This window comes from Podarcis vaucheri (assembly GCF_965113315.1).
Source record: "Podarcis vaucheri genome assembly, chromosome: Z".
Taxonomy (NCBI): Eukaryota; Metazoa; Chordata; class Lepidosauria; order Squamata; family Lacertidae; genus Podarcis; species Podarcis vaucheri.
In genome coordinates this window covers 5,408,687-5,985,402 of record NC_138758.1, presented here as the reverse complement: position 1 = coordinate 5,985,402, position 576,716 = coordinate 5,408,687, and the positions used below count along the sequence as shown (strand labels likewise).

At 44.5% G+C, this 576,716-nt stretch overlaps 3 protein-coding genes and 2 long non-coding RNA genes across 10 annotated transcripts in view; 2 read left to right on the top strand and 3 right to left on the bottom strand.

The window, feature by feature from the left end:
- The window catches only part of LOC309523435 (coagulation factor IX-like), a 12,370-nt gene extending 2,691 nt beyond the window's left edge, over positions 1–9,679 (bottom strand). The window contains exons 1-6 of the mRNA XM_082207269.1: positions 9,525–9,679; positions 5,278–5,441; positions 4,107–4,131; positions 2,669–2,782; positions 1,944–2,072; positions 273–487 (exon numbers count right to left, since the gene is read on the bottom strand). Of these exons, the coding sequence (XP_082063395.1) occupies positions 273–487; positions 1,944–2,072; positions 2,669–2,782; positions 4,107–4,131; positions 5,278–5,441; positions 9,525–9,591 (714 nt within the window). The 5' untranslated portion in view covers positions 9,592–9,679. The remainder of the gene's footprint in view (positions 1–272; positions 488–1,943; positions 2,073–2,668; positions 2,783–4,106; positions 4,132–5,277; positions 5,442–9,524) is intronic.
- A 9,381-nt stretch (positions 9,680–19,060) lies between these two features.
- On the bottom strand, positions 19,061–34,019 carry LOC309523469 (coagulation factor IX-like). Its single transcript, XM_082207342.1, has 8 exons — positions 33,875–34,019; positions 28,591–28,754; positions 28,106–28,133; positions 26,297–26,410; positions 24,677–24,805; positions 22,958–23,130; positions 21,310–21,424; positions 19,061–19,955 (listed from the first exon to the last, which is right to left on the bottom strand). Exons 1-8 carry the CDS (start codon positions 33,939–33,941, stop codon positions 19,411–19,413), a joined length of 1,335 nt encoding a protein of 444 aa, XP_082063468.1. The 5' UTR covers positions 33,942–34,019; the 3' UTR covers positions 19,061–19,410.
- A 56,633-nt stretch (positions 34,020–90,652) lies between these two features.
- On the top strand, positions 90,653–340,139 carry FGF13 (fibroblast growth factor 13). 6 transcript variants are annotated; one of them, XM_082207310.1, is made up of 7 exons: positions 90,653–90,970; positions 103,203–103,430; positions 227,232–227,495; positions 303,987–304,097; positions 311,710–311,813; positions 335,387–335,585; positions 337,044–340,139. In XM_082207310.1, exons 2-7 carry the CDS (start codon positions 103,382–103,384, stop codon positions 337,178–337,180), a joined length of 864 nt encoding a protein of 287 aa, XP_082063436.1. In that variant the 5' UTR covers positions 90,653–90,970; positions 103,203–103,381; the 3' UTR covers positions 337,181–340,139. The 6 variants fall into 6 exon arrangements, with proteins under 6 accessions (XP_082063436.1, XP_082063438.1, XP_082063440.1 ...); XM_082207312.1 differs by having other exon boundaries at positions 90,659–90,970; positions 227,328–227,495; XM_082207311.1 differs by lacking the exon at positions 90,653–90,970 and adding an exon at positions 102,626–102,720.
- LOC309523727 lies at positions 145,936–147,085 on the bottom strand. The gene is made up of 2 exons (XR_014215572.1): positions 146,772–147,085; positions 145,936–146,128 (listed from the first exon to the last, which is right to left on the bottom strand). It is a non-coding gene; the product is annotated as an uncharacterized lncRNA (long non-coding RNA).
- Positions 340,140–464,164: 124,025 nt separating the features above from the next.
- LOC309523490 lies at positions 464,165–488,370 on the top strand. The gene is made up of 3 exons (XR_014215403.1): positions 464,165–464,254; positions 464,349–464,390; positions 488,101–488,370. It is a non-coding gene; the product is annotated as an uncharacterized lncRNA (long non-coding RNA).
- Positions 488,371–576,716: the final 88,346 nt, after the last annotated feature.

Here is a 576,716-nt window from a genome sequence, read left to right as displayed (position 1 = left end):
TCCTACATTAGTTAAAGCCCAGTGTTCATTACAGCAGGGATGGCCAACATGGTGCCCTCCAGATGTTGGTGGACTACAATTCCCATCAGCCCCAAGGAAGCATTCCAATGGTGAGGGATGATGGGAGTTGCAGCACAGCAACATCTAGAAGAAACCAGACTGGCTACTGCTGCCTTAGAGGAATAAAGTATTTCGTAATTTCCTGATGGCGAACAAGAAGTTGCAAAGTTAGGCACCCCCAGATGACAAAGCGACCATGACAACTACAGTACCTGCCAAGGAATCTCCCCTTTCTTGCTGTCCATGCCACCAACCACTCGAATTCTGGCTCCTATTTTGGAAACAACCTGGGTGGCATTGTCTCCTGACTCCTCCTCAAGGTCATCCGTAGTGTTGGTGAGCAACCAGTCGTCAAATGTATTTGGCATTGAGCGGGTGAGCTTCTTTACTGCCTCTTGAGCTGTGACCTTTCCGCATGGGAAGGGCACTGGGGGAAACAAAATAAGAAGAAGACAACACCCCTGCATCTGACAGAGGGGACTCTGGCCCACAACAGCATTGCAGACAAATGCCTCTTGCTTAGTAATGACTTACTGGTTTTGACACTGTACTTGGTAGGCAAGAATTAGTTACTTCCGGTAGCTCAGGGCAAAGGTTTCTTTGAGCAGCCTTTTCCATCAAGCAGCCTTCCCCAATCAGATGTGCTCTAGTGGCTGGATGCTGGAGGAGAACCATATGGTAGCCATATGGAAGCCAGGAACTGGGACTCGGAACTGGAGGCTAGGCCAAGTTTTGGAAGGACAGTTTTGGAGGAAGAGGCTTGCAGCCCTATGGAGATTCCGCCTCCCCACACTCCACAAGGGGCTTTGCATGTCCTGTGCTTGGGGAACACAGTGCCTGCAAGATTTTCTTGCCTAACGCTGCCCTATCCCACAGGAAAGGTAGGTGGGTGTAGCTTGGCCAAAATGACCTTGTGGGTCAAATGGGAAGGTTGGTGGGACAAATCTAGTTTATGCCTTACAGGTTTTAAAATAGAACAGCCACAGCCCACTAGAGGTGATGAAACAGATGAGTGTATGCTCTAGTGCAGGGGTCTGCAACCTTTAAGGCAAAAAGAGCCACTTGGACCTGTTTCCGAAGGAAAAAAAACTGGGAGTCGCAAAACTCGTCATTATAAAAATAACTTTTTTGTCACTTTTTTATTATTTCTTTGTTTGACCCTTCAGAATTACTCCTCCTCATAGAAATAAACGTTAAATTAACAAGTTACCTTTTTTGTGTGTGTGTGTTCTTCACTCCCCTTCAAAACAGTGACCAGCGTACACAGTGGCGTAGCGTGGGTTGTCAGCACCCGGGGCAAGGCAAGTAATTTGCGCCCCCTAACCCGTGGATTTGCGCCCCCTAACCCTAATCCCCAGATGTTGCGCCCAGTGCGGCCGGCCCCCCTGCACCCCCCACGCTACGCCACTGAGCGTACATGCCCCCTTTCAATGCAGTGACCAGTGTACATGCCCCTTACAATGTAGCGGGCGGGCGGGAAGGTGACGTCGGGACGGTGCGTGACTAATGCACGCACCACCCCCATGCGACGTCACAGCCACTACAGCGCCCGCCACAGTGGGGAGTGTCGGGGCGCACAATGTGCCTCCTCCCTTCGCTAGTATCCACCCCGGAGCCGCGGCAAAGTTGTAAAAGAGCCACATGCGGCTCCGGAGCCGCGGGTTGCAGACCCCTGCTCTAGTGTGAAAGTAGCAAGCACTTATTGGACAGCACCCATTCCACCCAATCTTAAATACATCAAATAGAAGGAATGTGCATTTTTTTTATTTTGGTGGAACATGTGTCCATGACAGGAACAGAGGCCTGAAATACTAAATATGTAGAGTGTGTGGGAGATTTACAGCTCAAAACTTTAATAAAGCTGTAACAAAAAGGAGACTTACCTGTTGGCTCACAGCTCCTCTGATCATCCTGAAGCCTATAGCCAGAAGCACAGGAACAGGATGCTTTCCCTCCTGGGCCATTCTTACAAAACTGTTTGCAACCTCCATTCTTTGTGGAGCAAGTAGCATCTGATTGCAATGGGGTAAAGGGAAGCAAATTTAATCATGGGTTAAGAGCAGAAGAGGGCTGTGGAGGGTGGAGAACATGGAGACAATGAAGAAGCCCCATCACTGATCAACATTAAGGGATGGTTCACACAAGAAAACTTACAAAATGACTTCAGCATTTATGTTTCTACTAGGGCCTGCCATTGCTGCTCATGTTGCTCACCAACCCCACCAAACATCTCACCCCATTGCCAACCACAACCCCTTTTATGCCTTGCCCAAAAGACCCCGACCCCTCCCCTCAAAGCTTGTCCCCAAAGTCCTCCTCCATCCCTTCACAGCTCTCTGGGAAGAGGTTTTGATTGTTAAACCACTCTGACAACTGTAGCTTTGAAGGGGTATAGGGGTTTCCCAACAACTCTCAGCACCCTTAACAGACTACAGCTCCCAGAATTCTTTGGGGGTAGCCCTGACTGCTTAAAGTGGTGCCGTACAGCTTTAAAAATGCAGTGCAGTTAGGGCCTTTGACACACTACCATATTTGGCAATGGTCGGTTGCTTAACACCCTCTTGATTTATGGCACTGTGCAACAGAGACAGACTCCCGCTTAACATACCTAATTCACAGTTCCTTCCTTCATAACCACCCAGACACCAGCATATGTAGTTACTGATATCATCTTCACACCGACCTCCGTTCAAACAGGGGTTTGAGTCACACTGGTTTCCGTCTTGGAAAAGAAGAAGGAAATGTAATAGGAACTTGCATTATCCAACAGTTACATTGCTATTTACACATCTTTATCATGTACTTTAGAGCATAAGCAAAAAAGACGGGGTGGAGGGGGTGTTAGGGTAGGGGTAGTATCTCTGGTGGGGGGGGAATTGTGCTTCTTCTTCTTCTGGGGACGTTTATCCACCTTCAGTCCCCACCTTGCACTCAGCTTTCACCTGTAGCTCCTAAAAGCTGCCAGCAAGAGGGACCATTAGTGTGTCTCTACTAATTTGAAGCTAGTCAACCCTCTGTAACATACAGGGCGACGAACAGTGCTTCTCTACATTATTTCATTGATGAAGCTGGGAAAGGAAGGCTCATTATCCTAGAGCCAAGTTGTTGAAGGCTTGTATACCAGCATAAGAGCCTTGAACCTGGCCTAGGAGCCTATGGGCAGTCAGTACAAATATTTTTGCAAGGCTGCCTGCCCCTATAAGCAGTCTTGCCACTGCATTCTTCACCAGCTGGAGGTTCCACACCTGTCCCAACACAGCCCCACATAAAGTGCATTGCTGCAATAATCCAGTATCAAGGATTATTATCCCAATCCAAATACAGCAGTAGATCCAGGAAGCTATTTTCTACAAAGCCAGATCATGGGTCTATTTAGCTCAGTGCTGTCCACCCTGCCTTGCAGTTGCTCTCTAGAGTTTCAGACCCACCTGCAGATGCCATGGACTGAACAAGGAACCTTTGGCACGGACTCTACCAACGAGCCATAAAAGGGGAGGGGGTGGGAGAGAGAGATGGGAAATTAACATCTTACAGGTAGGAATTAATGGATTCCCCCAGTTTTCTTCTATTGTTTTTCCCAATATGCTGGTTTCTTTCGGGTTCTGCTCTTCTGCATTCCAGAATGTTAGCGACAGACCTTATGCATGCAACTGTACAGCAGTATGTTAAAAGCGAACACACACCTAGGTCCAGACTGGGGGGGGGGCATATAGGCCACTTGGCCCAGGTCTCCAATTCCAAAGGGGGCCTCGGTCAGCATATTTATATACTTATTTATAAGACTTCAGTTATCCCCAGGGTGAAAAGGGGGGGCAACTTATCTACCTGGCCCCGGGCCTCTGCCTGGCTCTGCAAGGCCCTGCACACACACACACACACACACACACACACCCCACACACACAGAGTGCCCTAAAACTCAGGAGTCAATCATCTTCCATTTACTGGCCCTTTCCATGATTCCAGTTGGAATGCAACTGTTTCATTTTGAGAATAAAGTACTGCAATGCAATTGAAGTGTCATTTTTTTTAAAAAAAGTCTACTTACCAAGGTATACCTTCCAGAATTCCATCTGCAAGAAATATGGTAAAGCTGAATTCAAATGAAAATGAAAGCAGGAAAGCAAGTAACATATATAAGCCATCTATGTAACATTTGTATAATGATCCAGACCCAGCACCGATTTGAGGGTTCAAATCATGCGCAAGGGTGATGTCAATGCCTTTAACCCATGACTGAGTACATAACAAACTCCTTCTAATCATCTACAGTCGGAAATAATCAGGATAGTACATTCACAGAGAACCCACATCTTATAAAAAATTCCTTCCAGTAGCACCTTAAAGACCAACTAAGTTAGTTCTTGGTATGAGCTTTCGTGTGCATGCACACATGCACACAATGTATCTGAAGAAGTGTGCATGCACACGAAAGCTCATACCAAAAACTAACTTAGTTGGTCTTTAAGGTGCTACTGGAAGGAATTTTTTATTTTGACTATGGCAGACCAACATGGCTACCTATCTGTAACCCATCTTATGTTTTTTGCTTCTTCAAAAGAAAACCAGGATTCTAGTCCTCATTGCTGCCAAACTGAGGCATCCTTTAAAGTCTGAGGCATTGTGCCTACCATAAGTGCAAAAGCTAAACTGGCAGCTAAATATGCTTTTCAGAAGCCAATGAAGGGCTCAAGCCCTTCTCACTCCCTATCCCAGCAAAATAATAATTATGCAAAAAAGTAAAAGTGGCAGAATGTGCAAAATAAGGGGACTCACATACATCTACTTTGTCTGTAGGCCACAAAATTTCCTAAGTACAGAATTTGGATACCTTGGCACAGAATCATAGAGTTCACTGGGATTTACTAAAGAGGTTTGGTAAAGCACACTAAGGCTGCTGTACATACTTACCTGCTAAAAAGCCCCATTGAACTCAGTGAGATCACACTAGTGGAACCTTTCTCTCTCACACACATTTTGGGAAGGGCTGCTCTTTCTAACTTGCAACAAACTATGGGAGAATTTCTCCTCCTGTTGGGAGAAATTCAGTTAAATAGTTCAACCCGCTCAGAAAAAAATAAAAATTATCTGCCTGTCAGTAGGATGGGGAATTTCACAAGACTCCTTGCAAACAGCTCTAGATTGCATAGCAGGTTCTTTTTTCAATTGCACACCCATGGTGAAGTTCTAGATCTCGCATTCTAAAAACTGGAACTCACCGTTTTCTCATCATTTTCAAATACTTCTCTTGCTTCCTCATAGCTGCATCTTTCTTCCTGGCACTCGCGCTCGAGGTTTCCTTGAACCATTTCTTCCAGCCGCCCAGAATTGTACCTTTTGTAGCGTGGCAAAACGGCATTCGCCTCATCCTGGTTTATAAAAACTTCAAGTTGCAAAGAAGCAGCAGGTCAGAGAGCGAAATGAGCAAAAGAATTAACTGGAATAATAACTACCCAGGGTCCCTGGGACAACTGATGGCTTTTGAAAGCCATGGCTGTTTGGATGCTTGGATGTTCTTGAGGTTGAGACTTGCTGGTAAATAGAAAAAGCCAAGAGGTTCACCACTCAAATCTCACCACAGCCACAAATTCACCTGGATGGATGTAGGCAAGACATTATTACAGCCAGTGTGGTGCCATGGGTAGAGTGTTAAACTAAGACCTGGGTTCAAATCCCGACTGAGATGTTGTTTGCAGATTTGCAGATGATGCTGTCCTGACAGTGTACTCTGAGGAAGTTTTCCAGAGACTCATCAACTGTTTTGCCCAAGCCTGCCTCAAGTTTGGTCTCACCATCAACCTGACGAAGACCAGCGTCACTGCCAGCACACTAGGCATCAGCATTGGTGATCACACCCTTGAGGTGGTAGACAATTTTGTCTACCTGTCTAACCTTTCCACGGACCCTGAGCTAGACAAGTGGCAAGGCAGCGATGGCAATGGCTCACCTCTCCAAAAGGATATGGGAGAATGTGATGCTAATGACCAATACCAATATGAAGGTCTACTAGGCTTGTGTGGTGAGCACACAGCTTTATAGTCACGGGCAGTTTACACCTGCTAGGAGAAACGCCTCAATGCTTTCCATATGTGCTGTGTCAGAAAGATTTGGGGCATCACACGGCAGAAACAAGTACCAGGCAATATGTGTCCACATTCCCAGCATGTTCACACTCTTGTCTCAGCAACATCTATGCTTGCTTGGTCATGTACACAGAATGGAGGATGGAAGGATCCCCAAGGATGAGCTCTATGGGGAGCTGTCTTCAGGCACCAGGCCTGTTGGCAGACCAGCTCTGCATCATAAAGATATTTGCAAACATGACACGAAGGCTGGCTACATCAACCCCACCGTGTGGGAATCCCTTGCAGACACAGTGCCTGGAGACAGACAGTCAGGTTGTGCATCTACAGCAATGACCATAGGAGAAATGGCTGCTGAGACGGCACAGAGAGACGAAAAAACATGATTCATCTGCACCAGTGAAACCAGACGCCCCACTGCAATAAAAAATGTCTCTCCCATTTTGGTGTCTATAACTGCAGCAGGCACTGTAACTCTTCAACAGTTTTGACTTTACCCCTGAAGGTGTCCCAAGACAGATGGATGCCAATACCAACAATGCCACCTTAGCTTACAGGTGTGTTGTAAGGATTACTGAGGCTGAGTGCAGTAAAATGAGGTGGAAGAAGACCAGCCCAACCTAGTTCAGAATGCAGACTGGAGATACAAGATCAGACTGCTCCTATGTGTCAAAAATGCTCTGCAAGTAGAAAGCGACTCCATCAGGCTGGGAGATTCTAGGGCAGCCACTTCGCTTCAGTGTTGGCCTTCTGGTTGCAGAGAGTTTGCAACACTGGGGAGTGTTGAAAATGCAAACCTGTGACATCCATTCCATGAGTGGAGAAATATTTTCGCCTCAGGGGCTGCATTCCTCATAGGCAACTTTCCAGGGGCCACATGTAAGTGGTGGGTGGAGTCAGAGGAAAAGTGGGTGGAGCAAAATATGTGATTTCCCTTTTTAAAGGGGGATGCATTCAACTGCATTCCTTTCTCCATCTACTCTGACAAGCAAAAGGCATGATTGCAATTCAAGGTCACATTCCACCCAGGCAGAAACACTCAAGTGCAAGGCTGGTGAGCGGTGGAGCCTGGGGAAGAATCTGAGGGCTGAATTGAGAGACACGGGGGGCTGCATTTGCCCCCATCCAGGCCTGAGGCTTATATATGAGAGAAGTGTTTTCCTTCTTGAAATGGGGTAGATAAAAATGCTACACCTGACCCTCTCACCCCGCCCCCTCCAAATTGGCCGTATAACAGCATTGTCTTCTTAGGGTTACCATATGTCCAGAATTTTCCAGACATAGCCAGTATTCAGCACCTCCACCCCAAAGCAGCATTTGGGCGGAAATTGCTTAAATGTCCAGGAAGGTCTGGCCATGTGGCAGCTATAAAAACACATTTCTGTTGCTGTTGAGATTTCACAAAAAAGCCCGCAACGTCTTTGGCAAAACCAAACCAAAACCAAACCAAAACCCACCAAAGAACTTTGTCAAGAAAAGCTTAACAACTTTTTGAAATATGGCAACCCTGTTTCGGAAACCGAGAGGATGGTTGCACAGATCATAAGCATGATACAAACTATAAAAAACAGAACTATCACAATTCAAGGCAGTTGGCCATACAGAAATCCTATTGAAGGAGGCTCCCTCAACCCCTGTATTCCCAGCTCTCACTAAGGTAATAATTAAACTCCTAGTTGTGACCTATGACTTATTTGCCAAAGCTAAGGAATGAGCCACACAGCACAGTCATTCATACCATTGATTTCAGTGGGACAAGTTCAAGCAAGAGTTTAACTTGCCCATCAAAATTCATCAAAAGCCACAGGACTTAAACATGTATAACTCTGGCTGAATTGTGCCTGAAGTATGCAGTTGGATGCACATCCTAAAATGCAGAAAAAGGAAGCTTCAAAGTACATTTTATGCATATATATTTTTACTGTATTCCTAATCTATTCCATAAACAAGGTTTGAATCAGCTGCCAAATTTGAAATAACCACACAAAATAATATTCATTTCTTAAGGTGAACACCCTGTAAATATCCCAAATTGCATTTTAAATATCTGTTCAGGCTTATATGCCAAATGTGGAAATAATTATATTTATTTTCATTCATCATTATTTGTCTATGCAATGTTTTTTTAAAGTATTATTATTATTATTATTACATTCCACCTTTCCTCCAAGGAGTTCAAGGTGGCACACATAGTTCTCCCTCTTGTTTTATCTGCACAACAACCCTTTGAGGTAGGTTAGACTGAGATTGAGTGACTGACTCCAAGGTCACCCGGTGAGCTTCACGGATGATCGGAGATTTGAACCCTGGTCTCCCAGGTCTTAGTCCAACACTCCAAACACAACACTGTAGCCTCTGGTTAATTGGAACTGTCATAATTTCTTCTTCCTTGTTTCATCTATTTATATTAATTGTTTTTTCTTCTGCCGGAACCCAGGACTCCAGCTGGTGCAGAACACAGTGGCCAGACTGCTGAAGAGGGCATCTGATGGATATCATGAGGCACCATTGTTAAAACATTTTCATTGGATGCCCATCTACTACCGAGCCACATTCAAGTTCCTTTAATAATTTGAAAAGCCCTGAACAGGTAAAGTACCTAAGCGACTACCCGAACCCTTATATCCCAACTTCATCACTAAGATCGTCTGCAGGAATGCAGTCAGTTGTCCTCTGAGTCTCAAGAGAGGCTCATTTGGGAAGAGGAAAATCAGCCTTCCTTGTCATCAGCTGAGTCCTGTCGAATACTCTGCCTCTAGTGATCCAACAGGTACCTTCTGTTTCAACGTTTAAATGCCTCCTGAAATTTTTCTTTGGTTACAGGTTTATGAAGGCAGTTAGGAATACATCTTTCTACAACAGTTTGCTGATTTCAACATTTTTTTTTTACATGGTTTTTGTAGCAGGCTTCTTTTTGTACAATTGCAAACAGCTCTGATATTTTTGTAATGAATAGTGGTATATAAATACATATATGTTATAATAAATACACATCAAAAGAATATACAGTGCAAGTATCTTTTTTAAAAAACGAATGCACATTAAAATTATCAACAAATCAAAGCTACTCATAAAACAGTAGCCAGGTGCTAAATCGTACGTCAAAATGTGCACCGAGATATTGCATTTCTTACTTTAACTACACTGTGAACTGAAGGCTATATGAAGCCACCACCACCCCTCAGTTCTTTAAATTAATGAAAGTTGGGTCAACAGATGTTATTCCTCTGGCAACTACATTAAAAAAAGAAAAAGATCCTACACATAAAAAACATTTGACAAGAGTGAAATGTTTCTCCTTCCTTGTAAATTATTGATCGCATATCTGCCTCCTGGACCCTGGTCTCATTTCAAGTGACTCATTCTGTTTAAAATGAACCCACCTGCACATTCGCCACGGAGGTGACATCCCAGGAGACAGATGGCCAGCACGAAGAAGCTGTTTGCCATTTTCTTAAAAGCAGTGCATCTGCTTTGCTAACAATGTATTGTGGACTAGGAGCCACCAGTTTAAGGGGTCCAAAGGGCAAGTACATATTTGTTTTGTTTTGGGCTCAGCTTTGAGGTCATCTTCTAAAAGGAAGTCCCTGGGTGGACACCTCCGGAAGTTTCTAAAATGGCTTCCCCTATATTGAAACACCAGTTTCAGCATGGCCATGACATAAAACCTCACAGACAAAGGGCTAGGGTCTTTGAAAAGCAGGGCTGGGGAATCTTTTCTCAGGCCAAATACCAGATTCTCTGCTAGGTAACTTTCCAAGGCCCACATGTACTGGTAAATGGTGGGCAGGGCTGGTGGCCAAAGTGGGTGGGGCAGTGGATGCAAATTTTACCTATGCAAAGCACGTTGGTTTCTACACTTTCTTTCCCAAATGAAACCTGTGTAGGCAGGGAATAGAAGTAAGGAGAAGCATGGCAGTCTCCAGACCATTCTTTGCTGATCTGGTGCCTCCCACCATTCCCACCAACCCCAGCCAGCACAGGGGGTCAGGAGAGCTGTCAATCTGCAGCACCAGGTTGGTGGAGCTCACAGAGAACCCAAAGCGAGTTTTCATTATCTTGGCTTGTGAGTCAATAAGGTCTATAAACCATAGGCACTGGAGTAGACCTATTTGAGTCAACTCTTAGGGGCTGAAGTCCCTCCAATAAAATACTTGAGGGGCCCCCAAAATTGATGGGCATTGCCATTCAAATGATGTGTGTGTGTGTGTGTGTGTGTGTGTGTGTGCGCGCGCGCGCGCGCTGCATCTTGTCATCAATTACTTGCCCCCATCTCCTCCTCAACATTGGTGCATCATGGGGCATCAACAGCTCAGAAGGATAGAGAGTGGAAGGGAAGACTGCCATGCTTCTCCTTACTTCTATTCCCTGCCTACACAGATTTCATTTGGGAAAGAATGGGATTATAAACTGAGTATTTCTCAAATAAATGGAGCAGCGCTGCCATTCCCCCTTTCTTGATCCCAGTAATCCAAATATGTAGCATGCTGATCTCAGCACTTCAGAAGGGATAAGCTTGAAATCTCTGTCTTGGGGCCTATTTGCGCTATACATTTAAAGAAGTATTATGCCACTCTAAGAGAGAGATGCCTGCCCCTCAAGGAGATGATTCCCCCTGGGAACTATAGTGTGTTAAGGGTGCTGAGAGTTGTAAGGATGCCTCTATTTACAGAGCTGTAAACCTCAGGGTGCCCTGGGAACAGGAATTGACCGCTCTGAGAATTGTAGTTTTATGGGAGGGGAATAGTGGGGAGTCTACAAACAACACTTAGCACCCTTAACAAGCTACAGTTCCCAGTATTCTTTGGGTGAAGCCATGACTGTTTAAAGTGGACTGGTGGTGCTTTAAATGTATAGTGCACATGGAGCTTTAGACTAAATCTGTGAGCCACCTCATAGCTTTAACGAATTATTCTACTGTTGTGTTTATTATCATTTCCCCTCATGCAACCACCTCCTAGCAAGTGTAGCCTTTTACCTGAGGAAGAACTCCTGAGAATCCAGAAGTATGTTGTGTTTTTTTGTGACTTTTTGGTTGGACCTAATAAAGGTGTTGGGACGCGGGTGGCGCTGCGGGTTAAACCACAGAGCCTTGGGCTTGCCGATCAGAAGGTCTGCGGTTCAAATCCCCGCGCCGGGGTGAGCTTCCGTTGCTCTGTCCCTGATCCTGCCAACCTAGCAGTTCAAAAGCATGTCAAAGTGCAAGTAGATAAATAGGTACTGCTCCAGCAGGAAGGTAAACGGCGTTTCCGTGTGCTGCTCTGGTTCGCCACATGACCCGGAAGCTGTATGCCGGCTCCCTCGGCCAGTAAAGCGAGATGAGCGCCGCAACCCCAGAATCAGTCACGACTGGACCTAATGGTCAGAGGTCCCTTTACCTTTTTAATAAAGGTGTTACCAGCTGCTGGCTGACTGACTTTCCTTCTTATTGATGTGCATGGCTGCCTTTGTTCTTTTTAGTTTACTTTCTGCTTTTTGCAGCGCACACATGCCGCAACAGAGGTCAAAATCTACATTTGCACCAAACAGCAATGCTCCTGTCTGCAGTAAGGCTGTACTCTTTGGTTATCTTAATTATTTAAGCTTGCATTGGGGTAGAATGGTCCCACCCCATTAATTAATTTTGCAAATTATTATTAATTAATAAGTTTGCAAAGCTTATCTGCAATGGCATCAATAAACCGAGAAAGTGCTGTGTCGAGACTGAAGGCAGAATCCAAGACAGGGATTAGTGCAGGAGTTGCCAACCTTCCTAAGTCAATAGGCATATTTGGATTTTTTGGGTGAGTGCTACGGGCACCACCCTGGTTACTCAGCTTCCTCCCAGGAGAAGCAGAACGAGAGAAGGTGTCCATGCACACCCATTGCTTTTCCAAGTGATCTGACTAAAAGTAGAATTAATCATGGGCTTTGAAAAGCACCTGTAAATGTCATGACCGCTGGATCCAGCAGCTGCCAAGGCTTGTGAGTCAGGAGCTGCAGACATTCCAGTGAAGGGACTCAGCGACATTAGTAAAAAAAAACCAAACAAACCCCAGCGTTATAAACATGCAACACCAGATGGCGCTGAAGAGCACAAAACATTTGTAGGCGATTTTATGTAGGAATTTTTTCCTTTTGTTATAACAATTTGATTTATAACTTATTTATAGTGTGTGCTTTTCCCTGTGTTTAGATCCACCCAAGGAATCAGACCAGGTGCAGGGCTGTGAGTCTGCTGGTAGAACAGGAGCTGAAGCTGATGAACATGAGCTCCCCCCCCCCCAAGAGCCTCCTCCAGTGATGGCTGATGTCCAGTGGGAGGGCAGGAAGCAGGGAGGCCAACAGTAGTCTAGGTTTGTCCCCTTCCTCCTTGCTGCTGAGTTCTATAAGGGCAACACTGAGGTTGAGGAGGAGGAGGAAGATGGCAGCCAGCCCCTGGACTTGGATCCAAGCAAGGAGGAGAAAAATAACTACCAAACTTTTAGAAGACATCTGAAGGCAGCCCTGTTTAGGGAAGCTTTTAATGTTTAATAGGTTGTTGTATTTTAGTGTTTTGTTGGAAGCCGCCCAGAGTGGCTGGGGAAACCCAGCCAGATGGGCGGGATATAAATAATAAATTATTATTATTATTATTAATCAGGAGGGCACTGGCTGAGGGCAGATTTGAGGTTGCTGGGGCAGTGTACTGTGTCCCAACTGCCCTAATGGGCCAGCCTGTACTAACCTTCTGCATCTGTAGGGACAGAGCGTGGACCTCCATGAGCACCTTCCCTTGAGGAACACCCCTCAAGGGCTGGTCCTTTAAGAACGTTTACTGTAGTTAGTCACAAGGTGGTGGAGAGACCGCCTGAGACCAGAGGCTTAAAAGTGATTGGTCAGCTTCAAACCTTCATCAGGGCAAGCTGCCCACTCAGTTTTCTGTAGCTATGCATCTTTCTCTATGGAATATGTTACTGGACTAGACCCTGCGACATTAAAAATGAAACTACCAACTTCCTCCTTCACCTCTGTGTATTTTTCAAGGGAGAAAATGTCAAGCACCCTCAGCTTCTCATGGTCAAGGGGGCAAGGGAGTGGGGGGGGGGGTGAGGAGCTCAGAGGCTTCACGGGCACCAAGTTGGTGACCCTTAGATTACTGAAATGGTCCCCGAAGCCTGGAGTTTTGTTCCTGTAGGAGAGCTGGAACTCTTTTAAGCGATCAGTCTTGGCTGTTGAACCACAGTTTTACTGCAAAGCTTGCAAAAGAGCATGCGTGTTTATTTTGGGTAGTGATGTTGTAGCAGACACTTACTGAGCTAAAGCGAAGCTGCCATCTGATTGCAGGGTACATTATGCATCTACAAATGCTAAATTGCTAATGCCTTCTGAAGCTCCTCTAATGTATTAGTTCAACAGTATTATTATACCACTCAACAAGAAAATGATACCTTGAATCCATTATAGCTTGAATGATGGTATGCTATCAGGCGCCAAATATTTGGCTTCCAGCAGTTTTAAAAGATAGCCATGTCTATATTAAATTCCACCAAAATAATAATAATAATAACAATAATTTGGCGCTCTCTCTCTCTCTCTCTCTCTCTCTCTCTCTCTCTCTCTCTCTCACACACACACACACACACACACTTTAAAAAGAGGTAGAGTTCACTTAAAATAAATAAATTTCAGACCTAAATACTTTGTCTAGGCAACCAGAACACACACAACATAGTGTTATGAGTTGGGTGGGGAAAGAGCAGTCTGTATGCCAGGACCCTTCTAATTCCTGGGTACAGCAATTATTAAAAATCTAAAGAAAGATTTTAGTTCCTAGATTAGCCAGGCTAGCTTCCTGGTAAGGTAATGGCCTAAGAATGGGCTACTAAGGAAACAAAGGAAGTGGTTCAGTGCCAGAAGGCAAATGGGTGGACCCTCCTTCCTTAACTCAGTGGTAGTTAGAAAGACAAAGGCTGGAAGTAGCTGGAATTAGCAAGCTGGGGAGGGAGAGGCTTAGAGCCATGCCTGATTTCTGTTTGACTCCAAGGTTGCGGCTATGGTAGAAGCAAGACCATCTTGGAGTCTTATTGCCATGAACCCTCCCATCATAGGCCCAGATTGTATACGTGTGTAAATAAATCATATATTGTAATGGCCACAGTCTCTGCTGTACTTCATTCTGAAGGAAGCACAAACCCTGGGTAAGCGCCTGGAACCCCTGGAATCTCACACTGCTCAGAGATTGGGGTGCAACAGTATTTTAGCCTTTTAATCTCATCTTGCTAGATCTGTATGCACTTTTACTGATGAAGCTGCCTGGTTCTGCAAACCTGAATGTACTGTCTTAGAATGCAATCCTATATCTGCTTACCTGGGAGAAAGCTCCATTGGGTTTACTTCTGAGTAGCCAGGTCTAGGATTACAATCTTAAGACTTTTAAAAGCTTTACATTCCCATTGGAGGGTTTCATCTCACCCAATTCAGCAGACACCGGCTGCTCCCCTGGTGCCTGCACACAGGTCTCTGAATTTTCCTGCATGTTTTCCTCCACTGCCGATTCCTCAGGCACTGGCTCTTCCTCTTGCATGTTTACACACACCTACAATTTCTCTCCCCCTTCATGGATCACTGCCTTGCCGTGGCGAAGGGGCTTGAAGAACTCAGAGAAGCTATGAACTATGCCGAGCAGGGCACACAAGATGAACAGGTCATAGTGGAGAGTTTTGACCAAACGTGATCCACCTGGAGTAGGAATCGGCAAGCCACTCCAGTATCCCTGCCAAGAAAACTCCATGGACAAAGACAACAGGCATATAAAAGTTATGACACTGGAAGATGAGCCCCTCAGGTCGGAAGGCGTCCAACATGCTACTGGAGAAGAGCGGAGGACAAGTACAAGTAGATCCAGAGCTGATGAAGCGGCTGGGCCAAAGCCGAAAGGACACTCAGTTGTGGATATGCATGGAAGCGAAAGGAAAGTCCAATGCTGTAAAGAAAAATATTGCATAGGAACCTGGAATGTAAGAACCATGAACCTGGGTAAGTTGGATGTGGTCAAAAATGAGATGGCAAGAATAAATATTGACATCCTGGGCATCAGTGAGCTAAAATGGACGGGAATGGGCGAATTCAGTTCGGGTGACTACCATATCTACTACTGTGGGCAAGAAACCCGTAAGAGAAATGGAGTGGCCCTCATAGTCAACAAAAGAGTGGCGAAAGCTGTACTGGGATGCAGTCTCAAAAATGATAGAATGATCTCGATACGTATCCAAGGCAGACCTTTTAACATCACAGTAATCCAAGTTTATGCACCAACTACTGGTGCTGAAGAAACTGAAATTGACCAGTTCTATGAAGACTTACAAAACCTTATCGAAGTGACACCAAAGAAGGATGTTCTGCTCATTATAGGGGATTGGAATGCTAAAGTAGGGAATCAAGAGATAAAAGGAACAACTGGCAAGTTTGGCCTTGGAGATCAAAACGAAGCAGGGCAAAGGCTAATAGAGTTCTGTCAAGAGAACAAGCTGGTCATCACAAACACGCTTTTCCAACAACACAAGAGACGACTCTACACATGGACATCCCCAGATGGGCAACATCTAAATCAGATTGATTATATTCTCTGCAGCCAAAGATGGAGAAGCTCTATACAGTCAGCAAAAACAAGACCTGGAGCTGACTGTGGCTCAGGTCATCAGCTCCTTATAGCAAAATTCAAGCTTAAACTGAAGAAAGTAGGAAAAACCACTGGACAGGTAAGATACAATCTAAACCAAATCCCTTATGAATACACAGTGGAAGTGAGGAACAGGTTTAAGGATTTAGATTTGCTGGACAGAGTGCCTGAAGAACTATGGATGGAGGCTCGTAACATTATACAGGAGGCAGCAACTAAAACCATCCCAATGAAAAAGAAATGCAAGAAAGCAAAGTGGCTGTCCAACGAGGCCTTACAAATAGCGGAGGAGAGAAGGCAAGCAAAATGCGAGGGAGATAGTGAAAGATACAGGAAATTGAATGCAGATTTCCAAAGAACAGCAAGGAGAGACAAGAAGGCCTTCTTAAACGAGCAATGCAAAGAAATAGAGGAAAGCAACAGAATGGGAAGAACCAGAGATCTGTTCAAGAAAATCGGAAATATGAAAGGAACATTTCGTACAAAGATTACCATAATAAAGGACAAAAGTGGTAAAGATCTAACTGAAGCAGAAGACATCAAGAAGAGGTGGCAAGAATACACAGAGGAATTATACCAGAAAGATATGGATGTCTCATACACCCCAGGTAGTGTGGTTGCTGACCTTGAGCCAGACATCCTGGAGAGTGAAGTCAAATGGGCCTTAGAAAGCACTGCAAATAACAAGGCCAGTGGAAGTGATGGTATTCCAGCTGAACTGTTTAAAATTTTAAAAGATGATGCTGTTAAGGTGCTACACTCAATATGCCAGCAAGTTTGGAAAACTCAGCAGTGGCCAGAGGATTGGAGAAGATCAGTCTACATTCCAATCCCAAAGAAAGGCAGTGCCAAAGAATGCTCCAACTACCGCACAATTTCACTCATTTCACATGCTAGCAAGGTTATGCTTAAAATTCTACAAGGAAGGCTCAAGCAGTATGTGGACCGAGAACTCCCAGAAGTGCAAGCTGGATTTAGAAGAGGCAGAGGAACCAGAGACCAAATTGCAAACATGCGCTGGATTATGGAGAAAGCCAGAGAGTTCCAGAAAGACATCTACTTCTGCTTCATTGACTATGCAAAAGCCTTTGACTGTGTTGACCACAGCAAACTATGGCAAGTTCTTAAAGAAATGGGAGTGCCTGATCACCTCATCTGTCTCCTGCGAAATCTCTATGTGGGACAAGAAGCTACAGTTAGAACTGGATATGGAACAACTGATTGGTTCCAAATTGGGAAAGGAGTACGGCAAGGCTGTATATTGTCTCCCTGCTTATTTAACTTATATGCAGAATTCATCATGCGAAAGGCTGGGCTGGATGAATCCCAAGCCGGAATTAAGATTGCCGGAAGAAATATCAACAACCTCAGATATGCAGATGACACAACCTTGATGGCAGAAAGTGAAGAGGAATTAAAGAACCTTTTAATGAGGGTGAAAGAGGAGAGCGCAAAATATGGTCTGAAGCTCAACATCAAAAAAACGAAGATCATGGCCACTGGGCCCATCACCTCCTGGCAAATAGATGGGGAAGAAATGGAGGCAGTGAGAGATTTTACTTTCTTGGGCTCCATGATCAGTGCAGATGGTGACAGCAGTCACGAAATTAAAAGACGCCTGCTCCTTGGGAGAAAGGCGATGGCAAACCTAGACAACATCTTAAAAAGCAGAGACATCACCTTGCCAACAAAGGTCCGTATAGTAAAAGCCATGGTTTTCCCAGTAGTGATGTATGGAAGTGAGAGCTGGACCATAAAGAAGGCTGATCGCCGAAGAATTGATGCTTTTGAATTATGGTGCTGGAGGAGACTCTTGAGAGTCCCATGGACTGCAAGAAGATCAAACCTCTCCATTCTGAAGGAAATCAGCCCTGAGTGCTCACTGGAAGGACAGATCGTGAAGCTGAGGCTCCAATACTTTGGCCACCTCATGAGAAGAGAGGACTCCCTGGAAAAGACCCTGATGTTGGGAAAGATGGAGGGCACAAGGAGAAGGGGACGACAGAGAATGAGATGGTTGGATGGTGTTCTTGAAGCTACTAGCATGAGTTTGATCAAACTGCGGGAGGCAGTGGAGGACAGAAGTGCCTGGCGTGCTCTGGTCCATGGGGTCACGAAGAGTCGGACACGACTAAACGACTAAACAACAACAACAACAATTTCTCCCACACACCCCCCTTCCACAACAGGCTCGCAGGGAGTGGAGAAATCAATAAGAAGCAGCCTCTCAGCTCTAGCCACCTCACATTTCCCCAGTGCGGCTTCCCCCCTTGTTTTCAGCTACCTCAGCTGCCCACCCACACTATGGATCTCTTTGGCCACCCCTTCCATCTGGGTGCCTTGCAGCTGGGTCCTGGGTCATTCTCACCCCCCCCCCATAGCATCTCATTCAGCAGGGCCCTCAACTTGCATGGAGTCACACCCTTCTCTCCAAGGAGGCCGTTCACACACTCTGCTTGCAGCTGCTTCACCTCAGCAAATTGTTGCTGGATCATGTGCCCAAGCCGCCCCATGTCTTGCTGGCTTCACTGCTTCATCTGTTGCTGGAGCTGAACTGCTCAAGGAGTGTTGCTGTTCCTCCTTCAGCTCTGGCACATCTTGGTCACAGGTCCCCCTCCAGGACATACAAATCCCACACCCCAATACCGAACAGTTGCAAATTTCCATGGGTTTCAAGCACTTACCCAGGTTTCATGTTTCCTGTGGAATGAGGTACAGTAGGGAATGTGGTTTCCCTATATGGTTTATTTACACATACATATGTACACCCTGGGACACGCGTGGCGCTGTGGTCAAAACCACTGAGCCTCATGGGCTTATGAGTGATGCAACCCCAGAGTCGGTCATAACTGGACCTAATGGTCAGGGGTCCCTTTACCTTTATGTACAACCTGAGACTATGATGGGGCAGTGGGGGGAGGTTGTTGGGTAGAACCCAAAGCCTCAGAGTCTAACAGAAATCAGACATGGCTCTGTCTCTCTGGCTTCCTGGCCTCCTGCTTCCAGCTTCCAACTTCTAGATTTAAACACTTGCCGGATCCGGGAATTAGAAGGGTCTTGGCATTCAGCCGACTCTCCTGCCCATCAGCTCATAACACCAGGGTACTCCAAACTACACCCCCAAAAAAATTCCTCTCACTTTGAAATAGAAACTATACTGTTAGCATATTTGTAAATATGTGTTAAATCTATCTGTTGAAAGAGTCTCTCACACACATACACACTGAACTTTTTGTCCCATGTGGCGAGTTTTGTGACGTTTTGAATTCAAAATAGTGCTGTTTTTAATGCTGTAATTTATTTGTGGTTTTATGGCACTTCATTCTGATACACATAATAAATGCACAAAGTGCTGATAGCATGGTAAGTGCATTAAAATGCTAAGTTTCCAAAGTACTTTACAGAGCTTTGTTTTACAATGGTGTGGCTTGTGATACTAAATATTGGCCTTCTACTGCCCTTTATCTTTTCTTACTCTTCTGGACAACAATTCCTATGCTTCTTTGTTTTTAATTCTAGAAAACAAATTCAGAACAATACCTTAGGATGATTATACCTGCCCCTACCCACCTTACACTACCATGAGATGATTGTTTTAAGGAACTGAAGACATCTAGCCCCTGGCTTAATTATGCAAGCTTTGTTGTGTTTCTTATCCACTGAATGTAGTCTGCAACTTCAGTGTAGACATCGTAATCGCCCTTCAATGCACATTCTTCCCAGCAGCTGGCTATGGCTGTTAGGAACCAGGTGCCTTCCACGTCTGTGGCATAAGGGCCGCCACTGCCTCCCTGGTGCGTTCTCTTAGCTGTGGCAGAGACACCAGCACAGAACATGTTTGGCAAGAGGGTAGACTCGCCATCCCTCTTACAAGTGCTCTGGTCAACACGGTGCACCTTCAGAACCTGGAGAACACTGGCTCTTTTTCGTTGGTCCTTTGGCCTCCACCAGCCGCTCACCGTGCCTGGTCCATGCTGCAGAAGGCTGTTTGTGAACTTTTCGCCTGCGATGCAAATCGGGGTGACGTAATAGTTCAGCTCCAGCGGTGAATCTAGCTCGAGAAGTGCAATGTCATTGTGGTACCTGTGGGTAGTGTTGTATGCGGGGTAGCGAATCGCCTTCACCACCCGACGTTGTTGTTCAGTGTGGTCGAAAGCGTCCGTATTGTGCTCACCTGATGAAAAAAGAGCCATTGGATACACATAGGTTCTTTAAACGGGAAATTTGGCATTCTGGACATACACTTAGTTGTCAACACAGCATGCTCCAGGCTGTGTCAGATTAAAGCAACGAGTCCAGCACTAAACTCAAGGCACCAGTGTTAAGTATACAATATGCACTGAAATGAAAAAAAAACCTCTACAACGTGTCTGTGTCGAACTGTGAAGCATTGCATGTATATTTCTGTTGAAGAGCAGCCTAACAGGTTAATCATTAGAGTGGCTGTATCACAGGACTGTATATCTGCTGGCTCAGTCACATGAAATAGATACAGTGGTGCCTTGCAAGACAAGAAGAATTTGTTCCGCGAGTCTTTTCGTCTTGCGATGTTTTTCGTCTTGCGAAGCACGGTCCGTCGCAACTGCGCCTCTTCAAGCGGCTTAAAAAAAAAGCGCAAGACGTTTTCGTCTTGCAAAGCAAGCCCATAGGGAAATTCGTCTAGCGAAGCAACGCAAAACCAAAAAACCCTTTCGTCTAGCGAGTTTTTCCGTCTTGCGAGGCATTCGTCTTGCGGGGCACCACTGTACTATTAGAGGTCTGTGTATATGCTAATCTGTGGGCATCCATCTTGGTTGTGGGAGTTCTTTGTTTTCAAGCAGCTGGAGAGTATGGATATATTAATTCTGTTCTTCAGTAAATCAGCCTCAGGCTAATGAACTGGATGCAATATATTTATAATCTAAGATACTTATTTCTTTTCAGCTACTGTTGATTAGGATCATAGAATAGGAGAGTTGGAAGGGACCCTGAGGGTCATCCAGTCCAGCCCCTGTAATCTTAGCTAAAGCATCCATTACAGATGGCCACCTGAGCTCTGCTTAAAAGCCTCCAAGGAAGGAAAGTCCACCACTTTCTGAAGGAGACTCTTCCACTGTCGGGCATCTCTTACTGTCAGAAGTTTTTCCCCTGTATGTTTAGTCAGAATCACATTTCTTGTAACTTAAAGCTATTGGTTCAAGTTTGATTGTCTTTTGAATATTTTAAGTTATCTGTTTCTTATCAACAATTTAGATGCTTTGTTTGGATTTTTATGGGCTGCTTAGAGGTTGTCTTACAATCAAGTGGCACATTAACATTGTTAAAGGAAAATAAATAGATGGGCATAAATAATGATCCCATGGAAAGGGAATGCACTTTATACATGCTCAATGGCATTCTCTCCACCTCACCCCACCCCAAAGTCTAGGAACAGAATAAGGCCCCTAATAAACCTGTATTCAGCTTTCTCATTTTACCAGCCCTCCTGAGACTCTAGGCAAAAATGCAGCCAAATTCCAGCCACACCTCAAAGTTGTTTTATCACTTACCTGCCACAACAGTGTGCAGCCCATACTCGATGCAGTGTGCTGCGGTGGCAATCCACTGCTCATTGATGATTGTGCCTCCACACAGTTCTTTTCTTTCGTAGCTGAGCATATAAACCTACGAGTGAAGAAAACTGTATAAGATCAGGATCGACCCCTTAAAGTACATATGCAGTTACAGCCCAATGGTAGTGTTAATGGCAGCTGCCTCTAGAGGGCAGCAAAGGCTGGATGGTGCAGCAGCAGCACGCTGAAATTTGCTGAAATATATATATACCACAGAGAGAAATACAGTAGCAGGTAAAGTGTATTTACTTATGCCTAATTGCATAGAAATGAAGAATCAGGGAGGCTTGAGTGAATGTTTCAGGATACAATCCTATGCAGATTTGCCTGGCAGTAAAGTGAAGCAATTTAATTAAAATGTAGAATTCTCTCCCGCAAGAGGCTGTGATGGTAGGGTATGTCATTTTAGGTAGGGAAACTTAGTTTTTGCCAATTTCTTCAGTGAGGTGTCTGAAAAATACATTTTTGGGTGTGAGGAATTCAATTTTGCTGTTATTTTTGTGACTGGGCAAGTCTACATTTGAGGAAGAAGCACATAAACTGCTTTCAGAAAACCAAAGAATTTTAATCTGACCTTCTGAAAATGTCAGGTAATGCTAAACAACAGCAACAATTTACTGCAAGTATTTGGCAATCATTTTAATGATTTCTATGCAATTTTACACACATTTTACTTGCCAGGCAAAACTAAATTATATTAATTTAACCAAAATAACCTTTGAATTCCAAAGTCATGTTACAACTTTTTAGCACCCATCATTTTTGGAATTTGAAAGTTGAAAAATTCAACTGGTCTTACATAGGCACTAACTTGGATTTCAGTTTCTATAGCACCCTTTATCAAAAGGTACAACATTAAGAGCACATTTCATGGAGCATAATTAAAGCAAAAATAAAAAGCATAGTAATAGATAGCATAATAATAAAATAATAATCATAGTAACAGTCTCCCTCACCTCACAACTTTAACACGCCATAGAGTATTTAATGGCCAAAGGCCAGGGGTTTTTTTTGCCAGGCACCTAAATGCGTATAATGAAGGCGCTAGCTGAACCTCCTGGGGAAAGCATTCCACAGATGGGGAGCCACTGCAGAAAAGGCCTGTTCTCATGTTGCCAACCCTCCAGACCTCTCAGGGAAGAGGCACATGAAGAAGGGCTTCACAGAACGATCTCGGGGTCTGGGCTGGTTGTGGTATAGGAGTCCTGATTCGTTCAAGGCTTTATAAGTGAGCACCAGTACTTTGAATTTGGCCTGGAAACTAACTGGCAACCAGTGCGGTTGGGTCAGGATTGACATTATATGCTCAAACTGTCTTGTTCTGGTGAGCAATTGAATTCTGCACCAGCTGAAGTTTCCGAACTGTCTTCAGGGGCAGCCCCATGTATAATGCATTGCAGTAATCCAAACTCCTTTTACCATTGTCATGTGGTTCCCAGACAATTGTCCAGAAGGGAGTGTGGCCCTGAGACTGAAAAATGTTTCCCACCCCTTTAACTAGAGGGAATGGTTCTCCTGTAGATTGCCTGATGGGGGCCTTCTATAGCTACCACATTTGCAAAACAGCGAACTCTTGTTGAATTACCTGCCATGGGACTTCACCCTTCTTGCTGTTTGTGCTGATTGGACTGGGAGGCGTTGGTCCCACGAGAGCAGTCTGGGCTTTATTGACAGACACATCTCTGGGGTCATTGGTAGCATTGCTGCTTCTGTTCTTCGCTGCCTCTGGAGCTCCAATCCTCCCGCATGGAAAGGGCACTGTGGAGAAACTAAAAAATCACTAATGCGCCGGAAAGTAGGCTCCGTGCACAAGCGCACCTGCCAGAATTTGAGTATTAGCCTTTCCTTGATGTGAGGCTGCTGCTGCTGCAAGCATCATCAGCTCATTCGTGTGTCCGCTTTTCAAGGGTAAGCCATAAACTTAAGAAGGTGCTTTATGTCAAATTGGACCATTGGATCAGGTCCATATTGACTGGCAACAGCACTCCAGGAAATAAGACAGGAGGCATTTCCAGCACTCCTGGGACACGATGGGGAATGAACATCCGACTTTTGCATGCATCCCAGGTGATTTGCCACCGAGCTAGAGCCTTTCTCCATTTGTCCATTGGGTTCAGGATTGCCTCCACTGACTGAGACATAGTAAGATATACCAGAGATTGAAGCTGGCACCCACTGAATGCAAGGCAGGTGTTCTACCATGCAGCTATGAACCAAAGCAGCTCACAACAATGCCGGAAAAGAATCCAGTAGTAAGGAAAATCCATTGCAGCACATTGCAGTTGGAATGTATCAGCAAGATTTAAAATAAGCACAGACTCAACATTACCACAGGCTGTCTCACATTACAGTATACTGCATACCACCAAGACTGAGCAACCCACTAGCAATTCACACTAAAGTTTAATGATAAACATACTGTTATGTACTGAGTTGAATAGGATCCAAAATGCAGCAGTCTGATTGGTCCTAGAACAATAGGATTCAGAATGCAGCAGTATGATTGGTCCGCAGGAGCCACCCAATCCAGCTCCAGGTGGAAGTGAATCCACAACCTGATTGGCCTACAGAAGAATCCTGGAATTAGCCAATCACGTGCAGCCCATTGTGTAAATAATGTATATAAAGCTGATATTGTGGGGGAACTTCCATTTTTCCTCCTCACCATTATGAGCTGAATAAAGAGCATGAAATCCACTCTCGACCCCAAGTATATTTCACATACCAAGACAAAAATATACCGTATTTTTTGCACCATACACTCACTTTTTTCCTCCTAGAAAGTAAGGGGAAATGTCTGTGCGTGTTATGGAGGGAATGCCTACGGGTGGCATGCGTACGGATTTTCCTCCTCTAAAAACTACGTACGTGTTATGGTCGGGTGCGTGTTATAGAGCGAAAAATACGGTAATTAATAGCAAAATGGTACATGAGCCTGAGATCTAAGAAACATCCCCCCCTGACTTCTCACTTGTTTTTTAAAGGCTTCTTTAGCACTTCATGAAGAGGCAGGAAAAACTAAAGCCTCCTCCCCATTCCATCCCATCCCATCCCATCCCATCCCATCCCATCCCATCCCAGATGCAACTGACTAGCGAACCTTCTGGTATGACAACTGCAGGTAGCTATTGGCTAGTACCCTTTCCACCCAGATTTGGATAGTCTGCAAACAAATCCCTCACCTGGAAGGGAAGAACCTTTTATTTCAATGGAACCTGTTCCCACCAGGTTTGGAGTTTTATTCTGCTAAAAGGGTAGAAGATTCATTGGTCAAACATTACTAAACAGTGCTCAAATCTTTTACCTGTTGGTTCACAACTCTTCTGGTCTTCCATCAGTCTGTACCCAAGAGCACAGGAACAGACTGCCTTCCCTTTAGGGCCATTCTCACATATCTGCTTGCAACCTCCATTCTTCGCTGAGCATGTAAGGTCTGATGGGGGGGGGGGTTGAAATTAAATTAAATTTTACTTGAAACTTGCCAAAATACAAGAACATACTTGTGGCATGAAACAGGTGCAACAAGGATGCCCCCTAATCAACCACATTTTTGATCTGGTCCACCCTGGCATGGTAATCTCATGATCTTCATTTAAAACTTGTATTTCATTGTGTTGCCTCTAGGCAACATGCATGGTTCCTCCTCCTCAATTTTAACCTCATAACAACCCTGTAAGGGCTAGTCAGTGTGGTGCCCTCAAGGCACTGTGGAACTCATCACCTCCTGCCAGCGTGGCTGATGGGAGTTGAAGTCCAACAACATCAGAAGAGCAAACACTTTATTCATGGACAATACTTTAAGAGACTTTGATAACCCAAGATTGTGGGAATTCAGATTGAGTCCTGCAATCAGTAAGGTCTAAAGCCACAGCTTACAGGTGTCATAGGTACTGGATCAGACCCTTACTGCAAAAGAACACCCCACTCCTCCTCAACTTTATTGCATCATCATATCATTGAGATCTAAAAAATAGTCTTATGCTGATGACATCATTGGCACAGATCCACAGCCTGTAGTATAGCTGCAAATTCAGAAGCGTAGGGTCCCTGTGTCACACCCTGCCCCCTCAGAGCCACACCCCCTTCTAAGATTATACCATATTCTAAGACTATACAATAATCTTATAATTATACAATAATAATAATTAGGGATGCATTGCAAAATGATCAGTGCAGATAGCCATGTATTGCCTTTCAGATGGATCTACTCTTTTCTGTGGGCAAATGATTTGGAATGCTCCTATAACTTCTTTTGGAATGGCTTACTGTACATTGTTGTTTTAAGTTCCATTGAGTGTAGAAGAACTTGCACAGCATTCTCTTGAAACCGAAGCACCTGTTGTTTTCAGTGTTCCTAAATACTTGGCTTTGGAGCATGCAGAACAATTCCTCCTTGTGGCACTTCAAATATGAAACAGCCACCCAGGAGAGGTCCACCTTTTAGCATTGCTGTTCACTTTCTAGTGTGTTGCTACAGCCCTACTTAAAAAAGAACACCTTGACTTGTTTAGGTTGCTATTATTATTATTATCAAAGGTAAAGGTAAAGGACCCCTGGACAGTTAAGTCCAGTCAAAGGTGACTATGGGGTTGCGGTGCTCATCTCGCTTTCAGGCTGAGGGAGCCGGCGTTTGTCCACAGTTAGTTTTCTGGGTCATGTGGCCAGCTTCTGCCACAACGGAACACTGTGACAGAAACCAGAGTGCATGGAAACACCGTTTACCTTCCTGCCACAGCGGTACCTATTTATCTACTTGCACTGGCATGCTTTTGAACAGCTAAGTTAGCAGGAGCTGGGACAGAGCAACAGGAGCTCACTCTATTGTGCAGATTCCAAGTGCCAACCTTCCGATCAGCAAGCCCAAGAGGCTCAGTGGTTTATTTGTGGTTCCAGGCAACTGAGCACCCATTCCCCATCAACATACCAATCTCACAGTTCCTTCCTTCATATCCATCTAGGCACAGACATTGGTAGTCACTGGGTTTGCATTGACATGTTCCACCATTCATGCATGGCCTTGACTTGCATCCCTCGCCACCTTGGAAATAAAGATTCAATTGTAACTGTAACTAAGGGTATCCATGAGTCATATTGTGATCTACAAATGGCTATCAATGCATTTTACCGCAGAAGCAAAAGATAAAAGAAAACGCAGGGCAGTGAGTCAGGAGCAGCATGCCCCACCGCTTTCACCTTAATGCTAGCTATGGTTTAATGTCACATCCAAAAAAAGAGACAGCTGTGGTTGGCTTAAATTATGCCTTATTATTAAAAACAAGTCAGAGATCAAATTGTGGTTTAGTATCTGGATTGTTTCAGCAAAGCAGAATTTAAACTAATTGTCATTTCTTGTTTGGATGCAATGAGAAACTCTGGTTAGTTTAAACCAGCAAGCAGATTCTTCCAGTCCCCTCCTGGAAGTTGCTCCGAAGGAGAAGAGAGGAGAGCATAAGAGCTCTAGGTTCAAGCTGCTTCACTCATGCTAAATTATGGTTTAGTGATAGGCTTAAACTTGTCATTAATCAAAGGAACCTCTGCTCTGGTAAACAAATCTGGGGAATAGGGACATCAAGGGAGGAATCTAGCAGAATCAGAGTCTTTCAACCCTTATAGTTTCAAGGGCAGTGGCGTAGCTAGCTGCTTAGGTGCCCATGGGGGTGGGGTGAGTTGTGTGGAGCCTCTCCGTCGCCGCCCCTCAGCTGAGGGAGAGGCAGTGGGCAGATGCAAGCCCCACACTGACGTTTCAGACAGCACAGAGCCTGCAGGCACCCAAGCCACCACATCACTCCCAGGAGAGTGCACTCTTCCCACCTTGGATCAAATCTATGCTTCCAGGTGCTATAAGAAAGCTGCAGAGATAGTGCAGGATAGTGCACTCCCTGGAAATGATCTCTTTCAGCTTCTGCCTTCTGGAAGAAGGTATAGGGTTATAAAGACTAGGAGTAGCCGCCTGAGAAACAGTTTCTATCCAAATGTGATTTTAGTTTTAAATGCAGTGTAGGGCGTCTCTATGGGAGTGTGTTGTATTTTAAAAATGGGGTATCAGAGTTTTTTGGGAGCCCCCCCCAATTTCGTTGTTCTGTATGGGACAATGTCAATAAAGATTATCGTATCGTATCATATTGTATGGCTCAGGCATGCTGCAGGTCCCCTGGTAAATGCCGGCTCCCACGGTGTGGCGCCCAGTGCCAGCTGCACTTCATTATGTTTCTTGACTGAACTAAAAGTTTCATGAGGCCAATTTTTTAAAACTCATATTTTTGTCATCCCCCTCAGTGATGACACCCAGGGTGGCCTATACCCACTGCACCCCTTCCTTCCGCCACTGTTCAAGGGATGAGTGGTTGCGTATGCGTCAGTCTTTGCTGTCTCCACCTATTGTCAAAAATAGTTCAAAGCAAATCCATGGGAGTGTAGCTATCATTGTTGAAATCCAGTGTGATGCTAGGCATATTCAGTGTAATATTAAAGACCCAAGCTTCTTCCATGTAATAGATAGAACAGTTCAGTGGTCTGTGGGCTGCTATTTGATGAACGCAGAATATTGTGGCAGCCTGTGATAGCCTGGTTCACTCCAGAAACTGTGGACCAAAAAACTCATTGGCCCCACACCATGCCAGCTGCGACTGATGGAAGTTGGTGTCCAAACCATCTGGCTAGTGAAGGCAATTGGTGGGTGAAGGTAGCCGGGTTGGCGAAGGTAACCAAAGTCAGAAAAAAAGATACTGCTTACCATAAGCATATGTATTCCAAAATCTGATCTAGAAGAAAAATTATTAACATTAACCTCAATGGTAAATGCAGGCAGAGAAACAGCAAACAGGTTTATAGAACATTCGTATTACTTTAGTATTGACATCCAGGCATTTCACAAGCATTTTGGCAGGTTCACACCATAGGTCAGCACTGCCCATCTGTTCTGAAATATGTCCCAGAGTAGTTTAACGATCAGTCCCTCTTCCAGGGAATTCTGGGAACTGGAGCTCTGGGAGGGGAACAGGAGCCTCCTAACAATTCTCAGCGCCCTTCCCAAACCACAGTTCCCAGAATGCTTTGGGGGAAAGCCATGACTGTTGAGGGGCTGTCCTGGTGCTTCAAGTGCCTGCTGTGGATGTGGTCCTAGTTGTGTTTAGTAAAGAATATTACTAACATTCCCACCCACCCACCTGCTCATTCGCCAAAGCACTCAGTGACCAGCATTTGAGATCTCACAATTACCGTTTGCAAGTCGTCTTCAAAGACTTCTCTTGCTTCCTCATAATCACATACTTCCTCAATACATTCACGCTCAAGGTTTCCTTGCAGAATTTCTTCCAGTAAGCCAGTATTGTGCCTCTTATATCGGTGCAATAGAGCATTTGCCTCATTCTTGTCAACGAAAACTTAAACATGAAAAGAAATTAGAAATCCACTGAGAAGGCTGCTTCCAATGTTGTCCACGCGCCCCCCGTCCCTCGGAATTGCATAAGTGGGAGGGGGCCTCCCTGCCCTCTCCATTGCATCACTGGTGCTGCTGCCAGACCTGTATTCCTGGCGCTACCAGGCCATGCTGGGAATCGAACCAGGGATGTCCCATGATCACATTCTAAATTACAGTGGTACTTCGGTTTACGAACCTAATCCGTTCCGGACGTCCGTTCTTAAACCAAAGCCATTCTTAAAGCCAAGGCGAGCTTTTCGTAATGAGGCCTCCCACAGCAGGTCCCCTTCCACCATTCAGATTCCATTCTTAGACTGAGGTAAAGTACACAAACCGGGACACTACTTACGGTTTTGTAGAGTGTGTAAACTGAATGGTTCTTAAACAGGACTGTTCTTAAACCGAGGTACCACTGTAGTTGTGTTCTATGTTATTATTCAAGCACTTCTAGGAGCTTTTTCATTTTGTTTTCCAGTGTAAAGGTAAAGGGACCCCTGACCATTAGGTCCAGTCATGACCGACTCTGGGGTTGCGGCGCTCATCTCGCTTTATTGGCCGAGGGAGCCGGCGTACAGCTTCTGGGTCATGTGGCCAGCATGACTAAGCCGCTTCTGGCGAACCAGAGCAGTGCACGGAAATGCCATTTACCTTCCTGTTGGAGTAGTACCTATTTATCTACTTTGACGTGCTTTCAAACTGCTAGGTGGGCAGGAGCAGGGACAGAGCAACGGGAGCTCACCCTGTCGCGGGGATTCAAACCACGACCTTCTGATTGGCAAGTTCTAGATTCTGTGGTTTAACCCACAGCACCACCCGTGTCCCTTTTCCAATGTAGCAATGTAGTTCTTATTAATAAATAATCAGTGTGGTGTGAGCAAATATTTATCCTGACAGTGTGGCCCAGAGGAAAAAAAAGTTTGAGAACTACTGCTTTATAAGTATATAAGAAGAGTCCAGCTGTATCAGGCCAATGGCCCATCTAGTCCTGCATTCTGTTCTCACAGTGGCCAACCAGATGCCTCTTTTGGAAAATAGCAGCTAAATTCAGAAGCATTACTGCCTCTGGTCGTAGATGCAGAACATAGCCTTCATGGCTTGTAGCAACTGATAGCTTTATCCTCCGTGAGCAGGCATGCCAGGCCCCCTCAAGGGTCAGCAGTGTCCGTGCCCACATGCTGTGGGCTATGCTTGTGCCAAGCATGCAAGCCCTGGGGCATCCGCATGACATGTCCTTGCACCCCGCAGTGTGAACGCATGACGTCGCCCGGCCCCCTCAATCGCAGTGGCAAGGTGGCATGCGTGTCCATGAATTTATTCAATCCTCTTTTAAAAGCCACCCTCTCTTAAAACCCTCTTTTAAAGCCATCCAAGTTGGTGGCCATCATCACTAGGACCTCGTACCTACAGGACTGCCTCTCCTGGTATGCCCCGCGGAGGACCTTATGGTCCATAAATAACAACACTTTGGAGGTCCTGGGCCTCAAGGAGGTTAGATTGGCCTCAACCAGGGCAAAGGCCTTTTCAGCACTGGCCTGGACCTGGTGGAAAGCTCTGTCGCAGGGGACCAGGGCCCTGCAGGATTTGACATCTTTCCACAGGACCTGCAAGATGGAGCTGTTCCGCCAGGCCTTTGGTCTGGACTCAGTCTGACTCCCTCTTTCTTTTTTTTGATGGAACCCCTTATACAGGATTCTGTATATAAATTTTCCCTCCGCTCTTTGCTGGCCCATGTAGGATCAACATGGATAGCTGGCCCTGGTGAATATTTGATGTTTCCTCCCCTTATGGTCTTGATTTATGGGCTGCCAGTAAAACAAGGCTCCATTTTAAGCTGTATTTTAATCAATTGGTTTTTGTTTGTTTTTTAAACTGTATTTTATGTTTGGTGTTAGCTGCCCTGAGCCTGGTCTTGGCCGGGGAGGGCGGGGTATAAATAATTTACTACTACTACTACTACTACTACTACATCCTGTGGGAATGAGGTCCACAGTTTAACTATGCGCAAACGTTCCCCCCCAACCCTTATGATTCTGAATAAAGTGCTGATTTAAGCTAGAACAGTGAAAGATTATACGTTCTGAAGGGAAACTAGGATTGTTTGTGCCACAAACTAGACCCCAAATGCAAGACCTGTGCTCCTTCACGCTCTCTCCCTTATACTTGCATTTAACTGTTTGTCCTTGTTTCTATCTTTTAAAGTATGTATGATATAAAGGTAAAGGGACCCCTGACCATTCGGTCCAGTTGTGGCCGACTCTGGGGTTGCGGCGCTCTTCTCGCTTTTACTGGCCAAGGGAGCCGGTGTACAGCTTCCGGGTCATGTGGCCAGCATGGCTAAGCTGCTTCTGGCGAACCAGAGCAGCGCATGGAAATGCCGTTTACCTTCCCACTGGAGTGGTACCTATTTACCGTATTTTTTGCACCATAACACTCACTTTTTTCCTCCTAGAAAGTAAGGGGAAATGTCTGTGCGTGTTATGGAGGAAATGCCTACGGGTGGCATGCCTACGGATTTTCCTCCTCTAAAAACTACGTGTGTGTTATGGTCGGGTGCGTGTTATAGAATGAAAAATACGGTATCTACTTGCACTTGATGTGCTTTTGAACTGCTAGGTTGGCAGGAGCAGGGACCGAGCAACGGGAGCTCACCCCGCCATGGGGATTCGAACCGCCGACCTTCTGATCGGCAAGTCCTAGGCTCTGTGGTTTAACCCACAGCGCCACCCATGTCCCATGTATGATATAATCACATCTTAATTACAAGTTTTTATTATTTACCTGTTTTAAGTCTTATGTGTTCAGTTTATCCATATGTTTTATCTTATGCTGGTCTATGATCGAAATAAAGTTTGATACCTATTCACATATATATTCACAACATTGTCTACAGGTGCTGTTATTATCCCTCTGTGGTTCATGCAGAAGTCTTTTTCCAGCCCTACCCAGAGATCCCAGAGACTGAACATGGGGCCTTCTGCATGCAAAGGAGGTGCTCTACTTCTGGGCTGCAGCTGCTCCTCTAAAGTAAAGCATTTACTCTTCCACCAAGATAAGATTGTCCTGCAGATATTAACCCAAGTGCAGAATAAAGTTGTGAGTTTTGTACTACTGAAATGCATCGTGTAAAATGTAAATCTTACATTATGCTACATCTCATGAGCAACAAACGCCAAGATTATAAAACCTGGAGTAATCCAAGGACAGATGCGAAGCTGAAGTCAGACTGACCATGTCTTTTGGGGTCCATTTTTTACCCCATGCTCTGACTTAAGGTAATAATTAAACGTCCGATTGCCACCCATGGCTTATTTGCCAAAACGGAAGCACACTCTGCAGAGCCAGTTATATGCTCTTTAGTCCTGCTGACTGCAGTGAACAGGGGCTCAATTCTCCTCATCAAAAACAAGGCTACTCTGAAATGCATAACTTTGGCTGGACGTTTGGCTGCATTATGCAGCCACAGACACATCCTTAAATGAATGGAAAAGGAAGCATTTAATCATTAAATCAAATGTGCATATTTTTTACTCTATTCCAAGGGACCTTCCTTCCTGGTTGCTGACAACAAGGGTTTTTCAAATCTTGTTTTAATTTACCAGATTTACTCCAGAAAGGGAAAATAGAGGGGAAAGATGAGTTAACATTTTGATGTCAATGTAATTCCAGGTAGAATGGAGAACCCCCTGTCTTAAACCCTGGAGAGCTGTTGCTAGATGGACTTATGATCTGATTCTATATAAGACAGGTTCCTATGTACCTCACGGAACCCAAGATTTTAAGGTGATCCCAATTTTTAAACCCCCACAAAATATCCATTTGATCAAAGCCTTTCTCAACCTCCTGCACTGCCCAGATGTTTTGAACTACAATCCCCATCAGCCCCAGCTAGCATGGGAGGGGAGTTGCAGTCCAAATTATCAGGGGGGCAACAAGCTGATATTATGAAGGCTGATTTAATGAGAACTCCCTGCAGATGTTCCTTTTTTAAAAATAATAATTACCCATTTGGCTTTATACTCCAACATCAAAATTATTTTATTGATTGATAGCAATGTCTCCTGGGGTAGCTCAGGCAGTGGAGCATGAGACTCTTAATCTCAAGGCCTTGGGTTCGAGCTCTACGTTGGGCAAAAGATTCCTGCATTGCAGGGGGCTGGACTAGATGACCCTCATGGTCCCTTCTTTCCTCCAAGGAGCTCAGAGTGGTGTACATGGTTTTCTTCTTCCTTCTCTTCCTCCTCATTTAATCCCAACAACCACCCTGTGAGGTGGGTTAGGCTGATAGGCAGTGATAGGCCCAGGTCACAAACTGAACTTCCTGGCAGAGTTGGGATTTGGAACCCTGGTCTCCCAGGTCCTAATCTGACGCTAGACTACATTGGCTCTCAGAGTTCATTGTTCTTCATTATTTTTAGTCTACACCTTATATATGACGTCAAGTTTACTGGAGCTGCTTCCTTCTTCCTTGCATATCTGCCCCGCAAGTGGGTCAATTTTAAATCCATACTCTAATGGAAACAAAGATCACATTAGATTAGAAATATCTGTTCTTCGGACCTGGGAAGAAACCCTATGTAGCAGAGTGAGAGTTACTGCTGATGAAATGTGTACGGATAACAACTTCAGTCCCTGTTCTGTGCTATTGAAGGGGGTTAAGTTTGTGCGAGAACTTCCTCTGCCTGACTGCCCAACTCATATCAGATTCAGTTGGGTAGCTGTGTTGGTCTGACGCAGTCGAAATAAATAAATAAATAGTCCAGTAGCATGTTTGTGTGCATGCACACGAAAGCTTATACCCAGAACAATCTTAGTTGGTCTCTTAAGGTGCTAGTGGACATTTTAAGTAGGTAGGTAGGGTGATTCTGGCCCCTGTGCCTTTGCTTGCTGACCCCTGCTCTAGCTGTTAATGAAAGTTGGGTCCTGCGTGATACTCCTCTGGCGGCTGAGTTTTCTTTAGAAGCTAGGATTTTAAAGATTTCATGCTGCTTGTAAATGTTTTGTCCCCTGTCCGATGCCAGAGCTCCTCTCTCATTTCAAGTCAGAAGAAGCACAGGCAGCCAGATAGCTTTAAAATGAACTCACCTTCGCATTCAGCGTAGAGGAGGCATCCTAGGAGACAGGCAGCAAGGGTGAAGAAGCCGAGTGCCATCTTCTTAAAAGCACCACGGCTGGTTTGCTAATGAATTGTGGACTGGGAAGTCTCTTGGTTTAGGGGTCCGAAGTGCAAGTACATATTTGTTTTGATTTTGGCTTGACTCCAAGGTCATATTTAAATTTTAGGTCGCTGGATAGACATTTCAGGACATTTCTGAAATGGTTGCCCCTATGTAAAAAGTTATTTCATTTTGGGCTCAACCCTCAGTTCATTTCTTACTTTAAGGCCCTGAATGAATATTTCCAGGTGGTGTCGATTTATGCACAAGTGAAGTAAACTACAGTTTAGGGTGTCAGATTATGAGAGGAGAATTGGGGAGGTGGGGGAATGACTAAGGCCACGACCATACCAGAACATCAAAGTAGTATCATACTACTTTAAACAGCCATGGTTTTGCCCAGAGAATCATGGGAACTGCAGTTTGTTAAGGCTGCTGAGAGCTGTTAGGAGACCATGATGTCCCCCTAGAGAACTACTGCTCCCAGAGTTCCATGGTAAGAGGGATTGTTTAACCACTTTTGCAGGAGTCATAATTATTATTTGTTTTCTGTATATGCAGATATGCAAATGTGAGAAAACAAGGGAAGCAAATAATTTGTTGGATGCAAACAGATAGACCCAATATCCACAATAACCTTCTCCAACAAACAATTGTTCAAGAAACCTTTGCAATAATGGAAACAAGCATATTAATTTTCCATTTTGGTTGTTTGTTGTAGTATCTAATAAAACATTTAACTTCCTCCAACTCAGTCCTCATTTCTGGGATTTGCATTTCAAAATGAGAAGGAAAGCTTCCATGCTACAATAGATCACAGCCCAGCAATCCTGATCCGGCTTAATTTGCATTAGTCTGTACTGATAATTGTCAAAGGGCAGCTAATTAAATTTCCAAACGATGGTGCGTGCCCTGCGTTACTCATGTTCCAATGCTGCAACATAGGAACTACTTTATACCACATTAGACCATTGCTCCATCTGGCACAGCACTGTTCACCCTAAGTGGCAGTGGCTCTCCAGAGTTTCAGTCTCTCTCATCAGAAATGCCAGGGATTGAAGCTGGAACCTTCTGCATGAAAAGCAGACGCCCTACCACTCAGCAATGGCCCATCCCTTAAGTAAGATTCTAGTTCTCAACGTTTTGATCAAAGGGATACTTAGGCTGGATCTAGATGCATCAAAGAAATGTTTCAATTAAACATGTCGTAAATTTAAACAGGGAAAACAGGTGGAGAAAAATGGGACTCCACAGCACCATCTGGTGGCACAATGTTATAGGTAAAAAAGGGAAAGGACCCCTGGACGGTTAAGTCCAATCCAAGGTGACTACAGTGGTACCTCGGGTTACAGATGCTTCAGGTTACAGACTCTGCTATCCCAGAAATAGTACCTCGGGTTAAGAACTTTGCTTCAGGATGAGAACAGAAATCGTGCTCTGGCAGCAGCAGGAGGCCCCATTAGCTAAAGTGGTACCTCAGGTTAGCACAGTTTCAGGTTAAGAACAGACCTCCAGAACAAATTAAGTTCGTAACGAGAGGTATCACTGTATGGGGTTGCAGCACTCATCTTGCTTTCAGGCTGGGGGAGCCGGGGTTTGTCCACAGACAACTTTCTGGGTCTTGTTGCCAGCAGGACTAGCGCATGAAGGACCGTGACAAGTTCTAGTGCGCATGGAAACGCTATTTACCTTCCCACCACAGCGGTACCTCTTTATCTACTTGCACTGGCATGCTTTTGAACTGCTAGGTTGGCAGGAGCTGGGACAGAGCAACGGGAGCTCACTCCGTCGTGGGGATTCAAACCACCGGCCTTCTGATCGGCAAGCCCAAGAGTTGCTCAGTGGTTTAGACCACATCGCCACCTGGTGGCACAATGTTATATTGCATATACAATGCCTTTACAGTACCCAGGGTTAAGAACTTACCGTATTTTTTGCTCTAAAGGACGCACCCGACCATAGGACGCACCTTGTTTTAGAGGGGGAGAGCAAGGGAAAAAAAATCTCCCCCTCTCTGCTCAGCGCCCTTCCATTTCTCTTGTGGCTTCGCTGAAGGGGCGCTGCGCAGAGAGGGGGAGAATTTTTTTTTCTTGCTCTCCCCCTCTAAAACAAGGTGCGTTCTGTGCGTTCAAGGTGCATTCATAAGGATATAATGAAAATACATAATTTAACATAAATATAGATTGGAAATGGCTGTGTATAGTGAATATTTATCTACTTTTAAAATTCTCATTCTTGATCTTATTTCTTCCTTTTCTTTATCTTCTTGTTCTTTTCTTTTATATTTTACCTTTCATTTCTTTTTTTTATTGTGATTATTGTTTTGTAGAGGTGCAAATAATTGTAAATACCAGAAGAGGTAAAATGTTTTCTAATTTTCTATTGGTTACATGTATTTTCCTTTTTTTGTGTATTTGTATTTTTTTCTAATTTGTACTCAATAAAATTAATAATAAATAAATAAATAAATAAAGCTCATCACGTGTCCATCTCCCCGTCCCACTTGGCGGCGTCAGGCAACTTCATGTTTTGACCCATGAAATCAAGGAACATGGAGGCCTGCAGTAACCGGCCCAGCCTCTGGAAGTGCCGTGTATGGTAGGAGAGACTCCACAGCTGCTTTGATCCCTTCGTATTGCAAGAGGCTCTCTGGCGTCTCATGCTTGAGGAGGGTTTCCACCACTGCCTGAGCCTCGAGGTAGTTCCGCGAGTTTGTGTTCCACATGATGGAAAACTTCAACACAGCCTCTGGAAGAAGGGGTTTGGGGAAGACACGTCAGGAAGGAGTGCAAGTTGCAGGCACCTTGAACCAACACACCTCTCTTGCGAAGCGTGGCCAGGTCTGGGCACACATCTGACCTGCGCCTTTCTTCAAGGCAGGGAAGCAGATCCAACACCCCTCCCCACCTAGTAGAAACAATTAATGATGGGAGGGGTGACTGAGTTTATTCCAGACTACTTGGCTTTCAGGAATGGGTTTTATAATATTTATAAAAGTACAACAACAACAATATGCATTATAATCTTTGCTCTAGTATTACAGAGCTGGTGGAGCTAATTTGAGGCTGTGTACACACCATACATTAAAAGCATTATTGCTTCTCTCCTGTAAGAATCCTAGGAACTGTAGATTACCCTTCTACCACATAGCTACAATTTGTAGCACCCTTTACAAACTGCAATTCCCAGGATTCTTTGGGAGATATGTGCTTTTAATGCCTGTTTTTCCTGCAGCAGGCATGCTCAGCTACCCCTCTGGAAGTTCAATCCCACAGAAAGCTGTGACGGCCACCAACTTGGATGGTTTTATGCAGGAAAGGCTATCAATGGCCATTAGGCACGATGGCTATGCTCTACCTCCACAGTCAGTGGCAGTAATGTTTGTGAATAGTAGTTGCTGGAAGATGCAGGAAGGGAATACAGAATGCTCTTGTTTCCACAGGCCTCTGGTTGGCCACTGTGAGAACAGGATGCTGGACTAGACAGGCCAATGTGGCCTCATCCAGCAGGGACTTCTTATGTCCTTACGTGGTTCAAGGGTAGAGATTGTGAGAAGGCATCTTCCAAAGCAATCCCACCCTGCAAATAGCTTTGGAGCCTTCTTGCCTCTAGCCTAGCCCTCACCCCTTTTCCTGTTCCCGCTGGAGTCATCTTTTGCTTGCCACGCCTGCGGGCTCTCTTCCGGCCAACGCTGCCAATGACAGATCTTAAAAACTTGGGGTCGGTGAGATTCGACAACCACAGCACCTTGCGTCTGCTGGACCTCCTGAGCGGAGCGGGTTGTGTCTTGCTCCTCGTGAAGTAGGGTGAAATGTGAGGAGTGTTGCAAGCTGGTGCAGAGGCAGAAGGTCTGGCCGAGATGGTACAGCACGGCTTCTCTGTCAGGGGCTTCTTCCTAACCCAGTGGAACACCAGTATCATACGCCTCTTAGATGGGTTGGACATGCTGAAGAAGGTGCTGGAGGCCCAAAGACCAGGGTGACTTCAAAGCGGAGGACGCAGCAGGCAGTTCCCTATCGATGGTGCCAAATCCAAGCAAATGTTAGCTCCAGTCCTGTTAAATCGATCCAGCAATTATGGACATTAAATAAGGGATTAATTCCTCAGGCAGTATGAAAAGACTTTCTGTGGCTTTTTAATAGATGGGAGCCCCCAACTACTGCCACTGTTGACAGCCTGTTGCCCCTTCACTCTGCCTGAATGGGTTATGTCATAATGGTTCCTTCATCAGGTGCTTGTGAGCATGAAAATGCTGTTGGGAGTTTCAGCAATGTAGGCTCAGGCATAACATACTGTTTGAAAGTCTGAACATTTCCTCTTTTTTTCTTTAACAAAATTTATATACCACATTTATAATTTATATACAAATTATTAGGAGAGTAAGTTAAAAATATACTGTAGTTTATTCACTTAGAGGCTAGTTTCCATACTTTATTCCTTCTTATACTTCTATCCCACCTTTCCTCCACAGAGCATACACACTTCAGCCTCCACCTTCTCCATTTTATCCTGACAGCAATATTGTGAACTAGGGCCATAGCTCAGTGGTAGAACAACTGCTTAGCATGCAGAAGGCATCAGGTTCAGTCCCCAGCATCTCCTGGTGGGACTGGGAGCGCTCCCTCTGCGCTTCGGAGGCTTTGCGTTGCTATCGCTGAAGCCAAGGAGCCTGCATTCGCTCCATAGGACGCACACACATTTCCCCTTAATGTTGGAGGGGGGAAAGTGCGTCCTATAGAACGAAAAATACGGCAATTCATTCTGGAGGTCTGTTCTTAACCTGAGGTATCACTTTAGCTAATGGGGCCTTCCGCTGCCGCCAACGCACGATTTCTGTTCTCATCCTGAAGCAAAGTTCTGAACCCGAGGTACTATTTCTGGGTTAGCGGAGTCTGTAACCTGAAATGTCTGTAACCCGAGGTAACACTGTAAATCGCTTTTTCTTTGCAGATCTAGCTGAGTCTTTTACACAGGAAGCTGCCTTATACCAAGTTGGACTATTGGCCTATCTAGCTCAGTATTGGTGACTCTGACAATAAATACTATAATGGCTCTCCAGAGTTTCAGGCAAGAGTCTCCCCCAGCCCTATGTCAGGGACTGAAGCTAGGGCTTCTTGCAGGCAGTCCTACAACATCTGAAGGGCACCAAGTTCCCCTCTTTTGCCCTGGGTTCAGCAATTAGCACATCAAATGAGCTGGGCCAGTTCTTTTAACCAAGTTCTCTGGAGGCGGGTCTGTCTTCAGGGGTACAGACCATTCCCTCCTCTCTTCCTTATTTTCTTTTAATTAGGCTTGCAGATGAACTTACAGCACAAATCCAGCTTTCATCATCTCCTGTCCAATATTTACAGGAAGCAACTATCAGGGAAAAAACCCCATAATCCTTGCCTGGCTCTACAAAAATTAAATTGAAACACACACACACACACACACACACACACACACACGGCTTTGAAACTCTTCTGTTCAAAGGCAACTTCCCTTGTTGAATAAACCCAGGATGCCTGAAAGATTCCCAATGAGATGAGTAAATACAATTATTAATTCATCACAAATGGTGCATTCTGCTGGAGAGCTAATAATGTTCTATCCTATTTCTTTTCCTGAAAGCAAATGTATTCTCAGATTTTGTTTTAATCTGCTGGTAACTGTCTCATCTGGAAAGAAAAACAGGCAAACGAAACCCTAGACTCTGTGCAAACAGTTTAAGGAACAAGTTGGCATTCACTGACAAGTCCCAACTTTCACTTCCTCCTACAGAGACATTTTTAATGATTAAACAGCAGCTGGGACACTGTCCTTGTCTTTATCTAAAAGTGCCCAGAATTGTTTTGAAAAATGGCTGGAAAAGATTCCCCACTCCAATCACTGGTTGCTCTGCTTTAAGCTGGAAGTGGAACAATGGTTCCACTTCCAGACTTGAAGACCCTCCAGGTGTTCCTATTTTCCAGGGATGGCCCCAGATTTACAGAAGCCATCCCATTTTCTGATTTCACCCCAGAATGTCCTGCTTTTCCTTAGGACGTCCCTATTTTCATTGGAGAAATGTTGGAGGGTGTGGAGTTAAGTGATCCCCGAGCCAAGGGGATAAGGCACTATACAACTGGTATTGGAAGGTTTTTAATATTTGATGTTTTATTATAATTTTATATCCTGCTGGAAGCCCCCAAGAGTGGCTGGGGAAACCTAGCCAGCTGGGCAGGGTATAAATGTTGTTGTTGGTATTATTATTAAAAATCTGAAGGTAGCCCTGTATAGGGAAATTTTTAATGTTTGATGTTTTATGATGTTTCTATTGTAGGAAGCTACCCAGAGTAGCTGGGGCAACCCAGTCAGATGTGTGGGGTAATAATAATAATAATAATAATAATAATAATAATAATAAATAGGACATTCCTATTTTCATCGGTGAAGTGTTGACAGGTAACTTGTAACGATCAGAGAAATCCCTTTTCTCCAGCCCCAAATGTTGGAGAGGGAAATTTTGATTGAGACCACAGTTTGTGGTTCAAAGGTTTTGTACTCTCAATCATTATTTGACCTCCCAGTCGCAATTTAGCAGGATTGTTTGTGTGTGTGGATGCAAATGCAGTTGTATTTGGAAAGAGCACACTCCTGGAGAAAAGTGGCAGAACATAGAGACAGATATGGCAAAAGCAATCTAGGAAATCTGGGTCCGGGACTGACTGCTTTCACAATAAAGGGGAGCCTGTTTGTAATAGCTAGCTAGCTAGCTAGCTAAATAAATAAATAAATAAATAAGATTAATCACCATCAGTCATAATCCACAGTGTGATAACACACCACCTGCACCACTATTCCATTGACTTTAATAAGAACTTGGATTTTGTGAGGGGTGGGAAAAGGAATCTGAGCAGAGTAACCATAAAGTGGGGGTGGTGGTGGTAATTTTTTGTCCACAATGTTAAAAAGTGAGCATAGTGTAGTTGTTCCATTGTGAGTGCCTAATGCATAGGTGTAGGGTGAAATTTAGTCCAGTTTGGATTTAAAGATGAACCTATCAAATTTGCACTTTCTGAAGCAATGCAAGAACCAAAACACAGCCATCCTTCTAAATTTACACGTACCAGTGCTATTTTTTTCTAGAAAGAGAGGTGCCAGAACTCACTATGAGCACCGCCCTTGTTCTCTTATAATGGGATGACGCCCACCTGAGTGTTGCCAGAACTGAGTTCTGGTGAGTTCCAGCTGCCTTGCACTTATCAGAATTTTGCAATGCAGTTCTCCCACCAATCACTGTTTACAAAAACATATATTACATAGAAGTGTGCTCAACAATGAATATCTTGGGAAAATAACTTACAGAAATGCATTATTACTAGAACAAATTGCTTGCAGAAATGTGCACATGATTCAAAACTGCACACACAAAAAAGTGTTTGTTGGGTGGAATTCATACTAAAATGAAGAATCTTCATGAGTAAACGCCACAGTGCTGTAGAAATGTTCAGAACTGAATTTAAGAATGGGAAAATGAGAAACGGAGAGAGCTGAAACGGGCAGATCCATCCACACGCCTACTAGAGTTCAAGAAGCAACACCCTGCAGCTTTCACTTACTTTCTGGGTGATGAGATCTGCTTTAAAGTATCTGTAATCTAACCTGATCAAAACAGCTCATTCAGTGCTGCAATTTTTTTTTTTGCCATTTCTAATCCACAGCCATTTATTTAATCCAGAATTGTCACTGTACTATTTCCATTCTATTTCTTTTGCTGTTAACTTTGCAAAGCTGTTTTAATGCCCCCTGGTGGCGAATGTCACAACAAAAAATCCTTGTCCATAACCGGCAATTTTAGATTGCATGGCTGGAGATTTCTCCCGCCCCCCCCCCCAATTTTAATCACAGTGAGATGACCTACTTCTATGTATTTGAATCTTAAAAGGGGGAAAAATTAATTGCTTAGGCTACATGTTGGCGGCGGCAGCAGCGGCGGGAGGAGAGGAATCTTGCATGGCAGTGGCTCTGTGCAGGATGCAAAATATAGAACCACCTCGCCTCCCATTCTTCTCCCAGTCCGTCTCTCACACAGCCGTCTCCTCAGCAATTGGGGTCTAACAGGCATCTAACGTAGCTTTGCCAAAACTGCTTAAAAAGCTTGGGGCACATGAGTTTATCGGAAGGGCTGCAGCTCACTGGTAAAGCTCATGCTTTGCATGCAGAAGGTCCCAGGTTCAATCGGAAATGTAGAGCACGATTCTGCCTACACTGACTGGCAGCATCTTTCCAGGGTTTCAGAAATGCGTCACTCCCAGCCTTATCTGGTGATACTGGGAAATGAACCTGGGACTTTCTGCATGTGAAGTATGTTTTGATGGATACAAATGCACAGAAACATGGAGGGTTGCCATCCGCTTGCTTCACTCCCCCGCCTACCCACCAAGCCCTTAACCAACCCCCTTTTCCCCACATCTGGCCAACTCCCCCAACATTATACCCCCCCACTTTGCACCTTGTCCACCCCATCATCTATCCCCTACCATATCAATCCCCTCCTCTCAAAACCAGCCAGAAGAGCCGCCTGTTTTAAAGAAGAGAGGCACTTCAGAGAGTGGTTTTCTGAAGCAGCTTCCTCTCATTAAACATGTCACCCTGAGCTACCTGTCACCCTGCTGCAGTGCTGCACACAAACCTCATGGCAGGCACACAGCTGCAGCATGGCACCCTTACATTTTTATGTACACAGTATAGGAAGATCTGGAGGGTGAGGGTATGAAAATTGGAGCTGGCATAAACACGACCTACGTCTTCTATGTCATAAATCAGTTCGACGCTACAGGTGCTGTTTCTGGGATTCAAGAGGACCTCATAGATCTGAGGCAGGCAATAAGGTACACCATGCCCCACTGGCTAATCCTTTTGCAATCTAATGGGAGCCCTTGGCAGGGATAAGCAGTTTATTCCCCCTTTTTTCATTTATTTGGCCAAGCAATCAAGACTCTGTGCTCCCAAAGGCACTTGTCTGGGACATCTCAAAAAGGCTGATGCCTTGAAGAGAAACTATAATTAAAAGCAACTCTACACTATCCCTTAACAAATCAATATTTTTCTTTCAGCTTGTAACAATCAGTTCAGCTGAGCCAGAGCAGGAAAGGTAATCTTCCCCCTCGATGACTAACATGGACACGTATATGCCCTCTTTCCAACATGTTCTCAAAGCAGCTCACAACAATAGGGAGGGGGTTATTAAAACACACACCAAAATTTAATAAACAGAAACAAAATAAATAAAATATAATCATTTGCTCAAACAAACAAACAAACAAACAAACAAACCCATCTTTCTGGACCAAAATGGAAGGTTTTACAGCTAGTAAAGAGGGGGAATTGCTGGGTTCAAAAGCCCCCACTTCTAATAGCTCATATTCATATTAAACATAGGAATAGCAACTTTCCAGGATTTCAGACAGGCAACTTTCCCAGCCATTTCCTTGCATGTGTAATGATACTATTTGCCTCAATTTTGAATGCACATTTCAGGAAGTGGGAAAGATGAAGAGGGAAGTTTTCAGGCGCTGCCTTTTCCGTGCAAAATTGCCCCAATGCAAATTCCTTATTGCTACCACCATTATCACCCACCCACTGAAAAAAGATATACCTTAGTTCCATTGCTAGTCCCAAGATTTTCTTAGGTTCTTTGAAATAACTTTTTTCCAGTGATGTCTTGGGAGAGAACCAAGGAGCAAAGAAGAAAAGTCGGTTCCTCATGGGCATCAGGAAGACTGGCTTAGGATTTGATCCAAAGTAGAATTTGCAGTTCCATGCAAAATGTCTGCATCACCTTCCTCTTAGCCAGAACCTACAAGTCTTCTCCTTTCCATATGACTCTTCCCCTAATTCCTTGCCTTCATTTCTCTTGTAGCATCTCCCTCACTATAATTGCCTGGGCAGCCAGATCTTTCATGTAGGCTACAGACTCCTCATTCCTCTGGCTCGCCTTGTTGCAAGTTCCCAGGACACAATAGAAAAATACCTTATCCTGGAACAGTCACTGAAATTGTTAAAGTTAGGTTTTCAGTTCAGGGAAGGTCTTTTCTGCATCTGACATGGCTCTTCCTATAGTCTTACTAGATGCTGCCTATCTGATACCCTAAGCTGCCGCCCTAGTTTTCTCCCATCCCACTCCCCCCCAAAAGGGTGCACCTGCTCCCTGGCCTGGCTTCCTGAAGGGGTGGCACTTTGCTACTGCTCCTCTTCTGAGCTGTGAAGCCCATCAGCTGAAAATAGAACAAGGGAAGAAGGTGTAAGAGAGGCCTGGAACCAAACTCTCTGGAGCAGAGAGGAAATCACTGCAGATTTAGAGCTGTTTGACTTTCTCAGGAGGTTTTGGACTTTCCTTCTTTGGAGGTTTATAAGCAGAGGTTGGATGGCCACGTGTCATGGATGCTTTAGCTGAGATTCCTGCATCACTGTGGGTTGGAATAAATGACCCTTGGGATCCCTTCCGACTCTACATTAGTATGATTCTATGTACTTGGGAGAGAACCAAGGAGCAAAGAAGAACAGTCGGTTCCTCATGGGCGTCAGGAAGACTGGCTTAGGATTTGATCCAAAGTAGAATTTGCAGTTCCATGCAAAATGTCTGCATCACCTTCCTCTTAGCCAGAACCTACAGAACCTTAGCCAGAACCTAGGTGTGTGCCAGTCTGATTTGTGTGTGTGTGTGTGGTTTATTACTGTATATCATACAATGAGTAAAAGTTGGCAAGGAATAATACGTGTAAATATCTCCATCATGAACTTTATTGACCCTGATGCCAGCCTTATCTCAAACATGTTCTGGAAGGGCTCAAGAGACATCCTAGACTCCTAATACTTTGCGTAAATAGCAGCACATGCAATCTAGTTACCAGCAAAATCTAATCAACACCTGCTGTGAAATGATGGTGTCCACATGGACAAACAGTGAATTAGCTTTAAGACAGGAAACAAACAAGGATAACCAGTGGAGTCATTGCTCACTAGGATTATATTCTTTCCACTTTTAATTAAGCAGAATAAACAAAATGGGAAATAGGCAGGAAACTCTAGAAAGAAGCAACAGAACAATAGAAATATTGAAATTATAGGAATTGCTCATCTAAAAGTCTCCTCCATTAGAATACATCGGCTAAAATTAGTACAAACCCTATATTTTCAATGACTGGTTAGCTCTCCAAGCTCCAACAAGGAAGTTCCTCATGATATTAACACACAATCTGCCTCAAGTGAAGGTATACTCTTCACCTTCTATTTATTGCCTTGCTATTAGTGTGGGTTCTGTGGCAAAACTGTCATGCTCACTTCCTGTAGGCTTTTAAGAATAGCTAGATCTAGGTGTTTATGTACTATAAGATTCACTGCCAGCTTAAATTGCATTCATATTTTCTGTCACTTTGGTGAATACTCAGCCCAAACTCCCTGATGATCTCTCCCAGCAGTTTCATATAGATGTTGAAAAGCATGGGGGCGGGGGAGAGGACAGAGCCGTGAGGCACCCCCCAAGTGAACACCCATGGGCTGTCTGAGCACTCACACCCCCCCCCCACTTTCTGGACATGGCTCAGGAAGAAGGAGCAGAGCCTCTACATAACAGTGCCCCCAACTCCCAGCCCCCCTAGGTGGTCCAGGAGGTTATTGTGGTTGAGGGCTTGAAAAGCCACTGAGAGATCCAGCAGAACCAGGAAACAGCTTTCAACTCTACCCTTAACCCACCAGAGCTCATCAATCAGCCTGACCAGGGCAGCTTCAGTCCCATCTGTGATGGGGCCTGGAACCCAACTGAAAGGGGTCCAAAGGTCTGCAGTGAAATTTCAAGGACAATGTGGCTTTAGTCACTGAAAGAAGATACTGGAATACTTTAGGTAAAAGTGCGGCAGTCATCTTGCTTCAGGCCGAGGAAGCCGGTGTTTGTCCAAAGACAGCCTCCCAGGGCATGTGGCCAGCATGACTAAACCACTTCTGGTGCAACAGGACACTGTGATGAGTGCCAGAGTGCACAGAAACACTGTTTACTTTCCTGCCACAGCAGTACCTATTTATCTACTTGCACTGGTGTGCTTTTGAACTGCTAAGTTGGCAGAAGCTGGGACAGAGCAATGGGAGCTCACCCCATCATGCGGGTTCAAAACACTGACCTTCCGATCAGCAAGCCCAAGAGGCTCAGTGGTTTAGACCACAGCACCACCTGTGTCCCTGCCTCCAAATTATGTACATGCACAGAAAACATTAGATCTAGCTGAAAGGCAACATATGGAGATCTGCACTGATTGTTGAAATGCATCTTTAATTATAATTGTTGTATAATTATAAGATTATTGTATAATTTTAACAGGTTGCATTAACTAGAAAGGGTGTGTGACTATGAGGAGTTTGTGGGTGGACTATTATGAAGGGAACTTGCACTTCTGAACCCACCCAAGTGCAAGAACTGCACTTCTGGACCCCTGCCCTTTGACACTGCCTAGGGTTGCCATAGGGACGCGGGTGGCACTGTGGGTTAAACCATAGAGCCTAGGACTTGCTGATCAGAAGGTCGGCAGTTCGAATCCCTGCGACGGGGTGAGCTCCCATTGCTCGGTCCCTGCTCCTGCCAACCTAGCAGTTCAAAAGCACGTCAAAGTGCAAGTAGATAAATAGGTACCAGTCCAGCGGGAAGGTAAACGGCATTTCTGTGCACTGCTCTGGTTTGCCAGAAGCAGCTTAGTATGCTGGCCACATGACCCAGAAGCTGTACGCCGGCTCCCTCGGCCAATAAAGTGAGATGAGCACCGCAACCCCAGAGTTGGTCGTGACTGGACCTATTGGTCAGGAGTCCCTTTACCTTTACCATTAGGGTTACCATATTTCAAACGTAAAATTCCTGAAACCCACAAAGTTAAGCTTTTGGAGCTGAATTCAATACTTTTTCCATCACATTAGGATACATCTGGGTTTTCCTTGACATTTTGCTGATTCGGCAAAATCCCCCCCATACACCATTTTTACACCCGCAAACCAGGACATGTCAGGAATTTTCCTGATGTGTGGCAAGCCTAACACTGCCAGTCTCCACAGTCTCTGGCCACCTGTAGCCTCGCCATGCATTTAAAGTGTTAACTCCATCCTCCCAGCACTTGGCACACAGTGCCTGAGGCAGAACAAGCCCTCTGATTCCTCCAGCACCAGGAGAGCTGGCTTCAGAGGCAATAGCTGTCCTGGTCCCTGTGAGGCCTCACTACAAGTCAAACAATCATCCTTCCAAGTGCTGTGATGCGGAAAGTCAAATTGCGAAAATCCACCATGATCTGGCTAAATGATGCAAATTATGCAAATATTATTTGATTATGTGATCTAATGACTCAGTTCAATTTGATTATACACAGATGCCGTTCGGCGTCAGCGTAAGTGCTTAATGGTTTCGTCTGAGAGCACTGTGCACATGAACACTACAGGGGTGGGGAAGGGGGTACTTGGCTCTAAATGAAAAAGAAAGAGTAATGGCATTCTCAGAAAGAGAACAAGAGCAGCCCCAGGGGCTTAGGCGTGTGGGACATTAGGGATCAGCAAGGCCAGCCCAAACAATGACACAACCTGGGGAAGTCAGGGACAAAGGATGTGTTATGTTATGTGGTTTGCCCTGACGTTCAGAGTCTTTTTTTCTTTCATAGGTGGCTCAATCGAGATTCAGATCCCTGTGTGGCAGATGAGGTGCGTCCGCTCTTTGTCCTCCACTGATTCTGCATTTATGAGCAAACTATGTGATTAATATCATGGTTAACTTGGTCCTGGACAGAGTGCACTAGAGTGCTTAAGTAGGGAGCTGGCACAATGGCATAAGGGTAAGCAGACGTATGGCTTGTCGGGTCAACTTCTTCTTTTTTTTAAACCTCTCGGACCTGGAGACAGTCCAGATTGAACCTGCTATTTAGGCACTCCTCCAGTCTAGAAATACAATCACATTTTGAAATGGAGAATAAGCTGTACACTGGGAACAAACACTGGAGGAAAAGCACCACATTGTGATTTGTCGCTCTGCTCTTTAGATGTGTGGCTTGCTTTTTGGCCCTTGCATGCAAGGTCACTCTTGGATGAGCCTGTCAGTGAGTGGATGTACTCTGTGCCCATGGGGAGACTCCTTGCGCTCTGCTTACACACACACTTGATGGAACGGGCCTTGAATCGGCACCAGCTGGGAGCTCCTTAGCTACTCAGTGTTCTGTCAGAGCAAAAGAGAGTTACGGCTTGCTATTGAGGAGCTGGGGGACAGGAAATCAGGCTCACGAAGCCAGGACAAAGCAGGCAGGCAGTGATTTTGGACAGTCTGCGCACCTCTTCCTGGTGTGCTGCAAGCTATTGCCATTTCATGATGGCTAAATCAAGAAAAAGAATAGCACGGTCATTTGCAAACACTGTACTTGCAGGGAACCTTTTCCATATCCGCTAAGGCTGGTTGTATCTACCTCAGGCTCTCCAAACGCCTTTGCCTGGCCCTCAGAAATCTTATTAGGCCACACCCCTCATTGGCCACACTCCTTGTTGTTTTGCACCCCTGGGGTTTACCTGGTTAGAAATATGTTCTCTGAACTTCTTTGCCAGAAAGGAGAATAGAGAGGAGTGTGTAAAGAAAATAGGCAAGTGTACTGGGGTACAGTTGCTATGTCCACTTTTGCCTCTAATCCTGGATAGCTCAGTAAGTTAGAGCACGGTGCTGATAGTGCCAAGGTTGCAGGTTTGAACCCTCTATGGGGCAGCTGTGTATTCCTGCACTGCAGGCGGCTGGACTAGATGATCCTCAGGGTCCCTTCCAACTCTACAATTCTATGATACTAAGATCCCAGCTACCTCAGCATGTAGCCCAGGAGGAAATGTGGCACTCTGGCTGAAAAATGCATAGCTCATCAGCTTTATATTATTTTATTTTTGATGGCTCTGTTTTCCTAATGTTTTGCTAACCACTACAGCAAAACGTCGTGTCTCCATGATTACCTACCTTAGGCACAGTTTTTTGAGAGCATGATTAAAAAGAACAAGCTCCGGAGACAAAAATCTGAAATAGCCAAATTGTGCCTGTGAAGAATGGCAGATCGCATCAGTACATCGGCGCTCGACAGCAAAGTGCTACCATTAAAATGGCATTATAAGGTAATTGATAGCTAAAATGGATCAAGCTGGAGGAAGGATTGACACAGGATAAGCCTGCTGTTGAAAGGGAGCCGGATGAAGAATTGACATGGTAAAAGCAGCTGCAAACTCAAACAATGAAACAGGAGAGTGTAAACTAAAATCTGAGTAAATAAAATCACCAGGTGTGGAGAAAGAGGAGGTGTTTATACAGTGCTTGCTGCCTCTGCACGGCCGAGCCCTTTGGTGCCTGTGTCTACTGCAGCCACCATTGTCTCCATCATCTCCTATGTCTCGTAAGAATATTGTTGCATGTCACCCCAATCTCCAAGAAGTGTGAGATTGCAGGGGTTCCTGGCACTTACCCAGGGTTCGTTTTCCTTGGAATTAGGGCAGCGCAGCAGAGACTGTGGTGCCTTGATGATATATGGTTTATTTACACACATATAAAACCTGAGTGAACAATGGAGGGGCTCGCAGCGTTAACACCCCAAGAAGGTCTTGCTTCTCTCATAGTCACACCCTTGGTTTCAAGCAGAAATCAAGCATGGCTTTCCCTCTCAGGCTTCTGCCTTGAAATATACTCGGAGTCGAAAGTGGTTTTCATGCTCTTTATTCAGCTCATAGTGGAGAGGACGAATGAAAGTTTCCCCAAAATATCTGCTTTATATATATTATTTACACAAAGGGCTGCACGTGATTGGCTAATTCCGGGATTCTCCTGTAGGCCAATCAGGTTGTGGATTCACTTCCATCTGGAGCTGGATTGGGTGGCTCCTGTGGACCAATCATACTGCTGCATTGTTCTAGGACCAATCAGACTGCTGCATTCTGAATCCTATTGTTCTAGGACCAATCAGACTGCTGTATTCTGAATCCTATTGTTCTAGGACCAATCAGACTGCTGCCTTTTGGATCCTATTCAACTCAGTACATAACATGCCTGCTGCTTGCTCCTAGCCTAGATCACTCACTCACCCACCCCCACCTCAACCCTGAGGGGGCCCACCCATTTGCCCTCTGGTACAGAGCCACTTCTTTGTTACCTATACTTAGGGGGCCATTAGCTCACAAAGAAGCTAGCCTGCTAAGTGGAAGGCCTGATGTAAGAAAGACAAAAGCTCTCCATTTATTCCTTATCACATTATACACTGTTTTGTTCAGTTTTTTGCTCAGTAAAGTGTCAAGATAGCTTTTCTTCTCTGGACTTGCTAACAAAGAATTTTCTCCCAGATAAGCCTTTGCCAATCTTGTGTTCTCCAGATCTTTTGCGTTACTACTTGTGCATCAGCCACAGAAAACACAGCCATGCGGGTTGGGGCTAGTGGAGGAGCACCAGGTTGGCAAAGCTTGTCAAAGAGCTTGATCTTGAGCATACTCTAAATTGGGTAGGGAACCCGTGGTTCATACAGATGTTGTTGGACTTCCAACAGCCTCCACTAGTACAGCAAGTGGTCAGGGATGATGGGAATTGCAACTCCAACAGCATCTGGAAGGCCACAAATTCATCATTCCTGCTCTGAATGCTCAAATGCACTTCTTGAATATTCCCCCAAATGCTACTTTATTTTGATATCTGCGGTTGGGGAGCCCAGCAGCGGGAGAGAGTACTTGCTTTCATGTTCTGATTGCAGGATTCCTAGGAACATCTGATTAACAGAATGCTGGAATGGATGGGCCATTCATCGGATCAAGCAGGGCTCTTGTGACATGTCATCTCCAGCATACTGGTGTCTGATAATGTCCTCATCTTGTTTGCTTAGCTTCCATACCACAGAGACTCCAGTGTTGAATAAAAACTACTCTGTAATTTTTCGTTGGGGGAACAAGGAAAGGGAATTGTCCAAGTGCTCTCTGTGGAAATAGCAGCCAAGTGTGAGCCTTGCAGTTTACTTCTAAGCACCGACTCCATTCCAAAGGAAAAAGTTGAGCAGTCACAAGCCATAAAGCAAAAGGCTTTAACTCTCAGCAGGGTGTATAGGTTGGTGTTGGCAAAATGATTCATTCACATTCACACACACACACACACACAGCAGCAGCAGCACACACAGCAGCTTTCAAGAGTCATTCTCTAGTGGCTTTAGTTTTATTTCCCAATGCACTGAAGCCTTTCCCCCTAATTATCAAGGGGGATTCAGAGCACAAATCACAACTTGTTTGCATGTGCTCTTGGTGCGCAGGGAGCATTGCAATCAAGTGTTGGAGGGGGATGTTCATCTGCCCAGAGAACATCTACTGATTTGCTACTAAGCCAGGTTCAAGGTTCTGGTGTTTATTTGCAAAGCCCTAAACAATTTGGGCCCTTAAAGGCCACCTTATCCCTTGTACTCCATCTGCTGCATCACAACAATCTGCTGACGGGGCTCTTCTGGTAGTGTCCCATGTCCCTGAGTTTCAGCTGACCTTCACTTGGAGCTGAACTGTTAGGGTAGCATGTTCTGCCCTGTGGAACTCCCTGTCAGTAGAAGAGCTCCACAAGGTAGCACCTGTCAAAGGCTCATCCTCTAATTAATTGGTTACAGTTGCAGGTAATGATTCAGTTAATTTTCACAGCGTGGTATGGGTTTTAGTATTATACAGGTAAGCTGTTGGTGTTTCTGTTTTCAAATTTCTGCTGTTTTGTGAGCTGCCTTCTGTCCTGACAAATGCATCTAAGAAATCTATTTAAGAAAATAATGTGCAGCCTTAGTTGTTTGTGTGGGTCAGTTCTGAGTAATGGAATATTTGAGCAGAATGTTAATGAATGCCTCTTTCTGCAAAAGGTAATAGTAGGGGTGAGCTGGTAGGGAAAAGGTTTAAACCAGGCTGTGGAAAGGTACACACCTGCTGCTGTTTCTCCACATTTGCTGAAGAGAACCCAGGCATCTTCCCCCGGCCTCCCATATTAAGCAAATCATGACAGCAATGGCTGTGTAGTGACTAGCTGCCAGAGAGAGGTACTGGAACTACTAGCTCGAAGATAAAAAATCTAATGGGATTTGGCTTGCCCCTGAAGACTGAGATGAAAGGGTATGTCGTTCTTACACATGTATCACAGCCTTAGATTAAACCTCACTGGAGAATGAACACTTCAAATTTAGCCACAATAGCTAAATACCTAAGCTCCAGAAATGGTCCCATCACATACATTCAGTGGTGCTGCAGAAAACCTTGCCATTCTATTTCCAAAATTTTCTTTTCCCTTTTCTGTACTAGCTTCACAGTCCTATATCAACTAATAAACTAGCTCAGTTCACGCATCATGGTAAAGCGGGGTAGGCAGTCTTGTGTTACCTACCTTTAAAAATAAAACCAGTTCCCTGGATCCATACTGGGAACCTAGTGTTTACATTGGAGCTCAGCTGGGCAGCCCCAGAGTTGTACTCAACTCAAAGTTGCACTAAGTATCTGTAGCTTTGTGAGGGGAACAGGGAATCTACTGCCAACTCTCAACAGTTAACAAACTGCAGTTTCCAACTAACAAACTACAGTTTCCGAGCTTCCTTGAGGGGAGCCATAACTGTTTAAAGTGGCACAATGCTGCTTTAAATGTTTAGATGGATCTGAAAAAAGGTCTCCAAACATATTGCTTCAAAAATCCACAATGCATGATTGCTCTTCCTGCTCAGATAGCATTTGCAGCAGCTCAGCTTTTTCTATACTGATTACACCCACTTAACCATTTCCACATTTTACAGAATGCCTGGAGTGGATACTCACCACACCTGTCCATTTGAACTGAGGAGAAGTTCTTTGTGGGTGGGGGTGAGTGAGGTAGGTGCCTTCCAAAATATATATTTTTGGCGCTGTCTCTTTTGCTGCTCTTTTAGATGTGGCAACAATTTTGTTTTCTGCTGCACGTTTTGAGCAACCATTTTATGTTATGACTAAAGATGGGGGGATATATTCAGATCAGTTTGCATTTAAAGCTGAGCCTACTTAATCTGCATTTTCCAAAACAATATGAGAACCAAAACACATATTCAAAATTCACATGTCTCTGAATTCTGCAATGCAGTTCTCCAGTCAAATGATGGGTACAAAAATGCATACACCAGGGTAAAGTGTGCATAAAAATCCATATATTAGTGAAAAAATATACAAAGGTGATTATATTAGGGGAAACTGCTTGGAAAAATGAGTACACCTGAAAAACAAATACATATAAATATGTGTATGTGTAAATTCACACTAAAAGGTTGATGAAATTTCATGTGAAGTTTTTTCTTACCGTATAATGAAATTGGAAAGCTGTCATCATGCTGTGGTTCCCATGGCTGCCAATAGGTGGCCATGACAACTCCAGCATGATGACAGACCAGCAGACAGGCAGGCAAGCAGCAAAAGTGGCAGGCAGCCTAGGCAAGCTTTTTAATGGAGAGTGGAAGGCACTTCAGAAAACTGTTTGGCAAACAATTCTCTAACGCTCCTCCCCTTTCCATCACTGGAACAGTTAGGTGGTCCTTCTTTCAAGCAATTGGTTGTATTATATTTGTATAATTGAGTCAGGCAGTGAAGTGGTATATGACCAAGAGACAGAAATGCCATATTGTCTTTTCAGTGCTATAGAAGCAATTCCAGTAGGATGTTGCACAGGCTTCCTCTTAATTTTATTGAGATACAAGAAGGAGAAAATGTTGTGTTGGAGTTGTGCCCTAAATTAATTAGATTACCTGAATTCTGGCTTCACTCAGAGGAACCAAATTAATCTATCCTCTCCCTGTTGCTTCCTTCCAGGGTAATATACCCATTGCTGCTGGCCTAAATTACAGTTTCGCATTTCCCAGTGACAGGCCTGTTTCATGCGGTTAGCAATGACATGCCTTTCCTGCAACACCATAATGCACCTTCAAAGCAGGCGCTTCTAAAAATAGGTTATGCTTTCTTTAAAAAGAATCAATCAGTAAAGATGTTTAAAATTCCCCTCTGTATCCTTGAACAAAAAGAAGTCTTTTCATTCCAGGGCTTCATGGAAGCCATTTCACCATAATGGCCACAGGATATTTCCGAATCAACCCAACAAGGACCACGGTCAGCCATCCCAGGGGCTGATCACAAATTCTTTTTGGGATGCTGCAGGTAACAGATCGGATGTCATGGAAACAGAGACGGGAGCTCGTTCTCAGCCCGAACTGTTGCCTTTATTTATTTCATTCTGATAAGCTATCTCTAAACTGAGAAAGGGGGGGAGGTGCTGCCTGTGCTATAAATAGCACGCTGTTGGTATTTTAAACTCAGCCATGTTTAATAATATTGCCGGCATCTGCTGTTGGAATCTTTCCTTCATGCATGAGGGATGCATCGGTGCCAGGGAGGAGAAAAATCAATCCCGTCTCCAAGTTCTTTTTGGGGGGAAGATTTGACCAGAAAATGCTTGAAGATGCTAATCCCACATATACATATATATGCATGAATGGTATTTCCTCCTTGCCCACCTGCCCACTTGCAAACTCCACATTGCAAAAGATGCTGACGCTGCTTTTTGAGGCTAGCCAGCTGAGGCCAAAGTCATATTAGAGCCGGCATGGTGCTGTGTTGGGCCAGAGAAGACCCACAAAATTCACTTGGGTGATCCTGGACCAGTGACTCTTTCTCAGCTCTCTCTGATTCCCTTGCAGGGCTCTTGTAAGGAGAGGCAAGGCAGAGGCTCTTCTCTCAGAGACAAGTTGATCAGACTGGGACCATGCCTAGGAGAGTTTGCATGTAAGGCCAACAGGGACTTTTATTGGCTGCCAGAGCCAAACCAGATTGGGAGGGTCAGGGGAGAATTTCAGCTGCTCTGACTTACTGCTCCAAAGAGGCTAACTTGGCTAATGTGGCTTGTCTCCTCGCAATGCCTTCCATTAGCTGAGGTGGCACACAAGTTGATTGCTGTCCCCCTGGTCAACAGTTGAAGACTTGTGCATACCCTGGTATCCCTCATGCACGATGTTTGTCAGGGGTTGGGAATCTCACTTGGGGCCCAAATCTGGCCCTTAAAGCCCCTTCCTTCCTTCCTTCCTTCCTTCCTTCCTTCCTTCCTTTTCTTTTTACTGCCGCATTTGCTCACAGAAAGAAAGCTTTGCTTCTGCTCAGTGGTGACTAATTCTGATGGCTATGTTCTGCTTCCACTGTCAAGGGGCAGTATATGCTTCTGAATATCAATTGCTGGAGGCCACAGGAAGGGGAGAGTGCTGTTTTGCTTGGATCCTACTGTCAGGGACTGGTTGGACACTGAGGAGGTTGGATACTGATGGAGTGGGCACCTGGAGAAGAGGGTCAGAGACTGGAGGAGCCTGTAACAGCAGGAAGATGAGAGGCAGGGGGGGGGGATGCAGGTAAAGGAGGTTGGAGAGATGGGTCGGACTGGTGTAGAGTCAAGGGCTGCTACACCTCCTCCTCTTACCCCCACCTCTCCTGCTCCACTGTCTCCCAGGACCAGAAGACGATTGAAGAGGGAGGAGGTTATACTCAGGCATAGTGCAGCAGCTTGGGTGCAGGAGATACATAAGCTGAATGGGGTATGTGTGAGGTCTCTCTGTTGTGGCAGCTGCCTCATCATGTGCACACCTAGGGGTAGCTAAGAGATGTAGGACTGAGGGACGTGCTTTACTTCCTAATTTGTAAGTGTACTATTGGCAATAAAGAGTTAATTCCTCACAGGCCATGACACCTACTTAGCATTTGCAGGTTTCCCACAGGCAACAGGTTGGCCTCTGTGCAAAGAGGATGCTGAACTCTGTGGGCCACCTAGGTAGCCCACCAGCAGTGAGGCTCATCTTATGTTCTTGTGATGGGAGAGTGGGCCTCCAAGAGGGTGTTGTTGTATTCTGATGAATATAAATTTGTGGCTAAGAGGCTTGTCCTGAGCAGGACCCAGCAATGGAGGGAGGAAGTGGTAGACGCCGAGTAACATGGGCAGGGGGAAAAAAAAGACCCACCATGTGATTGGATGCAATTATGAAAGTTCTCCTTGAGAGTCATTAAAATTTCCTTTGATAAGGGGGCATAGACCAAAGGCATGTTGAGCCAACGCGACCAGGAACTGAGGAGGAAAAGCAAACAGTGCAGTGGGGAGATATTTACGGAGAACTTTCAAGGGTACCACAGGAGGTATTGCTGGACACACCGGCACCCATGAGTGCCTTGTTGGCAACCCCTGCTTTACCAGCATTCAAATAGCACAGCAGGGTATTGAATATAGATGAAGCCACCCACCTGCAGACATATAGTCTAAAATTTCCATCTAATCATGTTTCTCCCTTGCCTGTAATAGCTCCTACAATGAAAAATGTTGACGATAAAACAACATTCCCCAGTGTCGTCATTCGAATGCAGAAAATAACTCTACTGCGGTATAGATGCCAGCAAGCCAACCCTTTGATGCTAGCCTTCTGCACCCAACCGCCTCCCATTGACTTCAAAGCAGCAACAGGAAATGTGTTCCTCGTTTGGGGATATGATCCATCCTTTCACAGCAGCCCAAAAGCTGGAACCAAAGAGAGCGAGAGAGACAAGGATGACAAGCAAATGTCTCTTTCCTGCTTTCAATTAGCTATGCTCTGTAAAACCATAAAGCTTTTCTTCTTCTTTTGCTGCAGCGCAAGGCGGAAGGGTTAGCTGTCAACTCTCCCCCTCCCGCTTCTTCTTTCAAAGATTCCCCCAACTATGACTGCAAAGATATTCTGGGATACAATGAGATGAATGGGAGCTGCTCTCAGGATCTCTCTTGCTGCAAATTGGCAGATCTTCTTTACCACCCTTTGTTTAAAATCGGCACAAGGACAATGATGCTCAAGTTTCTGACGTATTTAGAGAAAGCAAACATTTTACTTTCCATTTATTATGGCAGTCGGGAGTGGGGAGGAGGGAAGGGAGCTTGTGCAATTTCAGAGTGGTGGGAATAGTAGCGGCAAATGATGCTGTGGTCTCGTCTGTGCGTCACAGTGAGCCATAGTTAATAGCTCACCATGTAGGAGCCACATGCAGCCCTCCAGGTCTCTCTTTCTGGCACTAGCCCATATCTCTCATGGATCCTGCTTTGCACATGGAACATTTTCACCTGGCTGGAATGTGGCCTTGAATTCTGATCATGCCTTTTGCTTGCCTAAGTGGAGGACAGGGAGGGTTGTGTGAACATGTGTAGAAAACAGCCTACAGTAAAAAAGGTAAAGTTTGCATTCATTGCTTCACCCATTTTTGCCTTGGGCTTCACCTACCACTGGCATGTGGGACTATGAGAGACTTGGGTCTGTGGTCCTCCTTCAGTGGTCATCTTCAACAGCCATTTCACCAGGCTATCAGAGACAGATGGTGCTTCATGTCCATCATCTCTGCTTCAACACCAGAACATTTTGGCTGCTCTCTGAAATCCCTCTAGTCATTGCAAAAACTCTGCAATGCAGAAACTGTGACCAAGTTTTCTTTTTTCCTTCTCCTTCCCAACATGCTTTCCTTTTGTGCCCTGTCTCCTCGGAACCTGTTTTTGGCTGAAGAACTAGATTTATTTATTTTTTAACCAACCTTTTAATTAATTTAAATAATGCTCAGGACTATTCTGTTAATCTTAATACATAACTATACAACAGGAAATGGGAATAAGATACAATCATTCTCATGCCAAAACAACCCACCCACCCAACCAACCCAATATTCCCATTAATAACATTGTTTTATTGTCTCTGAGCTTTATTGCTAAAGCTTTACCTTCCATTTCCCCCTCATTGAGCCTCTGGAGAGCTTCTCTGATCTCTTGTGAAACACACGGCAATTTGCTTTGATTTCAGCTGTTACCGACTGTAATTCATCTCTCCCCCCCCCCCCCGCATTATTTCCTGCTTTTCTCCCTTAACAGACAGGCACAAATCTGAGAATTTCCTGATTGCATAAGCTTTTAAAATTTATTTACTCTTGATTGGCATTTTTAATCTTAAACTAGAGAAAGTAATTCATGCACATAAAAACAAATCTGAATGACAAAGAAAATGGGGGAAATCAGGAGGGAGACTGGAAATACATTCCATTGCAGGAATCGTCATGCCTTGGTGATTGTTACAACTCCCATCACCATTGGACTACAACTCCCATAATCTCTATCTCTCTGCTCAGGACAGGGCTCCATCCGTTTGCTGGTTTGAAACATTCTTCACCCACTAATGCTCTGGTTTAATGACCGCTCCCCACATCAAATGGGGGCACCTTTTGCGTGGTCGCATGGAGCCCCCCAGATCCCAGTGCGGCTCCTGGTAGTACAGGCTGGCTTCGCCCTCCCCAGGCTGGATACCTGGAGGTCTCTGCCTACCTCAGCCAATCCCACCTGGGGAGGCGTTGCCAGGGGATTGGCCAGGTAAGGGGAGGGACTGCCCTGCCCACACAACAGAAGGTGAATCTTATCTGCTAAGCGTCAGTTGGCTTCACAGCTTCTCCCACCCTCCCCTCCCTCAGTTAAGCCTTCTTTTGCAGGTTAACCTCTTCTCCACAGGTACACGGGTGCTGCTATGTCAGGGTCGCTGTTGAAGGGCCGTAAAGGAATTTTCCTGCATTGGCAGGTCTTGCCTTCCCCATAGCAAAACGACACAACTTTGGCGGTTTCAGGCTTTGGGCAGAATCCTTTAGTCTATCTTCCTAAATGGGGGGGGGGCTTGAAGTGGTGACCCACACCCTCCTTGCGGCGGTGATCCCAGGGTTCCCCGTTAAATGTGTCTTGAGGGGAGGCATTGGCCATACGCCGGTGAAATGGGGGGCGGGCTCTCTACTTGAACATATGTTCTCCAGAGCCAGCCCAATCCCCACACATTCTGGATAACCCTGAAGTCGCCCAGATCCCCGGCTGGGGACTGGGAAGGATAAACGCCCAATGCCTGAGCCAAGGTCTCCCTACCTCTGAAACTTGAGAAAGTTGTGGCCAATTTTTATCCCATAGCACGTTGTCTTGAGTCATTATTCCACTCGGGAGTCACCTGGGGTTGGGGGGACTCCGCCTGTCCACACAATGACTCATCTCCCAGGTCATTCCCAGACTACGTTCCCCTAAAGACCCAGAGTCAGTGAGCTATCACCAGGCCATGGGCGTAGCCAGGGGTTGGGGGGCAGGCTTTATGTTAGAGGGGGGCAATTGGTGGCACAATTGGTTAGTTAGTTAAGTATTTTTATTTAGTTGATGTAGGAGGGGCAGCTCCCCAAACTTTGATTAACTCCCCAAGCCTTGATTAATTCTGACTTTTATTGGACCCATAAATTTATGGTGTCTCACACCCCACAACCTCATAACAGTTTGATGGCCCAGGAAAGAGCTGTAGCTTAGTGGTGGAGCATATGCTTTGTGTGCAGAAGACCCCAGGTTCAGATCCCAAGCATCGCCAAGTAGGGAAGGGGGGGATGAACCCTTCCTGACATGCTGGAAAGCCACTGCTAGTCAGTGTAGACAACACTGTACCGGATGGATCAGATATCTAATTCAGTATAAGGCAGCTTCCTGTGTCCCCATGCAGGCCCAGAGAGCTGCTGCCAGTCAGTGTAAGCAATGCTGAGTGAGATGGATGAGTGGATCTGAGTTTGCAGAAAGAGAGCTGCCAAGTCCCTGTGGGGATTTTGTTTGTTTGCTTCTGTGTCCACGTGTATGCAAGAAGTGCGGTTACAGGGAACCAGGCAGAGGGCGCCTGCCCTGTGGAACCTACCCAGAGTGGCTGGGGAAACCCAGTCAGATGGATGGGGTATAAATAAATCATTATTATTATTATTATTACTACTACTACTACTACTACTACGTCTCTGCATGTAGGAGGGCACATTCCACAGGTAGAGCCACCGCTGTGGCACGGAACCAGAGGTGTTTGCAATTATTCAGACTTAACACACTGAGGTTGAAAAGTACCAAGGGACTGGTCCTGTGGTACATCAAATCAATAATATAAGCTCTCTGAGCCTTCTGAGCTAAGAATAAACGCCAGCTGCATGGAATAAACGAAGATGCCTCTTTCCATCAGGCAAAGCACCCAGGGGAACACTTTGGCATGCTTTAAGTGATTATAGGTCAATGAAGACTAGATCATGTTTGACTTTCATTGCTGATTTTCTTTTCTTTTTTCTTTTGGTTAAAAGAAATCCTCCCCATTGTTATGAGATTAATGCTGATCCCTTTGTCAAGTCTGGGGTGGCAATGTTTGGAAGCAATCATCCTGAACTACGTTTGGACAATATGTGAAAGATAGGAATGAATTTTTATACTACAGATAAGAATAGAGACATTGATACCAAGGATCACTGTGCTTTTCTTATCCTCCCACACCCCATGCCTGAGCTCCCTATCGCCTCCTTGCTGGCTTTTTTAAAAAAAGATTTAGATTACATTTATTTATGAAACCCTCATTTACAGAGAGTCAATCTTTTAAAATACGCAATTTCTATATCTTGACTTTTTGTAAACCATCTTGTACAGAAAACAGCTGAAAGACTTAAAATTGGAAACATGTCAGCATTTGGTACATTAATAAGTTAGGTTTGAACCAAAATATCCCCATTGTGGAAAAATACATATTCGGTTATGTGCATATGGCTTCAGATACCTATTAGGTGCATAAATTACAATATAGCATATATTCAACACAAAAAACAGCAACAATTTGTTGTTGACGAAGGACAGATGGACATATAAAGGGCCCCATTACCTTCAGTAGCTGAGGGCCTCAGCAAACCTAAATCCAGCCCTTCTTGGAAGCCAAGTCAACGTTTACTTGGTTCTATTCTTTTTGCTTAAAGCAGTGCTGGGGGAACTTGCAAACAGTCACTATGTTCAGGTGGGATTTAGTCACATGCCATACACTCACCCAGTTCAGGCTGTGTAATTAAAGTGGATTGGGGAGTGATTTGTACAATAAACCCTCTTTCCCAAAATATCAGATCTTGTTTTGCACTGATAGGAATTAGCATTGGGAATCATGGCACAACACTTGCTATGATGCAACATTGGTAGGTAGGTAGACTAGTGCTGTGTGGAAAATTGTGTGTGTGTGTGTTTAAAAAATAGTCTGCACTCAGCCATTAAGCTCACCTTGAAATGGATGACGAGGTTATAGGACATGATTTATGTCTGAAAACTTCTGGATAGTATTAAGGTAGGTGAAAGCAGGCAATGGAAGGAAAGCTTTGTAGAGAAATAGTCTGTCCTTGCTGTTTTGGACTAATACTTGGAGGCAGTGGAAGCTGGTCCTTTTGGGGAAATGATATTCTGCCCCACCATCCTCGTCCCCACCTGCCTGCTGCCTCTCAACTTCCTCCTGCTAAGTCTCAGTGTTGCCTCAGTAGAGAAAAGATTCATAGAATCATAGAATCATAGACTTGGAAGAGACTCAGAGGGTCATCTGCAATGCAGGAATCTCAACTAAACTATCCATGACAGATGACCATCCAACCTCTGCTTAAAAAACCCCAAGGAAGGAAAGTCTACAACCTCCCGAAGGAGACCGTTCCACTGCCAAATGGCTCTCACTGTGTTTCCTTCAGAATGAGGCACAACACTCAGAAATGTTAAACTTCTAGAGTTGGTGGCGAGGAAACTGAATCCAGAAGAAGCAAACTTTAGCAACCTGTGTTGACAAAAGTTGAACGAGGCATTTCCCAAAGGCAATAATCAAGACAAAATATGGACAGTGATTTAGCATAACAGGTGCATAAACACACTGGATCAGGCCCTACAGGATCAGGCCAAATGCCTATCTTGCTCACCATTCTGTTCCCACAGTGGCCAACCAAATACCTCTGGGGGAAAAGGAGGATTTGCCTCTGTGATTTTTTGTTCAACAACCCTTGTGAAATCCAAATATCACTGCACAATTCCATCTTGGAAAGTGTCACCATTCACACATGAGAGCGGGGTTCTAGGTTTTGGTGATAATAGATTAGATAAGGTTGCCATACGTCCAGAAATTCCTGGACATATCCGGAATACTGAATTCAGAAGCAGTGCCAAAAAATAAAAAGCTCAACAATTTTTCTGTCCAGATTTTCACTGTTTGAAATATGGCAACCCTATAGCTCTTGTGCTTTAGTGTTCAGTCTTCTTTAAAATAATAAAACTAATATAAGACAACAGCCTTTAATAAATACACACTGAAAAATTAGGGTGAGCACTTTGTGAAAGTTGCCTTACTGTGGCTTTAAAGGAGTTATGAATATGCTCCCCACACTGCTTGCTTAGAGGGTTTTTTTTTAAAAAAAGATATACAGAATATTATTTTATGTATGGTTGTGTACCAGCAGGCTTCATCTTGTTACCCAGATGATTTATTGGTTCCCAAAAAATTCAAGAGAATTTAAATTGCCCTGTCTTTTTCACATCATTGGATTTGCGCCTGGTTCTCAGTCATTTAAATATTCCGTTAGAACAACGACTCGGAGTGTTATAATGAAAAATAGGTAATAATGAGTTGAATGGCGTACTTGTGTTGCAATCTTATTAACTACCAACCAAAACCACTTCATTCCATTTCCGAGTAAAAGGAAGTATTCCAGAATGGTTATGAAAATATTCTAAGCCTTGCAGCATCTGGGGAGAGGGTGGTGATGTTGAAGTTAGTATGGTAAAAAGGTTGCAGTGTTCGACTAAGACCTGGGAGGCCAGGGTTTGAATCCCCAGTCAGCCAGGAAGCTCACTGGGTGGTCTTGAGCCAGTCACTGCCTCTCAACCTACCCTACCTCACAGGTTGGTGTGGGAACTGACTGAGGATAGACAGAACCATGTATGCCACCTTCAGGTCCTCAGAGAAAAAGGTAGAATATAAATGCAATCAATCAATTAATCAATAAAAATAAGCAATGTCTCATTGAAATTGTAGTATATGATCAACTATTATTATTCTTCCTTTGTAAATGTATGTAAATGCATTTTTTATTTATTTAAAATATTTATATGCTGTTTAAAAAATGTATTCTAGGGCAGTTAAGAAGAAGAAGAAGAGTTAGGGCTTGATATCCCACTTTATCACTCCCTTTAAGGAATCTCAAAGCGGCTAACAATCTCCTTTCCCTCCCCCCCCACAACAAACACTCTGTGAGGTGAGTGGGGATGAGAGACTTCAGAGAAATGTGACTAGCCCAAGGTTACCCAGTAGCTGTATGTGGAGGAGCAGGGAATCGAACCCAGTTCACCAGATTACGAGACTACCACTCTTAACCACTACACCACACTGGCTCCTGTTTACAACAGTTACAGTTTACAACAGTTTTAAAACTGCTACTACCAACAACACCATAAAATGCAGAGATAAAAACAGTTGGCAAAAGTGTTCAGATCTGCGCTACTTGAAAAGCTTGGATGAAAAAAAGGGAGTATGCACCTAAAAGATAATAATAGATAATAACTAGCTATGCGACCCTTGAGCTGGTTAGCTGGTTCTATTATATCTGATGTAATGGTTGCTGAATACTTCATGTTAAGTTTTTTTTTTATTGCATTGCTTATATTCATTGCTTTAGCTTATACAATCTTTGGGGTAGAGTCCTATATGCAGATGGCTAATAATAATAATAATAATAATAATAATAATAATAATAATAGGCATTATTATAGTGGAGCACCATACCTGGAAAACCCTCTGCCTAGTTGAGATCCACAAAGTCTCAAAAGAACAGGTCCTTGAAAAAATGGGATCAGAAGAATGTTTTAGAAACATAGGTAAAGGTAAAGGGACCCCTGACCATTAAGTCCAGTCGTGGCCGCTCATCTTGCTTTATTGGCCAAGGGAGCCGGCGTACAGCTTCTGGGTCATGTGGCCAGCATGACTAAGCCGCTTCTGGCGAACCAGAGCAGTGCACAGAAATGCTGTTTACCTTCCCGCCAGAGTGGTACCTATTTATCTACTTGCACTTTGATGTGCTTTCGAACTGCTAGGTTGGCAGGAGCAGGGACCGAGCAACAGGAGCTCACCCCATCGCGGGGATTCGAACCGCCGACCTTCTGATCGGCAAGTCCTAGGCTCTGTGGTTTAACCCACAGGGCCATCCGTGACCCTTTTAGAAACATAGGAAGATGCAATATAATGAGCTAGATGATGGAAGTTGCAGTCCAGCAATATTTGGAGAGCCAAAGATTAGCCACTGTCTAGGCTGACTGACAGAAGCTCTCTAGGGTTTCAGGTGTCAAACCCCATAATGATTTGGGGTGGGTGGGTGTCGTAGCTGTCACCCTTTCCCTTTTCTTGTGAGGAATCCTATTCAGAATAAGGGAATTTCCCTTAAAAAAAGGGAAACGTTGACAGCTATGGTATGTGTGTGTGTGTGAACCTCAGAACTTCTGTGTGAAAAGTAAGTGCTATACCATTGAGCTAACCCCACAAAGGAACTAAGTCTAAGGGACGTGGGTGGTGCTGTGGTCTAAACCACTGAGCCTCTTCAGTTTGCAGATCAGAAGGTTGGTGATTCGAATCCTCATGACGGGGTGAGCTCCCGCTGCTCTATCCCAGCTCCTGCCAACCTATCAGTTCGAAAGCATGCCAGTGCAAATAGATAAATAGGTACTGCTGTGGCAGGAAGGTAAATGGTGTTTCCATGCACTCTGGTTTCTGTCACGGTGTCCCATTGCACCAAAAGCAGTTTAGTCCTGCTGGCCACATGACCCAGAAAGCTGTCTGTGGACAAATGCTGGCTCCCTCGGCCTGAAAGTGAGATTAGTGCTGCAACCCGATAGTTGCCTTTGACTGGACTTAAGTGTCCACCCTGGCTGGATCTGATAGAGTCCAAAAACATCTGCAGCAGACCAGGTTGCATTAAAGGGCCTTGATCCACAGCTGTTGGCTCCTCCAGCCTGCTATGGAGATAGCCTTGGGACTGAATCTTCTAAATGTGGCTGGGGAAGTGGAAGAACCTGGTATGGGAAGATGGAGACTCCTTGCCCAGCTCCTGCTGGAAGAGAAGAGCTTCCTATTTGAGCTTTGAGAACCAAGGCTTGTGCACATTCCCCACCCCACCCCTGAGATGCTTTAATACATTCAGATCCTTACTACAAATTCTACATCTTCATTTCAGATGTCCATCCTCATCTCCCCCTCCCTCCCCACCATCCCTTTGCTTCCTTTGCAGACACCCAGATTAGCACTGGTTCATCTTTGAGCCAGTTAATTACCTGTCAGAGCATTCCAACCAAATCAGAATCCCCATCACACAGATCAAAGAGGGGATTTGTGCCTGCCTGCCTAAACAAGAGAATCGGCACATCCATCAGCAATTATGATAATGGATTGGCTTTCCTGAGGATAACTAATTGCTATTTTGCCCAACTTCTACTCAAGTTTGCTGTAGAGATTAATTACTTGGCATATCCAGTATGTTGAATGATTGAGCAATAAGCTCATTTTCAGAGAGGGGTCCGTGGAGAACGTAACCAGTTTGCAGACATCTTAGGCATGTTGTGAGCATAGTTCTGCCTCCACAAGGTCCTTCCACGATAGAAGTGGCCCATCTGTTAGCAGCCACAAAGCCATGTTCCCAACACTAAGATGTAGTTTGCCAGGGTACGTGACTGGCTTGACAGGGCAGTGGCAAAAGCACTGGTGAAGCTAATGCAGCACTCCAATTTTGCCCCAACCTTGCCATCCCTCCCATCCTTGTCCAAGTAAACAGCAATGACACCTGGGTTGGCATGAAGGCTTTACCTCCCAACTGACCACTACTGGTATTCTTGACAGCAAGGATGGGGAACCTGTTGCCCCCCAGATGTTGTTGGACTCCAACTCCCATCACCCCTGACAGTTCACCATACTGAGGCTGTTGGAGTTGTAGTCCAACAATGCCTGGAGAGCCTCATGTTTCGTACCCCCACTTTAAGGAAAGTATGTCTGTTGACCCATCTGTCAAACTACTGTGTTAGCAGCACCAAAGTGACATGGGCAGTGTGTATTGAGGTCCTGGGCTCCACAGACAACATGAACCAGCCCCTCTCAGCCTTGCAGACATGGTCTAAGGGAAAACAGAGCAATATATTTGGTACCAGCTTGGCTGCAGGAGTTGCTGGAAGGAGGCATACAAGGTGCCATCAAGGCATCTTAAGGATTTCTGTAGGGTTTAGCCTTTTCTTCTGAAGATATCTCACAAGGCAGCAGATGTTTAGAACAAGAGATTTCCTTCTCCTAGATGGGCTACCTTCCCTGGTTAATGAGCCCCATCTACCCCTCACTTACCTCCACAGCATGTGCAGAAATTGCTTCCAAGATAATTGGACCTACTATTGGTCACATCCACTCAATCCAATGGAGCCTGTCTTGACATGCAGGGGAAGTTTCTAGCTCACTGATGAATTGACCTGGGTTAGCTGGCCAGTCAAAGCCGTTTCCCAGGTTATTGCCATTGTCACATGCTGACAGCTTCTAGGAGAGCTGAGAGCTGAATGCAGGGTGGGGACCAAAGGTTGACAAACTTCCCCAGAAGGAGCATGATGTGGAGCACCATAGGTACTACACCTTCCCCAACACCCCACACACCCCATAGTGACATATAACAATATTGTAATAATTAATAAAATGCAGCCAATTATTACCCTTTCATCAAGAGTGAGGAAATTTCTGGCATGGGCTTTTTAGCATCTGCACAGGAGGTTTATTTGCAGTTCTCAAATGACGCATGACAAAAACGAGTGTGTGATGCTGAAAGCCCATCAGAAGGTGAGTGCCAGTTTCTGAGGCTGTCACACAACAGCCTGAGAAAGATGTTTGTGCCCTCTACATCGTTTCTTGAGTGCTGGTGCGGACCCCAAGATGTGCTCCGGGAGGCGCAGGCTCTTGCATCTTAAATGAAGTTCTGGCACCATTTCCAGCAAAGAGGAGATTTTCTGTCCCCTCCCCCTCGCCCCGAGGTGGCAGGCAAAGACCTCCATGGAAGTCTGCCAGCCATTGGAGAAAAACTTGACAAAATATGAGTTTTTATTTCCGCTAAAACTAGCAGCACTTTGAAAGGAGGAAAACAGTAGCCGGGGGGGGGGGTGACGGCAAAATAACAGGGGGAACGGAATAGCAAGGCCAGCCTTAATATGAAATAACATGAAGGTTTGGGTGGTTGGTTCTTGAGTGCAGTGGTGCCATTTCCTTCCACTTAAAGGCACAAAACCCCTGAAGACTGAATTTATCCATGCTCCAAAATGTGTCTTACAAGCTTATATAGGTAGAGAAAGAAAGAAATTGTTCTAGTTTATTTATATCTCACCCTTAAAACATCTAAAAACAATTCCAACACAGATGCAGATTGGGACAGATCTCCACCGTAAAAGGTTTGCTGAAAGAGGAAGGTCTTCAGTAGTTGCCGAAACCTGACAAATATTCAAGGAGAGGGAGATGAGATTCCAAAGGGGAGTTACCACAACACTAAAAGGCTCGATTTCTGCATTGTGTGTTATGGGCCTCCAGATAAGATGATTTCTGCAGGAGGCCCTCACCTTGCAGTGATTGATTGGGTACATGAGGGGTGAGCTGATCATCCAGGCATGGCTAATAGCCCCTGATCGTCCTCAGTTTATGTTTTCCTGAAGAACTCTATCTGCTAACCTGCCATGACATATCATTCTTCAGAGCAGCAATGATTACCATCAGCTGATAACTTTCTGGTAATGATTTTTAAAAATTATTATTTTGTGTTTTTTGTTGCTGCTTTAGTTATCATTCTCCCTGCCCCTTTAGATAAGGTTTTCTGCGTCTGTTATGAGCTATGGTGTCTGCTAGAATCTCTCTCCTGCTCGCCCTCCCCACCCGCCGCCGTTGGCTGTTCACATGAATTGATGTTTGAAGAAATTACTTTAGAGATATGTACCATGACTTCTGTTCTAATGATGCTGTGCTGATCGCACTGAGCACATTTTGTTGTCAAAGCACTTTGTGCGTGCACGCACAAAAAAGAATAATGATTCCGGTGATTCTGCCTGATTCAAACAAAGGAAGCGTCACTCGCTTTGGAGGAAGTAAATGAAATATAATGCAAACATTATGCAGGGGCATAACATAAGGTGAACCACCATTTCCTTCTCTGAAGTGCATTTGTATAATTCTGTAAATCTGTGTAGAGAAGGGCAGGCTGTAGCTGAGTGGCAGAACATCATTCTGCATGCACAAGGTTCCAGGTTCAACACCTAGCACCTCCATACCTTAAAGAGCTGCTGCCAGCCAGTGTTGACAATACCAAGCTAGATGGACTAATGGTCTGACTTGGCATAAGGCAGCTTTCTAAGAGCATGCAGGATGTCTAAAGCACTTGGATAAAGGAAAGTCCTCTATGCAGTTTCAGGGCCAGTGTCAGCTCCTGGAATCCTTGGGCATCTTCCATGGCTCCAACCCAAGGCCATGGCGTATCAACATCTTTGAGAAACCTCCTTCTTTTCTCCCTTCTGCTGAGTGCAGCTTGATTGACATGCCTGTTGGGGAAATTTTGTTCACAGCAGTTTTCTCTCCCCCCCCCCCTGCCACCTTCCTCACATCTAAGCAGAGGTGGAGACGTCAGCACCGAGAGCCTCGCTGGAAACATAATGGAGTGGAGAGCTGGCACTAACTTAATGTCTTTGTTTACATGCATCCTCTAATTTGCATAACATTCCCATTAGGTTGGCAGACATACAAAAACTGCCAAGGACGCCATTCACACACAGACCCAGAATCTTATCTTCTGCAGTGGTCAGTGGGGATCTGGCCTTTAAAATAGCTTCTTGTACAGCATGCCACAGTCCCTTGTGCTGGCCATTGTCACCATGTGCTGCTCCATCAGTTAATGGTTATCTGGGACCTTTGGGGTGTTCAGAGTGTCACAGCTATGTTATCTTGGTAAAACAACAATCTTGTGGACATATTAGTATTATCATCCCCTTTTAAAACTCTCTTGAGACTCCTGCAGACACTGTGCTTCAGCATGATGGATATAAGGAAACATCTGTTTATCTGGAATGTTTTATTTGTGGGGAGTAAGTTCTGCCACATTATTTATCCCCCTGCCCTTGAGTCAGCTGTACCATTAGACAGAGTGAAGCACCCATCTCAGGGAGCAGTTGTGGTGGGTGGGCATGGGGGTAGCCTCCCACACCTTCGCCAGAGCTCCCCACTTGCCATTCCCCTCTGCTGCAGGACAGAGCTCATGTGATCTACCCTGTTATTCTGCTAATTTCAGCTGTGATAAAGGATGTTGTCCCATTGCCCCTGCTGAAACAAGGTTCCATCTGCCCATTTAAAGCAGCACCATACTACTTTAAATAGTCATGGCTTCCACCAGAGAATCCTGGGAACTGTAGTTTGGTACTGGTGCCGAGAATTATTAGAGATCCCTATTCCCAGCACAGAGGTACAATTCTAAGAGTGGTTTAACGGTCAATCCCTCTTCCCAGGAGCCTCTGGGAATTGTGGTTCTGTGAAATCAGTTTTGAAATCAGTGAGTAAACTCTGCAATTTTGGAAGGTGCAGCTTGTTGCCTTGATTCAAAATGGCATCCACTTGTATCCAAATCTCCTCCTTGATCTAAGGAATCATCATGCAAAATCTGGTTATCTTGCATCCAAATACATAGTGAACAAACTGTAGAGTAGATACATATTGGGAAACTTTTACAAAACACCTTGAGGCTTATTACCAGAAGATTTGGAGGAACTTCTGATTTCACTGACTATGGCCTTTACCATATTTTTCGCTCCATAAGACGCACCCGACCATAAGACGCACCTAGTTTTTAGAGGAGGAAAGGGGGAAGGCCCTATTTTGGGGGGGATCAGCTCACAGTTGTGCAGCTTATTTTGCAAAGGGGAAAAGCCCCTTTTTTGAGGATCAGGTCAAAGTTGTTGAGCTTACTTTGCAAAGGGAAAAAATCCTGTTTTTATGGGGTTCAACTCACAGTTCTGCAGCTTCTTTAGGAAAGGAAAGAGAGCTGTTTCTACAGTTTCCAGACAGATAATCTAATCAGCCAGTCACATGTTGCTGGGGAAACAAACAGCCTCCGCCTGCAGAACATTCAACAATGGAGGCTTGGGCAAGGGGGTGGGGCCAGAAAGGGAGCCAGCGATTGACCGCGCACTCGCTCCATAAGACATACAGACATTTCCACTTACTTTTTAGGAGGAAAAAAGTGTGTTTTATGGAGCGAAATATACGGTACTTGTATCTAGTAGGATTTCACTTGACTCCTCTGCATGAGATCAGACCACTGCATGTGTGACAGCAGTAACATGTTTCTTAGCCTAAAACCATACTATTCACTGACCATATGAAAAAGGAAAGGCACTACTTAATGCCACATAATCCCAGACATAAGCCACATCTGCATTATACATTTAAAGCACTATTAGACCAGTTTAACAGCCAAGCCCTCCCTAATGAATCTATAGTTTCCTATAGGAGTTAAAGGTAAAGGTAAAGGTACCCCTGCCCGAACGGGCCAGTCTTGACAGACTGTGGGGTTTGTGCGCCCATCTCACATTTATTGGCCGGGGGCCAGCGCTGTCCGGGGACACTTCCGGGTCACGTGGCCAGCGTGACATCGCTGCTCTGGCGAGCCAGAGCCGCACACGGAACGCCGTTTACCTTCCCGCTGGTAAGCGGTACCTATTTATCTACTTGCCCCCGGGGGTGCTTTCGAACTGCTAGGTGGGCAGGCGCTGGGACCGAACAGCGGGAGCGCACCCCGCCGCGGGGATTCGAACCGCCGACCTTTCGATCGGCAAGCCCTAGGCGTTGAGGCTTTAGCCCACAGCGCCACCCGCGTCCCTCCTATAGGAGTTAGGAGACCCTTATTCCCCTCTTAGACACGTACCCAAAACTTGAATCTTGTAGCTAAGTGTAGAACCTGTTGCATCCTGCTTCTTATTAACAAGCTAGTTTTTAAATAGATGATATATGTTTGGCTGAGTAATGAGAGGCCTCTGGCTTTATTTGACCGCTTGACATTCTGTCTGCAAGTCTCTGTCAGGTTGTCCGTAACACTGTTAGAAGGGAGATCTGAATGACACACCCAGAGGGCTCAGTTCTATGTTTTGAAGCTTGAATACCAGCTTATTTTCAACATGCATGAGGGAGTACCTAAAATGCAGTGTGGCATCTTGCCTTGGAGACTGAGATGTTGGAATGAACATTGGGACACACATCCAGCTCTACCTCTCTTTTAAATCAGAACCAGTGATGGTGGTTGAAGGTCCTATGTGAGTGTCTGGAGGCAGTTGGAGGATGGATGGCAGCTAACGGATTGAGGTTGAATCCTGACAAGACAGAAGTACTGTTCTTGGGGGACAGGGGGTGGGCTGGTGTGGAGGACTCCCTGATCCTGAATGGGGTAATGTGCCCCTGAAGGACCAGGTGTGCAGCTTGGGAGTCATTTTGGACTCAAAGATGTCAATGGAGGCACAGGTCAGTTCTGTGTCTAGGGCAGCTGTCTACCAACTTGATAGTATACAGGCTGAGACCCTACCTGCCCGCAGACTGTCTTGCCAGAGTGGTGCATGCTCTAGTTATCTCCTGCTTGGACTACTGCAATGCGCTCTACGTGGGGCTACCTTTGAAGGTGACTCAGAAACCGGAATTAATCCAGAATGCGGCAGCTAGACTGGTGACTGGGAACAGCCGCTGATATCATATAACACCGGTCCTGAAAGATCTTCATTGGCTCCCAGTACCTTTCTGAGCACAATTCAAAGTGTTGGTGCTGATGTTTAAAGCCCTAAAAGGTCTCGTTCCTGTATACCTGAAGGAGTGTCTCCACCCCCATCATTCAGCCCAGACACTGAGGTCCAGCGCCAAGGGCCTTCTGTCGGTTTCCTCCCTGCGAGAAGTGAGGTTACAGGGAACCAGACAGAGGGCCTTCTCGGTAGTGGCGCCTGCCCTGTGAAATGCCCTCCCAGCAGATGTAAAGGCAATAAACCACTATTTTACTTTCAAAAGACAACTGAAGGCGGCTAGGTTTAGGGAAGTTTTTAATGTCTGATGCTGTATTGTTTTTAATATTCTGTTGGAAGCTGCCCAGATTGGCTGGGGAAACCCAGCCAGATGGGCGGGGTATAAATAATAAATTATTATTATATTATCCAAGTCAACATTCTGTGTTTCAAGGGACGAAGCCCAATGGATGCATTTTCAAGCAAGAGTGAGCAAAACTTTTCAGACAATGTGTTCACATCTACAGCATACGTTTAAAACACACTTAAACCACATTCCCCCAAAGAATTCCAGGCAATCTTGTTTTATATCCTACAATTCCCAGTGCCCTTAACAAGCTGCAGATTCCAAATGTGACCTTAACACACACACACACAACACAACACAACACAACACAACACAACACAACACAACACAACACAACACAACACATCTGCTTCATAATACTGAGGGCTTAGCCACTCTTTCCAGGCATAGTCCATACTTTAAATCTCTGTGTCTGAGCACTCCCTGCCAGTGGCGTAGCGTGGGTTGTCAGCACCCGGGGCAAGGCAAGTAATTTGCGCCCCCTAACCTGTGGATTTGCACCCCCTAACCCTACCCCCCAGATGTTGCGCCCGGTGCGGCCGGGCCCCCCTGCACCCCCACGCTACGCCACTGCTCCCTGCTTCTTTTGCTACAGAACTTTCCCCACAAAACCCCACTTTTTAGTGTTCAATTGGAGCAAACATCAATCCATGAAAAACACAAACTGATGTTTGCTCCAAAAGAGCACCAAAGAGCAGGTTTCACAGGGAAGGCTCTGGGGCAACAAACAAACAAACAAACAAACAAACAAACAAACAAACAACAAAACTGCTCCAAAATGCTCAGATACAGAGATTTAAAGTGCAGACTTTTGCCTGGAAAGAGCTCCATTTAGTTCAACGCTGCTAGCAGTGGCTCTCTGGGGTTTCAGACATAGGACATTTTCAGCCCTACATGGCTGGGATCCTTCTGCAGGCCAAGCAGTTGCTCTACCATTGAGCCCTTCCTAATGGTGCTTGGCAGAACAGACTCCTGCTAAGCCAACCTGGCTTTGTTCACTTTTTCCAGACATAGGCATGCTAACTTTTCCTTGTAGAACATCGTAGCCTACAGCAGGATATGCTTTTCGACCCATCCACTTCTTCCTCTCGAAATCAAGCTGTCTCTTTGCATCAGTCTCTTCAGGAATGTGAGGTTGTCTGATGTACCTTTTTGCTTTTACAAAGCTCTGTGGCACCGCAATGCAAGGGAGGCCAGTTCCCCAGTGGCATTACAGCTTTGATTGTGCAATATCCTCTGGTGGTAATAAGGGACTGGCAGATCCGTGAATTTCGTTTTCTTGCCTCCCTCGCCCCCTCCCCCCCCAGTCTTAAGGTCAGTTTTCCATATTTCCACATTAGCCTGTGATATCTTTTTTAAAAGTCCTTATGAAAATTTATCAGCATTCTGCTGCAAGTTTCTCCTAATGGGCACATGCAATTCTGCCTAATAAACAAATTTATATATGCAGAACCGGCACTGTTACAGGCACACCATAACACTTGCTCTGTATCTGTAATACATTCATCTTTTAGCGTGGCAGTACCTGCACTTCGGAACTCCCTGCCTAGAGAAATCAGGTTGGTGCCTTCACTATATTCTTTTTGGTGCCTGAAAAAAACATTTTTGTTTAGGCAAGCCTATCCAGGTATGTAAACTGCTGACATGTGTTTAAATCTGGTTTTTAGCTTATTGTCGATTTTAATTATTTTAAAAAATGTTTTAAATAATTTTTTAAAACTGTTCTTTAAAATTATAATTTCATTGTTTTATTCTTTGAGTTCTTTTTAAACAATCAAGTGTTTATAAATTCCCCAATGCAACACATTTCTCTATATTTTTTTCATGAATATATACATTTTGATGTTCACTTTACCTAGGGTTGCCATATTTTGAAGAGTAAAAAAAGAAAACACATTTGCCGACTTTTACTTTTAACTATGGACCACTATGACGTCTCTCGTTTTAAATACTATATGTAGGCTATAGAAGCTGTGACAAATTGTTAGTAGCCATGTTCTCAACTTTCAAAATAATAATAATATATATTGCTCCCTCACTTGCCACATGAAAGTATTTGGGCTCATGTTCACATCTTTGTGAACATATGTGTGTACAGAACAATTTATTAAACTGTTTAACATGTACATATGGACTCTCCTTAAGGGCAGGTGGATGTTAACTCTTGCCCTCCCAGACTCCATCTCCAAGATCTTGTAGCTGAGCCAGCGTCCTTTAAGTTCAGCCACAAGAGAAGGGATTTATACAGTACAGTATGTATCTAGTTTAAGATGCTGCTCTGTTGTGATTCTCTGCTGCAGACAAGCTTAGCTGGGTGCCAAAGATCTGAGTCTAATGCACTAGAAATTTTTTCTTGGGTTACTGCAAACAAAAAAAATCCAAACAAAAAACCTGGACATTTTTCCAAATTTCAAAAATCCACCCAGACGGAAATTTTAATCATGAAAAAGAGGATGTGTCCAGGAAAAAGGGGACATATGGCAACCTTAACTTTGCCCCAGGACACATGTTGATATTATTATTATTAATATATCTAGTAGTAGCAGAAACAATCTCCCCCCCCCCAATGTGGAATTTCTTTTGTATTTGTTATATTGATTCCCTTTCGCTGGAATTTGTAAACTGCTTAGAGATTTCTGTTAGAATATGAAGCAGTATACAGTATAACCTAACCAACTAGCTAAATAGCAATTGTCAGGGCTGGAGTCAGACACAGGTCAGCATGCAAGATGCAAGGCTCCGTTATCAGTGAAGTAACTCCTTATTCAAGGAAATAGCATACAACTCAGCAACACTTCCAACTGAGCTATCCCTCAGGTCTTGTCCCTTTGTAGCAGTTGCCAGGACTGAAGGTCCCTGCCTTCCACCCTTTCTAAGGCTCCTCCTCTCCCAGATGTTTTCCAAGCAGATCTCAAACTGCATCTTTCCACCTGTGGCCTCTGCTCCACTCTCCTCATTATCCTGTGCGTTGTTGGAGACAAGGTGTCAGAGAAGAGTTGGGATGCTCGCAATCACCTGACATGATAGAGAGCATTTGGCAGGAGCCAGCAGCAGCAGAGGAAGGGGTGTCTAGTGAGGAAGGGCCCAGCACAGAGGCGTTAGACACTGAAAATGCAGGGGATCAGGAAGAAGTGGCCAGTGGGTCGGCAGTCACGCAGGCACCTCAAGGGTTAAGTTCCGATTCAGGAGGAGGGAGGAGTTTTACGTCAAGCAGGACGAAAAGAGACAGAGTCAGCAAAAGGTTGTAAAGTTCCAACACTTGGCATGTTGGCGCCGCCTTAAATCATTGGCGGTATCTGCATCTTCAGGATCAGACTAATGGCGATGAGCTATTATGAATTCTGTAAATACTTGTAAATAAAGACCATAAAAACTTCGAGGAGTGTGAAGTGGTGATTGCCATGAAGAGACCCTGACACAAGGGGAGAGAGGAGCTTGTCACAGCAGGAGAGGGAGACTTCCTGGATTCTTCAGCAGTCCCTTGGACCCACCCCCATCTGCTTCGGCCTCGGAGTCTGAACTGCTCTCTGTCACTGGTGCTTTCTGCTCACTAAACTCTGTTGCCTCTTCAATGTCCAGCCCCTCCCAATCTTCTCCATCTGAGCTCTCCTCAGTGTCCCACCATCTATCCTCAGGCTCAGAGCCTTCCTCCTCTGAGGTTTCCATTGGGGTTTCTCCAGCTTGTGCCTCCCAACACTCCTCATCATCCAGCCAGTGCCTGACAGCAATTTAGGCATTGCCCCCCCCCCCCATGTCCAGGGTTACACCCCCTTCATCATCATGGGTCTGATTCAAATCTTCCCCTCCAACTATTTATTATAGATTAAAAAGCCAGGACATTATACCATTGCTTCAACTAATTAGGGCCTCCATAGCCCCTTTTTTCTACATCAGAAAAGCTCCAAACACATTGGGCATCAGCAGAGAACCAATGTAAACATGCACAAATGTTTAGTATTAAACATTTGGCACCTTGTGTTTTCCGCTACCTCAGACTTCTAAAATGGAGCGAGGCCCTGCAATGTCGAGTGAGGAGGGTTGGTTTTTATAGCAAACACAGGATGTGAAAGCCTAGCCAAGCTTCCCAACTCCAGAGTTAGCCCCACAGCTGTCTGCTCTCTTCCTCTGCACCCCCTCCCGCCAAAAGGTCATCTCTCATGGGGCTGATCCTTATTGCTTCCAGATGGAACTTCACAGGTCTGTGAGCAGCAGGTGCTTTTACGTGAGCTATGCTCAGCAGCAAAAGGCACAGCACTGCTTATGAAGGTTTAGCATGTCTGCCTCGGGACTTAAAATAGATGGCCAGTCGTCTTTCACAGTCACGTCTGTAGATAGCTGCCACATTTTCAGAAGGATGTAAACAAACTGCAGCAGGTTCAGAGGTGGACAGCAAAGGTGGCACGTAGTATGGAATGTAAGTCCTATGAGGAAAGGTTGAAACAGCTAGGGACATGCAATGGGCACATGGCACCAAATTTGAATCATAGAATCATAGAGTTGGAAGAGACCACAAGGGCCATCGAGTCCAACCCCCTGCCAAGCAGGAAACACCATCAGAGCGCTCCTGACATATGGTTGTCAAGCCTCTGCTTAAAGACCTCCAAAGTAGGAGACTCCACCACACTCCTTGGCAGCAAATGCCACTGTCGAACAGCTCTTACTGTCAGGAAGTTCTTCCTAATGTTTAGGTGGAATCTTCTTTCTTGTAGTTTGGATCCATTGCTCTGTGTCCGCTTCTCTGGAGCAGCAGAAAACAACCTTTCTCCCTCCTCTTTGTGACATCCTTTTATATATTTGAACATGGCTATCATATCACCCCTTAACCTCCTCATCTCCAGGCTAAACATGCCCAGCTCCCTTAGCCGTTCCTCATAAGGCATCGTTTCCAGACCTTTGACCATTTTGGTTAAAATTAGGGATGGGTAAATCTCTCAGTTTCTCATTGTTCAAATTTTAGGGCTCATCCACCACATTTCTAGGCACAAGTCCGTTTCCCCAGTGGGCTTTCTATTTTTGTCCCTGTGCGTTCCCTGGGAAAATCTACACTTTTACTGCTGAATCAGAGCAAAGGGTGAGCAGTTTTTCCATGTATTGCCATTTGCTCCAATTCAGTGGTGAAACGTGAGTTTTCCTGGGGAAAGTGCTGTGACCAAAACAAAACAATCAGAGATGGATCACTGAAAGCCTTGACCTGTGCCTAGAAAGTGCAAAGCAAAAATAAGTGTAGATGAACTCTCAAATTCGGTTTTCCACATTTCTGCATCAGTTTGCATTTATTTATTTTTAAAAAGAGTCCTCATGAAATTTCACCAGTGAATTTCTCCTAATATATTTTATTTATTTAATTTCTATCCTGCCCCTCCTCCTGATGGCCAGACTGACAACGTGCACACATTTCTACTCAAATCTGCCTACATTTCCGCAAATCAGTTTTCCCTATTACGATGTGATTTAATATTATTTCCACCCATACATGCATTTCTATTCTTAGTTTATCTTTGTGCTAGCATTTTTGTCTGCATTACTTAGGTTTCGGAACTGCATTGCAAAATTTGGAGAAGTACAAATTTCAAAAGGCTGTTGTTGTTTGAGTTCACAAATTGCTTTGGAAAGTACCGACTTGGTAGGTTTTCCTTTAAATGTGAAGGTAATTAGATTTCTCCCCCATCTCTAGGCAAGATAGCTCTCTTCAAATACCTGAAAAGGATGTCACAGAGAAGAGGACAAAGACTTGTTCTCTGCTGACCCCAAAGGACAGGTCTCAAGGGATCAAGTTATGGGGTGTGTGTGTGTGCAGATTATGTCTGAACTTGAGGAGAAATGTAGAGCAGTTCTACAGCAGCAAGAGAATCAGAGGCTGCATTGAGGTTTGTTGGGTTCTATGAATCAAGAAAGGAGTTGGACTAGTTGACATTCAAGGGGCCCACTGTTCCGACTTCATTGTTCGTCGTGATCATGGGTGAAGCTGAGAATCAATTGCTGAACTTCACTTGACATATTCTTCCACGAAATGGCAAATGGCAGGTGCTTGTTTTACTGGAAGAAAATGAAATAATTCAAGATGGGTCAACTTGCCCTCCAACATGTCACAGAAGATAGCAGGGAGATGCTTGTCATGCCACTGGCCTTATACTCTGGAGCAGTGCCAAAGTCTCTGTCTCGCATGCACACTGCTGGAGGCTGTGTTCTACCGACTGCATTCATTTACCGTACAATCACTTAATGCTGCCTTATTTTAAATGCCAAGAAGTTGTTTGTTCTTTGAGGTGCAAAGTATAATCTGAATTGTTTCTCTAAGTGAGCTTTGCCACCTGGGAAGCGGTAGGCTGTGCCTTTGTGGCCCCTTAGTATCTCTGCACATGCATCTAGGAGCACAGGAAGATCAGTATTGTCTGCGATGACTGGCAACAGCTGTGCAGGGTTTCAGGCAGGGCTCTTTGTCACCTGTACCTGGATGGATATACCAGTGATTGAAGCTGCGGACTTCTGCATGCAAAACAGATGCTCTAGCACTATGCTACAGATCTTTCATATCATACACACACACACACACACACACACAAGAGAGAGAGAGAGAGAGAGAGAGAGAGAGAGAGAGAGAGAGAGAGAATGAGAGAGAGAGAAAACTTATTCCCCAAAATAATTAATGAATTCCATTGTGAATGGTGGGTATCTGTAGTGGGCTATTTGTGAATGGGGAAATGGGAGAGGGCTCTCTGAAAACGTCATACGTTAGCTGGCTTGCATTCTGAGCAGGTGCACTCCTCTGCTGCAACTTGCTGTTCCCCACCCCTGCTTGCATATATTGATACCAAGCACTTTATTTAGCCAAAACGGCGCCAGGGTTCTTTTGTTGTGATCTGCTGCAACTGACTGCCACTGGCTACCCCTTCTGGAATTTGCTCTCTGGCAAATTAAGAAGCCTCCTGGCATGCAAAGAGCTGGGATTCAAGTTTCATCATTGCCTCTGTCTGAGCACCTGCTATTTAAGTGAGCATCCAAACTGCCTCTGTTTTTATTGGGTCACTTTTCCTCATTATTTAAGATGGCTCAGGGTGTGTGTGTGGGGGGGGGGGTCTTAGTGGCCCTGCTGAGCTGGTGCCAAGAGGCAGTGATTATATATCTGGGCCAGAAGTTGCAATTAGTAAAAGGCGAAAGATTTATACGATCTGAGGAGAAGCCAGAGTATTAGTGCAGAATGCAGTGGCAAGACACTTCTGGTGCTGAGTTTTGGTTGACCTGTACTAGGAATCAAGCCTTCAGTGTGGCAGGCTTTAGCCTGTGGAACTCTCTGCCACTAGAAGGCCAGGAACAATAATTCCTGCATTCTCTTAGATGTCTCCTAAAAACCGTTATTTAGAATTAGAATTCTTTCTATCAACAGTCCTGCCTGTCACAAAGCCTCTTCCTATATGAAGCTACTTCATGAGAGGGCCTGTGAGCGATGTCATGGGAGAGATTTCCCCCACTATATCACCCCCTGCCTTTGTGTCAATGTCTGGGCAGCCCAGGAACTCAATACACACTGCCCAGGCTTGGGCCCTGGGGACGTCACTTGGTTTCTGCTAATGCACCCCCAGAAACTAATTCCATTGTCTCTCAAGACAGATGGATCCCAATAAGAACTGTTACATTTGCTATTGTGTTGTTGTTTTGCTATTCTCATTATTATGAGATTGTTCTTCTGATCCCTGATTTTGAGGGTTTTGCCGTTCTCTTTCTTGTAAGATGCTTGAGAATCAGTGTGATGATGCTATTACAGAGCCTAGGAGGTTTAAATATCTCAGTGCAGGGGTGAGAAATGCCAGGCTCAGGAGTGAATTATGGACCTCAAGGCCTTTTAATCTGGGTTCCTAAACCAGACCTCCTCTCCCCAGCCCTAATCATACATAGTACTTCTGGGTGTTCTCCCTCCTGGCTAGACTGAATGCTTTATGCCTTCCTACAGAAGGAATCCTGCCTTCTGTACATAGGTGATATTGACATTCATTTATTGTTCCACTCACTTTTGTTCCTGGCCCCAGCTATACAGGTGGGTTGCTCAGAAAGGAATGCAGCACTCTGGCCAATATAAGGATATATGACACCTACTATTGAACTTAGCAGGTCTGAGTCTGCTGGCCAATAAATCCAAGCATTCTCTCCCCCCCCCCCCATTTCAGTAAACTTTATTTTTAAAGCCAGTTAATCTATCCAAGTCATTGAATGAACATTTTTGCAAACCGTGATGGAAGGCATATTACTGAGAACTAGCAAAAAGCTCGCTTGCATATCCACAAGAAGCTCAACTTCCCCTCCTTACTGGTTATGGCAATGCACCCATAGCAAAAGTTCTTGCTCACCTGGTCAGTTTTTATCACACACACACATATACACAAATACAAACACAGGGAGAAAATGAAGTCACGAGGGAGCTGCGTTCATGGAAAGATCCCCAATGGGGAGGTCATCTTGCTGCCTGTGCAGGAGAAACCAATTAAGATCATGCAAAGTGACATTTGCAAGCTTTCTTGGTGCAGAGAAACAAGCCTTTGGCAGAGAGCAGCAACAGGGGACTGGCTGGCTTACAAGGGAGTGAAGGGCACCATTTGCTTTTTTATATATAAACATTTTTTTTATTAATTTTCCATTTAAACATATATAATCTAATCATTGTTATCTGCTTTACTTCTTTGGCTCTTTAGAGCCTGTCAGCTTCCTTCCCTCCTGCCTCTTGGCTTTCAAAACGAACCTTTATATCACAGCATTTTATATATTTCCCAATTCTAATATAACTCATTACAAAATACCTCACAATTTAAATATAGAAAGGTAAGAAATGTCTAATTACAATTTTTGAGATAACCGTACTAGTGTTGTTAATTGCTTACAGTGATTTTTCAAATATTGTATAAATTTATTCCAGCCTTTTTGGGATACTTGATTGTGCTGGTTTCAGATTTTCCCGGGCAGCTTCGCCAGTTCTGCAAAGTCCATCATTTTCATCTGCCACTGTTCTTTCATTGGTACTTCTTGTTGTTTACATTTTTGGGCTAAAAGAGTTCTTGCTGCTGTTGTTACATACATGAACAGTCTTTTATATTCTTCTTTTTTGTATCTCTTCACCTACTATATCCAGTAAAAAGGCTTCTGGTTTTTTTTAACAAAAGTGTTTTTAAACATTTTCTTCAATCGTTATATATCATTTCCCAGAAAGCCTTTACCTCTTTACAAGTACAGCACATATGGTAGAAGATACCTTCCTTTTCTTTGCATTTCCAACACTCGTTGGATCTTGTCTTATACATTTTAGCAAGTTTTGATGGTGTTAAATACCATCTATAAATCATTTTCATCACATTTTCTTTAAGCGCACTGCATGCAGTAAAGTTAATACCTTCATTCCACAGCCTTTCCCACGATTCTAACTGAATATTATATCCAAAATCTTTAGCCCATTGTATCATCACAAGGGCACCATTTGCAAAACGCAATGCAAGCACCTTGTTGCAGTGAGAAGCTGTCATCCCAGTTGTGATGCCTGAACGTCCTAACAGTTACATTTGTGTGCCATGTTTTCTTGGAATGGTGAGAATTCAGTGGGAAGTGACAGCCGCACAGGTAAGGATGGAGGAGACAATCTAATCTATCCACGTTTAAAAGTGAATCTACCCCTTCTGAGACCAAGACAGCTATGGCTGTGACAAACTTCCCTTCCTCTCCAGCATGCTGCGGAGCCAAATCTTTTTTGATACTCCCCACCCCCACCTTTGCCACCACCTGTTGGCGGGTTTGCCTCTTCACATCACACACACGATTGGGTTACACTAAGCTTAAGCCAAAGCCAAGGGAACTCTCAGTTGTACGTTAAGATTGCTGCTGAGTCAGGGCTCTTAACAGCTCTCCGGGCCAGAAAGAAGCAGGCTGACAATATGGAAACCATTTGAATGATGGATATGGAGGAGCGCTCATGCAAAGCAGGGAGGGGCCCATCTTCATTTCTGCCACCACCCATCACCACACAAAAAGAATCTTTTTCTCTTGTGTTTAGTTGGCGGTAAGCTCTTATCTCCTGCAGGGATTCAGTTTTGCCCAAATGTCGATATGAGCTCACTGGATCCTCACCTCACCAATTAAAATGCAGTTTGGATTGTAGTTGTTTGGTGAGTTTCTCGCTCCACTGAATTTCGCAATGTTGTTTTAGGCTCAAGGAAGTGTATCGAAATGCGTGGAGAAATGTGCACATTGAGATCAGATAATGCTTCAAAGTCTATTCTGTGAGCAAATACATTTAAAATATGTGTTTAAATGTAAAATCTCATGCTTTAGAATCATAGATGGAAAACTGTTTTCAGCTTGAGAACCACATTCTCTTCTGGGGGCCACATTCTAGTGGTAGCCGAGACCAGAGTTGATGGAGCAACAAATATATATTTTAACTTTGTATGGTAGGCTAGTGACTACATGCACTAGCATACTGTTCAAAGATACAATTTCCAGTTTCTAATCTGCCCACTTTTGCCTCTAGCCCAGACCACTACTGGCATGTGTCCCCTAGAAAGTTGCACAGAAGGGAATGAAGCCCTAGAGCTGATAAAGCTTTGCTGCCCCTGCAGCAATGCAATGGGGCAGTAGATGAATAATATTTTACTGGAGGGTGTGGTAGGAGGCTAGTTCAAATGCCTGAAGAGGATGAGAAGGTTCTCTTTGTGACTCTGCATGTTTCCTTCTGCAATGTACACCTTGCAATTCTACCAGTTTACAAACATGCATATATGAAGCTATTTGGCTCGAGATGTTTCATACTTAATGTGCCTTCTGTCATTCAGGCCAATCTGGTGGTTCTCAAGCTTTTTCCTCTGGGGCACACTTTCAGAATAAATTTTTTCTCGCGCCACACCGAATTATTGATAGGAAATAGATTGGAAAAGGAAAAGAAAGAACTCCTAGCAGCACTTGATTTATACCACAGAACACAACTACCGTACTTTATAATGTGATCAGGGAGCATCCAGAAAGTATAAAACAATGCAGCTACCTAAGAACATGAATCATTCCCAAAATATAATTATAAACAAGCCTCATGCATATGTACCTTGAGTATGTAGACAAACTCAATGAGAGGCATGAGCCTGCTTTTGCAGGGTATATGAAGTCTAATGTGAGACAAGCAAGCTCTCACCTCCTCATCAATACAAGGAAACCTTTCTCTTTTGTCACAGCTAAAAATCTTTGTTCACAATGTCATGGAGAATTGTACAAGAATAGCCAATGCTATTCTCCAGCAATCTGGTTCAAACAATGATTCTGAATCACAGCTAGGTTTGTCCTCAGTATCTCTTGATGCTCTTGCTCTCATTTTGAAAACAAAACAAAACCCTACTTATCCATATTCTGCAAATAAAAATATTGTTTTGATACTGTACTGTACTATGTTTAAATGTTTCTTAGATTGTCCTTGAATCTTTCTGCCATACACACCCTCTTTTCCTGCCACACCAGTATGTCACGCCACAACCTTTGAGAACCATTGGTCTCCCTGTTCTGAAAGAAATGCAGGGAAGGGGGAAGCAGCAGGCAAAGAAGTCCAGAGTCTTCAGAGAAGGTGATGACATGTTCATATCATGTTCACTCTCACTGAAACCATGGGCAAGCCTTCCCCAAGCTGGTGCTTTCCAGATAGTTTGGACAACAACTGGTGCAACTGGACTTCTCTGTAACCGTTCCCCTCTGCAGGGAGGTGGGACCGATTCAGATGGTCCACCCCCACCACCTAATGGATCCAAATGGTTTCCAGTAGGGGATGCTTTATCCCATGTTGATGGCCTTTCAGCTGATTTCCTGGTGGCCCGCTGGAATGTGGAGTTAACCAGGGCTAGCGACTGTCTGGCTCCAAAGTGCCCTCTCCGATTGCATGAAGCCCAGACAGCCCCGTGGTTCTCTTCGGAGCTGAGGGCGATGAAACAATCGCTGAGACGGCTAGAACGCTGGTGGCGGATAACCCATTCTGAATCTGACCGGACACGGGTTAGAGCTCAACGTCAAGCCTACCAAGTGGTGATAGTGATGGTGAAGAAGACATTCTTCACTGCCTCTATTGCATCTGCAGAAAACAGCAGCAGGAGACTTTTTCAGGTGGTTCACAATCTATCAGAACCACCTGCTCCATCGGGGCCCAGTACGGGCCACACAATCTCCTGCAATGATTTTGCAAAGTTTTTTGCAGATAAAGTTGCTCAGATTTGGGAAGAGGTAGACTCCACCGTGGGAGCAGGGCTGGGGTGGGAGAGTGCTAGAGTCCTGTCTAGTCAAGTTGCGTGGGATCAATTCCAATTTGTTACCTCCGAGGATGTGGACAGGCTGCTTGGATGAGTGAAACCAACCACCTATCTCCTTGATCCTTGCCCTTAGTGGGGTGGTAAATGCTTCTGTCTGTGAGGGAGCCTTCCCAGACCCACTAAAAGAGGCAGTTATCAAACCGCTTCTTAAAAAACCATCTTTAAATGAGGCCAATATGGCCAGCTATTGCCCAGTCTCAAATCTTCCATTCTTGGGCAAGGTGATTGAGTAAGTGGTTGCTGAACAACTCTAGGCATACCTGGAAGAAGCGGACCATTTGGATCCTTTCCAGTCGGGATTCAGGCCCCATCATGGGACTGAAACTTCCTTGGCTGCACTGGTCAACGATCTCCGGCGGGCTAGGGACAAAGGTGAGAGCTGTTTCCTAGTTCTGCTAGATCTCTCGGCGGCATTTGATACCATCAACCATAACATCCTTCTGGACCGTCTTGAGGGACTGGGAGCTGGGGGCACTGTTATACAGTGTTTCCGCTCCTTCCTCCTGGGTCGTGTTCAGAAAGTGGTGCTGGAGGAATAAGTGTTCAGACCCCTGGGCTCTCACTTATGGGGTTCCTCAGGGTTCTGTCCTCTCCCCCGTGCTTTTCAACATCTACATGCAGCCGCTGGGAGAGATCATCAGGGGGTTTTGGGCTGGGTGTTCATCAATATGCAGATGATACCCAGCTCTACCTCTCTTTCAAATCAGAATCAGTGAAGGCAGTGGAGGTCCTGTGTGAGTGTCTGGAGGCAGTTGGAGGATGGATGGTGGCTAAGAGATTGAGGTTGAATCCTGACAAGACAGAAGTACTATTTTTGGGGGACAGGAGGCGGGCAGGTGTGGAGGACTCCCTGGTCCTGAATAGGGTAACTGTGCCCTTGAAGGACCAGGTGTGCAGCCTGGGAGTCATTTTGGACTCACAGCTGTCCATGGAGATGCAGGTCAATTCTGTCTCCAGGGCAGCTGTTTACCAGCTCCATCTGGTACGCAGGCTGAGACCCTATCTGCCCACGGACAGTCTCGCCAGAGTGGTGCATGCTCTAGTTATCTCTTGCTTGGACTACAGTGGTACCTCGGGTTACATACGCTTCAGGTTACACACTCCACTAACCCAGAAATAGTGCTTCAGGTTAAGAACTTTGCTTCAGGATAAGAACAGAAATCGGACTCTGGCGGCGTGGCAGCAGCAGGAGGCCCCATTAGCTAAAGTGGTCTTCGGGTTAAGAACAGTTTCAGGTTAAGAACGGACCTCTGGAATGAATTAAGTACTTAACCTGAGGTACCACTGTACTGCAATGCGCTCTATGTGGGGCTACCTTTGAAGGTAATCCAGAATGTGGCAGCTACAATGGTGACTGGGAGCGGCCGCCGAGACCATATAACACCAGTTTGTGAAAGACCTACATTGGCTCCCAGTATGTTTCTGAGCACAATTCAAAGTGTTGGTGCTGACCTTTAAAGCCCTAAACGGCCTCGGTCCAGTATACCTGAAGGATTGTCTCCACCCCCATTGTTCTGCCTGGACACTGAGGTGCAGTGCTGAGGGCCTTCTGGCAGTTCCCTCACTGTGAGAAGCCAAGTTACAGGGAACCAGACAGAGGGCTTTCTTGGTAGTGGCACCCGCCCTGTGGAACACCCTCCCACCAGATGTCAAAGAGAAAAACAACTACCAGACTTTTAGAAGACATCTGAAGGCAACCCTGTTTAGGGTAGCTTTTAATGTTTATTAGACTATTGTATTTTAATATTCTGTTGGAAGCTGCCCAGAGTGGCTGGGGAAACCCAGCCAGATGGGTGGGGTATAAATAATAAATTATTATTATTGTTATTATTAGAAGAACTCCCATCAGTCTTGGTCCGACCAGAACAGTACCAATCACAGCTGTTCTCTCTCTCTCTCTCTCTCTCTCTCTCTCTCTCTCTCTCTCTCTCATAGGATCTTAGACAGCAGGAGTGCCTGCTCCTATATTTGCAATCACTAACACTGATCCAAGTTTCTTTTTTGCACCTGTCGGCAGACGCCAAAAAGGATGGGAAAATGAGAGAGTTCAGTTGGCAGAACACGAGACTCTTAATTCCAGGCTTGTGGGTTCAAGCCCCAAGCTGAGCAAAATATTCCTGCTTCACAGGGGGTTGGACTAGATGGTCCTTGTGTTGTTGTTGTTGTTGTTTAGTCGTTTAGTCATGTCCGACTCTTCGTGACCCCATGGACCAGAGCACGCCAGGCACTTCTGTCCTCCACTGCCTCCCGCAGTTTGATCAAACTCATGCTAGTAGCTTCAAGAACACCATCCAACCATCTCATTCTCTGTCGTCCCCTTCTCCTTGTGCCCTCCATCTTTCCCAACATCAGGGTCTTTTCCAGGGAGTCCTCTCTTCTCATGAGGTGGCCAAAGTATTGGAGCCTCAGCTTCACGATCTGTCCTTCCAGTGAGCACTCAGGGCTGATTTCCTTCAGAATGGAGAGGTTTGATCTTCTTGCAGTCCATGGTACTCTCAAGAGTCTCCTCCAGCACCATAATTCAAAAGCATCAATTCTTCGGCGATCAGCCTTCTTTATGGTCCAGCTCTCACTTCCATACATCACTACTGGGAAAACCATGGCTTTTAGTATACGGACCTTTGTTGGCAAGGTGATGTCTCTGCTTTTTAAGATGTTGTCTAGGTTTGCCATCGCCTTTCTCCCAAGGAGCAGGCGTCTTTTAATTTCGTGACTGCTGTCACCATCTGCACTGATCATGGAGCCCAAGAAAGTAAAATCTCTCACTGCCTCCATTTCTTCCCCATCTATTTGCCAGGAGGTGATGGGCCCAGTGGCCATGATCTTCGTTTTTTTGATGTTGAGCTTCAGACCATATTTTGTGCTCTCCTCTTTCACCCTCATTAAAAGGTTCTTTAATTCCTCTTCACTTTCTGCCATCAAGGTTGTGTCATCTGCATATCTGAGGTTGTTGATATTTCTTCCGGCAATCTTAATTCCGGCTTGGGATTCATCCAGCCCAGCCTTTCGCATGATGAATTCTGCATATAAGTTAAATAAGCAGGGAGACAATATACAGCCTTGCCGTACTCCTTTCCCAATTTGGAACCAATCAGTTGTTCCATGTCCAGTTCTAACTGTAGCTTCTTGTCCCACATAGAGATTTCGCAGGAGACAGATGAGGTGATCAGGCACTCCCATTTCTTTAAGAACTTGCCATAGTCTGCTGTGGTCAACACAGTCAAAAGCTTTTGCATAGTCAATGAAGCAGAAGTAGATGTCTTTCTGGAACTCTCTGGCTTTCTCCATAATCCAGCGCATGTTTGCAATTTGGTCTCTGGTTCCTCTGCCTCTTCTAAATCCAGCTTGCACTTCTGGGAGTTCTCGGTCCACATACTGCTTGAGCCTTCCTTGTAGAATTTTAAGCATAACTTTGCTAGCATGTGAAATGAGTGAAATTGTGCGGTAGTTGGAGCATTCTTTGGCACTGCCTTTCTTTGGGATTGGAATGTAGACTGATCTTCTCCAATCCTCTGGCCACTGCTGAGTTTTCCAAACTTGCTGGCATATTGAGTGTAGCACCTTAACAGCATCATCTTTTAAAATTTTAAACAGTTCAGCTGGAATACCATCACTTCCACTGGCCTTGTTATTTGCAGTGCTTTCTAAGGCCCATTTGACTTCACTCTCCAGGATGTCTGGCTCAAGGTCAGCAACCACACTACCTGGGGTGTACGAGACATCCATATCTTTCTGGTATAATTCCTCTGTGTATTCTTGCCACCTCTTCTTGATGTCTTCTGCTTCAGTTAGATCTTTACCACTTTTGTCCTTTATTATGGTAATCTTTGTACGAAATGTTCCTTTCATATTTCCGATTTTCTTGAACAGATCTCTGGTTCTTCCCATTCTGTTGCTTTCCTCTATTTCTTTGCATTGCTCGTTTAAGAAGGCCTTCTTGTCTCTCCTTGCTGTTCTTTGGAAATCTGCATTCAATTTCCTGTATCTTTCACTATCTCCCTCGCATTTTGCTTGCCTTCTCTCCTCCGCTATTTGTAAGGCCTCGTTGGACAGCCACTTTGCTTTCTTGCATTTCTTTTTCATTGGGATGGTTTTAGTTGCTGCCTCCTGTATAATGTTGCGAGCCTCCATCCATAGTTCTTCAGGCACTCTGTCCAGCAAATCTAAATCCTTAAACCTGTTCCTCACTTCCACTGTGTATTCATAAGGGATTTGGTTTAGATTGTATCTTACCTGTCCAGTGGTTTTTCCTACTTTCTTCAGTTTAAGCTTGAATTTTGCTATAAGGAGCTGATGATCTGAGCCACAGTCAGCTCCAGGTCTTGTTTTTGCTGACTGTATAGAGCTTCTCCATCTTTGGCTGCAGAGAATATAATCAATCTGATTTCGATGTTGCCCATCTGGGGATGTCCATGTGTAGAGTCATCTCTTGTGTTGTTGAAAAAGCGTGTTTGTGATGACCAGCTTGTTCTCTTGACAGAACTCTATTAGCCTTTGCCCTGCTTCGTTTTGATCTCCAAGGCCAAACTTGCCGGTTGTTCCTTTTATCTCTTGATTCCCTACTTTAGCATTCCAATCCCCTATAATGAGCAGAACATCCTTCTTTGGTGTCACTTCGATAAGGTTTTGTAAGTCTTCATAGAACTGGTCAATTTCAGTTTCTTCAGCACCAGTAGTTGGTGCATAAACTTGGATTACTGTGATGTTAAAAGGACTGCCTTGGATTCGTATCGAGATCATTCTATCATTTTTGAGACTGCATCCCAGTACAGCTTTCGCCACTCTTTTGTTGACTATGAGGGCCACTCCATTTCTCTTACGGGTTTCTTGCCCACAGTAGTAGATATGGTAGTCATCCGAACTGAATTCGCCCATTCCCGTCCATTTTAGCTCACTGATGCCCAGGATGTCAATATTTATTCTTGCCATCTCATTTTTGACCACATCCAACTTACCCAGGTTCATGGTTCTTACATTCCAGGTTCCTATGCAATATTTTTCTTTACAGCATTGGACTTTCCTTTCGCTTCCATGCATATCCACAACTGAGCGTCCTTTCGGCTTTGGCCCAGCCGCTTCATCAGCTCTGGATCTACTTGTACTTGTCCTCCGCTCTTCCCCAGTAGCATGTTGGACACCTTCCGACCTGAGGGGCTCATCTTCCAGTGTCATAACTTTTATATGCCTGTTGTCTTTGTCCATGGAGTTTTCTTGGCAGGGATACTGGAGTGGCTTGCCGATTCCTACTCCAGGTGGATCACGTTTGGTCAAAACTCTCCACTATGACCTGTTCATCTTGTGTGCCCTGCTCGGCGTAGTTCATAGCTTCTCTGAGTTCTTCAAGCCCCTTCGCCACGGCAAGGCAGTGATCCATGAAGGGGGATGGTCCTTGTGGTCCCTTCCAATTCTGTGATTCTATGTACAGTGACCTTTAGAAGCTGCTCTCTTGAAATGAGGCCAAAAGGCCCATCGGCAATGACCAGCCTGGTGCTCCCAGAAAACTCAGAAGCAGATAGTGAAGGTCCTGAGAGTACAATGGGGTGGTTAAAGAGGAATGTAAACTCTGTCTCATTGTTCCATATTTAACATTTAAGAAGAAGACAGTGATATAAACAACCCCTGTACCTCACTCAGTCACAATCACGGTCACAGTTATGAGTGGTCCCCCCCCCTTTGCTGGATTTGCACATCTGATTGACCTTTTACAGCTGTATTCTCAAAAATTAACAAACGTATATACATACAGTGGTACCTCGGGTTACAGACACTTCATGTTACAGACTCCGCTAACCCAGAAATAGTACCTCGGGTTAAGAACTTTGCTTCAGGATGAGAACAGAAATCGCGCTGCGGCAGCGGGAGGCCCCATTAGCTAAAGTGGTGCTTCAGGTTAAGAACAGTTTCAGGTTAAGACCTCCACAACAAATTAAGATCTTAACCAGAGGTATCACTACAGCTGGTCAACCTCAAGGCATGCAGCTGAGTGCGTCCCTTCATTCGTTGTGGTGTGCTTTAAGAAATTGAACACTCTCTGTGTGTACATACGTATGCATCACTGTGGTGGGCATGTGTTCAAAATGTGGCAAACCAGCGCTTTTGTTGGCCCTCCTCCGAGGGGAGCCATGGACTGCTGCCCTAATGCCCTTTCTTGACAGCACCCCTGACCACTCGTCTCTTCCTGGGGCCTCTCCTGTCCAACTTTGGCTCTGAAAGAGATCCTCCATGCTGTAAGGTGATCTGGTGCACAGCTGCCTTCTCCAGCACTTAGAGGAGAGCAACTTGGGAAGTCAAAACAACCTGAGGAATTCTGTTTCACTAAAAATAGCTGCTGGAGAAACCCTGTGACTTGCCGCTTCTTTGGCTGGGCATGGCAGGCCTCTGACCCTTTTTACTGCATGGGTTGTTCTTCTGTCAACCTCCCCCTCCCCACGGTCTACCAGGTTCAGAGGGTTGTTCCTCTGGAGTGTTTTCCCAAGGCCTTGGGAAACTAGGAGAAGGAGTTGTGTTGTTTTTTTAAGACAGAGATTTGTGTTTTGTTTTGTTTTTGTGCCATTGTTCTTGGGGATTTTTTAAGCACATGCTAAACGCATAGGATTAATTCAGGATTTTTACTTCTGTAGAGCGCTGGAACTCTTGGCCAGGAATAGCTTCTAAGGCACACAGCTCACGGTCCTTTCTCGGATTAAGGTAGGTGACACAGTGATGGTGGGGAGGGGAGCGTTGTTTGGGTGAACTGGATCCAACTTTGAAAGAAAATAAAAAGCTGGTGCATCCAGGGAAGAACATTAAAAAGTATCGTTGGTTTTTGCACTGTTTGTATAGGTTCTTTACAAGCTCCCATCTCCCCCTCGCATAATTCCCTTATGGTTTAACTGGAATTACAAAGAGGATAAGGATAGTCTGGTTGGGTCTGACCAGATCCTTATTTCTATTGTGGCCTTGGGAAGCCAGCAAGGAGTGGGTAGTGGTGAATATCCCTCTCCTGCTGTTGCCCATTTGGGAAGCAGCATTCGGGATATACTGCTTGTAAATATGGAGGGTCCATTTAACTCTCGCAGCTTGTGTCCAATCTCTCTTCCTCCTCTGTGTTTTCCCCCAGAATCAATCTTTGCCAACCAGTGCTGGTGGAGGCTGATGGGAATTGTAGCCCAAAGCACCGGGAGGATGCCAAGTTGGCAAAGACTGCCCAAAATTCCCTCTAAGCTAGTGGCCATCTCTGCCTTGAATTTCAATAACTGTACAGGTGAAGAAGTCTTTTCTTTGTCTGACTTGAATCACCAGCCCTTTATACCAGTTTTGACAGATCCTAAGTTCTTGACGATTTGAGAGACAGAGGGGGGAAGTCCTTGTAGCATAGCCATTTTCTCCACATCCACCGAGAAGCTCTTTCAGTGCTGTCCTGTCCCTCATTGCTGAAGTAGAGCATCTGCTTTACCCGCAGAAGGTCACAGCATCAGTCTCCAACATCTCCAGCAATGGATGGGAGAAACCCTGCCTGAAACCCTGGAGAGCTGCTGCCAGTCAGTGTAGACAATACCAAGGGTCTGAGGCAGCATGAGGCAGCTTCCTGTGGTGCTATGCTGCTCGCCACTCCAAGTAAAATAAAAAGTTATTCAAATGCTTTCAAACTTTCCTTCTGGAGGAGGTTTCCCAACCACCTGATCATGTTTGGGTTGCATTGCTAGGTACATAAAGGATGTGGGACACTGGCTCATGACACAGGTTTTCACCAGATTTTCAAATGCTAATTTACAAATATAGATTCTCTGGAGAAGTTAAGATGATGGGCAGCTGAAGTCTCACACCATCATTTTGCCCTGGTGCCCTTTTATGCAAAGTATTTTTTTAAAGCTTTCTTAAAAGGGGAGGGCAATGGGGTAAGATATCCTGGGCTTGGAGTGACAAATCTTTGCCTCCCTGCCCCTCAAAGAAAACACTTCTGTTTGTGCTGTAACTTTTAACCGTCTTTGTTCCATGACTCTCTTACTGGAGACTCCCTAGTCTTCCAGACTCCTTGTGTTTGTCAACAACCCTGCCTTCTCCAGCAGCAAATGAAATGCAATCCTGAATTGGAGATGGCTTCACTTGAATCATGGAATAACAGCGGAAAGGGTTGGGATGGAAAATGTAGGCGTGATGGGGAGATTTAGTCCCTGATCCCCTTTTTGCAGTGGTTTGTAGAATTTCTGTAAAATGTAAGATGAATCCATTCCTGACTACCATGACACCATGCATGGAAAATTCAGAAGTGCAGGGTAGTCACAGCCACACAACACACCCTTCTAAGATTATGCAACCCTTTAATATTAGGCAATAATATTATAATTAGGAATGCATTGCAGTCACCAGTACAGATGTCCACATGTTGCTACTCTTTTCTCTGCAGTAGAATGGACACTTTGGAAGTGTTCTGATATATTCTTTCAGAGTGGTGTAAGTCATGTTTTTCTTGAAGTCCTATTGTACATGGCAGAACTTGCAGCCACTCTCCTGAAACTGAAGCACCTGGTGTTTTCACTGTTCCTGTGTGCTTTGGAGCACACAGAACAATCTGTGCTCTGTGTTCTTCCTGGGCACCTTCTCCAGAGTGACCCTAGGAGCCAATAAGAGGCTAAATCACCTCCTTGATGATGATGATGATGATTTATTAAACATGCATACCATCCTTCATCTGAAGATCACAGGGCAGTTAACAACACAGAAATACAAAACAAGAACACAAACTACATAAAAACAAGAACAAGAGCAAAAACAAAAATAAAAACTCCTCCCCTCCAATCAGCTCAAATTGGTTCCAATCAGCTCAAAGGGTGAGAAGATTTATTTCCAGAGGCTAAAAAACTCACTTTCCTGCTAATTGAGTGGCTGAAGGAAATTGGAGCCAGAAAGTCTGCTGGGACCCTGCTGCAGTAATAGCAATGGATCTTCAACCCTGAACCACTGCTCCTTCAGCCACACATTAGTGGCAGAGCAGGGGTTGGCAAGGTTTACCTCGCCTGGGCTGATTCACTCAAGCAAAGATCCCTCCATGGGCCAGATTGCTCATGTGCGTGAGCGTGCATGCTTGCGATTTCCAGTGTCTGCGTCTGCACAGACGTGATTTCCAGTGCTGCTGAAGCGACTCCCCGCACTACACTGTGCCAGTTTAGCGCAGCACACTGGGACTCGACGAGTGGGCAGTTTGGTTTGGGGGCAGCTCATGGGCCAGTTAAATGACCCCCCTGGGCTGCTTGTGGCCCATGGGCCTTATGTTGCCAACCCCTGGTGGTAGACCATCTGCTTTGTATGCAGAAGGTCTCAGATTCAATCCCCGTCATCTCCAGGTAGGGCTGGAAATATTCCTACCTGAAACCCTGAAGAACAGTTGCCTGCTGTGTGGACAATACTAAGTTTGCTGGACCAGAAGCCTGGCTTAGTATAAAGCATGTTCTGATATCACATCATCCTTAGCCGAGTTTGTTGTCGGAAGTGTGTGTGGAGAAGCATGTCAGCTTTCAGGAGAGAAAGAAATAGCTGTTGAGAGCAATCAGCTAGCACTCTCTGAAGCACAATGTGCCATCTTTGCCACCACCTGTAAAGAGTGTCATTCTGATTCCTATCAAGGTGTCCCAAACAGAAAACACAATTTTATTTGTTCAGGTAGGTAGCCATGTTGGTCTGACACAGTTGAAATAAAAAATAAAATAAATAAAATTTCCAGTAGCACCTTAGAGCCCAACTAAGTTTGTTCTGGGTATTTTTTTTATTATAAAAAATTATATTTGTTGTTTTTATTATTTACTCTCATTTCTTGCTATTGAAACCTGCCCTTCCCTGCAGGGCAGGAGCTCAGCCTAACCCTGCCCACCCTCTCAATTTTATCCTCCCCTAACAACCTTTCAATGTAGGTGAAGCTGAGAAGGAGTCATTAGCCCAAGGTCACCCAGTAAGCTTCCTAGCTGAGCAGAGATTTGATCCAGTGTCCTATCTCTTGCTCTTGTCTGATGCTCACACCATTTCATCATTCCTGGCTCTCACCTCCTGGTCCAACTTTGCTTGGTTCCACAGGCTTTCAGTAACAGGAAGAAAAAACACCTATTCCCCACCCTAGATTTAGACATCTAAAAGTGGCTGTGTTAATGATTGAAAGACTATTTGGCACTAAAATATGTGTTATAAACTCTGTCTCTCTTTGTTATTGTACTGAGTACAATGGCTCTTCTCCAATTCAGGGTGACAAGTGAGGGCTGCAAAAGAATGTTGCAGTGCAAAGTTTTGCTGTTTATGATTCTAGCTCCTCTGATCTGCTTTTTTTCCAGTTTTCCATGTCCCCTGCCCCACAGTGGCCAGTGTAGGGTTACTGTATTTTAAAGAGCAAAAAAGAGAGGATACATTTGCTGATGTCTGCTTTTAACTATGGATCTTTATGATGACCTTTTTACATATCCATGAAAAAGAGGGCATGTCCTGGATAAAGAGGTCAACCCTACTTCATAGAATCACAGGAATGTAGAATTAAAAGTGACCACAAGGGTCATCTGGTCCAACCCTCTGCAATGCAGGAATCTTTTGCCCAACATAGGACTCGAACCCATGGCCCATGAGATGATGTTCTACCCACTGTCCTACTCTGTGGCCATAGAGCATGCTCAGTTCCCATTCGGCTGTTTTGGAGTTGCCTTCTAAAGATTTTCTGTGTTTCTGCTAACTTAAGGGTTTCACCAAGCCTTCTTACACCTTGAGTAAGGGAGACATTAAATAAATGTATAATAGAACGCATGGTATGGTGAAAGTGGGTAGAGAAAAGTTTTTTTCTCCTTCTCTCATTGCACTAGAACATAGAGCCATCCAGTGAAGAGGAATGTTGGAAGATTCACAACAGACAAAAGGAAGGCCTTCTTCACATAGCGCATTGTTGTACCACACAGCAAGAGACAGTGATGGCCACCAACCTGGGTAGCTTTAAAAGAGAATTAGACAAATCCATGGAGGAGAAGGCTCTCCATGGCTGCTAGCCATAATCCGTATATTCCACCTTCACTGTTGGAATGGGTGAATGAATACCAGTTGCTGAGGATTACAAGTGTGGAGAGTCCTGCTTCTGGGCTTTTCATGGGCATCTCTTGGCCACTGTGAGAAGAGGGTGCTAGACCAGATGGGTCCCCTTTTGGCCTGATCCAGTATGGCTCTTCTTACAGTCTATTGTGCATTGGCAAATGCCCTTTTGGCTACAGAAGGACTGATATGGGGAGACCTGAGATAAGTATTGGAATATAAGACTATGATATTCATATCTCAACTTTCTAACATTATGGAACTCAAAGTAGTGCTCCACTGGGATCCCAGGTGATCTCCTATCCAGGCATTGACCAGACCGAGGTGGCTGTATCCAACCATTCCTGGAATTAGACCCTTAATAAAACCATACCAAAATATGTGCCTTTGTGATCTGCAGAAAACCATGCTCCAGATATGGAAATGTTCTGGGAGTGCTAAATATTTTAAAAAGAAAAGAAGAAAAGAAAAAAGCAAGCAGACTGAAAGGGCTTGTGGTGGCTGACATCTTATGCAGCTCTGCTGTGGTCTATGAATTAATTGCTGCCTAGCTCCAGACAGCTCCAGAAGGCAAATGTTTCCTGCTCATTAAATTCTGTCTGTGACATTGTGCCTGGGTCAGACTATTGGGGGTTCTGACTTTCATACAGCAAATGGGGCAATGAAGCAGAAAGACCCCATTGATTGTGATTGGCCAGGAGATGGATGACATCAGCTGGGAACATCCACACCTCCTTATCATTATCCAACACTCTTAAAATGCTGGTGCTTCCTGAAAGGCTGGGAAGGGACAGAGCAGGAAGGGTTGGGTAGTGCGAGCATATATCCTATGCACATGTAGCCAGCCATTAATTAGATCTGATTCTAGCTCTTGCCTGCAAAGCCTGTGACCCATGAAACAATTCACCAACCACATGTGGTGCCTCTTGTGTCTGGCAGAGTGCAGGGCTCATTGAGTGGGCTACATTCAACTAGCAGTGCAGGTCAGTGTAGGAGAGCTACAGTTCCACTCAAGTCTTGCTTGCGGGCTTAAAATAGGCATCAGGTCTGCTGTGAGAACAGGACGCTGGATGAGGTGAGCTGCTGGGCTTGACCTTGCAGCCATGGCCAGAGGAAGCAATGCTTCTGAATACTGCTGGAAACCACAGGAGGAGAGAGTTGGTTTTGTGTTCAGATCCTGCTTTTGGGCTTCCCATGGGGGCATCTGGTTGGCCACTGTGAGAACAGGATGCTGGACTAGATGAGCCACTGGCCTGATCCAGCAGGGCTCTCCTTATGTTCTTGCAGTGGCGTAGCGTGGGGGGTGCAGGGGGGGGCTGGCCGCACCGGGCGCAACATCTGGGGGTTAGGGTTAGGGGGTGCAAATCCACGGGTTAGGGGGCGCAAATTACTTGCCTTGCCCCGGGTGCTGACAACCCACGCTACGCCACTGTGTTCTTGTGCGGTTACCTCTTTTGAGGGGCCACTACTTACAACCCTTCTCCACTGATGCAAAAATCTGAGGCATGTGTATAATTTCTGATAAGCATTCTTAAAACTCAAGCTGGGAAACCTTCAAAAGAACTATTGAGATATGAATTGCATGAGTTTGGAGCATTCCTAGTGTCCTCTAGTAGCAATCCACATCGTTCCCTCTCTAAGGCTGCAATTTTCAATCTGTTTTAATCTTCTTCTTTTGAAGTTTGCATCAATTAATAAGACACCTCCAGTTAATCAGGTGACACCGTTTAACATAAAAGGTGATTATTCTTAGTATAAGTAGCTGGAGACATTAGATGCCATTTCAGATGAGGTCTTCTCCCTTCAGTCTTCTGCAGGAGGGATGGCCTCTCTTTAGGGCAACATGTAAAGACAAACCATTAAAAAGTGTTATTCCCTCCTCTTCAACCTCCTCATTGTTTCACTGTGTGAAATGTAGGCATACATGTATGCATAAAGATTGCTTCCATCAGATAACAAGGCAGCTGTCATCTATCAGGTAGCTCAACTGGTAGACCCCTTAATCTCAGGGTTGTGGGTTCAAGGCCCACATTGGGTGCAAGATTCCTGCCTTACGATGGGTTGGACTAGATGACCCTTGTGGCACCTACCAACTCTGCAATTCTATGATCCTACCTACCTACCTACAGTACTATATTTCTAGAAAAAGAGGTGTCAGAACTCACCATGAACGTCTCCCTTGTTCTCTTATAATGGCAATGGTGCCCAACTGAGAGGTGCTGGAATTGTGTTGCAGTGAGTTCCAGCTGATTAACTAAACCCCCGCACCTACTTATCTATCATATAATTGTGTGGATCAACCCACATAAGCAGACATTGTCTGCTGTCCTAGGTGCTGACTGTGAATGGGCAACTTAATGGATCCAGCTGCTCTCCCTTCTTATGATCCATTATCCTTAAACCAAACTTGGACTGGACAGTCCATAAAATAGAGGATTGCATTCTGCAAAGTAGGACACATCCCCATTATTGGAGTGGGGCATCAGAGTAGATTGAGAATGGGGAACCTCAGGCCTGCAGAGTCTCTCTTTCTGGCCCTTCAAACTTGCCCCAAGTCACCCCTCATCTCTGCAATCCACTCTCTGGTCTTGCTTTTCATCCCAAGTGCTTTTGCCAGGCTAGACTGTGTCCTTGAACTCTGATCATGCCTTTTGCTTGCCTGCATGGAAGGTAGAAAGGATTGTGTGAGCATGGGCAGAAAGCAGCCTACTGAACAAAGGTATAATTCACATTAGTTGCCCTGCCCACTTTTGCATCCATCCCCACTTGTCACTGGCATATGGCCCCCAGAAGGTCACCTGGAGAGGAATGTGGCCCTCAGTTTGAAAAAAAGCTTTCACACCCCTGGGATTAATGGAAGATTGCTGTTTTAGGCATAAAGTGATTTATTGACTGACTCCAGAATATCAGCCAAGAGAAGCTCAGCATGCATTCAAATCCAGTCAAAATTTGCATTTTAAGTTTTGCAATGCAAGACTTTGAGTGGAGGGTGCAGCTCTCCCTCCTCCAAAATGCACGTTCAGTGACACCAAAGGTAATCATCACTTTTCTTTTCCTCTTTAAGAAAATGCTCAACATCCTTCTTGGGGAGTTATTTGGCATTTAAGATGAAGATGATGTTACCTTTGGAAGCCATTCATTATGGCTGAACACCAAGATGTGTGTCCAGGATTGGAGAACTTCCTCAACTCATCAAAGTCACACACACACACACACACACACACACACACGTACCACTTAAAGAATTTTAAAATCCAGATTTTTCATAATTTGTTTACGGCTGAAGGCGTGGACAATACATAACCTATGGATTACAGATGACCAAGCATGCAAAAGGAAGGGAGATAGTAGTAATGGGGGACTTCAATTACCTGGATATTTGTTGGATGTCAAACTCAGCCAAGAGCATAAGGTCAAACAGATTCCTCACTGGCCTTGCAGACAACTTCATTGTCCAGATAGTGGGAGAAGCAACAAGAGGAACAGCCATTTTAGATCTAGTCCTAACCAATGTTGATGACCTGGTTAGTGGGGTAGAAGTGGAAGGATCATTAGGCGTGAGTGATCATGCTCTTCTGAAGTTTACTATACAGCGGAAAGGAGCAGCCAAGCATACTAGGACTCAATTTCTTGACTTTAAGAAAGCTGACTTCATAAAACTTAGGGAAGTGCTGGGTGAGATCCCATGGACAGTAATACTAAAAGGAAAGGGAGTTCATGATGGCTGGGAGTTTGTTAAAGGAGAGATAGTAAAAGCACAACTTCAGGCAATACCAATGAGACGGAAACATGAAAGGTGCCTAAAGAAGCCAGGGTGGCTATCTAAAGAACTTTTAACTGAGTTAAGATTAAAAAAGGATGTGTACAAAAAATAAAAAAGGGGGGAAACCACCAAAGAGGAATTCAAACAAATAGCTAGCACATGTAGACACAAAGTCAGAAAAGCTAAAGCACAGAATGAACTCAGGCTTGCTAGAGAGGTTAAAAGCAACAAAAAAGGCTTTTATGGGTATGTTCGTAGCAAAAGGAAGAACAAAGAAACAGTGGGGTCACTCAGAGGAGAAGTTGGTGAAATGCAAACAGGGGACACAGAAAGGGCTGAACTCCTCAATGCCTTCTTTGCCTCAGTATCCTCCAATAAAGAAAACAATGCCCGACCTGAAGAATTTGGAGCAAATGATTCAGCAGAGGAAACACAGCCCAGAATAACTAAGGAGATAGTACAAGAATACTTGGCTAGTTTAGATGTATTCAAGTCTCCAGGGCCAGACGAACTGCATCCAAGAGTATTAAAAGAACTGGCAGATGTGATCTCAGAACCACTGGCAGTCATCTTTGAGAATTCCTGGAGAACAGGCGAAGTCCCGGCAGACTGGAGGAGGGCAAATGTTGTCCCTATTTTCATAAAGGGGAAAAGAGAGGACCCAAATAATTACCGCCCAGTCAGTCTGACATCAATACCAGGGAAGATTCTCAAGCAGATCATTAAGCAAACAGTCTGTGAGCACCTAGAAAGGAATGCTGTGATCACCAATAGTCAGCATGGATTTCTGAAAAATAAGTCATGTCAGATTAACCTGATCTCGTTTTTTGACAGAATTACAAGCCTGGTAGATGAAGGGAACGCAGTGGATGTAGCCTACCTTGATTTCAGCAAGGCATTTGACAAGGTGCCCCATGATATTCTTGTAAAGAAGCTGGTAAAATGCGGTCTTGACTATGCTACCACTCAGTGGATTTGTAACTGGCTGACTGACCGAACCCAAAGGGTGCTCATCAATGGTTCCTCTTCATCCTGGAGAAGAGTGACTAGTGGGGTGCCACAGGGTTCTGTCTTGGACCTGGTCTTAGTCAACATTTTTAGCAACGACTTGGATGATGGACTCAAGGGCATCCTGATCAAATTTGCAGATGACACCAAACTGGGAGGGGTGGCTAACACCCCAGAGGACAGGATCACACTTCAAAACGACCTTGACAGATTAGAGAACTGGGTCAAAACAAACAAGATGAACTTTAACAGGGAGAAATGTAAAGTATTGCACTTGGGGGAAAAAATGAGAGGCATAAATACAAGATGGGTGACACCTGGCTTGAGAGCAGTACATGTGAAAAGGATCTAGGAGTCTTGGTTGACCACAAACTTGACATGAGCCAACAGTGTGACGCGGCAGCTAAAAAAGCCAATGCAATTCTGGGCTGCATCAATAGGAGTATAGCATCTAGATCAAGGGAAGTAATAGTGCCACTGTATTCTGCTCTGGTCAGACCTCACCTGGAGTACTGTGTCCAGTTCTGGGCACCACAGTTCAAGAAGGACACTAACAAACTGGAACGTGTCCAGAGGAGGGCAACCAAAATGGTCAAAGGTCTGGAAACGATGCCTTATGAGGAACGGCTAAGGGAGCTGGGCATGTTTAGCCTGGAGAAGAGGAGGTTAAGTAGTGATATGATAGCCATGTTCAAATATTGCTCCGGACACGGAGCAATGTCATATGGAGGAGGGAGAAATGTTGTTTTCTGCTGCTCCAGAGAAGCGGACACGGAGCAATGGATCCAAACTACAAGAAAGAAGATTCCACATAAACAGTAGGAAGAACTTCCTGACAGTAAGAGCTGTTCGACAGTGGAATTTGCTGCCAAGGAGTGTGGTGGAGTCTCCTTCTTTGGAGGTCTTTAAGCAGAGGCTTGACAACCATATGTCAGGAGTGCTCTGATGGTGTTTCCTGCTTGGCAGGGGGTTGGACTCGATGGCCCTTGTGGTCTATTCCAACTCTATGATTCTATGATTCTTTTCACCAGGTGACTTGGCAAGTCCTACCATTCTGTTGGATGGGGACTTACCTGTGGGAGAAAGGATGGCAAACACTATCCCCCCCCCTCTTAATTAGGAAGAAGAATTCACAAGCAGTGGGAGAACAATTGTTGTGGATACTTATCCTCATGGTTCTTGCCTTGGTGGACCTTTCCAACTCCTCTGTTCAGCTTTGATTCTGTTGGCTTCAGGGGCTGCATGACATCAAGAGTCAGCACAGCCAGGCATTTCCTGGGGGCTGCTAACAAGAGCCTCCTGGGACTGGGCCTCCTCTTCACCATTGCAGCCTCCTTGCTTCACCCTCCTCTTGCTCTTGCTCTTGCCCAGGTAACAGGAGCAGTGATGTTGAGATGCCAGAGATGTCACAGCCCTCTTGCTCACTGGCTCTCTAACTGGCAAGCAAGCAGGAGGCTGCAATGGTGAGGAAGAGGAGGGGCAGTGGATGGCAACAATGGAAGTGAAGTGGGAACCTCACTGCGGAAGGGGGGTCCCATGGAGGGTGTCTTGCCTGAGCAGCCCCAAAACCTGGAGCTGTTTGCATTTTCTTCAGCTGTAAGATGAAAACTTGATGAAGGTGAAAGGGGATGGGTAAAAAGGAAGCGGTGAAGGTCCACAATTCCAGCTTGGGTCTCATCAAAGCCCCATTCAAAAAAGTGGTCCTAGAGTTTCTTCCTCCTTCCCTTGGTGTAAATCTGCCCTCTGGTTTAGTGAATGCTTAAATCCACACAGGGTGGTTGCAGCTGAAAATTAAAGGCATTAATGCCTTCCAGATATTGAGCTAAGCAGCTGGGTGCAGGTGGTGTGGTATTTTGCCCTTTTCACCCACTGTGAAATAACAGCATGATCCTAGGCATGTCTATTTGGAAGTAAGCTCCATGGTGTGTAATGGGACTTACCACCGGTCCAGCATGCCCAATAGGATTGCTGTCTTAGATTCTTTACTTCCGCTGTCCCAGGGAAGTAAAATTCTGCCTTCCCTAACAGAGGCCAACCCTCTCTTAGAGGCCAGCCCTTTATTGGAGGGTGTCCTTGGTTGGAAGAGATGCTGGGTTGAAGTCTGCCTTAAAGATCAAGAAGGGAGGGCAAGGCAGCCCTCGGAAGTTGCTCCTCCACATTCAGAACCTGGAGAGCAGGCACACAGGTCATAGGCTTCTCCATGGAGGAGCATTGCGTTGCTATGCAAATTTCATATGCAAATTTCATGCAAATTCGAAACCCTCTTTTATTACGCATTCGCTCTCCTTTCTTTTTTGACCATGCAGAAGCAGCCCCCGCCCATCCCTCTTTCACTCCAGACCCAACAGGTAGCGCCTCTCTCTCCACCTGGGGAACAGCTTTGCCCATAGCTATTCTCCCTACCTGAACATACAATTTGTTGAGCGACTCTCCTGTGTTTTAAAGAAACCCTGCAAGTTTTATCCACGCCCCTCTCTGCAGTGTAGTGACCCCCCCTTCGTTTCTTCCAACACCTCCCTAGACTTTTACAAGAAACGTGTGTGTAGGAGCGGGGGGAGGCAGGGAGACTGCACGCTCCCTCCCCCAAGCGGCAACCCCACCGCCCTTTGCTTGAGTGGGGAGAAGAAGAGAGGTGTGTGTAATTCTCTGCCTGCCAGTAGCATCTGGGGGGTGGGGGGTGGGGGTGGGCTGGAGCTATTAGGAGTGGTGGTCCCCTCCTCCTCCTCTCCTGCTGCCTGGGAAAGGTGGAAGGAGGAGAGGGAATCTCTGGCGGGGGAGAGAGAGGCAGCAAACTGCTTTTGTCTCTTGCAAACCTCCCAGCCGAGGCGAGGGAGAATCCTGCGGATGTCCAGGGGACCCCCCTCGCTTTCACTGCCCCCCTTTCTCCTGTACTAGGCAGGAGGGGGGAGAGAGACAGCACCAGCCAGCAGGTTCAATACAGTCTTTGGCAGTGGTGGTGGGCTTTAAGAACCCTCCTGCACCAGGAAAAAGCACGAGGAGCCATCAAGATTTCGTCCTGATTCTTCCTTTCTTCCCCTCTTCCCCTTCTCTTCTCCCCCCCGTCCCTTCCTTTTTTATTTATTATTTTTAAAGAAAAATACATTTTGCTTTTAGGATTTCCCTCCTCTCTCCAACCCCCTCTTCGTTTACCCACAAAAGAAAGGTGGGGGGAAAAGAAGGCGCTCTCATCGCTCCGTCCACATATCTCCATCCACTGCCTGCATTTCCTGGAAGTCCAGTCGGATTGTCCACACGAGGTCTCTTGGGGGGATTTTACAACCAAACTGGGATCTATGAGCGGGAAGGTGATCAAGTCAAAGGAAGAGAAAGATGCATCTAAAGGTAAGGGCCCCGGCCAGGTGTGTGCGTGTGTGCGTGTGTCTCTCTCTGTGTGTTTTGCCGACCCCTTCTCCTCCTCTTCCTCCTGCATTCTCCACAGCCCCCCACCCCGCGCAACACTCCTTTGTCTATACACCCCCCTCCTCTCCAGAATTTCCTTTGTCTCTCTTTCTGCCTTTCCCTTTCCGTACTGAGCTCTGGGAAGAAAGAACGGGAGGGGGAGAATAAATGGGGACAACGGAAGCCTCTTTCCTATCTCCCCCAGTTCACCTGCTTTAAGGCATTATTTTATTTTATTTTGCCTGGGTGGGTGGGGGCTGGCTTCCCAAGGTGTTTGGGTTTGACAGGTCCTCTTCTACCTCCCTCTTTCCAGCATTGTGAAGGGCGGGAAAATCACATTTGGGGGTGGAGGTAGACCTTTTCTAATGCTGCAGTGTCTTCCTTGGCGCTGACAGTTGGGGTGCCTTCCTTTGTGTGCGAGCGCCGCGGGGAGAGGAAGCATGTGCCTCGCCGGCTCCCGTGTTCTGCAACAGATCTAGAGGCACCAGGAAGTGTGGGAATATCAACCGCGCATAGTACATCCTCCTTTATTTCTTTATAATTATCATCTTGGTGGTAGCAATTGGGGCTGGGGCTGTAGCCTGATATATGTGGGGCGTGTGGTGTGTGTGTGTTTGCGCGTATGCGCGCAAGGGAAACGTGCCATTCCCCCCTCCTCCTGGGGTGGGTAGTAGCTGCGAACATAGCCGGCGATGCTCACTCATGCGGTGCTTGGCAAAAGTCAGAAGTCTTCACACGCGTCTCTCTCGCCTTGTTACTTCGCCCCTGCCAAAGAACCCTGCAACATTCCCAGGGATCTTCAGAGGTGCCACAGATGGAGGAGAGACATGGGGTACCACCACCCCTCGTGTCCTTTCTGGCACCGCCGCCCCCTCCCCCCGGCAACTCTATGCAAAAGAGGCCGTTTAACTACCTGGTGTTGGAGCCCATCTACTAGCACATCCGTCCGTGTGGGTTATTCCAGCCCACACTGGAGAGGAAACAATAGGATATTATGGTCATAGCCCCTTTCAGGCCAGGTGGCCTGGGCGTTTAGATGCAGCTCTTGCAAAGAAGCGGGGGACAGGGGTGGAAGGCTGGTGGTGCGGCGTGGTGGTGGGGCTTCTTGCAAATTGTCCACCGAAGGTTGCATGTGTCCGAAAGAGTACATGTGGTGCTTTGCATCTTATCTTCCCTCTCAGCCACTCCCCAAACCCACACAGACTTTCAAGCTTTTCCCCATGCAAGGGACTGGATTGCTTTTCTTCTTCTTTTGAATGCATAACAATTGCCATGGAGACAAAATAGAGCTGGGGCGGGGGGCGGGGACAGGAATGGAGATGAGGACTGTAAGAGGTTAGCGCCAGCGGATTACTTTCATAGACAGCCCCACTAGCACGGAAGGTAGACCAAAGCTCTTCGTGGGCTGGGCCTGGGAGAGAGCAGGGGAAATCGGAATGAGGAGTGCGCGCGCGCGCGTATTACCTCTGTGTGTATGTGTGTGTTGTGGGGAAGAGTAGCGAGCGATGCTTCCCAAACAATCCGTTCCACGCGCACGAGGTTGGTGCAAAGGTGTCCATTGCCATCTCACTTGCTATATTTAACCTTACTAAATTTAACACGCACACACACACACACACACGTTTGGTGCACCAGCCTCTAATCCCTCCTATTATACAGCGCGCGCTCACGGGCACGCGCGAGCTCACGGAGCTTTTTTAAATTTTGGTTCTTGAAATGAAACATCTCCAGGCTGGGGATTTTTATTATGATTTTATCCGGGTGTGCTACTGATTCTGTAGCAGTTTGTACGTGCATGACCCTGCCTGCACCCGAGTGACCAGGAGCCAGTGGTTCAGACGCACATACCTCGAAAAACAAACAAATTAGGGCCTAATGAAAATCGTTCGCGTCTCAGGCTACACAGCATGGTTATGCCAAAAACCCTTTGTGGGTTGGTGGTGGCTAAACTGTTGTATTCCCACTACTAGCCTCTGCCTGGACTCAAGATCTGCTTCCATTCCCCACTCCTCATTTAGTGTAAGTGGTTTGCGGATAAACAGATTGGTGTTGAGCATTATAGGCGACAACTATTTTGGGGGAGGAGGGGCATTATAAAGTTACCGTTTGACCAGGTGTCGTTTTTCAGTGAAGATGAATACAGCACAGAGATGAGTGTGCGTGTTAAATCAACATACAACCTTATTGTTACAATGAGTGGAGACTCTACTCCTACGTTCCCGAAACAGCTTGAACAAGTTGTCTTGCGGGACGAGGGTGTTGATTTTAGATGCATCCTCCCTTTGTAACCTTTCTAGTTCCAACTGTACAATTTGACCCCCCGTCAATTCAGTATCAATGCATGCCGTACTTTTGATATCTGTTTCTAGCTCAGCTCCTTTTGCTCTGGAGAGCCGAGTATGTAAAAGACAAAACAAAAATCTTGTGCATGGTGGGGCTGATTTATCTAACTGTCCGCGTGATGTTTTCTGGCCAGCCTTTTCCACCCCCAATTTGTCTGGTATTCTTTTTATCTTCTTCCTTGTATCAGTTGTTAGAATGATTCTTCCCGGAGTTTTCACGGGTGAAACAATGCCCTTCTAGGTTCCTCCCGCCCACTGTTCGTCATACACAGAGTAAAGTCATTGAAATCTATGGACGTGATTAACTCCGTTAATTTTAATTTGTCTGCTCTGAGTAGAACTCCGCTGAAGTCAGCCCTGTGTTGACCAGACATTTCAGACCTGATTTGCTATTATTATTATTATTATTATTATTATTATTATTATTATTATTATTATTATTATTAATATTATTATTATTAATATTTCTTGCTGTTTAACATTCATTGCACGGACCCAGTCATGGCTGTTTTTGAAATTCTGTATTAAAATAGCGTGAGAAGCAATGCATATAGTTGGGGACTTGCTAGGGGGCTGGGTTGTTGATCATTCCTTCTTGCCTTTTTCAAGAATTTTGGTTCCACTGTAGTACCAGAAGAAGAAGAGTTTGGATTTGATATCCCGCTTTTCACTCCCCTTCAGGAGTCCCAAAGCGGCTAACATTCTCCTTTCCCTTCCTCCCCCACAACAAACACTCTGTGAGGTGAGTGGGGCTGAGAGACTTCAAAGAAGTGTGACTGGCCCAAGGTCACCCAGCAGCTGTATGTGGAGGAGCGGGGAAGCGAACCCGGTTCCCCAGATTACGTGACTACCGCTCTTAACCACCATAAACTCTCCCTCCCCTGTACATTATTTCCTATGCTGGGCAGACCGGTTTGCTGCATGACATAATCACCATTATGAACATTATTCAGTGTCCTTAAATATACATTTCTTAACATCTCAGCACATGCTCCTTAATAAACCCAGTCCTGTGGTCCTTAAAGTGTGGACTGCAACATGCTGTGCACCTAATGCACCTAATCATTCTGAAGGGTTGGCTGCACATAGTATGACAATTTCCAGACAGACTCCATCAAAACAAAGTCAAATAGTATGAAAAGTTAGTAGGAATGCTTCAGCAAATACAACAGTGCATCACTTCTCCAGACGTCACCACCATCTGCTGGACGTCTGGCAGCTGCATGTCTGAAAATGATTTTGCACAGAGAAGTGTTGCATTTTAAGTGATGTGAGGTTATATCTGTGGTGTTATATATTTACAGTGGCCCATTCACACATTCGGCCAGTCATAGCTTGATGTCAGTGGTGGGTGGAGCTTTACTGGGCTCGACTTACAAGTGCCTTCCTTAAGATGAACTAACTCAGGACAGGCATATTCTGAGCTCCGAATCTCATCTCTCTGCCTCTCCTGACAGGTTCATAGGAAATGGCAATGACATCTTGAGGCATTACTTTGGAAGAGTTAGTGTGGTGTGGTGTGATTAGAGTGCCAGACCAGGACGTGGGAGACCAGGGTTCGAATCCATACTTGCCTATGAAGCTCACTGGGTGGGTTTAGGCCAGTCACTGTTTCTCAGCCTGACAGGGGTGTTGTGAGGAGAAGGAGAGGAGGAGTACCATGTGTGCCCCTTGAGCTGCTTGGAGGGAAAAGTGGGATATAAATGCAATAATAAATAGATAACAAACAAGCAAGCAAAGCTGCTCTCCATATAGGCATGACCATGATGGATGGGGGGGCCTCCTTATCCCAACCCTTCATGCCTCCCCCAATTTGTTTGCCCCAAACTTATCTTTCCTTATTGACTAGCAGTGAGTAGAGTGGTGGCCGAGGTTTCCATTACCACAACAGCATTCCCTAGACCCATGGGAAATGAAATTAGGGTCCCAGGAGCCCTAGGAAACTGTGTTTCCCAGGGGCCCTGGCCCTTGTAATGCTACTGTGACCTAATGAAGACCCCCAGAAGCAGCCCTTCTCCTCACTGCCACCTCATCTTGGTAAGTTTCAGTGGGAAAGGTAATGGTAGTGCCCAGGGCAAAAGCAATTAATGAGTTAAGGATCATAGTTCTGTAGGAGAGAGCCTGCTTGGCATGCAGAATGTCCCGGGATCAGTTCCTCACCATCTCCAGGCAGGGCTGAAACTTTGGAGTGTCATTGTCACTCAGTGTGTTGACAATGCTGAGCTAGCTGGACCAGCCATCTGATTTGGCATCATGTTTTTATTCATTTAGTTCACAGCATTTCTATACTGCTCAGTTGCAATAATACTTTGAAGCAGTATAAGGCTTGTTACTAGCTGAACCCAAACTTTGGAGATTCGTAAGATCTATTCAGTCATCCTCTCCACTGCTCCATCTGCATATTAGTATGACATAAGAAGGAGAGTAGAAGATGAACCCATTGGCCTCATCCCCTCCCTGTAGTTCCTGCAGCCCCCACCCACATCTGGAGCTGAACATCTGCTGCAGGAAGCCTCATATTCTATTTATTCACTGAAAGCATTTTAAAAATGTCTTCAATCTGAAACAGGAATGAGGAACATCTGTGGACATCTGAATGTTGATGGGACTCCAACTTCCATCAACCTCAGGCAGCATGGCCATTGTTCAGGGTGATGGCATGGAGTCCAGCCACATCTGGAGGGCCAGAGGTTAGGCATCGCTGATCTACAATGGATAACAGGCTGGCATGCAGGAGACACAAAAGAAACTCATCTTTCCCAACCTATTTCCCAGCTACTATTCCCAGAGTGGTTTAACAACCAGTCTCTCTTCACAGGGAATTGTAGCTGAGGGGAATGAGGGTCTCTTAACAATCCTCAGTGCCCTTACAACTCCCAAACTTCTTTGGGGGGGGGGAACCCATGATTGTTTGAAGTGGTAACATAGTACTTTAAAAGTATAGTGTGAATGTGGCCTCAGTCTCTCATTTTCCGAATCCTTGATTCAGTTCTTCATATTTCCACAGCAAAACCCCTCATGAAAATTCACCAAAATTTTCATGTGGATTTATCCTAATATGAACAATTTTTAAAATGTAGCTTAGATTGTTGTTGTTGTTTAGTCGTTTAGTCATGTCCGACTCTTCGTGACCCCATGGACCAGAGCACGCCAGGCACTTCTGTCCTCCACTGCCTCCCGCAGTTTGATCAAACTCATGCTGGTAGCTTCAAGAACACCATCCAACTATCTCATCCTCTGTCGTCCCCTTCTCCTTGTGCCCTCAATCTTTCCCAACATCAGGGTCTTTTCCAGGGAGTCTTCTCTTCTCATGAGGTGGCCAAAGTATTGGAGCCTCAGCTTCACGATCTGTCCTTCCAGTGAGCACTCAGGGCTGATTTCCTTCAGAATGGATACGTTTGATCTTCTTGCAGTCTATGGGACTCTCAAGAGTCTCCTCCAGCACCATAATTCAAAAGCATCCATTCTTCAGTGATCAGCCTTCTTTATGGTCCAGCTCTCACTTCCATACATCACTGCTGGGAAAACCATAGCTTTTACTATACAGACCTTTGTTGGCAAGGTAATGTCTCTACTTTTTAAGATGCTGTCTAGGTTTCTCATTGCTTTTCTCCCAAGAAGCAGGTGTCTTTTAATTTCGTGACTGCTGTCACCATCTGCAGTGATCATGGAGCCCAAGAAAGTAAAATCTCTTACTGCCTCCATTTCTTCCCCTTCTATTTGCCAGGAGGTGATGGGCCCAGTGGCCATGATCTTCATTTTTTTGATGTTGAGCTTCAGACCATATTTTGCGCTCTCCTCTTACACCCTCAATAAAAGGCTCTTTAATTCCTCCTCACTTTCTGCCATCAAGGTTGTGTCATCTGCATATCTGAGGTTGTTGATATTTCTTCCGGCAATCTTAATTCCAGCTTCGGATTCATCCAGCCCAGCCTTTCGCATGATGAATTCTGCAAATAAATTAAGCAGGGAGACAATATACAGCCTTGTCGTACTTCTTTCCCAATTTTGAACCAATCAGTTGTTCCATATCCAGTTCTAACTGTAGCTTCTTGTCCCACATAGAGATTTCTCAGGAAACAGATGAGGTGATCAGGCACTCCCATTTCTTTAAGAACTTGCCACAGTTTGCTGTGGTCGACACAGTCAAAGGCTTTTGCATAGTCAATGAAGCAGAAGTAGATGTCTTTCTGGAACTCTCTAGCTTTCTCCATAATCCAGCGCATGTTTGCAATTTGGTCTCTGGTTCCTCTGCCTCTTCTAAATCCAGCTTGCACTTCTGGGAGTTCTCAGTCCACATACTGCTTGAGCCTTCCTTGTAGAATTTTAAGCATAACCTTGCTAGCGTGTGAAATGAGTGAAATTGTGTGGTAGTTGGAGCATTCTTTGGCACTGCCCTTCTTTGGGATTGGGATGTAGACTGATCTTCTCCAATCCTCTGGCCACTGCTGAGTTTTCCAAACTTGCTGGCATATTGAGTGTAGCACCTTAACAGCATCATCTTTTAAAATTTTAAATAGTTCAGCTGGAATACCATCACTTCCACTGGCCTTGTTATTTGCAGTGCTTTCTAAGGCTCATTTGACTTCACTCTCCAGGATGTCTGGCTCAAGGTCAGCAACCACACTACCTGGGGTGTACGAGACATCCATATCTTTCTGGTATAATTCCTCTGTGTATTCTTGCCACCTCTTCTTGATGTCTTCTGCTTCTGTTAGGTCTTTACCACTTTTGTCCTTTATTATGGTAATCTTTGTACGAAATGTTCCTTTCATATTTCCGATTTTCTTGAACAGATCTCTGGTTCTTCCCATTCTGTTATTTTTCTCTATTTCTTTGCATTGCTCATTTAAGAAGGCCTTCTTGTCTCTCCTTGCTATTCTTTGGAAATCTGCATTCAATTTCCTGTATCTTACACTATCTCCCTCGCATTTTACTTGCCTTCTCTCCCCCGCTATTTGTAAGGCCTCATTGGACAGCCACTTTGCTTTCTTGCATTTCTTTTTCATTGGGATGGTTTTAGTTGCTGCCTCCTGTATAATGTTGCAAGCCTCCACCCATAGTTCTTCAGGCACTCTGTCAAGAAATTTTAAATCCTTAAACCTGTTGCTCACTTCCACTGTGTATTCATAAGGGATTTGGTTTACCGGCCCAGTGGTCTTTCCTACTTTCTTCAGTTTAAGCTTGAATTTTGCTATAAGAAACTGATGATCTGAGCCACAGTCGGCTCCAGGTCTTGTTTTTGCTGACTGTATAGAGCTTCTCCATCTTTGGCTGCAGAGAATATAATCAATCTGATTTCGATGTTGCCCATCTGGTGATGTCCATGTGTAGAGTCGTCTCTTGTGTTGTTGGAAAAGCGTGTTTGTGATGACCAGCTTTTTCTCTTGACAGAACTCTATTAGCCTTTGCCCTGCTTCGTTTTGATCTCCAAGGCCAAACTTGCCAGTTGTTCCTTTTATCTCTTGATTCCCTACTTTAGCATTCCAATCCCCTATAATGAGAAGAACATCCTTCTTTGGTGTCACTGCTATAAGGTCTTGTAAGTCTTCATAGAATTGGTCAATTTCAGTTTCTTCAGCACCAGTAGTTGGTGCATAAACTTGGATTACTGTGATGTTAAAAGGACTGCCTTGGATTCGTATCGAGATCATTCTATCATTTTTGAGATTGCATCCCAGTACAGCTTTCACCACTCTTTTGTTGACTATGAGGGCCACTCCATTTCTTTTACGGGTTTCTTGCCCACAGTAGTAGATATGATAGTCATCCGAACTGAATTCGCCCATTCCCTTCCATTTTAGATCACTGATGCCCAGGATGTCAATATTTATTCTTCCCATCTCATTTTTGACCACATCCAACTTACCCAGGTTCATGGTTCTTACATTCCAGGTTCCTATGCAATATTTTTATTTACAGCATTGGACTTTCCTTTCGCTTCCATGCATATCCGCAACTGAGCGTCCTTTCGGCTTTGGCCCAGCCACTTCATCAGCTCTGGATCCACTTGTACTTGTCCTCTGCTCTTCCCCAGTAGCATGTTGGAACCTTCCGACCTGAGGCGCTCATCTTCCAGCGTCATAACTTTTATATGCCTGTTGTCTTTGTCCATGGAGATTTCTTGGCAGTAATACTGGAGTGGCTTGCCGGTTCCTCCTCCAGGTGGATCACATTTGGTCAAAACTCTCCACTATGACCTGTTCATCTTGGGTGGCCTTGCAATGCATAGCTCATAGCTTCTCTGAGTTATTCAAGCCCCTTCACCACGGCAAGGCAGTGATCCATGAAGGGGGTAGCTTAGATTAATATGCACATTTTTTTGCAGACAATTGTCCCTAATATAATGCATTTTTTATGTTTTCACCAATGTATATGCACTCTTTCCCATGGAATGCACATTTTTGTTCTTGTTGGTTGTTCAGAGAAGTGTGAATTTAGAGGGATAATTGGGTTTCAGTTTGCTGATTTGTTCAGGTAGTTTCTCACTGAAGTGCAAATCCCCATTGCTCATTTCAGAGTCCTGTGCTTCTGAACTTATGAGTAAGCCTCTATTGAACTCATTGGGACTTACTTCTAAAGATTCCTAGAATCATCAAATTGTAGAGTTGGAAGGGACCTGGAGGGTCAACTTGTCCAACCCTCTGCAGTGCAGGAATCCCAGCTGAAGCATCCATGACAGGTGGCCATGCAATCTCTGCTTTAAAAGCTCTAAGGAAGGAGAGTCCACCACCTTCAGAGGGAGCCTGTTTCACTGTTGAACAACTCTTACTGTAAGAAAGTTCTTCCAGATGTTTGTTGGAATCTTTTTTCTTGAATCCATTGGTACACATCCTACCTTCCAGAGTAGGAGAAAACATGAATTCTCATGTAACAGAGGCACACTGTTAATGCCTCCATCATCACTTTACCTGCCTCTGGAAATAGCTGAGACTCACTATTGCAGTATCATGCAAGTATCTTGCAGTGTCATACCAACATATGGCTCTCAACCACTAGCAACATTTTTTTAAAAAAATCCCACATTTTCTCCACAAAACTCAAGGTGATGTGCATGATTTTATTGCTTCTCATTTAAACCCCACAATTGTCCTGTGAAGTGGGTTCGGCTGAGAAGCAGTGATTGGTCCAAAGTCACCCAGTGAGCTTCATGGGCGAGAGGGGATTGGAGACCACTGAATGTCCCCTTGCTCATTCAGATCCCTGTTCGGCAAGAAGCAATATGAGAAGGCAAATCCTCCCAAGACATCATGTTTTGAAAGGATTTCGAAAGTGGCAAACAATTGCTTCCTCATTTCTCCAGTGCTAACATTATTCTTTGCTTATCTCTAGGGGCGTTTGAGTTCTGAGATTCTCATTCTGGCCATGTGAAGCAGTCTGCCCTTGTGCCCATTTTGAACAACATGGTATAAATTCAGTTGGCTTTGCCCTACAGCTGGGCATGCTGTGTGGCACTAGCATTAAACTCTTACTTCAAAAATCATGAACAACACTCCCAAACTGGGATGCATTAAGCAGAGCAGCTCGTTCCTCAAAACCTGTGGGGATTTGGGTTCAGGTTTCTTGGGTATACTGCACATCATGACAAACTGCAATTGAAACTGAGGGAACTTCCAAAACATTTTTTGGATGTGCCATGGAATGAGGACAGCCCGCTTTTTGAAGAAAAATTTTCCAATACCCTTGTACAAATGCCCATTCTAAATTTGCTCTTTGGCACCCGGCCTTTTGAGTTCTAATGAAGAAAAGTACTATGTCCCTCCCTGTTAGTGAAAATTGCTGTCTTCTCCCCATGTCTTCTCCATGAGGGATTGCTCACTCAGTAGAGTATGAGACTATTGATCTCAGGGTTGTTGGTGCGAGCCTTACATTGAGCAAAAAAATACTGCACTGCTGGGGGTTGGACTAGATGACCCTCATGGTCCCTTCCAACTCTACAGTTCTATGATTCTATGAACCTTGCCCCACCCTCCCAGAATAGGGGAGATAGCTATATGCTTTGTTGGGTTTTAACGGGAACCCAACTTGCCCTTCCCAGACCAAAAGAAGAAGTGAAAAGCAGCTCTCTTTTGAAATTCACACCTCTAATTTTTGCATGGCAGTTCTCCAGCCGAAGAATGCACATCAAAATGCAGAGGTCACAGTAGTGTTCATTGGATCTGTTTGTACCCTAAATAGGCAAAGCGGGACCCTCCTGGTGGCTCAGCAATAAAACTGCTAGTACATTTGCCAAGCTAAGCAGGGACAAGTATGGTTTCAAAGTGGACGGTGGAACCATGTGTTGAGATTCCTGCATTGCAGGGGGTTGGACTTAATGGCCACGGGGTCTCTTCCAATGCTACAGTTCTATGATTTGAGGGTAGTTTTTCATGGTACTAAGTTCTGCTTCAGCTGAAAGTTCTGCTTCAACTGAAAGCTTTTTAAAGTTACACAGGCCGTTTAGGATATCTTAATGTCTGCTGGTTGCACTGCTAGACCTGACATAATCAGCATTTGTACAACCTCATTATACAGCCTCATTTGGTAAAGCAAAGAGACAGAAGTTAATTTTTTTGTCTAGCCTGTATGGCTAAGGGGATCCAACAGCATATTAGCTTCAGTACAGAGAGCTCCAGGAAGACGTGGCAGATATTTTAAAGAGCATTGCAACTGAGGCTGTGTTCTTTGAACTTCAAACATCACAGGCAGGCTTAGAGCAAGGAGATAAACCCACATTATCAATTTATGGGATGAACATACCCTTCAAAGGGGCAGGCAGCCTCGTAACCATTTCAATCAGGTTCTCTCCTCTGCCTCAACCCCTGCCCCCCGCCAACAATATTTTCATGGCAATGAACAGGTGTTATTTATTTGTGTATGTATTTATTTGAGCAAGTTCTATTTTGCTTTGTGTCAAAAGACCTTGGGGCGGACAAGGTTTAAAATGTAAAAATCAAAGCAGAAAATCAAGCAAGGTGTCAATCATTCTGAATATTTTGACACCATAGGTCAAAGATTGTGTTACCCATAAACCTGACAGAGGAGGAATAACTTCAGCTGGCCCCTCAAAATAGCTAGTGTTGGTGCAAGCTGAACTTTGGGGTATAGGGCAGACTGTTTCAAATCTGAGAAGGCCCTGCCTGTAAGTCCTGTAAGTCTTGCAAGTTCTAAAGCTATGTGTGCCTTGCACAAAGTTAGCTCTATTAACAGAGTCTCCTTAGCTAACTATGGAGCGCAGGAAGGGCTGTATGGGGTGCCATGTTGTTTGGGTAGATGGATCCTAAGCCATGGAGGGCTTTATCAATCAAAACTAAAGATTTGGAATTGGGGCTGTTGACAATATGGCAAATGGTGAAATACCACAATTCTATGATCCTGCGCCATCAGGTCCATGAAGACATGCTCATTGTATTTTACAGCAGCTGCAGCCTTCAGGCCATATTCAAGGGCAGCTCCATATAGAGTGAATTACAGTAGTCCAAACAGGAAGTTTAGCTATGGCTAGGCTAGCCTTGCCCCAGCTGGACCAGCTGGAGCTAGGAACAGGAACTCTGTGCCACTGAGGAACTTAGGCCTCCAGCAACAAATTAGAATCTCATGCCCTCCAACATTTCTCCAATGATAATAGGAACATCCCATTCCATAATGATAAATTTACTATTTATACCCCACACATCTTACTGGGTTGCCGCAGCCACTTCTCCAGAAGAGGGCACCTTCATAATTTCCACCCCTGGGGGTTGGCCATCCATGATGCCCCCATTTTGTCAGGCTTCAACAAGACCAGTTTATGAAAGGCAGCATGAACCATTGCTGAAGACCATTGTGAACAGAAGTACATATTATGTAGCAAATGCAGGTGCACCCAATTGTGTCCTAAGAAAAGGAAGGTATTATGACCTGGTGTAAATTCTGCAAACCGGGCAAGGTTGCTTTGTGTATTTTGTGAAAGCATGGTGACTGGCAAGGCTAGTATGGAGGCAGGAGAGAATGTGTGGGTGGGCTTACAGCAAGTGCTTGTTTTTGGCCATCTTTAACCCATATTTTTTGCACCTGGGCTTTGACTTGAAAACCAATTCTGGCTTGGGGAGAGATTGACTTGGTAGGATGATGAAAGGGGAGAACTGGCAGGTGTGGATAGAGTTAAGAAGTACTTCTCCCTCTTTTGCAATGCTAGAACTGAGATCAGTCCAATGAAATTGAGTGTTGGATGATTCAGGACAGAGGAAAGAAAGTACTTCACAAAGCAGCATAGTTAAACTACCTCCCATAAGACATAGTGAAGTCCACCAACTTGGATGGCTTTAAAAGAAGTTTAGATAAATTCATGGATTTCTAAGGCTCTCAGTGGCTACCATGCATGATAAGCTGTATCATGCCTACATCCAAATTCAACACCCTGTTCTACTGTGACCACCCAAATGCCTTTGGGAAGCAGGACCTGAACACAGCAGCGCTTTCCCCATCTGCAATTCCCAGCAGCTGTTACTTCTCTGGGGTCAAGAAGAAATCACAGTCCAAATGTTTTGTGCATATAAACTCTTCAGATCTGGTTTTCATCTCCTCCCTTCTTCACTTTTTATTTCATTTCATTTGTGCCCGGCCTTTCCTTACAAATCTATAAGGCAGGCAACCACAGTAAAACCCACAATGAAAACTGTGACATAGCAAGCACTATAAAAAACCATAACGTGGGGGAGAATCAAACAGGAATATATAAAAATAGCAGCCAGAAAATGTATCATTGAAAGATACAGGTTGAAGCACAGAGTAGCAGAGAAAGCCAAGCAGCTTTGCAGGCCATGCACTTGTTTTTGAAAGTAAGGTTTTATTGCCTGCTGGTGGAAGGCCATCAGCGAAGCAGCCCCTTTGGTATTTAACAGAACACAGCCCCTAAGAGGGCCCTGTCTCAAGTTTCTGACAAATGCACATCAGATGCTGTGACAAGAGAGAGCCAGCAGTAAATCATACCAAGCGAGTGGAACTAACTCTTTATTAGCAAAAGGATCTGCAAAGGAGTGTCATGCCTAATAAGCACAGCAGCTCATCCCTGGTAGGTTTTGCCCCAAGGATCAGTTGCCCATAGTTGCCTAAGTCTCTTCTTCTCCAGGTATTTCCCCAAGCAACCTGAGACTGCACCTGCATGAAACTAACTACTCCTCTGCCCACTTCATACCTCTTCTGGTCCTAGAAGACCAGTGGTGAGGGGAGCTTGCATCAGGAGGGGGAGACAACCTGGCTTCTTCACTGACCTGACTCATCCCTGCCTCTTGGCCTCCTTTCTCCCACTTTCCAGCTTTGGATTCTGCCCCTGATTCTGAACAGGGGTGTCTTACCCATAGAGGCTAGTGGCACCACGTTCTGGAGGGTGTCAGGGAAAAGGTGGAGGCTGGACATGGCCCCTTCTGGCATCAGCTTGCTGCTCTCTCCCGCCTCCACCATGCCACGCCAAAGCAGTGTGGACCCTCCGTCTGCCATGGCCACTGCGGCACAAAGCGGCCAGCTGAGCTGGGAGGGGCCGCGTCCAGCCTCTGCCTCTTCCCCACCAGAGAAGCCACCCTCCAACCACTGCCCGCCTCCTCCAGCCCCGCCGGCAGCGCCATCCTCCCTAAAAAGCTCTGGAAAACCGGGGGGGGGGACCCTCCGTAGGGAGCTTTGCACCACAATGCAGGATGTGCTTAAGATGGCCCTGATTCTGAACCTCCCTCTGCCACAGACTCTGCTTGTTCACTAAACCGCGTTATCTCTTCAGCTTCTGACACTTCTGCTTCCCAGTCTTCTCCCTCTGATCTTACCATTAAGATCCCTTACCATTGTCCCACCACCAATCCCCAGGCTCTAAGCCTTTTTCCCTTGGGGGTTCCCCAGCTAGTTTCTCCCACCATTCCTCTGCATCCAGCCAGTCCATGACATGCTGACAGATGAGAAGAAGCGTCATTCTGGGAAATCTCAGCACCCAGGAACTGAAGTGTGGGGAAAAGCATCCAGAAGTTTAGGAAGGAGGATTTCTGATGCTCCAGATGTTTTGCTTTACTGCAAGCACAGGCACTAGTGGAGTAATAGGGGTGCGGGGGGAGTACACTGCCCCTGGTGGCATGATCCTGGTAGGGTGCCATCGCGGTTGCTTCCCCGCACTGGGCGCCATGCCCCGCAGGCGGCACGCCACACCCCCGGGATGCATGCTAGCCATGCCCCCGCCTGCTCTCCATGCCTCCCCCACCAGAGCTTGAAGCTTTGCCACTGAGCACAGGGGAAATTTTCAAGCCCAAGAATCATGTGTCCTTTGAAGGAATCTTCTGGGGACCACAAGCCAGCGGTGGACAAAGCTGGAGGCAAAAGTGGATGGAGTGACAAATGTGATGGAGACTAGTTGCTACACCTAGTTTTCACACAGCCCTCTCTCTCCTCGACACATGCGAGTTTGAAGACACATCTCACTCAGACGAGGCACACAAGGCGAGCACAAAGCATGGCGCAATGCGGGGCATGGCCCAGTAAGATGTAGCTGTGGAAGAGATGTAGTTGTGTGGGGAGAGACTGGCAGCTAATGGGTTGCCAGACCCCCTGGCTGCCCTGAAGTCTCCAGGTTTGCCTGCCCCCTCCCCTCAGGTTACAGGCAGAAGGCTTGAACCTCCAGGTGGGCGAGAGTGCCTTCTCTTCCCAGCCTCTCTGAGCAGGTTAGAAGGAATGGTCTCTCACTTCAGCTGGACACCCACTTTAGCTAGGGTTTCTATCTTAATTTCCAACCAATTTACATTTTTGCTCAGAGCCAGTGTGGTGTAGTGGTTAAGAGCGGTAGTCATGTAATCTGGGAAACCGGGTTCGCGTCTCCGCTCCTCCACATGCAGCTGCTGGGTGACCTTGGGCCAGTCACACTTCTGTGAAGTCTCTCAGCCCCACTCACCTCACAGAGTGTTTGTTGTGGGGGAGGAAGGGAAAGGAGAATGTTAGCCGCTTTGAGACTCCTGAAGGGGAGTGAAAGGCGGGATATCAAATCCAAACTCTTCTTCTTCTTCTTCTATTTGCCAGTCTTTGTGGCTTTTATTTGAACGACATGTTCTCAGAGACTGTGACTGATGCTTAATGTGCCATGCTTAATGATGTCACTGGGGCCACTCCTTGTGATACCACTGTAGGCTACCCCTAGGTCTCAGGTTTGGACCCTAAAATCTCAGGGTCCAGGATGCTCCTGACCTGGGAATCGTATGTGCAAATACTGTAACACTTCCAAGTGTCCCTATTTTCCAAGGATGTCCCTGATTTAGAGAAGCCATTCCGGTTTCTGATTTGATCCCAAAATGTCCCACTTTTCTTTAAGATTTGCCTATTTTCATTGGAGAAATGTTGGAGGTGCCTGAAGGCAATCCTGTAAAGGGAAGGCTTTTTTTAAAAAAAAAACTTTTAGCATTTTATAATGTTTTTATATATCTTGGAAGTTTCCCAGAGTGGCTTGGGCAACCCAGTAAGATGTGTGGTGTATAAGCAGTAAAAGTATCATTATGGAATGGGACGTCCCTATTTTTATCAGAGAAATGTTGGAGGGTATGGTATAGCACATTTACAGGAATATGGCAGGTCCCAATTTGTCTCCCACAATGCACCTGCTAACAGGACAAATTCTCTCCCCACTCTTCCCTCCCAATGCCAATCTTATCAGTGCAATAAAAAGCTTAACATTTGTTCTAGGAAGTAATACAGTATTAGCAGAACCATAACATGCAATTTGTCTTTCAGATCCGTGTTTCATATCTCTAGCCAAAAAAGCAACACCTTTATACTAAACAAGAAATTCTGCATCAATCTTTTCCAAACAATGCTGTGCTGTCAGCTCCAAACATCCTGTTCTGTGAAGACTGCTCGTTTTAAATGTCCAAGCCAGGTGTTTGTGGTGTTTTAAATAGGCTGTTCATCATTAGAACTAGAAACATTTAAGTCGCTGCTGCAATTAATTGTAGAGACAATATTTCACAGAGGTCCAGTTGAAAATTCCCTTAGACTCTAATGGTATCATACTATTCATGCTTACTCAGAGGTAAGCCCCATTGAATCCAGTGGGGCTTCCTCCCAGGTAAGCATGCATAAAATTGCAGCCTCAGGGATCCAGGACATATAAGATGCTGATGGAAAATTAAAAATTAGCTGTGTGTATAAAACAACCTGTCCTTTCATGAAGAAATTGTATTACTTGTTTCCAAAATTTCATTATGAAGGGACAAGAATATATTATTGAAAGAAGCAGAGAATTAGAAATTGGCTTCCTCAGCAGTTGTGCTTTGCCAAATTGTATACAGTGGTACCTTGATTTACAAACTTAATCCGTTCTGGAAGTGTGTTCTTGAACCAAAACCGTTCTTAAACTGAGGCATGCATTCCCTAATGAGGCTTCCCGCTGCTTAGACCGAGGTAAAGTTTACAAACCTGGACACTACTTCCGGTTTTGTGGAGTTCATAAACCAAATCATTCGTAACCAGGGCTGTTCTTAAACAGAGGTACTGCTGTGTTTGTTTTTGTTTATATAGCACTAGCAAGGTTTCCTCCAGATGTTGTTGGAGTACAACTCCCATCACCCCAGATCATTGGCCATGCTGGCTGGGGCTGATGGGAGATGTAGTCCAATAACATCTGGAGGACATCGCATTGGCCACACCTGATATAGTCAGCCTGTTGGAACTGAATTTTACAAAAATGTTTCGCTCAAATTAGCCTGAATCCAAGCCATTAGTTTCCATATCCACTTCTATTCCTGCCAGAAGAACATTAATTCCCAGATCACAGTTCTCTTCACCTGATGAGTTTATCTACATTCAAAAGAAGTATTCCAAAATTACACCTCTTGGCTAGGTCACATAATCTTTGCAAAGTGCTCTGAATGCTCTGAAGAGCAATATAAATACTAATAGTCCTTAGAATAACAAGTTGTTGAAGAAGATCTGTAATTAAGATAAGAGCATAGGAAGAGTCATGAGCACATAAAAAGAGTCCTACTGGATCAGGCCAGTTGCCCAACTAGTCTACCATCTAATCTCCAGCCATTGTGGCTAGTAGTGGCCACTAATAGCTTACCCTCTATAAATTTGCCCAATCCTCAAAAGCCAGCCAAGTTGGAGGCCATCACTGTCCCACCGGATCGGACTAAAAACCTGTCTAGTTCAACATTATTCTCTTAGCATCCGTGGAAGATGCAAATGGTGAGATCCAGGAGTGGCTGATCTGGGCTCTCCAATTCCAGCCCTGTGTAATGCTAAGATAAGGAGCCCTCTTCCTTTGGGTGTTCCCTAGCTGGTGCCTGTCACCATTCCTCTGTGTCCAGCCAGTTGGTGACAGATGGGGCCACAACTCTTTAGACTGGGGAGGGGAAGCTCAGGCCCAAGGGTCAAACATGGTTCTCCAGGCCTCTATCTCTGGCCCTTGTAACTCTGTTCAGGCTACACCCATTGCCCAGCTGCACCCTTCTCTGTGTTTTCACCTGTTCTTGAACTCTGACAATGACTCTTACACACAAAAAAATTATTAGTTTTTAAACAAATACAATAACCATTAGACACGTATCCAGCAGTACATCTAATGGTGTTTGTTTTATCCATTGTCTCTAGACATACACATTCAACATCCAAACATATTACTTAACATAACCTCTTCACTCAGAATTTTGAGCAGTTGGTATAACAAGGTCTTGGTTTTGGTCATTAACATAGTTAAAGCATGTCCATGTTCCCTGGAAGTCGTCTCTATTCACTATGCCTTTAATTGCTCTGTGTGCCTGGTGAGATACTCAGACATTGCTATATCCCATCTCTTATGTTCGCATACGTTCAGGGGTATTTCAGTCTTGTCCTTCCATTGCTGAGCTATTGGTAAGCATACTGCAGCCAGTAAGAAGCCTACTAGTTCACTGTGATTCAGGGCATAGCCAGGGGGTTATAAATAAAAATACTTAATTCACTGACCAATTGCATCACAGATAACTTGGTTCTGTCCCCCTTCCCAACATAAAGCCTGCCCCACCTAAAATAAATCTTGGCTATGCCCTTGGGGTGGAGCCTAAGTCTATGTCCAAAAATAGTAGGGCTAAGGCAGGATTTGGAGAAAGGGGTTGGCTTGAAATTGCAGATATAATGAGAAATACTCCACCAAACATGAATAAATGAACCAAGCTAATGACTCTTGCTTTCTCTGATGGAGGATAGAGACAGGTGTGTGAGTCTTTGATGAAAGCAGCCTATGGTGCAATGGTAAAGTGTAGACTTGTTGCTCCTCCCACTTTTGCCCCTGCCCCCTCACACCACTGGCATGTGGTCCTATAAGGATGACCTGAAGGGGATGTGGCCCTCAGACTGAAGAAAGGTTCCCTAACTTTGCTTTAGACATTTGAAGGCAGCTAGTGAGACTAGCCTTCCTTCCGAGTGGCCTTGCTTCCCTATTATAGACAAATTTCAGTCCATATGGAAACGAGCAGTGGAACATATAATAACAATTTTAGGATTCAGTCTACAGATTGTATTCAACATGGGGCACAAACAAGCAAAAAACAACAAAACAGTGTGTGGCAGATATAGAACGACAGGTAGACCTAGCCAGGTCCCCCCAAATTTGGAAGATACTTAGAAGATACTGTAAGAAACTGGAAACTGGAAGATACTTGACTTCCCAAATGCCGTACATAGCTAATCTCGAAATACAAAAACAACAAAGGGCTTTCATTTTGGCCCGTTGTCAGGCCCTCCCTTCAGCAATTCAGGAAGGCTGTTATAGGAAGACACCTTACGAGGAGAGGAAATGCCCATGTGGCTCTGGGCAGCAGGAAACAACGGAGTGTGCCCTTCTTCATTCCCAGTATTATATAGACATTTGAAACTGGGTTTATCCAACTCATTTTATATAAGTTTCCTGGGCATTCAGAACAACACAACATCTATTATAACAAGACGAGAGCCCAGAAGTCACATATTCAGTCGCCAAATTTTGCGCTGCCATGATAGATATTCAACGAAGAATGGTCTATGCTACAATTCAGTCCTAAGCTGAAGGCCCATATTGTTACATCTGCCCATCTGAAGTCCACCCCATATAGCTGTGTTAACTGATCTTTTAATTTTTCTTATAAATTTTACTCACCCATTATCTATGTTTAATTAAGTATTCTATGTATATGTTTAAATCTACGTTTGGTTCTTGCTCCTATTTATTTAATAATGATTAGATTTATACTGTCATGCTATTTATTTAGATGCTTTGCTTATGCTGGTCTGTGACCATAATAAAGTACTTGAACTTGAAGGCAGCTAGTATCATGTGTCCTCTTAACACTATCTGCTCCAAGCTAAACTTAGCTGGCCCTTTCAACAGTTCCTCCTAGATATAAAAACTGCAGACAGAAGAGACACCTCTTGGAGTTGAGGGGGGCGGATTTCTCTCCCTCCTTATATACAAACTGGTGCAGATTTTACCAATTTAGTATCTGATGAATCAAACACAACTCATATGATTAACTAAGTTCCCTTTCATCAGATGACAGCTCTAGTAAATGTGCAATGGGCAGAAATACTATAGCCAGATCCAGTGCTGGATTTATGTATAAGCTAAACAAGCTATAGCTCAGGGCCCCACTCTCTTGGAAGCCGGCAAAAAAATCAAAGGAAAAAAACCTGGATGTACATTCCCAAAATATAAGATAAAAAACAAATAAAATAAAACCTACATACAGCAACAGTGTTTTGTGTTGTGTAGGCTCCTATGATGTAAAATAATGGACCCTACCTGCTAGCCTGCTCCCTAAAATATCACTGGTTTGCTCATTTCTATATATAGGGTGCCTACATTCTGCATGGGACGCGGGTGGCGCTGTGGGTAAAACCTCAGTGCCTAGGACTTGCTGATCATATGGTCGGCGGTTCGAATCCCCGTGACGGGCTGAGCTTCCATTGCTTGGTCCCAGCTCCTGCCCACCTAGCAGTTCGAAAGCATGTCCAAGTGCAAGTAGATAAATAGGGACCGCTTTATAGCGGGAAGGTAAATGGCGTTTCCGTGTGCGGCGCTGGTGCTGGCTCGCCAGATGCAGCTTCATCACGCTGGCCACATGACCCGGAAGTGTCTTCGGATGGCGCCGGCTCATGGCCTCTAGAGCGAGATGAGCACACAACCCTAGAGTTGGACACGACTGGCCCAAATGGGCAGGGGTACCTTTACCTTTACCTTTACATTCTGCATGGACTGGTTGCGTGGTCCATATAGTATATATTCAACACAAAAAAGAGCAACAATTTGTTGTTGACAAAGGCAGCTGGACATATAAATGGCCCCATTACCTTCAGTAGCTGAGGGTCTCATCAAACCTAAACCCAGCCCTGACCAGATCAGAGCTGGGTTGAAAATAAACTGTGGGGATGAAGTCAGAGGATTATGCCCTTCTATTGACCTGAACGCAGGTGGAGTGGCTGCACATTTCCCCACCTTTACCTTTGTCAAAAGGATTGCTGCTTGTGGATTTTGCAACCAGGAGTAGTGCTGGTGGTAAAGCAAGCAGATTTCATCAGTGTCAAGAATTTGACATCTAACCTAAGTCTTGAATCATGATTGATAGGCGCTTGGCTGCAGGGAGCCACCTCCTGCGTCGGCAAGCGTTTAATATTAAACATTGTGGGCGATGAGAACAGATGTTCACCTCTGTGATTTGAAATTCAGATCCATCCAAATTTCCCTTTGAAGTTGGTGGGAGTTTGAAAGTCTGTCTCTCTAGGATTTCACCCCCTTCTTAATTAGTGATATATTGTTAACATAGTGGTGCTTGCAGTATTTACAGGAACAACGGCATTTCTGACTCATCATCTCTAATTTCATTTGATGCTGCTGCCAAAATCAAATAACTTGTTGCTTTGGAATGTGAAGCTGCATTGGGAAGGGCCCTGCACCTGACATGCCAGTTTGTGTCTCTCTCTCTCTCTCTCTCTCTCTCTCTCTCACACACACACACACACACACACACACACACCTCTGACACTTTTACATTAGGGAAAAAGCAGAGTCATAAGTGATACCACAGGGAGGCAAGTGCCCGCCTTACAAGTAGCCCATGTCCTTTACACATTATAACATATTCATAAACTGGCTCGCCATGAGGCTGCAATTCTAAGTATGCTTATTTGAAAGCTTCTTAATGGCAAATTCCTGTACAGCATCAATGGGTAGCATGTGACTAAGTAATCCTTAGAGTCAGTGCTTTTCTTCTAGGAAGAAAGGTGCCAGTACTGCGTACCATTGAGCACTCCCAGAAATAAAGCACTCCTCAGAGTAGACCTATTTAAATCAGTTAACCTAATTGCATTTATTTTTGAAAGTCTGCTCTGAGTACCATTTAGTTAGATGCTACCAATAGCTACTAGTGATCTTGGCTATACAGTTGCACCTTGGGTTACATACGCTTCAGGTTACAGACTCTGCTAACCCAGAAATAGTGCTTCAGGTTAAGAACTTTGCTTCAGGATGAGAACAGAAATCATGCAGCAGCAGTGCAGCAGCAGCAGGAGGCCCCATTAGCTAAAGTGGGGCTTCAGGTTAAGAACAGTTTCAGGTTAAGTATGGACCTCCAGAACGAATTAAGTACGTAACCCGAGGTACCACTGTGTAGTGCCTCCAAGATCTGACTATCATTGCTGAAGATCAATAGAGTGAGAGCTATTGTTCTTATTTCTGATTTGCAGGCTATATTTGGCATCTAGCTGGCTACTCAATCCTGCTGAATTTTAAAGGCTGATTTTAAATTGATGCTTTTGACTGATTTATCTGTTCATCTGTTTTGGCTGATTGATTGTTGATTTTATTACTTAGTTGTAGAGACACCCAGAAGGTTTTATTGGAGGGTGACTTAAAAATACTGTAATCAAACAACCAACCAAACAACACTGCAATCCTAAGTGTGTCCACTCAGAATCAAATCCCTCTTAGTTCAAAGGAACTAAATTCCAGGTAAGTGCTTATATAGTTTGTAGTCTAGACTCATAACAAGGGAGACACAAGATCAAATTCCGGTGCACTGGATTGTGTTAAGCAAATCGCTGATGTCACAACCTAACACCTCTCATAGGGTTTTTGCTGGGATGAGCTTGGATGACTCCATTTATGTTTCCAGGAAAGCCTTTATGTTTGAATTTACATCTAAACATATAAATTAGGAAATGCACATTTTAGACAAGCTGGTGTCTTCTTTGCCTGCTTTTGTTTGTGATGCATTTCACCTCTTCTGGCAATTCGTAACAAAAGTGACCACCTGTGCTCTTTATTTCTTCTAGTCAATGAATCCCCAGCACAAGTACTTACAGCCCGTTAGGCTGATAACTCTTGTCAGCTAAATTTGCAAGCCTGGATTCAGCAAAATGTGATCACTTAATAAATGCACACTGCTTATCTTCCTCTGGATGGTGTTATGGTAGCTGGAATTTTGCCAGCTCGTTTTCATTGGGCTGGGGTAGGGGAGGGAGACAAAAAAAAATCTGCCATTGCATAGTGTGCTGACAATTAGCTGACATTTCACTCACTGGTTCAATCATTCTCCTGTGGATTTATTCTCTCTGTTAATACATTTCTTTGCAATTGGTGCTTCAGTCTTATCGTGGAACATCTTGTAAAGAGAGCTCACTGCCTCTGGTAGAGTCAATCTTTTAAAATTCTGTTACTGTTCTCCCATTCAGTTAATTTTGCTTTTAGCTGGCTTACAATTCCAAATGAGGCCAATGGGTGGGGAACCTTTGGTGCTCTAGAAGTTGCTGAGGAAAACTCCTCTCAGCCCCAACAAGCATGGCCAATGGCCAGGGATGATAGGGGTATAGTTCAGTAACATCTAGAACAAGGGCTGCATGTGGCCCTCAAGGCCTTTTTGGGTGGGCCTCAAGAACATTTGATGCCCCCCTCCGCAACCATCACAATACCTTCCCAAAGCCTAGTAATTAAGGCACTTGGGGATGCTGCATAAAGACTCTGACAGGTTCTAGAGTCCTCTAGTCTCCTCCCCAAAGCATAGTTAGCACTTTCCCTGCTTTGGGAAGAAGATGGGAGGGCTCTAGGACCCTGCCAGAGCCTCACACCTCCTTTCCAAACCCTGGTGCCTTGGCCATCTGCCTTTGTTTTTTTGTTTTTTTTATAAATGATATTTATTAAAATTTCAGAAACAAAAGAAATTACATAGTTAAAAGTAAAAAGACAAGGAAAAATATAAAAAGAAGAAAAAACATACAAAATACAAAGTATAAAAATAAAAATAAAAATAGAAAAAACACTTAAAAACAAATTAATCCTTCCGTATCTTACATTTCATTTCCTTGCTTTCCTGACCTCCTCACACCTCCCTTTTTTGTATTTCAATTCAGCTAGTTAATTCAGCAATTTCTTTCCCTCTTTGTTTTTATCTTAATCCTTTAACTTAGTATATTATAACTTTGAATTCTCACCTGTTAATAATCCATTTTTACATACACCTTTATAACATTGCTGCTTAAACCACTTAACTTCATTCTGACATCATTCTAACATTCATTAATTTTGCAATATTTCTGTAAATAATCTTTAAATTTCTTCCAATCTTCTTCCACCGACTCTTCTCCCTGGTCTCGGATTCTGCCAGTCATTTCTGCCAATTCCATGTAGTCCATCACCTTCATCTGCCATTCTTCCAGAGTGGGTAGATCTTGTGTCTTCCAATACTTTGCAATAAGTATTCTTGCTGCTGTTGTGGCATACATAAAGAAAGTTCTGTCCTTCTTTGGCACCATTTGGCCGACCATGCCCAGGAGAAAGGCCTCTGGTTTCTTCAGAAAGGTATATTTAAATACCCTTTTCATTTCATTATAAATCATCTCCCAGAAAGCCTTAATCCTTGGGCACGTCCACCAAAGGTGAAAGAATGCACTTTCAGTTTCTTTACATTTCCAACATTTATTGTCGGGCAAATGATAGATTCTTGCAAGCTTGACTGGTGTTATGTACCACCTGTATATCATTTTCATAATATTCTCTCTTAAGGCATTGCATGCCATGATCTTCATACCTGTGGTCCATAACTGTTCCCAGTCAGCCATCATTATGTTATGTCCAACATCTTGTGCCCATTTAATCATAGCAGATTTCACCGTTTCATCCTGTGTATTCCATTTCAACAGCAAGTTATACATCCTTGACAAAGTCTTAGTTTTGGGTTCTAACAGTTCTGTTTCTAATTTTGATTTTTCCACCTGGAAGCCAATTTTCTTGTCCAGATTGTATGCCTCCATTATCTGATAATAATGAAGCCACTCTCGCACTTTGTTCTTTAATTTCTCAAAACTCTGCAATTTCAGTCTATCTCCCTCTTGTTCCAAAATTTCCCAATATTTCGGCTATTTGACCTCCATATTGAGCTTTTTCTGAGCCTTCGCTTCCATCGGTGACAGCCACCTTGGGGTTTTATTTTCCAGTAGGTCTTTATATCTTATCCAGACATTGAACAATGCTTTCCTGACAATATGGTTTTTAAATGCTTTATGTGCTTTGACCTTATCATACCACAAGTATGCATGCCATCCAAATACATTATTAAAACCTTCTAAATCCAAAATGTCTGCGTTTTCAAGAAGCAGCCATTCTTTCAACCAGCAAAAAGCTGCTGATTCATAATAAAGTTTAAGGTCTGGCAGGGCAAATCCACCTCTTTCCTTTGCATCTGTTAATATTTTAAATTTTATTCTAGGCTTCTTGCCCTGCCAGATAAATCTAGAGATATCTCTCTGCCACTTCTTGAAACAGTCCATTTTGTCCAAAATTTGCAATGTTTGAAACAGAAACAACATTCTAGGCAATACATTCATTTTTATAGCAGCAATACGGCCTAGCAGTGAAAGCTTCAAATTTGACCAGATTTCTAAGTCTTTTTTCACTTCAGTCCAACATTTTTCATAATTGTCTTTAAATAGATTCCCATTTTTAGCTGTCATGTTAATCCCCAGGTATTTCACTTTCTTAACCACTGTTAAACCTGTCTCATTCTGAAACCCCTCTCTCTCCATTGCAGTTAAATTTTTCTCTAAGACCTTTGTTTTTAACTTATTCAGTTTAAATCCTGCAACCTGACCAAATTCTTGAATCAGTTCCAAAACCCTTTTAGTACTAGATTCTGGCTCTTGTAACGTCAATACTAAGTCATCTGCAAATGCTCTCAACTTGTACTGCTTAGCTCTGACTTGTATACCTTTAACCAACTGGTTCCTTCTAATCATATTCAGCAGAACCTCCAGGACCGATATAAAAAGCAATGGGGAGATTGGGCAACCTTGTCGTGTCCCTTTTTCTATCTTAAATTCTTCCGTCACCACATTATTTACAATTAATTTAGCCTTTTGTTCTGAATAAATTGCACTTATACCGTTTTCAAAACCTTGGCCTACCCCCATCCCCTGTAGGTTCTTCTTCATAAAACTCCAAGAAATGTTGTCAAAAGCTTTCTCCGCGTCCACAAATATCAAAACTGCCTTAGTATTTATGTTCACTTGTAATTTTTCTAAAATATTGATTATGTTTCTCACATTATCAGACAAGTGTCTTCCCGGGAGAAAGCCTGCTTGGTCTTTATGTATTTCTTCCACTAGCACTCTTTTTAGTCTTTTAGCCAAAATGTCTGCGAAGATTTTGTAATCCTGCCTTTGGGAAGGCAGTATGAGGGCTCAGGGTCATGGGCCACAGGAGAAAAAAGTGGGATACAAATGCATTTAAATAAATAAATAAATATTGTTTCTGGGTCAAATGGGGATAGGAGAGACAGATACGAATATTTGTCTTTAGAAGATTGTGCTACCTATGGGAAAGATAAATGGCTTTTTTAAACAGAAAAGAAAAGGGAGTTTGAAAGATGGATAGCTGCTTGTTTTGCATACCTTTGTCCCGCTTTTGCTTTGGGTTCAATAGGTTTGGTGGGGTTTGTATGTTTTCCAAAACCTGCCAAACCTCTTTAACCTGGGTCAGTAATGTCAGTGCAAAATACAGGTGTGCCGTATACCATAGGAAGTGATGTCTCTTCCAAATCACTTCCAATCCCTTAAGCACCATTGTCTGTTTCAGTTCATAGCACAACTTTTGTACTTTGCTTTCTGAAAACCTAAAACTGGGATCACTAATTGTACAGTTAATTAAGCACTTGAAGCAAAAAGCTTGTTATTTTTTATAAGATATTTATTAAGATTTTCAAAATATTACAAAAGAAAAATAGAAAAAAGAAAAATACAAAATAAAAATAATTAAAAACAACTCAATCTTTTCATTACTTATTTTTCATTAGCTTGTTTCCCGGACCTCCTCACGCCTCCCTTTTTTGTATTCCAGTTCAGTTTGTTGGTTCAGCAAATCCTTAACATTAAATTTTTACCTATTAGTAATCCATTTTTCATATTCCATATTGCAGCTAAAAACCCCTTAGTTTCTATCCAACATCATTCTAACATTCATTAATTTTACAATATTTCTGTAAATAGTCTTTAAATTTCTTTCAATCTTCTTCCACCGATTCTTCTCCCTGGTCTCGGATTCTGCCAGTCATTTCCGCCAGTTCCATATAGTCAGTCACCTTCATCTGCCATTCTTCCAGAGTGGGTATGAAGCAAAAAGCTTGTTAAAACCAATACGCCACTTGTTACTTTTAGATGCATTTGATGCTGTCATGTTAGGTATGCTAATTTGGACATTTGAGTCATGTCTCGTGTGTGTACAGGAGAATAACTGTATTTTTATTTTATTTTTATTTTTACACAAAAGCTCCTGAAAATCCCAATAATTATTCATCTGTGACTCACCTGTCTTTGTTTCTCATTATTTACTGAGGATCATGAAGTACTGTGTAGGTTTTCAAAGGCAGAATCAGTTACCCCCTCTCAAAATGCTATGATTTTGAAAGTGAATGAATTCATGAAAAGGCAGAAAATTAATCCATCAAAAAGTTATTTAATGGAAAGACAGCTCTTTCTAGGTGTCTGTTGTGCAGCTTTTGGGGCTCATTTCACATCACAAACAGCAAGTGAAAAAAACAACCACTCTGTTCTTGGACTGCGTAATCTGAGACAGAAGATTAGGGATAATATAGTTTGAATGTGTCCCCTTGAAAACAAATCCCCTGTGCCATATTTCAAACATTCAAAGGACAAGGCTAGTTAAGAACTCCTGCACTTGACATATAAAAAACTTTAAGTGGGCCCCGCGACAAAATGTTGCAGTATGGAACATTTCTATTTAGGAATGGCTTCCTGGTGAGGTATGGCCATATTCATCATTAGTAACTTTGAAAAAGAATTTGAAAATATTCCTGTTTTCCTTAGGAGGAAGAATACTGTTCTTGGCCACCCCGAGTACATCGGATGGAAGAATGTTCTTAACCATAATCTACTTTTAGAATGTTTTTGACAGAAAGTGCTTTTAGAATTCTTAAAAACTGTTTTGTCTTTACTTTGTTTTTAAAGTGTGCTTTTTCTTGCTGTCTCAGGCTCCTTGAAGAGGAATGGTGGGGTATAAATTCAATAAACAACATTCACAATAATAATAACCTAGCTTTGTTCACTTGGGGGGGGGGCATAGGCAAGCTAAATCTGAGAACAAAAGAAACCTAGAATTTTCCTAATACCTAATCAGACCATTGCCCTACTAAGCTCTGTACTGTCTACACTGACTGACAGCAGCTCACTAGGAATTTTCTCCCTGCCTTACTTAGAGATGCAGAGGATTAAATTTGGGGCCTTCTACACACCCAGCAGACGTTCTACCATTGAGCTATGACTTTTACATAGTTGGGAGGCAATGGAGGAGTGCACTTTGGGGTGTGTGTGTGTGATGTCAAAAACCTTTACATAGTTCCTTTTTAACTCCCACCATCATTCCTGACTATATGGGGGCATATAGCCTGCGAGTTCCTGCGAGTTTGCCTTGATCCACCATGAAGGGAAAGCATCATGGAAAAGCGAAGTCAGAAAGCAGGCAATGACAGCCAGTATTTTTCCAAACCAATACAAAAGCTGCAGCTGCACCGAAAAGCTGCAACGCTGCTAGAATATGATTCATGCAACGTGGAAGAAACTTGTCTTGGACTAAGGAGGAAAAATGTTAATATTTCATGCATCTGGGGAGACATTCTCCACTCACTGCCTCAGGATGGCATGTTCCGCAGTGAGAACTTATTCCGCACTGGGAAGTCTTTCAATGTGCTTATTTCAAATGCTGAGCACCAGCTCATTATTATGTGGCCAATCATGAGAGGTGGGGAGAGGGTAGGGAAACAGAAAGGAGAAAAATCCAGCCTTAAATAAGAGCAACATACTAGATGCCCTTAACCTTGTAGTTTGGTAAGGGTGCTGAGAGTTGTTAGGAGATCCTTAACAAACTACAGCTCCCAGGAATCTATGGGGGGAAACCATGATTCTTAAAATGCTTTGAGTGCTTTAAATGTATTGTGTGGATATTACACTAAGTAAATTTTGTGTGTGTGTGTGTGTGTGTGTGTGTGTGTGTGTGTGTGTGTGAGAGAGAGAGAGAGAGAGAGAGAGAGAGATAGATATGCAGGGGTTTCTTGAACCATGCAGCCACCGCTACATTTAAGTGGCTTCATTGCTGCATCTGAACAGTCATCATACTTTTTAAAACCACCTCTTTATTACATATGCAAGAAAGCAAGACAATAACCAACCAATACCTCCCCCCACCACATACAAATCAATATGGTTAACTTGACCCAACAGCAGCACCCCCCCCCCAAACACGCACACTGCAACTGACCACACCTGGGCCCTCTGTTCTCTCGCACTGCCAGCAAAAACAAAGCACCTGTTTAAGTGGCAGTGACGCAAAAGCTTTGCTCAAAATGAAATTTTACTGTCTTCCCATTTCCTCCCCTCTTCCCACTTCCTCCCTCAACCCCATATTGCCTATAACAATGTCTCACTCTGAATATGACTGACTTGTTCGAAGGATTCTATGACTTGAAAGCAGAGACTCTGTGAGTTCTGTTGTTACTCAAGAAAAACCTTTAATAAGTGTGTGTGCACACGCGCGCGCGCGCACACACACACACACACACACAAGTTAGGTAGAAAATACCTGTAAATCATGGGATGATTTGCAGTAGATTTGCACTACCCTAACCTTTGGAATGCCCTGCCTTGGGTAGCTTGAGAGACACAAACAGTAACCAGTATTAAATACCCCTGTTTAGCCAAACTCTCACAACCATCACTGCCTTATACCACATCAGACCATTGATGCATCTAGCTCAGCATGATCTTCACTAACAGGCAGTAGCTGTCCTGCATTTCAGGAAAGGGGACCTTCCCTGCATCTACTTGGAGACACTGCTGATAGAATACACCTATTGGAATTCATGGAAACAACTATCGCTAACCTTGCATACAACCCTTGCCTTGCATACAACCCTTGGGTGTCTTTCCTTGGATATGTGCGTGTAGTCTGGCCAATGAGATTCTATGTCTGTCCTCTCCTTCTGTGATGTCAGTGCAGGTTAGCCAATTGTCACCAGAGGCTCTAGACTCCATCGCACATTGCAGTATGACTTTGCCTCCTGTGCTGATGAAGAAATCCATTTGGTGGGTTGGTGAGGCTAAAGGGGAAAGTTTCTTCCTTTAGCTGATGACCTTAATTAGCAGCAATGTAAAATAAATAAACAAACAGTGGGCACCTAGCAGCAAGGCAGCCAGTTTTCAAGGTAGGAAAGGAATAGATGCAAGTAAGCTTGAAAGCTGGCGCTCCCTCATTACCTTTTGATGTTGAGCTGATTACCTTACAGTGAAGACAACTAGTTGATCCCCCTGCTGGGAAGTGGCCTTATTAACCTTAGACTGAAATGACAAAGTCACAGATGTTCTCATCAGGATCCCCAATGAAGATTCATTTGCTGGGCTCCTCTTACGAAAGCAGCAATTAACTTGCCGGCATGGCAGGGGGATATATATATATATATATATATATATATATATATATATATATATTCTTGTTGGTATATAAACGGCAGTGTTAAAAGACAAAAGCGCAAAGGCACTTTTTACTACCTGCAGGAAAGCAGCTCATCCGTTCTTAAATATCCTAATTAAAGGGGATGGTAGTAAACTCAAAGACAGAGATAATTAAGCAATGATCTTTCCAGGCCAGGCAAAAAATAAATAAATCACACACACCAACCTCCATAATGCTAATTGCAATGCCAGTGAAACCCATTGTGCAAAAAACAAAACCTCAGGACAAAAAGGCCTACAGAAGCAAGGATCATATCAAAGCATCTAAAATTACCCATGGCTGCTAGCCATGATGGCTGTGTTCTATCTCCACTTTTGGAAGCTTCATGCTTCCAAATACAGGCAGCTGGATTTTACAAGTGGGGAGCCTGCTGTTGCACTCAGGTGCTGCTTGCAAACTTTTCATTGGCATCTTGGTGGGCACCATGAGAACAGGATGCTGGGCTAGAGATGTCTGTGTTTCCCCCCACTGCCAGAGACAGTGTCTCTCTGAATACTAGTTTCTGGACTTGGGGGCGGGGGAGGTGTTGCTGCACTTATGTCCTGCTTGAGGTCTTATCGTCAGAGCACTTGGCTGCCTACTATGAGAAAAAAGTGCTGGACTGGCTGGGTCTTTGGCTCTTCTTATGCTTTTAGCACATATGATGCAAATGACTCTTTAAAACCCTTGTAAACTAAAACAAAGGAACAACAACCTCTAACTATTACCCCCAAACAGGAGCAGAATGCAGAGATTTAAAACACTAAAATGAATTATTCCAATTTTTTTTTTTTTAAAGCTTGGCATGGGGGGAATTCCTTCCCTGGTGCAAAAAACATATTAAAGTAGTTTCTGAGAATCCCCTTTAGGGAGATAACTTGGGTGTGGGGGCAACATAAAAGGTCCTTTCTCTTGCAGCCATACTCCCTTTCTGAGGAAGGGTCTCAGCTGTGGACTTTGGTATGGCAACATGGAGGGGCTGGTTATCTTTTTTATAACCAACCTCTGGGACTGCATCATACCCCTTCTCTGACTATGCAGTTCATTTGTCTGGGGAAAATAAGATATGCACTTAAGGCTTAAGTGCACTGAGCATATCTGATACTCACCTGTACTATAACAGCTTTTGCTCTCAAAGGATCCCCCACAAATGCTAGGATATCTGATATACAAACAGTTATACAGTAAACATACAGGATAGCTGAGATAGCTCAGTTGGTAGAGCATGAGACTCTTAATCTCAAGGCCTTGGGTGCGAGCTCCATGTTAGGTGAAAGATTCCTGCACTGCAGTAGGTTGGACTAGATGACCCTTGTGGTCTGTTCCAGCTCTGCAGTTCTGTGATTCTATCAAGGTGTCTTACACATAGCAGCACTGTTCCACACTGAGTGGCAGCAACTCTTCAGCATTTCAAGCAGGGGTCTCTCCCAGCCTTTTCTGGAGATGCCAGAATCAAACCTGGGACATTCTGCTGGCAAACCTAGTGCTCTACTACAGAGCTGCAGCCCTTCCCCAATAATTTCTTATCCACAGTGGCTACCATCAAACAATGTACAAGCAGCAGGAATTCAGGCTGTTTACCAATTCCATGTAGCATAGCAAGATGATTTCCAAACTTGGTGGAGGCTTATCTTGAACACTGTTTTGGTGAGAGTTCTGGATTTTTGAGTTGGGGAGTTGTCTGTGTGACAGGCATTGTGTAAATGAAAATATTTCTTAGATGGTTGTGGTGCTCAGTGGTCTAATATCTGGGTTAGAAGCGCAGCTGAGCCAGCTTTGGAGGAAGGGTTTTTGTATATGGCTAAAGGCAGCCAATACCAGTTCTTGTCTGTTTTTGCAATCACTAAAGCTCCATATCTTTACTCACTGAGCATGAGTTCTACTGAACATAGGCAGAATTCCCTGGGGAGAGGGATTGATCGTTCAACCGCACTGAAACGGTAGCTCTGTGATCTCCTAACAAATCCGAGCACCTGTAACAAACTACACTTCCCAATATTTCTTGGGGGAAGCTGTGACTGTTTGAAGTGGTATCATGCTACTTGCAATGTATAGTGCAGCTGTGGCTTCAGTATCTAAGTTTTGAATGGTCCTAACTGTTAAGGTTCTTCTATTGCCACAAGACCCTTTCTTTGGTCACTGAGGTTTTGGCAACATTTCCACAAGGAACAAAAATCACATCCCCTTTTGCAGTGTCACCCCATGATTTTTGTCACTGAATAACAATGTTTGGCTTTGCTGGCCCCTGCCACATTCAGTTTCAACTTGTCTTTCCAAGTAAGGAGAGTTTGTGCTGGATAAAAATAATAAAACAGTGCCTCTTGGTGATTAATTTTTATTTTTGGAAAACCCCTGAGGGGTGGAAATGGCATGCAGTTTATTTGGGCAAAACTCCAGGTTTATATCAAGCAGCCAGCAAAAGTAACCCACAGGGAATAAAAATAATTTTCCAAATAACCAAGAATAGCATGGGCCAGCCAATTATTGATTGTTGTTAAATAGTTCTGCCCTTTTGTGGAATTCTACCTAGGAATGGAATTCCCTAAAGTGTTGTCACACCCACAATGACTTCCCTCTTCTAAGCACTTGGTAAAAGGGCCCTTTTGGGTACCATCAAAGATCTCAGTGATCAGGCACAGTTTTAAGAAACCAGGAAATTCTTAAGGTATCCTGGATGCAAATTGTAAAGGGCCTTGCAAATTAATTCAAGAACTTTGAACTAGGTTCAGTAGTGTATGGGGAGTTGGTTCAAACCTTTAGCCCTGGATTCATGTTGTGCTGGCAAGCCCATCAACACTCCAGCTGCTGCTCGTTGGACCATATTCCCTGATATGGAATCCCAAAGTGGATCCCATATAGAATGCATGGTTGATCTACCCAAAAAGGGGATATCATAAAATTAGTAAGAATATAGAAAAGGCCAAACTGAACTGATCAGGGGATTGGAGACCAGTTAAGAAGCCCCTCCCTCCAAAAAAAGAGTCCAGGTTTACAAAATGGTGGGTGGTGTGTAGAATGAAGATAGAAAGATGTTTGTCTCATAATATAAGAACTTGGGAGTGTCAAACAAAACTGACTGAAAGGAGATTCATCAAGGTAGTCAAAAGAAAGTACTATTGTACCTAAATTCTTGAAGGCCCGAAACTCATATGTTTTGGCTCCTGAATGATGGAGTGTTCCGGTTTTCTAATGTTCTTTTGGAAGCCAAATGTCTGGTGGCACCTCCTGCAGCCAGTCAGAAGTCACGCTTTGGAAGTCAAATGTTTCAGAAGTCGAACGGACTCTATTCGACTTCCAAGGTACAACTGTACACGATGCAGAATCGCCTTGTGGGATTAAATGCTACATGATGTGGTAAAGTTGGCCATTAATTGAGATTTTATATATATATTTTTTTAAAAAAAGAGGATTAGAGAAATTCACAAGAAGAAATATGTCAGCAGGCTAGCGATGGGGGTGAAATTTGCTCCATTTACATTTTGGTGCAAACTCGCCAGATTCACACCTTCCAAACAATCAACTTCAACACTTAGTTTATGAAGCTGGCTTGTTTCCATTAATTCTAGGTAAGGTCAACCAGAGTTTGGGATGAAAATGACATGCTAAACTATGGCTACTCTAAAATGGCAGTGGGCAATTCCAATCTCTTGATGTCACATCAGAAGAGGAGCGTGTAGGATAGAGCATGTCAGTTTAGGAGAGGATGGTTTCATTCTTGTTCCTTTAAACCAGGTGTTGGGAACCTTTGGCTCTCCAGATGTTGCTGAATTACAATTCCCATCAACCCAGCAGGCATGGTCAGTGGTCAGGGATTATGGGAGTTGTAGTTCAGCAGCATCTGGAGGAAAAAAGATTCCCCATACCTGCATGAAAGCATAGTTTAATTCAAGATCTGAACACAGCCAAATAACTGCTATATTTAGAGGCAATTTACACCTGATATTCAGTTGTTGGAAAGAAACATCAGAAAAGGCCTATTTCCTTCATCTTTTGGGCTTCCTGGAAGCATCCTGATGGCTGTTCTGGGAAATGGGATGCTAGACTAGATGACACTTAATGTGACTCAGCAAGAGAAGAGGGTTCTTTGTTCATAACCAGCTCTTTGGAATAATTTAGTGCTGATGTCTGCAAAATGATGGCAATCTGGTTGCAACTAAATAGAGTACAAAAAGCCCCCCCCCATATGAACATGTGGGTGTCAAGTGTCTGAACTCAGGTCCAAGATTTAGATCTGCACCTTCTATCACATGGAACAGAAGGGGTGGGGGGCATAAACAGTTTGGGTGTGATCCTGACACCTCATCTCTCCCACCCAAGAGAGCCAATGTGGTGTAGTGGTTAAGAGCAGTGGGCTCGTAATCTGGTGAACCGGATTCGCTGCTCTGCTCCTCTATCTGCAGCTGCTGGGTGACCTTGGGCCAGTCACACTTCTTTGAAGTCTATCAGCCCCACACACCTCACAGAGCGTTTGTTGTGGGGGAGGAAGGGAAAGGAGAATGTTAGCCGCTTTGAGACTCCTTAGGGTAGTGATAAAGCAAGATATCAAATCCAAATCCACCCAATGTGGACAGATCAAGGGAAGACCCAGGCTCAAATGCCTATCCAGCCATCAGGTTAACCCGCAAACGTGGGCAAGGCGTAATTTCTCAGCCTAGCCTAGGATGAAAGGCCGGCAGACACACCAGCCTGGGCTCTTCAGGGTCAGCTCTACTACCAGACAGCAGCCTTGGGATGCATAGGAGACAATTACAATTTGTTTTAGTATTTTAAGTTTCGTATGTTTTAAAGTATGGGTGCGAATTTTTCCTCATTTTTATTGTTTTATCTTTTTGCAAACTGCTTTGAGTTTCTTTGTTTAAAAAGTGGTGTATACAACAAACAAACAAATAAATGCTGAGGGTTGGGCAGTGGACGGAGATTTCTTTCGGCCCCCTAAGATAGACCTCTGCCTTCAGGATAAGTGTAGTATGTTGAAGATTCAACTGCCGGCATGATTGCTTTTGAAAATGGAATTGGGTGAGGCATCAGAAGCACCCTAACTTTTCTCTTGGAGCTCAGCATCAGGGTTGCGTGTCAAGGTCCCCAGGGCCACCCCAATAACTCACACATCACACCAATATTTTTGTTTAAGGTTTTTGGCATAATTTTTGCCACAACTTTATTAAAATACAAACATGTGAGTGGTTGCTTAGGCATTGGTTGCAACTAGCTGCCCCCACCGTGGGGTACAGTCTGACATTCCGCACGCCTGTGAAAATCAGAAAAGGGGAATACACTTGGGGGTAGCAACGGAGCAGGGAACCTGCCCTCAGCCCACCCCAAATGCAGCCAGGAGCTCTTGCAGTGGCCCGAGCTCCCTTGACAGGGTGGACAAAAGCAATAGTGAGCCCCTGATTCCTTTAACGGAATCCCTTGCAGCAGCAGCATTAGGGGGGCAGGCACAGCCAATCCATGCCCCTCAACCAACCAAACCATAAACCAATGCCTAACAGCAACCTTACAAGTTGTGACGATTTGCTACGCAGTAGGCAAAAATCAAATGGCCCCAGCCAATCAGCCAGATGGACAAAATTCCTACCGGGCCCTTGCTCCAAGAGCAGACAACCCCATGACAGGCATAGCAAGGTCAAGCGAACAACCCTAATTCTAGGGAGGGGGGGACGGGCAATCCGATGCACGGGTGAAAAGCGGAAGCCCTAGCCTCATGCAAGGAGTTTTAGCATTTCTGGCTGTCAATCAACAAATGGCAACATTAACTTCATCCCAACAACAAGGGAAGCCCAATCACATCAGTGGCCAACGATCAATTAGCCCGCCCCACAACTTTGGAGTGTCCTGGCGGCCCCCACCGGAACACGTGCTCTCCATGAAGGAGAACACGCTTTGTTGTTGGTGTTCAAAACAGGATCATGTGACCAAGGGTGGCTCTGAGACAGAGGGGGGGGGAGAGAGAGAGAGAGAGAGAGAGAGAGAGAGAGAGAGAGAGAGAGAGAGGTTTCCCTCTCTGGCAAATCTGTTTTCTAGTCCTCATGATAACAGAAGCAAACCTAGTGTTGTGGGCAGGCACTATCCAACACCTGGAAATCAGAACAGCTCCAGTAGAGGTTGGGAGATTCCTGCTCTTCCCAAAGGTGGTTCTTCCTCTGCCCCCTTTCAAGGTCTTAATAGTTCCTCCCACATCTCCCTGTTCCATTCTTAACATGTGAACTCCCAATATGAAGATATTTCAGGAAGTCAGCATGAAAGAGCCAGCTGAAGAGGCGGGTAATTGCCCCAGGCTAACAATGGAATTTGGAATGAAATAAAATGACTTTGGTGTGGGTGCACCAAATATTATTTTAATTTGTTTATTTAAAGCATTTTATATCCTGCTCTTCAGCAATAAAAAAGGGAAAAGGCTCCCAGAGCAGGGCACAAATGTTCATGATAGGACAGCCCCAGTTCTCAGGCTTATGGTCTAAAAAGGCATAACGTAGAAGGAAAGGGGATTGGGATGGAGGAAGGAGAAAGGAAAAGAAAACTCAGGTTTTATTTCTTAGTTGTGGAGTTCATGTAATGACCATGTATAAATGTGAGATGCAGGTGGTGAAAAGGCTTGTCGTCACTGAAGGCCAGGGCAACAGCAGAATGCAGGCTGTCATGGCACCAGATCCTTTCAAACTCTCCTGGTGAGAGGCAGAAAAGCTCCTGTGCAAATGGCAACGTACTCCCTTTGGTAGTTGTCTCATTGGCTTAACGACCAGAAATGTGTGGCTCCCTAGATAAAAGCAGTACCATTGATTTCTTCCGGCTTCCATCCCTGGAAAAAATGAAATTATACCTCCAAGACATAAAGGATGAAATACCATATAAAGAAAAATAAAGTGTGCAAGAAAAGAAATAAAAAGCCAGCATCCATTGTGGTACAGTGACATGTTTCTTGGAAATTTTCTCGACCGATTCAAATGGCGACCTACTTCGTGCATCAGATTTGGCCACCCCAACATGATGTGTGTGTGTATGGGGTGGGGAATGTCTCCATATATTAGAATTGTTCACACATAACTCTGAGCACAGGAGCACACTGTCTCTGCACATAGACAAGTGTTCATGGGAAAGAGTGTAACATGCTAATTTGTGCCTCTCAACTGTTCTTTACACAAACTGTGGACTCAATAGATATAATCTGTGAACACGCTGCTATTATCTGAAGGCTATGCGTGTTAGGAGCTCTCTGCTATTGAGTGACGAAGCCCCATGACACTGGGGAAACAAGAACACAGGAAGCTGCCTTATATCAAGTCAGACAATTGGTTCACCTAGCTCAGTATTGTCAACACTGACTGGCAGCAGCTCATCAGGGCTTCAGAACAAGATTTCCTCCCAGTCTCTCATGGAGATGCCCAGGATTGAACCTGTGACCTTCTGCATGCAAAGCAATTGCTCCATCCCTGAGCTACAACCCATTAAGAATTTTAATTCCCATTTGCCTTCTTATTTGCCTTCTTCAAAGTTGTTTTGCTAAACATACATTAGTGTGAATTTTGGTTGGTGTTTGGTTTTTCGTGCGTGTTTTTGGAATGGTCTGCCTGACTATATATATTGGGACAATTCCCTTTTGTCTTTCTTCACAGAAAGTTCTCAGTCCCACCCTCCAACCCCAAAGAAGAGTCCCCATGATTAAGTTGCTTTGTATCTCTCTGTACAAGGAGAAGGGGGCATAAATTATTCATTTTCGGTGGGTGTTAAGAGACTTTGGCCTCAGCTGTGCTCTGAATATAGAAACTGAGAGGCTTATTCAGCATGGGTCAGGGGAAGCAGATTTCAAACAGCTTTTTGGCAAGAATGAAAGAAAATGCTGTTTTTTACTTTAAAAAAATTAAAAGATGACTAGACAAAAATAGATTTGCATCGGCATCTGTAACTATTATTAAGCGCTAGTTCACAGCCTGTCCTTATAACAGGTGCTTTTTTTGTATGTCTGTGGGAGTTTTAATATTGAATTAATGCCTTTTATTGAGCCTTATAGCAAATGCAATCCACAAATACAGAATTTTACTTTCCCCACCCAAAAGTAACTGCTAGGGCTATGTTCACAAGCCTCCCTCCGCCCCGCCCCGCCACCCACAATGCAATTCAGAGCCTGATCTTTCACTTTGGAGTGGCCCTGATCTGGTTTAATCTTCAGCCAATGAGAATTGGGGCTGATATTTGCATAGTCCCACCCAGGGGCTGGTTGCTGCCCTTTGGGACTGCTGGGGAGAAGACCAACAGTAGGCGGTTCCAGTGCCAATGACAGGCAGAGCCACTCTTTGATTGGCTGGAAATAAGAAGGCAAACATGGTAGTCTGACTGAGAGCAGACTGTGGTTGGTGGTTCTTTGCCCCATTTACCCTTATTGGCAAGCCTTCACTGGCTCCACCCCTTTATTTGCATCTCCCCATGGCTGAGTTCTGTTTCTCGCTCATCTGTGGGCAGCCTTCCTTAACCTGGTGCCACCCAGATGCCATTGAACTCCCAACTCCTGTTGCCCCTAACCATTGGCCATGCTGGCCACTAGGGCTGATGGAAGCTGTAGTCCAATACCTGCAAGACATCAGGCCAAGGTTCTGTCAGATAGATGAAATCTGTCAAGAAAGCTAATGATGACGGATGCAACCATGATGCTGAGGCAGCAGTGGCAGACATGGTGTTTTTTGTACCTGCCTTGTCTTCTTTCTGAAGCTAATAGCTTCTGAACAGTCGGATTCAATCTGCTGGAAACTGCAGGTGCAAAGGACTAACTCCTATCTCCCCCTAGGCACTTGGCCCTGCCTCAATTTCATGGCAGCTATTAACCAAAGAGAAAGGTTTTGGGTTTGGGTGACCATACAGGAAAGTCTTTATTTGAAGTGTTCCTCTATTTGACGGACTCTACATCCCTAAGTATGGGGAGATTTTTCTTTAAAGGCTAAAAACCATTTGGAAGGAGAGTGAGGCTTTAATGTTTTCCACCAGAAATTAACAGCTGTACATCGGACAGGGCAGTCACACTGGTCTTTGGCTATCAGCGTTCTGTACTGTGATGAAATTGATTGTGTTTCTATTTAAATAATAGTAAATACTTCTAAATTTGCAAATAAGGAGACAAATCAATGCATTTTTTCCTGCAAATCTCTCTTTCTTTGTCCTCATCTCTTTGTTTTGTGACATGTAGAGTACCCATCCTAATTTGTTAAATCTGACCACAGATCTCCCATGTGCCATCTCAGCTGGCCTTAAAATGGATTGGCTTCTACTTTTCCAATAACCCCATCACTTCTAGAGTCACCTCAGTAATAGCAAGTGGTTGCAAGACTCTCCTCACACATAATCTAAAATCTAGCTAAGAGTGAGATGCAATTGCAGGCAACAGGGCTGTAGTAGAAGCCGGCATCACTAGGCTAGATGGAACAATGGTCCAACTCTGTCTATCTGGTGTCATGGCCCCATAACCTGGGGACCTTGCATTGGACAGCTGAGGACATGGTTGAGGTTCAGAACAACCTTATTTGGAGGCCTCATACCTAGAGGACACAGCCCCATCACCATCTTCTGACTCAGAGGATGAGCCTGCTGTGCAACCCTGTGCCTCTCCAGAAGCCAAAGGCTACAGAATAAGCAGAGGATGCTTTAACCAACCAGGCAGCTCCTCCTACATAAGGCTTCAAATGGTGCCAGCTCCCTGCAGACCCCACTTACTTGGAAGCTGCTTTAGCAGGTCTCATTGGAGCTATCCAAGGTCTGGTATGCTCTCTGACTGATTCCGACTTGCGAATGGGTGTTGCCTGCTCCACAGGTGAGCCTCAAGCACCCACAGAACTGGAGGTAAGGCAGCTTTGAATGTCGGTGTTGTGTGTGCATCTGAGGCCCTTTGTTTCTGGAAGTGGGTCACCTATGGCTTGCTTGTTGTGCTAGTAGAATTGCCTTGCTGGGTTATTGTGGAGGCATTATTGTCAGAGGCTGATCCCCACACCTGAGAGTGAGGTGCATGGTGGCTGAGGTCAGGGTCACTTGGAGCTGTCTACTAGACAGCTGTCATGCCAGCAAAGCTCCTGTAAAGAGGGAGATATTTACCGTATTTTTTGCACCATAACACTCACTTTTTTCCTCCTAGAAAGTAAGGGGAAATGTCTGTGCGTGTTATGGAGCGAATGCCTACGGGTGGAGGGGGGGATCTGCTGCAGTCGTGAGCAGAGGATCCATGGTTCCCCTTCCTTCCCTCCTCCGTGGTTACAAAGCATGGATCCACATGGATCCTCAGGATTTTTGCATTGGGCTACTCCAAACTCACTGTCAGATCACATGTCTGTGGCCACAGCATGAACCACAAAAATCATATATCCACTATTTCGTTTGGAATATTTTTTTCTTGTTTTCCTCCTCTAAAAACTACGTGCGTGTTATGGTCTGGTGCGTGTTATAGAGCGAAAAATACGGTATATCATATATAAATATTGGGCATTATATTATATCGGGTAGCTCCTTCCCCTTCTTGATCAACCACCCAGCTCCCAATGGACACCTGGGTCATCTCTGGATTCTCCATGCTCCTGAGCATCAGAGCAAGGACCACCTAGCCCATGAGTGAGGAATCTCAGGTCCAGGGCTGAATGTGCCCCCCCAGACCCCTTGGAATGCTCTGCCACACCCCCTTTTCCCAGGCCACAGACCCTCACTGCTGGTCCTGCTTTGCACTGTTCTGGAACTCTGATAAATTCCTCTTCCCTGCCTGGGTGGAGGATGCAAAGAGGTGTGTGCACAAGTGTAGAAACCAGCCTACTGCATAAAGGCAAAATTTCCATTTGTTGCTCTGCCTGCTTTTGCCTATGATCCCTCCCCCCCCCATCAGCATGGGCCCCTCAGAAGATTGCCTAGAAGGGAATGTGGTCTCCGGGCTGAGAAAACTTCCCCTCTCCTGATCTAGCTTACAGTTCTGTCACTCTGCTAGTGCTGTGCCAGACTACCTGTTTCCCCCTGCCTTTGCAAAGCCTTTGAACAGAGCTGTCTCCTGTCTTCTTAAAGCCCAGGCTCCCCCCTGAGCCTCTGGTGCCGCTTTCCACTGCTGAGATATAAATATTTAGGGATCGTCATCTCTTCCCTCTCCCAGTGACTTAAGCCTCTCTTGCAGCCAGCTTCATATGAGAGAGAGTTATATTTATACCAATGCTTTTGCTTATTGAGATGTTTATCGTGAAAACCCTCAGTTTTGCAAGCTAAGGCCTGGCAACTTTAGATGCAATATATACTTACAAGAAATGAGGAATATAGCATTACTTTTCCTGATGCAATGCTAGTACTTCCGTCTCATTTTCTAATGTTCCTTTCACACTGCAATACCCGTTGTTGCATTACGGAACTGTGGATTTTTGACTGAAATGCCAGCATGCCAGGGTAAATGTCATTCACCCCAGTGAGTGCATGGCACAACACTGGACATCTCTAGACAATGCTGCTATTCCCCCACCCTTTCCACACTTGTGTGCTTATGTTCCCCTGAGATTCCCCCATGAAAACTGCAGGAAAGAACTTTATGCTGGTATGCTGCTTCAAATTCATCCCTTTACTCCCACAGTTTTCCTGGATTAAGGGGGCTGCAAATGGATTCTTTTCTGGAACCAAATAACATGGAAATGAGTGTACTATATTCCATTACTTTTCCAAAATGGGTCCCTATGTCAGGTGAAAACTCAAATCAGTTGCAAAATCAGTTACAAAAACACCCAGGAACTGGAATAAACTGTGTGAATGCAGCCTTGGTTTGCATTAGGGCTGGCAACAAGAGTCAGCATATTTGGGCCTCTGGAGAGGGCTCAATCCCCAGCAGGGGCCGACTGCCAAGAGCTCATTGCGCCCATTGCAATGAAGAGGCCAGCTCTCCAAGGGAGGATGAGCATGAATGACGTCTTGCTCCCAGACCTTCTGGAGCCTGGAGTCAAACTGCTTCTCATGGCAACTTAGAAAGGCTAAGAAGAAAGGCTCAATCTCTTAGCCATATTTAGAAGGATGCTAATAACACCTATGTAGATGTAAGATAGAGGAAGCAGAGATGAGCCACATTTTGCAGTTCCGGATGATGACATTTTGGAAATAAGTTGGCTTTGTAAAAGAGTCAGTGCTGCCCGGGGAGATAGAAATAGTTTAATAAAAACAGTTTTAAAAAGGAGAAAGAAAGAAAGAAATCTCTCTGCCTAGTTTCTCTGTGTCATTCATACTTTTCTAAACTTCTACCATGTCACCTTTTCTTGAAACCAAGAAGTCCTGAAGGTTGCAAACTTTCTTCATGTGGATCACTTTGCTTGCCCTTTTCGTTTGTTTGCCTGGATGGAGAATGAAGAGGCATCCATGAGGTCTGCATGTAGAAACTTACAACTTCTGCATGGCTAAAATCCCATTCCCTATTTTATAGGATTGTACCTCAATCCTACATGTCAGCAGTGTGTTACGGGGAAAAAAAAAAAGCAATGGGAATAACTTGTCTACAATCCTGCACATATGTATGTGTCCTTGAAATTAAGCCCCATTGAACTTTCTCCCATTCTGAGCAACCGCATGCAGGCTGTTTATCTTGTTGGGGCCAGAGGAAAATCTATGCCAAGGTAATCTTGTGTGTGTGATATCTCACATGGAACACATTGCTCATGAATTAAGTATTTACCTCCCTCCTTTTTGATAGGGGAGAATGTAAAACATGGGCAGATCATTTAAGGGCTGCCAATGCTCATTATCTTCAAAACCTTCTACACAGGACAAACGTCACTTGAATTAAAATCATTTGGAGGGAGGCGTCAGGGAGAAGAGAGGATGCAAAGAATGGAAAGAAGTAGCAGGAAAATGTGGCTGAGACACCAGTTCAGAGTTCCCAGAAAATGAACTCGCTCTGCAGTCATAAATAGCCAGCTCTGAAAAGCTTCTGGGGTTGATGGGACTGACATTGTTGGGCCGTAAGGCTTGCATGCTTACTTTTCAATGCTTGCTTTAGGTGCTGGGGTCTTCCTATGAGCAATTCAAGAGACGGAACATCTAGAGGAATGGTTAGAACCAGATTTCAGGGCAGAACTCTGGGGCCCTGCAGCCTCTCTGCCCCTCAGTGACGGCAGGCACAAGTGACAGCAGGACATGGGGCACTAGCCTTTTGGGACCCATAGACCCATTTGGAACATTCAGAAAGTGACACGAGCACCGCAGTTACAAAATGGCTACCATAGGGGTTTGGCATCACACAAAATGGCTTCCACATCTAAAAGAGCCAAAAGAGGGCGGGTGGAAAATGGTGCAGCAATTGAAAGGGACTGCAGAAATAGAGACCAGGAATGTAAAAACCAGGCAGCAAAGTTTCTTAAAGAAAAAGTTTTTTTATTTGGATTTTGTCAGACAAAAAGCAAATGTGGGTGCATTTAGGAAAATGAGAAAATGCCCACCCCTCCTTAGGGGCAGCTAACTTATATACCTTTTTGCAAAGCACAGTTCAGCCCCTTGGCATCCCTTTAGCCAATGATTGACAATTTCCTATGGTCATTGATGCATATTCATTAAAGCTCAACCAATGAATAAATTGGTGTGTCCTTTCGGTTCCAAGTTGCCTATTCCACTAGGTGGCGCTACTGGCTTATAAACTACTTAACCTCTTTACTAGTTCCAGGAAATACCCCTGAACCCCCTGCTTCCCAGAAATGTACTTGTGGTTTAGCAACTTCACACCTAAGAGTTATATCTGGAGCCCGGTGGTCAGCAAACATCCTGCTACTTGCCTTTGTCAGGGGTCGTTTCTCAGAAATGGCTTAACCTCAGGTGCAAGCTACCCTAACCACATCCTTGCAAGCTAGCTGCCTCTGCAAAAGGTGGCAAAGTGGCAAACAGGAGAAAGAGAAATAGTCTTTAGCTTTCTAAAATGGCTTTGTGCTTTTAGCTTTTAAAGGTAAAGGTAAAGGTACCCCTGCCCGAACGGGCCAGTCTTGACAGACTCTGGGGTTTGTGCGCCCATCTCACATCTATTGGCCGGGGGCCAGCGCTGTCCGCAGACACTTCCGGGTCACGTGGCCAGCGTGACAACGCTGCTCTGGCGAGCCAGAGCCGCACACGGAACGCCGTTTACCTTCCCGCTGGTAAGCGGTACCTATTTATCTACTTGCCCCCGGGGGTGCTTTCGAACTGCTAGGTGGGCAGGCGCTGGGACCGAGCAGCGGGAGCGCACCCCGCCGCGGGGATTCGAACCGCCGACCTTTCGATCGGCAAGCCCTAGGCGCTGAGGCTTTAGCCCACAGCGCCACCCGCGTCCCTGCGGCTTTTAGCTTTTAGATGGCTCTATAATATGGCTTCAGAGGTTCTTAGCCTGGCTCTCCATTGGTCATCCTGACCTTCACCCCTTCACAATGTCTGCACCCCCATCAGCCTGCCATCAATGAAATAAACACATACCACACCCTCCAACATTTCTCTGATGAAAATAGGGACATCCCATTCCATAATGATACCTTTACTATTTATACCCCACACATCTTACTGGGTTGCCCCAGCCACTCTGGGCAGCTTCCAACGTATATAAAAACATAATAAAACATTAAACATTTTAAAAACTTCCCTATACAGGATTTCCTTCAGATGACTTGGGGGGTTGGATAACTCCATGTCTTCCAACATTTCTCCACTGAAAATAGGGACAGCCTAAGGAGAAATGGGACATTCCGGAATCAAATCAGAAGCCAGAACGGCCTCTCTAAATCAGGGGCATCCCTGGAAAATAGGGACACTTGGAGGGTTTGACATACACCTCAGAAACTGCTACACCAGACCCTCCATGCGTCCCTATTTTCCAGAGACACCTCTGATTTAAAGAAGTCGTCCTGGTTTCTGATTTGATCCCAGAATGTCTCACTTTTCCTTAGGGCACCTGTATTTTCTTCAGAGAAATGTTGGAGGGTATGCTACACTTGCTCACAGAGAGAAGCAGTCCTCTGATCAAAAGGCAGCATCCTGGTATCCAATAAAATGTGGTTACATTGTGCCTGGCCTTCCTCTGGCATCTTGGCCCTCTGAAACCTGCCCAGGTGGGAATGCAGGCTTAAAAAGTTTCACCGCTTCTGATATGTATACAAACTCTCTTCCACTCCCTGCAGTTTTTGCTGGTCAAAAATCTGCTGCATGGAAACTTCTTTGAGCCCAGTATTTTTTTTCCAGCAGGGAGCACCTGAATGTCACTGGAAGATTCACAAGCATGGCTTGAAGACAACAGCTGTCTCCTTTGCCCCTCAGCAGTTGGTATTCAGAGCTAGACTGCAGCTGAATGTGGAGGTTCTATTTTACTGTCATGGCTAGCAGCTGTTAAACACCACCTGCTGGGGAATATGAAGAGAAGAGTGTGATTGTGCTCATGACCCGCTTGCAGCCTTGCCAAAGGCTTCTTGTCAGAACAGAACACTGGAGGAGCAGGACCTTTGCTCTCATCCAGCAGAGCTCTTTTTACAGACACAACTTTTGGGAGAGCTAACGACAGAGGCACTTTCTTACTACCATGTGCAAAAACATCTTTTTTGCTCCTCCTTTGCCTCGGGCCAAACAGCTTTCTAGGTTTCTAAAGCCATATGAAACCTGCTTGACCATTTATGGCAAAGGGATAATGAATATGTTCCACCTCATGGGCACTACCTGTTGCACTACCACGAACAGGCTAGCAGTGGGGCAGGAGAATAACACTCCCCTGTCTTCAGCCTGAGTTTTTATCAACCAAAGTATTTATTAAGCAAAGCAGGCAGAACCAGAGATGAGCTGGTACATTTATTTTAATATTTTGCAAAACAAATGTGTTGAGATTTGAAAAGGTGTTTTGTTTTGTTTGTTTGTGCTCTGTGCTCCAGCATCTCCCCCTCCATCTAGAAATTTCAGCTTTCACTGCAGCCCTAAATATGAAGAAACTTTGAGATGCATGCCTATTCTTTCACACACACACTCCAACCTCACTTCAATACCCCTGGCCGTGAACTTTCCTTTTCTGAATTTGCATTTAATGTTGTTTACTTGGGTTGGCTAGGTGGTGGGGGAGGAGATCACAGCCTTTTCTTTCTTCCTGCTGCATTATACTTTCAGAAATGCTTTTGGTTTTTTTGGGGGAAGACAGATAATTATACTTAACTTACATGGAGGTGGATTTCTTTCAAAATCCTTCACTCCTCCTGAAAGAACAAAGTAGCATAAAATGTATTGAGCTGTCTCTCACCCTACTCCCTTCAATCTTTTCTGAACACAATCCCACAGTTGCCTGGACTTGAAGGTTGAGTTTTTAACTCACTATATTTCACACACACATATATACACACAAATTGTAAATTCTCAGATTAAATATATACAACAGGGGTCAGCAACCTTTTTCAGTAGGGGCCCAGTCCACTGTCCCTCAGACCTTGTGGGGGGCCAGACTATATTTTTTGGGGGGGGGCGTGATGCAAGAACACCACAAGCCCCAGTGGCTACTTTCCTGTGTCTTGTGAGCAGCAGGGGCTGGCAGTGGCGGCAGGACGATGAGCGGTGTGCGAAAGGGCTCCGGAGAGGGGCTGCTTAAAATGGCGGCCGCTGGAGCGCTGCTACTGCTGCTGGCACCAACAAAGCCCAGCCCCCTTCCTCCTCTAGGCAGGGCAGGGAGAAGCCAGGAGGAGGGAGGGAGGGAGGAGGCGGAGGTGGCACCGCCGTGTGAGGGAGAGGAAAAGAACGTGCACTGGCGATCCATGTGGTTTGCCTACCCATGACATACAACAAACTGATGCATTTTCTGGAATATTTCCACTCAGATGCCCCGCCCCCCCGCCACTTCATAAACTGGTGTTTTCAGAATTGCATTAACAGGGATGCTGACCAAAGATGTCATTAGTGTCTTGGGTAGGAAAGAGAGATGTCAATTTCCCTAGTGCGTCTTAGATTATGGCGCAGTCTCTAAGGGTAGTATATACTTATTTACTTATTTTCTAGGATTCCTGACCGATCTTTTTTCCTCCTAACCTTGCTTAGCTTTCAATAAGGGTAGCTGCTACCTAATTTACTGAAGGTAAGGCTAACAGTGGCTACTTTCCACAATGGCTGTGCTCTCCCTCCAATATCGTAGCCATCATGCCTCTGAATGTCAGTTGTCTGGAATCACAAATGCATACCCTCCAACATTTCTCTGATGAACGTCCCATTCCGTAATAAATTTTTTACTATTTATACCATACACATCTTACTAGGTTGCCCCAGCCCACCCTGGGGGCTTCCAACATATATAAAAACACAATAAAATGTTAAACATTTTTTAAAAACCTTCCCTATACAGGATTGCCTTCAGATGTCTTGGGGGTTGGATAACTCCATGCCCTCCAATGTTTCTCCAGTGAAAATAGGGACATCCTAAGGAAAGGTGGATGGGACGCGGGTGGCGCTGTGGGTTAAACCACAGAGCCTAGGGCTTGCCGATCAGAAGGTCAGTGGTTCGAATCCCCGTGACGGGGTGAGCTCCCGTTGCTCGGTCCCTGTTCCTGCCAACCTAGCAGTTCGAAAGCACCCCTAAGTGCAAGTAGATAAATAGGTACCACTCCAGCAGGAAGGTAAACAGCGTTTCCGTGCGCTGCTCTGGTTCGCCAGAAGCAGCTTAGTCATGCTGGCCACATGACCCAGAAGCTGTCTGCGGACAAACGCCAGCTCCCTCGGCCAATAAAGCGAAATGAGCGCTGCAACCCCAGAGTCGGCCACGACTGGACCTAATGGTCGGGGGTTCCTTTACCTTTACCTTTAAGGAAAGATGGAACATTCCAGGATCAAATCAGAAACTGGGATGGTTTCTCTAAATCAGGGATGTCCCTGGAAAATAGGGACACTTGGAGGGTCTGCAACTGGAGAGAGTGCTGTTGTGTTCAAGCCTTGCCCATTGGGACACTGTGAGAACAGAATGTTGGAAGAGGTGAGCCTTATTTATTTATTCCACCAAGGGTTTATTTTGCAAGGAGAGCTGTTTAGATAATTTGATTGGCTGGTGCTGCTCCCTTTGTTTTATATATGCTTTAATATGATCATTTCAGTAACATGGCAAAGCTTTGCACCCTGCCAGTTACCCTCTCGTTAGCTGCTCTGAACCATTTCGTACAGAAAAATAGGGAGCTGATAGATAGATAGATAGATAGATGATATAGATAGAAAGATAGATAGATGATAGATATAATAGCAGCATGGGACCCTAGCTCAGCTGCAGAAGACTCTCCAGTCAATCTTTGGCATAATCAGTTCTTTTAAAAGGCTCAGGTTTGAAGTGGTAAACAAAAGCCCTCTCTGCTTGAGACCCCAAGGAGCTACTGCCAGACAGAGTACAGTGGTACCTCGGGTTAAGAATTTAATTCGTTCTGGAGGTCCGTTCTTAACCTAAAACTGTAGCACCACTTTAGCTAATGGGGCCTCCTGCTGCCGCTGCTCCGCTGGAGCACGATTTCTGTTCTCATCCTGAAGCAAAGTTCTTAACCCAAGGTACTATTTCTGGGTTAGCGGAGTCTGTAACCCGAAGCGTCTGTAACCCGAGGTACCACTGTAGGTGTCACTGGGTAGATGGAGGCCTATTCTGAGGTCTCATTGCTCCTTTTTTTCAATATAGTTGGAAGAGCATGAGACTCTTAATCTCAGGTTCAAGGGTTTGAGCCCCACATTGGACAAATGATTCCTGCACTGCAGGGGGTTGGACTAGATGGCCCTTCCAGCTCTACAACTCTATGATTCTGTGATTCAGCTTTTCTTTCACTGATGAGGTTGAAGCTCAAGTACAGTACAGGCTGAGCCCCTAGACATGTGATTGCTTGGTTCAGCTTTCAGTTATGTGGCAGACTTGGACCAGATGCTGCTTGCAGAAGGTGAAAACTTAAGGAAGCTGCTCAAATTGGTTTCGGCTGCAAATTAATTCTTAAATTAGAATGCCCTTGAGGTCTGTTTCTCTTTCGGGAATCTTGACTTCACCATTGCTAATAAATAAATAAATGGTGCCACAATGCTCATTTAGTTTTGGGATGTCCAGTAAATAAAATGTAATGTTGTTTATTGATAAAAAGTATTGCTGTATTGCCATATCATAAAATATCTGGGCAATTTTCAATGATAAAATATAAAACACTGCTAAAAACAATGCAGATAATCATTAAAATGACTGGCTGTCTGTACTGACTGGCAGCAGGTCACTATGAATTCAGACATAAACCCAGTGTTAGGTTAAAAGGAGACAGAGTCACCCAGGACATCAATGGGCACATTTTGCCTGATATTGCATCTCTGGGTTTCTTTTATTTTCCTTCTTATGGCTGTGGATTTGACAGATCTCAAACTGCCTTGTCTCCACATTTTGGCAGTCTTGGAATCTGGATTTTACACCTTTCAAGAACAATTCTCTCCCTCTTGCCCCCACCCTTCCTGCACATTATCCTAAAACATTTCTTTCTTTCTTTCTTTCTTTCTTTCTTTCTTTCTTTCTTTCTTTCTTTCTTTCTTTCTTTCTTTCTTTCTTTCTTTCTTTCTTATGCTCAGAAAGCCTATTCCCAGCTATGAAATGGGAAGAGGTTTGCCTTACACATCTCCCTCTGAAGGGTTTAATTCCTTAATGCATTGTGATGAACAGAGAAGTTCTAGAGCTGAGTTTCACTTATCCAGAAGTTTAATGGGAGATGCCATTTTTCTAGCCCAAATAAAGAGCAAGCACACTTGGTCCTCCTGTATGTTGGGTGTCGTGTGAGTGCAATGGAGAATGTGGATGTCAGAGGTGAGCCAGCAGTAAATCATAGTGTGCAAGTTAGAGTTAACTCTTTATTAGCAAAAAACAAACAAACAATCAATACAGGAGTTTCAGGCCTAATGAGCACATCAATTCATATCTGGAAGGACTCATCCCCATGAAGCAGATGCCTCCCCACAGCTGGCCAGCTGCCTAAGCCCCCTCCTCTCCAGGGTTTTCCCCAAGCAATCAAAGACTGCTTCTGTGCATCCTCCACAATTTTCATACCTCTTGTGCTTCTAGGAGACAAGGAGGGAGAGGTGTTTGCAGGTGTCACAGCAGGAGGGGGAGACACCCACGACTCTTCACCAGCCTGACTCATCTCTGCCTCTTGACTTCCTCTCCTGCTTCAGCTTCTTCCTCTGATTCTGGACTCCTCTCTGCCACTGACTCTCCCAGCTCACTAAGCCCTGTTACCTTTTCAACTTCTGACACCTCCTCCTCCCAGTCTTCACCCACGTCTCCCTCTGACCATTCATCTTCATCCCACCAGCAATACCTGGGCTCTGAGACATCTTCCCCTGGGGGTTCCCCAGCTGGTTCCTCCCACCATTACTCTGCATCCAACCAGTCCATGACAGTGGACCACCACAGTTAATATGCAAGCTCAGACTCTCTTTTAAGGACAGTTGCCTGATTGTGTCTGATAGTATCTTATAAGCATTCACACCCCTAATACATACTCTCAACCTTCAAAAGGACCCTGGCTAATTGCTAACTGGGGGCAGAACATCCCCAATATAGACTCTTATTTTTAGCACATTCAGCTGTTTTAACAGTCTTCCTAATTACTGCTGTTCTGTCAACTGGCAGATGATGAGTTAGATCTTCAGGTATTAAACTCAGCTGAGATCTGGATTAACTTTGAAGTTCAAGCAGCGAGCGCTGCACGGCTGCGGAGCGGCACATAATTTTGAGCTTGATCCATAAGCTGCAGAATGAAAGCCGCGGCGTAGAACACCTCGGGCCACAGAAATTATTCTGCCTGTGAATCTGAAACGTACATGTCATCCTCAGACAGATGAACAGATCAGCTTGTCCAGGCCTAAACTGTGGCTAAAGGCTGTTTATGATGCAGAAGTGGGTTTGGGCAGCTAATTTTTTAGAGATAACTCCACTCCGAACGCTGCCAGTTTCTTCTCTTGCAATAAAGTAAAATTAAATGCAATACTATACTAGTTCACATAAATGACAGATGAACTTGTTTCTGAACTGTACCATTTCAGAATGCAGGTGGGGAGGATCACTGCATACACACACATGCACACACACACACACGCGCGCGCGCACACACACACACACACACTTCCCTGTACATATAAAGCAAGGTCAGGAAAATGTTTTGCTGCATGCCATGGGTGGGTAGGACCAGAGGCAAAAATGATCAGAGCAACAAATGCCAATTTTACCTTTGTACAGTAATCTCATTTCTATGCACATACTTAGGGACGCGGGTGGTGCTGTGGGTTAAACCACAGAGCCTAGGACTTGCCGATCAGAAGGTCGGCAGTTCAAATACCCATGACGGGGTGAGCTCCTGTTGCTCAGTCCCTGCTCCTGCCTACCTAGCAGTTCGAAGGCACGTCAAAGTGCAAGTAGATAAATAGGTACCGCTCCGGTAGGAAGTTAAATGGCATTTTCCGTGCGCTGCTCTGGTTTGCCAGAAGCGGCTTAGTCATGCTGGCCACATGACCCGGAAGCTGTATGCCGGCTCCCTTGGTCAGTAAAGCGAGATGAGCGCTGCAACCCCAGATTCGGCCACTACTGGACCTAATGGTCAGGGGTCCCTTTACCTTTTTATGCACATACCTCTGTTTCCTTCCCCCAGGCAAGAGAGAGGCATTTCCGGGCTTCAGTCACACATTCCAGCCAGGAAAAAATACTCCATGTGCAAAGTAGGGGCTGTGAGGGAGGTGGTCTGGAAAAGCCAAGGGCCAGACCACCTGCCCATATGAAGGCAGGGGCTGACACCATCTATCTGCTTCCTCCTCTTTAGTTTGTGTTGCCCTTGTAGAACTCAGCAAGAGGAGGATAATGGAACTACTCATTTATTAAGAAAGGTTGCAGCATTTGGGATTTTATTTTATTAGTTTAGGGAAAAGGTGAGTAAGAGGTGACATGATAGGTGTTTATAAAATGATGCATGGCACAAAGAAAGAGGGTAGAGAAGTGTTTTTCTTCCTCTCACACACCACTAGAACCCATGGATATCCAATGAAGCTGAATGTTGGGAGCTTCAGGACAGATAAAAGAAAGGAGCTCTTCACTGACTCCCAGAGGAGGCTGTGACGGCCACCAGCTTGGATGGCTTTAAAAGAGGATTAAACAAATTCATGGAGGAGAGGGCTATTGTTGACTGCTAGTCATGATGGCTATGCTCTTCCATGAATGGCGGTGGTCATGCTTCTGAACACAAGGTGCTGGAAACCATAGAAGGGGTCCTGCTTGTGGGCTTCCCAACTAGGGCAACTGATTGGCCACTGTGAGACCAGGATGCTGGCCTAGATGCGCCTTCTTATATTCTTATGACAATACTGCAAATTAGTTGGCTCAGCCTGTCATTGACTCTGCTTTATCTCTGGTTGGTCTTCTGCCCAACCAGTCCTCCCAGCAGGTGATGAGAAGACCTCTGTCTGAGGCCCTGGAGAACCAGTAAGAGTGGATTGCTGAACAGTCTGCCCTGCTTCAAGGCAGCTTTGTATGCCCCACATTGTTTTCATACCTTGTTGTCAAGCTTTGAATTGCAGCTGCCACAGTTACGGTTATTTTAAAAAAATTTTTTTTGCACTAGATGTATTTGCCACTCAGATGACGCAATTAATTTTCTTACTTGAGACTAAATTGCCGCAGGCCCATTTAGATTAATTTAATGAACATCTTTATCATGCCTTTTATCTGAAGATCACTCAGATACAACTGCCTCTGGACTGAAATTCAAAATCCTATCTGGTGGCAAAACCGCAGCATCACGATGCCTTGTTGCGGAATGGTGCCCTTCAATGATGAATCACGAAGCGTGCTTTATTAGCATGGTTTATTCAATTTGTTGATGCTAATAATAACAACTCACAGCATTTATATAGCACAGCTTAAGTGTTCAACACGCCTCACATATTCTATCTCACAGATCCTTATGGCATCCTTATGGCATGGCTCTGGGAACACAGGAGAGACGATAGGCTTGCCTGCCTCATAGCTATGCATGGTATGGAGAAAGTGGACTGTTGGTCCACTCTGGATGCAAGCTGGATGCACTGTGAGTGCATTCAAATGTCTGAAATATTCTGCTGGTTTCCCTCATTACAATGCTAGTGCTTCTGCCCTGCTTTCCAATGTTCCTTTTACAGTGCTGTACCAAGCTGAGTGTTGGAAGATTCTGGATGTATAAAAGGAAGTACTTCTTTATGCAATGCCTAGTTAAAATGATGGGAGGCACTGATGGCCACCAACGTGGGTGGCTTTAAAAGAAGGTTGGACAAATTCTTGGAGGAGAGGGCTGTTGGATCCAACTTGCCAGTTCCTGCAGGCACCAGGTTGGCCACTGTGCGGAACAGGATGAAGGACTAGATGGGCCATTGGCCAATCTTGCATTGTGAAACTACTGCTTTTCAACTGATATACTGGAATGTTGTGCTAAATTTCATTCACATCAGTGGGCATAGCGTGACACATCAAAGAACCTCATTGGACAACGGCACTACTCCCCCACCATTTCCACACATGCAAGTTTCTGTCCCCCATATGAAAACATGAAAGAACTGTATGCTAGTATGCAGCCCCATATTTTGCCATTTTACTCTCATGATATTCCAGGCCACGAGGGCTGTAAAGGGATTTTTCTAGAATCAAATTACATAGAAATTAGCATTAAACATGCACCATGTTCCATTAGTTTTCTAGAAGTGGCTTTTATGCCATGTGAAGCTTTAGGGAAATTTTGGAGAAGTGGAATAAACCAACTTGTGAAGTTTTGAATTCATGGACATCCAGGGTGCAGTCATAGAATTGTGGAGTTGGAAGGGACCCCAAGGGCCATCTAGTCCAACCCCCTGCAAGGCAGGAATCTCAACTAGATCATCCTGTTAGACCAGTGGCGTAGCGTGGGGGGTGCCAGGGGTGCCGGCCGCACCGGGCGCAACATTGGGGGGGCGCGCGTTTGGCCGGCCCTTCGCAAGACAAAAGTCCATAGGGAAATCTCCGGGACAGCGGGGAAGCGCAGAGCGTCTTCCCCACTGTCCTCGGACCTCCTCTGAAGCCTGGCGGTGGGGCAGAGAGACCTCCTCCCGCTGCCAGGCTTCGGAAGGATGCTCCGAAGGCTGGCGGCGGGAGGAGGGCTCTCCGCCCCACCGCCAGCCTTCGGAAGGCTGCTCCGAAGCCTGGCGGTGGGAGGAGGGCTCTCCGCCCCACCGCCAGCCTTCGGAAGGCTGCTCCGAAGCCTGGCGGCGGGAGAAGGGCTCTCCGCCCCACCGCCAGCCTTCGGAAGGCTGCTCCGAAGCCTGGCGGCGGGAGGAGGGCTCTCCGCCCCACCGCCCGGCTTCGGAAGGCTCCTCCGAAGCCTGGCGGTGGGGTGGAGAGACCTCCTCCCGCCGCCAGGCTTCGGAAGGCTGCTCCGAAGCCTGGCGGTGGGGCGGAGAGACCTTCTCCCCGCGCCAGCCTTCGGATGGCTGTCCTGAAGACTTGTGGTGGGAGCAGTGGCGTAGCGTGGGGGGTGGAGGGGGGGCCTGCCGCACCTGGCGCAACATCGGGGGGGGGGGGCGCGGAAGAGACTCGAGTGCTAAAATCCACGGGTTAGGGGGCGCAAATTACTTGCCTTGCCCCGGGTGCTGAGAACCCACGCTACGCCACTGCGTTAGACCTCTGTTTAAAATCCTTCAGTGAAGGAGAGTTCACTAAAATCCAGCTAATGAATGAACTAAATGAGTCTTCTCTGAATAAGCTTAGCTGAATACCGTCCCCACTGAATCTGAATATTGGAAGATTCAGGATAAGCAAAAAAAGGTACTTATTCACATAGCATATGGTTGAATTTGCTCCCACAGAAGGTGGTGGCTGTCAACTTGGTGCCAGAACACCTGCTTTGCATGCAGAAGATCTCAGGTTTGCTCCAAGGTTCAATTAAGGTAGGGCTGGGAGAGCCTCCTATCTTGATACCTGGGGAAATGAGCCAGTCAGAGTGGACAACATGGAACCCAATGGATGAATGGTCTTACTCAGTATAAGGCAGCTTCCTGTGTTCATTAAAAATCATAGTTCATAGAACTGTAGAGTTGGAAGAGACCACGAGGGCCCTGCAATCTTTTGCCGAGTGTGGGGTTTTTGCCCTGTGTTGGGCTTAAACCCAAGGCCCTGAGATTAAGAGTCTCATGATCTACCAACTGAGCCATGCTCCACCTCATCCCATTTCCTCTTTTTAGAAAAGGGGAAGAATCCTCCAGAATCTCATCTGTTTCTGCCTGTTTGTTTTCCAATCTTCCTCCAGCAGGAGTTTGTGATTTGATGTGCGTGTCTGTGTTGTATTTCAGCTTTTCAGTAGCATACCTGTCATCTGTGCAGCTGCGCCTATCACCTGCTATTCTGCTTAAACCATACTGGATTTAATTATCTCTCCTTACTCCCCACTGTGATATATTTGCTGCCATTTAGGCTGCCTCCTGCTGATAAGATTGGCCTTGAAGTCATTCGTTCTTTTTCTTCTTTTGCCAAGGTCCTGGCCAGCTGTCTGCTGCTATGGAAAATAAGAGGGCCAATCCCAAAGCAGTGCTTCACTCCAGGAGCGGGAAACCTTTGGCTCTCCAGATGTTGTTGAATTGCAGCTCACACCAGCAATTGTGTCCAATGGCCAGGAATGGTGGGAGTTGCAGTTCGGTGACACCCAGGACACCGTTTTTTAAAACCTTGGGTGTGTGTGTGTGTTGGAAATAGACAGGAACTAACATACATAGAGAATGTCCAGGGTGATCTTATGGCTATTTACATACAAGGAAGTGTGGGATGTAATCCACTGGGAGCAGTCAAATACAACATTCCTTGTTTTGCTAGAGTGGACATGCAAGGGAATGTTTGGTCCAAACAGTCGAATCTTCCTGTTCCTCCTGGCCTGGAGCATCCTTCCTTGCATGTGACTAGTAGGTGGATGTGCCCTTTCCAGACCTGGTAAAAGGCCAAGGCATGCTGCCACTCTCTCTCTTTTCCATCTTCTTTTCGTCCTGCAAACTTCCTGGAATGAACTGCTGGCTGCCAGCCAAGCAGTCCCCCAGGTCATCTGCTTTATCATCCTGTTAGTATAAGTTTGTAACTTTAAGCCTTTAGCCTGCCTTCAGGGATCACACTGTGCTCTGCCTGATCGTGAGTAAACTTTCTCTCTTTTTTTGCTTATGAATAAGACCGTGGTGTCTTTATTCTTTTAGTAGGAATTCAAGGGGTCTTACCAGGAAAATATCAAATCAGATTTCAATCTGGACAAGCCAGATTGAATTGTGTATTGTTTTAAGAAACTCACACGAGTTTGCAACTAGTTTTCCACTGTGTGAGAGAAGGGAATGTCATCTCTGCTAAGTAAAGGAAATTGCAAGCGCACATTAGGAAGGATATTAATAAACAATATATCCTCCTCTGCCACCCTGAACATTCCCACAGGAAGTCTCATTGTAGGGGAGATATGGTACTCAGAGGTAGATGTCAGAGGAGGGGAAGCAGTAAATCACACCATGCAATCTGGAGTTAACACTTTTTTTAGCAAAAACATGATTGACAGAGGAGTGTCAGGCCTAATGAGCACAGCAACTGATCTCCGGTAGTTCTTGCCCCTATGAAGCAGTTGTGGAGACCGAAGGTCCTCACCTTCCCACAGCTGCCTAAGTGAAATATACTCAGAGTCGCAAAGTGATTTCATGCTCTTTATTCAGCTCATAGTGGTGAGGAGGAATGAATGAAAGTCCCCTCACAGTATCTGCTTTATATACATTATTTACACAATGGGCTGCACATGATTGGCTAATTCCGGAATTCTACTGTAAGCCAATCAGGTTGTGGATTTACTTCTATCTGGAGCAGGATTGGGTGGTTCCTGCCAACCAATCATACTGCTGCATTGTTCTAGGACCAATCAGACTGCTGCATTCTGAATCCTATTGTTCTAGGACCAATCAGACTGCTGCATTTTGGATCCTATTGTTCTAGGACCAATCAGCCTGCTGCAGTTTGGATCCTATTCAACTCAGTACATAACACTAAGTCTCCTCCATTCCCGGGTCCCTCCCAAGCAATCTGAGACTATGCTGATGTGCCTGCCTTTGCTCCTCCCTCACCACACCTCTTCTGCTTCTGGGAGACCAGGGGGGAGGGGAGCAGGATAGGGAGACACCTGTGCCTCCTCACCAGCCTGCCTCATCTTGGCTGCTTGTCCTCTCTCCTCTCCTGCTTCAGTTTCTGCTTCTGATTCTGGACTTCTCTCTGCCAGAGACTCCCCCCGCTCACTAAGTCCTGTTGCCGCTTCAGCTTCCAATCCTCCTCTTCCCAGTCTTCTCCTTCTTCTCCCTCTGACCACTCATCATTTCCCCACCACCACTCCCCGGGTTCTGAGCATTCTTCCCTTGGGGTTCCTCAGCTGATTCCTCCCGCCATTCCTCTGTTTCCAACCAGTCCCTGACAGTTGATCACAGGGCATTATTTTTCAGCTGGAACTCACAAGAACTCAGTTCTGGCACCTCTCAGGTGGGCACTATTGCCACTGTAAAGAGAACAAGGGAGCAGTGGCGAAGCTGCATGCTCTGGCACTGGGGGCAGAGAGCAGGTGGGGGTGTGACTGGCACATGTCCCAAGGTCGTGGCATGCCTCCTGCGGGAGCATGGCATGCGTCTCAGGGATGTGGCACACTGCCTGCAGGAGTGTGACACGTGTCCCAGGGGTGTGGTGTGCGTCCTGGGGGCATGGCGTGCATCCTGGGGCATGGCACACTGCCTGTGGGGGTGTGGCATCTGGCACAGTGGGTGTGGCGCGTGTCCGGGGGCGGCCACGATGGTACCCCCCTCCCCGATGGCGCCGGGGGCGGTGCACTCCCCCTGCCCCCCGCCCCGTTCCTCCACCAGTGCAAGGGTAAGTTCCGGCACCTCCTTTTCTATAAAAATAGCACTGGTTGAGCATCTGCTTTGCACACAATTCCCCACATCTCCAGGTAGGGCTGATTTCTTGTGGAGAGCTCCTACCAGTCAGATTAAAACAAGAGTCTTGCAGAGAAGGGGCATAGCTTAGTGGTAGAGCATTTGATTTACATGCAGAAGGTACCGTGTTCAGTCCCCAGCACTTGAAGCTAAGACTGAAGAGACTCCTGCCTAAAACCCTGGAGAAGGTGGCTCAGTGCTGAATTAGATAGACCAGTGGTCTGAGAGTTTAAGGCTGCTTCTTATGAAAGTAATTATGCAAGAACCTTGCATCCCTGCAATGTTGGCTTGTGCCCATCAGCACAGGTGAGGTGGAATGCTGGGAGCATAAGCAGACAGAGCTCTAATTCTAATCTTGTCTCCATCCTCGTCCCTGCTTAGTTCTAGGGGGACAGCACTGTGACTAAGGAGGAGAAAGCTGATTGGTGGTGTTGCCCCCTGAACTGTTTGCAAGTAAGAAGGCAGACAGTTGGGACGGCAGGATAAGAACATTGTGTTGCCCTGATAGACAAGCTTCCACTAATTATTAGTTTTTTGAACATTGCTTTTAGTGTTTTTGTGAAAGGAAGTCTCTTAATCTCTGGAGCAGCATGAAAGGAAGATGGAGATCTTCTTAAGAGGAGTTTTAAAAACGTATCTCACTTTGTGCCAGGTACAAATATTAGAAGCCTTTCATTAATGGAAAGAGACATTGTTTTGTAAAAGGAAGCATTTCCAAATGCTTTGCTGGATAGAGGTTTTGATAGAACTTTGATGTTGGCTTCATGAGAAATATAATTCCTTCGTTAAGTCTCGACAGAAGCAAGTGCATTGCTGTAATTGCTTTGTTAAGCCTCTGAGAACGCAGAAATTAATATCGTCAGCAAGCAGCTGGAGTTGAAACAAAAAAAACCAAAGATCATTATGCTACAAAGCTAATGCACTATTTCCAGCTTCTTTGCTTTGACAGCTAAAAAAGGGGGGTTGGAAATGGACCATGTTTTGAACAGCGATGGAGCAAGATACAGACTCTTGTCCAGTTGAAATGCCTTGTGTCCATTTAAGGCAAGTGGAGATCCTTTGGGATTGGGGCTGGGATCAATTTGCCTTGCTTCATGTTCACAACCCACTACCATTGGACTTGGGATCCCTGGGGAACTTGGTTTCCTGTGGCTCCTCCTTGTATCTGAAACACTGCTGTTTTCAGCTGTCTTCTAGGTGCCTTGACAGAACAAGGCAGGAATGGTGGCAGGTGAGGAGGAAGTGCTTGCTGCTGTCAGTATCAATGCTTCTACTGATGTGCCCACTCCCAAGCAAATTTGGGGGAAGGGGATGGGGAGGTAAGCATCTGGGATCATGGTGTTGCAGGTACTGAAAGGGGCATTACTTTTCTGGATCTGGAATGAACCAAAAAGACTTGAGAGTTTCTTTTAAGCATTTATTTATTCAGTTCATAGCATTTATATAGCACTTGATTATAAAAAACAAACAAGCAAACCAACCGGCCAACCTTCAAAGCAGTTTGCAAAAAAAAAAAAAAACAATAAAATTTATCACTAAAACAAGTTAAAAACAGCTATTTAGAGCATTCAAAAATAACTTAAATAAATAATGAGCTAAACACACATCAACATTCTACATAACTGGGTAGGCTTGTCTAAACAAAACTGTTTATAGCAGACGCCAAAAGACTACGGTCAAAGGCAATATTATTATTAATAATAATTAAATTTGCACACTGCCCCTCATACAAAGATCACAGGGTGGTTCACAACAAAAATATATAAAATGAGAACACAGACGCATTTAAAAGGCCATAGAATGTTAATCAGCCAAAGGTGGCTGGTTATAGAAAAACTTTTTTGCCTGGCGCCTAAAGATTATGTAATGAAGGTGCCCGGCGAGCCTCCCTGGGGATAGCATTCCGCAAACGGGGAGCCACTGCAGAGAAGGCCCGTTTTTGTGTTGCCATTCTGGATCTCCCACGTACGAAGCACACAGAGAAGGGCCTCAGCTAATCGTTATGTGATTTTTCTGAATATCAGTTGCTGGAACCCACAGGAGGGGAGAGTGCTCTTTTGCTCAGGTCTTGCTTGGTTTTCCATTGGCAGGATCAGGCCAAAGCAAGTCCATCTAGTCCAGAATACAGTTATCATGGTGTCCATCTAGATGCCTGCAGAAAGCCCTCTAGTAGGGTTTGAGCACAACAGCACTCTCACCTCCTGTGGTTTTCACCAACTCAGAAGGATTAGATGGATAGTATGGCCATTGTGGCTAGTAGTCATTGATAGCCTTCTCCTCCATGAACTTGTCTGATCCTCTTTTAATGCCATCCAGGTTAGTGGCCATCACTGCCTTCTGTGGAAGGGAGTTCCATGGTTTAACAAGGTGCTGGGTGAAGAAGGAGGTTCTTTTATCAGTCCTAAATCTTCCGATGTTCAGTTCATTGGATGTCCACAACTTCTGGTGTTATGAGAGGGAGAAAAGCATCTTTTTATCCACTTTATCCAACTCATGCATCATTTTATAAGTTTCCATCATGTCACATCTTATATTTTTCTCTGAACTAAACTCCCAAATGCTGCAGCCTTTCTTCACAGAGTAGTAATTCCATCTTTGGAAAGGTGGTGTGATTATATTCCCTGTAACACACCTCTCCTGCACATGACTGCACTCTCAACCCAAGTGGAAACATGAGCAAGCTTGGAACATGATGTCATGCTTGCTAAGTTGCATTACACCCATGGCAAGATTTTTTGAAGGTAGTGGCTGAAGATCAATATTAGAGCATCACCTTTGCATGCAGAAGGTCCCAGCAGAGGCAGTTTTAGAGTAGCATGACCGGCTGCACTGGGCACTGTGTTGCAGGGAGTGCCAAAACAATGCTGTAGAAAATGTTGTGTTAGAGGTAAGGCGACACAGAATTTTAGCATCACACAGGGTGCCACTGCTGAAATTTGAGAGCCCAAAGTCTGCCACCGATCCCAGGGTCAATCTCTGGCAGTCCGTGGGAAGGTAAGTGGAAATAAATAAATAAGTGTAAGAACACTTTCTGTCTGCTGCGCATAAAAAGAATGGAGGCAAATTACAGCCCCAGGAAAGACATGAAACCATGCTAGCTCCTGCAGATGATAAAAAAGCAATAAATAAAAATTGTACACCTTGCGTTGCAGAAGTTGAGGTTCTTTGCTTCAAAAGATGAAGGCTTCTCCTTGTGCCTCCTAGCAGAGAGAGGATTTTATCATTATATATACATGACTATCTATGTGCGATAAGCCCCTGATATGACGCGATTTATTTCATTTGGCATTTCAATTCCTCTCTGCCAAGTTAGGTGTAATTGTGTAGACACGGTCACTTTTAATTTTTTATGGGTTTGTATAATGTACGATTAAGGGTGGCATGTAGGGGCACCAGAAAGTATCACTATCCACTTTTCACTTTAATTTTCTTTCGGCAATTCAATAATTCATCTTAACTGGATGATGAATGCCAGCATGAGAGTATACGATGGGCACACTGGAGAGAGAAATGGGTTTCTGCAATAGTGCCTTAAAGCCAATAGCGAGTTTGAAAGACAGTTTTGTCTACTATCAGTTGAATAGCTGTTTTAGTAACTGCAGCTTGCATATAATGAGCATAGATATGTTATTGGTTGCTGTCCTATATTTCTCCCCCCCGCTACATCTGAGGTTGCCTTAATAAAGTGAACAAGAAAATGCTTGGGATGGATAGGTAGGATGTTTCTGCCCTTGATTTGTAAGCAGGCGAAGCATGTTTTCGACACCACCACCCATAGCATCATCACAAGTTGTGATGGGAAGAATGTTTTGCTTATTGATTTGAACACATTGGGAAGCAGCTTAGGAAACAAATGAGCCTGAAAGTGCAGCAACACATTCCTCTGGGCTAGAAAGCAATCTGGAGTTACATCACAAAAGTCAAGGCAGTGTGGATAGCCCATCAGATGGGTAAGCCATGTGATAGCGCCTGAGGCAACATCTCCAAAGAGCAATGTCAGATACTATTCCCAGCTGTTGGAGTGAAGAAGGGAAAGGGAACCTGGCACAGTGCTTTTCCTTATAGCCTGGGACAAAGTCAGAGGGCTGTACCCATGGTTAAACATACTTGGACTAGACTTCTGAAATTAATGGGAATGGCTGACATAGGTCACATCCACACAGCACAGAGAAAACGCTATTATATCGCTTTAGCAGCCATGGCTTCCACTCTGAAGAATCCTGGGAGCCACAGTTTGCTAAGGGTACAGAGAGTTGTTAGGAGACCCCACCCACAGCTACATTTTCCAGCACCCCTAACACACTACAGTGGTACCTTGGGTTAAGAACTTAATTCGTTCTGGAGGTCCGTTCTTAACCTGAAACTGTTCTTAACCTGAGGTACCACTTTAGCTAATGGGGCCTCCCGCTGCTGCTGTGCCGCCACACGATTTCTGTTCTCATCCTGAAGCAAAGTTCTTAACCCGAGGTACAATTATATGATTTAAATGTATAATGTGGCTGTGACCTTAGATCTTTTAATTCTATCAGGTCTACTCTGAGTACAACTCACCTGATTACACATCAGAAATTCCAAACCATAGACACACATACTTTCCAAACTTCCATAGGGATGCATGTGTTTGTAACATCACTGCTCGTGCCAAGGGTCACAGCTTGGGAACCCCCGTTTTCTGTAAGTAGTACTCATGTGCTCTTCAGTGGTCTGCTCCTGCAAGGATTTTCCAAGGGATCTAATGCTTGCAGGTTCTTTTTCTTGAAATTTAAGAATGTTGAATCTCACGAGAGGTATGTTTCTCCTTAGTACAGACTACAAAATATGAAAATAAAATCCCAACTCTCCTTCCCTCTCCAGGACGGGTCAAACCAGTTAAATTTGCTGAAATCCAACCTGTGATTTCAGTAGTTTCCATTTTTCAAGGTTATCAGTAAAGTATTTTATAAAAGGAATGCCATATTTCAACAAAATTGTCTACATCATATTCAATGTATGTAATCTCTTTGTTAATTTTTTCTGAAACAGCAATACACAGTACATTCTGTTTCCAACAAGAGATACACAGATGTTCCAGTCCTTTCCAATTCTGCACCACTAGAAGGTATGATGCTACTGAAAGAAAAGTAATTACACAGTTCAGAGTGCCCTTCTTTAAAAATAATTAACAATCCCAAACTTGGGGTATATTCCACATGTTGGCCTGTAATAGAGTAAAGAGCAATCCACTTAAAACTCAAATTGACATTTGCTTCAAATGACTGCTGAAGAGTAGGTTTTCATGGGAAAAGCTCCAGGACAAAAAAACTTAAACAAACACTTGGACATGGTACTTTTAAGGGGGGACCTGTGTCTGCAAAGAGCAAGGCAAAAAGTAAGTGTGGATAAACCCTAACTGTAAATCAAAAGTCCTCAACATTGTTTAGTATTCTACTGCAGTGTGAAATGAATGTTAGAAAGTGGGGCGCAAATGCCACCATTATAATCAGCAAAATAAGCCCCCTATTGAATGCACCCTAAGTGCCACATCTGTGCCTCTGTTCACCAATGGAACAGACCCTCACGCTGACCAGAGGATTGTAATGGATTTCGTCCAGGAAGGAGACAAGTAGGGGAGGTGGACAACAGCAGGGACACCCATCCCTTTGTTCTCCTTTATTATATTGCAACCCCTCTTTCATGAGATTTTTACCATTCCAGGCTGACATTCACAAATTATTTAATGATCTCATAATGGGTGCTAAGGGCACCAGCCTTCCCTTTGTAATGTCACAGGCCCTAGGGTTTCATGACAGGCAGGCCTTGACATCTAGATTAAAGCTAATTGCACTTGCAAAATCCATTAACTTCTGCAAAACGAATGTCCGTGCCCGGAAATGTTTTGGACCTGCAGAATTGACTTGCTTTGGTTGTGATATCAGATCTCAGAAGAATAGATGGGGCTGGGTCAGTTGCAAGCTCTTATCTGCACATAAAAGTCCTGCTCCTTTCATGGTATGAAGTCGTTTAAGGCATTTGCTGTATCGGGGATGGATTAACAATGAAGCGTATTGAGAGAACTGCCTCCTAAATTATATCTCTGTGTATATATATCTCTGTGTGATATATGAACATCAAGTTGCCAGTCCTCAGCATTATGTACAGAATCTTAAAAATCTCAGGTCAGGTTGTGGATACTCCAGGCCCTCAAATGAGATTGCCTTGCTGCAAACCCTTTCTGCTCTAAAAGGTGGACCCCCTCCCCGGCTTTTGAGTCAATAGTGCAGTCATGGGCTGAAAGCAACATTCTTTTCCCCATCCTGTAACCACAAGAGCCACATATTGGGAATGACAGAGCTGAATGAAATTCTCCTTCAGTTGTGTTTCATGGTGAACAGATTCACTCTCCTGTTAATTCAGTGCCTCATCGAAAGCCTCCCTGCCGTCATGCCGTACAAGAGAGGGGGAGAGAGATTTGATCTAGTTTGATTCATTGATTTTCCCCACCCCTAAACCTCTTTTTACTTCTGTGTTATGTAATTCTGAATGTATTTTATTCTGAGCAAAGTCCAATTTAGACTCTGACATGTCAAATTCTGTTTGAGGGGGATTTTTTGATGGCGAGAGAAGAAAATATTCTCCTGAGGGATCTGGTTTTTTTGAGGGGGAAGGAAGAGCAGAAATATGATAATGTGGTGGGAATAAGGCGTCTGTTCTGCTAATTTGAAGACTACTCAATGTGGCAGAAGGAGGTAGCAATGTGAGAAGGCACTCTTTTCTGTTCTGCCCTGTATGTGTTGCACATAGCAGCGTTTCCATTCAGCTGCAGTTTGCACACCGCCAAAGACTATGTTAATCGATTTGCGGTTGACTGTGATGAAATTATGTTACTTAATTTACATAATTTGATTGGGTGCATTACATTGCTATTCTCTCATTCCAGACCATTCACTTCAGTGCAAAGGAAAGAACATCCAAGCGGGGGGGGGGGAGTAATTAATTGCTTCTTTTTTGCACTCTGAAAGCAACATCAGCAACTGTGAGTACAGTGGTATCTCTGGTTACGAACTTAGTTCATTCTGGAGGTCTGTTCTTAAGTTGAAGCTGTTCTTATCCTGAGGTGCACTTTTTGCTAATGGGGCCTCCCACTGCCCGTGTGCCTCTGGCGCTTGATTGTCGTTCGCATCCTGGGGCCAAGTTTGCAACCAGGAGCAGCTACTTTCAGGTTAGCGAAGCTCATAACCTAAAGCATTCATAACCAGAAACATTTGTAACCAGAGGTACCACTGTATTGATCATTTTCACCAAACTGATTTCTATCTTGAACATAGGACAAAAAAGTGGGCACTGGAAAATACATTTTCTGTATTTCTCCATAATTCTCCAGCACCCCTAGCTACAAATGAGGGGTGGAATGGTCAAAGTTTTCTGCAAAACAAATCAGAGAGAGACAGTTCTGATATTGTTCATGGAAATTCTTCAAGTTTCATTGCAAGCAAAAAAGGGTTTGCTACTAACTTAGAGCTCACTTCACTTTTTTTAAAAAAGAATTCTGTGTCAGAAAGGAGGTGATTTATTTTTTTATTTGGTGGGGTGTCAACCATTTTCTCTATAATTTTAAAATTAATTTTTAAATACATGCCTGCAAACTTTCTTCTGGGCCTTTTGGGAGTCTTTCAGTTATTAATATTCTTAGAACTTTCGGGGTAGGAAGAATCTGAGCCCAGCGTCTTTTTCAACTTGGGTGGGCACTTTATTTGAATGTCACACTAACTTTTTCTTTTAAGAAATAAAAATAAAAAAGTCAACTTTAATTGTTCATTTATACGGCTGAGTTAAAACGGAGCGGGCAGGAGAGAGAAGCAAGGAATGCCTTGGAGCATTTCTAAAGGAAGAACTCCAGGACATTCTGTTCTTAAGTTCAAGACGCTCTTCTGATCTTGTAGCATCATTGAATAAGGATAAGTGGTGTTTCCCCCCCCCCTTGCATTTCATGGGCATTACGTTCTTTTCCCTCTCTCATAACAGTAGCATTCAGCATTCAATGTAGCTAGGTGTTGGAAAATTCAGAAAGTGTTTGTTCACACATTGCAAATTTAAATTATGGACATTTCTCCCACCGTGTGGGCCACCAAAATGAATGGCTTTAAACAAGGGAGGAGACAAATTCATGGAGGAAATTATAGGAGACTTTCTCCTTTGTTTTGGTTGTGTTGGTGGCTACTAGCCAAGGTGACTTTGTTCTATCCCCACTGTCAGAATACTGTCCCCAGGAATCACAAGTGGGGAAGTTTGCTATTGTTTTCAGGTCCAGTTTGCCGGCTTGCCACAGACATCTGACTGGGTACTGTGAGAAAAGGATGGTGGACTAGATGGGCCATTGGCCTGCTCCAGCTCTCTTCTGAAATTGTTATGGGATGTCAGAAAGAGAGAGAATGGGGAGAGAAGGGGCTCTGTCCTCCTAGCCCAACATGCTATTCACATCAACAGATTACATCCAAGGAACTGCAGCACTTCCCTGGGTTGAGAGACAGGTCAAGATCTCTCTTGAAGGAGATCTTTTGAAGGAGATGGCTATCAGTGCCTTGGGAAGGCAACCCTCTCCCTAACATGGCCCCATTAGGAGGTGGGGGCAAGTATGCATGCAAAGAGAGAGCCATGCACAGTTTGGCTGATGTAGAACCGGAGAGGAGTGTTGAGACGACTGAAGCCTGAAAACACCTTAGGGGAACAAGGCCTCACTCTGGAGATCTGGCATGAAGTAGGGTACATTCACACCATTCATTTAAAGTGTTATAATACTACAGTAAACAGTCATGGCTTCCTCCAAGGAATCCTGGGAGCTGTAGTTGGTTAAGGGTGCTGAAAATTCTTGGGAAACCGCTATTTCCCTCCAAGAGCTGGTTTAACAGTCAATCCTTCTTCCCTGAGAATTCTGGGAATAGTAGCTCTGGGAGAGGAATGTGTTTGGAGTGTGTGTGTCTTCTAGCAACTCTCAGCACCCCTAACAAACCACGGTTCCCATAGTGCTTTAAGTGTATGGCCTGAATGTGGCCTACACCTAAGCCTTGTAGGAGCATGCATGTAATTTGCTTTCACTTCTGCTCTGCTTATGACATGTAAATATTACAAAAACACTGCACATCTCCAGTGTGCTCCCTCCCTCCCTCATGCAAAGGAAAGCAACCCTAGAACATGTTAGCCATCAGGGAAGTGGAGAACATACTAAACAGAACACCCCTATGACTTGCTTTTTCCACAGAAAAGCTTATTGTATCTTAGCTGCTGTTGTTGTTTCTTTAAAAAAAAGATATGATTAGGAATTTAAGTGGGTGCTTCATTTTTATTATCTATGTAAATCAGCAGCAATGGCAGTTTATATATCAGAGGAGTAGCCCTTCAAACCAATGCAGCTGCTTTGATGAGGAACTGATTTCTTGTGTGTATCAAGTCCCAAGATGTGTTGTTCCTTCCCTCATTTCTCTCCACTCCCATCAAAATATTGTAGTAGGATCTGTAAGAATGAGAGGGAATAGATTTCCCATGAACAGCATGGATGCTCATATGACTTCGAAGTTCTCCCTCCTAAACATGACAGATGTTTCTTACCTCACTCTTAGACGCCGATCAACTCCCTGTTGGGAGACACATGTATTTTGCATAAGGCTGCCATATCTCCAAGTGAAAGGCTGGCTTCAAATTATAGCATAGACACTTGCGGGGGGTGGGGGCTGGGCTGTCCTTCTTCACTCTTCTCTCCCAACTAACTTCTGTCTCCGGGACTCACCTCATGACATCACCAGTGGCCTGCCCCCCATAGCTTCACCAGCGGCCACTCCTTAGGTCTGAGGTCTGGACCTTGAAATCTTAGGGCCTGGGATTCTCTTGACCTGGCAACCCTAATATTGCAAGGTATGAAGTGCAAACAGGATGGGAACTACATAGCGGTATCCAACTAAAGTGTCCCATCAGTGCAAGAATTTATGCTTGTGCAAAATAACTCCCCTCCCTTTCCTCCCCCCGCCCCTCATGTTCTCCATGCCCTTCCCAGTTCTGCTCTGGAGGCTTGAGGAAATCCCTAGGACAGATTTGGGGGAATGCAGAGGAAAGAGGAAGGCAGTCCCATTGCACAAGAGGAAACCCTTGAGTTTTAGTTGGATACCATGATCAGGAAAGGATGGATAAATTCATTCCTGGCCTGTGTTGATGTTGAATGGGTTCATTCACAAGTGCATGCCATCTCATTCCCCAGCACCAGTGCAAGGCACGGTGCCGCATGAAGTGAAACAAGCCAGAGATGCCCCCTTCCTGGCTCTTATCTCTGCTTAACTTTTAGACCCCTTCTCTCTGTTTTGCTCTGAACTACTTGGAACTTTTAAAGTGTTTTTCAAAGAATGTGCCAGCACCCTGGAAAAGTAGTGATGGCAAGGCATTCTCACAGTGCACCACTTCCAGGATGCCTTGGACTGAGGAAGGAGCCCCTGTTCCTTCCTCAGAATGAGGCAAAGTTTAGCAAAGTTTTTAATGTTTAATGCTTCATTGTGCTTTTAATTCTGTTGGGAGCTGCCCAGACAGGCTGGGGAAACCCAACCAAATGGGCGGGGTATAAATAAATTATTATTATTATTATTATTATTATTATTATTATTATTATTATTGAAGTGTCTGCTGCCACATTAGCCACGACAAAGCTTACTTGTAAGTAAGGGAGTGGCCCCTCTTTTAATTTTGCACATTCCTGAAAAGAGGGCTTTTTAATTTTTAAAAGAAAGCAGTTTGGTTTGGGTTCAGAGACATGAGTTGCATCACAAAAATAAAAGTGTGAAATTCAGTTGAGAGCATTGAATTTAGGGACATGAAGGTTCAAATCTACACTCTGGCATGGTGACCCTCTCAGCTAATTGTGGGGCTGAAATAAGGAGAGGGAGAACTCTGTACACCGTCTTGGGCTCCCCTGGAGAAAAAGGTGGGATATAAACTCAATAAAAAAAACAACACCTATGTTCCAATTCACACACTAGACTGGGAGCTGCCTATATGAGGTCTATCACAGAAATCAATTTTTGGATAGCTCAGTCAGTAGAGCATGACACTCTTAATCCCAAGGTTCAAGCCCCATCCCATTCCGGCATTTCAGGGGGTTGAACTAGATAATCCTCATGGTTCCTTCTATAATTCTAAGCATTTTTCTCTAGGAAAAATAGAAAAGTGTGAGCCTTCTTGCAGTTGAAATAAGACATTGCATGGACTCTGCTAGCTTCCTCCTTCCCAGGGGCGTAGCTAGCTGCTCCGACACCTGGAGCGGCAGTAGCAGGGCAAACCGCCCACGGGGGTGGGGCGATCTGCGCACGGGGTTGCCACGGCGATCCACCCAGGGGGGAAGCGCAGTGAGTCCGCCTGCCGGATGCAAGCCCCATGCTGCCGTTATGGGCAGCGCAGGGCCCCAAGCCACCGCGTCACTCCCAGGAGAGACGCATGGTTCGGGTGTGCTGCAGGCCAGGCCCCCGCAGTGTGCCATTTGGTCACCTCCCCTCAAGGATTGCACCCGAGGTGGGCCACACACCCCACACCCCTCTTCCTGCGCCCCTGCTCCTTCCTCTGCCTTTTCTATCACACCAACATAGGCTAAGGCAACCTTTGCCAACCAGGTGCCCTCCAGACTTTTAGGACTACAACTCCCATCAGCCCAAGCTAGCACATTGCTCACTGGGGGCTGATGGAAATTGTAGTCCAAACCATGTGGAGAGTATTAGGTTAGACCCGTGATGGCCAAACCTGGCTCTCCAGCTATTTTGGGACTACAACTCTCATCATCTCTAGCTAACAGGACCAGTGGTCAGGGATGATGGGAATTGTAGTCCCAAAACAGCTGGAGGGCCATGTTTGGCCATCACTGGGTTACACAGTGAAGGAGGAGCAATGCTAGGGTTGTTGGCAAAAAGATTGTTGGCAAGATTGCCCAAAAAAGAAGCCGCCACTTTTGAGCTATTTTAAGGGGAAATCAGCAAGGCTTTTTCCAGACATTCCGTCCGGACACTGCTGATCAAGGCGATATTCTGGATATGTCCGGGAAATTCCTCACGTATGGTAACCCTCAGTGATGCCATTCTGTTACCCCATGGAAGCCTATGTCTGATTCAGAGAGGGGCCACGATCCCAATGCAGTTGTCTCTGCACCACCAACTGCACAAGAGCTCATGTTAGGTTTAACGTCATGGTGACTTTGGCTCCTAAACTGGATCACGCTGGGGAAGGTTTGCTCCATTAATCTGACAATATAACAAAGGTGCAATGTAACAAACGAGCCAATAAGTGCAGCTAATGATTGATTTGCATGCAGATCAAAACCAGATGGTTAGAGGAGTTTAAAAGCAAAACAGGCTGGTCCCTCCTGGGGTTTAATAGAAGCACAGAAATGAGATTGCTGCTGTTTCATTTTTGTCTCCCAACCCTCCCTCCCCTATTTTGTAAGGATTAAATTGCTTGTAGAATAATGTGGAAGGGCTTTGTGGTGTGTCAGCAAAAACAAAACGAAAAAACAAAAAGCCCGCACCACCCCGTTATAATTTAATAGCATTCAGCACAAGATGAAGGGTCTTGATATAAAAGGCCTCAGCTGACGTCAGTCAGGGAGTAAAGCAAGGGAGGTTTGGTAGGAGTTTGGTCAAAATCTATATTGCAATTTGAAGCCTTTGTCATTTTCAGTCAGAAAGAAACCCAGCTGCTAATAAATCCAAGCTGGTAGGGTGGAAGGGGGAAAGCAAGAAACGACAACTGGAAGCTGGTAGGGTGGAAGGGGGAAAGCAAGAAACGACAACTGGTTGCTGCCAGCAACTGCAAAATAAGGGAGAAAACCTTGTGATTTCCTGGATCTTGATATAAATAATTTTTAGGGGTTCGCTCAGTAGCACTGTACCTGCCTTGCAGGCTCAACCTGCAGTGGCATTTCCAGGTAGGGCTTGGAGGGAATCTTGCCTGAAAATCTGCAGAGGCACTGCTGGCTTTCGATATTGAGCTAGGTATTTATTCATTCACATATTTGTTTATGAATTAATAATCCTCACTTTCATAAAAGACATGGCAAGTCAGAACACAAAACAAGCTTATGAAAGACACCTGAAGGAACGAAGATGTTATTCCTGCCAAACCTTCTAGTGGCAGGGAATTCCACAGGGCAAGGCCTGCCACACCAAAGGCCCAGCCTCTGGTGAAAGCCAACTGAGCCTCGGGGGCATATGAAACTGCCAGAAGTGCCCCATTAGATGATTTCAGTCAAAGTGGAGCATAAGTCCTTAAAGTACTTTGGGCCAAAGTTGTTTAGATGGACCAATGGTCTGACGCACTATAAAGCAGTTTCCTATATTTCTATGAAAATTCATGATGAAATATGGGTACACACAGCTGTCGTCCTTCACAGGTAGATACATTCCAGGATGCCACCGGCAAACACACACAACAGCAGATTTCCCTCTGCACCTGTTTGCTTGCTCTGTCATTTTTGGCTTTGAGCCAGAGATTAAACAGGGAGCTAAATGCACTCTTGATCTAATCCTATCAAGGAGTTCTTAACGTTCCTGTTTGCTGGAGTTGAACAAGGCCAGGCCGCCCCTATGACAAGTGCTATGAGCTAGGGTAGATAATGGGGAAGAATGAGACAGAAAAAGGTAATTGGAGCTGGCAAAAACGCAAGCATTTGTAGCTCTTTGGTTCATTCTTGAGTCATGAAATCCCATCACATATTGTGAAGCGTCCTCTGTACTCTCCCTCCTTCTCTTTGGTCAATGATGGCTTTGGCAGTAGGTTTTTATTTTGCCTTCTTTGTGAGTTTGCAAGGTGTGATGAAGGGTGCTGAGAGTCTGCTGACAACTGCAAGTGCTGTGGGAGATGGCTGGAGGGTGGTGGACTGACTAAAAGCAGAACACTGAGTGTTTGCTGAAGGATCTAGTGAGACTAGCAGAGAGGGGTGGGGGGGTGTTTGTAAGAAAGTGTGTTGAAAACTCTGAATGGAATGCAAGGGAGGCTTAGTGCTTGCTGTGCAACCAGGACAGTTTGTGCTCTGTGAAAGTGTGAATGCTCTGAGAGGAAAGTGTCAGAGTCTAGGGAAAGAAAAGGTCACACTTGCCAAATACATAGTTACATACATACATACATACATACATACAGCCATGTACATAAATTGTGCAAATTGATTATCTTTGCATGTGATCTTTTTGCAAAACAAAACAGAACCCCAATCTTTTTAAAAAACTAAGAAGGTCAAGTTGTCTCGAATACTCAGAGCAGACCCATTAAAGGAGATGACTAAGTAAGGTCCATTCATTTCATTGTGTCTACCCTGAGTAGGACTAGCAGTGGATACAACCTTTGTGTAACTTATTCCCTGCCCCCCCCCTAAATAGCCAAAGAACACTGAACACCCTTACCCATCATCACTGGTAAATCATGTTCAGCCATCTTTTTGACTTCTGGAGTTTGCAACAGCTGTAGTTCACACACTTTCAAACTTACCTTTGCAGCAAACAATAAACACTAGAAATTTGCATTTTCAAATCAAGGAAGAGAAAGTGGAGAACGGCAGGAAGTGGAATTCCATGTCCCTGTTGCAGCTGTTTTGCACTCCTATGTGACTTTAGCATGTAGGCATCCACATGTACAAAAAGGGGAAGGGGAAAAAAAGTGGAATACTCATTCCACACAATGGACCATTGAATTGGGATTCGTATTCAGGACGTGGGTGCTTTTTCACTTGTACATGCACACCACAAACATTTATTTATATTCCCCACTCTTTCACAAACTATTTCCCCCCTAAAGGAGCTTGCAATAAAAACCTTAGATAACTGCAATGCCAAATAAGTCACTAAAAGCACAGAGAAGTTCTAAAAACCATCAGATTGAAGCACCAAGCAGCCTCTCCCACCTCCCCTGGGGCTTCTTAGAGATGTGGGTGCCCTGGGGGAAAGCAGACTTAAGGAAACCAAGGCCGGAAAGCTTGTACATTCAGCTGCTGAAGAGCCAGTCTACCTAAGAGGACTCTCATCGCTCAACATTTTATACCAGTCCTTTGTCTTTTAAAATTGTAAACCGCCTTGAGTGCCTTGGCAGAGAGGTGTGTAAAGGAAACCAATCCACAGTAAATCAATCAATAGGAAAATCACCTCCTGCTAGTAAAATATACTAGCTGTTCCTTTTATAGATTGCCATGATTTGGTATATCCAAAGAAGGTGCTTCTGCAGGAGTAATAAATGTCATTTGAATTCATGAGGCTGTGTCCAAAGGCCATAGCAACCCACCAACTTTTAATCAGTTGTACTCATTTAAAACCACATAGAGGAAGTCTGAAAAAGATGAATATAAAAGATATATTATGGACACAGGGAAGGTCACCTCTGAGAGAGGGAATGAGAGAGAGTGCCTTTGGATAAAGAATGCACAGCTCTTTTCTGAATCATCCCAGGTTTTGGTGCTGGAATCCTGCATAACAATATGGGTAATGTCTGCTGAATCATAGCTGATTCATCAGTTTCACTTGAGGCATGACAGGCATGACTTTGGAGACATTCTTTAAAATAAAAATCTAGTTGTAGCCGTAAAGCTGGTATTCCCTATCCCTGTGCCCTCTGAATGCTTTTGACAACATTCCCACCCAGCACAGTCATTGGGGGAAACTGTATTGAAAGCATCAGAATTGTATTGAAAGCATCAGAATTGGACTTCCGGTTCCGCTCGCAACCAAAGAGGAAGCACGGAGAACTCGCTCCGAGTTTTCTGGGCTCTGCGGAGGCTTGGGGGACGACGCGAGGGCGTAGCGCACCCCAAAACCTTAAGGGGGGTACCCTTAGGGGATAGGTCCCTGGCAGCGTGGAAGCGGCTGTGCCGTCTCTCGGAGCCGTCCGGGCGCGAAGACGAGAGGACGAAGGGCCGCTAGCGCGATTTGGGAGACTACCGACTCTGCAGGGTGACGCCCTGAGCTTTGGCTGGTTAAAGCGGCGGGCTTCCCCAAGACTAGAACGGGGCCCTCGGCGTTTTCTCTTTTAACGTTTTTTCTAAAAACGTATTTTTTTTAAAAAAAACAAAGCGCAAGGCTAGTGGTGAAGCGGAGAGGTGCCTGGCCTTCTTATTTTTTATGTGTATTTGGGAGTTCACTCGGTCGCGGACCTACGACGATGCAGAGGGAAAGTCGACGGTATGAGGACGTTTTGGAAAGTCTGCTTGTGTGAGTGTGGCTTAGATTGAGACTGAGACTGAGACTGAGAACTATTTGACTATAACGATTTAAGAGTTTATAAAATATTGGTGGACATTGAGGACTAATCGAAACCTGGAGAGCCTGACGTTCTTTGTTTGTTTGTTTTTTTGTGTTGCCTATGCAGACCAAGCCACTTTTTGCTTTTATACGGTTCAAGCAGTTTTGTGCCTCTATGTTATACAAACTACCCCATGTGCTTATACTTTATAAATGAGACTTTGGATGCTCTCTTTGCCTCCTCTGGAAGGAACGGAGAGTGTGTGTTGAGGCGGCAGTAAAAACTGCAGCTAAGAAGAGAGAGAACAGGATTAAAGTGAGAGGACCTCAAAGATCTCAAAGACTCCTCCCTTGCCGCCCTCCCCTGTTTCTCTCCCGCCCTTCCCTTCCTCTTTTTGGAGAGGACTCCCGTGGTTCAGACCTGGGCCACGGGGTATTAAAGTAGAGGTTGTGCGGATCTCGGATTAGTTCGACGTTGTTCAGAAAGAATTGTGCATACCCCACGATCTGGAATGTAGACTTAAGATTGGCGGAAGGACCTGGCTTGGTGAGAGTGAAGTGTGAGAGAAACCCAAGATATTTGGTGGCGTTTTCCCTGCGTTTTCCCTGCTTCTTCCTGCTGGTTTGGAGACGACGTTGGGACATCGCCACAAAAGGACTGGTTAAATTTGCCTTGGAACCCTGCCCTGTCTTTGTTTTTTGCTCATAATTGTTGGCATTGGGGGGTCTTAAAGGGAAAGGTAATCTGTGGCGAAGGGATCTCGGGGGGGAAGAGATTTGAATATGACGGGAAAGGATGGAAAGGACTGGAAGAAAGGGGGTGGGACTCCAGGGGAGAGGAAGCTGTCCCGTCAGGAGGAAATTAAAGACCTAGACAATCTATGGGCCAAAATAAAAGAGGAATTTAAGTTAAATGTATTATATATGGAAAACAAATTAGGGGAGGTGCAGGAAAGGATTGATAAAAAGATAGAAGGAGCAGTTGGAGAACTCTCAATTAAAATCCAAGACCTCTCTGTTAAGTCCAAGTTGATTGAAGAATCCAACAAAAGGATGCAGAAAGAGATGAGGGAACAAAAAAAAGAGACAATGAAGGTAAAAGAAGAGTTAAGAGAGCTAAGCAACTCACAAGATAGGATTTGGGATAACCTAGCCATGGCAGAAATGCGGCAAAAACAGCTCCATTTGAAATTCAGGGGAGTACCAGAGGAAAGGAATGAAGATATAAGAGGGAAAATGATCAAAGAACTCTCCAATTGGCTCGGTTTAAGTGAGGAAGAGATGGCACTGACAATAGAAAATGTTTTTAGGATGACAAGGCCTAAACATTTAAAAACTAACAAATTCTTGGGGGATTGTTTGGTAATCTTTAACTCTCTGGAAATGAAAAATTCAATCCTAAAAAAGAGCTACCATAACAGACTAAGAATTGATGGAAGACCTATTATTATATACAAAGAAATACCGGTTAGGTTATTACGTAAGAGAGAGGGATATAAACAAGTGGTAGCCGTCCTGAAGAGAAATGGGATTCAATTTAGATGGGAGTTTCCTGAAGGGATTGTTTTTTTTTATAAAGATAAAAAATTTAGATTGATGGACATACAGGAGGTGGAGAAATTCCTGAGAAGATATGAAAAAGATCTGGGAAAGGCAGAGAATAGATATGGGATTAGAGAGGAGGAAGGGGAGGGGGAGGCGGGGAACGGACAGGGGGGGGTGGAGGGGAAGGAGACGAGGGTAGTGGAAACAGATGAGGAAGATGATGAGGCCGTAGTGGGAGTTGAGACGGCAGAGGAGGGGGAGCTCTCAGGAAACAAAAGCGGTAGATTATAGTTTGCCCCGGTCAGAGGTACAGTAACTGAAAAAGGAAAACAATAACACACGTATTAAAGTTTTTATCATGGAATGTGAATGGGTTAAATGAGAAAGTGAAAAGGAATAAAATTGAGAAAGTTTTGAAAAATAAGAACTATGACGTAATCTGCTTTCAGGAAACTCACATTGCTAAGAAACATAAACATATTCTGGTGAATAAAAAACTGGGAGTAGAGTTTATCAATTCTGAGGTAAACAAAAAAAAGGGAGTTGTGATATATGTTAAAGAGAAGTGGGAGCCCGTCCAAATTTGCAAAGATGAGGAAGGAAGAATTCTAGGGGTGCAATTAAATTTCCGGGGGGAAAAAATTAATGTGGTGACCGTCTATGCCCCGAATACTAATAGAGCAGAATTTTTTGAGAAACTTGAAAATATATTAATAGAACTAGATGCGCAGAAATTAATTTTGCTCGGGGATATGAACGGAGTCCCAGTACCGGAGGTGGATAGGAGTGAAAAGAAGGGGAAATCGAATAGGGGAAGACTGCCGAAATCCTTTAATGATATGGAGGAAAATTTAGATCTAATTGACATTTGGAGGCACAAAAACCCCATTATTAAACAGTTTACCCATTATTCTGAACCCCATCAGAGCTGGGGAAGAATCGACCAGATTTGGTTGACAAGAGAACTCTCGTTGAGAGTAAAGAGATGTGAAATTCAACCTAGGACAATTTCCGATCATTGTGCCCTGGCTATGGAAATAAAAAATGAAGTAAAGGGACAGTATAGGTGGAGGTTGAAAGAGAGCCTACTTGAAAATGATGAGGTGAAAGAAAAAGTAAAAAAGACTCTGAAGGAATATCTGGAGCTAAATTTGAATAAGGAGGCCACCATTGATATTGTATGGGACGCTAGCAAAGCGGTACTTAGGGGAATTTTAATACAGCAAAATAACTATAGGAGGAAACTAAGGGAACAAAGAAAAGAGGAGATCCTTAATAAATTGAGAAACTGTGAGAGAAAACTGACTATAAATCCGAAAGATGAGGAGACTATCCGAGCCTCTAAAGTGTTGCAGTCTCAATATTCAGCGATATTAAATCAAGAAATAGATTGGACAATTAAATTTATGAAGCAGAGGTATTTTGAATCTGCGAATAAAATGGGGAAGTTACTCTCGTGGCAGTTAAGGAAGAGAAAGAAACAAAACGTGATAAATAAAATAATAATGGAGGATAATATCATAGAAGATCCAGACGAAATAGAAAAAAAGTTTATTCAATTTTTCGAAAAGTTGTATAAAAAAGGGGAGGAAGACAGCGTAGAAATTAAAAATTATCTAGATCAAGGTGGAAGGAAATACATAACAGAAGAGGATAGTGTATATCTGAACAAGGAGGTAACAATAAATGAAGTTAAGGAGGCCATTAGTAAGATGAAGAGTGGAAAGGCCCCTGGGCCGGATGGTTTGTCCTCAAAATATTATAAAACGCTAGGGGAACACTTAGCGCCGGTGCTTAGAGATGTCATAAACAACATTTTCCAGGGAGGGAAGATTCCCGGATCCTGGAAAGAGGCATATATAACCTTGATTCCAAAAACAGAAACTGAAAAAACAGACATAAAAAATTATAGGCCAATTTCATTGCTTAATAGTGATTATAAGATCTTTGCTGATATTATGGCCAGTAGACTTAAGAAGCTTCTAATGAGATATATACATAAAGATCAAGCGGGATTCCTCCCTAATAGGCACCAGAAAGATAATGTCCGCCATATACTAAACATCATCGAGTATCTGGATTTGAGAATTGACATCCCAGCTGCATTAATTTTCATAGACGCTGAAAAAGCTTTTGATAATGTCTCCTGGGAATTCCTAACACAATGCATGGCCAAGGCAGGCGTAGAAGGTCCTTATATGAAAGGTATTAAGGCGATATATTCTGAACAACAGGCCAGGCTGATTATAAACAATAATTTGACCAAACCCTTTAAGATTATGAAAGGTACAAGGCAGGGCTGCCCATTATCCCCCCTGCTTTTTATAGTCGTTTTAGAGGTGATCGCAAATAGAATAAGAGGGACAACAAACGTGATGGGAATAAGAATTGGGAAGAAAGAATTTAAGCTAAAGGCGTATGCCGACGACCTGGTCCTGTCCCTGGAGAACCCAGTGGACAGTGCAGGTAAGGTGGTAGAATTATTGGAGGAATTTGGCAGATTGTCAGGATTTAGATTAAATAGGAAGAAAACAAAAATCTTAGTAAAGAATATGGACGACCAGGATAAAAATCAGTTGGGAAAAAAGATCGGGATTAAAATCGTGAATAAAGTAAAGTATCTGGGAATCTGGTTATCACCGAAAAATATAAATTTGGTTGAAGATAATTACAATAAAGTTTGGCATGAAATAAAGAAAGATTTGGATACCTGGCATAGGCTGCAACTCTCCTGGACAGGAAGGATGGCAGCAATTAAGATGTGTATCTTGCCGAGATTATTGTTCCTGTTCCAAAATATCCCGATAATAAAAGGCACCTCCTGCTTTGGGAACTGGCAAAAAACCCTGACCAAGTTTATTTGGCAGGGAAAGAGAGCCAGAATAAAATTTAAATATTTAACAGATGCAAGAGAGAGGGGTGGATTTGCAGTCCCCAATATAAGGCTCTACTACGAGGCAGCCTGTATATGTTGGATAAAGGAGTGGGCGACCCTTAGGAATACGGACCTTTTAGATCTGGAAGGTTTCGATATTAGGTATGGATGGCATGCCTACCTATGGCAGGAGAAAAGTGGGGTCCATAGAGGTTTTACCAATCATATAGTCAGAGGCTCACTATTGGAAGTGTGGAATAGGTATAAAAATGTGTTGGAAAAGGGTATCCCGTGGTGGCTCTCCCCAGTTGATATTATTAAAATAAAAAAAATAAATATGACGGGTGAAAGATGGACATATGAGGATCTCTTAGTAAAGACAGAAGAAGGGTGGAAGATAAAGCCTTACGAAGAGTTGAAAGGAAAGATAAAAGAATGGTTACATTTTCACCAGATTAATGCATTGTGGGGTGAGCATAAAAAACTGGGAATGAATGAAAAGAAATCGAGATTCCAGCTGGAAATCTTAGAGAGTAATGATAAACTCCTGTCCAAAATATATAAACAATTATTAGAATGGGATACTAAAGAGGATTTGGTGAAAGGAGTAATGATAAAATGGGATAGAGACCTCGGACATAATATCGATTATAATAAATGGCAGGCACTCTGGAGGAAAGGTATGAAATTTACAGCGTGTGCAGCTCTGCGTGAAAATCTAGAGAAAATGATGTACCGCTGGTATCTGACCCCAGCAAGGTTAGGAAAAATGTATAAATCTGTAGATAATGTCTGTTGGAGATGTAAAGAGAAGGTTGGGACTTTTTTCCACACCTGGTGGACCTGCAATGTAGTGAAGGAATTCTGGAGTCAGATCTATGAGGAACTGAAGAAAATTTTGAAGTATAATTTTCTCAAAGTTCCGGAGTTGTTTCTCTTAGGGATGATTAGTGGAGAAATTAATAAATCAGACCAAACCTTTATTCAATATGCTATGGCCGCGGCGAGGATCCTAATTGCACAAAAATGGAAATCTCCCGATGTTCCCACGATTGGTGAGTGGCAACTGAAGTTATACCAATATATTGACCTAGCTAGATTAACACAAAAGATAAGGCAAAACAATACCGTTAAACATAAAGATGAATGGATTAAATTTCTAAACTATTTTGAGACAAATATAGGAATTAATAACTTATCAGTAGACGATAATTAATGCCCTCGATGTACCAAGTCAATGACAGTATTACTGCAGAAGCAATGTAAGGATGTGTATTCCAAGACCGAGATGAACTGGAAGTCAATAATGTGGTGATTTTTTGTATCTTTTTCTTTTTGGTTTTTCTTTTTTCTTTTTTCATATTTTTCTGTAACGTAAGTATATATATGTATTGGTATTTTAGAAGGTAATTTGTATTTATGGTAAATAAAATTTAATAAAAAAAAAAAAAAAAAAGAAAGCATCAGAATTGTTCCCTTCCCCCATCCTTCACCAAATCATCCTATAGGACCACATTCACACCATACATTTAAAATTTCATGTTACTACTTTAAGGACTCATGGGAATTCTGGGAGCTGTAGTTTTTTTGTTTTTTTAATTGGGAGCTGTAGTTTGTTAAGGGTGCTGAGAGTTGCTAGGGCATGCCTATTTCCACCCCAGAGCTATGATTTCTAGAGATCCCTGTGAAGAGAGATTGAGAACTGTCACTCTTTGAGGAGAATAGGGGTCTCCGGCACCCTAGTCCAGCACCCTTAACACACTACAGTTTCTAGGATTCCTAATGGAGATGGCTCTTGAAAGTGGTATATTACTATTTTAAATGTCTAGCACAGGTGGCATATAGTGTAAATATGATGGACACTTCCTCTTTTCGTAAGGACAACCTGTAAAAACCTTCCTTGCCATGTTCCAGTATTGTTGATCAACATATCTAGGAAGTACCTTACTTTTTATAACTGAGGGATGGCAGGAAAAATATATAGCTACTTCTCCACGATTGCTTGAAAGGCTGATTTATAATAATAATGCAAATTATGCAAAAATATGTATGCATATATTCTTGAAAGCAGTGTACAAAAATACACATGGTTCAGGGGAAGCCAATTTGTTTACACACAGATACACACACCATGTATGAATTTTCATGCTGACTTTCCAAAACAAACTGCAAACTTACCTGGAAACAGGGTGAACTAAACTGGAAAAATGAAAGAGATAGATTGGCATATTTGCCATCCCTAAGAACATAGGAAGCTGTCTTATTCTGAGTCAGACTGTTAATCCATCTACTGTAGTTCAGTATTGCCTACTCTGATCAGCATCCCCTCCAGGGTTTCAGACAGACCTTCCTGAAGATGCCTTTGTGGCATCTCCTGCATTCAAAGCAGATGCTTCAGCCCTTCCCTGAGCACAGGGGGGACAAGTGTGGGAACAGCAAGGGACAAAAGTAAAACAAAACAGAAAGAAAGAAGAGTTGCCACAGAGCATCTCCAGAGAGGAGGTGTTCACCCACACCTTCCATCTCACGTCCCCTTGGGCTCTTTTTGTAGTGGCTGCTGAGAAACAAATTACAGAGAACAGTAATAAGTCTGGGAGACATAAATGTGTTACTTACCGAAGGGCAATGCTTCAGGCAGAAATCCAAAACAATTACTTGAGTTACGCGCTGAGGAAGGGAAAGAGAGGTGGAGAGAAATTCTGGCTATAAACTGAAAGGTAGTGGGTTCATTTGCGATCTGACTGAGAAGAGTGTTTAAGATTTACATTGATCAGCATTGTTCTGAATAGCTCAGTGGACATCACAGCCTTTCTCAAGCTGATGCTTTCCAGAAGTTTTGGGTGGCAACTCTCATCATCCACAACCAGCACATCTGGAGGTAACCTAATTGGGAAAGGCTGAGAATGTAATGGCCCTGCTGAACCAAGCGCCTGTCAAGTCCAGCATCCTGTTCTCACAGTGGCCAATGAGATGCCCATGGGAAGCCCACAAAGCAGGACATGAGCACAGGAGCCCCCCCCCCCCCGTGGCTACCAGCACTGCCTCTGACAGAGGAGGTAGAACATACTGATCATGGCTAGTAGCCATTGTTAGCCTTATGCTCCATGAATTTGTCCCATCCTCTTTTAACGACTTCTAAGGTAGCAGCCACTACTGCCTCCTGTGGAAGAGAGTTCCATAGATTAACTGTATGTTGCATGAAGAAGGATTTTCTTTTATCTGAACCTTCTAACCTTCTGCTTGGTAATTGCAAGTCTTGAATTCTTAGTATGTTGGCATTGGAAGATGTGTTCCCTCTAGTCCACACTGAAATGAAAATGTGGCAAACTGAGTGTGAGATAAATGAGAAACTGAGAGAAACCCAAATTGACAGATTCATTCATCCTGAGTTGTGTGTGCAGTGCTAACACCTGTTGAGATATTGTTTAAAAGAGTATGTTTGTGGGAAGCAGCAGTTTTTCTGAATGTCAGTTGCTGGAAGCTGCAGGAGGGGTCCTGCCTTTGGCACCTTGTTGGCCACTGTGAGAACAGGATGGTGGACTAGATGGGCCACTGGCCTGATCCTGCAGGCTCCTCTTATGTTATGTCTTCCTTTTTTCTTCAGTGGGACATAGTTGATTTGTCTTTAATCTGTCTGATCAACAGAGTATTTTATTTTATTTTATCATGGTGTTGTGGGGACAAAAGCAGTGTTTGCTTTCTGATCCTGGCACCAGCCACATCACAGCTCCTTAGAAGTTAAATATTCATCAAAGGAAGCTTACAGTGGCACTTGATTGGCTAGTTCTGAAGAACTAATTTCCTTGCAGATTTCCCCTCTGATTTTAATGAGCATGCTGCCTTTACAAACAAAATCATGAAATGATTCCAATATAAAGATTTATACACTGCAATAAAAGCAAAGGAGAAAATGGTAAAAACTGGAAGGGGAAGATAGCGTGTTCTCCTTCATGGAGTGTTGCGGTGGGGTCTGACAGGCCACCCCTCTGCTGCTGGGCAGGATCGTATAGATGGCCATAGCAGTCATTGGGCTGTTTGAGTTACTGGGGAAATATTGATGTTGCCAATTTGTGGGATAGACCAAGGGTTTTATTTACGAGTATGCAGCATTGAGCGTTCTCTTTTGCTGCGTGCACCGGATCACCCGCCCACCCTCCCTAATTTGGGGCTTTTGCGTTTAACCTTGCTATGCCTGTCATGGGGCCGTCTGCTTTTGGGGTCTGGAAGGGATTTTGTCCATTCGGCTGATTGGCTGGTGCCATCTGGTTTTTGCTTACTGCATAGCAAACCGTTACAACTTGTAAGGTTGTGGTTAGGCATTGGTTAATTTTTTGGTTGGTGGAGGGGAGGTGGTTGGCTGTGCCTGCCCCTCCAATGCTGCTACTGCAAGGGTATTCCGTTAAAGGAATCCAGGGGCTCACTATGCTTTCGTCCAAATCCCTGGCGTGGGGCTTGGGCCGCACAAGCATGCAGGGAGAGGTGAGGGTCTGGTGCCCAGCTCCATTTTCTCCTCAATATTGTTTTACTGGCTTTCGCTGGAATCCGGAAGTCAGTTCTGTCCCTGGGCGGGGACAGATAGTTGTAACCAATGCCTAAGCAACCACTCACATCTATGTATTTTAATAAAGTTGTGGGCAAAATTATGCCAAAAACCTTAAATAAAAATTCTGTGTGAATTGTGATTTATTTGGGGGGTGGCTTGGGGACCTCGACACGCAATTGGGATGGAGACTGAGAATAGAAGATGTGCTTTGCATGCAGAAGGTCTCACATTCAATCGCCAGCATCTCCAGCTTGGGCTGGGAATGTCCTCTGCCTGAAACCTTAGAGAGCCGCTGCCAGTCAGTGCAGGCAATACTGAATTAGATGGATCAGTGGTCTGGCTTGGTACATAAGGCAGTTTTTTGTGTTCCTAAAAACAAAGTACTAGTGCAGTATGTATATAAATGGGATGTAAGCCCTGCTGAATTTAGTCACCAATTCACACATTAGTTGGCTGGGGAATTGCATGGCAAAATTTGAAGAGATGTTTTTGAGGGATGGCTGCATTTCTGCATGTGTATTGAGTCAGAAAGTGTGAACTAGGTAAGCTTGCCTTTCAGTGAGAGCTGAATCACATTTCACTAGTTCTGGGTTGTTTGGAGGAGTCCAACACACTTATTCAGGCATTTTCCTCCCACGACCCTGTGCACAGTTATCCCATGATGGGAAGCACAGTGAACTCTGGGGGGTGGGCTAGGACCACTTAGCACACCCCCATCTCTTTTATTCATGTATTCTCTCATGAGGGCAAAATAAAGTTTGCAAATTATAACTCCTTGCTCAGCACAGGGTGGGGAATGCGATCCTAATTATTTCTTTCATTTGCAAGTGTTTCTTTTCCTTCTAACATTAAGATAAAAACAATATCATGATGGGAAGCAGCACAAAACTAAGAATAAAATTGCATTCTGAAGTAAGCTATATCATTAGCTTTGTCTTACTGCTTTGAACCTGGGATATATGGGTGAGGGGGAAAGAAAGAATAATGTTTGACCAGCTGGAAGTTTGTCCAGCTTTCTGGACAAAACACCATGTTTCACAGCATTCTTTAATAGAAGACAAAATGGATATATTTGCATTTAGATGGTATTCAAAGGATAATATCTTTTCATAAGAAACTGCTGAGCAACCTGATGCCAGCTCCCTTAGCCTTTGTGTGCTCCCAGAGTGTGAGATGAACAGGCTCCTTGAATAAACCACAGGGAGAGAGTGGATGGGTGTGTTTTTTTAGACCTCACCATTTTTAATATGGGCTACAAATGAATTCCTCCAAATCTCATGCACTTCAGCATGAGGGACTGTGCTGTATGATATCCCAACTGCACTTCTAACTTGTCTCTGACATTATAATTACACTTCTGTTGTTATTCTCAAGAGTCATTTGAGTTTCTAACAAAACTGAAGAGGCACAATCTCAAGAAGCTGAGCTAGGAAGTTGTCTGTCTGTGAAATATTCCATGAAGCAGAACTTGTAGATACCCGAAACCCCTTTCATTTCCCCAGCTGTGAGAGCAATTGTCACTGGTGGGAATTCCAGCATAACTGCACCTGAAGGAGGGGTGAGAAAGTGAGTCCCCCTCCCTTCATCGTCATTTGATGCTTCCACTGCCAACTATTCCACCAGAAGTGCCTCACCAGGTGGGGCAGAGCTGCTACACAAACTTTCTGGCAGACAGGTTGCTGTTGCACACTGATGGGAGAGGGGTTGGGGCAAGGCCACAGAGAGATGAGTGTGGTGCTAACCTACCGACAGATCCAATCCAGCACTCCTGCTAGCGCATTTGCACCATGCCAACCTCTCAACTGGTAAGTGGCCTGTGAATGCTACCTGAATCCGAGAAGTGAGACAGTGAGGCCCCCTCTATTGGCCTGCCTTGGATGAGTTGTCATTTGGCTCTTGCTGTCCTAGGACAGCCTCCATCAGTGGCTGAGAGCCAGTGTGGTGTAGTGGTTAAGAGCGGTAGTCTCGTAATCTGGGGAACCGGGTTCCTGTCCCCGCTCCTCCACATGCAGCTGCTGGGTGACCTTGGGCCAGTCACACTTCTCTGAAGTCTCTCAGCCCGGCTCACCTCACAGAGTGTTTGTTGTGGGGGAGGAAGGGAAAGAAGATTGTTAGCCACTTTGAGACTCCTTAGGGTAGTGATAAAGTGGGATATCAAATCCAAACTCCTCCTCCTCCTCCTCTTCTTCTGAATCACCTGCCCAAAGCAAAGGAAGATATGAGGCCCTGAGGAGCCCTCCATCAGCTTTTGCCCTGAGAAACAGGATCCTGGCTTAGGTACACCTTTGGTCTGATCCAGCATTACTCCTCTTCTATTCTTATGACCATTCTATTAAGCTTCTCTATTTCAGAAGGGGCAGCTGTCTGAGACCACACAGTGAGTTCATGGAAGAGGTAAAGTTCAGAGCATATTCATAGCTCAGACTCTTGGCTGCTGAATGACACCAGCCTTCTAATGGGGCAATCATGCCCTCTACAGTGCTCTGGGGGGCTTTTCCAGATTACTGCACCATCGTGCAGGCAGCGTAGCTAATGGTGGGAACAGCAGTCCTAGAAGAATCCTCCATCGATCCCCAGGAGGGACTTTATCAAGAGGCATGCTGAGTCCAGTTCCAATGGATGCACAGTCTTGAGCCATTGCTCACTGTTCTGGTGCAGTGATAGCTACACCATGCCCATATTCCATCACTGTTTTTTAAATGAAATTCTTAACCCATGAGCGACACAGGAATATTAGTCATGTGGATTTGTAGAAAAATAAATACCCAAGTGCCAGAACAGAAGGGGTGCTGGCTGTTGCCAAGATGTTATCTTTCTGGCTTTTGACTTGGCCCAAATCAGCTTGTGCCCAGCTGTAGTCAATTCTTTTTGTTGACTATTACTGCTCAGTGCCAGCCAGAAATCTGGCAGCCTTCCTTGATGTTTGGGTGGTGTTTTTTGTTTTGTTTCAAATCATGTGGTATGTTGAATGAGTGTGGGGAATAAAGATGACAACAGACACTGAGTCAATTGGCTTTAAGAGAGGATTAGACAAATCAATGGCGGATGAGGCTATCAATTGCTTGTAACATTGATGGCTATTCTGTATCACTGCTGTCAGAGGCAGCATACCTCTAAATATCAGTTGTTGGAATCTCAAGTGAAGAGACCACTGATGCACTCATCTCCTGCTTGTGGTCTTCACTTAGAGACATGGGGTTGACAACATGAGATTAGGATGCTGTCAAAATCCAGAAGGGCTCTTCTCCTAGTGGTACATCAATAAAACTACCAGCACCTTTGCAAAGCTAAGCAGGGTCCAGTATGGTTTCAAACTTGATGAGGAACCACGTGTTCAGATTCCTGTGTTGCAGGGGGTTGGACTAGATGACCCTCAGTGTCCCTTCCAACTTTGATTATTAATTAATATATTAATTACTATATTATTATATTACTATATTATTATATTAATTATATTAATTAATATAATTACTAATGCAACGATAAAGGGAGGTTAATACCTTGTTTAGCCTCACTTCATTCTAAAAAATGGATAATTAGTTTAGGTAACAGGGGGACATGACTTGTGATCTGCTGTTGACGTCTCCTGTAGTTTTTGTGTTACAGTCAGCCTGGGCATTTATTGGGCCAAGAGGTCCCCTCCTTCCAGCTAGCATGCGGCACCCTAGAAAGTGGTATGACAAGGCCCATGTGCTGTTTGCATACAGAATATCCCATATTCATTTCCCAGCATCTCCAGTTCAAGGAGTTCAAGAAGCAGGGCTTGGAACACCTTCCTGAGACCTTGCAGAACCAAGCGCCAGTTGAAATGGAGACTATTTGGTGAAATGGAGCAATGGCCTGACTCTGTGGAGAGGGTTGGGAAGGGACAGTGGGTCAACAGTAGTGCAAAGACTTTGCATGTGGAATGTCCCAGGACCACCATATGTGCAGCAGCAGAACTGGGAATGACCTACTTCTGAATCATAGAATTACAGAGCTGGAAGGGACCGCCAGGGTCATTTACTCCTTGTAATGCAGGAATATCAAATAGATCATACATGACAGATGCCAATCCAACCAATATATTTGAAGATGGCTACCATATCTCCTCTCCGTTTCCTCATGGAGGGAGCTTAGACAGCTGTGGGAAGGTGGGGGGCTTTCAGTCTTGGCAACTTGTTCTCATGGGAATGAGCTGCTCTGCTCATTCGCCTGACACTCAACCAAGTTTGTGGAGATCGTGTTTTTGCTAATAAAGAGTTAACTCCTATGACACTTGTGCCCATTGAGAATGGTAGGGCAGAAAACTGTGATACTAATCGTAGGAGGTGTCAGAACCAATGACAAGCAAAGCCAGCTCATCCTGGTTTTGCTCCTGTCCTCCTCCCTTTTGAGTTCTACAAGGACAGCACTGAGATGAAAGAAGAGGACCCTGATTGCTAGCACCAATAGTTAGGCTTGCTGTCAGTAAGGCACCATGCAGCTGGGGGCTTGCTTAGGGCCCCTGCATAGGCCTCCCCTAAAGTAGGATATTGTAGAGTTGAAAACAGTTCCAAAAAGGGCAGCTAAAATTATCAAGGGGCTCCTTCGTGTCCCCCCTAGGAGGAAAGGTTCCAGCATTTGGGATTTTTTTAGCTTAGAGGAAGGGCGAGTAAGAGGTGACATGACGTAAGTTTATAAAATCATTCAGGGCATGGAGAAAGTGGATAGAAAGTTTTTCTCCCTCTCTCATAACCCATGAGAGTAGATAAAATGAAGTCCTTCATGCAGCACACAGCTAAATGGAGGAACTCCTGCCCATAGGAAGCAGTGGCAGCTATTAACTTGGATTGTTTCAAAAGAAGATTAGACAAATTCATGAACTGTGGTGGCTATGCTCTGCCTCCATCATCGGAGGCATTATGCCTCTGAATACCAGTTGCTGGGAGTCATGGGAAGGTAGAGTGCTTTTGTGCTCCTGTCCTGCTTGGAGACTTCCCAGAGGTATCTGGCTGTCCACTGTGCAAGCAGGATACTGGACTGGAAGGGCCATTGGCCTGATGAAGTGAGCTCCTCTTATGTACTTGTGGCTGAGATGGGTGGGACAATGCTCCATTGGCCCCAAACACCAGTCTCCACTACCTCTGCACCTACGGAGTGCATTTCTAAATGAACAGTAACTCCTTCTTTCTATGTACATTTCCCCCACAACTTCCCCTAATGTATCCTCCTTTTCGCAAAGCATAGACAGAATGCCCTACCCCTTTGCCACAAGGGATCACGGTGCAGAATTCATCTCTTCCTGAAAAGGAAAGGAAAGGAAAGGAAAGAAAGAACACCTTTGAAACTGCGCTAAAGTGGTTAATAATATATGAAAAGGAATATATATATACAGTGTATGTGTGTGTGTGTGTGGCTTTAAACTGTGCCAGTTGATTCCAGTGCATCGGATACATCCAATAGCATTCACAATCACGCTTCAGTTAATTCCGTCACAATGTGTTACTCCTTCGTCGGCAACATCTGCCATACCCTGCTCCTTCTTCTCTATTGTTCTTTGAAAAAAAAGAAAAAACCCATTTCTTGTAAAGCCTGCAAGGCGGTCAGAGGTGATGGGAGGAAACATAACCCCCCCCTTGTGGCTTTTCTTGTCTCTCCCCCCCTCCTTTTTTCGCACTCACTGGGCAGAATCGCAAACGATGATGTTTCGTTAGGTGGAGCAGCACATCCTAGTCCAGAATCTGAAAGAGGAGAATTTGCCGCAACATCCTGCTCTTTGATTGCACTGTTGGGAAACATGGTAATTTGTACACAGAGTAAAAACAACAACCACACACACACACACACACACACACACACACACACACACACCCCGAGGAGCTGTGATGGGCACCAGCTTTAAAAGCAGACTAGACTGGCCCGTTCGGGCAGGGGTACAAAAAAAAAAAAAGACAAATGAATGGAGGATGCAGCTATCAATGGCTATTAGTCAGGATGGCTGTGTTCTATCTCCACTGTTGGAGGAAGTACGTAATTCTCAGCTGGACATGCATCCAGATACTGGCAAGACTTAGACTTGCTTAGCTTCAGCAAGGTCAAGACAAATCTATGGAGGATGCTACCACTGCCTATTAGCCAGGGCTATGATCTCCCTCCACTCTCAGAGGCGGTATGCCTCTGAATACTTGCTGCTGGGGATCACAGGTAGGGAGAGTGCTGAAGTGCTTGGCTCCTATAGTTGGCTACTGTGAGAAGAATATACTGGACTGGATGAGCCACCATCACGCTGATCGAGCAGGCTGTTCTTACTCTCTTTGCAAATGAACGGATCCAGTATTTTTTCAAGACTACTGGGAATATTCATCCCTTTCCACACCTTAGGCAGAAACCCATGCTTGTCTATGAGAAGTAAGTCCTGCTGTCTTCAGTGTGTCTTAGAGTTCAATCTTAACCCCTGGCACACAGCAGTGGAGCTCAATGAAGCTGTGGAGTAGCTATCGCCACACCTGAAGCACTGCTGCTCACACCAACCAAGGGGCATGAGAGGAGGACATGGGACAGGAAAAGTTTGCTGAGCCAGATTCAGGCGTGTGCAGCAAGCAGGCCTGGATTTGGGTGCCTTTCCACAAATGAAAGGGATGTGGGTGGCGCTGTGGGTTAAACCACAGAGCCTAGGACTTGTCGATCAGAAGGTCGCAGTTCGAATCCCCGCGACAGGGTGAGCTCCCGTTGCTCGGTCCCAGCTCCTGCCAACCTAGCAGTTCAAAAGCACGTCAAAGTGCAAGTAGATAAATAGGTACCGCTCCGGCGGGAAGGTAAATGGTGTTTCCGTGCGCTGCTCTGGTTCGCCAGAAGTGGCTTAGTCATGCTGGCCACATGACCCGGAAGCTGTACGCCGGCTCCCTTGGCCAATAAAGCGAGATGAGCGTCGTAACCCCAGAGTCGGCCACGACTGGACCTAATGGTCAGGGGTCCCTTTAGGTAAAGGTAAAGGTACCCCTGCCCGAACGGGCCAGTCTTGACAGACTCTGGGGTTTGTGCGCCCATCTCACATCTATAGGCCGGGGGCCAGCGCTGTCCGGAGACACTTCCGGGTCACGTGGCCAGCGTGACAAAGCTGCATCTGGCGAGCCAGCGCAGCACACGGAACGCCGTTTACCTTCCCGCTGGTAAGCGGTTCCTATTTATCTACTTGCACCCTTTACCTTTACCTTTACCACAAATGCTGGTAACTGGATTGAAGGGGGATCCTCAGCTGGCTCAGCTCTGCCCCTTCCACAAACATTACTTTTGGAGGAAGGGGTTATGCTGGCTGACATTAGTGGGTAGAGGGAGGACCTCCATGGCAGCAGAGCCACTGGTGCATCCTGGTATGGATAGGCAATGCAGAGCAGAAGGATGCACCCCCCCACACACACATCCAAACCTCCTTTGGAAGTGCAGCAGATTGTGGGGTTGGATTGCTCTGCCCTTGTTAAAAACTGTGTTTAGGGTTTAGGGTTGCAGCCTTCACTGCATAAGCAGTTGCAAATATAAAACATATGCCGAGTCAGTCTACTGCTCCATCTAGCTCACTATTGTCTACAGTGGCTGGCAGTAGCTCTCCGGGGTTTCAGGCAGGGACCTCACCCGATCCTACTTGGAGATGCAGGGATTGAGCCTGGGACTTTCTAAATGCAAAGCAGATGCTCTCCCACTGACCAGTGGCCCTTCTCTAATATACCATAGCAAACCAGACTGACTAACATTGGTGGGTTTCTGTGCTTTTGAGTGGGAACATGATACACAGGTGACAACACATGCAATACACAAAAGAGTCACATTTTGGGTGGGGGTGGGGTGGGGGTGGGAATCCCATATCTGCTTTTGTGGACAAATGATGTGCCATCATTTGATGGCAGCATGTAGGAAGAGCTGCAGAACTGAAAAGACAACTTTCGAACTTTGTGCCCAGCTGCAGTATGAGGCATCTTGAGGTTCCTCATTCATTTCTGACCAGAAGTTTGGATGTATTTTTCTAGACAATTAAAAGGCTTTTGTTAAGTGCCAAATTATTTCGTTAGAAGATCCAATGTTGGATCTTCTTTATATTCACTTACAAGCAGCTGTGGTAGCAGAAGCTGAATTGGATTGGAGCAGTGTGTGAGAGAGTGTAAGCCTCCCACTTTATCCCAGAACCCACTGAAATTAGAGGGCTGTACTCAGAATCAAGTACACAAATACCTGAGCTGTACACTTGTAATATGTAATGACTGTGTACCATCTGAGCACCTATGTGTTCAATAGCTGGGTGGCACAAATCCACAAATGTACAGTCTTTCATAGCAACACTTGCAGATGTGTAGAGACAGCTTGTACTTATATTTGGGGTAGCCTTCTCCTTCTCCTCCTCCTCCTTCTTGATTGTGTTTATAGCCAACCTTTCCTCCAAAAAGCTCAAGGTGGCATAAATGGCTTTTCCTGTCTTTCTGCTGTGCTTCCAAGAACCCTGTGAGGGAGGTGAGATTGAGAGTTGGTAGCTGGCCCAAGTGGCCAAGTGGGAATTTGAATCCTAGTTTCCCAGGTTGTAGTCTTAAGTCCCTGTCTACACCACACTGGTAATATTTTTTCCCCAAACCAGGGTACAAATTGCAGTACAGTGGCACCTCGGGTTAAGAACTCAATTCATTCTGGAGGTCCGTTCTTAACCTGAAACTGTTCTTAACCTGAGGTACCACTTTAGCTAATGGGGCCTCCCGCTACCGCCACACCGCCAGAGCACGATTTCTGTTCTCATCCTGAAGCAAAGTTCTTAACCCGAGGTACTATTTATGGAGTCTGTAACTTGAAGCATCTGTAACCTGAAGCATCTGTAACCCGAGGTACTACTGTACATGATTGGAGGAGAGAGCATGCAAGGCTTATCGATGCAGTGCCCAACAATAGTTGGCTCAAGGGTTAGTCAACATGGTGACCTCTAGATGCACCAGACAACATAACCAACAGTCAGGGACGATGGGAGTTGTAGTCCAACATCTGTAAGGCAGCATGTTGGCTAACCTCTGATGCCTGAAGCCGCCACAATGGTACAACTCTTTACACCTTTATGTTTGAGTGTACAGAATCTTTCTTATTTGTGTATGTGTGTGTTGAATAGCATTCTCCTTGACTTGGTTGCAGGGGCAACATTTTACCAGCAAGGCTCTCAGAAGCCAATTACTTTTTATTACTGTCATGCTTAACGGCTTATTGGAAACACTATAAAAAAATCTTTTAAAAAGCAAAATAAAGCAAGCACACACCAAGCCACAGTTCTCCTTCTTTAGGGATCAGAGACTGTGCTGATTTCAGATTGTTGGTACAGCAAAGTCTTCTCCTATCCCCCCTCATATCTCTCTCGCGGGCATGCCAACTTGCATCCAGTGCATCTGAGAAATTACTATAATTGGGTTGGGATGAATGATGTGTCTTCAGTTTATTATTTCATTGCCAGTTCATTACATCATTGGCTCCTTGTCATAAAACTGGAGGCAAGGAGGCCGACATCTGGAAGGGAGATGCAGTGGGACAGAGCCTTTGGGGTAAATCATTTTGATGAGGTCAGGGGTTTTCTGTGTGTTTAATATCTGTGATCAGAACATTGGATTAAGTTGCTGTGCGGCGTGGTAGAAAGTCACAGACTCTACGCAACTGAGAGCACAGTCCATACACCAAGAGCCATATAGCAGGTAAATCAGAGGCCTCGTTCATCCCTCATCATCATCATCATCATCAACATTTAACATTTATCTTTCTTACGAGTGTTAAAGGGCCTAAGGCAGTTTCCAAGCGCAGCAGATATCACAATTTCAGAATGAGCTAATTGTCTGACTGGTTAGAAGGCAGCTTCATATGCCTGCATTTTTCATACATGTTCATGTCTCTCATCTTAGTGTTTGTTGGTAGTGTGGTTTGCAAATTGACAGGTGGGTGAACCTGTGAGTTTCAGTTTCTCTCATACTCATTTTCCAGGTCTTAAGTTCAGTTCTTCACATTGGCCAGATTCATCCCATACATTTAAAGCACTATAATACCACTTTAAACAGATGTGGCTTACCCCCAGAGAATTCTGGGAGCTTTAGTATGTTAATGGTGCTGAGAGTTGCTAGGAGACTCCTATTCCCCTCCTAGGGTTACAATTCCCAGACTTCCCTGGAAAGATGGATTGGTTGTTAAACCATTCTGGGAACTGAAGCTCTGTGAATGGAACAGGGGCCTCAAAATAATACTCAGCACCCTTAACAACAACATCTCCCAGAATGCTTTGAAGAGGAAGATGTGGCTGTTTAAAGTGGTATGAAACTGATTTAAATGTATGGTGTAAATGCGGCCATTGCTGCCTCAGTTGTAAAAATTGTAAAAAATTGCTCAGTGAAAATGTGTCAGCATTTTGGTGTGAATTGCACCAAATGCACATATTTTTGTATGTAATTTTGCCTAGTATACACAATTTTTTCAAACAATTTTCCTTAATGTAATGCATTTTTGTATTATTTTGACTAATAGATGCACTCCTATGCACACTTTTCCTAGTACATGCATTTTTGCACGCTTTACTTGGTTGGAGAAGTGTACTACAAAATTCAGAGGAGTGTGAATTTCAAGGTTGACAGTGGTATGGTTTGGGAAGTGGGAATAGAGTCGCTTTGTCTTTAAATGTGAACTGAATGGAATTTATCCCCATCCCCATTCACAGCCACCCTGCGCTCTTGCCTGCTGACAATGCTGGCAGACTGAACGTCCGGACTGGTTGATCTTTAGTCAGTTTACTATAAATAGCCTCATTTTGACATCAGCTGTATTGACAGCAGGTGGGGCCATGCAATGGGCCTTGATTGCCTCTTGGCATTTCCTGCACTGAGGCATAAACACAACCCCAAAATGATTTCCAAATGTGGGTTCTGCAGCAGCGCTTTCCGCTGGCTGCTGCAAAGGGCATCAAACTTCTCTTGACTGTTCGCCTTCTAATCTTCATTTATCCCTTTGTTTTTGGAGACTGCTGGAGGTTTAATTTGGGGAGTGCAATGAAATGCAGCAAACGGTTGCTACAAAGCTGTGGAGTTTAGCTGGCGATCATAGTGGCAACTCTTAATTTTGAAGGTATCGGTTTATGTTGGATTAACCCCATTTAATCAAGAAACTTATTTTTCTAAAATAGCTCTGGAAAGTACAGAGGTGCTTCCCCCAAAGGCATTTCATGTTGATTTATCAAATTTACATTTATTCCTATTGCTTCTTCCAGCTGTGGCTGCTGTTTAAACGTGTCCTGTAGTGCTTTCTTCCCTTTTCTGTGTGAGTATTTTCCTTGATTTCCAAGCCGACCTAGCCACATTAGGTTGTATCCAGCTGCATCCTACTCAGAGTAGACCAACTGAAATTAATGGAATGAAATCAGGCATGGATTCAGCCTTGCACCTCTGTGGCAATCAAATTTGCTTGCCAGACTTGAGAAATAGAATGCCATTATTTTCTGCTTGCATGAAATGAACTTTGAAAACTTGAATATTTAGTGAGGACAAACAGAAGGAGCTGTGTGGCATCTGATTGTGCTTTCTGGACTTATGGAACATTCCTGTCTGTCCTATCTACCTATCTATTCAGAAACTATGCAAGTGACTAACCCGAGCACTTTCTCCTGAATACTCTGCAGTGCTTCAAGGGAAGGGGTGTAGCTTGCATTGTAAGAAGGTAAAAAAATTCCACCCCATGCTGTATTATTCTCACACAGCACTGTTTCCATTCTGCTGCAATCCATCTTCCACCAAAAACAACATTATTTCTCTTGCTGTTGTCATTACATTTTCCCACCCCATTTACTTCAATGCAAAGAAAACACAAAGTGGACAAAACTCATAATCAGTTATGTATCGTTTGTGGACTGAAAGCAGCAGCAGCAGCAGCAACAACAGCAACAAATATTGATTGGATTTGCTGGATTGATTCCAATTCTGGATGTGGAACAAATAATCGAACACCAGCAATTTCCCATTTCTAGTTTCATCAGAATTCTCCAACATCCCTAGGTGTATGTAGTTCAGTGGTTGGGGTGACCTCTTGCTCTCTGTGAAGAAAGAAGAAAAGCATCACTGACAAAGGAGGACCAAGGAGGGTACCAATTTGGATAAAATGTGCACATGCTAATTTATATAGATGCATATGAAGAAAAAATGACTATAATTTAAACATCTCAAGGAAATGCTGGGAAATATTCCTGTCTTAAATCCTGGAGAGCTTCTGTCCATCAATTTATCCCAGGGATGAGAAAACTTGCTGCTTTCTAGATGCTATTGGACTACAACTCCCATCAGCCCCAGCCAGCACAGCTGAAGCTCAGGGTTGATGGGACATGGAGTCCAACAGTATTTGGAGGGTTGCAGGTTCTTAATCCCTGGTCTATTAACAGGGGCCAAAGGATCAAGCAATGTGACGATGGACCACAGCTCGGTGGTAGATCTCAGTGGTGGCTAGTGCCTCTTAGGAGCCAGTATGGCATAGTGGTTAAAGTGTTGGACTGAAACACTGAGAGACCAGGATCGGTTCAATACCCACTCAGCCAATGAAACTCTTTTGGTGTCCTTGGTGCAGTCACTGCCTATCAGAGATGTGGAGGAACAGAACCATGTATGTCACCTTGAGCTCCTTTAGGGTGAGATGAGGCATAAATGCAATGCAATGAATGAATGCTGGTAGGGAAGAAGGGAGGGAGCTCAATAGTTGGCAGAGCCAGAGCCAATGACAGGCAGAGCCAAGTAATTCTAGGTTTGAATCCCCTACAAGGGGATGCAGTGAGACTGAGGAAGAGGCAGCAAGTGCCACCCTCTCGACTGGTTGCAGGAAGCAAGACTGATGGTCAAGGGCAGATTGAGGTTGGTAGGGCAGTGTCCCATTTTCCCTAATGAATCAGCCTCCTCTGGAGATCTTTATATTGATTCAGTCAGTCTATCTAGCACACCCACATCTTCCCCAGCCTGGCACCCTTCAGGTATTAAAGGGTGCAAGTGAACAGAGGAGATTCCATCTCTGGATGAGTTGGTGTTCTAGCTTTCCCAATCAGCCTCTGCTCTAGGAGAGAAGGGGTGGGTAATTTGATCCATTTCTTTTTGGGTATATGTCGGCCACCTTTCCATTGGCTGAGGCAGCTTTCAACAAAGCAAAGACTCAATAAAAATTCATAAAGTTTTCTTCTGTTGCATCTCTGCACCAGGTTCGATTGGCTCATTCAGTTGCTCCCATTACAGGGGCTCAGCAGACAGTGGTCCAGTTGGGGGAGGCTGCCTGTTATGCCTCTGCATATGTTCCTGTCTTGAATTTGTCTCCTACCAAGGAGCTTTCAGGAGCAGCTGGAACTATGCACAGCTTCCATGTGGTGAGTCTTCTGAGCTGCAGATGGCAGCTTCTCAGTGACTCTGCTCACCCGGGTTCACAATTGGTCCTCCTGGACAAAATAATAGAATCATAGAGTTGGAAGGGACCCTGAGGACTATCTAGTCCAGCCCCCTGCAATGCAGGAATATGCAGCTGTCCCACACAGGGATGGATCGAACCTGCAGTCTTGGCATTATCAGCGCCATGCTCTAACCAACTGAGCTATCCACAGGAAGGAATAGAAGAGGGCTTCCTAATCTGCTGGGGCCTTTCTAGAAGAGCAAGGTCTTCCTTGGCTATTTTTTTAGTTGCTTTTCCATCCTCAGTCCTGGCTTGTTCTTCGATCCTACCAGCTGGTTTGCCTGAGTACTGGCTGGCTCCACAGTTCCCAATTCTCAACTCTTGGCTCTTTCCAGACTCCTCCCTGTTTAGGGAAGCTTTTAATGTTTGATGTATCACAGTATTTTAATATTCTTTTGGAAGCCGCCCAGAGTGGCTGGGGAAGCCCAGCCAGATGGGCGGGGTATAAATAATAAATTATTATTATTATTATTATTATTATTATTATTATTATTATTATTATTATTATTATTATTATCATGGCCCAGACTTCTCTAGGGAGGTGTATATGTGCATGCATTATACCTGATTGGCATGTCCAATCCTTAGCTCCCCCTTCCCCTGAAGGCTATTTTTGACATGTGGAGGGGTCCACTCACCTGTCAATCACCTAACATAGCAGTAGCAGTTGTCCTGGGGTTTTTTTGCCTGCACTGATGCTCAGCTGATTTTCAGGGCTTGCATGCTGATGCCCAAGTCTCTATGATGCAGTTGTGTCTTTTACCTGTCCCATCCCGACACCCTACATGATATCAGGTGCAGGCAGGTGGGTGTGACCTGGTCAAAATGGCCTTGAAGGCCAAATGACTGAGTTTAATATTGCATATTTTTTTTTACATTGTGGTAGCCTGCTCTGGAACTTTATTGTGAAGAGCCCTAAGAGATTAATAATTAATAATAATAATACCTATGGGCCAGAGGTTCTCCATCCCATTCCCTTTGAGTCATTATGCACCAGGAACACTCAGTTGCTCCTAACGCAGATAACACAATCGCCTTGTCTCCCTTGCCTCTGAGGGATGCTCACCTTTCACATCTCTGTATGAGCCCTAAGTTAGTATTGCCCTCTTGTGGTCAAGATGCAGAGAACAACAACTCACACAGGGGAAAACAACACAGGAGAATGGGCTTCCTGCTGCGGGGGGGGGGCAGTCGTTACCATCTCACAGACTGTTCTGTGTGCAAGATTGAAATGAAGTCCAATTTTGATTCAGTGTGGGCGATATGCTTTACAAACCTTCCTGAGAATAAGCATTCTGCCATCTCCCAGGCACGTCAACAAGCCCAGCCTCTCTCCATCCCTCCCCCCACTGCCACCAACAAGGTTTAGCTTTAATTGTGTGCTTGGTGTGTCAAACTTCAATTTGTCACCGTTGCCCTCTCCCCTCAGGCAAGAGCACAGTGTGCTCCGCCAAGATAGGTGCGGCTCATAAATGGCTCTGACGTATTCACGATTATCTTTTCTCAAACGCTGCAGCTCCAGACGTGGGTGAGCAATTTGGGAGGACTATGGGAGTAAATTTCTCCTTGGTTGTTTAATTTCGAGGTGGTAAATGCTTCATATTTACGACAAAACATTGCAGTTTTGCAGACACCTCTTTCCCGTTTCAAAGAGGAAGTGTTAGCAAGTGCCACAGCTGCACCTGTTTTCCAGGGACAGACCCTCTTTCTAATCCTGTTCCTTTGTAAATTCATGTTCCTACTTTTTCCTTCGGGGAGCACCTTGTTAAAATTCTGGTAATGCTGAGTTGCTAGCCTAGTCCTTCTGTGGGGTCAATGTCACCGTATTGGCCTTCTAGAAGCTGGTTCTCTGTATGGCTGGGTGTCTGGTGCACAGGTAGGAACACTTGTCTGCCATTAAGAATGGGCAAATCTGTCAGTTTTGGTTCCTCTCTCACTTTTCCCATTCTGAAGTTCAAGGTGTTACTATTAGTATAGAAAGCCCTCAATGGTCTTTAATGTGGCCGCGTTGCAACTTTGCTTAATGTACACCACTTTGCAAGCTTTTCGCCCCAGTATAGTGCAGTCTGCTTGTTATTTTCACCAAGGCATGATTTTTATGCATATCGTCCCCTAAAACAGGCATTTTCTCCAGCATATTATTTGGCTGGCTGGAGAACTGCATTGTAAAATTTGGAGAAGTGTGAATTTCATGTTATTGTTTGGGAAAAGGTGAATTAGGTACATTTGTTTTTAAATGAAAACTGAAACTAATTTCTGCTCCATCCCTGCTGCCATCACACATGCTGGCATTGATGGGCTGGAGGCTGAACATATAACCTTTTGTAGGACAAGGATATGGTTTTGGCCCACATCTATATGGACATGCCCAGGCTATGAGATCAGCTGCAGATCCTTGTTCATGGTTCTGCCATTAAAATCCAGCAGACTGGCAGGCACAAGAGAGGGTGGCTCTATCCTTTTGGAACTCCTTCCTATCAGATGTGTGTTTTGATTTCCTTTCTGGTAATCTTCAAATGCGCCTTAAAAGGCCTGATGATTCCAACCCACTTTTAACTGCATGCTGATGCTGTTTTATTATTTTAACTACAGGTGACTGGGGGGAATAAATAAATGGAGAGCAGGGAAATCCCACTCACCATTTGGATATTTCCCACCAACCCACTCATGCACAGTTGCAATTGCAGGCTTACCCAGTTTTGGGCAGCAGGAGCAGGATGGCTCTGGTGTGACTCACACCTCCTTTCCAAAGGCTGGCTCCTCCCTTACCCAGCTTTGGCAAGATGGTGTGAGGGCTCTCTACCTTGTCGGGGGACCCAGTTCTGGGAGTTCATGGCATTACGTGGTCTTGCATTTACACCTGGACACCTGGAACCAAACCCTCATGTAAAATGCAAGCTACCTTTATGTGGTTTTATGATAGATGGCTAATATTCTTATGTTGTTCTTTGTTTAATCATATACCGCTTACTTGTCAACACTACTTATTTGCTCAATGTTGGCTTATTGCAGGTGGAAAGTTAACTTACAAAGGGAAGGTGTCTTACACCAAGGGGGCCATTGGTCCATGTACTGTAGTACTGCCTACACTGACTGTAAGCAACTCTCAGACAGGGTCTCTCAGCCCTACTTGGGGAGGACAGGGATTGAACCTGGGACCTTCTGCATGCACAGCAGCTACCACTGAACTATAACCCTTCCCTGCAACATCTCAAGGTGATCTTGGATTCCAATGGTGAGGGAGTATGGGCTCTCTATAGGGTCACAGATGTTTGCCATCTCTGTATTAAAATAACATTCTGAAGTTCCTAAATGTTGGACAGTGTCACTTATTTATCATAATTGCAGGGTTTTCTGCATCTGATTTTTCTTCTTTTCTCTTCCTTTAATCTCTGCCACAGTCATCCTGGAGTGTCTGAATACTGTCTTGGCACGCTCTCGTCAGTATTCAATTTATAGAAACTTGCATGCATGGGTGAATGGTTTGGATTTGGGTTTTTTAAATAACTCTAGCATGGCCACCTGAAGTCCTAAAAATAGATTCTACTGTCTGCTGTCAGTTGAGGAATTTTAGTAAGTAGAAATGCAATTAATATGTCACAGCTCTGAGCAGAGAGTTATTTGCTTCTAGCTTCTTTGAAAAGTAAGACTGCTTTGTCAGAGAACCCACAGAAAGCGACAGCTGGCTGGGGTTATGTAATAATGCCCCTCTGATTATCTGGAAAACAGCAAGCTATGAACTTTTTGCAAGGACCAAAGAGAAAGGAATCTGATCCCCATTTGAAATGCTAATGAGCTTTGGAGAGTGAAAATTTGCAATTTGAGATAAGATGGTAAGGAGCCTTGGGAAGGTCCAGAGACACTGGATCTCAGGAGCAGAGTGATGTAGCAGCTAAATTTCAGATGAAGAAGCCCCCTCCCCCAAAATACATTCTGATCAAAATATAACAGAATTATAAAACCATAGAACTGTGGAGTTGGAAGAGATCCTGAGGGTCATCCAGTCCAATCCCTGCAATGCAGGAATCTCAACTAGATCATACATGACAGATGACCATCCAACCTCTGCTTGAATACTTCCAAGGAAGGAGAGCCCACAACCTCCTGAGAGAGGCCATTCTACTGTCAAACAGCTAGCTCTTACTGTCAGAAAACTCTTCCTGATGTTTATCTGGAATCTCCTTTCCCGTAACTTGAATCCATTTCAGGTCCTGGCCTCCAGAACAGGAAAAAACAAGCTTGCTCTATTTTCCATGTGACAGCCCTTTAGATATTTGAAGATGGCTATCATGTTTCCTCTCCATCACCTATTGACCAGGTGAATCACCCAATTCCCTTAACCAGGTCCATGCCTGGTTTGCCTGAGGCCTGGAGCAAGAATCCTCAGTTGGCTGGGAGGCCTGGGGTGGCATGACAACATAAGTCTGGCAGACCCCTGGAGGGGCTTCTCAGACAGCTTAGCCCTCCGAGGCCTGGGGCAAGTATAACAGGCTCCCCCCACACACACACACTGCATGAGCCTGCCATCACCCATTCTCATATGGCTTGGTTTCCCGACCCTTGATCATCTTGGTCACCCTCCTCTGCACACACTCCAGCTTCTCAACATTAACCAAGCCAAGATGATCAAGGGTCGGGAAACCAATTGTGGTGCCTAGAACTGGACACAGGACTCCAGGTGTGGTCTGACCAAGACAGAACAGAGTGGGATTATGATTTCCCTTGATTGAGACATACTCCTCCCATGCTTGAATTTTAGTTTACAAACCCAAAGAGGAGATGGTATTCTTTGCCATGTTTCTTCTTGCACACACAAACAAATATTTCATTACTAATTTTTTTTCCTCTTCCCCATCCCTGCCTCCTTTAGAAGTAGAGCATGTTTTGTCCCGTTTATTTCTAAATGAAAGTAACACTTGACAATCAACCTCTCGGGAGCCTTCTCGGCGCCCAATTCATAATCTGTGAATCGGAAGCCTACTGTTTTCTTAAGTGGAGGGAAAACAGCAGAATAAAGGCCTGCTCAACAACTCTCTGCCATTTTGCAGTTAAGTACACTTTGAAGAGAATGAAAGAGATGCATTGACTTGGGAATAATGTTCTCTGTCTTAAAAAAATTTTTTTAAAAAAATATTCTCAATGAAGGCTCTTGATCCTCTAAGGATTTTTGTAAACATTCTGGGTAGCAGCATTTTTTAAAAAATAAAAAAATCAGCTGAGTTTTTCTCTCACTCGCTTTTCTTAAATTTTATTTAAAAGATCCTCCTTTTTTAAAACCCCAAAAGAGTGGTGCAGGAAAGAGGTGGGTGGAATCAAGTAGATCCCTTAAAATCTAGCACCTGAGGTTGTCATCTCCCTTTGTGGGTCACTTTCTTTCAAAACCATCCCCAACCTTGTCAATTCTCCTTCCCACCAGCAGAAAATTTATATCTCAGTTTACTGGACTTCACCTTCCTAAAAGGTTATGGTCTGCGATGTAATTATTCTGACATTCTACCAAGTGCCATGGTAATGGATTGTGATGTCAGAAGTAAAGATTGGAGAAGGAAATGCTTATGGGAGGGAATAGACAGTGGAGAAAGAATTTCTCATTTTTGCGCTGGATTTTTCTGACATTCCTCTCCGGCAGTCTTCTTGCTTACTGGGGTTGGTGTTGAATAAAGAACAGGGTGGCAATAAAGGCAAGAGTTGGGGGTGGGAAGGAGGCAGCAAATTGCTTTTAGGCTCCCTGAGAATTTCATTTATTTCCAAGGTTGATGAAGTGCACTCAGAACTGCTTCTAACAGGAGGAAGATGAAGCTCCTCAGACAGGAATGAAGGGCATTTCAGCAGCAGCAATATGCAGACCTTGGGCATGATGACCCAGGAACATAGCATGCTGTGTTACGCTGAGTCAGATCTTTAAACCATCTAGCTCAGCATGGTCTACACTGGGTGGCAATGGCTCCCCTGGAACTCAGACAGGAGTTGCAGGGAGCTGAATCTGGGACCTTCTGCATGCAAAGTGGATGCCCAGCCACTGAGGTGTGGCCTTTAAACACAAAACGGAAGGTGCAAACTGTTTTGAATCATAGAATTGTAGAGTTGGAAGGGACCGTGAGGGTCATCTTGTCCAACCCCCTGCAATGCTGGAATCTTTTGCTCAACGTGGGGTTCAAACTTGCCCTGTGCTCTTTTTGGGTGGATGTTTGGGATAGAAATGCAATAGTAGTAGTCATGAGAATGTGAAAGGTTTCACCCATTATACCCAAGGGACTCTTGCAAGGGGGCGGAGGAAATTCTTCTCCAAATACTAGAGGAGAAGACAGATCCCCGGGGCTGTTTCACACATGGCATAGAGGTCAGCCCAGTTTAATACTGAGTGTGCATTCAACAGGAAGCTGCAGCCAATCAGAATTTCTTGAAGTTGATGGCATAGCGTGATTGCTGGTTGGTTGCAGTCACACTTCAAAGGTAACCTTAGAAATACCCAGTTCTTACAGGCCCAGTTTCAGCCAGCAATACACTTGGGCAATGCCGGGACTCCACTTCTGCTGACTCTGCAATTTAGGGTCCTCTTTTCTAGAGCTCAATGGAGGAGCTGAGCTAATGATGCAGTGGCTCTCCTCTTCCTCCTAGTAGCGGAGTGGCAAACTCAGAAGTTTGGAGTCCTGCCACAATCACTGCCCCTCACAGCCACTCCCCTTTCTAAGATTCTACAGCCTTCTGAGGTTATACAGTAACATTTTAATTATGCAAGAATAATAATTAGGGATGCATTGCAATGATCAATGCAGATGTGTTGCGTTTCAGCAAGATCTACTTTTTTCTGCGCACGTACACCGGCAAATGACTTGGAGTGCTCCAATATCTTCTTTCCAAGCAACGTAACTTGTGTGTTCCTTTACATCCCATTGTACATGACAGAACTAGCACACCATTCTCTTGATACTGAAGCACCTTGTGCTTTCAGTGTTCCTAAATGCCTAGCTGTAGAGCACACAGAACAACTCCTCCATGCTCTTTCCAGAAGGACCCTAAGAGACAATCCTCCATGGCTGACTCACCTCCTTTCACTCTTGCTCCAATTAGAAATTTGGCAACTTCTGCTCATCTGCTATCATGCTGACTATGTGGCTCTAGGATGCTGGAGTCAAGGACCCTATCGGGTCCTTGCTGCAGAAATAATATGGGTCTTTGACCCCCTGTGACCCCAAACCACTTCACGTTTGCTTCCTTTTCAGCTAAACCCATTCACATGTGCCCCTCAATCTATGGTGCTAAGGAGAAATGGAGGGGCCATCCCATTACCTTGTGGGGAACACACAAAGCCCCGTGTCACCAACCACTTCAAACTTGGAGACATCTCCAAATTTACATCTAATGTACTGTACTATGACACTGAAATTACTGTATTTTTTGCTCTATAAGACTCACTTTTCCCCTCCTAAAAAGTAAGGGGAAATGTGTGTGCGTCTTATGGAGCGAATGCTTATGGAGCTTTCACTGCGCAGCAATCCCTCTTGCTGTTCTGGCTTCTGAGATTCAGAATATTTTTTTTCTTGTTTTCCTCCTCCAAAAACTAGGTGCGTCTTGTGGTCTGGTGCACCTTATAGAATGAAAAATACAGTATGCAATGGGTATTTTTTGGGTGGGGGGAGACTATGGATGCTGAAATTTTAAGTTTGCTGTTCCTTTCATAGGAGGATTGTTTGGCAAGTGAATGAAGTGCCATCCTATTAGTTCCACCTTGCTAACTTAAGGAATTAGGGAGATAGTGTTCTGTCTGGCAGTTGTTTTAGCTCCATGATCCTGTCAGTAATGAGTGAGAAAATGTATGCCTCTCACATAAGCAGTGGAGTTAACCATTTTCCTTCCTTTCCTTCATAATCTCGGATTTTGTTTTAGAAAAGAGTACGTTCCTAGTCTCTGTGGTTACTTAAGAGAGAGTAGGGCGATCACTTGTATATCACTGAAAAAGAAGGCACCAATTTGCATTTGCTAATGTTCAGAATTTAGAAATAATTACTGCTGTGTAAATACAGGTATAGGGACGCATGTGGTGCTGTGGGTTAAACCACAGAGCACAGGAATTGCCGATCAGAAGGTCGGCGGTTCACATCCCCTCTCCCATTGCTCAGTCCCTGCTCCTGCCAGCCTAGCAGTTGGAAAGCACGTCAAAGTGCAAGTAGATAAATAGGTACCACTCCAGTGGGAAGGTAAACGGCATTTCCGTGCGCTGCTCTGGTTCGCCAGAAGTGGCTTAGTCATGCTGACTACATGACTCGGAATCTGTACACTGGCTCCCTCGGCCAATAAAACGAGATGAGCTCCGCAACCCCAGAGTCGGCCATGACTGGACCTAATGGTCAGGGGTTCCTTTAAATAGAAGTATATCTCATTGTAACTCAGGTGGTCTGGTCAGTGTTACTGTTCACCCTACTGTCTGGGCACTAGCTGTCGATGGGCAGCTTCAAGGTTCCTGTTCTCCCTTCTTAGAGTTGTTTTTTTAAATCTTAAAATAGACATGGACCAGACAGCTCTTCAAACACTAGATGCATTCATAAAGAACAGCTGTAGGGAATGTTTGAAACGCCAGATGTTGCGGAACTACAACTCCCATCATCAATGGCTGCTGGCCCCCATGATGGGGGTTGTAGCTGGAAAACATGGTGAGGGGGCAAAGGTCCACTACTCCTGAAACAGAGGACTATCTTCTGTGTGGGTTTCAAAGAGTTGATTGTCTGTAAATTAGAACAGGTGACTATTCTGAATGTTAGCAGCATATTTTAGAAATCAGAACTGCAAACCACAATACCACGAAACAAGCTCGTATCAGTAAATAATACTGTCATTGAACAACCTATTTCATTCTCAACATTTCATCAGAGTTTAGCTAATACAGTAATTAATCTGTAGGCTGTGGGTTAAACCGCAGAGCCTAGGACTTGCCGATCAGAAGGTCGGCGGTTCGAATCCCCGCAACGGGGTGAGCTCCCATTGCTCGGTCCCTGCTCCTGCCCACCTAGCATTTCGAAAGCACGTCAAAGTGCAAGTAGATAAATAGGCGGGAAGGTAAACGGTGTTTCCGTGCGCTGCTCTGGTTCGCCAGAAGCGGCTTAGTCATGCTGGCCACATGACCCAGAAGTTGTACGCCGGCTCCCTCGGCCAATAAAGCGAGATGAGCGCCGCAACCCCAGAGTCGGTCATGACTGGACCTAACAGTCAGGGCCATATATGAATAAACAAAGCATTGCAGTAAGCAATTTGTAACAAGACAACAACACATACATTTCAAGATGTTAAAGGTAACACTCTCTATAAACATTTCATCAAAAATATTTTGTGTTCATACTGCAACTGATAACTATGATGCCAGCTTTTTTAAAAAAAAGAACAAAAAACAAACACCAGTTCCTGTGCTGATAACAGCAAGTGGATGTGCTGATATTATCAAGTCATCATGCTTATCTTGCTGCCAGGAAAAGACTTACCTACTGACTTCTGTATGTGGGGTGGAACAGAAGCAATGAGGGTGGAGCAACAAATGCACATCTTTCTCCATCTTCCAATCAGGCAAGCAAGAAACATTATCAGCCAGGGGAAAACACACAAGGCACAAAGTAGGGTTGCAAGGTACCGGTATGTGGCCTGGGGTGTTCCAAGGACCAGATAGCAATTCGTGGCCTGTAGTTACCCACCCCTCTCTTAAAGGCACAAGAAGAAGCCTAGCTCCCCCACCTCAAACAGCTGTCAACCAGGGAAGATCACCTGTTTGAAAAATAAATGTAAGAATATAGATATCCTTTGGGAAACTTGATCACCAGAGCCAGCCCAACACATTTTGCTCCCTGTTAACATACGGAGGATAACATAGGGTTGCCATATTTCAAAAAGTAAAAATCCAGACACAAAAGTTGATGAGCAACAGACAACCAAACTTGGCTAGGGTAGGTATGTTATTCTTAGGATAACATAGTTTCGCCTCTCCCTACCAATTCCACAGCTGAATGCCAGCTGAATTGGCTATTGACTCTGAACTTCAACACTAGCAATGGGACAGTGCCCTCTATTGCACCTGAGGACATCAAGCTAGCTTAGGGTCTGCATGGCACACACACAGCTCTGCCTGCTCCTGAAGTGGCAGGAAGAACTGAAATTAAACATTCTCTCTCCCCCCCCTTTGTTTATTGGCAAACGATACCAGAGGGAGCCTGAAGCTGCAGCCAGCTTGCATTGGCATTCCAAGCACACAGGCTCAACTTGTAGAAAACAAAGAGAGGATCGATGGCAGTTCCACCTGCTGAGTGCTGAAGGAGAACTGGCTACAGGTTTTTCTCTGACCCAGATTGGACCAAGGCTTTGCCACAACAACCCACAACCACTGCTTTCGATCTCCCCACATTTAGTTTTGTAGTGCACCAGTCCACTAATGCAAGGGGTGTGTGTGTGTGTGTGTGTGTGTGTGTGTAGAAACTGAAGGAGGAATGGAGGATAGAGAAGAACTGCTCAAGCTGACTTCCTTGAACCAAAGGCACAGCATATGCCAGAGTGCACTTGCTAAACTGTGAAGCAAGTGCCTTTTCCTGGAATCATGAAGACAGAAACGGCCAAAGTCTGCCATGTGCACATAGAGGAAAGCATGCAGGGAGACATATACATTTCAAACTGATGTGCACTGGCCTCAGTGTCAGACCTTGGATTTTAATGGTGCCCTGTGCAACAGCAAAATACATCTAACCCCCTTGCCTCTTGTCTTCCATTGGATGTCATAGTTGCAGCACCTGCTTCAGCACCCCAGAAGCTCCACACCTGGTGCAACCACACCGGCTTCATTTCCCTAGATCTGCCTTTGCTTACCCGGAAGTACTTTCAGTGATGCCATTAGGACACTTTCAGCTAGGAATGGGGAACCAAGAGCCAAGTGCTTCCTTCTCTGTCTGGCCCTCATAATTCTTCTTGGGCCATGCTCCTTGTTGAACCCCCCCACCCCTCGCAATTTCTTTGCGTGGCTAGAATATGTCCTTGAATTCTCATAATGCTTCTTGGTTGTCTGGACAGAAGACAGGGAGGGTCTCTGAGAGAGCATGTGTGTATGTATGCACGTGCATGCCTGTGTCCATGTGTATGTGCAGAAACTGAAATACTGTACAAAGGAGAAGTTGACACTCATGGCTCCCCACCACTTTTGTGTCTGGCCCCTGCCCACTATTGGCATCTAGGCCTTCAGAGGTCGCCCTGAAAAAGGTCTACAAAAGGGCATATGCTAAGGCAAAGTGTGAAAATAAAATGCAAATTGCATTATGTTAGAGGAAATAATTACTTTGGGAGAAAATAGCCAAAATTGAATATAAAGATGTATGTGGTAGGAGAAATTTGCACTTAAAAATTGATGAATTTTCATATGCTTTTAGCAAATGTGTGTGAAAATGTGGTGAACTGAATTTAAGATTCTTCTTCTTCTTTGGCAATCACTCGTAGCCGAGTAAGATGGTCTTCTATGAATATGGTCATAACAGTGAGTCCGTAAGTGACTGTGGAGGCAACTCTGGATCCACACATTCTTCCACAGTGGGGACATTGCATTCCGGGCAGGAGTTGTAGCAATATGAAAAATCTGAGAGAATTTGAAATTGACAGATTAGAAATATATTACGTCTCACCTTAGTAGAAACCAGGTGGCCTGTGTGCCTGCTCAGACTGCTGTTGATGGACACCCTTAAGGCCAGCTCTGCTCTCCCATCTTTGGGTTATTTATTTTTAAACTGGACTTTGGACCACAAAGCCCTTCAAATAGAGTTCTCCTTGAAATAGAGGACTGTCACTTGGAACCTAGGACGCATGGCATCCCTTCAATTAGAGTACAGTGGTACCTCTGGTTGCGAACGGGATCCATTCCGGAGCCCCATTCACAGCCTGAGCAGAATGCAACCCACGTCTGCGCTTGTGCAGGTCGCGATTCGCTGCTTCTGTGCATGTGCAAGCGGTGAAACCTGGAAGTAAGCCTTTCTGGTACTTCTGGGTTGCTGTGGGACACAACCTAAAAACGCGCAACCTGAAGCAAACATAACAAGAGGTATGGCTGTACACCATGAAATGGGGAACCTTCCGCCAACCAGGTTTGCTGATGGCAGATGTAGTTCAGGAGGGCACTTGGCTGGAACAGAGGACTATCCTTGGGAAACCTTGCAAGTAGAGGAGTGTTCTCTCTAAAGCAGGACACCTGACCACCCTCATCCTCTCTGCATGCATCTGACAATATGGATGGAGTATAGTAACTGTGACCGACTTTGTAAGGCGGTTGTAGGAATTCTTGAGCTTAGGTATGAGAAGCACCTGAGCACTTGAAATGTATGACACCGTGGTTAAGTTTTAAAGATTCATGGGCACTTGAAGCCAATGAGCCTCCACCTGACTCTCCTGTGTCCTGAGGGGGATATAGATAATATATGTGGCTTTCACAGGCAGCCTGTGATTTAGTTATGCGAGGCCTGGGATTAGGGACAAGGAGGGGGTGGATCTAGTGGTGTCTGCATTGTTTTGTTCCTTGGGAGTGATCTTTCAATTAATGCAGGCAAAGCCAGCAAGTAGGGCCACACTGGCGCCCTATGGCGCAACTGGTGGGTGCAATTATGGTGTGTGCATGATAATGCCAAATGCCACCAAAGACACAAGCCAAAGAATTTGCAAACTGTGCCCTCTTGAACCCAGTGCTCACACTACAATTGGTGAGAGCACCAATTAAACACCGCCCCTCCTATTCCTGCATTCTAAACAAAGGAATGTGTCTTAGGTTAGGCACAAGCTTTTCTTAAACTGGATTACACATCTTTAAGAAATACAAAAAGGCTACCTGCCCAAATGAGCTCAAATCCTCCTGTCTTTGTTGCCTGTCGTTGACAGTGGGCACTAGTGGAATGTTCTGTGCAAAGTGCTGCTCCTTTCTGTTTTCCAGCTGAGACTCACTGAACAAGCCCACATACAAAAACCACACACACAGGCACAAAGCTGTGTATCTGTGTGTGCACAAACAGAAGATGCAGCAATGCTGTTATCAAGCCAACTTGCTCTGATTTGATCTGGTGGCTCTAAAAGAGGTTTGGTCTGGGGGGGACTAAATGGCTGAACCCCACAAATGTGTTGGCTTGTTACCCAGTTACAAGTGGGGTGGGGTAGGGTGGGTGTTAGAGGAGGGGTAGTACCTCTGGTGGGGGGGGGCATGCCGTGCTCCTTCTGGGGTAGTTTGTCCACCTTTGGTCCCCACCAAAAATGTTTATGTTAAGATAAAATTGCACTAAAATGCTGACTTTTTTCATGTGGACTTAAAAAATAGCAATCACAGACTGATGTGGACATGCGGCAAACTGAACCTAAGATTGGGAAAATGTGAAACAGAGAGAAACTGAAATTGACAGATTTGTGCACTTCAGCAGAGGTGTGGATGAGCTGTCCTACCCTCCAAACTCTGATAACCCCCTCTGATAACACGAGAGAGAGATCTTCAGCTATCGCCTAACCATTGCCCCCACTGAAGAAGCACCAGACAATCATTCTGGACTATTAAACAGCAATCTGCCAAAGGGAAATGGCCATTCAGGAAGCAGGAACACCATTTAGGATTCAATAATATGTTCTGCTTTTTTCCTGTTTCCATGCATCATGCAGCCATGTCTCACTTAGCCACAGTGTTTCCACAATGTCCCTTCTCAAGTTCCTTCACCTGCTCACTGATGAGTCAAGGTCCATACACAGCTATGTTCACAGAACGATATGTACTTGAAGTAAAATTGCTTTTGCTACTTAGCACAATACCCTTTTCTGTATGCAAAAAGCTGGGAATATATATCAGAATATTCTTTCCTGGCCAAATGTTGCAAGGTTGGAAAGAATGAAACACACTGTTATTTCCCCCCTTCCTTTTTATGAGGCTTTCCAGAGCCACTAGCGCGGCAGGGAACAAAGGCAACGTTGGCTGTCCGAAGGAGACTTCCAGGAAACAAGCTCATGGAGCACAATGAATCTGAATAGAAGTCTCTCTCTCTCCCCACTTCCCTGATGCTTCCAGCATGATTCATTGGTTGTGTGTTAATTGGGTTATAGATCCTCAAGGATGTTTCTGGAGAAAGTGTTTTGCCAGGCAACATTGCAGGCAAGCCTTTCTGCAGTTTCTTCCAAAACATAGGAACGTATGAAACAGGTTCATGGGATCAGACACAAGCTTCATGGGGTGTCCGTAGTACAGTGGTAAAACACCAGCTGTGCATGCAGGACAAGGGTGGGAGAAGCATTCTTTTTTCTTGCCAGCCTCAGGGTCACATTCATTCAGGAACAAGCTTACAAGAGCCACATGCCAGGGTTTGTAGGGCCACAGGCAAAAATGAGTAGAGCAATAGAGGTGGCACTTTCCCCTCCTCCTCCTTCTTTTTCATACCCCGCCTTCCCCGGCCAAAACAGGGCTCAGAGCAGCTAACATCAAATGTTTAACACATTAACATAAAATCAGACAATCAATTAAAATACCTCCTAAAATCAAATCAAGGGACGCGGGTGGCACTGTGGGTTAAACCACAGAGCCTAGGACTTGCCAATCTGAAGGTCCACGGTTCGAATCCCCGCAACGGGGTGAGCTCCCGTTGCTCGGTCCCTGCTCCTGCCCACCTAGCAGTTCGAAAGCACATCAAAGTGCAAGTAGATAAATAGGTACCACTCTGGTGGGAAGGTAAACGGCATTTCTGTGTGCTGCTCTGGTTCGCCAGAAGCGGCTTAGTCATGCTGGCCACATGACCTGGAAGCTGTACGCCGGCTCCCTCGGCCAGTAAAGCGAGATGAGCACCGTAACCCCAGAGTGGTCCACGACTGGACCTAATGGTCAGGGGCCCCTTTACCTTTACCTTTAAAATCAAATCAGGATCAGAATAAAATCCAATCAGATGGCAACCCGCAGATTAGGGTTGGGGACCTTAAATGCTCACCAGGCCCAACTGTTTGTGTTGAACTTATATGAGCCTGTGAGAAAAATCGGGAGGTCACTTTCATGCAAGTTCTTATGAAAGGGGAGAGGGAGTCAGACTGAACCCCGACCAAAGGCCTGGCGGAGCAGCTCTGTCTTGCAGGCCCTGCCGAAAGATGTCAAATCCCGCAGGGCTCTGGTCTCTTGTGACAGAGCATTCCAAGATGTTATTATTTGCGGACCATAAGGTCCTCCATGGGGCATACCAGGAGAGGCAGTCCCGTAGGTACGAGGGTCCTAGGCCGTATAGGGCTTTAAAGGTTAAAACCAGTACTTTGAAACTGATCCTGATACCTTTACATGGTAAGCTACATTCCAGCCTACCAATGATGCCCCCGCTCCATGTACAGTGAGTTAGGAATGCAAGGTCTACCTACTGGATCAAGCCAATGGCTCATCTAGTCCTGGGTCTTGTTCTCACAGTGGCCACCCAGATGCCTCCAGGAGGAGGCAGTGGATAACCATTGTGACTAGTAGCTATTAACTCTTTAGGAATGGCTACAATTCGGCTGCCACCACAAGATAAAATTTTGGGTGTTGTCCACCTGTTAAGCAGTAGCTAAAGGACAGGGCCGGTTCTACCATGAGACAAAGTGAGGTGGCTACTTTGCTGCAGAGGTTGGGGCACTTCCAAGGTCTGCATGCCAGTGGCACTGGGGGCCAGAGGCAAAACTGGGAGGCAGCAATTGCTGCAGCTGATGCCTTTCCACAGTGGAATGCATTTCAAGCATACAAATGTCAGAGGTGCCTCCATCCTCCATCCAGGAAAGCAAGATGCATGTTCATGTGCTTGGCACAATGTGGCCAGCAAAAGCACTTAAGAACTGCAGAGGAAGGGGCATGGCTTAGGTAGAGTGCCCAGGGCCAAACAGCAAGGCATAAAGTGCTGCATCTGGTGCCTGGGCATAAGGCTCCCTACCCCCTTGTATAAAAGGTAAGTGGCCTGAGTTGAAAGGCATCTACTGAGAACTTCCAGCTCTGATTTAGGGTCTGGGGTGGGTGGGCCAAAAGGAGGACTGGAGGAGAGAGTTTGGAGGGAGGCAAAACTCACCATCCTTGGTGAAGTGTCTCACATAAGCCCCACCAAATGGTAGCCATCTCACCTGCCCAAAGCTCCCGTCTGAGAAATCCTTCAGTGACCATCTATCAGAAGTGACCATGTAGCAACCTTACTTTAAAGTGGAGAAGAGGAACCTGGTGCCCTCCAGATGTTATTGGACTCCAGTTCCCATCACCCATAGCCATTTGCCATGCTGGCTGGGGCTTATGGGAGGTGTAGTCTAACAATATCTGCAAGGCCACAGGCTACCAACTCCTGCCTTAAAGTATTGAACAGGTAAACTGCAGGCAATGAATAATTCTGACACATTTAGAAGGATGCCTTCCCACTTTAAATATTTCTGTGCTTTCAGCAATCAAATGGATAGTATTGAAACTTTCTATAAAGCCTTTCTCTGTGTAAAATGGAGAGCATCACTGGACTCAGTTGGGTCCTGGTCCACAAGGCATCTGGTTCACCACGGTGAGAACAGGACGCTGGTCTAGATGAGTCTTTGGTATGATCCAGCAGGGCTGCCTTTATGTGCAGAGCCCCAAATTTTAAAAAGTGGGCCTCGGCCAGTGCTTTAAATGGAAAACAGCTTTGGCTTCTTTGTGGATGTTGTTCCCTTTTGCATCAAAATGTCAAGTCCTCTGACAAAATGTGTTGCACTGTGTGAAGTTGGTTGGATCCATTTTCCCATGAAGACAGGCCAAGGTGAAGGAGCCTTTTTAGTTGAGAAAACCAATCAACCAACCAACCAACCATACAAATATAAAGGGATTGAGATTTATAAAATTATGCTTGGTGTAGAAAACATGGATACAGATTGTTTTCTTAACTCCCTACCAGTACCCCAGGGAATAATAGAATTATTTGGTCATCCACCGAGGTAGGCAGGGAGTTTTGGATGTGATCACAGGCTGAGAAGACATGGTGTGCCAGGAGACTCAGTCCTAAGCCAGGAGTCTTCCCTGGGGGATCCCCTACATTTCTTTATTTCCAGTAAGATTTACTATGTAATTTTTAAATATAATAAGAATGTGCATATACTTTTGGAAGATGAGCCTATGCAAATAAAACAATAGTTATAGCAACAGCCCCTCCTCATTGGCACCCCTGCTTCACAGTCTTGAGGCTGTTTTTGAGAAGTGGCTCAGTTTCACTCAGACCCCTGGAAAGCTTCTGAGTAACACAAAAGCATCACTGACGGAGCTGCATTTGCCCCTGTCAGAATTCTGACATCTTAAGCTTGCTGCACACATGGAATCAGCTTTACAGAGACAATTATCTCACTCTTTGCCGAGGAAGCAGATGCTTTGCAGTAGCACAGTATCATTCCCAGCTTGTCACTGGGGTGCTATAAGTGAAATGGGGGTGTGATGCAAAATGCAATAATTATATTTAGTTGCCCAAGAGCTGAGACAAGGACAGCAAAGTTATGGGGCTGTTTTAATTGCTGGAGCAGCCTGGGCGGGGTGATGGGGTAAGAACACAGATTAAACTGTATCCTTTTGTACTTGCTCCTTGTTTAAAAATAAATAAATCAAACATTTCCTGTAAGATGTGTGTGTGAGAGAGAGTGGTGGTGGAGGGACGACTAAAATTGGGGCTTTCAGAAAGCTTTGAGGGTGCCCTTTAGGCTGCAGTACCAGCCTGCCTGGGAACTAGTCAGCTAACCCCCCCCCCAAGCCGATCAGATCTTCTTCTGAGTCTGCCCGCCTGGGCTTAAACCTTCGTCGCTAGTTAGATCTTGCCTGACTTTGACTTCACAACTTCCCCCAGCTCCCTCTGATCCCTGGTTCTTGCTTTGGAAGTCAGTCGCTACCAGTACTCAAGGATGACGGGACAGTAAAGTCCTCTTAACTGTGTACTAGTGTTTCCAAAGGGAATGCTCTGCAAGCACATCCCTGCTGCCTAGTACCTTAACGGAGTTTGAAAACTTTCTTACACCTGGAAATAAAGACTTCATCACCCCACTTTCTAAAGCAGAGGCAATTTATAGCTCATTGATGTGGTGATATCTTCATTTCATGACAGGCATTTATCTTTAGCACTCATGATATACAGTTATAGGCAAAAGTGCTGCGGTATTAACTTTGCGTACCAGTGCCAGAAATATAATGATTACCCCCCTCCAGCTCTTCACTGTGCTTGCTGATTTGAGTTATATTTCATGCCTTTTAATGTGGTGGACATCAAGGCAACTGTGTCACACTGGCTGGTGTAAGACGAGTGTGTGTTTGCATGTCAGAGAGAAAGGAAGAGGGAGAGGGAGGGAGAAAGATATTGGCTTATATGGTTGCTGAGTTCTGCCACACTCTACTGTGACCAAAACACAGAATCTGGGGTGGAGCTATGCAGCTGAAGGAGCAGATTATGTAAATAAGGGTCTCCTTGATTCCTCATAGCTACTAAATGTAAGAAATGAAAATCAGGTAAGGCTAAAATATTGGAGGGACAGAAAAGCACACATGGGGAAAGAGCAGCAGAATAGTAACATTGTCCAATGACATCCACTTTTGTGTCATGCCACACTACACTGTTGTCAAAGAAATTTAATGCAACATGGCAGTAGATCGATCATAAAGTCACCGTTCCATAACAACTGGTAATGTAATGTAAAATGAACATTAGAAACTGGGACAGAAGATCTAGCATTATAACCAGGATAACTAACACAATAATCCCTATGTTTGAATGCACTTTCAGAGTTATGGATGTGACTCTTACACTCCACAGAAATTCCTCTATTCAGGCAAGCAAAATGAAATTCTCACAGTTCAGCGACACATTCCAGCCAGGCACAGGCACTCAAAAACTGGACCAATGAGGAGTCTGACCTGGGGATGGGCAAACCCTGAGGAAAGTTTCAGGGGCCACATTCAGCCTGGGGTCTAAGGTTCCCCACCTTTGCTCTGAAGAAATCCATCATTCAAGTAGCTCCACTCAAAAAGTTCATAAGACTTGATTGACTCCACTGCATAAATCCCTCCTGTGTGTTTGACCCTTTGTGGCTTACATGACTTTCTCTCACACACCTGCAACATTTCCTAGCTCACCAGGGTATATTGCCAATGCCCCCTTTGATGGAAGGCTGTTAAACATTTAAGCACACTAATGGGTGTGCTGGAGTAGTATTTAAGATTGTGGACTTGTGTGTGTTCATTGGCTCCATTAAGTTGTCCATATCTGCCACTGCATCAAGAAACAGACTTCCACGGGTGTGCATGTTGTTGTTGTTGTTGTTTTAAAAAAGCCAGGCTTATTGTGATTCTGGGTTCTTCAACGAATTCCTTTCCTGGCTTTAGACCATCATGTTAAGAGATGTTTTACTGTGTTTTACAGCGATGGCATCGATCATATCACAGGGAAAGTACCCTCTGCATTCAAATAATATTTTATGACAATTTCAGATTCCAGGAATGACTTCCAAAAGGTGAGAATTCAGAGCTAGTCAGCAGGTTCAGAAAAATTGTGTGATGTAGCCCTTTGGGAACTGGAACCATGACACTTCTCCATCTGCTGGGGAATTTTTTTCATGGGCCATGGATCACATTCCCAGGAGCCACATGACAGGTGGAGCCAGAGGCAGAAGTGGGTGGAGCAATTAATGTGACTCTTAATTCTGTACAGTCTATTACATTCCACTCATACAAAGGATGGGTCTCCAGCCTCCATCGTGACAACCAAGATACAGGATCAGAGTTTAAGGAAGGAAGGCAAAAGCACTTCCAGGGGGTACAGGTCAGGACTTTGTGGGTTGTGGCATGGCCTCGGGAGATTCCCAAGGACCATAAAGAGGTATCAAGGGCCACATTTGGGCCCCAAACCTGAAGATCCCACCACTGATCTACTGATGGGCAGCAACTCTATGGATTTTCAGACAACTGTTTTCTGCAGGCCTACCTGGAGATGCTGGGGATTGAACCTGGGACTTTTGACAGTCAAAGCATGAGCTCTTACCACTGAGCTACAACTCTGACCTCCTACATTTTTCAGTATTTTTATGCCAATCCTTGGCATCTCCAGCAGTTTTCAGAATGGAGCCCTGGAGGCAGTGCTGAACTAGATGGATCAATACCCTGGCTCAGTACAACTCAGAATATTACACTGGGTTATCACCGTATCATACTTTCCTATCCATCAAGGCATGCAGAAAGTCCCAGGTTCAGTCTTTGACATCCCCAGGCAGAGACCCCTGTCTTAAATCCTGGAGAGCTGCTTCCAGTCAGTGTAAATAATAATGAGCTCAATGGACCAATAACCTGACTTGGTCTAATGCAACTTGCTATGCTCCTGCTTAAACCAGCCCTTTATGCAGACCCATAACAACTGGGACCTTGCATTATTTTTTTAGGACAAGGAACATAGCCCACCTGTAGCACACATACTCAGCATGCAGAAGTTCAATTCCTCACTATCTCCATCTAGGTCTCGGAAAGACATCTGTCTGAAACGCAGCTACTAGTCAATGTTGCTGATGCTGAGTCGACTCAACCAATGGTCTGACTTAGTATAACGCAACATCCTGTGCCAACCTAGACAGAGTGTCTCAGTGGGGTGTGGGTCTTCCCTGAAATGACAGGGGCTGTAACCCAGAGGCGTAGCGTGGGTTGCTGGCACCCAGGGTGGGGTAAGTGTTGCGCCCTCCTGGTGGAATGGGCAACGGTCAGTCCCTTTGCCTGTCAGCATCTCAAGGAAGTCTTTCCTTGCAAACTAGCCCCAACCTGGGAGTGGAGATAAGGCAGAGAAACAAGAAGTCAGGAGTGGGTTATGCAGAGGATAGAAATGATGAAAATTCAGAAAGTGCAGATAAGTTGTTGTGAGAGCTGAACAGAGATGCAATGAATGTTTGCTAATTGCCGCTTATGAACTGAATATTCACTGCTGTGGAGAAATGTCCCAAGCAAGTAATGTATTGCCTGATCAATGGAGGAGAGAGGAGAAGTCGGAAAATCACCCTACCTAATGCAGGACAACCAGAAAATCCTGTGTTTTGAAGGGGTTGGCAGGGCTGGTGCACAAAAGTCTGAAATGATATGTGGCAGTTAGCCAGGACAGGCTGTGCAATGGATGGAAGAACCAAAGGGCAGTGGCAGCACCAGGGAGTGTGAAACAGCTGGTCAGTGCTTTGAATCAGAAACTAATAATTCAAGGTGCTAGTTTTAACCTATAAAGCCTTAAATGGCTCAGGACCACAATACCTGAAGGACCACCTCACTCCATATAAACCATCCCAGACCCTGAGATCATCATCTGAGGCCCTCCTTCATGTGCCTCCTCCTTGAGAGGTCCAGAGGGTGGCAACACAAGAATGGGCCTTCTCTATACTGGCTCCCTGTCTGTGGAATGCTCTCCCCAGAGAGGTTCACCTGGCACCTTCATTAGGTGCAAGGCAAAAGTGTTCCTCTTCAATCACACTGTTGGCTGATTAATATTCTACAGCCTTTTAAATGTATCTGTGGGAAGGGGTGTGTGTGTTGTTTTGCTCTTTTGTTTTTACTTATTTGCTTGCTTTTATCCTGTATTTTATTCTGTGAATCCCCCTGAGATCTTATAATGAAGGGCAGTACATAAATCTAAAAAATAAAATACAAGGGAAAAGATCCTGATGAACAGAATTGTCCAGATCATGTGATGGCTGTTCTTCAAGAAGGCAGCAATATCCATCAAGAAAAAATTGAAGGTTTCAAACTTACTTTATTTATTTAACTTAAAAAATCTTGTATATGACTATTCATTTTGTGTGTGTGTGTGTGTGTGTGTGTGTGTGTGTGTGAGAGAGAGAGAGAGAGAGAGAGAGAGAGATTTACAACTGTGGAAAATAAAACCATACAACAAAAATGTTTTTAAAAATAGAAACCAGACACCGGCTAGCTATTGTGGAAATAGGTATTCTTAATTGCCTGCATAAGCCTGGTGGAATGGAAAAGTTTTCAGAAGGCTTTTGAAAACTGGCACAGAGGCTGCCAGCAGACTCTCTGTTGGCAGAGTATTCCAACGGTACTTTGCTGAGGACACTATATGGCTGAGTTTCTTGCTGTTATCAAGTGAGCCTCGCCAACTTGGTGAATATCCAGCGATGCTCCTGCTGATGACCTCTGCTCAGTCTGGAATATAAAGGTTCAGGCAGTTCCCGAGGGACCCTGGACCTAAGTGGTTCAGGGCTTTTGTAAATTAATACATCTCTACAAAATGGGGAGGAGAGGGAGTAAGAGAGAAACTAAGATCTTCTTGTTCTTTTTTTCTCTCTTGCAAGTGTCCTAGTTTCAGAGTCATTTTGTCAGATTAATCCCAAGCAGAAATATTTGCTTTCTCTTCCCCCCCCCCCGCACCTTTAGCAAGCTCTGTGCAGAACCAAATTTTTGGCATGACATTTTGTGGTGGTGGGGAGGGGGAATTACTAGCTTTGAAGACAACCTCCAGCTTCTCCCTGCTGCTACGAAGTTTCCTGAAAGCTCGCTTCTTAGTGATATCAACTCTGCCATGCTTTGCTAAATTCCCTTGAAATAAAAGCTGGTTCTTATTTTTAAGAGCAGTTACCCAGCAACACAGCCTCATGCCCTCCCGGATTTATGTTGCCTTCCTCCTCCACAACTCCCTCCCCACCAAAAAACAACAACCCTGCTTTGTTCTGCTGTTAACTTTATGGGCTGCTTTTAAGTGGTGCATTCGGGTGAGTGTGTTAATGATCATTACCAACGACTGTCTGTTACGCTGTGAAGCGTTTCCTGGTGATTAAAGGGGGCATGCAAACAGACAATTGAACCATAGACCAGGTCAAAGGCCACAGCCTGAGGCTGACTACCTAATCCCATGGCCTGATTACTTCTGCAAAAGTCATTAAGGTTTTGACGGGCAAATAAAACAATGGACAAGTTCTGCGTCCTTCTTCTAGACCTGGAACAAATTGTCTATGTGGTTTGCAATTGATGTGAGCGCTTGCAGAACTGACTGCTCTTCCATTCTAAAATGCGGCAGGGGGCACCCCTAGTATTTCATGGTGAGGCTAGGCTAGTCCTCTTTTTCCTTCCACTCCAGTTATCCTAGAAAAAGGATTTTTGAGGGGATGGCCCCTGGCTTATTACATACCCTCCAACATTTCACTGATGAAAATAGGGAGGTCCCATTCCATAATGATAATTTATATATATATATATACCCCCAACGTATTATTGGGTTGCCCCAGCACTTTGGGCAGCTTCCAACATATATTAAAACATCATTAAACATTTAAAAAATAAACTTCCCTATGCAGGATTGCCATAAGATGGCTCGGGGGTTGGACAACTCTGTACCCTCCAATATTTCTTCAATGAAAATAGGGACATCCTAAGGAAAAGTGGTTCATTCCAGGATCAAATAAGAAACCGAGTATGGCTTCTCTAAATCAGGGATGTCCCTGGAAAATAGGGACACTTGCAGGGTCTGTGATTAAATTCCTTCCATATTAAGGATGAGCAAATGTGTGAATTTGTTTCCTGTCTGTTATTCATCCCCTGCCTCATCTTAACTCAGTTTGCCACAATTCTGCATTAGTTGGTGATTATTAATTTTTAATTCCTCGGATTAACCCATCGGTACATTTCTCCTAATAGAAACGTATGCAATTTCTCCTAATATAACTCTCTCACTTTTGTAAGTGATTTCCCCATATATAAAGCAATTTATTTGCATGCTATTTTCACTTAACATACACATTCTTATCCATGTTTTGTCCCTGTTATACACTTTCGGCTGAATTACTGTGTTGAAAAATTTGAAAGAAGCATTAATTTCATGTGTTATTCTGGGAAGTGCAAATTAGGTAGGTTTGCATTAAAATTCAAACTGAGCTGATTTTCTCCTCATCCCTGATGAAAGCCTGCATGTTCAGCTCTGTTCATCCCATTTCTTTTCTGCGAGGCCTTTGGAACAGCAAGCCATGAGAGCAAACTGTTCATATTTTCTCCTTGTCACAACCTGCTGTTTTGCAGCACAGTCTGAGGTGCTTAGATGTACAGCACTTATTCCACAGACAGTACTTACAGGGATGGTGACCTTGGGTTGTTGTTTTTTGCCCCCCCCCTCTTTTTTGTGGGCACCCTTGGTTTTAGTATCTATTTCTGTTATTCTTGTGTGAACTGCTTGGGGGACCTAGACTTAAAAATGGGAAACACATTTTTAAAACAGCTTCATTTGCAAATTTCACTCAAGGCTGTGGACTTCACAACACAACATCTCACAGGCTATTGAACCTGCTAATTATATATTTTTTTTGAAATCCGCAAGTTTAGAAATCAGCTGCCAATGGATATGCATGAGGTTAAGGTTTTGAAAAAATTTACTCCCCTGGTGGGCACCAAGTGTTTGAATTTTATAATGCCGCCTGCAGAGCAGATTCGTTTGGAGAAAGCTAGTTATGCCCATTCATTTCAATATGTCTGCTATGAGTAGGACAGATGAAAGAAAATGCTTCTTCATGTAGTTAAACTACAGCAAGCTTCTACTATGTTCTTACAACTAGCAATTCTATAGATATAGGACCATGTGTTACCAGTGCTGAAATCACAACACTAGCTGCCAGTGAGCTAATGGGCCCAATTCAAAGTGGTAGAACCAGCGTATAAAGCCCTAATAGGCTTGGGACCTGAGTGCCTTCCCTGGTATCAACCATCTTGGACTACAATCAGCAGGTGAGGCCTTGGTAGTGGAGCCATGACTGGGGAATTTTTGCAATAAGGAAAGTGAAAGGAACATTCAAGGGGAAGTGTGGGATAGCCCTTTCTTTGATGTAACACCATCATGTGACATCTCCACAAACATATCAGATTGATCTGGAAATAGCCAACATTTGCCTAACTGCCCTGCCAATAACACAGGATGCAGTGAATGAACTTTATTACGGTCACAGACCTGGATTAAGAAAAGCATATAGATAAAATAGTAGTTGGGATTTTTGACCGATAATTGTTAGGGCAAATGAGGACAAGGAAACAGGCATAAAACTTCCGAATAAAATACAAGATTAAACACAGATAATGGATGGATAAAAAACTAATAATTAAAACAGATAAGAGCTAAAAACCAACAAAGACACACAGTTAAAACAACTGTAAGAGCATAAGAACTAAAAGACTTGCAGATAAAACAACTATAAGAGGCTGCAGAGTAGAAGCCTCTTAAATAGAGCACACTCACAACGTTAAAAACTGCTGTGCAAATATGGTTAAAACAGACAATTAAAACAATATACAACACTAATTTTAGAAACAATGTACAACAATAAACTGTCCCAGGTAGTTGACTCAGAATCACCCATGGAACCGTGTTTGGGGCTTTTCATGCCGGACTATTTTGAGTTGGGCGATGGTCTGCGCCTACAGATCTGTAGACAGAATCTGGCAACCATCCAGGTCATCTTCTGATCTTTGCCCAGCAGCAAAAGGTCAAATTTTTGCTTTTGCGGGAGGTCGGCGAGCCTCACCAGTAGGGGATCCATGATCTTACTATGCGGCTCTTTATAAAAGGGACATCTAAAAAACAAGTGTTCTGGGCTTCCTATCTCTCCCAATGGACAGGTGCAAAGTCTCTGAGCATACGGGATCCTTCTAAAGGCTCCATCCAGGACCGGCGAGGGCAGAGCCGAGCTTCTGGCGAGTGTAAAGGCCCTTCTAGCATCCCTAGATACGAGATAGAAGAGTTATGCTGCTGGTGCGGCTATCTCTCTCTCGATTTCTCTGATTCTGTAGTTGGGGCACCTTGCACAGTCCTGCTGTCTCTCGGTGTCTAATATCCTTTGCCTGACCATAGCTTTTGCCTGGTCCAAACCCAGACTTAGAAGGGCTTAAGGGACAAAACCCAATTTCCGGAGGGTGTTCAGGACTGCAGTCTGCCAGCCCGACTGGAATTGGTCACAGAGGATCAATGGGGCTATCCCTCGCGGGAGCAGGTTCAATGTCAGCCATTTGTAAATTGATGCTAGCCTCCACTCTCATCATCCCCGTTTCCAATCTAACCCATGCGTTTGAGACACATCTGGGGACTTGGAGGAGAGCTCTAAGAAGTCTGGATTGAACAGGATGCAGTGCAAGCAGGAATCTTGATACCCCAAAGGTCTAACCCGTAGTTTGGAATGTCCCTGACAATATTCTCTGAAACATTATTTGGTTTCATGACAGGCTTCCAGGGGTTCCTCAGCATATAAGCTGACACGGAAGTATTTTCTGGAATGTAGAAGGCAGTGTTTGAATTATTAGGGGATGGGGTAAACCATGAGATCCCCCCACCCCACCCCACCCCACCCCAACATGCTCCCTCTTTTTGCGCCTTCTGGAACGAACTGTAAATTTGAATGCCAGTGAATGATGATCCGTCTTCTGAAAAAAAGTACCTTGGCCTATAGAGTCTAATAGCAATATGATGTGAGTAATGCTGGGTATCTGTGCAAATTGCTCATTGCTGTTCTGAATATAAAATGAGTAGCTCTGGCCATTAAAACCTGCATGATATCTTAGCTGTTACTGTATGTAATCTGCATGCAAAATATAGCCATGTATTCCACTAAAATGGTAGCAAAAAAGAGAGGTTATATGTGGTATAGATGCCTTGTATTCAGTCTTTTCCCGAATACATTTTTAAGATATGTAAGCTACCTTTCTTAACACAGTATCCCTTCCTAGACAATGCTAGAAAGACTGGTGTAAGCATGGAAATATAGAAGTAAATGACTCCTATCCTCTTGTCTCCTCTTCCTCTGCCATCATAAGCCAGAGTACGTTAATTCTCGTCATTCTTTTCTTTTTCTCTCTACCAATGTTTCCCCCTCCCCTCCTCTCCCTGCTCCCATGTCCTTCTCTGCCCCTCCCTGTATCATTATAGAGTTGATTTGCTTCTCTAGATTTTTTTTCTTTGTTTTAATTTTATTTTTTCCCTTTCGTTCTAACTTAAGTTCATTTTGTTATGTGGTGACCGCAGTTATGGATGACGCTCCCCCCGGCACACAGGAATATATTATGTTACGGCAAGATTCCATCCAATCTACGGAATTAAAGAAAAAAGAATCCCCCTTTCGTGCTAAATGTCACGAAATCTTCTGCTGTCCTCTGAAGCAAGTGCACCTCAAAGAGAACACAGAACCTGAAGGTTTGTGCACCACGAGATCCATGTTCGTTTTCTTTTTCCCGGTTTTTAAATTTTTTATTTTCCTTTCCTTTGTTTTTGTTTCTTTCGGAGAGAGCGTGCCTGTCCTACGGATTGTGTCTTGTGTGTTCTTTGGCCTGTGTTTAATATAATGCAACTGGATGCAGCGATTTGCCTGGGGTTCATGTATCACCCTCTGCTACTTTGCTTGCTTGTTAATGTCTGATACGAGTCATGGGCCACTGTATAAAATATAATTCACTGATATAGGAAAACCTTTTGTGGGTGTGTGGGTGTATGTGTGTATATATGTATATATATACGTATATGTATATATATAAATATATATATATTATAGTTGACAATGCTTTAAAAATTACTGATCAAAACTTTTATTTCTGTCCATTTTCATCATTACACTTGCCTTTTGGCTGCCAAAACTTGCTTGCTTTTTCTAAAACAGCATCTTAACAGCTCCCTCTTCTCTCTCTTCACCTGAGAAGTTCTCCTCCACCTTAGTATTTCAAAGTTGCACTCAGCTGGGAATAAATATTAGATCGCACTTAAAGCTGGATTCTCTGACACTTTTACACTTCATAAAGCTTTTGCGCATTGCTGTCCAAAAAAAAAAAAAAAGGCTTATAAAAGCTGTAGTTTGGCAAAGCAGGATAAGTTGAATGTACTGCACGCCCGGTTGCATTTTGGAGAAGTTCTGTGCATGCAGTAGAGCTAATGTCTGAGTGGAATGTTTCCTTTTTATTTTCCAGAGATGGTAATCAGGTATGGGTGACCACTTGCTTGCTTGTTCCCCAGAAACTATTAATAAGGAAATGTGTCTTGTTAGCCTGTCAGTTTGGGGTATATATGAGCTTAAACATCCACCCTCTCCAGACAACCTAATTCTTGATTTTCTGTAATGCTGTTTTTATATGTTTTCCACTACTGCCTCAATTCCTATCTGGTAAGACTTTGCACGTTTTACATGAGCTTCTATATATGGTCCAATAGCAGATGTCTTTATAACAAAGAAAGAGTGCATTTCAGAGGTTATAAATATATAGGAATGGATCCTACTCTGACTGATACAGGTGTGATAAAATGAGGGTTTGTGCAACACAATTGCCATGTCACAACTGTCTGGTTTCTACAGTCACAATGTGTACACATGGGGCACATCAGTGTATGTGATGCTTCACAGTTACATCAGCAAAATGGAGTAAGTCTCTGCCCTCAGTGAGCTTACATACTGCTAGTGGTACTCCTCTTTCCATTATCAAGTTCTGTAGGTTTCCAGTATGCATGTGTGTCCCCAAAATAAACATAGTGGTGCTTCAAAGTTAACATGAACAAAACAGACAGGTGTCTGATTTCAAGGAGCTTACATATTCCTAATGGGCCTCATTGCATTATCCCATTCTATGGCCATACAACTATCCCATAGCCAAATAGGCCCATGAAGATTGCATATGTAACATGACAGTTTCTGCAGTTTTAAATGGAAAATATGATTGCCTGTTTTGTCAGAAGATAGGTTGCAATAAACACTTTCAAGAAGTCTGAGAGGCACATGTGTTTTTCTTTTGCCTGCACCTATGTTTGTCTAGGATTGTTGCTGTTACCCACAAATGTAGATCTTTGCTTTACTAAATATTACAGAAACAACATCTATAGCTATGAAAAAGGAACAACAGTGAAATCTTTCTTTTCTCTTTGGTAGATTGTAGCTCAGTTTAATGCTTTCATTAGCATGGGCATGTGAGATAGGCAAATTCTGAGAGATTTAATTCATGCAGCTACATGTGTAATAAAAGTGGAACAGTTCCTGAATCTCTGAATTTTATTATCTTTCATGTCAAAGCAATGGCCTTTGGTTTTAGATTTAGATGTTCAAAAAACAACAGTTGCTCTGCAAACAAACTGGCCAGAAGCTTCAAATGTCAGTGAGTTGTGGCTGGCAAAAGTTGGCAATTCAAACAACATTTGGATTATTTTGGGGTTTCATTTGTATTCATGCATAGTTTCTTGCAAGGAGAAGCTTAGAAGTTCTAGAAAATTGTCCTTTACTAACAATTGTGTTGCTTGATTTTTTTCCCCAAAAGAAAAAGTGATGCTACTGATGTCAGAGAGAAACATGCATTGTTTTAGAAATAACAGAATTGCTGAGTGTTTTAAGTTGAATTTTTAACACTATTTTGTTCATGAACATTCAGTTTGGTATTATCGTTCCTGGTTATAACTTATGTTTGTAGCCGTATTTGTATATTATTGCTACAAGTATGAAGCATCTATTTATAGAAGGCACTTTATAGAAGGGTCTTGATATACATGGGGTCATATCAGACAATACCCTTTTGCTGATCCTACCGTTATGAGGGTGGAGAACAAATGTCTGTCATCCCTGTCTGCCACCCTGATAATGCCATCCACTGGAGCAGAATGTTTGATTTTTGGTTCAGGTGTGAAAAATGCAAGTGGTGTAGGTCAAAATCATGTAGTCAATCTCCTGCCTGAAAAACAAAAACAAAAAAACAAAGCCTCCAACAGAGGTTTAATCACAGAATTTGGGGGTTCCAACCTTACTAGGTTTTGCTCACATAAGACTGCCTTGTTTAATTGAGTGCTTGCTAATCTCTCAATTGGAGGGACATGGGTGGTGCTGTGGGTTAAACCACAGAGCCTAGGACTTGCTGATCAGAAGGTTGGCGGTTCAAATCCCCGCAACAGGGTGAGCTCCCGTTGCTCGGTCCCTGCTGCTGCCAACCTAGCAGTTTGAAAGCACGTCAAAGTGCAAGTAAATAAATAGGTACCACTCTGGCGGGAAGGTAAACGCCGTTTCTGTGCACTGCTCTGGTTTGCCAGAAGTGGCTTAGTCATGCTGGCCACATGACTCGGAAGCTGTACGCCGGCTCCCTCGGTCAGTTAAGCGAAATGAGCACCACAACCTCAGAGTCGGCCACGACTGGACCTAATGGTCAGGGGTCCCTTTACCTTTACCTAATCTCTCAACTGCTCATGTACTGTCATTCTTTAAAAGAAAAGAAAGCCTGACTCATTATTTCCAAAAAGACGAATATTATTCATGTAAAATGTATAAAGGTGAAGTCCCACACTGTGCTGTATTTCTTCAGCATAATATTTATATTAATACATGCATATTTTAATACAGTTATATACACTGCTTTATGTATCTGTTTAAGTGCTTGTTGCATTGGAAAACCTTGAATAAAAATGTGTACACTGCATTTAATAATGCATATAATCAAGCATATTATGTGCGAGCACTCTCACTATGTTTAATGGAACTGGGATGGGGGTAGAACCGTGCATTTTGTTGGGATTAAGGAGTGGAGTGAGGAATCCATTTGGATAAACTCAACACTGAGATTATGAGAAAATTCCACCCCCTTCTTACACAGGTTGAATTTCTATGTGCATTGGCTTTTGTCCTGGGATGCATTTGCAGGGAGGAACAGCACATGCTCCCTTCCCTCCATGTGATGGGTCAGATTGGTGAAGAGCCATCACCAAGTGGCCTTCTTGTTCCTTAACAAATGTAATTAGCACATGACTATATTAATCTCTTTTCCTTGGGATATTTGTAGAATTGAGCTCGAGATGGGCAGCTACCAGATGCAAATGCCGCTCTACCCCCCCCCCCCGCAATTCCAACAAGTTTCTCTTCTTCATAAAAAGCTTCTTCCCCCACCCCACGCCCTGGAAGCATTTCATTCAGCATGGTAGTTTCGTTGCTCCATTTCAGTGACATATTTTAATCATTAAGGCATTCTTCCAGAAAACGTTGTAGAACCAAAGAGACCAGACGGTCTGCCTCATTCTAATGCACATACCTAATAGCAAAAGACAAATGTCTTTTTCTCCTTCTGAGGATATATGTTTCCATTCACAAAGAGGCATCCAGGCACGAGATAAGGAAAGGCAATGTGATGTTATCTAATCCATAAATGTTGAGAGGGTGTCAGTTCCTGTACAGATGGAAACAAGAGTGCTGACTTATGCCAACTGCATGAATATTGCACTTTAAAAAAAAGAATGCTGTTTAGTGTGAAGATATGTACTCATGATTACTTGCCACATTTTAATTATTCTCTAACAATCTGGGAATATGTTAGTTGGGTGCCTCTTCCAGCATTTCTCTTCATAATTCATGCCATTCAGTTCAACTCATAGGATTCAAAAGTATATGAGTCATCTTTAAGATTTTGCTTGTACAGGGACAGCATGCTAGAAGGATCTAGGCTACATGTAATGATGTAGACCAAGGCACTTCTTCACACAAGGCATAGTTCAACTACAGAATTTGCTTCTTCAAGAGGCAATGATGGCCAGCAACTTGGTTGTCTTTAAAATAGGGTTGGACAAATTCATGGAAGACAAGGCTGTGCATGACTCCTAGCCACAATGGCTATGTTCTACCTCAGGCTTCCTCAATCTCGGCCCTCCCGATGTTTTTGGCCTACAACTCCCATGATCCCTAGCTATCAGGACCAGTGGTCAGGGATGATGGGAATTGTAGTCTCAAAACATCTGGAGGGCTGAGGTTGAGGAAGCCTGTTCTACCTCAGTGGTCAAAGGCAGAGGATAGTGTTATTGTGCTCAGGTGCTGTTTGAGGCTTTCCCATTGGGGCATCTGGTTGTGATAACAAGGTGCAAGGCTAGATGGGCCATTGTCCTGGTCCAGCAGAGTTATTCTTCTGTGCTTTTGTTCATATCAACTTAATCTAAAGTTTGTGTCCAACATTAGTTCTACTCTGAGCTGGTCCATGGAAATTAATAGAAATGGCTTACTTAGGTCCATTAATTTCAGAGGGTCTACTCTGAGTAGAACTTAGTTGGACACAAGCCTAAGTTTATATCAGCCTGTCCTAACCTTTGGCTTATTTGGCTATGTTTGAAGCAAGAGGAAGATCAAGAAAGTAGTAGGGCCCTTGTGTGGAGAAGATAGAGAAATGCTGTTGGATGACATAGAGAAGACAGAACTGCTCAACAACTACTTTGCATGACTGGCAGTGACTCTTTAGGATTTCAGACATAGGTCTTTCCCAACCCTATCTGAAGATGCCGAGGACTGGACCTGAGACCTTTTGCATACAAGGAAGATGCTTTACCCCCGAGCTATGCTCTGTCTCCTAAGGTGGGCCTTGGCCAATATCTTAGCCATCTAACTCCATTGCAACCAACCTTGGTTACCTCAGAAGCCCCCACAGAAGAAGTTGCGGAAAGGTCCATATGGTTGCCTGAGATTCCCCAGAGGCTTTTGCACATTCTCCATTACAGCCAGGCAAAAGCACAGAACATATGTATCACTCCACTCAAGCAGGGAATCTGGTTCTCGCGGCAGGAAGGCCATCTGAGAGGCATGCTGCAGCTATTTGTTCTCCTAAATAGTTTAAACATAAGCTGCTGCTATCTTTCCAAAACAGGGTTACGTAAAGAGAAGCCTGTTTCTGCAAAAACCTAATTTGTGTTAGTACATTTAGAGCAGCGAGGCTATAATGAGGTTGTGTGCGTGTTTCTCCCTTAAACACACACACACAAACACACCCCACCACCACTCATTGGTTAGTTGTCGTCATAGATAGTTTGGCGCATTGCCCATACCTCTGGTTTTGATGCGATTCCCCACCCACCCCTACCCCTCCTTCCCTCCCTCTGCAACAGTCTGCCTCCCTCAGGGCACACATAACCTTTTTAAACAAGAAAGTAGAGGAGCATGGCCAAGTCAGTGCATGAGAGAGGCTGGTAATGAAGGATGGCAGCCCTCAATGAGAAACACAGAAGTATGATGGGTTAGAGCAATGTTTCCCAAACTAAGTCTGAAAACAGCTGGAGACCCAAGGCTGGGAAACACCGGGCTAGAGAATGTTAAGGGTGCTAGGCAGAGAAGAGCCAGCGCATTGTGTGGGTGGGTGATCTAAGTTAGCCATGCCCATTCATTTCAATGTGTCTGCTCTGAGCAGGATAACTAAAAGGGAGTACTTCTTCACACAATGCAGAGTTACACCATGGAACTAATTCCCACTGGAGGCAGTGAAGGCTACCAACTTGGATGGCTTTTAAAGAGAACTGGGCAAATTGGTGGGGGATCAAGGCTACTAATGGCTACTCGACAGGATGACTATGCTCTGCCTCCACAGTTTGAGGCAGTAATGCTTCTGAACCCCATTTGCTGGAAATAATAATAATAATAATAATAATAATAATAATAATAATAATAATAATAATAATAATAATTTATTATTTATACCCTGCCCATCTGGCTGGGCCTCCCCAGCCACTCTGGGCGGCTTCCATAAAAACCAAAAATACAGTAAAATATCACACGTTAAAAACTTCCCTGAACAGGGCTGCCTTAAGATGTCTTCTGAATGTCAGGTAGTTGTTTATCGCTTTGACATCTGCTGGAAGGGCGTTCCACAGGGCGGGCGCCACTACCGAGAAGGCCCTCTGCCTGGTTCCCTGTAGCTTTGCTTCTTGCAATGAGGGAACCGCCAGAAGGCCCTCGGCGCTGGACCTCAGCGTCCGGGCAGAATGATGGGGGTGGAGACGCTCCTTCAGGTATACTGGACCGAGGCCGTTTAGGGCTTTAAAGGTCAGCACCAACACTTTGAATTGTGCTCGGAAACGTACTGGGAGCCAATGCAGGTCTTTCAAGACCGGTGTTATATGGTCTCGGCGGCCGCTCCCAGTCACCAGTCTAGCTGCCACATTCTGGATTAGTTGTAGTTTCTGAGTCACCTTCAAAGGTAGCCCCACGTAGAGTGCATTGCAGTAGTCCAAGCGGGAGATAACCAGAGCATGCACCACTCTGGCAAGACAGTCCGCAGGCAGGTAGGGTCTCAGCCTACGTACCAGATGGAGCTGATAAACAGCTGCCCTGGACACAGATTTGACCTGTGCCTCCATGGACAGCTGTGAGTCCAAAATGACTCCCAGGCTGCGCACCTGGTACTTCAGGGGCACAGTTACCCTATTCAGGACCAGGGAATCCTCCACACCTGCCCGCCTCCTGTCCCCCAAAAACATGGGAGTGGAGAGTGCTGAGGTGCTGCTTGAATATTTTGCCCAAGCAAAATATTGGCCATTGTGAGAACAGGATGCCAGACTATGTGGGCCACTGGCCTGATCCAGTGGGGTCTTCTTTGCTACTTAATGTTCATTTGCCTTTGACTAGCAATAGAAGAATCTGTACAAAAGTGCATTATTTTAGGCAAACTTGCCTAAACTATAAAATGTGTATATTGGGGGTGGGGTGGGGGTGGATCACACTAAAATGCTGATGAATTCTCAGGAAGACTTAGAAGAAGCCCCACCACCACTACAAATAGATGTGAAGATGAGAAGTGAACTTGAAAGAAATATGAGGAACTGAGAGGAATCAAAATTGAAAGTTTTGTTTCTCCCCCATGTGCTGTTTGTTAAAAATTAAGCCTCTGTATATGACCTCCCTATTTCTTGTCTGGGATGTCCTGGAATGAAGCATTCCAGCACCCATCCTTCTCCCCCCAGATAGGCTTAATTCACTTCAGCTGCCAGATATTAGCAGCAAACAATTCACTTCCCTCCTTTGCAGCACATATAGCTCCAGGTCCAACAATTTGCAAAGGTACATAAACAAATAAGTTACATAACCCCCAGCTCCATCCCACAAGAGCATAAATTTATGAACGGCAGATTACAAATCCATGAATGCCAAATAGCTCCTTATACCTGCAGACAAAAGAAGTGGTAAAAAATTTACCCAAATGCCCAATTTTGCTAGTTGCACCAAAGAATTTCCAGTTCAAAAGAATGGAAGGATTACACCGCATCCCCCAAAAAAGATGCAGTCACTGGTCAGTAGCCTACCTGGGACAACATCTGAAGCTATTATCTGAGATTAAATGGTTGTTGTTGTTGTTAAGAACTTAAACCTCAACCTTTGCCAACCCAGTGCCCTCCACCAGTTTTGTACTGTGCCTAATAGCTGCAGCCAGTTTCTCCCTCCCACTCTATTGGCTTACTACATTTGTGGATAAGAGGATGCTGTCCTCCACCTCCTGCAAAGGTTGGAAGCTTGCAGCCTTCAACATGTTGATGAACTACACACTTTCATAGTCTCCGGCCACTGACATGCTTCCTGGTGGGAGTTGGAGTCCAATGACATCCAAGAAGCTCCTTTCCTCCCCTACAAGTCATGTGAAATGGCATTGAAAGGCTAAGAACAACTCATAACCAACAAGCCTTTATCCATTATGAACAGCATTGTAGGCAGGATGAAGCTTTCAATGACAGTCGGCCACAATAGCCATGTTGGACCTCCACAGTCAGAGGCTTCTGAATACCTGCTGCTGGAAACCACAGGAGGGAGAGTGCTGTTGCACACAGGTCACACTTGCAGGCTTCCCTTAGAAATACAGTTCGCTAATGTGGTCTAGATGGGCCTTTGGGCTAATCCAGCAGCTAGGCTGTTTGCATGTTCTTAAACTGAATAATTTAAATGTCACCATAAAGGGAAGGAGAAAAAAACAGAAATTCTGATGGTGATGATGATGATGATGAACCTATTTTCCCACTGACTGATTTGTCATGTCCCTGGAAGACACAGAGGAAGAGGAGGCGCTAAGCTAAAGGCCCATTACTTGGTACAGCTAAAGTCATGTTTTTTCAGTTGAGACTACAGGAACCCTGTCGTTGCAAATCATTTGCTCCAAGGCTCCTACTTCCATGGCATTGTCTCTACACGGAATACATTTTCCAGGGCCATGCTGATTGCTAATGAAGAGCATGGGAGGGTTTTTTGTTTTTTTTTAAAGGCTTGGAAGCTGGTGTATACACAATGACAAGAAAAGTCATGAGTCATGCTTGAAGAGGCTGATTAACTACTCATGACAAGGCTTCCGATGAGCAAGCTTAGGACAGAATGACATCAAATGTGGTTGATGGACTTCAGGTAAATCACCTGCCCTATTTGAAACTTAGCTTGGGATAGCTATCAAGTACTTTCTGTGTTTTAAACAGGAGGGTTTATTTCCCCTTACACAATAACAATTTTATGCATTTTTTTTAAAAAAAGATATTTATTCACCTTTCATCAGATTATTTCAGAGCTGGATACAAAACGTGTGAAAGCTATTGACATAAAACTATTCACACTAGATATATCAATAGCATTAGGGACACGGGGGCGCTGTGCTTTAAACCACTGGGCCTCTTAGGCTTGCTGATCGGAAGGTTGGCGGTTCGAATCCCTGTGACGGGGTGAGCTCCTGTTGCTATGTCCCAGCTCCTGCCTACCCAACATGCTAGTGAAAGCATGCCAGTGCAAGTAGATAAATAGGCACCACAGCAACAGGAAGGTAAATGCTGTTTCCGTGCACTCTGGCTTCTGTCACGGTGTCCCGTTGTGCCAGAAGTGGTTTAGTCATGCTGGCCACATGACCCAGAAAGCTGTCTGTGGACAATCGTTGGCTCCCTTGGCCTGAAAGCAAGATGAGCACCACAACCCCATAGTCGCCTTTGACTGGACTTAACTGTCCAGGGGTCCTTTATCTATCCATAGCATAGCATAGCAAGCTGCCATTGGTCTGTGTAGCTCAGTGTTGTCTATAGCAGGGGTTCCTAAACTGTTCACAAGCTTCATTCACATGGTCTACATCATGTTTGTAAGGAACAGTAACTAAATAGCAGGCACAGTGGCTGCTCTATTATTCTTAGTACCCAGCAGCCTGCCTAGAAAGAGAGTGGGATGTACGGGAAGTGACAAGCAGAGGAGGCACTTGAAAGGAGTGGAGAGGATTAGCAGTGAAGTTAATGGGAGGCGAGAATTAATTAAATCTTGATTCAACTCAAAATCATGCAGCATCCAACACAGCACATTACAATTGTTACAACATTATTATTATTTTAAAAAACCATTAAGTGGTCCTCAGCAACTTTCAAGTGGTTCATTGGATAGGGGGGAGGGAGGGAATTATAGGTCTACCGGGACTGGCAGTGGCTCTCTAGGGAATGCAGACAGGGGTCACACCCAAGCCTACCTGGAGATGCTGGGGACTGGACCTGGAACTTCATTCACACAAAGCAGATGTGCCACACCAGGAGTGGGGAATCTTAGACATTGGGACCTTGGGGAATCTTAGACATTGGGCCCTCAAGCCCTCTATCTGGCCCTTGGAATTTTCCCTAGGCCCCATCCCCTTTCCTCAGAACACTCCCCCCAGCATGGGTACTACTTTGCACCCCAAATATTTTTGGCTGTCCTTGAACTCCCACATTGCCTCTGGTTCACCTGGATGGAGAATAGAGAGAGGTCATAGGTCTACCTATGTGCAGAAATTGTACAGAAAATACCCTACTGTACAAAGGTAAAATCTGCATTCAACACTCACTTTTGTCTCTGATCCTGCCCACTACTGGCATGTAATCCATGGAAGGGTACCCAGGTGGGAATGTGCCACTCAGAGTGCATAAAGGGTCCTCACTCCTGATTTCTGCCACTGAGCTTGTCCCAACCCACCAGGCCAAGTGACCTGAGTGATTCTCGCGGTTGCACTCCTGCTGCGTCAAAATCCACCTGCTGATGAAGCTGAATCCATTAGGTGATGAAAAATTAAACAGCGTTGCCCACTTCAATATCCCTGTAAAGTGTAGCTTGATTATGCAGATGTATTGCTAATCCTTAACTGCATTATAAGTAGATGTTATTTTCCAGGAATGGTCTTTCTCTAAAAGTGAGCACCTTCCATTTCACCATGATAATGCTGAAGGCCACATCACTGGGTGGGCTGTAAGCAACCAACTAAGTCAGGGGTGGTGAATCCTTTTCACCCCAAGGGCCACAATCCAGGGTGGTCAAGGTCAAAGGCAAAAGTGGGCAGAGCAGCAAATGTAAGTGTTTCCTTTGTGCACTTGGCTGGTTTCCACACACACACACACACACACCTATATCCTCTATCCAGGCGAGCAAGAGGCATTATCAGAGTTCTCAGGTGGTGTGGATGTGTGCAAAGTAGGGCAACCTTCACACCAGACTTTCAAAGCACTATCGCAACCACATTAAAGAATTATGGCTTTCCCCAAAGAATCCAGTGACTGCAATTTGTTTAGGGGTGCTGTGAGTTGTTAGGAAGACCCCTATTCCTCTCAGCCACAATTCTCAGAGTTCCCAGGGAAGAAGGACTGATGGTTAAACCATTCTGGGAATTGTGAATATGTCCTAGTACTGATGAGGGATGTGGCCTGCAGAGCGGTCATGTAGTTAGAAAGGGTGTGTTGCCGAGAGAGAGTTCGGAAGGCCAGATGGAGAGGCCTTGGGGTCAAAAGTTCCTCATCCATGAACTCAGCTGTAGACTCATGCATGGCCAGTGGGCTAACCCTTAGTGCTGGCTTTCTTTTTCCTCCCCCCCCACCTCCCACAACTAAATTAAGACTGACATATTCATATAGTGAAGGAAAACTGGAGCTTGGTTCAGACCTATTTATACAGAGCAACAAAACCTTAGGTAGCAGATGTATTTCACCACTGATACAAACACAAACATCAGCAATGACACTAAAATGCAGCCATCCTAGGGTTGGATTTATCCTGGTATGGATCAGGGATGGAGGTCAATAGCTGGAAGAATTATTGCAGAACCTGTGGCACAACGAGTTTCCAATACCACAATTGATGCATTGGATTCCTCTGTTGCACAACATTACAACTCACCCATCTACTAGCACAAGAGCCCTTCAGCTAGCAGACAGAGAACATTGGATACAGCCTGATTATTGTTGCATCTCTGTCCCACAAACCTGCAACGGACCCCAGGGCAGTGTACATAGGGGTTCCCACTGGACTCCCATCCACGCACTGATGAGATCAAGAACATCTTAGCTTCAGCAAGGATACTCCAATCTATGCCTTTGGACTGTGCTGTGTGGATATAGCACATGCATCCATTATATGTCTCCCATGGGTGCTGTGTGCATCCGAAAAAGCCGCACATAGGGCACTCCCATCTTTGGATGTGAGGCACAGAGTTTCTAGGAATGGGAAGAGAAGGAAAAAGTTAACCTCGCTGAATGGAGAACAATTCCAACTTAAAAAGGGGAGGAAGAGGAAAATAAGCTCTCAGCTTTGAGTAACCCAGTGCCATATGCTGGTGTTCTGCACTTGGAATACAAATTTGGGGAATATAAATGGCCAAGCAATGCCAGAAGCAACAGATGAGCAATTCTGACTGAACCCAGCCCAAGATCATGGCATCACTAACACTACTACAGTGGAGGGGAGAGATATTCAAATGGTACATAGGAGTAAGGAGGAGAGAATCATAAAACCATAGAATTGTAGAGTTGGAAGGGACCCTCTGCAATGCAAGAATCTCAGCTAAAGCCTCCACGACAGATCTCGGTCTAAAAACCTCCAAGGAAGGAGAAGATTCCACCACCTTCCCAGGTTCCACTGTCAAACAGCTTCCTGTTGTTTAGTCAGAATCTCCTTTCTTCTAACTCGAAGCCGCTGGTTTGGGTCCTACCCTCTGGAGCAGGAGAAAACAAGCTTACAAGATCTTCCATTGGCCTGCATGACATTTTTTTTGTCCATTTCTTCATGGGCAACTTTCCAGGAGCCACATACTAGTGGTGGGCTGGGGCCATTGCAAAAGTGGGCAGCGCTATGGATTTAACTCTTACCTTCTCACCATAGGTTGCGGTCAAGCCACACAAAAGGCAGTTTTCCCATGTGCATGCACCTCATCCTCATTCCAGGCAAGCAAGAGGCACTGTCACAGTTCAAGGACACATTCCAGCACCCCCCCAAAAAAAAAGACTCAAGGAGGATGTGCCCAGTGGAAGGAACTGTGGTCGATAGGTCACATTTGCTCTCCCAGCTGGAAGTTTCACAGACCTAGGATCACCTCTGCATGCAGCCTCTTACCAGTCTTAGACTGGAGATGAGGAACTGGATTCAGTTGGTGGTCCAGATCCTTCTCTTCTCCAGCTGGATTGCCTCTCCGGCCCACCAGATCATAACCATAGGATGGATTATGGGGGTTGAATAGCCCTAGAATCTTCCAACACTCAGCTCCTAATTAGACCCAACAACCTGGAGGTTCACCCTCCCCCCGCCCCACAGCCTATTTCAAGAATACATTTGCTTGTATCCTGCTTTCTTCTCTGTCTTGAGATACTCATAATCTAACATCCTTCCCCCCCCCTTCCCCGGCTGAAATCATCCTCCCAGTCAAAAGGTGTTTTCTTTTTATCAGTCTTTGATAGAAACAGTTTAGTTGTACACACATTTCTTCTAAAGTGTGAAACGTTAGTGTGAGCCCGCCAGCATGCAGAGAGATAACTCAGAGGAGAAAATGTGTGAAAATGTTGCGTTGTGTTCCCCCCGCCACACACACATACACCATAGAATGCTTTCTTATTAAAAGCTAGTCCTCTGCACCCCCATCAAACAGAAAGATTTACATCAACAAAGAGGGTGGCTAGAACTGTCAGATTAATCAATAAATAGGGATGCCCATTCTTTGATTCCTTCACCCTGAGCATCAGCCTTGTATTGTTGTAGGTCGAAGATGTGATCCTTTGGATGTTGCTTGACTTGATCTCCCATAATCTCTGAACATTGATCATACTAGCTTGGGCTGATGGGAGTTGGTATCCAACACCGTCTGAAGGGCCACATCATCCCATCCCAAATAGTATGTCTTCATCATTCCACAGAAGGGGTGCACTTAATTTTTTTAATTTTAAAAAACAAACACAAACTTGGGGGGGGATGGAGAGAAACTGAAATCAACAGATTATTCTATCCATAGTCACAGGTAAATGAACGTAAGTACCAAAGACCCTGCCATATTAGGCCAATCATCCATCTAGCACAGATTCCTGTTTTCCCAGGATGCTGGACCAAGCAATGGCCTCTGGGAAACTGGCAGGCATGTTTTTATAGCCTCTTCTCTGCTTGCTGCATTAATTTACTCTGCATGATGATGCTGTTGGAGACTCTAGTACCAGGAAGAGTTGGGCCTCTGTGCAGCAGCCCCACACGGTGAGTTGCTGAAACTGCAATGCAGAACATTTTCTGGGTAGCGAAATATCCTTTGGCTCTACCCTAGCCCCACCCACCCAGGCTGGGCATTGGGCTCTCCTGGACAGGAAAAGCTATAAAGGGCGAGAGTCTGCATGAGCCACATTAGTCTCAGTCTTCCTGACTCTGGTGTGTTCCTTGGCTCTGACTCTTGGTTTCGTTCTTTGGCAGCCAACCTCATGGTTGAGTTTCCATCTCACCTCTGCCTCAGTCTTGGCTGCTGCACTTCACTGAGTTTCTTAGCATGTTCACTTAGGGATGTAGTGCATCTAGCTGAGTATTGCCACTGCACAGATTGGCCAAACCCCTTTAGGATTACAAGTAGGGGGCATCTCCTGGCCCTGCAAGGAGATTGGAAGGGATTGAATTTGGGGCCTTCATCATGCAATACAAATACTCTGCCACTAAGCTGAGGCCCTTCCCTGCAAATTATTTCTCCTCCTCCTCCTCCTCCTCCTCCTCCTCCTTCTGTCATAGCCTGCTTTGTCACCATTTAAGGCAGGGCTAAGGAGCATGTGGCTCTCCAGATGTGCAGAACTACAACTACAAACTGGCCATGCTGATGGGGTTTGTGGAAGTTGGTATCCAATAACATCCAGAGAGGAAAAAGTTCCCCATCCATTATCTAGGGCAGTTTCCCAAACCTGGGTCTCCAGCAGTTTTTGGACTACAAAATGCCAAACTCTGCTCCAAGACATGAACCTTTGTCCCATTCCACAAAGGGCAGTAAAAATACTTGAGCTGGCCCCATGAACCTCATCTCAGGACTTCGTTGAGCCTGTTTTTCCTTTTTAGAAGGAGCAGCATCACCACAGAACTGCATTTTTTTTAAAAAGCAACACTCCGAGAAACAACAAGGCTATCAATAGCTGTTTGTCATGACGGCTATATACTACCCCCAGGACCAGAGGCAGCCTGACTGTGAATATCAACTGCAGAGGACAAGTAGGGAAAGGACTGTTGTGCTCAGGTTCCCATAGATATATCTGGTTGGGCCCTGTGAGGACAGGATGCTAGACTCCTGTCCAGTCTGATCCAGCAGGGCTCTTCGCATATTCTGAAACTCTTTTCACTGGCTAGTTCCTGCAGTGTGTGCTGGACGAGTGTTAGCTCAGAACACCAAGGAAGAGGAGACCTCAGTCAGCAAATAGCTGAATTCTTTTCAACTGAGAAATTATTTATATTTGCAGGATACGTGACCTGCGCTGTACTCTTGCTCTTTCCAAATATATATATACTGCCAGGAAAGGGGAGGATGCCATGATTGTTCCACAATATGAAAGGCCAGGTCTGATGTTCTTTGATTAATTATAAGCACAGACCAAGGTAGCTAAATCATTTCTGGAATGGTGAATGCACTGAGATTTCAAGCCAAACTACCAAGTTCCTTCTCATTGTGGTCTGAATGCCAGGAGCATACATTGTCCTCATTTCCACACATCTTATTTTAAGTATTTTAAATATCATTTTCTGTCATGCAGTTATTTTCTTGCTGGTGTCAGTGATCTCATGACTTGCATGGAGCCTTTGGAATTCAAAGTCAGGCCTTTTCTTTTGCTAAGTTTCAAATGATTGAAATGGACAGCAGAAGCTTATAAAACTAGGTATGGTGTGGAGAAAGTAGACAGACCCCACCCACACACATAGGTCAGAACTTTAGATACTGCATTGGTTGGTTGGCCGTAGAATTTTTGAGTCCCATCTACACTACACATTTAAAGCAGTATCATACCACTTCAAACAGTCATGGCTTCCCCTAAAGAACTCTGAGAGCTGTTGTTTGTTTTGTGTGCTGAGAGTTGTTAGGAAACCCTTATTTCCCTCTTAGAGCTACAATTCCCAGAATGATTTAACAGTTAATCAGTCTTCCCAGGGAATTCTGTGAATTATAGCTCTGCATGCAAGGCATAAAGGGTGGGGTGAGCTAGTATCAACCATGATGCCTGCAAATCATCTCAATATCCTTGTAGAAATCCACAGTGCGTAAGACAGTTTGCTCTTCCTGCTCGGTTCCTGTTTGTGATGGCCCAGTGTTTCCTACACACCCTTAAACATGCCTCACATTTCATTGGAGGCCAGGACTGGACACTCATCCTCCTTTCCCTCTATTCTGAGGGAGATGCAAAGAGCTTCTGTCTGCAAGTGCGTAAGCTGTTGGCATGGATGGTGGAGGGCAAGTGGATGAGAGCATAAGACAAGCCCTGCTGGATCAGCGAATGACCCATCAAGTCCAGCATCCTGTTCTCACAGCAGTCAGCCAGATACTTGTGGGAAGTCTACAATCTGGACATGATTGCAACAGGGCTCTCCCCTCCTGCAGTTTCCAGCAGCTGGTATTCAAAGGCACAGTGCCTCTGACAGAACAGGTTAAACACAGACATCATATGTGCACCATTTTGTGTACCTCTCTTCTTCTTTTCAATGTGGCAGCCATTTTGTTTAATGCTCTATGGCAGCCATTTTGTGACACATCCATGGCACTTTCTCAGAATTCTGAACATGTCCACTATCCCTAAAAAGCTTGGTGACTCCTATTTTAATCAGTTATGGCTTCCCCCAAAGAATCCTGGGAAGTGTAGCTTGCTAAAGGTACTGTGAATCATTAACCTCACAGAGCTACAATTCCCAGAGTTCCCTGTGAAGAAGGATTAATGGTTAAACCACTTTGGAAATTGCAGCTCTGTGAGGGGAATAAGTATACTATATATTAATGACTCTCAACACCCTTAACAGACTACAACTCTCAAGATTCTTTGGAAGAAGCTGGACCTTTTACAGTGGTTATCATTACATGCATGTTTTAAATGTGGCCCAAATGGACTTTTGGCTCAATCCAGCAGGGTTCTTCTTGCATCTCTATTGTGAGATTTCTTCTTGCTACTCCTTCAGTAGGGAAAGCAACCATAATCACAGGCCTGATATCTCATGCAACCAAATGCAGCCAGGAATAATTTCATGACTGCTTCGTGGCTGTCTTGTTTCATTTTCATGAAGAAGAAAAAGACTGAAGGGCATTTTTGAAATCCTGCACCCTCCCTTTCACCATTTGTCCGTCAGAGGGATCCTTCCCACCTAGAACAACTTTTAAAGGTGCCTTTTTAAAAGACCACTTTGAGATGTCGAGTGTTTAAAGATAGATGTGTGCCAGGCCAAAATAAAAAAAAAAATATTCTCCCCCTTTATCACTTGTCATTGTTTAAGGTCAGTTTGTTTCCAGGCAAAGCACACAAAGATGGAGACATGCCCATATTTTCCCTTGCAAATCCTTGACTAGAATGTTATTTCTGGATAAGAAACTGGTGCACACTCAGCCAAAAATGCAGGCTTCCTGATAGCTGGCAAGAGCTTCGGCTAAACCTTCCAAGTGTTGGGGGTTTTTTATAGATAGCTTCATAGTCCACTACTGGCTTTTGAAAGGCACTAGTGACTTGACTTTTGTGTTTGCCGGCAAGTTCTAAATTAAGCCCTGTTTGTTCACAAGATATATTTCCTGTGCTGGTGCCAAGATCTCCATCTTCGTTCTTTGTCCAGTATCCAACAACCTTTCCATGTTTAGGCAATCTGCTGCTGAATAAGAGGGCTGGTTTGGCACCTGCCAAGGTCTACCCTCTAGCAGCGAGCCCAAGATAAGAGTCTATTAGACCTGTACCCTCCTCTTCCTCCTCCATCTTCCCATTCTCCACCCTGCTTATTGGCCTGACTGAAGTAGCATCATGGGGTATGAAGAGGAGGAGCAGGGGCTGTCACTACCCTCTTGCCCATTGGCTCTGTCTAGCAGGAGCTAACAGGTAGGGGCAATCATAAGGCAGAGGAGCCGCAGCAGGTGGCAACAATGGCAGGGGACCCACTGAGGGTATCTTTCCCAAAGCCCTCAACCACCACCCCTCAAAAAAACAACAACCCTGAAGCTGACACTGAGCTGGTTATAAATGTATGAAAATCAGAAAGTAATTATTAGCAGTTTACTAATACTAATACTAATACTAATACTAATACTAATACTAATACTTTATTATTTATATGCCGCCCATCTGACTGAGTGCCTTCCAACACAAGTACAGTAAAACATCATACATCAAAAAATTTCCCAATAGAGGGCTGCCTTCAGATGTCTTCTAAAAATCATAGTTGTTTATTGCCTTGACATCTGATGGGAGGGCATTCCACAGGGCAGGTGCCACTACTGAGAATTCCCTCTGCCTCGTTCCCTGTAACCTCACTTCTTGTAGTGAGGGAACTGCTAGAAGGCCCTCTAAGCTGGACCTCAATGTCCAGGCTGAACAATGGGAGTGGAGACGCTTCTTCAGGTATACGGGCCGAAGCCTAGTATAAAAGTCTATGCTATTGTTTCTGTTTCAGTAGGAGGGAAGGAGAGAGGCGGGGGGGAGGGGAATTCCACCTTCCTTTTGCCCAAAATAACTCCCCCCAACACTACTGGGGGGGGGGAAATGGCAATATACAGTGGTGCCCCGCGAGACGAATGCCTCGCAAGACGAAAAACTCGCTAGACGAAAGGGTTTTGCGTTTTTTGAGCTGCTTCGCAAGACAAATTTCCCTATGGGCTTGCTTCGCAAGATGAAAACGTCTTGCAAGTTTGTTTCCTTTTTCTTAACACCGTTAATACAGTTGCGACTTGACTTCGAGGAGCAACTCATAGAACGTGGTGTGGTAGCCTTTTTTGAGGTTTTTGAAGACTTTGGTGATTTTTGAAGCTTTTCTAAAACTTTCCCAACACCATGCTTCGCAAGACAAAAAATTCGCTAGACGAAAAAACTCGCGGAACGAATTAATTTCGTCTTGCGAGGCACCACTGTATTTCAACTCTAAAACAAACTCATCAAAACATTTGGGGGTACAAAACAGAGCACAAGATAGATAATGCAATGCAAAAACCCACAGTATGTTCCAACAAAACTGCCAATATGTTCCAGCAAAAATGACAATAACGTTCCAGCTCCAGAAAAAAAACCTTCCACTTGAAGGCATGAACTCTTGCTGCTGTATGTGTCAGCCTCAGGCCAAGTAATCATGCCATGTTGAGACAGATGTCTTGGCTACAGCCCCTCAGAATCTGAATTCCCCTGATACCCCAGGAATCAGGGCTGCAAAGTGAAAAACATGTTTTGATATGCAGTTCGATATTTACCAGTCTTTTTTTTTTTTTAAGAAAAAGTTCTTAATACTCTTCACATAGAACCTATCTCACTCAAACTCCTTTCATCCAGCCAGCTCATTAGTGTTTTCGCCTTGAACTCTGATTATAACTTCTTGCTGGCCTGGGTGGAAGATGGGGAGGAGTATGTAGAAACTAGCAAACTGTGGAATGGAATATTGGCATCCATTTGTTATGAGAGACAATGGAGTGTGCCTCCGGAGGGCAGCTCAAGGTGCAAGCCTGGGCAGTGTGCATCGAGGTCCAGGGCTGCACAGACAACAAGACCCCCCTCCCTGGGTCTCACTGATGTGATCCAAACCTGGCTGCAGGAGTTGCCAGAAGGAGGCGTAGAAGGCACCATCCAACCCCCTTAGGGGGTTGTGTAGGGCTTGTGTAGGGTTTACTCCTTAGCTTTTCCTTCTCCTGTAAATATCCCTCAAGGCAGTGGTGGTTGAGGACCACTTTTCTTCTCCTAAATGGGCTACCTTTGCAGGTTCATGAGCCCAATCAGCCCCTCATTTCCCTCTTCAGCATGTTCAGAAACCACCTTCTTAATCGTTGGACCCACCATTGGTCTCATATGCATCAGAGCCTATCTTCACATGCAAGGAGGAGGTAAAATCTGCATGCATTGCTTTGTCTAGTTTTGCATCTGGTTCTGGCCACCATGGTCTTGCAGTACCTGAAAAGTTGCCTAGAAGGGAAGGTGCAACTTGTGCTGGAAAAGACTCCTCCCATAAAGTAATTATATGTGATCTATAGCAGTGATTCCCATTCATACAACAAAAACTGCCTCCACGCCATGTTCTACTTAGGTAAAATCTGAAGAGCTATGTATATTAATTTAGTAGTGGTAGTTTTTGTTGAAGTAATAGTAACAGTATGGTGGTGCTGAACATCATTGGCTATATCTAAGGCAGGATTCGAACTTAGTGTCCCTCTCAACACTCTACATACTGCATCCACAGCTGGCCTGGGTCTGATCAATGCCAGGATAATCAGCCATTTGGGAATCTTTTATGTGCTTTATTTGAATTTTGTAGAAGGAATGTGGAGTATAAATGGAACACATAACTAGGCACCAATAGTTAAATCTATCCTGGTTTTATGAGGAGAAAATGCAGGTTACAAATATATTCTGGAGGCATCAAGTGGCTACGGCTTAATAGGCACAGGATGGGCAAGCTGGGATCATCGTGCCAGTTTCAAGGTCAAGTTAGAAATCCAAGGACTGGAGAACAAAATCCTGCTGTCCACTTGGAAACATTTGCAGCATTAATTGACTGAAATCTGCCATGAATTTTGATATATCCCCATGAGGGCAACAGCACGCAAAGAGAATCACTTTGGCACAAATTGTTTCTGTTCCGTTACTTCCCGTTCAGGCATCAACAGAGAGGGACTTTGGAAAATATATTATCATTAAACTCCACAGCAACAGTCGCTTTTAACTCAGGAAACCAGTGAATTGTCACAACAGCTTGATTGCAAAGGAGGAAGATAAGGCAGAGGAAAGACATAAAGTGGAGCGTTGTGAGTGCAGTAGAAGAACAAGAGATTTTGGTCAGGGATAAGGAGACTTCTACCCTTGGGCAGATTATGGCCTCCAGGCATCTCTGGCTTTTGAGACTCCCCTTCACTTGTCCCCATGTCACAAGCTTGACTGATCTGGCTCCATGCCCTTCTAGGTCACTTTTGCCTGCCTGGAACATATCCTTGAACTACTAGAACTCGTGGACATCCAACGAAGCTGAATGTTAGTGGATTCAGGAAAGACAAAAGTCCTTCTTCATGCAGCACATAGATAAGGTGTGGAACTCAGTGATGGCCACAAACTTGGATGGTTTTAAAAGAGGATTGGACAAATTCACTGAGGGGAAGGCTGTTGATGGATACTAGTAGCCATAATGACCATGTTCTTCTTCCACCGTTGGAGGCATTATGCCTCTGAATGCCAGTTGCTAGAAACCACAAGAGAGGATAGTACTGCTTGCACTCAGGTTTTGCTTGTGGGCTTCACAAAGGGACCTCTGGTTGGCCACTGGGATAACAGGACACTGAGATAGATAAGCCAGTGATCTAATCCAGCAGGCTGTTCTTATGTTCTTAATTGTCACTTACAATTGGGGTTCCTCAGGGCTTGCAAGGTTCCTGGAACCCTGGCCTGCTAACTAGAGTTGTTGTTCACACGGAGGAATCCTATGCACATGCATTTGCACATAGCCAGTTGCTGTAAACCACAGGAGGGGAAAGTTCTCTTGTGCTTGGGTCCTGCTTGTGGGCTTCCCATCTGGGCATCATTTTGACCACTGTGAGAACAGGATGCTGGATAGCTCAGCTGGTTAGAGCATGGTGCTGATAATGCTAAGGTTACAGCTTCAATCCCCATATGAGACAGCTGCATATTCTTGCATTGCAGGGGGTTGGATTAGCCTTGGTGTCCCTTCCAACTCCATGATTCCATGAACTCTATGACTAGGTGGGTCTTTGGCTTGATCTAGCAGAGCTCCTATATTCTTAGCTGTGATAATGCCTTTTGCTTGTTTGGATGGATGATAAAGAGATGTACGTGTGTGTGTGTGTGTGTGTGTGTGTGTGTGTGTTTGTGTTTGTGTGTGTTTTGTGTGTGTGTGTGTTTGTATTCAAACCTTTGTGGCTGGAATGTACAAAAGTAACAGTCCCAGCAATTGCTCTACCTACTCTGTTGCATCTGAACCCACCCACTACTGGCATACAATCCCATTCCCGAAGATTGCCCACCAAAAATGCATTCAAAGGGGAGGGAGAATCTCAGTGAAAAGCTCACGGCTGGGGTAGAAGGATTTTGTTGGAATGTACATGGATTTTGAAGTGGTCAGGGTTTTGTTTTTGTTTTTTTGCAAGTGCCTTTTCTATCATTCTGCAGTAATTTCACTAGTGGCCTAGCACATTGCAGTCTTCTGTGATATCCAGGTTCTCATTAACACCTTGGGGAAGACGTTATGAGGTTAACTCCTTTCATTGCAGGGTGTGTGTGTGTGTGTGTGTTTCAGATCAGGAAGTGTTGACAGCTGCAAATGTTTTACTGGAAAACACACACACACACCTTTCTCCACCTCACAACCTGGAAGGTAAGCTGAAAGCCCCTCACCCACTGAAATTCTACAGAAATCCTAAATAAATCCTAAAGTGCTTAGAGAACGAGGCAGAAAGCCTATTTCACAGGGAAGTTTTCTTTTTTTACAAACAATACGACAGGTTCCCACACGGCACTAAGTTAGATGCTACCTGGTTTGTCCTTTCCTCTGTTACAAAAAGGCTTGATTTATAGTACAGCATGGTAGATTTTAGTTTTACAAATGGTGCTGAATGAAGAGTGGAGCAGATAATGAGAAACAATTTAATATGATCCATGAAGAGGATTAATACGGATACCTGGCTTGTGGCTGGGCGATGAATCTCAGCACTGATGAATGGGAGATAATCAGCTTAGGAGTAAGGAACTCTTGTAGAGGACTGAAGAGGGACTGGAAATGCTGCAGGAGCTGAGTAAGGGGGTGGGAACTGCAGGAGGCACTGGAGAAAGGGGGAAAGAGCAGCCATTGGGGGAATGAGCTACTGAACTGCCAGCAATAAGGTGTGAAGCAGTTTTTCTCCTTCTGGTGGCCTTCCATTTAAACCTACAGCCATGGTGCCTTTTTTTTTTAAGCCTACAGAACGACACATATGGCTGCATGCCATGTGGCACTTACATGATATGGGGGGCAGTATGTCTCCTTGTGCAGAATGGAAGATGGCAGGGTCCCTGAGGAAGCGCTCTACAGGGAGCTGGCTTCAGGCACGAGACCTGTTGGCAGACCAACTCTGCATTACAAAGATGTCTGCAACACAGCATGAAGGGTAGCAACATCAACCCCACCATGTGGGAATCCCTTGCAGACGACCACAGCGCCTAGAGACAGACAGTCAGGTCATGCATCCACAGCAGTGACTAGAGAAGGAATGACTACATGGTGCATCTACAGCAGCAGATCCGGATGCCTTCACCTGCTCCAGCTGCAACAAAACATGTCTCTCCTGTGTTAGTCTCTACAGCACACAGCAGGCGCTGTAACTCTCCAGTGCTTTGACTTCATCCCCAAAGGTGCACTCTTCCATTGCTTCCCAAGACAATTGGATGCCAACAACAGCAGAATGCACACAGCTGCTTTGCAACACAAATTGCACAATTATCTCATTAATCTGCAGGCCTGTCCCTCCTCCTAATGGAAGGTGGCTGAAGGCTAGGCAGCTGTTTTCAGTGGTGGCGGGCAATCTTTCAGCCAATTCCAATATAATCTTCCACATTCCAGTTCCTTATAGGAGAGTATAGCAAGCGCTCACTTTAAAAGGAAATAAATTAATGCAAGTCAATAGGTGTCTGAATAAAACCACCCCACTTTTGATCACATTCCCCCTTTCGAGAAAGGGGTTTTAAATGTCTCCTCTCCCAACAAACTGCATCCCACACTACTGCCCATCTTCAGCCAGCCTGTATCTGCATTGACCCACCATAGATTGTATTGGTCATACTGGGATGTGACAGAAATTTGGCAGTGGCTTTGATGTAGATAAGATTGTTCAGACAGAGAAGTGCAAAAACCTTCTTACAAAGTAAAACCCCAGAGGTTGAAAGTGACCTAAGTGAAATAAATATTAGTCCCTAAGGATGTGTGATTCATTTTAAAAGGTGTGACTATGTATTAATCAAAAACTAAGGAAATGAGAGTGCCTGATAATTAAAATTCTGTTGTTTCAGTAACTATCGGGTCCTTTCTCCTAGCTTGATTTTTATGTTAAAAGCAACAGGAATTGGAACATTAAGTTCTACCAGGTATCATAGACATAATTATGTCTACAAGCCATTTCTGGGGGGACAGAGAAGACCCTCTTGCCATAATAGTCTTTCCACCTCCACAATCCAAAATTGCCCCAAATGTGTGCAGCCATTTTTTTAAAAAGCAAATATAATTCATGTTGTTCTGTCTTCTCATTGGTCGGACATGCTGATCTCTTAAAGCATGGCAGGATGTCCTCCCAGCTGAGGACAGAATAATGCTGGCTGCTTTTGCCTGTGAGATTTGAGGTGCAAAGAGGAAGTGGCTCTCTGCTGAGAGAAAGCTTGGGAGGCTTGGGGGGGGCAAAAGTGGGGAAGGGAAGGGACACAGATTTGCATAAACTTGAATGTGTTAATTTGGATAAATATGGATGAACAGTCTGAAATAGTTAATGTAGTATCAATAGAAATACAATGCATCTCATGGTCATAGGAAATATTATGACAGGTGACTTGTGTATCTGCCCAGTACCTGCCTCCCAGGTACTACTACTACTACTACTACTACTACTACTAAATTTTTATTTATATCCCACCCTTCCCAGCCAAAGCTGGGCTCCGAGCGGCTAACAACAGTAAAAATATCACAGTTTACATAAAATCACAGTCAATTAATTGAAATACATTCTAAAATCAATTCAGAATCAAGTTAATGGCAACCATTGGGCTAGAGTTCTATGAGGATTACAGAAGGAGAGAGGAGGCCAGACTGTGCCTTTGCCAAAGGCCTGGTGGAACAGCTCCGCCTTGCAGGCCCTGCGCAAAGATGTCAAGTCCCGCAGGGCCCTAGTCTCTTGTGACAGAATGTTCCACCAGATTGGGGCCATGGCTGAAAAAGCCCTGGCTCCCTGTGGCCCGGGATCTCCAATATGTTTTTTTTTTTTTTGAAGACTGTAAGGTCCTCCGTGGGACATACTAACTGTTGATGGGCACTTCTTAAGGCTTGAGGAGGAGCCCTGGTCCAGAGCAGTCTTCCCCAAGCTGGTGCCCTCCATGGGTTGTTGGATACAGCTCCCATAATTCCTTATTATTCACCATGATGTCTGGGGGTCATGGGAGTTGTACTCCAACAACCCACAGAGAGAACCAGTTTGGGAGAGACTGGTTTAGATTAGCAATCTCTCTGATTTCACTCTCTGCTCACCTTGCCTTGCAAAAAAGAAAAAAGAAAGGTAAAATAATATCTTACCACGACTCGCAAGTTCATTGTATGTTGGTGATATTGTCCTGCCTTACAGGGATAGTGTTGCAATTGCTGGGATAATGTAGGGCAATACAAAGCACTTCGTGGACACATTCTGCTTTATAAAATGCAGAGTAGCATTGCTAGGGACACAGGAGGCTGAGTCAGACCCTTCACCCATCCAGCTCAGCATTGTCCACTATAACTGGTAGCACCTCTACAAGTTGCTGAATGAGGGATGTTCTCAGCAGAGCAATACATGGAGATGCCAGGGACTGAACCTGGGGGCTTCTGCCACTGAGCTATGGCCCAGACAGAGAAAGCAGAATAGGGTCAAAGCACAGGGTCAAAGCACAGATAAGAGCAATGCAAATGGCTGGTGGTACGAGGCGCTCCCAGGTAACTTTTCCCTTCCCTCTTTGGGGATAACAATTGCTTCTTCTTTTTTTAGAAATAAATGCAACCAAGAGGGAAGTTTTAACAGCTTTGGTGTTTGCCCACCTATCCTGCTTCTGTTTGTCATGCAAGAATATGAAGGAGCTGTGAGATTATCTGTTAGACTTACAGGCTCGAAGATTTGAATTGCAAAATGTATTTTTTTTAACAACAACAAAAAAAACACACACCAAGGACTTTAAAAATAGCTTGCAGACAGAATCAAACTGACAGTACGGGGGGGAGGGGGGAGAGATAGAGAGAACAAAAAATGAGGACACTCTTGCATGACGTGTCATGGCAATGGTGTCATCTTCTTTTGAACCTCTCCCCACCCCTGGATGTTCCAAAACTGAAATGTGTATTTTGTTAAAAAATAAATGAAGGGAAAAGCAGTGTGAACTAGAGAACAAAAAATCCGGTACTCTGAGGAAAATTTGTTTGTTGGACATTGTAGTATCATTCATTTTCTCACTGCAAACAAAAAAGTGTGGGGGGGGGGGTTAAGAAGAGAACTACTGTGCTAGATTTCACCAGATCCAGAATCCATCACTCCTCAAGGTCGGGATAGGGGAGAAGGTCAGTTTGGTTTACGTTTTAATGTGAACCTCCATACTTTACATGTCTGAAATGGTAGAAGAAATAACAATTTTGTGCAGCACACAGGTTAACTATGTAACTCAGTTCTACAGGGGGGGACATTAAAGGATAGCTTTGAAAGACGATTATTAGACAATTTTTATGGAAGACAAGGTTATTGATGGCTGCTAGTCATGATGGTTATGTTCTTCCTCTGCTGACAGACACATTATGCCCCTGAAGAGCAGTTGCTGGAAACTGTGGGAATAATAATAATAATAATAATAATAATAATAATAATAATAATAATAATAATAATACCCCACCCCTGGTTTCCCCAGCCACTCTGGGCGGCTTCCAACAAAATATTAAAATACAATAATTAATCAAATATTAAAAGTTCTCCTAAACAGGGCTGCCTTCAGATGTCTTCTAAAAGTCAGATGGTTGTTTATTTCCTTGACATCTGATGGGAGGGCATTCCACAGGGCAGGTGCCACTACCAAGAAGGCCCTCCGCCTGGTTCTCACAGGGAGGGAACTACCAGAAGGCCCTCAGAGCTGGACCTCAGTGTCCGGGCAGAACAATGAGGGGAGGAGAAGGTAGAATACCTTCAGGAAGGTAGAATGCTCTTGTGCTTGGATCCTGCTTGTGGGTTTCCCACAGGCATCTGGCTGGCTAAGAACAGGATGCTAGACGATGGGTCTTTGACCTGATCTAGCAGGCTCATCTTATGTTTTTATGTTCATGCACAAACTGAAATCCTTTAAAATGAGGATATCTCTGAATTTTGTGATGGGGTTCACCACCGCCACCCAAAAGTGTAGAAAGCCACATATTTGGGGACATGGTGCATACCATTGCATTTTGTGGCATCTCTGAGCAGGACAAGATTCCAGGGGTTTCAGATGCTTACCCAGGGTTCATGTTTCCTTTTGAATGAGTGACAGCAGAGACTGTGGTGACTTTTTGATATATGGTTTATCATCTATCTATCTATCTATCTATCTATCTATCTATCTAGCCTGACCAAGAGGGTCTTGCTTCCCCTATAGCCACAGCCTGGGATTGCAACAGAAATCAGGCATGTCTCTGAGTCCCTGGCTTCCCAGCCTGCAGCTTTGCTTCCAGCTTCTAGCTCACACAATTCAACTCTCAACTCTGCCTTTGTCTTTCAAACTAACTACAAGTGTGTTGAGAGAGAGAGCCCCACCCGTTTGCCATCTAGCACAGAGCCACTTCCTTTGTTACCTTAAAGACCTGTATTTAGAGGGTTGTTATCAAGAAGCATGTGTGGCTATTCCAACAATTTGAACCCTTCCTTAGATTTTTTCACCCTTGCTGGATCCAAGAATTAGAAGGGACTAAGGCATCCAGACTATTTCTCCTCCTCCACCACCATCTCATACTAATATATGAGGCAAAACCAATTTCAGAAATACATGGTATTTGGGGAAATCACTTGCCAAACGTGATCACATACAAAAATATGTAGATTCAGAGAGATTCTCTGTAACATGCTAAGAAACTATCAGGACCTTACTGAAATAAACATATGTGGAAATATGGCAAACTGAAGACTGGAGAAATGAGAAACTGAGAGAAACAAAATTGGACAGGTGTGTCCGTCCATATGTCTAGGCAATTGGCTCCTGATGCTAATTTTGGTATGATCTGGTGAAAGCACAAGTGGAGATATCTCCAGAAGGCAGGGAACAAAAGGACTGAAAATGTCTGCTTTTGCTGTAGGAGAATGGATGTTTGTGCATGCATGGCTGTGTGTGGTGTGTCTCACATCTGATGATCTGAAGGCCTAAGACCCAAAATGGTCTCCAGGAATATCATTTTGCCTGAGGTAAAGTCAAGAGGTTGTTTCTCCCGCATAAACCACCCCAGCTGCCAGTATGCATTAGCAACAGCAAGAAATCTGTGATGTTATTTATATAATATGTAAGAGTGTGTGTGTGTGTGTGTGTGTGTGTGTGTGTGTAAGAGAGATAGATAGATATGCATATGTTACAGGAAGACAAGATACAGGCTGGCATGGTGATGTTTTCATTCCTCACATCTGTGCTTGGTCTCTCTCTTTGATGTCTGTGCAAGTCCAACATGCCCTGAGATAGTCCTTCGGGCTAATCTGTCATCTTTCCCTTGACAACTGTTAAACAAGAATTTATCAACATGATGCGGAGGTACTCCCCCCCTTCCCCCCCCCGGCCTGTTTGAGAGCAGGGAGGGAATAGACCATGTATCCACTCTTAAAGGGCACAGATGCAAACAAGCTAAAATCTGGCTCTGTGAGCCCAAAGCAGATGTGCTGGGTCTTTTATAAATCATTTCTGCATTCAGGAAACACTAATGAAGGATTGCTTGTGTTGCTGTCATATTGACACTGGCTTGTATCCAATGCTGTTTCTACTTGGAGCAAACCTATTGAAATAAATAGACATGACTTAATTAACTCTGTTCATTTCAGTGGGTCTCCTCTGACTAGAACCAACCCACAGCTATTTTGGTGGAAGTTGCTTGCATCAGGCAAGACTATCCATTGGACAGAGCAATAATAATGATAATTTTATTATTATTTATTTTTTATTATTATTTATACGCTGCCGATCTGGCTGAGTTGCCGCAGCCATTCTGAGTAGCTTCCAACAAACATAATAAAATGTCAAACTTTTTTTTTTTTTAAAAAAAGTCCTGATACAAGACTGCCTTCAGATGTCCTCTAAATGTTGCGTACTCCTTTATCTCCTTCACGTCTGATGGGAGGGTGTTCCACAGGGTGGGCACCACTACCAATAAGGCCCCCTGCCTGGTTCCCTGTAACTTGACTTCTCCCAGTGAGGGAATTGCCAGAAGGCCCTCAGAGGTGGACCAGTGGGGCCAAGGAACCTTATTTCCTTGGGATCAAACCTTCAGGGGAGGGAGAGACAAAAATGAGCAGAGCAGTAAATGTAAATTCTACTTTTGCACAGTAGGTTAGTTTCCACACACACACACCCTTAGTCATCTTTCCAGACTAGCAAAGAGCATTATCAGAGTTTAAGGACACTTTCAGCCAGTCAGAAAACTCAAAGAGAGTATGGCTAGGGAAGGGGTATGGTAGAGATGTCTAAAGTCCCTGAACCCTCAGTCCCTGAACCTATGGTTCCTCAACCCTGGAATGGAGACTTTCACTTAATCGCGCCCACTAGAACCTGGCATCACCCAGTGAAATCGATTCATGAAAGTGCTTCTTTACACTGCCCATAATTAATGTGTGGAATTCATTGGCACAATTTGGAGGTTATGGTTTGCATCCAGTGCTAAGGCTACTCAGAATAGACCCATGGAAATGAATGAACCTAACTCATGCAGGCACATTAATTTTAGTGGGTCTACTTGGAGTAGAACTTGGAGACGACCTGATGGCAACCAGCTTACATGGCTTTGAAAAGATGAAGCACATATATGAAGGAGGCTCATAAGCAGGATAGTTGATTCAAAACTTTGGAGGTCCAGAGGTGTTTCTCCTGAGTACCAACTGCTGGCCCAATTGTGAACATCCACAAGCAGCTGGTTGGACACTCAGGGGTCGTGGACTTGATGGGGACTGACCCAGGATGGTTGCTTTTATGCTCCATGAGAGCATAAGTAGAACTTGCTGGATCAGGCCAATGGCCCATCTAGACCAGCATCCTGTTCTCACAGTGGCCCCCCAGGTTCCTATGGGGAGCCCAATAGCAGGTCCCAAGCACAAGCGCCCTCTCCCCTCCTGTGGTTTCCAGAACTGGGATTCAGAACTATTACTGGTTCCAACTATGGAGGCAGAGCATAGCCATCATGGCTTGTAGCCATTGATAACCTCGTCCTCCATGAATTTTTCCACATGGCTTGCCTTGTCAGATCAGGCCAGCATCCATCCAGTCCACAGTTCTGTCTCCAGCAGTGGCTGTAGATGTGTCCTAGGACACTCACAAGCAGAGTAGGAAGTAACACCTGCCCCCTGCTGTTTGTGTCCAGCATCCAGAATGCAGAGAGAGAGAAAGAGACTACCTCTGTATGTAGAGTTTCTATTTATCTGTAATCATTTATTGTAACTATGGCGCATGTAGCTTTTCACTCAGCCTAGGCCACTTTGGGAGGGAGAATGGAATGGAGTATACAGGAAAAGAGCATGGCTGGCTGAATAGAACCCTGAGCAGGAGCACATCACTGTTTCGTTTATTCTATTTTTGCAAAATCAATTATATATACTGTGGTTTTATATTTTAATTTTGTTCTGTGAGCTGCCCAGAGACCTCTGGGTAGAGGGCGGCATATAAATTCAATAAAAATAAATTATATTTCAAGTTGTGAGAGAGGTTAGGGCACTAGAACCCTGCTTTTTGACCACTGGAAATGCCTCTTTTAGCAAGACCTCAGTTTTCACAACACAATTTTCTAAGCCTGTATCTGACACTAGGAGTTTGTCTTCATTTTCTGAGGAAGGCCAATGTTTTTAGGAAGCTGGAATTTCTGGTGAGTGCACACGGGACTTGGTTGGAGTCAGCCTACCAAGCCTACATGGGTGGCGCTATGGTCTAAACCACTGAGCCTCTTGGGCTTGCCAATCAGAAGGTTGGCAGTTCAAATCTCTGCGACAGAGTGAGCTCCTGTTGCTCTGTCCCAGCTCCTGCCAACTTAGCAGTTCGAAAGCATGCCAATGCAAGTAGATAAATAGGTACTGCTCCGGCAGGAAGGTAAACAGCATTTCCATGCGCTCTGGCTTCCGTCACAGTGATCCATTGCACCAGAAGTGGTTTAGTCCTGCTGGCCACATGACCCAGAAAGCGGTCTGTGGACAATCATTGGCTCCCTTGGCCTGAAAGCAAGATGAGCACCACAACCCCATAGTCGCCTTTGACTGGACTTAACTGTCCAGGGGTCCTTTACCTTTCACCCTGCCAATCTCTTGTGGGAGGTTTCTTCCCCATATTATAATCTCCTGCCCCATCCTTTTCCTCCAGCAGGGAAGTAAATTTGGCTCCCAGTGTAGCAAATTATGTAAATATTTGCATTTGTTCTCTGCAGGTTCTACAAAAGGCTACACTGTAGACAAAATGCTGGTGTTGAAGATAAGCACAGAAATAATCTTAGGAGGTGCTCGAATAAGAGTAGATCCAAAGAAATTTTGCAGTGGGGTTCTGTAACGTGTCCTGCCCCCCCCCACCCTTCAGTGGCTTTATAGTGAGAGAACACAGGTGACAAGGAAATGCATCAGGAAGATGTGATGTGTTGATGTCACATAGCTCATGGCAGGGGTTATTTATGAGTCAGCCCTTCTTTCTGTTTGAAGGGCTTTTGAAGGAAAAAATATGGAAGGGAATCAAGGCAGAAAACAGTAGATCAAAGGTTTGTCATTTGTCAGAGGTGCCAATATACTCTAATCAAATCAAGTTTTAGTGGTTACCAAATTGGGACGCATTGCAAAAAAATGTAAAATCAAAGGGCCTTGAAATAAAACAACACTAGGAGCAAAATTCTTTCCTTCAAGAGAGAATTTGCAACATACATCAGTGCAAGTGGACAGTCCACTATGTTTACCTCTCCAAACCATGGGAACAGTCAGGTGTCATAGTGTAAAAGGAGGCTGAAAGCATTCGAGATGTGCCTAGTTCTCATTGACAAGGTCAACTTGTGCCGGGGCTTCAAACTGCTCACGTGGCTGAATGCTCAGCCACAAGCATTTCCAAAACAGAAGAAAAGCTAGAATGCTTTTGTTTGCCATGTGCTTTTCCAGTGTGGCTATGCAGAGGATATTATCCCTCCTATTTCCTATGCGCAGACTAGGTGTGCCAGTGCTTACAAAGCCAATAAAGGCACCTCCATGTGCTAAAGGGAAGATTGGAGGAATTCCAAGTCTGCAGAAGTACCAAAAAATAGAAGAAGAAAACTGGGGAAGAACCCCTCTCATTAAAAAAAGCAGCCCAATGGGTAGTGATCTCCGTAGACAACTGGATCGAGGCGGGTCGGGGCTGCTGATTCTTTTGGATTTGTCAGCAGCCTTTGACATGGTCGACCATGATCTTCTGGACCACCGCCTCGCCAACGTGGGGATACAGGGCATAGCCCCTAAATGGCTGTGCTCTTTTATCTCTGGTCAGGGACAGAGGGTGGCACTAGGGAGGGAGTTGTCCTTGTGCCACTTTTTGGTGTGTGGAGTGCCACAGGGCGCAATCCTCTCCCCGGTGCTTTTTAACATCTTTATGTACCCTCTTGCCCAGATTGTCCAGAGCTCTGGGCTGGGTTGTCACTAATATGCTGATGACACTCAGCTCTATCTGCTGATGGGTGGCCACACCGACTTGGCCCCGGACACACTGACCAGATGCTTGGAAGTTGTGGCTGGATGGTTTCGTGGGAGCCGATTGGAACTAAATCCTTCGAAGACAGAGGTCCTCTGGCTGGGTCAGGATGGCATGGGGATGAGGGACCAACTCCCTTCTCTTGCGGGGGCCCAATTAGTGCCATTGCCTTCCGTTAAGAGTTTGGGTGTAATCCTTGATGCCTCCCTTTCCATGGAGACGCAGGTTACAGCAACAGCCAAGGCGACATTTTTCCACCTTCGCCACATCAAGCAATTGGTCCCTTGCCTTTCCCGCCCCGACCTGGCCACAGTGATCCATGCGATGGTCACCTCCAGGCTTGACTACTGTAATTTGCTCTACGTGGGGTGAATATTCACCCAGTGCTTTTCCAGCTGCACTGGCTCCCAGTGGAGTACAGGGTCAGATTTAAGCTGCTGGTTTTGACCTTTAAAGCCCTTCACAGCCTAGGACCCTCGTACCTACGGGACCGCCTCTCCCGGTATGCCCCACGGAGAGCCTCAGGGTCCATAAATAGCAACACCCTAGAGGTCCCGGGCCCTAAGAAAGTCAGATTAGCCTCAACCAGAGCCAGGGCTTTTTCAACACTGGCTCCAGCCTGGTGGAACGCTCTGTTTCATGAGACCAGGGCCCTGTGGGATCTGATTTCTTTCCACAGGGCCTGTAAGACAGAGTTGTTCCACCTGGCCTTTGGCTTGGAGTCAATTTGATTCCCTCCCCCTCTTTCTTTTTCCTTTCTCCTCCTGTGATGAGGCTGCATTTTAATTGTTTTAACGTTGTATTTTAATCTTGTTTTTAAGTTGTATTCCTTCAACTCATTTTTATTATTGGTTGTTAGCCGCCCTGAGCCTGGCCTTGGCTGGGGAGGGTGGGGTATAAATAATTTTATTTATTTATTTATTTATTTATTTATTTATTTATTTATTATTATTAAATGATATTTATTACTTTTTCAACATTTTCAACACAACACTACAAACAAAAAAGAAAAGAGAAAAAACAATACAATACAAAAACGCTACATGCACTAACAAAACAAAGCAAAAACAAACAAAAACAATTTAAAAACACCTCAAACATTTTCAATATCTTATATTTCATTCACTTATTTCCAGCGACCTCCTCACACCTCCCTTTTTGTATTCCACTTCTATTAATTGTTTCAGCAATTCCTTTCCATCTTACTCTGTTTTCTATCCTATAATTATCTTAACACATTCTTGCCTTATTTTTCCTTTAATTTTCTATTAATCTATTTATACTTAATTCCTTATGACATTTCTACTAAAGCCATATAACTTCATTCCAACATTTTTCTAACATTCCTTAATTTTACAATATTTCTATAAATAGTCTTTAAACTTTTTCCAATCTTCTTCCACTGACTTTTCTCCCTGGTCTCGGATCTTGCCAGTCATTTCCGCCAATTCCATATAGTCCATCAACTTCGTCTGCCATTGTCCAACACTTCAGTGCTTTCAAGAAGCAGCCATTCTCTCAACCAGCAAAAAGCAGATGGTTCACAACGAAATTTAAAGGTCTGGCAGGGCAGGTCCACCTCCTTCTTTGGCATCCATCAATATCTTAAGTTTTACTCGAGGCTTCCTGCCCTGCCAAACAACTCTAGAAACATCCCTCTGCCACCTCCTGAAACAATCCATCCCATCCAAAGCTTGCAATGTTTGAAACAAAAGCAACATCCCCAGCAACACAGCAGCCCTCATCCCCACCACAGTAACTCGGCCCAACAGTAACAACTTCTGATTTGTCCATATTTCCAAATCCCCCTTCTCTTCAATCCAACATCCTTCACAGTTATCCTTCAACAGATTCACATTTTTGGCGGTCATACTAACCCCCAAATACCTCTCTTTCTCAACCGATGTTAGTCCTGTTGCCTCCTGAAACTCTGTCAAGCTTTCCTTTTCCAGTTCAGATAGGGCTCTGGTCCTTAAATTCATCTGTTCTTCTTTAAGTTCAATCATAACGAATTCCAGCTTATGTTCATCAGGTTGTCTTTGTATGGATGGGACTCTCCTCTCCAGTTGTATTGCTTTAGATTCAGCAGCAAGGGTTTTTTCCCTGACTTCATCTGCAGTTTGCCATATCAGAGTAGATTCCTGTGTCAGTTTCTGGGTGGTTTCTGAATTGGTATTCACCTTTTGTCCCAAGTTATTTAAACTTTCTACGATTAAGTCAATTTCAATATTTGCAGCATCCATTTTCACATTTATCACGTCTGTTTTCTTGTGAAGTTGTTCCAGAGAATCGTTTATTTTCAATAATGCAGCCACTAAGGCCTCTTCTGTCGACATCCCATCTGTTTTTTCCTTTCCATTTGCCATAACACTTAAGAGATTCAAGGTCAATTCCAAAGTCTCACACTTTTTTATCTTGCAGCTGGAGATTCCCCTAGCCCAGCTCCTGTAAAGTAACCAATTTCAAAAGCTTCCACTAGGGGAAAACAGTTTCTATTTGTATCGGTCAGTATGTCCTCTTTTAAACACAGTTTCAATAATCCAAAGTTAGTTTCAATTTTCAGTTACTTTCCTCCTTTTTTTGAAAACAACCGGAGACAGTAGAAACAACGTATTCTCTTGTTTAGCTACCTGTCAATGAATGTTCTAAACGCTGTCAGTGGACGTTCCAAAAAACATCAATCCTGCTAGCAGCCCGTTTCCAGGGTCAGAGCGGCAGTATTTTAACTCTCTTAACTCTCTCCTACAGGCATATTCAGTCCACCACTTCCCCCCCTCTTCTCCTGTCTCCAAAGGGGGGGGGTTAGTTCTTTACCGATGGAAATTTAGTCTTTTACAAAAGGCTTTCCAAGACTTTAGCTTGCAGCCTCCTTGCTTCAGTTTATCTACAAAAGGGGGAGGCGGACTTCCTGTATTGAACCTCCCCGTTTCGATGCCAGATTAAACGTTTAAAAATCCAATTCTTCCCAATTCAGCTCTACTCACGGGTAATTACTTTAGAGTCAAATTGTCCACAGGAAAAAGTCAGTGCTCTCTGACAACAGCTATGTGGCTTCGCTCCGTGGAAGAAGCAGACGATTCGAAGCACCGTACCACTCACCCCACATTGCTCCGGATCCCCAAATCTGGGTTTCCCCGCAAGTAGGGGAGGCGCAAAAGGTGCCCGCCGAATCCCATGTTCACAGGCTTCTCCCGCCTGTGATTTTTACGGGTCTCCGCCTTCGCCGTGGCGGTACAGACCCAAATTCCCACGGGGCAAATTCCTCCCGATCAGAGGAATTCTGCCATTGCCGGAGGCACCAACCCGGAAGTATTATTATTATTATTATTATTATTATTATTATTATTATTATTATTATTAGTGTGTGTGCTTGGTAGCCATAAATCCCTCAGTGAGACCAAATTCACACCGTACATTTAAGGCATGAGATGGGATTGCTCAGTTGATAGAGCATGAGACTTTTAATCTCGACACAGTGATATCCCTTTAAACAGCCATGACTACCCCAAAGAGTCCTGGGAGCTGTAGTTTTTTAAGGGTGCTAATAGTTGTTAGGAGGCCACTATTCCTCTCCCAAAGCCACATTTCCCAGAGTTCCTATTATTATTATTACTACTACTACTACAACTGTTATTAATTAACCAATTTATAAAATAAATGTATACCCTGCACTTTCCAAATGAGCCCAGGGCAGCAAATATATCAAGCTAATACAATTAAAACTTTTTTAAAAATGGTTTTGAACAGCCTTCTTTTTTCTTTTCTTTTCTTTAAGAAAAAACACTTTAAAACTTCTAAAAGCAATCAGATATGTGCATATTTTGGGGAGGGTGCTGGAGTGTTGCAGTGCAAAATTCAGAATTTTGTCAGAGAACTGGGCTTTGGTTCAGTTCAGAAGCAGCAAATTAGGCCAAACCACATTTGCTACATAGGACTTCAAAGCACTACATCATGCCTGGATTATTCTCCAAAATGTTTCATCCCCAGACCTTTTAAAACATGGACTGAAAGAGCATTTGCTTCCCCGTGCGCTGACGGCTGCCTCCCTGTCATGTAAATGCCTCCCCATTCATAGCCCGAAAAGTTGTTGCTTAGCAGCTGAGACTTTTTTTCCTCTTTTTTTGACGTACTGTAGGGATTCAAAGCCAAAGCGCAGAAGGGGGAACGGAAGCTTTGTCTGTCATTTTGATAAATCGTATTGGTAACGCTCATGCAGAGGATTTGACAGATTGGCTGGAAGGAGCAGTCTGGGGACATACGGTCGCCTGCGAAATCTAATTCTGAATGATGTGGTGTCGAGATGCAAAGAAGGCATGATGGAGCGTGAAGCTGTCGCTCCTTATAACTCCGCTCGTCCCTGCCCCTTTATTGACTGAAAAGGGTGTTGTCAATGCCTATGGAGGAAGAATCAGCTTTCTCAGTGTCTCTGCGAGCCTGTTATCGATTTGTCCCTTCTCATTAAAGCAGGCAATTCTTCCTTCTTGGAGAAATAAGTTCATTGTCAATGATTCATGTTACATCGCTGGCTTTGTACCACCTAGGCTTCTTCCTCGGCTTAGCAGCACTGACACCTCCCCTCCTTACATTTCTGCCTGTTGCTTGTAACCCTTCTAAAAAAGGGGGGGGGACTCCTTGCGGCCCGTCTTGACAATCTGGGACGAGTCTGCAAGAGGAACCACCTGAGCCCATATAGACCTGCCTGAATGGTTGGCTTCAAAAGTCCTCATCTCAAGCACACTTCATTGGTTCAATTAGAGGGTGGAGAAGCTGAAACAAATAAATTTCAAGTTTCAATGGAAGACATTCTTAAACACCTCTGTTCCCTATTCCCACTATGCATTCTGATTCTTGTTGGCATCCGTCTGTCTCAGGAGACAATGGAGGAATGTACTTTGGGGAGTGAGGTCAAACTGTTGCAAGGTTGCAGCGCCTGCTGTGGCTATAGAAATCAATGTGGTAGAGACATGTTTTGTTGCAGCTGGGACAGATGAAAGTGTCTGGTTGTGCTGCTGCAAATGCACCATTTCTTCTCTCTGTGCTCCTCCCAGTGGTCACTGCTACGGATACACAAGCTGACTATCTGTCTCCAGGCATTGTGGTTATCTGCAAGGGATTCCCACATAGCAGGATTGATGTTGCCAGCCTTCATGTCACGTTGGCAGACACAGAGTTGGTCTGCGAATGGGCCTGGTGCCTGAAGACAGTTGCCCGTAGAGCATGTCCTTGGGGAACCCACCATCCTCCATCCTGTGGACACGAACAAGCCAGTGTAGATAACACTGAGACAGGAGTGTGAACACACTGGGAAAGTGGGCTTGGGGGAGCACATCTTTGTTTGAAATTCTGTCTTGCAATGTGATACCCAAAATCGTCTTGATGCTGCTTTATATACACCTTCTATAGGATGATGCTCATTTACTTAAATTCATTTACTTTACATTGTATTCAATGACTTGCCTTCTATTTATTTCACAGCCTGGAAAGGGCTGGCTCTCTTAGCTAATGGCATACAAGTAAAAAATCATTGTCCAACTATCAGTGACCATCCATTCCAAAATAGGTGCCAGCAGCTGTGGCATGAAGGACAGGTCAGTGCTCTTCAGATACTGAAAAAGCTCTCACAGAGAATAGGGCCAATATTTATTCTCTGCTGCCCCCAAAAGGCCAGACTAAATCCCATAGGCTTTAGTTACAGGAGGGTGGTTTGGGCTGAACATTAGGGGGAAATGGCAAGAGCCATTCAACAAGAGAACCAATGGCCTTAGTGGGCCCCTTCTAGCCAGAGGTCCTGAAGCAGAGACTGGTGCACACATCTGTTGAGGATGCCCTACCTCTGAATTTCCTGCACTGAGTGGACATGGGTGGCAAGTTTGACTAGATGACCCCCATGACATCTTCAAGCTCACTGATTTCAGGGGAGCTCATGCCAGCCATTCTGGCCCCAAAGGATAGTCAAGGTTCATGCTGTAACCTGTACACCATAATGCTATGCAAATTGCCACCCTTCGTGTCCTGCTGATAGACTGGATTAAAAAAGCAGCTTGAGATTGGCTGCTACTTACGCCTGACAGATTCCCTGTATTCGAAAAGTCAAATGGACTGTGGCATACAAATCTCCCCCTGCCCAATCTCCCCCTGCCCTCCCTGTTTGTTCTAAATGCTACATTTCTGCAGTGCTTTACGATATGCAACTTTCTCTCCCTCTCTCTCTCTTGATGAAGTATCTCTTTGTATGTAAAGCACAGCAGGGGGCTGGCAATATGACTCTCTTCTTCTTATGAGTCATCTTTTAACACTTCGGGTCCCTCCCCCCGTTTATGTCCCAGAGAAACTGCTGGTGGCAGCTGAAGAGTGGGTCCTTTTAATTGCGTTTAGCTCTTTGAGCTTTGCTGATTTTAACATCGCTATCAACCTCGCCTGGCATTCTTCATCTTGGTCCCCCACTCCACACAGCGCAATTAGCATCATTAACTGTGACAGAAGCAATAGAGGAGTTCATCTAAAGCGGTATTCAGTGAAGAATTGAGGCCAGTGTCATTTAGATGTTATGGCTCGTAGTTAGCCCATAGCTTGCCAAACTGAATTCCCCATGGGAAGCTCACATTTCTGTGTTTCCTGTAGTTTTAATTGCAGCAAGAGAATGAAAACAAAGTGTGTTATGTGTCACACAGGGAAGGCTGAAAGCACATGGCAAAAAGCAGAAGAGAACATGAGAGGCTGGCCAACCCCAACTGGTGTTTGCTCCTGGGCCCCTTGTCATGGTGGCTTCTAGTTGAGAAGTCAGGCATGCCTTCTGTTGGTGAAGAGCTCTGCTGATGTGCTGTTAAGAGTAGGGATGGATGAATCTGTCCGTTTTGATTTCTCTCCATTTCTCATCCTTCCAGTCTTTGTTTCAGTTCTCCACATTTCTGTAGCAATTTCTCTGGCACTTTTGAGTCATGTACATATTTTTGATGCAACTTTCCACAGTGTAATGCATTTTAATGTCATTGTAATTAATATGTTCATGTCTACTCACACTTTCTCCCACTGTGCACTTTTGTACATGGTTGACTAGAGAACTGCATTGCAAAATTCACAGATGTGTGAATTTCTGAGGATCATCTCATTTAGGTTTGTGCATTGGTATGAAACTGTGAATTAGGTAGTTTCTCATTAAAATTCAAACAAAGTTGCATTTCCACCACATTCTGATGTTAAAGTGTACAGTAGAATCATAGAATTGGAGAGTTGGGGGTCATCTAGTCCAACTCTCTGTAATTCAGGAAACCCAACTAAAGCATCCATGACAGATTCCATGGCCATCCAACTTCTGCTTTAAAACCTCCAAGAAAGAAGAGTCCACCACCTTCTGAAGGAGACCATTCCGCTGTCAAACAGTCAGAAAGTTTTTCCTGATATTTGGCTGGAATCTCCTTTCTTGTAATTTGAAGCCATTGGTTCAAATTCCCAACCTCCAGAGGATGAGAAAACAAGCTTGCTCCATCTTCCACGTGACACCTCTGCTTGGAAGGCTGTGGACTCCCTTCCTTGGAGGTTTTTAAGCAGAGGTTAGACGGCCATCTGTCATGGATTCTTTAGTTGAAAATCCTGAATTGCAGGGGGACTTGATGACAAGATGATTCTTGGGAGTCCCTTATAACTCTACAGTTCTATGATTCTATGGTGTACATTCCCATCCATTGATATAGTTGCTTTTCCCATCCTTATTCCACTGAGGCCCAAAATGATACCAAATTCACCTGTGCCACAGCTAGTATTTATTCATTTCAGGCAGCACAGGTTAAAAAGAAGAAGGAAATTTATGGATCTCAGGGGAGCATCTCATGTAAATTGCATTTCTCTGCTCTTCCTAGATGCATTGTCTGCGACATGACGTTGTGCTCAAGAAACTTCCAAATGTCTCCTGAATTAAAGCCCTTCTCCCTAATGAATGCCTTGGCTGTAAATCCAGCTGCCTGTGAAATGTCAAGAAAGAAACAAGCCCATAAAAAGTTAACGACTCTGGTACAAGGACAATTAGAACCTGAATGCATTAAGAGAGAGAAACAGAGGCAGAATGTTAGAAGGTGCACCTCATTTGGTTTCTAATGGGAAAATGCTTTGTGCTTTTTCCAAAAGTTGTTGCTTGGCTGGTTACTAGATTTGGTGTCAGGCAATAGTTTTTCTCCTTGGTAAGAGTCCAGGAAGGCATTGGGCAGTAGAACTGGAACCAAATTTGCTGCCAAAGAGCTTAAAAAGAAAATTGAAGGTGCAGTACCACTTGTGCAAGTGGTATTCAGAGACGCAGACTCTGACAGTGCAGATTGCCATTGCAACAAGGCAGCTGTATATATATATATATATATATCTCCTTGTCCTCCATGGATTTGTCTAATCTTCTTTTATAGCCATCCAAGTTGGTGCCATCGCTGCATCCTGTGGAAGAGAGTTCCATAGTTTCTGCAGCTGTTGACTCCCTTCAACTGCTCATTGCTTCTTCCCTGTGTTGCTGCCATAGACTCAATCCTGAGGTCCCACCGCATGATAATGAGTGGGAGGCTTAGGCCTCTTTCTCTATGGAAGAATGTCCAGTTTTTTAACCTGTTTCTTGCCAGCCAGGGGACATGGCTCTAACATTAGTGTCAGACTCGAAGGACAAGTTCTCAGCTACTACTCCATCTTCTAGTCCTTGCAGGTGTTGAGGGGTATAGGCAAGGGCCCTGCTGAGGATAACAGCTGGCTTCTTCAAGAACTGGTCTTGAGTGAAATGGCTTCTGCTACCCAATGACACAACCTCTTCCCAAAGTTCATTTAGCAGGACCCATTGGGAGTTGTTCAGGATTCTCTTTCCAGCCCTGCTGTAGCAAAATATAATAATTTCATTCCTCCAACCAGGTTTTCCCAGGCCAACTTCTCAGAAGGTGGGTCACTTACTGGGGGGAGTGGGGACTAGGATGAAGTAGCAAGGAAGTCAGTACCGTTCCAGCCAGGCAAAAGGTATTGAGAGAGGCAGGGACACATGGAGCAGGACTTCGGGTGTGGCCTTCGGATGAAATGGTATGGCCTGGGGAGGAGCAGGACCCAGGGGGACTCCAAAGGGCTGGGTTTTTTTGCCACCAGGTCTGCGGTTCCCCACTCTGCTCTGGTGGAAAGGATCAAGATGATTCTGTGCCTGAGGCCCTGGAGAGCTGCTGCCAGTCAGAGCAAGCAATACTGCTGGACTAGCCTGCACTGGCAGAAGACAGATCTCTATGTTCCTGTGCCAAATTGCACATTGCCAAATAAGAGGAAATGCCCTAAACAAGAGGGCAAATGGTGGTACCATGCAATTGGCACGTGCTGATTTACGTGCGTAGGTACAACTCTAAGAATCACTATCATTTAAACAGAGAAACAATCCACCTCACCATGGTGGGTTGGACTCTGACAAGGAGATTTATGTGCCTGCTAACGTTTGATGGTTAATTTCAAGGTTCCTCCTCTGGTGGTTCTTTATCTTTAATCTGCTCTTAGACCAGACAGCACTTCAAATACAGAACTGTCCCCTTATCTGAAAAGTAGAGCTCAATGACACATTCTAGCCAAGCATAAAAGGAGGAGATTGCAAAACAGGACCAGTAAAGGTCTGGGGAGAGTCGGGAGAGTCAAAGGCCTCATGCATCTCCCAGGTCTGAGGATCCACATGCCTGCTTTAGTGTGACCTAACAAGGCTCTTACGATCTAACTGGGCTCTTATTATGAAAGTCTCAGTTTGGCGTGTGTGTGTGTGTGTGTTATTCTCCTATGTTGTCCACCCAGCAAGGAGTTCTATATTTCCCTAAATATCAGCAGGGATGTAGGATGAAGAAAACTTTATATGTTTGCCGAAAAGGATTATATTAACGTCTATAATTAAAGTTAAATCAAAGTGAATTGGTATCTGAAGAAGTGTGCATGCACACGAAAGCTTATACCCAGAACAAACTTAGTTGGCCTCAAAGGTGCTACTGGGCAATTTTTTACTTTTAAAATTTATTTTGACTGCATCAAACCAACACGGCTACCTACCAGAATCTAAAGTTAAATCAGATAGTGATGTGGCTCCCTCTGCTGGCATATTTTTATTACAGCATTCTAAGAAAAAAATCTTAGTTTGGGTTTTTTAATGTAGGAAGTTTTTTCCAGGCTAATATCCCACATGGTGTGGGATTGGCTGAGATTTCTGAGATACACATATGGTGCACCTGTCTGCAGACTTAGCACTCATGCTTTTACATTTTTTTGGTGCCCCTTTTTGAGCTTTTCCATTGCCATTCGATTGCTATGGCCAATCCCTCAGTTTGGTTACTCTGAAATAAGAGGTATGCTATGGACACAAAGTAGGTAGAAGAAGAATTAAGTTAGGTTGCTGTATTATATGTGGGTCTGCCTCTGAAGACGGTTCAGAAACTTCATGCAGAATTCAGTGGCCAGGTTGCTCACCGGGACAAAACTGCACTGGCTGCCAATTAGTTTCCGGGCCCAATTCAAAATGCTGGTTTTTACCTATGAAACCTTAAATGGCTCCGGACTGCAATACCTCAAGGACCGCCTCTCCCCACATGAACTGACCCAGATCCTGAGATCATCCTTGGAGGCCCTTCTTCATGTGCCCTCTCCACAAGAGGTTCCCACAGAGGGCGGGAACATGAGAACAGGCCTTTTCTGTGGTGGTTCCCCACTTGTGGGGCCCTCGCCTCAGGGAGGCTCACCAGACACCTTAATTATATATCTTTAGGTGCAAAGGCAGAAACATTCCTCTTCTCCTATCAGGTTTTGGCTGATTAAACAATCTATGGCCATTTAAACTATGGGAGTAGGTTATTGGTTTGGTTTGTTTGTTTTCTTATTATGTTATGCATTTTTGTGGTTTTTTAAATATGATCCTCGGATGAAAGGCAGTATATAAATTTAATAAATAATAATAGTAATAAATAGAAACACTTAGTTAAAAAGAACCACACATGGTTAGGTCTCATCACAACTACTACTCACTTTGGGTTTTAGTAAAGCAAACAGTCTAATTTGCCAGTGCCTAAATGATATCGAGCGTCAGAACAACTTGGCCACAATAAGAAAATTTTGCCCATGGTATGACTATTTTCCACCTTCCCATTTCTGCTCTCTGGCACCCTATCTGCATAACATAGCAATTCTAAAATATAGACGTGCTTTTACTCTTGCAAGATTGAATGTATTGCCCTGGGCTGTACTTGAGGGACCATTCCTACAGATTCTACATGAAAAACACTTATGTCCCTGTGGAGGTGGCAGTACCAAATCGGTGGCACATGCCCTTCTGGCTTGCATGCTTTATAAAGACTTGAGGAATAAGGTTATCACCCTTCTTTTATTGTCCATTCCAGGTTGCTCAGCCACTGCCACAGTGTCCTTTCTCTTGGGAGATCAAGATGAGCAGGGGACAACAAAGGGTTGCAAGGTTTTTAGCTGGGGCAATCAGAATAAGATCCACTATTTGACTATTGATTCAAAGCCCTAAAATATTTTATATAATTGACTTTTTATTTCTGTTCTTTTTATATCGTACTGTTGTTTTATTGCTATGGCCGATGGCTGACGCAAATAAAGATTCATTCATTCATTCATTCATTCATGGTTAGGTTACTTTTTAAGGGTCTTTTTAAAATGTCAGCCAGGGAGCCCAAGATACCATGCATGTGGTTCCTAAGTGATCACCCATCAGAATGATCCATTTTGACAGGAGATAATGGCATTTGTGAAGCCAACAATATCTGGAGGGCCACAGATTCTCCATTCTTGTAGTACAGTGTTTCTCAAACTTGGTTCCGAAGCTGTTGTTGGACTACAACTCCCATCATCCCTAGCTAGCAGGACCAGTAGTCATGATGGATGATGGGTGTTGTAGTCCAACAACAGCTTCAGAACCAAGTTTGAGAAACACCACTGTAGTGAGTCATCCTAGATTGTTTTTAAAGAGCTTCCTATGAGATAATGGAGCACTGCAGAAAATGTAGGAACATAGGCAGCTGCCTTATACAAAATCAGTTTATTGTTCCATCTAGCTCAGCACTGTCTACACCAGGGGTGGTCAACCTTTTTATACCTACCACCCACTAATGCATCTTTCTTGATGGTAAAATTTCCTTACCACCCACTAGTGCTCGATGGAAGGAGGATTCAGCTTGTGCCATAAAACCCCCTACCGCCCACCTAGAATCCTGAAACGCCCACTAGTGGGCGGTAGGAACCACGTTGACAACCCCTGACCTACACTAACTGGCAGCAGGACTCGAGGTTTCAGGAAGGAACTTTCCCCAACCCTACCTGGAAATGCAGGCGAATGAACGTGGGACTTTGTGCATGCTCTATGTCTGAGCCGCAGCCCTCCTGAAAGGGAAGTCTAGAAAAGGGATACCTGTGTGGGTCCTACACACGCCACTGCCAGCTCCAGGATATGTGGGGTCCTTTAGGAAGATACCCTCAGTGTTTTTCTTCCATTAGTTTGTACTGTCCTTAGCACCAGTGGTGGCGCCGGCTGCTGCTCCTCTTCCTCATTATTGCTAGCACAGGCTTGCTCGCGAAGCAGTGAACCAATGAGCATGCAGGCCATGGCATCTCCTTTGTGTGCTGCTCCACTGTTGCTTGGACCAGAGGTAGGTGAACTAGTAAGCAGGTTGCAATGGTGAAGAGGTAGAGCAGGCATGTGGGGTTCATCAGTGGGTCGCCAGCAGATGACAAAATGTGCTAACCATCAATCCCACATCTGACAGACAGTGATAGCTGCTGCACACTGGACCTGGTGGGGTAGAAGGCAGGGAGCAACAGCAAATGACAGGCTGAGTCAGAACCTTTTCAATGCCGGCAGTCTCAGCAATCCCTGCACTCTCAAGGTTGAGCTGCAGAAAGCCCATGTCTAAAATCCCTGAGAGTTGCTGCTCATAAATATATCTCAGGGATGGGGAAGCCTGTAACTTTCCATATGCTGTTGGATTCCAATTCCCATCAGCCCCAGCCAGCATGGCCAAAGCTCAGTGATGATGGGAGATTGAGTGCAACATCTGGAGGTTTGCAGGTTCCTAATCCCTGGTCTATGAACAAAGGCCAAAGGTCCAGGAATGCAGGGATGGAACACAGCTTGGTGGTAGGTAACAGTGGTGCGTGGTGCCTCTTCGGATTGGTAGGGCAGGAAGTGGGGACCCCAACAGTAGGTGGAGGCAGAGTCAATGACAGGTGCAAGAGCAGCCAAGGACAGGCAGAGCAAACCAAACTAGTTTTGTCCCTGCCTTCCTTCTTGATGAGTTCTACAAGTTCTACTGAAACTAAGCCGGCAGAAGCTGGAAGCCAAGGCTGCCCTCTAGACTGCTTCCAAGAAAGAAGGTAGGCAGGTGGGGACTGACTGTGAGGGCAGACTGAGGTTGCTGGGGCAGGGCACCATTCATCCAAATGAACCAGCCCGCCACTGCAGCAATTGACGAAGAGAGAGACTAATCAATCATAGAACTGTACCGTTGGGAGGGACCCCAAGAGTCATCTAGTCCAACTGGCTGCAATGCAGGAATTTCAACTAAAACATTCATGAGAGATGGCCCTCCAACCTCTGCTTAAAAACTTCCAGTGAAGGAGAGTCCACAACCTCCTGAGGGAGTCCGTTCTGTCAAAAGTTTTTTTCTGATGTTTAGTTGGAATCTCCTTTCTAGTAACTTGAAGTCACTGGTTCAGGTCCTAACCTATGGAACAGGAGAAAAGAAGCTTGTTCCCTCTTCCTCCCATGTGACAGCCCTTGAGATATTTGAAGATGGCTATCATATCTCCCCTCAGCCTTCTCTTTTTCAGTCTAAACATATGAAACTTCCTCTGCTGTTCCTCATAAGGTTTCATTTCCAGACCCTTGATCACCTTGGTTGTCTTCTTCTGCAGATACTTGAAAATAAATGGTTATATGGTAGACAAGAAAGGTGACAAGGCACTGCATTCTGTAAAAGCAAAATTCCTGAATTTTCCCAAGGAGTTTTCAAAGTCAAAACTTTCTTATGTGTTTAGATATGCTTTTACAAATGGGGATAGATATTTAAGGGAAACAAATGTGAGAGCTTTTAATACTTAAAACAAGGTTTGTGTTTTTTTTACAAAATCTGGGGATGGGAAGAAAAAGCTGAACACTTGTTGCGTAAGCCCAGTGGAAAAAATGCAGAGCTCTTCAGAAAAGTCATCTCTGCCCCAGGAAAAGTTCAGGATAGTTAAATGCTAGAATTTGCTGCCATCTCTTGGTCTTTAGCTGCAATGCATCACACTGCGGGAACAGGAATACAGGGGTGCCTCGGTTTAAGAACAGCCCTGTTTACGAATGATTTGGTTTACAAACTCTGCAAAACCAGAAGTAGTGTCCTGGTTTGCGAACTTTATCTCAGTCTAAGAATGGAAGCTGAACAGAGGAAGGGCACCGGCGGCGGGAGACCTCATTAGGGAAAGCATGCCTCAGTTTAAGAACAGTTTTGGTTTAAGAACGGACTTCCAGAATGGATACATACATCCATACACTGAGAAAATGGGTCCTTAGCGGTTTGGCATAAAAGCAGCCTTTCCAAAATCATCTGATGGGGGGGGGACTCCTATCTAGGCATTTCATTTTCACCAGATTTGGCACTCACCAACTTAGTAATTTGATCCTCACTTACCACACTCAACATTTGATGCTCATTTGTTCCATTTGACTTTTACTTACCTTGGCAGTTAGTCCTCACTTACTTAGACATTTGGGCTGGATCTACATTGATCTTCTAAACGTTATTAAATTGAACGCTCTATGAGGTTCAATGGCAGTTTCCCTTTGTCAGTGTGTGGCTCTGCAGTGCCCTCTGGTGTCACATTTTAATAACACATTTTTAGAATTATAAATGGCGAGTGCACATCTGACCTTCATCCTCACTTAATATATTATGGTCTTCACATACCTAAGCATTTGGTCCATTTTTGCTGAATTTGGACCCTCATTTATCTGGACATTTGATCCTCATTTACAGATCTTTGTTCAAACAAATAATAGTTCTTCATTGTTGATCTGCGAGATGTTCAAAGATGTAAATGTGGTTAGAATTACCAGTTTCATTAGAAGCAGACTTCTCCACAACCCTTCCCCTCTGCAGGGAGGTGGGACCGAGTCAGATGGTCCACCCCCACCACTTAATGGATCCAAATGGTTTCCAGTGAGTGGTAGGGGATGTTTTATCCCATGTTGATGGCCTTTCAGCTGATTCCCTGGTGGCCCACTGGAATATGGAGTTAACCAGGGCTATTAACTGTCTGGCTCTGAAGCGCCCTCTCTGATTGCATGGAGCCCAGAGAGCCCTATGGTTTTCCACGGATCTGAAAGCAATGAAACTTTTGTTGAGATGGCTAGAGCGCCGGTGGCGAATAACCTATTCTGAATCTGACTGGACGCGGGTTAGAGCTCAATGTCGAGCCTACCAAGTGGTGATAGCAACGGCGAAGAAGACTTTCTTCACCACCTCTATTGCATCTTTAGAAAACAGCAGCAGGAGACTCTTTCAGGTGGTTCGCAATTTAGCGGAACCACCTGCTCCATCAGGGCCCAGTACGGGCCACATGATCTCCTGCAATGATTTTGCAAAGTTTTGTGCAGATAAAGTCGCTCAGATTTGGGAAGAGGTAGACTCCACCGTGGGAGCAGGGCTGGGGTGGGAGAGTGCTAGAGTCCTGCCTAGTCAAGTTGTGTGGGATCAATTCCAATCTGTTACCTCCGAGGATGTAGACAGGCTGCTTGGACGAGTGAAACCAACCACCTGTCTCCTTGATCCTTGCCCATCCTGGCTTATAAAAGCTAGCTGGGAAGGGCTGGGCGATGGGTTTCGTGGGGTAGTGAATGCTTCCCTCCGTGAGGGAGCCTTCCCAGACCCGCTGAAAGAGGCGGTTATTAAACCGCTTCTTAAAAAACCATCTTTAGATGCGGCCACTATGGCCAACTATCGTCCAGTCTCAAATCTTCCATTCTTGGGCAAGGTGACTGAGCGAGTGGTTGCTGAACAACTCCAGGCATGCCTGGAAGAAGCAGACCATTTGGATCCCTTCCAGTCAGGCCTCCATGGGACTGAAACTGCCTTGGTTGCACTGGTCGATAATCTCCGGCGGGCTAGGGACAAAGGTGAGAGCTGTTTCCTAGTTCTGCTGGATCTCTCAGCGGCTTTTGACACCATCAACCATAACATCCTTCTGGACTATCTAGAGGAGCTGGGAGCTAGGGGCACTGTTATACAGTGGTTCTGCGCCTTCCTCCTGGGCCGTGTTCAGAAAGTGGTGTGGGGGGGATGAGTGTTCAGACCCCTGGGCTCTCACCTGTGGGGTGCCTCAAGGTTCTGTCCTTTCCCCCATGCTTTTCAACATCTACATGCAGCCGCTGGGAGAGATCATCAGGAGGTTTGGACTGGGTGTTCACCAATATGCGGATGATACCCAGTTCTTCCTCTCTTTCAAATCAGAACCAGTGAAGGCGGTGAAGGTCCTGTGTGAGTGCATGGAGGCAGTTGGAAGATGGATGGCAGCTGACAGATTGAGGTTGAATCCTGACAAGACAGAAGTACTGTTTTGGGGGGGCATGAGGCAGGTGGGTGTGGAGAGCTCCCTGGTCCTGAATGGGATAACTGTGCCCATGAAGGACCAGGTGCACAGCCTAGGAGTCATTTTGGATTCAGAGCTGTCCATGGAGGCACAGGTCAATTCTGTGTCCAGGGCAGCTGTTTACCAGCTCCATCTGGAATGCAGGCTGAGACCCTATCTGCCTGCGGACTGTCTTGCCAGAGTGGTGCATGCTCTAGTTATCTCCCGCTTGGACTACTGCAATGCGCTCTCTGTGGGGCTACCTTTGAAGGTGACCCGGAAACTGCAATTAATCCAGAATGCGGCAGCTAGACTGGTCACTGGGAGCGGCCGCCGAGACCACATAACACCGGTCTTGAAAGATCTACATTGGCTTCCAGTACGTTTCTGAGCACAATTGAAAGTGTTGGTGCTAACCTTTAAAGCCCTAAATGGCCTCAGTCCAGCATATCTGAAGGAACGTCTCCACCCCCATCATCCTACCCAGACACTGAGGTCCAGCGCCGAGGGCCTTCTGGCAGTTCCCTCACTGCGAGAAGCCAAGTTACAGGGAACCAGGCAGAGGGCCTTCTTGGTAGTGGCACCCTCCCTGTGGAATGCCCTCCCACCAGATGTCAAAGAGAACAACAACTACCAGACTTTTAGAAGACATCTGAAGGCAGCTCTGTTTAGGGAAGCTTTTATTGATGCCCAGCCAGATGGGTGGGGTATAAATAAATAAATAAATAAATAAATAAATAAATAAATATACCTGCTTGCCTGCAATGCTCCCATCCACTTTCAGTGAATTCCCCCATCACAGAATTGCCTTCTTCTTTAAAAAAATCAAAGGTGAGCGGTTTACAGCCAAATCAATGAAACTATATTAAGCAGTATAATAATAATAAAACCCCCATAAACTTACACTTTTAAAAAATCCTCAAGGTAAGATGAAACTCCAATTAAAGATCTTTACAGGCAACTCTAGATAATGTTCTACGGCACTTTTAAGAAATTGTTGCTGAGCAGGATTCGTGGGTAGATGCCTGCAGAAAGTACTACAGCAGTCTGATCTAGATGTCGCTGAGGTATATATAAGCTGAGGCAAGTTCTAGATCATGGGTAGGCAAACTAAGGCCCGGGGGCTGGATCCGGCCCAATCGCCTTCTAAATCTGGCCTGCGGACAGTCCAGGAATCAGCATATTTTTACATGAGTATAATGTGTCCTTTTATTTAAAATGCATCTCTTGGTTATTTGTGGGGCATAGGAATTTGTTCATTCCCCCCCCCCAAAAAAATATAGTCCAGCCCCCCACAAGGTCTGAGGGACAGTGGACTGGCCCACTGCTGAAAAAGTTTGCTGACCCCTGTTCTAGATCATCCAGGAGTAGCAGGTACACCAAATGAAACTAGAAAACTGACTTTTGTACGGAGCCACGACCTAGAAATTGAGGAGGAAGGGCAGAAGGTCAGAAAGCAACAGAAGATCCTGCACTTTGCATGCAAAAGTTTCGAGTTCAAAATCCCCCCCCCCCCCCGCATATTTAGTGAAATGAATCTTGGCTAGTTGGCATTGGGAAGGGGCCCTGCTATTGTCCCAGGGTTGCTGCTGCCAATCAAGGTGGACAAGACTCGCCAAACCAGCTCCTTTGGGGAGAACACAGCCCCATCTTGAGTAAGGGATGGCTTCTTCCCCCGTAGTCTGAACAAGCTCCAGCCTTACTTGCTTTCCACAAGGGTCCTGAGTGGGAATCCTTGCCTGGTACGGCACCAGTGAAGAATGAGAGCAGGAAATGCTGTTGGAACATTTGATATAGACACCATGCCACTTCTGCTCCTGTCCTAGATTTTGAGCGTCGTTTATGTTGGATGATTTCTTGCAAACCACCTCAAAAGCCTCTTTTTGCGGTAAAGCATTAATGCTGGGATGGCAGACCTGTGGCCCTCAATATGTTGCTAGACCACAACTCCCATCATCCATGACTATTGGCCATGTTGGCTGGGTCTGATGGGGGCTAGAGCCCGACAACATCTGTAAGGCCACAGGCTCATGAGAGATATGTATAAATCACAAGTACTGTTATGCTGATGAGCCATTGACCCTTTCCAAAATAAGGGTTTATTTACACTTACCTTTCTTCCACTCCTTCCAGGCATGGTCCATACGTTAAAACTCCATGTTCAAGCCCCCTCCCCCGCCTTTTGTCCCATAGGTTTCCCTGGGAAAACCTGCTCTTTAAGCCTCCTTGGAGCAAATGGCAATCCACATTTTGTGGGGAAAGTTCTGGGGGAAACAAACCAAAATACAATGTTGAGATATGGAGCCTTAAAGCGTGGGAAAGAGGGGAGCAAAATGCAAGTGTGGATAAGCCGTAAGTGTCAAAATTTATGGAACGCATTGCTTTAAAATGCAGAGGTTGCCTAGTTTTACCACCAGGGGGCAGAGGGAGACAAGTGGATTAGCTCCCACTGTTTAGGAATGAAAAACTTTACAAAAGGAAAAGCTGATTCCATCTGCAACCCACAGCTGGGTTTGGCTGAGATTCTGCCACAAGTGAGGTCAAGGTGTGTGTGGGGGGGTGTAAGCTGCACAAGTCCTACTTTTTAATTTTGTTTCATGCTTGAATTGGACGGACTATTATTGGTTTGAGAGTAATATTGTTACCAGCGGTGTTGTCAGTGTGGATGGTTCTTTCACTCTGCAAGAGAACGGGTCTCTGCCCAACAAGCTTACAGTTTGAAAATCAGCATGGAGAACTAGAGAGGAAGGGGAGATAACAAGGGAAGACTCTGCACTTCAGTTACACATACACAGGCTTAGTCAGAATTAATGGTGAATGGACTTACTATGACTCATGCCCAATTGGCTCAGAAATAAGCTGGTTTATCCCCTTCTCTTTCAAATGATGGGGAGAGAGAACAAGAGAGCACTCATTTTGGAGCTAATCCAAATTTGGCACTGTTGTTGTTGTTGTTGGCATCTTGTCCTAGCGGATGGCTCGGTGAAAATGTCAATCCCGTGTGCAGCAGCTGTGAAAAAGGCAAATCCCATGCAAGGGACTGAAATTGCCAATATCATAATGCCATCATGCAACTCTGTTGTGCAGCTGCATTTGGAATTCTGCATGAAGTTCTGGTTGCCTCACCTCAGAAAGGATACCCTAGAGTTGGGAAAGGTTCAGAAAAGGGCAATGAAAAGGATGAAGGGGTGGGAAGAAATCTTGTAGTGTTTGGGACTCTTTCAGTTTAGAGAGTGAGAGACAAGAGGATAGAAATTTATAATATTATAGATGGCATGGAGAAGGGGAAGAGAGGGGAGAATTGCTCGTGTCCTCAGGTCCTGCTCGCGGGCTTTCCAAACGCACCTGCTTGGCCACTGTGAGAACAGGGTGCCGGAGTTAAGTGGTCCATTGGCCTGATCCAGCTGGCTCTTCTTATGTTCATATGTTCTTAACCATCGCTTACAGCTAGGGTTCCTGGGGGATTTGAAGATTCTTGGAGCCCTGACTATAAATAACAGAATGGTCTTCTGATGGGCATTGAAGGTTCCTGCTCATGTGAAGAAGTTCTTGGCCAACCAGAGTTGTTGCTCACATGAAGAAGCCCGATGCACATCTAAATGTCCACACATTGCCCACATTTCATACCAACACCAAAAGAGCAGCCTCTTTGTACATGGTCAACATTTCTCTGTGCATAGCTAGGAGGTATACTGCAACCCTCTAATGTGTTCAGTGAATGCCAGGTGTGCCTGTGTGTGTCATAGGAGCCAACTTCTAGGGGCTGTGGGCACCAAAATATTTGAGGAGGCCAGGCTCCCACAAAGTTGATGAGCACTGCCATTCAAATGGTGTGTGTGCACTATGTCATGTGAACAGTTATGCCGGGCGGGGCTTACCTGCCCCCCACCACAATTTTTCATTCAAGCTGGCACTGCTGGTGTGTGTACAGCTGTAGAGGGCTCCAGCTTCTTACCTAAAATGGACCCAGCTGGAGCTGGTAGATGTGCTTTCAACTTTTGCATCTCTACTGGCTGGGGAGCAATGACTCCATTTCAGGTGACACTTTCTCCTGCTACTTGATTCACAGCAGCTGCAAATGTGCTGGCTGAGAAGGGCTTTGTTTCAAGTGAGAGGCTGGAGCCCTCCCTGTTAGCAGATGTGAAGTTTCCTCACCATTTCCCTTCGCATATGGTGAGGGACGACGCAGGGAAAATGTATTCTGCTTTCACGAACCGGACTTTCGCAGACATCCAGCTTGGGTGCATGCACCCCTAATGATCTGTCTGCATGTACTTGCAAGTGAATATAAATAACACTTTTAGACACATGCTCCTGCCTTGCCACACAGAGGGAGTGTGTGTGTGTGTGTGTGTGTGAGAGAGAGAGAGAGAGAGAGAGAGAGGGAGGGAGGGAGGGAGGGAGGGAGGATGTGCCACATACCTGTTGAATTCTTAGCGGATTAACAATCAGTACCTCTTCACAGGGAACACTGAGAACTGGAGATCTCTGAAGCAAGCAGGGACCTCCCAACAACTCTCAGAACCCTCTCAGCTCCCAGGATTCTTTGGGAGAAGCCATGGTTGTTTAAAGTGGCATCATAATGTTCTAAACATATGGTGTGAATGTGTTCAAGTGTCACTCTGTGAGCCTTATGGAAACCCAGCTCCACCCTTCCCCAATCCCAGTCCAGTGTTCCTTCCTTGGGACCTTCTTTGGCCCAAGGGGTGCCTTCTAACCTGCACAACATTCCAGAGACCACTTGCCAGTGGTCCGTGAAGCCAGAGGCAAAAGTGGGCTAGTTTCCAAACACCCTCACTTACAAACCTCTCTATGCTCCACCAAGGCAAAAACACCCCAAGAGGGTGTGAAGGAGGGTTGCTAAGGGGTATAGCCTGGGTGAAGTGAATGTGTCTGGGCATGAGGTGGGGAGAGTCCAAAGGGACAGGGGCAGAGGCCTGAACGTCCCTGGGTCTGACGCTCTCACTGCTGCTCTTACCATCACTTCACAGTGGCTTTCTCAATTAAGCCATTTTAAACCACTGGCTTTAATATGAAGGCTACTTCGTTTGCGTTGCTTCTGAGTTGTTCCGGCTGCTGGGATCAATTTATCACTGAGGGTTTCATTTGCTCTTGAACTGATGCAGCGGAGCACTCCACATTATAAAAACAGCTCTGAGGCTGACAAAGCATGCACCCAGGTGTTAACTTGGTGCAAAAAAAGCAAAGGTGCACGCTCATTTACACCAGCTGAGTCTCTGCCCTGTTGGCATCTGGAGGGGACCCAACACAACCATATGGTAAAAGTGTGGTGATTTAAAATGAAAGGATGAAAGAGCAGCTGTGAAAAGTAACTGGCCTTATTTAATAAAACAGCTTGAGGACATGAAATGAATTGTGGTGAGATGTGCTCTGAGGGCAGCTGAACCAAGCGTGTTTTCTGTGCCATGATGAAGGGGGGCTCCAACACAGAGCTAGCAGCTGCTCTGAAATACACCCCCCCCCCAATATGTTGCAGCAGGAAAGAGCAAAGCCAGCTTACCAAGCCATGCTTGTGCTGGGGGTGTGGGACCCGAATGGCAATATGAACCAACATAGAAAACTGCCTGGTGCCAGATCAAACCATTGTTCCACGTTGCTCTCTACTGTCTACACTGACTGGCCGTGGCTACTAGCCATTCCTCCATGGTGAGAGGCAATATGCTTATGAATGACAGGAGGGGAGAGATTCTCTTGTACACAGGTCCTGCTTACAGGCTTCCCAAAAGCACCAGCTTGGCCACTGTGAGACCTGGACGCTGGAGTAGGGGATCCACTGACCCAATCCAGCAAGCTCTTCTTATGTTCTTAACGAAGAGAGAGTTGCCCAGGTGGTAATTAGATCAGAACGCTCAGCAGGAGTGATTCTTGTCAATGTTTACTATTACTCCTGGTAGTGTTCATTGCCCATCAATAATTCAGCTTAAACAAAACCAAAGTAATGTGCAGTTTTGCCTCTAAAAAGCTATGAAAGCTGCAAAAGAAATACAGCAGCACAAAGACACATCAGGAAGGCCTAATGTAATCTGGGATCTGGTTACAGTTGATGGGTATTTTTCTCTCCCCCTCCCGCCTTTTACTTCACTGTTCTAGGAAGGAAAAAAAACCTGCCATTTGCAAAATAACACATTTAAGCAAAAGATCACAGAAGAGGCGGCACCAACCAATGTCCAAGAAATGGTTCCAAGTTTGCCAGAAAACGACTCTTGGAGGCTATGCATTTTTAATGACTGCTGAAAGTCGTAATGGTCTACTGCTTCTAATGCCCATTAATGATCTCTGTGTATACCACAAAGATGTTTCTGGCCAGTACCTTAGAGAATACTTTAAATATGCCTTTAAACTTTCTCTGAGCTCGCTCTCATATACAGGCTGGGACTGAAAGGAGCAGCAGCAGCAGCTCCTCTGGAAATATGGCTCTGGGAATAAGGAAGTCTTATTCAGGTAAGATGGATAGAAGAAGGAGCATTTGGAGGGGAGAAACTTTGGGGAAAGGCTGGCAGCTACCAAAGATTTTGGAAAGCCTTGTTTTTGATGGTGGAAATTAACTCATATCCTCACCATATTGTGTGTGTGTGTGTGTGTGTGTGTGTGTGTGAGAGAGAGAGAGAGAGAGAGAGAGAGAGAGATTTAACGTCACATATTTGATCCAGCTGCTCCATAAATGAATTTTATTTTTGAAATCACCTGCAGAAGCAGCCACCATTATGGAGTGTATGGCAGAAGGCATCTGGGTATACTGATGAGATGGCGAATATGCTTTCTCAGTTTTCAAACATGCCTTCTTTTCCCAGGATGTGATTCTAGTTTTGATACAGAAATATAAGAGAGAGTGATACAGTTACCTCTGCCAACACATGAAGTATGCATGCTGGTGAATATTTCTTACAAAGGCTTTCTCAGATTTTAATTCTCATTGCAGCATATAGTTACAAATTATATTAATATTCTGATGTCATGTTTGTTTATTTTGAGGTCCCATTAATTTGTAGTCGGAGAGTAACGTTGCAACTATGTCTATAACTACATGACTTTGAAAACAAACAAAAATAATTTAATTCAAATACAATTGTATGTAAGCTAAATGGTATGTTTCTAAGCAAAAGTTTGTTTCCATACAAATTTATCAGCTGCAACATCATGCCAGCACATATTGTATTCCCTTAATGCAAAAAATAACCATTTGGTTATGTGAAATGATCAAATTACCAGTTGAACCAACGCCCTTTGCTGAGTTAGAAAACCACCCCAACAATTCCTACAACAATCTTTTTTCTCTAGATAGCCACTGAAATACCCTCGTGTATATATAATTTCCAAATCTGTTATTACCTTGGATTTTTCTAAATTCTGTAGTTGAGCAAAAAAAGAAGTAGTGTTAGTAATAATACACCTCATACATCTATTGTGAACAGTGAATACTTGGGTCAAAATGCATTAGTAAAGAGACTGACACCTCCATCTGCAATACAAAGTTATTAAATACAAAGGTATTAAATAGAAAATAGCTTGATATTCACAGACTGTTTTGCTAGTGTTGACAAAAATGTTTCACAGTGCTATCATTACCCTAAAAATGCAGTTAAGAAAATGATGAATTTTCTCAAATGGAAAAATTGTCTGAAAGACAGCTGTTTTAATAAAGCTGAACTTGGTTCAACTTTTCCTTAGTAAAGAAAAGAAAAGTTAAACTGAGAAGAAATCAGCAACTTGGCTTCTAGCACTGAAATCCCAATAAGTAGCCTTATTCCTAAACACGTTTGCTTGGGAGTAAGCTCCATTGAACTTACTTCTGTTTAAACATGCATATGATTATGTGCCACAGCTGCAATCCTGTCACAGTGGGACATGTTCAAATAAATGTGCATATTATTATTATTATTATTATTATTATTATTATTATTATTATTTCTGGCCTTTGCTACAGAACACAATAAAAATACAAAAATATTCGGTTGCATGTCAGGCTAGTTTAAATGAATGTTGCTTAGCAGTCATAGGATAGCTTCTCCTCTTCAGGGGTTGATTCACTGGTGCAGCTGGGTAATTTTAGATTTCAGATTTAATGGTTTGGTACAGGGGGATTATCCTCTTTAGATGGTAATGTGCATTTGTTCATTGATTGCAAAATGTAGTAAGCCTCTGCTTGAGGGCCCTCCTTCCTGATCTGCTGAGTGGGGCTCTGGACTTCCATCCTAAAATCCTCCCCTGACAGCCCTCCTAGGTTTATTTGCATGGTTCTGCATCAAAGTTACTGGAACTATGTTAGTGCGAGTTGTGAATTGTGGCTTCCAGGTAGGGAGAGAAATCAGATTCTGTTTGCATTTAGACACAAGCCTACCGCATTCACACTTTTGAAAACAACACGAGAAGTGAAACACAGGCATCCTTCAAAATCTGCACTTCACAGAATTTTGCAGTGCAGTTCTCCAGGCAAGTGAGGTGTAGAAAAATAGATATTCTGGGGCAACATATGCATAAAAACTGAAAATAACATTCACATTTGCATTGTATTAGGGGGCACTGATTGGGGGGGAAATGTGTATTAAGGAAAAATGCATACAAAAAACCTGTCTGTATTGCGAGGAATTCACGCTAAAATGTTGATAAACATCCAGGAGGTTCTTAAAAAAACACACAACTGGAAATATGGAGAACTGAACTTATGACATGGGTGGGGAGGGGATTGAGAGAAATCAAAACCAACAGATTCATCCATCTCTACCTCCAGGCCAGTTCGTAAAAATCAGCACACTCCAAACTATAAAGACTTCTGTTGGAGAGATCTTATGAATGAATGCTTCTGTTGGGGGGTGGGCAGGTCCCACACATGTAAAATGAGCATGCCAGGGAAATGGTGACATGCTGAAGCTTCTCTCTGACTTCCCAGCATTTGCCCAGTTTCTATGTGAGCAAGCATTCCCTCATGTGATTCTGCCGCAATGCATTCTTCCCTCAATGCATTCTGAAATGGGATGGCCTCATGATGCCCATACCACATGCCTTTTCTGAATATGTCAGTGTGGAACTGAAAGCTTTCCCCAACTGTAAGTTAGTTTTCATGATGCAGTTTAAGAAGCCATTCTTGATTTCGTGATTGGGGGGTGGACTTTATGATGCTTTGGGTCCCTTCTGACTCTACAATTAAATGATTCAATGAAATGAAAGGGAGCATATTATTACTATTAATCATCACCACCACCAAATCTAAACCAAACCCTCATCTCCAGTACCCCTCCACTACCACCACCAGTCTATAAAAATGGCTAAGTGTTATGACAAGAACACATTATATAGGTAGGTTTGCAGCAGGTCAAATGGAGCACCATGATTTGAACAAACACTGCAGCTGCCAAAGTTTGACTTCACTCTAGTGTCTACTGCAGAGGGGTGAAGAGACTCGTTTGTGGGTCAAATGCAGCCCTCCAGTCCTCTCTAAATGACCCCTTGGCCTCTGCCCAAACCACACCCCTCCTATGTGGGACATTATTGCAGTCAAACCAACAATTCATGTTTGTTACAGGAATAGGCACATTAAGGAGCTAAGGCTCACAGATCTTTTCTGTAAAAAATTCTAGAGAGAATTCTGTGACATCACTTCCTTTGTCTGCCTTGGCAGGAAGCTGTAATACTATATACTTCCTTACTTCCTGGGCAGCCTCCTGTTTCTTCGTCATGCCACTAAGCTGACCACACCTGCATGTCTGAGCTCTGCAGCTCAGAAACCATTTTTGAACTTACATGTTGTTCTTTTGTAACTTAGATAGAATTTATGAGTCTGGTTTTGTTTTGCTACTGTAATTGCTGCTTCAAGACCTAGATTATGTAAGTAAATGCTGTTTTTATTTCTTCACAAAACAATGTGTGTGTGATTGTTATTTTTAAGGTGGAGAAAAGGGGTACCATATATACTCAGGTATAAGCTGAGCTGGATATAAACTGAGGCATCCAACTTTACCACAAAAAAACTGGAAAAACTTATTGACTCAAGTATAAGCCGGTTCACCACACCACAAACCTCCTGGTGGGCCGGAGTGCATGTGTATGTGCACGCATGCACACACGGCAGAGGGGGCTTCTCTCTCTCCCCCAGCCCCTCCCGTCCTACCTAGGGTGCTGCCAAGAGGCAGAGGCTGGTGGTGGCAGTGGTGGAGGAAGAACAAGTAGTCTGAAAGGGCTCCTCCTCTGTCAACAACAGCCTCCGCCGCTCGCAAGGGCTTGGCAGAGCGGCGGTGGCACAAGCGGCGGCAGCAAACAGCTTGCTCCGACGAGGGGCTGCTGGAAATGTGCTTGGGTGAGACCCTCACTCAAGTATAAGCTGAGGGGAGCTTTTTCAGCATAAAAATTGTGCTGAAAAAGTCGGCCTATACACGAGTATATACAGTAATACCAAGAAAATCCAGTCTGTCTTAAGGCATCCTGGATATTTGTTTCTAGAAGGTTAAATCAGCCTTGTCTTAGCTTCCAAGTTTAAAGCTATAAAAGATGCTCCTCTGCTGATCTCACTAACATAAGCAAGGAAGGATCATAGCTAAACAATATGTCCGCTCCTGGTATCTAAATCCATTCCCACATCCTGCCCAGGCAATGCCACACTCAGGCAATGTTCCATTACCTCTTTGATTGCTTTTGCCTAGCTGGGTTATGTTCTAGAACTGTGACAATGCCTTTTGCTTGTTTGTTTGGATGGAGGATGGAGGGGTGTGTGTGTTGGGGTGTAGAAATCTTAGACTTTTGTGCAGCTGGGATGTAGTCTACCATACTCTGAATACTTTAGCCATACTCAGTAGAGGCATGTCACCCTTGGAAGTTTGCCCATAAGGAAGGATAGCCCTCGATATGAGACTATTTCCCCCATCCCTGTACTACTGTAACAAACAGCGCTTTGTTATATACTCTGAAGGACACCAGGTTGTTGCCTGAGAGCACATCTTGTTCCCAGATGTAGGACTAATGACTGAGGGCCCTGACTCAACGTTCTCTAACCGTCAGCACAAGAACAGTTGCACTAGCATAAGGGCAAGAATCATGGTTGATTCTAGCAGAACAGTTATGCTAGTAGGAAGCATTGGGGCTACAGTCAGCCATGAGAACCATGCTGGCTTGCTGCACCATCCTTTGCACAAGCCATTCCACTAGTACACTGCTAAAGGACTTAGCCCTATGCTGAATTCCTCTTGAGGTCTTTAAAGAGTCATAGTCTTAACACTGTTGCTCATGTTCTGGTCTCTGTGGCTGATGGTTATGCCGAATCATAACAGAGCCATGTACTTTAGGGCAGAACAGAACACAGGAAGACAACATAGCATCCATTAAAACCAGTGGCACAATGTGCAGAGATGTCTCACTGTGACATGGCAACATACAATAGAAGGGAACCATGATTCTATCATTCTGCTGAATGTCTAGTAGTACCAAAATTGCAGGTAGACATTAGACCTTTAAAACAAATTTTGTGAATGTTTCAGCAATCTTGCCAGTGGTGTATGTGAAAAGGGTCTAGGAGTCTTAAAAGGTAAAGGTACCCCTGCCCGTATGGGCCAGTCGTGTCCGACTCTAGGGTTGTGCGCCCATCTCGCTTAAGAGGCCAGGAGCCAGCGCTGTCCAGAGACACTTCCGGGTCATGTGGCCAGCGTGACAAAGCTGCTCTGGCGAGCCGGCACCAGCGCAACACATGGAAACGCCGTTTACCTTCCCCCTAGAAAGCGGTACCTATTTATCTACTTGCACTTAGGGGTGCTTTTGAACTGCTAGGTGGGCAGGAGCTGGGACCGAAAGACGGGAGCTCACCCCGCCGCGGGGATTCGAACCGCCGACCATGCGATCGGCAAGCCCTAGGCACTGAGGTTTTACCCACAGCGCCACCCGCATCCCATCTAGGAGTCTTAGTAAACCACTAATTAAGATGAGTCAACAGTGTGATGCAGCAGCAAGAAAAACTAATGCTATACTAGGCTGCATCAACAGAAGTCTAGAGTGCAGATTAAGGGAAATAATACTCCTGTTCTACTCTGCCTTGGTCAGACCCCAGCTGGAGTACTGTGTCCTGTTCTGGGCACCACAACTTAAGGATACTGACAAACTGGAAGGTGTGCAGAGGAGGGTGACCAAGATGAATAAGGGTCTGGAAACTAAGCCTGATGATGAATGGTAGGGTTGGGTATTTTTAGAAAAGACAAGAATGAGAGGAGTTGTGATAGGCATCTTCCAATATCTAAAGGGTTGTCATGTGGGATATGGAGCAAACTTTTTTTTACTCCTGCTCTGGAGGGTAGGACTCAAACCAATGGATTCAAGCTCCAAGAAGTGAGATTCTGAATAAACATAAGAAAGAACTTTCTGACCATAAGAGCTGTTCAACAGTAGAGCAGTCTCCCTCGGGATGTGGTGGACTCACCTTCCCTGGTGCTTTGTAAGCAGAGGTTGGGTGGCCATCTGTCATGGATAAGATTCCTTCGTTGCAGGAGTTTGAACCAGATGATATTTGGGGTCTCTTCCAACTCTACAATTCTGTTTGTGACTCATGCATTTGAAATCAAAAGGCAAATTTGGAACATGAAAAGAAAACAAAGGATGAAGGGTTGCATAATATCTTCCTAGTGAAGGATGGGGGGCCTTTTGTTCCCCAGATGTTGTTGGACTTCAGCTTTCAACATTTCTGACCATTGGCCATCCTGGCTGGTGCTGATGGAAGGTGCAGTTCAACAGCATCAGGAGGACCTTGGAAGCTCCTCATCCCTGGCCTAAAAGCTTGTTGTTCTCCTAACCCAAAGTTGTTTTGTTGCGGTTGTGGGTTTTACTTATAAGGGAGGAGGCACAGGGGAAATATTACAAACTGGTGTGTGTGTTTGTAAGAGTTGCATTGTGTTTTGTGCATAGAGTTTCAACCACAATATTACAGTGAGTCCATTGTCCATGCAGAGTTTAATGCACCAGAATGCATTTAGTCTTCCTCCATTCCAGCTATAGATTCCACTGCTAAAACCTCAAATTGATGGCATCATCTGAAAACAACTTTTCTGTCCTATTTCTTAGGAAGAGATAAATGCAACACTTCTTTTCAGAAATGCTCGTAATAAATGTTCATCCTCTTAATTCCCGTTGACAAACTACCAATGAGCTTCTGGCTTGAATATGAAAGGGAAGTCGATGAGGAGTTGTTTTCTTGTGTTGGATGAGCACACTGTAAAATAACATTTTTTTCTTATTTTGACATTCACAAAGTAGCACAGAGGCAACAAAGTACTTGTATGTTGTCCTTGGTGGCCAAACGTACCTGTTCTCTTTTGCTAAACAGAAATGCATTATTGTTGTCGCTATTGTTATGTAGCAGGCACATCCAACTCCCAAAAGATTGCAATCTACTCTCAGTATAAAAAAATGGCAGTGGTGTACCCATTGTCATTGGAGGGAGGAGGAGCGTGTGAGGGGTGGGTGGATTGCCCAGAGTTGTTGAACTTTTGGGGGGTAGGATTGCCCAGAATTCTTCAGCTTTTATTTGTTAACTTTTGGTAAACTTTATTTAATCCCATGATTGATAAGGGTCCCACGATCTACCAGGATCAGCTGGGGATCTACTGGTAGATCATGATCTGCTGGTTGGACATGCCTGTTATATAGCATGTGAACCAAAGCTCTAGATCTCATTTAACTCCAGATTTAATATGGCCATCTGCAGTCTGAGGATAATGCTGGCCTACCTGATAGGGAGGTGGGTGGCACTGCGGGAGGTGCTGTCTCTAAACCACAGAGCCTAGGACTTGCCGATCAGAAGGTCGGCAGTTCAAATCCCTGCGACGGGGTGAGCTCCCATTGCTCGGTCCCTGCTCCTGCAAACCTAGCTGTTCGAAAGCACGTCAAAGTGCAAGGAGATAAATAGGTACCGCTCCGGCGGAAGGTAAACGGAGTTTCCGTGCGCTGCTCTGGTTCGCCAGAAGCGGCTTAGTCATGCTGGCCACATGACCTGGAAGCTGTACGCTGGCTCCCTCGGCCAATAAAGCGAGATGAGTGCCACAACCCCAGAGTCGGCCACGACTGGATCTAATGGTCCCTTTACCTTTACCTGATAGGGACATTTACAGATGGGTAGCCGTGTTGGTCTGCCATAGTCAAAATAAAAAAATTCCTTCCTGTAGCACCTTAAAGACCAACTAAGTTAGTTCTTGGTATAAGCTTTCGTGTGCATGCACACTTCTTCAGATACACTGTGTATCTGAAGAAGTGTGCATGCACACGAAAGCTTATACCAAGAACTAACTTAGTTGGTCTTTAAGGTGCTACAGGAAGGAATTTTTTTATTTTGATAGGGACATTGTAAGGATTGTACAGCAATGTATGTGAAGTGCTTAAACATCTGAAAGTACTCTATAATAACTGGAGGGGGGATCCTCAGGCTAAAACCAAGCCCTTCATCAGCATCCTTGAGTTCTTTTGCCTGCCTGGAATATGTTCTTGAACAGTCACCCCATCTGCACTATGCATTTAAAGCAGCATCATAGCACATTAAAAACTCATGGGAACTGTAGCTTGTTATGGCTGCTGCGGCCTCTTGGGCTCCACTCTTCCCCTCACAGAGCTACAGTTCCCAAAGTTCTCAAGGAAGAGTGATTGGTGTGTAACTCACTCTGAGAACTGTAGCTGTATGCACAGGGGTGTCCTAACAAAACTAGTTTCCAGTATTCTCGGGGGGGGGGGGGAGCAGAGCCATGCTTGTTTAAAGTGGCATGTTTCTTATTTAAAGGTATAGTGCAGATGGGACATGAGATAATGTCTCTTGGTTCCTAACAACCCACACGTCTCCTGCACCTCCCCGCACCCAGCCTATTGCAACTCCTGCTCCTGAATAATCCCGAACAAACTTTGTAAATGTTAGAATGGCTAGCAATTTGATTTGGAACTGTGGGTGACTCCGAAAGCAAAAGAGAAGTCCCTCTGTGAACAGTGTGTCCCTAGTGGGGCTGTCATTTACTGAAACAGCCATGTCTGTAATGTTAGGCTGAATTAACCACACTTCATTTTATCCATGCAAAGAGAAATACGGGAACGGTTTTGGCATTATGCACTTACACTGTCATTTGGCAGCCTTGCAAATGTAGCATTGATGATTCCTGGCTACTGCCAGTGGGAATGGATCTTGGCAACTTGGCATCTTGAAATGCATCTCTTTAATTGCCATGCATGACAGCCAGGGACTCTCGTACACAGCTTTCATGTTACCGTGAGGTACTAAGGGACTCTCCAAGGGGCTCAACCCCTTTGAAGCCTGTTCTTTCTTTCTTTCTTTCTTTCTTTCTTTCTTTCTTTCTTTCTTTTTTATTTAACTAGCAAGTGTATATACTACTTAACAATTTTTTTAAAAAAAAGTCGTGTAAAAGTATACAGTATAAAATAACTATCTAAATAGTTCAGAATAAAGCAAATCACACATTCCAGCCATACAAAAGTCAGTGTGTGTATACATGAACCCACAAATACCCCTCTCTGTCCTTCAAACAGTCAAGCAAGAGACATTTACATAGTTCAAGGGCACAGACCAGTCAGGCAAAGCACTGAGGAAGGGTGCAGAGCAGGCTGGTGAAGGATGCCTCCTAGCGTGAGGGAGTGTGGCTTTTGGTGTGTCCTGGGTGGCACATATATTAGCTCCCAGGCTAGGGGCTTCCCACCCCTGTTGTAAATTATGGTATTTTAATTGCTTTCTCCATTGCCCTGGACTTACTATGGAGTAAGTGTGGTATATATAAGCATAATAAAATATTTTTAAAACAGCTCCCCAAAACACCGTTGCCACTTTTTCTCTTTGAAGCCACCAATTTGTTGAATTTTGAATCAGGGCCTTGCACTGATGTGCTTGTGGTCACTCCTGTTTAGTCCCACAATAAACCTGAGGTCAGCTAACCTTAAAAAAAAGATTGTAGCTACCCAAAGAATCAACTTGTCTGACCAGGGACTGGAATCTGGACCCATTTTGTCCCTAAACTCTAGCCATTATAACACAGTGGCTGTCAGAGAAGTCTAGGTGAGCAGTTGGTTTTACCAATATAAGCTTATCCCTGTGAATTATGCATGAAATGACATAAACCTATCGACAAGTCTTGGATTTTGCAGAGTGATTTTCAGTTGCCTATGTGTAAAAACTGGAGAAAAGTGCCTAGCTGTTGATCGCAAACCAATATTCTTTCTTAATAACATCACTGAACTACATATTTGATTGCTGCAACATGTCATTTGTGGGGCTGCATCTGAAGATGGTTTGGAAACTTCAGCTGGTGCAAAATTTGATGGCCAAGTTCCTCACTGGGGCAAGGCAAGTTGAGCATATTAGCCTGACTGCACAGGCTGCCAGTTAGTTCCCAGGCCCAATTCAAAGTGCTGGTTTTGACCTATAAGCCTTAAATGGCTCAGGACCGCAATACGTCAAGGACCGCCTCTCTCCATATGAACCGACCCTAACCCTGTGATCATCATCTGAGGCCCTTTTTCATGTGCCATCATTACATATCTTTAAGCTGCAGGCGAAAACATTCCTCTTTGGCCATTAAACTATCCATGTTTCAAATAAATAAATAAATAAATAAATAAATAAATAAATAAATGTTGGGTGGGGGGGAGACTGTTATAACTATTTCTATGATTGGCTTTCATTATTATGCTATGTAAATTATCTTTTTAATGTTGTACACTGCCCTCAGATCTTTGGATAAGGGGCAGTATATAAATTGAATTAACAACAACAATTTGCACTTTCGCAATACCAGCTTCAAGCCTTGATACAATCACTGTTTCCATTCTCAGGTGTGGGCAGGGAGGCTCTGCATTTGAATTGCTCCCCTCTGATGTGCCTAGACCTTCACTGAAGATCTCAAAAACTTGCTCTGTACTTTCCATCTAGGATATTTTTATTGTTTTATTATTACATTTGTATTCCACCTTTCCTCCAAAGGAACTCAAAGCAGCATACATAGTACTCGCCTCCCTGTTCTTTCCTCACAACGACCCTGTGCGGTAGGTCAGGCTAAGAGATGATGACTGACCCAAGTCACACAGATGGCTTCATTACCAAAGTGGGATTTGAAAGTTGGTCTCCAAGGTCCTTGTCTGACACTCTGACAACTTCACTGGTTCCCTGAAGATGGCAGAAGAAATTTCTGAGAAAGAAGAAAGGAGTGGCTGTTGATCATAACAGAGGCTTCTTGCAATGGTGGCATGAGAAGGCAGGTGATGACCGAGAGTATGACAAATGAATCAATTCACTTTTGCCTGTCTCAATTTCTCTTTGTAATTTGGGTCCCAGTTATCATCACACAAGTTTCTGCTTGGAATTGGATGCATTATAGTATCTTGTAGATAAGGTGGCTGAATCTCCTTCACTGGATGTTTTTAAAGAGAGGTTGACTGGCCACCTGTCATGGATTCTTTAGCTATGATTCCTACATTGCAGGGCTTGGACTAGATGACCCTCGGGGTCCCTTCCAACTTCTTTGATTCTTTCTGTAAGCACTGTCCTGGTATGTGCATACTTTGTCCAGTGTTCACAGGATCACAGGATCAGTAGTCTTGAAGCCCTGCAACCAACCCTGCGTCTGTGTATTTGGCTTTGATGACATCTCAGGAGATGACTTGGCAAGAAGGGCTTAGCTGTTCGAGAGGACACAGATGTAGTGAGGAAGTCAAACACTCAATAATGTGCTTATGGCAAGAAAGACCATTTCCTCATTCTGGATGAACATGTAGCTGATTGGTCAAAAGCTCGACAGCCAGCTGTTTTTAGATCAGTGTTCTGATTTCTCAGAAGAACCACACACTTCAATCCAGATTCTGTTGTTTGAACGTTTTGATGGAATTTTTTGCCTGGCTTCTCTGCATTCAAGAAATCACTAAGGGTTTATTTTAAACTGCCCCTGTTTGCTACCCGGCTAATATTTGGAAATGGAAAGCAAGGCCACTTTTCACATGTTGGAATGGGGAAGCAAGTCAGCTCTGCAGGCGTATGGAGACAACTCAAAAGCAAAATTGGAGAGGCAAAAGGTCTCTGCTTACTAGGAGCTTATAATCACCCCCTCACCAAAATCATGCTGCAGGGAAAGCCTTCCCCAGTTTGGGGAAAGCCTTCCTGAGGAACTAGCTCCTTTCCCCTTCTTAAAACCCAGAAGGACCCTGATTGGTTTCCTTTCCTGGGGCACTGCAACCAGTTCTTTTATCACTGTGTTCTGAGGTGAGGGCATGTGGCTAAATTTGGGTGCATATTTTGTGGAGTTTGCCAACCCACCATCCTTCTCCTTCTTAAATTTTTTTATTGTCTTCTGCTGGCTTCGGTGGGATGCCTTGACTCCTTAACGCCTTGCTGGTGTGAGCTTCCCCACAGGATGAGAACGAGAAAGATGCAAATGCAAGATTCAAAGGTGGACCGTTTGCTCCGAACCAACCGCTGAGTCCTCCTCCTGCTCCTTTTCCCTGGACACCCATCGCCTCCCAAGCGTGCCCGCCTGACGGGTTTCTCACGACGCGTGCCCCCGCCCCCACCTTTCCCCTGCCACTCGGCATCCTAGCTCTTCGAAGTTCTTTCTAACGCAAGTCACGTCTGTTTGGGTGTCTGCTGCCTCTTTCCCCACCGAGAGGCGCTTCTTGCTTAGAGGGGCCGTCCTCGCCCCCCCCCCCGCCTCTCTACCTACCCAGGGAGACGGCCGCCTCCTCTAGCCACAGCTGCGTCTGCCTCCAAGCTGCTTCGCCCCCTCCCCTTCTTCTTCTTCTTGTGCTTCATCCTCCTCCCCGGCTCCCTTCGCTCTTAGTCCGATTTCTGCATTCGCTGAAAAGGAGGGGGTTGCTGAGCTGTGCTGCTGAGGGGCTTTGCTGCGTCGCCGTGCGGCTCCTGGCAAAGAGAGCGCAGCCTCCGTTAGTCCTGCTGCTGCCTTTTTTTGCAGGTGCTGCTGTCGAAGGAAAACCCAGCTTCTCTCACCCGCACCCCCCTCCCAATCTTCCATCCGAAAACACGCCAAAGCCAGGAGGAGGATTTGGGAGATGCTGCGGCTACCGCTCCCGGTTTGAGGAGAGCCCGTGCCAATCCGCTGGCGCTCCCCGAGGGACCCGGACAGCCCCGCACGCAGCAGTAGCTTGGAGAACTTACTGAAGAAGACGCCACAACTGGTGCCCACATTTCCAAGAAGGGAACGGACAGCAGCCCGGGCTCTCCCCGTGCCTCTCTCTTTCTCTCCACCTCCCTGTCTCCCTCCGAGTTCCTAAAGGGGTGACTGCCAGTGGTCGAAAGAAAGGGGAAAGGGGACGAAGCTTCGGCGCGAGGCGCCCTCGGGGCCCGACAGCGCCAATGCTGCGCCAAGGGAGCATTTGGAGACGTCGAGGGACCTGTTGGCTTCCTCTCTTCGCTGAGTGGGCAGGCAACTTTTCAGTCCGGGGCCAAGTTTGAGGAGGATTCTTTTACACCCCTTTCCCTCTACTCTACCCACAGGAAGGGATCGGGGCTGGGCGGCGTAGTCGGGGCAGCTCCCCAAACCGAAAGGCGCACGGACGCACCGCTCCCCGGGTGGCCCCCAACAGGCGGCTGCCCCACCTTTCTTGCGAGGCGGGAGGTGGCCTGGCCTCCTGTCACGCCAGGCCTCGCGTCGTTTATTAATTTTTTTTCCGAGGGGAGGCGAGAGCAGCATGCTGGGGGCTCCCCCCGCAGGCAGCCCCCGCAGCCCCGACGTCTGACCCTCCAGGGTGGCGGCTATGGCAGCAGCCATCGCCAGCTCCCTGATCCGACAAAAGAGGCAAGCGAGGGAGCGGGAGAAGTCCAACGCCTGCAAATGTGTCAGCAGCCCCAGCAAGACCAAGACCAGCTGTGCCGACAAGAAGAAGCTCAGCGTCTTCTCCAGGGTCAAGCTATTCGGCTCCAAGAAAAGGCGGAGGAGGAAACCAGGTGGGCTGGTCGCTGGTGGGGGAGGCGAGGGGTGGCAGGCTTGCTCCGGGTTGGGGAGATATGGACCCCTGCGAAAACCGGGGTGGGCTGTTTGGTTCCCTGCCCGGCTGTAGGCTTCCTTGTAAGGCGTCTGATAGGCCACTGCGATTGGAGGGTTCTGGACTAGCTGGACCTCTGGTCTCCTGTTCTGATGCTCCTATCACTGGGGAGAGGTGAGCTCTGTTAATCTTGGTGGCTCTTTGGACTCTGGTGTCTAATGCCCCTTGTGGAAAGGTAGAGCATTTACCTGGCGGGCAGAAGGTCCCAGGTTCATTCCCTGGCATCTCCAGGTAGGGCTGGGAATGTCCCCTGCCTGAAACCCTAGAGAGCCACTGCCAGTCAGTGTGGACAATGCTGAGCTAGATGGACCCAGTGGTCTGCCTTGGTATAAAGGCAGCTCTGTATGTCAGAATACTGTTGAATGTGTTAGAGAGGGCTTTGCTTGGAAGTCCCCCTGCTTCTGGGCCTTTTGGAGGCATCTGCCTAGCTTTTGTTAGGAGATGGAAGCTGGATCCTCAGTCTGCAACAAGAGGGCTTTTCTTCCGTTCTTCTTAAACACAAGAATTTGACCTTCCATGTACAAGAGCAGAATGCCTCTGAATATCAGGTGCTGAGGAGCAAGAGCAGGAGAGAGCTCTTGCCTTCACTCCCTTGCTTCACGGCTTTCCCATAAGTGTCTGACTGGCCACTGTGGGGAACGGGATGCTGAGTTAGATGGACCCTTTTGCTGTGGTCCTGCAGGGTTCTCTGTGGAGGACCAACACCAGGCATTCTGATTTTCCTACTGGGGGGGGAGGGAGGGGGAGATGTGAGCAAATACTGTAGGAGCCTGTGCAGCTGCCTTATATGAGAGGCAGACATTAGTCCATCCATTCCAGTCATTTCTGCTCTGATTCTGATTCTGCTCTGGGCTGAGAATGCCAAGGAGTGAGTTGGGGACCTTCAACCCAGGCTGCACTACTGATCTGCAACCCCACCCCAATGTGGATCGAAACCATCTTCTTATGTGGCCACTGGGGCTTGTGACCTGCATGCTCAGGAGGGAACACTTTTAAAAAAAGAAACAGTATATTTGCAACAGTTCCTGATTAGTTGCAGCCCTTTGTAGTGTGGGAAAGGACCATGGCTCAGTGGTGGAATCTCTGCTTTGCACGCAGAAGGTCCCAGGTTCAATTCCTGGCATCTCCAAATAGGTCTGGAGAGACTCCCTGTCTGAAACCCTGAAAAAATGCTGCCGGTCAGTGTAGACAGTACTAAGCTGGTTGGGCCAGTGTTCTGACTCAGTGTAAGCCAGTTTCTGATGCTCCTTTAATGGAGCAGGATGCAAGTGTTGGCTGGTTGCATGGGGCTTCTTGGCGCATTGACTGGCCATTGTATGGTGGCAGCCAGAAGCTACCATGGCTCTTCTGTGGTTGGATGTGTGGAGTGTAACAGTGGGTGTTGAGCACAATAGTGAAAACAAACCTCCATATTCAAAGGTGGTATACCTCTGAGTATCAGACACCAGCGACAACTGCTGCTTGCAGTGTCTGTGAGTCATAGAAGTATCAGGTTGATTTTGCTTTTGGGTCAGGTACATCTCTGATACATCAGGGGGACTGGTATGTTCGGACATGTTTCGCACATGGGTGGTGCTCCCCTCCACCCATGTTGCAGCAACAACACACAATCAAATTAAACAAATGAGTAAGGTAAAGGTAAAGGTACCCCTGCCCAAACGGGCCAGTCTTGCCAGACTCTGGGGTTTGTGCGCCCATCTCACATTTATTGGCCGGGGGCCAGCGCTGTCCGGAGACACTTCCGGGTCACGTGGCCAGCGTGACAACGCTGCTCTGGCGAGCCAGAGCCGCACACGGAACGCCGTTTACCTTCCCGCTGGTAAGCGGTACCTATTTATCTACTTGCCCCCGGGGGTGCTTTCGAACTGCTAGGTTGGCAGGCGCTGGGACCGAGCAGCGGGAGCGCACCCCGCCGCGGGGATTCGAACCGCCGACCTTTCGATCGGCAAGCCCTAGGCGCTGAGGCTTTAGCCCACAGCGCCACCCGCGTCCCATAAACAAATGAGTATCTATGCACAAGTTCCATGTGCTTTCTGACACAGATGAGCTTCCTGTAACATATGAAAGCTGTCCTAAGGGACTAGTTTTAACATCAAGAATGCAGGCTGAGATGTGAATGGAAGTTGATTGGCACATCTCTGCTTCCTGATCCATGTATTTGGAGAGAAACGTGGCAATTGACACATAACCAACTGATCATTATGCTCTTCCATACAGCAAAACATAATGGCTGATTGAGCCAGTGGAAAGCCAAGCATTCAAATACCAATGGTAATAATTAGTTACCCAAATCCACCTTTTTTGTTGTGGTAACACCTTTAAAACACCTTCCGAAAGAATATTTGGAACTATAGTTTAAGGGTGCTGGGAACTGTAGCTGCAGTTCCCAGGATTCTTTGTTTTTTGTGGGCAGGAGGGACTTATTTTAAATATATGGTGTATACACAGCCTTGGTTGCAATTGCATTCTGCCCTTCCTCGGAGGAGCTCAGAGGTGGGCAACAGCCCAGCCTCATTTTATCCTTACGACAGCCCTGTAAAGTACTCTGGGCTGAGGGGGGTGACTGGCTCAGATCACCCAGTAAGCTTCACAGATGACTGGGAATTTGAACCTGGATCTCATTGCTCTAAGTTCGGGACTCTGTTCATTCCACTGCTCTGACTTCTCTTTGATTTCCAGTGCTTTAAACGCCCCAGTCCCTGATCTCCCTCTTTTTCCTTTCACATTGCTCTGCCTCAGATCTTCAGCCCCTTTCTTTCTTCTTTCTTTCTTTCCTCCTTTTCTTATGCTTACTAAAGGACTTCTTATTATGCCTTCTGAGCATCTTGCACACTCACTAATATAGACAGGCACCAGTTTCCTTTCCTTTCCCACACACTTGTAACTGTCCTTAGGATTACCTACGCTTGTTTCCATTCCTAAGTTCCTGTGCATTTTTGACAATGGCTGATTTCAGTTTCTTATGGAGGTTTTTTTTTTTTTTTTAATTTTCTACACACACAAAGGAATTGGCATGCCAACAATGTGTCTCTCTTTGTGCACCCAGCACCATGGACACAATGGTGAATGACATCTTCTGTCTCTACCTTATTCATGTACCATCCTGGATCTCTCTGCTGTTCCAGATTTCTGCACTCACTTGAGATGTATGTTTGCGCATCAGCAACATAAGAAGCCACCTAGGTCTATGTAGCTCAGCATTGTCTACTCTGACTGGCAGTGGTTCTCCAGGTTTTCAGGCAGGGGTTATTTCATCCCAGCCCAACCTGAAGATGCTGGGGATTGAACCTGCGACTTTCTGAATGCAGATACATTTGTAACCTGAAGCGTTTGTGACTCGAGGTACCTCTGAGCTACCGCCTTTCCTCATTTGCCTAGATCAGGGGTAGTCAACCTTTTTATACCTACCGCCCACTAATTCATCTTTCTTGATGGTAAAATTTCCTTACTGCCCACCAGTGCTCGATGGAAGGAGGATTCAGCTTGTGCTGTAGAGCCCCCTGCCGCCCACCTAGAATCCTGAAACGCCCACTAGTAGGGACCAGGTTGACAACCCCTGGCTTAGATGGTAGATAGGAGAAAGTAAAACCATTAGCCCATCTAGCACAGTATTGTCTACACTGGCAGACAGTGGCTGTCCAGGGTTACAGGCAGGAATCTTATCTGGGGATTGAAGCCAGGACCTTCTGCATGCAAAGCAGATGCTCTGCCTTAGAGCTGTGGCCCTTCGCCACCCCCAACCTCAACCTCAACCATCGGTGACTTACTCAGAGAATGCACACATGCAGTTTGGCTTATGGGCTCCATTTATTTCTACACACAACCCTGTCATCTGTATACATGAATCTTCCCATATTTCATACACCCCCTGCATACCCACTCAGGATATGCTACATGAGGATGGAGTTGCGAGGGATGGAGAGATAACCTTACCCAACTCCCGTTGTGTTTATGCATCATTGTTGCATCCCACATTTTCATGTGAATCTGTCTTATTCCTAGCCACCCACTAACTATGCCAAAGTAGTTCAGGGCCACGCATATGCCCATTGCGGACTGACTGAGATGGCTCAGTTGGTAGAACATGGGACTCAGTCTCAGGGTTGTGGGTTGAAGCCCCATGTTGGGCAAAAGATTCCTGCGTTGCAGGGAGTTGGACTAGATGATCTTCACGGTCCCTTCCATCTCTGCAGTTCTATGATTCTGTGATCCTAGATGGTATTATCCCACTTTATCCTCTCAACAACCCTGCAATGTTGGTTTGGCTCAGATAGTGCATTGGTGGAGCTCTCTCTTTTCCAAGGCTGCCCACTCTATCACTAGTATCCCTTTGCAAATCTCTGCATTTGCTCCAGGCTGCTGTTGCCACCAGTACTTTCCTATCACTCTTTTGTAAGGCTGGTCTTCTGTATAAAATGTGTGAGACGAGGGATGCACCTGGGTGGGTGGGGAGGAATGAGCAAGCATCTAAATGCAGAAAGGGGAACAAGCCAATCCCCTCTCTTCTGGTCTTACTTTTCTAAAAAATAAATAAATCACCAAACTCGCAACCATTAAATATTCCAGTTGTTCTTAACCAGTTGAAGCACTAAGAGTTGTTTCATGCACTGCCTAGCTATTATCCCTGGGTTAACTGTGCTCACTTTACCAGGAGCTATGACACTCTCTGGTGCAAGGAACTTGTACAAGACATGTATTTGCAAACACACGTCTCAACTTCATATGCTGCATTTCATGTGTATGTGCGTGTACAGACACATCTTCTGTGTACACATATGCTTTTTAAAAAAACAAGTGAAGGGACCTGAAATGACAGGCTGTAAAAGGAAGTAGAGGGTCGTTCTTGTTAACAGCATTTTGGGCCAACAACCAGCAATCCAGTTTGTGGCGAGTCTGATAACTATGGGCCATTTCAAATGTTACACAGCAACAAGGGATGAGCAAGCATGTAAATGCTCTAGCGTACTTTGGAAAACGGAATTAGCAAATCCCCGTTCCTTGGTTTCGCTTCGCTAAATCTTCCAAACCTGTAAAATCTTCCATTAAGTATGTGGCTGATGATAAGTGGTAGCAAAACCTGGTGGGTGCCTGTACGATGTGTGTGTTTTCAACCGCATTTGTCATCGCAGTATATCACATTTCTAGAGGTATGCTTCCAAAAAAGAAAAAATTCCAAAGGTAACTTAAAGGTAAAGGGACCCCTGACGGTTAGGTCCAGTTGTGGCCGACTCTGGTGTTGTGGCGCTTATCTCGCTTTACTGGCCGAAAGAGCTGATGTACAGCTTCCGGGTCATGTAGCCAGCATGACTAAGCAGCTTCTGGCAAACCAGAGCAGCGCACGGAAACGCCGTTTACCTTCCCGCCGGAGCGGTGCCTATTTATCTACTTGGACTTTGATGTGCTTTTGAACTGCTAGATTGGCAGGAGCAGGGACCGAGCAACAGGAGCTCACCCTGTTTTGGAGATTCGAACCACTGACATTCTGATCGGCAAGCACTAGGCTCTGTGGTTTAGACCACAGCACCACCTGCATCCTAAAGGCCACTTAAATGCAACCTAAAAGAGGGACATGGTGGATGGTGAGGCCCTAAATAAGCTTGACAGCATCACCAGGTTGGTCTGCTTTGCTAATGTTCTGAGGTTGCTTTTGGGAAGCAGTATGCATTACTGCCAGATCCCACTTGAACGAGATGGGAACAGCTTCTTTGCTGTGGCTGGAGGTGGACAACAGTTGCTTCTGCACCTCTCACTGTTTCACTGCAGAGGTCCCAAAGTAACTAAAATTGATGAAGCCAGACAAATCCCCAGGCACAGATCCCCATATCTATGGCGCAGGTGTTTGTTGACCCTTTCTGGAAAGAAACATGCCATTCATGAGGCTACATTTCATTGTGTCACAAGTCATTCTTCAGTCAAGTCTTCACGTTCCTCTGATGCTCTGACTGAGCCTTACAGTCTCATTTACTAACCATCAAGATGGCAAGGATGTTGTTGTACCCATGAGTTTCGGAAATGTTCATATGTCTGTTTAGCTGCATAGCAGGCTCCAGATGGAGGCATGGGTGTGCATTTCCTGGGCTCCCTAATCCCAGTCAAGGGGCACTCTGCTCTAGCCAGGGGCACCTGAGGGGGTGGGGGACAGGAGTCAGCGGGTTCTTGATGCCGAAATCCTGGAGGACTGCATAGACTTTCCAGTGAATCACCCGACTGTGGCACATGCTGACATTTGCACATGGATGTTGACAATGCCAGATGAATGTCTGGGGAACATTCAAAGACAAATGACAGATTTCCCTACTTTTTGGATACAGACAGATCCTCTTTCTTTCTTTCTTCTTTCCTTCTCTCTCTCTCTTTCTTCTTTCACTATAAGATTCCAGGGTAGATTACAGGAATGTAAAAATACAACATTCAACCCAGTTTAAACATTTTAAAGAAATTATTATTATTATTATTATTATTATTATTATTATTATTATTAATTTATTTATTTATTTTAAGAATGTAAAACTTTGGGTAGTGTATCCTTGGTGTTTTTGGACATTCTCAACATTTGTCTGGAATCGCAATACTTGCCAAATTCCAGATATTCACTGTAGAGTATCTGTCTTTCTCTTTCTCTCACTGTCTCTCTCTCACACACACACACACACACACACACACCATTTGAAACCAAGTAAAAACATAATTTGGGTTCAATTCTGCTGTATTGTTGCTTACACTTACCCTCTTTCCTATTACCTTCCTATAGCATATATTTTAATACTTCTGTCTCTTGATGCTCAATGGTAAATTGGAACTGCAGTGGTACTAACTATACCTCTCAGCTTGGTTCTTGGTTAGCACACGTCCTCTCATTTTAAGAACTGTTTTTCCTTCCTCCCTTCTCTTTTTATTCTACTGCTGATGAATCTCAAGCTCATTAAAAAGCAGAATCTTTTCCTTGCCAACACATTTCTAATCTTAATAGCAATCAGATCTAGCTCCTTCAGCCATGTAACAAACTGCTGGCATTTTGATCCACTGGCACAAGATTTGTGTTTTAAAACCACCTGCATTTCTTACCCCAAGTCAGTGGTGACCACCAATCCTCCATTTGCTGATTTGTTTCGGCAATCTCACAAATAGCTGTGAAACTTCTAGCTTGGGAGTTTTATCTCTGGAAAAATGAGGCATGTCTTTTTTGTTCACCGAAAGCATATGCAATGTCAGTTTCAGAACTGAACTGTTAATCTTTTCCACTTGTTTGTTTTCTTACAGAACCACAGCTTAAAGGCATTGTAACAAAACTGTACAGCCGGCAAGGGTATCACTTGCAGCTACAAGCAGATGGAACTATCGATGGCACTAAAGAGGAAGAGAGTACCTACAGTGAGTATTCACCTTGGAAATGGTTTGTTTGTGCAGTCTACAAGTCCATATGAATGGCTTAAAAAAACCACACCAAATCCAATGGCTGTTTTGGAGATAGCATGTGGCAGATGGAATCAAGGCAACATCATTATTGTCTGTGTGTTTGCTGTTCAACCTTCTGTACAAAAACACTTGAATGTTCGATGAACCAGTGGAGGTAGTGGTGCCTTCTGAAAAACCTGTGCAAATGTTATCTCCATAGAGATCTGGAGGGTTTCATCTCTTTGCTTTGGATCTCATTAGGTTTTTGTACTCCACCTGGAGAAAGTTTTCTCACCCCCTCATTTTGCCTGGAATAAATCCAAGCCATTGCTTCTCCAAAGGTGCCAGAAACAAATGATCCCACCAAGAACTGTGGGGGAGAGGGTGAAGAAACCAGCCCACTTCATTAAATTTGCATGTTCCACACTCTGGTGATAGACCTCAGATTGATTCTGCTTTCAGTCTTTCTTCTCTATCTTCAGAGTTGGATTTAGTCAGGTGAAAATATCCAGTGGGAAAATGTTTTTTTCCTTACACAAATATGTCCATAACCCTTTGAATCATTTGTTTGTTGGAGGGTGGGAGTTATCCCAGCACAGCCTTCCTTCAGGAGTCTGTGTCCATGACAATTATTTTAAAAACATTATTTATTATTATGATTATTATTATTTATTTTATTTAATACCGCCCAATACCCAAAGGTCTCATAGTTCAAGAACATAGTCCTTGCAGAGATATCAGCTGTAGGTAAGCTGAATTAGTTATGCACAGTGATCTGGAAGAGAGACTCCTTTTTTTGTTTTTTTGTGTTTATAGGTTCTCCTCCTCTTCCACGATCTACCCACTCTTCACCCTAAGGTCCCAGGGTGGACCACAATCATTCAAAATACAACATTAAATGCAATTTAAAACAAATTGCAATCACAATAACTGGATGGGTCCTAATGATACACATCTCAAGTGTCAAAACTCTTGAAGTATTCAAGTCCATTTAAGTGGCTCATCCACGTCAGCATTCAGACTTTTGATCATGGCCAACCAGGAAGGTTCTGTGTGTGTCGGGGGGGGGAATATTTTTTATTTTGCTTTTTATTGTGTTCTGTATTTTTATGTTTTTATATTGTGAACTGCCCTGTGATCCTTGAAGGGTGGTATAGAATGAATGAATTAATGAAATGCCTTTTTTCAAGCACACCTTGAAAAGAGATTCTTCCCTAGGTTTTCCTTGCCAAAGGCAAGTGATTTCTAGGGAGAGGGTTTTGTTAGTAGTGGTACCTCACGGATGGAATGGCCTCCCCAGAAAGGCTCGCCCGGCACCCAGGCCATGACATTGCTAGTCACCAAGCTGCTTCTTCTCCCATGCCTTTTCCATTATGATCTGTCAAACACTTGTATTTTTCTGTCACGTTATTGGGTTTTAAGGTGGATTTAATTGTTTGGGGGGCTTGGTTTTGTGCTAGCTTAAGGTGGCTTTCTTTTCCTGGACTTTTTCTGTGTGGGATTGTTATTAATATTATTTTAAAAACATTGTGTGTTTTTGTTTTTTAAAAAATGTGTTTTTATTGCAAAATGTATTTTCATTTTAGTCTTGGTTTTAAATAGCCCAGAGAGCTTGGTTGAATAGGTTGTATAGAAATGCAATAAATAAAATAATGCTTCAAGGTGGTGCACAAGCAGGGTGTGGCAGCAGCATCAAAACTAGGCTGTTGTTCTGCTTTTGCCTAACACAGGTAGTCAGTCACAACTAGATCTGTCCACCATGAATCGGTTGCAAGAAAAATAGGGAGCTGCTTAATGTCAAGTTGGCCATCTATCTGAGTGTTGTCTACATTGGACTGGCAGCGACTGCCCAGACTTTTATTCAGGGAGCCTTTCCATCTCTCTACCTGGAGATGCTGGGCACTGAACCATTTATTACTCAGTGCAAATGAAGCTCCTCCTGTCATTTTGTGCTTTGTTAAAGGGAGAGAGTTCACGCAATCAGTGTTGAAACTCTGATACCCAAAGGGCTGCATGGACTCCCCTGTCCATGCTTTGCTCCTCAGGGAGCTGCCTCCCAAGCGGCCGCCCCTTCTCTGCACATTTGAAGGTGAAACAACTAGACCAGATCTTTGTGTTCCACATTAAGCAAAATCTTACATGGATGGAAATAAATGGGGGAGGGGCAAAGGGTGCTGCTGTCACGGCCAGTCCCAGATAAGGAAGAAGCACACATCCAATAGTTAATTACTTATTGGCAAGATAAACACTTATAGCAGCTTCCACGGTGCTTTGGATAAACATGCACACATGCTTCTAGATTCTAGGCAGAGCTCCATAGGTCTGAGTCCTGTGGTGCAACTGCAGCAACAAGAGAGCCCCTTCCCTCTTCCAGCTTATAGACCTTCTTATGGGTTGTGTGCCTGCAACTTGAGACTTCTCCCCCCCTGGTTCTAGGACACAGTTTGTCAGAGGAAGGTGGGGAATCTACTGGCCCGCCCCTCACCTGGACCATCCCTTCTTCCTCTGCCACATCCTGCATGCCTTCTTCTGCCTCAGACTCTCCCTTCTCCCAAGGCTCCTGCCTTGCAGGTGGCATGACACCCTAGAAAATCGCTGGTTCCATCTCCTGGGTCACTCCCCTGGTCGCCTGGCTCCACCACACACTCTTCAGAGCACTGCCAACCCCTAACATCTGTTATCTAGGTTTTATTCGTATTCACTTCCATTTATTGCAGGGATGGAGAGCTTCTGGCTCAGCAAATGTTGCTGAACCACAACTCCCATCAGCCCCAGCAAGCATGGCCAATGGCCAGGGATGGTGGGGGTTGTAGCATGTGGAAGGGACCAAGCTTCTCCACACCTCCTCTATTGCTTATGCCACACTTTTCATTCCAAAGTGAAGCCCAGTGCAGCTGACAGCAAACAACCCACTCAAAAGCAAACATTGGACTAATATTTTTAACCAAAAAAAGAAGCATATATCAAAATTCAGAGCAATTCAAAGCCACACTCATGAGAAAAAATACAGTAAATCAAATGAATCTATATTAATGAATTATTTTGATGTAAGTTCTGGTCTCAACAAAAGCAAGGGAGGTACCATGGACAGCTCCATGGCTCAGGATGAATAATGCAACATCAAAACACAGCTTAGATGTTGCTTCAGCAACAGCTACTCACAGGCCGACCCTTTTATAGGAGCTGGACCTCTGCCTCAATAGATGTGGCTTCTTTAATTTAAGAAGCCCAAGCCTTCTCCAACAATGGTTTGCTTGGGTGGAGTAAGGAGACTCTGCTTGCCCTGGGCCTTCTGAGATGCAATCTTCTGATTCAGAGGGTGGAGAGAAGGGTACTGGCTGTTAGGGCTTCTCCGGTGCAAGTACTTCTAAGGCTCACAGTGGTGGTCCCTCTCCCTCCACTCTGAGTCCCCAGCCTCATCTCCTGAAGAAAAGTAGTTTGGCTCCAGGAAGGTGATCCCTCCCCAAATAACAAGGGTCCTCCTTCCGGCAGTGATGGACTCACTCCATGCCCCCTTGCTTGGTTTCATATATGATGGGAGCTGTTTCTTCTTGTGATGATCCCATGCTACTGGGAAGTGCATCTGAATAGTCTTCCATTCAGCCACTCCAAATTTCTGCACCCTCCTATGCGTGATGGATGAGGCAGATGGATTGGGGTAGGCCTCTAGACACCTCTCTCGGCAGTCTGAATCTGGTGGCTGCTAAATGCTCATCGTAGCCAAAGGAAGAACCAGGAGTGATACCAATTATGCTGCATATGACAAAATGTGTTCATTTTCAATGAACCTTTTTACCGCTAGCATAAATAATTAGATTCTCTGTTAGGAAGACAAGTTTATGTTAAGACCTCATAATAAATGGCTGCCAAAAACAAAAACAAAACCATTTCCCCCAAAGCTCTGAAATTATGATACACTCTACAGAAGATGTTGTGGCCATTCCTCAGGTAGAAACTTTTTGTAACCTGCTTCTTATTGCTATTAGGAACTAGCAAAAATGACCATGATAATGACAGCAGGGTAGAGAGATTGCCAAAAAGAGGTCTTATGAGCACGGTGTACTCCCATGGTGGGTTCCTATCTATGCAGCTCCTTCCCCCCACCCTAGAAAACCACTGTCCTACAGAAGTAATTTTCAGCCAGCCACCTGTATGGGCTTTTGTAGATGGCCCCTTAGTTAACCTTGAGAAAGAAGGTTTTGACCTGCCTGTATTTTAATCATAGCCCAGTAGTAGGGATGGATAAAGCTGTCAATTTCAGTGTCTCATTTCTCTAATCTTAAACTGAGTTCACCACAAGTCCACATCAATTTGTGCATGGGTGGGGGTTGTGGGGGAGGGAGAAGACCTCACAAAAGCATGGCCAGTTTCCCACACACACTCAGCACGAGGATGGCTGGAGGGCAGTTGTGCGCAGGGTGATGATCATGGGGACTTGGGGGATTCAGTGTGCACACATTTGTCCCAAGTCCAGTACCCTGCCTCTCCTGGGACCTCAAGCAGGGGCATAGGAAGAGGGGTGTGGGGTGTGTGGTCCGCCCCAGGTGTCATCCTGAAGGGGGGTGACATTCGGCGCACACACACTCACCCCACTACTCCCCCAAGCCCAGCGAGCGGCAAAGCGGCAAGTGGCGCAGCAGCTGCTGTGGCTCTCCCCCTTCCCCCCGGCTTGCTGTAGGCTTGGGAGTCATGAGGGGGGGTGCCCCCTGTGCTGAGATCGGCCCCTGGGGAGGATTGCACAGCCTCACTGAGATCGGGTGCTGGGGAGGATCACGCAGTGCGCTGATCAGCCCAGCTCCACCACTGACCACAAGGAAAGACTTCTGTCTGTGCCTCTGAAAAGCTGCTTCCAGTCAGTGCAGATAACACTGAGCCAGATAGGCCAATTGTCTGACTCAGTATAATGCAGTTTTCTGGGTGCCTGTATCTGGTTTCTATTCACAGCACTTGGCTCTTTGGAAGAACTGATGGATGACGGATACCTGGCTGCACCGGAAAGTTTTATTGTATCCAACTCAGGCTTATGTATTTTAACAAAATGTATTCTAACAACTGATAAATAATAATTGATTTTGTGTTAGCTTTAGTGGCTGATACTGCCTATCTTCTACCGAAGCTGAAATGTCATTATAATGTCAGCATTATTGAAATGAACTGTTGCAGAATTGGGTCATTTGTTTGGATTGCTGTATTATCATGTTTTGAAATGAATTGGTTGCAGGCTGTTGCTGCAAGGGAGATGCTTTGATATGTATTGCTGTTATTGACTTGCTGTCTAAGGTGTTCCTAAGTGCTGGAAAGACCTGGGGTGCAGGCCCAAATCTGCAAAAAATTACACCTGCTGATTTATATGGGTACATGCAGATCTAGGTCAACTTTCGAAGAGAAACAAACAAGTGCTGCCTTTTGCTGCCAGGTTTTCCTTGAGCTATAGAGCACCAGCTGAGTTTTCTGAGTCCCATGCACTCTATGTGGTCTGTGTCCCACCTGCAGTCTAAGCACAACACATAGAATATTAGTATGGACATTTGGGTTCTTTTTTTTTATAAAAAAACAAAAACCTGTTGATTGTATCTGTATTTTAGAATTGTTATCCTGCCTGCTGCCTTTCAAAGTCTGTCTCTTGCTCTTTAAAAATAATAATGTTCTGTGTGGTTTTATGTAAATGGCTTAGACGATTTGCTTATTTATTATTAGCAGTATATACATTTTGCTAAACGGACTGCTGCATATCTATGTACTGAAACCAAAGCAAGTACCATCCAAAATCTAACATCTCTTTTGATTGCTCACTGACACTCTCACACCTACATATACACATCTATATCCTGTATGGGCCATATTTGATAAGTGTGTGGGGCTGACCACCTGTCAATCACCTTCCATCACAATGAAGTCAGATGCTGCGGTGCTTTGAAGCCCCGGCAACCAACTGATCATTGGGACTGCTTCTGGGACTTCCAAAGGTTCTCCTCCTCTGCATTTTAGTTATTTGTCCCCTATTTTATTTGATTTCCTATCCATGCTTTATGCGGGGTGGGTTGCAATCACAACAAACTAGGCAATTATGCAACAAATCTATCCCCACCACAGCCCTTTGAGATTGGTTAGGCTGAAAGACTGTGACCAGCTGCTGGCATCCCAGGCCCTGGTCCAATGCTCCAATCGCAGGAGGAGAGGCGTGAACACAGATTGGCAGGGTACCTACCAACTAGATGAAGGATCAACCATCCTCGAAATTCATGTAATCATATGCCTGTCAGTGGCTATTTAACAACAACAAAAAACAACAACAAACAGAGGAGGGGTTCATCATGTGTAAGTAACAAAGGAAGAAGTTGCAGGAACCCAAGTGAGACTGAAATGATATAAAAAATAATGATTTAAACATGAACATATGTGGGTATATGCTTATTTTATTTATTTATTATTTAACAGGATTGATGCTACACCTGACTGTAGGAAAACCTCTAAGGAATATTGAAATTATCAATAAAAACTCTTAAAACAATTAAAAACCTTTAAAGATAATAACAAGTTTTTTTAAAAAAGGAAAAAGATTAAAGCACACCCGCTCAGTGTGCCTGGATAGGCTTGCCTGAACAAGAACAGTTTTAGGAGGTGCCAAAACAGTGCAGCAAAGCTGCCTATCTGATGTGAATAGGCAGGGAGTTCCAGAAATTGATTCTTTGCAAGTACAGAGCAAGTATAGTTGTGTACTGGTAACAATGCCAGTTCCGCAAATCAAAATGTTTCAGTGGGCACATATGGGGTAAATTCATCCCACATTTTGTATAAAATACAAAATGTTAAAATACAAATTCACCAAATAAGAAAAAATGGTGTTCTCTGTGAATCAGATACTAATTGATACTAATTGATAAGTTGTCCAGAATTATATCTCAGGTTATGCTACTTGTGAATAATTCTCCAATTTGATTTTGAAGCAACATGAAGCGAAGTTTAATCTTGGAGCTCTCGTCCTTAATTATCTGTATTGCATGGAGAACTTCATTGTTTTTCACACAGTGGTTATATTTTGGAGAATTTGTATTTTTGTAATTTTGCATTTTACACAAGCATACCCAAGTGTTTGCATGTATAATTGTTCCTGTTCAAATAATCATCCTTTCTGATATCATTTCATTGTCACTTGGGGCTCCTGCAGCTTTGTCTTTTCCTACTTATCAGTGGCTATTTGCCACAATGGAGATGCAGAACCTCCATGATCAGAGACAGTTCATCTCTGGATACAATTTTCTAAAGAGCGACAGTGACAAGAGTTTCCTTAAGGGCTTCCTGTAGGCATGTGTTTGGTTGCTGTTGGATGCAGGAAGCTTGCATATATGGATCATCGAAATGATCTTATCCATCGGGGTTCTTTCCCCATCCCACCCCCAGGAGAGTTGATTAGCTTGCCTTTTCTCCTTTATAAAGGGGATGTGTGGATGCCCTGCCGTGCTACTTTGCTTTAAAAGAAGAAGCTCATATTAAATATTCACAAAATGTCTCTTTCAATGAAAGATTTGAAGTTGTTGCTGAAATCTGGAGAGGTTAACTTCCTTCCTTCTTCCTTCTTCCTTCCTAGCTTTGTTTAACCTCATACCTGTGGGTTTACGAGTGGTGGCAATTCAAGGCGTCCAAACAAAACTGTACTTAGCCATGAACAGCGAAGGATACTTGTACACCTCGGTAAGTGTCAACTGCATTCCACACTCTTGGTTTATTTATCCTGTCTTGTGTGTGTCAGAAACCCAGGCCCCAGAAACAATGTAATGATGCTTATTTGGTGCAACGATGGGGGATAGGAGCTGCTCTTTGGAAGTGGTTTATTGCAGCGTGCTTCTCTGCTCAGTTCTGCTTTGCAGAATTGCAGCTGAATCCTTTGCCTTGCACCTTATGTAAACCCTCTTACTTGATCTCCCATGCTAAGTTTGGATAACTGGCAGGAAACTGCACAGGGGAATTTTGTAACTCAAAAGAGAGGCGCTTTCTGTTGTTAAGGCCATTACGAATTTGCTAAGCAGACTACTAAAAATGTTTATTGGCTAATGGATCTGCACCCCACCCCCTAAAAAAACCCACCAAGGGCATTATCCATTATTTATTTATCTGGATTTATATGCCACTTTTTATCCAAAGATCCCAGGGCTGAGCACTACATTAAGAACATAATTTATGCACTACAATAATTAAAAAATGAAATCCACAGCATAATGATGTAATAATCATAATAAGTCACTGTCACCAATAGTATGCCTGGAACCTTTTCATAAGAACAGAAGAAGAGTCTGGATGCTGGATCCGTCCAATGACCCATCTAGTCCAGCATCCTGTTCTCACAGTGGATGATCAGATGCTACAGGGATGTGGGTGGCGCTGTGGCCTAAACCACTGAGCCTCTTGGGCTTGCCGACCAGAAGGTTGGCAGTTCGAATCCCCATGACGGGGTGAGCTCCCGTTGCTCTGTCCCAGCTCCTGCCAACCCAGCAGTTCGAAAGCACGTCAAAGTGCAAGTAGATAAATAGGTACCGTTGTGCAGGGCCGGATTTAGTTTTGAAGAGACCCTAAGCTACTGAATGTAATGGGGCCCTTTATGTGTCCAGCTGTCCTTTGTCAACCACAACTTGTTGCTGTTTTTTGTGTTGAATATATGCTATATGGTAATTTATGGACCTACACAACACAAAACACTGTTGCTGTATGTACGTTTTATTTTATTTGTTTTTTATCTTATATTTTGGAAATGTATATCCAGTTTTTTCCCCTTTACATTTTTGGGGGAACCCCAAGAGAGTGGGGCCCTAAGCTATAGCTTGTTTAGCTTATATGTAAATCTGGCACTACCACTGTGGCGGGAAGGAAAATGACATTTCTGTGTGCTCTGGTTTCTGTCATGGTGTCCCATTGTGCTAGAAGCACTTTAGTCCTGCTGACCACATGACCCAGAAAGGGTCTGAAAGTGAGATGAGCGCCACAAACCCATAGTCACCTTTGACTGGACGTAACCGTCCAGCGGTCCTTTTTCTTTACCAGGGAAGCCCATGAGCAGAACCTGAGCACCTCAGTCTCAGGTTAGAAGTAACAGGCATTTTGAGAGTGGTTATGTTTAACATCAAGGTCCAGGTTTGTCTGTGGAAAGCAGGCTACAGAATCTGGTTATGTGGCTATATGCCAAATTCAGAGTTGGGGATTAGGGGTGAACAGACTGGTATTCCATTATTGTTCCGACATTCGGATATTTCTTGGGTTCTGATATGTTTGAATTCCATCAGGAATAAATGTTTTTGTAATGTTGGCATTTGGATTCTGAACATATGTCCTCAGTGCAATACTTAATAAAAACAAAAAACAAAAAACCAACAACTGTATTTGCATGGAAAAACAGAGAAAAGTGACTTTTATTGTTGCTTGACTTTTTTTAAAAAAAGCCAAAGCAACATACCGTATCTCCAAAAAAGAGAGCCTGCAATCGCAGAGCCGAGTAATCCTAAACAGCTATTAAAAACATAAATATATAAATATATGCCAAATGCAATGCCAAAACCCTTGAAATATGACTCAAGAAAAAACACAGGTTACAGCATTTTGAGTTCAATGCCAGTAAGCACATCCCATAAAGTGGAACCTCAAAAGGGGGGGAGGGGAGTCCTGCAGAGGTGGATTTCTTCTACGTCATCCACAAAAAGAGTTTTCCTGTAATCCTCACAAGTTTATACTTCCACGGTGCACTTTTATACTTGTCTACCCATTGAGTTCTATGGGATTTATTTCCAGGTAAATGTACAGCTCAAATGTAGCAATGAATGGGGATGAATCTCCAGTGATTTCTCCTGGCGAAGTGGCAATCACACTTCTGGAGCTGAAGCAGTATTTTCTCACCCACCCAACCTGATATCATTTGACATGATTTTATTGTGCTCACCATGTATATATGCTTAATGTATTTGTAAACTGCACTGAGATCTTTCAGGTGGTAAGCGGTCTATAAATGTCAATAATAGTGAGTGCATTGAATCTGTGCCCATAAAATATGAGGTGCGACTACATAACAGCAAATGGTAAATATGTATTGAGGATGGAAGGGGAGCTTGGAAAGAAGATAGTGTTTTGTTTTCACTTAAACAAATGATTGCAACCAAAGTGTTTTGCTTGCTGCTTTGAGCTACTTTGAGTGTGAGGTTGATGTTTGCACCTGCTGTTAGTGCTCATTGTTTCTTTACTGGGTTGAGGTTGTGCAGTGCAATGCATATTATTATGATGTAGTCAGGAATGAGTGGGTGGAAGTAGTTTTATACCCTCCAAGGCAGGGCTGCCCCACCTATGAGGCAAGGTGAGATGACCACCTCAGGCGGCAGGATCCATACGGGCAGCAGATCCAGCCTCCAAGGAATGAATCTGCTGCTGCTGCTGCTGCTGCTGCTGCCACAGTGAAAGAACTGCACTGGCTGCAGATAGGGTACCAGCCAAATTCAAGGTGTTAATTCTATCACATAAATCCCTAGGAGGCCTGGGACTCAAGTACCTAAAGTGCATCTTCTCCCATATCATCCATCTCAGATCTTACAATGAGGACTTGGTAGTAGTTCTGCCATTAGGGTTGACTAGTTGATGTTAACCCACAACAGGGCCTTTTTGGTGGTGGTTCCCCATTTGTGGACTGCCCTCCCTGTGGAGGTGCATCTGCCTCCTTCACTATTGGCTTTCAGGAGAAACAGTATAACATTGCTGTTTACCAGGGCATTTGATGGTTTGAAAGACACTGTTCCAAGCAACCATGAGATTCTTGCCTGAGATAATGTTTTAAAACTCTTTCTAGAATTTTTTAGAACTGTTTTATCCTTGCCGTGTCTGCCACCCTGGGCTCATTCAGGATGAATTATTGTTATTGTTATTATTGGCAAAAGATTTAATCACCTCCCTGGTGTTACCTAGGGAGATGCTTAGGCTTCACTGAATCTGCTGGGAGAAGATATTTCCAGAGGTTTCTGGTGCATATAGCTACTGATTGACTTTCTGTGCAGCATCAGCTATGTTCAGCCCAGACTTCCCATCTGCTCTTCTCTAGAGCTTCTTTTCATAGGCTGTAGGGGAGGAAGAATATTCTAAGGCAGGGAAGGTTGAAAACCTTTGTTCCGCCTGATATTGTTGGACTACAACTCCCAGCATCCCTAGCCAGCATGACCAATGGTAAGGGTTGATTGAAATGGTGGCTCAGCAGTACCCAGTGAGTCAGGGGTTCCCCTGGGTACAGTACTGGACTGGGAGTGACAAGTTCCACTCACCAACAAAGACCTCACCTACTTCAATGGGTTCTTGTTGTGAGGATAAAATGGGAAAGGGTTAAGATGAGCAGTGGATGCCATCTTATGCTCCTTAGGAGAAAGGATGGGATGAAAATGCAATAAATCAGTGGATGTTAGCGGTTGCAGACAAATGGAACCTCCATGTGCCATAGCAGCCTATCTCTGACTACTATATCTTGGGGGAGAGCAGGACAAGGTGTTGCCTTCATGGGGACACCAGAGGCATCTAGCTAGCCACTATTGAAAACAGGACACTGCAGTAGATGGGCGTGGGGTTCTTCTGAAATTCTTGGAGAGTTAGAATCTGCTTAACTGCACACCTTTGAAAAGGATTGCTTTATGCAGTGACCTTATCATTTGCCTTTTTTTAAAGGAAAGGGGCCTGATGAATAAATGATATTGGACTTAGGAGGTTGGTGGTTGGGTTTTTTTTTTTTAAGGAAATGGCTTCTCCCCCCCCCCCACTTGCTAATTGGAAGTTTATTTTTCTCATTCCATTCTGACAGTTTGCTCAGGTTCGCCCGTGCCCCAGCGCATAGCAATTAGCATGCCGGGCTCCTCCAGCAAGGAGCCTTCTGCAGCTCAAGTGAAAGCAGTGGCGCGGTGGCTGGTTATGGAGCTTGCTGATCCGTAATCGGGAATGGGGTGGAATTAAGGCTGTGGAGTGTGATGAATGTGTGGGCTGCCAAGGCTTGTGTTTGACAGATAGATCTTTCTAGAGATTTCTCACATCTGCAAATTGCAGCCAAAAAAAGATGCTGCTGGTAGAATCGCAAAAAAGAAGGGGGGGGGGGGACAGAGAGAGCTCCCCGGCAGACAGAAGCGGCTCAAGTGCAACTGACTCAACGATTGTAGGAGCATCAGAAGCCACCTTATACTGAGTCATACCATTGGTGCATCTAGCTCAATATTGCCTATGCTGGCTGGAAGCAACTCCCCAGAGTTTTGCTTTCAACTCTGCCTGAAGGTGCCTGAATTGAACCTGGAACCTTCCACATGCAACACGTGTGCTCCACCACGTGGCTGCAGCTCTTGCTCTCAAAAAGAAGTTAGGAGTCTAGTCCTCATCGTTATTCCTTAAGAGGGAACAGAGGAAGCTACTGGCTTACACTGAGTCAGACCATTGATCCATATTCTCTGCACTGACTGCCAGCGGTTCTCCAGGACTGAAGGCATTCCTCCCTGGAGATGCCAAGTGCTAAGGTTGTGTCCTTCTGCACACAAAGCATTTGCTCTGCCATGGAAGTGTGGCTCTTCTACATTACACAATCTCTGTGAGCTACTTTTGCACATTACAGGTGGGCTGAAGTGGCAGAGCTTTGGTTCAATGGAGTGGCTGTCTTTGGCCTTGGACTTAATGGCCTCATGGGGCTGGCTTTTAGACAGCTATGTGCAACCGTGATTTCACTCGCAACCCTCACTATTCCAATTTCTCTTCTTCCTTCCTTCCTGCTCCACCCCACCCTGTGCCATCCTTTGCATTATCATTTCTGCTTCATTCCTGATAGACTTGTGCAAAGCACAGACAAAAAGGAAAGAAAGAAAAATGTTGCCACCCCTGAATTGTTTCTTCAAAGGAAATAATTTGAGCCTGTGCAGTTTTGCACCTTAGCTTAAATCATAGCACGATCAGGACTAGGGGAGTAAAATGGCAAGCAGAATTTTCCTCAAAGGCCCCAGGTGTACTATGCATTTAAAACAGCATGATGCCACTTTAACCAGTCATGACTTCCCCCAAATAATTATGTTAAGAGTGTTGAGAGTTGTTAGGAGATCCTCAAAAAGTCACAATTCTCAAAATTCCCTTGGGAAAGGGATTGGAAATCAAACTACTCTGAGAACTGTAGTGCTGTGAGGGTAATAAGAGTCTTCTAACAACTTGCAGCACCCTTAACAAACTACAGCTCCCAGGAATCTTTGGGGGGAAGCTGCAACTGGTTAAAGTGGCATGATACTGCTTTAAAGGTGCGGAAGGTACTAACAATAGTGCATTAGTTGTAGATTTATACTGTCTGCAGATCATTCCACTTTATTAGTTCTGGTATCTGGAGGGGCCATATCACAACAAAATCAGTCAAACAACCCCCAGAATGTTTGTCATGTGAAAGGTTCAGGGGTTTCAGCAGGAAGTTAAAGGATATTCAATGATTGGAAATGAAGCAGTTTGTCCAGGCACAGACAGTATGGAAAGATGGGCTGTGTTTGAACAGCCCTAAAGTGCAAGTAGATAAATAGGTACCGCTCTGGCGGGAAGGTAAACGGCGTTTCCGTGCGCTGCTCTGGTTCGCCAGAAGCGGCTTAGTCATGCTGGCCACATGACCCGGAAGCTGTACGCCGGCTCCCTCGGCCAATAAAGCGAGATGAGCGCCGCAACCCCAGAGTTGGTCACGACTGGACCTAATGATCAGGGGTCCCTTTACCTTTACCTTTATAATATCATGAGCACAAATCTTTATGAATGCACAATAAAGAGAACCTCAGGAGGGGCCCTTCCTGAGTGTGATATTAGAGGATTGGCAGGAATCTCCCTTCTTTCCTTTGAGGGAGGGTTGCATTTCAAGAGACTCAAGGGGAGAAAAATCCCAGCTGCCGTTTTACTTTGTGCTTGTGCAGTACAGGCAGAAGAGCAATGTTTCAATTGTTCCAGCCAGGAATTCGCTTCTCGAAGGGATGTTTCTATATGAAGCCAATTATCTCCCTCTAAGTAGGGAGGGTTTTACCCTGGTTTTTCTTTTCTTTTCTTTTTTTTAAAAAAATCCTCTGGATTCATTCTGCAATAGGTCGTTGCAGAGTCGGCACTGCAAACAAAGTTCCATTTCTGTTGCTTTCTTCCAGATGCAAACCCGTGACTTTGGCAGTGGTTTGGACAGTGAACATTTCCTGTCTTGTACTGGTTTATCCAACTCAATACTGTCTGCAGTGACTGGCGGTAGCTCTGTGGGATCTTTCCCTCACCTACCTAAAGGTGCCATTGGAGATTAAGCCTGGGGCATCGAAAGGAGGTGTCCAACCACTGAGCTATGGTTCATTGGCTCTTTCTGAGCTTCTCTTGTGCTGGTTACCATAGAATCATAGAATTGTAGAGATGGAAGGGACCACGAGGGTCATCTAGCCCAAACCCCTGCAATGCAGGGAACCTGCCTGCAGGGCCACAGGCAAAGCAAAGTGGGGAGGAACATTTTTTATGCAAAGGAGCACCTGAGCCCATGTAAGGCTAACATTCCCATTACAAAGCTGACCAGACGTATGCAGCTAAAGAACCAACTGGCCACTTCTGCTCAATGTGTGAAATTCAACCTAATCAAATCTCCCCTCTCACCATGCGCCTTCCTTCATGATTACATTTGCATCCCACCTTTCCTTCAAGAAGCTAAAGATGGGATATGTGGTTCCTCCCGCCACTCCCCCATTTTATCCTCACAATAACCCTGTGAAGTAGGTTGGGCCAGGAGACAGTGACTGTCCCAAGGCCACCCAGTGAACTGCACTGGCTCTTGGGTGCTTTTAATACATTCGGTGGTGTTTCCTTCCCCTCATGTCTTTCCTCTTCCTTTGGCATTTTCTGTTTTTGAGAATTTCATGCAACTTCTGTGCATTTCATTTCACTTTAAAACAACAAACCTCCCCACCCCCCAAATCACATTCAGAGTAGTAAATGAAAAGCCAGTGACAGTCTAGAATTGATCAACTGCACGCCCACACACTCCTTTTGTCATTGCGAGGCTGATGCTTGCAGCTTTTGAGATGGTTCAAAAAAGATAAGAAAAAATCCCTCCCTCCAAAAAACTCGGTGCTAGCACAAAGGAAAGGAAGATCTAACGTACGAGAGAGAGCAAACCTCGTTCTGCCCCTGCCTTGCTAAAGCAGCTCCAAATGGCCTCAAAAAATGGATCTGATTTGAATGGAATAATGCAAGAAGTGGCACATCGGTAGAGGTGAGGGTTGCCACATGCCCAGTCATGTTCTGCCCCACCAGAAATCTCTCTAACACTGGATCAGATGGGCATCCTTAGAATTCATCCGTTCTCTCTTCTATAAGATTAAATAAGAGCAAATTCCTGTGGTTCACTGTGGGGGAACTGTGGGGGAAAGCTAGGCCAGGGTCAGGCACCTTTTTAAACCCTGAACAGCCTTTTTGGGGGGCAGGGCCTGCATGTCTGTAGTAGATGGAGCTGGGAGTAAAATTGGGTAAGGGGCTGACGGTAAAAATAATGGGCAGAGCATCCAATACGGCGGTCACTCCCTAGGCTACGTTCCAGCCAGGTGAAAGCCAGAGGATTCTGCACACCCGCTTCTCCATCTAGGCAAGCAAGAGGCATGGTCACCAGCCAAGGGCACTTCCAGCCAAGCCAAAGCAAGGCATAGAGGAGGGGCAGTGAGAGATGGGAACTGAGAGACCTGGCAGCCAGATAGGGAGCTATGGGGAGCCACATTTGGTCCTGGACCAGAGGTTCTCCACCCTGGATCTAGGCCTTTTGTGGGCTGTGGGAGCAAAGGTTATCCCAGATCTGTGTGTTTTGCTTCCCGACCAAGTACCTTATAGGAATGAGAGAAAGATTCAGTTCACATTAAAAGTGAATGCCTCTCATTTACAATATGCAACCCAAAACATGGTCATCCTTTAAGAGTTGCACTTCTCTGAATTTTGCAATGCAGTTCTCCAGTCAAGTTGTGTGTACAAAAATGCACATACTACGTTCAAATTGTACATGCAAATGCATATATTAATGAAAGTAGCACACACAAAATGCCATGTATTTGGGGACTTGCTTTGTGCAAATGTTTACATTAGCCAAATTGCATGCAACAATATGTGTTCAGGCACACCTCACATTATTATGTTTTGCCTTCTTGCACTTTGCAGATATTTCTCCTAATGGGGGCATGGGTGCAGCTGCAGGCAGCCTGGTCGTTTCCAGGGAAAGGAAGCCCACCCCCTCCACCACTGCCCCTCTTCTGGCCAAGGGAGTGGAGCTGGCTGGCTATGGCTAGAGCCAGGTTTTTTGCCTCCTGCCCCTGCAGCCAAGGGCCGTGGCTTAACGGACTGCAATATAGTATAAATATAACTTTTATATGCACTGGAAAACAAAGAAACAAACAAAAAAGTGTGGCTCACTTTACTGGAATATTTGCTTTATTGCAGTGGTCTGAAACTGAACCAGCAGTATCTCTATGGTATGCCTGTATATTGTATTATTTCATTACAGTTTGAATTCCATAGAATTGAAATTGTAATATAATAAAATACAATATAAGAAGCAATAAAAATGCAGTCAGAAACCAGTGTTGACATTTAACGTGATCACCATCTCTCTTCTTCAGCCACAAATCCACAGATGCCATGGACCACCTGAATGAAGTTTGCAGAGCACTGGTGGACCAAGGATCACAGTTTGGGGATCCTTATCCAAGAATGTTAGGCAACCAGGAGTTTGAACCACCACATTTGGACAACCCCACTAGGTTCATTGTTTTCATTACACATGCATTTGCAAATTCATCTGAGCTGCACATGGCTTTGAAATCCTTCATGGGTAAGAATTTTCTCTGCAATGCATAATGGAGCAGTGTGAGAGAGATACCTCATAGGTGCTTGGGGGGGGTGCAAGGATCTTCACCCCCCACTCCCCACTGCCCAACACATCCAAATCCTCCATAAAGGAAACTCTGAATTATGTGTCAAAAAAACAAAAACAAAAAAAAAACCCTAATGCTGCACTCTGAATAAACAAGCCAGTCTGCAACATTCATTTCAATTGCTTCATTTGAGACCTGGAAGAAATTGCTATATTAGTTTTGACCCTTTGAATACTATTTATTACTTTTAATTGTACAATTAATAGCTGACATTAAAAGAAAACCTAGATACAAATAACAAGAACAGCCAGATATCAATCAGAAAAGCAAAGTTAATTGTCTCCAAATTAAGCTGATAATGAGAAGATCTCTCCACATTAGGATGTCTTTGTCCAATATAATCAATAGGCATCAACAGCACCTATTGGGAGGGTCTGAAATGGTGGAGATGAGCATCTGCAAACCCTGGAAACAGGTCATATGGCAAAATGTTCAGTAGAACTGGCTCTGTTGATCAGCTGCTTCAATTTCTGTGGGATTTTCTTTTTCCCCAGTGGTCAGGTATTCCCCCCCCCCCAATTTCTCATGTAATTTTTTTCTTATGACAGTGGTGTCACAAGACACAGAAAGTTGCCTTGTACTGAATCAGACCACTAGTCTGTCTAGCTCAGTATTGTCTATGCTGACTGGCACAAGCTCTCCAAGGTTTGCGACTGAAGTCTCTCTTAGCTCTACGTGGAGATGCTGGGGATTAAATGTGGAATCTTCTGCATACAAAACAAATGCTGTGCCACTGAGCCATGGCCCACATTACAGCCATATGAACATTTGCATAGCAATAGTAGACCCTTTGGATTTCCCTCTGCATGTGAAGACAGGCTTTGGCGGATTGAATGGGCAACACCAGTAGTGGGTCCAACAGCCAAGAAGGTGGTTTCTGCATGTGCTGCATGTGAGGGGCAGATGGGGCTTGTCCACCTGGGAAGTTAGCTCATCAGGCAGAAGGAAAACTCTGATCCTAAACCTCTGCTGGCTTGTGGGATATCTTCAGGAGAAGAAAAGGCTAAGGAGTAAACCCTACACAAATCTGGAGAGGAGTCTCTAAGGCAGTTGGGTAGTGTCTTGTATGCCTCCTTCCAGCCACTCCTGCAGCCAAGCTGATGCCAAATGTATTGCCCTGCTTTCCTTTGGACCACATTAGTGAGGCCAAGATGGGCAGCTCAGGAACGTTCACCATACACACTGCCCGGGCTTGCAACCTGGAGAGGTCACATTGGTGCTGCTAGGGCAGTGGTTTATCTCCCTCCACCCCGAGGCATACTCCATTGTCTCTTGAGACAGACAGAGGCCAACAAAGCAGACCCTTCCCAACATATCACAGTGAGCTTAGCAGATGTCTTTCAGATAGCTTGGTCCCAAGTTTTTTAGGTCAAGAGGAATACATTAGAAGCTGACTTGGTAGCAAATCAATGCCGGGGCAGTTTGTCCAGCAAAGACATAGTATATCCTATACAAATGCCCTCTAGGCAGCCAGGCTAGCACATTCTGCATTAGCTACATCTTCCAAATCAATTTGTAACATAAACATGTTGAAGCAATACAATATGGAGGTTACCAGAGCATGGATCACAGCAGTCTAACCCTGTTCAGGAATGGTCATGGCTGCCATACTAACCAAAGCTAGTAGTAGCCACCCTTTCCCACCAAGGCAAGGCTGCCCCACCCATGAGGTGGACTGAAACAACCACCTCAGACTGCAGAATCCATGGCAGCTCCCCTGTTGGCACCCTGGGGCAGCTTCTAGCAAGATCTCATGAGATTTTTCTGGAAGCCACAGCCACTGAGCAACCCTGATAAGCAAGGCTTCAGTAGGGGAGGTGACACTTTCCCATTTGGCCTCAGGCGGCAAAATGGGACGGGTCACCCCTGCACCAAGGTGACTTGGGCCTGAAAGAGATGGACCCAAGAGCACCCCCAAACTATGCATATGGATAAATTTATTTTAATCCAAGAGTGTCTTCAGGAAGGGGATGTTTCAGATCTTCTGTCTTAAGTTTCTTCAGGATTTGGCTACTTAATACTTCTTTTAAAGAGGTCTGTGCCACAACCCCCCCCCAGAGGAACTTGCAGCCTCCTGAATCCTGTCAAGCATCCCCACCCTATTAGATAAAATAAACCAAGAAGGTCAAGGGATTAGCCAGAGAGAGGATTAGTCAATCTGGCATTGTCCTCACCCTTCATCTGCAACAACTGAAAGATGAACCAAAGTTCCAACTCAGAATAAGGCAAGTTCCTCTACCCAAGGCTGCAATATTATCCACACTTAGCTATGTTGAAACACCATTAAGCACAGAAGGACTTAACTCGGGGTTACGCATTTGCAGGAGTTGGCTGCGAGTCGTCCTTCCAAAGCCATTACTGTTGACAGATGTTGACTTTTCTGCAGCATGGAAGCAGATCTGGAAAGTTTATCCTCTCTCTTAATTTTGTAAATACACATTGGCAGGGAGTAGTGGTGGTGGAAAAATATCCACAGCGTTCAGCTCGAGAAAGCATTAATTTAATAATGCCAATTTGCTCAATTAAGTGAGGAAAACATATTTTTGTATTTGCAAATTCTGTCCTGTTAATATATATCTCCCCCTCCCCTCCTTGTTGGCATGTGTGCACATTCTGCTTCTCGTTTAATCTTGTTTGCCTTGAAATTAAGTTTTTCTGTGGCTTCCGATTTAAATAACAAATTCCAGCTTTCTGTTGGGTTTAATTTTTTGCTTTTGAAACTGTGACATTTCTGACAATCATGGTCCTCTGAAATTATTGATTTTTATTTTTGGGGTAGAAATTAAATGTGCAAATGAGCATGATGGTGATTTAGGCAGAGGAAGACTATGGTCTGTGAACACAGCTCTTGCTGGGAAGCTGGTTAACGGATTTGCCACAAATAGATATCAGTTCTGAGCCTGCTGTCGGAGCTTCAAAACTAATATTTCTGTGCTGACTTCCCTTGGTGTGTTAAGAAGCCAGAAGAAAATGCTCTGTAAGAATGTGAGAAGAGCCCTGCTGGATCAGCCGAAAGGCCATTCTAGTCCAGCATTCTGTTATCACAGTGGCCAACTGACTTAATCAGAAGCCCTCTAGCAGAATGTGAGTGCAACAGCACTCTCCCCAGTTGTACTAGTGTGCAACTGGTATTTAGAGGCTCTGAGAGTAGAGGAAGAACATTGCATTATCCTCCATGAACTTCTCTAACCCTCTCTTGAAGCCATCCAAGATGGTGGCCATCGCTGCATCTTGTTGGAGCAAATTCCAAAGGCTTAATTATCTGCTTTGTGGATATGTTTTTCCTTTGATCTGTTCTGAATCTTCTAACATTGGATTTCCCTGTGTTCTAGCACTGTGAGAGGGGGAGGAAACCCCCTCCCTCCCAGTCTGCTATCTTCACACCATGCCTACTTAAATACAGTGGTACCTCGGGTTACAGATGCTTCAGGTTACATACGCTTCAGGTTACAGACTATGCTAACCCAGAAATATTACCTTGGGTTAAGAACTTTGCTTCAGGATGGGAACAGAAATTGGGCTGCGGCAGCGCGGTGGCAGCAGGAGGCCCCATTAGCTAAAGTGGTGCTTCAGGTTAAGAACAGTTTCAGGTTAAGAATGGACCTCCGGAACGAATTAAGTACTTAACCCGAGGTACCACTGTGCATGCCCTTCCTCTCTCTCCTCCTCTTTTATTCTAAACTAATGTGGCCTCTAGATATTGTTAGATTGCCCCATCCCTGGCCATTGGGGGCAATGAGAGTTGTTGTCCAACGACCTCTGGAAGTCACCACATTGGCTACTCCTGAATCTATACCTTAAAAGTAGGAGTTCACTTGTTTGGAAAAATGTGCACAGAGTAGTCATCAGAGGGTGGGTGCCTCACAAGATGCCCATTCTAATTAATGATAGGGGTGGATCAGCCTATTTATATGCTCCTGACATGAATGCACTTCCATTTCTGGATGCAAAACTGGGCTCCTAGATATCTTCAGCTTTTATTTGAAACTGTGGGCCTGGTTCTCTTGACTGGCATTTCTTCTAAAGTTTCAGTCTACTAACTGCTTGGGATTGTTGGCCATTTTAGATCTCCTGCCCCTCTTTGGTTGCTAATTTCATTTCTTCATTTTTGGCTAACCATTGCCTTTATTTAATCAAAACATATCTGTTTCTGTAAGATGGGACATTTTCCAATTTTGCTGGTGTAAGAGATGGTCATTCTCACCATTTACCTTGTGGTATTGATATTGGTATGTCAAAGCATTAGTAAATGTCATGACATTTTCCATTAATCCTCTTGATCTGGTGTCTCACTAATGAGACTGAGAGATGAGGCCAGGGTGGGGAAACCTTTTTTCAGTCTGAGAGTCACATTCCCTCCTGGGAAACCTTCTGGGGGGCCACATACCAATGGTGGGCAGGGCCAGAGGTAAAAATGGGTGGAACAATGGGTGTGGCTCTTGCTTTTTTACGGCCGGTTGCATTCCAGCCACACAAAATTTGGAGGTTTCCATGCACACCAAGACATCTCTTCATCCTTCATCCAGGCAGGCAAGAGGCATTCTCATAGCTCAACACATTCCAGCCAGGAAAAAGCACTCAAGAAGGGTATGGAGCAAGGCTGGCAGTGGACACAGCCTGGGGAGAAGGCATTGCCTGCCAGAGTACCAAAGGCCACATAGAATCTCCAGAGGGTCACATTCGGCTCCCAGTCCTGACAATCCCCATCCCTAGGGTAGGCAAATTGGGCTGCATTTGAATCTACAAAGTGGGAGCTTACCAGGGGCCCAAACATGCCAGTCAACAGGTTTCCCATGTGACTACAATGTGCAAGCAGTTTTCTGCAGGAAAAAGTGGAAATGTTTTGTTTGTGAATTTTCTTCTTCTTCTGGATTAATCTTTAAGGAGATTTGAGCAGTCCCAGAGGGAGGGTAAACAAGTCGTGCCGTTATTTAGATTGGTATCTCTTGCAAGCTTGCAAGCCACTGTTGCTTTCTCTCCTTTTGAAGGCTTAATTACCTGTTGGCCCATTTTTCAAAAGCATGCCACATCAACGCCACTATCTTTCATCTCTTTCGTCTTCTCCTCATAAATATTCTTTCTTGGGTGTCAATGGAGGCTCTTGCCATGACAAACCTTTATCTTTTCTAATATTGGACTCCGCTTGATCTTTTCTGATATTACAAGGCAGCACGTGGGGGTGGGAAATCTTCTGGCAGCTCCTACATAAATTGTTGTCATGATAGAGCCTTCTGTTTTATATATTCATTTAAGAGAGTAAGAAGAGTTTAGCTGGATTGGGACCAAAGGCCGCCCCCTCCCCCAGTCCACTATCCTGTCTCATGGCAGCCAAAAGGATTCATCTGTGAAGCCCACAAACAGAATCCAAGTGCAACATCACTATCCACAACTGTGATGCCCAATGAAACAAAAATATAACGCAAGGCCCACTGGATCAGGCCAAAGGCCCATCCTTGTCTAGTATCCTGTACTCACAGTGGCAAGCTAGAAGCCTATCATAAGCTCACAAGCAGGACCTGAGTGCAACAGCACTCTCCACGCTTCAGGTATGCAAGGAGGCAGGCATCCTCTGTCACTGGAGGCAGAACAAAGCCATTGTAGTTGATTCATTTATTTGCTTACATTTATTTAGTTATTGTCAGTTTTTAACCAGCTCTTCATCAGATGATCCTGGGGCCGGTTGATATTTGAAATGATAGCAATAAGCCAGAAAAAGTAAGAGCAAGCAGAATGAATGCAATAATCATATTTTTATTAAAAAACACACAGCCAATTTCAGCAACAAACTAGGATCCTAGTATCACTGATGGTGGTGGTGGTGGTGTGTGTGTGTGTGTGTGTGTGTGTGTGTGTGTATCAAAAGTTATGCATTTCAATGAGATGTCACAAACCAAGGCCAGGTTTGATATTCTCCCCTTTACATGTTTCTGGGAAATGGGTGGAAACTGGTGGTGGTGAAATTGTTTCTGTGTGTGTTTGTGTGTGTGTTTGTGTGTAAGTGTAATCAGACGCCAGTGGAAAACCCAAAAGCAGGACCTGAGCACAACAGCTCTCTCCCACTTGTGATACCCAGCCATTGGTATTCAGAGACACAGTGGATCTGATAGCGGAACATAGCCCATCACCATTGATAGCATTCATCCTCCCTGAATTGGTCTAACGCTCTTTTAAAGCCATCCAGGTTGGTGGCCATCAGGGTTTTGTCAAGCATTATGAAATGGGGTGGAAATGCATTATGAAAAGTTCCATTATGAAATGGAAAAATGGCCATGAAAAAACAAAGCCTTTGAAAACTTTCTGGGGTTTTTTTTTGGGGGGGGAGGGAATCCCCAACACTGCACAGCCCCAAGCTAATCAGGCCTTAAAATATAATAATAAAACCTTTGCCAAAAGGCAGTTGGTGCCATCTTTTCTTTTCATTTTTTAAAGCACAGGTGCTATATGTGTGCAGTAATATGTGCTTTAGTGATCAACCTGTCTGCCTGATGTGAAAAGGCAGCCCCCGAGTTTGAACAGTGCTGGAGTTCTTTCATCATCGACCAAGGCTGTTAGATCTTTGGGGAAAGCCCTTCCATTTACTGAACATCTTTGAGCTTTCAGAGGAGTTGGCGGTTTCAACCATTGCAAAAGAGCTGGTTAGGTCTCTTCTCTTCTCTTCTCTTCTCTTCTCTTCTCTTCTCTTCTCTTCTCTTCTCTTCTCTCTCTGGAGTAAAAATGCTGGAAAGGGCTCTTTCACATAGACCAGATTCCAGATCCATCTGTGGGGTTATTATGCAGAGCAGCACGATGAAGAAGCTTAAAATAATAAGATACTTGCTTTGTTTGAACAAAAGGTCTGGCTAAGAATTATGGGTGGCTAATGGAACTTGCTGGGCCTTTTCTCTTTAGAACAGAAGTTTGTTTTCTGCTGTAGAGGTTGTGAATTATTACTTCTTCATTTTACTACTGCTGCTGCTGCTACTACTACTACTACTACTACTACTACTACTAATATTCAACTGGTTAGGTGGATGATCTGAGGTCGTATCAACACATCCTCTCTCAGTACCCCTAACAAACCACAGTTCCCAGGATTCTTGAGAGGAAGCCACAACTTCTAAAGTGCTATAAGAGTGCTTTATATGTACTGAGTGAATGTGACCTGTTCTTACATAAGAGTGATGCATATGTTCTCACAAAAACATAAGAACAGCCTGCAGCATCAAGCCAATGGCCCATCGAGTCCAGCATTCTGTTCTCACAGTGGCCAAACAGATGCCCATGGGAAACTTTCAAGCAGAACCCCATCAGAAGGGCAGTCTCCCCTCCTATAGCCTCCGACTGTGGAAGCAGAGCATAGCTATCTTACTTAATGGTCATTTATTGCCTTGCCCTCCATGAATCCATCCAATCCTCTTTTAAAACCATCCAAGTGGGTGGCCATTTCTTCCAGTGCTGGTTGGCCTGCCCTAACAGTCAGGCTGTGGAGTTTGGCTGCAATGTGTGTTTCTCTCTGCAGACCTCAAACAGACAATATTGGACTCCTGACAAAAACACCTTCTTAACTTCTTGGAATATATGAGCCTGCTCTCCAAACATGGCTCACCCATTCTAATGGTGGGTTTTCAGTGTATTGCTGTGGTTTGCAGCTGTCTGTCTCAGGAGACAATAGTGTGTGCCTTCAGGGGTAAAGAGAAACCACTAGAGAACCACAGTGCCTTCCATGGCTGCTGGTAACTCATAACTGCTGCCTCCCATGTTGTTTTTGCTGCGTTAGCAGCACTGAAGTGACCTCCCTGGGGCCTGGGCAGTGTGTATGGAGGATGTTCCTGAGGTGCCCAGATGACAAGACCCCATCTTGGCCTCACTGATGTGGTCCAAAGGAAAGCAGAGCAATCCCTTTGCCACCAGCTTGGCTGCAGGAGTTGCCGGAAGGAGGAATGCAGGGTGCCAGCCTTAGGGACTCTGCTCTGGATTTGTGTGGGGTTTACTCCATAGCCTTTTCTTCTCCCAAATATATTCCACAAGGCAGTGAAGGTTTAGGATCAGAGTTCTCCTAGATGGGCTACTTTCCCAGGTGGACAAGCCCCATCTGCTCTTCACTTCTCTCTACAGCATGTTCAATAACTGCCTTCTTGATCGTTGGACCCACTATTGGTCTTGTCCACTCAATCTGCTGCAGCCTGCTTTCTCATGCAGGGGAAGTCCCTAACTCAACAAAGGTTTGAGACAATTTTCAGTACATTGCTTATTTCAGGGATAGCTAAAGTGAAGCCCCCCACCCAAAGGTTGTTTCACGCACCATCCCTGACCATAGGCCTTATTGTATTGGACTGGAGGGCACTGTGTTAGCTACCCCTTGTCTATATACCCCTTATCTATTAGTCTGGCAACTAGTCATCAATCCTCCTTCCCAGAGAACTCTGGTAACTGTAGCTCTGAGAGGGGAATAGGAAGCCTCCTGACAACTCACAGAACACTTAAATAACTTCTTTAGGAGATACCTTGACTCTTTGAATTGCAATTATGGTGCTTTTATTTATTTATTTGTTTGTTTTAAAAATTATTTGGTTTTTTATAATACACAAAGAAAAAGGAAAAACACCCATTACACCTACACCATACAAAAACAAATATATCATTCAAAAGAATATCATTCATTATATCTTTCATGGGTAGAAATAATGATTCTTCTATTTTTTTGTAATAGATAGCCAGGAGGCCATCCGGCCATTCCCTATCTTAGATCTTTGAATGGCTTATTGCACCTCCACAGTGGTTATTGGCGAGTTCAATGTTGTTATTTTCTCCTTGGGGAGTATGGGTAATTTGTTACGGTGCTTTAAATGTATGGTGTGAATGTGGCCTTACACGGGATCAGAACTTTGGCCCATCTTGCTCAGGATTGTCTGAAGTGACTTGCAGCAGCTCCTCCAGGCAGGTTTTCTTCCTAGCCCTACCTGGAAATGCTGGTGGTTGCACCAGGGATCCTTTGCATGCAAAGCAGGAGCTCTACCACTTAACTTCCACCCTTATCCCATTGTTGTTGACTGATCGTTAACTGACTGATGGTGGAGGCTGTCGAGGTTAACTTTTAAAGCAAAAACAGAAACCCTGCAAATTGCATCTCTATCAGTCTGCCACGGAGGTGGCTGGCTTTATCTTATAATTTAATCCTGATGTATCAAGAGCTGGATGGAAATGCCAACTTCATGTTGTTCTTTTTATAAAGACACTTTTAGCTCAGTGGTGATGCTGTGGTAATGGGATCCTGCTTCTTGATAATGTGCAAGTAGCAAAGGAGTGGGTTGCTGAGTGACTGAGAGTAGTCACTCGATGGAGATAATTTTAATGAAGAAAACCCCTGAGGGTTCAACAGGACATTTGGCTGCCTTCAGATTCTGCACTATATGGGCATTTCCAAAAATAAACTTGCAGGGCAGGGGAAAATACTTTGCTCACCAAAGGTCCCCAGTTGAATCCCTGGCACTTCTTCATAGAATTATCAGGAATGGCACTTCTCTGCTTAAGATCTTGGGGAGCAGCTTCCGGCCAGAGTAGACAATACTGGGCTAGAAGGGCACATTGCCTGACGCAATATGAGGCAGACTCCTGGATGCAATGAGTAGATAAGTGTTCCTAGAAATACCTTGGATGGATGAGTCAAAGGGGGTCATCAGCTGAGGTTCCTAGAAGACCGACTTGTCTTGACATTTCGTTTCCTGCACCACAAACATCTGATGTTGCCTGAGTTCTGTGCAGCCCTGATGACCAGTAGCCAAGGATAAAGCACGTAGCTATTAGTGTGTCCCAAAACACATAGTTATCAGCTTATGTAACCCAGTGTGGTTAGAAAGCATTGGGATAGAAGCTGGGAGACTAGCATTCAAATGCCCCGATCAGTCAACAGCTACCCATGTCTCCTAAACTTATGCAAGCCCACGAAAGCATCCCACCGGGTGAAAGTTGCAGCTGCATTTCCAGCACGACTGAGCAAGGGGGCCATAAGAAGAAATTGCAAGATGAAGATGGTGTGGCTTGGCTCCTAATTTGATCATTCATCTCTGAATGGAGCAAGTGTTGCACTCTCTGCACAGCAGCAAATTACTGTACACAAGCTATAATCACCCGCGGCACGCTCTTGGCTCCGCTTCTACTGCTCTTAATTGGATGACGTACTCCACGGTGTTACTCTTCGTTCCCGCCAGCTTGCTTCAGCAAGCGTCAAGCAAAAGAAGTGCTTTACTCTGAACCGTCTGGAATGCTGTGAGCACTTTATCCTTTTTAATGAACTGGATGTACACGACAAATACATGTGTCTGAGGAGAGGAACAAGTATATTTACCGTATATGCTTTATTACATACAGTGGTACCTCGCAAGACAAAAAACTCGCAAGACAAAAAACTCGCTAGATGAAAGGGTTTTTTGTTTTTTGAGCTGCTTCGCAAGACGATTTCCCCTATGGGCTTGCTTCGCGAGACGGAAACGTCTTGCAAGTTTGTTTCCTTTTTCTTAACACCGTTAATACAGTTGTGACTTGACTTCGAGGAGCAACTCATAGAATGGGGTGTGGTAGCCTTTTTTGAGGTTTTTGTGATTTTTGAAGCTTTTCCAAAACTTTCCCGACACCGTGATTCGCAAGACGAAAAAAATCGCAAGACGACAAAACTCGCGGAACGAATTAATTTCGTCTTGCGAGGCACCACCGTATGTATGCGTGTGTGACACACTCAAACATCCTGTGGTGCGATGGGTCAGTGGGTCTGGCTTTTAACCAGAAAATTGTTGGTTCGAGCCCACCCAGGGATTCGTGCATTGCAGACGGTTGGACTGGATGACCCTTGGGGCCTACAATTTTATGGTTCTATCCATATGTCTCACAGAAATATTCACTTGCAATATATCCCTCAAACGTAAAGATCTACGGTATTTATCAAATTTTACAAAATGTCATGTTATTTCTTTTGTTTTGCCATAGTCTGTGCCTCCAATGTATGCATTTATTTATTTCCATTAATGGTTAGCATACATTTCTAAGCAAAATACCCAAAGTGGTTTATAAATAATGATAATAGTTATAATAGTTAATAATGGTTTGATTTATTTAATAATTTTATTTGCTACATCAGGAGTCTCTAAGCAACTTACAACACAAGCATAACAGAAAAAAGATAATATTGCTTTGTTAGCATATTATGCAGAGGATACCCAAGATTTCCCCCATAAAGACCTTATAGCCCACCCTAATGACAGCAGCAAAGCTTAGCATCTCCAGGTTTGAGAGGACATTAAATACAGTCTAATTTGAGGCTTGGCATTCACAGCTTTGGGGCTTGATATCGACGGACAAATTAACTACTCCAACTTGACTAAATCCAACACTTTTTACTCAACTTGCTATAACTCTATTACTTATGTAATGTCAGAAGAGCATGATTACAGACTGCCAGCAACACATTGGGACTTTTAGAATGGCACTTTTGTTCAATGAGGGAAATAATTCTTCTCTTTGATTTTTTCTAGTTTGTGCACTTCTGTGGGGGAGGGGAAGGGGCTATTTGTTTTTATGTTACGTGTTTTTATCTGAAAATAGAAATAAATGGTTTTAAAAATTAGAAGAAGAAGAAGAGCAGGATAGAAATTTAATAAATAAGATGTAATGAAATAAAAGCCATACAGCAACCCATAGCACAGACCCATAACTGTTCATAAACAGCAAACACAGAACAGTAGAAACCATAGGTTATAAAATAATCACATTTATAAAATATAAGTTGGATAGTGTGATCCAATGCATGCTGACTATGAAGTAAGCCCCACTGAACACAACGGGTCTAACCTCTGATAAAAGATGCATAGGATTGCATTGTTGTATAAAAGTAGTAATTTGAGAAAAGCAACAGGAGACTAAAATATGTTTAAATCAGTCAGTTGAAAGCAAATACCTGTTTGAGACAGTTACTTGGGGAAAGTACTGTTGTTGCTGTTAGAATTTATAAACTGCCTTTCATTTCAAGACAAAATGCCAAGCAAATCAAAGCCAGCAGCAAAGAAACAAGAATAAGAACAATTATTAAAAAAATACAGCTACCCATAATTAAAATGCACACTAAAACAACTACATTAAAGCACCCATAGCTAAAATATGTAAGAAACAAGCCCACTAAAACACATTATCAGTTAGAAAAGATCAAGGGAATGTTGTTCTAAACATTCTAAGTTCTGCAAAATATAAACTATGGTGGAACCAGGCTGATTATGGTTGGGTTCTAAGAATACAGAATTCAGATGCCACTACAGACCACCTCTCTCATACCTGCCTGCCCCATACGTAACCTGACAGTGGCAAGCCGTGGATTACAGAATAATTAGAAGGGTCCCTGAAAGTAATCTAGTCTAACTACTTGCTTAATGAATAAAATCTAAAACTGGATCACCCCCAGCAGATAGCTGTCGTAGTCTCTTGAAGACTTTCAGTGAAGGAGAGCCTGCCAACCCCCTCAATGGTAATTGGTTCCACTGATGAACTGCTCTTACTGTTTATAAGTGTCTCCTAATGTTCCATCAAAATCTACCATCCTGTCACTTAAGCTCATTAAATCTATTTCTAACCTGTGGGGCAGCAGATGAGGCTGATAGCGTGGATCCTAAGGCTCAAGAAAGCTAATATGGGAAATGTGAAAACAAACGCTTACTGATTGCAGTAAGTATGTCCCCATTTTGCATTTAGTATGTTAATCTTAGAAGACTCGAGATTACCAAGCTCTGTCACTCCAGTGCTGGACTGAAGGTAAATTGTTTCATTCCCGATTTTTGCTGCAAATATTCTCATTGCAGTTAGCAAATTGAAAATCAATTCAAACTCATATTTTGTTCTTGAGTCCTTCACAGTATGCTCAATTTCAGAGACTCTGGCAAACTATGGTTTGTGCAAAACACATAACATACAAACCATGGCTAAATACTAAAAAGGCAAATGGTGGCTAAGAGCTGCCTGAATTGCTTTCAGTTTTTACCTCCTCGGCTTCATAAGTATACTATCTCTAGCAGCCTCTGATGGTGGAGCAATAAGCATAATTGGATTTTGTTGATTCAGAAAGTTTCCTGATTCTGTGGTCTTGATTGCAAACCATAGTTCATCAGTCCAGGCATCAAGCTAAGTTTCCCTAACTGTGGTCTCACATGATGTCTGAATGGATTCCAAATATCATTGTATTTATTCATACACAATCTATGTCTAAAAGCTATCCATTCGTTTATTGCAGGAGTTGTCATGTCTTCTATCCATTGCTCAAAGGGGGGGGGCATAGTATTATCTTTCTGATGAATCACTTGGTCTTTTGGAAGAAGTTACGATGCAGAGAGTCCATCTATGCTGACCCGCTGTCAAACCCCATATAGTTGGCATATGGTTTCAAATAATATTATTATCTGAGAATTGTAACTTTTAAAATTTAACATTCTCCTGCTCGGCATCTTAATGCAGAGGCTAAGCAGGCCTCTCTTGGAGATGCTTCAGATTTCCTGCAGCAGACTAGATTGCTTACAAAGCCCCCTATATGCTTCCATTGCAAACGAAAGCAAAGCTTGAAGCCCATTTCTCAAAGAAGTAAGAGCAGTACCTTGCCTTTGCTAATCACTTTGACAACTGTCCATCATTCTTTACCATTAAGCCTCATTCGCTTCCTCTCTCAACTTTTCTCCAAAACTCCTGTCAGCTCACAGAGGCCTCACACAAGGAATCCTTGAGAGACAGTCATGTAAATTTAAGACCACCATTTTGTCTGTCGCTCTCCCTGTTTTGTTTTGGTTTTACATCGCGGGTCTTGCAGTAGCTATTGTAGGCTTCCAAGGGCATCCAGCCTGCAGCATGCTGATAAAAGGGTATGAATAAATAATTGCAATGTAATGAGGTAGCCGGTAGATGTTGTTTTAACATCATTCAGTTGGTAAAAGACCATTTGCTCCCTGCATTCTCCCTCTAAATCTTTTTTTCAGTCTAGGCATTTCCCATCCTTGACGCAGGTCTGTTCACCCCTGTCTTCTTGCTGGTGCTAGTGATCTGATAACAAGATTCTCTTTCTGATCAATACTTCTTCACTTGAGATTTTATTATCACGCTACCTTCAGGCTGCTCCTAGAATTGGTCCGTGTGCTCCAAATTGTGTTATTTCTTGCACTAATTCTTTTGAAGGCCACTGATCTCTAAGTGGGCAGGAGGAGGAGAAACCCTTTTGGCTTGTGGAAGCCTGCAAATTATCAAATGTTTCCTCCCTCCCCTTTGCATTAGTAGATGTTATGTTTGGCACATATTGATCCTTTCCCTTCCCTTCCTTTGCAGGAACATTTCACACCAGAATGCAAGTTCAAAGAGTCGGTTTTTGAAAACTACTATGTGACATACTCATCCATGATCTACAGACAGCAGCAGTCAGGGAGAGGCTGGTACTTGGGTCTGAACAAAGAAGGGGAGATCATGAAAGGAAACCACGTCAAGAAAAACAAAGCGGCGGCACATTTCCTTCCCAAACCATTAAAAGGTAAAAAAATATCCAGGCATGCACAGAGCTCTGCAGGTGCACTGGAATGCCAGACTCCTCTGCATGCTTGACCAAAGTGCAGGCTTTTCTGACATTCATTGAAAATGTGCAGGGAGGAAGCGTAGTTCAGTGGCAAGGCCCCCTCCTTGCATTTAGAAGGTCCCAGGTTCAATTCCTGGCACCTCCAGGTACGGCTGGGAAAGATTCTCTGTCTGAAGCCCTGGATAGCTGCTGTCAGACAGTGTAAGGCATTGATGAACCAATAGTCTGATTCATTATAAGGCAGCTTCTTGTGTTCATATGGATAAGAGTTTCTACAGGGCTGAGATGAAGCTATTCTAAGTATAGAGAAGGGGGGAGGAATTCAAGTCAGTTAGCGTTTAAAGGCAAATCTTCCTAATCTGCACCTTCCGAACAATACATGAGCTGAAACTCAACCATCCTTCAAAATTTTCAGTTCTCCAAATTTTGCAGTACAGTGGTACCTCTAGTTACGAACTTAATTCATTCCGGAGGTCCATTCTTCACCTGAAACTGTTCTTAACTAGAGGTGTGCTTTTGCTAATGGGGCCTCTTGCTGCCGCTGTGCCGCCAGCACACGATTTTCATTCTCATCCTGGGACAAAGTTCTCAACTTAAGGTAACTCTTCCAGGTTAGCGGAGTTTATAACCTGAAGCATTTGTAACCTGAGGCATTTGTAACTCGAGGTACCACTGTACAGTTCTCCAGGTAATTAACCTGTACAAAAAAATACATATACTGGGGTAAAGTTTGCACATAAATGCAAATGCATTAAATTGGGGGGGGGGGTGCATTTTTAAAAGCTGTATGTTCAGAGAAATTTGCAATAAAATGCTGGTGAATTTCCATAGAGGCTTTAAAAATAATAATAATCTGAAACTGATCCGGAAATGTGGAGAACTGAACTTAAAATGCAAAGAGAGAGAGAGAGAGAGGAGAGAGATGGAAACAAACCACAACTGACAGATTTACCCATGCCTACATTGGGTAGAGTTCCTTGGGGATAGGAGCTGATTGTTAAACCACTCTGGGAGTTGTAGCTCTTGGTGGGGGGTGTGGAGTATGAGTCTCTTACCAACTCTCAGCACTCTTAACAGACTATAGTGCCCAGGATCCTTTGAGAGAAGCCATGACTGTTTAAAATGCTAAGATGCAGCTTTAAATGCATAGTGCAGGTGTGACCTGAGTGAAGCACTTTTACTTGTGCATGGGAGGTTCCCTTCCCTCTCTTCCCTCCATGTGCTTCCACAATATAGCCCCACACCCCCGATATGCTCTGGGGTCTCTCCAATCGCCTGGAGCAGATCCCAGAGCAGAGAAATGCATGGGAAGAGAGGAAGGGAAAGTGGAATAAAAGAAGAAGACAGGAATAATGTGACACCGGCCCTTACATGTACGAACTCTCTTACACTTTTCTTGTTTTTCTTCTCCTTCAGTGGCTATGTACAAAGAACCTTCCCTCCATGATCTTACAGAATTTTCACGGTCTGGCAGCGGGACCCCCACGAAAAGCAGAAGCGTCTCAGGAGTGCTAAACGGTGGGAAATCCATGAGCCAAAACGAATCGACGTAGCCAGGTTTAGGGAGCAACTGGAGAGACGCGTAAATGGAATCTTACCTCTGGAATCATAGATATAAGCACTTTCTTAGCTGCCTATCATCCAGCGAGGCAAGCCAACAAACTGGCATAGGTCACATTGTCTTATCAGCCATTTAGACCTTCTGGTTGTTCTAAAATAATTCTAAACAAATGATAATAGTAAAAAAGAGAGAGCCCAATAACATAGAATGTGCTTGTGCAATCACACAAGGATAGCCAGACAAAACATAACTTGCCGCATAAAACCACAGAGAGGAAATGTCCCTCTTGCTCACTCTCTCTTTAAACTCACCTGTGCTTTGGGGGGGGGGCAGAATTAAGTAGCAGGAAAACATTTTTTGCAGCACTTAACTGCTGATTTGAATTTGCTGTCCAGCCAAGAGAGAAGTCCAATCAATGACCACTTTTTTGCTCTTCGAGGGAAATTCTAATGCTTAATGTTTTATACATATATATATCTATAGCATTAGAGGGTAAACAAACAGGATATGTGAACTCTGTGGTTTTTTTTCTCAGCTTACCATTTTATATCTCTTAAGGCTTGATATTGATAACAAACCCAATGTATTCTTTTAATTTGGGATAGTGCAACTTTCTGATTCCTTAACTCCAATGGGTCTTCTTCAGCGCTGTGTCTTTTCAAGCAACATAATGCTAATAGTAGTATAATATAAAAATTAAAAAAAATCAGGTTTGGAGCTGAGTGTCAGTGTCTCAGTCTCCAGAGAAGTGTTCTTGCGATTAAAAAAAAAAAAACTACACTGAGAGATATACATTTTTTAATAGATTTGTAGTATTCTGTTTAAAGTCCTTGTGCTGACCCTAGTCTGTAGGAACCAAAGTGTTAACGTTAACCCCCAGTCAGTGGAAGATAATGTTTTTGGGTTGTTGTTTTTCTAAAAAATAAAAAATAAAAATAGAGGGGATGAAAATATCCCCAATATGTAGAGTTTCTTTTTCTCCCCCTCCTTTCCCTCTGCTTTCTCTTAATTACATTTTATGTAACATATTTTAAAAAAACAAACTGTTGTCGTGGCTTCTTTTTTCTAAAGACAGAAACTGTGGAATTGAGGTGACTTAATTTTTATAAGGAAAATCAATATTGTTTGTAAAAAAAATTAAAATTCTTTCTTTCACTTACATGAAATTAGGGTAGAAGAGAAGCATAACGACAAACAACCCCTAAAGCATATCTACATGCTGTTGAGAAGGAGAACACTGCCCAGTGTCTTCTGCCCACAAAGAATGAAGCCAGCTTCAGGTGCTACCTTTAGGCTGATATAATCATGTGTGGGGTGGCAGGGACAAGCACACTGTCCCCATTGCTTTCCCATGCTATCATTCTTAACTCCTCCCAACTCATGGAACACAAACTTCTGCAACAAGGACCCCATTCTATCTTTGGAGGCTCCCCATGCATTTTTGGAAGCCTGCAAAGCCATGGTTCTGAAATGCATCTGGAGCATCCATGACTCCAAACAGGGCTGGATTAACCATTAAGGAAATTAAGCACGTGCTTCGGGCATCAAGGGAAGAGGGAGGCACCACAAAAGTTTTCCGTTGCCTGATTTTTAACATTCATGGTCACAAATTACTCAGCTGAGAATTCATTTTCTCAGATGAAGTATATTAAAAAATCCCAACAATTTGAACTGCTTTCAAATTGCTAGGTTGGCAGGAGCTGGAACAGAGCAATGGGCGCTCACCCTGTTGCAGGGATTCGAACCGCCGAACTTACGATCGGCAAGCCCAAGAGGCTCAGTGGTTTAAAGCACAGCACCACCCATGTCCCAGAACAATTATACAATGAGGCAGGCTGGATGCCTTATCTCTACTAAGTGTAGAAGCAAACACATTGTGTAAGATTAGTTCTGAGGGTCTGATCAAAGATGTTGCAACTAGAAAAAGTAGACCCCCCCAATATATATATATATATATATATATATATATAACAAAAATGAAGCATGTAGGTTTTGGTTTCTTTTCGTAACATACAATTTTATTTTAGGGTTTATAGTTGTTTATATTTTGAATTAGGAATATATGGGGGCACCAAAATCTTTTAAGTGCTTAGGGCCTCTAAAGGTCTGCATTTTAAATTGATTTTAACCTGTATTTTAAATTGTGTTTTTTTTCTATTATGTTTTTACTGTAATTTTACTGGTGTTAGCCGCCCTGAGCCCGGCTCTGGCCGGGGAGGGCAGGGTATAAATAAAATTTTTTATTATTATTATTATTATTATTATTATTATTATTATTATTATTAATCAGGCCCTGAATTCAAATGGCACCCTGTTGCAGAAGTTTACCTTCTTTGAGTTGGAGTGTGATAATATAAATAATGGGGTCGTGGGGTAGGGCTGACACACCTGTTCCTGCTGCTCCTACCATGTGCTCACATTAACCTGATTGTAACACCTGAAGGGGCTTAAAGTGCAAGGGGCTATCAGACAGATGTATTGTGGTCCTGCCATGGAAAGGAGCAAGCTCCTGGATAATATTTAAGGGGTTTTGCCTTGCATGAACTGCCGTCATAGTGGTGTGACAATGGCCTGGTGGGAGAAGGGAGGGATCTGATGCATTCCTACAAGGAGCCCATCTGCCCCCTGATCTCTGCCCGCAGCAGAGTTTTGATTGTGCCCTCCTTTCCCCTTTTTTTAAAAAGCAAAAACCTATATATATTTAAAAAAAATTCATTAGGTTTCCATTTAGTTCCTCATATCCGTTGCATGGGAGAAAGTTGGAATATTGGCTTAAGAGTTGCATGACATGTTACGATTTCGTGCATTGCTCAACGTCAGCATCTGTTGCAGATTTGTACAAAGCTGACATGGATCGGTTCGAGCTGTTTCAGACTGCTTTGTACAAGGAGATGTTTATTATTTGTTGTATACAACCATGCACTGAATAAACTTATTTATATTAAGATGTACTTTCTAAAAAAAACAACAGCTTGTGGATTTGTTCAGAAAACTGGATCGTTTTGACTGGCTCGTCTGGAGAAATGGGAGGCATGCAAGACCTCAGAGGTTGTTCAGATTGGGAGTGAGTGAAATGAGAAAACATAGAGAGTTAAAACTCAGGTCCCAATTCCCACTCACGTGTGACCAGAACTCTTTACTAGGACTGAAGTCACTTTGAACTGCATAGCAGTCTTCCCTGACCTAGTGCCCTCCAGGCATTTTGGATTTCATCTTCCATCACCTATGACCATTGTCCCTGCTGTTTTGGGTGCTTAGGTCTGGACTGCTATAAGCTCAAACTGCATGGGAGCCTTGTGACCTGTTTTAATGATTAAAAAAAAACACACTACAGGTGGGAATGATCAGTTGAAACTGCAAGAGGAAGGGGTGCTTAGCCCTTTCCCCACTCCAAATTGTCCCTCAATCTGTGTCCCCACCACCATGACCACCACAAGATTTTCACTGAGCATTTTCCTACATTTAAAGCCCCACGAAGGGTGGGGAAGTGCTGAGACAAGGAGATTTGGAGTACAGAAATCATTCAGCACTTTCCCAAGCACCCCTCTCTGATGGGATCCCTGCTCCCATTCCACAAAAGCAGCTTAGCTTCCAAATGAGATGCAGCCTTTGATTAAGTGAGTCAAAGAGTCCCTCGTAGGAAAGAGAAGTCGTGCGTCACATTTTTGGGGGCTGACAAAGATTAATCACCCCTCCTTTTTCTTTCTTTTTTAATTTCCTGCACTGCTCAAGACCAATCAATATCTCATTGTCAGCACAACCCAGAAAACCATTACAGACCATCTCCGAGCCTCTATATTTCTTTCATCAAAGTGAGGCCATCCATGTATATCTTTGCAGATGGGATTCCACCACATTAGGAAAAAATCAGGACCAGTTTTCTAGGTGGTTTCTGAATATTAGGATATTCAGTGGCTGGAGATTTCTCCAGAATGGGACTCTAAAAATATATATATGATTGGAAAGTAGAAGACATGGCTGTAAGCTGGTTGAATGTTGGAGTGAACAAAATCTCTCTCTGCCTCTCTCTCTCTCTCTCCCTCTCTCTCTTTCTCTGATGTTTGCTGTCTGCCAGAAATACCTCCTTGTCTTAATTCATGTTATGTGATCATGATTTTAAATGATGTGGCAATGACCATAATTCAGTGGTAAAGCACCTGCTTTGCTTACACAAGGTCCCAGGTTCAATCCCTGGTGGGGCTGGGAGAGACAACTGGAGATGGACCGATGGTTTTACATGGTTTAAAAAGGGGGCAGCTTCCTTCCTTTGTTTCTAATAAGGCATCCATGTAGCAGCAATGCTGACAATGTTTGCACAGAACAGGCTTATATCACTCCCCACCCCCACTGCTTATTTGTATGCAGTTTTTGTTTGATGGGAACACACGGCTTAAGGATAGAGCACATCTGGAGAAAGAAGGACCAGATCAGAATGTTTTGCCCTGACAAAGGACACAATGTCACTCCACCATCCCATGTTTAGAACCTGAATGGAATGGCAGCTGAGTCTTGCTTCAATGCTGGCGACAGGGTCACATCCACCACTGCACCTGAAGGAACATAGGAAGCTGCCTTATACTGAGTCACACTAATAATCCATTTAGTTCAGTATAGTCTACTCACTGAATGGCAGCAGCCCCCTAGCCCTATCTGGAGCTACGGTTAGGCATTGAACCTTGCAGCGGGGCCTCTGGCCCATTTTATATTGACTTTCCGGAGGGAAATCCTGCTGGCTGGGGAATTCCCTTAACCATTGGGCAGCACTTGGGCTGCTGCTGCTGGGATGGCTGATGGGGTGAAGGTCCGCAGCTGTCGCCTCCCTGAGAAGGGTGAGCAACCACTCTCTACCACTGAGTTACAGCCCTTCAAAACAGGCCTGCTCAAGACAGCAGAGGTCAGAGAATGTAGGAGATGCATTCTGTTTTCTTTGCATTCTAATGAGAAACTACCTGATTCACGCTTTTCAAGGCAAGGTACAAACCAAAACACAGCTCTCCTTCAAAACCCACAGTTCTCTGAACTTTGTATTGTGGTTCTTCAACCAAACAATGTGTGCAAGAAAAATGCATATATTATGGTGAAAGTTGACATACAAAAATACTACCTATTAGGAGAAATGCTTGCAAAAGAAAAAGTGCATTTTAGTTTCGAAACTGCATACAAAAATGTATTTATATAAAGGGTAATGGCTTTCATGAGGATTTTAAAAACAGACCAACACATAGTGTTATGGAAGTGTGAAGAACCGAAAAGGGGGAAACAAGAGACCAAGAGAAAGTGAAAGCGGCAGATTTGCCCATCCCTATGTGGCAGGCACAGCCCTGTGGTCCAACATTTTGATGCCAATTTTCAGCATCTGCTCCATCTTTCTGCCTCATGGTAGGAATGGCTCAGCTCTCGTTGACAGTGATGGGAAATACATTTCTCTGATGCTCTGGGCAGCTGCTGCTAGATTGGAGCTAAATAGGTAGTCACACCTGGTGTAAAGCTGGTGCCTATGCTCCTAAGGGGTAGTTTACATTAATGGCATCTAGGCATGAAGGACATACAAGCCAATGAGAAGCCTGCTGCAGCAGACCAATGGCTCATCTAAACCACCATCCTGTTCCCACAGTGGCCAATATCATGGGAAGTCCATAAGCAAGTCTTGGGTGCAACAGCGTTATCTGCACCTGGTATTCAGTCATACTGCCTCCAACAGTAGAGGTAGAACATGGCTTTCCATGGCCTGAATCTGACCTGAAGCTTCCAGTCAGGACACAAACAGGCTAAAGGGCTCATCTCCAAAAATGGTGCTAAACAGTGCACATCTTACAGGGTTTGGCCACACTGCGTCGATGCAGCAATTCAATACGGTTTAAGACTAATAATTTCCTCCATTTCTGTACCACATATGCCCTCGGAACTCTCTTCCAGTTGCCTCTGAGCATATTCAGAGTGCTCGGAGGTCACCACCATCCATGTCACTGCATGGAAGAACACACAGGTTGAATATAGTGACATCCTTGGAAGGTAGACACACTGCCTGCCTGCTTACTTTGGGGTATTTTGTTTTGCTTTGTTTTATTGAACAACATTTGCATACTGCTTACTTGATCACCAAAACCTCTAAGTGGTTTACAAAGGACCACTCAAGATACTCATTTTAAAATACCAATTAGCACAACTGTGAAAAACAAGATATAAATATAAATAAAATAGGCAATCTTAGAACCACTGGGTAATACCTATGGTTAGTCCTACTCGGAGCAGAATCATTGAGATTATTAGTAGTAGCAGGAGTATCTATTACATTTGTATACTGCACTTCATCCGAAGATTACAGCGCAGTTCACAACATAAAAATGAGAACACAAAACTCATAAGAAAAACAAGAAAAAGCAAACTGATAACACATACCCCTCTCACCCTTCCATGACGGGCATGATTAACTTTCAATGGGTCTACTCTGAGTAGAATTTAAATCCAGTCCATTATACAGTGGTGCCCCGCAAGACGAATGCCTCGCAAGACGAAAAACTCGCTAGACGAAAGGGTTTTCCGTTTTTGCGTTGCTTCGCTAGATGAATTTCCCTATGGGCTTGCTTCACAAGACGAAAACGTCTTGCGCTTTTTTTAAAAAGCCGCTTGAAGAGGCGCAGTTGCGACGGGCCGTGCTTCGCAAGACGAAAAACATTGCAAGACGAAAAGACTCGTGGAACGAATTCTTTTCGTCTTGCGAGGCACCACTGTACATATTAAAACTGCATGCTCAAATTGCAAGAGAAAACTACATTTTATTTTATTTTTGCATGGCCTCTCTCCTTCTCTTCAGCAGTCATAATGTTGGGGAGGATTACCTAGAGGTTAACAAAAGAATGAGGGGAAAGATTCTGATCTTCCACACTTCTGATTAAAGCAGAGAGCATAACAGTGGCGTCTGAGGCTACTGTACCATTGAGGTGTGGGGATACAAGCCTACGGATACAAAACATAGGCAAATCCATTTTTGCCGTTGCTTAGAGACACAGCCAAATCCCAGGGTGGATTAGAGCAGGTCTCGTGTTGAAAAGGGATTGTGCTCAGACACCGGAACGGCAGTGTAGTGGGTTGCTCCTTGTGGCCGAGCATTAGCATCAGATACAGTCTGCAAAACACATCAGTGCCTGCCTGTCAAAACCAGTCCAGTCCTCAACAGAATGCAGTCGTGATTCATCGTCCCACATCCCCACCAATTGCTTCTATCAGAAGTGAAAACACAGAAAAGTCTCTGGAGCAACCCTCCTCTCTTGAGAGTGTCTGATCCAAGTTTCTGTGGGCAAAATGTGGCAATGCCTCTGAGCATGCACAAAGTGCGTCCTCCTGCATAACCACATAGACTTGGAAAGAAAGGGAGGTTGCCATTTTAGGGCAAAGGATTTTAACTTCCAAGAACAACTCTTTTCTCATTATTATTCTTTTTTTAATGAAATCTGAGCCTGTAGTTTTCAGCAGGAATTGTTGTGGGCTGGTGAGCATTGCAGCACACTTGGGAACATGAGGCTGTATTAAGGTTTGTGCAATCTATTTTGTTTTCTCTATTTGTCTTTTCATTTAAACCTCACCTTTCCTCCAAGGAGCTCAAGCACGTGTGACCCCCACACCCCATTTTATCCTCCCTGCTGAGAGGCAGTGATTTCCTCGAGGTCACCCAAGGAGCTTCGTGGCTGAGTAGTGGTTCTGAACCAAGTCCTAGTCCAACAGTCTAACCAATGTACCTCACCAACTCTAGGTCCGCACAATGTCCACAAACAGGGGCAAGAACCCAAATGGTGGCTCTGAGGGCAGCGCAAATTACCAATGACATCCCATGAGACATAAGAACATAACGATCTGCCTTTATGCAGACTCGGACCATTGTTCCATCTAGACTAGCACTTGTCAACACTGACTTGCAGGCAACAGGTCTCCAGGGTTTCAGCAGGAGTCTCTCCTAGCCCTATGCGGAGTTGCCAGCGAGGACTGAACCTCGGAATTTCTGCTTGCAAGCAGGTGCTCTGCCACTGAGATACTGCCCTTCCTGGCATATGCAGATACAAATCTATATCTGACTTTCTGCAGATTGGGGATTCTAACTGCTTAACTCAGAGCTGAGGTGAGTCTTTTTGTTTGCCCTCATTAAGCAATTAAGAGTCAGAAACCTTTGTCAGTACGCTGCATATATTGTATCTTAATATATATCTGCCCAGCCCTGGTGTATGAGCAGAGCAAAGACTACTGTAAATATCAGCAGAGATCAAGGTAGGGTAGGACATTCTAAGGAGTGTTTCAACCACACAACCTTCATGCTGGATTAGAGTTGCCAACTCTTCTTTTTTTTAACTGGACACTGCCTTGTTTACCCATAGCCTAAACCAGCTTTCATAGCAGGACATAAATAAATGTGAAAAGTGACAGAGAAAAAGCACCTGTCCTACCTATAGATGATGGAGCAAAATGGTTTTCTCTTACCCCAAACTCCACTTGAGCCTGAACCAAAGGGTTCATACTAGAAGGAAATCCATGATGTCTATTTTCTAACTCCATTTTCAGAGGCAATATGTCCCTAAAAATGCCAGCTACTGTAGGGAGAGTGCTCTCACACTTAAGTCCTGAGGGTGGCCTTCCCATAAGCATCTGTGATAACAGGATGCTGGATTATATGGTCTCATCAGGGCGAATGGTAAAGGGGATGGTGTCACTGAGGTGCCAGAGAATTCTGATCAAAGCAGAAATGGAAGAAGAAATTGCTGTTGTTTGCTTATTTGTTCCACATCCAGAACAGAAATCAAGCCAGTGAATACAATCAGAATTTGCTGCTGCTGCTTTCAATCTGCAGCAATTGATTGTGCTTTCCTTCCATTTGCATTGCGCTTCTGTTGCATTAAAATCAACACTGGAATGACAATGTAAGTTATGTCATTTGCATAATTACTGGCATTAGTTACACAATTTCACCACAGTGGACACTGCGACAAAGAACTTTGTTTTTGGCAAATATGGCTGGCACGCTGATGTTTGGTACAACAAAGCTGGAATACGTAAAAGTTTTGCCAACCATGTTATTAGAAAAAACTTAATTAGGGTATGGGGAAAATAAATATATATATATTAGAGAACAAAACACCAAGGTGTCTATCCCCAAAAGAAACAGAGACCAGGAAAAAAATGAATATGAGTGACAACTGGGGAACCTATAATGAATTGTTAGACTTTTCGGAAGAAGAGCCAAAAATGGGGAAAATGAAGAGGTTAAAGAATATGTATCGGACTGGCTAAACTATCACCAAATCAATTCAAAATCTAAGGTAGATAAGAAATTGGGATTTGCAGAAAAACCATCAGAATTCAAAAAAGAACTGCCAGACCTAAGGCTGTACTATGAATCAGCAGCTTTCTGCTGGCTGAAAGATTGGCTGCTTCTTGAGAACACGGATGTTTTGGATCTGGAAGGGTTTAACAATGCTTTTGGATGGCATGCATGCATGTGGTACGACAAGGTAAAAATTCATAAGGCTTTCAAGAACCATATTGTCAGGAAAGCAATATTTAATGTCTGGATAAAATACAAAGACTTACTAGAGAACAAGACCCCAAGGTGGTTGTCACCTATGGAAGCTAAGGCTCAGAAAAGACTCAATATGGAGGCCAAATGGCCGAAATATTGGGAAATATTAGAAAAAGTTGGAGATACTTGGAAATTGCAGAGTTTTGAGAAACTAAAGGATAAAGTGCGAGATTGGCTACATTATGCTCAGATTAGGGAGGTTTTTAACTTGGATAAAAAAACAGGTTTCCAGGTGGAAAAATCGAAACTAGAAACAGAATTGTTAGAACCTAAGACTAAGGTACTTTCAAAAATGTACAACTTGCTGTTAAAATGGAACACTCAGGATGAAACAGTTAAATCAGCCATGATAAAATGGGCACAGGACATTGGGTACAATATTATGTTTGCTGACTGGGAAAGGTTATGTACCACTGGTGTGAGGTTCACGGCATGTAATGCCTTGAAAGAAAATATTATGAAAATGATATATAGGTGGTACATGACCCCAGTCAAGCTTGCAAAAATATACCATTTGCCTGATAATAAATGTTGGAAATGTAAGGAGACGGAAGGAACATTCTTTCACCTTTGGTGGACGTGCCCGAGGGTTAAGGCCTTCTGGGAAATGATTTATAATGAGTTTAAAAAGGTATTTAAGTATACCTTCCCTAAGAAACCAGAGGCCTTCCTTTTGGGCATTGTTGGCCAGAGGGTGTTAAAGAAGGATCGAACCTTTTTTATGTATGCAACAACAGCAGCAAGAATACTTATCGCAAAATATTGGAAGACCCAAGATTTGCCCACGCTGGAAGAATGGCAGACGGAACTGATAGACTACATGGAATTGGCAGAAATGACTGGCAGAATTCGAGACCTGGGAGAAGAGACAGTGGAAGAGGACTCGAAAAAGTTTAAGAACTATTTACAAAAAACATTATAAGCTGTGTGAATGCTAAGAAGATGCACGATAGAAAACAACATGGCATCAGCAATTTAGTTGAAAGACATACGAGAATAAGTGATGTTTAAGAAAAAGATGAAATTTGAAGCAATATTATGTTTAAACTAAGTAGTTAAGTATTTGATAAAAATATTTTAAGTCTGAGACATAATATTTGAGAATTACAAAATAAGAATTGAAATAAGGTAATAAATTGCTGCCGATAATTTTACTATTGAGAACGCAGGAAAGGGAGATGTGAGGAAGTACAAAGGTTATGGAAATATGATTTATGGACAGTTGTTTTCGTTGCACTTTTTCTATTCTATGTTTATTTCTTTGTTTTTCTCTGTTCTTTTTTGTTTGTTATATCCTGGTGATGGTATTTTATATGTTTGGTGTTTAAAATTTGCAATAAATATCTTTTTTTTAAAAAAAACAGAATTCAAAAAAGAAATATTAAGTTCTAGAGTTAAAAAATTATCTGAAATGTATAGGATATTACTTGACTGGGAAACGAAAGAAGAACTTGTGAAATCATCTATGATCAAATGGGCACAAGATGTGGGTCATCATATTGATTTGAATTTGTGGGAACAATTGTGGAAAACAAATTTAAAATTCACTGCTAGTTATGCTTTAAAAAAAGAACTACTTAAAAATGATCCATATATGGTATTTGACACCAAGTGAACTAGCCAAAATATTTAGATCAAAAAGTGACCTATGTTGGAAGCGCAAAGAAACAACCGTCACATTTTACCATTCATGGTGGTCTTGTAGAATAATAAAATAATTTTGGGAGATGATATATAACAAGCTTAAGAAAATGTTTAGAATGCCCCCCCCAAAAAAACCCAGAAGCTTTCCTTCTGGGAATACTAACAACAGAAATCCCCCAAAATCTAATTATTCTATGGATATATATGACCACAGCTGCCTGAATTCTGGTACCAGAAAAGTGGAGAACAGATGCAGTACCATCACGAGAAGAGTGGCACCTTAAAATATTATAATATATAGAACTTACCAGCATGACAAATAGATTAAGAACTAAAAATGATAAGAATTTTAAAAGAGGACTGGACATTCTATATAGAATATATGGAAAAATATTATAACAAGAAAATAATCGTATCAGGCTCACAAAAAATACTTAGCAGTAATGGTTACAACATGGGATAATGTAAGGTAATGAAAACAACTTACTAGAGTAAGAAAACACAGTTGAAAAGATAGCAGATAGGAAACCACAGACAGAGTGGAAGGGGAGCAAAAGTCAAGGTTTATAAGAGTCAAATAAATTGGAGGGGAAAGTTATGATTCCATTAATATTCATATACAGTGGTACCTCGGTTTAAGAACAGTCTAGTTTAAGAACGATTCAGTTTACAAACTCTGCAAAAAGGAAGTAGTGTTCCAGTTAGTGAACTTTACCTTGGTGTATAAGAACGGAATCTGAACGGTGGAAGGGCACCGGCTGAGGGAGGCCTCATTAGGGAAAGCGCACCTCGGTTTAAGAATGGTGTCGGTTTAAGAAGGGACTTCTGGAACCATTAAGTTCATAAACCGAGGTACCACTGTATATATGTCTTATATTTATGTTTTTTATTATTATCATCATCCTGTGTATGACTGTAACACAGTATGTGTTGATGAATGAATGAATGAATTGATGATGATATGATAGAAAAGCAAATAAAAAACTATATGTTAAAAAACAAAACATTGCTTTTGGGCAGAAGAACTGCAGCAGAATGGAAATTGTGCTGCATATGGCAGGGAGGAACAGGAAACATCACAGAGACACAGAATTCATAGTGGTCCATTTATGAAGCTTCCCCTACCTCCAAAGGGAAGTCAGGAAGTTCACACATGACTATACAAGGTGTTAAGATCTTCCAATTTGTCCAAGTCCTTGGAACATAGTCAATTGTGACATTTTGTACTGGAGGACTCAATTACTGTCATGCTGGTTTGACTGTTTTTATGATGTGTTGTTTGTTTGCTTGCTTGCTTGCTTGCTTGCTTGCTTGCCACCCTGGACTCTCTTCTAGGAAAAATGACAGGTTATAAATTTGATACCTAGTTGTCAGTCCAAAATCGACTAAATCCAGATTGCTTAGGGAGTAATAATTGTGCTAACTTACTGATTAGCTACTAACAGTCTTCCCAGATGACCAGCTTATTGAGCATTCATTCTGATTTGTTTGTGGGGATATAAGACAATGTGGGCTATTTAATGAGAACTCACTCGCATATTTTTGAGGGGAGGCTAGACAGAGCTGCATCAAAGCTAGTGTTATCCCATACTTGACAGTATATTTTCACAGTGTGTTTCTTATTGCAAAATCTCCAATCTTTTGGGGTGGCAGGTTTGTAGAGCAAGAGCTCCAAATCATCTTTGATTGCGCAACCAACATTTTGACAGTGTGTGAGTGAATCCCACCGGAAAATAGTGGCAGTCTGGGAGCCCCAAAACTAAGTGAATAAATATCAGCAGAATATTCCTGCATTGGTGGGGGATGGAACTAAATTGCCTTTGAGGTCCCTTCCAGCCACAGAAGCCAATTCCTAGGGGCCGATGGGCCGATTATTCAAGTTGGCACCCCTGCTTCCAGCTATACGGTTTTCTGAGACTCTAATTACACCCCTCAGTCTATCGTATCGTACACCAAGATGTAGTGACACCAAAGTTTAAATGCACAAACCCTTGTGTGACTCAGATCCATAAGAATATGGCAAAGCCCCACTCTAGGATGGCGTCAGAGTCTGAAAACTGAAGCATCCCAGTGGGTGGTGCATCACGAAAACGTCTGCTTAACAACCTTAATCATGTCTTATCCTGCAAAATAAAATTGGGGGGAGGGGGAATCCCCCTGAGACCTAGAAGTGTCAGAAGCTTCATTAGCTGATGTGCTTTGCAGTAGCGGTGCAGCTTTAGAGGAAATGAAAGCCAGGAGGGGAAAGAAATACAGTCACCATCTGTAAAAGGGAAGCCTTTATGGAACACCTCCGTGACATTCAGCATCAAAGCGTGGAAGATGGCAGGCCTCTTCTCGAGATCTGGAAGGCATGCGTGGCCTACTTGCCAAATCTGGAACTAAGTGGAAGGATCACTAAACTTCTGGTTGCAAAGCGTCTGGTACCCGGGAGAGATCAGGGGGATGAGCCTGTGACAGAAGGAGGAGACCAGTGGACTCCAGTGGGAACAGAGCTGAGAGGAAAACATTTGCCTTTTGTCTGCTTCTTTGGCTCATGTTAAAAGATACACTGGAGTGGAGAGGGAGGCAGGAAGAAGAAGTGATAGCAACCCTCCACATAGCTACCAATAGGGATGGGGGACAAACTTGATTCAGATGGCATTTAAAAGGACGCCTACGTAATCTGCACCTGCAGAAGGTTCAGGGCCGCTATACAGCTTCGCTTCCAATCAGTGCATGTCTCATAACTTCCTGATTAAATCCAGTAGCTTTTCATATCTTAAATGCTGGTGGGCATCTTTTGCTTGCCACGCCTGCAGGCTCTCTTCCGGCCAACGCTGCCAATGACAGATCTTAAAAACTTGGGGTCGGTGAGATTCGGCAATCGCAGCACCTTGCGCCTGCTGGACCTCCTGAGCGGAGCGGGTTGTGTCTTGTTGCTCCTCGTGAAGTAGGGTGAAATGTGAGGAGTGTTGCAAGCCAGTGCAGAGGCAGAAGGTCTGGCCGAAATGGTAGAGCACGGCTTCTCTGTCAAGGGCTTCTTCCTAACCCAGTGGAACACCAGTATCATACACCTCTTAGATGGGTTGGACATGCTGAAGAAGGGGCTGGAGGCCCAAAGACCAGGGTGACTTCAAAGCGGAGGACGCAGCAGGCAGTTCCCTATCAATGGTGCCAAATCCAAGCAAATGTTAGCTCCAGTCCTGTTAAATCGATCCAGCAATTATGAACGTTAAAGAAGGGATTAATTCCTCAGGCAGTATGAAAAGACTTTCTGTGCCTTTTGAATAGATGGGAGCCCCCAACTACTGCCACTGTTGACAGCCTGTTGCCCCTTCACTCTGCTTGAATGGGTTATGTCACAATGGTTCCTTCATCAGGTGTTTGTGAGCATGAAAATGCTGTTGAGAGTTTCAGCAATGAAGGCTCAGGCATAACATACTGTTTGAAAGTCTGAACATTTCCTCTTTTTTATTAAACAAAATTTATATACCACATTTATAATTTATATACAAATTATTAGGAGAGTAAGTTAAAAATATACTGTAGTTTATTCACTTATAGGCTAGTTTCCATACTTTATTCCTTCTTGTACTTCTATCCCACCTTTCCTCCACAGAGCATACACACTTCAGCCTCCACCTTCTCCATTTTATCCTGACAGCAATATTGTGAGCTAGGGCCATAGCTCAGTGGTAGAACAACTGCTTAGCATGCAGAAGGCATCAGGTTCAGTCCCCAGCATCGCCTGGTGGGACTGGGAGCGCTCCCTCTGCGCTTCGGAGGCTTCGCGTTGCTATTGCTGAAGCCAAGGAGCCTGCATTTGCTCCATAGGACGCACACACATTTCCCCTTAATGTTGGGGGGGAGTGTGTCCTATAGAGCGAAAAATACGGTATGTTGTTGAGGCGGGGGGCAGGACACCCACCTGTCCTGTTCCAGAACTGAGCTACCTGTGACGAGACTGGTCAGTTCACAGAGGCCTCACCTATCGCTCAGTCGAGTTGTGTCGCTAGAATGCTCCGCGACATCATCCAACTGACCTCACAAAGCATTTTAATTTCAAATATTCTGATTATTTATACTTTTACTTAAGTATTTTTATTTATTTACTTGATTTAGGGGAGGGGTTGCTGCCCCCACTGCCCCCCACTGGCTACATCCATGGAAATGTTCTAAGGTGTTGTTGTTTGGTCTGGTTTTGTTGCATTGTAGTACAAGATTGCTGCTTCAGGCAGCGCTAATGTGATGCCCTTAGGGAAGCATTGCAGGACAACTTATAAAGAGGAATAATGTGTGTGGACTGTCCATCAACGACATAATGCAGGAAACACCCACAGAAAACATCTCCCAGTCTGGAGGACCCGAGATTGTCTGGAGAAGTGAGGAAGAGGCAGCTATAGTCTAAAGCTTTGCTTTTGGTTTTTGCAAGCTTTGTAGACTCACGCAGGTCAAAAAGCAGGCTTAAAAAAGCCTTAAGTAAATGAAGATGCTAACAAATACTACCCAGAGAGAGAGATATATATTCTTTCAAGCATTCCCTAATCTTTGCTGTTATTTTGCTTCAATTTTGGCACTGGGATGGGCTCTACTCTGAGCCCCATGTGACTGGCAATTCTGAAAGGGCACTAGGGGAGCGGTTTCTGTAGAAACAGATGTGTGAGGGTTATCTAAAAAAAAAAAAATCTTTCTGAGCATGTTTCTCTCCCAATAAATAAGTCTGTTCTTTTTCCAGCTGACTGCCTAGGGTGGTGATAGCAGGGAAGGTGGAAAACAAATGTGCATTCAAAAGCCCTGAGCTGGCGTTACAAAGTCTATGAACAGGAAATTTTATAGCGAGTTAGGCAAGAAAACATCTGATTTTTGTTTTATGGAAAATACATGGCTTGGTTGGATAACTTGGTTGGAAAGACAGAGAGACAGAAAAACTGGGGCATTTCAAAAGTTATCAGTTAAGTGACAAGGAAGCAATAATAATAATAACTGATAATATTTATACCCCACCCATCTGGCTGGGTTTCCCCAGCCACTCTAGGTGGCTCCCAACAGAATACTAAAAACTCGATAAAATGTCAAACATTAAAAACTTCCCTAAACAGGGCCGCCTTCAGATGTCTTCTAAAAGTTAGATAGTTGTTTATTTCCTTGATATCTGATGGGAGGGCATTCCACAGGGCGGGCGCCACTACCTAGAAAGCCCTTTGCCTTGTTCCCTGTAACTTTGCTTCTTGCAGTGAGGGAAGTGCCAGAAGGCTCTCGGCGCTGGATCTCAGCGTCCGGGCAGAACAATGGGAGTGGAGACGCTCCTTCAGGTATACTGGACTGAGGCGGTTTAGGGCTTTAAAGGTCAGCACCAACACTTTGAATTGTGCTCGGAAACGTACTGGGAGCCAATGTAGGGACCAAGGTGCAGTCAGAAAGGTACCGAGGGCCACATTTGGCCACCAGAACGGAGGCTCCCCACCCATGTCCTAGGTCACACCCACAACATACAGTCAAAGCACATTTAAAGCACATTCTTCACACGGTCTCAAGAATAATCCTGGGAACTGCAGTCTACCCTTCACAGAGCTGTAATTCCCAGCTCCCTTAACAGTTCCCAGGAATCTTCAGGAGAAGCCATGTGCTTTAAATGCTTGGTGTGGATGCGATCCTAAGCTAAAAGAGAAAGGGAAGGTAGGAATCTGGGTTGTGTTTTAGAGGTCATACTGAATTCAGTGTGTCTGGATGGCGCATGTGCACATAAGTGCCAACCTGAAAATGGGGGACTACATAGGAGCTGAAACTGACAAGCCTTGGTGCAGGCAAAATGGGCAGGAATTCCAGGTCATTTTGACTTCAGCTGTAGTGCAGGCTCAAGGCAGTGTCAGTGTGTTTGCGTGTGTGTCTGTGTGTGACACTGACAGGCAGCCTACTCACATTTTTCTTTTGGACTAAAACCGTTTTGCATGCAAGTTCCCTCTCTGCTGCCTGATCTCTGGGTTGCAAAATGGGGTGGCTCTGGAGGGAATGGGAAGGTGCATGGCTTGCTCAGCACCAGTGAGGGCACAGATAAAGGTAAAGGTAAAGGTACCCCTGCCCGAACGGGCCAGTCTTGACAGACTCTGGGGTTTGTGCGCCCATCTCACATCTATTGGCCGGGGGCCAGCGCTGTCCGCAGACACTTCCGGGTCACGTGGCCAGCGTGACAACGCTGCTCTGGCGAGCCAGAGCCGCACACGGAACGCCGTTTACCTTCCCGCTGGTAAGCGGTACCTATTTATCTACTTGCACCCGGGGGTGCTTTCGAACTGCTAGGTGGGCAGGCGCTGGGACCGAGCAGCGGGAGCGCACCCCGCCGCGGGGATTCGAACCGCCGACCTTTCGATCAGCAAGCCCTAGGCGCTGAGGCTTTAGCCCACAGCGCCACCCGCGTCCCATGAGGGCACAGATACTGTCCACTAATTAACAGTTTTGAGGTAACATCGGCATTGAGAGAGGGTGAATCATTAATGGTATTAAGCCTGGGAGCAAGGAAGCCTTCCAGATATAGGGGCAGGAAAGCTGGAAAGACACAAACAGCTCTCCTGTATTTTTAGCTGCTGTTGGTGTAGAGAACCCTCTTCAAAATGACTTTCTTGGGGCCACTTGCCAATGATGGGGCTGCAGAGGCAAAAGTGGTTAGAGCAACAGAGGCAACTCTCAAGTTTGCAACACAGAAGTTGGAGGTTTCTACACTCATCCTCTGTCATGTACACCTCTCTCCCTCCTCCATCCAGGCAAGTGAGAGGAGTTGCTTCCAGGTGGTCCTTTTGCTTCCAGGTGGTCAAGAGTTGCTTCCAGGTGCTCCTTTTGCTGAGCATCCAACCAACCTGATTTGTTTGCACAAAAGTTTGCAACCAGGTTAGACAATATTGCATCAAGCAATCGTCATCTCACATTTTCTAGTGCATTTTCCTGCCACTTTCCCGAAGAACCTGAATTTGCTGGAATGTGATTGAATCCCGGTCTGGAAACACCCAAGGACACATCTGAATCAGGCAAAAGCCTTGGGGAGCATCCCATGGGCTAGACAGGAAGGTCTTCAGCCCACAAACTGGGCTATTATTTGTGGAAAGCTGCCATGTTGGGACCAGGAGCATGACGCACATTAAAGGTATGTCCTATGTTCCCTTCTTCCATCTCTGTGGAGCCCTGTCTAATTTGCCTGCCATTGATGACCAGCATACAGTCAAACAGACTCTTTCTTGCTTTTGTGTTTTCAGCCTCCCCATCTTCAAGCTTCTCCTTTATTTCTTAATCTAATGGGAGCAAAAACTATTAGGAAAACTGAAAGCTGCCTTATACTAAGTCAGATCATTTGGCTATCTAGCTCAGTATTGTCCACACTTACTGACAAGGAGGGGACAGTTTTCCCTGTGGGAAACGGAGACACAGGACACAGTGTCTGTCTGCTGCCCAATGTACTAAAGTAGTGCAACTGCTAACGCAAAATTCAGTATTTAAATTAACTTCCTTTCCTCTTTGGTCGCCAGGTGTGATTTGGCTGTGTACTGAAAACTATGTCATCATCCCCCACTCTTCTCCCCTTATGTGCTGGAAGCTGCCCACAGTGACTAGGAAAACCCAACCAGATGGGCAGGGTATTTTTTAGTATTAGTATTAGTATTAGTATTAGTATTATTCAGACTGGAATCCCTTTCATCCCTACCTGGAAATGCTGGGGAATGAACCAAGGACCTTCTATCACTGAGCTAAGATACTTCCCTAACAGATGCCAGGAGAGGTCATTTCCTTTCCTTGAGCTATGACTAGTTTTGAGGCTCAACCAGGCTGCAAACATGGAGTAGCTGAGCACGCTCAGGGCCAAAAAAGATTTTGTGCCTGCTCCTTTCACTTTAAATGAGCATCGCAGACCCTTTGGTTTCATTTGGCATTCTGTGGGAGAGGAAAGGCAGGCAGCCTAGCTAATTACATAAGAGGTCGGGTTTTGATTGGAGGTTTTATTTTTAGGCAAATGTAATTGGCGGTATGTGAGTTGGGGGGAATAATCAGAAAACTTGTTGGATTGCCTGTGTGTGTGTGTGTGTGTGTGTGTGTGTGTGTGTGTAGGAACTGGTTGTGGATTTGCGAAAGGGGAGACATACAAGCATATTTATCAAACTCCCTTCCCCGGAATATTTCCAAAAATAATCAAGTTATATTATCGGCACATAGGGAATAAAGCATGCTAGCCTCCTGTGTGCATGGATTTTTATTGGTTTTTGTGTGTGAGTGTTGTTTTTGTGAGTTGCCACATGCTGCCTGAAGTCATGAAACAGCCTAACCATTGTTGGAAGGGCAACAGTAGGGATCATTCAATTTGCAATTTAAGGGTTAGTTCTGTTGGTGTTAAAGTCAACTAGCCCAGTGGGGGATGGGTGGAGGTGTTGTTTAGCAACCAGGTAGACACCAGACATGGTGTTTACTGAAGTAGCACATGCTCTGATTGGCTGTGAAGTTCTCAGGGAGTTTTTCTTCTGTACATTTTGTTTAGGGTTGCCATATTTCAAAAAAGCCTCCCCCAAGTTGTTGAGCCTCCCCACAAAATATAGTGATTTTAAGCTTTTGGAGCTGCTTCCAGTGCTTTTTCCATTGTGTTGTCATACATCCAGGTTTTCCCTGATATTTTGCCATTTCAGCAAAAAACAAAAAAACAAAAACAAAAACAAAACAGAACAGATCAGGAATTTTCCTGACATATGGCAAGCCTAGTTTTGTTGAGTGACTTCCCGCTCTCATGAGTGCCCATTGCACTACATGAGGCAAAATGGAAAGTTGCTGCCTTGCCCCATTGTGGCTGCAGCCTTTTGCCGAAGCCTCGCTTACTGGGGTTGTGCAGTGACTTCCAGCGAGATCTCATGGAACTCTCCTGAGATCTCACTGGAAAAAGCCACCTCCACTGTGTGACCCTAGCAGCAGGGGCAGGGGCAAGTGGGGCAACCGCAGTGGCAGCATCCCACTGGATTCTGCCACCCAAGGCAGCTGCTTCAGTCTGCCTCTGCCTGCTCTGCACAAGGCCTGAACTCAGATGATGCACTGTTTTTATTTGGTTTCTGCAGCAGAACATTATACCATCCGGACTCCATCTGCATTGTTCAAGTGCATTTGCTAACAATAGTCACATTTGGTGTGTGTGGGACTTGGTATACAAGAGGGGTGGAAAACTTGTGTCTCTCCAGGTGTTTCTGGACTACAACTGCCATCATCCATAGCCACTGGCCACGCTGAGGCTGATGGGAGCTGGAGTCCAATAACCTCCCCATCCCCCTTCTACACTCATGGCAAAATTAGGCCACAGCATCCTTTCAGATGTATAGTGTACTTTTTTTATGCTTTCCCGTGTATAGAAGCTCATGGAAAGCAGAAACAAAGCAAAAACAGGTGCATAGAGGAGAAAAAGTTTTCCCTTTGCCGTTCCACTTTTCTTCATTCAGAAAGTTGCTAGGGCATCATCCAGAGATATAATCTCCCACCTAGGCCACAACAGACGTGATGTGGGAAGCCTGTGATTTGGTCTGCTGATGTCTTCTTCTTTGCTTACCAAGGGTTGTGTGACAGGCTGGGAAAAACTGCATCTCAGGGCTATGACCGTCAGATATGAACCCCCCATTCTGCACTATCATTTCCCTGATTGAAATTAATAATCTTTTCACCAGGTTGATTTTAGCATTGAGGGTTGTGGGGAGAGAAAGACAAAGGTATTTGTAGCTAATAGCTCTCTCTCTCTCTCTCTCTCTCTCTCTCTCTCTCTCTCTCTCTCTCTCTGTGTGTGTGTGTGTGTGTGTAAGGGTGTGTGTGAGAGTTTGTGCTTGTGTGTGAGAAAAACATGTGCCTGTGAGAGGGTGTGTGTATATATATGTGTGTGTTGCAAGAGTTTGTGTAACAGAGTGTGTTTATGTGTGAGAGAGTGAGTGTGTTCTGGAGATATATAATATTTGTTTATTATATGCATATAAATATATAGATAAATTTAGAGGGTCCCCCTTAAACCCTAGAAATTAATAAATGCTAGGATTTTGGTTATTTGTGATGTGATATGAAGGGAGAATGCAAGCTGCAAAGGAATTCCTTATGCAAAACAACCTGGCTGAGCTATGATTATCAAAAGAACAATTGAGGGACTTTAAAAATACAAGAGAACTCTTTCCCCCTTGCCCCAGGATTTGGAAGGTTGCCAGAGTAACTGCTGGAGGGGAGCAGTGTTGCTGGGATGAAGGGAGGAAGAGGAGCTGAGATCCATCCTGGGCAGGCTGGCTGAAGGCTGCAAGCACTGCTGTGGGGCACCAGCCCCTCTTGAAAGGACTATGATGTAAGATCCAGTACATTTTATTGTCTCAGGAGGACTATACCACTTCATTCAGACCCTCCAAGTGACTCTATTTTCTAAGGATGTCCCTGATTTAGAGAAGACATCTCAATTTCTGTTTTGATCCCAGAATATCCTGCTTTTCCTTAGGATGTCCCTATTTTCATTGGAGAAATGTTGGAAGGTATGAAGTTATCCTACCCTCAAGCCGTCTGAAGGCAGTCCTGTATAGGGAAGGGGTTTTTTTTAATGCTAAATGTTTAATTATGTTTTTATATATGTTGGAAGCCACCCAGAATGACTGGGGCAACCCAGAAAGATATGTGGGGTATAAACAGTAAAATTATCATTATGGAATGGGATGTCTCTATTTTCATCGGAGAAATGTTGGACGGTATGTTTCATTCTGGTGCATGTGCAGACTGAGCCTTAGAATTGAACCTTCAGGGAGAGCAGGTGTTCAAAAAAGACTACTCTAAATGGCAATAAGTGAAGCAAAACAGGGGTTTGAGTAAAAGGCAATGCAATGAGGTTTGCTGGGGCATTCCATTTCCCAACAACAGCGCATGGAGAGGCAGGGCCTGACCCCAGATGCTCCAATGGCCCCCATTTTCTGCTACTTGTTCCCAGAAAACCACTCTCCCTTTGTGGGGTGCTGATTTTTCCAGGACATGTCATGGAATTCACCTCCGAAAATGGCGTCCTGGGTTATTTTTCAGAAATTGGGCAGATGTCCTGGAAAACCAGCAATGGGAGCTCCATAACTCAAAAATAGGCAGTGGTGCTTTTAAAAAGCAATGCCAATATGAGAGGACTGGGTTTATATTTTTATTGGTCAGTGGACACATTTAGAATTTTAAGGAAGCACTGTGGGTACCAGTCACAAAATGGCTGCCATGAGGTCATTGCATAACATAGCATGGCTGCTTTGGGGCAGTGGCGTAGTGTGGGGGTGCAGGGGGGGCTGGCCGCACCGGGCGCAACATCGGGGGGGGGGCGCTCACACTCACAGCTCTCTAAAATCCATGGGTTAGGGGGCGCAAATTACTTGCCTTGCCCCGGGTGCTGACAACCCATGCTACGCCACTGCTTTGGGGGCATGGCATACAGCACAAAATGGCTGCCACATTTAAAAGAACAAAGAAAGAGCCAGGACCAGAAAATGGCACAGGCATGCTCCTCACATCAGCTCCCGCCAATGCAAAAAAGACACCTCCATCATGTTTAAGAGAGCATGTTTAATTGAGGAGGGGCTGAGCCAAGCCAAACAGGAACAGAACAGGAAAAGCAGTCTCTCAGGCACTGTGGATTTTGGGGGTGGGGGGGACTGTGTGTATGTGTTTTGGTCATATCCACTTTGGGCTTAGGCCCTGTCTACCACTGGTATGCAGCCTTCACCACTTTCTCCAAAGGAAATGAAGCCCTTGGCAGGGAGCAGTTCCTAACTGCTGATGTAAATACATGAGCTCTTTTGGGGGGGAGAGGGGAGATTTCTAACCAGGATGTATGTTATGTATTGAAGTTCTCACCCTGTCCACCAGGGGTATCGTGTATATAGTTTTCACTCAGGTCCACATCAGTTACTTTAGGCGGGAAACCCTGGGTTGTTGTTGCTACAGTGTTGACAGCCAGCTGCCTATAAAAGCAGGCCAGGTAAACTGTTTGCTGTTCAGTTCTGTTCCAGCTTACAAATAAAGAGCTGCTTTGGAGAAATGGCTGCATCGTCTGCTATGTCTACCCACTATTTAACAATGTACATGCAAGTGCAGGAATGCAAGAGGCACCATGCAATACACAGCCTATTTAACAAACATCAGCGTCTGTTTTCTATTTTGAGCTGTGGCAGCATATTGCCAGGCAATTGCATTTCGTCAAATATACACCTTCAAACCAAAAGAACAACTCATTGACTTTTAAATTGTGGGCGACAAGCAGAGTAAATGAAAAACGTGTGCAAGAGACAGAACAAGACCTCCAGAAACATATTTGCAGATGTGCAGAACTCAGATTGAGATTTTTTGGAAGACAATAGGGGTGTTAGACACTAGGAAGAGCATTGCTAGGTGATTAAAAAAACAACAACCTCAGGGAACATGCCCATGGAACAAATTTGTCTGGACAAATTAAGATGCAGGGACATGCTGTGGTCCCATACACACCCACCTACCCCGTAAGCAAAGTTGTTAACAAAATTAAAAAGTTTAAAACAAGGGGGGAAGGTGCAAAAGATCCGCTGCCCAATGCAAAATGCCTTTGGCCTTGTGGGACACAACCAAAACTCATGGTGCCACATGTAACTGAATATAACATGGTTCTGATGAAACCCTGCTCCTGTTTTGTTTTTAAATTCTACTATATTATTTTTGCTCACTTTAACAAATACAATACAAAAAATACAATGGGGACGATGGGACAGCCATGCAACATCTGCTTGTTTACAATTAGGGAGGAACAAATTTCCAATTTTGGATTTTCTCCGTTTCTCTTTTTCCCAATACTAAATTCCATTGCCCACATTTCCATGTCAGTCTGCGAATCCTCAGAAAAATCCAAAAGCCTTGTGCAAATTTCCTAACCTTCCCTCTGATATAATGCATTTTAACTCTACTAGTATGCGAATTTATGTGCACATTGCTGGGCTGGAGAATTGCACTGCAAAATTCAAAGAAATGGAACATTTGGAAGATGGCTGTGTTTCAGTTCACATTTTGTTTTGGGAAGTGTGAGAGTGTAGGAAAAATAGTTTTGCTTTTAAAAGTGAACTGAATCATTTCCCCCCCTCCATCCCCTACTTACAAGCCATGGAAAACAGGAAGCTTAATACTGAGTCAAACCATTTGTCCATCTAGTTCAATATTGTCTACCCTGACAGGGGTCTCCCCCATCCTTACTTGGGGATGGGAAGACTGAACCCAGAATCTTATGAACGTATGACTGATGTAATACCTGCAATCATTGGCAGAAAGAGAGTTGGATATTTGACAGTGAAACAGTGAGAAACAACAAAGAAGCATAAAGCAAAATATTTTTTGCTGACTCTGTGTATGCTAAGAATGTGTGCCATTTTTCTAAGAAGTGATCAGAATATTTGACATCCTATTTAGCTGCAGGGAAATCTTATCCATTATTAGGTTATTCCAATCCTTTACAAACTACCCTCTTATTGGGAGGAAACAAGCAATTTAGAATAGAGCATTTTCTGATGGCTCTCCTTGTTTCTATACACTTTTAATTTTTGACGAGCTTCCTTGCTTATTCCCCATCTGAGTTACTAACCACCCCAAATCCTAGATGGCTCAGTACGCTTATTTTTTAAAAAAAAAAGTTGCAAGAAGCAGTGCTGATCCCTTAATGGGGTATTTTGAGACAATCGAGGGAACATAATGAGCAAAACGAAAGAGGAGAAACAAACCCCTTTCGGCAATGCAGCAGACCTCAGCCCACGCACTTCTCACAGACTGAGAGCAAGTGGGGGGGGGAGAGAATCTGGCTTGTTTTGCTAGCATCATGGTTTTATTGCTATCATACATTAAGCTCCCTTTTATAAATAGAGGTGATAAAGGCCGGTGAGGAGGAGGGATGTAAGTTTCTCACAACTTCACTGTGTTCATACTGGAAAAGACCAGTGTCAATTTTGCCTTTGAGCATACTAATCTCCATCCCCCCTTACTTGCACACATGTACGTACTAACAAACACACTTATTAGCATATTATTCTCAGTTCTCCCTTCCACACCCACACCCCACGCCATACATTTATGTGTTGTGAATAAACAGGGTGGAATCAGCACTCAGGTTTGGGGCGTGGAAGGGAAGGAAGTTTTATGAAATGGATATGCCCAATACCTATGACTTGAGGGGGGGAGACTGTGACTTAAAGGGGTGGGCAGGAAAAGTGGGTGCCATTCAGCCTGCCAACATCCCTTAAGATACCTTCATGCTCCTAGGCACATTAGATAATGCTGCCTCATCACCAGCACTGAAGTAAGAGTCATCCTCCAGTCTGGTCAGTTTTTATACAGGAATTTAGGAAGCTGCCTGTCAGAGGATTGATCCAGGACACCAAAAACAGGATTTTCCATTTTTCCATGACAAAGTGCTGCTAAATCCCCCCCCCAGATGTCAATTTTGCCTTTGAAAATCCAGATGTATGGCAGCCCTAATTGATCCATCTTGCTCAGTATTGTCTAACTGGCAGGAGCTCTTTGGACAGAGGTCCCTCCCAGTCTTATCTCAAGATGCTGGGGACTGAACCTGGGACCTTCTGCGCACAAAGCAGATGTCCTACCACTGAGTTATGGTTCTTTTATCTACTAATAAATTTGCAACTTCATTACCTCTTTATTTATTTCTAGTGTTGACTCAGTGCTTCACCAGTTCAGTTGTTTGCCTCTGACCTAATCAACGTTGGTCAGAGGAACACAGGAAACTGCCTCGTACTTCGTCAGACCACTGGCCCATCTCTGCACCGAGTTGCAGTGGCTTTGCAAGGTTTCAGGCAAGAGTTTCTCCCTGGAGATGCCAGGAAATGAACCTGGGACTTTCTGCATGCAAGGCAGATGCCCTGCTGTTGAGCTATAGCCTCTATTTGGAAATGTGGAGCTACCATCTTGTCCACTTCAGAAAGCACGGTATCTTGGCCTAAAGATAGAGGGCAGCCCTCTCTGTTCCTGCCCTATAATTGCTATGGCTGCTATGGAGAAACAAGAGCATTGCCAAGATACTCATGAAGTCAGTGCCTCAGGTTTGTGGCCAATTAATGATGTGGTGGGCAGTTATATCTGGGCCCCAGAGTATATCAGCCAAGTATTTTGTTTGTAATAAGGCTCAGTCCTGTGAAGCAAAAAGTCAATGACATTCAGCGTGCACTAAGAAGCACTTTAGACCCCAACACTTTGTATTGCAGATGGGTGAAAATACATGTTTAAATGGCATCAGTTTGTGGTTCCCATCCTGCACAGAGAAGAGGTCCTGTCAAGGAGAAGGGCTGTAGCCTAACTCTCTCCCTGAAATACTAATCTTCTGTGCACAGGGAGCTTTCAACAAATTTTAGGCCATACATTTACAAAACTATGATACCACTTTAAACAGCCGTGGCTTCCTCAAAATAATTCCAGACCCTCCAAGTGGCCCTATTTTCCAGGGACAGTCCTGAATATACAGAAGCTGTCCCGGTTTCTGGTTTGATCCAGGAACGCCCCACTTTTCCTTAGGACAGGGGTCAGCAAAGTTTTTCAGCAGGGGGCGGTCCACTGTCCCTCAGACTTTGTGGGGGGCCAGACTATATATTTTTTTGGGGGGGGATGAACAAATTCCTACGCCCCACGAATAACCCAGAGATGCATTTTAAATAAAAGCACACATTCTACTCACGTAAAAACACGCTGATTCCCAGACCGTCCACAGGCCAGATTGAGAAGGTGATTGAGCCAGATCCAGCCCCCGGGCCATAGTTTACCTACCCATGCCTTAGGACGTCCCTATTTTCACTGAAGAAATGTTGGAGAGTATGGAGATACTCCTGAACCAAATAGATAAGGACGTATACAACCTTTAGAAGACAGGGCTGTCTTCTAAACCTGAAGGCAGCCCTGTATAGGGAAGTTTTTATATTATATTATATTTTAATATATGTTAGAGGCCACCCAGAGTGGTTGGGGCAACCCAGTCACATGGGTGGGGTATAAATAATAAAATCATCATCATCATTATGGAATAGGACACCCCTATTTTCATCGGATAAATGTTGGAGGATATGGAATTCTGGGAACTGCATTTTGTTAAGAGTGCCAAGAGTTCTTAAGAGACTCCCTAGCCCCCTCCCAGAGCAACAATTTCCAGAGTTCCCTGTGAAAAGGGGTTGATTGTTAAACCGCTCAGAGAATTGTTGCTCTAAAAGGGACATAAGGGCCTCCTAACAACTCTCAGCTCACAAAACAAACTAAACCTCCTAGAATTCTTTGGGAGTAGACATGACAGTTTGAAGTGGTATTATAGTGCTTTAACTGGTATGAATATGGGGGTTTACCTAAGACAGGGATGTCATACGTCCGCAATTTTCTGGACATTGCAGGGATTTGGCTGAAGGAAACAGTGTGCAGGTGGGAATGGCAACTTCCAGATGTATGGCAACCCATGTCGGAAGTGTAGATTTTGGCAAATTTCCTTAAAAATAGCTCAAAAACTTTGCCAACCATTTTTTTTCTGTCAGGATTTTCACTTTTTGACATATGGCAACCATACCTTCGCTTCAACAGAGCATCACGTTACAAAACCTTGGCATTTCCATATGATTACTAAATGCAAACAGTCACCATAATTGGAAGTGGGTGAGTGGAGGAAATGTCCAGACACCTATTCTGTGTGCCAGTGTTTCACTTGATCAAGATATATTTACTTTTAGGAATGCAAAGTGCCCAGTAATTGGTATTGTACATATTGCCCCCCTCCCCCGCCCAGTCTTAAAATTAATGGATCAATAAATTAACAAGTACTATGTTGGCCCAGCCTGAATATCCTGGTGCCAAAGAGTCTTTGCACTTGGCATCGCTCACATCCTGTAATTAAACCAAGCCCACTGGTGAACCTGAGCTGCTTGGGAAGGAGCCACTGCTTAATAGAACATGGGAGCAAAGTTGTCGCATTTAAGAGAGATCAGTAATCCATTATGGGCCACAGCCAAGCTGGTGATGCATTGCTGAAAGCGCCCTTTCAATATTGCATGAAGGGAGTCGGCCAAGCAAACCATATTAAAAGCTGGTTTCCTGCTCTTTTGGTAAGGCAGGCGCTCAGTCAGCACTCGCCTCCCCAGCCAGGATGTTGCATGCCACAATCAATAGGGCTGTTCCAAGTCCTCCTAAGAATGGCAGGCAACTCGCCACAGAACTGTGCTCCAGGTTCTCTCAAGCCTGGAGCTATGGGGATGCTGCAGTCCACAGAAGCAGCTTATCTATCTAAATATTGCCTGCACTGACTGGCAGCATCTCTCCAGGGGCTCAAATTCCAGGGGACATTCCCAGCACTACTACATGTTCTGCCACTGAGATATGAACCATCAGTTGGAACTCACAAGCTCATGGAAGGAAGCACACCCTTGCCTGGTCTCAGTTCCAAAACTTTGGACTGAGTCGGTCAACTTTGCAGGTTTTTGTTTGGTTTGCCACATTAAGTTAGCCTGGATAGCTCAGTTGGTTAGAGCATAGTGGTGATAATGCCAAGGTTGCCGGTTCAATCCCTGTAAGGGGTAGCTGTATATTCCTGCATTGCAGGGTCTCTTCCAACTCTCCAATTCTATAATTCCAATCACTAGTTATGAGTTGGATTCATACTGTATCTTTGGAGATCACATAGGCAGGATCAGAACTAATGGTAACCATAACTTGTAGTGAGTCAGACCATCATAAAGGAGTAAATTTCAAAGAGTAGCTGTGTTTCAGTCCACAGATTGTTTCAGAAAGTGCAAATTAGGTAAAATTGCCTTTAACCTCGTCTCAATTATTGTAATGCACTCAGTGTGGGCCTACACTTGGTCCTGGCCCAGAGATGCCAAGGATAGGAGCCAATTCCCTGGGTCTGAGGTCCCTTGCGCACCCCTCAATAAAGTATCTGAGGGGGCTGCCCCCCCAGTTGATGGGCATTGCCTTTCAAATTGTGTTTTTGTGCTGTGTCACGTGATCGAGTATACAGGGCAGGACTTATTTGGGGGCCCAAATATTTTATTTAAGTTGGCAGCCCTTACACCAAGCATTGCCACCCTATCTGTATAACCAAACAATTCTAAAATATAGATGCGCTTTTACTTTTTCAAGATTGAATGCATTGCCCTGGGCTGTACTTGAGGGACGATTCCAACAGATTCCATACAAAAAACCGCTTATATCCCTGTGGAGGTGGCAGTAATGAATTGGTGGCGTATTCCCTTCTGGCCTGCACTCTTTATAAAGACTTGAGGAATAAGGTTATCACCCTTCTTTCATTGCCCATTCCGTGTCACCCAGCCACTGCCACAGTGTCCTTTCTCTTGGGAGATCAAGATGAGCAGGGGACAGCAAAGGTTGCAAGGTTTTTTTATATAAAATAAAATAAAATACATTTTTATTGGGTTTCTTTGTTATAACAAATTGCAAATACAATTATCCAGATTTCATATTTTACAATCCCCACCCTCCCATTGACTTCCTTCATCTTCCCTTTCTGGTTTATTTCATTACTTGTTATCTTCTGCATGTTAAATAACTATACATGTTGTTCTTTCATCATATTCTGCTTAAAGTTGTGAATGTTTATTCAAAACCTGCCAATGAGTCCATCTCTTTTTGTTTTTTCTGTAGCTAAGTTGTGAAAGGTTCTCAATCTTTTTTAAAAAACTATTGTCCTTTTCATGTACTTTGTCTGTTAACTTTGCTAATTCTGCATAATTCATCAATTTTTCTTGGCATTGTTCTTACGTTGGTACTTCTCCTGTCTTCCAGCCTTGTGCTAACAAAACTCTTGCCACTGTTGTAGCAGACATAAATATTTTCCATTTTTCTTTTGGCCATTCTTGACCTGAAATACCCAGCAAAAAGGCTTCTGGCTTTTTTACAAATGCCATTTTAAACATTTTTTCAGTTCATTATATATCATTTCCCCAAAATTCTTTACAACTCTACATTCCCACCACATATGGTAAAAAGTGCCTTCCTTCTCTTTGCATTTCCAACAATTATTTGATCCTGTTTTATACATTTTCCCCATTTTTACCAGTGTAATATACCATCTATACATCATTTTCATGTAGTTCTCTTTCAACAATATGCAATCCGTGAATTTCAGATTCACTTGCCATAATTTTTCCCAATCTTCAAATTGTATATTATGCCCCAAATCTTGTGTCCATTTAATCATTACTGATTTAACTTCTTCATCTTTAGTTTCCCATTCTAATAATATACTATACGCTTTCTTTAGTAATTTGGAATTATCTTCTATAATTTCCTTTTGAAATCTAGAAATTGTGTAAATTGTTAAATCCTTTCTTATTGTCCTCTTTAAAGATCTCAATTAGTTGTCTGTGATGCAGCCAACTCTGAACATGTTCTTTTAATCTTTCAATATTAGTTTTCCTTCTTGTTCTATTAATAGATCTCTATATGCCGATCATATGGTCGGCAGTTCAAATCCCCGCGGAGGGGTGAGCTCCCGTCGTTCGGTCCCAGCTCCTGCCCACCTAGCAGTTGAAAGCACTCTTAAGTGCAAGTAGATAAATAGGGACCGCTTTATAGTGGGAAGGTAAACGGCGTTTCCGTGTGCTGCGCTGGTGCTGGCTCGCCAGCTGCAGCTTCGTCACGCTGGCCACGTGACCCGGAAGTGTCTTCGGACGGCGCCGGCTCACGGCCTCTAGAGCGAGATGAGCACGCAACCCTAGAGTTGGACACGACTGGCCCGTACAGGCAGGGGTACCTTTACCTTTTATACGTAGGCCAAATTCCTTTCTTGCTTAACGGTTTAAGTAATGAAGCTTCAATAGGAGATAACCACCAAGGTATTTTTTTGTTCTAATAAATCTTTATATTTCCCCCATACTTTTATTAGCGACTTCCTTATTATATGATTGTAAAATCCTTTATGTACTTTCCCCTTCCCATACCACAAATACGCATGCCAACTAAATCTGTTATTGTGTCCCTCCAACTCTAATGCCTCCTCCTTTTCTAATTTAATCCAGTCCCGAATCTAAGTAAGACTTGCTGCTTCGTAATTAAAGTCTGGGAGAGAAAAGCCTCCTCTTTCTTTTATATCTGTAAGTATTTTGTTTTTAATCCTTGGCCTTTTCCTGCTCCAGACAAATTTGGAAATATCTATTTGCCATTTTTTGAAGCACACATCATTACTTATTATCGGTATTGTCTGAAAGAGAAACAACATTTTTGACAATGCATTCATTTTAATTGCTACAATTCTTCCTAACAGGGAAAGACTCATCCTACTCCAAATTTGAAATTTAGAAATTAGGTTGCAAGGTTTTTAGCTGGGGCAATTAGAATAAGATCCACTACAGTAGTACCTCGGGTTTAGAACTTAATTCGTTCTGGAGGTCCGTTCCTAACCTGAAACTGTTCTTAACCTGAGGTACCACTTTAGCTAATGGGGCCTCCCGCTGCCACCGCACAATTTCTATTCTAATCCTGAAGCAAAGTTCTTAACCCGAGGTACTATTTCTGGGTTAGCGGAGTCTGTACCCTGAAGTGTCTGTAACCTGAAGCATCTGTAACCCGAGGTACCACTGTATTTGATTATTGATTCAAAACCCTAAAATGTATTTTATATAAATGACTTTTTAATTTCCATTCTTTGTATATTGTATTGTTGTTTTATTGCTATGGCCGATGGCCGATGCAAATAAAGATTCATTCATTCATTGCAAAACTCTGCAGCTAAACTGTTAAAGGGGACAGACTATTTATTGCCAGCACATAACTCTACAAAGCTTGCACTAGTTCCTCATATACTACCAGGTTAGGTTCAAGGTTCCTGTATTAATTTACAAGGACCACCTGATGCTTTTTATATCCCTGTTCAATTTCCTAGGTTTTCAGCGGAGTCACTGTTAATGGTCCCCCTTAGCTTGGATGCCCAGCTTAGATCCAAAAGAGTCTTGTGTTCAGTATTATGGTCTAATTTTGTTGAACTTGCCTCCAGTTGGGATCAGACAGGTCCTCTCCTTGTTGAACTTCTCGCACTTCCTGAAGGCCTATTTTTATTATTATTTATCCCAGCAGGTTTTTAAAATCAACTCGAATTTCACAGTTTTCACTCATCTTTTGCCCTCTGCAGCTGGTCTCCTGTGCACTGCTTAGAGATTACTGTGATTAAACGGTATGCAAATTGCCAAAATAAAACTAAAAGGTGAAATAAATGTGAACTGAGTTGAATATCTTCCCCCATCCCTGCCTGCAAATCATGGTAACTCCTGGCTTTGTTGCTGCTGAAGCAATTCATTATGGGTCAATGCAGAAGTGCTCATTTCAATGGGGTTTGAGCAGGAAAACTTTCCATTGCATAGTTTTCATCAGCAAGAGGAGCCACCTATGCCTAACACAATAGATGTTGGAGTGGCAATGGGGGGGGAGGCGATAATTGCTTTTTCTCTTTTTAGTCCAGACAAGAATCCTTGTTAACCCTTCACTCACCCCACCTTCTGACAGTCCCTTAATAAGAAGCCTGTTTGGGAGGACAGCAAAGAAGTCTTGGCTTAAAATTGGCTACAGAAGCTGGCAGCTCTTCTTAGTAGGTGTCAAAAGCGTATGTCCAATTATAACACTACATCCATCGCAGATGGGAAGAGAAGCAGATGGCTATCAGGGGACTCAGATGCCATTTTGAGAGGAGGAAGGAGGAGGAAAGAAAACTGCATTTGTTTGCCCTCTGTAGAAATTAAATATTGGTCTGTTTGATTAGAGACGGATGCAGGGATATAACTGGCCAGAGAGACAGAAACAGTCTGGGGTAGCCTGGCTCAGTTTCTACAACTGGGAACCTATGGGAATAGAGGGGGGGGAGGGGAGCACATACGAAGCTGCTATATACGGAGTCAGACCATTGGTCTATGTTAGGGCTGCAATATGTCTGGATTTTCCTAGATGTTACCAGACGTCCGGGGGAAATTTTCGAAAGGCATATCTTAGGCAAATCAATCGAGAAACCTCTCTCTCTCTCTCTCTCTCTCTTTGCGTTTTTGTGAAAGCTCAACAACTTTGGGGTTTGTGTAGGGGCCTCTTTCAGCCATATCTGGAGATGCCACTGGAGATTAGACTTTCTGCATGCAAAGCAAATGTTCTACCACTGAGCTACAGGGACACAGTTCAGTCTTTTCAAAGCTTTCCTCTGCAATCAAGAGGGCTAGAAACTTGACGGGGGGGGAGCAGCCACCCTTAGTGGGCGTTACTGTATATTCCAACCTCTCCTCTGGCTTAGCTGCTAAACTGCATGTATGCAAAGTAAAGTCACAGAAGCACAAAAAGTACATTGACACACATCCTGTCAGTATTATTATTTATTAGATTTTTGTCATAGGATATGGTTTTTTTAAAGCATGGGATCCTAACAGGATCATTTACTTAACCGCCACCAATAGTAACAGTGTCAAACTGAAATGTCAATTCATTCCGCCTTGAGCTGAAACCCACTTGGTTCAAAAGTAGTCATACTGCAAGAAACATCTAATAGGTAGTCTTGTCCAGAGCATTTTAGCAATTGCCTCATTACATGTGTGCCCTAATAAGAAATATGTTTCCCATCTTGCCTTCTGTACATCTGAGAAATTGGCATAGCCGATCAAGCAGAAGCCATTGTGCTCAATGTCAGAGTTATCTGGGTCTTTAATGAGTCTCTGGAGGGGTCTGCAATGGATTTTGCTGCCAATTTAATGTTCAGCTACTCACTGCAAGGGAGGGGGTGGAGACAAAGAATGGAAAATGGATTTGGTGCTGCAAATTGTATCCACAACATAAACCTCTATCTGGTCCAGCATCTTCAGATATTGCTGGTGTGGGGTCTCCACGATAGCATCAGGTATGCAAGTTTCATGGACCAGTTGCCCTAAAAGGAAGGGTTTCATGGACCATCTTGCTCAAAGAAGAGGTGCCTTGCTCAGATCTTGGCAATCTGTTATGCAGAAAAATAGAAAACTTCTTTATGCTTTGCTTAGATTATTTGTCCATTGAGCTCAGTATTGTCAGTTCTGGCTAAAAGTGACTTTCTGGCATCTAAGATGGGGATCTTTCCCATCATCTGCTGTCTAATTCTCTTATCCACTGCATGCAGTGCATGTACCCAAAGGTTGAGCAATGGGTTAACTCATTCAGCTGTGTTCCTAGCAATAGTATAAAATCATGGAAGAAATTCTGAGGACCATGTAGTCCAAACCTCTGCAATGCAGAGAGAGAGTTGGCTAATTTCCCAAAGCAAACTTAAAGAACAGCGCCCCCCCAAAAAACACCCACCCACCTAAATGCTGGTGGCTGAAATGTAGCAAAGCACTTTCAGGGGTGAAAAGGGGGAAATTAAATGGGATTATTTTGCTTCTTCTTATCCTTAGGTTCAGGAGAAAAGAACAGGAGAAGAGAACCAGTCACTGGAGGGACAGTAAGGATGGGCAGGGAAGCACAATCTTGTCTCTTTCAGTTTTGCCCAGTTTCTCATTATTCCAGTCTTAAATTCCATTCATCCATTTCGGAATTACTTTGCCCTAAATATATTTGGTAGCAAAGTGCTAAGTCAAATACTCTACGATGTTGAAATCTGGAGCTCTGTCCTGAACTCCGTTAAAGTTTTGGAAACAATGCAGAATAACTTTTTTGGGAAGCTATACTCTCTATCATCAAGAATATCAGCAGCTCTTCTTCATACTTAATGTGAGGAGCCAACAATGAAGGCAATAGCAGACTGCACTCAGTTAAAGTATATTAAAAGAATTGCTACTATGCCCATTGAGTGTTTTCCTGCACTGTGCTATATGGAATTGAGTGATACCAGAGTTGGTTGTTTATTACTAATTTCCAGAACTGAGCTCTGCTTGGGCCTTGAATAAATGTCAGCTAAGGGGTTGCCTCTTCTGGATAGAACTCAGAAGGGACCTACAACTAAATAGAAACACAGCTTTCTCCCGCTTGGTATGCACTCTTGAGAACAGAGTATTTTACAGCTAGTTATCTGACCAAACTTTCACCAGTTTCCTCGGGCTGCATTTCCAAGTGATGCTCACTGCAGTCTTGGATGGCTGTACACAGACAAACTTTGTATCTGTGGACAACCTCAGGTACAAAACGTTACTCATTATCTGTTAGGCTGCCCCTTGTGTAGAGACCCAAGAGTTCTATTTACACATGCAAGCAGTTACACCCCAGCATAAATTGCTTGGTTTCTTTTGAGAGGCATTAATAGCTTTGTAATACAGAGAGTGGCCTTCTGTACACTGGCTGCATAAAATAAAATCAGGAAAAAAGAGTTGGATAAAATCACTATAAGTTGTTTTGGTGATTCGGAGGTTTAATCTAAAATCAAGCTATGTATGTTCTGTATTATTTTATTAATAATATTGCTACAGTTTTGTATGGTCTTTGGATAGAACACTAATGAACTGAACAGAAAATGTGTATTCATTTTCACATGCATTCCTCCTAATAGGCACATTTTTGTGTGCAATGTTGCCTAATGCAGACATTCCCCATGAAGCAATTTCCTCTAGTGCCATTTTGCCCATTGTTTCCGCTAAACCTGTGTGTTTCAGTACACACTAACCCTCCAATGCTTTCTTCTTGGTATGCTTAAAAAAAGAAAGATATGTATCAGAAAATTCTGAAGAGTGAATTCCAAAGGATAGCTGAATTTTATGTGACATTTCAGTTCAGGACGTGAAAACGGGGCAAGTTAACTTGAAAACTGGAACCAAATTAATTTCTCCTCTTTCTGTAGTATATGGAAAGATTGAATCATTGTTAACCTCGGGGAAGGGGCACAGCTGGAGTTGCCAACTCAAGTGCATGCTTTGCATTGCAAAAGGTCCTTCAATTTAAAAGGAACTCAAGTAGCAGAACTGGAAGAGAGCGTTCTGTCTGAGGCTCTGAAAAGGTACAGCCAGCCAAGAGTAGAAAAGGCTGGGATGAGTGCACCAGCGATCTGACATAGTATGTGGAAGCTTCGTGTGTTCCTATTTAGCTTGCCCTCCTTTGATCAGAATTCATTTCCATGTTGACATTTAAAATGTATCGACTTTCTTCCAAATCAGATGAGGAACAGAATGTTGAATATGGTACATCACGACATTGCAAAGTTTCAAAAGATCTAATGTCATTTAAAATGGTAATTAAAATATTGCGTCCCACCTTTTGAACCAAAAAGTCTCCCCACAAAGCAACTAACTGTGAGCTCAAATACTGCTAAGCCAGAGATGTGGATCTTGTGGCCCTCCAGCTGTTACTGGACTTCAACTCCCATTATCCATGACCATTGGACCATGCTGACTGGGGCTGAGGGGAGTTGGAATCCAAGAACAGCTGGAGGGCCACAGGTTCTCCACCCCTGCTGTGCAAGAATAAAATAATGGACGAAACATTTCCTTAGGCTCTAGAATGAACAGACATAACCTCTGCAGAGAAGTCCCACCTCCCAATGACAGGAAAGAATGCTAACTGGTGAACGTCTCTCTTATCTAGAGGGCTGTAGATAAGAAGCATCAAGGCATTGCCAGTTCCATGGGACAAGAGTTGGGAATGGTTGCTTGGGGTTATCATAAATATAAGCAGCATAATCTTTTCTGGCTGTTACTATTTTCATTCAGGAAGAGCTTTTGGGTATCAAAACGTTAACCTGCTGCGAATTAAAATGGCCTTTTGCCGCTTCAATCAAAGCCCACTGAAATTGACAGAAGTGTTTCCATGGCGTGTCCCATGCAGGTACTGTTGCGGGGGGGGAGGGGGGCTTATGTTTCCCACCTATCCCATTTTGGCCTGTGCCCCATGTTTTTTTAAAAAAAGAAAAATGTAAATGGGTTAGCAGAGCCTCCTTCTTTCACCACCAAGCAAGCACAGTTTGCCCTACTAAGAATTTAGGAGAAGGGTTTCATTCTAAGGCTTATAATACTCAGGCTGGACTAAATTTTCGAGCCACTGGAAGCTCTACCTTAATCTCAAGTAGGGGGATTTGGATTCTGCATTGAAACTGCCTCCTCTTTTTTTGCATCTTGGTCATGAGGAGCAAGTCAGCTGGTAGATGCCATTCGCACATACCCTTTATGTTCTCATTCTGTGAAGCATCCTATGAAACGCCTGGCAATCAATCCTCCAATTCTCAGAGTTGCTTAACTGGCAATCCTTCTTTGTAAGGAACTCTGGAAGTTAAAGCTCTGTGATATGTATAGGGGTCCTCTCAACAACCCTCAGCACCCTTAACAAACTACAGTCCCCAGTGTGAAGTCCTAAAATGCAGGTATAACTAGGATTCTTTGAGTTGAAACCATGACTCTTTAAAAGTGGGACCATGGTGCTCTCTCCCGGGATTCTCCTCACCTAAACACAAATGCAGCCTCTTCTCCTGTCACCCAGAAACAAGTCTCATCTCCTCGTGGCTGAGCCAACTTTAGACTCCACCTCTCACCTCATGGCTCCTCTGTTTTCTGTCTCTGCCATAACTCTCCCCATGGCTGCTGCCCCCTCACCAATCTGTCATCACATAGTTGCTCTGTGGTCCCTCATGGCTTGTGCTATAAATGTGCTATAAATGTATGGGGTGTACACAGCCTGGAACAGCTTCCTCAGATTTAGACTTCAGATCCCATGTCAGTGTTGGAGGTTGGGGAGGATGGGGAGCTGGGCTGGCAACTCAGTAGGACTTTGGGATCACCATGGGCACCATATATTGATGGGCACAAGTCAGGGTCCTATATTCCTTGAAGAAGGCCAGACGCTTAATATTAAACCATGCCAGCTGAAAGGATTTCAGAAAGGTTAGAGAAGTGTCAGGGAGGATGATGTTGTAAATATGTGGGTGGAAGGGAGGGGAGTTGAAGAAAGAACCTATCCCTCTCCCCACAACCCTTTCTTGAGTTTCAGAACAGAGGTGAGAATAAAACTCAAGTCTCTGTGGCTCATTGTAGCTCACATGCTGAGCCTCTACATAGCACCTTGTCTCTTCCTTCTAAAAGCTGACAGCAATTATTCCTGAGGGAATAATTGCCAGCAGGCACAGCTCACCTAAGTGGTCTTTTTAACCTTTGGGGGTCCTTACAAGTTTATTGGTGATGCTGGGTTCCGAGTGACAAAATCAATTGTGGTTTTATTTTTATTTTTTTCTGTCAGCTATCGAGGTGAGGCAGGCACAGGAGCCCCGAGAAAACAAAGTGTTGGCAACTCAAGTGGATAGGAGGGAATAGACCTAGATTTCCCTCCTGGGTCTCCAGCTGTTCCCCTGAGCTGCCTCCTCAGGTTGGGGTTGCTCCTTAAAAACATTTGTAGTCCACCCTTCATGTGCACCAGGGAGGGTTGCTCCAGAGAACTGGGTTGCTAGATCTCCCATTGCAAATGCAGGAACAGGGAGGGCTACCACCCAACAGTATCATCAGGGACTTTCACTTGCATCTGCCTGGCAGTTTCATTCCTGACTTCAGCCTGCCAACTTCCACTGGCTTCCACCTTTGAATAGCCACTGGGCTGGTTCATCCTTCCACCCTGTACCTGGAGCCAGCTCCTGTCACATAATTCCCAGGAATGTCACATCTGGTGGACTACCTATGCTAACACAATGCACCCAGGCACACACTGTTCGCCTCAACAGCATTCAAAACCTCCCATTCACACATGGAGACACATTCACTCATCAGCCGCTCTCCATTCACACACATATATGCTCCCAGCTTCAGTCCACAAATACCCACAAAGTTTCTGTCAACAGGCTTCCAAAGGTGAGTTTGAACCTGCTTACATCCCAAACAACAGTCTGTTTCAGGAATTGCAGTGTCCACCATTATCTAAATGTGAATGCTACTGGATTCCATTTCCCAACATTTCCCAGCTTCCACCAGGTCCATCGCCAGACATCAGCCAGCCTTCAGCCATGGAGACCTTCAAGGCACAAACCCACTCATCATGCCACAGCCTCCCACTGCCAGATGATCTCCTCCTTGGTCAGTACTTAACCTTGGGAGACTCCTGGAAGGCCACCCTCAGCCCTCAGACTAGAGGTTCCCCATCTTGGTCATAAATAAATGGTTTTGAAAATTGGTGTTTCCACCATTAGTCATTCTCAAGGTAGACCCATGGAGTCAATAGACCAAGCGTGAGGAGAAGGTAGGTGGCAGGAAGTGCCACCTGCCTGGGCTGGCTGCACAAAGGCAGGCAGGTGAGGGACTGGCCAAGGGGAGACCGGGGTTGATGGGGGTGTTAAGGTCAGCAGAGGTGGGGGCCTCAGAAGTGCAGTGGCCCAGGAGAGGGTATCCTCCTCCTGAGTTGTGGAATTCCCTCTCCACAGAGATGCATCAGGTACCCTCGCTATATAACTTATGACAAATGTTGAAGACATGCCTCTTTACCGTGGCCTTTGAAATCTGAGGTGTGTGTTTTCTGGGCCCTCCCAATTCCTGTGACTAATTTGTTTTAAATGTCTTTAATATTGAATTTTAGACTGCTGCAATCCACCCTGCAATCCACCCTGGTGAAAGCAGGTACACAACAACAAGACTTGCTGCTCTCCCACATGAATGCCTTTGGACCTGCCTTCCGCTGGCATGTGACCCCCAGAAGATGTTGTGGCCCCCAGGCTGAGGAAAGCTCCTCCCTTTCTTGTTCTCAGTGAGGCTTATAGATGGGATGTGTTGTTCATTATGGGTCATCCCAGTTCAAATGGAGACACCCAGATTTATCCATACAAAATGCATTTCAAGACCTGCACAAGAGAAACTCCTTTTCATACAAAAGCAATTCCTTGTTCTTGACACATCTTGGCTCCTCCAGCATGTGGGGGAAGTCAAGCGTGCATCAAACTGAAGTTGGGCAGTTCTAAGGGAGAAACAAATCAACCACAGCCTTGATTCTGTCCATCCATGCAAACCCAGATGGGTAGGCAAAGCCTGGGGGTGAAAAGAAGAAGAAAAAGCAATGTTTGCTCCTAAAACACCTTAAGTAATTATATTTTAGCATAGGTTTAAAAAAAAAATGCTACAGATTAGTTTTGGCGGCCTTAGTGGTTGTGGGGGAGCTCTGTTGTTATTCCATTAAACAGGAACATATGTAAGCCCTAAGCCAGGATGTATATCAGCTTCCAGCCAGCTTAATGTCTCCTGAATAATAGAAATTTAAAGTTGGAAGCCTCAGACGTCACACAGTGAAACCCTCTGCTCAATGCAGGATCTGCAGTGCAGGATGCAACTGGGGGAAACAGCCATAGCTCAGCCATACACCATCTCTTTTGCATGTCATGGGTCCCAGCATCCCCGGGTAAGGCTGGGAGAGAATCCTGTCTGATTTGGTATAAAGGTGTGGCTTGTGATGCTTATTTAAAGGAAAGAGAGCAAGTGCAAAGCCTTTTGTGGTCCTGGAAGTGATGAGATATCTCAGGTTAGCAACTTAGTTGAACCTCAAAACTAGCCAGATGATAGCTCAAGAAATACCATGTCATTTCCCCGCCTATAAAACAGTGAAATGCTGGTTACAGTAAGGTGCTTCCTGTACCTTCTATTAGAGAAGGGCCATAGCCATAGGTAGAGCATCTGCTTTGCATGCAGAAGGTCCTAGTTTCAATCAACAGCATCTCCAGTTAGGGCAGGGAGAGACCTCCTGCCTGAAATCCCAGAGAGCCACTCCCAGCCAGTAAGGACAATACAGAGATAAATGCACCGAGTCATGAAGTTTCCCGTGTTCCTTCCCAACTATTGTTCGACAGTGGAATTTGCTGCCAAGGAGTGTGGTGGAGTCTCCTTCTTTGGAGGTCTTTAAGCAGAGGCTTGACAACCATATGTCAGGAGTGCTCTGATGGTGTTTCCTGCTTGGCAGGGGGTTGGACTCGATGGCCCTTGTGGTCTCTTCCAACTCTATGATTCTATGATTCTATGATTCTATGAACTGCAACATCCCTGGAAGATTGCCAGTTCAGCCTCTGCCTAAGTACCTCCAGCAAAGATAATCCCATCACCTCGCAAGGGAGAATCTCCCCCTGCCAAAGAGAGCTTATTGTTAGGTAGTTTCTCCTAATGATTACCCAGAAACTGCTTCCTTGCGATTTCCTCTCATTAATTCTAGTTCTGCCCTCTGGAGCAACCAGTGACAAGCCTCCTCCATCTTCTGTATGACAGCCCAACAGATATTTGAAGACAGCTGTCATGTCTCCCCTTAATTTTTTCTTCTTCAGGCTAAACCTACACCCAGCTCATTCCACTTTTCTTCGTAGGACTTGGTTTTCCAGACAGAACCTTCACCATCCTAGCTGCCCTACTCAGGACATGCAACAGTTTGCAAAGGCCATTCTTAAAATGTGGTGTCCAGAACTGGACACAGTCCTCCAGATGAGGCTTGAACTATAACTGCATCTTATTTCAATATGCCTCACTTCCTGGTTGCACCTTTTGGGATCGCCTTATGACCTTGCATGCCCCTTGCATTGAAGCCCTCTCATTTGTCAGTGTTCTTCTTCCAATGTGGCATCCTGGGATCCTTAACCCTCTCCTGACCCTGATACTTTAGGAAAGGGGGAGGGGTTAACTTGGTAAACCAGATTACACAATGAAATAAAGAGAGAAAAATAGTCCTATAGTCAAGACTAGCTGACTCTCCTCCACATCCCCCGAGAAGGGCTATAATTTAAAAGGTAGCAGCTTTGAGGCACAAAACAAAGTTTCAGTCTGTCCTCCTGTTAGAAGGGGCAGCCTAGAAACAGTAGCTTCCTTTAAACCCATTTAGTGGCCCTAATATCCCAGAGCAAGTCACAACCATTTAAAGCACAACATCAAAAACAGCTTAAAAGAAATCACAATCACAAGGCATGTCCCTGAACATATACACCTCAGGTGTCAAAGGACAAAGAGGTGCATCTTTGGTGTTTATGTCCTACCTTCAACTCCGAGGAGCTTAAGGAGACATGCATGGTTCCCCTCATTCTCATTTAATCCCCACGACAACCCTGTGGGGGTAGGTTAGGCCAAGAGGCAGCGACTGGTCCAAGGTGAAGTTCATAGCTGAGTGAGGATTTGAACCCTGGTCTCGCAAACGTTAACCACTGTACCACACCAGCTCTTCATGGCATGAGCCCACTAAACATAGGATGCTGCTTTATGCTGAGTCAGACCCTTAGTCCATCCAGCTCAATATTGTCTACACTGACCGGCAGCAGCTCCCCAGGGTTTCAGGCAGTGATACCTGCTAGCTTTACCTGGAGATGCCAGGGATTGAACCGGGGCATTCTGCACCATGCACGTATTGGGAGCTGAGTGATGAAGAGGACAGAAAGAAAAGAGAAAACTGTGCTTGCCTGTACAGCTGTAACGCTCACTTCAGTGGCGTTGCAGAATGTGGGGTGAGTGAGAAGTTTAGCATGGAGGGAAACATCAAGGGGAATAAAAGTCGGCTGGCAAAGAGAGACCTAAGGGAGAGGAGGGAGGGGAAGGGAAGAGTGTGCAGCTGAGATGAGGGAAAGTGGGTGCATAGCAACAGACCTGAAAGGAGCCTGCTCTGACAAGAGACTGTGATCCAATTAGTGGCAAATAACTGACGTCCTTGTCATGTAACCAACAGTGATTTCGGGTTGGGTTCTTTGGTGACTTTGTTTATTCATTGTTATCATTGTTAATTAATTGGGTATCTTAACTGTTTCAATCCATAAAGAAATACTGCTCAAGATGCCATTAGACTCAAAGATTGATTGCCTGTCTGCCTCTCTGTTGAAATTGAGCACACAAGAGGGCTGGCTAGTTCTGAGCACAGCACCACCTAGTGGTGGGAGAGAGGGGGATAGCTTCTATCATTACAGCATGCAATAGGAAGAAACGACGTGAAAAGAGGTCTCTGGGCGTCATTCAGCACCCAGAGGCTTTGAGGGCATGCACAACTCATCTGGGAAGAATGCAGGTTGGTTTCCAGGCACCCCGGGGCTCCTGGGCAATTGATGGAGAGGGCCAGTGACTCCCATAGATAGATGATTGGACATCTGCCTTGCATGCAGAAGGTCCCAGGATCAATCCCCAGCTTCTGCAGGTAGGGCTGGGAGAGCCTCTGCCTGAAGCACTGGAGAGCTGCCAGTCAGTGCAGACAATACTGGGCTAGGGGGACCCAATGTCTGACTTGGTCTAAGAGACCCAATTTGGGAAACACTGTTCTAGTCCTATAGTAGGCAAATGAACATAGCAAAGAGTTATGCCTAAGGTCACCCCCATAGGGGTAGCCTGATCATAGCTGTCAACTTTCGGATTTGAAAATAAGGGATCAGCAGCCTCACCTGTCCCAGAGACAGTTTACAGGATATCTAGCAATCCGGGATAGCCGTGGGAAGCAGCGGGAAACGGCGCTGAAATAAGGGAATTTCCCGCAAAAAAAGGGAAGGTTGACAGCTATGAGCCTGATGGAGTCCATCTAAAGCAGTTTCCTGTGTTCCATTGCTATAGCCTTGTCCTCCCTGTAGAACGGGGGTGGGGAACCTGTGACTACATCGGATACTGCCTTGTACCAAGTCTGACCATTGGTAAATCTGTGTTGTTGGCACTGGCTGACAGTTGCTCCCCAGGCAGGGAACACCCAGCCTTACCTGGAGATGCTAGGGATGGAAGCTGGGGTCTTCTGCGTGCAAGGCAGATGCTCTTCCACTGCGATCCTTCATCATCACCACTGCTGACCCTCATGATCTCTGACCTTATGGGGGCTAGAATCCAAAATTTCTGGATGGCAGCATTTTGGGTGCCTCTTGCTTAGGAGGAAGAAAAAACTAGACAAATACAATTATCCTTTTCATCGAGAGGCACAGAAGCACACAAAACAGTGGCAATACACAAACGAAGAGTTAACAAAAAGAAATGCTGCTTCCTTAACAAACCTTATTTTTTATTATTCTTCTTTCACGAGAAGAGGAATGAATAGGCACCACACATTTCATGCAGACACATCAATCTCTTTATCCCAAGACAAGCCTACTCTAGCTTTGTACTAGACCTAATTAGGTTTTAAATGAGATTCCAGCACCCATAATAGCATATTCTGATTGTTCTTTTTATATTGCGCAGGTCCCGAACATTCCCCAAGTCTACATTATTAAACACCAAACCACCACCTGTTCACATTCACGGGGTGAGGCCACGCATCGCAGCCTCGCAGCCCACCCTCACACAACCTGCAGGCACATTCCACCTCCCACCAAGATACATCAGCTGGTGTTTAGTGCAATCACAGCCCGGCCTGTGCGATTGTCATGGTCTACAAAATCTTAAAGCATTGCAATCTATAAAAATTAAGTGCATGGTGACCTGTTTGCATGATTTTGGCTCACAGCAGGGATGTGTGTGTTGGTTGTGCATGGATAATTTTAAAAATAATTATTTCCCAGACTGAAGATGGTAAAAAAACTATATTGGGCACTGGGAATACTATTTAATATTTGTTTTCCTAAAGACTCCTATGCATTAGGAGAATAAGAACATAAGCAGAGCCTGCTGGGTCAGGCAATGGCCTATCTAGTCCAGCATCGACACAGTAGCCAACTAGATGCCTGTGGGAAACCCACAAGCAGGACCTGCGCACAAGAGTCCTCGCCCCTCCTGTGGCTTCCAGTAACTGGTATGCAGAACCATTCATGCTTCCAACTGTGGAGGCAGAGCAGAGCCCCCGTGGCTAGCAGCCCTGATAGCCTTTTCTTCCACAAATGGTCCAATCCTCTTTTAAAGCTATACAGGTAGGTGCCTGTTGCTGACTCCTGCAGGAGCAAGTTGCACAGAAGAATGTTGTGAGTCGAGGACCCACCACCCGCATAGGAGTATAATAAGACACAAAGACACATTATTTTAGGTTAGTGGGCAAAATTAGGCCACAACTTTTATTGGTTACAGCATGTGAGTAGCATCGGCTTAGGCATTGGATGAAACAGCAATACATGACTCGACCCCACTCAGCCGGGAGTCATATCAGGGTTAACAATCAATGGGAGGAACCTGTTGATGCAAATACAACTGGAAGCTCCCCCATGACGTCACCGGGGGTCGTGCCATGGCCCTAGCCACCAGCAGGGCATCAGACAGGATCCACGACCGTCAGATTCCTTTAACAGAATACCCAGCAAGGGGAGGGGTAGATGATGGCCCATACCCAATCCTCCAACACAGCACACCTATTCCAGTGCCTAACCACCAATACCAGAAAGTTGTGACGAGTTGCTACGAGGTAGGCGAAAAAACCGAGAGGCTGGTGCCAGTTTGCCAAATGAATAAAGAAGTCCTACCAGGCCCCTTGGGCAACCAAGGCTACCAACAGAAGTCCATAGCAAGGTCAATATGCAAAAGAAGCTGACCTGGGAGGGTGGGAGATCCGAAGAAAGCAGGAACAGACAGGGAGCTTAGTGCTGCCACGGCTGTTTAAATGCGGCTAGCCCTGCCCACCAGCTGGCCCTTTTGGTCGGCTGGTAGGCTTGGCCATGGCATTCAGGAGCAGGGAGCTGAGTACGCCTTCCTGCCCCTGCGGGAAGCTGCTCCCGCTCATAACCCCTCCCCTCCAGGAGGAGGAGAGGCTCTGCTGGATTAAATCAAGGGTCCATCTAGCCCTGTGCCCTATTTCTCACCTTGACCCATCAGATGTCCAACAATCATGGTGACCAGTCAAGAGCCAACAAACAGGGCTTGAAAGCAACAGCCTTCCTCCTTTGTCTCCAGTGTCTGATATTCTGCAATATACTGCGCCTGTAACATGGAGGTTTCTTTTCCTATCGTGGCTAATAAAAATGTAAGGTTGGTCCTGCTAGATCAGACTACATCTCTCAGAAGCCCACGAGTAGTCCTTGAAACCAGAAGCCATGTTCTGCTGCGCAGCTGATGCCATTTCCCATCAGACTGAACCAGAGTCTGAACCAGAAGTCCTGGCATCCTGGTTTGGACTGCATAGTCTGGATGGTGGAGGAGGGCCTGACCACAAACCTCAGTAACTACAGGGGCCGGGAGGAATAAACAAACCTTGGTGGGACACCAATGCTAGGACTCAGCCAGGGAGCCGGCAGAATCAGGAGAAACCAGACAGCAACTGGTTTTCAGTAGCATAGTGCTTCTGAGAATGGAGGCTTATGGTTTGTTGCCATTGGCAGAACTCATGAATCTGCCTAATTCGGGGTGGGCAACCTGTGGTCTTCAAGATGCCACTGGCCTCCAGTTCCCAGCAGTGGTCAATGGTCAGGGAATATGGGAGGTGGAGAACTGCTGAATGGCCACAGGTTCCCCATCCCTGGATTAATCCTAAATAACATAAGAACCTAAGAAGAGATAGCCTAGTGGATCGGACCCAAGCAGTGGCGCAGCGTGGGTTGTCAGCACCCGGGGCAAGGCAAGTAATTTGCGCCCCCTAACCAGTGGATTTGCGCCCCTAACCCTAACCCCCAGATGTTGCGGCCAGTGCGGCCGGTGCGGCCGGGCCCCCCTGCACCCCCCACGCTACGCCACTCTGCAGCAGTAGCTTCAAAACCCACCTTGCCAGTTCCCAAAGGGCACCATGCACAGCAAAATCCAACGCCTTTCGTTTTTCTCATTTATTTTTATTATTACTATGTATCTTTAAAAGATAAACATTCAGCATAACAAAGAACTTAAACCGGAAGCCTTTCTTTAGCACACACACACCCCCTTAGGGGGATGATCCACCACTCATTTACTCGTGAGCAAGCCCGCCAAACTTGCTGACGAAACCGAAAGCCCCTTAACCCGCTGGCGAGAGGCTTAGCCGGGCCTCGCCCGCCCACCGGCTTCCTCTCGGAGGTTTTTGGGGAGCGCAGGGCGCGGCGAGGCCCGGTGGCGTGTCGGGGTGCGGAGGCTGCCCATGCCGGCCAGGCGTCGGTGGCGGCGTCGGCGCTGCTGCAGCGGCTGCTCCTCCTGCGAGCAGTGAGTGGAGCGCAGCCGCAGCGGCGGCGGGGGGCGGGCGCGCGCTAGGGCGCAAGGCTGGTGGTGGCTGCGGGGAGCCCGGCGGAGGAAGGAACTTGTCCCTTCCCTCTGGACTCGCGCCCCCCCAGATGTTGCGCCCGGTGCGGCCGGCACCCTTGGCACCCCCCACGCTACGCCACTGGACCCAAGGCCCACCTAACCCAGCATCCTGTCCTTGCAGTGGTAACAAGGGAGGCCTCAAAGCAGGACCTCAACACAACAGCACACCCCCCACCTGTGATTTCCAGCAACTGGTATTCAGGGGCACACTAACTCTGACAGTGTAGGAAGTGCAAAGCCATTATGACCAGCAACGATTGATAGCCTTATCTGCCATGCATTTGTCTAAACCTCTTCTAAAGCCATTTTGTCTAACGGCTCCATTATCATATTGTGGTGGCAAATTCCACAAAGTGAGTGTGCATTTTGTGAAGAAGGGGCTGAATCCACTGCCTATAAAATGTTAGCTCCTTAGCATGAGCATTACAGGTCTCTCTCTCTCTCTCTCTCTCTCTCTCTCTCTCTCTCTCTCACACACACACACACACACACACACACACACACACACACACACACCCTGCCTGCCTGCCTGCCTGCCTGCCTGCCTGCCTGCCTGCCAAAATATTATGTCTGGGGCCAGCCAGCTTCAAATGAGATACAAATGTTATCTCCATGGTAATTATATCTCAAGCTGCCCCCATCACTGATTCTGCTTCTACCTCAGAACTGATTTGCCCACACATTCCGCCCAAAATAGACTGACTTCTCATCAGCAAGGGACCTTTGCTAATTTCTTGTTATTAGAATTCAACTTCATTTACATTCGCCAATTGACAACTGGCTTCAGTTTGATGTGAAGACCAAGAGGCACCCAACGAAAGAAGATGAAGATGATGGAAAAATAGTGTGCTGTAGTGGTTAGAGTGTAAGACTTGTATCCTAGAGAGCAGGGTTCAAATCCCCACTCGACCATGAAGCTCACGGGGCCAGGGATTGCATCTCAGCCTAAATTACCTCCACAGTGTTGCTTTGAGGATTAAATGAAGAAGAAGAGAACAAGCAATAACTAAATAAATAATAATAATGAAGAACGCCAAACAGGATAGAAGAGTTGTCCTTCTGAACCCCAAAACTGACAGTCAATTTTACCATGACACTTAGAAGGTGTATAACTCCACCCCATCCATTGCATTCACTCTCAGAACATAACTGTCTGCAGTGCCCTAATGGAAGGAGGAGAGACCTTCCCCCACTTACACTGAGCATTTATAGGAAATAATTAGGGCTGCCAAACAGATTTTATATCTTTTAAAAATGTTATCTGCTCTTAGCTGATTGATTAAATTTGGAAATGTACATATATTTACCCAAATATCAGTATAGAAGCCCTTTTCCAGGTATGAAAGGGAGAATATTTTATTTTTCATTCAGTGTTCCAGTAGCCTGCCTAAAATAATAATAAATAGCACACCTTTAACCAGTGTTATTAAAATTTGCCTGCATCGGTTAACTCTCATCCCCACTGATTAAGCTTTGGTCAATTAATCTTTCAACCATTCTGGTCAGAGCTTGCAGCCCTAGAAACAATCAAACAAATCAGCTAGATAATTTTCTCCATGAGTGTCATTGAATAAGCATAGGGTAGGAATTTGGTTTCGTTTGCATCTTAATGCAAACCAGCTTAATTTGCACTTCCTAAGATAATAAGCATAAGATAATAAGCAAACACAGCTTATTTTTGAAATTTGCACTTCTTTAGATTTTGCAATGCAATTCTCCTATCCAAAATGTACACAAAGATGCATTAAATTAGGGCAAATTGCTTGCAAAATGTGCATGTTAGGCAGGAACATGTGCAAAAATGGGTATTTCAGAGAAAATGCAAACTAAAATGCTGGTGAATTTTCATGAGGACTTTTTTTTAAGAAATCAAGTTGCTGCAGCCATGTTGTAAACTGAATTTGACTGGGGGGGGGGGAGAGAGAAACGAAGATAAACCAAAACATACGCAATCATCTATGCTTCTGACTTATATACTGCCCTTTGCTGATAAGCCCCTAGGGCATTTAATTTGATTATTCTTCACCTTTACTGTAGAAGCTCACCCCAGCATTCAGCTAGTCAAAACATTATTGTGTGGAGAAGTTGACATTTACTGGTAAGCCCTAGGATTTGGAAAGGTTCAAAGGGAAATTGACCAAGAAGCATCAGCAATGAAATGCCTTAAATATATATATATGACCCAAAGTCATCCATGGTTCTAACATTTCTAGGTAACAAACATTAACAATGAACGTAACCTGTTGCCATGTTGCTGACATCAGCCCTTCTATTTCCATTGTTCTAGTATGAATCCTTATTGCCGTGAAAATGATGCCATGCACAAGAAAAAGGTCTCAGTAGTAAAAGTAAAAGGTAAAGAACCCCTGGACGGTTAAGCCCAGTCAAAGGCGACTATGGGGTTGTGGCGCTCATCTCACTTTCAAGGTGAGGGAGCCATCGTTTGTCCACAGACAGCTTTCCAGGTCATGTGGCCAACAGGACTAAACCACCTCTGGTGCAATGGGACATCGTGATGGAATCCAGAGCGCACAGAAACACTTAACCTTCCTGCCGCAGCAGTACTTACTTATTTATCTGCCTGCACTGGTATGCTTTTGAACTGCTAGGTTGGCAGGAGCTGGGACAGAGCAATGGGAGCTCACCCATCATAGGGATTTGAACCGCTGACCTTCCGATCAGCAAGCCCAAGAGGCTCAGTGGTTTAGACCACAGCGCCACCCACATCCCTATTGGTCTCAGTAGTAGGCTTGATGGAACCCCAACGTTATGGGGTTGAAAACCTATGTGAGAGGGAATCTAGAACAGTGCAGTGAGGACTGTTAGGACCCAGGGGCCATGGGATGTTGACTGATTATTAACATAAGAACATTAAAAAAGCCCTGTTGGTCAGGCCAATAGGCCATCTATTCCACCAACTTGTTCTAACAATGGCCACCCACATGCCAGTGGGAAAGGAGCAAGCAGGACCCTAGCACAAGTGCACATCATCATCATCATCATTAAATTTATATACCGCCCTATACTCAGAGGTCTCAGGGCAGCTCACAGAAAATATCACAATATATAAAATAAAAATAAAAACAATAACCCAATAACCCCCCCCCCAAAGAGCATCATTTTAAATGGGCCTTGGATGTCAACGAAGTCAACCAAAGGCCTGATTAAAAAGGAACATTTTTGCCTGGAGCCTAAAGGTGTATAACGAAGGCACTAGGCAAACTTCCCTCGGGAGAGCATTCCACAGACGGGGAGCCACTGCAGAGAAGGCCTGTCCTTGTGTTGCCACCCTCTGGACCTCTCAAGGAGGAGGTACATGAAAAAGCGCCTCAGAAGATGATCTCGGGGTCCAGGTAGGTTCATATGGAAAGTCTCTCCTGCTGTTTCTAGCAACTGGTATTCAGAAGCATTGTTCCCTCCAACTGTGAAGGCAGAGCGGATCCATCATGCTTTATGCAATACTCATTCTGCATCTACCTACAGTGGCGCCTCAGGTTACAGACACTTTGGGTTACAGACTTTGCTAACCAGGAAGTGGTTGCTCCAGGTTAAGAACTTTGCCCCAGAAAAAGAATGGAAATTGTGCACCAGAAGCAGCGGGAGGCCCCATTAGTGAAAGCATGCCTCAGGTTAAGAACTGTTTCAGGTTAAGAACTCACCTCTGGAATGAATTAAGTTCTTAAACCGAGGTACCACTGTATCTACAGTATATCTATATCTATCTATCTATCATCATCTATCTATCTATCTATCTATCTATCTATCTATCTATCTATCATCATTAGATTTCCACAAATTTCACATAGGCATTCTAATACATAATATTTTTTCTTTCGTTTGATCGACTTCCCGTCCCATTTTCCATGGTGTGTGTTTTTTTAAATTCCTCCCCTTTGCTGCACCCTATCAATATTTTAAAGCCATCTAGGTTGGTGGCCTCCTATAGGAGTGAGCTTCACAGTAACTATTCACTACATGAAGATGTTACTTTCTTTTATCTGCCCTGAATTTTCTTTTGTTGCAGGGGAAGAAACTGGAATCCATGGGAAGAGGGAATGGTGTCAAATGGAGGGGCTGGAATCCTGAACAGTGAGCAGCCTAGACTGCAACATCCCGTTGCAGGTTTAATCTCTTCCATCTAATATATCGTCAGCCAAGGATTTTAAAATTCAATTCGAAATTCAGCCATGATGACTTTGCCTTTTAGCTCATGACATACTATGTTTCCTAGTATTATTCACATAAACGGCATTGTTGCCAAGAGGTGGGGGGTAGGGAGGGAGAGAAAGAGGAGGAGGGAACATCCTATTTCAGGAAATCTGCTTGGGTCATCTTGCTTCCTCGTATATTTTATAAGATGAAAGCAATCTGGCCAGTGTTAAGAGCAAATCAGAATCCAGCACTGATGGATCAAAGCCGGTAATCAAATGAAACCTTCTATTGACTTTTGTTTACAAGTTTGCAGCTGTGCTGCTGGGGTGAAAATGTGAGATTTCATTTCCTTTCCTTTCCTTCCGTGGGCAAATGGAGATAAGAGCATTGGGGCTTTCATTTCCCTTTTATATCAGATGGAAATCATCTGTGTACTTGCTGAATGATTTTTAAATTGCATTTTGGACACTGATGGTCAGAGGGAGGGGGGAACTGTGCAGTTTGTTAAGCTGTTCACATCTCCCTTTCAGTGACATCCCCCCCCTCCAGCTTTTTGTTATGCGCAAGCTATGTGAGAGCACAGACATCGCTCTGCTATTCAGGAACATATTTGCCTGTGTCAAAAAGTGCCCATTCTTTTGACAATTTCCCCACAATGCCTACAAAAACGTTTGCCTATGCAATTATATTATGCTCTTTCTCGTTCTCCGCTTTGTTTACCTTCAGTAATGTCCCATAGCCAAAGCAATTGGATATGTAGTGCAGTTACATCACTCCAATCACCAGGTAATCCCTGGTTGGCTAGGATGACCAAGGTGCTTGATTCAAGAGGCACTGCTTCTTCACTCACAACTGGTTTTGTTTGCCCTCACTCAATATCATCTTGTAGCAAGACCAGATTTGCTACACATTGCCATGACACCATCCCATCCACAACATACCCACATATTTTCAGAAAGAACATAGCAGCCGTAACCAGAAAGGTGGAGAGATGTACAGAAGCAATAGCAGAGAAGAGAAGCAATACTCCACCATGTGTTGCTTGACTCTGAGCTCCCACCAGCCCCAGACAGCAGGACCAGTAGACAGGGATGATGGGAACTTTAGTCCAGCAATATCAGGAGGGCCACAGGTTTATCATTTCAGTCTTACAGGAAAGAGGACAAAGTTAACAATGTATGGAGGGAATGGCACAGAAGGAAACTATAGCCAGCTCCAAACAGAAAGTGCCCCTTCTCTCTTGGTCTCTCACTCTCTCTACCTTCCCCTTGAGTAAACATTGGAGCAACTCCAGTCTGAAATGCCATCAGCTTTAGCAAGGTACTTGGCATAGCTATTTAAGTTAGTGCTCACCATTATTATTATTATTATTATTATTATTATTATTATTATTATTACCCACATTGAATTCTAAGTCTTTGCTCTTGTGTGTGCCCTGTTGGTTTATTAGCATGCAAACAGGTGTGGAAGGAGAGAGGAACTGGCCCAATAGATCTATATATCAGGAAAAGCAGTGCCTTTGCTCTTTGGTGATTTGGTAATTTGGTGCAGGGGAAGAATCTCTCCCCAAAGAAAGGTTGTAGGATTCACAAATGGTGCCTATGAGAATCCTCCCCCTCTCCGCATTCAGATGATACCTCTACTGCCTACACCAGCAAATGCTTCAGGAGAAGCTGCAGAGAGAAAGAGAGGGGGGGCACATGTGTAGGACATTGGTAATTTGGATAGCTGTGCTTCCTATTCACCTTAGTTGTTTGAGCATTAACTGAATGCCATCTCTCTCTTTTTCAGTACATCCCCTCATGTACAATGGGATGTAACATTTGGCTAAAGAGTCTGCGATAAAAAGAAGAAGCTTGCATCCCCCTGTCTGGCTGCAGCTGTTTACTCCTGTGCTCCAAAATGATTTCAGATTTTCCGACGCTCTTCCCCAGAAACACGGAGGCCATTGATTGCTTGCATGCACACTGCAAAGACATATGCAAATCTCAATTGTTCCAGCTTTGAAGAGCTCGTTATTTCAAATATTGTTTGACTTTGATATATGCTCAAATTTCTAAGATAGAAGAATGTTTCCCGTTGATTGAACTTGAGCTTTTTATCTTCACTCGCATGCCAAATAATGAGGAGAATAACTCTGTGCATTAACCCAGCAGTAACCTTGCATGTCCCTTTCCAACAATTTATAGGTCTGCAGAAGGAAAGGGGGGAAAGGGAATGGCTTATCTTAGCCGAATGTTAACCAAGTGACATTGTATGGGATATGAAATGGAACAGTTGTCCGTAAGGCTGTCACCTGATGATAATGTTAATAATCTAAAAAAAAAAAACTGCAGTCAATTAACTGGGTAAGGTTTTGATCAATTAAATCTGCATATTTTTGCATACAAGAGAGAACTATTGTTTCAAAGGGTAAAAAAATATGTCATGCTTAGGGAACCTTTTTGAGGAGGGTGGAAATGTTTCAGTATTGGGGTGGGGGGACAGAGGCAAAGGTGGGTGAGGCCAGAGCAATAGATGTGACTCTTTTCTTTGTACGGTAGGCTCTATTTCAGCCATGCAGAAGGCAGAGATTTCTGTGCACACACATGATTCCTTAGTCAAGAGCCGTTATCACAGTTCTATGATACTTTCCAGCATGCCAGAAGCACTCAAGGTCAGTAAGGAGTGTGGCTCAGAAGGAGGCAGTGCAGCCAGGGAAGGAGGGAGGAGGAGTCACAAAGGCCAAATAGAGCTACCTCGAGGGCCACATTTGACCCCTGCAGCTGAGGTTCCTAATCCCTTTTTTAAGATGAAGCACAGCTAGTAATATCTCCACATCCAAAACTGCAGTTTTTTGAAATTCTAGAAAGCTACCTTCTAAAAAATGAAGTCTGCTTAATTTTGACCACCTTTTAATTTAAAGTGCTGCAATCAAGACACCTAACTGAATAATTAACCAAACATTGCACACCAGTGCATCATTCTGCACTGACTAGGCAGAAACAGGTGGTTCAGTAGGGTCCCACCAACTTCAATGCTCTGCTTCCAAGTCCATGTGTGCCAGTTGTCTGAAACTGCAGGGGGGGGGGAGTGCTGTTGCGCTCAGGTCCTGCTCTTGGCAGAAGGTGCATCAGGCTGGCTACCGCAAGTACTAGACCAAATAGGCCTGTGGCCTGATCCAGTAGGAATCTTCTAACCTGGATGAGGGAGATCATCTGGAGCTGAGCATGGGACAATTACTGGTAAATAAGAGAAATGAGGGTGAAACCGATTCATTTACTGCAAGCCCTTCTTGGCACTTGAGAAGTAAATCTTGCAAAGGATTGTGTCATCACAAGGTGCATTTTTTGAGACTGACCCATGAGCTGTTTTAAGTGTTATCCTTTAGCACTGGAAACAAAACATCAAATTTGGCTGTTGACCAAGGTCAGTCTCCCTAAAATCTTAAGACCTACCAGTAAAATTCAAAGAGGTTTTGACATTTGCTCATTTATTTGTGGATTTTTTTATTTTAAAAACCTGCCCTTCAGTGCAAAGTCCAAGAGTGGGTTACAGCAACACAGTAGTACAGTATTAAAATTGAGACAATAATACACACTAACATGATATAAACTGGGGAACCCGTGGCCCTCCAGATGTTGTTGTACTCCAGCACCCATCATTCTTGGTACTGGCTATGCTCCAAAAATGTCTGGAGGCACACAGGTTCATCACCACTGTGTTATATGCACATCAGTATATACAGTAGATAAATGCTTAAGAGAGAAGGAACATTAAAGTAACTGGGTGTTCGTCTCTTTTATATTCATGACCTACAATTCTGACTTGGCTGTCTTGGTTTCAAACAGTTCCTTTTCTGATACGGACTCAGCATTAATTTAATGCTCACAATAAAATTTGACTGGCATCATTTTTTGTCTCAGTAAACTAAACCAACAAGCAAGCAAAGGAACACAGGAAACTGCCTCATGCTTAGTCCACCTAGCTCAGTACAGTGGTACCTTGGTTCTCAAACTTAATCCATTCCAGGAGTCCGTTCAACTCCCAAAACCATTTGATAACCAAGACGAGGCTTCTGATTGGCTGCAGGAGCTTCCTGAACTCAAGCGGAAGCCGCATCAGACATTCGGCTTCCGAAAAATGTTTGCAAACCGGAACACTTACTTCCAGGTTTGGGGTGTTCAGGAGCTGATTTGTTCGGCAACTAAACCATTTGAGAACCGAGGTAACCACTGCATTGTCTACTCTTGACTGGCAGTGGCTCTCCAGGCATTCAGGAAGCAAGTCACTCCCAAGCTTGTTTGGAGGTGCCAGGGATTGAACATGGGACCTTCTGCATGCAGAGCAGATGCCGCACCACTGAGCTCTGAAACTTCCTCAACAAACCTGTGTGGTGATAGGGAGAGTTTTAATGAGGGGGAAAGTCCCTTATTAACTAACATTCCATGATATAGTTGTGGTGTGTAATTTGTTTTTGCTGTTGTTTAAACCGGCTTTCCCATAAGTACCCTTGAGCAAGATGTTAATTCCATTTATTCTAGGCCATCTCTACTTTATGTCAGATCTTCTCTGGTTCCCAGAAATTCATATTATGGCAGCAGATCATTCTCCATGATTAGGTTTGATTGTGATTGAGAAGAAAATGGAACACACAGTAGATGTAGAATTGGGAAACAGCCAGCCAGAATTGGAAATGAGGGCTGGCCAGAGATAGTTTCTTGGATAGATGTCAGGATGTCAAGGGTTGCATCCAGCTACTCAGTGTAGACCTACTTAGATTAATGAACCTATATGAGTCCTATCCTTTGCTTTCAGTGGGCCTACTCTTTGCAGGATTAACATCAGATACAGTCCAAGTCAGGAGTGGAAATTACTTTTTGCTGTTTGCTGCTGTGCCTCTGCTTTCTATGTTGTGCTTTTGACCACGCGCGCGCACACACACACACACACGAGAGAGAGAGAGAGAGACTCTACACTAGAAGAGCACTCTGCACATTCTCTGAAGCACCAGAATCCTGAAGAGGAATACCACTTGGATTTTCATGATCTTGATCAGCAACTAGAACCCAGGAACAGATCAAGCGGCCCCTGTGGTAGAGCACCTGTGTGGTATGTGAAAGTGCCATGTTTCATCCCCAGCATCTCCTGCCAGGGATAGGATAGACTCCTGGCTGAAATCCTAGAGAGCCACTATCAGTCAGTGTCAAAAATACTGTTGCATGTACCAAAGGCTGAATTTAGAAGAAGGAAGCTTCCATTGTTCTATTAACAGTGAACAGTACCATTGATGGATGCAATAGACCCAAGTTCTGATAACAATAACCAGGATCTCCTGGAACCCATAACTCCTCAAGAAGGTTCCAAGAAACAGCAACCCCCTGAGCCAGACTCCCCACCTGAACCAGGGCCCTCCTCCCTGGGGATCCCATGCTCCATGGTTTGTGCTCACCAGCGCAGCTGAGAATGGATTGGGGGCCTTTAAAAGAGAGACTAGGATAGTGTTTCTCAAACTTGGGTCCCCAGCTGTTGTTGGACTACAAATCCCATCATCCCTAGCTAGCAGGACCAGTGATCAGGGATGGTGCTAGTTGTAGTCCAACAACAGTTGGAGACCCAAGTCTGAAGAACACTGGCCTAGGATGAATAACCAGGGTCTGGAATGGAAAAAACACCATTGAAACACATTGAAGTGTGCATCACACACGAAAGCTCATACCTTGAAAGCTTATATTTAGTTGATCTTTAAGGTGCCACTGGAATTATTAAAAAACATTTTTTCATCTTTCATCTTGTTATTTATTATGACTATGACAGATCAACACGGCACCTGAATTGAGACACTCTCCCAGACGGTCCTGGTCCTGATATCTGGGTTGCTGACCATCCTTATTCTAGCAGCTATATTCTAGGTAGCCCACTGCCCTGAAGCTATACTTGGATGTGCTCAAGTTTCTAAATGGTTGTGCTCTAGGATCTAGATGACAGATTGGGCTCTGCTTGTCCTGGCAATGCTGAAAGACATTTGCTCTCCAGGGCTTCAAAGATGAGTCCCTCCTAGCCCTCCCTGGAGATGCCAGAGATCTGTTACTGATTGTACCATCTGCCTCTACTTCCATGGCACACAATAGATTAATCCACCACAGATTAATCAACACAGAGATAACTTGCAGGTCACCTGGCAGCAGCTCAAAATGGAAATCACATGCTCAGGAGGCACTGATGGCCACCAACTTGGATGGCTTTTAAATAGGATTGGACAATTCATGGGGGATACATCTATGAATGGCTACTAGCTGTGATTGAGACTAGAATATACCTCCATGGTTGGAGGAAGTAATACTTCTGAATACCAGCTGGTGGAAACTTCAGAAGCAGAGAGTGCTCTTGTGGGTTTTGCTTGGGGGTTTCCCAGTGGGTTGGCCATTGTGAGAATAGGACACAGGACTAGGTGAGCCATTGGCTTGATCCAGCAGGCTCTTGTTATGTTCTTAGGTTCTTAAATGCAGCCTCGCTCTTTAATGTAGCCAGTTCACACATTCAACTGTAAGCCATCGAGTAATGAGTGTTATATACTTGCACATGTCCTCTCTTTTTCCATGTGGCTTTGTTTGGACATCAAGCTTTCCCATGTGCTATGTTCCCATGTGTCCAAGGCTATCTTTAGTCAGTACCAAGAGGCAACAAGTTGTGACACTTCTGGAAGCAAATAGGTATAAACCATCACACACGTTTGGTATATAGGCCGTGACATTTCTGATTCACCACATCCATAGATGCGGGATTTTTGAATATTTAGATTTGGGGAAAATGAGGATAGAAGATAGGGACCTATGTGAGAGAAAGGCCAGAGAAGATTTATCCTCATGGTGTGAGGCTGAGAAAGGGGGAAGCTTCCCCAGGTGGGAGCTGGGAAGACTCACTTATTTGTATGTGGATTGAAGATTAAGATATAATTATGCTAGAGGGCTATATACATATAATTTAGTGCCTCGTTATATTACTATTATTATTGGTGCTAATTTTTAATTTTTTTCCTGTCTCTCTGTTCCTTTCCCCTTCCGCTTCTCATTTTCTTTTTCTCTTTCCTTTGGTGTTTCTCTCCTTCTTGATTCTATTTCTTTCAGATACTATTTTATTGTATTTTGAAAACTTTAACAAAAAAATATTTGAAAGAAAGCAAACAAGGGGGGGGGGAAAGCCTTCTGTATCTCTGACCTAAAAGATTCAGGTACTGTGTGACAGGAAATACTTTTCTTTGCTCCCAAACCCTGGAGAATCCCTGCCAGTCAGGAAAAGACACTACTGGGATAGATGAACAAAGATACTGAGTGATATAAGGCAGATTCCAAAGCCCTCCCCAAAGGTAACATCAGTACAGACATCAATCACATCACAGACAGGAGTTGCAACATTTAAGGTACATATAAAATTATTATTATTATTATTATTATTATTATTATTATTATTATTATTATTTCCACAGCCCCTTTCTCCATCCCGGCAGAAATAAGCTTACCGGCACCACTAAGGCAATGCTGAAGAGTTACATTTGTAAGGCAGAAACCAAGAAGAAGGGAACTCCCTTTGGTGAGTCACCAGAATTGCTCCATAGCGGGGGTGCTGCTGCTGCTGCTGCTGCAGGGGGAAAAACAGAATCCACACAAGGAAGGGAAAGATCAAAAAAGCAAATATGTATTAACACATGGAGCATCTTTGCATAGGGTTTGTGCATGAGGTGGGGGGGGGTTCTGCCCCCCAAACAACCCCCCCCCTCTGCCTCACTGGTCTGCATAAACAGTTACATTTTGGTACAATTAAATAATGATAATAACTCTCCCACTTCCTCCCCAACTCTCTGCTAAAAAGCCTGGGGCACAACTGTGATTTCGGCTCACCCAGCTGCACACAAAGGTATCTCAGAATTAAAGGATGCTCTTCCAGGTTTTATGATCCTGCAGGAGAGAGGAAGCTGCAAATCTTGACGCATTTGTGTCATGAGATTGGGGGATTTCTTTTCTCTCTTTTCTTCCCCCCCAACACCCCAAATTAATATTCAGGTCACTTGGCACTATTTCACTCTTATTCCCCTCTCCCATCACCCAGCCAATGGGAGGGTTGTTCATTGGCATTCAGGAGCCCCATCCACTTCCTTGCAAGCATTTGGGGGAAACCTTGGGATGCCGGCTGAGGGGACCTCCTCAGATATAGGCTAGAGTTATTGTGTTGCCATGGCAACAGCGATGGCAACTGGCTGCAGAGCACTATAAATGAATGGGGAATGTCAGCAGAACCTGCTTGTTATGCTGGGTGCAGAATCCCACAGAGTTCTCCCTGTGAAGGATTTTCAAGCTCTGTCTGCATCCACCGCACTCTGGTTTGAATCACCAGCTTTAATTGTTATTTTCTTTTCTTTTCCATTTGATGTAGGGTAAGAATGATTGTGCTTCTGTAGAACTCTAAGGTGTGCAACACACTTTACAATTCTTGTCTCATCTAGCTTTAAAAGAAAAGAGAAAAACCAACAACCACAACTCTGCCATGTGAGTCAGATTAAAGAGGACTGATTTCCGCACTTTCCAATCTGTAAGAAAAGGAAGGGGGACAGTTACAAGACATGGGGGTGTTAGCAATGATATAATGCAGATGGTGGCCAGAGAGAAAAGTCCTGATAACACATCGCTTAAGCAAGCTGAACAAAAAACATGTATAATTTGAGAAGGAAGGAATAGAGAGGGTTTGTCATCCTTCCTTCAGGCCTCCTACATAGACTGGAAACATTTAAACAAACATACAGAAGAAAATATCCCTCAAAGCTACAAAAACTGCATGCTTCTTTGGTAAAGATCATGCCACTCTGTTTGGTTACTATGCAACACCTCCAGCCCTCCTTTTAAGAACAGAATTAACCCCTTAAGTTACAAACTGAACGATCCCTGCAATGGGGCAATGGCAAATTTACCCCTATAAGCTGCTTGGGGCAAAGAATGCAGCTGATTTTTGTTTATGGTTTCCTCTATAAATCATAGAATCATAGAATGGTAGAGCTGGAAGGGATCACTAGTATCATCTAGTCCAACCCCCCTGCAATGCAGGAATAATTTGCCCAATGTGGAGCTTGAACCTACAACCCTGAAATTAAGTCCCTTGTGCTCTACCATATAAAGTATCCCAGAGCTTAAGCGCCATGTGCTATGATGGTACATTACAAACACACAAAAGTGGAATCCTGCTGAATCACACCAAAAGCCCATCTGATCCAGCATCCTGTTCTCATCATGGTCAGTGAGATGGCCTAATGGGAAGCCTACAGAGATAACCCGAGAACAACAACACTCTCCCCACTTGTGCCCCCAACAACTGGCATTAAGAGGTAGAATGTCTTCAGTCCTGGTAGGGTCAGCAGCTTTCACAGCTAGTTACTGATACCCTTTCCCTCTCTGTGAATTCAACTAAACCCCTTTTAAAACCATCCAAACTGGAGACCACCACTGTGTCTCATGATAGTGAGTCCTTTATTTTTTACTATGTGAATAAGTGCTTCTTTTTGGCTTTCCTGGATCTTCCAACATTCCTTGCATGACTCCAGAACACAGGAAGCTGCTCAGTGGCAGAGCGCAGGCTGGCACGCATCCTGGGGGCAGGGCACCCAGCGAGGGCATGGTGGGGCAGCTGCGATGGCACCCTGCTGGGATCGTGCTGCCAGGGGCGATGTGCTCCCCCCGCACTCCTCTTCCTCCACCAGTGAAGCTGCTGTATGCTAACTCAGGCCATTGATTCATCTGGCTCTCTTTCTCTTGTCTACATTTATTGACAGTGGCCCTCTAGGGTTCAGCCAAGGTCTCTTCCAGCTCCATCTGGAGATGCTGTGGGTTGAACTAAGGACTTTCTGCATGCAAGGCAGGTGTTCTGCCACATGCTCTTCAACAATCCTCAGGCCTGTGACCCACCCCCATGGGGGAGCCACACCCTATTATAAAAGCAACCATGAAATCTGGCAGCCACATTAAAGGCTCACACATTTAGCAAGGGTTATAAGCCCTTATGGCCAGTGCTCAGTTGCCATCAATATTTCCTCGCTGCTTATGTCAGGTTGGGCTCCAAGAAGCTTGGTTCTGGAAGAGCTAGCTGACATCCCAAGTGGGCAGTGGTATGGAACAGGGAGGGTGGAATCATTTTACCAAGCAGCAGCTGAGGATTTGGAGGCCCAGGTCAAGGCAGGGGAATCAGAGGCTAGGCAGCTCCTTCAGGCAAGAAATGAGTTACTATGTCTGAGGTGCATGCAAGCTTTATGGGAGTCTGGCAGACAGGGATTGGCCCTTCAGTTTCAGTTGATGGGAACTTCAGGCAGGCTGGTACTGCAGTTGAATCCTGGAGCTCAGTGCTGCTGAGGTGGGAGGAAAGTTGTGGTACTGCTAGGAATTCCATGTTTGCTATCCTGGATGTGGCTTACATCATTAGACTTGTGCCCAGCTATTGATGTTAACAGTTTTATTGTTTTGGAAAATAAAAATATTTGGAGGGGAGAAACACCATGCACCCACTACCCCCAGTAGATACATTTTTGTACCCCAGTAGATGCAGTAGATGGACACGGGTGGCACTGTGGGTTAAACCACAGAGCCTAGGACTTGCTGATCAGAAGGTCGGCAGTTCAAATCCCCATGATGTGGTGAGCTCCTGTTGCCCGGTCCCTGCTCCTGCCCACCTAGCAGTTCGAAAGTACGTCAAAGTGCAAGTAGATAAATAGGTACCGCTCCGGCGGGAAGGTAAGCGGCGTTTCCGTGCGCTGCTCTGGTTCACCAGAATCGGCTTAGTCATGCTGGCCACATGACCCGGAAGCTGTACGCTGGCTCCCTCGGCCAATAAAGCGAGATGAGCGCCGCAACCCCAGAGTCGGTCACGACTGGACCTAATGGTCAGGGGTCCCTTTACCTTTACCTAGATGCACATAGTACTTGATTGGAAATATGCACTGCAAAATTCAGAGAAATGCAAATTGTAAAGAACCTAAGAGGAGCCCTGCTGGACCAGGCTGATGGCACATCTACTCCAGGGTCCTGTTCTCACAGTGGCCATCTAGATGCCTGCAGAACAGTTCCCAGCAACTGGTAGCTGGATTTTCATTTGTTAATTGTTTTAGAAAAGGCAAATTAGGTAAGTTTGCCTTTCAATGCAAACTGAATTGAATTCAACCCTCCCCCACACTTTCCACTGTTGCCAGGAAGAACGCATTGTTTGATAGACAACTGGGTTGACCTAACCTGGCAACATTCTTATGAGAAACAGATTAATTTCAACAGGAGCTTTCAAAGAGCATTGAAAAGAAAGGCACAGCATCAGAAAAGCACAAGTACCAGTAGACTAATTTCCTTAGACAGGTAAAAAAAGAGAGGCTAAAATCGGTGGCAACTTTCTTATCTCTTCACTTGCTAACCACCCATCATGCTGCAGCCCCGTTGCTCAGTCACACCACTTCGTCCTTTCCTGTCTATTCCTGGTGGACTGAAATTCAACCTGACTTGTGCAAGTGAGGCACAGAAGACATTCCGACACTTGTATCTGCCATACCATCATAGTCAAGCCTTTGGTGTGGAGCAAGGAAAGAATTTAGAGCAGCATTCATTTACATTCTTATGTTCTGGTCTCTGCCAACGTGGTGCCCTCCAGATGTTTCGGACCACACCTACCATCAGCCCCAGTCAGCCTTTGGTACAAGGGGAAAGTAAAAAAAAACAAGGTAACCTGTAGCCTTCCAGATGTTGTATGACTCAAACTCCCAACAACCTTAGCCAGTGAAAACACCCTGATCACAAACCACCTATCTTCAGTGTTAGCACTTAAAAAATGCAGACAGTCCAGAAAGAAAAGGAATGCTGACAATACTGCAGAGATGGAATGAAACATTCTATTATTTGAGGAGAAAGGAATAGAGAGATTGGACTGAAGAGGTGTGGGATATTAATGATAAATTAACATATGCTATTAAGGTAAGATGGGGTATATGCAGGAGAAATGATTTTGAGAAGATATGGAAGGTGTTTGTAGAATTTGTACTGTTAAAACGGAAAGGGGTCAAACCATCGCAAGAGGTGTTGAAATTTTGGGTGGTTGGATAGTTGCAATGGAATGGTCTTGGGGGTGGGGTCACATTTTTATTATTATTTATTTATTATTATTACTTTGTCAAAATAAAAAATAAAATTCTATATATAAAAAAGGAATAGAGAGGTTTTATACTTCAGGCCTTGTACATAGTAGGGACATATTCAACCAAACATACAGAAGAAAAGCTCCCTCAGCAGCAAATCAGAGCACATTGCTACCCCAGCAAACATCAAGCCACACAGCCTGGTTGCCAAGCAATTCCTCTACCTGCCCTGCCCCCCTCTTGAGTAGTTAACTTTAACACAAACTGAATTAACCCTTAGGCTGCACACAAAATCATCTTGCTATTGCACTACCAACATTCAGTAGCTGAACAATATAACATTCAGAGAGAATACTTATGGGAGTGACCCAGGGCATGGCAGGCTTTGTCAAACCATGGCAGATTCCAATATGATAGCCACATGTTTGGGGGTAGAATTTGTATTTACTGGGGAAATCTTAAAGGGGACATTCAACTCAAAAGCCAGTTTTGGCAATTTCAGCTGAGTATCGCCTGCTTCTTGGGAGAAAAGCAATGACAAACCTAGACAGCATCTTAAAAAGCAGAGACATCACCTTGCCAACAAAGATCCATATAGCTATGGTTTTCCCAGTAGTGATGTATGGAAGTGAGAGCTGGACCATAAGAAGGCTGATCACTAAAGAATTGATGCTTTTGAATTCTGGTGCTGGAGGAGACTCTTGAGAGTCCCATGGACTGCAAGAAGAGCAAACCTATCCATTCTGAAGGAAATCAGCCCTGAGTGCTCACTGGAAGGACAGATCCTGAAGCTGAGGCTCCAATACTTTGGCCACCTCATGAGAAGAGAAGACTCCCTGGAAAAGACCCTGATGCTGGGAAAGATTGAGGGCAGAAGGGGACGACAGAGGACGAGATGGTTGGACAGTGTTCTCGAAGCTACAAACATGAGTCTGACCAAACTGCAGGAGGCAGTGGAAGACAGGAGTGCCTGGCGTGCTCTGGTCCAGGGGGTCACGAAGAGTTGGACACAACTAAATGACTAAACAACAACATCTTATAATCACAAACTGTAAAAGTGGCAGGGGGTGGGGGTAGTTTTAAAGAACCCAATGATGTTATTCCTGTCCCAGTTTTGTTTGAGTCCATTGTGCACAATGCTTGTTTTTTAAAAATCAATTCCATTGCCAAAAGATATCAGAAAACGAGATCACCAATTCTTTTCCTGGATTTCTATGGTGTGAAAGCTTGATTGCATTTTGCCCTCTCAGGGCTCTATGAAACACAATAAGAAAACTGCATTTTAATTATCACCCCAGGATGAGATAGGTTGTCAAAAGGCAAGCATTTAAATTATTTGAAATCAAAAGGAGACTGAGTGCTAGCAGAATGCACGATGTGTCTTATCAGCCTTGTTAAAATCAAACAGTACAACACGCCCTATCTAGCTAAGGTTGCGAGACTCGGCAATTCAATTTTGGAGAGTGTGAAGCTATCAGATTTATGAATATGGATGAAACAGATGGCAGCAAGGACTTTGGGTGAGGGGAAGAAGCACATCAGTTGTTGATTAGCTTCAATGAACTGGAAGATTCCTTTGCTGAAGTCCCTCAGCCACCAGCCACACATTTGGAGGGGTAACGAACACAAAGTGTGCATTGAAGTGACCAGGAGCACCGGCTGCAATCACACCGTGCATGTGAAGCACATTTAAAACACATCACACACACAAGAATCCTAGGAACTGTAATTTGTTGAGGTTTCTGGGAGTTGTTGCTCTGTGGGGAAAACTTTTATTTATTATTTTAGGGACTGTTGTCACCCATATGAATCTGCCTGAGCCTTAGGTGGGGACCAGAGGCTCAACGTTAGCTGAAAGCCAATTGCTGGTTACTAAGTTCAGGGTCTTTTCAGTACTGCCCCTAAGTTTATAGAATTCTCTCTCCTCCTTCTCTCTTCCCATTCATATATGGCATTTTAAAGATGTTTTTATTCCAGACGGTATTTTTTGACTGGGCTGGCTCTTTTTAATCTGCTGTTTTTATCAGCTTTTTATAAGCCTTATGCTTTTAATTTCTTAATGCAATTTTATATTGCATTTGCTTGGGGGTTTTTTTTTTGGGGGGGGGGTAATGTCACATGTTTTGGAAAATTTATTTGAAAGGCAAGGTAGGAATTATTTAAGTAAATAAATTAGATGTCAAATAACCATGCTAGATTTATCAACTGCATTCTCAATTTAAGATTCCTCATATACTGCATGATGCATATATAAAGCAATAATGCAGTGAATATTTTACATATACATTATCTCTGTCTCTCCTTTTCCTTCTCCCTCCCCCTCCCCACCATTTATTGTTGGATTTTTCCTAGTTTATAAAGCAAAGCTTTAATACTCTTCCTGTTGATGGTGGAGTAATGTTAATCATACCAACTTCAGGGTGCTAAGGCTTCCCAATGGGGAATATTAAGCACTTGTTGAAGTTTCTATCGTTTTTTAGACGTGACAAGCCAGACATGACTGATGGATTGATTACGGGGAAGAAAAACCGTTCTGCAGATCCTTGATTGGCCTGGAAAGAACAACACTCAAAAAGCAAAAGACTCACTGATGGGCTGATGGAAAAGCAAGCAAGGTTGATGAAAATAACCTTGAGAGTGAAATCCCGGGGAACATTTCACTGATTTTGCAAGAGCACTTTCTAAGGTACTCTGCCAAAAAATATATAATAGAGGCCTCTAAACCCACTAGTTCACTTCACCCCTGCCAGTGAAGTGCACACTTAGATGATGACGGCTTAGAAACTGTTTTTGCATATAAAAGGTATATAAATTAATAAATAACAACAACACTTGACTACGGGCTATATTGTCTTTATTTTCTTACGTTTATATCCTGCTTGTCTTCCACTGTGGTTCCCATATAGTTACCTATCCAGGCACTGACCAGCCCCAGACCTGCTTTCAAGCAAGGTGGTAGCCCCATATGCCTTCAAACCACACTCTTAGACATAATGAAGTATCCTTTGAAAATGGTTTTGGGCTTGTCCACATTCCTGCTTGCCCAACCTGCTGTTTACTGCTGAACTGGAACAAACAATTGTTTTTTTCTGCAAGTGGACGTTTGCTCTGATTCAGTGGTAGACAGTGTATTTTCCCAGAGAAAGTAGCAAAACTGCTCAGATTCATGCCTAGAAACCACAGGACAAGTGGAAAACCTCTTGGACCCGTGCAAAGGACAAGCAGAATTATGGGTGAGCCTGTTGACTGGATCTCCATCAGCCCCTGTGTTACTCCAAGGCTATTGCTGAACTTTTGGTTCCTCTCTGAAGGTATTTTCAATGCTTATATATGTCTTTCATTGCATGCACTGCATTTGTGATGGTAAAGCCTTTGATACTGACTGACAGAGAACTGGTGTGATGCCACAGAACATTTCATTGCTCAGGGAACAGAGCAGTTCACAGTCCATCTTCTGTGGGGGGAATTGAAAGTTGTCAGTTTGACAGCAATTAAACCCTTTTCTGGGCAGGTGGGAGACTGAGAAAAGTTTCTGGGACACAGGAGAGAGTTCCCATATTGCCTTGTTAACTTAGTATCCCCATATTCTGGCCACACCACACAGTTCTGGTCAATTTGATGGGCTAGATTCTCCCCCCATTAAAAAAAAAATCACCGGCACTTATAGATGCAAAGAGACTAACAGTGCAATCCAAACCAAGGATTTGCCAGAATGGGGCAGTTTGGATTTGATGGTCTTTGGCTTGCCCAGCTAAGATGTGCCTAAGTTGGCATTAAGTCCCTCACCGTAGCTGAATCTAAGATATGCTGACATATGTCCCTCACCCAGACAGGGCTCAGCCAGCAGAACTTAAAATGGCAGAACCTATATTGGCATAAGTATCCCCAAAAGGGTATTCTGGATTTGTAGGGTAGCATAGGAGGAGCAGGACAGAAACTGACGCCTGTTCCACACATCTTTCTGCTTGGTCACATGACCTACCAACCCAGAGGAACTTAGCCAAAAAAAGGTGATGCAAATCAAATCCTTCCCAATTCCTCTTGAACTGAGTTTGGAACAGGGGTACCTGAAGTTGGCTTTCTTTAGTTTGAATTGCTCAGTGAGTAGCCAGTTCTTTGGCTTCAGGCTTTCAGTTGTGAAGGGACATTTTGGGTCTATTCATTGGGTATTTTGATCCCTGTTTATCTAAACTATGCATTCACCTGAGTGCTTTGCTATCCCTTTCAGCTCTTGTGGGATAACCTGGTTTCCTGGCTTCAGCTGACTCTCCTTATAAATTGGCACAGCACAGTTTATTAAATCTGCTCCATGGCATGCAAAATCCATTCCCTGGCTTAAAAATAGCACCAGGATCGTGTACACCTCAGTTCTTGTATACCATCTAATGCTTTCTAAAGCATTGTGGTTAGCTGTTGATGTCCTGTTTTTAGAAGTCTGCAAGCTCTATGATCATTACTGTGCAAGCTGCGGACAGAGGCAAAAATAATAATAAATAAAAATCCAAGATGTAAGCCAGTGTTGTTTTCTGCAAGGTGACCATATTACACATGGAGCCTATATTTCTGGAAGGAGTTTTATGGCTGCTCATTAGCTCCCCAAGATTATCATAGGGGGCCTATCAGAGGAAAATCCAACTTATGATTGGAAACCACAGCTTAAAAAATAAATAAAACCTGCCTGTTATGTATTTTTGTTCTTAAGAATATGCCCAGGAAGAACAGGACATTGAGGGGGCGAGGGAAGAGGGAAAGACTTCTGCAGCTGAAAAGAGATCTATCAGCTGATAGATAAAGGAAGGAAGGAAGGAAGGAAGATTTAAAGATTATACCAGTCCTACAATACTTAAAACTGTTGATTTTAATTATTAAGAAGTGACAATGGCCCATCTCATCCAGCATCCTGTTCCCACCAGATGCTTGTGGAAAACCCATAAGCAGCAACACTCTCCCCTCCTGCAGTTTCCAGAAACTGGTACTCAGAAGCATTACTGCCTTCAACTGTTGAGGTAGAGCACAGCCATCATGGCTAGTCGCCATTGATAGCCATCTCCTTTATGAAGGATAATCCTCTATTAAAGCCATGTAAATTGGTGACCTGCGGGAGCGAGTGCCATTGTTTAACTACACTTCTCGCTGCCACAGACTCTCCCAGCTCACTAAGCCCTCCTGCCTCTTCAGTCTTCTCCCTGTTCTCCCTCTGACCACTCATTGTCATCCCACCACCAGTTCCCCCACCACTCCTCTGCATCCAACCAGTCCATGACAATAGCCATCCAAGTACGAAGCCTTCGCTACATCTTTTGGAAGCAAGTTCCATCGTTAAACTATGCTCTGCATCAGGAGTGGGAAAACTTCTTCAGAATAGAGGCCACATTCCCTTCTGGGAAACCTTTTGGGAGCCACATACCACCAGTGGGTGGGGCCAGAAGCAAAAGTGGGTGGGGCAGTGAATGTAAACATCATCGTTGTTGTAGATTTATTACCTGTCCTTCAAAAGCTGCTCCCAGGGCAGGCTACAACAATTTGAAATTCAGTATTTCAAATACTGGCAAGCAAGAGGGATCTTCAGAGTTCAAGGACACATTCCAGACATAGAAAAACCCTCAAGGAGGATATAAAGCAGTTCTCATGTGGGGTGCATTTGTATTTATTGTTCTATTTATATCTCACCTTTTCTCTACAGGTGGCAAAAATAGTTCTCCCCATTTTATCCTCACAAGAGGTTAGGCTGGGGGGGGGGACACTGTGAATGGACTGAAAACTACACAAAAAATGACCCTCAAACTAAGCCCTGTGTGGATGAAGCTTTCCCAAAGAGGAGCCAAGCTTCCTCACCAGTTACAAAATGCAGCCCTTCCCTTGCCATCTTCCCCCAACCAATCAGAAGTCTTTTATTTAAAAACAAATGGAAAGAAAGTCGGCGGCGGGGGGGGGGGGGGAACAGCTCCTAATCCATGTGGATGGAAACCAGCCAGACCATTGTGAGACAGGAAGACAGAGAGGTAGATGGAGAAAGTCCGAAGTGGAAAAAGCATTTCTGGGAACCAACTGAGCCAGCAGGGAAATGACAACCATGTGTCCACCTGGAACTGTTCTCTTAATGACAATTTCTACATCATGAACCCGGGAACAATTTATTAGTGGGTGAAGAAGAAAAATAGGGAAAGGGGGAATGCTTGATTCTATTCAACTCGTTCTTTTTATTTTGCTATGGTGCTGTTTTTAAATCTACTGTTGTGTTGGCATTATTTTAATAAGTATTTACTGTTTTTGCTTCTTTTCTGTGTGGGATGCCCTGGAAGTATGTGTCATAAAGGGTGGTATAAGAATTCACTAAATCTAGGGAAATCTAGCTGTGATTCCTGCATTCCCTGGGGTTGGGCTAGAAGGCCCTTGGAGTACCTTCCAACTCTTCAGTGAAATACTGTATTTTTAGCTCTATAGGACGCACCTTGTTTTAGAGGGGGAGAACAGGAAAAAAATTCTCCCCCTCTCTGCTCAGCGCCCCTTCAGCGAAGCCACAAGAGAAATGGAAGGGGCTCTGTGCTTTCAAGGTGTGTTCACCCGAAGCTGCCGGAGCGCAGCGGGAGTTCCCACTGCGCTCTGGAGGCTTCAGGCGGCTACCTTGGAAGCCTGGAGAGCGAGAGGGGTTGCTGCGCACTGACCCCTCTCGCTCTTCAGGCTTCAGTGAAGGCAACCCGAAGCCTCCGGAGCACAGCGGGAGTTCCCGCTGGGGTCTGGAGGCTTCGGGTTCCTTTCGGCATGCTCTTTGGGGCTGGCGGGGGAGGGGGTGGAAGCGCTGCTTTCCCCCACCACCAGCCTCAAAGACCAGGTCGGGGAGCAGCGCAAAGGCTGCGCGCCACCTTCCCGCTGCCCCCCGAGCTTGTGGCTATAGTGGTGCAGCGGGGGGGGGGGATGATGTGGCAACTACTGATTGCCTTGCGTTGCGCACCACAATCCAAAGGGATTTGGAAGAACTGGCAGCCTTACTACCTTCAGTGAGAATAATTTGGTCTCACTTGCTGCAGAGGCGAACCTGGCATGGCATTTCCCGCTCGGAGGCCGCAGAGAGGGCCAGGAAGTGCATAAACTCTGCTGTTAGCAGGAAGGTATTGGAGCTGGCTGGTTTGGTGATTTCGTACCCAGACATTAAGGGCTGAGGCCCTTTACCGGGCAGATGGAGTGCACCTCTCCGATTTGGGGAATGATGTTTGGCTGGATGCGGTGGCTGCAAAATTGGGTACTTGGTTGGGGTTGTGAGTGGTTTGGCGGCGAGCGTAAGAGCTCGTGTGGCGGTTAGGCATTGATTATAAAAATTGGTGGAGAAGGGGTCAGGATAGGCTGTGTCTGCCCCTCCAATAGTGGTGTGGAAGGGAATTCCGTTAAAGGAATCCTGGGGCTTGCCACGATTTCGTCCAATCCCTGAAATGGGACCAGGGCCGGAAAGCCTTGGGGAGCTGGTTGGGTGAGTGGTGAGGGACTGTCGCTCAGCTCAACTGATCCCCAACATTGTTTTCCCTTCACTGGCTTCCGAGGGAGTTCAGAAAGTCAGTTCTGTCCCAGGCGGGGGGACAGATAGTCATAACCAAGCAACCACTCACAGATTATGTATTTTAATAAAGTTGTGGCCAAGATTATGCCAAAAACCTTAAACAAAAATTATGTGTGATTTGTGAATTATTTTGAGGGGTGGCTTGGGGACCTCCACCCAAATGGACTACCAAAAACGGGAGAGGCAAACGGTGGAAGTCTTTTAAAAATATTTTAATTAAGATAGATAAGGATTTGATGAAAATACATAATTGAACATAAATATAGATTGGAAATGGCTGTGTATAGTGAATACTTATCTACTTTTTAAATTCTCATTCTTGATCTTATTTCTTCCTTTTCTTTATCTTCTTCTTGTTCTTTTATTTTATATTTTACCTTTCATTTCTTTTCGTTATTGTGAATATTGCTTTGTAGAGGTGCAAATAATTGTAAATATGAGAAGAGGTAAAATGTTTTCTAATTTTTTATTGGTCACATGTATTTTCCTGTTTTTGTATATTTGTATTTTTTTCCTAATCCGTAAAAGGGAAGCCTTTATGGAACACCTCCGTGACACTCAACATCAAAGCGTGGAAGATGGCAGGCCTCTTCTCGAGATCTGGAAGGCATACGTGGCCTACTTGCCAAATCTGGGACTAAGTGGAAGGATCACTAAACCTCTGGTTGCAAAGCGTCTGGTACCTGGGAGAGATCAGGGGGATGAGCCTGTGACAGAAGGAGGAGACCAGTGGACTCCAGTGGGAACAGAGCTGAGAGGAAAACATTTGCCTTTTGTCTGCTTCTTTGGCTCATGTTAAAAGATTCACTGGAGTGGAGAGGGAGGCAGGAAGAAGAAGTGATAGCAACCCTCCACATAGCTACCAATAGGGATGGGGGACAGACTTGATTCAGATGGCATTTAAAAGGACGCCTACGTAATCTGCACCTGCAGAAGGTTCAGGGCCGCTATACAGCTTCGCTTCCAATCAGTGCATGTCTCATAACTTCCTGATTAAATCCAGTAGCTTTTCATATCTTAAATGCTGGTGGGCATCTTTTGCTTGCCACGCCTGCGGGCTCTCTTCCGGCCAACACTGTCGATGACAGATCTTAAAAACTTGGGGTCGGTGAGATTCGGCAATCGCAGCACCTTGCGCCTGCTGGACCTCCTGAGCGGAGCGGGTTGTGTCTTGCTCCTCGTGAAGTAGGGTGAAATGTGAGGAGTGTTGCAAGCCGGTGCAGAGGCAGAAGGTCTGGCCGAGATGGTAGAGCACGGCTTCTCTGTCAGGGGCTTCTTCCTAACCCAGTGGAACACCAGTATCATACGCCTCTTAGATGGGTTGGACATGCTGAAGAAGGTGCTGGAGGCGCAAAGACCAGGGTGACTTCAAAGCGGAGGACGCAGCAGGCAGTTCCCTATCAATGGTGCCAAATCCAAGCAAATGTTAGCTCCAGTCCTGTTAAATCGATCCAGCAATTATGAATGTTAAAGAAGGGATTAATTCCTCAGGCAGTATGAAAAGACTTTCTGTGGCTTTTGAATAGATGGGAGCCCCCAACTACTGCCACTGTTGACAGCCTGTTGCCCCTTCACTCTGCTTGAATGGGTTATGTCACAATGGTTCCTTCATCAGGTGTTTGTGAGCATGAAAATGCTGTTGGGAGTTTCAGCAATGAAGGCTCAGGCATAACATACTGTTTGAACATTTCCTCTTTTTTTATTTAACAAAATTTATATACCACTTGAATCATTTATATACAAATTATTAGGAGAGTAAGTTAAAAATATACTGTAGTTTATTCACTTAGAGGCTAGTTTCCATACTTTATTCCTTCTTATACTTCTATCCCACCTTTCCTCCACAGAGCATACACACTTCAGCCTCCACCTTCTCCATTTTATCCTGACAGCAATATTGTGAGCTAGGGCCATAGCTCAGTGGTAGAACAACTGCTTAGCATGCAGAAGGCATCAGGTTCAGTCCCCAGCATCTCCTGGTGGGACTGGGAGCGCTCCCTCTGCGCTTCGGAGGCTTCGCGTTGCTATCGCTGAAGCCAAGGAGCCTGAATTCGCTCCATAGGACGCACACACATTTCCCCTTAATTTTGGAGGGGGGACAGTGCGTCCTATAGAGCGAAAAATACGGTAATTAAAATCCAGGGTTATGTGTACAGTCTAAGTGGGATTCCACTCCCCCTTAAGTCAGTTTCTCATGTTGATCTGCATATGGTGGGTATGTTTAGCCTGGAAAAGAGGAGACAGAGGAGATATGGTAGGCATCAAATATCTCAAGAGCTGTCATATGGAAGATGAAGTGAGCTTGTTTTCTCCTGCTCTGGAGGGTAGTGTCCAGATCAAGGGAAGTAACAGTACCAATCTATTCTGCCTTGGTCATACCCCACCTGGAGTACTATGTCCAGTTCCAGGAACCTTGGAGGAGAACCAAGTTGACAAACAGTCTGGAAACCAAGCCTTATAAGGAACAGCTAAGGAACCTGGGTATGTTTAATATGGAGAACAGAAAACTGAAAGGGCTGTCACAAGGTCCAGATGATGGAGCAAACTTGCTTTCTGCATCTCCAGAGGGAAGGACCTGGATCATAGGATCATAAAACTGTAGAAATGTAAGGGACTCTGAGGATCATCTAGTTCAACGCCCTGCAATGCAGGAATATGCAGCTGCCCCATTCAGGGATCGAACCTGCAGCCTTGGCATCATCAGCACCACACTCTAAACAACTCAATGGATTCAAACTATAGGAAATGAGATTCCAACCAAACATTAGGAAGAACTTTTTGATAGTAAGAGTTGTTTGACAGTGGAATGGACTCAGAAGGTGGTGGACTCTCCTTCATTGGAATTTTTTTAAACAGAGGTTGGGTGGCCATCTGTCGGGGATTCTTTACTTGTGATTCCTGCATTGCAGAGGGTTGGACTAGATGACCCTTGGGGGTCCCCTTCCAACTCTACAGTTCTAGGATTCTGTGCTTCTGTAAAGGAGCCATGATGTAAGAGGGGAGGTTAGAAGCACAGTCCCACTCCAAATCAGTTTCGGTAGCACACTATGTGTGAATAATGCCTGAGTATTGCTTAAATGCCCCTCAGATTTGGGTGAGGCTTCCAAGTAAGCAGGATTGCAGCCTCCCTCTCACAGGCTGAGCATCTGAAGAGCTTAAATGACAAAGGCTGATTCATGTAGCTAAGAGGAGACGCTAACCCAGCACCAAATTCTCATTTAAACTCCCTGCTGTGAAGAATGTGCTGGCTCTTGTTCCTTAGATTTTGCTTGCTCAAGGTCTCTAAGGGACAAGGGGATTACCAGAACATGGATAAATGTTGTGGAAGTGCTGTTGTAGCACAGCAATACATCCCGGAAGTGCCCACATGAGGATTCTTGCAATCCTTTTTTAAAAAAATATATACCAAAGTTAAAATATACCAGCTAAAACATCAGAACAACAGAAGAGCCCTGCTCAATCAGGCAAGCGGCTCATCTAATCCAGCATCGTGTTCTCACAGTGGCCACCCAGATGCCCATGGGAAGCCTGCAAGCAGGACCTGAACACAACAGCCCTCTCCCCACGTGGGATTCCCAGCAGCTGGTATTCTGAAGCATACTGCCTCCAACAGTGGAGAAGGAGCGTAACCATCTGGATTAGCAGCCACTGATAGCCGAATCCACCATGAGTTCGTCCAGTCTTCTTTGAAAGCCATTCAGATCCTCTGCAGGTATGGTTGACTAGCATCCAACAGGTTTTTCCCCTAGTGTTCTTCAAGCCTTCCATGCCATATTGTCAAAGCTGGGTGGCCCTTCAGCTGGAATCAGGAGTCAAGCTTGATCTAGTAGTGAAAACCCAAGAAGCGCCTCCCCTGTTGATCTTAATATAGTAGGAAAGCAGATTCCACAGGTGAACTCTGGTGGAAGAGGAGCTGTGTAGGCAGGCAGACTAGCAAGCTTGAAACCTTCCAAGGCATGAGGGAGAAATTTGATTCATCTTGCATTTAAAACAACCCTAATTAGCACATTCTGAAACAGAAACACAGACCTCTTTTGAGTTTTGCAGTTCTTTGAATTTTACGGTGCACTGCTCCAGCAGATTCATACGTTCCATGTTCCTCTTTCAACAGATCTTCTGAAATCTTTCTCCCAGTTGGATGCTGTCTTGGATTTGAATTGATCTTATGTATGTGCACCGGGAACTCCCAGAAGTGCAAGCTGGATTTCGAAGGGGCAGGGGAACCAGAGACCATATTGCAAACATGCGCTGGATTATGGAGAAAGGTAAAGGTAAAGGTAAAGGTACCCCTGCCCGTACGGGCCAGTCTTGCCAGACTCTAGGGTTGTGCGCCCATCTAGAGGCCGGGGGCCAGCGCTGTCCGAAGACACTTCCGGGTCACGTGGCCAGCGTGACATCGCTGCTCTGGCGAACCAGAGCCGCACACGGAAACGCCGTTTACCTTCCCGCTTGTAAGCGGTCCCTATTTATCTACTTGCACCCGGGGGTGCTTTCGAACTGCTAGGTTGGCAGGCGCTGGGACCGAACGACGGGAGCGCACCCCGCCGCAGGGATTCGAACCGCCGACCTTTCGATCGGCAAGCCCTAGGCGCTGAGGCTTTTACCCACAGCGCCACCTGCGTCCCGTCATGGAGAAAGCTAGAGAGTCCAGAAAGATATCTACTTTTGCTTCATTGACAATGCAAAAGCCTTTGACTGTGTCGACCACAGCAAACTATGGCAAGTTCTTAAAGAAATGGGAGTGCCTGATCACCTCATCTGTCTCCTGAAAAATCTCTATGTGGGACAAGAAGCTACAGTTAGAACTGGATCTGGAACAACTGATTGGTTCAAAATTGGGAAAGGAGTACGACAAGGCTGTATATTGTCTCCCTGCTTATTTAACTTATTTGCAGAATTCATCATGCGAAAGGCTGGGCTGGATGAATCCGAAGCCGGAATTAAGATTGCCAGAAGAAATATCAACAACCGCAGATATGCAGATGACACAACTTGGATGGCAGAAAGTGATGAGGAATTAAAGAACCTTTTAATGAGGGTGAAAGAGGAGAGCACAAAATATGGTCTGAAGCTCAACATCAAAAAAACGAAGATCATGGCCACTGGTCCCATCACCTCCCGGCAAATAGAAGGGGCACAAGGAGAAGGGGATGACAGAGGACGAGATGGCTGGACAGTGTTCTTGAAGCTACCAGCATGAGTTTGACCAAACTGCGGGAGGCAGTGGAAGACAGGAGTACCTGGCGTGCTCTGGTCCATGGGGTCATGAAGAGTCGGACACGACTAAATGACTAAACAACAACATGTGGTGTTGTTGTTTTAAACTGTTTTTATATGCATAATAGATAACTGTTTTATATAGGTTATTATATTGTAAATTGGTTTTGGATGCCTTAATAAATGAAATGATGCTGCTGCTGCTGCTGATGATGATGATGATGATGCATGTGCCATAGTAAATTATCCATAGAAACACATAAAGGTAAAGGATCCCTGACAGTTAAGTCTAGTCACGAACAACTCTGGGGTTGCGGTGTTCATCTTGCTTTATTGGCCAAGGGAGCCGGCATTTGTCTGCAGACAATTTTTCCAGGTCACGTGGCCAGCATGACTAAGCCACATCTGGCAAAACCAGAGCAGCACACAGAAACACTGTTTACCTTCCCGCCAGAAAGGCACCTATTTATTTACTTGCATTTTGACGTGCTTTCGAACTGCTAGGTGGGCAGGAGCAGGGACCGAGCAACAGGAGCTCACCCCATTGTGGGGATTTGAACTGCTGACCTTCCTATCAGCAAGCCCAAGGTCCAGTGGTTTAGACCACAGCGCCACCCCCATCCTAGAAACACATACATTACTGCAAATAAGAAAGTGTATTACTTTAGTAAAAATAGTATTGGAAAAAATGTGTACGCTAGAAAACATTTGAACTAAAATGACCATGAATTGCCATGAGCACTAAAAACGGGGGGTGGGGGTGGGGTGGATTGAAAGCTGGTGTGGAAATGTGGAGAGCTGAATTTAAGAATTTTAAGAAAAATGAGGAACAGGGAATATAAGAAGGGCCTGCTGGATCAAGCCAATAGCCCACCTAGTCCAGAATTCTGTTCTCAGAGCAGCCAACCAACTGCCTTTGAGAATCCTGCAAGCTGGCCCAGAACACAAGAAAAACTGAAATTGACAGCCTTGGCTATCCCTGTGTCTTAGTCTGGCTGCACACTCTCCCCACCCTGCCTTCATTCCCTTACAGCAGCACAGTCCATCAGCATTCATGCTACAAACGCCTGCTAAAGCTTCAGTGTTTTTCTAGCAAAAAGATCCCCCACTAAATTCAATAAAATCAATAGCTCCCGGGAGTGATAGGTTACTGAGCCGATGACTCACACACTTAACGTCATAGTTGGCCCATGCAGCCTGTATGTTACAAATCCAAATGGCACAGCATTGAGAGTTCGATGAGCCAATAAAGAGGAAAGGTCTCTGCAGGGATCTTGTTACAAGAACAGTTGTTGTTAAGAACCCCAAAAGAAAAATTGCAGCCCTGTATGCACTCACACTAGGTTACCCTTCTGGTTAGGCTCAGGCAGGATATATGTAAAGAAAGCAAGAGTTTAGAGAAACAGTGTGTCTCCAGTGTGTTCTCATCCACAGGAAACCAAACCTGAGTGGCAATAGCCCTGGATGAAAAAAGCATCCTGTTGGATCTGAAAAACTGCCAGTCAGTTTCAGGGTCCACTTCTACATATAGACCAGCCAGATATCTCTTTGGAAGCCCACAAGGGGGACAAGGGGGCACAGCCCTCTCCCACTGTTTTTGCCCAGCAACTGGAAACTAGACACATCTATCTAGATGGTGAAGGGCCATCACTCAGTGGTAGAGCACCTTCTTTGAATGCAGAAGGCCCTAGTTTCAATCCCTCGCATCTACAATGCCAAACTAGATGCTCTGACTCACTATAAAGCAGTTTTCCATTTTCTTATATTCCCACAGAAGAAGCACAGAGCAGGCCATATCCAGCAAATCAAACTTTTGTGGTAAATTTAGCATTATAGTGACAACCTCTCAGGGGCACTGGCTTGGGCAGTGTGTTTGGAGGGCGTTCCTGGGCTGCCCAGATGACAAGACCCCTCCTCTCAGCCTCACTGATGTGGTTCAAAGAAAAGCAGAGCAAGGTAGAAGTTGCCAGAAGGAGGTGTACAAGGTGCCATCCAACTGTTTTAAAGACTCCACTCTGGAGTTGTGTAGGGTTCACGCCTTAGCTTTTTATTCTCTAAAAGATATCCCACAAGGCAGTGGAGGTTTGGGGGCAGAGTCTTCCTTTTCCTAGATGGGCTCCCTTCCCAGGCTGACAAGCCCCATCTGTCCCACACTTCCTTCTACTGCACATGCAGAAACTGCCATTATTATTATTATTATTATTATTATTATTATTATTATTATTATTTTATTTTACTTTTATTTTATTATTGATACCCCGCCCATCTGGCTGGGTTTCCCCAGCCACCCTGGATGGCTTACAGGATATATAAAACCATAGTAAAATATCAAGCTTTAAAAAATTCCCAATACAGGGCTACAGATGTCTTCTAAAAGTTGTATACAGTGGTACCTCTGGTTACATACGCTTCAAGTTACAGACTCTGCTAACCCAGAAATAGTGCTTCACGTTAAGAACTTTGCTTCAGGATAAGAACAGAAATCGGGCTCCAGCGGTGTGGCAGCAGCAGGAGGCCCCATTAGCTAAAGTGGTGCTTCAGGTTAAGAACAGTTTCAGGTTCAGAACGGACCTCCGGAACGAATTAAGTACTTAACCTGAGGTACCACTGTAGTTCTTTATCTCCTTGACATCTAACGGGAGGGCGTGCCACAGGGCAGGTGCTACTACTGAGAAGGCCCTTTGCCTGGTTCCCTGTAACTTTGCTTCTTGCAGTGAGGGAACTGCCCCGCCAGAAGGCTCTCGGCACTGGACCTCAGTGTCCGGGCAGAACAATGGGGGTGGAGATGCTCCTTCAGGTATACTGGACTGAGGCCATTTAGGGCTTTAAAGGTCAGCACCAACACTTTGAATTGTGCTTGGAAACATACTGGGTAGTAGTAGTAGTTGTTGTTTGGTGATGTGACATGTTGATCACCCAGAGGACAAGGCGAGGGCACAGAGTGGAGAAGCTGAACCTTGTGGAAGTCTCCTTTGCAACCCTTAAAAAGAGCCAGCTCCATCACCACATATAACACAATGAATTTTCATTAAAAACAACAGGAAGCCAAACCATTTGAAAACAAATGAAGAAGACTTTAGGTTAATGGGGATTAATGGCAACAAGTGTTATTAAGCATTAATCATTCCCCACTTACTGTCCAGGACAGCATTAAAGGCAGCTAATTCTTTCCCTGCCCCCCCCCCTATTTCACTTTGGTAAGTCAAATGCATAATCAACATTATACATTGTGAGACTCCTCCCTCTCCTCTTCCCAAGTCTTTGGTTTTAATTAGAACATGTAGGAAGAGGGATTGGGGAGTGCACATTTGATACAAGGGTGAATTAAGCTGTTTTTTTGAGGGGTATCATTTTGTGACATTTGAATGTATTAATTATTCATGCACTCTTTGAGCCAGATTTTCCAAAACATCCTCTGCTCCAGTGCCAGGACCAGGATTTCAAGAGAATGCAAGCTTCTGTTTGGGGTGTTGAATAACTGGGCCATGAAAACATCGTCACAAATACTGAGGAGGGCTTTGGGAAAACAAATTGTGTTCCTAAGTGGACTGCACAGTCAGCCAGTGAGCTACGGAGACCAGTTCATGGTGTTGGTTTATAAAGACCTAAATGACCCAGGGTCCAAGTATCTGTAGGTAGGCCTACAAAGGTATACCAGATCAGACCACGGAGCTGTCTAACTCTGTATTGTCTACTCTGACTGTCCGTAGCTCTACAGGGTTTCAGGCAGGATGCTCTACCAGTCCTGGGTGGAGATGATGGGAGTGAACAGGGGGCCTTCTGCATGCAAGGCAGATGTTCTACCACTGAACTATGGCTCTTACCTCAAAAGTTTTTTAAAAAATCTAGTCCTCATGGTTCTGAGTAAAGGATTGGTTTAAAGTATAAATCAGTATAAAAATGAAAACAACAAAAACAACATTGACTAACAACAGCTCTCCAAGGTTTCAGATGAGGAGTCTCGCCTAAGCCTACTTGTAAATTCCAGTGGGGATTGAACCTGGGACATTCTGCATGCAGAACAGATGCTCTGCCACTGAACTATTGCTCCTTTCCAACTGAGTGAGTAAGAACAAGCACAAAGTCCCTGAAAAAGAACTACATTGGTACCTCGGGTTACATAAGCTTCAGGTTACACACTCTGCTAACCGAGAAATAGTACCTCAGGTTAAGAACTTTGCTTCAGGATGAGAACAGAAATCGTGCTCCGGCAGCATGGGGCAGCTGGAGGGCCCATTAGCTAAAGTGGTGCTTCAGGTTAAGAACAGTTTCAGGTTAAGAACGGACCTCCGGAACGAATTAAGTACTTAACCTGAGGTACCACTGTATGGGGGAGAGACACTGAGTGGGGAGTGAGTTAAGGGGGAGTGGGATAAGGAAAGCTAATTAGAACTCAGCACCCCACAGCATCAGTAGTTTCACCCAAGAGTAAAATTCAACCCCCTCCCCCGAAGATGGTTGTGTGTTGTTTCCATCAGCATCACTCCAAGTCACTTGTCCCACAGAGGTTGGGGTGGGGTAAAACCGCTAAAGACTCTGAAACAAAAGGCCTATAAATGCTTTAGCAGTGACGTGAATCCAGTAGGCTTCTCCAGCTTGCATATCCAATTCATTTTGCATGGGATTAATTCTTGCCAGAGCTGCTGCAGCTGTCTTGTTCGGCTACTGTATCCTTCTCAGGCAGAAGCTCATTAAGGAACGGCGTGTCATCACCCAGTGATGGGTGCTGTAGGTCACTGAAAATTTATACTCCCAGCTGCTCTGCTTCCTGCTTTGTCATTAAGGGCTCCTCTGGAGACAATCAAGTTTGTCAGTTAAGGTTCATATGAATACTCTGAATCCAAAGGATTTGGCATATTCCCCTCCCGCCCTTACACATATGATTCGTCAAACCAGGATCACAACTTTTTCTTTGCCAGTGAATTAACTGTGTGGCCTCCAGATCTCTCCTTCCCCTCTTTCCTTGGACTGAGTAAAACTCAGTGAGCCATAGAGAAGCTAAACATGCACCTTCCCAAATAGCCACCATCTTGGATTCTAGGATTGTCAAGTCAGTCCTTGCTGGTGATGGCACAACTGGGTGCTGCCTGGTTGTCATTGACCTGTTGTTGTTGTTGTTGTTGTTGTTGTTGTTGTTGTTGTTGTTGTTGTTGTTGTTGTTGTATTTCACCTTAAGATTCCAAGGCAGATTACAACAATTAAAACACAATGTGTGTGGAGTATGAATGTAATAATTGATGTTTGACAGACTGTATCCCCTCAATACTCCCCAAGAGGCTGCATAAGCTCATTGCAGGAAAGCATGATGATCTTTTCTTTTCTTTTTTAACTAGCAAATTTTGTAAAGATGAGGCAGAGAGCTCATCCAGACCTCTTCTTTAGGCACAGGTCTGTACTTTTGAAGCGATTTCTTTTTCTTTTTGGTCCTGGTGCTTTCCTTGAAAACCGCCGCCCGCCCCCCCCCCCGCTCTTTGCCACTGTATTGGAGCAATGAAAATCTATGGAAAACCCAAATTGCCATTCATTCAGATTTAGCATTAAAAAGTGGGTTTTCAAGGGGAACGCTCCCAGAAAAAAACAAAAACCAAACCCCAAACACTTGGACACAGAGCTTTAAAGTGTGGACCTGTGCCTAGAAAACATGGGGGAAAGTAATTGTGGAATGTTAGACTTGGAGAGAGAAACACACACTTTATTTGCAAATAGGGAATCCAACACTCGCTCCCCCAACTGCTCCCTGAATGCAAAGAGCACATCATTTGTATGCAGGGCATTTCTGACATTTCAGTTAAAAGAAAAGAAAAAAGAGGACCTGATAGCCAGGGGCATAGGAAGGGCAGTGCAGGGGGTGCGGTCCACCCCGGGTGTCATTCTTGAGGGGGGTGACAAAATGGCATACCACCGGGGGCAGCACTTACCGTGGGGCCTGGCCTGCAGTGCACCCGAGGCATGTGTCTCTCCTGGGAATGACACGGTGGCTTGGGGGCCCTCACTGCCTGAAACAGCAGAGTGGGGCTTGCATCCACCAGGTGGACTCTGTAGGCAGCTTACTGCGCCACCCCCTGGATGGATCACCGCAGCGCCCCCGTGCAGTGCCCCCATGGTGCTGGAGTAGCTAGCTACGCCCCTGCTGGTAGCAGGTGAAAGATTCCTATCTGAGACACTAGAGAGCTGCTGCTGGTCCAAAGACAATCCTGGTCTAGACTAGTGTTGCCCAAAAACCTGAGTTCATCGAACCCTTGGTGAGCTTATAAAGTTCTAAAATCAGCCCCAAACTCAGGGTCTTAGAAATGCAAATGGAATAATGTCAAGGAATATCTGTATATGGTCAATATTTACTCATCATTACTCTCCACAGCCAGGAATCATAACATGTAAGAAATAAGGAATACTGTAAGAAAAATGTAAGAAATAAGGTATACAATAAGTAATATTGAAGAACTGCCTTATTATAAATATGGTGGTTCTTTATTGGCAAGGCAGGTGCACTCTGTACATGCCTATGCTCATAGTTCTTAAATAAAGTTTATGCACTATATCTCATAAGCCTCTTTTTCTGCACAGTCCCATTGACCCCCAAGGGGTTAATAGCATCAGGCATGAAGATGAAATTTTATCCTTTCCAGCCCTGCTGTCCTGAGGGAAAACAGAAATTTGGGGTGCGGTGGGTATCCTTAATTAGTGCCTAAAAAGCCTTGTCTCATGTTCTGAGAGCCCGTTGACATGCGGCATTGAATGCATCTTTGCAGATAGCAAGGAATGGATGAGAACGCACAGGATGGTTTATACTCAAAGAGGTGGTGCTTAACACACCCTGCTTGCAGACAACAGGCAAGTCATATAAATATATGAATTAAGCTACTCAGCAGATTTACAGAAGTGGCACTAAGAAAAGAAAATGCTGGCCACAGTTGTTTATGAGCATGCTTAGGATGCTTCAAGCCACTGCTATGCAATATGCTTGCAAAATCTTCCTTTTTTTTCAAGAAAAGGAAAGCTTTAGCAACTGTTGGTGGAAGTAACATCATCAATCACATCATTAAAGTCTAATGACTCTGTGATGGCCTCAAAAGAATGTGCGGGGTGCATATGCAGGCATGATGTATTATACTTTGAAGGTAGCGTTTGATGCATTTCCAAACAGAATAATTTGTCTGCATCAGTGTTTGATGTGAGATGGGGCAAAAGCACTATCTCAGCACGAAGCAAAAGCTGTGCCATCTAACACTTTGCACCTCCTTGAAAGGAGGTGATAAATAAGGGGGGAGGTAAAAAGTCCGCAGACGTCCTTCTGGTCAGGTTAACTCCCTTCAGTGTCCAAAGCTGACTGAGGTTTATGAGGGAGGCATCAGAAACGCTTGCGCTTAAGGCATTTTTACCCCACCCTCCAGCTATGAAGACACAGAGTGCATGCACAGCATACAGTTCAAACCCATGACTTCCCCCAAAGAATCCTGAGAAATGTAGTTTGCCTCTCACAGAGGGACAACTCCCAGCACCCTCAGTAAAATATAGTTCCCAGATACTTTGCAGGAAGTGATGGGTTTTTAATGTGCTTTAATTGTATTGTGTGTGCCATACATAAACTGCCTCAGCCTCTACTTCCCAGACCCACAGGAGCACCATAAAGCTGTCTCCAGTGTTTCGTAAGCATGACTGGTTTCAGCTAGAATTTGGGCATTTCCCTTGACTAGTCCCATGCTGCAGAACACTTGAACTTCAGATGTCCCTCAAAGACCTTTTTATGCCAGCAGGCCTGTTCAGTTGTTTAAACATTTTTCATTCCAAGTCAGTCATATTTATTTTGGATTTTCTTTTTGTTTAAAAAAAGTTTTTAAGGTTTTATTTTACTTGTCAGTTTTGTTGGATACTACCCTGATGTTGCATATGAGGGAGGGTTCTATAAATAGCTTGTATGCATAAAAAGGGCACTACCTTGCCCATATATTCCCCCTTTCCGTGTGTGTGTGTGTGTGTGTGTGTGTGTGTGTGTGTGTAATGGAAGGGGAGTTGAAATCAGAAGAAATTGCACCATTCTCAGAAGGAGGGACCATCCCCATGTCTGATAATTTGAAAAATGGAAGTGTAAGCATTTGCATCTAGACACCGCTACATGCTGCAACATTATAAGCAACACCCCTTCCTAAGAAAGTGATACAGCCAGCAAGAGAAATAAGGAGAACCCTTTGGGATGTAGTACAAATTACTTCCTTCTTGTTCTCCATGTAGCATCAAGAAGCTTTGGGCACTGAAACATCTTGCAGCTGTCCAAGTAACAGAGAAAACAGCAGACATGGCACCATTTCCTAGACTTTTACCTGAGATAATAATGGTTTTCATCCCATTTTGTGACTCAGCAAAGCCATTAGTGTGAAGAGGGGGTACCTCTGGTTTCCCTAGAGCGCATCCTTCCGCAGAATGGTTCCAAAGTGCTTCTTAACAGTCACATTGAGTTTTGTTTCCTGCTCGTGAATATCTTTTAGCAGAAAGGGTTGGGCAAATTGATTTCACTTGCAGGCCTTTCCAAAGAGGCCCATCCCTCCTTCCCTCTAGCATCCTTCCAAACCCTGTTCCTCCAACCCCATCTTTTCCTCAAAGTTTTTGGCCTAACCCAGGAGACTGTGTGGCAGTTTTAGGACCACATTTACTTGTGGATGACCTCATGGGGGCCACTTGGCAGAAGTGTGCAGGGCAATGGATATGACTCTTATCTTTATATGGGAGGCTACAGACCAGTCGTGCAAACATCAGCCATTTGGATGGCTGTTTCTAGAAGGTAGCGCTGTACAATTGCTGTATGACTGCCAAGGACTGGCAGGACACTGACGAGTGTGCACTGGGGAAAGGGAGCCTGGAGTCTGACTCAGGAGAGGGAGGCAGTGATTTGTGGGGAACTGTACCAGCCAGGAGGCAAGAGGTGGGCAGGGGAAGTTTCAGACCTAGTAGGATCTGTCAGAAGATCCCCACCCTCTCCTGCACTACTGTCTCCCAGAAGCAGGGGGGTGGGATCGAAGACAGAAGAGCAGAGGAAACTTGCATGCTCCAGGTGTAGTCTTGGGCTATGTGTGTACAGCCCGTGGGGGGAGGGAGATAAATAAGCTAATGAAGGGGGTATGCCCCAATATTACTGCAACTGCTCCATAGAGCATAGGCTAGGCTGGGGTGCATGGGTATTCAGAGTTGTAGAAATGACTGTCAGCTTTGACAATAAAGCGTTAACTCTCTGCCATGTATGTTCTTTTGGCTGGGGAGCACCCATGGCAATGACCCATTGGTAGTCATGCTTTGTGAGGTTTTGTAAAGCCTAGTCCATCTCAGTTCTGCATGGACATGGGTTTTAAGGCAGCTTTCCAGATTACCTGTTTATCAAGGTGACCTGAGGGTCATGTAGGTGACCTCAAGATGGGGCTGCAGTCATTGCTAGTCATGCTTTGGGAGTATGTAGGAATGGATGGACCAATTAAAGCCAGGCACAGTTCTACATTGAGCTAAAGTCACTTCGACATGACCTGTTTTTTGAGGGTTGATCCAAATCTGTTTGCAGTGAGATTAGACAATGTCAACTAATGAAGAAGAAGCTTTAACTTGAGCTCTCCAACAGTACTTTAGAAGACCCAGAAGATGCGAACCACCTTTGCTTTTTCCCCAGGTGAATGTTTAGTATCTGTCAGTGAAAGCACTCAACACTGTTCTTTGCAGTGTAAATCACCAGGCTGTCAGCAACCTAATCTCAGTCAGACAGCCATAGTTGTCCTTTATCTGTGCAGCACCAAGCTTGGGGATTATTATGCCACTGGGCCACAGGTTGTGCTTGTTTTATTTCCTGGCCATGCTGAGCTTCATCTTTTTGGATCTCCACATCATTTTCGTTTGGCACAGTTTATGCACATTGCTGCCCTCGGCTCCTTTGGGTGGCATACAAATTTGACAACTAATATTTATTGAGCATTCAGTCCAGTTTGTTTGTGGGGAGGTTAGAGGCAGCACTTCCTCTGTCTGATGACATTTTTCTTTCTTTCTTTTTAAAATGTTGAGCCACCTGGCCATCCACAACCGAGAATGGCAGCACTTACCATAGAGCAATTCAGAAGAATGTAAGGCGTATAGCTCAGTAAGTAGAGCAAGATACTCTTAAACAGAGTTGTTGGTTCGAACCCCACATTGGCCAAAAAGATTCCTGCACTGCAAGGGGTTGGATTAGATGACCCTTGTGGTCCCTTCCAATTCTACAGTTCCATGATTCTCTAATCTTATAATCTATTACTCCTCCCCAAAAACATAGCTGTTCTTCCCCCTTCCGCCAAATGTCTCACTCCTTCCCACTAGAAGCCCCACTTTTTATTTGAAAGGCTATAAATCCTATATGAAATCATATAAAGTTAATATTGAATGGCATTAATGTTATCTTAAATTAATTAGAGATATAAATTTGAGCATGAGCCTAGATAGTCAAGAGATTACTTCTGTAGCTGAGACCTGAGGGACATGCACACAGTAAGGACTTCCCATTACAGAAAACCAAAAATAAAAAAATACTTAACATTTATAGCATTTAAATTTTATATCATTTATATGATTTAATATCATATTTATAGTATTTCATATCAAAAGGTGGGACTTCTGGTAAAAAAAGGTGGGGCATCTGTTACTTTTTCTGAATAATAGGTGGCATGACTTAGATACTTTTCTCCACTTTCCCTTGGAGCAGTGGGACTTGATGGGATTCCATCACTCTCAGACACAATTGTTCAGGGGGGAGGCAGTCCCCACATAAAATTGAGGGGGGGGAAACAATGCATTTATCTAGTTCAGGAGTGTGGGAGGATTGATCTGAAGCCAAATCACAAAAGCATAATGTCATATCCGCTAAACTTTTGTGGCAGGAGAGGGAAACAATAGAAATTTAATCTTCTTCTTGTCACAGCACACCCTTCTTATCTACAGTAGGATATGTTATAAGCTCTCCTTCAGAGAGTGCACTGCATTTTGAACTGGACTATAGACTTTTGTAACTTTTAAGGATTACTGCATTGACTGATTTTCAGCGCTGTAACTGTTGGATCCTGGCACGACTTATAAGTGAGTAAACTTTTTATTTTTCTTGTTTACTTTAGCCATCCTAGAGTGAATACTTTGTTAAGAGGGAAACACAGAAAAGTGATCCGAGTCTGTCTAGGCATCCTTGGGTTTCATAATTGTTCTAGGTTACACAGCCTTGTCTCTAAAAGCTTCTAAAGATAAGCTGTGCACTGATGGTGAATTTAACTTTTCTGAAAAAGTTATTTGCGTTCTAACAACAGTAAGAAAAGGAATGATAATTAGTAAATAAAATATCCACTTCATCTGATTCAATCCAAAAAGGAGCAGTCCTAGCCAGCATGGCCAATGGCCAGGCATGAGGGGAGTTGGAGGCCAATATCTGTAGGGCACCACATTGACCCCCTGCTTTAGATGATTTATTTAGATGGCATATAGGCCACCCCTTTGCAAAGGCCATGGAACTGTTTATATTAAAGAGAAGTAGATGCCCATACATGAAATCCATAAAAAAATAAGAGTCCGCTGAAAACAACATCAAATCATTCAATGATGGTTACTAACAGCAGCAGCAATCAGGTCTTTTCTCCAAATGCTCTCTGAAAAAAAGATGCCACTTTGTGCTCCTTGGAAAATAGGCAGGATAGGAAGGCAATAAATAGATTTTAATGGGCAGTATCCAATGCTAGTCCTGTTTAGAGTTGACCCGTTGAAATTAGTCAGCATGACTTCAGTGGGTATACTCCCAGTGGAACATAGCTGAATACTTTCCTTCAAGTATTTGTGCAACAATACTATTCTATTTGTTTTAACAGACTATAAAACTTGGGCTAAATAACCAGGAGGTCTTTCTGGCCTCTGCTTTGGGAGGTTTCTCCTGACACCTCCTTGCTCAGTGCCGGCTGCTGTTTTAATAATGGATTGCATGTGAGATCACAAGGTGAAAATGAGAAAACCCTCTGAGATCAGAGAGTTACAGCAGCATAAAAAGAAAGATGTTCACAAACAGTTTGTCTGTGATTCTACCATCTCATTACTTTAATTGATACGGACAACACTGCCAGCCTTAATTTCAACGAAATGTGAAAACTAGAGGTGAACTTTGCACCTAGACTGCAGGAAATGTGTGGTTTGGGGATTCTTCCACCCTGCATCTGATGGGCTTCAGGAGTCATGTGCTAGAGAGGAAAGATGGGGCACCCACCCTTCATGGAGAACCATCAAAAAAGGTTAACATTTGTCTGGCGGAGGGGGGAAAGAGTGGAATGCCATAGTTTGGGGAAATAAATCAACTTACATTTAAATGTTGCACAGTAAGCCAGCCTCAGCGCCTAGGGCTTGCCGATCGAAAGGTCGGCGGTTCGAATCCCCGCGGCGGGGTGCGCTCCCGCTGCTCGGTCCCAGCTCCTGCCAACCTAGCAGTTCGAAAGCACCCCCGGGTGCAAGTAGATAAATAGGTACCGCTTACCAGTGGGAAGGTAAACGGCGTTCCGTGTGCTGCGCTGGCTCGCCAGTTGCAGCTTTGTCACGCTGGCCACGTGACCCGGAAGTGTCTCCGGACAGCGCTGGCCCCCGGCCTATAGATGTGAGATGGGCGCACAAACCCCAGAGTCTGTCAAGACTGGCCCGCTCGGGCAGGGGTACCTTTACCTTTACCTTAAGCCAGCAAAAGGATAATTTAGGTAATTTATTAGAGAACAATACTTTCACAGGGCCTGAGGTTCCCCACCTCTGCATAAATAAAGGGCAGTTTAGAAATGTAATAAATATTTCATCAATTAACAAGCAAGTAAATGGAACCCTGATAAAAAGTTCCATGGTGAGAAGATCAGTAGCTGCGGATAAGACTTTTTGCATGCTCACCACAACAGATCTTCCCCTGGGATATGCTGTACAAACTCTATTAGACATGCTGCAGGTTGCTGCTCTGATATGAACACAAGAGCCCTTGCAGCTCACACCAAGACATGCATGCTGAAGCTAAGCAGGTGTGGACTGTTCTGTATTTGGATGAGAAAAACCCTGGGAACCACATGTATGCTTTCTTTGGTTCCATGATGGAGAGCAAGTGGGATATACATTGTTCATTGTCTAATTCACACTGAAATTGGGAATGTCTAAATGTGTATTACTGAAGGCTTTAAACATGGGGATTTTCCATGGGGCTATATTCAGCTCTCTGAGCTCCTTGATGGATTGGTAGCTAATTGTTGTTGTTCTCTGCTAGCTCTGAAATGGTGTTTAACCTTAGATCAGTTGATTAAGGTACTGGATGACAAATAGGAATTTGAAGGGAGTTGCCTTTGGTCTTTTTTCCTAGCCAGCGTGGGAGTAATATGTCTCTTACTGCATAGCCATGGGGCTGGATTGCAGACTAAAGGAGCCTGTGAAAGAGGGAGCTATGTTTGTCAGCTCTGATTATAAGTTAATTTATTTCTTATAAGATGCTGAACCTGTGCTAAACTTGCACATGATATTATAGAATTATTTGGATGCATCATGTACTGTTTTTAGTTCTGTATTGAAGAATGTTCTGCAAGTAAAGTTTTGAACAATCTAATGGGTCTGGGCAATGTTTTATTCCAAAGTTTTTATGCTTCCAATTGCTTCAAGCTGTGCAATATTAATATCTGCAATACACATAAATAAGAGGGATAAGTCTCAACCAGGTGTCTGATTCCTGCAGAAGTCAACCAAATACCTCTGGGAAGCCAACAGCAAAGTGCAAAGCCTATGTGAAGGGATCTGCACTGACTACTTATTAGTTGCTGAGCCAGTTTTAAGTTCTTGCTACAGTGGAACCTCGGGTTGCGAATGTGATCCGTGCAGGAGGCACGTTTGCAACCCACAGTGCCTCAGCATTTGCAACCCGCAGTGCCGCTTCTGAGCACACGCGTGATGCAATTCGGCACTTCTGTGCATGTGCAAATCACAATTTAGTGCTTCTGCGCAAGTGCAAGTGCCAAAACCCGGAAGTAACCCGTTTCGGTACTTCCGGGTTTCGGTGCCTCTGTAACCTGAAAATGTCTGTAACCTGAAGCGTCTGTAACCTGAGGTACCACTGTATTTTCATATATAGCCTGAAACAACTCCGAAAGACTGACATCCATTGCCCAAAAAGCATTTTAAGTACGTACTGAACTGTAGGCTGTACACACATAACAGTTTACTCCTAGTACACATTTCCATTTACTCGGCATCCACTGTGCTTCCACCGGTGGGTTTTGAAGTACACATGACATTAGCCACAATCCATATCCATCCTGTAGTAAGTTATTTGAGAAATCCTGCTGAACATGCAAGACAGTCATTGCACATGTGCAGACAGCAGCTTCATGGAACAGGAGCTTGGGGTGGTTGCAACAGCATGGAAACAAATAAGGAAATGTGTATTGGGTGAAGACATCCCCACCTCCTCTCTGGTGTGCACAGCAATATAAAAACATGATTTGAAATGCAGCGAGGGGAGAGAGGAGGGAAACAACCTTCCTGCATTTTAAGATGCTAATGTGCATATCAATGAGGAACTGAGAGAAGCTGGACTCAACATATTTATTCACCCTTACACATTGCAAAATACACCTGCAAACAAAACATCAGTCCGTAGGGACCCTGCCAGAGAGCTTCTTCCCTCCCTTGGCCTAACAACATTCGAAGCATTTCAGAGCACTTTCAAAGTCTCAAGCTTCTGCAACGGGTCTCCAGGAAATCTGAGCTAATTGCAAGGCGAGTTTGCCGATCACTTGAACCAATTTTTGCGATACTTCTTAGGCACCCCACTGTCAAGATGCCCATTCCTTCAACAGGGCTATTTTGTTGATTTGTGAACCACCACCGCCCCATTATTATTTTTTAAGAGTCTTTGGTTGACAGCCTGATTTAAATCCTGCTTTTCCTGAGCAATTTTGTATATTTGCTATTTGTAGCTCCAGGAGTCAAGGACCAGAGGGAGGAGGGATGAAACGGGACAGCAATTTAATAACATTGATGAATAACAGTGTGGTCTTTTGAAAGCAGCTCCTTTCTCCCTTTATTTAAAAATGCCTGCTGGGGATAAAAAAGCAAGTGTCACCGTGGACTGTAATGAATTTGGTGGATGATAGATAAGTATCCTCTTCTTCGCAAGCTTGGCATAAGACACCAGCAAGGGAAACAAGCAAACACAACCTTCCAGTACAAAATTGTACATTTCAACCAGATTACTGGTTGTAATTTGGGGTTGGACTGAGTTGGGTCAAGACAGCACTGCATCAAGTTGGGCCTCCTGGATAATCTAGGACTGTCACAACAGGCCCTCCAAGTGTCCCTATTTTCCAGGGACATCCCTGATTTAGAGAAGCAGTCTTGTTTTCTGATTTGATCCTGGAATGTTCCACCTTTCCTTAAAGGTAAAGGGACCCCTGACCATTAGGTCCAGTCGTGGCCGACTCTGGGGTTGCGGCGCTCATCTCACTTTATTGGCCGAGGGAGCCGGCGTACAGTTTCTGGGTCATGTGACCAGCATGACTAAGCCGCTTCTGGCGAACCAGAGCAGTGCACGGAAACGCCATTTACCTTCCCGCCGGAGCGGTACCTATTTATCTACTTGCACTTTGGCGTGCTTTTGAACTGCTAGGTTGGCAGGAGCAGGGACGAGAAGCGGGAGCTCACCCCGTCACAGGGATTCAAACCGCCAACCTTCTGATCGGCAAGTCCTAGGCTCTGTGGTTTAACCCACAGTGCCACCCGCTTCCCCAACCCTTACCGTAGGATGTCCCTATTTTCATTGGAGGACTGTTGGAGGGTATGGAATTATCTGATCACCGAGCCATCTGAAGGCAATCCTGTATAGGGAAGGTTTTTTTTTTTTTTAAAAAAAAAAGGTTTAATGTTTTATTATGTTTTTTATGTATGTTGGAAGCTGCCCAGAGTGGCTGGTGCAACCCAGGAATAAAATTATCTTTATAGAATGGGACATCTCTATTTTCATTGCAGAAATGTTGGAGGGCATGTCACAGGGTAGTGGTGGGGTTGGGTGAAGGCTACAGGGATCTGATTCACCAATGTGTTCCCCACAGGAAATGTGCTGTGGTTGCAGACCCCAGCAGGATTGAACCCTCTGTTGACTGGCTGCCATCTGCAGGTGCTTCCTCACACATGCTGACTTAGGTGTCAAATATCTGAAAGACCACCCCCATCATCCTGTATCCTGGGTGTTAAGAGCAGCAGGGAAGGGGACTCTCGTCATAGTTTTCCCATTCTCAGAAGTGCGGGGAATTGTGGTCTTAGAGAGCCCCTAACCTATGAAATGTCCTCCCCACAGAACCCTATTCCCAATCCGTGGTGCAGATAATTGGGAGCTAAAAGGATCAATGCTCTCAGCATCCTGTGTTCCTTTTCTTGGGAGAGAAAAGAGGGGATTCGTCTTTTAAGATGATGCTTGTTATATTCCAGTTTTTGCTACAGGTGTTTTCAGTGGTGGTTCCAATTACAGAATACTCTCCCCCAGGGAGAGCTTCCAGGCTGAATGTGTGTGCGTGCACACATACACTGCCCCCTTTCTCAGGAGGTGAGGGCAGTTACTTTTTCCTCCCTTGGAAAGTAGATACAGCTAAAGGAGGAACTTGGAAAAGTGGTGCTCTTTCCCAGTTCCTCTTTCAATTCTATGGTCTTTTCAGGATTACCTACCATAGGGTAAGGTTGCCAGATGTCCCTGTTTCCCAGGGCCAGTCCCTGGATTTGCAAATCAGTCCCCTGACAAAATCCATCTCATTAGCAGGAAGTTGAAAAGTGTCCCCAGATTCATTGAAAAAAATCTGGTAACCTTATAATAGGGAGTTGCACACACATTATAATACAGTGGTACCTCGGGTTACATACACTTCAGGTTACATACGCTTCAGGTTACAGACTCCGCTAACCCAGAAATAGTGCTTCAGGTTAAGAAATTTGCTTCAGGATGAGAACAGAAATCATGCTCCGGCGGTGCAGTGGCAGCAGGAGGCCCCATTAGCTAAAGTGGTGCTTCAGGTTAAGAACAGTTTCAGGTTAAGAACGGACCTCTGGAATGAATTAAGTACTTAACCCGAGGTACCACTGTATTTGCCACTGTCATCTTCACTAGGTAGAAGGAAAGAAGGATTATCCAACCACACTTGTTCTAGACTGCATAAATTAGTTTCTCTCCTCCCATTCCCAACCATAAAGTTTTATCACTTGAAAAGAAGATTCCCAGAAGGCCATTTATGGAATGGACCCACCTCTGGCTGAAAACAGCTGCACGGAGCTGCTTCCCAAGCCACGGGTGGCTTCAGAGTGCTTACGATAACATTCTCTTGTAGCATCAAATCAATAATTTTGCATTAAATATTTATCCAGAGATACTCTGCACTCGTCTCTCCTCTTTGCCGGCCTTCCACAAAATCATCACAATGTATTAGCATTAGTAAAGTTCATTGCTTAATATGGTTAGGACAGATTAATATGAATATTTTGCTCAAATGAGCAGACATGTCAATCTCAGTTAGACAATGCCTGCAGAATGGAAATCTGTTCTCAAATCAAGACAGAGGAAAGTAAGAAAGAAAGGCATTGACTGCGGTGCAATTAGTCTGGGCTGGACAGCAAACAAACAAGCAATGGAGTTTTTTAGGTACTGAATACCCCTAAGAACTATTCTGAATCATAGAAGGGAGAAAATAGATAGAAAAAAGGTGTTCCCCCCTTTAATAAAATTAGAATTTGTGGGCTTCCAGTGAAACTGAATATTGGATGGTTCAGGACAGATAAAAGAAAGTATTTTTTACACACAGTGCATAGGTAAACTATGGAACTCACTCCCACAGGCAGCAGAAATGGCCAGTAACTTGGATGGCTTTAAAATAAACAAACTTACAGAGGATAAGACTATACTCATCTTTGGAATCTGTAAGAAGGCGGTTTCTGCATGTGCCTTAGAGGGAAGTAAGGGGCAGATGGGGCTCATTCACCTGGCAAGGTAGCCCATCTAAAAGGAGGAAAGCTCTGACCCTAAACCTCCACTGTCTTGCGGAATATATTTGGGAGAAGAAAAGGCTAAGGAGTAAACCCTACAAAACTCCAGAGTGGAGTCCCTAAGACAGTTGCATGGTGCCTTGTACGTCTCCTTCCAGCAACTCCTGCAGCCAAGCTGGTGCCAAACATCTTATTTTGCTTTCCTTTGGACCACATCAGTGAGGCTGAGTCATCTTGTCATCTGGGCAGCCCAGGTCTCCCATACACATTGCCCAGGCTTGGGCCCGGGGAGGTCACTTCACATTTGCTGATGCAGCAAAAACGATGTAGGAGGCAGCAGCTACAAGTCCCTGCAGCCACAGCAGATACTATGATTCTCCAGTGGTTTGACTTCACCCGTAGAGATGCGCTCAATTCTCTCTCAAGGCACAATTGCATTAAGACCACATACCTCTCAACTGTCCCTGAAAAACTGGGACATCCCATTTTATTAATGTGAGAGCACAGCAGCCATTTTGCGTGCCACAATCTCACGCAGTAAAGACTTCCGGGGTGGCGCCATCGACAATGGCGGACTCCCTCTGAATTGGAGGGACTAGCTCCGTGCGAAACGGGTCTTTTCCGCTACGGCGAAGCGGGGACCCTTTTAAAAATCACAGGCGGATGAAGCCTGTGACCATGGGACTCGGCGGGCACCCTTAGCGCCCCCCCAACCCGCAAAGGAACCCACTAACGGGCTCCAAAGCGAAGAGGGGGAAGTGGTGCGGTGCTGTGAGTCAACTGCTATTTCTGTGGAGCGAAGCCGCACAGCCGTTGCCGGAGAGCGCTGCCTTTTTCCTGGGGCAATTTGGCTTCTAAAATAAGTGAGTACTTAAACTTTGAACAATTGGACTTTAAATAAGGACTGCGAGCAGAAAGGAATTGGACTTAAAAATTTTACTTCAATTTGGTACTGAAATGGGAAGGTCTAAAGAGGAAGTCAGCCTTCCGTTTCTTTGTAGACAGAATAAAGCAAAGACAACGTAAACTAGAGCTCAGAAAATCGCTTCTAAAGGATTGGTTTTCATCATTTAAAATTGTTGAACCCCCCTTCGGCAGCAGGAGAAGAAGGGGGATTTTTTCTGGACTGTTTAAACCTGCAGAAGTGAGTTTAAAGTAAAGTAACTTTCCATCGTCCTGATCCTGGAGCGGGGTGTCAGGACTGACATTTGAAGCTCATTGACCAGAGACAAACGCTTTTGACAGATAGCCAAAAGAAGAGAAACATAGTGATTCCATTGTTTCCTTTCGCACCTTAAAGGAACAAATATTGACAAAATATCTGAAAAAAGGAAACTCTGTTGCTAGACTTGTCTTTAAAAGAAAGATTAAATAGAAGTTTTCCCCCTAGAGGGAGACTGTGAAACTGTAACCAACTCCTGGGAGCTGGCAGCTGTTACAGATTACAATCGTGGGAATAGACATCTGACCTTCAAGACAATGTATTCAGAAGCTCTGTTGTGTGCTTTCTATAAAACAAATGCCCTACTGGAACAGCTACATGAGAAGATGAATTTGATGGCTGATTCAATTAGAAATTTTGAACAGGCAGTGGGAAAATATGTGGAGCCCACCCAGGAATTAAATCAGGGGTGTGCCCTGACAGAACAGGCCCAACAGGAATATGAACTTTTGGATTTGACAAATGAACTTGGAAAAAGCCAGATTTGGAAAGAAAAAGTTTGGTTTGGTCTGGAAATGGGGGGTTGGATAGACCCTCCTATGCAGGGATGTTTGGACTTTTCAAGTCTGGCAATGGGCCGTGAGATGTTTGGGATTGTGGGGGCTCTCAATTTTGGAGGGATTTTGAAACATGTCTTTAAATACCACATGGAATTTAGTGTTGATTATGGAAAGGGGGCTGATCTGTCGAGAAGGGTCAAAAATATTGTTAAGCTGGAGTTCCCATGAGTGAAACGAGTAGGAGACAAGGGAAAATACAGTTACAAATATGAAGAAGAGCTGCGGAAGGGACATGGAAGAGACTTAAGGGCCTCGGATATTAGGATACCAGGTTAATGCGCCAGATCGATGGGATAATGAGGGCTGACAAAACCCGGGACCAGGAGGAAGGGACGCTGGATGAAGATTGGATTTGTTTTTATTTCCTTTTTTCACTACTAGGACTGTTTTACAAAATTGATGAATGTTAGAAAAATGTTGGAATGAAATTACTTGGCTTTAGTAAAAATGTTTAAAGAATTATGCAAGAATATTATGGTTATGAGAAGTTGGTAAAAATAAGATTTAAGTTTTAAGTTTCAAGGGTTTTTATAGTAAGATAAGATTAAAATAGTTTAAGGTAATGTAATGACAGAATATTATGAAATATGGAAAGGATTTGCTGTGACAACTAACAACCAGGATACAAGGAAGGGGAGGAGGAGGAGGTCAAGGAAAGAGGGTAATGATAGTTGAGGAGTTGAGAATAATGGATTTGTTTTTAAATGTTTTTAAATGTTTGTGATGTTTTTTTTTTCCTCTCTCTTATTTTGAATTTGTATATGTATGGTTGGAAGTGGCTTGTTTTCTTTCTTTTTCTACTTTGTTTTTCTTTTGAAACTTTTAAAAAAAATATTTCAATAAGTATCATTAAAAAAAAAATCTCACGCAGTAAAAGCACTTTTTTCAGCGGTGTGACCTTGCAACACCCCCCCCCCCCATGACATGCGCTTTTGGGTGCTGTTCTCCTGTACAGTTTTTGAGGGGGTTGTGATATAATGCTGGTCACATGACTCGTGTGGGAGCATGTCTCCAAAAGATGGTGTCCCAGTTTTCACCTTGACATGTTGGAGAGTATGAGATCAACAGGGGAGGCGCTTCTTGGGTTTTCACTACTAGATAAAGCTTGACTCCTGATTCCAGCTGAAGGGCCACCCAGCTTTGACAATATGGCATGGAAGGCTTGAAGAACACTAGGGAAAAAACCTGTTGGATGCTAGTCAACCATACCTGCAGAGGATCTGAATGGCTTTCAAAGAAGATTGGACGAACGCATGGTGGATTCGGCTATCAGTGGCTGCTAATCCAGATGGTTACGCTCCATCTCCACTGTTGGAGGCAGTATGCTTCAGAATACCAGCTGCTGGGAATCCCACGTGGGGAGAGTCCTGCTTGCAGGCTTCCCATGGGCATCTGGGTGGTCACTGTGAGAACACGATGCTGGATTAGATGAGCCTGATTGAGGAAGGCTCTTCTTAAAACAGTGGTACCTCGGGTTAAGAACTTAATTCGTTCTGGAGGTCCGTTCTTAACCTCAAACGGTTCTTAACCTGAAGCACCACTTTAGCTAATGGGGCCTCCTGCTGCTGCCGCGCCGCCAGAGCATGATTTCTGTTCTCATCCTGAAGCAAAGTTCTGAACCCGAGGTACTATTTCTGGGTTAGCGGAGTCTGTAACCTGAAGCGTATGTAACCTGAAGCGCATGTAACCCGCGGTACCACTGTACTCAGGGGATTCAGAAGGGCCCCACTCTCCATGATTTCAGTGAGCACATGAAGAGGAGAGGCCTTGTGACTGCTAGACATGCCCCTTATCCCAGTGCTTATGGACCTACTGGCCAGGCTCCCTTGGCAGACATACACTGAGCAGTAGCATTGAAGGTGGCCTTGACAAGTCCATATCTAGCCATGTAAAGCTGTTCCACACAAGCAAAAATCCTGTTTGATTGGAATTCCCACCATGTGAAAAAGGATATGACAAACTTACAGAGAGTAAGACTATCAGTGGCTACTAGCCATGATCACTATGCTCTTCCCTTCAGTATTGGAGATAGTAGATGCCTCTGTATACCCGTTTCTGGGAATTGCAGGTGGGAAGAGCGTTGTTGCACTCAGGTCCTCCTTATGGGCTTCCCCAATACACACCTTTTGGTACACAAAGGTTTTTGCAGGTGGAGAATGGCATCAAAATATTTGGGAAAGTGCTGATTTCAAAGGCTAGCTGTGTTTCAATTCCATCATCATCATCATCATCATCATCATTATTACAGTGGTACCTCAGGTTACATACACTTCAGGTTACATACGCTTCGGGTCAAAGACTCCACTAACCCAGAAATATTACCTCAGGTTAAGAACTTTGCTTCAGGATAAGAACAGAAATTGGGTGGTGGCGGCACAGCGGCAGCAGGAAGCCCAATTAGTTAAAGTGGTGCTTCAGGTTAAGAACAGTTTCAGGTTAAGAATAGACCTCCGGAACGAATTAAGTACTTAACCCGAGGTACCACTGTATTATTATTCCTGGGATAGTGAATGACATTCAGCTTAAAATGCAGACCATACCAAATTTGTACCCCCATCCCTTGGGGAGATATGGGCAGCAAAACAGAGAAAAGATAGACCAGGCAGAATATATACTTTCCTGTCGCCACTCGGTTAAGGTGGGAATAAAACCTGTTTATTGTGGCAGCTATTTTCAGCCAATTAATGTCTGGAGGGACTTGGACTTAGTGATTAATCAGAGGAGTAGATGTTTCTTGCAGAGCTGACCTGCCCTTTTCTAACTCATTGGGTTTATTTTTAGAAGTTCACCAGAAGGAGGTGTGATTTAGGCCTTCTCAAATGGTCTTATAGCACAACGTTAGTAAGAGATAGTTGTTGGTGTTTTTCGACACACACTCTCTTTGCTGTTGACCAATTGATTATGTCATCCTAGATGCGTTATCTTGTCCTAATAGCAAGCATAAATTGTCCAGCAGAGGAAGGCTAAAAGGGGGTGGATTTCTCTTTGTAACAGTATGAGCTAAAAGGCCTAAGACTTGTTGCTGACTGAATATCAGATATCCCTCTTAACCCAGAGAAATATATGGTTCTTAAACTCTGGTGGAGCTGATGAGACTTTTAATTTAGATAACCACCACAAGTTTTCTCCATGACATGGCTACCTTATAGAAATATCATAATGAAGCAAATGGTCACAGTTCTGTACATTGGAGGCTTTTCCTGTTGTGAACTCCATGCTGGCAGTGGGAGGAGCCAAAGTGGATGACGGGAAGAGTCAGAGAGAAAAGTGTTCGGGATTATCTAATCTGGAAAAAGGACTGTCATAGTCCCACTTTCATCGTTGCTGCTCCAAGTTGGAATTCCAATTCTACACTGAAACTGGGATGTCGATGTGGGGATGTGGGGTGGTGTCCCCAGTTAATCATGGTTGATTGTGGGACCCTGACCACCCCCCTCCAAAAAAGAAAAAAGCTCAACAACTTTGGCTCATCCTCCCCCCCAAAAAGCTCAACACCTCTGGTCAAGCCAATGGGTAGATCACTGCCAGGTTTTTTTAATAGTGGGAGTAGATTGTAGTCTCTTGGAAGTTGGACCTGCCTGCTATATAGGAATAGGGGTATGTTTAAAAGCTAAGAAAAATTATAAGGGAAGAAGCAACAAGGAAAGAACTTATTCCCACAGAAGGCAGTGATGGTCACCAATTTGCATAGCTTTGAAAGAGGATTGGACAGATTCGTGGAGAAGGAGAAGACTATCAAGGTCTTGGCCATGATGGGGGCTATGCTCTACCTCCATGATTAAAAGCAGCAATGCTTCTGAATATCAGTTGATGGAAAGCACAGGATCAGAGAGCACTCTTGTGCCCAGATCCTACTTGCTGGTTTCCTTCATGGCTTACTTTTTTTTAAAAAAACACACACTAATTTTGATGCTTGCGAAAAACCAAGTTCCACAGACCTAAGAAGAACATACTTCAGAGTAAACACACTTCAGGTGGCGTTGTAAGTCATAACTCCTTTTAACTGAATTGGGGCCCTTCTATCCTAGCTCTCTGAACTGCACTGAGCTCCTTATGACTTGCAAATTGATGAAGACTTTTTAATTAAAAACTTGAGCAAATGTCTGCCTAGATGAATGGTAGATTTAAAAATAGGCCCTGACGGGGAGAATTTTATGGCATTCATCAGTGGCAATGGATATTCCAGTTACATAACGTATAATGTCCATTCATCATGTGCCAACTCTTTTTAATTCATTCACCTGTAACTCAGGGATTGCTTCCTATTAGAATCATCACTTTGGTAGACACAACTGCATCTTGTCCCCCATGTGGTCTTAGGGAGTTTCCTTCTGCTGTGTCGGATCAGCATTGTTCACACTGTCCTGTTCTCATTGGGGTTCTGCACAAATGGAGGACTTGTCAACAGCAATGCCAGTGTGGGCGGCAACTAAAACAGTATTCAGAACTGGTCCAAGCTCAGAATCCAAGCAAGAGAAGTCCACATCAAGAGTTACTCGGAAGACAAAGTCAGAGCAGTCTGTGATCAGGTTTTTAGCATAGGTTGGAGATCTGAAAACAGACAGGGGATGGAGCTGGGACATAGATGAACCAGCAGCTCTTCCAGCCTAGCACTGGCATTTCTAAGCTGAAGCAGCTAGAACCAAACCCTGAACTCAGCTGACTCCTGTCAACTCCCTTCATCCAGAGGTCTCTTTGAGAGGAGAGTCTTATTTCTGAGGAGAGCAGAGGAGAGTGTCAGGCAATGCCTCTTCCTCAGCCTTGGGACCCATTTAGCCTCAGTTTCAGAGGCTGAATTACCCTGGGTGTGGATGACACTTTCTTGGCCTCATCACAGGATCCTAGCTCCTCAACCCCAGAAGGATCCTGACCCAGGGCTGGGTATAGGGCCAAGACCTCCTTGTCATCCTTGAACAAAGACTCCTCTAGCTTGAAGGAGTTTGTAAATGAAAGCAAGTGGAAGTTTTTCTCTTTGTAAACTGACTCCTATTCATAGGCGCCGACTCCATGGGGCCTGAGGGGGCCCGAGCCCCCTCAAAAATTCGATTGGGGGGGCCGAGCCCCCCCAATAATTTAAGAAAAGTATTAGTGCGCGAACCTTCGTGTAAAGTCTGGCGGGCCAGCGCTGCGGCCGCGGCGACAGGACTGGAGAGTCCCGAGGAGATGGCACGGCGGGGGAGAGAGAGGGAGAGAGAGGCAGGAGGTGCACTCGCTCGCCGTGCGCACGCACACGCAAATACAAACACACCGAGGGAGAGGGGAAAGTGTTTTGCAGGAGGAGCTGCTGCCGCCGCCGCCGCTGCTGCTGCCAGGACGCGCCAGAGGAGCCGCCGGGTGGGAGGGGGAATCCGAACGGAACAACAACAAGAGAGAGAGAGAGAGAGAGAGAGAGAGAAGCAACAGCGTCTCTGAATGGGCTGGATATTCCTCCTCAGGCGGCGCTGGCTCTGTGGCTCCCGGGGCCTGGGCGGCAGCAAGCAAAGCAAAGAAGCCGCCGACCGAACAGCAGCAGCAGCCGCCTGCCTGCCTGCCTGCCTGCCTGCCTTCTATACCAAGGTCCAGGTTCTTACCCGGTCTACCTGGAAGAAGGCAGGCAGGCAGGCAGGCATGGGACGTCCACGCACCCGAGCCTGCTGCCTGCCTGCCTGCGGCCGCCTGGCGCTTCTATACAAAGGGCCAGGTTCTTACCCGGTCTACCTGGAGGGAGGGAGGGAGGCAGGCAGGCAGGCAGGGGATGGCCATGCTCCCTGCCTGCCTGCCTGCCTGCCGCCCGCCTGTCGCTTCTATACAAAGGGCCAGGTTCCTACCCGGTCTACCTGGAGGGAGGCGGGCAAGCACGGGGGTCATGCTCAAGCAAGGAACCGACGCCTACCCGGCCAACCCGCTGCCTTGAGGCAGGAGCAGCAGCTGCGCGGGGTCTCGCGTTCTCTCAGAGGCTCGCGCTGCTTCTCGCGTTCTCCCTCCCCCAGGACCCCGGTATGGGCCCCCCCAATATTTTTTATAAGTCGGCGCCCCTGCTCCTGTTTAGAAATAAATTTCTCCAGTCCAAAAAAAAAATGGTTCAAAAGATTTACTAACAGAGCTTAGCTTCAAACATTACAAAAACAATGAAAATACTTTGTCTCAGATATACATAAACATATACTGTTCCCACTACAAGACTTAAAGACATAACTTTGCTAAAATCCAACTTTTGCACTAAAAAAAAATCAAAGCTCTTTCTCTCCCCCCTATTTCCAGCCTATGTGCCTCAGGCAGTTGAGAACAGAAGGCAACATATTCTCAGATGGAGGACCCTACTTCATTAACATATGCAAACATCTTGTAAACCAATCCAAGTATTAAGGCTGCATGTGATTGTAGTGTAAAGAGTCAGATCACTCCACCTCTGTAATGGAAATTTACAGCAGGTCTCCATCTCAAACCCCATGGAAAAATACAGGCATGAAGTTCCCTGCAATACAATACAACAGTGTTTCCCAACCTTTTTTGGGCAAAGGCACACTTGTTTCATGAAAAAAATCTCGAGGCACACCACCATTACAGCCCCGTGACGTCAGCGCGCAGCGTCACGCCAGGAGGGACATGAATTGCTAGCAAATTACATAATCACCTCCTTGAGGGCTGGCTCATCTTCTCCGAAGGCAGAACCCCATTAATTAACAGCACAGACTCAAACCATAGCCAAGACGAGGGGGGGAAACCACAGTCATGCACATGTGGGGGCTAAATGAGGACGAAGACCGGGCAGAGAGCAGGGTTCAAATCACCCCACCTGGCCAGGACAATCCCTGGGTGCTCCCTTGGGCCACTCGCCTTACCCACCTCGCAGGGCTGTTGTTGCGAGGATAACACGGGGAGAACCACGTGCGCCCCCGGGAGCTCCTTGGAGGAGAAAGCGGGCGATGAATGCAATGCATGAAATATATGAGAGGCGACCAGGTTTTGCAGGTGAGGGGCCCCCGCCAGCCTCCGCTTCCAACACCCGGCGCAACGACGCCGAAGTTTCCCCCCGGGCTCGGCTCGGGGAGCAAAGCTGCTCCCCCCCGGCTCCCCTTAGCCCTCCCGGCTCTCTCTGCCGCCCACTGGGGACCCCCCTCACCTGCCAAGTCCGGAGCGCCGGTGGAAGTTGCATGCATGCATGCAGGGCGCCGCGTTGCCATTGCTTTGCACTGCATTCCATGCAATGCCTGCACGCATGCATTGCCTTGCACGCCCGCCAAGGGGTCTCCCCGCGGTCCGATGCGTCCCCTCCGGCGCGGATGCAGCATTGCAAAAATAAAAAACCCCCGACGCAGCCCTACCTGGGGGGCAGCCTCCGCCGCTCCGCCTCCGCGGGGATCCCCGGGCTCCATCCTGCCGCCCGATCTCCGCGGGGGCGCAGGCAGGCTGCGCGGGGTCTGCGCAGAAGAGCCCCTGCCTGCCCGGCCGCCGCGCTCATTCCATGGCCGGGAGAAGAGCGCTTCAAACAAAACGCCCGGCCCGCCAGGCCACGCTGGGAAATGTAGTTTGTGCACCCCGCGCGGGCGCGGAGCCCAAGGGTGAGGGGACTACGGATCCCGGCAGCCCCCGCGCCGGGGACGGAGGGGGAGAGGCCGGGTGCAGGGATGGAGGGGCGGGTGGGCGAGTGAGTGAGTGGCAGCCGCCAAGCCTTGGCCGAGAGCCAGGAAGGGCCTCCCCGGAGGAGGAGGAGGAGGGAGGCGCAGAGCGGGAGGGAGGAGGGAGCCCCAGGGGTCATCTAGTGACGGCGCCCCAATCGAAAATTTGACTTAAAAAAAAAATCTTTCGAATTTTTTAATTTTTCCCGAGGCACACCAGGCAACATCTCGCGGCACACTAGTGTGCCGCGGAACAGTGGTTGGGAAACACTGCAATACAATACAATACAATACAATACAATACAATACAATACAATACAATAATCACATTTGTTCAAAATCTTATGTAACATTAAATAAATGTAACATGTCTGAGATGTGGCATGCATTGATCGGCAGCAGCTTTCTAAGGTAAAACATTCCCAGAAAATTCCTTGCCCAAGTTGGGGATGTGGGGAATGAACCTGGAACCTTCTGCATGCAAAAGAGATTCTCTACCACTGAGCCACAGACATTCCCTAATATTGCACTAACTCTGCAATGTGTGCTTGAATGGTCAGCTTCAAAATCTCCTAGAACGCTCTGCTTCTTGCTGGGGCTGGGAACCTGCAGTCATCCAGGTATTCCTGAATGCAGGTGCAGTTGGGGAGGAGAAAGTTCAATCCTGCTCAGTTTGACTGTGTATGTGTGGTCCCTTGCCAAGAACAGGCACACAGAGCCAAAGCCCTTTCTCTCCCCCACCCATGCTGTATCCCCTGACTAGTGCAGTTATTAATATTGCACATTTGGAAGCAATAGAGTGAATAAAACCTGACTCTTCCTGAAATTAAAATTGTCCAGTCCAAAAACATGGTAATTGCATGAAATCATGTGCTGTTACCAGCACAGGCATAATGTCTTAGAAATATGAAATAACTTTCTCAAGAGCTGAAAACAAAGGTCTGTCTCTCTTCTGCCTGGAGGCTGCTTTTTTTCCTGGAGAGAATCATTAGCACACCATCCTCTTTGGTGGCTTGAAAACAAAGACTAAATCACACAAAATGGATGCCCACAGATTAGCATGGGCATAGGCCTGAAATTCAGTCTCTTTCATGTGACCTAAATCGAACATCTCGTGTCAGAGCAGCATTCTAAGTGGAAGTTTCCATACTATGCCTTCAGCACAACACATACAGAATTATTTTCAATGTACAATTAAACAATTATTAACACAGACAGCCCCAGATCATTCTGAAGCAACCCAGGGCTACCTATACCCAACTCAGCCAAAGGCTGGATCTTGCCTGGTTCGGGCTGAATCTGGTGCACAGCTCTGTTCATAAGCCTTGGTCTTGAGACTACCTCCTCCAAGCTCCCATCCACTTGTGGAGGACTTTTAGGGAAGCTTTGAATGTTTGATGGACTACTGTATTTTAATATTTTGCTGGAAGCTGCCCAGAGTGGCTGGGGAAGCCCAGCCAGATTGGTGGGGGATAAATTATTATATGTTGTTGTCGTTGTTACTTCAGAGCATTAAAGGGCCAGCCCTCTGGCCTGAAGATGGGCACTCATCCTCCATACCACTGTCTCTTTCCTGGTGCACTCCTGGCACGACTGGTGACATTTGGTGGAAAGCATCTGGTCCCGGTGAGGCAGAGGGGGGCACTTGAGGTTTACAATTTTATTCTTGGAGAGGCAAAAACAAATGCAGATAACTTTCTCCCTGTCTCAGAGTCCTAGAACAGAGGGCCATGCCATGAAATTGATTGCCAGAATATTCAGCCTAGATAAAAGGGAAAAGACCTGAGGTGCTGAGTGCTTTTTTGTGGGATCAGAGGTCCTCAGGTATCTTAGAGTGGGTGGGGTGTTTTTAATGTATTGTTTTAATGTATTTTTGCTTGTCTGTTTTAATATCTATTTGGTTGCAAGTTGTTTTGAGTTGCCTTTGGCAATAAATTTAATAAATAGTAATATGCAAACATCTTTCAGAGTCTGCACCACAGTGTTGGCATAAAAATAACAGCCCATATTGCCTCTTCATAATTAATCCAGATTTACCCTTTTAGCAGAAAATCAGTTAAGAAAAAAAAAATCAGGTAGGAAAGAGAAACCTACCACCAATTACCTGTTTATGATATCTCAACACCCCATTTGCATCATTCATAGCTGAAATTTACTGCCACACGATGCAACAATGACTATTAGCCTTGGCTTTAATAATGGTGCATCTCATCATTAAACCTTGCTGAGAGCACTGCATTTCATAGTGTCAGCACAGAATGGTTTATCTTGTCAAGGGCTTCGGCTGGGGAGGGCAGGATATAAATAAAATTTATTATTATTTATTATTATGGCACATTTGTCAGATTTATTCAAAGGAGATTCGGCAAATTTCTGAGGTAAGGATATTGTCACCAAATGCCACTTGATGGAGGAGAGGTGTTATGGCCAGTGGTCGTGAGGTGACAAAGCTCTCTCCTAAATAGCCTGCTTGTTTGAGGTTTCCCCATCTATTGAGCGAACACTAGTAACTGGCCACCAAATTTGCAAATACATAATAATAATAAATCCAATGTGCCCAGGAACAGCCTCTGCAAGGACTGTTAAGTTCTGGGGTTTTTTACCCTGAGTGAAAAATTGATCAATGCTGCCACCTACTCCACACAGAGTGAAATGTTGCCAAAATTTTGAGCCATTAAAAAAAAGAGAGAGAGAGCAGGGCTTTTTTTCAACCGGAACTCACCAGAACTCAGTTCCAACACCTCTCAAATGGGCACCATTGCCATTATAAGAGAACAAGAGAGGTGTTCATGGTGAGTTCCAGCACCTAGAAAAATAGCACTGGAAAAAAGGCTTTGGATATCATCTAATTTTATCACCTTAAAAAGTAAACCAACAAAATGAACATTCCACTTTTCTGCAGAAAAAGTGTCCCCCTCCTCCCTCCTTCTCCCTCCCATACTCAAAACTCGGACCATTACCATCACAGGAAGCTTTGAAAGCTTTATTAATGAGACAGTGCAGCATCCCAACTTTGGGTCTACAGCTTAAAGGTAAAGGTAAAGGGACCCCTGACCATTAGGTCCAGTCGTGACCAACTCTGGGGTTGTGGCGCTCATCTCGCTTTACTGGCCGAGGGAGCCGGCATACAGCTTCCGGATCATGTGGCCAGCATGACTAAGCCGCTTCTGGTGAACCAGAGCAGCACACAGAAACGCCGTTTACCTTCCTACCAGAGCGGTACCTATTTATCTACTTGCACTTTGATGTGCTTTCGAACTGCTAGGTTGGCAGGAGCAGCGAGTGAGCAACGAGAGCTCACCCCATTGTGAGGTGAACCGCCAACTTTCTGATCGGCAAGTCCTAGGCTCTGTGGTTTAACCCACAGCGCCACCCACGTCCCTCGGTCTACAGGTTACGAGGAAATAAAGTGTGGCAGAGCACTAAGATTAATGGCTAGGCTTGGCTAAGTCACTGATAAATGTGATATGCCCCCTGGACTCTCCTTTTGAAGAGCACAGGATATTGGCACAGCTGACATCCTAAGTTTCAAACAAGCAAACAGGAACTCCTCTAGAGAGGCTGGGCATGCATGGCCTGTGCTGCTGCTTGCACATCTTTGGAGATGGCGGTGGAGTCAATGGAGTCAGCTTGCAATCAGAATTATTTTCTTGGGAAGCCCTTCCCTGAAAAGGAAGTCACTGGAGTCACCTTTTCAGCCAGTGGTGTATCACTTGGATGGGGTGCTTCTCTAACAGGCCCTTCCCCTGAATCATGGGACTAATCTATACTGGTGAGTTATAGCATAAATGCATTATAAAAATGTGACACCAGGGGGTGTTGTACAGCAGTCAGTGGAAAATTGCACTGAGAGTTATATAACTTTTTTTCCTTAGCATTTTTTTTTAGATCAGTATAGATCCAGTCTAGATCTCCACATCCCAATCCACTGGGACCCTCCCCTGGATCAGTTGTGTCTCAGAGCCTCAGGTTCTAACCCCACCAACCCTGCTAGGACTTACCCCAAGTTTGGCATCTCCTGATACTCTGAGCTTTTCCCAACAGAGATTGAATTGAAATGGCATTATGCACTTTGTTCAGAGAGTACCAGACAGGAGCGCATTGTCCAATGGAAGTTCCCAAGGGCAGCCCCATATAGAGCATGCTATAATAGTCCAGACTGAAGGTTAAACCAGTGTGAACGAATGACCTTGGTCAGGTCTGTCTTCTCAAGTCTGTGATATTGGCACATAATTGGCACATCATCAGAATGCCACTTCTTTTTACATTGGTGTATACCAAATGCTCATGTGCAGAAGGTCTGCAGAAAGTCCACAAAGGCTAATAATAATGTATAGTATTCATTTATTTGTTTCATACAAAAGTATGCCCATCTTTCCTGTCTGCTCTCCTTCCATTTTCTCGTCACTGTCAGACTTTAGATGGGAAGTCCCTTGATGCAGAGGCCCGCTGTTTGCTCCTATTATAAAGCACCACAAGCATTGGTAACCCTCAGTGTTGTGCAGTGAAATTTTTCATAGGGGAATGGTTAGGGCCAGAGACACCAGCTTACAAGGGTGATTGTGGGGGTGACATCTTGAACACCCCATGAGTGAGCATCGCGCCTCCTTCCCTAAGCCGGGCAGAAACTTCCCTGGCTTTGGGAAGGAGGCTCCAGGCTTTAATATTTTAGTACTCTAATTTACCAGGAACATTCAGGGGACTAGCCTAGTTCCCCATGTCCACTGACCACATGCCATTGGTAACCCTGTATAAATAGTAATCTTGACCAGGATCTAAAGAACTGTTTGCACTAATTGAAGGAGCTTTTAGTAGCCCAGTGGAATTTTTGGCTTTCTGGGGAGCAGGGAAAATTGAATGTGTAATCCTCCTGCTGTTTAGCAATCCACTTGCGCAACTCCCCCACATTTCATCCCAAAAGCAGTTTGCCATGTGGCATACAGCAGTGAGTGGGCGCTGTTTGAAGAGAAACAAGTTTAAAGTCCCTAACAATAAATACCCAAATTGGCTCCTCTGATATAACAGCTGGTGAAAAGTATTTTGCCGTGTTTAAGGACTGAATTGCTCCTGTATACCCTCCAGTGCTTACGGAGCCAGGTCTACTATGCAGCAGAGTGAGACAACTGCCTCAGGTGGCAGATGCTGGGGGGGGGGCAGAAGCAGCAGCCCCTAGCTCTCCCTCTTGAGATCCTCAGGCATTAATATACTGAATCAGATCATTGCTCCATCTAACTCAGTATTTTGTACACTGACTGGCAACATCTCCCCAGGGTTCCATACAGGGTAAATTCAGCAGAGATGCTGCAGATTGAACCAAGGGCCTTCTGCATGCAGAGCAGATACTTGAGGACTGAGCTATGTCCCTTTGTGGTCACACTCAAGGACTGTGTCCCTCCAAATTGCTTCAGCTGTCTGGCAATGCATGAAAAGGGTTCAAGTGCATGGGAGATGGTGTGTGATGAGCAGGAAACTCAGAATTTGGCTCACAGTCTGCTGTTCCCAAGGAGCACCCCTAAGTCAGCAGCAGTCCCACAGCCCCAGGTCTCCTTGGCAAGCAGAGGGTGGCAGGAAGAGAACAGCATCATGGCATACCCGTTGCTAGTGGGTAACTGTTCTGGGTTGGTGATGGAACAGGGTGTTGCCATTCTTGGCTCCTGGAAGATTCACAGCAGATATGGTGCAGAGTTAAACTATGGAAGTAGCAATGGCCAGCAATTTGGAAAGCTTTACAACAAACTCATGGAAGATAAGGCCATCAAGGACCACTGGTTATTATGGCTACATTCTACATCCCCCATTGGAGGCAATATGCCTCTGAATACCAGTTGCTGGAAATCACAAGTGGGGGAGAGTTGCTGCTGCACTCAAGCCCTACTGGCAGGCCTCCATATCTGCCAATAGTTCTCCAATAAAAATAGAGATGTCCTATTCCATAACAACAAACAACAACAACAATTTCCTAGACAATGACAGTTCTCTTTCTCAAGCTCTGGGAGGAAGACCTTTCGTTGCCTACAGACAGCCAACCAATCTTAAGCAACATCTGTTCCAACTCTACAGACAGAGACTCTCACCTAAGAGATCCACAGCAAACCCTTTTAGAACTAAAATATCTGCCCAATGAAGTTAATCAACACATCAACAGAGCCAGACTGATACCCAGAGAGAACCTGCTGCAAGACAGACCCCCAAACAGAAAATAACAGAACACCGATAGTAATCACATACAGCTCCCAAGTTAAAACAGTTCAATGCATCATCAGAGATCTACAACCTCTCCTAGACAATGACAGTTCTCTTTCTCAAGCTCTGGGAGGAAGACCTTTCATTGCCTACAAACAGCCACCCAGTCTTAAACAACTCCTCACCCACAATAATACAACAACCAGACTTAACATGGACACCGGTACCAAAGCCTGCAATAAACCCAGATGCCAACTTTGTTGCCACATACACCCAGACAACACCATTACTGGCCCCAACAACATCAAACATACCATCTCAGGACTATTTAATTGCTCATCTTCTAACATTGCGTATGCCATCAAATGCCAGCAGTGCCCTTCAGCTCTCTATATTGGACAAACAGTTCAAACCCTATGCCAAAGGATAAAAGGTAAAGGTAAAGGTACCCCTGCCCGAACGGGCCAGTCTTGACAGACTCTGGGGTTTGTGTGCCCATCTCACATCTATAGGCCGGGGGCCAGCGCTGTCCGGAGACACTTCCGGGTCACGTGGCCAGCGTGACAACGCTGCTCTGGCAAGCCAGCGCAGCACACGGAACGCCGTTTACCTTCCCGCTGGTAAGCGGTACCTATTTATCTACTTGCACCCGGGGGTGCTTTCGAACTGCTAGGTTGGCAGGCGCTGGGACCGAGCAGCGGGAGCGCACCCCGCCGCGGGGATTCGAACCGCCGACCTTTCGATCGGCAAGCCCTAGGCGCTGAGGCTTTAACCCACAGCGCCACCCGCGTCCCTCCAAAGGATAAATGGACATAAATCTGACATCAGGAATCACAAGACAGAGAAACCAGTAGGAGAACACTTCAATCTCCCAGGACATTCTATACAAGATCTCGAAGTAGCTGTCTTTGACAGGAATTCAGGAATAGACTGGAAAGAGAAGTTGCTGAATTACAACTCATTTACAAACTTAAAACCATGGAGAGACCTCGTCTGAATAAAGACATTGGATTCTTATCTCATTATACATGATAAAGCTATTTTTAGCCATCTCACCCCTTGCTTTTTCCTGTAAGACCAATTGTAGTTGTTAACAGTCATCAACAGGTTTACCACACCTATCAGCCAACGACAGACCGCAGAGGAAGCCAAGGAAAAAGTTGTTGCTGTCAAAGCTAAGGTAATTCAATTGGAAACAGAGAGAGTCCCAGACCTTCAGAGGCAACTTGAGGACCACAAGTTGACGCTTTCTATGATTGAGCTCAAGGAAAAACAGATAAATTTGAGGATCAGAGCTGTACCTGAACTGGAAATGGACAATTTGATAGATTTTCTCACGTAGGAATTCACAGAATTTTGGGAGTTGGATTTGGAACAAGAAGAATTTAGAATTGTGAGGGCCTTTAGATTTGGAAGAGGAGGGAAGAAAGAGAAGAACAGAACAAGAGACTGTCTGATTACCCTCCGATCTAAAGAAGAGAGAGATAGAATTTTGGGTTGGCACTACCAGAAGACTTTGGTAATACAACAGTCAAGAGTGGAAATATTTAAAGACATCCCAAAACACCTTTTGGACCTTAGGTCCAACTACGGAGACTTGGTTGTCCTGCTGAGAAGGAACAAAATCATCTTCAGGTGGGAATTCCCCCAAGGTCTATCCTTCAGCTTTAAAGGAAGGAAAATAAAAATAAGATCAGTAGAAGACAAATTAAAGTTTTGAACAACTACGAGGAAGATCTGCAGAAGGAACTTGGAAAAGAGTTAAGAGTGTCTGACAGAGGATCACTAGATAGAGGATTAGAGCAAAGAGCATTGGACAGAAGATCACCAAAAAGAGGAATAGTGGACATAGCAACATTACATTTTGGACTGGACCGCCTAGTGAACGTGACACCGACACTACCAACAGAAGAAGAGCAGGCATTGGCTGCAGTTGGAGGAAAATTAGAGTAACTACATCATGGCACTGCAAGTATTAAGCTGGAATATTAATGGACTGAACTCCCCGGAAAAAAGGCGGAGAGTCTTTCATTTACTGAAAAAAGAACAATTGGACTTGATTTGTCTGCAAGAAACACATGTGATAAGGCTACACAGGAAGATATTGAGTAATAAAAGATTGGGTCAAGAATTTATTTCATCAGACAAAGTTAAAAAAAGAGTAGTCCTTTATGCAAAAGAGAGCCTATCACCGAAATTTATATTTAAAGATGACCAAGGAAGATTTGTTGCAATTGAAATTCAATCACAAGGGGAGAAATTTTTGATAGTAGGTATTTATGCACCAAATGAAGGAAAATCGGAATTTTTCAAGAAGTTACATGAGATCCTGATGGACTACATGGATTACAATATGATTCTGATGGGAGATATGAATGGAGTGGTGTCTACAAATATGGACAAGGCACAGAGACAGGTAGTCACCAAGGATGGTAGACTACCAAAAACTTTTTTTGATATGACTGAAAATATGGATTTGGTTGACATCTGGAGAACGATGAACCCCCTGGGAAGAGAGGGAACTTTCTTCTCTGAGGCTAAGATAACATGGACAAGAATTGACCAAATTTGGGTAACTAGAGGACTGGCTCCGAAGACTAGTAAAGTGGAAATCTGCCCCAAAACTTGCTCCGACCATAATGCTGTGAAGATGGAAATGAAACTGACGCCTCCTTTAGATGGAGGATGAATGATACTTTGTTTAGGAATGAAGAAGTGACTAAGAAGGCCCAAAAAAACTTTGAAAGACTATTTTGAGATAAATATGAACACTACTGTGGAAAAAAGAGTAATCTGGGACGCAAGTAAAGCGGTTATGAGAGGATTTCTGATACAACAGAATGCAATTAAGAAGAGAATTCAAAATGAGAAAAAAGATAAAATTCTGGGAAAAATAAAGGAAGGAGAGAAGAAACTGAGGGCGAAACCAAAGTCGCAGGAGATTTTGAAAGAGATAACGTTATATCAAGTACAATATATGAAAATGACGAATCAGGAAATAGAATGGAAGATCAAACAGATGAGACAAAAGACATTTGAATCGGCAAATAAGTGCGGAAAACTGTTGGCTTGGCAAATGTAAAAAAGACAAAAACTTAACACTATTACGAATTTGGAAGTGGAAGGTAAGAATATACAGAATCCAGTGGAAATTAGAAAGTGCTTCCAGAGGTTTTTTAAACAACTATATACACAGGAGACACAGAAAGAAATGGACATTGATAGATTTTTGAAAACTAATGGACTACAAAAATCTCTCAGGAAAACAAGTTAATGCTGAATTTTAAAATAACGGAGCAGGAAGTAGAAGGGGCCATTCAGAACATGCAATTAGGTAAATCCCCAGGACCGGATGGATTAACTTCAAGATACTACAGATCTCTGAAAGAATGGTTAATACAACCTTTATTTTTTAAATATATATATATATATATATATATATATTTATTGAGATTTTAAACAGTAAAACCAACCTTCCAATCAAACCAAAAAGAAAACAACATTATCACACTCAAAGCAAAACAGATAAATACAATAAAAACATATAAAAGGTAAGAAAGAGGGGGGGAAAACATTAAAAAGACATAAAGAAAGACATAAAAATTTTTACTTATTGTTTTCATAACCCTTCTTCCTGACTTCCTCACATCTCCCTTTTCTGTGTTCCTTTTTACACAATCATATTCAGCAATATTTTACCCTCTTTCAAATCTTAGTCTATATTATGCATTTCAACCCATTGTGTCTCCAGTTTTTCCCTTTATATCCTTTTGATTACATTTGACACAGTGTACTCTAATTTTTTCGCCCTTGTCTTTTGAGACATTTGTTACATACTCCTTTTACTTATATCACTAATGCCACATTGTCTTATATCACTAATGCCACAAAATGGCTGGGGCATGTTCCACAGGGGGGGATGCACTGGGACAACCGATCTCAGTGATCACGGGTAGGAGGAGGAGTTACGCTAAGACCAGACCATGTCATTACAGAGGAGGCAGGTTTAGTCGTTGGCTGAGGACTATCCCTGCCTCCGGGTCTGGTCCTGACCGGATGGATACTAGAATCAGCAAGGGATACCCACATGACCTGAAGGTGCTGCTGTGCAATGCCAGGTCAATGATTCATAAGACCACTGCCATCCATGACTTGATCATGGATGGAGGATTTGACCTGGCATGTGTAACAGAGACTTGGTTGGATGAAGCAGATGGGCCTGTCCTTGCCGCTGCTTGTCCACCAGGTTTCTCTTACGCACAGCAACCCAGGTCACGTGGGCGGGGAGGGGGGGTTGCAGTGATTTTTAGGAAGTCATTAGTTTGCACCAGGCGTCCTATTGGGAAGACCCAGTTTTCTGAGTGCATGTTCTGGAAGTTGGGCAATAGGGGCAGTACAGGATTCCTTTTGGTGTACCGACCTCCCCGCTGCACCAAGGATTCCCTGCCCGAGCTGCTTCAGGTCGTGGCGGATGTTCTCCTGGAGACACCTAGCCTGGTCGTCCTAGGGGATTTTAACATCCATGCCGACACGACCTTACAAGGGGCCGCTCGGGACTTCGTGGAAAGCCTGGCCTCCATGGGGCTGTCCCTGAATAAGTCTGGCCCAACTCATAGCCACGGACATGCCTTGGACCTGGTGTTTACCTCTATGGATGTTGGTGATCTGACACTAAGTAAAAGTGAAACGAAAGAAGTGCCATGGTCAGATCACTTCCTGGTGCAACTGGACTTCTCTGCGACCCATCCCCTCTGCAGGGAGGTGGGACCAATTCGGATGGTCCGCCCCCGCCACTTAATGGATCCAAATGGTTTCCAGAGAGTGGTAGGGGATGCTTTATCCCATGTTGATGGCCTTTCAGCTGATTCCCTGGTGGCCCGCTGGAATGTGGAGTTAAGCAGGGCTATTGACTGTTTGGCTCCGAAGCGCCCTCTCCGATTGCATGGAGCCCGGACAGCCCCGTGGTTTTCCACGGATCTGAGGGCAATGAAACAATCGTTGAGACGGCTAGAGCGCCGGTGGCGGATAACTCATTCCGAATCTGACCGGACACAGGTTAGAGCTCAACGTCGAGCCTACCAAGTGGCGATAGCGACGGCGAAGAAGAATTTCTTCACCGCCTCTATTGCATCTGCAGAAAACAGCAGCAGGAGACTTTTTCAGGTGGTTCACAATTTAGCGGAACCACCTGCAACATCGGGGCCCAGTACGGGCCACATGTTCTCCTGCAATGATTTTGCAAAGTTTTTTGCAGATAAAATCGCCCAGATTCGGGAAGAAGTAGACTCCACCGTGGGAGCAGGGCCGGGGTGGGAGAGTGCTAGAGCTCTGTCTAGTCAAGTTGAGTGGGATCAATTTCAATCTGTTACCTCCGAGGATGTGGACAGGCTGCTTGGACGAGTGAAACCAACCACCTGTCTCCTGGATCCTTGCCCATCCTGGCTTATAAAAGCTAGCCGGGAAGGACTGGGCGATGGGCTTCGTGGGGTGGTGAATGCTTCCCTCCGTGAGAGAGCCTTCCCAGACCCGCTGAAAGAGGCGGTTATTAAACCGCTTCTTAAAAAACCATCTTTAGATGCGGCCACGATGGCCAACTATCGCCCAGTCTCAAATCTTCCATTCCTGGGCAAGGTGATTGAGCGAGCGGTTGCCGAACAACTCCAGGCACGCCTGGAAGAAGCGGACCATTTGGATCCCTTCCAGTCGGGATTCAGGCCTCATCATGGGACTGAAACTGCCTTGGTCGCACTGGTTGATGATCTCCGGCGGGCTAGGGACAAAGGTGAGAGCTGTTTCCTAGTTCTGCTGGATCTCTCAGCGGCGTTTGATACCATCGACCATAGCATCCTTCTGGACCGTCTTGAGGGGCTGGGAGCTGGGGGCACTGTTATACAGTGGTTCCGCTCCTTCCTCCTGGGCCGTGTTCAGAAAGTGGTGGTGGGGGATGAGTGTTCTGACCCCTGGGCTCTCACTTGTGGGGTGCCTCAGGGTTCTGTCCTCTCCCCCATGCTTTTCAACATCTACATGCGGCCGCTGGGAGAGATCATCAGGAGGTTTGGGCTGGGTGTTCATCAGTATGCGGATGACACCCAGCTCTACCTCTCTTTTAAATCAGAACCAGTGAAGGCGGTGAAGGTCCTGTGTGAGTGTCTGGAGGCGGTTGGAGGATGGATGGCGGCTAACAGATTGAGGTTGAATCCTGACAAGACAGAAGTACTGTTTTTGGGGGACAGGAGGCGGGCAGGTGTGGAGGATTCCCTGGTCCTGAATGGGGTAACTGTGCCCCTGAAGGACCAGGTGTGCAGCCTGGGAGTCATTTTGGACTCACAGCTGTCCATGGAGGCACAGGTCAAATCTGTGTCCAGGGCAGCTGTTTACCAGCTCCATCTGGTACGTAGGCTGAGACCCTATCTGCCTGCGGACTGTCTCGCCAGAGTGGTGCATGCTCTGGTTATCTCCCGCTTGGACTACTGCAATGCACTCTAGGTGGGGCTACCTTTGAAGGTGACTCGGAAACTACAACTAATCCAGAATGCGGCAGCTAGACTGGTGACTGGGAGCGGCCGCCGAGACCATATAACACCGGTCTTGAAAGACCTGCATTGGCTCCCAGTACGTTTCCGAGCACAATTCAAAGTGTTGGTGCTGACCTTTAAAGCCCTAAACGGCCTCGGTCCAGTATACCTGAAGGAGCGTCTCCACCCCCATCAGTCTGCCCGGACGCTGAGGTCCAGCGCCGAGGGCCTTCTGGCGGTTCCCTCATTGCGAGAAGCAAAGCTACAGGGAACCAGGCAGAGGGCCTTCTCGGTAGTGGCGCCCGCCCTGTGGAACGCCCTTCCAGCAGATGTCAAAGCGATAAACAACTACCTGACATTCAGGAGACATCTTAAGGGACGTTTTTAACGTGTGATACTTTACTGTATTTTTGGTTTTTATGGAAGCCGCCCAGAGTGGCTGGGGAGGCCCAGCCAGATGGGCGGGGTATAAATAATAAATTATTATTATTATTATTATTATTATTATTATTATTATTATTATTATTATTATTATATCTTGCATCATTTTAGCATTCCAACATTTTAACATTCCAGCATTTTACAATGTTTTTGCAAATAATCATTAAACTTCTTCCAATCCTCTTCCACTAACTCTTCTCCCAGGTCTCGGATTCTGCCAGTCATTTCTGCCAACTCCATGTAGTCTATCACTTGCATCTGCCATTCTTCCAGGGTGGGCAAATCTTGTGTCTTCCAGTATTTTGCAATCGGTTAATACAACCTTTAAAGGAAGTCTTTAATGAAATACTGGAAGGGAAAAGGGCACCAGAGTCATGGAAGGAAGCTTATATTACACTTATACCGAAAATAGAGACTGAAAAGACACAGCTCAAGAACTACCGCCCCATATCACTGCTTAATGTGGATTATAAAATTTTTGCAGATATTTTGGCTAAAAGATTAAAAAAGGTATTAGCAGAAGAAATTCATAAAGATCAAGCGGGCTTTCCCCCTGGCAGACACTTGTCTGACAATACGAGGAACATAATTAATATTTTAGAAAAACTACAAGTGAAGATCAGTACTAAAGCAGTTCTGATATTTGTGAACGCGGAGAAAGCCTTTGACAATATTTCTTGGAGTTTTATGAAGAAGAATTTACAGGGGATGGGGGTTGTTCAAGGTTTTGGAAATGGTATAGGTGCAATTTATTCAGAACAGAAGGCTAAATTAATTGTGTATAACGTAGTGACGGAAGAATTTAAGATTGAGAAAGGAACACGACAAGGTTGCCGAATCTCTCCATTGCTTTTTATATCGGTCCTGGAGGTTTTGTTAAATATGATTAGAAGGGACCAATTGGTTAAAGGTATACAAGTGGGAGCTAAACAGTACAAACTGAAAGCATTTGCTGATGATTTGGTATTGACTTTACAGGAGCCAGAATCTAGTACTAAAAGAGTACTGGAATTGATTCAAGAATTTGGTCAGGTAGCAGGCTTTAAGTTGAACAAGATGAAAACTAAGGTTTTAGAGAAAAATCTAACTGTGATTGAGAGAGATAAGTTTCAGAAGGAGACAGGATTAACACTGGTTAAGAAAGTGAAATATTTAGGGGTTAACATGACTGACTGCTAAGAACGTGAATTTATTTAAGGATAACTATGAAAAATGTTGGACTGAAATGAAAAAGGACTTAGAAATATGGTCAAATTTGAAGTTATCACTATTAGGCCGAATTGCTGTGATAAAAATGAATGTATTGTCAAGGATGCTGTTTTTGTTTCAAACATTGCAAATTCTGGACAAAATGGACTGCTTCAAGAAGTGGCAGAGAGATATCTCTAGATTTGTCTGGCAGGGCAAGAAGCCTCAAATAAAATTTAAGATATTAACAGATGCTAAAGAAAGAGGTGGATTTGCCCTGCCAGACCTTAAACTTTATTATGAATCAGCCGCTTTTTGTTGGCTGAGAGAATGGATGCTTCTTGAAAACACTGATGTATTGGATTTGGAAGGTTTTAACAATGTATTTGGTTGGCATGCATATCTGTAGTATGATAAGGTTAAAGCACACAAAGCGTTTAAAAATCACATAGTCAGAAAAGCACTGTTTTATGTCTGGATAAGATATAAGGACTTGCTAGAAAATAAAACCCCAAGATGGCTGTCACCAATGGAAGCGAAGGCTCAGAAAAAACTCAATATGGAGGCCAAATGGCCGAAGTATTGGGAAATCCTGGAACAAGAGGGAGACAGAGTTTTGAAAAATTAAAAAATAGAGTGCGAGACTGGCTCCATTATTATCAAATAATGGAGGCATATAATTTGGACAGAAAACTAGGCTTCCAGGTGGAAAAATCAAAATTGGAAACAGAATTGTTAGACCCCAAAGTTAAGAATCTGACAAGAATGTATAACTTGCTGTTGAAATGGAATACTCAGGATGAAATGGTGAAATCTGCTATGATTAAATGGGCACAAGATGTTGGACATAATATTATGATGGCTGACTGGGAACAGTTATGGACCACAGGTATGAAGTTTACGGCATGTAATGCCTTAAAAGAGAATCTAATGAAAATGATTTACAGGTGGTACATAACACCAGTCAAGCTTGCAAAAATCTACCATTTGCCCGATAATAAATGCTGGAAATGTAACGAGACTGAAGGTACGTTCTTTCACCTTTGGTGGACATGCCCAAGGATTAAGAATTTCTGGGAGATGGTTTATAATGAAATGAAAAAGGTATTTAAATATACCTTCCTGAAGAAACCAGAGGCCTTTCTCCTGGGCATGGTCGGTCAATTGGTGCCAAAGAAGGATAGAACTTTCTTTATGTATGCTACAACAGCAGCAAGAATACTTATCACAAAGCATTGAAAGACACAAGATCTACCCACCCGGGAAGAATGGCAGATGAAGCTGATGGACTACATGGAATTGGCGGAAATTACTGGCAGAATCCGAGACCAGGGAGAAGAGTCGGTGGGAAAAGATTGGAAAAAATGTAAAGTATATTTACAGAAATATTGCAAAATTAATGAATGTTAGAAGGATGCTGGAATGAAGTTAGGTGGCTTTAGCAGAAATGTTATAAAGAGTTAAGTAAAAACAGATTGTTAATGGGCCAAAGTGGAAAATTTAGGGTTAGATTGTGTTAAGATAAATTATATATTTATTTTTTTTGAGAAAGATGGAAAGGATTTGCTGAAATAGCTAATTGAACTAGAATACAAAAAAGGGAAGTGTGAGGTCGATGAAACAAGTAAATGAAAGGTAAAGATACGGAAATATTGGATGTGTTTTTAAATGTTTTTCCTGTTGTTTTGCTGTATTGTTTTTAGTTTTTCTTTTTATATCTGATGTATTGTAAGGTATTGTTTTGTTTTGTTTAACTTTTTATTGTTTCTTTTTTCTTTTTTCTGTAACCATTAAACCTCTAATAAATATCATTTTTTTTAAAAAAGATAAAGCTATTTTTAGCCATCTCACCCCTTGCTTTTTCCTGTAAGACCAATTGTAGTTATTAACAGTCATCAACAGGTTTACCACACCTATCAGCCAATCACCCATTCCCACCACCCTTCTGAGTAATACCCCTCCCCACCATCTCACTATATAGAAGGGTCTGGTGATTTCTGTTTCAGTGTATCTGAAGAAGTGTGCATGCACATGAAAGCTCATACCAATAACAAACTTAGTTGGTCTCTAAGGTGCTACTGGAAGGAATTTGTTTATTTGTTACAATTTCATTATTTACACCCCACCCATCTGACTGGGTTGCCCCAGCCACTCTGGGCAGCTTCCAACATACATAAAAACATAACAAAACATGAAACATAAAAACTTCCCTATACAGGGCTGCTTCCATATGTCTTCTAAATGTCGTGTAGTTACTTATCTCCTTGATTTGGTGGCTGCAGAACTCCACACTCTTCAACATTTCTCAGATGATAATGGGGACTTCCTAGGGGAAAGTGGGACATTCTGGGATCAAATCAGGATGCCGCCTGTAAATCCAGAACAGCCCCCTGGAAAATAGGGACACTTGAAGGGTCTGGGCAGTGGCGTAGCTAGCCACTTGGGTGCCTGGGGCATGCATGCGCCACACACGGGGGGGGGCAAGCTGCCCACAGGACGGGGCAGGGAACATTGCTGGAATCCCAGTGCCCAAGCTGCTGCATTCTGCTCAGGCACCCTGCAGGCCTGAATTGCTTTTCTGAGCAGCACAGAGTGTGCAGGGGGTCTGCCCACCCACCCCCCTTAGCTGGAGGGTGGCTGAGGGAGAGGCGGCCAGCCCCACGCTGCTTTTTCTGGTGGCGCAGTGCCTGCAGGTGCCTGAGCCACCGTGTCACTCCCAGGAGAGACACCATGACTCAGGAGCGCTGTGGGCCCAGCGCCACTTGTGGGGCCAGCATGTGCAAGTTATGGCGGCGGCGGGGAGACACAGCAGCTTGGTGCCCTGAAAGCACAGCCCTGGGCCGTGTTGCTTTTGGGAGCGGCGCACCAGGCTCTGGGGTGCCTAGACTTGGGCATTGCCTTGGGCTCTGGCATGCTGCCCCCAAGGTAAGTGGGGTCCAGTGTGTCCTGCCCTACCCACCCCACCACTAGCTATGTGACTGGGTCAAGGCTTCCCAATGTGGGTTCTGGTTGGCCACTGTAAGAAGAGGATGCTGAGATCAATGGCCTGATCCAGCAGGGCTCTTCTTCAGCTATGGTCTTCTGTTCTTGACAGAAATTCTCTTGTGTTGGTTTGCAAGCCCCCTCCACAGAGGCTGGCCCCTCTCACTGTACTCGGAGCTTGCATACCGGTAACCTCCTCTGGCTGACATCCAGACAGACCAGGGAGATTTTGATAGGCGACATTTTCCCAAGAGTGGGTAAAATGCACAACCCCTCCCTCCTGCTTCCGCAGGGGAAAGAAAAGTAGTCAGAAATCTATTTACATGATGTTTATTTCTGACATTACAGCTCTACAGAAAAACATGTCCTTTCAGTTCAGTTCTTCTAGCAGGTCTGACAAACCTCCTGTACATGCGCACACAGAAGGTTTCAAATTACACTCTTCATAGAGACTTTTCCAGCCTGTGAACTTCCTGGGAAATTCTTCTTTCCCACAGATAGGCGCATCATGTGATGTAAACAATCTGGCTGTTTGCAGCTGCGATGTTTCCTTATACTGACATCTTGGACCTCTGAGTAGCTGGGTCCAGATGAAAGGAAGAACAAAGGAAAATGCTTTATACACAGTCAGAACATTAAACCATCTAGCTCAGTACAGTGGTGCCCTGCAAGACGAATGCCTCGCAAGACGGAAAACTCGCTAGATGAAAGAGTTTTCCGTTTTGGAGGTGCTTCACAAAACGAATTTCCTATGGGCTTGCTTCGCAAGACGACAATGTCTTGCGAGTTCCTGCTGGTTTTTTTCCCTCCCCCCCCTTTTTCTAAGCCGCTAAGCCGCTTATCAGCTGATCCGATCAGCAGATAAGCCGCTAAAAGCCGCTAATAGCGCTAATCCGCTAATCCTTCAATGGGCTTGCTTCGCAAGATGAAAAAACCGCTAGACGAAGAGAATCACAGAACGGATTCTTTTCGTCTTGCGAGGCACCACTGTATTGTCTGCCTGCCTGGCAGTGGCTCTCCATGGGTTCATGTAGGGAATCATTCCCAGTCATGCCTGGAGATGCCAGGGATTGAACCTGGCACCCTCTGCATGCCAAGCCAAGACTCTACCACCGTGGCATTTCCCATAGCCATGGGAATGGGGCTCCACTACTCTGGGTTTCAGGGGATTTCTATTCCTGGCATAATAGCCTGCAGCATCAACTCCCTTTCCATCTTTCAAGTGTGGGAGGTAACACTGAAAATGGAGTCATGCAACAAGTGTGGCAAGGAACGTAATTTGATAAATCTGGTTCATTAAATCTGGAGCAGCCCTAGGCAATCTTCTACTTTCTAGGCCGGCTTAGTCACAAACTCTACAAAATGTCCCACAAGCGGTGTTATTAGTACTTCTGGTTCTGGATTTTAAAGGGCTACGTGCGGTGAATGTAAAAAAATAATACGCTGCAGCAGACAGGCAGGACTTGACGTTATTATTCAAGACAACTTGAGCATATTACACCAATCGTGGTCCGACTGAACTGGCTGCAAATTACTTTCCAGGCCCAGTTCAAAGTGCTGGTTTTGACCTATAAAGCCTTAAACAGTTCAGGATCACAATACCTCAAGGACCCCCTCTTTCCACATGAACCTACCCGGACTCTGAGATCATCTTCTGGGGCCCTTCTTTGTGTGCCTCCTCCTTGAGAGGACGGGAGGGTGGCAACACAAGAACAGGCCTTCTCAGAAACAATATATTTCGAAGATCTCTAATAGAAGTATGGGATAGGTATAAAAACCTATTGGAAAGAAAAATACCACACTGGTTATCCCCATTAGAAGTGATGAGTGTGAAAAAGATCAATATGCAGAAGAACTGGGTAACTTATGAAAGGTTACTACAGAAAGAAGGAAGTAAATGGAAGTTGAAAACATATGAAGAAGTCAAAGAATATGTTAGAGATTGGTTACACTATCACCAGGTAAATGAAATGCTTAAAAAGGATTACCGGTATAAAGAAAAAGGATTTGATGAAAATAAGTCTAAGTTTGAAGTTGATATATTAAGTAATAAATGTAAAATTTTGTTGAAAATGTATAAATTACTGCTGGAATGGCATTTAAAGGATGAAGAGGTAAAGTCGGTTATGATTAATTGGGCTAAAGACTTTGGGTACAATATACAACTGAATGATTGGGGGAAATTATGGAAAGAAGGTTTAAAATTACTGCATGCAATGCCTTAAAAGAAAATGTGGTGAAAATGTTTTATAGATGGTATATTGCACGCGTTAAACTTGCAAAAATGTATAAGGTAAGCAGTAAATGTTGGAAATGTAAAGAAAAAGAAGGAACATTTTACCATATGTGGTGGGAATGTAAAAAGGTTAAAAACTTCTGGGAAATGATATATAATGAAATGAAGAAAATGTTGAAATATACATTTATTAAAAAAGCAGAAGCATTTTTATTAGGCATTGTAGGAACTGATATAAATAGAAGTTATGTAAGTTGTTTTTGTATGCAATGACAGCAGCATGAATTTTATTGGCACAAAAATGGAAGCAAGAATAATTACCGACGAAAGAAGAGTAGAGGATGAAATTGATGGACTGTGCAGAACTGGACAAATTAACGGGAAGAATCTGAAACCGGCTGGACCAGAGATTCACAGAAGATTGGCGTAAATTTACGGACTATATGAAAAGTACCATATTTTTCGCTCTATATTTATAAGACGCACCAGACCACAAGACGCACCTAGTTTTTGGAGGAGGAAAACAAAACAAAAAAATATTCTGAATCTCAGAAGCCAGAACAGCAAGAGGGATCACTGCGCAGCGAAAGCAGCAATCCCTCTTGCTGTTCTGGCTTCTGGGATAGCTGCGCAGCCTGCATTTGCTCCATAAGATGCACACACATTTCCCCTTACTTTTTAGGAGGGGAAAAGCGAGTCTTATAGAGCAAAAAATACGGTAATTGTGATGATTCGATTACATTTGTAGGTTTGCAGGAAGTTTTGTAAGGGGAATAATTTGAATTATTGCCTGATTGAATGAAAGGGATGATATTGGTTATGAGGTTAAAGGTAATAGAAATTTAAGAAATGCAGGAGAAATCTTTAAAATGGGAGATCATCAGAGGAGCTGACGGAAGTCCAAAATATTGTATAAGAGCTGGAAATTTGTAAAATGTATGACAATATAAATGTGTTTAAAACGAATAAAAAATTATATATAAAGAACAAGCCTTCTCTGCAGTAGCTTCCCGTCTGTGGAATGCTCTCCTGAGGCAATTTTGCTTGGTGCCTTCATTATACACATTTAGGCACCAGGTGAAATGTTCCTCTTCAGCCACACTAATATCTTATATCCTTTAAAATGTGTTTGTGGGAGGTTGTGCGTGGGTTTTTGTTTTGTTTTTGTTTTGCTCTTGTTTTTGTCTTGTATTTTTATGCTGTGAACCAGCTTGAGATCTACGAATGCTGCTGCTGCATCCCCATTAAACTCTGCATATTTGTGACTGGAACTCCCAGTTAACAGCTGTTGAGCTACTGGCAAACTGGCCACCTTCGACACTGCAGATGGGACCTTAGGAATCTAAGGTGAGGAAAAGTTGCCCCCAGTTCCAGTCACCACACAGAGGCAGCTTAAGGTCCAAAACCGTTTGCTGCTGCAGATGATTAGGCTTCGGTAATACCGTTCTGGACATAGAATCATAGAATTGCAGACTTGGAAGGGACCACAAGGATCATGTCGTCCAACCCTCAGCAATGCAGGAATCTTTTGCCCAATGTGGAGCTCAAACCCAGAACACTGAGATTAAGAGTCTCATGCTCTACCAGCAGAGCTACCCCACATGGAGCAAATGATTATACATCCATGTAAGTAGCTTACTGCAGGTCTCCAATGTGGAGACTTTCTGCCCTATTTAGGAGATGCTGGGGCTTGAACCTGGGACCTTCGTCATAGAAAGCAGCTGCTCTGCCCGCTGAGCTATGGCTATTACCCCTGTGTATACATTACCCTATACATGCATACCCATTTGGTAAGTGAGGGGGGCAAATTTAGCAGGGGATCAAATACTTTTTTCCCTCACTGTACATACAGCTTGTAGACTTTACAGCTATAGATATAAACAAGTACTGTACAAAGTATTTTGTTGTTGTTGTTGTTGCTCCAGCAATTAAAGATGCAACACAGACTCTTACTCACTTCTCGAGACACGCTGGCTGAGTAATGAGCTGGCCTGCCTTAATTACTTATAAGATGGCACTGGGCTGTTGCTTATCTGACCAGGCATCTGTTGGTGCACGGAGTGATTTGTCCCCATGTAAAAGCAATCAACCCATCCCCCAATATGTATTTCTGAAAAGATCGCTCAGAAAAACCGCCAAAAATATTTTGAATCTGGGATCCACAGTGGGGGAGTAAGCTCTATTGAGATCAGTGGGGCTTACTTCTGAATACACATGAAAAGAATTGCCCTTTTAGAGTGCAAGCCTGTAATCCGCGATGAGCTGCTTTTTTTATGCCAGGGATTGCATTTCCTCAGGGCAAGAGCCGGGAACCTCCAGCCCTGGGTCGAAATACTGCCCTCAGGACTCCTGAGACTCTCCTCCATTCACCCATGTATTCAGACTTGCTCCATGACCTCCTTAAATGACCTTGCCTGGTTGTGACCATATTTACACCATACATTTAAAGCATTATTATACCATTTTAAATAAAATAAATATTTTAAAAAGCATGTGAATTGGCCAGGACACACACACACACACACACACACACACACACACACACACTTCTCATTGTCATGATGTTTTCTGCCACAAGTCGTCACTGTTGCACTTCCAACATTTCTATCTGCCAGTGAAGAAGTCAAACAGTTCCAAAACTCGGGGTTCCAGAACTCGATGCTGCTCAGAAGTTGGTAGTCAAATCATAGAACTGTGGAGCCAGAAGGGACCGGGGGGGGGGGGTGTCATCTGGTACAACTCCCTGCAAGGCATAAAACCTGTCCAATAGCCCTGGGCAAAGTATTGCCTGAAACTGGTTTAAACTTATAATTTCAAGACAAAAAAAGAATTTCCGAACAGGCAATGTCTCACGAATCCCCAGGCAGCATAGCACACTTCAGTCAGGCCTCCGGATGGCCACCTGATGCTCCCTCCCTCCCTCCCTCAGCAGTCCAGCCACCAGCCTCAGGAGTGGGGCTTGCCTGCCAGTCAGCCAACACCTTCGTTTCTTTCTCTGCCTCCTCTCTCCGTTCCTCTTCACACCTAGTGGAAGTGGAGGGATGGTCAGAAGCTAAAGAGGTAACAGGGTTTAGTGGGAAGGGAGAGTCCATGGCAGAGAGAAGTCCAGAATCAGAGGCAGGAGCTGAAGCAAGAGAGGAGGGAAGCCAAGAGGCAGAGATGAGTCTGGCTGGAGAAGAGCCATCTCTCTCCTCTTGAGATATGAATGCTCTGCACTCCCTTCATCCTGGCTCAGGATGTGTATATGTGTAAATAAGCCATATATTCTAAAGACACCATAGTCTCCGCTACACAGACTCCTACACCCTTCTCTATCCTCCATGCACATAAACAAGCATTATTGGAGTTTATGGACACATTCCAGCCAGCCAAAAAAGACCCAAGGAGGGAGCAAAGGGGGTTGCTTTGGGTATGGGATATGACCTGGGAAGAGCCCTGAGGGCCAGTTAGAGAGGACTGGATGGCCACAATTGCCACCCCCAACCTCTGAGGTTCCCCAAATCCCCCCACTGGCTATAGACTCTCTCTCCCTTTTCTTCTTTAATATATTTATTTATTATGAATCCAGGCATAGATAGCTCTGTTTAGCTATAATCCATGTTCCAATGAAGGATTTAGGCATTCTATTAAAACAGATTTTCCAGCAGACATTGCAGAATCTGCCAAAGTAATTGTGGGATAAGCAGCCTCATATAACCAACATGCTTAACCATAATGCATGAAGGGGTTAAGACCATAGAGTAAGCTGTCCTGCCAAGCTTAGCTAGGTCACAGCTTGCTCACCTTGGCAGGAAGGGTGATCAAACTCTTTGTTTTCACTCTTTTCCACAATGTGAACCTCCACAAAGAAGATCTAAACTGGATGCCCAAAGTTCAATCTATGTGGGTTAAGCAAGCAATCTTTGTGTTTCTATATAAATAATTTGGAAACAGTTACCATTTTGGAAACTAAGTTTTACTGTCTGTCTTTTCTTAGGGCTGTAAGGAAAAACGCACGAATCTAACCATTGAAAAGTTTGTAAGTAAGCCATTTTTAACTTACCAAATGTGTGGTCTTTTTCTATGTGAAGGGGCTTTAGAAATGACTTAGGAGGAGATATTTTAAAGGTCTACCAGCCTAATTTTCCATTCTTTACTTTGCTGCATGTTTTGTGATTTGAAATCTCTGTTGAGGCTCTCTCACCAAAGAGTAAAGGTAAAGGGACCCCTGACCATTAGGGTTCTGGCGCTCGTCTCGCTTTACTGGCCAAGGGAGCCGGCGTACAGCTTCTAGGTCATGTGGCCAGCATGACTAAGCCGCTTCTGGCGAACCAGAGCAGCACACGGAAATGCCGTTTACATTCCCGCCGGAGTGGTACCTGTTTATATACTTGCACTTTGACATGCTTTCAAACTGCTAAAGAGTAAACCAAAGAGTACTTGACCCAAACCTGGATCTAGGCACCCAGGGGATTCGCCTTTTATTTTACCATATCTAGCATTTTTCCTTTTAGCCAAACCAAATCCAACACTAATAGGCAACCTTTTGGCTCATAGCTCCCCATCAGCACCATGTCAATTCCTAGATCCCCCCCCCCTTCATTTATTTCCAATTCTGGTACCCGTGGCCATGGCAACATACACTGAAACCTTTCAAGCAGAACAGAACTGACAATCACTTTAACAGCACAAAATACCTGAGTTTGGGGTGTGTAGGGGGAGAGAAGCACAAAGAGGCAGCTGTTGAAATTAAAAGCTAATGACTAGAAAACAGCTGGAAACAAATCAGGAGGTGATCATGTGATCTTCACTTGCTGGTTTTCATTTGGTTTTCTTTCCTTTTCCTCTCCCTGATCCTAGCCGGTTGGGTATGTTAATGTTTCACGAGAAGGCATGTTTAAAGCCAACATGAGAGTTTCCAGCAATTCTAGGGTGGGGGGGCAGGGAGGGACTGACTTATATTGCCAGTTTTGCCATTTGAAAATAATACATTTCACAGCAATATTCAAATTTGAGCTTGGAATTGTGGAGAGAGGTGCAACGCCACACTAAAAAACAAAACAAAAACCTTATACCTCTCAAGTTGTTAATTAATTAATTGATTGATTGATTGATTATTTTTGTATACTGCCCTTCATCTGAAGATCACACGGTGGTTCACAACATAAAACTACAAAATGAAAACACAAAATACAATTAAAAAAACTAAAGCAAAAGCAAAACAAAACAATAACCCCCTCCCCCAGCAGAAACATTTAAAAGGCCATGGAATGTTAATGAGCCAAAGGCCTGGTTGAAGATACAGTGGTACCTCGGGTTACATATGCTTCAGGTTACATACGCTTCTGCTGACCCAGAAATAGTGCTTCAGGTTAAGCACTTTGCTTCAGGATGAGAACAGAAATTGTGCTCCGGCGGCGCGGCAGCCCCATTAGCTAAAGTGGTGCTTCAGGTTAAGAACAGTTTCAGGTGAAGAACAGACCTCCGGGATGAATTAAGTACTTAACCTGAGGTACCACTGTGTGCGTTTTTGCATAGCTTCTAAAGATATGTAACAAAGGAACCAGGTGGGCCTCCCTGGGGAGAGCATTCCACAAATGGGGGGCCACTGCAGAAAAGCACTGTTCTCATGTTGCTGCCCTCATGACCTCTCATGAGGGAGGCACCCGAAGAAGGGCCTCAGGATTGGTTTATATGGGGAGAGGCGGTCCTTGAGGTATTGCGGTTCTGAGCTGCTTAAGGCTTTATAGGTCAAAACCAGCACTTTGAATTTTGCCCAAAAATTAATTGTCCCAGTGAGCAACCTGGCTGCCAAATCCTGTACCAGCTGGAGTTTCCGAACGGTCTTCAGTGGCAGCCCTACATATAACATGCTGCAATAACCTAACCTAATGCATCAATGTTAAGCTACTGCTGTCCAAATAGGGGTGCAGCTGGTCCACCAGCCGAAACTGATGGAAGACACCGCAATTGCAGAACAAACATTTTATGGCACTACTAAAAGTGGTTGTTCCACAGACTGACTCAGTCAAGTGAACACATATGAAGGAAGGCCAAGTAAACTGGTCCAAAGCTGTTGGAAGCAAGACTTCCGGGTTAGCGCCACCGGCAATGGCAGGCTTCCTCTGATCTGGAGGAACCCGCTCCGTGAAAATCAGGGTCTGGACCGCCACGGCGAGGCGGAGACCCATCAAAAACCACAGGCGGGAGAAGCCTGTGGACCTGAGATTCAGCTGGCACCTTTACTACTCGCGGGGGAACCCTGCTACGGGGATCCGGAGCGACATGGGGTGAGCAGCGCGGTGCTTCAAATCGATTGCTCTTTTCATGGAGTGAAGCCGCATTGCTGTTGTCGGAGAGCGCCAACTTTTTTCCTGTGGACAATTGGAGTCTAAACAAGTACCTGTGAGTAGAACTTCGTAATTTGGCACCGGAGCGGGAAGGTCTAAACAGGAAGTCCGCCTTCCGCTTTTGTAAACAGCTTGAAGCAAAGACATCGCAAGCTAAAGTCTGGAAAGTCATTTGTAAAGGACTAAATTTCCATAGGTTAAAACTACAAACCCCCCTTGGAAGCAGGAGAAGAGGGGGGAAATCTTAAATTGTTCAAGCCTGCAGGAGAGGGAGTAAAGAAAGATAAATTTCTATCGTCTTGAACCTGGGAACGGGCTGTCAAAGATAGACGTTTGGGGAAAGTTCATTGACTGTGAATAATAACACATGTTGACAGATAGTTAAATAAGAGAAACACATTGACTCCAATGTTTCCTTTTGCACTAAAAAGGAACAAAGATTTGAAAAACGAAAGCAATTTTGTTGCTGGATCTGCTTGTAAAAGGATGGATACAAATAGAAATTGTTTCCTCTAGAGGGAACTTTTGAACTGTTGTTGGAGTGGACCTGGGGAACTCTACAGCTGTAGAGATTAGAGAGCGTGAGAAACAGGCTCTGACCTTGGATAAGAATGTTGACACAGGAAACCTTAGTGTCTGCTTTGTGCAGGACAAGTGCTTTGTTGGAGCAGCTTCACGCGAAGATGGATTTGATAACTACTGCAATTGATAATTTCGGTCAAACAGTGACCACTGATATAGAACGTGCTCAACAACTGACCCAGGAATCTGCCCTGACAGGGCAAGTTGCGGAGAAGACAAAGGAGGAGGTTGTTGTTGAACCTCAAGTAATACAAGTTGAGAGAGATGCAGCCCTGCAGGAGCATAAGCTGTCGTTTCTGAGGACTGAATCTGGAGTGAGGCAGACTTGGAGAGACGGAGTCCTGTCGGGACTGGAGATGGCAAGTTGGTCAGATCCTCCTATGCAGGGATGCTCTGGCCTTTGGGATTTGGTTTTGGGCCAGGAGGAGATTGGAGTGGTCGAGGCACTCAACTTTGGAGGGGCATTGAAGTATGTTTGTTTTGGAATATTTTTTGTTTGTTTTTTTAAAAGTTTAAAAGTTTTAAAAGTCTTGTTATATCTTTTAAAGTTTTTAAGATATAACAAGAAAAAAGAAAAATAAACATACAAAATAAAAAACAGTTAAAAACACACATTAATTTTCAATAACATAACTTCCATACACTTATTTCCTCGGACCTCCTCCTACCTCCCTTCTTTGTATTCCAGTTCGATTTGTTAGTTCAGCAAATCCTTACCATTAAACTTTTACCCATTTGTAAAACCTCTTTTTTCATATCTCTTAAAGCATTACAGCTGGAAACCGCTTAGTTTCTATCCAACATCCTTCTAACATTCATTAATTTTACAATGTTTTGGAATATTTTTTGGATTTTAGTGCTAACCATGGAGAATGGGCTGACCGGCCGAGAAGGGATAAAGACACTCTTAGGTTGTTCCCCCGAGATCTACTCCTCAGAGACAAAGGAAGGAAATTAAGAACAAGACCAGCAGAAGACAAAGTAAAGTGCAGGTACAATTATGAAGATGATCTGCAGAAGGGACATGGAAAAGAGCCTCGGACATAAGATCACCAGGTTGATGGACTAGATGGAACAGATAGAAAAGACTGACAGAACCAGAGACCAGGAAGAAGAGATGGTGGATGAAGATTGGCAGAAAGTTTAAAAATTCATTTAGAGAAATATTGCAAAATTAACGACTGTTAGGAAAATCTTGGAATGAAACTATTAGGCTTTAGTAGAAATGTTATAAGGAGTTATGTATAAATAAGTTTTTAAGTTCTAGGATTTTTTATGGTAAGATAAGGCTAAAATAAATTAAGACAACTAAAGGACAGAATACAGTGAAAGATGGAAAGGATTTGCTGAGATAATTAATAATTAGAATACAAAAAAGGGTGGTGTGAGGAGGTCGAGGAAACAAGTTAATGAAGATAAAGGTATGGGAATATTGGATTTGTTTTTTTAAAATTTTTTGTTCTTGTTTTTGATTTTGGTGTATTGTATGTTTGGTACTTTTTATTTTCTTTTTATTGATTTGTATTGTTTAATCTCATCTTTCTTTGCTTTTCCTTCTTCTCTTTTTTCTGTAACTTTAAATTCCCAATAAATATCATTTTTTTAAAAAACAAAGCTGTTGGAAGCAATGGTAAATTAATCAATGCAGAGTCTTCTTTATAAACAGAATAAAACTTTACTGAATAAAATAAACTTGTTCAGAAACAGCATAAAGAGCATACACAGAGCGCTCATAGCAGCTATCTGACTCTTCACAGAGGCACAGTCTTAGTTACTGAGCCACTCTGTCTGCCTTAGCTTTACATTCACAGCAATGCATTACAACAACAGCACAGACACTACGCTGGGCCTGCCTGCAAACAGGATGCAAATTTATAGAGAGAAGGAGTCACAATGATTCAGCAGTTTGCTGTTAAGAGTTAGCAGTTAGTTGAATGATTGTGTGGGCCTTGTAGGCCTTGCCTTACTGCTTCTCCTCTCAAGAACCTTTGTCTCATGACATTATGTACCAATAGTTACACTTTGAACAGACCTGGTAATGAATCAGCAGCTAGTGTAGGTCTTTAAGCAGGGGCAGCCTCTGAATCATGGGACTCCTACCTCGCTCGGTTCGATTGCTACCTCCAAGCAAATCAGCTGACAAGAGGGTCTGTAGAGCAGAAGCGGGGCCTCTTCCTTCAGCCTTTGTGGCCCCGAAGTGTTTGCGATGGCCTGAGCATTGGTTGCGCCTCTACTAGTCCAGGCAGAGCCGTGGGACACGATTCAAGAGAAGCTCCGCAACTACTACACACCAAAGCCAGCCAAGATTGCTGCCCGCCATGCGTTCTACCACCGGAACCAGGCAGAGGGGGAGTCAATCAACAACTACACCGCCACCCTCTGACAGGCTGCACTGCAAGTTCCGAGACTTAGACGATGCCCTGATGGATCGAATTGTCTGTGGGGTCCGAGACATCCATCTGCAACGGCGTCTCCTCACCAAGCCAGACCTCACGCTGCAGAAAGCCATTCAGGAGGCCGTGGCCTCAGAAGCTGCTGGTAGCCCGTATTTAAAAGACTGTGTTCACTAGACAAACTGCACATGAAAAGCTGTATGGTGAATAGGGTCAAATAATATGCTTATGTGCCTTACTGAAACCAATAAGGGTATTGCTGTATGTAATGGAACCACTATGATTGTAACTAATGCCTTATATCGGTGGGGAGGGGTGTTATGTATTGAAGGTCTCACCCTGGCCACCAGGAGTAGCGTGTATATATTTTTCACTCAGGTCCACGTCAGTTACTTTAGGCGGGAAACCCTGGGTTGTTGTTGCTACAATGTTGACAGCTGGCTGCCTATAAAAGCAGGCTGGCTGAGCTCTTTGCTGTTCAGTTCTGTTCCAGCTTACAAATAAAGAGCTGCTTTGGAGAAATCACTGCGTCATCTGCTATGTCTACCCACTATTCAACAGGTATGGTTTGCTGCTGGGATGTCAACCCCGTTAGTAATTGTGTGGCAGGATTCTGCACTATTTGTGGTTTCCAGATCAAGCAACAGGGAGGCCCCACAAAGGGTGCATTGCAGTAGGCCAGTCCTAAAGTTACACAGAGTGCAGGGATGGAGACACAGGACTGTAGGCATCTGCCTTATCCTAAGTTAGACCAATGGTATATCCTGCTCAGTACTGCCTACACTGACTGTAGTGGCTCTCCAGAGCATAGGACATCCCCAAGCATATCTGGAGGTGCCAGGATTTGAACCTGGGACTTTTTGCATATAAAGCAGGTGCTCCACCACTGAACGATGGCTCAGTGCAAAACCTGCTGTGGTTCCCCACCCCACCCTTTCTCCCTCTCCTAGATTCATAGTTTGGGTTTTACTTGTTGTCACTCTGAATGTGTTGTAGCACTAAATCCTGTACAGATTTAAAGTGAGATGATAGGATGACATGTTGCACAACAGCCCCCAAATGGGAGCATCATTAGTGCCAGGAACCTCTTTGACAATGGGATTAATCCAAGAGCAAGAGACCTCTGTTAGTATTGCTGCCCAAACTCGTTGCGAAGGAGATGGGATGTCATTTGTGCTTCTGTTTCTAAAGCCTCTCTTTTTCCTTTGCCACACTGGTGCACGTGAAAGAGTTGTCACTCACTGTCACCCAGCTAATACTAGCCTGTTCTTTCTCTGGAGAATTGGCTTTTCTGAAGCAATATCTTCCCTTTCTCTTTTTCCATCTTCAGGGGTTGGGGAGCGGTTGTGAAAGAGAACATTTGGGTTGTCTTCCACTAACTTTCATTTTTGCATATATTTTGTACATTCTCCTCTCACTATGCACAAACGCTTCGCTTAGTTGTTCTCATTGCTCCACGATTTTGGGGTTAACATATTATTACTTATTAACATATTGTTACTTGTTATTATTTGTTAGGCTTGTTAGTTTTTACCCAAAAGTTTCCAGGAGATTTCAAAACAGTTTAAAACATAAGTATGTTATACAGTTAGCAAATTATACATAACATTAACAAACTCATACAAAATGCCTACAATTCATGTTCAGTATATATACAATATATTCCTCCTATATACATAAAAGCAGCCCCGATCCAGCTCCTGTTCCCATGGCAAGCAGAAACACTGCCTAGAAAGAGCAGCCCGATCCCACTCCTACTTGCCTGCAAGCAGGATCAGGCTGGGGGGGGGTGGCGGTGACATCCCTTGCCCCCTTGCCTGCTTGCTTGCCCAGACTTCCCTCACTCAGCGCCTCCGAAGCTGGAGGAGGAGTTGTTGCTGTTGTGGCTGCAGCAGCAGGAGGACCCAGCATTGGAGAGTTGCAGGTGCCTGCTCGCTTGCTGCCCATTTTCGCTCTGAAAATGGAAGTGTGGCAATCAAAACGGAAGTTATACTCAAAACATAGCATGTTCCGCTTCCAATAAAAGTTCAAAAACCAGAACACTCATTTCCGGGTCTGAAGTGTTCGGGTTCCAAGTAGTTCGAGAACTAAGCTGTTCAAAAACCAAGGTACCACTGTGTTGCTCCACTCTCTTTCTACATGGATGCGCCAACCTCCCCTTCTAAACTAAAACCTCAGTATTCAGGTTAAATTGCCGTGTTGGCACTTTGCGATAAATAAGTGGGTTTTGGGTTGCAGTTTGGGCACTCGGTCTCTAAAAAGTTTGCCACCACTGGACTAGATGATCCTCGGGGTCCTTTCCAACTCTACAGTTCTATGATTCTGTGTTACCCCAATGAGCCCCCACATGTCAAAACCAGCCCAGGCCCTGGTGCTGGTATTTGATGCTGCTTCTATCAGCTGTTGCTCTCCGGGTGGTCATATGGTGTGACGTGGTTGCCCTGGGTATGGAGGCCCTGGACTTCAGCCCCAAGGCTTAGTGATAGCTGCAATGCTATCTAGAGGTGAGGCAGGTAACTGCCTGCAAGTTAGCACAAGAGGAAGCAAAATGGTGTCCTTCGTGTGTTGGTTGGGCTCCAACTCCCATCAGCTCCAGCCTACATAGCCAAAGGTTGAGAAGAATGGGAGTTTAGCAAGTAGCACCTCAAGTCCTGATATGAAGAGGCAATTGTAATATGTTGTTGTTGTTGTTGTTGTTACTACCACTGCTATCTAGGTCATTTGAGCAGTTCTTCTGCTTCATGATTCTATGATTCATTACTGGAGTGGTTCTTGGATATAGAAGCTGCTGTTTAATTGACTCTAGTTGCCGCCTGTTGTTAATTTCTGCTCTGCTAGTACTGTATTAATTGTTTACATATTTTATTTGAATGTCAGGCACTTTCATGTGGCAGTTTGCTGCAGACTGCTCACACGTGCAAGTTCTGTACACTGTCCACATGACATTGTCCTCATCAAAACACACCCAATATTACTTTCACATTTAATCTGGGTTTGCTCCTCTCATTGACAACCCAATATATATTTTCAAACACACATGTACACATACACATCTGGATGGCATCAGGTTGCAGAAGGCTGGGCAGTATCTTCCTTTCACTCAGGGATGGGGAGCCTGTTGTCCTCCAGATGTTGCTAGACCAGCAATCTCATAATCCCCGACCATCAGCCATGCTGGCTGGTGCTGATGGGAGTCTCAGTCCAACATCTGGAAAACCAGAAGTTTCTCCATCCCTGCCTTAGAAATCAAGGAACAGCAACTCTTGACCTTAACATCTGCCTCTGTGCACCCTCTTGCCCAGTGAAACCTAAAACCAAACTTTCCCAACCTGGTGCCCTCCAGATGTTTTTGATTACAGTTCCAATCAGGCCCAGGGCAAAAAGGTGTTGTCACCCAAAACAAAAGAGAGAACAAACTAGGGAAAGGTTGGCTTCACATTGACAACTGTGGTCCCTGATGTGAGCCTGACGCTTGTGAAACTTTCACATCTTGGACAGATTCCTCTTTAAGATGAGTGAATTTGCCTTGGGACCCAGAACTTGAAGATTTCCTCGCTGCCCCTAGATGAAAGAATAAAACTGAGCCCTGGAGCCCAACCAAAGCATTTCCTGCTCTGTTTTTTATTTGCAGCCATGTATGAATTATTCCAGGGAGGATGCATGACTGAAAAATGGAGATGCAGCTGAAGGATCAGTCAGAAAGGCATGACACTTGGCAGGTCCACAGCACACGGTTGAAGTGCTCAGGTTGTTGATACAGCCCAAGTTGAATGTGCTTCTCAGAATCTTAGCCAGTCTTTGGAAAAGTGAGGTGGGGACAGGATGGGGGTGGGGGTGAGAATGAAGCTTGCTGGGTGGATTTTGTTTCATGTGCGGGGCCCAAATGATTGCTGCTGCCTTTGAGGCTGAAAGAGAAACTGGCTCTGATCATTATGTGCATCATTGAACATATATGAACACAACAGGTTGTATCCAGTTTGGTGCTGAGTCTAAGTCACTTGGTGGTATACTTCTGTTCACAGAACTTTTTTTGCTGGTGCAACATTGCTGTGCAAAAGAAAGCATGTTTGTGGTATTAAGTGGAATTTTCTAATGCACTTCTACAAAAATTCAAGAAAGTTTTTTTTAAGCGTAAGTAGGTTGCTGGTAGATAGGTTGTGCAATAGATTCCACAACTGATGCACAACACGTTCCCACTACTAGTCGCAATGGCTCGGCTCTGCCTCCACAGTCAGAGGCAGCATTGCTTCTGAATACCAGTTGCTACATAACATAGGAAGGGAGACTGCTCTTGTGCTCAGGTCTTGCTTGTGGGTATCCCATAGGCATCTGGTTGGCTGCTGTAAGAACAAGGTGTTGGGCTAAACAGACACTGGCCTGATCCAACAGAGCTCTTCTTATGACAACTAGTGTGTTACACAACATTAAAACTCACCAGTCCACTTGTGATAGCAGAGAATGCTGGATGCAGTCCATGGCGCTCAGACTGGTGATTAAGGTGGCAATGGATCCTGGTCCATTAGAATACCTGAAGCACTGACTCACCAGTCTGCCCCTGCCTGCCTGCCTGCCTGCTTACTTAAAACTAGTCAGGGTGTGGTGCTGCCTTTCCTTGGCCCTTGCACTACCTACTGTTGGCCTCCCTACTTTCCACCCTGCAAAGTGGTAATGTCTTCTTCTTTGCAGAGGACTTCTCTCTGCTTGAAGGTATTGCCTAATTGGAGGGCTCTGCTCAGTTTGGTTTAAAGATAAAGAGTCATAAGAAGGGAGAGCAGCAGGGGCCTTGCAGCTGCCTGTCAACAATGAGTGCCTGGACAGCAGACAGAGCAAGCACCAGCTCATAGTCTTCCCCGCCATCATGAGATTGTATTTCTATTTAATTCAGAGATGGGGAACCTTTAGTCTTCCAGACATTACTGGACTCCACCTCCCATCTCCCCCCAACCAATGGTATGATGATCAAGTATGGCCAATGATCAAGGTCCAGGAGTTCTGCCAACATCTGGAGGGCCACAGGTTCCCCACTCCTGATTTAAATGGTGATAATAATTTCTAAATTTGCACCATGCACACTTAATGCAATTCTATGCAGATCTGTGTCCTTTTTGTTGTTCCTGTTTTGTTAAAATTAAAGTTTTGCAGTTCCTTTGGGGGCTTTTTTTGGGGTGGGATGCAATGCATAGTGGTCACACTTCTAGCATTTCTTATAGCCCAGTGTTGTCTACTACAAGTGGATTTTCAAAATCTCTGCTGAATGATACCTGGTTAACTGGCGATTTTAGGGACTGGAGCTGGGACCTTCTGCATGCAGCTCTATGATCTATCACCTAGCTGTAGATCTTTCTGAATCATGTCATATGCAGAGCCACGTAACTGATCCATCGAGCCCAGTGAACTGTATATTCTCTGTCAGGGTCTCACCAGACAGCTAATTTTACAGCTCTGCTATTGACACCCTCTTTGTTCATTTCATTAGCAATGAAATGTTGTACTGAATCAATCAAGATGTAAAACTGTGTGCCATTACTTTTTAGTCCAGTGCAAGAAACTAAGAAAAGGCCACGGATATTTTGGAATTTCCATTTTCTTCTTCAGCATTGAAAGGAAGGAAGGAAGGAAGGAAGGAAGGAAGGAAGGAAGGAAGGAAGGAAGGAAGGAAGGAAGCCTTATGGGATGCCTTTTAGCTCTGGCAGACTCAAGCTAAGGCAGGTTTTCTACAGCTACAGTCTCCATCTCATGATTTCCTCTATGCCGAGTTCAAGCCCTTTCCAGCAACCTAAATTGCAAGCATCCTTTTCCCGATGCAACCATTTATTCCGCTCATCTGGCCTGCTCACTCGCCACCCCTCACAGAGTTGGCAGTTAGACATCTCTTCCCCCACCCCACCCCCGTTGCATCGCCTGGTACTGTTTCGAGCAGGAAACCTGCTAAAGAGCACCTGTTTTCCATTTTGACCTGCAAATAACAAAACACTATCAGCTGGCAAAGATAATTACTCACTTGTCAGAGCAAGTGCTACTGCTTGATTTGCCACTCTGCACACACAATATCAGCACCACCTTAAGTCAGGTTGTATTAAGCAATTCCTTGGTCACGTGCCCCAGTGTGTGAACAGACACATGCTGTGCTGTTGCATTAGATGGCAGGCTGCATACATAAAAGGAAAGATAGCAGATACTGTATAGACCAAGGACTTGCACTGCTGATAGGCTGTCCTTTTCTGAGTTGATAATGCAGCTAATGCCTTGGGTGGGTTGGCCATCACCTGGCATGCCACAGCAACTAATGACAGCAAAATAGGGGGAAATCAATAGGAGAGAATTCAAGAGAATTTCAATTCAAGGGCCACATTCCCACGTGGACAACTTCCCAGGGACCATAATGGATGTGGCCATATACATACCCTCTTCCTTCCTCCATTCAGGCAAGAGACATCATCCCAGCTGAATGAAACATTCTAGCCGGGTACAATCTTGAGGGCCAGACAGAGGGAGGTGGAGGGCCACATTCAGGCATGAGGTTTCACACCCCTGTGCGTAGGGTTTACTCCTCCATGAATTTGTAGAAACCTTCACAGGCTTGATTGCTCATTTCTGTAGAAGCCTGGGAAGAGAATACATTCCCTGCCCCTTTGGAAGAGGGCTTGCACATATGAAATACCCCGATATCATGTAGCAGCATAGCAACAATCTGAGGAAGTGATGAAATCTGCAAGGAACATCTTCATCACCACCATCATTTATTTGCATGCTGTCTCTGCTTGTTAAATCCAAGCCCGGGTGGGGCAGGGGAGAGCTTTTTTTATTTGAGTTTATAACTTTATTATAACAAGACTCCTGCCCTGGACCTCAGACAAGCTCTGCTTAGGCCTGGTTAAGCCACACTCAAGGCAGTTTACAACAGCAAGAGATTTACCTACTTACAAAAATATTACAAAAAATTAAGTAGCAGTAAATAAATGAAAACAATAAGTATACGATCAAATTAAACAATCCCCACATGATTCATAGTAATGTCTAACAACAGATATAAAGGTAAAGTAAAGGTACCCCTGCCCGAACGGGCCAGTCTTGACAGACTCTGGGGTTTGTGCGCCCATCTCACTCAAGAGGCCGGGGGCCAGCGCTGTCCGGAGACACTTCCGGGTCACGTGGCCAGCGTGACAACGCTGCTCTGGCGAGCCAGAGCCGCACACGGAACGCCGTTTACCTTCCCGCTGGTAAGCGGTACCTATTTATCTACTTGCCCCCGGGGGTGCTTTCGAACTGCTAGGTTGGCAGGCGCTGGGACCGAGCAGCGGGAGCGCACCCCGCCGCGGGGATTCGAACCGCCGACCTTTCGATCGGCAAGCCCTAGGCGCTGAGGCTTTAGCCCACAGCGCCACCCGCGTCCCCAACAACAGATATACAAACAAACAAAACATAATATGATAACAGGAACAAACGAAGCACCTACAAAATTAAATCTTGACCCCCTACAAAAAAACTCCTAAATAATACCCCACCCTGAGAATCTCTGGGCATCCTCAGCGTCAGGTTCTGCAGTACTCACGAGTATGATGGTCTCTGGGCCACTTCAGTAGCAGCTTATGTAGCAGGAATCCCTTAGCTCCTGCCTGCTGCCTCTCACTGATAGATCACTGCCTCTATAAATGGCTTGGTGGGTGGGGCAAAGCCACTATGCTAGCTTCCCCACAGGTGTGTTGCTGTTGCTTACTGGAAGGCTATGATGGAGGAAAGATGGTTGTGGTGCAAACCCACTGACCGAAGCACCAGATGAGCTCTGCTGGGGTACGAAACTCCCTTCCATTTTCCCCCTATCTCTCTCCCCGCATGATCACCAGCTGTTCACCCTCCAACATTTCTTTGATGAAAATAGGGATGTCCCATTCAATAATGGTAATTTTACTATTTATACCCCACACATCTTATTGGGTTGCCCCAGCCACTCTGGGCAGCTTCCAACATATATAAAAACATAATAGACATTAAACATTTTTAAAAAAACTTCCCTATACAGGATTGCCTTCAGACGGCTCAGGGGTTGGATAACTCCATACCCTCCAATATTTCTCCAATGAAAATAGAGACATCCTACCATACCCTCCATCATTTCTCCAATCAAAATAAGGATATCCTAAAGAAAAGAGGGACATTCCGGGATCAAATCAGAAACCGAAATGGCTTCTCTAAATCAGGGATGTCCCTGGAAAATAGGGACCCTTGGAGGGTCTGCAGTTGGCTAGGATCAGGTAGTTAATCTATTCCTAATTGGCTAGGAAATGACAGCAAAGAAGGAGCAGTTTGGATGATAAGCAGACACAGAAAATGTGAACAGACTCAGAAGTCAATTTTCTTGAAGAACATTGTGCCTGTTCCTCCACTACCCACCCCAGAAAGCACAGCAGAAACCACAAACCAGAAATGAGTGACTATTTGGTGCAACCCTAATTCTAACCCTGGTGATATATCAATTCAATGTTTCAACTTTGGGTGATCAAGAATGCCCAAAAAGTAAGGTAAGACACAGTTATGGCAAAGGATCACCTAGTTGCCTTTGGAAGCATGAGGGTACAAAGTATTAAGAAGATAATGTATTAGAACAGATATGGGGGACCTGTGGCCCTCCAGATGTTACTGGGCTGTGATTCATCACTGCTGACTATTAGCTGTGCTATCTGGGACTGAAGGGAGTTGGAGTCCAGCAACATCTGGGGGGCTACAGGCTCCCCATCCTTCAGACATCAAGGCAGGGTATATCCAAGTTCTGTCAAGGCAACATGAAGCAACAAGAGGCTTCCAGATGTACAGCTAAAGGTGGAGCTGGAACAAGGTTTGAACTTTGCTCCAGCAGCAGATAACCCATGACGGAGCCTTAAATAATAATAATAATAATTATAATTATAATTAAAGTATTTTTATTTATACCCCACCCTCCCCCCGTCCTGAGCCAGGCTCAGGGTGGCTAACACCAGTAAAATTACAATAAAAACATAATGGGGGGGGACAATTTAAAACACAGGTTAAAATGCAGCCTTGTTTTAAAAGTCGTCCATGGATCAAAACCATAAGGGGAAGGAAAACATAAGGGTCAGACTGAGTCCAGACCAAAGGCCAGGTGGACCAGCTCTGTCTTGCAGGCCCTGCGGAAAGATGTCAAGTCCCACAGGGCCCTAGTCTCTTGTGACAGGGCATTCCACCAAGTTGGGACCATTACTGAAAAGGCCCTGGCCCTAGTTGAGACCAATCTATCCACCTTGCGGCTTGGGACCTCCAAAGTGTTGTCATTTGTGGACCTTAAGGTCCTCCGCAGGACATACCAGGAGTGCAGTTCAGCTCTACCTTCAATGGGAGAAGCCTCCTTAGTTAAAGGGGGAGACTTTCCTGTTTCAGCAGACATTGCCTCCAACAGCAGAGGGCAGACAGGGTCCTCAGGGAGGGAGGGTTCCAGTGTGGCTTTCTCCTTGGGCCAGAGGGGTGCTTGCAGAATGAGCAAATGGAACATCCAAAGCCAGCTCTGAAGGTAACCCCCTCTCACCCTCTGACTCGTCTTCTAAATCCCAGCCTTGTCCCCTCACTCAACCCACCACAAGTGATGCCACAGCAAGGGAGTAGCAGAAATCCCCACAGCCTTAAAAAAGTGGCACCATCAAACCTATCCCAAGGAAGCATCACTGCATTCTGCAGCACACTAATGGAATCATGCCAACCACTTGTGTGCACGCACAATTAGCGGGCCCATTCTCAATGCTATGGTTGGCACCATGCTTGATGGCCACACAAACCGTTCCATGATGCAGCTTTGTGTGTTGGGCTGGAAGGACAACTGCAAGCAAGGACTTCGTGGGTGCTAGTTATTGTGCAAACATTATTGCCAAGGCAACGTCACTCCAGCTTTTGGGGGGTACATGTGGAGAAGGGGTTGTTTTTTTGCCCCGGTATACACAGTGCAGCTTCCAAGTAAGGCTGGGTACAAATGTTCCTACGCATTACAAAGATTTTGTTTTCCCTGACACTTTAACAGGAGAGCAAACTGCAATTAATATACCCCATTAAAGCAGACAGCACCCAATTAGTTATCATCCATTTTCAGACTGGGAATCTAGATGCACAAAAAGGAGAGAGAAAAGTGGAGGGGGTGAAGCCATGGAGCCAGCTTCTTATTCAAAAGGAAAATACATTCAAAACTACAGGTTTTCAAAGACACATTTAACTCACAATGGCACGGATACTCACTTGGCCTTTAATGTGAAATGGAGTGTTAATTTTTTCTCTGTCACCTCTTAATTGCTTCCTTATTATACTGTTCAAGCAGTTAATTGCTAGACAGAGTGAAGGAGTGTTTGCCGGGAAAAGGAAATGCCACAGAAACAGCGCAGTGGAGTAATTGGGTTTGATATAACATTCATTGCAGTATTACTTTTAATGGCATCAACAACATTAAGTGGCAAAGCTAAATTGTTTTTCTAACATGAGGTGGGGGTTGGGATGGTGGGTTGAAGGAAGTGGAAGCAAAAGACTGAAGCAGGAACAGTGTGATGGGCTGCCATTTCGAATTGTTTTTAAAATATCTATGCACCAATCTGTTGTGCATAGGTGAGCATGATGACCAGCTGTGCTGGAATATGGAGGGGGGAGGGCAATGTGCATGCAAATTTGTATCCATTTGAAAGCAATGCAGTGTGGGAACTGTATGTATACCCTGCTTTCCAGCCAAGATGGTCTCTCAGAGCAGGTTGCCATTCAAGTGCATGTAAAATGACATCAGGAATATGGAGATTCAAAATAGTATTTTCCCAACAGAGACAGTGCCTCTGCCTCTGCTTTCTCCATGCTTGAAGCTAAGAATGTAGGATTGTTGTTGTTGTTGTTGTTGTTGTTGTTGTTAGATTAATCACCTTCTAAACCACCATCTCAAAGCAAATTACAGATACAATGATTAAAAATGGTTGAAAACACAGAAAAACAACGGATAGGTTTAAAATAAGACCAAAGGCTAAGACTAAGGAATATAAGAAGAGCTGGCTGCTGGATAAGGCCATAGAACCATCTAGTCGAGCATCCTCCTCTTACAGTGGCCAAGAAGATGCCTAGCTGGGAAGCCCATAAGCAGGACCTGATTGGAACAACATTCTTTCCAGCTATGATTCCTAGTAACTTTTATTCAGAAGCATACTGCTTCCAACAGTGTAGACAGAACATATGAAGCATCGTTGGTCATCACTGATAGCCTTTGCACTGATAGCCTCTTTTAAAACCCTCCAAGTTGATTACTTTTCCAATCCAGTAAATTTCTGAGGAGTCTTAGAGTACAGGACAGGAGAGGTAGTGACAGCAGAGTGGGTACTTTTCACATGTTCTTAAGATTTTTGCATGCATTTGCTCCTAACACGTTCAAAGCTTCAATGCCTTCAATGCTCAAGGATTAGAGTATTTATGGTAAGTCAAGCCTTCAGCACAATTGTTTTGAGTCTGTGGCATGATGAGGTCACAGAAGAGGTCTGCAGAATTTGGGGGACGTATTAAGTTCATAGCAAGTCAGCCAATGGTCCATTCAACTCAGCATTGTCTACACTGTCTGCACTGACTGATAGCAGCTCTCCAAAAGTTTCAGACGGGTTCTCCTCTGGCCCCTCTTTAAGATGCCCAGGATTGCATCTGCATGCAAAACAAATGCTCTACCACTGAGCCACAGCCAAGGCATTTCACTGGGTCAATCTCTGGCTTCTCCTTGTATGACTTGGGGATGCCTGCTTCCTGGGATCCTGCTGAGCCACTGCCAGTCTTTGTAAACAATGGTGAACAAGATGAACCAATGTCCTGACTTGATATAAAGAAACTTCCTATGTGAGGAGAATATATAAAACCTCCTTTTACCTTCTGTTTAGTTGGTGTTGTGGTCCTGTGATGATTCTATTGCACTTAGTGGTTTTTCTTTTGAAATAGTTTCAGAGGCATCTTTATTGCTTTGCTTTGTTGAATGCTTCTTCAAGATTTGCAGAAGCAGAGTGTAATAAATGTTACAAGGGAAGGCTTAGATGAAACAGGAAGCTGTGCTTCAACCACCAAGAAGCCTGAACTAGAACCTTTCCTAGGGCATCAGTGTTGTCTCATCTGCTCTGCTCTGAGAAGTTAGGCTGAGCACCACTTTCTGGGTAGAAGTTGGAATTGCAGGGAGTACAGCCACTCCAACCAAGAAAGTCTTCTTGTGGTGGCTCATTGGCTAAAGTCATAGGACACTACCTTCCGCCAAGTCAGGCCACTGGTTTATCTAGCTCAATATCACCTACACTGACTGGCAGTGGCTCTCCAGAGTTTCAGACAGAGGGTCCAACTTGGAGATGCTGGGGACTGAACTTGGGATCTTCTGTGTGCAAAGTAGATTTTCTACCCCTGTGTCATACATGGACCTTTCCCACAAATTCCCACTAGCCATTGCTCACTTTACCTGGTCAGTACCAGGCAGTAAGATCAATTCCTAATAAGAGACATCAAGATAGGATTGTGCTCACCAAATGAGGAGGGGGGGGACTAAATCCCCAGAATGAGAAGGAAGGGATTACATGCACTTACTTAAACAACAAAGCATGGATCACTGACTTTAATGAGGTTCATTGCAAGCTAAGTGCCAGTATTCAGAATTGGTATTATTTCTTCTGTCCTTTTATTTATTAAATGCATAGCAATTATTAATGCAGACAAAGCAAAGGAAACATTGAGACTGAAGAGCAACACTGTCCAACTGATTTAACCATCACACTTAAAAATACATTGATATAATGGAGAGAACAAGAATGTTTGTCGAATTCAATAAGTACCGTTTTGGCAATGGACAATCCAGAGGGGGGCAGGAATGCTCCAGTTTGTAACTTTGCCTATTGGTGTTTAAACATGCAGATTAACTCATTATAGTAAGGCTATTTTTACACTCTGTGATTTATTTATTTCCCATTTATATTTTAAAACAGCTGGCCTTCTCAACACACCCAAAAGACAAGCTACAACAGCAACTTGTGTTGAACCAAATAGGCTTGTCTCGGAAGAGACTCTGTGCAGCATCAATTAAATAAAAAGAACACCCACATTTCTCTCAGTTCAGAACTATTTTTCATAGTTTTGTTCCTTATTCATTGGTGTTAGGGACCAGCAGAGATATTCCGCAAACAGAGGGCTCAAACATTGTAGCTGGGGAAATAGCTCAATGGTAGAGCATCTATTTTACATGTGGAAGATCCCTGGTTAAATTCCCTGTACACTGGTACCTCGGGTTACATATGCTTCAGGTTACATATGCTTCGGGTTACAGACTCCTCTAATCCAGAAACATTAATAATTGCTATGCATTTAATAAATAAATAGTACTTCAGGTTAAGAACTTTGCTTCAGGATGAGAACAGAAATCGTGCAGCAACAGCGGGAGGCCCCATTAGCTAAAGTGGTGCTTCAGGTTAAGAACAGTTTCAGGTTAAGAATGGACCTCTGGAACGAATTAAGTACATAACCAGAGGTAGCACTGTATCTTCAGACAGGGCTGGGAGAGTCTGCAGGTTCAATCGCCAGCATGTAACTTTTTTCTTTTTTTTCTTAAGTCGTCTTAAGAAAGCAGCCATCATTGTTAGGGATGAGTGAATCTGTCAGTTTAGGTTTCTCTCTCTCCCTCCCTCTCTCTCTGTTTTTCCAGACTTACAGTAAGTTCAGACCTCTGCATTTCCACAAGTTTGTGATAATAAAAAAGGAAAAAGCCCTCCTGAAAATGTATCAGCATTTTAGCAACAGCTTCTACTAATGTGCACATTTTTGCATGTAGTGCTGCCTAATATACACATTTTCACAGCGGACTTTGTTACCAAACTGCCATTTTGTCCTTCCCCACAACCACTTCAAATTTGGTGATGATCTGTTCCTCCAGATCAGCAGCACAGCAATGGGCACCTGCTTGGCCCCACAGTATGCCAGCATCTTCATGGCAGATTTAGAACGTTTCCTAAACTCCAACCCACTCCAACCTCTCTTGTACCTGCGATACATTGATGATATTTTATTATCTGGTCAATAGACCCTGGACACCTTCCACCAGACATTCAATGACTTTCACCCCACCATCAGCCTAACAATGAACCAATCTACGCACACTACTATAAAAATACAGGATGGGCGTATAGACACCACCTTATACCGTAAACCAACTGACTGACAAACATATCTACATGCTTCTAGCTACCATCCCAAACATCCCAAACAACCCATTGTATATAGCCAGGCCCTACGTTACAGCCACATCTGTTCCAACTCTACAGACAGAGACTCTCACCTAAGAGATCTACAGCAAACCCTTTTAGAACTAAAATATCTGCCCAATGAAGTTAAAGAATACATCAACAGAGCCAGATTGATACCCAGAGAGAACCTGCTGCAAGACAGACCCCCAAAAAGAAAATAACAGAACACCAATAGTACCGTATTTTTTGCTCTATAAGACTCACTTTTTCCCTCCTAAAAAGTAAGGGGAAATATGTGTGCGTCTTATGGAGCGAATGTAGGCTGCGCAGCTATAACAGAAGCCAGAACAGCAAGAGGGATGGCTGCTTTCACTGCACAGTGATCCCTCTTGCTGTTCTGGCTTCTGAGTTTCAGAATATTTTTTTCCTTGTTTTCCTCCTCCAAAAACTAGGTGCGTCTTGTGGTCTGGTGCGTCTTATAGAGCGAAAAATACGGTAATCACATACAGCTCCCATGTTAAAACAGTTCATAATAATAATAATAATAATAATAAATTTTATTTATATCCCGCCCTCCCCAGCCGAAGCCGGGCTCAGGGCGGCTAACAACACTAAAATAGTGCAACATTATAAAAACATCATAAGAATTAATTAAAATCAGAATTGATGGCAACCATAAACTAAAGTATTGTAAAGATTGCCAAAGGAGGGAGTCAGGCTGTGCCCTAACCAAAGGCCTGGTGGAACAGCTCTGTCTTGCAGGCCCTGCGGAAAGATGTCAAGTCCTGCAGGGCCCTTGTCTCTTGTGACAGAGCGTTCCACCAGGTTGGAGCCGCAGCCGAAAAAGCCCTGGCTCTAGTTGAGGCCAGCCTAACCTCTCTGAGGCCTGGGACCTTCAAGATGTTTTTATTTGAGGACCGTAAGTTCCTCTGTGGGGCATACCAGGAGAGGCGGTCCCGTAGATACGAGGGTCCTAGGCCGTGTAGGGCTTTGAAGGTTAAAACCAGCACCTTAAACCTGATCCTGTACTCCACCGGGAGCCAGTGCAGCTGGTATAGCACCGGATGAATGTGATCTCGCAGCGAGGACCCCGTAAGGAGTCTCGCTGCGGCATTCTGCACCCGCTGGAGTTTCTGGGTCAGTCTCAAGGGCAGCCCCACGTACAGCGAGTTACAATAATCCAGTCTGGAGGTGACCGTCGCGTGGATCACAGTGGCTAGGTCAGGGCGAGAGAGGTAAGGGGCCAACTGCTTAGCTTGGCGGAGATGAAAAAATGCCGCCTTTGTTATAGCTGTAATCTGCGCCTCCATAGAGAGGGAGGTATCGAAGATTACACCCAAACTCTTGACGGACGGTGCTGGCACTAATTGCACCCCCGCAAGAGATGGGAGTTGCCCCCTCAATCCCATATCGTCCCGTCCCAGCCAGAGGACCTCTGTCTTCGAAGGATTTAACTTCAACCGGCTCCCACGTAACCATCCAGCCACAGCTTCCAAGCATCTGATCAGTGTGTCTGGGGCCGAGTCAGGATGGCCATCCATCAACAGATAGAGTTGGGTGTCATCAGCATACTGATGGCAGCTCAGCCCAAAACTCCGGACAAGCTGGGCGAGGGGGCGCATAAAGATGTTAAAAAGCATCGGGGAGAGAATCGCACCCTGAGGCACTCCACACACCAAGGAGTGGCGGGATGACAATTCCCCCCCAAGCGCCACGTCAACACATCATCAGAGATCTACAACCTCTCCTAGACAATGACAGTTCTCTTTCTCAAGCTCTGGGAGGAAGACCTTTCATTGCCTACAGACAGCTCCTCACCCACAATAATACAACAACCAGACTTAACATGGACACTGGTACCAGAGCCTGCAATAAACCCAGATGCCAACTTTGCTGCCAAATACACACACACACATACCATCACTGGCCCCAACAACATCAAACATACCATCTCAGGACTATTTAATTGCTCATCTTCTAACATAGTGTATGCCATCAAATGCCAGCAGTGCCCTTCAGCTCTCTATATTGGACAAGAGAACAAACCCTATGCCAAAGGATAAATGGACATAAATCTGACATCAGGAATCACAAGGCAGAGAAACCAGTAGAAGAACACTTCAGTCTCCCAGGACTTTCTATACAAGATCTCAAAGTAGCTGTCTTATTACCAAAAAAAATTCGGAAATAGACTGAAAAGAGAAGTTGCTGAATTGCAACTTATTTCCAAACTTAAAACCATGGAGAGACCTGGTCTGTATAGAGGCATTGGATTCTTATTTCATTATACATGACTAAGCTATTTTTCACCTTCTCACCCCTTGCCTTTTCCTGGAAGACCTATTGCAGTCGTTAAGAGTCGTCAACAGGCTCATCTCAGCTATCTGCCAATCTCCCATTCCCACCACCCTTCTGAGTAATACCCCTCCCCACCTTCTCACTATATAGAAGGGTCTGGCGACTTCTGTTTCAGTGTATCTGAAGAAGTGTGCATGCACATGAAAGCTCATACCAGTAACAAACTTAGTTGGTCTCTAAGGTGCTACTGGAAGGAATTTTTTTATTTTGTTTCGACTACGGCAGACCAACACGGTTACCTACCTGTAATATTTTCACAAAGCAGTTTTCCCACGTATGATGCATTTTGTATGTTACTTTAAACCAGTGTTTTTCAACCACTGTTCCACGGCACACTAGTGTGCTGCGAGATGTTGCCTGCTGTGCTGTGGGAAAAATTGAAAAATTCGAAAGATTTTTTTTAAAAAAAGTTAAATTTTCGCCCACTAGGCGGGCGCCGGACTGTGTCCACCCTATTTTCCATCTGTCCTGGGTGGGGATCAGATCGGATGGGATTGGATGAGAGCGGACAGGCGGTCCTCTCTCATCCGATTCCCCATAGAGAGCAGCGGGGCTCTGACATCACCCTCTCCACACACAGTGCGGAGACGGAGCTGTCATCCGCCGGCTCAGCGGGGATCAGCGGATCAATCCCCGCTGAGCAGAGTATGGTCCGCAACGTTCGATTCCAGCCAGAATATCAGCTTTGTGTTCAGGCCCAGGTTGCGCACTGAATAAAGTATTTTATAATTTTTCATATTTCTGTTTACTTACTATTTCATAATAAAGTAATTATAAAATACTTTCTTTGTGTTTATTTGATTCCTATTCAAGAGAATTACTTTATATATAGTCAATATAGGCACAGAGTTAATTTTTTTAACATTTTCTAATGGTGGTGTGCCTCGTGATTTTTTTCATGAAACAAGTGTGCCTTTGCCCAAAAAAGGTTGGAAAACACTGCTTTAAACTACATATGAATTTGCCCTAATGCATGCGTTGAACCCAGCTCAGTAGTAGTTGAGAAGCCAGTGTAGATGTTTTAATAACAATGTTATGTGCTGCCAGCCAGATACTCGCATCAGCAGCCTAGCTGCTGCATTCTGCACAGGCAGGGCCTTTTGGAACAGGCCCAAGGGCTTCCCCACATAGAGTGCACTGCAGTAATCCAGCCTTCAGGTTACCAAACACATGGACTCCCGTGAGCTTATTGCTACTCTGCCAGCCACCACTGGAGTGCAAAATTTATGCAAAAGGTTTGGGACAGAAATAGTTAAATAAGAACTAGATATTTTTTAAAAATAACCAGGTGGCTTACCTGCGTCAAAATCCATTACCTTGACCTGCCCCTATTTTCCTTGATGAAGTCCCTTACCTAAACCTTTTCCCCGTCTACTTCCAATTTGCTATTGTTTAAGCAGCCCAAGAACATCCCACATAACCCTGAAATCAATTTAGTGAGGTCGTCCTTTTGTACAACAGTTTTTAAATCTGTGACATTTACATTTCTATAGCTTTTTTTACTTTATTTAAGAACCCCCCACAAAGGATAGAATATTTTTATATGAAGGAAATGTGGGGAAGAGAAGGGAACCAACCCTGAGCTCTGAAAATATGAAAATCATTTCCAAATTGGTTCAAGGATTTAAAATGTTTGGCGTTAAACGAATCTGTAATATGAGGAATTTCTTTGTGTGTCAAAGTTCTGACGCTTCCATTTTTAAAAAGTGTGCAGAAGGTCCTCATTATACCGTGAGCGAGTTGGTGGAGGCAATTTCTCATTCCATCCCATGAATTTATGTTCTTTTCCTCCAAGTTCTGAAAAAAGAGCTAGAAATAATCTTTTCCTGACACTTCATTTCTTACAGATGTATTTATACGCAGAGCTTGATTGACTCCAAGATAATTCTGCACCTTCTTCCGAGGCCAAAGAAAGAATTTAGACATAATGATCAGCACCGTCATTGTCAAGATAATCAGTTGTCAAACTTTTGTGCAGCAGAGGAACCTGACTCATAGAATTACTTTGGAGGCTTAGAGCAATGGAGGAGCCCTGCTGGATCAGACTAAAGGTCCATTGAGGGAAGAAGCAGAACTCTTTTTCACCCAAAGGCTGCAGACCCTTCCATTAGGGGGTCGCCAAAAGGTCAACAACTTTGCCAGGATGTTTACTTTTTGAAATATGGCAACCCTATGTTCCATAGGCCGGTAGTGGGTACAACCAAAAACAATAGCAGGCTGTGGCCCATATCAATGCAAAGTAGACTACATTCCAGGCATGCAGAAGGCAGACTTCTCTGCAGACTCCTGCACATACATCTATCCAACTTCCATACAGATGGGCAAGAAGCATTGTCATTGTTCAAGGACTTGCTGCAGCCAGGCAAAAGCATCTGAGAAAGGTGCAGAGGGGGCCAGTGAGAGCTGTGGCCTCCTGAGGGCCAGGTAGGCGCCATCTGCACTATGCATTTCTATTTTTTGTAATAATTTTTATTAAATTTTTCTGTTTTACAATTTCAAATAAACATTTTACAAACTTTGAAATATCCAATGACTTTCCTCCTCTTTCCATGGTTCATTTTACAAACCACACATCCCTGCATATTTTACTATAACCATTCAAATCAATTTTCCACTTTTACATCCATCAAAAATTATTTACTCTGTTGAATTTATCTTAGTGCTGCCAGTGTTTTCAGCTGTATAGTTATTTCCCATATATTCAATAAACGTTTTCCAATCTTCTTTAAACGTATGTTTTTCTTGCTCTCTTATTCTATATGTTAAATTTGCAAGTTGTGCATATTCTGTCAACTTAAGTTGCCAAACCTCTTTAGTTGGGATCTGGCTCACTTTCCATTTTGGGGCTAACAAAACATGAACCCCAGTTGTTGCATACATAAATAGCCTTTTCTGACACCTGGGGATTTCAGTCTGGATTATTTCCAATAAAAAAGACTCCCGTTGTTTTGGGAAAGTAAAAAAAAATAAAATTCATTATAAGCCCTTTCACAATACCCTTCCACCACATGTGGAAGAAGGTTCCTTCCACTTCTTTACACTTCCAGCACTTATCTGATTCTGCCTTATAAATCTTAGCTAACCTACTCAGAGTTTAGAACCATCTATGAATCATTTTCAAATCGTTCTCTTTCAATGAATAGCATGCTATAGATTTCAGGTCACTTTTCCAGAGTTTCTCCCAGGGGTTAAGATCTCTATTGTGTCCTATATCCATCTGCACTATGCATTTCAAGCAGTATCATGTCACTTTAAGAAGCCATGGCTTCCCCCCAAAGAATATTGGAAAGTGTAGTTAATTAAGGATGCTGAGAGTTTCTGGAGAACTCTGCCCCTGCTCCCCTCTATTATTTCAGGATTGATTGTTTAACCACTCTGGGAATTGTAACTCAGTGAGAGGAGAATGGGGGGGGGGGTTTGCTAACAAACCCTCAGCACCCTTAGCAAACTACAGTTCCCAGAACTCTTTGGGGAAACCATGGCTATTTAAAGCAGAGTGATATAGCTTGAAATGGGACCATAAGGTTCTCCACCCCAGGTCTAGTGAGCAGCCAATCAATATTCTAATTCAACATTCTGCTTCCCATAGTGGCCAGACCAATCCTTTCAAGAAGCCCTCAAGGAGACTATGAAGGCAATAGTCCTTTCCTGCTTTTCCTTCCCAGAAATTGGAACCTGGTGGTTTGCTGCATATCTGGACATGCAAACTCCATGACTTGCCATCATGACGAACATCCATGGATGTGCCAAAAGGCATCTGAGCTAGCAACTACACCCTGTGGCAGCAACTTCCATCAATTAGCATAGTACTGTGCAAAGAAGGACTTCCCTTTGTCCCGAATATACCTCCAATCCAGTTCATGAAGGAAAGTACATGGGACTTCATAACTATGGTTAAGATGGCCCCCATTGCTCTCACAAACCTTGTGACTTCCACGTCCTCAACAACCACTTATCCAACATATGCATGAGTGGTATAGCCTGAAATATGGGACAGGGAAGGTAACAATCCATCCCAGGTTTGGGAAACCTGTGGTTCTCCTCCAGATGTTACTGAACAACCTCGTCCTCTGTGACCATTGACCATTCTGGCTGAGGCTGACAAAACCTGAAATCCAGCTACATCTGGAGAGCAGCAATATCAAAAGCAATGCAATGGCCAGAAACAATTACAACGTGAAAAACTTTATGGACTAATTCAAAACATCAAAACTAACAAACTGAAGTCTCTGAAAGTCCTTAAATGAATCAAGGTGCCAGACTTTACCCAGCGGAGAGCAAGCTGTGAAGCTTTGTATAATCAGCAAATGTCCGATTCTGATGTCCTACTCTGAACTCTGCTGAACAGTGTTTTCAGATAACAACTACTGTTTCATTGAATTCTTCATCAGCCAGTTAGTTCAACACTCGTGTGTAGAAAGATATGTAATTTCTTCATTAACCAATCTTTTTTTCAAATAGATATAATATACATCTGGAGAGCAGCAGACATTTCCTATGCTTGATCTACCCTGCTCTGTTGAGGCAAGGGAAATGTTAGCAATTACTGGAGTCTCTTCCAGTCAGGTAAGATTCGGTCTCAGCAATGTACAGTGGTACCTCAGATTAAGAACTTAATTTGTTCTGGAGGTCTGTTCTTAACCTGAAACTGTTCTTAACCTGAGGTACCACTTTAGCTAATGGGGCCTCCCGCTGCCACTGTGCTGCCGCTGTGCGATTTCTGTTCTCATCCTGAAGCAAAGTTCTTAACTCGAGGTACTATTTCTGGGTTAGCAGAGTCTGTAACCTGAAGCGTTTGTAACCCGAAGCGTCTAACCCAAGGTACCACTGTAAAGCAGATCAGGACCTTGGCAGCTCCCAGTGGGAACTTGCCGGCTGAGATACGGAATGTGATGCCTCTGCAAAGGATTAGAGTCTCAACTAACATGTTCCATGTGTGTTGAATGGTTTTTAGCCATGCCTAAATTTAGTTAATTAACAGTATATTTATATAATGAAACCAAAGTCCCTCTGGGTTTATCTCCTCCACAGCAGGGGGTGGGCGGGGGCAGGGGAGAGGCTGAGATGAGCATTTCTACACCTTTCGGCTTAGATCAAATGTAAGCTAAATATAGTTGGGTGGTGGGCATTGATTTTTGTGGCACTTAGGCTCATCTGACTTCCATAGGATTGTGCTATTAGATTATTAATTGTGTTTAAAAGTCCCTGGAGCTATTTGCCATGATTTTGGCAGGCTCAATCCACTCTGAAGGATCTAGCAGGCCTGAAAATTCCATCCATTTCTGTCAAAGGGGTAGAGTTGTAGATCATTAAAAAATAAAATAAAATGCCCCTAGTGAATGGAGAAAATAAGCAGATTCATGAGCTGAATCAGGCTACTTTCTGTTGTTTCTGTTGTTGGCATCCATCTGTCTCAAGAGACAATGGAATCCACCTCTTGGGGGCATAAGCTTGAGCAGTATTTATGGAGGTCCTGGGCTGCCCAGACATCAAGCCCATCCCCCCCTTTGGACTTGTTGATGTGGTCCAAATGAAAGCAGAGCAAGATATTTGGTACCAGCTTGCCTGCAGGGGTGCCATCCAACAATCTTCGGGACTCCACCCTGGAGCTTTAAGGGTTTACTCCTAAGGGTTTACTCCTTAGCCCTTCTTCTCTTGAAGATATCCCACAAGGCAGTAGAGGTTTAGGATCTGAGTTTTCCTTCATTTAGATGGGCTGACAAGCCACATCTACCCCTCACTTCCCTCTACAGCACATGCAGAAACCTCCTTCTTGAGCATTGGACCTACCATTGGTCTTCTCTGCTCAATCTGCTGGAACTTGTCTTTGCATGCAGGGGAAGTCTGTAACTCACTGATTGTTTGAGACCTATTGGCTACCCTCACCTGGCTCAGCCAGACAGTTGAAGCCATACTCAGAGTGTGACCACTGTCACATGCTGACAGCTTCTAGGAGCCCCAAGTGGGAGTGGAGACCAAAGGTGGACAAACTAAACCAAACTGGGGTGCAAACTGATCTTGTGGTTAATGTGCACCCCAAATAACTACCCAGTCACAGTAAAATATTACATTAACCCTGCTTAAAACATTTAACATAAAATCCCTGCAGCCAATATTCAAAGCCAGCATAAACCATATACTGTAATAACAACTCAGCAAACACTTATCTACTGCCCATGTCATAATTAGTCCCAGGGGGCATAGTAAAAGTAAGGATATTTTAAAACAAAATGTCAAGCAAAGTGATCAAGGGGTTGGAGCAACACTCCTGTGTGGAAGGGTAATGACATTTGGGACTTTAGTTGAAAAGTGAGTCAGACAGAGGTGTGTGATATTTTAAAGGGTGTGGAGAAAGTTGATAGGTAGAAGTTACATTCTCCCTCTCTCATAACACTAGAACCCAGAACCATCCAATGATGCTGAATGTTGGAAAATTCAGGACAGAAAAAAAGAAGTCCTTCTTCATATAGTGCATAACTAAACTTTGGAATTCGCTCCCCCAAGAAGCAGAAATGGCCTCCAATTTCGGTGGTTTAAAAGAGGATTAGACAAATTTAAGGAGGATCAGGCTTTAAATGGATACTTATACCAGTTGCTGCAAATCACAAGTGGGGAGAGTGTTGTTGTGCTCTAGTCCTGCTTCTGGGCATCTGGTTGGCCAGTGTGAGAACCAGGGCTCTCTTTTTCCAGCCAGAACTCGCTAGAACTCAGTTCCGGCACATCTTATATTGCCATTGCCAATATAAGAGAACAAGGCAGGCATTCATGTGGAGTTCCGGCACCTCTTTTTCTAGAAAAATAGCACTGGTGAGAACAGGATGCTGGGCTAGATGGGGCGCTATTGGCCTTATCCAGCAGTTCTTACTTCGAGGAATGGATTCAGAGAGAGAGATGGCTGCCTGCCCTGTGCTATTTTGTTACCTGCACAGATGAGGTCCTGCCCACCTCTGGTCACATGTAGAGGAAGTTTGTCTCAGCCCAGGAGGAAAGAGGAAGTTCCAACTGGCTGGTGCAGACACCCCCTTTTAAAATATATAATATAATATAATATAATATAATATAATATAATATAATATAATATAATATAATATAATAATATAATATAATATAATATAATATAATATAATATAATATAATATAATATAATATAATATAATATAATATAATATAATATAATATAATATAATAATTTGCACCCTGCCACTCTGGGAGGCTTCCAACAAATATTAAAAATACATTAAAATGTCACACATTACAAACTTCCCTAAACAGGGCTGCCTTCAAATGTCTTCTAAATGTCAGCTAGTTGTTTATCTCTTTGACATCTGATGGGAAGGCGTTCCACAGGTCTTTTTATGTCCACTCTAGGAATGTTGTATTTGACTGCTCTGTTTCACACCCCACAGTTTACCCACAGTACCAGTATTTTTAAAAAAATTCTCCTTATTGCTCAACTGTTTTTCTCTTCCAAGAATCTCCATCTGGTGCAGCTGGGACCTGGGTCCACTGGGTCACCCAGAAGCCTTCCTGAAGTCTCTTGAGAGCCAGTGTGGTGTAGTGGTTAAGAGCGGTAGTCACGTAATCTGGGAAACCGGGTTCGCGTCTCCGCTCCTCCACATGCAGCTGCTGGGTGACCTTGGGCCAGTCACACTTCTCTGAAGTCTCTCAGCCCCACTCACCCCACAGAGTGTTTGTTGTGGGGGAGGAAGGGAAAGGAGATTGTTAGCCGCTTTGAGACTCCTGAAGGGGAGTGAAAGGCGGGATATCAAATCCAAACTCTTCTCTTCTTCTTACTTCAGAGCATATTCAGTTCAAGATGCTGATCCTTTCCCACTCCAGCAGCTTCCTTGACGCAGGATAATCCCAGCAGTTTCTGAAAGGTCCCAGCTCAGATTTGAAGGAGTTAAATAGCTGGAAGCAGGTGGACACAGGAACTCTAGGGGAAGACCCGGGTGGGGAGATGAATAGGCTTGATGGCTGGAACTACAGGGAAGCTATTGAAGGCCCAGATGTAAATGCTGGCCTTGCTTCACACACTGTTCAAAGTGGGGTGAAGGTGCTTGGGTAATTGGCTATAAATAACTAACCTCTAGGAGGAAAATTGCCCTGGTTCTTAATTGCTTCTTGTTGAGAGTGTCATGTGGCCACCTGGCCTGGAAATTATTATCACAATGTTGTTTGGGACTTTGCAGATGAAATCCAACAATTAATAGCTCCCATTTTTATCCTCTATCTCTCTCTATCCCCTCTGGGGAGCAGAGGGAAACAGACACCGTTCCTGTACGTCCCCACTGAGCTGAGTGGGCTTCCAGAATAATGACAGGGGGGCGGGGAGTGTAATGTCAAGACAGGAAACAGAAAATCATTAGGAGTGCAACACAAACTGGAGGGGAAGAGAATAAAGCACAAAGAAAGAGAAAGTGCTCCACAACACAAGCGTTGTCATTGTTAGCATCTTAAGGAAGGGAAGGATAATAGATTCACTGACTTTCTTGGTCAAAATTCCTTTCTACGCCATTTTGAGTTCTTGTTGTTGTTTACAGAGTTGGCTGCAAATCCATCATCACGAAAGTTAGCATTGGTAAGACCCTGGGCCCTCCCAAATGGCCTTTTTATTGAGCATTCACTGTGATTTGTTTGCAGACAGACTAGGTGACATTGGCTACTTAAAGAACATTCATTATGATTTGTTTATGAGGAGGTTAGATGAAATTGCATCAAAGCAAGCATTATCCTGCACTTCCTCACTATTGCAAAAAGTCCGGCCCTCTGGGGAAGCAGGTTTGTTGCACGAGACCTCCTAACCAGCTATAATTGCATAAACCTGAATTTGCTGGAATGTGTTTGAATCCCACCCCAAAAGAAGGATTGTCTAGAAGCACTCAGACCTTCGCATTTCACTTCCCCCTCTTGGCCACTAGATGGCAGGCAATGATACTGTTTCATGGTGAACGGCAGGCTGGATGGGAACTCTTTCTGCCACTGCTGCAACCATCTCAGACGCTGCTCTGGGTGACAGTTTTTGTAAATTATGATACACCCTAATTAATCATTTGCAACCACCCCTAGAGATATGTTACGCCTCACCCCAGCAGGGACCTTCAGCATTGATACAGTTCCGTTCCCATATGGCTTTCTCAGCTGGATATTTTACACTGTTGACCTTAGGACTTGATGCTACAGAGAATCTCCTAAATACATTCAATTAATATCAGCCTACTTTATTTATTCATTTCTGTAGGAACCTGAACTAAAACTGCAGCAAGCCAAAACCTGGCATGCAGAAAGGCACAGAAGCCAAACACAAGGGAAATTGAGGAAGGGTTGTGTCAGATTGTCTACTTTATTCTCTTCTTCTTTTGCAATCACTCGTAGCCGAGTAAGATTGTCTTCCATGAACACGGTTTTAACAGTGAGTCCGAAAGTGACTGTGGAGGCCAATTCTGGATCCACACGTCCTTCCATAGTGGGGACATTGGTTTCCAGGCAGGAGTTGATCACGGTGTGGATTTGCCAAGTGTTCCTTCCTCTTAGCACGTTTTTTCCTGAGATCAAGTGTCTTCAAAGCCCATGACACCTTTGGTAAAGGCTGTTCTTCAATTGGAGCACTTGCAGGCAAGTGTTTCCCAATTGTTGGTGTTTATACTACATTTTTTAAAAAATTGCCTTGAGACAGTCCTTAAACCTCTTTTGTTGACCACCAGCATTACGCTTTCCATTTTTAAGTTTGGAATAGAGTAGTTGCTTTGGAAGATGATAATCAGGCATCCACACAACATGACCAGTCCAACGAAGTTGATGTTGAAGAATCATTGCTTCAACACTGGTGATCTTTGCTTCTTCCAGTACACTGGTATTAGTTCGCCTGTCTTCCCAAGTGATGTGTAAAAAAATTTCAGAGACACCGTTGATGGAATCTTTCGAGGAGACGGAGATGGCATTTATAAGTGGTCCATGTTTCCCAAGCATACATTTCTGAGCATGCACACACTACGTTGTCATCAGCATACTGAAGCTCTATGACGGAAGTTACGGTAATCTTACTCTTTGCTTTCAGCCCGCTCAGATTAAAGAGTTTTCCTTCTGTTCAATATATGATTTCTACTTTGACAAAGCGTAGGATCATGGCAATGAAAATAATGAATAGGGTTGGGGCAATAACACAACCCTGTTTAACACCTGATCCCACTGTGAATGGTTCACTTTGAGAGCCATTATTATCTGCAATTGTTGCTGTCATATTATCATGGAGGAGTCGAATGATGTTCACAAATGTCTACTTTATTATCTATGTTGCGGATCATAGTCATAGCATTGTACAGCTAGAAGGGACCCTGAGGATCATTTAGTCCAACCCCCTGAGATGCAGGAATCCTGGTTAACAATGTCTGAACTATTGCAAGAGGGGAGTATGAGGAACTGATGCTAATAGTGATGATGAGAAATGAAGCTCTAGGGCTAACTGACAAAAAACAATCAAAGTGGGAAATCTCTGTGTCAAAGTGGCATCCACCCAAGCAATCTCAAGGAACTCAAAAGTGAAAATTCTAACAAAAATGTGTAACTTGTACCTTGGATGAGCCTCCACACCTGAGTACTGGAAATTAGCCAATGTAACAGCAATATAACACTAAGATTAACAAATCTATTATGGCATAAACCTTTGTAGATTAAAGTATAAATCATCATCAGATGATGATGATGATAATCAAGATGATTATTTTGTGTTAATATACAGATGAGTGTGAAAATGTGGGCACAGCAGTAACAGGTGGAAACACAAGCATCTTCGCAACATTGAGTAAGGGTGCAATCCAACATGCACCTGACAGAAAGCCCCACAGAAATCAATGACTTCATCATCATGGCTCAGCTCTGCCTCCACAGTCAAGGCAGTAATGCTTCTGAGTACCAGTTGCTGGAAATCACAGGATGGGAGGGTGTCCTTATGTCTGGGCTTTGCTTACTGGTTTCCCAGAGACACCTTCTTAAGTCCTTATGTTCTAATCATAGCTGTCAACGTTTCCCTTTTCTTGCGAGGAATCCTATTCGGAATAAAGGAATTTCCCTTTAAAAAAGGGAAACATTCTAATGTTCTTCCTATTCAATTATATTCCCTTCTTGTGTAATAATGGCACTCAACTTAAAATGTTACCTTTTGATACCACTTGCAGAAAAATTCCTTTGGCACTTTGCAGTTGTGCAAAAGGATGGGTTTGTGATTATTTCCTAGCTCTCTTGGTTCATACAACAGGACTTTAGGACAGGGGGTGATAGATCTTTGGGAGAGGCAAGATGCTATTAAGGGCTGTCTCTACTCCCCATGCAAGCCGAGATTGATCTTGGCAGAGAGAAGCAAGTTGCTGCTACCCAGGTAGCACTAAGGAAACGGGATGCTATTTCGGGATCCTGATTCTTTGAGCACCTCATAATCTCCTCCTGTCTGGAGCTGCAGATTCAAAAAGGGGTAGTGGTGGCAGCAATAACTGGATAGTTAAGATGCAACTGGCCCACCCTTCAGGTCTGTTGTACAGCAGTCACACAAAGAAGGGTTTGAGCAGGCTCTGCTAGCCTTTCCCCTTCTGTTACAAAAACAAAATTGCATATTAAAATACAGGCCAAATTTATATCTCTGGATATCTCACTAAACAAAAATGTTTTAAGCAGGTGCTGAGAAGTACAGTGAAGGGGTCTGCCTAATGTCAATACACAGGGAGTTCCAAAGTGTATGTGCTGTGGCAATGAAGGATTAATTCCTAAGAGGCATGGAATGAACATTATGTGCCCCTACCTTTATAACAGCATAGAAATGTTATCGAGGGACACAAGGCAATAACTCATAGCCGCAGTCAGATATCACGCAGATAGCAACTCCCCTATAGTTTCTGACTTGTTAAACTGCAGGGGGGCAAGATCTGCTTAACACAATCCTGCCCCTTACTCAGTTTGCAGGCTTCTAACCTGAGAAAGGGCTCTAATAAACATACTTGGGAAAGTCTGGGATGAATTACCCCAGCAGGAGATGCCCTGCAAGTACACCTCTTCCTCCTTTGGTTCTATAGGGTATATGGCGTACAAGGAACCTTTACACTGAAGCTAATTAAATAAATATTTTATATACTTTCCTGTTCCACCACCACCACCACCCTCTCTTGAAGCAGGCCATTTCTAGTTAGAAAACTGTAATTGCAGTGTAAGCAAACCCTTACCATTCCTCATTCCATCAAGAAATATTTCCCAGTTGGCTTCTTCATTTTCTCTCTGAGTGCTTCTAGACAGTTAGTGTTTTCAAGTGGGATTCAATTACATACCTGCAAATCCAGGTTGTGCAATTAAAGTGGATTAGGAACAGTTGCCCAACCAAGTCACTTCCCAAAAAAGAATGGATTTGGGGAGTGGGATTGCAATAAGGAAAGTGATGGGAACATGCCCAGGAAAGTGTGGGGTGATGTTTATTTTTACTGTCTAACCTCCCTGCAAACAAATCAGGATGAATACTCCATAAGCAAGTTATCTGGGAGCATAAGAGCTAGGTCAGGCCATTAGCCCATCTAGTCCAGCATTCAGTTCTCACAGTGGGCAACCAGTTGCCCATAAGAAACCCACCAGCAGGACCCAAGCACAAGAGCACTTGTCTTTTAGATAGTTGCCTCTGACACCGTCTTTATGACTATGATATATTTTATATTTAAGATATAAAATATATATCTAAGAGATAGGTAAGGTAAAGGACCCCTAGACAGTTAAGTCCAGTCGAATTCAATCTTGGGGTGTGGCACTCATCTCATCTTTCAGGCTGAGGAAGCCAGTGTTTGTGACTAAACCGCTTCTGGCACAACAGGGCACCATGACGGAAGCCAGAGCACACGGAAACACTGTTTAACTTCCCGCCACCTATTTATCTACTTGCACTGGCATACTTTCAAACTGCCAGGTTGGCAGGAACTGCAACAGAGCACCGGGAGCTCATCCCGTCGCAGGGATTTGAACTGCTGACCTTCCAATTGGCAAGCCCAAAAGGCTCAGTGGTTTAAAGCACAGCGCCACCCGCATCCCTAGTAGGGATAACCAGAACATGCACCACTCTGATGAGACAGGGTGCAGGCAAATGGGTTCTCAGCCAGCGTACCCAAAGGAGCTGGTAGACAGCTGCTCAGGACACAGAACTGACCCGTGCCTCCATGGACAACTGTGAGTGCAAAATGGCACAGCTACCCCATTCAGGACCAGGGAATCCCCCACACTTGCTTACCTTATTCACCTGAGCTATTAAAACTTTGGATTGTTTTAATAGTAATCCAATGCAATTTAGGATTTTTATTTACACTTTTTGAGTGCAGAAATCAAATAGGAGCTGATCTAAAGGCAGCCGACTGGATGAATCTGTGCAGTTGCCAGCAAGGGTCGTGAGAAGTATTTGGCGCTGGGTTCAAGTTCATCTTGCTATCAAATTCTTCCTGTGTGTTCATGTGGCTTCAGTGGTGGGAGCAGCCTAACTGCGTCACCTATCATCTGATGGAACATTGTGAACTCAAAACAGCAGCCGTATTTACATATCTGCGATGGTTGTGGGGAGAAAAATCTCAAGGCCAGATATTTGAAGGATCACAAAGGGAAGAGAGAGAAGAAGATCAAGAGTGAATGGGTGCAAAGGCCCCTAATAGCAGCTTGCAGCTTGTTTATGAAATTGAGAATATCAAAAGATTTCTCAAGAGGTTGGGAATCTGAATCAACAGCCTTTGTTTTACACACACACACACACACACACACACACACACACACACACGGATTTTGGCGCAAGAAAGCTCCCTCATTAGCTATATTCAAAGCAAATTGCAAATCCCCCCCTGCCCCCCCCCCAGCACAAGTCGGCCACATCCCTGAACAGGATTCCTGCTTGGATTATTGGGGAGGAGAAAGAAGGAAAGGGGCTTCAAAGAAATCCAGAAGACCCTCTCCAATTGCTTGTCCCAATTTTAGTCAGGACCCCTGATTTCACATATTCATCTGAAGCAAACCCAGCTTTGCTATTCACACATAAGGAGACGTCGATGAGCACACACTCAAGAGAGAGCTTCAGTCAGTCTCTGATAACTCAGTGCTTATTTGTTGCATGTTATTTGCATTCACTTGTTTTAGTGCACACTATTATTATTATTATTATCATCCTCATCAACAACAAGAGTTTTTCAAGAGCTGTGTAAGATTTTTTTCCTCACTGGTGAGGAAACAATATTTTGGTGTGGCAGCAACTACACTGTGGAACTCCCTGCCCATTGATATTCCTCGGGCACCTCCATTGTACTATTTTTGATGCCTGCTAAAAATGTTTTATTTTAGGCAAGCCTATTCTGACATGTAATGAAATTATGCATATTTGTTTTGATAATTTTGTCATGTCTACATTTTTTAAAAAAATACTTGCTTTTCTATTATATCACACCATCAACACTTACAGTGGTTCCTCGGGTTACAGACGCTTCAGGTTACAGATGTTTCAGATTACAGACTCCGCTTACCCAGAAATAGTACCTCGGGTTAAGAACTTTGCTTCAGGATGAGAACCGAAATCGTGTGGCGGCAGTGCAGTGGCAGCAGGAGGCCCCATTAGCTAAAGTGGTGCTTCAGGTTAGGAACAGTTTCAGGTTAAGAACGGACCTCCAGAACGAATTAAGTTCTTAACCCGAGGTACCACTGTACTATATTATAGTCAAACACAGGATAATAAGATAGCACAAATATGATACATATACAGTGGTGCCTCGCAAGATGAAAAGAATCCGTTCTGTGATTCTCTTCGTCTAGTGGTTTTTTCGTCTTGCGAAGCAAGCCCATTGACGGATTAGCGGATTAGCGCTATTAGCGGCTTTTAGCGGCTTATCGGATCAGCTGATAAGCGGCTTAGCGGCTTAGAAAAAGGGGGGAGGGGAAAAACCCACAGGAACTCGCAAGACATTTCCATCTTGCGAAGCAAGCCGATAGGAGATTCGTTTTGCGAAGCACCTCCAAAACGGAAAACTCTTTCGTCTAGCGAGTTTTCTGTCTTGTGAGGCATTCGTCTTGCGGGGCACCACTGTATAGGTTGTTGTTGTTAATGATGATGTCTACATGTTTTTAAAGCCTGTTTGTTATCTTGGTGTTTTTAATGAATGTTCTGTTTTATGTTAACCACTTAGAGGGTTAAGTTGTTGTGTGATTAAGTTGTTGGTTTATCTTCTACCTTTCCCCCAAGGACCTCAAGGTGGTCTGCATTGTTCTCTCCCTCCTCATTTAATCCCTGTGAGGCAGGTTAAGCTGAGAGGCAGTGACTGGCCAAAAGTCACGCAGTGGGGACTCAAAGCCCAGCCTCCCCCCCCCCAAGTCCTAGTCCAATGCGCTAACCACTACACCACACTAGCTCTCTCTATAAATCTTGATAAACAAAATAAAAAGAAACACTCAGGGCAGTAACGGCACCATTAAAGAGACAGCAACTACTGAAAGCAGAGTGGCTTGGATCCTAAGGTAAGTTAAGGGATTTTGCAGAAGGGACATCCCTCTGCCTTGCTCCCTTGCAGCCACCAGGGTTCCCTGTCACCCGAAATCTCTCTGCAAGGTCAGGATGCCCTCACAAACAATTCATGATGGGACATTTGGGGCTGTTGGAGAAAGAGGGGAAGTTACTAACACGAACTTCCTGAAGTTTCCTTATCTTCAGCCCAATCCTTTTTTATATATGCCAGGGCGGGGAGAGGGGAATCTCCAGATGTTGATGGCCTCTCCCCATCAACTTTTTTTAAGAGGCCAGAGTTGTTGAGCTTTTTTTTAGAAAATTGGCAAAAGGTTTGAACTTTTTTTGGGGGGGGAATTACCAATATTTCTTTAGCTGGCGGTCTGAGGAATGGACAGTCCCAGCAGCACCCAGGATGCACAGCGACCCCTGTGCCACCCAGCAGCCCCCGCACCTGAACCCCCACACCCCTGCCTTCCTTCACTACTGCCCCTGGATCCAAGTCAGCGTGGCCAAGAATCAAGGAAATGATTCTTGTAGTCCATCAACACCTAGATTTCCCATCCCTGTTCCATGCTGAATATATTTTCAACGTAGCCCCCCCCCCCCAATATCTGGGAAGAAACAACACATACTGTGCAATCCTATGCAGGTCTACGCAAAAGCAAGTACTATCACATTCAATAGGGCTTATTAAGAGAGTACAGTATTGCAGCTCCAGCATTTATATACCATATTTTTTGCTCTATAAGACGCATCAGACCACAAGACACACCTAGTTTTTGGAGGAGGAAAACAAGAAAAAAAAATATTCTGAATCTCAGAAGCCAGAACAGCAAGAGGGATCGCTGCGCAGTGAAAGCAGCGATCCCTCTTGCTGTTCTGGCTTCTGGGATAGCTGTGCAGCCTGCATTCGCTCCATAAGACGCACACACATTTCCCCTTACTTTTTAGGAGGGAAAAAGTGAGTCTTATGGAGCAAAAAATACGGTATGCATCACATTCACTGCCTTGAATGTTCTTGCAATGACAAGGATAAGCTGAGGTTACCTTGTCTGTGCCATGCTGAATTGGCCTGATTTATGTTGATCTGGACTTCAGCTGGATCAGGTCGAGACAGTCCCAGATTACTCCAGGTGGGAGTGGCCCCACCTGGACCAATCCAAGGCTGTCAAAAGGGGTGATCAGATGGGGTAGGGGGGAGAAAGAAGCAGGCAGCCTTTGCAGGGTCCACCTGTTTGGCACTTCACTGCAGGAAACATTCTGGTGAAGCATCACCCAGCAGGACTGAACTCTCTGCTCATCAGCTGGTGAGTGGAAGGTCCAGTCCTGCTCTCCGCAGGAGTCTGCTTTGCTAGCACTTTCCCCACAGGATAGACAGCGCAAGGGAAGGAAGACTAACCTCAAAAACACTGATTGGAGCTGCTTGAGTGAAAGGTGGAATAAAAACATAACAGACAAATATCCTTAACTCTTTCCTTGCTACCTTGTATGGCTGTAGCAGATTCAGAAAATATAGTTCTGCTCTCCCCTTTTTTACTCTTGCTCCATCAACCAATGAGGACTGTGAACTTAGGGCATGGAAATGTCAACCTTTCTTTTAGTTAGCAATGTGCTGAAAAGTTCTCTGTTTTCCCTGGCCACTCTCCATCAGTTCTGTGCTCAGAAATTATCAAAGGGGAAATAATATTTTGGTGAAATACCCATGAGTGGGGCGCAGAGCTTTTTTATGTGCTTGTCTTGGTTTTGAGATGGCTGAAGGTTATTTATGAGTATCCTTTCATCCATGCTGCATCTCATCATATCATCAGTTGTATGAACTCTGCAGCCTTCCTGGGTGTTTTTGCTTCAGTCAATGCCCAGGGGAAGACATCATGAGGTTAACTCCTGCCATGGGGCTTTTTCAGATCAGAAAAGATGAGCAGCTGGGGAGGCTGCTGGCGAAATATTTATGGGAAAGGGGAAAACACACATGCTACCTTTGCACTCAAAACCCACGGAACTTCTAGAGAAATAATAAAGAAATCCTTCAGCACCAGTTGCAGACAGCAGACTGGGATATGAACACTTACCTGACCTCCTGGCAATGGAGTCACTGCTGCTTACTGAGAGGGACAATGGGAGGGGTAAGTTGGTAGGGAAGAAACTGGCACAAAATGAGTTTTAGCAGAAGAGGCAGGCCCAGTCGCTATTTTAAAAACATGAAATGAGTTTGTAGGAATCTGTAAGAAAGAGTACAAAAAAAATAGCTACACTTCTTTTTAAGTACTTTGTTTTTAAAACCCAAGGTGTGGGGATGGGGAGGGGTGCTGAAGAAAAGGAAGCCAGTTAAGAGGCCCTGAAGTCAAAAGTGAGGAAATTAAAATCCTTGGACTCAGCATGAAAGCTACTTAAGGCACCATAACAGTCGCTGAAGGAATGTTGAGGGCCAAGCAAGAAAAGGAGCAGGTGGGCAAGGAGGAAATTAGGGAAGGAAAATGGCATCACACGCAAAATTATTGTTGCCAAATGGTTATCCAAACCCAGGGGCGGAGGGATTCATGTTGGAATCCCAAGGGCAAATGAAGGGTGCAATATGTCAGGAAGTTCTCCTCTGTGAAATGAATGGCAGCAGCAAGAAAGAGATGTAGGTCAGTTCCACTGAGGGTTGTTGTCTGTGGTGAGTTCTGCAGGCCAGATTGAGAGATCGGGGGGGGGGGACATTTGGTTCCAAGGCCTGAGGTTCCCCACCCTTGCTCTACAGCAACCCATTATGCAGTGGATTTCCAGCTGATGAACACTTGGGTTTCTTTGCAGCTACTCTTTTGTTCTGTGATGACAAGGCTAGAGACAACTTATACTGGGCCAAAATCATTTCTCTGGTTTCTCAAAAGTTTTATTCTGCTGCAAAACAGGCTTTTGTTTTTCTGCCTCATTTTTGAGGCATTTGAGAATTTGTTTAGAATTTTGGTGGGTTTTAAGCTTACCTTGGGTGGTGCATGTTTTCTTTCCAGCAAGCCTTTCTCTCCAGCACATTTCAGCCTTCCTGGCTGCCTGCACTTCCTGATCATAAGCAGGAGCAGTAAACCACACAATGTCTTCCCCTGCACTTTACTTGAAATGTGGGCACCTGGGACGGCTGCAGAGTGCACCACACCGCTCATATGATTTTGCAGAATAAAGGAAACAGCGTTTGCAAACAGCCCCCAGCCACCTTAAAAGCAAGCTTGCCTAAAGTAAGAACCTTGCAATTCCACCCATGATAATTTCACTATAATTTTCTCTCCCCTTTGAATGCAATTTCCTTTCTCATTAATTGATGGGGAACAGTCAGGGTGGAAGCAGGGGGTGGGATATTACAGCACTAGTGATAGCGGACAATTTGCTTGAAAGGCAGGCCATCTGCTATTGCTGGTCTTCTATTTCTATGTGCACACAGCTACAAATGAACGCCTGGGCATTCTAAGGCACTCTCCGTATTTTGGCTAGACCTAAGAGGCTTTACCTGAGCCCTGTGGAGAGCATGTTCAACTGATTTAGGGCTAATGTATGCACATGTCAAACATCACAGAAGCTATATTCATCTAGGTTTTCAGCTGGCTGGATTGTGCAAGGAATGTGTCCTGTTGATTGAAAAGGTTTCGGTTAAAGTCGAACGCTCTGGCCAACCCATACTGTGCACATGAACTCCGCACAACCTTTGGAATACCTCTGTGAAGGCAGGAAATTGAAATATTGTGCTGTATTGGCAACCTAAGTGGCCATTTATCATCCATGGCTCGATCTGGAGCAAAATCATATTTGTTTTGTTTTGTTTTAGGCTCTCTGAGGAGTCCTCATTTAATATTTTTGAGTGAATTTTATTTTCTTTTCTTTTTTGTTAAAAGCACATATATAGATTTTTTTTCCCCCAGCCTACAAAACCTTTGAGATGTTTGACATTTGCTTCCACCATTAGCAGCCCCTCTCTAAGAACAACGCTGGGCTAAATTCACACACACAAGAACTGCATTAAAATACATTATAGGCAGGACACCAACTGGCAGAAACAAGGAAATCCACAGTTAAAAGGGGAAAGCGGACCATATGTTCCCCAGTACTTAGGAACAACAGGGAGTGTTCAGAGTCATTAAAATGGCACCCAGTTGGGCTTAGGTATTGAAGAACAGATGGAATACTTGCCTCCCCAAGTAAACGTTCTATTGACGTTGCGAGTTTATAGGCCAACCTTGGGTATTTCTAATATAGGGTTTCAGGGAGAGATATATTAGTTTCAAAAAAGAAAACTTTTGTGTATTTATTTAAGGGGCAAAACAACAATAAGGTTGTCACTTATTCATCTATTTAGCAAGTTGCCTAATTCCCCAGCCCCCAACCCTGGCAGGGTTTTGCAGAGTTGTGGAGCCATGGTGGTCAGGCATGTAGATTGCTATGCCAGACTCGAGATGGTGCAGCGGTTCAGTTTGGATTGGGCCCAGTGCCCTCATGTGATGAGAGCAGAGCCAGCTTGAGATCCAATGAACCAGCTCAGCCGCACCCCTGGAAAGCCCTGATGAAATCCTGTAAGTCTCCGTACTACAAAGTCTTTATTATTTTGTCCTGCTTTTGTTAGATTATAATGCAAGCATTACCCTCGATATGGCAATAATACTACAACACCAGAGAGGCATTGCCGAAGGAAGGGGAATGATGTGTGGCTGGGCCAGTAAAAATGCACCACTAATGCATCAATGGCACATTGCAGAATACATGCACAAAACCATTCTGGAGGAGCCCTCGGTCAGCCCTTAGCTGATATGCCTGAAGAACACCTGTTTTCGAAGCCTGGTATCAAGCAAAAGCTATCTTTTTCCTGAGAATTTTGTTCTCTGTTTTGCAATCACTGTGGGGTTAACCAGAGAAGCTGTCGAGGAATACTACCTGGGAGTATAACCCTACAAGATGATTAAATGGAGCAGGTGGCTTGCTGAATGAGAGCTGCCCTGTAGGTAGGCTAGTCCATTTAACACATCTGCATAAATAGGCAAGAGGAAATGATAGTTTAGAAGGATGATACAGCCCAATAGCTGACATGGAATCAAAGCGAAAAGACAACATGCTTCAAGGGCTGGTGGGTGATGATTTACATTTACTTTCCATCACTGTTTTCTTTCCCCAGTGCTCCTGGGAAGCAATGCATTTCTTTTTTTATTAAAGTCCTTGAGAAAGCACATACTCTACAATTCAGATTTTAACATTCACACTTGATGTTGACTCCTCAGTTATTAAGCTGTCTTCCAGAAGTTCATCTGAACCTTCCATCTTAAGAATCTGTGGAGCAAAACACATCAATTTTCTCCTTCAAATTCCTTTCCACTTGCTTGATGGCTTGACAGCCACATCTTTGGGGCAAAATTGTTCCTGAGTGCTGATTTATTTGGTGAATGGGCAGATTTGTTGCTGGGGGATTCGTGACCTTCAGTTTCTTTCTTAACTGGAAAGGAGTGAGATGCCACCAGGATGGAGCCCTGTGCCACCCAGCTGTTGCACATCTGTCAGTGATACCATGAAGGTCTATAGATTTAAGGAACAATGCCATAAAACTGTAGCCAGCGATTAGGAAGAACTCATGACAGTACAAGCCATTTGGGGGGATTTTCCTTTGTGAGAGGATTTTAAAGCGCAAGTTGGGTGGTCACCTACAAGGGAGGCTGCAGCAGTGGTTCTCCTGATCATCAGTGTTGGGAGTAAAGCAGCAACACTTGCAATAAGGTACCTGAACCAGCTGGCAGCAACAGATAGAAAGACAACCTAGTCTTCCCTCTCTTTAAGTAACTAATTGTTGGTAAAGCAGACCCTCTCAGGCTTTGCTTCCTTCCTTCCTCTGCAGTTTAGGTAGGCCAAGTATGAGTTGGCATGTTCAAGTGTTAACTTCTTGGCTCCCCCTTGGCCAGATGTAGAGCCTGCACTCAGAATGGCTTTGTTTGCCATGAATCATTAACCTTCAGATTTCTTTATTCTTTCAACTAGCACTCTTACCAAACTATTTCATTCTGCACACTGCTGCAATACATTTATGAGACTCCAACAATTAGGAAGTTGGACTAGATGAAGTCCTTTTTCCTACTGTGATTACCAGAAACCTGTAACGAAAGATATTTTAAAACTGATGTGTAAAATGAAGCCTCAATCATCTCCTGGCCAGTGGCCATGTGAGCTTTTTCTTCTCTGCCCATTCTCTCTCTCAGTTTCTTTCCCAGGGCAAACATCTCCCTCTGGCTTCTTTCACCTCATTCCTCTGGCCAAACATGGTGCCTTCTACATCTTCCTGGACAACCACTTCTATCAGCCCCATCCAACATGGCCAGAGGTCAAGGATGGTGGGAGTTGTAGTCCAACAACATCTGGAGGACATCACATTGGCTACCCTTCTGGGCCATTTTATTGCACGCAGAAGGTCTCAGACTTGATTTCCAATCAAAAAGCGTAGGCTGCCTGTGATGAGAGTGACTCCTGAGACCTTGGTGATCCACTGCCAGTAAAAATAGCCAGTACTGGACTTGGTAGTCTCACCTAGCTCCATCTGCTCCTGTCCTTCTGACTGACTTTTCAGGTGGTTCTCCATCCAGACAAGCAAAAATCATTATTGCAGCTCAAGGACACATTTGAGCTGACTCAGAAACATTTAGGGAGGGTGCAAAGTAGAGCTGAGGAAGAGATTTAGCCTGGGGGTAGTCTCAAGGGCCAGACAGAGAGACCTGCAGGGCTGCCATGCACACTCCTCCCACTTGTGGTTCTTGACCCTTTACCTTGTCCATCTCTAAGATTGGGAGGGCTATGCATCCACCTTTCTGTTGTGCATTACAAGACAGTTGACATTTCATTCATTCCATACCTATCTATCATCTATCTATCTATATTGCTTGTAGGTGATGACTGAAGCAGCAGTTGAGAATATCAGGTTTTAATGAGGAACGCCATAAACTCAGGGAAGGAAGACCAGGAAACCCTTGGGGCTCAGCTTATATTTCTTGCCAAACAGCATCACACAGATCACTTTCTCCAGATTTTCTTCCTTAATAAAAACTCCCTCCCCTGCCACCTTCTGCAACTGTCCTTGGCAGTGAAAAGTGAAAGATGCCCAATGCTGAGTCAGGTTACCCTGCAGAAGGGAGAGTGTGAGCTTTTGAGACACACTATATTCTTATTTCACCCCTTTCTAATGGCAAACTCTGGTGCTGAATTGCAGACAGGATCATAGTCAAAGTGGGGCCACTGCAGAACAAGAGGGAGGGATCAAAGTGTTCAGAGGAGCAACAAGGTTTATAGTACAGAAAAAGTTTAAGGGGAAAATATAAGAGGGCAAAAACTCCACGTTCCCAACATATCCAATAGGCATGCTCAGTGTACCGGGGGGGGGGGGGGAGAGCATGAAGCCAGAGGCAGGGAAGTGGAATGGAGTGTCTTGGGAAAAGGCATAGGTGGCTGCCTGGAACCCTGAACAGCAGCACTTCACACCACAATATTTTCCCGCAGCTCATCGAGACCTCTAGGCCAGTTTGGGCTGTAGAGGCCACTATCCATAATAAGGGACGCAGGTGGCGTTGTGAGTAAAACCTCAGCGCCTAGGACTTGCTGATCGTATGGTCGGCGGTTCGAATCCCCGCGGCGGGGTGCGCTCCCGTTGCTCGGTCCCAGCGCCTGCCAACCTAGCAGTTCGAAAGCACCCTCGGGTGCAAGTAGATAAATAGGGACCGCTTACTAGCGGGAAGGTAAACGGTGTTTCCGTGTGCGGCTCTGGCTTGCCAGAGTAGCCTTGTCACGCTGGCCATGTGACCCGGAAGTGTCTGCGGACAGCACTGGCTCCCGGCCTCTAGAGTGAGATGAGCGCACAACACTAGAGTCTGTCAAGACTGGCCTGTATGGGCAGGGGTACCTTTACCTTTACCTTTTTATCCATAATAAATGCAGCCATGGAAAAATGTTGACACACAAAAGCAAAGCAAGATGCCAAAAGAAGAACAGTGAAACATAATTTGAATTTTACCTATTTAACAAAAGCTTTTCCAGCCTTTTTTCTGGGCAAATGCACTAAATACTGAGGAGAAAATTTTGCTTTCATTCAGCATTGCACTTCATGTTAAGCATATGATAAAACCTGTGATCAGTTAATGAAAAAGGTTTTGCATTTTACCAAACCACATTTCTCTTATTTGACTTAAATTTGCAGCTGTTGAGTTGAGAGAGTATGTGAGCCTAGTCACTAAGTTCCTTGCTGAGGCATTTCAGTGCCACCCTTTATTCTGCGAGGGGGTGAGTGTCACTGGGGTGGTAGTCATGGTGGGGGCCCCTGTTGCAAAACAAGCAGCAAAACTTATCAAATGTTGAAAAAGTGTCTGAATTTATGGGCCCCATATGAACATAAGAAGTCCAGCACCTTCTTCTCACAGTGGCCACCAAGATTCCTGTGGGAAGCCTGTAACCAGAATCCAAGCACAGGAGCTCTCTCCCAACCCCAAATCATCTCCAGAAAATGATATTCAGAAGAACTGAATTAACTGCCTCCAAGTGGAGTCACAGCATAGCTATTGATAGCCTTCTCCATGAACTTGTCCAGTCTTCTTTTCAAGCCATCCAAGTTGATGGCCATTGCTACCTCCTATGGGTTTCATAGTTTAGTATATTTACAGAAACATTGAGTTTTTTCTGAGCCTTTGCTTCCATTGGTGACAACCATCTTGGGGTTTTATTTTCTAACAAGTCCTTATATCTTATCCAAACATTAAACAATGCTTTTCTGACAATATGGTTTTTGAATGCTTTGTGTGCTTTAACCTTGTCATACCACAGATATGCATGCCAGCCAAATACATTGTTGAAACCTTCCAAATCCAACAGATCCGTCTTTTCAAGAAGCATCCATTCCTTCAGCAAGCAAAATGCAGCTGATTCATAGTAAAGTTTAAGGTCTGGCAGGGCGAATCCACCTCTTTCTTTAGCATCTGTTAATATCTTGAATTTTATACGAGGCTTCTTGCCCTGCCAGACAAATCTAGAGATATCTCTCTGCCACTTCTTGATACAGTCCATTTTGTCCAAAATTTGCAGTGTTTGAAACAAAAACAACATTCTTGGCAATACATTCATTTTTATCACAGCAATTCGACCTAGCAACGATAGCTTCAAATTTGACCATATTTCTAAGTCCTTTTTCACTTCAGTCCAACATTTTTCATAATTATCCTTAAATAAATTCACATTCTTAGCTGTCAGGGAACTGCCATCAGAGGCAAGAGGAGAGGTAAGACTCTCCAATGATGCAGGGGAGGGAACTAGCAAGGAGAGAGAGAGAGCTTCCGCTGGGGAAGGAAATCCAGGGGACACCAGGAAGAAAGGGGAGGCTGAGAGTACTGCGGAGGGGAGGCTCCGAGACTCTTCCAGTGAGATCAGCGGAGAGAGCAGAGGACCTCCGCTTGGCACGCCTACGCTGCGCAGAAAGCTTCCGCGCAGAGAATCTAGGAGGAGACTTGGAGTCAAGGAATTTTTATGTTGGAAGAAGTTTAGGAAACGCCCACTGACGGATTCTGCCAGTGACTGAGACAGTCGCGTTGTAAGGGCTGTCAAACCAGGAAAAGGTTTAGCTATACAACCAGCTTGGAGCAGTTTGCAGTTTACGCACAAGCAACCCCAATTCCCATTACAGCAGCAGTCATGTTAACCCCTAAATATTTCACTTTCTTAACCAGTGTCAATCCTGTCTCCTTCTGAAACTTGTCTCTCTTGATCTCAGTTAGATTTTTCTCTAAAACTTTAGTTTTCATCTTATTCAACTTAAAACCTGCTACCTGACCAAATTCTTGGATCAGTTCTAATACTCTTTTAGTACTTGATTCTGGCTCCTGTAAAGTCAGACCAAATCATCAGCAAATGCTTTCAATTTGTACTGTTTGGCTCCCACTTGTATACCTTTTACCAATTCGTCCCTTCTAATCATATTTAACAAAACTTCCAGGACCGATATAAAAAGCAATGGAGAGATTGGGCAACCTTGTCGTGTTCCTTTCTCAATCTTGAATTCTTCCGTCACTACATTGTTCACAATTAATTTAGCCTTTTGTTCTGAGTATATTGCACCTATACCGTTTCCAAAACCTTGACCCACCCCCATCCCCAATAGGTTCTTCTTCATAAAACTCCAGGAAATGTTGTCAAAGGCTTTCTCCGCGTCCACAAATATCAAAACTGCTTTAGTGTTAATCTTCACTTGTAGTTTTTCTAAGATATTAATTATATTCCTCGTATTGTCGGACAAGTGTCTACCCGGGAGAAAGCCCGCTTGATCTTTGTGGATTTCATCTGTTAACACCTTTTTTAATCTTTTAGCCAAAATGTCTGCAAAGATTTTATAATCCACATTGAGCAGTGATATGGGGCGGTAGTACTTAAGCTGCGTCTTTTCAGTCTCTATTTTCGGTATAAGTGTGATGTACGCTTCCTTCCACGACTCTGGTGCTCTTTTCCTGTCCAATATTTCATTACAGACTTCCTTTAAAGGTTGTATTAACCATTCTTTCAAAGATCTGTAATATTTAGAGGTTAGTCCATCCGGTCCTGGAGATTTACCTAATTGCATGTTCTAAATGGCTGGGCCATCAAAGTTCTTGCTGCTGACACTGCATATAAAAATATCTTCCTATTTTTCTTATCTATCCTAGTAAAAACGCTTCTGGTTTCTTTACAAATGTATATTTCAACACTTTCTTTAATTCATTATAAATCATTTCCCAAAAGTTTTTAACTTTTTTACAGTCCCACCACATATGGTAAAACGTTCCTTCCTTTTCTCTACATTTCCAACATTTATTACTTATCTTATACATCTTTGCCAATTTTACAGGTGTCATATACCATCGATACATCATCTTCATTACATTTTCTTTTATAGCAGTGCACACCGTAAATCTTATTTCATCTTTCCACAATTTTAACCAATCATCTATTTGTATATTGTATCCAAAATCTTTGGCCCAGTCAATCATAACCGATTTCACCTCTTCATCCGAACTCATGCTACCTTTCAAGGCTTCAACATACAAGACAAACAAGGCCCAATTCAGCTCCACATCCATCCTTTTGTATTATTCAGAAAAAACTCCAATGTGGTTCTTTTAAATGTCATCCTTCTCCCACTCAAATATGCTCCATCTCTTACTCACTGTAAGGTTGTGCAAATCAGTATCTGAGTGTGAACCAGTGGTTCAAAACTCACTCTAACAAAAGTGCTTTGGAACACTTGAAATGTGTCCCATATATGCCAGAATTTAAGGGAAATATGCAAGACAATTTTGGTAATAAGTATTTTGTAATAAGACATAAACATGAACCTGACCTCATATGTGTGCATCCTTTGACTATTTTTAAATTATTGTTATTTTGTCTACCCTATCATGAAAGTACATACTTTTCCGATTTCACAAGGAACATTGTATGTTGTGTATTGGCAGACTTCTGAGAAAACACACATCAGCTGCTTTCAATTGCCATGACAGATAAGGAAACCTTGCCTGTAAGTGAGTGCATCTGCTTGCAGCTCTTCAAACCTGCTGAGTTAAAGCCAAACCAAGAGTCGTAAGCCACTGAGAATGTCCTGGAAAGAACTGGATTCTATGAAGGCCTCCAGCACAGGAAATATTGATGCCAGTCACTTATCAATCCTGGTGTTCAGACCCAGAAACCTCCCCCCTAAGTAAATTCACACGACTCAAATTTTTGTTTTGGTTTTTGGCAGAATTTAGGCCACAACTTTATTGATTACAGAAAGTGACTGGTTGCATAGGCTCTGGTTTGACTAGCTCCCTGGGACCGCTGACCCAGGGTTACAGCATAGGTCAGCCAAGGGTGAACACTTGGATAAGCGGAAAGCCGGGAACAGGCTATCTCCACCACCCAAATGTCCCCCTGGACTCAGGCACGGGCACAACCCCCTCTCAGGGGTTGACCAAACCATTGAGTCCCTGGATTCCTTTAATGGAATACCCTTCACATAGGGATGGCGAGAGCGTTCTCCCAACCCTATCACCTGAACCAGAGCCTATCTGCAACCTTACAAGTTATGAAGATTTGCTACGTGGCAGGCGAAACCCAAATGGCAGCAGCCAATCAGCCAAGTGGGGAAAATTCCTGCCGTGCCCCTGTCCCAAGACAGACAACACACGATGGCATAGCAAGGTCAAGCGCAAAATGCCCTAAAAGTAGGGAGAGGTGGGTGGGTGTTCTGAATGCACGCACCGAAAGAGGAAGCTCTGGGTCACGTGCATGAGTATAAATGGGTCCCTTGAACCGTTTGAACTGTGTCACATTGGCCAGATTGCACACAGCTACGAGGGACCTACCAGTCAGGTGTTGTGGCTGACCAATTGTACCCACCCACAACACAGGGTGTCAGTTTTCCAGCTCTCACTGCAATACATGCCCTCTTTAAGGGAGGACCCGATTTCTCCAGGACTCACTGACTTGTCTTTTCACGCAGCATTTCAAAACAAGGCCTTCTTGTCTCTCCTTGCTATTTTTTGGAAATCTGCATTCAATTTCCTGTATCTTTCACTATCTCACTAGCATTTTGCTTGCCTTCTCTCCCCCGCTATTTGTAAGGCCTCATTGGACAGCCACTTTGCTTTCTTGCATTTCCTTTTCATTGGGATGGTTTTCGTTGCTGCCTCCTGTATAATGTTACAAGCCTCCATCCATAGTTCTTCAGGCACTCTGTCCACCAAATCTAAATCCTTAAACCTGTTCCTTACTTCCACTGTGTATTCATAAGGGATTTGATTTAGATTGTATCTTACTGGCCCAGTGGTTTTTCCTACTTTCTTCAGTTTAAGCTTGAATTTTGCTATAAGAAGCTGATGATCTGAGCCAGTCAGCTCCAGGTCTTGTTTTTGCTGACTGTATAGAGCTTCTCAATCTTTGGTTGCAGAGAATATAATCAATCTGATTTCAATGCTGCCCATCTGGTGATGTCCATGTGTAGAGTCGTCTCTTGTGTTGTTGGAAAAGAGTGTATGTGATGACCAGCTTGTTCTCTTGGCAGAACTCTATTAGCCTTTGCCCTGCTTTGTTTTGAACTCCAAGGCCAAACTTCCCAGTTGTTCCTTTTATCTCTTGATTCCCTACTTTAGCATTCCAATCCCCTATAATGAGAAGAACATCCTTCTTTGGTGTCATTTCTATAAGGTGTTGTAAGTCTTCATAGAACTGGTCAATTTCAGTTTCTTCAGCACCAGTAGTTGGTGCATAAACTTGGATTACTGTGATGTTAAAAGGTCTGCCTTGGATTCGTATCGAGATCATTCTATCATTTTTGAGATTGCATCCCAGTACAGCTTTCGCCACTCTTTTGTTGACTATGAAGGCCACTCCATTTCTTTTACGGAATTCTTGCCCACAGTAGTAGATATGATGGTCATCCTAACTGAATTCGCCCATTCCCGTCCATTTTAGTTCACTGATGCCTAGGATGTCAATATTTATTCTTGCCATTTCATTTTTGACCACATCCAACTTACCAAGGTTTATGGTTCTTACATTCCAGGTTCCTATGCAATATTTTTCTTTACAGCATTGGATTTTCCTTTCGCTTCCAGGAATATCCACAACTGAGCGACCTTTCGGCTTTGGCCCAGCCACTTCATCAGCTCTGAATCTACTTGCACTTGTCCTCCACTCTTCCTCAGTAGCATGTTGGATGCCTTCCGACCTGAGGCGCTCATCTTCCAGCGTCATAACTTTTATATGCCTGTTGTCTTTGTCCATGGAGTTTTCTTGGCAGGGATACTGGAGTGGCTTGCCGGTTCCTGCTCCAGGTGGATCACGTTTGGTCAAAACTCTCCACTATGACCTGTCCATCTTGGGTGGCCCTGCACGGCATAGCTCATAGCTTCTCTGAGTTATTCAAGCCCCTTCGCCACGGCAAGGCAGTGATCCAGGAAGGGGTAAATCCTTAATCTCAGGAGCAATTACTTTTGGTTGGAAATCACCTTTTCTCTTCCTCCACTGAAGGAGTGGCGCAGATATGAAAAATTGCATATAATCTAATTTCCTAGTTTTTCAAAATGCATGTGGAGTTTGTTTTTAGATTTAGTCTTTCACTTTGCCAGCTTGGGTTGTTTACCTAGCTTGGTCATTGGTGATCATTGATCAGTGGTGAGGAATATCCCGTTTTATTGCCAGAGGGCGTGAAATAGCCTAAAGTCATTTAAATTACCTATGGAAGCAATCCTAGGGCAAAAAGCTGCCCTAAAACAAGCCAGTGTGTAAATTAAGCTGGCATAAAGTTACACCAGACCCCATTCAGACCCTGTTAAGCAGCCTAAACCTAGCAGAAGGAAAACAAGCCTTTAAAAGAATGTTCTGTGCTGAATTGCTAGGACACTTGACCAAGCAGAATGGGCTTTTGACCCAGCCAAAGTCCTATATCTCTGGTCCCACCCCAGCCATGCCCTGGAATTCGCTTTTTGGGAGACTTACATTAACCCTGGCTCAGTCAGCTGAACCCTAGCTGAGCTGTGTCTATCAAGTTACACTGGATTCAGGTAGGTAGCTGTGTTGGTCTGATGTAGCCGGAATAAAAAAATTGTCCAGTAGCACCTTAGAGACCAACTAAGTTTGTTCTGGCTATAAGCTTTCATGTGCATCTGAAGAAGTGTGCAGGCACACAAAAGCTTATACCCAGAACAAACTTAGTTGGTCTCTAAGGTGCTACTGAACAATTTATTTATTTATTTTTATTAAGTTACATTGGCATATCTTTTCCTGAATCAGGGTTGGAGCCTTAATGCTGGCTGAGCCAGGAACCAACCAGCTGAGCTGGAGATCTGCTGCATCCTAAAGTGCTTATCCCTGTGGATATGGTCATAAGATTGGTGTATGTGTGTGTGTTTGTGTGCGTTAATTCTTTATTGTTACTTTTTCATTTTTTTACTTGGCTTGGCTTAAAGAAAATGCTCCCCGCCATGTCTTTGTTAGAAAGAAAGAATTGGTAGCAATCTCACCAAAGGTAACAACATGACTGATTACTTTTGGGAAAGAAGTGTGAGTGAAAACCATCTGTCAAGCAAAGCATTTTGCTCCTCTTTGATACAAATGCAAGAAATGGTTTACTTTAGTTTAGCATACGGAACTGGTTTGTACACTTAGCACTCAAATTACCTGTGGATTTAAAGGATCCTTAAATACTTTTTGACAGGTGAGACTATAATTGTTATTGGATCAAAAGCACCTTTCAAAAATGCATTGCATGTGTTTGCTAGCAGCGCACATAGTTTCAAAACGTTCAGCCTCCCTTTCAATGATCCTTTTATAATTTGATTGTAAAAAGGGGTGCAATTTTCCCATATCTTCCTTTCCATCCTTTAACAATGAATACCCAGAAAGGAAGAAGACAATATATAAAATCAGCCCATAAATACATTGGAAATGTTTATTTCATAGGTTTAAAGAAAACATATGTAAACTCCACCACATTTGAACACCAGCCCAGTATGAAGATGAAAAATTATTGCTGTGTTGTGGTTTTTTCACATTGTGGAATAAATGATCTATCATCAGCTCTGCTGTAATCACTGTACTGGTTGGGTGTTAAGTATTACAAAGTTACTTTAATTACCTGAGTATAATTAATATTACATATATTGTATTAATAATTAATATAAGAGTTCCCTGGGAAGAGGGTTTGACTCCTTAACCATTCTGTGAATTGTAGCTTTGTGAGGGGAATAGCATTCTGTTAACAACTATCAGCACCCATAACAAACTGCAGTGCCCAGGATTCTTGGGGCAGGGGGGTCAGCCAAAATGGTATCGCAGTGCTTTAAACATATAGTGCAGGTGGGGCCTTGCACTGGAGTAAACCTCTGCAGAAGTTAGTAGAATTTGCCTCTGAATAACCATGCATGGTGGGATGCACTTAGGAATATGCGACACATTCAATTCAGTTCACATCTGAAGGCAAACTTACCTGACCGGCACTTTCCAAAATAATACACAAACCAAAACTCAGCCATCCTTCAAAATCTGCAGTTCTAGAGCCAAGTAATGTGCTCAACAATGTTTTGGGGTGAATTGGGTGTACCACCACCACCCACAAAAAACAGCATATGAAAATATGCTGCATTAGGAAAAACCACTTTGCAAAAATGTGTATATAAGCCAAAAGTACACATGTGTAGAAGAAATCTAGCCTAAAGAGCTGATGAGGACATAATTACCTCCAACATCACCCCCACCTCCACCCCCAGAAAAAGAAAAAAAACTACTAATGTAGAAATGTGGAGAACTGAAGCCTGGAAAAATTAGAGAATTTGAGAGAAAATGCAATTGACAGAGTTGCTCATCTAGACGATATCTAGATGAGCAACTGAGCAACTCTGCCAATTTCATTTCAACAACATGTCGCCCAGTGACACTCTTTCCTTCTTCATCTTCCAGCAGTGTGTCCTTTTCAACATCCAGATTCAGTGGATGTAGCCAGAGGTGATGATGCCCGAGGCACTCACTCAAAAATCCAAATATGCCCACAAGCCTAAAACATTTGCTGACTCCAGGGCTGCACTTTGGCCCCAGATATGTGAGAGACCTCTTTCCTCACAGACCCCAAACTGCTTCCGTGTTCAGAATAGCAGAGACCCCTCTCTTAGTAGTTCCACCTCCCTCAGATTCCCATGTTGCCAGGGAGGGTTGCTCATGGATGTGAGGGGCAATACATCAAAGCCATGACAGACTGAAACCCTGAACCCAAGAAATCTCTGCACATTGTAATTCACTTTAAATCTGCTTGAGTCAAAAGCCCATAATAGTTCTAGGTTCAGGTGCCTGGCACTTCAGCTTTCAGATGCTGCTTTCATATTGTTTGGCCAAATAACGGAGATATATATAACCAAACAGTGGTGGGTGCAGGGGAAACTGAGATTAAGAATGAGAGATACACTACCATTTATCCTATACATACATATTTACTGCTCATGGCCACTTTCTGTAAATTCCAAGTATGCCCAATAGCCAAAAAATCACACGTTGCCAACCCCTGGTCTATAGCCAAGTCCTATAATACAACCACAGCAATTTGGGTTCATTGGACTCACAACTGAAAAGAAATCCATCAGGCATTTCTCAGACATAGTACAAGATCCACTCAAGGATGTAGGTGGAAAGCAGATCAACAAGGCCAGACTAGAATAATATTTGGCCTTAAAGTTGTTGCTAAACTCCAACTCGCATCATCCTTGACCGTAAGCCACCCTTGTTAGGACAGATGGGAGCTGCGGTTCAGTATCCTATGGGGTGGCTGGGCAAAGGTTCCGGCTAGACCTTGAAGAGAAAATGATAGGACACAACTTGCAGAGCTCCCAGCTAAAACTACTCAAATGTATCTACTGGAGAAGGCCACGTCCCTCGCATAGGCATTGGATAAATGTGAGAGAGGCAGGCCTGAACTTGCTTGCAGACGTTCTCCCTTCTTCAGCCTTAAACAGCCACTTATGAGCAATGGCAGACTGTATAACCAAGACACCAACATAGTAACTGGAGCCTGCATAGGAACAAACTGCAGCACCAGCAATGTTCCCATCTCAGCCCTATTACAGAATTTAATGATGTCTGCAGTCCATTCACCTGCTCATCTCAAAACCACAAGAAGCTGCTTTATACCAAGCCAGACCACTGGTCCATCTAGTTTAGCACTGACAGCACTAACTGGCAGCAATGGCTCTCCAGGATTGCAGACTCAGACTCCCCCAGCTCTGCCTGAAAATGCTGGGGAATGGGACGTGGGACCTTCTGCATAGAAAGCAGATATACAGTGCTACCTCTGGTTACGAACTTAATCCGTTCCGGAGGTCCATTTGTAACCCGAAACCGCTCGTTCAGTAATGGAGCCTCTCGCTGCTGCCGCACTGCCGGCGCGCGACTTCCACTCGCATCCTGGGGCAAAGGTCACAACCAGGAGCATCTACTTCCAGGTTAGCAGAGCTCGTAACCCGCAGCGTTCACAAGGGGGAAGTAACACGAGGTTCCACTGTACTATGCTGTCATCACAGCCCTTATAAGACATTTTCTGCCAGCAGCGCCCTTTGCATTGCATGTAAGACTAACAGGTCAGTGACTCTGCAAAAGAATAGATACAAATCTGATATCAGAACAGTCCAGGTCAGTCCGTAACTGACCCTAAGGTCATCTTTGAACAAAAGAACTTCAAAAGGAAACTCCAGCAGGAAATTGCTGAATTACAGTTTATCAGGCAAGTTAGTGCTGTCACCTGTGCCTTGAATAAAGATTATGTGTTTGGGGTTTCTTTCTCTTTTTAATTACGCTACATGTGTTAATTAGCTCACCAATATCAGCATGTTTGTGTTATCAACAACACACTGTCTTGTTAATTGGTTACAGTAACTTTCAGGTGGTGGCCTCTGTATGATCCTCTTGTTTTACTTCACTTTCCTCTACATTTATGTATTTTATTAAATAATCTGTTAATCTCTTCATATAAAAAAGCAAAAGCAAAGTAATGTACAAGAGATTTAAAAAATCACCATAACATATAAAGGAACAATAAAACTTATAGTAAGCAATAAAAAATACAGTTCTACTATTTCATGAAACTGACACATACACACAACCTACCATGGCTTTCCAGTTTAGGAATGCATTTTCTGCATTTTCTGCTGAAGTTGGATGTGGTTCACACAAAAGCACATGCAGACATGAGCGTGTGATGTGTGATGTGGACATGCCATCCATGCACACACACAGAGATTGCACACACAAATATTGCATTCCCAACATGGCATTCTAGCATGTTCTTTATTTTCAGACAACTGTGCCACAGATTCTCATAAAGATTTCCTCTTGCTTAATCTTTCAAAATCTTTGTGAAATGTGATAATATTGAGCAAAAAGATGAGAAGATTCTTAAAAGCAAACAGGGCAAACTTTGTGATGAAGTTTGTATTCCCAGTAGCAAAAGAGTAGCAACAGAATCTGTTTTTCATGATCATTTCATGCTGGAAAACTGTTGCAGCTGCTGATTCTGCAGAGATAGCAGCACTATAACACTTTGAATTTTCAAAGGACTCAGTTGGTCAAAACAAGAGAATCCAAAGAGATTTAAAACTACACAGCAGGCTCAAGTTAGCTGACTATCAAATGAAATGCGTGCTACATTCTGTCTCTGTTTTACACGGATGGTCCTTGTTTTCTAATCCCAGTCTCTGATAAATTACTTTCTTTTTTTATGCTTTTACAGATCCCTTTTTAACCACTTCACTATGAGATGCTAGAATCATCATTTCTCAAACTGCAACTCCCTTCCAAAATTAAGAGTTCTTCCAGAGCACCTATTTATTGATCATTCATCCAGATTTGCTGGCACAAATCTTACATGGAGGTTAGATTATGTCTGATCTTTGTTGATCATTCATACTGATTAGTGGGGCAGGGGAGGTCATACAACAATATGCAGTCATACCAGACCTTCCAAGTGTCCCTGTTTTCCAGGGACAGTCCCTGATTTACAGTAGCCATCCCAGTTTCTGATTTGATCCTGGAATGTCCAACTTTTCCTTAAGATGTCCCTATTTTCAACAGAAAAATATTGGCAGGCATAGAATAGGATGTCCCTGTTTTCATCAGAGAAATGTAGGAGGGGACATCTCTATTTTCATTTAGAAATGTTGGTCTGTAAGGAATGGGATGTCCCTATTTTCATCCAAGAAATGTTGGAGGGTATGTCATCCTTGTTTGCAGTTCCAAACAATCCTTTCGCCTTAGAAAGGATACTGTAGAATTGGGGGAAATTGAGAAAAGACCAACCAAAATTATCAAGAGGATGGAGCAACTTCCCTTTGAAGAAAGCTTGCAGCATTTGGGACACTTCAGTTTGGAGAGCAGATGAGTGAAAGGCAACAGGATAGAAGTTTATAAAAATTATGCACAGCATGGAGAAAGTCGATGCAAAGAAGTTTTTCTCCCTCTCTCTTAACACTAGAACTTGATAACATCTAGTAAATCTGAATGTTAGAAGATTCAACACAGAGAAAAGAAAGAGGCTTCTTAACACAGGATGTACTTACATGATGGAACTCACTCTCACAGGAGGCCACCAGCTTAGGTGACATTAAAAGAAGTGACTTAGTCATGCTGGCCACATGACCCAAAAGCTGTACGCCGGCTCCCTCGGCCAGTAAAGCGAGATGAGTGCCACAACCCCAGAGTCGGCCACAACTGGACCTAATGGTCAGGGGTCCCTTTACCTTTACCTAGACAAATTCATGAAGTATAAGGTTATCAATGTCTACAAGCTAGGATGGTTCTGCCTCCCCCTGCTTCTGTCAGTGGCATACCTGTTTTTAATATTTACTTGCTTGCTTACTTATACTCCAGAGGTGGTGTCACCATTCTGCAGAGCTTGAAGGCTTTCCTTTTTGCAAGCCACAAAATGGCTTTTGGTGGTTTTTCCTATTAGGATGCCCCCTGCAGATAAAATGGGCAGTTATCACCTCCAAGGAATCTAGTATGCCTGTGTGAAACTCCCACTGACCTCCAATGATGGTCAAGGGATGTTAGTTGGGAGGGGCGGGGACATCAAGATGTAAACAGCTGCCTTGAGGTCATCCTGATTCCTGCACAAGCTCAGGACAAAGTGAACCAGCCTTGGGATAGAAAAAGGTATTTGGGGTTACTCTTCCTTCATTCTGTTACCCTCTCAAATTCCAGAGCAGCCAGTCTTCATTTATAGATCAGGGAAATCATAGGTCAGCAGTGGAGAAGCTTTCTCAGCCAGAGGGAAGGAAAAAACCCCTGTACATTTAATACAGTAACATAGACTAAAATCCTTTTCTGAATTACCTGAACAGTATGGGGCTTACTTCTGTCATGGAAAACTTAGAAAAATGTCTCAGTCAGGAAACTAGACAAGAACCTTTTTGATCTCTTTCAAACAAGAACAGAAGACAGCAGGCTGCCTAGTAATTAAAGTTTACAACCTTCTTATTAAGCATGCATTAGTACAGAGTTTCAAGATTATATGATGTTGGCTGCTTATTGAGCATTCCTACTCATTGGTTTCCAGAATTGTTACCCCATACCTTCGATTGCATTTCCCCATCACTTTCCTCGCTACACAAAGTCTGGCTTCTTTGAAGGGGGGGGGGAGGGTTTGTTGTTTAATTGTGCAACCTGAACTTGCTGGTATACATTGAATTCCACACCAATATGCATTGAATCCTGCAAAATAGTGACAATCTGGAAGTATCCAATCTTGCATTTAAATTGCTAGCAGGAAGCAGGAACCCCATCAAAAGAAAGGAGAGGGTGACCTAGCCTCTGCTTGATCATTTTGCTCTTTCTCACATTCTTCTGTGCTACTCTGTGACAAACGTGAAAGCCTCATGTCATTTACTTCCCAGAGCAAGATGGGTTGATTTGTTATGCTGACACTCTAGGTGACATCATTGCCCTTCTCCCTCCACTAAACCATTGACTCCAGTCTACATGATCAGGGTCACATGTGCAGCAGGCTCACCACTTCAGTCCCAGCATGGGGATGGTGGTGTAGTCAAGCCATTGAAAGTATGAATCCAATCTCCCTCTCATGCCACTTCTTTTAACGCATCTGCATAGATTTCCAAATGGCTTCTGGACACAATTCTAAGTGTTGCTGTTTACTTTCAAAGCCCCCAAAGAATTGAGAATCATAAGAGTGTGCTTCCTCCTGTAAATTACAGAATCGTAGAGTTGGAAAAGACCACAAGGGTCATCTAGTCCAGCCCCCTGCAATGCTGGAATCTTTTGCCCAATGTGCAGTTCAAACACATGACCCTGAAATTAAGAGTCACATGCTCTACCAACCAAGCTAGTCCATATTCTGAGGCTATTACCTACCCCTTACAGCCTCCATATGAGTTATTTCTCCAACGTCTATCTTACAAGAAAGTTACATTAGCCTCTCTTAAGAGCAGAGTCTTCTTCATATTGGCCCCCATGATCTGGAATTCTCTTCCAAGAGCAAGACTTGCACAGCCCCCTGTTATGTTTTCTTTGCTCTAGAGATTTTTTTAAAAAACAACAAACTTGGGGGAAGGGCATACCTGAGGCTCCAAATTCAGTTCCAGCATCTCCAGATAAGGCTGGGGGAGACCCTGTCTGAAATCCAGGAATGCTGCTGAAAGTCAGTGTGTACAACACTGACATGAACCCAATGGTTTGGCTCATTATAAGGTCAAGTGCCCTATGTCTTTACTAACTGTTAACTCAGTTGCCAGCTGGAGATTGCCCTCTTTTATTCTACTTGCTGTGTTTTTTAAAAAAATAAGATTAATTGGGTTTTAATTTCTTGCTTTAAGTTTGCTTTGTTACCTTGGTGGCATTGTTTCATACCTGGGTACTGCTACAAGATCTTTTCAATTAATGGTGTTTGTTTGTTTTTTAAAATGCAAACTAAATAATAAATTTAATCATTCTGGTTCAGCCCTTCAGTACACTGATTTATGATTGCTACATGAACCAGGGCACCAAAGACGCAAATCCGAGAAAGCTAGCAAAATGGGAAAGAAGATATATTGAGCTAGTAAGAATCAGTTAACTGGAAGGCTGACATCAGAGAGAAGAGAAGTAGGGGGTGGGAAGTGAAGAGTTATTTCTCGTTTTACTACGAGACTTGCTGCTGGCTTTGTCTCCATAACTGTTTTTAATATTTGCCGTGTTTGGGTTGTAACTCAACCTTGGGGCCAGGGGCTGATGTTGAGCACATGTAAAGACTTTTATGCCGGATGAACCTCCTTGTCTCCACTGCCTTGGAAAGTCAGAAGAGGGGAAAGGTTTTGAAAAAGAAGCTACAGCTCTAGTTAAGCTGAGAGCGGACCAGGAACATCTTAAACCATTTGGCACAGGGGAGACATTTGTAAAGGAAGAGAGAGAATGAAGAAATACTGGCTTTTGGCTCTGGTTACCTTGCTGGATGGGAGGGTGGGCTGCCCATTCCTTTGCTCTGCCATGTGGAAGTGGTCAAAAAGTCATCAGGTTGATGTCCAATGGCCAAACTGGACCAAAATACCCATTTATTTATTTATTTATTTATTTATTTATTTATTTTTATTTATTTATTTATTTATTTATTTATTTATTTTGTTTGAAAAAAACACCACCCTTGGTGTTGACAAGGTGCTTAGAGTGGCTGCTGGCCCTTTAAAAATAGTTAAGAAGGTGTGATGAGAAAATAAAGTTATTCACCATGTGAGCATTTCATGTTGGACACCAGGAAGTTCTTGAATCTAACCATCTGGTTAAAACTGGAATAAACCACAAGGGATCATTTTGGTGTCAGAAACCAATTGATCTATAAAAGAGAGAGAGAAGCATACAGAGGTTGTGCACCATCTTCTTCCGTACGCCAGCATAATTGTATTTCAAGATGACTCAGGGGCTTCTTTGGTGGAATGGCGTGAGACAAATCCTTATATAAAGTGGGTTAGAGCATGGGCATAGGCAGGAGGTAAGGGGGCAGCTGCTCCCCCCCCCCACAAGAAAATAAATAAAAATATTTAACTACAAGTAGAAATTGTGAAAAGATTTTGATAGATTTTTATGAGCACTTGGGATCAAAAGAAACAACTGTTGTTGAGACGTTTCACTCCAAGTCTGCTAGACAGAGGATGATGACAGGTGTGTGTCCTGCCTCCCCCCCCCTAACATAAATCCTGGCTACAGTCATGGATTAGAGCACCCTATTGTCCCACTTCAAGAAAGTCATTTTTAAAAGCAGAGAAGACTCTGCAATATTGAAAATGATGGGAAAACACACTGAAAAGTGAAGAACGAGCTATTTATTTATTTGCTGTATTCATACTCCACCTATTTTCTCCAAGGAGTTCAAGGTGATGTACACTGTTCTCCCCTTCCTCATTTAATCCCCACAACAACCCTGTGGGGTGGGTTAGGCTGGGAGGCAATGACTTGGCTCCTAGTCATGGCTGAGTGAGGTTTTGAACCTGGTATTACAGGTCCTAGTCCAATACCCTAAGCATTACACCACACTGGGGTAGTGATGAACAGGAAGCATCCTGCAAGTAAATCATGGTGAATGCAGGAAGAAAAGTTATTGTCATCCTCTCTCTCTCTATCCACCCTTCACCTCCACAGCCTGAGGGAATAGCTGCTGTAGATAACAGCTGAGGTAATAGAGTCTGATGCCTACTCTCAGAGCCTTCTGCTCAGGGGCGTAGCTAGCTGCTCTGGCACCCGGAGTGGTGGGGGTGGGGTGAGCTGCCCACGGAGTCCGCCTGCCTGATGCAAGCCTCATGCTGCCGTTTCGGGCAGCGCAGGGCAGGGCCCCGAGCCACCGCGTCACTCCCAGGAGAGACACATGGCTCAGACGCGCTGCAGGCCAGGCCCCGCGGTAAGGACGCCCCCTGCGGTGTGCCATTTTGTCACCCCCCTCAAAGATGACACCCGAGGCAGCCCACACTCCCCTTCCTACATCCCTGCTTCTGCTTGCCAACTTAGCTCCAAAGGAGAGGCTCTTTTCCGTGTCCCATCTAAGATGGAGTAAAGGCTGATAGCAAGAAGAGGGAAAGACTTATTAGTGCCTGAGCCAATGTTATGAATCAACTTGCCCCATAAAGTGTGGCAGATGGCCCTCTCTCTCTGACAGTATTTTGCTAGTTGGTGAAGACCTTTTTTAATTCCTACAAACTTTTGTCTATTAAATATCTGCTATAAAGGTTGTGCTTTATGTGTGGTTTTTGCCTCTGCTCTAATTTTCATGCCTGATGTATTTGCATTTATTATTATTATTATTTTGCATTCCTTTTATTATGTTATTATTCTGTGAACTGCCCTGAGACCTTCGGGTATAGGGCTGTATATAAATTCAATCAATAAATAATAAAAAATAATTTTCCAGGGGGTCCTCAAGAGTACGCAGTATTGGCACCTCTTTTGTATTGTTGTTAAAAAGTGTGGCACTAACTGCAACAACTTCATGGTGCATACCGGCAGCTAGCCCCTGAGCAGAAGGCTCTGAGAGTAGGCATCAGACTCTATTACCTCAGCTGTTATCTATAGCAGCTATTCCCTCAGGCTGTTGGGGTGAAGGGTGGAGGGAGAGAGAGAGGATGGCAATAACTTTTCTTCCTGCATTCACCATGATTTACTTGCAGGATGCTTCCTGTTCATCACTATGCCAGTGTGGTGTAATGCTTAGGGTGTTGGGCTAGGACCTGTAATACCATGTTCAAAACCTCACTCAGCCATGACTAGGAGCCAAGTCATTGCCTCTCAGCCTAACCCACCCCACAGGGTTGTTGTGGGGATTAAATGAGGAAGGGGAGAACAATGTACATCACCTTGAACTTTTTTCTAGGAAAAAAGCACTCATAATAACAATGTTGAATTGTTGTAAGCTACCTCAAGTAGGCCATAGGCACTAGAGATATAAGAAAGAGATGTTTGGAGGGGGGGTGTCAGTTATTCCATCAAATAATAATAGCAACATCTGAATCCCTTTATGGGACCCTGAAGTTTAGAGGCCGTACATCTGTGAATCTCTGATTCTAGGAAAAGGTCAACAGAGGATGAGAGTTGTAGTCGTAAGAACATAAGGAGAGCCTGCTGCATCAGTCCAGATCAGTCCAGTGGCCTTTCTAACTCAGCATCCTGTTCTCACAGTTGCTAGCCAGATGCCCCAATGGGAAGCCTACAAGCAGGAACCAAGAACAATAACACTCTTCCTTTCAGTGGCCTCCTGCACACTGCCTCGGACAGTGGAGGTAGAACATATTCACTGGAGTTAGTGGCTATTTATAGCCTTATCCTCCATGAAGTTGTCTAAACTTCTTTTAATGCCATCCAAGCTGGTTGCCATCACTGCCTCCTGTGGGAGTGAGCTCCATAGTTTAACTATGTACTATGTGAAGAAGGACTTTCTTTTGTCTTCCCTGAATCTTCCAACATTCAGCTTCGTTGTCTTCTTCTTCCTTGTCGTCTTCTTCCTTTTCATTGTCATCGTCATCGTCATCATCATGTACGCATCATGTGCTCATCAATGGTTCCTCTTCATCCTGGAGAAGAGTGACTAGTGGGGTGCCACAGGGTTCTGTCTTGGGCCGGTCTTATTCAATATCTTTATCAACGACTTGGATGATGGACTCAAGGGCATCCTGATCAAATTTGCAGATGACACCAAACTGGGAGGGGTGGCTAACACCCCAGAGGACAGGATCACACTTCAAAATGACATTGACAGATTAGAGAACTGGGCAAAAACAAACAAGATGAATTTTAACAGGGAGAAATGTAAAGTATTGCACTTGGGCAAAAACAATGAGAGGCACAAATACAAGATGGGTGACACCTGGCTTGAGAGCAGTACATGTGAAAAGGATCTAGGAGTCTTGGTTGACCACAAACTTGACATGAGCCAACAGTGTGACGCGGCAGCTAAAAAAGCCAATGCAATTCTGGGCTGCATCAATAGGAGTATAGCATCTAGATCAAGGGAAGTAATAGTGCCACTGTATTCTGCTCTGGTCAGACCTCACCTGGAGTACTGTGTCCAGTTCTGGGCACCACAGTTCAAGAAGGACACTGACAAACTGGAACGTGTCCAGAGGAGGGCAACCAAAATGGTCAAAGGCCTGGAAACGATGCCTTATGAGGAACGGCTAAGGGAGCTGGGCATGTTTAGCCTGGAGAAGAGGAGGTTAAGAGGTGATATGATAACCATGTTCAAATATATAAAAGGATGTCATATAGAGGAGGGAGAAAGGTTGTTTTCTGCTGCTCCAGAGAAGCGGACACGGAGCAATGGATCCAATCTACAAGAAAGAAGATTCCACCTAAACATTAGGAAGAACTTCCTGACAGTAAGAGCTGTTCGACAGTGGAATTTGCTGCCAAGGAATATGGTGGAGTCTCCTGCTTTGGAGGTCTTTAAGCAGAGGCTTGACAACCATATGTCAGGAGTGCTCTGATGGTGTTTCCTGCTTAGCAGGGGGTTGGACTCGATGGCCCTTGTGGTCTCATCCAACTCTATGATTCTAAGATTCTATGATTCTATGATTCTACTCATTATTGCTTCCAGCTGTTGGCTACTGTTTAAACCAGGATACTAAAGCAAATTGACATCTCTTCTGCTAATTCTGGAGTCATTGCCCTGGACAAGTAGTTGCTTGAATGGGCACCACCACCTTTGGATGAAGGAAATGGCTGTAGCTTAGTGGTGGAGCATCTGCCCTGCATGCAGAATGGTCCACTTTCAACCCCCAGCATCTCTAGGCACGGCCAGGAGAGATTCCTGCCTGAAATGTCTGGAGAGCTGCTGCCAATCAGTGTAGAAGACAATACAGAGCTAGGAGGGCCAAGGATCTGATGCAGGATAAGGTAGCTTCCTGTGCCAAAAGACCTTCCAGAGAACTGGTACCCAAGAAGCCATCTGGCTGGATATCCATGGATGTACCTTACATGCTGAACCATTTGTACCAATAACAGCTGCCTTTCTAGCAGGGTGGCTGGCCACCTGGGCATGATGGTGATGACATGACACTTTGAATGAAAGGGGGATAAACAGTGCAGAGGTGTGGTCCAGAGGTTGGAGCAACAAGCCACCACTAGGGTCATCATCATAGAAAAGATTAAAGTCAACTGGTACCAGAGCGAAGACGATTCTCTTCCCCTCCCCCTTTACAGCTCCTCATTCCACCACATGCTTAGTAGAACTTCTAAGGGTGCAGGGAAACTGCTCCGTTGCACAAATGCATACATATAACCCATGAGAGCCTGGTTCTCAATTAGGATATTTCATTTAGTAGTTTGCTATGCTTATTATTGATTTCCCATGTATCTTAGCTGCAGATTTTTATGTGCAATGCTTAGTTCTGTACTAAAGGGGTTGGTTTGTTTAGAGTTTAATTCAGTTTTATAGGATGTAGGCCTTCCCTGTTTTTTGTTTTTGTTGTTTTTTTGTATTTTATGTTTATTTGAGATGTTTTAACCTATATTGTAAACTGCTTAGAGTTTTGCTTAAAAATAAGAAGTGTGTGGATTGTCCAAATAAAAATAATTTAGGGGGTAAATGTGTACCTGAGATGGACCATTCCAGATTCCCCACAGGGACTCATTGATTCAAAATCAGCTCCATTTTTTTAATAAAAAAAAGATAATAATAATCTAGCAGACAGAAAACCAGACATCATGGAGAAAGATCTTATCCTAGCTTTATCCTTTATTCCTGCTGTTTGCCAAGGGGCAAGAACTAATCAAGGAGAACTGACCTGGAAAGTGGGTGTCCGTGATTTGCTCCTGTCAAAGTGTCCGGGGCTGGGTGGAGGATCAATGCCTGCTGCAGTCTTAGATTTAGGCTGGTTTCCCTGCACAGAACACAGAGCCAAGAGGGTGCAAGATAATAATGATGATACTGATAAAACCTATATTTATATGGGTGCCTACTCAAAGTACCAAAAGGAACTATTGTGAAAACAACAAATATTGAGGCTGGGGATGCCAAATTTTGTCTTCGTTCAGGGCGCCATATTACCAAAGTCCACCTCTGCCTACAGCTGGAGTCTTTTAAAAGGTTATTCCATTTGTTTTAAACAAAGTGTTATTTTACAACAACAAAGTTTTTTAAAACCTGAAAATAACTGTTCTTTTTCTTTTGATGACAAAAAGTATGTTAGATCAAATATTGATTCCCCCCACCCCCAAGCACAAGTTTCTAGTCCTCAGCGGCCACTACATCAGTTTGGGTTGTCCTTAACCCAGAGATCCATTTACGAATCTGGATCTACTATTTTCTAACACCAATGGAGTCCCTTATTCATTGCAGTGGAGCAAAGTTTGGTAGAGCAAACATCCATATTTTTTTTTCCAGACACAAGCTTCCAGTCCTCTTGACCACTACAGATAAAGCTATCACTTTGGGTTTACCTTAACCCAGAGATCTCTATACAAATCTGAGTGCACTGTTCCCTAACATCAGTGGAGTCCCTTACTCATTGCAGTAGAGTACTGAACCACTTCAGAATGCTGGTTCGTAAATCACACAGAGCAAGTCCAAGCTAACTCTTTATTAGCAAAAACAGGAGTGTCAAACCTAATGAGCATGGCAATTCATCTCTGGTAGGCCTTGCCCTGATGGATCAGTTGCTGAGACTGAAGGTCCCAACCTCCCCACAGCTTGTCCCCTCATCTCCAGGGCTTTCCTAAGCAGCCCGAGATTGTGCCTGCATGGAGCTAACTTCTCCATTCTCTTCATTCCTCTCCTGGTTCTGAAAGACCAAGGGGGAGAGGAGCTTGTTGCAGGAGGAGGGGGAAACACACGTGACTCTTCACCAGCCGAACACATCTCTATCTCTGCCTCTTGGTCCCCCTTGAAATAAAAAAATTAAGGTGATACACACACACACACACACACACACACACACACACACACACACACAAAACAAATGTTCATAAATGTACCAAGCAAACACGTACATAAATATATAAACCACATGTCTGAAGCAGCACAGGAAAACAGTGATGAAGCCATTTTGGCTCCCAAACTGACCAAATGTTTTCTCTGCAAAGTCAATGGAAAATGGAAAAGCCTCCCCATTGTCTTTTCCTTCACAAATCCTGTGTTTGAATAGGGTGAGCCTGTGACCTGGCTCAGGAACTAAGTATTTATCATTACAAAAGACTGGCCAGGCTTCCCAGGATATCCAATCAAGTAAGCATTAACAGGTAACCTGCCAGACATAAGGTAAACAACAGCACTCAGATTTCTGTTGTAGACCACCCCTTTCTGTGATGTAGGTATGATGTGTCTGGGGGTGGTCTTGGACTCCAGGGCGGGCAATTTAAAATGTCTATATAAAGGCGGACACACCTGGGTTCTGGGTCCTCCTCCTCCTGCATGTGAAGGGGGCACCCTATTGCAACAGTTCAATAAAGATCAAGCTTACTAGCTGCTTTGCTTCTCAGTATTCTCTGGTTGGCCTCTGTTATTTTCTCCGACTGATGAAGATCCTGCAAAGGACTCTATAAGGGCTCTTGTGTCCCCCATAAGGGAATAAGGGCTGATTTTCGTTTATTACACCCTCCTCTCCATCCTCTGTTTCTGCCTCTGATTCTGAACTTCTGTTTGCCACAAACTCTCCCCACTCACTAAGCCCTGTTACTGCTTCAACTTCCGACACCTCCTCTCCCCAGTGGTTAGAGCATGGCGCTGATAATGCCAAGGCTGCAGGTTTGATCCCCATATGGGACAGCTGCATGTTCCTGCATTTCAGGGCTTGGACTAGATAATCCTCAGGGTCCCTTCCAACTCTACAACTCTATGATTCTTCTACCTCTGACACTCATTGGTATCCCACTGCAAATCCTCTGGCTCTGAACCATTTTCCTCTGAGGGTTCCCCAACTGGTTCCTCCCACCATTCCTCTGCGTCCAACCAGTCCATGACAATAAGACAGCTTCCTGTGTTCCCAGAGTAGCAATCTGATGTAATCAGAGAGCGCCTGCACCGTTTCCTAAAGCTGGAGGAATCCCCTACATTCAAGGGATCCTATTCTGCCAGCAAGGCTTCTTTCCAAGCAGGAAATCTGCAGGAACTTTGTGCAGAAGAGTAGACACTTGAGAAATTTCTTTGGAACATCAGCAAAGGGCGTGCGTTCTGCACATGATATAGAGTGTGAGATCAGAAAAGCAGCTAGGATCTGGACTTGGAAGAGATTCTGCTGGAAAAAGACACTGCAGATGGAAACTGGATCAACTCGTAGTAGACTCTTCCACCAGGAGGAGGCAACTAAACATTCTGATCACTTCCAGTTTAATGGCTTAAGTCCCATTTCATCTGCTTGCTGTTTGCGTCTGTATGTGAATGTTCCTTTATTTTTATTTTTTATATATATTTATTAAAGTTTTTCAAAAAATAAAAAAGTGTTTCCAAAAGACAAGGGGAAAAAAAGGCATATGTAAAACATTTCCAAGAAAAAGGAACACATTCGTTATACAACCATCATATCCATTTTTTGACTTCCTTCAGCGTCACTGACTATCATTCATAGTTGTCCTTTTTATACACATTTCATCTATCATTCCATATTGCCACTTGACTCTCCCTTCGTCTTCATCTCTGCTAAACAATATTTATTAGTACTTTACAAAGCCTCTTTAAATCCCGCTAGCGTTGTTTTTACACCATAGTTGATTTCCAGATAACACACAAATTTCTCCCAATCCTTTATAAATTTTTGATCTTTAGTATATCTAGTTTTCCCTGTTAATTTATCTAATTCGGCATATTCTATCAATTTTGCTCTCCACTCCTCTACTGTTGGGACTTCTTCCTGTTTCCACTTCTGAGCTAACACAATTCTGGCAGCTGTCACCGCATATTGGAAAAGTTTACAATCTTTCCTTCTCACATCCTTCCCGACAATGCCTAATAGAAATGCTTCTGGTTTTTTCACAAAGGTGTACTTCAACATCTTTTTCATCTCGTTATAAATCTCTTCCCAGAAGCTTTTAATTTTTTTACACTCCCACCACTGGTGGAAGAAGGTTCCCTCTTTATCCTTACATTTCCAGCATTTGTTGTCCACCTTGTACATCTTTGCTAACTTCGCGGGTGACAGATACCATCTGTAGAGCGTTTTCATCGTGTTTTCCCTCAGTAAGGTGCAGGCTGTGAATGTTCCTTTAAAATAAAAATCATTTCTACATTTCAACCAGTCTAAAGGAGCTGGAAAGCAAAAAATCATTGCAAAAGTAAGTATTTGGCACTGGACAATATCTCACTTCCATCCCCAATGCTACGTTTGAAAACATGATATAATTCTACACTGCAGATGGAAATGACCATTAGCACATCAAGAAATCAAGATGTCAGCAAATATGGCTTTGCAATCTCTCTCTCCACCCACCATCACTCAGCATTAGGAATAGATGTTGTCAGGATCTCATATACAAACTTGTGAGCAAAATGGGGAGGACTGGTGGTCCCAGATTAGTCCATGGGTCAGAGGTTCCCCATGAGTGTTATATAATCTGGCCTCTTAATAGAAGATGAGATGAAGGCGACATCCACACTGTGCATTTAAGCATCATCATACCACTGTAAACAACCATGGCTTCCCCCAGAGAACCCTAGGAACTGTCATTTGTTAAGAGTGCTGAGAGTTGTTAAGAGACCCCTGTTCCCCACACAGTTCCCACAGTGGCTTAACAACCAACCCCTCTGTTGAGAATTGTATCTCTGAGTGGGGAATACGCTGGCTCCATGGTTGGAGGCAGTGTGCCTCTGATTACCAGTTGCTGGAAACCACAGGAGGGGAGAGCTGCTCTTATTCTTGGGTCCTGCTTGAGGGCTTTCCACAAACATCTGACTGCCCACTGTGAGAACAGGATGCCAGGCTATATGACCCACCCCCCCTTTGGCTTGACCCAGCAGGCTATTCTTACGTTCTCAGTCTGTCTAGACAAAATGCGACACCTGCAACCTTCACATCAGGCAAGCAAGATGCCATGTGGTGCACTAAGAGGCGTATCCTCAGTGCAAGAAGGATATCAACTCATTCCCCTGAAGTCCCTTCTAAGAGAGCCTTTCCACCTACCTGAGAGTGACACCCTCTTTTCCAGAGACCCTCACCATCTGTGCAAGCAGAGTAAATGGGATATTTCACATGTATTCTCACTCTAATCAGCACAACAGTCCTGTTGAGTAGGCTGATGCTAGTCTATCTATATTGCAGGTCCAGGGCTGAGGGTGGGGTGGGGTGGGAAGTCCTGCTGCTTTGTCTCATTAACTGCTGAGGTGTGAATTGAGCTGTGGGCATCCACACTCCCAGGCATTGCCCATAACCTTCAGCTCCCTGACCAACCCACCCTGTTTTGTCTAATGCATTTATACATTGTTTTGCTTCGCTTCAAAGCCGCCTGCACAGCTTCAGTAATCCTGCTTGAGAGGCTGACTGCTGAAATGAATCAAGGGAACAAGCTTGTTCATTGGTCTGAACAACGACAGGTCATACATAATCACCCTACGAATATATAATTACACCTGTCAAACCCATATTGTGTAATTGATTCAATAACTAACAATGTCAGAAGCAGGCAAAGCTCAGAGGTCTCCCTGTGAGAAAATGCTTGAACACGGTGAGGCATCTTGGTATTTTAATTGCTTGTCATCCTGCCAAGGTCCAGTACTGTTGCCATCTCCACAGCAACCGACTGGAACGAGTAAACTTAATACCTGGAAAAGGTGAATTTATAGCTTGCGATTCCGTTTTCTTATACACCCATGTAACATACTGAAAAATCACTGAGTGCTCTCAAGTCATCCACCAACAACATAAAGCTGGGATGCTGTAGGAAAAGCTCATTGGCTACCTTTTTACTAATTGCAGGAAGGCTAGAGATTTTCTCATAATGATGCCCCTCAGAAGAGATCAGTTTATGCCTCAGAGTTTCCACAAGTACAGACTGACAAGAAGCCTTAATCCCAAATGTGCCTGATGGGAAGCTGCAAGAAAGCCCCTTTCTCCTAAGCCAACTGATTCCAAGATATGGCTCTCCTCGGAGAGAGGAATAAAAAAAACACCCTAGAAATAGCTCTGCTCTGTATTTCAATTATATGCAATAAACGTTACTCGCTCATTAATGCTTCATTCCACAGCGTCTTCTCAGAGTGACATTCGCAGGGGAGCACAGCCTCTTGAACAATGGGCCCCATGCATGGTTGATCTGCACATTACAGTTTCCAGACAGAGAAGGCCTCCCCCTCCACTCCACCCCCCCCCCAATATGAGTCATTCCCAGCTCTGGAAGTATGGCAAGGTGGGTGTAGTGTAAATTTAAAACATAGGTAGCTTGTTTCCCAAGGACTCCTGTTGGGCAACATGGCCTTCCAGCCAGCACTGTAGCCTACTTGGAACAGATACATGAGTTTTATTCCATCTTTCCTGCAATAAGATCATGGCAGTTCACATGGTCTGGGTTGGCAGCCAGTGTCAACATGGTCAAGCACCTGCCAGGGTCCACACTCCAATGGGGGCCCAATGACATGAGCCCCCTGGACCTGCTCCTCCTCTCCACCTCTGAGAAGCTCATAGGAAGGCCATCCAAACAACATGGAAGGGATGTAGCTCAGCGGTAGGTCATCTGCACTGCATGCAGAAGGTCATAGGTTCAATCCCCAGCATCTCCAAGTAGGGCTGGAAGAAAAACCTGTCTGAAATTCTAGACAGTTTGTGTCAGTTTTGTTGACATCTGTCTGTCTCGAAAAACAATAGAGTGCACCTCCAGGGATGAAGTTAAACTGCAGGAAAATCACAGTCTGGCTGCAGAGACCATTAACTCATAACTACTTCAATTTCCTTGTGTTAGCAGCACCAAAGTGAACTCTCTGGGGTGCAAGCCTGGGCAGTCAAACAATAGAAATAACTAAGTGACCAATCAAGTTGATTCTGCCCCCCCCCAAAAAAAAAGTTCTGCCCCCCCAACAAAAATCCTGGCTACACCCATGCATCACATCAGAATGATATGATAAATACAGTGGTACCTTGGGTTACATAAGCTTCAGGTTACAGACTCCGGTAACCTAGAAATAGTACCTCGGGTTAAGAACTTTGCTTCAGGATGAGAACAGAAATCATGCTGCGGTGGTGCGGCAGGGCCCATTAGCTAAAGTGGTGCTTCAGGTTAAGAACAGTTTCAGGTTAAGAACGGACCTCCGGAACGAATTAAGTACGTAACCAGAGGTACCACTGTATAGCACTATGGTGACTTCATCTCTGGGGCACAAGCCTGGACAGTGTGTATGGAGATCCTGGGCTGACCAGATGACAAGACCCCCTTCTCAGTCTCACTGTTGTGGTCCAAAGGAAAGCAGAGCAATACATTTAGCACCAGCTTGGCTGCAGGAGTTGCCAGAAGGAGGCATATAAGATGCCATCCAACCACCTTAGGGACTCCACTTTGAATTTGTGTAGGGCTCACTCCTTAGCCTTTTCTTCTCCCAAAGATATCCCACAAGGCAGTGGAGGTTTAGGATCAGAGTTTTCCTTCTGCTAGATGGGCTACCTTCCCAGGTTGATGAGCCCTATCTGCCCCTCACTTCCTTCTAATGAATGTGCTGAAACCACCTTCTTGACCTTCGGACCTACTATTGGTCTCATCCACTCAATCCGCTGGAGCCTGTCTTAGCATTCAGGGGAAGTTCTTAATGCACTGAGAGTTTGAGGTCCATTGGGTATCCTCACCTGGTTTAGCTGGCCAGTCGAAGCCATTTCCCAGGGTGTGACCACTGTTGCAGGCAGACAGCTTCTCAGAGCCAAAGGTGAGAACTGAGTGCAAGGTGGGAACCAAAGGTAGACAAACTACAGTGGTACCTCGGGTTCCAGACGCTTCAGGTTAGACTCTGCTATCCCAGAAATAGTACCTCGGGTTAAGAACTTTGCTTCAGGATGAGAACAGAAATTGTGCAGCAGCAGCACAGTGGCGGTGGGAGGCCAAATTAGTTAAAGTGGTACCTCAGGTTAAACACAGTTTCAGGTTAAGAATGGACCTCCAGAACGAATTAGGTTCTTAACCCGAGGTACCACTGTACTCCAAAAGGAACACAATGTGTCCCTCACCAGAAGTACTACTCCTCCCCTAACACCCCTATACCCGATGCTAGTTCGTCTAGACAATACTGAGCTAGATTGACCAATGGTCAGACTTCAGCAATTTCCTACATATCTAGGCAGCAGTAATGGGGCAATGTTAGAGAAGCATCTCAGAATAAAGAAGAATTATGTGTGAACAGTGCTATATAAATCCATCATGAATACAGTATCACGTCATCAATGATATGCAGTGGAATACACACAAGAACACATACACACACACACACTAAAAAACCCACTCTGGAGGAGCCTCTTGTTATTAATTCATTTCAGTTTCGCTCTTCAGATGGAATGAAGTTCTAAAAGTATTCCCTTGTCTTTACACCACTTCTTTTTTCTTTTTAAGGGTGGCCCGAGTTCAGGGCAAGAAAGGCGGGAATGACTGAACAAAAATCTGACAAGTGTGTTACTTATTACTCTTGACATCACTCCAGCCAGGGTCATTCTAGTTAAATATTTCATTTGTTGCAATGTCCATCTTCATCAAGGCTTTCTTTTTCAAAAAGCAATCTGCAGATCTTTCATTCTTTGTGCTTTTGTGAGGGCTGGTTCTCTCTCCAGCTGCTTACTGTACCACTTGGCTAAGCCTCTTCTCAGAGAACTTGATGGAGAGGGGGCTTAGCAGCTGGTCTTCCTCTTGGCATATTCTTTCTCCTTCCTTGTGGCAGCTACCAAGCCTTTGATTGTGCCATTTATCTTAGAAGCAAAGCAAGAACATAAGAAGAGCTTGATTGCCGGATAAGGATATTGGCCCATCTCTTCCACCATCTTGCTCCCACATGGTTAACCTATGGGGAGCCTACAAGCACAACATGAGCACAACATCAATCTTCCCACCTGCAGTCCCCAGCAACCCACATCCAGAGGCATACTGCCTCCGACAGTGGAGATAGAACATAGCCATCATGGCTATTAGCCATTGATAGCCTCATCCTCCATGAATTTGTCTAATCCTCTTGAAAGCTGTGCAAGTTGGTAGCCATCAATGCCTCTTGTAGTGGCAAGTTACATAGTTATGTGCTGCTATCTGAAGACGTACTTTCTTTTGTCTGTCTGGAATTTTCCAACATTCAGCTTCATTGCATGGCCCCATTAGGTTCTAGTACTATGAGCAAGGAAGAAAAACATTTCTGTCTATTTCTGCAAACACACACACACACACACACACCTTTCTCTCCTCCATCCATGCAAGCAAGAGCCAGAGTTCAATGACACATTCCAGCCAGGCAAAAAAACACTCAAGAATGGTGCAAAGCAGGGCCAGTTAGGGGAGTGGGCAGCCAGGGAGTAGCCTGAGTAGAGTCACAACAGCCTGGAGAACTACATTTGGCACCTAGGTCTGACAATCCCCACCCCTTGTGCAAACAATAATGAGTTAGATGTATAAAGGTAAGGTAAAGGACCCCTGAATGATTAAGTCCAGTCAAAGGCGACTGTGGGGTTGTGGCACTCATCTCACTTTTCAGGCTGAGGGAGCCAACATTTGTCCACAGACAGCTTTCTGGGAACACCGTGACAGCAGTCAGAGGGCACGGAAATGCCGTATACCTTCCCACCACAGCAGTACCTATTTATCTACTCACACTGGAGTTGTTTTTGAACTCCTAGGCTGGCAGGAGCTGGGACAGAGCAGCGGGAGCTCATCCCATCATGCGGATTTGAACCACCAACCTTCCGATCGGCAAGCCCAAGAGGCTCAGTGGTTCAGAGCACAGCATCACCCACGTCCCCCTGGTGCAAACAATACTGAGTTAGATGGACTAATGGTTCAACTGAGCATAAGGCAGATTTTTGTTGCGTGGACCAACCATTTGAGTCAGCAGCAGTGGGGGCTGCTCCCCATAGGGACTTGGTAGGGCGGATATCAGGCACACCAACAGTATGAGGAGCCAGAGGCAATGACAGGTGAGGACAGCCAATTCTTGTGTTGCTACCGTGCTACTCTTCCCTGCTAAGTTCTACAAGGGCAAAACTGAGACTAGGAAGGAGGAGAAAGCAGTGCACCTCTTGGACTGGTTGTAAGAAAGAAGATAGGCTGGTGGGATCCAGCTGACGATAGACTGAGGCTGGGTGGGGCAGCAAGTTGCTGCACTAGATTTTGAGACTAGAGTATCTCTGCACATCCCAGCTCTTGGATTTTTGACAGGGATTCAATGTGGCAAGTAAAGACCAACTGTAATTTGCATCCTACAAGGCACCATAACCAGTGGCCATTGATTACCTCATCTAATACCCATTTAAAGGCATCAAAGTCTTCAAACAGCTTGGAAATAGACTGTTAGCTGCTTTGCTTTGACCGATTTGCTCTGTGGATCTAGCACATTTATAAATGCCATCTAATGTTGTGCTGTTGTTGTTTTTCTGTGTGTGTTAGTAGCCAGCTTTCAGTGTGGCAACACCTATGCTGTTTTAAAATGCCTTTGCTTAAACAAACCTCCCCCAATTCAAATGTATAGTACTTTGCTTTTAAACATTTGCTGATTTTGTCTGTGTACTGTTAATAATTTTCTATTCCCACCCCCCACCCCCATTTTCCATTCAGCTGGTCCAAGTCCATAGAATAGCCTAGCCTTCTCCAACCTGGTGCCCTCCAGAAGTTTTGGACCCCCAATGTCTGGAACATTTTGCTCCAGACCATCAACTGTACTGACTGATCCTGATGGGAGCTGAAGCCCAAAACATCTAAAGGCAACAGATTGTGGAAGGCTGGCCTAGCTACTGTATTTTGCACTGGCCAAAGTTAACAAACGTGCTTAAGAAGTAGCCCCATGTACAACACACTGAAGTACTCAAAATGAGATGCTATTGGAGCATATTTGACCCTGCATCTCAGTGTTCCTTGGAAGGAGAAGTGTTTTGTCTGTGCAAGGTTTCGGTAATGAGGGAGTCCCGCGGCACTTAAAAATTCAGTCTGTGCAGCTGATAAATTTATTTTGACACTAATTAAATTTTTTGAAAAGCCCCTGGTTTGCAGAAGGGTAGACTGACATGAAATGAGAGAATTGCCGAAACAGAAGGCTGCTCTGAACAGAAAATTGCTGTTAACCATCCAGCAAATTGCTATACCAATCTTAAGGTTAGCACTCCTTTTTACAAAACAATGCCTCTCTGAGGTATCATAACAGTGCAGATCTAGCAGTTGCTATGGCTCCCGCCTCTGTGTTGAACAACAAAAAGTTCTAGATGTAGTTCAGTAAATCTCCTTGCAAGTTATATGTCCCCTGTTAACTTTTCTACCCAGCTTTTTTCCCATGCACACAAGAAAAAGCAGAAAAAAATAAATTGAAGAAGCATGTTTTGGCATCCCAGCACTGTATAGGAGGACTGTGTATGTATACATTGCCTTTTCTGGTATTGTCATTAGGTATTGCAGCTCACATTGAACTGCATATGATGATGTGCCAGAGATGAACCTGAAATACAATTTTAGCCAACCAAACTACCTGCGAAGATTTAGGGAGAGATGTGACAATCAATCCAGAACACTTCTGGATAATCTTAAATTTTAAATTTTAAATGAGTTGACACCAATGTGAAATAAATGGGGGGGTACTGTATTCATATACAACAACCTCAGATATGCAGATGACACAACCTTGATGGCAGAAAGTGAAGAGGAATTAAAGAACCTTTTAATGAGGGTGAAAGAGGAGAGCGCAAAATATGGTCTGAAGCTCAACATCAAAAAAACGAAGATCATGGCCACTGGGCCCATCACCTCCTGGCAAATAGATGGGGAAGAAATGGAGGCAGTGAGAGATTTTACTTTCTTGGGCTCCATGATCAGTGCAGATGGTGACAGCAGTCACGAAATTAAAAGACGCCTGCTCCTTGGGAGAAAGGCGATGGCAAGCCTAGACAACATCTTAAAAAGCAGAGACATCACCTTGCCAACAAAGGTCCGTATAGTAAAAGCCATGGTTTTCCCAGTAGTGATGTATGGAAGTGAGAGCTGGACCATAAAGAAGGCTGATCGCCGAAGAATTGATGCTTTTGAATTATGGTGCTGGAGGAGACTCTTGAGAGTCCCATGGACTGCAAGAAGATCAAACCTCTCCATTCTGAAGGAAATCAGCCCTGAGTGCTCACTGGAAGGACAGATCGTGAAGCTGAGGCTCCAATACTTTGGCCACCTCATGAGAAGAGAGGACTCCCTGGAAAAGACCCTGATGTTGGGAAAGATGGAGGGCACAAGGAGAAGGGGACGACAGAGAATGAGATGGTTGGATGGTGTTCTTGAAGCTACTGGCATGAGTTTGATCAAACTGCGGGAGGCAGTGGAGGACAGAAGTGCCTGGCGTGCTCTGGTCCATGGGGTCACGAAGAGTCGGACACGACTAAACGACTAAACAACAACAACTGTATTCAAAGACTCTGGAAACAGGGAAAATCAAGAAGCAGTGCTTTTTACTAACACTAATGCCCACTTTCTGGGTGACTTTTTTAACAATACAAGTATATTCCTGCTGGTCATCTCTATACCTTAGGGCAGGAGTGGTGAACTACAACTCCCAGAATTCCCCTGGCTATGTGGGCTGGGGCTTAAGGCAACATCTGGCAGGCCATGGATGCACACACCTCTATCTTGGTGCTCTCCAGATGTCATTGAATTCCAACTCCCATCAGATCCAGTCAGTGAGGCCAATGGTCAGGGACGATGGGAGGTATAGTTTGCAACATCTGGATGGCATGACATTGGGGAAGGGTAAAATTTCTTTAGGGCCAAGTAGCAAATTTTGTCTATTAAGTAGCTATTTGACTTGTCCAAAACCAGTAGCTGTCCTACTTTGCTACCAGAGAAGCTAACAGTAGACTAGGCAAAGATTTTGAGTGTAGGAATGGATTTAGACCATGGGTCGGCAAACTAAGGCCACGGGCCAGATCAGGCCCAATTGCCTTCTGGATCCAGCCCAAGGACAGTTCGGAATCACCACATGGATCGCAAGCACGTGTGTTCTTTGCCTCTCCCTCAGACAGCGGCAGCAGCACCTCCTCCCTCCCTCCTCCTGGCTTCTCCCTGCCCTGCCTATAGCAGGAAGGGGGGTGGGCTTTGTTGGTGCCAGCAGCAGCAGCAATGCTCGAACGGCAGCCATTTTAAACAGCCCCTCTCCGGAGCCCTTTCGTGCACCACTCATCATTCCTTTGCTGCTGCCGCCGCCAGCCCTGCTGCTCGCATGACACAGGTAAGCAGCCACTGGGACTCGTGGGGCTCTTGCATCATTTCCCCCCTCAAAATATAGCCTGCCACCACAAGATCTGAGGGACAGTGGACCAGCCCCCTGATGAGAAAGTTTGCTGACCCCTGGTTTAGACACTAGGAGAGGATCTATTGTTTAATTATTATCCTTTCTTGCTCACATTAGGGTTAGCAAGTATCATCAGTTGCAGCTTGAACCTGGAAGTTAAGACAAGGTTAATTTAACCTTCTGAAAACAATAATCCAGGATGCTTTAAGGCAGACTGGATTTTCCTGGTACTACCTCTTTTCTTCCCTTTAAAAACAACAAACACACAAACATTGTTTTGTGAAGAAATAAAAGTAGCATTTACTTAAATAACCTAGTTACAGTAGCAAAATGAAGGCAGGTTTATAACTACTATCTATGTTAGGTAAAGGTAAAGGGACCTCTGAGCATTAGGTCCAGTTGTAACCAACTCTGGGGCTGTGGTGCTCATCTCGTTTTACTGGCCGAGGGAGCCGGCGTACAGCTTCCGGGTCATGTGGCCAGCATGAATAAGCCACTTCTGGTGAACCAGAACTCACCCCGTCATGGGGAGTCGAACCACCAACCTTCTGATCAGCAAGTCCTAGGCTCTGTGGTTTAACCCACAGCACCACCTGCTCCCTAGGACTGCAGCCTAAGCACCCTTAAAAACATGAGACCCTATGCATGTTTGTTTGGACATACCTCCCACTGTATTCAGTGGGGCTTACTGGTTTGAAAAGTCACAAGGGTCATGGCTGGTGCTGCAGTCAGGGATACCCAAACCCATTTTTAAAGAAAATGATTGTGGTTCATTTAACAGCAGCCCTCTCCCTGCAGAGGCTAGTGCCACAGAAATGAATCCAAGAGGCAGGGAGCTTGAGGGAAGGAATGGATCAGGGTGGGTAATCAGATATATTTTTCTTAATACACATCCTGTTTTCCTGTTTTCACCAGCTGTGTCACTGAGTATAATGTCAAGGCTCTTTTGCAAAGCACCTGGCTTTGCGGCTTATCTCCTTCTGCATCCCAGGGCAACTGCGTAGGATGATTAACGTGAATGAAAAGATGAGCTGTTGCTGGCTGGTAGGTAGAATGTCCTGCTTTTTCTTAGGAAGTCCCTATTTGCATCAGATAAATATATTGGAGGGTATGGTAAAGGTAAAGGGACCCCTGACCATTAGGTCCAGTTGTGAACGACTCTGGGGTTGCAGCACTCATTGCTTTAATGGCCAAGGTCATGTGGGTACTCAGATATATTTTTCTTAATACACATCCTGTTTTCCTGTTTTCACCAGCTATAAGGTTATATCACTGAGTAGAATGTCAAGGCTATTTTGCAAAGCACCTGGCTTTGCAGCTTATCTCCTTCTGCATCCCAGGGCAACTGCGTAGGATGATTAACATGAAAGAAAAGATGAGCTGTTGCTGGCTGATAGGTAGGCACTGGGTGGTATCATACCTCCAAGAGTCTCCATTTTCCAGGGACACTCCCAGATTTACAGAAGCTGTCTTGGTTTCTGATTTGATCCCGGAATGTCCTGCTTTTTCTTAGGAAGTCCCTATTTGCATCAGATAAATATACTGGAGGGTAAAGGGACCCCTGACCATTAGGTCCAGTCGTGGCCAACTCTGGGTTTGCGGTGCTCATCTCGCTTTACTGGCCGAGGGAGCCGGCGTACAGCTTCTGGGTCATGTGGCCAGCATGACTAAGCCGCTTCTGGTGAACCAGAGCAGTGCACGGAAATGCCGTATACCTTCCCCCTGCAGCGGTACCTACCATATTTTTTGCCCTATAGGATGCACTTTTCCCCCTCTCGCTCTCCAGGCTTCAGGAAACTCTGCGCAACCCTCGGGAGACCGGCTCCGAGGGTTGCACAGAGCTGCCTGCAGTCCCGGGCTCAGCGCAGCTCTGCGCGGCCACCAGGAGCCGGGCACGAAGTCCCGCCCCTCTCCCGATGGCCGCGCAGAACTGCCTGCAGTCCCTGGCTCAGCGCAGCTCTGTGCAGCCACTGGGAGCCAGGCGCGAAGTCCCGCCCAGGTCCGGATGGCCGCGCAGAGCTGCCTGCAGTCCCGGGATCAGCGCAGCTCTGTGCGGCCACCGGGAGCGGGGTGCGAAGTCCCGCCCAGCTCCAGATGGCCGCGCAGAGCTGCCTGCAGTCCCCAGCTCAGCGCAGCTCTGCGCAGCCACCGGGACCTGCTCCGGATGGCCGCGCAGAGCTGCCTGCAGTCCCCGGCTCAGCGCAGCTCTGCGCAGCCACCGGAAGCCGGGTGCGAAGTCCCGCCCAGCTCCGGATGGCCGCGCAGAGCTGCCTGCAGTCCCGGGATCAGCGCAGCTCTGTGCGGCCACCGGGAGCGGGGCGCGAAGTCCCACCCCACTCCGGATGGCCGCGCAGAGCTGCCTGCAGTCCCGGGATCAGCGCACTTCTCCCCATAGCCAGCCCCACAAGCTCGGGGGACAGCGGGGAGGCAGAGCACGCCTTCCTGCTGTTCCCCGACCTGGTTCTTCCAGCCCCGCACCTGGGGGGGGAATAAAAAAAAATTTCTTTATTTCCCCCCCCAAAAAACTAGGTGCCTCCTATGGGCCGGAGCGTCCTATGGGGCGCAAAATACGGTATATATCTACTTGCACTTTGACATGCTTTCCAACTGCAGGGTTGGCAGGAGCAGGGACCAAGCAACGGGAGCTCAGCCCGTCACGGGGATTCGAACTGCCGACCTTCTGATCAGCAAGTCCTAGGCTCTGTGGTTTAACCCACAGTGCCACCCGCGTCCCTACTATCTATGTTACCAAAGTACAAAATGTAAGTTCAAAAATGGTGTCTGAGCTGCAGAGCTCAGTCACGCACATTTGGCCAGCTTGTAGGCATGATGAAGAAAGAGGAGGCAGGAAGTAAGTAAGTAATGTCACAGCTTCCTGCCAAGGCAGACAAAGGAAGTGATGTCACAGAGGTCTCTCTAGCAAATTGCACAGGAAAGCTCTGTCAGCCTCAGCCCCTTCATGTGCCTGTATGACAAAACACAAATTGTTGGTTTGAGTGCAATAATCAACCAAAATATCCAAGCACCGCCCCTAGCAAAGTCACTGCACCTACCTGAATCTCAGAAGTCTTTCCAAGGGGTAAAGTGGTAGAGCATCTGTCTTGCCTGCAGAAGATCTCAAATTCAATCCCCAGCATCTCCTGCCTGAAAACCTGGAGGGCCACTGCCAAACAGTGTAGACAGAACAGCACTAGCTGGACCAATGATCCATTTCAGTATAAGGCAGCTTCCTATATTCCTCAATGTCACTCAAACCACCTCTCAAGTCCTCCTCCTTTGTGGCTGAAGGCAGATACCAACCATCACCCCCAAAGTCAATCAATCAGCTTTGAGTGACTCCAGGTGCCCATCAGATGTCACTCCACGCTATAGGTACTGGCTCTCTGGGGCCCAGAGTGCCTGAACACCCACAAAATTCCCTATGAAGAGGCTGGGTACCCATAAATTTCAGTGCACAGGCCATGCATGGCACCTAGGGCCCCAGGCACCCACAATCGTAGTGCCAGGCTGGCACTCCAGCTCCATGCCTTCATGTCGGGTAAGCCATGCATCTGAAACCCAAAAAGATTCCCAAGAATTTTGGAAGGCAGGACACCCATCCAAACTACCAAAACTGAAAGATTTGGACAAGTAGTCTTTCCTGACAATCAGTCTAGCTGAAAGAGAAGTCCAGTAGCTCTGGGAAAAGCAGGATAGTGGCCCAGGGTAAGGGACTGAACAGCTGTCATTTTCAGACAATGAGATTCCAAGAGCTAGTACGTCTAAATCAGGGATGGGGAACCTGTAGCCCTCCAGATGTTGTTAGTCACCAACTCCCATCAGCTCCAGACAGCATGGTTGATAGTTTGGGGTGGCGGAACCTGGAGTCCAACAACCTCTGGAGGGCCAAAGGTTCCCTACCTCTAATTTAGATGGATGTCTGCTAAAAGCATTACCCATCTAATGCTGCATCCCTGAACCAGGGGTGTTGGTTGTACTTCAGGTGAAATATGTTGACCTAGCCAATTTTGACAGTCAGTCTGGCTGAAACATTCCTCCTCATACCCCAGGGAAAAAATGATAACAATCCTAATTTTTGTGAGCTGGAGTTTGAAAGGGCAAATTTGTATTAAATATGGGGTGGGTGGGTGAGTGTGCACACGCATACGCAAGTTGATTTTTTCTGTAAATCTGAGCGTAACCAACAATGCAGTGGAGTTGCGGTTCAGGGGGATACAGCTTCATGACTTTTTCCAGAGCAGTAATGACAACACCATTTGCCAAGCACAAGAGTAATTAATGGAGCCTCCTTGCTCTGGCAAATGAATGAGGTGATAATGAGGCTTTCAAATCTGTTTCAGACGAATTAGCAATAGAGGAAACCAAACCATGAGGAGAGGCATAATAGTCCAAAGGGTCATCTAGTCCAAACCCCTGCAATGCTTATAAGCTGAACCCATGCAGTCAGCCACTCTGAATTCAAAAGAACTTATGCTTAGCAGACTGTGATCAGAATTGTAGTCACTGTAGCCCTAATAAATAAGTTGCAATGGTATATACTGCTGCTTCTGTGTGTGTGTGTGTGTGTGGCTGCGTTTGTTTGTTTGTTTGTTTGTTTGTTTGTTTGTTTGTGAGTGATTCAAAATGTGCCACTCAGTATAATGGAAAACTCTCTGTTATCTTCAGATGTATATTGACCCATTGTGCAGCAGTTAAAGTCAAATTCCATGCTAGGGATCATTAGGAAAGGAATCATCATTATACAAATCTGTGATGCAACAGCATTTAGAATGCTGAATACAGTTCTGGTCACCTCACCTCAAAAAGGATATTGAAGAGTTGGAAAAGGTTCAGACAACCAAAATGATCAAAGACATGGAGAGACCCTGCAATGAGGAAAGCTTGTCTTTTGTAGAAAATGCAAGTTAAGAGATGCCATGATCGAAGTTTTATAGAATTATGCAGCGCACAGAGGAAGTGGGTAGAGAAAATGTTTTTTAACATTAGAGCTTTTGGACGTCGAATGAAGCTTCATTACAAGTTTCAGGACAGGTCAAATACAGTACTTGTTCATGCAGTACATAGTTAAACTGGAAGTTGCTCCCTCAGGAGGCAGTGATGGCCACCAACCTAGATTGTTTTAAAAGAATATTAGGCAAGTTCATGGTGGAGAAGGTGGCAGCTGCTGGAAACAAAATGGCGGCTGAGTGCTCTTGTGTTTGTGTCCTGCTTGTGAGTTTCCCACAGGCATCTGGTTAGCGACTGTGAGAACAGGATGCTGGACTAGATGGGGCACTGGCCTGATTCTGCAGCCTTTTCTTCTTCTTATGTTCTCATCCATTTCTGCCCAGAGCCTTATTTAATCCATGATCACCAAAGTGAGCAACATGCAAGCGTTGCTGGCTTTGTTTGTTTGTTTGTTTGCCTGTGGAGGCTTGTGGGAAGGGGAGAAAGAGAAGTATCTTTTCAAGTTCACACCTCTTAAAGCCACTTCCATGGATCAAAAGATGTTTTAAGTATGTCCATCTTGCTTTCATGCAGGATCTGATCCAATCAAAATGGATGCATCCCCCACCCCACACTTGACAATCATAGTCCCTTTTCTGGAAATTGAATGGGGAGTATTGTCAGCATGCTTCTGAATGCCAGTTGCTTGAAATCTCAAGAGGGTAGAATGGCTGTTGCACTCAGGTCCTGCTTTGGAGCTTCCCATTAGGGAATCTGCCTGGCCACTTTGAGAACAGGATCCTGCACTAGATGGGCTTGATTCAGCAGCTGTTTATGTCTTTGTTTGCATTTGCTCTGAATAACATTCATACACTCTTCACTTCAGCCTCTAAAGATGCACATAGTGCTGAATTGTGCGCTCTCGCTCTCTCTCTCTGTGTGTGTGTGTGTTGGTGGCAATGTTGCAACTAGGGGCTGCCTGGTTGGCACAGACCCCATGACAGGGCCTTTTCAGTGGTGGCTCCCTGGGTGTGGAATACCTCCCTAATGAGGTGTACCTGCCTCCATCATTATCAGCTTTCAGGAGGAATTTGAAAACTTTCCTGTTTGGTGGCTGAAAAATACTGTTCCTGGCAGCCCTAAAATAATTGGCTGAAAGAATATTTTAACTGTTTTTAGAATGTTTTTAGCTATAACTGCTCTAAGATTTTTTTATGATTTCAAACCATGGGGCTGTACAAATCAACAAGTATATGCCCTTTCAGATATACCCTCAGGGCCCGATTTAGGTTTGCTGAGGCCCTCGGCTACTGAAGGTAATGGGGCCGTTTATATGTCTAGCTGTCCTTTGTCAACAACAAATTGTCGCTGTTTTTTGTGTTGAATATATGCTATATGGTGATTTATGGACCAATAGGTATCTAAAGCTATTTGCACATAACAAAATACGTTATCAGTCTACAAACACTCTTTAATATTAGATAACAGGTACAACAGCTTGACCTACATTCAACTGTGCTGCACTGCAGTCTGCAGCTGCATGCTACATGTTGCCATGCAACCAATGCAGAATGTAGCCCCCCCCCCCCCAATATATAGAAAGGAGCAAACCAGTGATATTTTAGGGAGCAGGCTAGCAGGCAGGGCCCATTACTTACATCATAGGAGCCGACACAACACAAAACACTGTGGCTGTATGTAGGTTTTATTTTATTTGTTTTTTATCTTATATTTTGGAAATGTACATCCGGTTGTTGTTTTGCCTTTAAAAATTTTTGGGGCCCACAAGAGAGTGGGGCCCTAAGCTACAGCTTGTTTAGCTTATACGTAAATCTGGCACTGTATACACTTGTACATGTGCAAAGTCAGTGCATTGCGTGAAGAAGCCAACACACATACTTCATGGATTCAAGCAAAGACCATCTTTGACATGCAGTAGTCTGACCTACAAGCGTATGACTGCCATGCCAGTTCTGTAATCCCTGGTCTGTTCTGCATTCACATTCGGTATCTATTTGCTTTAAATAAAAATAAAAATCTTCTAACAGAATATATAGAACTCTTGCAAGAACAAAACAACAACCCCGCAACTTTTTACCACTCTATTGTTCCTCTCTCTTTCATCTTTCTTTTCCCAAGAGTCCCAGCATTCCACTGTAACCAGAACTATATTATCATAACCCAACTTCCTTTTTTGTCAGAGAGAAAACACATTTCTCTCTTCTGAAAATAATACTTGGGGATTGAAAGACTTCAAACTCTTCCCTGCCGCCCCCCAAGCCCCCCCCCCCGAACCATCACTTTTCATCAGGACTTGGTGGAGGAACAGAGCTTATTTGCAGTGCATTTACATATTGTGTATTTTTGCAACTGTTTCATTTGCTTGCTTTATCTCAGCAGGGATAACAGGCGTGGAAGCCAGGCATCCTTCATCGATGAAAGATTGTATGCAAGGAAGGACCAGTGTTTTGCCATGTTGTGGCTTTCAAGTTTAGCAACTGAGGAGGGGAAGGAGGAATGACTCTGTTCTGCCTCCGCTGTCAGAGGCAACATGCCTCTGAATGCCAGTTGCTGTGAATCACAAGTACCGAGAGTTGCCATTGTGCTCAGAACCTGCTTGCAGAAGAAGCACTTAGCTGGCCACTGTGAGAACAGAACACTGGACTAGATAGGCCTTTGGCTCTTCTGGTGTTCTCATGTAATGTCGACCTGCACACACAAAGAAACAAACAAACAGCCCTGCAGATCTTCTCACAAGCTGTGACAGGTCAGACCTGCAACAAAATGTGCAGTATATGATCACTTCTTAATGGGGGTTGGAATCCTGTTCAGGGCATCGAAGTCAACCAGTCAGTCATGCCCTCATCCAAGATAATGCACATTATGGGTTGGTGCCAAGCTATTCACTCTGCCACCCTTTTCTTTTTTTCTCTCTCCAACATTTCATGCTCCTGGAGACCAGCATTGGAAGCTGTCATATGCCAAGCCAAATCCCCGTCCAGCTAGCACAATGGTGGCTATTCTGTGGATCTCCAGATGTTGCTGAACTCCATCACTCCCAGCCATCACAGACCATGGTGGGAGTTGGGATTCAACAGCATCCAAAGTCACTGAACTTCTCTGCGCCTGGTCTTTCCCCAACTGGCAACAGTGCACTAGGGTTTCATGAATGAGTCTTCACCAGCCCTACCTTGGCATGCCAAAGATGGAACCCAGAACCTACTGCTTGTGAATTAGATGCTCTACCAATGAGATACAGCCCTTCCCAAGTATAATAATAATAATAATAATAATAATAATAATAATAATAATAATTTATTTATTTATTTATTTATACCCTGCCCATCTGGCTGGGTTTCCCCAGCCACTCTGGGCAGCTTCCAACAAAATATTAAAATACAGTAGTCCATCAAACATTAAAAGCTTCCCTAAACAAGGCTGCCTTCAGATGTCTTATAATAGTCTGGTAGGTGTTGTTCTCTTTGACATCTGGTGGGAGGGTGTTCCACAGGGCGGGTGCCACTACCGAGAAGGCCCTCTGCCTGGTTCCCTGCCATCTTGATCCTTAGGACAGCAATGTTCTGGGTACAGGAACAATCTCTTTAAAATATAGCCACACCCCTTCCAATATCTGGCAACCTCATCTAACTCTTTGCTGGCCCTCAGTCTATCAAATGTCATATTTGCTTGCAAAGTGCTGGTACAAATTGGTAATTCATTTTAACACTGCTTCTGATCTTTCCCCCGTCACTCTGATTTCTCCCATCCTTCATTTATCAGCTTTCATTAAGCTGTATCTAAATTTAAAGTCCTAATCCCGAAAGGAGACCGTTTTAACTTCAGAGGCACACAAGCTCTGTCTGTACGTTGCATAGTAAGTGTGGCTGGGGCTTAGATTGCCATCACCTCAAGAGCAGAGACCTCTTCCTTTTAACCAAGGACCCAACTGCGAAATGGATTCACATTAGTTGATCCTATTTCTGAGATGATGAGGGTCATAATCCCCTTTGGGTGGAGGAGAACTGGCTAAACTCATAAAATTAAAGAGGTTCAAATAACCCTCTTGATTGGAAGGTTTTCTGCTCCAATAAGAAGATACAAATTGCATTGCAAGATGTAGGGTTGAGCTGAAATTTATCAGAAAACATCCCCCCCCCCGGAATTCCTCCCCTTTTTCTCCCACACCCCACACCCTCCAGAAAGAATAATGGTTCTCTACCACCAGGTGGTCATAATTTTCATTTCTCAGTATACTGGAATGATTTTTGATCAAGAGCACTGTAGAATATGCAAATAGGCAACCAGCTTGTGTGCACAGTTGCTGATGCTCCCATGTGCCTTGTGGGCAGGGGGTGGTCAAGGTAAAGAGAAAGAAGCAGAATTACCACAACTGTCAGTGGTGAACCCCTCCTGTATTGTTTGACCACAGTAGTTCAGGCATTGGTAATTTCAAGATTGTATCACCACATTGCACACTACGTGGGGCTTCCCTTCTGCTTAGTCTGGAAACTGCAGCTAGTGCAGAATGTTTTAGCAGAATTATTGACAGGAGTGAGACCCTGTCAGCATATTACACCTCCGCCCAGAAATCTGCATTAAATGTTGATTTGCTACCAGGCAAAATTCAAGGTGTTGCTGTTTGTATATAAAGCTCTTAATAGATTTGGGACCAGTTTACTGAGAGAATCACCTTGCTCTAACCGTACACACTTGTCCACTTTGATTTACAAGACTAGCACATTTACAAGTGCCACATAATGTTCATTTTTGACAACTGAAGATTTTACTTACAATTTTATGATATTTCCAGGTCAACCTGCTTTTTAACGCTTGGTTGTACCAATATTTTTATGACCATTTTGCATTCTACGTAAACTGCTTCAAGGTTATGGACAATCAAGAAATGTATAAATCTGCCTAGATAAATAAATAGATAAGAAAGTGGTAGAGATTTACTTCTCTTCTGGAAAAAAAATCCATGAAATGCTGCCCTCTTTCCTGTTTTCTGTGCCCACAAAATTTCAAGAGGCTACATGGTTCACCTGCATGGGGCAGTAGCAGTTGGTGAAGGGGGTGGCATTCACCTAGCCTCTGGTCACCTACATGTTGGGCAAAAGATTCCTGCTTTTCAGAAGGTTGGACTAGATTAGCCTTGTGGCCGCTTTCAACTTCACAATTCTATGATTCTGTGATCAGTGCTGCATGTGAAAAGGCGAGGTCAGCCTGGTGCAAATGCACCAGCAGAACCAATCTGTTCTTCCCAGCTGAACCAATCTGTTCCTCCCACCTCTCTGGCCCAGTATTTAGCAGCAATTCTGTTTGAACGGTGGTCATGAACCTACTGCCATGGGGACATTTAAGCCATCTATTTTTTCCCCAGCTGTGGCCAGCCAGGGACCCCTGATATTTAATGGTTTACAGCCTATCTACATGGAGGTTCTATTTATCAGACATGGCTAATTATCTATAGAAGGCACGTCCAACAGGTAGACCGTGACCCACTGGTAGATCACTGGACGTCTGTGGTAGACCACTGGTAGATCGCTGGCTTCCCTCCCTCCCTCCCCCCAAAAAAGAAGCTCAAGAGGGCTTTCCTCCCTCCCTAAAAAAGCTCAACAACTTTTACCTGAACCCCCCAAAATGGGGTAGATCACTGCCAGTTTTTAACTCTGTGAGTAGATCACAGTTTTTGGGAGCTGGCCACCCCTGATATATAGTAAGGTAAGTTTCATATTAAATGCAATGTTTCAGCTCAGGGGTGCTGTGGAAGAGAAACAACTCAAGACTAACTTTTTAGAAGTGTGATTATATATATATATATATATATATATATATATATATATATATATCTCTGTTCCAGTAACAAGAAGCCGAAAGCACCAGCCTGAAGATGACGAGTGAGACCTCGTCGAAACGTCGCACAGACACCCCGACTCTTACACGGGAAGACACCCGAAGACACCAAAACCTGCATTCCTGTACCCGTGAAAATCTACGAAAGCATATATATATATATATATATATATATATCACACACCCTAGAAGGACTGTATGATGCAAGTTGTGTAGAATCTTTATTCCATGCAAAGAACCCCAGTCCCTGTTAAACCCCATATAAAAGGTAAAGGTACCCCTGCCCATATGGGCCAGTCTTGACAGACTCTAGGGTTGTGCGCCCATCTCACTTAAGAGGCTGGGGGCCAGCGCTGTCCGGAGACACTTCCGGGTCATGTGGCCAGCGTGACAAAGCTGCATCTGGCAAGCCAGCGCAGCACACGGAAACGCCGTTTACCTTCCCGACAGTAAGCGGTCCCTATTTATCTACTTGCACTTTGATGTGCTTTCGAACTGCTAGGTTGGCAGGCGCTGGGACCGAGCAACGGGAGCGCACCCCGCCGCGGGGATTCGAACCACCGACCTTTCAATCGGCATGCCCTAGGCGCTGAGGCTTTTACCCACAGCGCCACCCGCGTCCCCCAAAAACCCGTATAGACACAGTCTAATATCTGCCCAGACTCCTTTTCAACTGTTTCTTATTTCATATGTCCACAGGATATGACTTTCCTAAGAACAGCTACTCCAAGGTCCACAACCCATCGCCCAAGAAGTTTAAAATGATTTCTCAATGGTGTATTGATGTTTTCACTCTTTATATTTCATTTGTAATCAGTCTTTGCCTTAAAGAAGGCACATCTGCTCAGTGCAAAACTGCTGGTGGAGATTTGAGGTGTTATAGAAAAAAATTGGGTTTGGTTTTTACAGCCCATTAAGTGATTCTGTGTCACCTAAGTCCATTATCAGTCAAAGAAAAAAATGGATTAGAGGCGCTTCACATTGGTGAGGTTTGCTTGTTTGTTTTCTCCCTTAAAAGCGGGGATTTGAATTTGCAACAATTTGCAATACAATATTATATCTGTCCATGAAAGAATAAACCAATAATGCCATTTGAACCATCATTTTGGGGACAACAAATATTTTAAGGAACCTAATCCAAGTAACCAAGTAAGGGGGATCATGTTTGCACCGATCATAATAAGTAGCCAATAAGCTGATCACAAAGGGCAAAGATACATCTGGATTGCACATTAGATCCACAAAACTTGGCCAATTGCAGGATACAAAAAAAAAGAGAGAGAGAGAGAGGCCATTGAGCTGGAGAGACGCAATAAAAAAAATTCCCTCTTTTTTAAAAAACAAATCAAAACCTGCCTAGATAACATAAGTTTGTTCTATTCATGCACAATGAATTAACTGTGTCAGTTGAAGAACTTTCAGAAATATGTCCTGAGATGCATGTCTATTTACGCAAGTGGTGCAATGAACACGTTTATAAAAGGCCTTTCTTTTGCCTCCAATTTTCTTTTAAAACCGTCTACTCCTTTATTGCATGAAAACCTAGCCAGCAATTTTGATGGCAGAGAAAAGATGAATGAGGCGGGGGCGGGAGGGGGGAAGCGGAGACTGGACTAAGCCACTTTTTAGCTTTTCTCCATTGACGGGGGTACATCTAGGAAGGAGCGTTAGGGGCCCAGCCCTGAATAGCCAAGAAAGGCCCAGGAGTGTGGATTTACTTTTCCTAAATCCTCTAAGTCTTTAAAGCCCTTCACACCATTTGGTCTTGGCCTGATCCAATCGGGAGGTGTAAACACGGGTGACAATAAAGAAGCCATCTGGCAAAGTGGCCGGGCTAGGCAAACAATGACACATCCTAGTGAAAAGACCCGTCACTATTTCCACAAACATGTGAACTCCTTTCAACTCGGGAGAGACTTTAAGGAGCTTCCTCGGACAGTCAAGTAAACAAAACAGGCTTCTGCGCCAACTCTGGGCTTCCCCGATTCTGAATCCCCGGATTTATTTCGGATACGCGATGTGCCAAGCCCCCCGAGAGAGTGTGTGTTTTGTTGAGAGTTTTTCCCTCGTTGTCTTTCAGAACTGTATGCAGATTGATGCGGTGGGGAGGGAGGAGAGAAAGGAGTAAAGGAGGAGAGATGGGGAAAAACAACTCGGAGCTATCCAGACCTCACTTTAGTGCCTGGCGTTTCACTGTCAGGGTGATGTACTGAAAGTCTTTATTGCATTCGGCCTGGGCCTCTCCGCAGCTCATTCTCCTTGGAAGCCGTTCTCATGCTTTTCTTATCACCTGCTGAGGCCTTGATCATGGAGAGAGGAGACAAGCAGCAGGGGACAATTAGAGAAGACTTCAGACTTTGATCATTTGACCATATGTGAATACAACAGCTGACCACATGTCTGCAAAGACAACTAACTTAGAAAGTATTGGGGGCTGGGGAGGGAATCACAAAAGCAAAGCATAGATATTTAAATTTACATTTTAATTATCTGGCGGTTGAATGCTGCATTCAACTTTTCTCACCCCCCCAAAAAAGAATAAATCTGGAAAAAAATGCACTTTTCTGTCAGTTCCCCCCAATTGATGGTGCTGCTGAGAAATAAAATTCATATTTCAAAGGGAAATTGCCCTTTTCCTTTTTTTCTGCCTTTTTAAAATGTGATCTTCTCTTTTGTAAGGAAGAAAGAAAGAAAAATATGCTTTGAGAGATAATCTAAGGGCTCTAATTTAGTTTGGAGTACATTGCGAGAACAAGTCAAAATGAATGTTTGCTATAACCACCTTATTTAAATGTGGCTAACTAGCTTTGTTTTAAGCCACCCTTCCCAATTTTAAAGCTCAGCCAAAATATCTGAAAAACAAGAAACATGAGTGAAAATTTTAGAAAGTTTTTTTCCGTAGTACTTTCTTAATACTGTACTTAGTTTATAAGTACTGCTGTAAAAAGTGTAATTTGGGGATAGTCAGAAAATTAATTTCCCTCGCAATTTAAAAAGATGTAGTCCACATGTTTATATTTTTATTAATCTTTTTGGCAGCCTTAGAAAGTGAAATTATTTCATCCTGATCTCATTATCTAAAGTACCTGAAACATATAGGAACTGTAAAGAATGCTTGAAATGTATAATATACATACATTTTTAAAACAATTATTTCTTCTTGTTTGTGGAACTACATCATACTTATCTTTCCACTTACAAAGCAATTAACATATTCATGAAACGTCTATTTATTCTAAAATAGGAGGGATGCAAGGAAAATAACCCTAATTGTTTTGACAGCAGTGTGCTTAAGAGTTATCTGAGGCAGTAAATGTTGCTTTTGAAAAGGGTGGGATGTCCCATCTTTTGGGTGGTAGAAGGATAAAGAGTTTACCACAGAATTACTCAGACTAGTAAACTGCAGCCAGAAAGGAAAATCTAAGGAGGGAGATGGAATTAAAAGGGAGATCAGTTTTGATTGTAGTAACTGCCTGCATGTTTTAATTATAAACACCACAATGGGAATCAGCTGAAGGTTTTTTCCTCCCATTCTTGTGTAAAAGTGCTGGTTATGTATAACATACCGCACAGTCATGTCATTGCAAGAGAATTCATTATTTTAATAGCCGTCTTAAAACACAGTTGGATCACAGAGTGCTGGAAATAAGATGGGGAGGGAATTGCACTTATCACAGGGATGGTTTTTTAGACATATATTCTCTTGCCCTTTTCACTTGCAAACTTTAGAGCCAATCTGTATGTTCAGAACTATGTGACATAGTCCTCCCAGAGCATACCATTTTAGAGTCCCTCCAGACTGTGGTGGGTTTTTTTGTGGGTATACCACTAAACATGTAATAGATGCAATAATAGTACTGCATTAGTGGTGGATTTATACTGGACTGTCCACACACAACACTCCTACAGGTTATTGCTTTCTGGAGGGCTATGGTACAACAAGAACAGAGCACACACACAGAGAGAGAGAGAGAGAGAGAGAATGAACACGTTTGTGGTACAAAAAGTTAAAACATTTCAGCAAGAAGCTACAGGACATGCACAACTTGGGCATGAAACAGTAGGTTCACCTCAAAAGCTTTGAAGGTTCAAACAGTATTGAAAGCAAGGAGTCATGTGGCCAGTGCCTCCCAGCTGCAACAGAAAAAAGGGCAGTTTTAAAGCTTGCATCCTTGCTAATCCAAAGACTGCATGATCCTTTTCATAAGGAAACTAAGTTTGGAAGTCATCTTCATTTTACTGCCAACAAATGAAGACTTATTGGATGAAACTCTGTGAGTAAAATATTCACTTATTTGTAAAGCTAAGTGTCTGTTATTTATTCTAGCCTAAGTATTTTCATGGGGAACATTTGCTTAAAGATGGATGAGGACAGCTGCAGAATCTTACCACGTTTAAATATCCTTGGAGCAATTGTCATTGTGCTTAACTCTGCTATGAAAGAGTTAGAAATATCTCTTCCAAACTTTTCTCTCCACCAAACCCTTCCCCAACCTGGTGCCTTCCAGATGTTTTGGAATACAACTCCCATCAGCCCCCAACATCATACAGTCATGTCGGCTGTGACTGCTAAGAATTATAGTTCAAAAAGTCTGGAGGCCATCAGGTTGGTGAAACCTAACATACGTGATTCTTCTAGTGCAGTACCCAGCTCAGAAAGGATGATTGCTAGACCTGTGTCGTTAATTTTTCTATTTGAGCAGGTACTTCAGTGATGTTTTCTGTTTCTGTGCTTAATTTTAATAGATCTTATCCATTGCATACTTTTTAATTTTTATGCATACCATTTAGAAGCTTTGGTAATTAAGTGATGTGTAATAGCTTAAATAAACAAACATTGTTAAAGTTACATACAAAGAATGCTCTGAAAATGTGTAGCTTAGAGGGGGTAGCTATTTAATCCTGCCCATGTCACAGAGAATATCTCAAAACTTTGCTGCAACAACTGAAATATATTTGCATACACCCACAACTGCAAAATCTTTATGGAATTCCTCCTTCTCTTTGACTTCCCCGGATTCTATAGGCAAGGAGCTTCTGACACTGTGGTATGTACAAAAAAAGTGAGCCTGCTTTCTTGGTTCAGAATATGAAGATTTAAGACAGCTTCATTTGCATACCTTGTTCTGATTGCAGAATCCACATTCTCTTGGTGCAGAATTTTGTTGGAGGAATTTTGATGTGTTCATAGGGAAATATACCCTCACCATAAGCTACTACTTGAACATTTGCAATGGATGGCCTCTTTCCCTCACTCTTCCACCTCTCTCCAGTTTGGGAATGTGTTTTATTTTTATTTTATTTCTGAGCCATAAATCTTAAACCACCTCTCTCCTCCCAAAACCTGCTGCTGCCACTTCCATAGTTACTGAGGAGGAAAAGGAAGGCACTTGGGAGAGAGTCAGACCAGTAAAGATTCACACAAGACTGAGCACAGGGTTGGAAAGAACAGCATCCTTGGAGAATGCAGGCACTGTTTCTGCCTGGCAAGTTCTAGGGAACTTGCAGCTTTAAAATCATGCATTTTCCCCATGGTTAAAAAAGAAGAGGCAGTGATAGAAAATGGACATCTCCACTCCAACTAAGAGTTGCAATCCTATCTCAAAAACTCCCATGCAACACACGTTTTGACATTCCAAAGATTTTTGCCCTTCGGCTTCTCACTTGTCAAAAAAAAAATTCCACAGTGGCCAAGTTGGAGGTGGGGGGGGGAGATGGCAGAACCTGATTGGCTGTTGTACAATGAAATCAATTGACTGTACATGATTTGGAGGCCAAAGGTTAAGGAACTGCCAACCCCAGGCTTACTCAGAGGAGGAGACCTTGATTGACAAGGACTATAAGAATCTATAAAGTTGCACTTAAGTCACAGAAGGCAGAAATACTCTCAAGTGCAGACGCTGGTAGACCTTGAATAATAATCAGAGTAATGCCTCTAGTCCTCATTGTTCCAGAGAAAAATCTGAAGATATGCTAATATTTATTTCTAATTTAGATGCCAAAGAAGAATGTAGAAGCACGTGACTTGACACACTTCTGCATCTTTCTACCTGGTTCTCAGTTCTTCTTGTTTTGCTCACTTAATTTTTTGATTCCTATAGGAACACAGAAAGCTGCCTTCCACCAAATCAGACCATTGGTCCATCCAGCTCAGAATTCTTTGCACCAAGTACTCCAGGATTTCAGGCAGGGTTCTCTCGCACTTGGGTACAGCATATGTTAGAAACATTTTATCTCCTCTTGATCATTGAGATCATCTGTAGGAGCATCTTTGATCATCCTTGGAGTCAGTGAGGCTCATCAACAGGAATTCAAGTTTTCAGTGTCATCAACTCAGTCTTGTGGAATACTCTGTGATAAGAGATTCAGCAGGTGACTTCTGTTTCAACCCTTAAATGTTATCTGAAAACTTTTCTATGCCACAAGCTTTATGAAGACAATTGAGAAAACATCTGCTGCAATAGCTCATTTTACATGGTTTTCAAGTGTGTGTGTGTGTGTGTGTGTGTGTGTGTGTGTGTACACACAGATACCTAGAACCATAGAATTGTAGATTTGGAAGGGACTTCAAGGGTCATCTGGTCCAACACCCTGTAATGCAGGAATTACACCTAAATAATTCCCTGACAGATGGTCATCCAACCTCTCTTTATAAACCTCCAAGGAAGGAGAGTCCATCACCTCTCATGGGAGTCCATTCCACTGGCAAACAGCTCTAAGTTCTTCCTAATACGGAAGCGGGTTACAGATGCTTAAGGTTACAGACTCCGCTAACCCAGGTTAAGAACTTTGCTTCAGGATGAGAACAGAAATCGCGCAGCAGCGGTGTAGCGAAAGCAGGAGGCCCCATTAGCTAAAGTGGTGCTTCAGGTTAAGAACAGTTTCAAGATAAGAACAGACCTCCAGAACGAATTAAGTTATTAACCCGAGGTACCACTGTATTTAGTTAGAATCTCTTTTTCGTGTTTAGAATTCATTAGTGGCAGTTCCTACCCTCTGGGGAAGCTGAAAACCTTCCTCCCCCCCCAATCTTCCATTAGTTAGCCTTTTAGATATATGTAAACCACTTCAATATTTTTTTAATGGAATTGTGGGATACAATTACTGAAATCAATCAATCAATCAATCTGTCCCACATGTGAGCCCGGCGCGAAATCCATACACCTTGAACTAAATAATTCTGAGCCCAGGTATTTGTTCTGACTGTCAGTAAAATCCGCTCCTGGTTACCCCAAGCTTTCCTCCATTCAGCAGTATTAATTACAGTGGTGGTAAGGAATCATTTTGTTACTGCTATTGTGAAAAATCTGAAAGTTGGCAAATTCTTGCTGATCTGCAGCAAATCACCCAGAAATCTGCTTGCAGACTCAGAGCTATGTTCTGCTTGACCTTGATGTGGAAACACATAAATCCATTGATTTCAGACTTTAAAAAAACCATACTGGCAAACTACCAATACCCTTTTCTGTTTTATTGAGTACCTTCTTGTCTTCTCTATGTTTGTAATTGTATTTTTGTTTTAAAAATATAAGTTCTTCAAGTGAATCACAACATGAATTTCTCCTTTCTTTGCCAACTTACAGCTGCAAAGGAGAGCTTCTTCCCATCTTCCTTTGTTTTTTGTTATTTTTCTCTTGCTGCTTACAGAATTCCAAAATATAGAAGACCCCCGAGAAAATATAAACAAGTGCTTTGAAAATGCCATTTGCATCAGCCTAATTAAGCTTCGCTCTCTCTTCCCGTCTCTAGTCTCAAACGTGCAACAGATTTCGTCTACTGGGAGAGTGCATTGTTTGTGGAATTTGTGGGTGCTCTTAAGGGGGAACAGTAAGAGTGTTTCACCCAAATAACTTACATTGTCTCTCTTCTAATCATAGAGAAAACCAAATAGCTCATGCTGGCTATGTGCCCAGTATAAGCACACTGGTTTCAATGGAATAATTAAGCTCTTGTTTCAGTGTATATTAATTTATGGCATAGGATCCCTTCCTGGTTGAAGAACACATGGTTATATCTTATCTCAACCACATTCAGAGTAGATGCACTGAAATAAATGAACACAGCTAACATGGGTCCATTAATTTCAGTGGATCTACTTTGAGCAGGACCTAGTTGCATATAACCTATAATAAGACAGCAAGAGCAACTACTGGTATTTGCTTAAATTGGTTTTTGCAACAATGAAAGTTCTACTGAAAACTTAAAAGAATTCCACACAACAGCAGAGAACCTGCACAAACAACGCTGACACCAAACCCTACATATATTAAGTAAAATAGAAACATTGCCACCCGACCCCACCCCACCCCTTTCCCTCTTTTCTTCCTAATGTCTCAACAAATGAAACTGATTTGTAAAAATGTTACATGGAAAAAATACGAGAGAGAGACTTTGCACATACTTTGTAAATCAAGAAAATCTTTAATAAAAATACATTAAAAAGAAGAATACAAGACTCGATGGTTGAGGCCAAAGGAGGCTCATTGTGGCCTCTGGCCGTTAACTAATCTATGGCGGGCTGTTATTATTATTTCATCATTCATGCTATCTATTATTATGCTATCTATTACTATTTTATTATGGTTATATTATTATGCTTAGTAAAATATGTTCCTCCACCATGGGATCTTTTGATAAAGGGCAGTATATAAATCATCATCATCACCATCACCACTTCAGAAGAGTCCCGCTGGTTTAGGCCAATGGCCACCTTGTCCAGTACCCTGATCTCACAGTGGCGGACCATTTGCACTCTAGGTTGGGCTTCCCTTGCACTTGATTTGGAAACTGCAGTTAATGCAGAATGCTGCAGCAGAATTGCTGACAGCAGTGAGACCTTGTCATCCTTCAACACCTGTGCTCAGAAATCTGCCCTGGTTGCTGATTTGCCACTGGGCTAAGTTCAAGGTGTTGCTATTAGTATATAAAGCCCTTAACAACTTGGTACCAGTTGACCTGCAAGGTTGTCTTGACGCCATGTGTGCCCACTCAACTGACTGGTAGAATTTTACAAGTGCCACATAATACCTGCTCCACATTTGTAAGAATTTGGCGCCTAAATTTTGGAGCTCCCTGCCTATTGAGATGAAGCAAGTGCCTTTACTGTACTCTGCTCAGTGCCTGCTGAAAACAAGACAAGCCTACCCAGATGCTTAGGAAGTTAAGTCAATTTTAACCTTGTTTTTAGTATTTCAACTTTTTGTATGTTTTTAAGTACGGTCGTGAATTTCCCCCCAGTTTTATTGTTTGATCTTCTTGTAAACCGCTTTGAGGCTGTTTACAATCAAGCCGCGTATAATTTTTGCAAAATAAGTAAATAAAATAAATAGTAGCACCCACAAATAATAATAAAATAAAATAAAAAGAATTCCACACAAATTTAGCTATGGAAAATGTATTATTTTTGCTGCAATCTTATGCTTGTTTAGCTGGTAAAAAGTCCAGGTTTAATTCTATAGGGTGCCTGTAAACATGTATAACCTTTTGCTTTAGATTCAGGTAGGTAGCCGTGTTGGTCTGACGCAGTCAAAATAAATAAATAAAATAAAAAATTGTCCAGTAGCACCTTAGAGATCAACTAAGTTTGTTTTGGTTATAAGCTTTCGTGTGCATCTGAAAAGGTATCTGAAGAAGTGTGCATGCACACGAAAGCTTATAACCAGAACAAACTTAGTTGGTCTCTAAGGTGCTACTGGACATTTATTTATTTATTTATTTCTTTTGGTTTAGGTTCATTCCATGCCATACTAACAACCACTATGGCCAGGAACATCATTTATGTGGCTCAGAATGGGGGGAGGGGGGAGTACACTGAACATTTTGTGCATAATGTTCTGTTGCCTGTAACGTTAAGCTGCATCATTCATTCATTTCCTCATCACCCCAGACATACACACTTTCCACAACTCTCCTGCTTTAGCAAGGCAGCATCGCAGTGTGAGACTCATTTGGTCTCTCGGCATCTGCAAACCAACTGCCTCCATTCAGCCTGCGTGTCTTGACAGTGGCTGGCCTAATGCCTTCAGAACTGTTGAGCTGACATCCTTGGCTGCTTTTCTACTCCAGATGCCTTGGTGATGTGTCTAGGGGAAGACACTGAAGCATCACAAGCTAGGTAGGAAAATGGAAACCACATTCAGTCGCAGCACTGGGTAGTTCTGGTGTGGAGCAGAAGGTTTCAAAACACTGACAGTTGCCATGTTGCTCATGGGCTCTGAAAAAGAGGGGTAGTCCCATTGTGGGGTGCCATTGGCTTTGTCAACAAACCCTTTCCAAATTAATAGTTCAGCTTGAAATAAGAGTTAGGCTATACCTGTGAACACTTCAATTGGAGAACAGCCTTTACCAAAGGTGTTGACTTTGAAGAAGCACGAACTCAGGACAAAAAGGAGAAACAAGCTAAGAGGAAGGCACGTTTGGCAAATCCTCACCACAATCAACTCCCACCCAGAAACCTATGTCCCCACTGTGAAAGGACGTGTGGATCTAAAATTGGCCTCCATATTCACTTACGGACTCACTGTTAAAACCGTGTTTATGGAAGACAATCTTACTCGGGTACAAGTGATTGCCAAAGAAGAAGAAAGAATACCTTTAATTCACAATGGAAACACATTTGCCTCCCCCCACCCAAAGTATTCTGGGCTGTGAACTGTAAAAATGTTGCTGTGAACTGTAACTCTGACTAGGGTAAGCTTTGTACTACAGGAGCATTAATTCATGCAGGGTATGTTTCAAGGTGATGCATCTGGCCCATTCATAAAACCTCTTCAGGCAGTGGTATAGTGGTGGAAGGGTCATAGATCGAAGGCACAGCATCTGGTTTGCATGCAGAAGTTCTCAGGTTCAATCCCTGGCATCTCTAGGTAGATGCAATCAAAAGGACCATCCTTGGAGGGAAATAAATTCAAAATCTTCCCTCCGATAAAGGCCATCCACCACAAAATATCACTCTACTGATGTCCACTGGCTAGTGACACCAGTTTGCAGATGGCACCAACTAGGAAGGGTAGCCAGTGCTACTGAAGACAGAACTGAGATTCAATGTGACCTTAAAAGATTGGAGAACTGGGCCCAAAATGAATTTTAATAGAGACAAAAATCAGGTTCTAGGCTTGGCAGGAAGAACCAGATGCACAAATGTAAACTGGGGGACACCTGGGTTGCCAGTAGTACATGTGGAAAGGATCTAGGAGTCTTAGTAGATCACAAGCTTAACATGAGTCAACAGTGTGATGCAGCAGCAAACCACCACCCCCCCAAAAAAAACCACTAATGCTATTCCAGGCTGCAACAACAGACATATAGTGTCTAGATCAAGGGAAGTAATAGTACTGGTCTATTCTGCCTTGGTCAGACCACAGCTGGAGTCCTGTGTCCAATTCTGGACACCACAATTTAAAAAGGATGTTGAGAAGCTGAAACGTGTGCAGAGGAGGGTGACGAAGATTATCAAGGGTCTGGAAACCATGCTTTATGAGGAACAGTTGAGTGAATTTGGTGTGTTTAGCCTGGAAAAGAGGAGACTGAGAGGAGATATGATTTTGTTGTTGTTTAGTCATTTAGTCGTGTCTGACTCTTCGTGACCCCCAGGACCAGAGCACGCCAGGCACTCCTGTCTTCCACTGCCTCCCGCAGTTTGGTCAGACTCATGCTGGTAGCTTCGAGAACACTGTCCAACCATCTCATCCTCTGTCATCCTCTTCTCCTTGGGCCCTCAATCTTTCCCAGCATCAGGGTCTTTTCCAGGAAGTCTTCTCTTCTCATGAGGTGGCCAAAGTATTGGAGCCTCAGCTTCACAAACTGTCCTTCCAGTGAGCACTCAGAGCTGATTTCCTTAAGAATGGAGAAGTTCTTGCAGTCCATGGGACTCTCAAGAGCCTCCTCCAGCACCATAATTCAAAAGCATCAATTCTTTGGCAATCAGCCATCTTCAAATATCTAAAAGCCTGTCACATGGAAGACAGAGCAAGCTTTTCCCCTCCTGCTGGGTAGGACCTGAACCAATGGATTCAAGTTACAAGAAAGGAGATTCCAACTAAACATCAGGGTGAACTTTCTGACAGTAAGAACTGTTCAACAGTGGAATGGACTCCCACAAGAGGCAATGGACTCTTCTTCCTTGGAGGTTTTTTAACAGAGGTTGGCCACATCTGCCAAAACATCTGGATGCTTAAGTTGAGATTCCTGCATTACAGGGTTTGGGTTAGATGACCCTCGGGGTCCCTTCCAACTCTACAATTCTATGATTCTATGGTGTGGGTCCAGGAAGGACTGAGCATCCTTCAGCTCATCCTGTTCTGACTCCCAAGGGAAGGAAATGACATTTCAGTTAAAAGAGCCAGCCAAGCAGCTGAAGCAGATAAACAGGAGTGAAAAGGGTTAAGTGTCTGTCACAATAAAAGCCTCAGGGGCACTTGACCTTTTAACATCCTTTCTCCCCCCCCTCCCCCCTTTGATAATCTGCATTTTGAGGTTGTTTGGGGTGGTTCCTTTTATATGCTCCTGACTCCTCAGCTTGGTGGAATTGTCTTGTTAGCTGAGTAGCATCTCTGCCCAACCCAAATTATGTTCTTGCTACCACTAACAAAAGGGGTGGGAAGAAACATTAATTTAGGAAAAACATGACATTTCCAAACCTGTCTTTCTCTGTATGGTAAAGATGGAGGGCACTTCCAGGGGAAAGTGTGCAGAGACAGGGAACACTTAACTTTCTCAGTGTCAGTCACAAGATTCTCCTTGCAAATATTTCTTTAGACTGGTTTACCAATTAAGCACACCGACACTAGCAGAAATGGTTTTACAGCGATCTGCATGGTAAAAACCAACAGGGAGAGGAAATGTTTGTTGAACTCCATGTTCACCACTTCTATTCCAACCATCCTCCGAAGTGTTTGGGCATCATACTTGGTTCTGTCCCCACCATTTTATCCACACAACATTCCTGTGAGCAGGGCTTTCTTTCTGGAACTTGCTGGAACTCAATTCCAGCACCTCTCAGGTGGGCACCATTGCCATTCTAAAAGAATGAGGGAGGTGTTCATGGTGAGTTCTGGCACCTCTTTTTCCAGAAAAATAGCACTGCCTGTGAGGTAAGGTCAGGTTAAAAGAGTGGAAGGTAGGGAATAAGAGAGGTTAAAGGAGAGTAGTGAGCTTTTTGTGCCAGGCTTTTGAACCTGGGTCTCCAGTGCTGTTTCTTCCTCCCTCCTCATCCCTGTTTTCTTGTGTGTCATGTCTGACACACAATTGCTGAGAAGTTGTCTGAACCCACATTCAATGTTTTGTTGAAAGCCTGATTCATCCACCCACCTGAAAGTTGGAGGGGAAAGAAATTATTTGTTTACTACAAGCGAAGGAAAGAGACACTCCTTTCTTTTTCTTAAAGCATCCGATGGCAAAATGTCTTTGGGGCTGTAGAAGGGTTACATCAGCCTCCCACCAAAACCACCTTGGTGCCTTCAAGACCTTTTGGAATACCACTCTCCTCAGCCCCAGCTCTGTAGTTCAAAACACCTGAAGGGCACCAGGTTCGTGAAGACTAGTGTAGAATACATTTGCATGGTAACATTATAGATTCGGGCGCTACAGCTGTTCGTATCTGTCCATATTGAGAGACAATGGAGTGCACACCTGATAGCAAAGCCAAAACTACTGCATCAGCAGAACCTAACTGACCTCTCTGGGTACAAGCCTGGGCAGTGTGTGTGGAGATCCTGGGCTGCCCAGATGACAAGACTCTTGTCCTTACTGAAGTGGTGCAAACAAAAGCAGAGCAATACCTTTGGCACCAGCTTGGCTGCAAAAGTTGCCCGAAGGAGGGGTGCCAGGTGCCATCCAACCGCCTTAGGGACTCCACTCCGGATTTGTGTAGGGTTTACTCCTGAAGCTTTTCTAACAAATGAGTATAGCCACAAGACAGTGGAGGTTTAGGATCTGAGTTTTCCTTCTCCTAGATGGACTGCCTTCCCAGGTCGATGAACCCCATCTGCCCCTCCCTTTCCCCTACAACACATGCAAAAACTGCCTTCTTGATCATTTGATCTATTATTGGCCTAGTCCAGGGGTCTGCAACCTTTAAGACAAAAAGAGCCACTTGGACCCGTTTCTGAAGGAAAAAAAACTGGGAGCCGCAAAACCATTGCAACATTTAAAACAAATATATCTCTGGAGCCGCGATCTGACAGCGGGCGGGAAGGTGACGTCGGGGCGGTGCGTGACTAACGCACACACCGCCCCCATGCGATGTCACAGCCAGTACAGCGCCCGCCACAGTGGAGAATGTCGGGGCGCACAATGCGCCTCCTCCCCTTGCTAGTATCCGCCCCGGATCCGCGGCAAAGGTGTAAAAGAGCCACATGTGGCTCCGGAGCCGCGGGTTGCAGACCCCTGGCCTAGTCCATTCAATGACCTGTCTTTGCATGCGGGGGAGGGTCCTAACTTACTGAGGATTTGAGACCCATCGGCTACCTGGTTTAGCTGGCCAGTTGAAGCTGTTTCCTGGGATGTGGCCGCTGTCTCATGCTGACAGCTTTTAGGAGCCCCAGGTGAGAGCAGAGTGCAGGCTGGGGACCAAAGGTGAACAAACTACCCCAAAAGGAGCACAATGTGTCCCCCTAACACACCACATACTCCATTAACACATTAATACATTTTGAGCAGTATAATTCCACTTTAAACAGTCATGGCTTCCCCCCAAAGAATGCTGGGAGCTGCAGTTTGTTCCGACTGCTGAGATTGCTATGAGAGGCCTATTTCCCTCCCAGAACTACATTTCCCAGAGTGTTTTTAACAGTCAATCCCTCTTCACAGGGAACATACTGTCAATTAAGAAGGAAGTGGCAGAAGGGCTGGAGCACAATGGCAGAGCACTTGCCTTCCATGCAGAACTTCCCAGGTTCAATCCCTAGTGCTTTTCCAAGAATGCCTAAGACTGAGAAACACCCCTTTCTGAAGCCCTGGACAGCAGCTGCTAGCTATGATAGACAATGCTGACCAGTAGTCTCTCAGGTGGTGCAAATATAGAATAATAGAATTGTACAGGTAGAAGGGACCCTGAAGGCCATCTGGTCCAACCCCCTGCAATGCAGGAATCTTTTGTTCCATGTGGGGCTCAAACATAACAGCCCTGAGATTAAGAGTCAGTGTGTCTGGCTGCTAACCAGAAGGTTGGTGGTTTGAGCCCAACCAGGGATGGCTCAATTCCTGCATTGCAAGAGGTTGAACTAGATGACCCTTGAGATTCCTTCCAGTTCTACAATTATGAGTTGTTATAAAGATGTTATGTATGTTTATGTTTATGTTTATGTTTATGTATGCTTATGTTTAGGGACGCGGGTGGCGCTGTGGGTTAAAGCCTCAGCGCCTAGGGCTTGCCGATCGAAAGGTCGGCAGTTCGAATCCCCGCAGCGGGGTGCGCTCCCGTCGTTCGGTCCCAGCGCCTGCCAACCTAGCAGTTCGAAAGCACCTCCAGGTGCAAGTAGATAAATAGGTACCGCTTACCAGCGGGAAGGTAAACGGCGTTCCGTGTGCTGCGCTGGCTCGCCAGATGCAGCTTTGTCACGCTGGCCACGTGACCCGGAAGTGTCTCCGGACAGCGCTGGCCCCCGGCCAATAGATGTGAGATGGGCGCACAAACCCCAGAGTCTGTCAAGACTGGCCCGTTCGGGCAGGGGTACCTTTACCTTTACCTTTATGCTTATGTTTAAACCAGAACCATAAGGACTAGAATCTTCCATTATTTTTAAGCGAAAAACAGCACTTAGTGGTAGTGCATATGCTTGGTATGCAGAAGACCCCAGGTTCAGACCCTGCATTTCCAAGTAGGACTGGGACTGGTTGCTACCAGTCAGTGTTGACAATACTGAGGCAGCCTGGACTAGGCATAAGGTGTTCCTGTGTTCTTGTTATTGGATTGATGCTGGGTTTAAATCCCTGACGGTTCACAAAGCTTAATAAGCTTAATTGTTTTAGGCTAGTCACAATGACCACTCAGCCTAATCTGACTTACAGGGTTGTTGGGATGGTTCTTAAATGGGAAATTTAAAATGGCAGTTCAAAGACAGCTGCTGATGCTACTGCAAAAGCCCATAGCTGGACCTCTAACTTGGAGAAGGGAGACTCTCTGCCAGGCCGTCCCTCATTCCCAGGGCCATGGAGATGTGGAGCTTTGGGGATCCTATACTTGCTGCTTTCAAGCATTCCTCCTTCAAAATAAATGGCTTTGGTGAGGGGAGGGGGAGATTGGCCGGCCTCAAACCCAAGCTCCTTTCTTGGCTGCATGGCAACCCTGAAGCCAGGAAGAAGGGGGCCCATTTCGGTTTGATTTGTTGTGGTGGCAGAGCCACAAGATGAAATCCGAGAGATGAAAATCTGAGCAATTTCTTGCTTCTCTTCTCTCTGGACAGTAGATTAACACTATAAAGAAGGCAGAACAGTGGGAGCCCCCTGCCCTTTCATTGTCAAGGCCCCATTTCAAAGGCATGGGGCTGGGATTCCTGATGTCCCTTTGTTTCCAGGGACTGGAAACTTTGTTCTCTGGAATGGCTTCTCCCCACCCCCCACCTCCCCAAACAATTGAGCTGAGCTGAATTTATTTTGGAAAGGAGAGAAGCCCAAGTCTCTTGAATTAGGGGGTGCTGCAAGAAATATTTAGGAATGATGCATCAAATAAATGCAGGATGCATGCCCTGTTGATGGCTACGCAAGCTACAGTGACTCCCCATATGTTTCAAGGCAGTGCTCAAAGTGCTGGTTTTGACCTATCAAAACAATAACCCTGAACTGCCAAAGCCGGAGCCAGAGGTGTGGAACCTCAGGCCTGAGCCCAGGCTGCTGTGCCTGGACCTCAGGACTCTCCTCAGACCACAAAACTCTCAGTGACCCTGCTCCATGCCCTCACTGATGTGCTTCTGCCTGCCTGGAATCTTTGGCCCAACATGGAGCTCAAACTTATGACTCTGGGATTAGAAGTCTCAGGCTCTACCAACTGAGCTATCCCAGATAGATATTGAGAAGATCCATTGTGGGGGGAGGGCGCACCGCACAGGGCTCACACGGGGTGCCATATTACTAGAGATTACCCAAGTCACCCCTGTTGTTTGTACCAAAATGCTGCCTAAATCAGTGTTTCCCAACCGGTGTTCCGCGGCACACTAGTGTGCCGTGAGACACCGGCTGGTGTGCCGTGGGAGGGAGGCGGGCGAGTCGGGCGGCAAGGATCCGCATCAAGCCGGGGCCGGCTCCGTGGTGGTGGTGCCGAGCGGCGGGGCAGCGCCCGCAAAAGGGAGGAGCGCGAGACAGCGGAGGAGGAGGAGGCCGGCATGTCCGGGCAGCAGCAGCAACAGCAGCAGCAGCAACTCCCGGCGACGGCTCCTCCTCCGCTTTCGCCGCCGCCACCACAACAGCCGCCGCCACCTCAGCTGCCGCTGTCTCTCAGTCCCTCGCTCTGCTGCCTCCTCCCACCCCGGCAAGGGGAAGGGAAAAAACTTTCACTTTTGTGCGTCCCTCCCGGCGTGACGCTGCGCGCTGACGTCACGGGGCGGGGCTTTAATGGTGGTGTGCCGCGAGATTTTTTTCCGGTAAACAGGTGTGCCGTTGCCCAAAAACGTTTGGGAAACACTGGCCTAAATGACCATTACAGAATTTTCTGGGCACAGCTGAGATATTGAATTTTCTGGTGGGCGAAGAAGAGAAGTTGGTTGCTCTGCACCCCACCCCTCCAAAAAAACAGCCCTGAGAATTTGTATTCCCTTGACATGAGTTTCCTCCATATACAGCAGCACACATTCCAGAACTCCACCCAAGTGTCTAACAAATTAAAACTGGCATGCCAATGCTTTCACATACAGGGGGCTACTGCATTTTATTAAAACTTTCCCTCCCTGATGCAAAGAAGCACATGTATTCCCTAAGAGTGTTCAGAACCATTTATTCTGAATCCAGTTCTACTGAATCCAGCCATCTAGTCTAGCATCCTGTTCTCTCAATGGCCAACCAGATGACCTAATGGGAAGCCACACACAGGACCTGAATACAAGAACACTCTCCACACTTGCAATATTTCCAGCAACTGGTATTCAGGGGCAGACAGTCCCTGGCATGTGGGGGTACTTAAATTAATCTATAATAATACAAAATCATCACCAGTTATTACTTATAAGAGCACCTAACATGTGTTGGTACTGGAGGTGAGGAAATTGATGTCCTCCAGTTGGGCTACACCTCCTACTAACCTTAGCCCTACTTGCTGAGCGCTGGCAGAAGCTGGAAGGCTGTAGATTTCTCAATCCTGTGCCAGGCACCATACAAAAATTGCAGGCTCAGGAACAAATAAAAGATAAGGAAGGGGATGTCATAAGGATTGCAGTATGTTAGGGTTAAGGATGTGTCCTCAATAGAAGAGAAGAATTGCTTGAGAACATACCATGCTATGTCCCACACACAGAGATTATTTTTAAGAGCCCCCAAGAGTGTTGATTTTTCTCTCTACCTCCCTTTTAAGGAAGCAAAGCTTAAGGGAAAAAATTAAGAGATCTCTAATTTTAAATAACCTCTGACTATTTAATTTATGCCCTTTAGTTTACAGCTGCCTTTAACAGTCATCTGTACGTAAGGAAGTTTGGAAGAGCAGCTGGCTGTAATTAAAGCTGCAATTTGTCACTTTTGATTTCTTTATAAAGAAAACAACAACAATGTTGGTGCAGATGCCTTGTTGATGAACATATTATACTACTCCTTTAGTGGGGGATAAGATAGTCTCTGACTGCTGTACACTGATCTGGATTCAATTTTTGTTTAAAGGAAACACATCATTAAAAGAAAACTGAAATGAAGGGGTGCTGGCATGTTTTGTGCTGGTTTTGAGAATTCTCATTGGAATTGGGAATTGTTTTGAACTGGGCACACCTCACTGGAGATCAGCTGGCTGTGGTTGAAAGAAGTTTCAATCCATGTTGGTGGGAGGGTGGGAATTCGAAACCAGCAAGGGGGGGTTGGTTCCCTCCCATCTCTGCTTTAGGTTCAATATTGGGAAAGCTCCCACTGCTGTGCTTGACTAGGGTTGACAGTTTCACACCTGCATGACCCATCTACACTTGACAGAGCAGTCATTAGGTGAGGAGAATACCTTAAAAGACTTACACCTTCACTGGGACTTACATCTACATGCTAGGCTACATCCTGTCACCCCAGTCCTGTTGCTGGCATCTGTCTGTCTAGAGAGACAATGGAGTACGTCTCCAGAAGTGAACTTAAACTGTTGCATTTTACAGCACCAAAGTGAACTTAAACTGTTGCATTTACAGCACCAAGCCTGGGCAGTGTATCTGGAGGTCCTGGACTTCCCAGACAACAAAAACCACCCCCTCTCAACCTTGTTGATGTTGTCTGAAAGAAAGCAGATCAATATGTTTGGAACCAGCTTGGCTGCAGGAGTTGCCAGAAGGAGGCATACAAAATGCCATCCAACCATTTTAGGGACTCCACTCTGGATTTATGTACTGTTTTCTCCTTAGCCTTTTCTTCTCCCAAATATATTCCACAAGGCAGCGGAGGCTTAGGATCAGTGTTTTCCTTCTCCTGGATGGGCTCCCTTCCCAGGATGACGAGCCCCATCTGCCCCTTACTTCCCACTACAGCATGTGCAGTAAGCGCCTTATTGACTCTTTGACCCATGATTGGTCTTGTCTACTCAATCCACCAAAGCCTGTCTTCACATGCAGGGGAAGTCCCTAACTCATCAAGGTTTTGAGACCCATCATCTACCCTTCGTGTGAAGACAGGTAAGAGCTGAGTGCTGGGTGGAGATCAAAGGTGCAGAAACTACCACAGAAGGAACACGGTGTGTCCCGCAGAAGAAGTACTATCCTTCCCAGAACATACCATGCACCCACAGGACAGCAAACATAGCGCAAAGCTCTGAAGATACTGTACCATGCATAATCTTGCCAGTCACCTCACTAAACAGATCATTTTTTCTCTCTCCTCTGTTTCTTTTATTTTAGGTAACCTTGAAAGAGACACCTAAAACTGAAATCCGTAATGCCACAACAGTACCTTACTCTGTGGAATTTGCTCCATTCCACCATCTTCAGAGTTGTTTTCAGGGCGTTGTGTGCACTTTCCAACTGGGTATTGCTCAAAAATTACAAACATCTTTCCAAACCACAGAAAACAGTGTCTGCAAGTTATAAAAACGGTTTTAAAGAAATCTGCATATTTTAACCTACCTCCATAACTAAAACCAAAACCCAACTGGAGTCTTTGAGGCAGCTGTTTGAAATATGTAATGAATAAATATTCAGATTTTAAAGTGTAATGATAAAAAGCAGCTATGGAGGCTGTGTTGATCTGACACTTGACGGCATGTTTCTTGGACTGTGAGTGAAGCACAGTGGGTTTCTGCAGGGCTAAAGCAACAAAAATGTGTTTTTTAAAAAATGTGAAACTGCAAAAAACTTATGAGATTGACTTATCCCATATATACCCACTTGACTGCTTTAGTGTGAGGAACTGGTACTGTTATGGGTGCCCAAACATGCAGAATGTTGACATGTGTGTTAAGCTGGTTTTTAGCTTCTACTCAATTTTAGTTATTTTTTAATGTTTTAGACAGCCGCTTTTAACCATTTTTACCGATAATTTTAGTGTCTGTGTTTTCAACTTCTCTGAGGTTTTATTACAATCAAGCAGTATATAAATTTTGTGAAATAAATAAATAAATAAAAAAGCCCCTTTGAACTGCAAATATTGTGTATTTGTGGAGCAGATACCATACTGACTCAAATGCAACGTGCAGGGTTTTTTGGCCAAATTACATTGAGAAAATTAGGATGCACATTATATTCAATGGCACCAGAAAATACTTTTTTTTCAGTTCTGAAAACTGAAGTGTGCATTTGATTTGGTGGCGCATTCGATTCACGTAAATATGGTAAGTGCTGACCTTAGAGATAAGCTCTGTGTTTAAAGCTGTTATCAGGTCCTTTCAATGGGGGAAACTAAAAACAGTGGGTGATATCCAACATATCACTCCCAGTCATTAATTTCAACGGGTCTACTATGCGTATGCTTTAGGCTGTGTACATATTACCTCTTCCTCCAGTTCCGGCTATGTCTAGTAATGACATTGGGGAAAGACATTGGGACCTAGTGGTGGGAGGAAAAAATCCTTAAATAAGAGACACGGGGGAATGATTAATGGACTTCAATGTCTGTACACTAATGCGCAAAGCATGGGAAATAAACAAGATGAGGTTGAGCTCTTGGTACAGCAAACTAAATATGACATAATAGGCATCACTGAAACCTGGTGGGATAAGTCCCACGATTGGAATGTAATAATGGGGGGATACAATCTATTTCAGAGAAACAGACCAGACAAGAAAGGAGGAGGAGTGGCGTTATATGTCAGGGATGTGTATACCTGTGAAGAGATCCAAGATTTAGAACCTCAAAGCCAAAGTGAGAGCATTTGGGTCAAAATTAAGGGAGAGAAGAATAACAGAGACCTCATTGTGGGAGTTTACTATAGATCTCCAAGCCAAACGGAGGACATAGATGATGCCTTCCTGGAACAGATGGCCAAGCATGCAAAAGGAAGGGAGATAGTAGTAATGGGGGACTTCAATTACCCGGATATTTGTTGGACGTCAAACTCAGCCAAGAGCATAAGGTCAAACAGATTCCTCACTGGCCTTGCAGACAACTTCATTGTCCAGAAAGTGGGAGAAGCAACAAGAGGAACAGCCATTTTAGATCTGGTCCTAACCAATGTTGATGACCTGGTTAGTGGGGTAGATGTGGAAGGATCATTAGGCGCGAGTGATCATGCTCTTCTGAAGTTTACTATACAGCGGAAAGGAGCAGCCAAGCATACTAGGACTCAATTTCTTGACTTTAAGAAAGCCGACTTCATAAAACTTAGGGAAGTGCTGGGTGAGATCCCATGGACAGCAATACTTAAAGGAAAGGGAGTTCATGATGGCTGGGAGTTTGTTAAGAGGGAGATAGTAAAAGCACAACGACAGGCAATACCAATGAGACGGAAACATGGAAGGTGCCTAAAGAAGCCAGGGTGGCTATCTAAAGAACTTTTAACTGAATTAAGATTAAAAAAGGATGTGTACAAAAAATGGAAAAGGGGGGAAACCACCAAAGAGGAATTCAAACAAATAGCCAGCACGTGTAGACACAAAGTCAGAAAAGCTAAAGCACAGAATGAACTCAGGCTTGCTAGAGAGGTTAAAAGCAACAAAAAAGGCTTTTATGGGTATGTTCGTAGCAAAAGGAAGAACAAAGAAACTGTGGGGTCACTCAGAGGAGAAGATGGTGAAATGCAAACAGGGGACACAGAAAGGGCTGAACTACTCAATGCCTTCTTTGCCTCAGTCTTCTCCGATAAAGAAAACAATGCCCGACCTGAAGAATTTGGAGCAAATGATTCAGCAAAGGAAACACAGCCCAGAATAACTAAGGAGATAGTACAAGAATATTTGGCTAGTTTAGATGTATTCAAGTCTCCAGGGCCAGATGAACTGCATCCAAGAGTATTAAAAGAACTGGCAGATGTGATCTCAGAACCACTGGCAGTCATCTTTGAGAATTCCTGGAGAACAGGCGAAGTCCCGGCAGACTGGAGGAGGGCAAATGTTGTCCCTATTTTCAAAAAGGGGAAAAGAGAGGACCCAAATAATTACCGCCCAGTCAGTCTGACATCAATAGCAGGGAAGATTCTGGAGCAGATCATTAGGCAAACAGTCTGTGAGCACCTAGAAAGGAATGCTGTGATCACCAATAGTCAGCATGGATTTCTGAAAAATAAGTCATGTCAGACTAACCTGATCTCATTTTTTGACAGAATTACAAGCCTGGTAGATGAAGGGAACGCAGTGGATGTAGCCTACCTTGATTTCAGCAAGGCATTTGACAAGGTGCCCCATGATATTCTTGTAAAGAAGCTGGTAAAATGCGGTCTTGACTATGCTACCACTCAGTGGATTTGTAACTGGCTGACTGACCGAACCCAAAGGGTGCTCATCAATGGTTCCTCTTCATCCTGGAGAAGAGTGACTAGTGGGGTGCCACAGGGTTCTGTCTTGGGCCCGGTCTTATTCAACATCTTTATCAACGACTTGGATGATGGACTCAAGGGCATCCTGATCAAATTTGCAGATGACACCAAACTGGGAGGGGTGGCTAACACCCCAGAGGACAGGATCACACTTCAAAACGACATTGACAGATTAGAGAACTGGGCAAAAACAAACAAGATGAATTTTAACAGGGAGAAATGT

Bases quoted from the DNA above. Each gene is read 5' to 3' on its own strand.
- LOC309523469 (XM_082207342.1), bottom strand. From the start codon at position 33,941: ATGGCACTCGGCTTCTTCACCCTTGCTGCCTGTCTCCTAGGATGCCTC. The intron at 28,134-28,590 runs GTAATTGTGAGA...TTTTTCTTCTAG, and splicing joins TTGAAGACGACTTGCAAACG to ATCAGATTTTGGAATACATA. The intron at 24,806-26,296 runs GTATGTTGATGG...CCCCCCCATCAG, and splicing joins AGGAAGGAACTGTGAGATTG to ACCTTACATGCTCAGCGAAG.
- FGF13 (XM_082207310.1), top strand. From the start codon at position 103,382: ATGAGCGGGAAGGTGATCAAGTCAAAGGAAGAGAAAGATGCATCTAAA. The intron at 304,098-311,709 runs GTGAGTATTCAC...CTTCCTTCCTAG, and splicing joins AGAGGAAGAGAGTACCTACA to CTTTGTTTAACCTCATACCT. The intron at 311,814-335,386 runs GTAAGTGTCAAC...CTTCCTTTGCAG, and splicing joins AAGGATACTTGTACACCTCG to GAACATTTCACACCAGAATG.